The sequence below is a fragment of the Puntigrus tetrazona genome, chromosome 24 (assembly GCF_018831695.1).
Source record: "Puntigrus tetrazona isolate hp1 chromosome 24, ASM1883169v1, whole genome shotgun sequence".
In the NCBI taxonomy this organism is placed as follows: domain Eukaryota; kingdom Metazoa; phylum Chordata; class Actinopteri; order Cypriniformes; family Cyprinidae; genus Puntigrus; species Puntigrus tetrazona.
The window spans coordinates 16,310,970-16,887,685 of record NC_056722.1 but is presented as its reverse complement, the minus strand read 5'-3'; the positions used below and the strand labels follow the sequence as shown (position 1 = coordinate 16,887,685).

Genomic DNA, 576,716 nt, shown 5'->3' with positions numbered 1-576,716 from the left:
TTAATAAATAATTTGCATGTTAGAGTTTTGGCTGCATATTGTTACCGTCGTATTGTTTATTGGGCGTCTCATTTATTTATGCTATAAAAAACTAGCCTATACATCTGAAGTGATTTGGCTCAAACGGTGCTCTGATTGTTGGTGTTATGCATTTTTTGCCTTTGTATGCTCCAGTCTATTATGGTGTGTCTGATGTTTACTCACTTCCTCGTGAGTGTGAACACTTAATCACTTAACCAAGCACAGCAGAATACAAAAAAGATGTTGTGTAGGCAGTTCAGATGGCACGTGAATACAAGTATGTGTGCGTGTGTGTGTCTGCAGAAGGAGATCCGAAGCTCTCTGGTTCTATCCATGCTCCAGCAAATGTTGGCGGAAGATAAAGCTGATATGGTCAGAGAGGCCGTGGTGAAAAGTTTGGGCATCATAATGGGCTACATTGATGACCCAGACAAATACTCCCAGGTGTGTGCGTGTTTTAGTCTCAAGCACAAGCCAGTGTTTTTACACTTACTTTACTGGTGTTTTCTTATGCACGTCTGCTTCATTTCGTATACGGCTATGTAACAGGGCTTTGAGCTGATGCTGTTGTCTCTGGGTGACCCGTCGGAGCGGGTGGTCAGTGCCACCCACCAAGTGTTCATTCCTGCCTTCGCTGCCTGGTGCACAGAGCTGGGCAACTTACAGTCACAGCTCATCCCCTCCCTCCTCACACGCATTGAGAAGCTGCTCAAGGTGAAAACCAGCACGTACTCACACACACACACACACACACACACACACACTCCTGTTCAGTTACATTTGTATCTTGAGAATTAAATATTTATTGTTCTGAATCGCATGTTTACTTGGAATAAATTTTCACACTACAGTTTTGTTTTTAAAGAAAACATTTATATATTTTTATATAAATGTATTATATATAAACATATATATATTTCCTTAGCAACAAATCAGCTTATTACAATAATTTCTGACACTAAAGACTGAATTAATGTCTGCTGAAATTAATGTAAAGAAATATTAAAATAGAAAGCAGTTATTTAAAATGTGTAATAATATTTCAGAAAATGACTGTTTTTACTGTATTTTTCATCAAATAAACACAGCCTCTGTGAACATGACTTTTTTCAAAAACTAAATTAAATTAAAATTTAAACATTGTACATTTGAATCTATCAAAATGTGTCTTGAATCCATAGAATGCAATGAATTATTAGAATAAAATATTCTTTCTATAATTGACTCTTTGGAAAAAAATCTTTAAAATTCTTTTTCAAACATTCTTTAAGGTTTTGCCAGGTTGTGCAGTTTTCTCTAAGAACATTTTAGAGTCATTTTGTCCCCACAAAGTAACTTAGCACAACATATCCGGCACAAAAAATCTCTTTCAGTTATTTAGTTCCTAAATTCCTCTCTCTTCCTCCAGCAGGGTGAATATGGTCTAGATGAACACAAGCTGCATATGTATCTGTCAGCGCTTCAGTCCCTCATCCCGTCTCTGTTTGCGGTGCTGCTTCAGAACGCCCCCTTCACCAGCCGAGCCAAACTACAGGGAGACGTGCCTCCGATCGAGGGTGAGGGTCGGCCAACGTCAACACACGCGCGCACACGCACACGTTTTTCGCTAACGTTCTCAGTCAGGCCACGTTTAGCGACGCAGACCTGGCGCCTGACTCAGTGTAACTGTAGGGTTCCTGCCATGTTGAGGTTGCTCTCTGGTTTTGGGCTCACTATCAAAGTGCTCTTTCATTTACGCACGGCGGCCGCATCAGATGATTTGCGCCGTTATGCTTTTTTGGTATATTCTTGGTTTTAAAATCTGCTCCTGTGTGTGTGTGTGTGCGTGTGTGTGTGTGTGTGTGCGTGCATATGACCTCACAGTGACCCGGTTCCCGCGGCCAGCCTCCCCGTTGCAGGACGTGGCCACCATCGTGGGCAGCCGAGAGCAGTTGGCTGTTCTGCTGCAGTTATATGATCATCAGCTCCAACATGAAGGAACTACAGGATGGGACAGTTTGCTCTGGGTGGTCAACCAGTTGTAAGTCAATGTCTCACACGCACTCTTCCCCCTTATGACCTCTGGTTTTTGCCATTTTTATTGAAGGTGGAGACAGGAACTTTGGTCACCCACTCATGCTGGAGCACCAGGCCACACCTCAGACATTCTAAAGCATTAAATGGCATGCAAATGTGTTCTTAAAAAGAAACCTTGATCCATTGATATAATGTTAGAATTCAATATTTAAAGATTTCTATTCATCCCAAACTGATTATTTCGAAAAATAAGTGAGAAGAAGTGTCAGGTGACGTAATAACAAAGAACATTAACATTTGCAATAAGCCACTCCAGACAAACTCAAATAGCTATAACAGGGTGTCCACGGGTCCTTAAAAAGTCTTAAATTCGGATTTGATGGGTCTTAAATGTTTTTGATCACATTACTGCTAAAATATCTTCAGTCTGAACTGGACAGACCTGTTTTTCTCCCCCGTGCTGGTTACTGCATCTTCAGAGGGAATTGCAGTAAAATGCAGGTTGAACCCTAATGTCCGAGCTACAGCTTATCAGCCTCATGGCTAGAGAAGTTTATTATATATTTTTTTTTCCTTTACTTGCCCGTCCAGACAAATAGCCTGATTAAAAATGATTAAAGTGACCCCAAAAAAAACATGATTTATCAAAACCCGAGAATGATTCTTCTAGTTTTATTAGCCTATGTTCAGTGTAAACAAATGAGCGTAAAAGCACACATAAAGAAACTCAGAACAAATACACTGAGGTACGAATTCAAAATCTTTAGTTTATTTATAACAGGATGTATTTGAGTAACATGCAATGACAAGTGAGCTATTTTACTGAATGTTCGCGCGATGCAAAAAGCATTCAAAACACCTACAGAGAGCACGCATGCACAACTACGTGAAGGATTTTATTTTATTATTTAAATAATTAAGTATCTTTTATTATTTAAATGATTTCAAATGTAAGCATCCAACGTTTTATGTTTAATATCTCAAAACATCTATGCATTTGTAAAAAATAGGCCTATTTAAAGGTTAAAAAAATGCGTATTTTAGCATCTAAAAGCTTATAGAGCACTGATGAAAATATTGCTTCATATTTTGCATGGAATATTGACTGCTGCTATGAAAAGTTCGCTATATATCTTAGTAATAAGTATTAATTATTTTCTTTTTATCTTAAATGCATTAAATATTACATATACATACGTAATATAATGTGTACGTAATATAATTTAGGTCTTAAATTTTATATGAGGTGGTATGAAAAAGGTATTGAAAAGGCTTAAGTTTTAGTTATTAGTGTCTGCAGAAACCCTGCTATAAAGATGTTAGTATTCTTATTAAAATTTAAAAAAAATTGATAATTTTATAAAATTAATTTGTGTCCTCATAAACCACCTATAAATTATAATACGTCTGTCATTCCAATGTCATTAAACAAGTTTGTGCCCACAAAAAGCAGTACACACGCACGCACATAAATACACATAAATGTGTGTGTGAGAGTATGTAACATAAAAATAAAGGTACGATGGAGCAGTTAGGTACAATGAATTTCAGTGACTGTATTTTTTTTGTGTACATTTCATCACATGTTGCACGTAAATGCCTACATAAGTTTACCTACATTTGCATTGGACCTGTTTCTGTCTTTTTGTCCACAGTTTACCACAGCTTATAGAGATTGTAGGACGCATCAACGTCACCTCATCCACCTGTGTGCACGAGTTCTCCAGGTTCTTCTGGAGGTTATGTCGAACGTTTGGGAAAATCTTTACCAACACTAAGGTAGGACAGGTCAAAGACGTTCGCCATACAGACGTCTCTCTCTGTAGGATCCTTTTTCTGTCCTTTCTCTTTTTTATATATATATATATATATATATATATATATATATATATATATATATATATATATAGCCAAGTCAAGTAGCTAAATAGAGGTTGTGCTGCAAATAATCCAGCTCAGATACACATTTCAGCAGTTTCCGTTTAATGTAGGTGTTGTTTTCCCCTCATTTTTGAAGGTAAAACCTCAATTCCAAGAAATCCTGCGGCTATCTGAGGAGAATGTGGGTGAGTGACTTTTGACTTACCCAAAAATAATACTCCCCCTGTCAGAAGACGGACTGGGAAGAGAACACACACACTTTGTCTCTATATCTCTTTCCCATGCTTGAAACTTGTGTGTCAAATATGTGTTTTCACTCTTCATGGGATTTGGAAATGGAGCTTTTTCTTTCATTCTTCGAATGTTTGTTGAGTTAAAAAAAAAAATGTCTACGGTTAAAGCATCTGCCAACAAAACTGGGCATGTCGTATCATTGTAATGGTTTGAATCTTACTAAATTATTACCAGATGAGTTCAACTAATTCTTAAGAGTCAGTTGAGTTATGTTTAGAGATGTATAACACGGATTGTGTCCTGCAGACGCCTCCGCAGGAAACGGCATCCTTACGAAGGCTACGGTGCCGATCTATGCAACCGGAGTCCTGACGTGCTACAATCAGGTACAAGCTTCACTGTACACCTGGCGCGTGAGGTCTTAATTCAGAAAAAGCCTTCCTCTGATGAAGTCGTTCATTTCAGGAGGAGGACCGTAAACTCTTGGTTGGATTTCTTGAGGATGTCATGACCACGCTGTCTCTCTCCCATGCTCCCCTCGACAGTCTAAAGGCTTCATTTGTAGAGCTGGGGTGAGTGTCTGTCAGCATTGTTAAACCTGCATTTCTGCATGGGCTCATTCCAGGCTGCAATTCCTTTAAGCTGATGTAAAATGACTTGCTCTCGAGTGTCATGACCCCCTGCCGTTGAGAGTACCTGTCAGTTTCTATGCACTAAAGTTTATTAATTCATCCATTCGAAAGGAGTAGTTCACGCAAAAGTTATTAAACTGTCATTATTTACTCACGCTCATGCTATTCCAAACCCATATGATTTATTTTATTGGAACGCTGAAGCAGATGTTTAGCTGTAACCAGAGGCTGTCAAGCCTTAAAGAATGCAATTAAAATCTCAATCTCAATCTCATACCTTGCATGGTTAGATTTATTTATTACTGTAAAATGTAACTTTATATTTGTCTTATTAGCTTTACATTACATCATTTGAAATATAGAATGTAAAATGAATAATATATCTTCTTTTTTTCATTTGAATTATTTGTATTTATTTTATTATTATTTTTCCATTATAACAGGCTTCTGGCATCCTGAGGCTTAACCAGTTTTTTTAATAATTATTTTAAGAATTGTATTATTTCAAGGTTTTTTTGTTCTTATTTATATCTAAGTGTTTTAATTGCAGTATATATGAAAATGTTATTATTTGTAATTGTAATATTTGTATACATTTATATAGATTTTACATTTATAATTGTATTTTGTGTTTTAATTGTGTTAAAAGTTGTAAAATATTGTTAATTCTTTTTTTTTTTTTGATGTTTGTCAAAGTTGATTTGTCATTTTCTTTTTCTTATTGATCGCAAATAATTATAGCAATTTTGACAGTTTCCTCTATACCAGTGTGGCCACAATTATTAGAACACTTATTATTTTCACCATCTAAAAAAATGGTTTAAATTCATGTATTAATGTAGTAATTTCCGGGTGAACCATCCCTTTAAAGGTTTATGGTATTAGAAACTTTTAAAAAGTTTTAAATGAATACTGTTTATAAGGTTAAATTCTAAACCGAACGTCGCATAAAACCAAATGTTTACATTTGCGAGACATAATCACTCACATACCAGCCTGAGGCCGGTAGGTCATCCTTGAAGTTGAGCCCCGCATAAACCGACAATTATGGCTTAAGCACTTTAGTACAAAAATAACATGTCCCAATTTGTTAGACTCCCATATCCCGATGATCTAATACCGCAGACGTTTCATGCTAATGGCGCTCTAACTGACTAGAAGATCGGGTTTGGTAGGATCGTCAACTGTCATTTGTGATTACCCACTAAAACCGTTACTTCCTGTCTCCAGGGCAAACCCAGCGTATCACGAGCTCCTACTGACGGTGCTTTGGTATGGGGTGGTCCATACATCTGCACTGGTTCGCTGCACCGCTGCACGCATGTTCGAGGTAAGCCCTTCCTCCGACTCCCACTTCAAACATTGAAATGCATAGTTCACTTAGCCACAAAGTTAATAAATACGTTTCTGTTTAAAGACATTTAGCATCCTCCAGGCCAGTCAAATGATTAGTTTTGCTACCCGATACTTTGTTTTTAATGCACATTTGCTGTAATGTGATGTTAATGTTTGGTGTGAGGTGGTGAATATGTATTTCCAGAGCTCTCCACACTCCCTCTAGGGCCCCCTTGTGCCTTGTCATCCCTGTTACCTGTCAAATCACTGAATGTTTACTTGTATTTGAAGTTGTTGCAGCTTTAAAGCATCCGTACGTCTTTTGCACCACAGCACGCTTGCTATTGCCATTCAAAAATGACGTAACGACCCCCCACATTTCATCCCCACCCCCCCCACCCCGTTGTAAGTCGGTAATGAAGGTCGGAGGAGTGTTCAGAAACTCTTCCTTGTGAGAAAATCCCCCTTCTCCTCATCTGTGGTCGTAGCTGTAGTTAAATTTGCCTGGCCTCTTTAGCCCTTAATTTGGTTTAATTTATCTGTGTAGCGCCTTCTTGGGCTTCTGTCATGTTTTTCGTTGTATGTCTGCGCTGTTTTTTTAGTTTGTTACCGTTGTTTCTTTTTTGTGTTCTTTTGTTTCTCTCTCTCTTTCTCTCTGCGGTGTTCCATGACACTGTGCTCGCTCTTTCCATGCATCCTGTGTGACATCACCCCTGCTCTGACCAATCAGCTGTTGGTGAAGGGGGTGAATGAAACTCTAGTAGCTCAGAGAGTTGTTCCAGCACTTATCACTCTCTCCAGTGATCCTGAAATGTAAGTCTCCTCCTGCCTCCTTCATCCATGCACCTCCCTCCGCCTTGGTTCTCTCAGGAGGCCACGATTTTATTCACTTATTTATTAGCCCCTTCTCAAATGATCACCGCCTATTTGAGCCGAGATTTAGGTTTTTGACGCTGTTGAAAGGAAAATAATCAAATGTCACCTTAAAATAAAAACAAATAAATAAATAATAATCATATTTTTTATGATTTTATAAATATACGTGTGTGTGTTGTTTTATTTATATTTATATATATATATATATATATATATATATATATATATATATATATATATATATATATATATATATATATAAATTGTACATGAAATTATATTTATTTAATATTTATTTATTGCATTATAATAGGTTTCTGACATCTGGAGGGTTAATTGCTTTGAAAAATTCTATGAAAATAGTGTCAATGTCAAAATGTTTAAAAAAAGATTATTAATTTTTGCTTATTTTTATTTTAGTCTGGAATATAGTTCAGGCATTATACATTATAAATATTTAATTTCTGTATTTCTTGCATTATAAAAAGTTACTAACCAACAGTGGGTTAAGTGTGCTTAATTGTATAAATATTCTTTTTTTTCTTATTATTTTATTTCTTTATATGCCATTGTTAATCACTGTTCCAGATGATAGAATTATTCCTTATATATGCACGATTTGTAATTCATGCTGATGTTACGCCAGTGCGAAGGAGTACATCTGGCTCTCCTGATGAAACCAAGGCTTGAGAGACAGTGCTTATTTTGTTTGTGTCACGTGCTCGGTGTACTAACATCCTTCGTTCAGGCTACACTAATCGCCGCATGCTTGGAGAAGCTGCCTGCTTTCCACAATCCATTCATCCCTCCATTCAGCCCATTTGTCCATCCATGTGGCCCGTGGCATGTTTGGCTGCCAGTCACTCTTTCCCAAGGTCCCCCTAGCACTACAGTCCCCTCTACCACCACCCCTTCCCTGCTAGGTTCTTGGCCATTTGTGTTTGACCCCCCCGTCTCTCTTTTGCATCTGACTGGTTTGCAGCTGGTTCTTCGAGGCATGAGCGAAGCCTTAATTGACAAGCGAGTAGCCCCGGCCCTTATTACCTTGTGCAGTGGTCCTGAATTGTGAGTTAACCGCAGCTATGAGACACTTTAAAAACCAAATATCCTGTCTCCTCTCCGCATTCTCTTGGTTGGATATTTTTTATTTTTTTAATTTTCTGGGGGGGGTTTGGATATTTGTTGTCTGTTTGTTTCTGTTTTGGTTTTCATACTGACATGGGAATGATCATGTGACATTAATCATCTTGCTTACCACATATTCCATCAAGTGATTGACATCTTATGGTTCTGTTCCATTCATGCATCTTTTATCATTTTAGTGGGTGACTGAGTGGTTGCTTTTGGATGTGTAGTGACAGATTTTCTGCTTTCAGCTCAGTGAGGATATCAACAATACCTGCCTTTGGAACTATTATGGAAACCGTAACGCAAAAAGAGGTACGAGTCTTCTCTTGTGAACACACGCACGACCCACATATATTTGTGTATTTAAATCTCTAGTTTATTGATTTTTTTTTTTTTTTTTTTATGTTTAGTTATATAATATCTGTGTGTATAATATAAACGTATATTTAAATGTATGTGAATATATAAATATGTACAATTTTAAATACAAACGCACGCTTGTAAATATTTAAGAAAAATGTGTTGTTTATATGTTAAATATATTTATATACAATAAAAATATGAATATATGAGTATTGCAGTACACGCACATATGACGAAAGCAAAAACTTGTTTGGATGCGGTGTGTGTGTGTGTGTGTGTGTGTGTGTGTGTGTGTATTTATAAATTTGTGTCATTTGTGTTCATAAGCTGCTAGAGAGAGTGAAAATGCAGCTGGCCTCTTTTCTGGAAGACCCCCAGTATCAGGACCAGCATTCTTTGCACATGGAAATCATCAAAACATTTGGAAGAGTAGGACCCAATGCAGAGCCACGCTTCAGAGATGAATGTGAGTGTCATCACTATGTTTTCACTTCCATATGCAAAGTTTTTTTTTTACTGTTTGCACAGAAAAACACCACAGCTTGCTGTAATGTGATAACAGTGCCGTCATGCTTCTGTGGCTGTTTGCCCTTTAGTTGCACGTACATTATAATGCGGCTTTATATTATAATGTGTTTTTTTCATGTCCTGTTCTCTCTCTGTTTTTTTCCACAGTTGTTCTTCCTCATTTGCACAAACTGGCTCTGTGCAACAACCAGCAGACGGTGGAGAGTAAAAGAATTGACATTGCCACTCAACTGTTTGAGGCATACAGCGCCTTATCCTGCTGTTGTATCCTTTCATTTAATTCTTAATTTGACTTCTAATTTTGTGTGTTTGGAACCACCTTTCAACTTGTTTTGCACAGCAAGGATTTATCTACTAGCGTGAAAAAATGACAATTCATGTACTTAAACCATCAAATTAAGATTTAAGAAGATCACTTGCTTGTCAGTGGTTCCTCAGCAGTGAATGGGTGCCGTCAGAATGAGAGTCCAAACGACTGATAAAAACATTACAGTAATCAACAAATAATCCGAGTCTCAAGTCTATCAGTAGATGTCTTGTGAAGCAAAACGCTTTGAAAGAAACCTGAAAAACCACCGTAAACCTTCACCTCTGTTGAAAATGAGTCTTCTATACTTACCATTTTATTATACGTAACGCATAAAAAATATATATTTTCTAATTTTGTGTTCATTCTAGTGCATCCAAAATCAAAGTCTTGCATTATATATGTGTGTGCTCTGTGTATTTTATGTATATATATAAATAGAGACACATGTATGTATATATTTATGAAAAAAAAACATTCCTTTTAGTGCTGTGTGTGTCTGAAATTTGCGTAAGCCAATCAGATTGTAACTTGTCATTTTGCCAAGCCTTTGCTATTTTGGGAAATCATCAGACAATCCGTGAACAGTCAAGGCAATCATTTGGCTGACCATTTGAGGCCTTTTTTCTACAAATCAATCAAGCGTTTCTATTATTTTTGTAAGCCTCAGAAGTCAGCAATGCCCAGCGGTTTGCGTTTTTCTCTAAGAGGGAACATTTTTGATTACAAATTGAAAACAGATAGACGGCAGAATCGCACCGTACACCTCCACTGCTGATGTTTGGAAGCAGAAGCCATCTTTCACTGGTTTCTCGACTGATTTTGTGGCGCATGGCAGCTTGAACAGTATAACCACAGTTTTACCTCCAGTTTCAACTTAATAACAGATACTGCACACAGTCTGTGTGGCCACTTTCTCTCTAGCTTTCTGAGTTTTTGAGCGACGGTCAACTATTTAAGCTGGACATGAGTCTCCCATAGCTCGATTTGCATTCTCACTCTTTTTTTTTTCCTTTTTTTCCCTCCTTTTCTTCTGAGAGCTTCATCGTTGCGAAAATGTTTGCATATCCCGCTGGCAAGGAAAGAAAGAAAATAAACCTCAGCCATTTTTGTACGCTAAATTGCAGGGTGGATGGCAGAATTTGTCGTTAAATGCTCTTGTGATGTTGTCCGTTTGAGCGAAGAGAGCCTAGCCCAGCCCTTTGGTCAGGATTCCCAGCATACATGCCTTTGCAGATGCTCTTTTGTCTTGCCATATCTTTCTCTGTTTTATTTTTGTCTGCTGTGTCACAGCTGAGACCCCCCTGTAGCAGTGGCTTGCCCCCCAGGCAGTTTTGTAAAACCTAGTCCTGTCTGTGTTTTGAGGTTTTGCAACATGATCGATATGAGGTCGAGTCTGGATCGTGGACTGTATACTGCTGTGTATTTACTCTAAAAGTGCAAGTCATTATGGGAAGGCGATAGGGGTTTAACGGTGCAAATATCTCACGGTTCGGTTTATATCAAGTTTTGGTTTGGTCGCTTTTAGAGGTGAAGTGATCCCGAAGCTGATGCATTGATTGATTCATTCGCGGATTTTAGTAGATTTAGCCGAATTACCAAAGTTATTCTTAAAAATTTGTCATTTTGAATTGGCATTTATATTTTCAGAGGCATTATGAACAGAGGTGTAAATTACATGATAATTTAGTAAAAATGTAAGTGATAATATCTTTTCACAGCAAATATTGATCTATGTGGTTTAATTATCGAAAATAATTAATTCATTGGTGTTTCATGTAATACTAATTAACATAATTTAATTAATTTAACAAAAGATTAGCAGCCATAATTGTAGGTTTAATATAGTTTTTAATATAGTAATTTATTTAGTGAAACCATATAGCCCTAATTATAGTTTGTTATATATATTTTTTTTTATTAAAAAAGACAGAAAAATAAAATTACATAATTATGTATGTATGTATATGTGTGTATATATATATATATATATATATATATATATATATATATATATATATATATATATATATATATATATATATATATATATATATATGTATATGTAATTTTATTTTTCTGTCTTTTTTTATGTTTCCACTCTATTTTCATGTAGTTGTCATTTTGTGTTTAATATTTTATCATTTCAGTTTATTGAAATTATTAACAACCTTAAAAATAGGTTGATTACAGTGTAAAATTTGATATTTTATGTTGTGATTTTATAAACACACAAAGAGATATGTTTATATTGATTCATTTATGACAGCTGCTATTTGCACTATGTGTAAATAGTGGTAAAGGCTATTAAACAGCTTATGTTTTAGCAATATTTTTACTCTGATTTGTGATGGATTTTAAATAACAATGAATTATATTTACACTAAAAGCTATCGTTTTTTTATATATGCTATTTAAATGCTATTTAAACTAAGTACAAATAGCTATGCATTCCACTGTTTATACTTCTTATTGCTAATAATGGCAATAATATGCACCTCAGTATTGGAGTACATTATAAAACAGCATGCACTAATAACATATTGAGTATAAATTATTCTTTGCATTAAAATTATTACGTATTTTACCATCTACACTGAAGCTGATGTTTGACGGTCGTCTGCCCAAAACACGTTGCTTGACAGACACGATATTATATAAGTATGCATACTGAACTGTAGATGGGACTACGTTTGACGGTCTTTCCTTAACTCCGGGGGTTTAGTTATTTCTGAAGAGCTCATGGTGAATCATTTCCTCCCCGGACTGAGATGTTTGAGGACTGATATGGAGCAGCTCTCTCCGGAGCATGAGGTATGAAATCAACATTTCAAAAATGTTTCTCTGTCATCATGTCTGCGTGACACAACTACAACAACCACCCATAACTCTTAATTAAATACAGACCCATAACACTGTGTGCTTTTTCCAAAGCCTGGTCCGGTCTTGTCATCCTAACGTTTTATCACACCGCATGTCACGTAACCCGATTTCTATTTATTTAATTTCCTTTGCCTAGTAATGTCCAGCTGATGCGCTGGTGTCTGCCTGCATGTCACACTTCCCAGCAGCGCTCTAAGAATACTCCCTCTTTTCCCGTTTGTCCTTTTAGGTTATTCTCAGTTCCATGATAAAGGAGTGCGAAATAAAGGTGGAGAACAAAGGCATTGGAGAAGCACAAGGGTGAGGAGACGAGCTCATTTATTTTATTCGTACAGTGCTTTAGTGTTCTCGTTTCCTGCGAAAGGAGCCTCGGATCACTACGCGCAAGAAGGAAACGTAATGAATACAGTGTCTGCTTCTCCCGTTTTAGTTTAAATAACTCCCTGGCCGTAAAACAAAACAAGCAGAACAAGTGCTCATTCAGTAGCGGAGTAAAAATAAATAATTCTCGAGAACACCTACTCGGTCTTAAGGTACGCTTTTAGCGTGTTAATTTCCTCAACGATTTATCCGTTTGAGATCAGCTTGGGTTTGACTCAGTCTCTCCACTGCTAGACAGTTCCCATCAGGCATTGCAGGCTGGTTTAGCCACATGATTATTGCGAACCCGCTCCATTTGGGCCGTGCCTGTAGGCCAGTGGTACTGCTGCTTCATATTACACTTAAAGCAGCTGTGTAAAGCTACATGGACACGTACACCGTCATTTATCCAATATTTCCACTCCAAATTTGGTGCTGACTGTTTCATATAACGTGTAATGTGCACTAAATGGATTTTTATTTGCTGAAGCGTGCGATTTTTCAAGAGTTGAATGACTTAGAGTAAGAGTACGTACAGTCAAATTTTTTTGCTTGCTAAGGACTCCGTCGAACTGAGGTTTCCAAAACGAAACATACCCAGCTTGCGAACACGTGTGGCACTCTTTAAAACCCTTCACTTAAAGATGCGGCTTGATTCTAAACAGCACTTGTCTTTTAAATTTCACAGTTGGTGTCGTAGCAACGCTTCCAGTGGTTTCGTTGAGATATTTATAAATATGTTCGAACTTTATAACTGCAGCGAAGTCTGTCGTTAAGTCACGATACATCAGTGGAGTCTGCCTCTCACAAATGTTGTGGGTTTGTTTTTGCCGTGGGTTATCCGGGAACTTTTTATATTTAATTAGCTGGGCGGGTGACGTTTAAAGCATGAATGTTTAAAGGAAACAAGTTCGAGAGCAAAATACAAAAAGATGCAAAAGACAAAGTGATTTACTGAGTTTATTGTGGTAAAACACTCACTCAAAAAATGATTCTGTTCATCAAATTATTATGTGGTATTTCTTTTGCATGACCTTACACAGTTTTATTCACACCCAGTCTGCCAAAATGTGTGGCTGTGAGCTCTCACAAAAATATTGGGCAGCACAAGAGTTTTCAGCTTAGGCAATAATAAGGAAGAAATTACATTTGAACATTGAGTTTGTACGTTCGCGGTAATTTAGGTCTGTTTGATGTATCTGAGGTATATCCTGGCTCTTCCAGGCTTTGTAACGCTTGTGGATAGCGGCCATTATTTTGAAGCAGATATATCCTAAAGTACTGCGACATACGGGTTTTTTTTTATAATGTTATAATTTTATAATTTGTTACAAAAACCCATCAGTCTGCTCCAGAGGACATGTGATAACCCCCTGAAGGCGTATAGGTTAGACATTTACATTGCAGTACTTGCAAATATATCTGATTGAATGGCCGCTATCCACCAGCATTACCAAGCTTGAAAGAGCCAGGATACATTTTTAAAAAGCTCAGACTGTTCATCTGAAAGAAGAAATTCATAAACTTATGGGGTAATTTTCATTTTTGGTTTTATTTACATTAAGTTACACTTGGTTACAATGAGAGGATTCGCAAGCATGCAGGCAAAAAATTTGGCATATAGAGTAGTTTTAATTTCGCTACAAAAACTATGATAAAAACGCTCATTGAGGGTTTTTTTTTTTTTCCATGACTAAGACAAGTTGACAGTAAGGTCAATAAATGATAACTATAACTATATCAACATGCAACATGCATTTTGTTGACAAAAAGAGACAAGTCTAAAATGTATTAAAAAACATAATCTTTTTTTTTTTTTTTTTTTTTTTTTTTTTTTTTTTTTTTGGGAAATTTCCATCAAAAAAGGAGGCCAAATTTTATGGAGGGCTGCTCTACTGAGTGAGCTTTCATGAGTATGGTTGCCAGATACCAAGAGTTCATCAGAGCATTTTCTGTCCCTTGATTGGTGGCTGGATTCTGATCAATGAATGCATTGCTGTTTTGTTATTGTTTTTTTAGGTCCATCTCTATTGCAGCAAGTCTGGTGGGTGAGGACGCAAAGACCAAGTTTCTAAGTAAGATGGGCCAGCTCACCACCTCAGGTGCCATGCTGGCGAATGTTTTCCAGAGAAAGAAATGAGAGCTGCTTTGGGTGTTTCCCACGAACCCTCCACTTTCTGGGATCTCCTACTTGAAGTCAATCGTCTGCCTTTCTTTTGTCCGTCTTTGATTTGATAGGCTATATTTTTAACATATTTATGTCTTAAATTCTTTCCAGCCTCCAAAGAAATTTGCACTCATGTTTGAATATTTTCCATTTATTTTTATTTCGATTTTATTTCAGAGGCTTATTTGCATCACTACACCTTTTTTTTGGTTGTGTTTTGGACAATGTGAACTTCACGAAATCAAAACAAGGATTCCTTCCTCGTCTTGTCGTCTTTTATGTGTTGCTGTGTCTCTGGAGAATATTTTCTAATGAGTGTGTAAAATTTGTCCGGGGTTTTGTTTCTTATTTTGAATATGCTCCAACGGTAAATAACTGTAAAATACAGTGAATCGAGAGAACAGTACCCATTATCATGTATATTTGAAAATTTGTGTCATAAGATAATAAAAAGCGAAGACCACTTGTGTACTTATGTACTTCTGATTCGGTGTGTGGTCTCTTTAATTCCTTCAGATTATTATTATTATTTGCTTTCTGAAATGTCCAGATTGAAAGCGTTTATTATAAAGCTGCACTTAATAGCAAATTGTTTGCGTAAGGTTCATATCAGTTTATATACAGCATTTCTCTAACACTTCGACAGGTGTTACTACAATAAATGCTTGGCCTTGAAAACCAACGAAAAACTTGAGAACAACAAAGCCTTGGCTCGCTTTCCTCCGCATTTGCGAGTAAGAAAAGGTTTCAAAGTTCAAGGGCTCGTTGATCACATGGTCAGCGGTTGGCGGGAGAATAACTCCCCGGTTCCACAGAAGCCTTCGCGTTAGATCATTTATTGACTGGTGGGGGGGCGAAATTTGCATATTTGTTTTAAATTTTAACTTTCTGCGTTTGCCCTCAGCGCCGGTGTAACTTTTATTATTTCGTGCAATCCGTGATAAACGACGGAGCTCGTGTTTGCATAAAATGTTTTCTCCAGCGCGAGGTGACCCCGCCGCGCGTGATTTGGGGCCGATCTGAGATAAGTGTGTGGAAATTTCATCAGCGGGGATAAGTTACTCATGAGCGCAGGGCAAGAGTTGAAGAGGACCGTGAGTCAGATGCCAGGAACATTTCCAAAACCGGGAGGGAGAGAGAGAGAGAGAGAGAGGCTGCACGAAACCACGGGAACGCTGTGCCTCTCCGTGTTTTTATTCCTGTTGCGTTGTTGACTCGAGTGCATAACAGGAACGGCAAACAGGAACTAAAAACCTTTGAGTTCCGGCCAGTATGCGACCGCTTTGACGGCAAGTTATGAAGGGTTTTGGAGAGCGCCAGGTTCAGCCTCTTTTAAAGCTTGGCAGATTTAGCGAAAACATTTTACAGGTGCGAGGACATAAAAGGAAAATTATAATACTCATAATTATATGAGAAGTCAAAACTAGGAGATGCTAAATCATACTTGAGATGAAGTCAAAATGCCATTGCCGTAATCATGAGATAAAAAGTTGCCAAAAGTCGTAATTATTACTTAAAAGTCAAAACTATTAGTTTTAATACGTCGTACCGGTCCATAAGGTACAAAAAAATGTTTGCAATGAGAAAAAAGTAAAACGAGTACAAAACAAATGTAATTACGAGGCCATAATTATACATCACAATAACAGCTAAAATTGAGAAGTTTTCAAATGTACTTGTAATGAACATTTCTTGTGAAAGTATTAAGTAATGATTATTGTGATTTTACGTCATAATCTCAAGTTTCGAATCTCATTATACAGCGTTAATATGTCTTATTTTAACTAACTGTATTTTTTTTACTTGTTTACATGTCATGGTTTTGCCTTTGAATTTTAATCATTTATTTATTTATTTGTTTTTGCTTTTTTTTTACTGTGATAGGATAGTTCAGAGTTAACATGTGCATTTATATATACATTTTCTTCATGTTATTGCATCACAATGACATTTTTTCTATCCATGACCCCCAAAACACAAAATGTTTTTAATCACATTTCAGCGTAAAATATTCACTTTTTTTATCACGCTGTAACAATCAGTCTATTGTGACATCTCTGTATCTGCCTGACATAGCAGCTTGGAAAGGCCTCCAGGAATCAAGGGCACCGTGTTCACCTGATTTGCATGCGGGGTGGTGCGGTAGCTGCATGGATGCCGAAACATGCCCTTCAGCCTTGCTGGTGACTGTTATTCAAAGCAGGCAGCGGTGGCTTAAAGGAACAGACACGGCAGCTTTGTTCTTGAAAGCGAGAGGGATGGTGAATTAGTGAAACTTCTGGCGGTGTTTCAAACACCCCCACGAACGTCCCCGAAAGCATCGCTATCTGCCCCATTCACCCTCTGAGACATATGCCAAGTGAGAAATTATGAGCTGACAGTTAAAATAGATAAGAATTACAAGCAAACAACTCGCAGTTTAACATTACATAGAATGACCTTCTGTTCACAGAGACCACAATATTTTTATCGGCGTTTAACTTTATGCTATTTTTCTGAAAGCTGCGTCAGTCCCAGGACCACAAAACCAATTTGTGCACATTTTCTTTTCATTTTGTAGGAGAAATTAAGGTTTATCCGCTGAAATTAATGGAAATAATTGGTGATATTAAGTATAGGCCTGCAAAACAGCCTATTTAATGCTCAAAATGTGGGTTTTGTCACAGTAAACGGTATTTGCACAGTAATAAATATCATAAACGCCAATTTGCAACGCTTTCTGAAATCAAAACGGAAATGGCTGACAATAATAGCCTTGCGCATTCAAGTTCAAAAATTCGATCTTATGTTAAAAAACTGGACAGATACTGCTTTGCTAAACTGTGATATTTCAGAGAAGGCTCATCCAATCGGATGTTATAACTATTTTATTAATAAGTTATTTATTTTGCTTGTCTGAAGCATTTCAAGTATTTAGTCACACTCCAGGCGGCATAGCAACCATAAACAACCTAGTAGCTATTTGATTGGACGAAAATCCGTGTAGTGCAGGATGAGTCATCTCAATGCAACTTACATATAAACTCATCTTGCGTTCCTGCAAGTTTATATCCTAAAATTAAAAAAAACGTGAATTTTGTATCTCGCAGCTCTCTTCACACGATCACGAATCAAGAAACGGGTAAGTTAATGTCATTGTGAAATGCGATATTTCAGCAGGTCAACACCAGCAAAGCTACTGTTATTGAGGCATCTCACAACTTAAAAGCGCTAAATATTTTCCTGCACTTTGGCTGCAATCATAAACCAACGCGACGCATGCGCTTGGCGTGTCTCGGAGGACCTACACCGCTGCAGACCTGAACTACAGAGACTGACACTGATTGTCTGCTTATATGAACGACACCCGGTTTATACGCGGACTGCTTTGATTACGAGAAATGGGAGGAGCGTGCGAGAAACTGAGCTTCTACATGACTGCGAGACGGTGGAAACACAGGGAAAGCCGCAGTCGAGGCGTGGGTGATTGAAGATCATGGGATATGCTCTCTGCCAGTGAACTACAGCAGTCTGGAGCTTCATCCCTTCATCCCGGAGCGCGCGGGACGTCTGCTGCTGAACCTCACTGGACGATACCACAGCACCGACGCTGAGATCACCGAGTCCTCGTTTTAAGTTTAGAAAGATGAGAGTGAATTTTTCAGCTAGTTGGATATTTCAAGGATGGATCACACACTTCGTTCTCGCTCTGTACACGCAGGTAAGTTCGCTTGCTATGCTCTTTGCAAATAAATGCAACGCTTCAAACTTTGTTTTGGAATCGAACGAAATTGTAACAGGCAAAGCGGGAATTTAATATCGTTGGGAATTATTATTTTGCACACTTTTTGGCCAGAATGGCTTATTCCCGTCTATTTATTTCAGCGCTTTGTTGCGAGGACGGGCTGTGTGTGCGAATCGCGAACGACTCGTTCTTTTGAGTCGGACCTTTGCAGTGAATCTTAAAAACCGGTCCGATCGCTTCGTTCGATCTGACTGAATCGATCTGGCTCTTGTGTCAACAACTTAAACATCTTTTTTGAAGCTTCGTTAAATTAAGAGCATTAAAGCAATATATGATTAGTGAATTGACGATTTGACTGGTAGGGAGAAAAGTAAGTAATAGTTGAATGGCGGAATGTTAAAAAGTAAAGCTTTTTCACTGTATTTTGTCAACACTCAACAAGTTGATTGTAATGAACAGGTCAAGTGATTCATTTTATCATTGTTTGATGTTATTAAATGTAAGATTATTTATGGGTGCAACAAACTAAACTGTTACGCAATAATTGCAGTAAAGACCAAATAATGACGCGATGACAAGAGAATTGATTAATCTTTTCTGAACCGGTTCATCAAAATGAACTGTTCAAAAGAACCGCTAGTAGTTGGATGTCAAGTCAGTAATTAAATCTGCGGCTCAAAATTGAAAAGACATACGTAAACATGCATTTTTGACCGAAAGTGCTCTCTATTTTGGCCGCTCACAAAGTTTTGAGACACTTCCCCGCTCTTTCCTTCCCTGCCAGACTATTCCCTGAATTCTGAACTTTTCCCTGGATTCTGAATTGTTGCTCAATTTGAGGGGAACTCCATGTGGATGTGCTCTGGGATTATGCTTTGTTCATGATGGTTTTAACCTTAAGTGTGCACTTTTTTTCCCTTCCTCTTCTTTTTAATAACAAATCATTAGATCTGTCCACCAAATGTAAATCTGATACTCACCAAATGTAAATTATCATTACATTCCCAGGAATGGAGTAAAACCTCCAACTCCAAAACTCTCAAAAACATGTTTTGTTCCATGCAGACATTTCAGGAAAAACCCCTAATATTGGAATTTGACAATGTCTATTACAACCTGTATGCGAAATTAGCCAAAAAAATTTTTTGTCACAGTCTATTTTCATTCATATTTTCATTCACTCGGGTTTTCTGAGTTATGTAATGTTTTATCAGGTCGAAAGTTTTAACATGTTTTCTGTTGCATCACATGCAGGTCTGAACATGTGCCGGCCAGGCAGAAAATGTCAGTGTATCTGGAAACTTAATATTTCTGGAAACAGTGCTTGCCTCTTTCGACCTTTGATACTGAGGGGCATTTTCTTCAGATTATCGACAAATGATTTGTTCACTAATGATTCCATTAACTATATTAATTCTTTTATACAGTAACGCAGCTTTGCTATCTTTTTGCATCTATTAAACAGAATAAATGCAAGGCAATGCACATGACTGAACTGAGTCATTAGGCCTGAGTTATGTTATCTGAGTGCTTCTGCTATATGTGGCGAGCTCCTGTGAGAAAAGATTTCTCTGTGTCCGGTGCATAGCTTCTAACATATAATTTTTCAGGGCGTCACTGACCATGATCTTATATATTTAGTCAATGAAAATATGTTGTGTTGCCTGAGTATACCCTTACGTTTAAATGCAGAGGATCAGAAATGAACTCTGGACATTCCTTTGGGTTTCCTGTGTTTTTTCACATGCGTCCATCAAAAGGTCTTAAGGTTCTTCAGCAGCAGTAGAAAACCCCCTGAATTGCAACTTCAACTGTTTAAGGTCTTAATGGACATAAAGAGGAGATTATTTTTAATGTAATTTATTTCTTTTTTATTCACATTTAGACACTGTAGTAGGAGTATATATAATAGAATTACATATAAACAATTCTTAAAAAATTCTCACTTTTTTCACTCAAAATTCAGAGTTTCACTCTCACAATAATATATATATATATATATATATATATATATATATATATATATATATATATATATATATATATATATATGTATGTATGTATGTATGTATGTATATAAATCAAGGGATAGGATACAACTAGTTTAATTTAAATAAATTGGGTTTTCTTCCTGATTAATGGTTTTTTTTTGTTTGTTTGTTTTTTGTGAAGTGAACTAGTCCCTTGTTTAGACAAAGCTTGTTGTCATTAACAAATATGATAAGCAAATAATATTTCCCCATGAATTTCCATGATACCCATGGATTTTCCTGAGATGATTGATATATCCATTGATCCATGATCAATCCCAGGAAACCTAAACAGGAAAATTTTCACTTCCTCTTTTTTTTTTCATTTTTGCATTTGCTTAAGAGATATAAAGAGAGCTTTCATATTTCACGGATTGTCTTCTGTAGTCCCTATAATCAATATTTCTCTTACATTTCTATCATTTAAAAGTATATGTTGGCTATAAAACAGAATACTAAGACCCGTGATGCTCATTTAAAAGCAATTTATTTTTTCACTGTGCTGTGCAGAACAGTTGAATTTGAGCACTATTTCTATTTATTTTAACAGTCGAAGAGCCATGTCCTCTTCACCTCCACGAGAGCCCAGTATGCCGAGCTTGGCACTATTTTCTTTTTTTATTGTCTTTTACATAAGTGACGGCTGAATTTTCTCAGATTTGCACTGAATTAAAGGATTGCATTTAATTCTGCTCTGCTGTTAAACCGTGGAATGCTTTTGTGGTATCTGGAGGGATGTGGGTGGTGTTTTTTTTTTTTTGCTTTTCTTCTTGCTTCTTTTCTTCTTGCGAGTTGGGCAATATCCCCCCGCCATACACATACTCCCCCACTCTCTCATTCCCCGATGCTTTAACCACTCAAATGATCCTTATTCCTTTAAGATTCTCATTCCGACCAGAGCAAATGTTCAAACGGTCCAAACATTGTATAGTTTTTGTGTTACTGTAGAAATCACCAGAGGTCTGGAGATACAGTGACCCCAAAAAATATTTGAACGCTTTAGCCATACTCAAATATGCCTGAATGCCATTGCATTACAAAATAAGCAACTGGCGTGCCTTTTTCAAGTAAAATAATCCATGTCCAAAATGTCAAACACTGGTCAAACATGGCTCCCATTGGTTAAAGATCATTATAAACATGGCTTTATAACGTGCCGTTATTAACAAGCTGAAGTTTGTTTTCCATTAGTACAGAGTCTTTCTTTCTGTTGATAGTGACATGTTACTGTAGTTTGATCACAAGCATTTTCATCATGAGAGGCACTATGTTTGTTTAACCGTTGTTTTAACTCTTCATTTCAGACAGGACTGGCCAAAAGCTGCCAACAAAATGAATATAGGCACAACGGGGAATGTTGCAGAAAATGTGAACCAGGTGAGCAGCAATACAGACTAGTTAATTATACCACGTAGAAGACACTATAAAACAATCCATTCATTCATTTTTATGGTGTGTGAGTGAGGCCTGTCTGGGAAAAATAAGATCAGGTCTAAAAATGCATTTTTTTCCCATTCGAAAAGCAGAAGGATAAGAAAAAGGAAGAGGCCTACGCACACCCACACAAACTATAACCTACATTGACTTCTACTATACATATTTTGCAATACGGATTCACTGACCTAAACACATTTATTCATTTCAATGCAGGGAAATACGTTTTCACCCATTGCGATGACGGTTCGAGCACAACGTGCCGTGATTGTGGCCCTGAACAGTACCAGCCAGACTGGAACAGTGAAATGAAATGTATTCCTCAGAATTACTGCGATGAAGGTCAGTGTCACTTGCAGTTTTTTCAGTGGCTTCGGTGCAATTTCTCAAACGAATTCTTTCAACCTCCACAATTGATTGATCGAGCCACGATCGCATTAATCGTTCTCTACAGGTAAAGGATTTAACAGAACTCGTCCTCACAACCCTGTAGCGCTCGAACCGTGTCGGTGCAAGCAGGGTTTCCACTGCTCTCAGATCAACTGTGAATACTGTGAGGCTATCAAAAAATGTCCTGCAGGAGAAGGAGTCGAATTGGACGGTAAGAGCTTGTGGTGACTCTACAGATGTGACGATGAAACACTTCTTAAAAAACTTACTGTGGGGCGAACTATTGATAAAGGAATAGTTCGTGACGTGATTAACATGAAGGTCAGTAGATGATGACGGAATTTTCATTTTAGGGTGAACTATCGCTTTTATAAGTTTAGTCAAAAGTTTAAAGTGGGAGACATTAATCATATGCCTTATAGATAAATGAAGTGTACCCGTAATTGAGAGTGCAGTAAATCAGTGGCTGTTCCAGCTCTGTGGTTTTGAGCACTAGATTTAGTGCCAAATGGAAAGGAACATTATAATACAGATCACAGAAATGGATCTGGACACGCTGTAGTTTACAATTTATCTTTAGCATCTTGCCATTTACACTATAATTAAAATTTAAAAGCATCACAAGGCCTGGATAGATAGATAGAAGGATGGATAGATAGATAGATAGATGGATAGATAGATAGATAGATTGATAGATAGATAGATATATAGATCGATCGATCGATAGATAGATAGTTGGATGGATGGATAGATCGATCGATCGATCGATAGATAGATAGATAGTTGGATGGATGGATAGATAGATAGTTAGAAGGATGGATAGATAGATAGATAGATAGATAGTTGGATGGATGGATAGATGGATGGATGGATAGATAGATAGATGAATGGATGGATGGATGGATGGATGGATGGATGGATGGATAGATAGATAGATAGATAGATAGATAGATAGATAGATAGATAGATAGATAGATAGATAGATAGATAGATAGATAGATAGATAGATAAAGAAAACAATAGATAGGTCTAAAAATATATCTAAAAAGAGAAAATGAGAAGGAAAATGAATGAAATTAAAATGATTGTTTAGGATAAATTCCTATAAATGTGTTCTACTTGTCTATTTATATTGTAAGTCTATGATTCTTTATCGCTCTCTTCTTTGCAGGGATGGGTAGAGCTTCTTGTTCGTCTTGTCAGCCTGGATATTTCTCAGATACCCTGTCAACAGAAGCCTGCAAGAAATGGACAGAGTGAGTATGCCCAAAAACTCAATACAATAACAACTCCATAGATTTAACAACAGCTGGGAGTGTGTGCCACAAACATTTCTGCCCTCTGAGTCACACACACACACACACACACACACACACACAACTGTTCTTTAACTGGGCTCATTTGCAAAGTCACAGCTCTCATTCTCACAGGCGTTGTTTGTCTGGGGAAGGTCTCAGGCATGCCTGGTCATTTTTTAAAGCCCCCGCAGTCTTACCGCACTGTGGTATTATGATTAATTTCTCCACCACTTCCCCTAGAAAGAGCCCCTTTTCTTTTTGCTCTTTGTATTTGCGGGCGGTTCTTCTTAGAAGAGAAAATTGGAACTGATCAAACCAAAAGTGACCAGACCGTGCTCTTTTGATTGGGCTGCCCTCTATATGTCTAATGTCTATATGTCACTTCCAGTTCCAGCGTACAATATTTCCTAGTCATATTCACTGTACTGATATTTCTAACTGTCTTTCAGTTGTAAAGCTATCGGCAAGACCGAGAAGCAGCCAGGAACCTCTAAATCAGACGTGATCTGTGGAGTCAATTCTCCTGGTAGGTTAATTCACTTTTTGTATCTGTTGAATTGAGTTCACCTTCATAGAGCGGTGTGATGAATAAACCTCCTCCTCGTCCTCAGTTATGACACCCTGGGTGGTGGTTGCCATCCTCTCGGTTATCATCGTGGTATCACTGGTTGTTCTCTTCTTGTTTTGCTGCAAGGATAAGCTGAACTTCCTCTCAGGTAAATTTAGTTCAGGGTTATGTTTGTTTACTACAGTTTGTGGTAGATTCTCGTCTATGTTGTTGATTAAAGCTTATTTTCTGACACCACAGTAAATCTACGCACCTGCGTCCAAAACCTGAAAGGAAGTAGAAACCAACAGGTAAGGAAGAATAAGGAAGAGCATCCACAACAACGGACTATAACCTTCAGTTTATTTTAAGCAAACACAGAAGTACCATTGTCTTTTATTTTAAGCACACAAGCTGGAGAAAAAAACTCTAAAAGTGATTCCAACAATATTGTTCCTCTGTTTTTCTTTTTATTGTTATAGTCTCTTATCATAAAATTGTAATGATTACTAATTACTTTCATACATTTGTTATTGGTATCAGCCAAAAGTGTATTTGTTATATTTGTATTTGTAACATAATTGTATGTTAAAACTAATGACACAAAGTATATATTTTTTTTAATACTGATGAGAAATGTTATTTCGGCTTAGCATTGTATGAAATTTCTAGAAATATATTTTTTATATTATATACAGTATATAATACATCAACATTTATTTCTAACAAATAACTACTTTTTACTTGCATAAACATTCAGATGAAGAAAGATATTAAAAATTAAATATTAAATTAAAAAGTCAAAGATGATACATTTTTATTGCTGCAGTGGTTCATTAATGGTGTATATATTTATGTCTATGTAGAAAAATATGTATTTTATATTTTTGGCACTAATATATGTCCGTATATAATTTTATAAAAAGTATTTTTGGCGCCTGTGGTCCTCCATACATACCTGATTTCTAAAATGCGTATTTTAAGGGTTGTAAAGAATTTATTACATTACTAAAATCAGAATCTTTTCTGAGTCAGATTGGACATTGTATCGTTTTTGTGTTACTGTAGAAATCACCAGAGCTCCGGAGATACAGTGACCCCAAAAAATATTTGAACCCATACTAATTTTACTTTTATTTTAGGAAACTCTGACTTCATACCACGGTGGTAACGGTCCACAAACCCTCCCTCTGATTTGCCAAGAACGAACCCCCCCAGAGTCCCTGATCACGTGTCCCAGCACCCAGTTAACCATTCTCGATGAAACGTCGACTTGCACGGACCAAGAACAAGACCAGGACCGAGACGAAACCTCGTCGGGCAGCTCCAGCGAGGACTCCGGCGGTAGCTCTGCGTCTCCTCTGTCCGGGAGCTCCTGCAGCTGTGCGCTTTCCATGAAGGAGCCCATCGAGGTCGGAGAGAATGAGGACTGCAGTCAGCTGGTGGCCACGGGTTCGGCCACATGCAGCTCCTGCAGGCCGGGAGACGCCATCGGAGAAAACGCGCAGGTCGTCGGCCTGAAAGAGCCTCTGCTGTGTGAGAGCTGCTCGTCGGACGTCCTGCTGGATCTGCAGTGCTCCCAGGAACTCAATCTGGACTACAGCAGCCCTGCGGGAAAAGAAGCCATGTCAGAGATGAGAGGCGTCCAAGGGGACAGAGGTCCGGTGGAAGGCCTGCACAGACAGAACGAACCTTGCTGCTGCAGCATAGACTCCACCACCGTTCCTCCTCTCTCGTCGGTCAGCGCTAATGACCAGGGCCTTTCGCTGATCCACAGCGATGACCACAAGCTGTCTGACCCCGACGCCGACTTCCAGAACCAATGCTCAGAATCGGCTCTCACATCTGGTAAGACGATAACACACGCGAAAATAGTGACACGACGAATGAAAAGCTGTCTGCGCATCTCAGGTATTTGGAGCTATTGCATCATAGTGCCGTGCAAGTGAATCAGTTCTTTGGCAAATGTGTCTGATTTACAGGCACTATCGTGCGATTCTGTTACCAAACAAATACAGCATGATATGATGAAAGATGGGAAATGATCAGCAACCTCAGTAATAGCGGGTCAAAAATGCGGAGGAGATAAATTAGTAGCACACAGTTGTATCAGCTGATGTGTTGCTATGGTTTTCTGACAATATATATATATATATATATATATATATATATATATATATATATATATATATATATATGCTTCAACACTGATGGGTCACTTGTGTAAATTTTTAAAAGTGCTAAAATACATATAAAACGTATAAAACGTGATTTTGTCTATACTAATAGTTTAGTTGTAGTTATTACTTATAGTTAATAATTATTACTAATTAATAATATATTAATAAATTACTATATAATATTCAAAGTCTATGGGCAAATAGTTTCATTATTATTATTATTATTATTATTATTATTATTGGGAAGAGGGGAGAGGAGGGAAGGGGATAAACTTCACAAAGAAATACTCTCAACACTCCTAACCTGCTTTTTTTTCAGCTGTTTTTGTACCTAACCTATTTTGTGTTTTTGTTAGCGTATATATGTATCTTGTGTCCTCTGCATATATATTAATAATAATTACTATATAATCTAATATAACCTATATATATATATATATATATATATATGTGCAAGGATGCATTGAATTTATCAAAAAGTCAGGAAAGATATTAAAATGATGTATTTTAAATAAATTTTCTTTTGTACTTTCCGCTCATAAGATATTTTCAGCAGCATATTTGTTTTCAATAATAATAATAATTCTAATAAATATAGAGGTTTTTTTGAGCAAACATTTCTGAAGACTGGAGCAATGCTGTTGAAAATTCAGCTTTGCTATCACATGAATAAATTGCATATGAAAAAATGTATTTCAAGCTAATTGTTGTTTGAAATGACATTCATATTTCATAGTATTACTAAAACAGACTTCTTATAAGAGTACTCAAAGTTTTGAACAGTAGTGTATATTGTTTAAAATATTATTATTTTGATCATTTATAATCATATGCATTGCCAACACAAATCCTTACACTTCATTAACACATTATTTAACAGTGTCTGTGTTACTCGTATCCCCTCGTCTTGCTATTAATTCCCTCTCCGCAGAGCACTTACACAATATTTTATATGCAGTTCCTTAGTGTTCTTCAGTAATATCTTGTAAATGTAAATACACAGTAACCTGAAGACTAAAATAAAGTGTCATGTCTTGTTGTAATAATTAGAACAAGCACATTCAGGTCATGTGCATTCCAGTAAGTCGTGTTTGTGAAAATATGGCAGGCGGCCACCGCAAAGAGTGGGTGTAGGGTCCTTTATGGACCAGCGGCAAAATGACTAAAAGATGTGTGAAACATGAGTCATTGATAGTCTGTGTGTATATTCGGAGAAAAATAGGAACCATACAATCTGCTCATGCTGATTTTTTTAAGTGGAAGGAAGCCTTTTTGTTGCTCAAGAGGGGTCGACACAAAAACTGCAATTCAGTGCTGACGTGGCATTATTAGTATAAGGTTTTTAAGGTAGTCTTAGTATGTGAACCACTAAACGTCATTAATAAGCATAATGTTTAGCCCTTAAATGTTAGCGTTAGTCTTCCAGGGTTGTTATTAACTAAGACTAAAACCATATATTACGTTATACTCGCTCACTCTCGCACACACATTAGGTGTCCATGCTTTATGGGGACTTTCCATATTTTTATACTATTATTGTCCTACACCTAAACCTACCCCTTAGGAAACTATTGTCAATTTTAGATTTTCTAAAAATTAAATCCTGTGTGTTTTATAAGCTTGTTTCCTCATGGGGACCTAAAAAATGTCCTCACACGGTCAACATTTACTGGTATTCCTATCCTTGTGGAGACATATATAATAAAATAATAATAAATAATAATAATAATAATAAAATAATATATAATAAAGTGAAAAACAACTAATGTAAATGAAAACAGAAAATATAAAATTATTAAAATAACATAAAATAAAAATATAACCTAACAAAAATTTAAGAAAAACAAAACTGTCAAAAACACTAAACTAAATTACTATAATGAAAATGGGCCCAAAATTAAATAACTGAAAACTAAAACGTAATTAAAAAAAATACTATATAAACATATTACACAAAAGTAAATTTTGAAATAAAGGATACTAAAATAACACTGATGTTAAAGGAACACTCCACTTTTTTTTGGAACTAGGCTCACTCTCCAACTCCTCCAGTGTTAAAAAGTAGAGTTTTTGTTTAGCATAGCTAAGCATAGATCATTGAATCCGATTAGACCACAAGCGTCACGTTTAAAAATGACCGAAGAGTTTCGATATTTTTCCTACTTAAAACTTGACTCTTCTGTAGTAACATTGTGTACTAAACCCGATGGAAAATGAAAAGTTGCGGTTTTCCAGTCTTCTACGAGTAGCAACTATGCTCTCATTCCGGCGTAATAATCGAGAAAGATCGCAGCCGTACCAATTCACGCTCCCTGCGCAGGACGAGAGGGTCTGGCTGTTTTCAGGCGCTGCGTGATATCACCGCACCTGCTGGAGTTGGAGAATGAGCCTATTTTCCAAAAAATGCAGCGTGTTCCTTTAATAAGTCTCCAGGAAAGGAATGAATATATGGTTAACGGAAATATAGTGTGCTATTTCTGCCACCTTCCTCTAACAGTGGTTCTGATGCGATGTTTATTTTCGTCAGGTCAGGTGACAGGAAACAACAACACTACTTTTATCTCCAGCGGGCAGGTGATGAACTTCAGCGGGAAGTCATCGTGGTGTACGTCAGTCAAACGTCGCTGGGAAGCGGCGGAGGAACAGATGAACCCTTCAGCTGCCCGGTTCAGGAAGAATCCAACGAAGACAGTTTTCAAAGCGAGCCAAAGTCTAACATAACCACGACACCGCAGGCCAAGAGCAGGAACGGACACCTGGAGAAACACCTGCCCGTGCAGGAAATGACCAACGACTGGTCCTGGCAGAAATAAAACGCTGCAAACATTTCTTTTACTTGACTGGAATTGACTTTGCCTTCTTTTCAAATGACAACTATCGATTGATAATAGGCCTACGACAGCCTTGTATAGCAACTAGAGTGCTATTTCATGAAAAATGCTATGCATTTGTTGACCTATGTATTTATATCATATAAATTAGGTGCTTCTCGTCAGTTTTTGTCCGTCGGCTTCGAGAGGATCTCGCTCTGATAGATCCGGTTACAGTAAAAGTCAAGAACATTAACGCGGAATGTCTCATTTTCAGACAATTTCTATGTTGAGGAGCCAAATAAAGAGCGGCTCGGTGCGACAAGAAGCCAAACTCAGGCCAAAGACGACGAAAACGCAGCCAGGCAAAGCACAAACACATCCACCACAGCGAAAAAGCTCGGCGTTTTTCGTCGTCCCTTTCTCTCGGCCTTCTGAAACCTGAGCAAGCGCATCGAACCTTGTGTCGAAAAACCATTTTTGGACGACGGTTAAAAGTTAGCGTACGCGGAATGAGATGCGACGATTGTTGATTTGTGGTGTCTATATTTTTTAAAAAACGCGTTCATTGTTCATTTTCTTGTTGTTTATTTATCATGATGATTTTGTGCCCGACAAGTCAGTCTGACTGGAGCAGAACGTAATCACGAGCTTTATTTTATATATATATATATATATATATATATATATATATATATATATATATATATATATATATATATATATACAGTGATTGAAAATCGATGTTCCCATGACTAGTAGTGATTTTTCTCCACCCATTTACTGTAAATAAAGCTTGTTTGTATGAAACAATTTCTTTCCCTTAAATGATGTATGAGAAAGGTATTTGGTTTAGAGATAAGCAGTGTTTATTGTTTGTGCATCACTAACCACATGCGCGGTAAAACCGCTGTATTCGAGCAAAACCGATGTTGACAGAAAGCCTTTATAAATAGCGGCGAATGGCTAGCAGCTGTCGCGCGCTCAACGCAAACATATACTCAGGAGCCGCGTGAGGTGAGAGCTCCGCCGAAGGCTGCTGGATGTTTAGCTGTGATTGGAATAATCATGAGTCTGGGATGGCAGCAGAAACAAACACCGAGAAGTGTTGTTGGGTTCTGTCTGCCAAAACAGGAAGTTATGACTGGTTTTGATGTGGTTCTGCTTACAGAGGCCTCTGGCGCGTTTGGTGACTCGTGACTAGCAACGACTGTTGAAGTGTGGCGCCATCTTGTGGGACGCTGCTGTTAGTCGTTTACCTTTGCTAAAATAACGATTGCATTAAATATAACGGCACGCGGAGAGAACAGTTGTAAGCACGACGTTTTAACAGAGTTTAATTTATGTGCCATCGTTATAAATATTATTTGAAAAATATTTTTCTACCCAATATTAGAGAAATTTGCAATTTGTAATGTTTATAATAAATATGTCTGGAAAGACACTTATGTAAATACATGCGAATTCATTAATTTAGGTATGGGTATATGTTTGGGTGGTTAGAAACGTGTTCATTAAGATATTTCATCATTTATTTATTTTTATTATGTTGTTCGTCTTTCAGAAGTAATATTTTTACCACTGATTAACTCATCAGAAAAGCAATTGAAAAGCTTAAATGGATTATTATTGGTGAAAAACACTCTGAAAAGCTATTATAATTAATAGTAGCAGCAGTAGTGTAACTATATATAAACATTATATATAATAATAATTGTAACTATTAATACATATTTTACACATTTATTTAAGTCAGACATTATGATATTATGATATGATATTAAGATGTTTAATAAATAAATATAACAAATAAAATAATTACAATTATAACTTTAAAATAAACTTTACAAATGAAGGGATTGGTCAGATTTATTTATTCATTTAACTTGATCCTTCAGAAATCATTGTAGTATCCCGATTTGGTGCTCAAGAAATATTTATTTAATATTTAAACTGTGATGCTTTTTTTTTTTTGAAGAATACAGGTCAAAATAATAGCATTTATTTAATAATATTTAAATATATAATGTATATATATATATATATATATATATATATATATATATATATATATGTATATATATATATATATATATATATATATATATATATATATATATATATATATATATATATATATATATATATATATATATATATATTGTTTTATTAATCAAGCATCCACTGATTCCACATTGACTAATTGGATATGACAGTGTTCTTATCTGTAGAGATTTGAGAATCTGGGGGAAGACCACTGAAAAAGAGCGATGGATCATTTCATATTCCCTTGGTCACTGTTGAGATATCAGTGATCCTCATACGTTACAGTCCTGTCCGAACAGAGCGTGCGCTATCAGGTTTCGGGAGAACCCCAGGTTTGGACACAGGTGTTCCTCTGGCTTGGGTGGAAATTACCTGAGTTTTGAAGATGAAAAGCTGAGCCGTGTTTCCCACTATTCAAGGTCGAACAGCACTCCCTGGCACCGGTGTGTGCTTTTTGGCCGTTTTAGAGTTCAGTCAAATCAACTGCGGTTGCCTAAGGATCTTTATGTGAAATAAAACAGCAGTGTCTTTGACAAAATACGGCTATTGATTTAGCGTTGTAGGAAGGAAAGTCCTTCAAAATCAAGTGAATCATTTTGCCGGTGGGGATCATTCGGTGCAAGAGTTTCCTGGAATATCCTCAGTGAGTGGAACCAGTGGGTCACATACAAAGCTTTATTTAGCAGCATGGCCTTTCAGATATATGCAAAGTATAAAGCAATTGAATTCATTTTGCATGCAAAATATGATCAATTTGTCATAGGGGAAAGGGGATTTTCTGTCCTCCTTATTTAAGTACAAATGACATTAGAGCAATCGTTATAACACTTTGTATCATGAGTAGCTCTGAAAGCAAGCCTTCTTGCTGGTTGACAAGTGATAAGACTGTTGGGAAAATGAATGTCTTAAGGTAAGGTGCTTTTTATTTCAGCAGTAAGTTGCTATTAACTATGCTATTTAGTATTTATATTATTTGTTATTGGTAGGAGTAGTAGTACAGAAATTAAAAAAAGAATATATATAACATTACATGTATTAACGTGCATAGTCTTTTTTAATATGCATAGTGTGTATGATGATAATCCAAAAGCTGTATTTCAGCACTGTTTGGATACTTTTTTGATGATTTGTTGATAAAACTTTTTTCAACATAATTTGTTAGATAATTTAATATGTATTATTATTATTATTAGTAGTAGTAGTAGTAGTAGTAGTAATAAAAGTAGTTGTCGTATTCAAGATATTATTAAAACTATATATATAACAAATATGAACAAATAATAACATTTTTATTTTTAATATGAATAGTGCATTAAATTATGTCAGAAATTATGCTGTTAAAATAGATAGATAGATAGATAGATAGATAGATAGATAGATAGATAGATAGATAGATAAAACATATTTTTCTATTTTTGCTATCATACCGACATCACAATAAAATATATATTTTTTGTTTTTGTTTATTGCTATATATAGAGAGATTATTATATGTTATATATTACTTTAGCAATGTTTCCTTTTTCGTCACACACCATGCTGTTAAAAATGTAACAAATAAACTCTTTTCAGAGGGCTTTTCACCAAAAGCTGGTCATCTGATATTCGGTTAGATGGAAAAACTGCTATAGTGACTGGAGCAAACACTGGGATCGGGAAAGAAACAGCCAAGGATCTGGCAAGTCGGGGTGGGTACTGCGGCCAAATCGACACCGACTGTGGAAATAACACATTGAGTCTTCTTTTATTAGAGCCACAGATGAAATACATCAGATCTGACTGCCTAGCAGCATTTGATCTCACAGACCCGTCCAAACCAAGATACGTTTTTCCTGAAATTGCTCAGAAGAATGTACCAGTTTTTCAACTAACGGAACAAAACCTGTCATTAATCCCAAGGCGCACGAGTGATCCTGGCCTGCAGAGACCCGGTGAAGGCCGAAGAGGCGGCTGGTGACATCAGCAGGGACGTGGAGGACGCAAACGTGGCGGTTCGGAAACTGGACCTGGCAGACACCAAATCCATCTGCGATTTTGCCGAATTTATTTACAACAGTGAGTTACGAAAGAAGAACATTCTTCCATACACATGGCGAGTTCACTTCTGACCTGACATTAAACTTATTCATTTTATTTAAGCCGAAAAGTCTCTTCATTTGCTGATAAACAACGCCGGAGTGGCGATGTGCCCATATTCAACAACAGCAGACGGATTTGAGACACAGTTCGGAGTCAATCACTTAGGTTTGATGAAGTGCACTAGTCGTTCTCATTCTTTCAAACACTATAAAGAGTCATTATTTGTTGTTTAGAGGCAAGGGAGGTGGTTCACACTTGACAGGTGATGAATGACTCGTTTTCTTCTTCAGGACATTTCTTTCTTACGTTCCTCCTCATGGATCTGTTAAAGCATTCAGCTCCGTCCAGAGTGATTAATGTCTCCTCATTGGCCCACCACATGGGAAAGATCCACTTTGAGGACCTGAACAGTGAGAAAAGTTATCATCCCGTAAAGGCCTACGTACAGAGCAAACTGGCCAACGTACTTTTCACTCGAGAGCTCGCCGTGAGAGCGGAGGGTAAGAGCGAGGCATAAAATGCAATCCAAAAATCTGATTTAGCCATGTTTCATCCGTGAGAAACAACTGTGGCGTCCTATAGCGCTTAAGCTATCAATGGCTTTCATTCATTTTTAGTGTATGAAAACCACACAAGTGTGAATAAATGGCAACGTTTAGATTTTTTGGCTGAACTACGCCTTTAAGGATATCAAGATCTGTTTCAAAGCTTGCGTGTAACGCAATGCTAACATGACTGTCTCGTGGTTTGGCCACAAACATTCTTCATTAGGGCAGTAAATTTGTTCCTGTGAAAATAAAGCAAGGTTAGCTCAGTCCTGTTTCTGTGGCAGAGATGGGAGTGAGTGTTTATGCTGTGGATCCGGGCCTAGTGAAGACAGACATCATCAGGCATTTGAATAAGTCTCTGCAGTTCTTCGTGAAGACGTTTGGTTTCCTGGTAAAAACCCCGGCAGAGGGGACGTATACCACTGTGTTCTGCGCCCTTACCCCTGACCTGCCCAGCGGAGCCTACTACAGGTTTGTTACATCTATGGCTGATGCTAGTCATGCTAACTGGCCATCTTTTCTATCAGCAAGATTGTTTACGTTTATTTTATTTTTTTTTTTAATTATCACTAGTGATGCTAATTGTGGTAGCAAGCTAATTAACTGCTGGGATAAATATTTCCTCTCGTGATTTCTCACAGTAACTGTGCCATGGCTCCATGCTCCAGGGCGGCTAGCGACGACAACACTGCTAGCAGACTGTGGGCTGTCAGCTGCCACCTGCTGGGAATTCGCTGGAAATGAGAATACGACTTCAACCACAGAATTATATCATAATAATGGCCTTTTATGACTTATGACTTATGATTTTCAACAAAGGCCCAGCTAAGTTCTCTCTGTCTTCCTGCGTTTTACACATTTAGTTGTATTCTTGCCGTTTGTATTGATACTTTAAAAAAAGCCATACCTATTATTTCTGGACAATATTTCTGAACTTTTCTTGGGGGGTTTGGGGGGGTAAATGAGTTTACTGTCATTTGAAAACGAAATAAGGTCAGCAGAGCGCAAAGGTTTTAACAAGACTAGCCTACTAAACACTGGCAGACAAGAATTTATTTTCAAAAATAAAAATGTTTTTTAATGTCATCATGTTTTTTCATGTTTTATGTTAGTCAGCTGCACTTTTTTGTTATTTTTAACCTAATCAAAATAATCTGACTGCAGTTTGATTGAGATTAATAAGAATAATAAGAATGCAGTTATGCAAATAAAATCTCTCTCTTTCTCTAATCTAATCTAATATATATATATGTTTGTGTGTGTTGTATATATATATATATATATATATATATATATATATATATATATATATATATATATATATATATATATATATATATATATATATATATATGCTAATAATACGGTAGAATACAGTTGTGGTGGAGACATACCATTACTATACTAAGGTATGCCAAAACCATTAGTATGCCAAAACCATTGTTAATTTGTGGTTACCATATGGTGTAGCATGGTAAAACCAAAAAGTAAGGATTGTAAGTAGTGTGCAAGTAGACAGAAAAAAGAGGTTAAATATGCCCGTGTATGATCGTTCGTTTACAGTCACCCAATAAACCATCTACATTTAAATGATATACTCCTCTGAGAAAGACCGCGAGTGTTTGTGTTGTTCGTAGAGAGACGGCGAGGACATCTAGCGGACGCGCGCGGTCGCTGCGTGTTTTGAAGCGGGGAAGCGACGCGATCTTATTGTGTGTTCTGGTGACGCGTAACGGAATGTCCAATCTCGCAAAAGAGGTTCAATTGAACAAAGCATCCTTGGAGCTCAGGGCCATCGCGGCGAGCACATTCACACATCCATGCGTCACGTCGTTCATACCGAAGGCAGACGCGTTTCATTGGCCGGAGGACAGCGCTCGGGACGGGAGGGGCTTGGATCCGGAGCGCATAGTAATATCTCATTCATAAATTACACAGGACGCTAGAGTAGAGCACTACTGTCTGCTGAGGGAAACCGGCCAGTATTGGAACAATGCACTCAATAAGGTAAGCAACGCTGGTGTCACGGATGAGTCCACTGCAAATCTGCAATTGACACAACTTTGCTTTTTAAAAAAATGTGTTTTGTTTTCTTTATCAAACTTTTTTCGTTAACATTTTTTTAACATATTGTTCTAAATTATCACTCTCAAATGCCAATTGATATACTAAATGCATATACCATTGCCTGCATCTATAGGCTTCTATCAAATTTTGCATAATACAGGCTGATCTAATAATTCAATATGGGCTGTATCTCAGGAAGAAAATGAGTGTGTTTTAAAAAGTGAGCTTCCAAAACCCTAGTAGCAGACTAATTTGAGGGAAACCTAAAATACGATAAAATACAATACAATAAAATAGTGTGTGAATGTACCTTCATTCTTCATTTATTCATGCAGTACACTGCATTTAAATCTACTGTGGTTTCGTGCATCTTTAAAAAACTAATTGACTTGATTACAGCGTGTAGTGCAACGCATGCATTCGTAGCTGCAATAAAGTAATACACTTTTACTGCTCACCAAACTTACATATTCAGAACACACTTTTAGGGGAGAGCGTGGGAAAGAGAAGCCATTCACCTTATTAGAAGTCAGGGTACTAACAGAATGATTTTGGAACTGATAGGACTATTTCGATGTGCAGAAGATGCTTTAAAGCTTGAGGAAAGGGGTATTTACGTGATGGAAAATATAGACTGAAATACACTTTAAAACTGAAAATTAGTCAGTTCACTGAGAAGTGAAAACTTTTAACGGGACGAGATTCTGAGGCAGTGTCCCTTGTCTATTAAGATCCGGTCCAGTGCTGTTGTTCTTCATGCATTGTTTTGTTGTTGTTTTTATGTCATATGTTTTTATGCGTCTGTTTATTTGTTTGTACAATAAAATCGCATTTTTCTCATGTGCAAAATGTACATCATAAACCATTTACATGCTTTGCGAACAAGAGTTATAAATGCTAAAATACGTTAGGGGGAAAAAAAACTGAGATAAAAACTCACAAATGCAAAAAAAAAAAAAAAAAAAAAAAAGTTAACGCATAATTAATAAAAAAACGATATAATTTGAAAATAGTGCCATGTCAGAACCAAGCTTTTATATGTGACAACTTGCCCCGGTCTCCCGTGCTATTTAAATGCCTCGCATTACATTGTATAAGCATTTGCTCTGTAATCAATCCCAGAAATTTCTTCTGCGGCCAGTGGAGCTCTTCTGCCCGTCTTGACGACAAAACAATCATAATCACGGGAGCTAACACAGGCATCGGCAAAGAGACGGCGAGAGACCTCGCAAAAAGAGGTAGGTTCTCAGGACGTGTTGCGTCTTGACCTTAAAAGGAAAGCGCTCTGAATGATCTGATTTGTTCCGTTTACTGCACATGCTGTGAGCGGCATCAACTGCCAACCTGCTACGGGACAAAACCATGCCATGTGCGATGCCACTCTAATTAGGAGAGGGTATAGAGAGGTTAGCTGGAAGAATTGCAATCTATCACATCGTATTTGAGTGCTTTGCTACGGAAGCACTGCGGTTAAAATGCAGATAGAATCATCACGATCTGGGAGGAAAATAACGAACGCGAGGGTAAATCACACCCATTGTCTTAATGTCAAATGCGATGCGATCAAAACTACGAATAATTCATCTTATAAGACCGACAGGGTCTTGGAAGCGTTGAATGCATGCTGATAAATAAACGACAGGATTACAATGCTATCTGCCAGAGAGATGTAAAACTGTACACTTTCCCACATGGACCCGCTGGATTCCAACAAAGAAACTCTGACGCTTGCCAGCCAAATTGCTCTGAATAGTATAATAGACTTTCTGCTCAGTAATTACCAGGCGAACGGCTATTGTGTTAGCTCATCAGCCTTACATCCCAGTTTAGCACTAAATGAATTGTTATGCAAGGACGTTTCACAGCGAGGACATTCGCTGGAGGACGTAAACGCCGTTATTTTAGATCAATGATGGATATCTGCTCTGTTTCGTGTGAAATCTCCCATGACTGTTTGCATATTAATATCAGCTTCTCTGTGCGACGTCCTCAGGGGCTCGAGTCATCCTGGCCTGTCGAGATCTGGAAAAGGCCGAGGCAGCCAGAAAAGAACTAATAGAGGATTCCGGAAACCGAAACATTGTGGCCAACAAACTTGATTTGTCAAACACCAAATCCGTCAGAGATTTCGCAGAGCTCGTAAACAAGGGTGTGTAAGACATCTGATTCTTCGATTTGACCACGCATACACCGTTGATGGATCTTTTTTTTGTATTTAGAGGAAAAGCGAGTCGACATCCTGATCAATAATGCTGGAATCATGATGTGCCCGTATTCAAAAACGGCAGATGGCTTTGAGATGCAGTTCGGCGTAAACCATTTAGGTAACCTTCCTTTATGCTTTGTGGTTTTATTTCGTCTATTACAGGGAGTCTACCCATGGTCATGAATCATAATTGCATCTATTATTGTTTACTGTTAAAATAGTGTATTCTATTGTTCAAAAGTTTGTAAAATATTTGTTATATATATATATATAATAAGTGTGCGTATCTACAGCATCCAAATGTCTATTACTATGTCTAGTACAATTTTACAAATAGTAATACAAAAAACATTTCTTAACTCCAGTTTATCAACACTTCTTATGACCTCAGGTTTCTCTGAAGCCTCTCTGTAAACTTAAACTTCCTGTATATAATACAATTCTTGGTCTGAACAAAAAGCCAAGCAATGGGCCCCAAAAAAGTGACCTCTAATTTTAGTTTAACTTTTTTTCGAACAGGAGGTCTCAGACTTGCTATGTAAAGCAGTCACTCTCTAAATAGACAGCGCGTGCTGTTTATTCGTTTATCAGCAGGATCTGACTTCCTGTTGGAACCTAAACTCGTATAGTATACATCCCCTCCATATACATCCACTTCCATGCATTTATTGAGTAATAGACAAATAAGTCATCAGGGCATCAACAGGACATGAGAGACAATAAAAGGACAAACAACCCCTGACTATTTTTATCTTCTCCAATCCACCAACAGGTCATTTTCTGCTCACCTACCTTCTGCTTGACCTCTTAAAGAAATCATCCCCCTCCAGGATCATCAACGTGGCTTCTGTGGCCCATACGTGGGGCAGCATCCATCTAGATGACATAAACAGCGAGAAGGGTTACTCTCCACGGAGGGCTTACGGCCAGAGCAAACTAGCCAACATCCTCTGCACACGCTCCCTGGCTAAAAGACTGCAGGGTACGTGACCTTCAAAGCAAGGTTATCCATGTCAGACCAAACACCGATCCTTAAAAACGCAAACTAATATATGGCGTTTGTCCTCTCTCTCCTGAACTCCGCTTGATTTGGTATTCATGAGAGTGCAACGCGACATTAAATCCAATCTTTTCCCCCGTCAGACTACATAAACGCAGTCAAAGCCAGGATACGCGGTGGCAGAGCCGGTCACGGCTGATCTTTGCGTTCGTCTCAGACCGTTTCCTTTAGGATGCGGGAGAACGTCCTGTTATAATAATAATAATAATAATAATAAAATAGTAAAAATAAATTTGAGTCATGAAAGCCTGATGCATCAAATATGATACTAAAAAACCACTTGAAAAAACCTGACTTCAGTTAACTTAATTATACATCCATATTTATTTTCTTTTTTTTAATATCTTCCAATTTATCACATCTATCACATCTGTGGTAAGATCACATTTATTTGAATGAATTCTACCCTTTATTTGAATTAATAATTTCTCGATCGAGAGAGAGATGCAACTGTGTGTGCCGTTCCCTTCTAATACTGTGTGTGCCTTTCATGCGGAGATATGATTATGCCAAAAAAAACACATGTCCGTACCACGTCTTTCTAGATTATACACCGTGGGAATATCATGTTTTTGCATATGTATTATTTCTAGTGCCTTCACACAAATAATCACGATTAATCGCATTCTAAAATAAAAGTTTTTGTTTACATAATATATGCGTGTGCATTTTGTATATTTGTTATGTATGTATATATATATATATATATATATATATATATATATATATACACACACACACACACATACATACAGCACGCATTTAGAAAACATTTACCTGTATGTATACATATGTATTTATATTCACAGAATTATAGAAATTATATATATAAATTTAATATATAAACATAACATATTTTCTCTAAACATATAGGTCTACATGCATGCATGTGTATTTATATGTACCTAATAAATATACACAGTATACACACTTATTTTAGACGCGATTAATCGGCATTTCGTTTCATTTAGTTTTGCTTACGTAAAAACCACGGTAAATTACCGTCACTTATCATTGTACCACAACACTTTTGATAAGGGAAATTCACATTAGCAGACTTGTTCCTAATCATGGCTATACAAAAGTTTTAATCGTTTATTCGCTTGTGCGTGATCTGCTGTGACGGTTGTGTTGGTAGGCAGTGGCGTGACTGTGTACTCCCTCCATCCCGGGGTGGTGCAATCAGAGCTGTTCAGGAACCTCAGCAAGCCTGTACAGATAGCAGTCAAGGTCTTCAGCCCCTTCACCAAGTCCACTGTTCAGGGGGCCCAGACCACCATCTACTGCGCTGTGGAGCCCAAGCTGGACAACGAGAGCGGAGGATATTACAGGTACAGAACAGTTATTTCATTCGAATTTTTAATCCAGTTTACTCGCACACAAAATGCGCACCATTTTCATTTTTTTTTTTTAAATATTAAGTGTGTGAAACGTATGGTGTGCGCTCATTAAGACAATGTCATTCATAAAGCCTGAGAATCTGCTTTGTTTCCAGCGACTGTGCTCCAGCGCAGTGCTCAAGAGAAGCTTTAGATGATGAAATGGCTCAGAAACTCTGGGAGCTCAGCTGTCAGATGCTTGGCATTACTTGGGACTGATGGAGCAATCCTCTCAGTGATACCGTTATAAAAGCGGAATAAAAGCTTTTGGACTAATGTCGTAGATAATGGAAACTAGAGTATATACAATGCATGAATGAATGCGCTATGTTTTATATTGTACACCGAATACTCTTTTTAATACACTTGGCTATTTTATTATCATTTCGATTGACATAATGAACTGCTTTGGATTTCAAATGTATTTTGGTCTATTAAATGCTTTATCTTTTATTTGCATTTGTTTCTTTTTGCCAATAAACTGCTGTAATATCCACAGTTAATGAACTAAGAAGAAGCGCTAATCTGAAACTTATTTTCGCAGAATGTTTGCCATCATGCTAGCATATAAAAGCATGGAGCCCCCTCGAGGAGACATGGTGATGGAAAAAACGAATAGATGTAAGGGAGAAAAAAAATATTTCAATGCGTTTTCGTCTTCTCTTGCGAAAGAATTCCCCGAAGAAAAGGTTCACTTCGATTGTTTTGTGCGTTAAAAAAAACCTCACAGAACTTGATCATTGGGAAACTTTGAATTATGATTCACATGTTGGCCTGCTCATCTGTTCTTAATGGTTAAAGAACTTGGCTTGAGTTTAACCCCCCAATGGGGTACTACCTAGAGGGAGAAAAACAGAAATAAGGGAGGAGCTGGGGAGGTGGAAGGATGCTGAAGAAGCTGCTTACAGGCTCATAATGACGATTGACAGGAATAATTAAGCTCCTACCGAACTTCCATTTTTTTATCTATCAGCACATGCTCTTAGGTGCTTTGTAAAATTAAACCTTGCTTAAAGGGGTTAATGGCGGTTGGCTGAACAACATTAATGGTTCATTCCCGCCACCTACTGGATGGGAGTGCGGAGCTCGTAATGTTTGGGAAGTTGGAAAACTACAATAGAAAAAAAAAAATATTTAACGATATCTTACATTCAGTTTTGTTTCTTTTAGAAAATTAATTCATGAAATATTCTTGATCGTTTTGGACCATTTCCTAACAGAATCTGAGGTGACAAGTTATTGTTTTAAGGTCTTAAAGCAATTAGTTGAAATCTTGCTCTTTCACATGCATCACACTCAATGAGTATGTGTTCTTTTGATTCAACATGTCCACATTTATCACGCTTTCCAGTTTCATGCTAATACGTATTCTTGACATTAAAATGCCTCCTTTCTATTACCAAACCTTCTTCTTTCTAGACCTACCTTTTCTTGAATGTGATAAAAATGTCTATCTCTTATTCCACTATCCCACCCTTTCTGCCATTTCTTTCTTTTGCAAGTTAACTTCAGTTTTACTCATTGACACTTTGATTTGTGCATGTTTCAAAGCCTTAGCTAGATGGCCTAGAAAGCTTAGGCGCAAAGCTGATAGTGATGATGTGGACAAGTCGTTCCGCGCGCTAAACTCCAGCCGCTAGGTGGCAGCGAGCGCGTCAAGTGCGCGCGGGCGCTGGGAGCGAGCGCGCATGCGTCACTCTTAACGCCGCGTCAGTCTTTCCGCAGTTAAATCTACGTGGCTTTACGCGCAGCGGAGTCAGTTTGTTACTTGCTGCCGAACCACTGCTTCGTCCTTTGATTTGTCAACACAGGTAAGTTTCTTTTCGTCGGCTTTGCGCGTTTAGTAGTCTGTACTGGCGTAGCGTAAATAACGCGGTTTTAAAATAAGGTTATAAAACGCTTCTGTGTCTTACCGAGGACGTGTCTGCTGTGATCGGTTTCAGCGTAAACAGCGTTTCTGACTGATCAGACAGGACACTTTCTTAGTCTTAAGCTTAAAATAATTCACATTCAGATGCTTATGCCAATTTAGATGCTTATTGTCAATGTAGAAGTGATTATTAAAAGTTATTTTGCAAGCGTTTTTCTTTAGTGTAAAGTGCGTAGCATGTAGGCTAACAGTGCTAGTTAGCTGATCTATATTATTACTCGCTAAAGATTTGTAGCTAGTTAACAACGTTATAGGTTGGCACATTTTTGAGAATATATATTTAACTAGCATTTTATTAGATGATGTTCCTGTGCTTGGGTTTAGGAGTAAAGAGTGTCTGGGTCTAATAAATGAATACGTGGCGAAACTCGTATAAAGCTTACGCTAAGTAGTTTTCTTTTCTATGAGATTTTGTAGTTATTCAGAGGTCTGGTTGTGAGTCGTGTTACGTTTCAGATGATGATCTTTAGTGTTTGTAGTTGACGTGTGAGAGATGATAATGTTTTTTCCCCCTCTTCTCCAGCCTCACATCAGGATGGATCAGGTTATGCAGTTCGTGGAGCCCAGCAGGCAGTTCGTCAAGGACTCCATCAGACTCGTCAAAAGATGTACAAAGCCTGATAGAAAAGGTACGTCCAGGCTTTTCTTCGTTTTAATTCAAAGCATTGAGAGACAACTATATATGAAAGTCAACATTTTCTGAAGTTCTCTTGTGCTGAATGCAGGTGAATTGTTTGTGATAGATATTGGCTGTGGAAAAGATGATATAAGAGAAAAATCTAATAAATGCACAACGGTTTTGGGGGAAAGGTGCGAAACAAGTAATGATTGTAAATTTTATTTCTTGCTCTCTAGAATTTCAAAAGATTGCCATGGCAACAGCTATTGGATTTGCCATCATGGGCTTCATTGGGTTCTTTGTCAAACTCATCCACATCCCCATCAACAACATCATTGTGTAAGTAACGCACAAAAACACAATTAACAGTTTTTTTTTGTCTTTTATTGCAAGTAATGTGAAAAACATTGATTGCAGAAGCATGATACAATCTACTACTACAGTGCATTTTAAAATTGTGCAAATTGCCTTTTAAACAGACATTTGTTTCATTCTGTGATTTTAAAGCAGGATTGTTTGTCTTTTGTTAACAGCGGTGGTTAAATCAGCAGCTTTGAGCCCAAACAGACCTTCGGCTGCCTGAAACAGTGTTGGATGATGGACTGAATGTGGAAATTTGTAAAAAAGTATGCTTTTTTTTGTGTTAACATTTTTATTTGGCTGTGTTAATAAATCAAAGGTTACACTACTCATTGTCTCGTTTTAATAAAAGGCTGTTAGTGCTGAGGAAAAGGCACATTTTAAAGGCTTGGCGCTCCAGTGCTTTGTTCACAGTGGTTTAATTCCCATGCTCCATAACAGTGGCTTGTCGGTGGTGACCGTTACAGCTTTTCTGCTGCCTTCGGGGTCGTGGTCTTCGTAAGTGTTGGATGTGCTTACAAGTTGTCCGAAAGCCAGTAGCTGATTGTCTAATAAAAAGGAGAAAAAAGGTAATGAGTAGAGCCTTATGGACACCACAAACCATTAAAGAGGAATAGTTCAGCATTATGTTACTACTTTCAGCTAAAATGGGAGTCATTTATCAGTAATATTGCTTCTTCTAGCAAAAAGTCTTATCCGAATCCCAGAGAGAATTACGCACAGATCTATTCACAATGAAAAACAGCCCTGAAATTATTCTAAGTGGATGGAGAACAACCAAAAAATGTAATTTTGATATGAAAGAACTAAAGGGGGTGGCCTTTTTTGAAGCTTTATTATGTATTCTAGGCTGGTATTTTGACCAGAGGCAGAAGGTTTAAAGTTAAAACGTCTTGATGGATTAGATTCTGATAAATGCGTTCCACTTTACAAGTCTTTAATTGACGGACTGGAGTCATTGTGGATTACTTGCGGTACGTTTCTGAACGCTGCAGAGGATCCACCGGGGAGCCAGTGATGTAATGCTACACTTCTCAATCTTTTCACACGGAGAAATAAACTTCGTTTTGGTGAATGCATTAAAAAAAAAATTGGGGGGTGAACTGTTCTTTTAAGGTGCAAAGTAGGGTGAGAAATGAAGGGGATAAGTAAAAAAATACCACCAAAGTGTCCAAGTAGCCACCAAAAGCTGTGAATACACCGACTCCGCCTCCTGTAGTTTTAATTAAATTGGCCGCCCAAGGCTTCTCACCAAACCCGCCAGGGGTGCTTGTGGAAATGTTCTAATGAGTGAAGCGGGACAGAACATGCCCTCGTGTAACCTGCTGGGAACGACACTGTTTTCTCTGTCTCTGGCTCTCTCATTCAGTTTAACTGCTCACTGGAAACCCCGAGCAGCAGCGGTGCTGTAATCTGGGTGCCAGACAGAGTTCAATGGCTCTCACTTCAATGGCCCCAGCCATCCAGCAACAAAGGCGTACATTTCTCTTGATCACTGAGCATGCTATTCCCTTCAGAGACCCAGGTGCCACTCAGAAAGAAGCAATACCTGTTAGCTGGAATGTGACCGAATTAAGAATTTCGGTGGTCCCTAATAACACCAGACACACTCGACCGAAGTCGTTTATGCGAGGCCACCGATGTGGAGAAGGGTTTATTATTTGGAGCGGCAGACTGGTTAACGCTGTGGTTTTGGACTCTTCTGTAACAGGTTTTCACGAGATTGTTTTTCATATCTTTAATAAGATCGTTTTCAAGTTAGCCTCTGCTGAGCTTATACTGACCCCAAGTGGCGATTTTCCTTTTATGCCAAAATCATTAGGATGTTAAGTAAAGATCATGTTCCATTAAGTACATTTTCTACCGTAAATATATTAAAACCTTTGATTCGTAAAATGCATTGCAAAGAACACCAATATTGTCATCTCAACAACTTTAAAGACTATTTTTTTAATATAAAAAGAGGCATATCAGCCAAATATTGTCGAGTCCAACGAACAATAATACATCAGCGGAAAGCTTATTTATTCAGTTTATTTATTTATTTATTTTTTTATGGGGAACTAACTTAAGCTAAAACTGACTGAAAAAAGGCATTCAATAAAGTTGTCGTTCACAGAGTCTCCCAAACACAAAACTATTTAAACATACCCAGAATCCTTTAATCCTAGCGCCGAGGAAGACTTAATTTAACCGAACAATAAACGCGTAAAAATGAAACGCGTGAAAATATATTTCCCCTAAAATATGATCCGGTCTAAGCAAGAGAAGACGAAGTAAACAAGGCAATAGCTGACGCTAGATGAGCTGTTTTACTCTGAGGCTACTGAACGCACTTCAAAGTCTGAAGAAATATCACCGGACTTCAAAGGCATCATCACAGGAGGAAAAAACAAGCGAAGACTTTCGTCTGTCACTAACGCTCGCGATGAACCGCTCGCGATGGCCTCCTCCGGTTAATCACGGCACGTCACTCTGATAATTAAGTCAATTTCGAGCAAACAATAGATGTGGAGATCGAAACATCGATAACCTTGACTAAACTTTGCAATTAACTTGCCGCCTCGCGGTCGCAGCTGTTTAACAGACGCATATTGAGTGAGTAAAAGAAGAACCGGGTTTCGTCAGACGGACCTGAAGCGGTGTCCGTCTGCTCGCGTGCTGCAGTTCACGGTTTGACCAGCGGTGGCGACAGAGCACCGTGAGATGCGCTGCGTGTCGAGTCCGCGTGGATCGCTTTCAGAAACACGGGCAGGCTGACCTGCTTCAAAATGCTGAGGATGGAAAGGCATGGCTTTGCTTCCAAGTATTATAGGACGTTTCTTTTGTTTCACAATATAAATAACAATTTCTAGCAGCAGTGTCTGAAAGGCCTATGAGATGCATTATTGTGTAAATAAAAGATAAGCTCTTCTTCCTAAATGTATAATCTACGCACGCACGCACGCACGCACACGCACGCACGCGCACACACGCACACGAGTCCTCCAAACGTTTGGAAACATTGTTTTGGACAATATCAGCACAAATCCTTTTCAACTGGTGATAATTTTGCATTGATAAAGGACAACACAAACTACTAAAACATAAACAAACATTACATAAACAATTGATATATTACTCCAATCCCCCTGAAGGATTGATTGTTCAGAGGATTCAAACTGGCTTGACACTTCTTACAGACATCACGGTCCAGTTCCTCCCATAGTAGCTCATCTCTGACATGTATATATTGCCATTATTATGTAATCAAAATGAAAATTATTATTGCTGGCCTTCAATGATAATGTCAAGTTATAATACTATAATGTACAGTATTTTTTTTTTTTTTTTTATGCTGATATCTAAAACCACACTTTGCAAAGGGTGTTTCCAAATTTAATTGGGCAGTGTATATAAAAATATGTGTGTGTATATATATATATATATATATATATATATATATATACACACACACACACACACATATATATATATATATATATGCATGTGTATTCATAATCTTTTCATGTATTTCATATATTCATATTAACATGTATATTATATATAAATATATATTACATATAATAAATATACACGTGTATATTTATTATATATAAACCTTTATTGTGGATGCTGTTAATCTAGATTTGACAGCCCTAATATTTTTATTATATAATTTACAGGGTATATTTATAAATAATTCATACAATAAATAGGACTGAATATAATACTGCTACTCATAAATAATGTATTAATAATATTTATATACAAAAGCCTTTTTTAAGTACGTTTTTCATCGTGACAATATATCTCCCAATTAAATCAATCTAATTATCTATCCATCCAATCATTTTGCACATTATTTTTAATGCTCTAAAGAATACAAAACCTAACACTGACCCTTTCCAATAACTTTTTTTTTCTCGGGTCTTAAGAAGTTAAAAGGGGCAGGTCAGTAATGGCACACTCAGTATAATACACTGACATACTGTAATGCATCGTGAGCCTTCAAAAGATACCCGAAATGAACCGTGTGAAATTCAACAGCGAGAGGGACGTCGTCAGAGCAGCATTCTTTATCAAAGAAGCGCTTTAATGAGATCCCTGACCTCTCAATGTTTTCTTCATCAAAAGTGTGCTGACGATCCACAGCGTGAAGCCGATGACTGTGATAGTGGACACTGGGATGAAGAGTGCGGCAGCAGATGTGTGGACAGATGGGCCTCCAGCACAGTACAGCAGCTCTTCATGCAGACGCGTACAGGAATACAAACAGATATGCATGCAGTGCTGGAGAGACTGATGGGAAAATGAATATTGATCTGCATTTCTTACAGTGTACCGTAAAGGATTTCTGCAGATTTAACATAAAATCGATCATGTATTTTGTTGAAATGTGCGCTCCCAAATAAATGATCACTTTCGAAATAGTTTCGATGATTTTTAGCGTTTCCATTCTGTGGTTTTCTAAAAACTACTGTGTGATAATGTGTAGTCCGTAGGTTAGATTTAAAAAATAAAAATGTTTTCGTCTCTTCTGCTCACAAGATTTATTTGATAAAAATTCAGTAAGAACAGTAACAATCTGAAATGTTATTGCAATTTAAAATAATCATTTTCTATTTCAATATATTTAAAAATTGTATTTATTCTCATAATGCAAAGCTGATTATTTTTCAGTGGCCTTACTCCAGTCTTCAGTGTCACATGATCTTTCAGAAATCATTCAATGCTTATTTGCCGCTCAAGAAACAGTTCTTATTATAATCAATGTTGCAAACAGTTGTTCTGCTTAATATTGTTATGGAAACCATCACAATTGTTTTTAGAATCCTTTGATGAATAGAATTTTCACTGACCCCAAACCTTTGACGCACACAAGTCTCTGTGATATTGTCGTCCTCAGATACATCCCAGGTACCTCCTTCAATTCAAGTCTATCTCTATCGCTTTATTCCTTTCTGTCATCCACTAAGTAAAAAGTGAAAGTTTGATTGGCTAGAAAAGTAATCTCACACCTCAACAAGCCAGATAATTTGAAGTATCATTCGTATGTGTCACACAAACTGTAATGGTCACGATAGGTTTCAAATCCTTAACCCTAAGAATGAGCAATAGTAGTCATAATAACCTTAGCAAACACCGATAATACGATTTTAAAGGAATAGTTCACCCAAAAACCAAACCAAACCATTTACTCGCCCTCAGGCCATCCAAGATGTACATGAGTTTCTTTCGAAACAGGTTCGGGAGAAATTTAGCATTACATCACTTTTTAGTATTACTCATCGAAGAGGTTCAATGAATGGGTGCCGTCAGAATGAGAGTCCAATCAGCTGATAAAAACATCAAACATAAAAGCAAGTAATTCACACAACTCCAGTCCATCAGTTAACATCTAGTGTAAGAAACAAATCCATCGTAGGAAAGTTTTTAAACTTTATAAAATATTTCTGAAAAAGTTGTCTGAAGAAAAATATGGACAGATCAAGCAAAAACCATCCAGTTTTAATCCAGAAGCAATGGTTTAAAGTTTAAAAACGTCTCAATGGATTTGTTTCTTACAAACACACAGGCTCTTTCCTTCATACGTTGTTAACAGGAGTTGGGTGGAATACTGTAATGTTTTTCTCAGCTGTTTGGACTCTCATTCTGACGGCACCCATTCACTTCAAGAAGACACACTGCTGAGCAAGTGATATAATGCAAAAATTCAAACCTTTAAAAGTTTGATATTTGTAAGTTTGTCAAAGCAACCAACAGAGAGAACAAATGTTTGCATCCAACAGGATCTTTAACCGTCCAGCGTTAATATTAGCATGATAGATATCAAGGTTTGGACAGTTAAGCATGAATAATAAATTTGGCTTTAACACAAAGCTGGTTCTCAGAGCATCCAGGAAGCTTCATTAGCAATCTCCTCAGCCCGATTCCGATCGATATCTGACACTGCGGCAAGAGCAGAAATTAATGCGTTGCTGTTATTGATAACAATGAAGATGTTTGCATGCAGTAATTGCATTTCCAGCACCAATGTACTTCGCTTAAGTACCCAATATTTACAGAGCAAATTACACGGAGCCCCAGAGAGGAACCGAGTCGAAAACACGCTATAGCCACGGGGCTGAGTCACAGTCGATAATTTTGAAGCAAAAACGGTACTTTTATGCCCCAAAAACTCGTCTTGCTCTGTGCTTATCGTGTGAGGTGAGGTGTGCTGCTGTACTAGCCATCTGGTGGGCATTGATAGCGCTTCTATTAAATGTTTATGGCTTCATTGGAGGGAGGTTACAAGGCTGAGGCGACGACACAATGCTAATTCGACCTTCAGATGAGAGAAACTCTTGCTTTCTGCCTTTCCCATAGGAATATGACAGTTCGGTCCCCCGCAGTTACATCATTTCCTCCAAAACAGAGATGCTGAAGTGGCATCTCAGCAACACCCGTCATAAAGAAGCCCAATTTAAAATAATAAAAGCCAGAAACTGCAACGCAGACCGACTGCGTGCAGAGAAATGAAAACGTTTCAGTCTGTCCTTTTGACGCAAACCGCTGTCTGAAGAGTGCAGGCTGAGCCAAGGTTACACATTCATGCCATTTCAAAGTGAAAACGCCTCACTGAACCAAGCAGACATGACGGAGTGGATTAGAGTCCAAGTCATCCATTAGTAAATACAGATTCTACTATTTGAAGGCTATCACACTGCACGCAGCTGTTTTTCTAAATAACTCATTTTATTAAGGAGTGAAAATAAATATGACAAAAAGTATTTTTGTGGAGGACGCAAGACCTTATGAGATGATGAGACAAAAAAGTGGGTGACTTGGGTGTGCTTGTCCTTCTGCACAATATTATAGCGTTGTAGATGTTTTTTTTTTTAGCTTTTTAATTTTATTAACATAGTTCTTACTGACACATTTCAAGAAAAACATTTAATTAATTAACTTACTCACTTGTGGGAGAAATTATTTATTTTTTGGCCTATATTTGTTTTTGGGATTTTTTTTTGGCTTCCTAAACATATTGAGAATTATTTTCTCAGCTTTCATGGATCTGTTTAGTAAATTTGTTCTATGCCAACGGAAGGGTGGCCAAACAACCTGCTTGCTATAGTTAGAATTTTCCTACGTGAAGACTTTTGTGCCTCAGTAGCATTTCCAAACCAACCAGTGAAACAAAAGGGAATGACATTTTCAATAAAAACAATAAACATTTCCGATACAGAAAAATCTACACTGACGTACCTTTTTGCTAATAACCGCATCCTGTGATAGGACAGCCACTACATATTTGCATTCTGTATCCCTCTAAACTGACACTTCGCGAAATCAATATCTGTTAGAAATAGAGTTGACCTGATGGACTCTGAAATAAAAAAAAAATCAGGTCAACAAAATCAAAACTGGGGGGAGGTTGGGTTCCTCTCTGGTGGAAAACCCTTGAAATCATCCCAAGGACAAAAAAACCTATCTCCATGGGTTTAGAAATCTTAGAAGGAGCTACAATGGTTTTTCCTTAAGACAGATAAAAAAAAGACTAAATTAGATCAACATCCATTTGGCCAAAGCACTACTAGAAGCAGGACATGAAGTGATGAGAAAGTCACTTTAATAGGGCTGACTTTCAATGACAGTGACAAAGGCATGAGAAGGAACCTTTGTGGTTAAAACACCTCAGAACTTCCAAGTGACGACGTCACAGTGATAATAAAAGACGTCCTGATTAAAAGATGAACTCTTAAGCACTGCAAAGCAGCTCCTGGAGTTGAGTATTTACTCTGGAAAGTGCTGCCAATGTCATTCAAAGCGCTTTTATGAAAGCAGGACTCCGGTGATTGTTTTAAATGTCTTGAACCGGATAAAAGAGGCTCTGTTCCGTCTCTTTAAACTCACAAAACCACTAACACCTCCAAAGCTTACGCACACAGAAGCGCAAACCGACCCGTATTTGTAATTTCAAAGGATTTTCTTCAGCCCCGGGCTCAGATTTCTCTACCGACTTTTGACATCCATTGTTTTTTTTGATCCCGTCTCACTGCATCTCAGATGCCGCGTTTTTTTTTTTTCCCTCTTTACACATTTCCCAACCCCTAAAAGCATCATTAAAATTCACAGCAACGAAGTTGTGTCTCACAGGGCTAAGGAGCACATTAGCGAAATGGGAAAAGACACTTCTGGGACTACTACAAGCACGAGTCTCTCTGAAGTCATTCTTGCTGGGGATTCGCCTGGCTATCCGTTTGACAGCTTAATATTAAAAAGCTCTGCCCGCTTCCCAGACGCTCTAACAATCAAAGTTATGGTGCGCTTTAAAACCTGCTGAGTCATGCTCACTTTACCTTAACAGTGAGCATAATGTGGGATTGCATTTAGCCCAGTTTGAATTACTGTCATCGCGCTGCGAGCGTGAGAGAGAGAGAGAGTCTGCTCTTTCCTGATCTGAACAAAACCTGTCAGCCGATTTTTGATGGAATTGAAGCTCTTTCACCACTCACAGTCATTCTGATATGCAAATGAGAATGCAGAGCAGGACGCTTTGTCAGGCATTGTTCCATTAAGAGACCTGACATCTTTCAAGACCTCAAAAGAAGCTTTTTGTGCAGTGGGAAGACCATTTGTGGGGAAGTAATTGCATCTACGACACCTTCCCCGAAATTGATGTGCCACAAAATAATGACATGCAATTTCGGTTAGTTTATTTTGTCAGTTATAACTAGTATTTGTCCTGTTTTGACCTACGCCCATGAAAGCTAATGCCATTAACCGATATCTCTGAACTATCTGGCCTTACCTGCTACAGTGTATTGATTCAGCAACACGGGTGTGCTTTGTAATCTTTGATCGTTCTCCCATGTGACCCTGCAACCTGAGTGGGCAGCTCATTTGTTTTTATTATTGCCATGGGCGGAGGGGTTATGATTTCAGATAAAATGATTTAAAATGGTTTTCTCCCTGACTGAACAAGTGTTTTTTCCCATTTCCTTCCTGATTTAGAAGAACAAATACGATTTTAACATGAACACCTGAAAAGTTTAATGAAAAACTACATTTTTATACGTAGAAAACTGAAATAAAAACTCATATAAAATATGTAATTAGCTGAGATAACTTGATACACACACACGTGTATATATATATATATATATATATATATATATATATATATATATATACACATATATATATATATATATATACAGTATCATATATATATACAGTATACACACACACACACACACACACACACACACACATATATATATATATATATATATATATATATATATATATATATATATATATATATGTAACTATAACCTTGATAAATAACAACAAAAATGGTGAATAAAGTCTAACAATGACTGCATGGAAATGTCGCGACAATAATTAGAAATAAAATAAAAATATATTAAACAGAATTAAAAATCCAAAACAACATTCAAAACAAAAATAGTAATATCCCAGAAAACATGTCTGAGCGCGTGTGAATTTTAAAATGCATTATGCAGATGATTGTGATTTTCCAAAGAGTTTGGCATTGAGCTGTTTTTAATTAAAATTAAAAGGAAGGAGACTAATTACGAAAACAATCCCCTTTCCTGAGTTTGACTTTGATCTGCACTCCATAAATTTTCATATACATTATGACAGTTAGATTAGCATCAGCCCGGAGTGAAGTATACGCAGCAGTTTGATGATTTATTAGAAAATATTGAATTTCATTCACACTTTTAACAGATGACCTGGAAAGTCAACCAGCTGTAGGGTGATTACGGCAAACCTGCTTTACCTTCCAAAATCCTATAAACCCATCAACATATTTTGATCCATGAAAACGTCTTTAATCGGCTTCTCAATTCCCAAAGTATGGCTTGTGTTTTGTGGAGCACAGACTACACCGAAAAGAGCCATCGACGGAAAGAGGGCCACCGCCATCATGCCAGAAACAAAGATTACCAGCAGCCTATTATAACAACCACGCTAAAAGAAAACCTTCAAATGACCCTTTTAAAAACGCTCCACAGCCTGCACACGTTCACTCGGCCTCAGTGGGACCTGTTGGTCAGATCGCACTATAAAGTATCAAAGGCCAACCTTTCCGTTATCTCCTCCCTCAGCTTTTCTCAGCAGACAAAACACCAAAATCAATGAAGTTGGGTTGTTTTGGCCTGTATTGACAAAAAAGGACTATTTTTAGAGGACGCATCAAAGAATGAAAGCCAGAGTGCGTAACAATGGGTTTTCTTGTCCATCGCAAGAGCACATTGTAGTGATGACCTACACAGTATAAATGAGTATTTTATGCTTTCCAAATAAATTTGGAGGGGTGTTTGCCATGCAAAAGCTGATTACTGGCTTAAAAAGGTTCACAGAGTGCTGTATTTGGGTGCCGAGATGTGTCTCAAAAAGCCAAACAATTGAGTATCATTTCAGTAACGCTTTTCTATTTTATCCTTGATGTAAAAATTTTGATCAGCCTAAAATTACGCTGGTCGGTTGGCTGGTTTTAGAGAGTTTTGAGCACATGATTATTGCTTAGAGTTTTGAAAAATATAAATTAGTGCTGTCAAACAAAAAACTGCATCCAAAATAAAGGTTTTGTTTACATAATATATGAATATGTACTATATATATATATATGTTTTATTATGAATATATAAATACACAAACATGCATATATATTTCTGAATAATGTAGTTTTACATATTAAATACAACTGTATATAATATAAATATTATACTGTACGTGTGTGTATATGTATAAATAATATTTATACACAAAATATGCAATTGGTAAATTGCACTAATTTAAATGTTATGATTTTATCATTTTAGGGCCACCTTTTCAAAAAGATCTGCTTAAGAAATACCTATATACTATGAAAATATATTACATTTTAGCAAATTTGTGATAAATCTGTATGGATTAGTGCAATTTATTTTTAGTAGTGGGTCTTCACGCTTTTTAAAAATATTGTTCTCATACAAATTATATAAAATGGAGATGGAATGATACGCATAATACTAAATATAATAAAACTGTATTCCTCTTTGTCTATAAAAGTCCCATTTTGATTTTAAACAGCAAGTGGCATTAGCTTTCAAATGGTCGAAATGTCGTGTTCTGCCCATCTCACAAACTCACGCTGAGGCGTTCTGAGAAGAACAGCGTGAAGTCTTTAAAAGATTCACATGAACAGAAGGAAGTCTGTCAGCGTCCCTTCATTTTCTGCTCCCACTTTAATCCTCCCTCAACCAAGAGATAAATACAAGCTAACAATGTCAACTGGAGAGTTAGCAGTAAAGGCTAACAGTACAATTAGCATACATTTCAGGCAATGAGGCACCTCAAAGCAGCCAAGTAATCAACTTTACTACATTTTTTTTGGAGCAGTCTTTTCAAAACAGTCTGCTTGTAGGTCAGTTCCACCTCGTATTAATTAGAGTGCTCTGTTTAGTTTTAGTAGGCTATATATTTATGAGATCAGTTTTATCATATGTTTCCATTAGATGTATGAGATTAACCATTTTGATAAAACAATACGGCTTTTATTTACTTATAGAAATTGTATAAACTATGGTCAATATTTGAAAACTAGAGTACAGGCTCTTTAAAAGATAAGTAGTGTTTTTTAATAGAAATGTTGTGTTATAATATACGCTACCATTTCAAAGTTTGGGGTCAGTCATTTTTTTCTGATCTTTATTTATTTATTTTTTTATAAGAAATGATTACTCCCTACACAGAAAGATTTCAGAAAGGAACGTGTGACGTTGCAGGCTGATGAAAATCCATATCATATTTTATAATATATTAAAATAGGAAACCAACATTAGAAAATACAAAAAAAACATTACAATATTACTGATATTTTCTGCACTTTTGATCAAATTAATACAGTCTTAATGAGCCTAAGAGACTCCATTAAAAACATGAAATTTCTAACCGATCACAAATGTTTGAAGAGCAGTGTATAAGCTTCTGCAACAACTTAAAGTTGCTCCTCCAACATTTCTTTCTTCAGTATATGACAGAACACCGAACAACAAACTGAACTTTGCACAAATGCCATTCAAAGAACTCTGACAGAGCAATTAACTCGTGTTATCATTAGTGAAAGCAGTTTGACAATGTTTCATTTGACAATGTTCAGGATTGAGAATGCTGTATGTTGAACTAAACCGTTAAGACAACAGATGAGGCACAACGAAGCAGGGATAAACGAAGGACAACACTTCAAGCAGGCGGAATAAAAGCATATTTTTGTTGGTTCATTAAAGATTCAGTTTTCAGCATGTTTCTAAAGTTATTTCTGCATAAAAATCTAAATTTACCCACATTTAAGGGATGTTGCACAGATACATCTGATTGGATAAGACGTGGTCAAATATACACACTTAAATCAGCTAAAATTGGCTGATTGAATCTGATTATGCTCATTTATTTGTCGCTCGGTATAACACATCTCACACTCTCACCATGGAGATACGGCAAATTTTTTGCGGCACCTACAAAAACAGAGGTTTTACATCTTGGTAAAATATCGCCGCAGCATGCCGTGAGAATAGCTGTTCCTGTGTCCATCTGTGCGGGAATATAAATCCTCTTTCGTAAATGGCCTTCGCTTCTATTTCTTCCCCAACACTCTCTCATTTCATACGTGCGACTCGCACACATAGAGACGGCTCCCATGTGTCTCAATTTCCCTCTTACATCTATACTAATGTTTTCAGCCACGCACCCCCTGTCTACACAGGAATGGCTAATGTTTGCATGGTTTTCCTCTCTGCGGTCAGTCCCTGATGCTGGTCGATCTGATGGAGCTGGAGTAGAGGTATCTGAGAGCCATTATTCCACACGAATGAGCTTCACGACTTCCAACCTACAATCTCCATGTTTTTTGCTTTAGAAGGGGTGACAGATGAACTGCTGTATATAGCGACTTAAGGAGCGAGAGAATGGGCTTCTTGTTATGTACACCAGTGCTGTATATATGTGTAAACTTGTGTGTGTGGCAGGGCTCAAAAATAAGTTATTTATTTGATATGTTTTGCTGGCCCAGTTCCTCCCCACTAATAAAAATATATTTTATTTTTTAGCCTGGATTAGTTTGGAGAATACATATTATAAATATTAATTTTTTTATCAATTACATAATGGAGAAATGTATTGCCTGGTGATTATTAAAAACATTACGCCTTATTATATGGCATGTTTATTAATATTTACTAAATAAGTAAATAAAATACATGCAGAGTGGGAATAGAAACGGCTAATTGCTCATTAAATTGTAAATAAATAAATAATTTCTTTGATTGAGTAAAACATTTTATTATGTAAAATAAATTATTAATATTATTTTTAAATAATAATATTTAGTATTATTATGTATTTTTATATACATATATACACGACAAATAACAACTTTTTAAATGAACATTTTTATTTAAAATGGCTTTTGTGATATTGTATATATGTATAATATGTGTTATGTGTATATATTAGTTTATTATTGACACAGCCTAGAAATATATTTCATAACATTGCAGAAAACAATAAGTTCTAATAAATAATACCACGATAAAAAAACATATTACTTAAAATTTAGTAATGATTTATAATTTTTTTTCCAGGTCAGCAAGTGATGCTTATTGTTGAAGACTCACTTGACTTCCCATCTTTGAGACGCTGGAAGGCTGAGGAAAATGATAAAGAACAAAACAAAACGAGAGAGAGAGAAAGAGTAGGTGACAAGAAAGAAAGTGAGCAAGGGAGGGAGAGCGAGTAAAAGCAAAAAGAAGACAAGCTGTCCTTTCTTCTACCTCCGATAAAAAAAACCACACACACTAAATAGATTCTGTCCTTCAGAGGTCTTTATGGTAATAACTGAAATCTGACAGGAAAGCTATAAATGCCCTGCTTTAACCACAGTAATCACAATAAATATTCACATTGACCGATCTTCTGTAAAAACACCCCACTGACAACTATCCTGCGTTACCCCGCTGAGATGTTTATGGTAATTTATCTTATGGGATCGTAACACGGTTTCAGTCCAGAAGACAGTCCAGATCTATCATATGGTAAACACATAGCAAAATGCCATATTACAGTATGTTATAAAGCAATGACCCACCTTCAAGGCCTTCGTAAGTAGCAGAGACAATCACTACTGTTGTGCAGAGGACAGCATGTGAACAACAATTTTGAGAGGTTACGTAACGTCTCTTTATTTCCTGTTGGGAAAGTAAAGGCATTATCCTCACAACAGCTATAAAATTTATTTTACTCGAAGGACTGCATCAAGGAAAGGAAAGTAATATTATTTTCATTTGAAAAAGTGCGTGGCATTAGCTTTCAAATGGTTGAAATGTCAAGCTTCGCCCGTCCTACGAAAGCTCTCAGTTACACAAACTCACGCTGAGGTGTTCTGAGAAGAACAGTGTGAGGTCTTTTAAAGATTCACGCGAACAGAAGGAAGTCTGTCAGCGTCCCTTCACTTTCTGCTTTCCCTACCTGCAGATTTAACAAAGGCGGGTTCATTAACGGGAGGTTCATTCTACTACTGAATTAACCGAATTAGTGACAACTGTATTTACAGAAATGTTGTGCAGCGTGTATGGAACGACCTAAAAGTGTCAAGAGGAAAGTTAACAGTGAGACGTAACTAATTTCAAGTAGCAAAACTTTACTACATTTAGAAGACTACAGGTCTAATTCATTTTACTGAATGTGTTCAGTTCATGGGTCATTCAAGACACAAGACGAGTACATCATCTTACATACAGCTCATTGTTGACAAACATGATGCAGTTATATGCCCTTAAAATGTAAGATAGTGAGGCCAAAAAATGCCCTGTGCGAGTTTTGTATCATATGCTATTTTTGTCCCATTTTGAATGACTCCCTGTTTTGAATAAAATGAGTGTATCGATGATTCAATGGCCCATTTACAAAGAAAGTCATTTACTTAATTTCTAAACGAATCAGCAGTTTGAACTGAATGAATGAATGACTCAATTACTTACTCATAAGACATTTACCGGCAATTACTGGCAGTTTTAGATTCTTATTTTGCACATCATTTCATTAAATTACATGTATTAAATTAACAATAGCATTTATTTCAATTCTACTGAAAGAGAGAGAAAGAGAGTGATGACAGTTGTGCGTGCATTAGACGCAGTGTTTATATTAGACTGTTGTATAATATAAATACTGAAATATATCTTTCTAAAGCTAGTTGTTGCGAGGCCAAGAGAAATACTTCAAAATTCGCTCAATTTTCCCAACCCCTAAGTGTTCGGAAAGAAAATGATTACGTGCAAACATTAGTATTTGAGAACGGTATCCCTGGGAAATAACAATTTGGTAAACACAATCCCCGTCTTTCCGTTTAAGCATCAGTAAATTATATCCATTGTATACTTTTCTCATTTCTAATCAAACATTTTAATCCACTGACAGCCCTAATATATATATTAAGTTTATTAAAACAGTTTTGAGTCAGTAAAATTTTATTTAAAAAGAGATGAAAAGGGTTGCTGTTGTTACTTTATTTTGTGAACCTTTGCAAGTTATAGTAGCTTCAAAAAGATCTTTTTTAGTATGACGAGCAGTTAAAAAACACACTTAACAGCGAAACAGTGACAAAATGTCAAGCCAACTCATTATCTGCCACGGGACTTTAAAAACGCAAAATGCAGTCGCTTAATTTTAATGATCTGGAGTGCACCAGCGTCAGCTGTTTTCAAAGACTCATCAAAGTGAATTTGAACAGTACATGCAGCATTACATGACTGAGCTGTATAAATTTTTATAGGTCTCTTCAGGTGCTGGTGAGTCTCCCTTTAAGTGCTCTACAAAGTTCTTGTCAAAAATCAAAACGCTGTCGTGATTACCCTCTCGAAATGCGTCTCCTTCCTTGGCCTGATGACTAACTTTAATATTTGGCCTTGATATCTACCCCTGCAGCAATATCAAGGGAGCAGAATAGTAATGGGCCGTAAAGTCATCCCATTCTGCTGCTATTACCAAGAATGAGAGTCTGAGGTTCTAAATCACTCAGGGCCACAGCGGGCGTCCATTAAACAGCCTTTAATGAATTACCCATAACCTCTGGGAAGACACTGCCTTCAATGACATCTTTCGCACAAAGCGTGCTTTTCAACAGATACAAAAATTGCATCCAGCAAAGCAGCAGGAGCCTTGACCATCTGAGCTGAAGGGTCTCTGCAACACTCGGCGCTGGATGTGTCGTAATCTGAGGTCAGGAGGGCTTCCTTTGCAAGTGCCATCCTCTGCAGAGGTGCTTCTGAAGAGGAGGGAAGCAATATCTTGGCTTGTGCTACGAAAGCTGAATCGAAAAGTTTGAATGAGCGCCGCTATGAGGTTCTAACCTCAAAGTACACTAGAGAACAACACTGGAGCTAAAAGCTCTGAATGAATCACTGCAGAAACGGCAGAAACACCCTGTTGTGCAAGAAACGCTTCTGTCCTCTTCAGAAACATTTTCTTGTCAAATCTGTTTTCTTTTAAAATCAGGGAAATTCTTCGTTTGTGGATCTTGCAAGCATTTAAGGAATACATTAAACCAATCCATTTTTAGTAACCAGTTCAACAGCCTTTTCAAATTAATTAAAGGGAATAGCTCACCCAGAAACGAAAATTCTGTCATCATTTACTCCCCCTCCAAACCTGTATAGATTTCTTTGTTCTGCCAAATACAAAGAAGGTTTGCACACAGGCTGTTCTGGGTCACCACTGACTTCCATAGTATTTTTTGTATCACACAAACAAATTCTCCACAACACAACAAAATTAGCGCAACACAATAAAAACTAGCCACAGCATAATGCAATTACCACAATACAATGGAAAAAAGGCCGCAACACAACGAAATCAGTGCAACATAATGGAAACTAAGCACAACACAATGAAAACAAGAAGAAACACAAACAAATGAGTCCCATGCATTTTGTTTCAACATGGAATCAGAAGAGCTGTCAATGAATAAATGGGAAAACAAAGTAACTTGAGTTACTTATTAAAAAAACCCATAAGTGTGATATTTTCTTGTAAATTTAAAAGTAATCTGCTGCTTTCCTAGTTGCTTAAAAAAGCAATCTGAATAAACAAATCAAATTCAAGTGCAAACAATGTCAACGAAAGAAAGCATTAACGGCAAAGAATAACATTAGTATACAGTCGCGGTACGGTGTTGGGGTCTAATTAATGTTTTTTTTAGTACACTTTCTCTTAAGTTCCTTTTTTCAATCAAGAAGCAGTATAGAGACCAAAAGCTACATTAGAACACTACAAGTGAATGTTAATCACTAAACTCACCAGAGACTTTATTAAAAGCACTAAATAGAACTAAAGCAGTTATGAATTCTAATTAGCAATTATTTACACGTCCCCATAAGTCACCATGCTTTGAGCTAAAACACAAATCAAATTATTTAAAATCGCAAGGGCTTGTGTATTTAGCCACATAGCTCATAGAAGATGCAACAATATGAAATTCATAAAACTCCGTATTAATAGACAGCAAACTAAGTTTACAAAGTCTTTACAGAAAATCCACTGAATGGAGAATCTTATGCAATTATTTCACAAGTACAACACAATAAGGAAAATATGAATATTGTCATGGACTGAGCATTGATGTCAACTGTCTTTTAATTCAACATTCAGCACTAAATGCAACACTGTAAGCTCTCAGCTTTCAGTTTGAGTAGGAGCAGGTCAACACTTTCAGAGAAAACAGCAGTCATGCCCTTAGTGTAGCTGAACATTTCGTGGCTTGTTATCTCAAATAGCTGTAATACATGAACACAAGCCAAGAGTTGTGGTGCTTTCCTTGGCGGCCCATCATGATTACCTCACCCTGGCATTTTTTTCCTGTTGCATTCATTAATATATTCCCAAAGGATTTATAAACATACTCCGGAACTGCCATGCCTTATGTGTGTGTGTGTGTGTGTGTGTATGAGTGTGTGCAAACACTGTTTATGAGGGTTATAAGTGTCATCTAGCTGCTGGTGGTAAGTTGCTTAAGGTTAAGTGTCTTGGCAGGTCTTTTTCCCAAGAGGAGGCACTGGATGGAGTAACTCCACTCTAAACATGCAGAATTCTCTTACGCCGAACTTAACTGCACGTCAGCCTTAGGCTATTTTGAGACGATAAACTCACACTTCTGCACTTATTATCTGGAAACATTCACTAATGTGTAAGTAAATACTTCTGTGGTTATGAATAATGCATGAAATATTGAGAATATTGAGAAGACTGACTGAAAGTAGAAAGGTGAGAGAAGAGTCAAATGTTTTAGGCTAATTAAGTTTTTACAAAATAGGAAACTAAACACATATTTTGAAAATAACTTAGTTTGAATTAAATGAATACTTTTTAATTTATTCAGCAAGGACACATTAAATTAATCAAATTTGCAAAACAAATAATTTTTATTTGAAATGCTGTTCAAATTTTCTCTTCATCTAATAATCCTGAAAAAATGTATCATGGTTTCCACAAAAGTATTAAGCAAGCAGCACAACTGTTTTTTTGTTTTTTTTTAAACATTGATAATATTTTGATATTATTATTATTATAATGACAAATGTTTCTTGCCGTAACAGGAAGTAGCATTTTAAAACATTTAAATTAAACTATATCAATACTTAAAAATCATTGTTTGCATCATAATCACAATATTTCTTAGAAGGAGTGATATGTTTGATATAGCTGTTCAATAAAGCTCATAGTTTTTACATGCATAATGCAGAGTAAGCAAATAAAACTGGATTTTCAAAAACCAATAATCAGCTAAAATGAAAAGAAATAGTCTGCTGTGATACATTTCTATTACATTTACTAATACAAATCATAAAATAGGACCTACCCAGAAAATGGTCTCTATTGTACTAGATATTTCTAAAACCTCAAAGGCAACATTATTCAAACTCATACAGGAAATTACAAAAGTGATTACTGGTAGTTTATCTCTCAGAAAATGTTTCTCTTGTTATCACACTCAAAACTCAAGGGAGTCTGGGCAAAGCTGAGTGTAATGAGACAAAACGAGACTAATAAACACAGCACCAAGAGATGCGACAAATATGCATGTTATATAATTTGTGTGTTCATTACTTGTTCTTTTTCATAGTGCATATGGGGCTGTCATGCAGCTTCTTGAAATTTTACTTTTAAAATGTCACCTATTTGTAGAATAGTCAGAGTATATATATATATATATATATATATATATATATATATATATATATATATATATATATATATATATATATATATATATATATAATAATTAAAAATAATAAATGTTTTGTTAATATAGCTCTATCTATCCATCCATCCATCCATCCATCTAGTATTGTTTTATGTATAGCTTAAAAAGAATTTACTGTATATCTCCAAAATTATACTATATTGCTTGTTGTTTTCAAAGTGAGTGCTGCATAAAGCAAATTCCATTTCATCTGAACTGAATATGAATCTGGCAAAATGTTATTATGTTCATAAAAAATTACACATTCAGTGCGTGGCGCTGAAAATATTGTTTCACCTCACCATAAACTTAATCGATTTGATAGTGTTAAAGATGAAACATAGAGATAAAAGGAAAAACACATTTCACAGGACTCTGAAACCTGTTCGACGCCGTACCAGGTGAGCCACTGAGCAAGTTTACAATGTCGGAAAAGCAGAATATATTGAGCTGATTATGTGATGCAAAAGTCAAAATGTATTTGTTTACAAATCATACAGTAAAAGTGTTTTGGGTTCATAAAGTGCAATGAAACGTGATGAAAACTGAAAGTGCAACCGCAGTGAACTGTATAGGTATATTTTCAGTTTTCAAAAATGTACTATATAGACACATTTTTCAGTCTGTGTAGGTTATATCGCATAAAAACAATCTGAATCTAAACATATCATACATCTCCATCTCTACAGATCAACAACAGTTCACATTCACAGTATGCCAACTTCTTCAAAACCCCTACACCACTGAGCTTATTAAAGTTATTTGTTTTAAAGTCAAGGTCAAAGGTCAAAGCCCAGAGCCATCACAATCGGGCAGAATATCCTTTTTTTTTAAAAACGGCAGGTCACTGACACAATAAAGCTGAACTTTTCAGTCATGTACCTGTCACTTCAGTCCCACCGCAACAACACCCCCTGTGCCCTCTGCAGGATTTAACAGGAGGAGGGGCGCTTGCTTTTTCACGACGAGCCCCGGCCTCCGCAGAAAACTTGCTGGAGATTATTCACGTTGACAGCTCGCATTAGCAGATCAAAGGCAAACAGTTGGGCTACATTACTATTCCTTCTAATGTCTTCAGTCAGAGCAGTCGTTTGGCACACCTTTAACATTTAATGCACGTAGGAGGCGGCCCACTTTCACCCACTCAGAGCTACAACCCTTCATAACCACTAAAGACAAGCTTTTAGATGACCAAAGTTTGATTCCGTTTCAAAGAAAAGGTGAAGTTGATCCTTAAAGGTGAAGTGTGTAGTTTCCTCAAGACCATTTGTTTGTCTGAACAACGGAAGATTTCGGTGATCTCGGACGTGCAGCAATTACAAGTTTCGCATTTAATATCAGAAAAGCGTAACAATCCTCCATGTTGCTTTATATAATTTAAAAAGGAAGCAAGAGCTGTCTAGTATTGAAGTGAAGATGGATTGCACAGAGCAGCATATCTGGTACACAGTACACAACCAATGTCCTCCAAGCAGTTTGCTTCTTTTCTTTTGTTTAATCCTGGAGGAAATCGCTTTTTTATTTTATGGAACAAAATGAAAAAATTTGAAAAGTAAATGCCACTGAGAAGCTAAAACCCACTGATGTAAATGCGAGCCCTTTCTAAATCTAGGCCTGACAAACTGCATCAACTGTAACATCAGTGGGAGTTTGCTGGAGATTTGAGCTGTCAGGGGTAATGAATGTCTCCTATCTAGGACAGGCCATGTAAATAGAGCACAGAGGACGCTGCAGACTGGGAGACGGTCCTCTGGGATGTCCGTGTGAGTGTGTGTTTGGTGTTTGAGTGGGTGGACAGACCTGTGGCCTTCAGGCGCGCGACTCACCCAAGTTCCATTTAAGCCCAGAAGTGGTGGTTAGACAAGGGCTGCCCACAGGAACCAGACTACACCATTTTCCTTCCAAGCTAGTGTTCACATTCAGACGGTGCTGTCTGCCCTGTTAGTGTGAGCAAATGAGCAGGATAAGGTCAGTGTTCTTTGCGCACAAAAAGTAATCTCACAGCTTCATAAAACTATGGTTAAAGCTATTTTATAGATGTCTACCTTTTCGGGCCTTAAACATGGCAGAGTCAGAAAACTCTCATATTTCATCAAAAGTATCTTCATTATGTTCCAAAGAAGGACTTATGGGTTAAGAATGACATGAAGGTGAGTAATTAATTTTACCTGGTCTCATGATATTTTTCCAGTATATTTACTAATTAACATATTATTAATCACTTATAAATCAATGAAATGTCAACATTGTACCATTATCTACTAACACATGAATAAATAATTTATAACACTTTCTGCGTCCCCTAATATAAAGTTTTAATGTTTTACAAACCTGTATGCCGTGTAATGACGAGTAAAACATTTACAACTGAGTAAATTAAATCTAAATTATACACTTTAGATTAGGGGATGCAGAAATGATTTATTCATGCCTTTACACAACAGGTTTTGAATACTTTGTAGGGTGTACTGCAATGTAAAGGCTGACTGGTAAGGGTTAAACAGATGTATTCTCTGACACTGATGGGAGTATTTTTAATGCTATGAGATAATAGTACAATGTTGACATTTTAATCATTTATAAATGATTAATATATTACTATAATACATTAATAATTAATATTATAATAACTAGCAATTTATTAACCATTTACCAAGGATATGTTTGATTATTTATATAACTTATGACAGATTGGTACATTGTCAGCATATTACTTAATTATTTGTGAACATATAGTCATATGTATTATAAGTTAATCATCATCTGATCAATTATAAATACCTTACAACTGAACGTTATTATAAAGTGTTACCTGCATTTTCAGTGAGACGCAAAATACGTACCAGCAAGTACATACCACTGCAGTTTCCGAAAGAAATAAACACTAGAAGCAGTAAAACTCAATTCTCAAAACACAAATTTATAGAGTTTTGATTAATGAAGTGTAATTTTCGAAACGCGTGTGACTACAGTTCAACAAAATAGTTCAAATCTGTGTAAAAGGAAGTTGAAATAGAACGGTTGCTTTAACAAATGCGTTTTAAATCGGTTTAAGGGTTGGATTTGGTGTAGGGCATATTTCCAACATGATAGAGCATTAACTTTTAGCATCAGTCCATCGTTATTTCAATTCTAAACTGCTGCAATACATACCCATATCAACATAATAAAATGCGTCAGGGTTCACGTATTCAATCTATGTTTTAGCGCCACTCAGCGGACATTTCTCTTCGAAACTGTGGCAAATCACGTGGTTTCACAAAAAGTGCACAATGACAACATTTTTATTTTGGGGTGAACTATCCCGTTAAATCTCCGTCTACAGTTATTGTGTGACAGCACATTCTTATGTCTGCCGGCTCACTAAAGAGCAAATTAGCGCTAACTATTTTAAACAAATCTGGGGCAGCTGGTAGTTTTAGAACTATTTATAAATGCAATATTCATGTAATGTTATCTGATAAACATGCCTAGGGATACTCTAAATTCACATATATATACTCCTCCACTGCAGGTCTGCAAGACTGGAGAAATCAACTGTCAGAAAAGTTGAATTTAAAAACTTTCTCACCCACAGGGGCACTGGCAACCCACTATTTGTGATGCTTTTCTCAGTTCCCATCACAGACAACAGTCTAGTTCAATATTGTGATCGTTTCAATTATCACATTTCTAAAGTGGTGCGTTGTTGTCGACATAAGCACACACTTACTTAAAAGTAAGACGAAGACAGAAGCTTTGACAAAATTACAGACATCCTCGCAAATTGGCTGAATATTCCAAGAACTATTGTTTAAGTAATAATTACCACCTATTGCATTTGACAAGTATGATGCTATTTATAAATGTTTTATTTTAATCATGCAAACTTCAAAGTTTGATTATTCAAAACTCATTCTGATGAGAAGTATTCCGAAAAGTCAGGAATAGCAGTAAATGAGTGCTGCACAGACAGAGAACTGAATTCATGTTTTATGAGTCTGCTTTATGAGGGACCGAGGCAGTCAAGGATATCTTTAAATAGAGAGAGATGCATTCATTTAAATTTCTGGCCCATTACAAGAGCAGATAAATTAAGATTTTCACAATCATCTCAATGTCCTATATTCTATGAGCCTCAGAGGTTGATTAAATATTCTCAAGCAGAATGCAAGTAATGCAGCCAGAGCAATTCTGTAAGGTTTCCTATTAGTTGGAAACTTATCAATGTCTCATTATTTTTATATACATGTCTGCAAAACTCAAAACAAGGGCTTTTCATGTATTACATAGTATTATTGTCCAAATACGAGCTGATCTGATCTGATCAGCATCATTAAATACACACACGCATCTCTCACATGCCTTTATCTGCTTTATATAGTAGTGTTGAATGAAAATGTTGATAATGCTCTCAGCTGTTTTTGGGTCAAGAGCTGTGACCTTTCAAAAGTGCACAAATAGGAAACAACGCAGAAGAGACGAGTAAAATGTCTCTGCTGTTGTTAATTGCTTAATATCACCATTGATCATTAAGTGGCGCAATCAGGATGTCAAAAGCACACGATTGCAAACACTGATTAGCACATGCTAATGAGAAGGAGAGAAGTGTTTACCTCTTGGAGGAGGACAGCCAGAGAATGGTCTTGTATAACCACCACAGGCAGGTCGGTCATCTTCTGGGCATGAAACAATGTCTCCACTGTTGCCATGATCTGATCGAAGCGGCCTCCAAGACCACCCAGGGTTACTATGGTGTCTATCTGCAAATACATAAATAAATGGCGGATGGGTAAACAAATATGTAAAATAACCGCAGGATGAACAAGAGATTGTGAGTTATGTTGCATAAACAAAGGAATGTACAAACAGCTATCTAAACAAATGAATGAACAGATGAATTATTAAACAAATGAGTAACAGTGTGAGCAAATGAAACTGCAGGACAGATGTTCTTAAAGGGCTTTTGCACAACAAACAAATTAACAATTATTATTCATTTTTATTTAAGTCCAGGATAAATGGTCCATATTTTCCATAAAGTGCTATTGCACCAACAAAAATAAACAAGCAAACATTATAATCAACAAACAAATTAATTAGTGTGTGTGTAATCCAAGCAGCATACATGTATTCTTCATGCAGTTCCAGATTGCTTTAAAAGTACTAATGCATCAATAAATGAACAAACAAATCGATCCAAAAACAATTAAACAAAACAATTCAACTGTAGGCATAGATTCCTTATGCAGAATAAATGTTCTAAATGCGATATTGCAACAATAAATGAATGAACAAACAAATATACAAATAAATGAATTGATGAACAAACAGAGAAATCAGCAATCATAGGAGCAAAGCAGTGGATTACGATTTTGTTTATTCCAACCAATGGTAAATGTTCTTAAAATCTCCAATGGACAAATAAATTAGATGAACGAGCAAACAACCAAAAGAATGTATGATTGTAGGAGCTATAGGATAAATGTTTTAAAATGAACCAACAAACAAACGAATGAACAACGGTCAAACAAATCAGAGATTGTGGGTGCAAAATAGTGGATGAAGCTGATTTATGCAGCACTAGGATAAATACTTTTAAAGTTCTGTTGCTTCAACAAACGAATACACAAATAAAAAAAATGAATGACTGAACGAACGGACAAACGAATGAATGTGGATTCTGCAAGTTGATGATAAATGTCCTGAAAGTGCTTTTGCAAAGTTGCACCGTGGCTTTTTTCCTTCCCACTGCAGCCAAAAATTATGTCCTTCTTCACTAAACAACAGAGTCATACATTATGGAAAGTATTCAGAGGGAACAGTGTGGACCGGAAAACGTTGACTTGGCAGAATGTCTTTGATATTTGCTCCCGGGACCATTTGTCTGAATACTGCAATGTACCCATCACCCTGTGAGATCCAACAACTCTACAAGACAAAAAACTCTTTAAAATGCACAGAGGGTAATCAGCACTTCACTGCCAGCCCCCACTGGCTCATTTAAATAGCGGGACTTATGAGACATCTGACACATAAATTGTTCATGTTACAGTGCCTCTGTAATTATGTGGACTGATTGCAAAACTTTTTTAAAAAGCAAAGCAGAAATTATGGTATGTTCGCAACTTGCGCTTGGAGTCTGAGGGGTCAAAGCACGTCTTCGCATTACCTGCAAAGTCTAATACGCCAATTCAAACCGGCTCACAAAGCCATTATTGCAATTACTAGCATAATGTCTGATCTACTTTGCAACTTATTCCGTCCAATGTTTGCTTAATTCAAAGAAACAAAAAAAAAAACTGTTCAGACTTACAGTCCATAAATGTTGACTGGCATTCTGTTGGGTGTGCCTTCCCAGGTTAAAACCAATAAACCGGAGTCAAACAAGCGGATAAATAAATATTTTACTAGTATTTGTGTTTTAGACATCCAAAGATCGACAGAGACTCAAATGACCTCACTTGTTACCTCAGTGACCTTCAGCGCAAAGCTTATTCACTTTTAGGAGCGTTACTTGTCATTTGCAAGTGCTTGAAGACGCGAAGGTAGCGCTGAGATACAGAGATGAATATAAACGCAATAGGAAGAAGCTAGAAGGCCATAGAATGCATATAGATTGAGCTCGAGGCCAGTATATTGGTAAAACTCTGGAGTGTCTGTGACGGTGATGGGCATCTCTGTGAGGACCAGCAGACAGTCTGACAAGCCTGGAGCTCAGGCTGGGGTTTAGAGGAGGAGCAGACAGACAGACACACACACACACACACACACAATATCCATACAAAACCTCTCTGACAGCTCCTGGAGGATGTGAATTCACACTGAAGCTGAGGTGTGAGCTCACCTTTTATGTTTGACAGGTATAAAAAAGCGAGTAAGAATGAAACCGCTATCCCTCCAACTCAGTTTTCACAATGAACTTAAGTTCTACTTTTTCTTACTATTGTAATGTACTCATCTCAATACTTAGGTTTTGTGTTTAGGTACACATATTCCTGAATTCCAGTGTGACAGAGAAACATTTTGATTTGGAGTCATAAAGGCCCTGTTTAAATCTCCTAGTAACATGCATATATGTTTTCTGTAAACACTTGAGATTGAGCTAAATAAAATCAGTAAATAAACAAGTACATATTTTATTAAAGTGTTACTTAAAAGTATTGTTTTTTTTAGCCGTCTGTGTCGTCAAGTGCATTTATTTGTACTGAATGTGCACTTGTAGTGTACTTCAAACCTTGAAAGTATATTTTTAAAAATCTGTACTTGCAGATAATATAAAATCAATGTAATAAAATGGCTATGCGTCATGGTTATGTTTCTTTTTGAAGTACATTTTATATAAGTGCCATTGACTAACTTAAAGCACATGCAAAGTACTTGATTATAATTTTATGTTCAGGACTTTTATGCTACAAATGCAAAATGGTCACGTATGTTCCTGGCTGCCACCGAATGTGCTTTTCATAATCTAATCCCAAAACGCTGACCACCTGTGGTCTGATCACCTGACATGGATATTAATACCAAGTGTAAAAGAGGTCAAAAAGTTAGTGATCGGTTCTGAAGTGTAAGAGAGAACATACAGACAGATTTATAGAGATGCAGCTGAAGAGAGATGGAGTACAACCTGCAATTTTTGTGCTTTGATCTCCTCCACCATAATGGCCAAGCACTTAGTGAAGTCTGTCAGATCTTGGTCTGGCGTTTCCATTAGCTTGCAGTTCTAGAGCAAAAAAAGTAAAAGGGTTCAAGTTTTTATGGATGTACACTAACATTCAAAAGTTTGGGGTCAGTAAGGTTTTATTTCAGATAAAAAAATACTTTCATTCAGCAAGGACCAATGAAATTGATCAAATGTGTTAAGACATTTACACAAAAATCATGTGACAAAAGATTTATATGTCAAATCCTTTTTTTCCCCCCTTTTCATTCAACGCAGAAGCCTGGCTTCCAGAAAAAAATATTAAGAATTGTTTATAAAGAGTGAATTCAGTTTATCTGGGATATTTTCCCAGTCATCTTTCTCAATGGCAAAAAGATTGATTATTATATGAACATTAAGAAGTGTTTATAGTTGATAATAACAAGAAATAAAGGCTTTGCTATCACAGGAATAAATTACAAATATAAATATGTTACAAATATGAACATAACTTTAACAGTTATTTAAATTGCAGTAATATTTCAGAATATTCATGTTTTAACTCTATTTTTAAGCACATAAAAGCAGCTTTGATGAACATTAAGCATTAAAAAAGAAATATAAAAACATGTCATTGCCCCCTAACCATTAGAAAGGTATGAATATAAGAGCTGTAATTAGTCATAAACTTTATAGCAGAAAAAACAAACAAACATTTTTTATGCCTGAAAGTGCCACAACTGTTTAGCAAAATTGCTCCTAATAAATCTTTTTTGTTGATGATCAATATTTATTTTTTGTTTCATATGGGTCGATCTCCGCCCAAAAACGTATCCTTTTGTTTTGGAAGAAAAAACAAAAAAAGTGACAACACATCTGGAAAGAATCCGGCATACCCTAACAGACAAGATTTTGTTATGTGATAAAAAATTAGTTCCCCTTTTATTTCCTTTTTACAAACCTGTGATTAATATTTTTATTATGCCTTAGTACCTACTTCTACCACTGGATAGCAATTATGGGTCAAGCTTTTTTTATGACTCTAGTTTATTTAAATTTTTCTTTTTTTTATTTGTTAAAATGTAGATTTTATTGATATGTTCATATTTAAAAAAGTGTAATTAACCGCTAAAATTCCTAATAATAAAAAATATAAAATTTTTGATATATTGAAATATGTTAAAAGAGTTTGATGCGACTGGCAGCCTTTTTTTAACTGTTAAAAAAGTTTCGAAACTTGATGTAGAGGCTTTGTTCTCCGAACAAGCACGTTTTCGCTTTGTGTTTTGTAAATGGCATCTCGTTTGATGTCAGGAGGGCAGAGGTGAACGTTGCTCGTTCTCAGTCTCAGTTCCCTCCATATACATGACCGTCGCAGGTGACTTCTCAATCGCAGCAGGTATCCCCAAAATCCCGCACCCAAACGTCAGCCGAGAAGCTTGTTTCTGTTGCGGCTTGATCTTTTCTTTATCCTCCACAGAGCATCACTCCGGTTTTATTCCTTTTCAAACCCATTTAAATTCAAGCGTCATGCTCTGTCAAACTTCGCTTCCCCCAAAAGCCGCGTGCACCGGCTTAGGAATGACATAAAAATGCATGTATGCAGGATTATAACAATGCAAATAACCTCTGGTACTCATTACTTAGCAGATGGTTTTCATTCAAACTGACGTACAGTACACTAATTTCATAGACGGTCCCGCAGGAGAGGAGTGCGGTTAAGTGCTTTGCTCAAGGGCACAGTAGAGGCCTCTCTGTAACACTTCACAGGTTCACCAGCTTTGTTAAGAGCTTTAGCCACTAGACTGATATCACACCACGCTGCACCTTTCCAGAATGACAGGAAGTCAGTGGCGTGAATCTGTGAAATCTACATGACTTGAGGAAGTGAGTGGCTGGGGGGGTAGGAGGATACTGCTGAAAAGGACAAAATGTGAATCTCAATCAGAAAGTGTGTCAGCCCAAGTTTGTTTGCAAAGAGCTTGCATTAATATTTAACTTATATTTACATCCGGACCCGAGAGCAAAATTGTTTGTCGTACCAACGTCCAAAAAGTGCTAAAAATCAAACATGGAAACTCATTAATATTATAATGAACTTTACAGGTCAAATATTATGCAAAGACGTGATAAATATGAAAACTGACAATGCTAGTTTCTGAATGTCTATTTAATTTTAATTTCTGTAGGACAGGGGTTTTCAAGCTTTTCAATGTCAAGGACCTCTAAATGTGGAGCTTAAATATGATGCTCCCAAATATGATGCCTAGATTGTAATTAAAAAGGAGACAAACAAGTTATGGATATGTTTGAAGAAACTGTCAATCTAAATCGCGGTTAATTTCATGATTTCCAACCAGTCTTACGATAGCAGACTAAAATAATAATATCACTTTATTAATGTGACATTTTCATGATTTCTTAAAAAATGTTTTTTTATTGAATATATTAATGTATCACATTAACTCAAAATCCATTTAAAAAAGTGAAAAAAGGTTTTTAATGTTTTTTAAAGAAGTCTCTTAAGTGCTCATTAAGGCTGCATTTATTTGATCAGAAAACAGAGAAAATCACTAATATTGTAAAATATTACTTTCATTTAAAATAACAGTTTCATTAGTTTTATTGCATTTCGAATTTAAGCAACCACACAAGCAAAGGATTGTCAGATTGCCCCATGACCTTTAACTTAATCATTTTGGTCGAAGAATACACCTCAAAACAGTTCTATACTCTAGCAATACAGATACGCTGGTTAAAAAGAGGGAAAATGAAAGAATGTGCAAACATATGGACATAAAAGAAAGTAAGAGAGACATCACAAGAGAGTCCCGGAGAGAGCAAGCTTACCTTTTGTGTGTAAAATGCCTTGACCTCTGGCAGGATTGAATCAAAGTCTCCATTTATGTAGTCTGGGAGAAATCTTCATGGAAAGAGAGAGAAACCGATGAGAGACAGAGAGAGAGCGGGAGGTGAGGGCGATGGGTAAAAAGAGCACAATTTGTGAAGCCATCAGATCCTTTATTCATGTGAAATGAAGGTGCGTCTCTGACACGGGCCATGGAAAGCTTCAGTGACAGGACCCCACCAGAGCCATTCAACGCCTGCCAGTCACAGCACTATCTGTCCCCAGTCATGACAAAAGCGACACAGACAGCCTCTTGACACAGTGTGGAGTCGAGAGAATTGATGCGGGCTGCTCCACCGCCGTATACCTCACACCAAACTTTTGCAACATAGATTTACGATATATATGGAGGCAATGACAAGATTTTCTTCGCTTAGATGGGCAGAGTATTCATTTTGAGAAAGGCAGATCATGTCGCGACTTCTTTCGTTTTATTCCCTGAGAGCAGAAAGGCGGCGTGGGTATCGGTAGGCATTAAAGCATAAAGACTTGATGTTACGATTTCACGCTCTGCTGGGCGGTGCATGTAGCCGCTGAATGAGCTGAGATGTGCCGCCGAGCTGGTTTAAGAGTAACACTGCGGCGGATTACAGGAGCACTATCTTCATCTCACGGCTGAATCCGAGGCCCGATGAAGAGGAGAACGCGGGGCGTGCAAATACAGCTGTGTAACAAACGGGGAATAAAGCCAATTCAACGGCACTAAACTTACTAAGTTTGCTAAGACAATTAACACATTTTAGCAGATTTTCCATTTTAATATTCATTGTTCTTTTTTTCATTCATGAAAATGGAAATAGAATTCTGCTGATTCTCCAAATGACGAAATCAAACAAACTTCGAAACAATTCAACGTAAGTGGAATGCAGTTCTTCAAAGAATAATACTAAGTAAACATTTTTGCACTTTTTGAACTCTGTTTGATTCATCTTAAAAGAACCGACTTGCAAGAGTCATTATAGTTCAGGAATCAGACTACAATGGTCATACTGTTATGTTTTTGATTCACTAAAAATGATTGACTCACATGCGGGAATCGGACTACACTGGTTGCGCAGCATCTATAATAATAGACTCTTATGAACAATCACGAATCATTCTTTTGGGAATCAGATTACACTGATCTTGCCATGTGTGTGTTGATTCACTACTGAGAACAGATTTGTAGACTCATTCATTCGGGAATTATAGTACGTTGGTCTGACTCACAAGTACAGTTCATCTGGGAATTGAACTACACTGCTTGTGCACTATTCGTTCAGTTCACCAAAAAGAACACACACAAGAGTAACTTGTTCAGGAATGTTCCTTTTTTGATTCACTTAAAAAAATCTGACTCGCAAGAGTCATTTGTTTAGGAATTGAACTACACTGGTTGTAATGTTTCTGTTTGATGCACTTAAAAGCACTGACTCTTAAGAGTCATTCGTTTGGGAATCAGAGTACACTGCTCACACTGTATATACATCAAATAGGTGGAAAAGAGACAGAAACTAGATATTGGTCATGCTCTGTGCATCTGATTCACTGAAAAGAAGAGTCGCTTTGTGGAGTCATTCAGTCGGAAATTTGAATACACTGGTTGCACTGACAGTGTCTGTTTGACTCACAAGAGTCACTTGTTCGGAAACCAGAGTACACTAGTCATGTACATTGAACAAATTACAACAAATTGAACACATTTTTTAAATCTATTTAAAAGAATGCACTGTTGTGCCGTCACTAAATAATAAGATCACTGAATTCTGTTAAACTATTTTAGTACTATATTTTGTCTGTAACAGTGTAAAAACGAACATGGGAAAAACATAAATATAAATGTGTAAAGTAAATCCACAATTGATTAAGCATATGGTTATATAATTTGTGCCCTATGGATCATCTAGAACGCTTCTGACTTTGATCCAGGGATCAATGTGTGAGAAAAAGCAATTCAAAGCAACAAACGGTTTTAAAGTTCCCGTTGTGTCCTCTCCAACAAACTCCCAGTTAAACAGCAAAGCATAAATAACCCTCGGCAGTGACAGTTCTGTGGCCACATTAAGGTGAAGCTAAATGAAACCTTTCCTTTTGACATTTTATCAGCAAAACAGCTCCTTTCCACCGCAGAGCTCAAATTGGAGGCAAAATACACCTCTTTTACATTCAAATTAAAGTGTCACTTAAAGTTAATCGTAATGCAGGGACTATACGTCGTTGGAAAAGAACTCGATTTGGACAGGCACTGTGAAAATTAGAATTAAGAATTGAAGTAATTCCAGAAGGTCAAGGCGAAAGCCAATGGGAGAACCTGAGACCAGACACCCTGTCGCATCGGATGCTTCATTCATTTTGTCACAGCCCAAAGAGGCAAGACAGACAGACGAGATCACAGTTATCGCTCCGGCTTTCTTGTTTTTTTTCCCCGTGTTACACACTCTAAAATAACATCAATGAGAATGTGGGGAGGTGAAAATTGGGCTCCCAAGTGACATTCAAGAACAAAACTACATGCTAATCTTTAAACGCTTTGTATTTTGCAGCCTGTCTTTGCTAATAAACGATGTGACTGTTCATCGACAGGGGAGCTTCATATTGGCTTCATTTCGCTCAGCACAAATTTCGCTCTATTTTTTTTTACGTCAATAAGCCCACTCAGGACTTAAATAACAGATCGCCTGCTTTATGCCTGGCAGTTTCACACACCCCTCAGAATATCAAGAGACCTCTTCAGCTGTTGCTTCATTACAGACAGTCTGGTGAAATCATAAAGCCGCCCCTCCTGAGTGGATCATCTGAACAGACGATCAGCTTTTGATTATGCCTCAGAGTTCATTTTTGACTCCTTCATAATCAGCAAAGGTCACACAAGTACTTCAGAATCACTACACCCGCACAACGCGTACCGAGCTGGAGTACTGTACATTACTGCTTCCGAATACCCATACTTTACTTTCCTGCTACATACGCATAGTTGCGGTAATGATGACACGAGTCCCTGATTATATAATGTTAACAAATGCACATATCATTTTTTTTTAAAAAGCTTTATTACTTTAAACGTGGATAGACTAGCCAATCATAACAGAAGTCATTTGAAAAACGATTTAACTGTAGTAGTTCTGTAGTAGTAAATTACAGCTGCAAAAAGCCTAAATTGCAAACATTGAAAGTGAACTATGAGAGGATAATCAAATGCTATAAAAGTGCACAGTATGGCTGCTTTTAGATATGGTGTGAAATAATAAATTACTGTCTGAAAAGACTTCACACCTTTAACATTTTTTGTATAAATAGACATGTTATGATGAAATTGCATCATTCTAATTCTTATTTTTTATTAAGATTCACTTTGAATATAATAATGTTTAAGTGTCTAATTAATATAGAAGTCTCTTATGCTCACCCAGGTTGCATTTATTTGTTTTAAATCACTTTAATAATTTAAAATGGCCATGTTCTATTTGACAAATATATCTAAATCTAAATTGTATTTCAACAGGCATAACTCCAGTGTCACATAATCTATATCTTTCTATCTACAAATTTATATATTAGTGCTGTCAAACAATTAACAGTGACTAAGTGTATCCAAAATATACGTTTTTGCTTATATAACGTGTGTATTGTGTTTATTTATTATGCTCATATAACTGCACACACATGCATGATTCTTTGATGAATAGAAAGTACAAAAAGAATATTTAGAACCATGTAGATGATCGATTTAATGAATTCTTTCGAATAAAAAAAGTCTTACTGACTTTTGAACAGTAATATAATATAATTACGAATGCCGAATCTGAACATTGGAAGATTACCCAGAGAGCAATCAGTGTTGATAAATCTAGGCGGTCTGAGACTAAACCTGTTCTATAATAACGGTCGATACCATCTGCAAATGGCAGAATAAAGCATAGTATGTTTCATGAGCTCCAAGCAATAGCGTGTTCACTGCTTCAGTTCAAATAAAGCTGAGCTTTCTAAACTAATCAAAGTGCTGGGAAAGGTCAATGCAGTAATTACATTTAAAGCACTGTGAGATAATAACAGGATATGTCTTGATCTGGGCACCAGCTCCTCTGAAGATTTCTCTCCCTGTCAGCTCCTGTTTGCACAGGAAGATTAAAAATGAATAATCACTGTGGATGCATGTAATTAGGCAAGGCCAGAGGTCTGCCAGACATATGAAATGTGTTCCGGTCTTGCATCAAAAAGACTTCTGGGAATGTGCAGTCGCTGGTCTAAACCAATCAGCTTTTGTTCACAAATGAGTCTAAAACAACATCCAGATGCCACAATGTGCAGCCTGATTTGCAAGTATCATTAGATACACATTGTAGGTTTTTGTCAATTCAACAATTTTCAATTAAAGGGATGGTTCGCACAAAAACTAAAATTCTGTCATCATTTATGCACGCTCATGTCAAGATGATGAAATCAAATGATGACTGAAATGATCAAGCTTTAAAAAGACAAAGAAAAATCATAAAAGTACCTAATTAGTGTTTCAAATGCGTATTAATGAATCACTGAGCGTGTTTTATGAACCAAATCAACAGATTCATTAAAAACCATTTTTATGGACTTAAGATGCTTGAGAATTATTCAGTGTTGCGAACTAAATCAAGTAATTAATAGATTTAAATGACTCTGAGAATTCCTTTGAACTGAATCAAAAAAATCAGCTAAAAATATTCCAATTGTTCAGATTTGCTTTGAGAGATCAACCGATTCATTACAAACATCTGAATCCTGCAAAAACGGATCTGAATCGAATAGTTCGAAAGTAATGAAATATTAGTTTGAAGACTGAATAAAGCAATTCATTAATAAGATACAAAACATTCAGAGACTGACCAAATCATTTGACAAATTTTTAAGGCCACTTTCTTGAGCTGAAGCAACTGATTCATTCAAAAGATTCAGATCAGCATTTGATCAATCGAATCATTAAACAGATATGAATTATTTACAAGTAGATGACAGAAATGTTATTTTGGCCTAAACAATCCCCTTTAATTCCATCAAAATATAAATTCCCCTCCATTTCATCTAAGAAGAACCAAAAAAACCCCCCACTGCATCTGTTGATGATATTCATTTCCAAATATGGAATATTTTGCTTGTTGCTCAGACCCAATTAATTTCCAGCGAGTAGATATTCCCTAATGACACCGCATATGGCTAACTGTCTGGAGAAGGCTTCCATACTCTTCTGGCAGCTCTGAATAAAATCTACAGATGACAACAAAAGCATACGGAGTAAAGCAATGACAGGTACAAGAGAATTGATGGATGTGACATGGAACAGGGCCTGCTGTATGTGTGCATTCAAAAGATATTGTTTATTTTTTGGAACGTCCTTTGAGGTGTCTTTGGCAGTGCTGCTGCAAGCTGATAAGCTCAAAACAACAAGCTTCTGACGATCGCAGTCGAAACATACTTTACCGGCAGAGCGTTGAATGGATCATTAGCTCCCTACGAAGACATTCTCACTCTCTTAAATATGCCTGCCGTCACAATAAACCAGCTGTTTTGAAGCAGCAGCTCAGTCTATTGTACGTGGCTTAATATGTGTGTATATATATATATATATATATATATATATATATAATTTTCTAGTTTACTGTGTTTTCAATCCTATTTAAATCCATAAAATGTGTTTTTACTGGCTCAAGCTTCCTAACAACAATACGATGCTTATTCGTTTCAGATATAAACAGTTTTCAACTTTTATTAACCATCATTTTGTTACCGTAAAAGCCTAATTTTTTTTATTGTGTTAATCTGAATCAATGCAATAATGAAGATAATAATCTTTATTATGCCATTTGTCATTTGTTTTAAAGTTCCTAATGTTAATTAATTAAAGGCACAGTTCACCCAAAAAGAAGACATTTTATTGAATGCTGGTAACAAAACTATGGAAGTCAATGGGTACCAGCGACCGTTTGGTTACCAACATTCCTCAAAATATTTGTTTTTATAATGAAAGAAACTCTTACAGGTTAAGGGCAACTTGAGCGTAAGTAAATGATTTGTGAATTTATAATACAAGTGAATGGGGCCAATCTGTTAACAATAAAATGATTAATGTTTCAAAAGTATAAATAAACAATATGCATATCAACATGATTTTATTGTAAAAAACAAACAAACAAACACTAGGCTTCTTCTCAGTACAATCAATTTTTGTGCTCCTTTGTTGCCAGGAAAACATAATGCCAAAACTTTAAAAACAACAATTATAAGTCTCATATAAGTGTTCTCAAATCCCCCAAACTGGTCCCATTCGCTACAGTTAATGCACATTGTAATCTCTATTTTTGCTTTTGCTAATTAAACAAGGGATGAGTGAAAATCATCATCATCATAATTATTATTATTATTGCTCATACATTATACCACATGCTGTCAGTTGATCTTAAGCTGTATTAAACCTGGAATATTCCTTTAACAAAAGACAAACATTGTCTCAAAATTCAAGAGCTATATCTATATTGGTACATCAGTCTATACAACTAATATGCTATATACCTTTTTTCATTCTTTTGTGGACCTTAAAAACTATGTTTAGGAACCCAAATAACAACATAGGAATTCAGAATACCACAAGGCTGTGCAAATAATGGTAGCATTTTCATTTTAAAATAAACAAATACACAAGTATGTGTTAAGTCCTATCGCTCAGTTGTGATTTGGTCCATGGAGAGTCTGAGAGTCAGCGTTATTTTTAGGTTGTAGAACAAAAAGGCACCCAAACAAAAGAAAACAATTGTAAACCGCTCCGGAGTGGAGAGAACTACCCAATTTAGAGGCCTGGAGATGAATCTGGCCTGTCAGGCACTGACAAAAGGTGATGGATTAGGAGTTAAGTCCTCTGAAAGCACTCTGGCAAGCGGGATACTCCTGAGGCCTCCTGCAAGTCCAGCCGTTCTGAGAATGAACATGTGCAATGACACCAGAACCTTGACATCTCCAGATCCATCTCTGCCCTCCGAGCCAATCGTGATGGGAGCCAAAATAGGGTTCTCACCTCTCGCGACGTCCCTCCGTCAGCCGGTACAGATGATTGGCACCTCCGTCTGCACATGCACGGATCTTGGCTGAAATGGGGAAAAAAAAAAAACAGGAGGTGCTTAGATGAATCCTTGATGGGTTTCATTACAACTCAGTTCTCGACGTAAAGATGAGTGAAGAGATAAATATCATTGAAATCACATTATACGGCTATACGTTTGAAACCATTTCAGAGCCCATCTCGGTAACTGCTGACATGCTGAAATGAAAACAAATAGATTATTCTAGATCATGGCCTGGCTGACAGTAATGGCTCCCTTGTGCCTTTCGTGAAAACACTAATCATTTCTGGATGAAGGTCAGTCCGTCCTGTCAGGATCATCATCGATTCTGATAAGCATGGTGAGTCTTGTCATTTTCAAGGTAAGGCCAATGGGAAGCTAAATCCAGTTAAACAGGCCACTGGTTTTGATGAGAGATATGACAGTCAAATCTACATAATGAATCTTGATCGGCACTGTGTGATACTACACACACAAATATATATATATATATATATATATATTTATTTATTATACAAACACACACACAGAAAATGACAGGTGAAATACAATTATTAACAAATTTTAATGCTGAGTATATGTATATGTATTTATATAAGCACATATATTGTTGTTGTATTATTGTTTATTATATATATATATATATATATATATATATATATATATATATATATATATATATATATATATATATATATATATATATGTGTGTGTGTGTGTGTGTGTGTGTGTGTGTGTGTGTATTTATTTATTAATGCTTTAATTCAGTGCAGGATGACAAATTTGGGAAAGATGTAGCGGCATATGCTCAGTTAGAAATGTACAAAAAAATAACATATAAAAGTGACATTAACATGATAATCCCACCAACTTTGAAGTCTGACATGAGCAGAAGTTCAGAGAAAGTGCTCTTGACTTTTCGTAGCTGATGAACTAAAGCACACAGATGTGGGATTCACTCTCTTGACAATAGCAAAAAGTAACAAACAGGAATTTAAAACAGAATATTTTCACTGAATAAATTAGTTATTTTAAACCAGGTGCTGTGAGACTGACAGCTTTTTTTTTCCCTTTGAAGACTTTCCTTTCTCCATTTATCAAGTAGCTTGGTTATAAGCCTGCAATCCTATTATTTAAACCCACAAAACCCAACGGTACCACATTCATAAACAAACAGAGGTGACTTTTATGTTTTTTTCCATTACATTTTGTGAAAAAGGTAGGGCATATTTTCTCGGCCGCATGAAACAAAGGTGAATGCGTGTTAAATGATTGAGGAATCATCACAAAGATCATGTCAAGACAAACGTAATCTTGTCAGCACAGCTGCTTTATGGCCAAAGCATCAAGGGAAGAGAATTGCATCATACGCCTCATGAATAATAGAATGTGTTTGCTGCCGTTCTAATGGACACGATGGCTTCAGGCTTACTGTTAAAAATAACTTTTTTTTTTCAGGTTAAAATATGAGGAGAATCAAAGGAAACATTTTAAACAGTTAAACAGTCGTACAGATTAATTGTCACTACTTTTTCTCTGCTTGCTTACACAGGAGGGGGTGGAAGCACTTGTGAATAACACAAGAACAATTTACATGGCGCATTGGATGACTGAATAAGATACTGCACTCTTGTGGTAATACACTTTGTGAATGCTTGCAAGGGTCATCTTGCTCTGGATGACATAGAAAAAAAAAAGACCCTTTTGTTGCAATTTAGCTGTCCGTTCTCACACTTGCCTAGACTTCTAAAGTCGACCTATATGGTTTTATTTATCTGCGGTCTAAAAGCTATTCTTTGGTTAAGGACTGACGTCAATTAAAGATCAATCAAACACATTTAAAAAAACAAATTAATGCTTCAAACCGACAGCTGTGAACCCTTGAATTTATGGTAATGCTACTTTAGGGACCACTTATAAATAATAACTATAGTTACTTATCAGTACATGTTCTGCATGCCCATATTCTAACATGGTAAAGACTGACACAGAATAGAAACTATTGAATAAATTTATTGTTTTTGTTTCCTTTTGCACCAAAGGTCTTACAGTTTTTCTTACTGCTATGCCTTTAAGACACTGTTATGGTTCATTTATTAAGAGAATCATTCCAAATTCCTGCGCTTAAATCAGTGCTTTGAGTCACAAGCTTAGCGTTTTAAGATTATTTAAGAATGGTTTGTTGTATAATTGTCACTTTTTAAAATATGTATTCAAAAACCAATAAAACACATTTTATACGGTTCTTTACAATGGTGCGGTTGAAGTCTGTCCGTAATGACCCAGATAGGATATTCTTACAAAGACACAAGTAAACCGTACAATCATTTGCTCTTCGGTTCTATAATAATGTCTCATGATGATGCATCCAGGCCAGTCATTCATTAGTTCCCAGACAGCTCAATTGGTCTGGCAAAGGCATCATCATTTGTTCATAGGGTGATTACACTGGCGTTTTCAATGCAGTCTCGAGAGGTGAATCAAAGCAGCTTTTCTGTAAAGATCCCATCAAAGTAAACAGCGTGCTACGTCTCTAACCGGAAAACAAGGCGTAATTCAGTGCAGCCGAGAACTCCAGCTAGGAGCAAGACTTAAAAGCACCGGGCTGAATCCAAACGACTCATTATTTCGACATCAGGCAAATATATTTATATGAAGACTTCAATAAAATGAAGACTTAACCACACGCAGTGCGAAATAGGCAATAGTATAACATCCATAGCCATGAATCTTGAGAATCGACAGCACTTAAACGGCTTTCAGTTCTAAATGTGCGATGAATATCTAAACTGTGGGTTCAATTACAGCTGCAAGATCATGTGATCAGCTTTTCAAGACTTCGAAATCGCAGAGCATCACCTTTGCCTTCTGTTTATACTGTTACAAAAACAACTCACAAACAAAATAAAGTGATTCTATGACATGCTATGAAAGTATTAACTACTAAAAAAAGCTTTACGAAACGGTTTGTGGTGGGTGCTCCAATATAAAACAAGCAAACATTCTCACTTGTGGACAAGCAGTGTTATGATGGCCGGAGATGCTGGAGGGGGTAAATCATTCGTGAATTTTCTTTCACCGAAGCCCTGGTGCAGGACAGATAACCTTGTAAATAAACACTTCATAATCCACCAGCGGTGCTTCCTCTTCCTGTCATGAACTTTTGCTACTCGGCCGGTGTTTTATGGGGGACAAATATTGATGAGGCAGACTTTGCTGTCGCTGATTTAATGTCTTTTGGCAGCGGAAGTGAAGTGAAGCCTGTGGCCTCTGTAAATCAAAGAGGGACGAGTGGTCAGCGAGCAAAATAGAAGGTTAGTTTGCCTTTAAAGATAGTTTCTTTATCCTCAAGAGTTGAGAGTGAGTGCAAAACTTTTAATTTAGATCTACAGGAGGATGTCTGGGTAGGATATATATATATATAGGACTGTCACGATATTAAATTTCTCATTGATATAGATTGATACTTTCATTGATATCTATAGAAATCTTTGAGGAAAAAACTTTAGCTATCAAATTATTTTATTAGTTTATTTAGTTTTTACCCATGCAATGAACATAAAGGAGACAGATAAACATGCTCTGGGTTTCTCTGTCTTCTTTGAAGATCCCTATGAAATTACAGTAAAAAATATGAAAAAGAAAATACGGTCAAGATCAAAAGTATAATGAATAAATATTAACATCAAAATACTTTAACCTGTCAACTTACGTACCCCTATTTTAAGTTTTTTAAGCACTGCAATAAACTTAATAGAATCACAGTTTATTTAAATATAAAAACAGAAAACCACTGTTAAACAGGTTAAAGTAACATTTCCCATTCCATGATCAGTAAAGTAACTGCAACTTAAAAAGAGCCTAATCTGTTGGTTGATTAAATAGAGGTGGCTAAAAGGTCAGCGGTGCTGCCCCCCTTCACACTGACCGTAGCTCCACAGATTCTGGGTTGTCCTAAGGCAGTCCTCGCATACCCCCGTCCTGCACATTTTGTATGTTTCTCTTCTCGTTTGTTCTATTCAAACGTAAGTGCCCTGTGAAGTGGACATTAGGATCTTCCAGTTTAAAGGGAACGTATATGTTCCATTCTATGGGGAATTAAACTGTGCAAGACGTGAATTTAAATTGTATTTATTTACAGAGGTGTATGACATCACACTCGTATGTGAAGTTGCACATATCCGTGAATGAATGTTCCTAAACTAAGTAAACTTTAACGAATTAACCCTGCTCAGAAAGTAACCATGTAAATCAGAACACAGCTAATGCATGGAAATAATTTCTGTGGATTATTGGAATCAGTTGTGATAACTAAGAGACACATGCAAAATATGCAGAGTGGGTGAATGCGAGGACTGGAATTGAGAACTGCTCGTCTAAGGAGCTGTTTTCTCTGAAGTAAAAAAACTCCCATACTGGTTTTTTAAAAAATTTTCTTGACTCTCCCACTCGGACGCCATGATTCTTGTGAGAGCGCTGCGTCTACTTTTCATTCATTTGTGCAAAAATGTGGAGTACAAGACTAGTAAAGTTTCATGCTTCATTTTTATGTTTTTTTTAATGGGTTATAAAAGGTTCATATTTTAGTTTTGGAAGTTTCCAAAGTTTTTCTAAACTCCTCCAGTGATCAGTCAATTTCATTTAAAGCAGTGTTTGGGGGGGCTTTTAATTCCCCAAAAGCAGCACCTAGTGGCTAAGAAAGAATTAGCATTTTCATTCAGAATCAACGGGAAAAGACTATTTTTCACTAAACATTCTAATATCCTGATTTGCTACTTAAGAACATTTCTAATTATTATTAATGTTGTGCTGCTTAATATGTTCGTGGAAACATTGATAACAAAACACTCTAATTCTTCTCTTTCACGTTTCTGTCCATTTTCTGCTAAATGCAAATGTTTATAAATAGCAGACGGACGCTCTCAATTATAAAAAAAAAAAAAAAAAACTTAAAAGCCACAAAACTTACTTTTAAATCACAAGCCCATCATGCGACCCAAACCCACAAGCCACGCATTGCCCAAAACTTCAAGAAATGTGAAATGCTCCTAAAGGTAAAAAAGCCCTGCCACAAACACCGCTATTGCTGTATTGTAAAACAAACTGTCAAACAAAAATGGCCCTCTCAAACTTTTCAATACAGAGGGAGGCATAATTACTTCACGCACCACAATATTTGGAAGAAAGGTTTCTGGACAGAAGAAAATACTGGTATACTCTTAACGCATTCGATTTTTCTGGCAATGTCGATCCTTCAGTACACTTCAGTAAGTTTTTATCAAAGAAAGACGTTTGAAGCGTTTCCTTCAATAAAAACCGATGTTAGACAAAAGTTGGAGAGGAATAGATTATAGGAGGTGATTATGGCTTCCGCAGATGTATTTTCTTTTTCAAATGCAATCTTTAAGACTGACTGTTCACTCCGTCATTTTGCAAGTCAAGACATCAGTTTTTGACAGCGCAGTCGTTGTCAGATGTGATGAATATCACTGATGATATCGGCAGAATGCCAAGTGAGTGCAAGTGTGGACGTTTTTTGCCTCAGCTCATGCCATCTTTTTTTCAACAGTGCTGAACTAGTAAGGTGCACAAGACAGTGTAGCTGACATTTTACATACTAAGTCTTATCCAAAAGCGCTGACTTGTACGCTCATCCATATGCACTGCAAACCACATGGCTTGCTACGATGAAAAATGACTGAAAATGAGTGCATCAGTGTCTATAGAAGACAGCTCACTTGGTGAGCACAAAAATTTGATTTAAATAAGATTTATGTGGTTTTTGACTGTTTGTAAATTTTGCAACACTGTTCACACTTAAAGAAATTGTTTAATCAAAAATTATTCACTTTGATCCGTTTACACTTTGATCTGAATATAAACAACGTATCTGTGTACATAAATCACAGTTCTTTTTTTTGGAATGACACAGAGTGGAGTAATTAATGGCAAAATAAACTTTTTGGGTGAACAGGGCCTTTAAAAAATTAATTGGAGCTGGACACGCAAACAAAAACATTTCATAAAGGGGAAAATCTGTGGTTAGTTTGGCCTCTAAGATGTCTTTTTTTTAAGAAAATTAATACTTTTATTCAGGAAGGATGCATTAAACGGATAATATAATATTATGCAATAAATTCACAGGAATACATTTTTAAAAAGTACATACATAACAAATACGTTATACTTTTATACTCTTTTTACTGTTTTTTTAAGCTTGTCAACCCCAACCTTTTGAACAACAGTGTACAAAACAGAAATGGACCCAATAAGAGTAGCTGCCATATTTAATTTAACGCAGAAGTATAAAAAATTATGGACACAGGTACCAAACCACAACTTGCATTTTCGTTGTGGTAGCTATTGTTTAAAGCCTAAAGCATGCATTTTCTAACCCAAACGCTCAAAGTGATTGGTTTTAAATTCCGTACTACTCGCGCAACTGGAATAAGAAAGAAGTGAACTTTTGGCGGGGCTTTTGAGAAGCATCCAAAAATGTGTTGGTATCTGCAAAGAGCCGTCTTTGATCATCCAGTCCTATAGAGCACTGGTGGTGCCACGGGCCCATAGGGCCGCACTTCTGAGGCTCACTGGAGGAGGGGTGGAGCGCCCTGCCCCGGTCCCTCAAGGAAAACCATCTGGATATGTTCACCCTGCTCCCAGCAACGCACTCGTTGCCCACCTGCTTTGCCTCCAGAGCAAAGCCGCATGAAAAATGCACAGTATCTCTGATGCAAGGGCAGAGGAATTACATGATCGAGAGTCTTTAAATGAGATCAAATTCTGAAAGCAACAAAAGCTTGGGCAATATAGTTTACAAACTCTCGCCTGAATAAAAACAAAACGGCAACCGAAGGGGAAGAGTCTACATTAAACCGGAAAAAAAGCATAAAATGAACAAAAAGGCATTTACTTGACTCGCATTGCATTGCAATGCCCTAAAAATCCTGTAAAGAAAGAAACTAGGGCAATCAAATTAATGCGCTATTTTAGTCCAATTAATTATGAAAACAGAATGCAATAGGAAAATGAATGTAATTAATCATGCCCCCAAACCTTTGGTAGAAGAAAAAGATTAATGTTTTTAAATTATTTACTCGTCTGCCTCACTAAGGTAATGTGTGATGTAATGAATTTTCTTGATTTGTTTTACAGCAGAAAAGAAAAAAAAAATGAATAGGATTTACCTGCTTATGCATTGTTATTTTAGTATTTTTATTCATTTCAGATTTAGTTGTGGTATTTATAGACTTTATTTTAGTTAGCTGTCAACATTTCTCTCTCCTTTTTAAGTTACTTTAAAATTGAATAGTTGCATTTTATTTTATTTTAGTTTGATTTCATGATCCTGACTGCGTGGAGTGTAGTACGTTGCATCATTGCACTAATCATGATCTACAGTTCTACAAGTGCTGTTATTCAGGCTGCAATTGAAAACTGCAGAGGATAAACAAAGTGTACCCGGAAGCACACAACACTAAAACAGAAGAGTTATGTAAACATAGCTCATCCAGAGGGAATTCGACTGGATGAATAATGCATTATGGGTTATAGGGCTTTGTAGCATACACTGTAAAAAATCCAATTAACAAAATGTTGGAAGGGCAAAAATATTTAAGTTGAACTAATTTTATTGCTTGGGCTTGAGAAGACACATTATATTAAGTCCACACAAATCTATTTTAAAAACATTAAATGAATGGGTATTTTCACATCCACAAAACTAATCCAGCCTTCGCTGTGACTTTGTCGGAGAAACAATGCTGCTATCTTGTCAAGTTCACACAAAAATGTGTTTATATAGTTCCCCAGCGATTTCTTATGATGCCCAAATAAGAGATCCTGGTTGAGGTAACATACAGAACTCATAAAAAGTAAACGGTTATATTTTAATTGACGTAACTTGCTGTAGTCTTCTAAGTGTTTGACTAATTAAAACATTTTATTACAAATAAACAAAACTAGTTCACTAAAGATCCAATTAAAAAATAACAATTCCGATAACACTTTGAAATCAGAAATTGATAATTGCTAAAAAATACATCAATAAATAATAATTGAATGTTTTTTTTATTGTACAGTGGCCCTATATATCACCAATTAGGCCTGTCTGACCTTTTCCGGAGAGTTCTGTGCCAGGTATGTCACCATTCTCTACTGCACAAGCAAGCCAGACGAGTACAGACAAGCATCAAATCATAAGCACAAAATCAATACCTTTACTCCACAGCACATGGAAGTACGGCTCGTCTATTGGCTGGTTTAGGATAACCAAGCAAATCCTCTGTTCACCTGGTGAAAAAAACAGAAAGTGCATATTAATGGGCAGCTATATTTCAATAGCATCTTGTGGTTATGACGTAGTCTCAGTCCTTCCATTTACAGTGTGAAACTGAGAAAAACACATTGCAATATTTGGTTTCATCTAGTGAGATACAGCTTTAAATAGAAACCAGCTAATGAAAACAGCAAGAGTAATAACTGTGATAATCCAGCCTAATGCCTTTGGTAATTGCCTAACCACAAATTTTTGTTTTTCCAAAACATCTAGATGTACTTGAAAGGTAAAGCAAATGGCATAATGTTAACAACGCATTTTCAGCTTTGCCAATATAAACATATTAAATGTAGAAGATCACTTTTAATCTTGAAAAAATTTAATACAAATGTATAAATTGATTAATACATAAAGAAATTACAGTAATGAGAAACATGGTGCTTAACTGTTATAAAATTGTTATTTTAAAATTCTAAAAAAATTAATTCTTTCTTCCTTTCCTTCTTGAATAAATCAATCAATTAATCAATCCATCCATCAAATAAACAATTAAAAATTTAAAATTAGGTGCTTTAAATTATATATATATATATATATATATATATATATATATATATATATATATATATATATATATATATATATATATTTTTTTCTTTCAAAGATATTTCTTATTTGGACAAACAAACAAATGAATGAAAGTAATGACAAAATGTTATAAAAATTCTTTGGAAATCTTACAATTTATTATTATTTTAAAATCTTTCTAAACTTTTTCTCATTTGAATGAATAAATGAATCATCAATGAATGAATCAATCAAATAAACTAATAAAAGACAGTAATGAGAAATGAAGTGCTCAAATGTAATGAAAAAAAACCTTCAAAAATATTTTTTTGAGCAAAAGATTTTTATATCTGATGAACCCCAATATTATTATATTGTTATATAAACAAAAGAATCTTGAGGCAGTACAATAAAAGAAAAAAGGAAAAAAGTTGGCATCTCCCACTTGAGCACCACATACTGTTCCAACTATACGGTCTGAAACACTCATATACTCCATAATTGAGTGTTTTTAATATTTCAAAATAACGTTCTGCAGGGCATCTCATAGCTCCAAACAGTCCCAAATGCATAGGTTCACACATTTAATTGCGATACGTTTCAGAGCCAGGCTGCTCACACATTTTTAATTATAGTTATTTCAACGTCAATCTAATCAGATGCTTCTCTGTTCGGCACAATGCTACAAGTGAATAACATCCCAAAATCTCTATACGGCAGCATTACAACAGCATCAATGCACTCATTTTTTTGTGGACACTGTATTAAAATAACCAACATCACGTGTTGAGGAAATGCAACAGTTGGAGTAAGTTCACTTGCAACTCTCTCCGAATAAATCACAGGTATCCTGACGCAGCTGTGAACAGAACACATCTTGAAGAACAGACTGAGAAAATATCAAGGTCCTGAAGCGCGAAGACAGTGTATAAACGAATGAGAGCTATTGCAACACCACTTGCGGCGGGAAAGTTAGACGACTCCAAAAAGAAACAACGTCTGTATTTTCGACATTTCAGATCTGCTCTTTTGGTAAATAGCATTTTTGACAGCACACACTTTTAGTGCAGCACCAAGGACATTTTCCACATTTGAATGTTTTCTTTGGGAGCTATCAATTGAAATACACAGAAATTATCATACACCAAATTAGCTGAGAGCTTGCTGTTCATTAGGATACAACAAATTTGCAATTCAACGCATAAACAAGCTGGCTTTGATTAGTTCACAAATTGGAATGAATAGGACATGAAACGCAATTTCTTATTCTAAACAGCCTTCTATTAAATATACATTTATTGAATATGTATGAATTAAAGGATTGGAAGCACATGCTGAGACATGAGAATTGAGAATGGCATATTTTTGGACTAGGTCAAAAATCTGGGCCATGTCTTCAGTCTTTATTTTACTGAAGGGCTATATAGAACGTTTCAGAGAAGCGTAAGGTCACATGAGCCCCCCTCTTTTTTCCAAGGTATTTTTGTTCTCATGAGTCTTTTGTCGTCAAATCTCTCGAGTATGTGGACCTTATGGGAAAACTAAAAAGTAAGCACAGCAAGTGCACTAACATTAACTCTACAGTGAACATGTACAAGAAAAACAAATTTTAAGTTGAGATCTTGATAAAAAATAAAATATTTGTTATTTATTACATTATATTACACTACACATGGCCTCTTAGAGCTTCTCCTCTCCACTACTGGAGTGGTGTTGCTTCATTTAATAGTTATAAAATATATTAATGATTGTTTGGCTAAACTGAAACAAAATAAGTTGGATTTGAAGTACTAAAATAACAGAAAATTTAATGCATTAATTCTAAATAAATAAAACTGTTGAACATTTTTATTTAAATGAATTAGTTATTTTAATTAATTATTATTAATTAAAAACAAATGACAATCACGTAATACTAAAGCATAATATTAATAAAAATAAAACGTGAAATATAAATATGCCAAGCATGTTTACACGAACAAATAATTCATCTTTGCGATGAGAAGCGAGCTTTACATCATTTTATATACAGTATATACACAATATACACAAATACTACAAATAATGCTATATAAATACTTTCCAAAGTACAGTGATGATGGCTTTTTTTTTTTTTTTTTTTTTTTAAATCTGTTTTAAGATTTCTTAAAGATCAGCATTATTGCAAGGCTTTTTGTGTCTGGTGAAACAGCATGATTTGCAGTTTGTGAATAAGACACGGGTTTTGCGGGAAAATTGATAGCAAAAGTGGTATACAGCCATTTAGCGGTTAGCTTGTGAACCTTCTTTACCACCTAACTGGTGAAAATTTGCAGGGAAGCTAACAGCAGGACAAAAGTTGATATGTTAGTCGTTGAGAATGCATTCATTACTGTAATGACCACAGGCAATCTCAGACACATTGAAAGCATGGCTGCAATTCTTGGCCAATCATTAGAGCCTGATTACTTACTTTCAGGTCTTGTATTTATGGGGCACCTACCCAGACAGGGATATAATTTTGAGTAAAAAATTAAAAATTCTCCAGAACACATCTATTATTTCGCTGCACACTGCTCTCCGATTCTTGCAAAAATAGTTTTTTGTCCGGTTATTATATGAGGGCTGTTATCCATTTCTGTGGAAAGTAAACTTGACTGGACGCATTAGCTGATTATCAAATTATTCTACCATCCAGAGCCAGCATTGCATGACCTTTGAAATAAAGTAGCGTGTTAATCCGACTGGTTTTAATGGTTCCTGTTTTTTTTTGCTTAAGCAAACAGCAATGTTTTAATGTAATAAATTAATAGAACCGAAACTATATACAGGTATCTAATAAAAATGCATCCAGAAAACCACATTGTGCTTAAATATGCAAAACGGCCATCAACAATATTCCTGTGTTGGTGGAGTCTCATCTGTGCAAACTGTGAGTAAATGATTAAAAAAAATAATTACACCTGATTAAACACTGTGGAGGTGCATATGAAATATGGAAATGATGGACATAGGAAACCATTTTAAATCTTATTCTTAGCTGTAGCGAATTAAAAAACAATGAAAATAACATATTCATTCATATGCGGTTGGAATGTGTAAGACATATAGCACCTTATAATAACTGCGAACATGCAAAGCGGCCGATTTAATGACTGCGTTGAACTGCGATACATTTATTAACTATGTTTATGTTCTTCAGGACAAAGTGTAAATGCATGCATGGGCGAGAATAAATGCGCTCAGGCTTTTAAATGAGTTTAAAATGAATAAATACCTGAAGGCAAAAGGCAATCTAATGGAGCGAATTCATCCATGGTCGTGTTTATAATAAGCTGGATTCATCAACTGTAGAGGAAAATAAAGAAAAACATACACAACATTAAAAGGCAGCAAAAAAAAAAGGGCTTTGTTTCTGTAGAGGAATATCTGACAAATTAGATGTTCTAATCAAGACAACGGCTTTCTGTTATGACAGATGAAGAGTTGTACCGAAACCTAAAACACTCACAAACCTTTTCAAGTGTTTAAAATGCATGACAAAATTCGTAGAAACTGAAGAAACACTCCGCTATTAAGAAGACCAGAGCACTCACCACTTTATCTACGTGAACTCTTTGTCCCGTGAACACTAACTCTTAAATGACTTATCTATGCTCTGCCCCTGTAATAGTTAACTAGTTTACTAAGGTCTCCATACTCCCACATTAACAGAAAGAATAGTGAACAGCACACGTTTGCGAGTGCGATGTGCCATGCACAACAGTCAAATTAAAAAAGTTACAACATTATCGACACAACACTAGCAGTTACTTTTGTATTTTTGCTTAGTCATTGGAAAAAAGGTCAAAACAGGCTTGACGTCTTTATTTACAGTAGCGGTGCTTCGTCATTAAACGATTCAGTGCTTTTGAACGAATCTCTTGAGCAAATGATTCAGCGATAATAATAATATACGCAGTAAGTAAAGTTTTCGACTGAAATATTGCTTTAGTTTTTCTACTTCAAAATTTAATTCAGTAATTTCTTTCTAAATTTAACTAGCAATTTCTGAATGAACTACATTTTTTGTGTACTAGATAATATAATAGATGTTGAAATGTGAACACAGAAAAATGAACACAAACACAAAGACAATATAACAGTAATGCTATAAAAGACCAGTTGAGTGCACTTAAAAACAGTACGCTTTTAAAAACACTTAGGTTTTTAATACTTATGTATATTTTAAAAAGTGCACTTTGTAATAATGTTGAAACAAAAGTTTTACTTTAAAGTACTTTGCATAATGTTTAATAATCTTGTGCCATGTTTTAAAGAAGCAATGTTTGTGATTCATGTGTCGTTTGATTTTCGCATGTGTACTAAATTACAACTTCATTATTACAAATGTGGAATCAGAAATATATTTAAATATATCATATACGAGATTCAATAGAAATAACATTAAAGTAGATTTTAGTCACATTTATTTAATTTGTCAGGACTCAGCAGAAATTATGAAATCACATGTAAATGTAAGTCCAACTTAATCCATTCAAAGAAGCACATTTAACTAATTTTAAAATGTAATAAAAAATGTACACTATAAAAAAACTGCAGTGACATTACATTCAATTCTTTCTTATTTTGTAGTGCACTTCTTTTATCTGCAAGAGAACAGCTAAAAGTTTGAACAAAAATGCCATTTAAACCATAAACCAAAAAGCTTCAAGCTTCAATCCCCGAAAAAGAATTTCATTGATTGTTGATTTTGTTCTGGAACAGGTATCTTATCCTGGCTGTTTACGACAGCAACGGCTGAGAGGACACCACTTTGAGCATTATATGCAAGATAAATATATAATTATTTACTCAACAGACAGTGGAAAATGTCATTACTTGGATCAATCCAGCTGAGAGCAACAGATCAATGCAGGTAGAGAGGTGTATCCCTAACACTCTGCCAAAACGGATCAACATAGCAACTAAAAGGGTCTAATCCAACCTGACACCCACAACACTATTGATGAAAGTAGAGTGCTGTCAAAAACAAACTGCACCAGAAATTCGCAAACTCAAGCAGGTGGGCAAGAAGGAAAAATGCGTTTAGCCTGATCCACTAAAGATAAAAAAAAAAAAAGGTGTTTCTTGCTCAGAAACAGATTTGTTGTAATTTAGCACTATATCGCTTTTTCTATTAATTAATATATATTTGATGGACAGGAGTCGTGCTGATTATTTGTTGCTTGTTGTGATGTTTTTAGCAGTTGATTGAACTCTCATTCTGACGGCACCCATTCACTACAGAGATGTGATCCAAAAAACTAATTCATTACATACTTTTAACAAAATTTCCTTTAAAGGGTCAGTGCAGCCTTATTATTTCTAACCTATATGACTTTATTTCTTCAGTGGAAAACTAGAGAGTTTGAATCAATCTGGTGTTTTTTCCAAGCAACTACAGTGCAATTGAATAGAGGCTGGAGCTTATCAGCATCAAAAAGCTGCAAAAGCCCCATAACTATGCTAGAAATGTGTGCATTTAATTCCAAACCCTCTGAAGTCATTTAAGTTTTCTGGGAAGAATAAGGTTTTTTAAAGCTTTCTTCGCGTTAAAATTCCCATGGTATTGAAAAGGGTGATGCAGATCACGGAGCACTTTGATGAAAAGAAATAAAAAAACGTGTTTAAGCGTATGAATGCTTCTATTTTCTCAACTGTATTAACTGTACACACGGGCAGTGCTGTAATGTGTACGTTTGCACAATTTTAAATCTTATAAATGTGCGCATGCTTATTTTACACGCCACAAACTAGTCAGTACAGCATTCAGAAACATTTAGAGAGGCTAAATGTTTGCAAAATTTAGCAAAAGGTAAAAAAACCTCATATGTACACACATATGTAACAAACGAATACATGTGCACAACGCGTAATGCACATATCGCAGCTTTCGAGAATTAAGTGCAAAAATGTTATGCATGAAATACATGCAGTCACTGCAATTGCCATCACTAAGTTGTAGACGCATTAAGCCCAACTGATTGGTGCTTCTCAAAGAAAACGCCTCCCAGTTACTTTCTTCACAACTCAGTAAATGAATGGGATTGAAGAAGTGAGTTTTAGACTTTAAAAGGCCTGCGAGACCGGCGCTACGGTTTTAAAAAAAAACAGCCTTGTCAATGGCTAAAGCAAGCTCTTTCTTTCCTTCATTGTGTCTTTAATTAATTTGGCCCTTGTTTTGTAGTTCGTTCCCTCTGGGTGTTTTTGTAATTAGTTCTATTGACTGAAATTTCAAGGCTCTCTGATTTAGTCTGAGGAAATTCTCTGCTTGACATCAGCTCTCGTTGTACTTTAAAGAAGAACCAGAGTTCATTCTCAGGTTGAGCGCCCAAATTACAGTTTACAAACTTTAATAACTCACTCATTATGTGCACAAGTAAATCACACAGAGAGTGCTTCTTCAGAGACGGAATGTTTTTTTAATGAAAGGCAAACATCATTATCTACAGCTTTCAGCCACGATTTCGCTCAAATGTTTAGCAGCTTCGTGAACGTTTGCAGGCCGAATTTCACGCTCGAGTATTTCCGAATAAACCTCTACAGATGCCGTTCAGTCGCGAAGGCTGCACAGATGAACGCTGACAAATAGCTCGTTCATAAAAGTTACGTTAAGCTAAAACACATCTGCCTCAGGGCGAATCTACTCCCGACAGCTTACTTGGACGTTTGGCTGTGTCACAAAACATAGATAGCGACTATCTAGGCAGCATTTGAAGGCAGCGTACAATAAAGGTAACGTTAGAGTTCGTGTTGAAAAACGTTTTGGGCGCAGAATGCAGATACGACACCCAAAACGCCGTCTAGGTAGTCAGCTCGCTAAGTTAACGCGTGCACAGCCGATGTTTCCAGCGTACTCACTCTGTGAATGGACATCCAGCGGCATGCGTCCGGTCCAACATTTGTGTACAGTCAACGAGCGCAGAAGACAAGCGTCTGAGCTCCAGAACACCGAGAGATGTTTGTCACAGCGACATCTAGAGGCGCGCTCTACACCTGCACTGATTCCCTTCAGGTCGAAAACCAACACGTACGGCATTCAGAGACACAGCAACAGTGTGTAATAATAGATATATTTATCTGTAAATAAATAAACAAGGAGTTATATAAATACATATAAACCAATTAATAATGGAAAATAAATGGATACTAAAATAAAAATTATTTATTTACATTCTATTTATTTATACATTGTATATCTATCGATCTGTTTTTGCAACTTATATCAGCTTCTTTTTTATATTTTTAATAATCTATCTATCTATCTATCTATCTATCTATCTATCTATCTATCTATCTATCTATCTATCTATCTATCTATATATATTAATAAGTTATAAATGTTTCTGTATATGAGTAAATAAGGAATTAGATATACAATGAGTACCTAAATAAACTAAATAAAGTAATAAAAAATGAAGGATACCAGCATATGATTAATTATATTAAAATGTATTATATTAATAGTAATATAATATAATATATTAATAATATATAAACTAATTGAATGTGTTTTTTCTTTTCCCATTTTTTTAAAACATATAAAAAGGTTACATTTATTGTGTGCCGAAAATATAAACGTTTTGCACATGTCTCTGGATTGAGTCAGTTAAACATATTTCAAATGATCAAAATATTTCTGATTAATAATCCAATGTCGAAGGCAACTCACACAAAGACTGAAACGTGTCTTCAGAATCATATCTGAATGATCGGTTGATCTGCCGGTGATCAAAACCTCCCCAGCATTTGAAATTTATGACATGACCTCCACACAGAGCTCATACCTTTAGTATAACATACTTTATTCATCAAACATATGCTCATGGTCTCTAGAGCCTGGTTTCATGTCAGCACTGTACAAATAGCGGTGTGTTTTGCCCACATATACATAAATCATAAATTATCCATCAGCGTCTCAGCTGCCACTTGGCCTCACCCGGAGAAAAAGGCCCGTCACAAATATAGCTTTCTGTCAGCCAGTGGTAAACAAAAGGCAGTTATAATTTGATAAGGGACACCAAGGTTAAATTTTGCCTGCGCAGCACACGATCCAGGGTCGCCAAGGCTTTCTCAGCCAGCTGTAAAATTATTCTGCTGTATAGCAGCTTGGGCAAGGCTGATAAGGCCGATTTCCTGAGACAAGCCAGTAAGAAAAGCACAAGCTTGTATCCTCGGAGTCTCCTGCCATTTCGTACACATTGATACGTCCTGCCTGGCAAGAAACAGATAAACATAACCAGATTATAGGAGTTGCAGAAATCCAATAGGAGGAGATTTTTTGCGTGTGTGTGTGTGCTCTGCTATACGTGATCGAGAAACCGGAACGTTCAAGTTCATTTCTCACTTTTGGAACAGTTGTGAAAGTGCAGTATCATTGACAAGCCCTTCTAACTTTTAGCGGTAAACCATATCTCAGTGCTCAGTCAACTGTTGCAATGCTCTCGTTTTCGACTGTTTACTCATCCGAAGTCGGTGCGTGGATTTTCCATGTCATTCTATGTTGCATGTAGCACGTGTTCGAAATGCGTTTTGATGGACGATAACATCAAATCCTTTATCTTTAACACCTGGCCTCAATTTGCCATTGGTCCCTCTGGGCAGCGCCTTCCAGATAAAGCTAATTACAATGAAGATGAAAGCACGACTTTGTTCAACAAGCATCAGCATCAGATAAAAGGCTAATAACAAAGCTATAAAAACTGATATTTCTTGCGGATTTCACAATTTTTAGATTGAGGTTCATTTAATAAACAAACATTTTAAATCAGCAACTGAATCAAGCATTTAAAACACAGAAAATTATGTTGTGGAAAAGAAAAAGTCAAGGTGAATTCTTAGGCGTTAGGGGAATAGCTAAGTTTGTCATGCAACGAAATACATTAATCAAAGAATAACCAGATTTTCATTTACTGGAGTATTAAAGTAAACTATATGAAGGTATGACGATAAAAACACTCAAATATTTTCTGGAGCCAGTCCGGTCTTCTGGTGTATCTCGACTGTGCAAAAGATTACAGCTGAAGTAATGCAATAAAACAAATATTTTCAAGATATTCAGGCATTGCTAATTAAAAAAAGCAGTTGAAAAGATTAGCAGTTACACTGTAACATCATTTTTTTAAGTTATAAATAAACCAAAAAATGGGACTATGTTTTAAACAAAAATACTGTTTCAAAATGTTTTTATCTATTTATTTTTTACATAATTGGTCAAAATTGGTCACACTTTAGTTTAGAGACCACTTTATTAACTAGACTGTTTGCTCCAATAAACTCCTGAATTGCTGCCTAGTTGGTTTTTGGAAATTAGATTTGGGAATTAGCAACTGCAATGGCAAATACTTTTTGACGCAGGCCAAGTTTTGTAATACTTTCATAGCAGTTTTGGTTTTTATTTCTAAAACAATTTAGTATGAAAAAGGAGAATAAATTATTTATCACACGCACACACCCACACACACACACACACACACACACACCTCTGAACATTCGCTGCTGACAGTCTGAGACAATCCAAAGCCTTTTTGTTTGTTATGCTACTCAAAAACTTATGAAAGTCAAGTCAAATGTCAGAAATACAGAGTTCAAGAATGTTCTGAGCTTGTCACACAAGTGACCTGAAGCACGGTGCATGTAAACAAAACACACAGCGAGGACAAGGCCACCAATTTCACCTCACACATCGTGAAAAGCCTCAGCCATAAAGTCATGTCAGCCAATTTGTACACTGTCCACGGACTCTCAGAGAAATACAAACAATATTTCATCTCAGTTTTCCCCATTTAATGATTTATTAAAAGCTCTCAGTTGTCACTTGAAATTTCATCTGTATTTTTTCTCATGTATTTATCCTTGAGTTGATTCAGAAAAGATCTTTTCGCGTGTCTCTCAGATGCATACACGCAAAGCCTTTAAGATGCAATGGTGTATCACATTACTGTTCTGTAAAAATGAAATATTAACGACACCAGGATATGATTGAAGTTCGTATGGGTTTAGAACGACATGTTTGTTTAGCATAACTACCTAATTTATTCAAAAGTCATAATGAATGATTGTGCATATCAGCCATATATGACCAGCAAATAAACTAAAGCCAAGGGAGTCAAGCTCTTACGCGTTTGATTAATGTATTCATAACAGCGCTTAAGGCTCTGTTAGCTGAGGTTAACCTCTGCCTCCCGAAAACTGTTTAGAGATAAAAGTTTTGCCAGACAAACAATATTAAACTTTTAGAGCAATGCAAAATAAGAGGGAATATTCATGGGGTAAATCAAATGTACAAGAAAAAAAAATTGTGTTAAGAGGAACAACTCTGTGGCAAAATACGTTTAAAGTGCAGACAAAGAGATGTGAAATGATTTGAGTATGAATAACAAATGAGGCTGACATGTTCTAGAAAAAAATATTGCTGTTCTTTCAGCCTCTGTCACGTTTGCACATACATGTTCAACATCTGCTCTGTATCTGCTCTAATATTATATGTGCTTCATCTCATATGAACGTGTATAAATAGTAAGCCAAATAAAAATGAAAACACATGGTATTGATACAAAAATTTGCATATATATGACATGCAAGTGTTTGGCGTACATAATATGCAGTTTCTGCGTGCATTTGATATAAAATTTGTTTCTATGTATGTGGTTTTGTTTTCATTCTGTGTACTATTTATACAATATAAATGTGTACTATTTATACGATATAAATTCGCTATTATAAGTTTTAAAGTCAGAATTGCTAATTATAAAGTCAGAATTTCAAGATATAAAGTCAGAATTGAGAGTTATAAAGGCAAAAATCTAAGATATAAAGTGAGAATTGCAAGATATAAAGTCGCAATTCTGAGAACATATCAATCTTTTTCAGTCAAAATTGGACTTTATTGCTTGGAATTATGAGAAATAAAACATCTTTAGGAGTGAATAACTGAATCATTTTGTAAACTTGTGTTTAAAATAGCTGCATCTGAAATTGCAGTTAAAAGAGTAATAAGCACAAATTCACAGTATTCATAAATTAGTGGGTGAAAAGTTCTTGCATGACTTTTGGTTTCTGGTGAGATTTTAAAGCGTGGGTCTGATGGAAGACGCTGTTTGGTCACATGACAATGGCATGGCAGACGTAGTATGTCCAGATTTCATTTATACTACTATATTTACAGAGTGTGCTTTTTTAGTAGTTGTGAAAAGAATCGCTTACTTAGCAATTAAGCAATTTCAGAATCATTCAGGAACAAAACAACCATCTTCATTAAAATGAATGATCGAATTTAATCACTGAATATTCAGGAATAAAAATAAAACGATTGTCCTGGCATCCCATTAAGCATACTACTCATTCAAAGCAAAGTGTATGTTGAAAAGATTGTATTCAGTATAGCTTTTCAAAGCATGAATCCGTGCAATGGCTGATATTACCCACAACCCATCGCGCTTCGGAGAACGAATCGGTTCAGATCTTCGCCCAGAGGAGCGAAAATGCTGTTCACTTCGAGAAATATCATTTTTATTTATATTTAGCAAATAGTAAAAATAGAAACTCATATCAACATTAATATAAATGAGGAAGTCTGAGAACCACAAAGTGCAATTTTCATAACCGCGAGCTCTCAGCAGGTCAATAACGCTTATAGTGCCTCTGTGATTCTGCATCAGACATGTTTTAATGGATCCCGTCTGCGAGTAACTGATATTACTGAATCGGAACACACACAGATTGAAGTATCTGAGGAGGCTGAAAGTATGTGTAGATGAAACACTGAACTCTCAGATTATTCGCTGTTGCAATAAGTAGACCCGAAAATTGTTTTAAAATTGCATTTTATGGTAAATTTGTGATCATCTTCACGGTAATTTAAATTCCCTCTATTTTTGTATCCAAAACGATTTTGTGTCACAGCAGAGACGGTCTCATACTGTAACGGCAATGCTTCAGACATCTTCTGTGAAGACTGTGAAGTGCTTCTTTAACATCCTGGGCATTGCGCTAGAGTGTAGATATATTCAACAAAATGGGAACCGTAACAATTAAGCAATGCTTTTGAAAATCATCATCATCGTCGTTATTCTTCTCAGCAGTGGTACTTGCAATAGTTCACACTATGTCCACCTGGCCTTTGATCCTTGAGATTGACTACGGTTTTTATGTCCATCAGGCGTGCTCATTCATGCATTACATTTGGGGTCACTAAGACCCTAAACACAAATAATTTAACATTTTATGGAGGACAGTTGAAGCGTGTTATTAAGTTGACATTTTGCTTACAATCAGCTCTATGAGACTGAGAAAAGGCATGGGATTTCAACGTTTAATGTTGTTTTTAAGCTATTAATATGTCCTCTAAAATCCCAAGCATTAAACTCATTTAAAAATGCATTCACATCTAGCCTCTGTAATATTTAAATGTGAAAGAATATTATAATATACAGATGGACTGGAGTCATGCGCTTGTGATGTTTTTAGTCACAATATCTGTTCAGATGAAGAAACTAAATTATGTTTCGGGTGTCCCGAGTTGGAGTAAATTGTAAGCAAATGAAAATTTATTTGGACTTTTTAAGAAATTTAAGAACTTTTAAAAATAGTCTTTCAGGAATAGTCTTAAATAGTCTTTTGAGATGTAGTCAGTCACAGACCAATAGTATTTGTTAAGAAAGCAAATACCCAATTTCATGTTATTTTTCAAAGACTATTTGTTAATGAAATTAGCATTCAGGTGACTCCTGAGGAGTCATGCTTCATAGCTTGAGTCCATTCATGAGATTTGTCATTTGAAGGGAACAATATGTACATATAGAAGAAAAGAAATGGAAGGGTAGTTAAGACATTTATACATAATACATGAAGTTCCATTACTTTCTAGGAAAATATTTTCATTTTGACAATGAGCACTGAAGGGTCACCGGACAATGTTAACTCAGATGATATGAAGGTCATTCAGTCCGCTGTCAAATAAGGCTGAGTTTATGCAGCATTTATGAGGCTGATAGCATTAACAAAGACATGAATTTGAATATACTGAAAAATAAGGGGCTACACTTTACGTTTAATTTCCTTTGCATTCTTCTTTTCGTTATTAAGTGTTACAATGAGACAAAAGAGACACCTATTTCAATACTTCAATACCTATTTCATATTTAAAAATTCGACCGTTTTGTCTACTATATCAGAATGCTGAGAGGATCCTAAAAATAATTTTGTCTAGTAACAGGTCCTGTGCTCTCTCAACCATAGAATCTGTGTTGGCAGGTCAAGTTAAGCTACATATGCTCGGCTCAGTTTGAGAACAGAATACTAAACAGGACGACTGGCTGAGTTCAATATGCTGAAATCTCCATGTTTTTAAAGAGCAGAGATGACTGGGTGTGTTGTTGGAGGATGCTGGAGCACAGAACAGTAACATTCTCTCATGTCACTGTGTCACACTGTGATATTTTATATATTTATTAAGCAACTGAAGTTTGTTCTCCTTCGCATTTTGTCACTTTTTGTTTCTATGAATCTTTTTCTTCTTTATAAAATGCAGCTACAGAAACACTAAAGTTCTGAGGCAAAAAAAACTTAAAGATGCTCAATGCATTAGAGCAAAGTAAACAACATTACGACTGGATGCTCATGGAGAATTCAAGATAAAAATACGAAAAAACAACCCCCTATGCATTTGCAAACAGAATGTGTTTTATAAAACCCTAATTTTTTTGGCATGTTTAGTATTTGGCTGTATTCAGCACACAGGGAATGTGTAAACTGAAATGACTTTCTCATCTTCAGAACCCCAGTGGCTCACGAAATGCATTTTTCATATTGTATTTTGCACAACATGATGAATTACCACATAAAATGTCTTCAATAGCCCAATAGAAATTTTCTCATTTTGAGTCATGAATAAGTATGAATACAGCTGAATGTTTATCTTATGCTTAACAAAAGTGCGGTAAAAGCTACTGAGCTTATTATCCGTGTGTCTTTACACTTCTTTCATGTCATAAATGCTTATTCAGACCCTTGGGTGATCAAAATTAGAAAGTTAAGGAAATATTTTGACATAAAACAAAAAAGAAATATTTAAGATTCAGTACTATTTATACATGACTAGTCATATAAGCCAATGAAAGACAAACCAAACACTCTCTCTCTCTCGCTCTCTCTCTCTCTCTCTCTCTCTCTCTCTCTCTCTCTCTCTCTCTCTATGATATTTAAAATGTCACATTTTATTTCAATTGATCAAAGAATCTTGCATTACAGTTTCCATAAAATATGTTAACAGCGATAATATTATTTATGTTTTGTGAACAGCATATTAGAATGATTTCTGAAGGATCACGTGACGCTAAAGACTGATGAAAGTTCGCCTTTGCCATCATAGGAATAAATTAGATTTTTTTTCATTGTAATTGTAATTTTTTTGCAAAAATAAGCTTTTATTACAAACCCCAAACTTTTGAATGGTAGTGCAAATTTTTCAATTCAATTTTACCAAATTCTAATGCTGATTTAGTTTGTGCTACGAAAGAGGTTTAGCTAAAGATAACCCTGGCTCTGAGTTCATACCGAGACTGGCTATTTGGCAGGTCTTTTCCTAACTGGTCTCTGATGGAGAGGGAACAGGCAATCAGTCTGCCTGCAGTTCCACTAAGAGTTGTCTGACTCAATCATTATGGGTCTGTCACAACGCAGACTGAGCTACCTTATAATTACCCACACATGTCGACAGAGCCGTACGACACTGGGCTGCCCATAGTGTTCCCACGGTGAGCTGCAGACACACGAGCAATTACCCAAAACAATGTGTATTGCGTGTTTAACTCGCATTTAAATCGCTCTTAATGTTTAACTCTCTCTCATTCATGAGTAACTTTCAGTGCATTATTAGAATTCGCTCAAATTAAGCAGTCGCATTTGCCTGCCATCTATTTACTGCAATAAACTGCCCATTAGAAGCCAGAGTACAGCTAGCTCCTTGAAATAAAATGTCTTTCTCTTTTGAATTAATAAGTAGGTCTCTTAGCAAACTGTTTTGCAGTGAAATGACATTTGGCTTAAAAACTGTGAGTGCTGCAGTCTGTCAAAGCTCTTTGAATGCTCATCAGAAATAGTGGGTACACAGGCTGCTATTGAGAACAGCAACATTTGATTAAACTGCCGCAACACTGAGAAACAGTCATAAAAGTTACCCTTATCAGAAAGACCGTCACCTTGAGTTATATTAGTGGCACTGAATTGAGTTTTAAGATCTTGATTCCTTCACATACATAGACACCTTCACATCTTAAACATTAAACTGCGACTTATTTTGGAAGTGGATATTTCGAAAATCAAATCTTTAGTTTGTACTTGTTTTGCCGAGCCCCATCTCACGGGTGGGTGGCTGATTCGTATGACCTCACTTGTACAAGTGTATATGATTTTTGCTGAATCTTATTTTTTTCGAGTTGGCAATTCGAATGACCTGCAACCTAACTCCGTCTCTGAGGTTTTCAAACAAATCGTTCAAAATACCACAAGAGTGGGGTCGTGTGAATTTGTACGAATTAGTATAAATTTGTATACGAAAAAAAAAAAAAAAATCTAAACATCTGTGAATATAACTTCTAATTAAGTTATAAAAAGCAACCGCAAATGCTATACAAAATACACAAAAAGCACAAAAAAATGCAACACTTTGTTTCATATCATGTTATATGCAATATATAATTTTTACAGTGGCATGTTTTCCTCAACGTCTTGTCATTTTAGTGCATGTGAGGTCCTGGACATGATGCATGATAGGATACACTTAGCTTTACAGTTTAACAGCTTGCTCCAGCTGTCTTTTGTTGTTAAAACAGTACTGTCAGGTTTTATTAAAGAGACACAGTGACGAATTAGCGCTGAAAATGCACGACCTTACTGAATATGAATTTGTAGGAGTTTGCCTTTCAGACACAAAATTTATGAGAGAAGAGCATTCCAATGAATCATGCAATGCTATTTACTAAAGTTTACTAAATCAAATAAACGGTATTTGCACCGCTATTTAACGCATTTTAAACTACTTTGGGCTTGAAATGGCTGCCGTTATTGTTGCTAGGAAGAGGCACGGCAGAGAACAAAGGCGTGCTAGAATGAAGAGCATTTTTTTTCCTCCACACATATTAATTTATTCAGAATGCCAGACGAGCACATTATCAGAACATGGAATTTGCCAAGCCATGTTATTTTTAATTTGCATTAGGAAATAAAAGATGACTTGGAATACTCAACTAGGAGTCACATAATGCCAGCTCTTTTAAAGCTTCTTGCAACCCTTCCTTCTTCTAGCCTCCAGTTCTTTTCAACATACTGTGGCGTCTTTATTTCTGAGCTGGTATTTCTTAGACCTGAAAGTCTGAAAAATGTCTGTTGCATGCATTAACTTTTTGATTTCCCATTTGATTTATTCTATACATTCATTACCATTGTCACTGATTCACCTGGGCCTGCTAGTATATCTCTAGTGTATTTAAGCCTTAAGTTTACTTCGTGCATGCACAAGTTTTTTTTATTATTGTAATGTGTGTAGCAGCTTTCGTTCTTTCTTTTACATGTTCTTTGCCATGTAGGTTTTAATGTAGAATGACTGACTAAATCAGTTTCTTTTCTTGCTGACAATTAGCTCTTCTAATTAATTCGATTCTCACATTTGTGAGTAATTTGATTACATCTTATTTCAAAATTATTAACTTGAATCCCCAAATAAGACTTTGTTAAAATCCAATATTTTCCATTAGTACAGTAATTGAATAGACACCTAAAAATGTATAGTCGCCTAAAAATAAATAATTATATTTTTCATACTTTACTCAAATTTACTCCAAACCCATTTGTACTGTTAATCATAAAAAATAAAATAATAAATTATCAAATAAAACTTTAAAATAAAAATCTATATCTTGGTAGGTTATATCGATTAGGTTGTGAAACATTTCTGAATGTTCTCAAAACATCTACTATTTAAAATGTAAAAAAAACAAAACATTGCAAACATTACTTTTGAGTGTTCTCTGAACCATCTGAAACAAGTAGTAATTAGTAATGTATAACAAAAAAATTTTGAATGACGTATGAATTGCATCTTGCGTTTATTAAAGAGAAGATAATAAAAAGTAATATTTGTTCATAACTTTGATATAACCTTGCTGAAAGTTCTTACAGCGTTCCATATCTAAAGGACAGACAGAATATTAATTTTTACTTGAACTTTTCCTTTAAAGCAGATGTACTTTGTCAGGTTGCCTTGGTGAGATATCCACAATCATTTCAGTTCCTAAAGGAAATATTTCTATAACATCAAAGCGTGATTTCATATGGAATACATTGTTAAACTTTCCTTGCGTTATTGGAGGTACCCTCCCCACCAGGGCTCTGTAAATAACACGGTCATATATATAAATAACATACTGTGGCCATTCATCTCCATTTCTCTTCCTACTCCTTATACAATAGAAGGTCATCAAAAAGGCATGATTACAACCCAGACTGCTTCTCTGCTGCTTCCCAGAGATTTATAGTGCTTGTATGATCAAATTCGCTGCAAATCAAAGGAAATTAAAGTAATGCATCAGCTTTTGCTGATTACCACTGATCAGCCAATAGCTCATCGCCCGAGGCTAAAAAAATCTCATTATAAAGCTCTTTTTAAACACTTTTCTCTTTTAAATGGACGCTGGGCATCTTCAGTGGAATAACAAGGAAGGTTGTCCAAAGACATTGCTGCTTTCTTCAGTCTTAAGTGGAACCAAAAACAGATGCGTTTATGAATGTCGACATATCCAGATTATTTATAATGAGGGGAAGCATTCCGGCAAAAACTGTTTCTGTACAGTTCTGTTAACATATTCTTCATTTTAAGTAACCAAAATCTTTTCTTGTTTAGTTTTAGAATATGACTAACCTGCTGGAACCAGTTTTTGTTTGTTGCACAAAATTAAATATTCAATTTGTTTCCCCATTATAATTATGAAGGCTTTTATCTATTTTACTTCCAAGCAACTAACTCTACAATGCAAACAGTTCCTCTAAAACATAGTGCTTTACTTAAGGGGACAATATAGAGATAGTTCATACATCATCCCTACCTCAAAATATATTCAACCACAAGAGCATATATAATACCAAGAGAATGCTAACTGTTAGCATTCCCATTCATCTCTAAGACAGTTGTTCAGCTGTGGCGGGAACCCCCGGAAGTAAAGACACTCATGGGTGCTCAGTTCTCCTGCCAGGAGTTTTTGAGCCATTTACCTGGCAAATGATTTCAAGACAATTCTGACTGGCTGATGATCCAATGAAATATATGGCCATGTTCACACAACAGCAGAATATGGTTGTCAGTCCTCTATGGCGATGCTCACACTGTCAGTTTTTGGAACTGACAACCGCATTTCCTTTACAGATGTGAGTCTTGTTTACATAGCAGCTTACAGCTGTTTTTAAAATGCTGTCTGTATGAATCTGCAATGGGACCCTGTTGTAAAAAAAACAGCATATGCGGGTAAGGTATGTTTAAGAGCTTCAAAACATATCTTACAGGCATATGCTTTTTTTTCAACAGGGCAAGCTCTATTACTTGCCTGTAACCATGGCGACAGTGGAATAATATACCTGATGCACCTAATACCTAGTTTCAAATAAGTAATATCAAAGATGGCGACGTTCATAGAACTGAAAGTCTTATCAGTTCCTGACCCCAAATATTCCCGAGTTCTTTCGACAAACCTTTATTAGCCGACAGCAGTTAAATTTAGGTGGAGAGCGGTGCATTTGAATTATAAGCAGAACGCAAAACAGATGGGATCTAAAACTTTCAGATGATATGCAGCTTACATTTCTGTAATGGGAGGTTACTAAAACACATGCAACACACAGTAGACACAAGTTTTGCCAGAGTGGTTCTCTCGTGTAGTATGACGTGACATGCAATTAATTGTCCAGTTCTGTTCTGTTCACACAGCGCCAGTGCTCCAAAAATGAGATTGTGAGTCCTGAAAATGTACTGGTGTGAGAATGATTACAGAATGCGCTTGTCACACCCGTAAATAGCTGAACTGTGTGTGAACCCAACAATATTAAAGACTTAAAGGGTTACTCCACCCAAAAATTAACATTATGTCATTAATCACTCACCCCATGTCCTTCCAAACCCGTAAACACTTTGTTAGTCCCCGGAATGCAAGGACTCACAAAAACGTATTTCTTACAAAAACTATTCTCGTAGCTTCCTAATATTACGATTGAACCACTGTTGGCAGATGGAGCATCCAGACAACGTCTTTCATACTTTTCTTCACCTTGACAATCTTAATTGTTTGGCAGACAGTCACAAGCTTTCCGTTTTTTTAATCCTACAGATCATAAATTGCGTTCCGAGGACGAACAAATCTTTTACGGGTTTGGAACAACATCGGGTTAGTGATTAATAACAAAATTTTCATTTGCGAGTGGACTAACCCTTTAAACACAGGATTGACAGCCATATTCTGCTGCTGTGAACGTGGCCTATTTAAGTTCTTAATACGGTTACGTATTTATGTACGTATTTATTACGTTATTTATGAGTGTGACAACTGGAACACCCTTAGAACATGTGCTGTGTGAACGAAAAAGGACTAGATAACTAGTCTATATAACTTTAACACACAAAGAGGTGTATACTGAAGAAATAAGCTGCATGTCATCTGAAAGTTTCAGATCCTGTCAGTTTTCCACCGGAGAAGCTCCTGTCACTTTTGTCTTCACCCAAATTTAAAAGCTGCTGTCGGATAATGAAGATTTGACGGATGAACTCGCGGCTCGATTGGACTCATGTCATGTCAGAAGTGATAAAACTTTCAATATTATGGACATCTCCATCTTTGATATTACTTCGGTCACTGTTGCTATGGTTACTGGTGTGCTTGACTCCCATTGCGCGTTCACTGTGTGAACAAATCATTTCAATACTCACACCTGTACCTAAAGAAAATGCGGTTGTCGATCCCAAAAACTGACAATGCGAAAGTAGCCATATGTGTTTAAGCTTGCTTGCGTTTCAGTAGAGTATACAGCTAGAACATACCATCAAATCGCCATCATTGATGAAAAATGCTTTTTTGGTAGCCAAATAAGTTCTCTATCAGCAGGCGCTAACTAGACTATGCTAACCAGCCAAAACCCGGACCCCTTAGTTTACATCGTATCAAATGAGCAATTTTATTTGTTATCAGGTGAACTTGTCACACATAATAATCAGATCACAAGATGTGTGTGTTTTGGCATTTCAAAATGTGTGACCCAGCATGTGTTAGAGAACAGACACATCGTCCTGTCAGCTGCATCTGCTAACAAAAGTCGCAATATGACAAGTTTTCAAGATCATACAAGCTAAAGCTGAATAAATAGATTTGGTGCAGTTCACACTCAGATAATCAATGAATGTTGTTAATGAAAATGGCAACTTTTTTTTACAGCGAACAACAGATGTTAACAACGCTTCATTAAAATAGGTGTTGTTTAAGGTGTCCGTGTCAGGATATGCTAACAAGCTGCTAATCGAAACATCCTAAAAGATTGTATGGGTTCTTTTCATCAGAACACGTGATTCAAACACCTGAACTGGAGCTCAATATGGAATCAAGTTTGTTTTGCTTTGTTTATCATTTGTTAAACGAAATGTGAGGTTTGGGCAGGTAGTTGGGGAGGACATTCATCTTCATGCCACCTCCCTCTATTTCTCGTCAGCATTTGCTGGAGGAGACGTTTTGGGCAGAATGACAAATTGGTTGGACAATTGCTTTTAACAAGCTAGAGGGAAAATAGGGCAAACTACTAATGCTACACATCTCCCATTCCATCCACCCGACATATATTTTTCTTTCTCAATAATTCATAAGATGTACTGAGCAAAGCTACAGAGGAAGGCTACCTACTCTCTTTTTGCCCTAAAAGCTTGAGTCCTTTTCCTAGAATGGCCTCTCTTACCTCCTCAGGGGGAGTGAAGCTGCTGGATGGTTGTCAGATTCTTGTATAAACAGACACTCTGCTTTTATGAATGGGGATGGCGTACATGTCTTGATCCTGTCTGGATCCCTCCATTGTCCATCTGGAAGAGTTGGAACCATTAAATACTGAATAATTCTGTAACAATATCCCATCATAATTTCAAACGCTGTTAAAAGATTATAAATGCTGCAGTGAAAGACCCCTTACTATATGTATAGTGAGTAAAAATGCTGTTAACGGTACCTTTTTTAGATCTTCCTTATTTACTGTAAATAACATATCGGATAGTTTGTGTGTGTGTGTGTGTGTGTGTGTGTGTAGATAACTGTTTCTTCAGTTTTATCAGTTGTACTTAGAGTTTTTATTGTATATTAGTTTATATCTAATGTTGTTATAGTAATTGCATTATTTTGTTGTTGTTGTGTTGTCATGCCTCTGTTTTGTATTTGTGTGTATTTGTGTGTACCTTAAGTTAGTATTAAGTATTTATATTAGTATATTCAGCTTGTGGAAAAACTGCTTGTGATGTGCTTTGATTTATCATATGGCTTTGCCTTTATACGTTTAAGGTTCATTATGTAAAACTGCAAAATGTTAACTAAAAAAAAAAAAAAAAAAAAAAAATATATATATATATATATATATATATATATATATATATATATATATATATATATATATATATATATATATATATATATATAATTTTTCTTTTGGAGCTTGATAACATCTTTTTCATTGCAACTAAAAGAGCAGCTGAGATATTCTGCTAAACTTTGGTGTCCAACGGAAGAATAATTTGCATTTCTGTGTAAACGGTCCCTTAAAGTCCCCCCCTGTACGATATCTCATACATTTATGTAAGTAAAACTATATGTGAAGGTCAGTGATATTAATCACACTTACTTATGAAACAGATGTTCTTTCATATTCGCCTTAGGCTCCTTGGGTTGCCCTTGTGATATGCTTACATTTTAGATTTCGGTGTACAGTACACCATGACTAATGCAATAACAGAATAAGAAAGAAGCTCCCACACATACTGGGGTGCATCAAAATTAATGAACTGCTGTCAATTTTAATCCAGAATACATGCTGCCTCACTGCCATGGAAATACACCGTTAAGGCTCACAAATAAATCACACATTTGCATAGGACAAATGGTGCCAGCAAGCCTCAATAAAAATTGTATGCAGGAAGCCGAGTAGATCTCTTCTGTTCTACCTGGTGAAACAAGAAAATTAGATATTGACTGAAGAATAATGCTTTTCATTTTAGAGCAAATTGTGTCATGGAACAAAAGACCATCTGTGGGATTATCCAAGGTTATCAGAGCCCTTGACCGTGCTAAGCGATGGTTTATAAATAAACCATTTTATGACACTTCCAATAATGCAGCGGAATTGACAGACTGCTGGAAAAAGAACTCTAAGAAGCTCTACAGACGTTTGCAAGTGTTACATTTCATCTCAGATACTGAGCAGTGCTTTTCATTTGAGCTGTTTTGAAAGATAGGAAATGAATAATCAATAACACCTGTCACTGAAGCATCAAACTTCAGAATAATCTGAAAAGATGCTATGCGCTATAGACTTCTGCCCAGTTTTTGCATATTTTAAATAAGTTTTCACAGTTTAAATTCCCTACGAAAACATCTTGTTTAAGAGCTGAAAACTTTCTGAAAACATTAGAAAGTAGTCTAAAATCAGCTTACGTTGAAGTAAGTCTTTGAAAACGCATGTGGAATTTACCACTCTGTGATGCTTCAACATCACTGCCTCCGATTTGAGCATGTAGGTAAATAAGAGAGGCAAACACAAAAAACAAATGATAAAGATGGCTCCGAAGACAACAAGACCCTGTGCAGTGGCAAGTTGCAATGGAAAAACACATTGGCTGACATTGGCACATGAGGCTGATGTTAGACATGACAACAAACAGATGTTGCAATTTGTTTGAGAATTAAAATTGGATTAATGTCAGCATTTTACGTCGACTTAACATTGGAGTTTGGTTACACAACCTAAAAACAAAAAATATCACCATCATCTGACATTGGTATTTGACATCAAATTAACACTGACATTGAATTTTGGTTACTCGAATTTCGCAAAGCCAAAATGTAACCAAATATCAACATCTTCTGATGTTGTGTGCCTACTGGGATGTTACGATATTAGCATTTTTCCATCTTAGAAATGCATCGGAACACGCTACTTGTTTCTGATGCAGAGAAGGTATGCATTCGTGACTTCAAGACTAGCATTATAATGAAAAAGCTACAGGTAGTCCAAAATGCAGCTGCCGGGGTCCTTACCAGGTCAAGAAAAAGTTGCACATTCTCTGCAAGTTCAAGATGAGTTACAAAATATTACAATTAATAAGGCGCTTAATGGTTTAGCCCCTGCTTACCTAACTAGTCTACTCTCACAATACAATCCATCATGCTCCCTAACTCTGGACTTGTGGTAGTACCTACCTCCACTAATGGAGGTAGAGCTTTTTCACATTTGGCTTCTAAACTCTGGAATAGCCTTCCTGATTACATTCGGGGTTCTCTCTCTGTTTAAATCTAGTTAAAGACACATCTCTTTAGCCAAACAGTCACATGAAGCATCTCACAAGATTGCGCTTTAGTTATATTTGATCAAATGCACATTATCATGCTTTTGTTTGGGTTGAACATCATTTTTGCTTGGTTGGAACAGCATCTACATTCATTTTGTCTTTATTTGCTTCTCTGTTTCTGCCAAGGGATTGGCATCCCGACGTAACTAGGAAACGAGGTTCAGTCTGGATCCAAAGATCTGAGATGATCGAAAACCTGAGAAAAATAGCTGCCAACCACTCAAAGGACCTCAGATGATGCCAAGCCTGAAGCAGTGTTTGATCACAACACATAATCATTGCTTTTAATAGTGTTCACCATTCGTTTGATTACATGTCAGATTTTTACTGTTATATAGACATCAACCTGACATGCTAAGCTACTATGCAACTACTTGCAATGATCTGTATTGTAAAAAGCGCTATACAAATACACTTTGAATTGGTTATTTACAGCAATCCCTCCTAGTGTCGTATTCAGGACACAAAATAATAAAAAATATATATTTTACAAAAGGTATTTTTATATCAAGGGGCTGCTGTGCTGAAACCGAACAAAATAAGACAAGCAAAATAAAAAATAAAAAAACATAAATAAATGAACGTGTAAGGGAATAAAAAATAAATAAAAGGGTAGGAACCTCAATAGCACAATGTTTACAGTCATTCGACATGAAATTCAAAGTTCATTCCTCAAACATCTGTGTTTTTTTTTTATTCCTTTCAGGTTTATTCTGAATGTGAGACTCAACTTTGGTTTGGTACAACAAGCTTTTTTAGGTTATTATTGATCGTCATGTCATTGATATAAACACAGACAGCTCAGCTCTCACTATCTGCTGAGAAGATCGACACTGGATAGTTCTGAACATAAATCAAAATATAAGACACCACTGAGGTAAAACTAAAGGGGAAACCGGGACACCGACACATAGCCAGACAGATAAATCCACCCTGTCATCTTCATTTAACAATTTAAATATAAAGGAAATATCCATTTAATTATGACACAAATTACCAGAATATAACAGTAACAAACTAATACAGTGGTCAACATTTGAAGTGGATCAAAACTTTTTTTTTAGGGTTACATTTTGGTTTTAGGTCAATTTAGTAATGTTCATTTATCACATATTTTAAAAACTTCTATAAAAGATTTATAAGAGCTCCCATGTATCTCTCATTTCGTAATTTGATTGATATATTAAAATGTTATTAACATTCACAAGCACTTGTAAGCACAGTCTCCTCATCTTTACCTCTCACCATTTTCCTCTTTTTTCACCTTTTTTCCTATTTCCTGTTTGACTAATGGAATTTTCTACTAATATTTTGCACATTTGCTCACTCAACGCTGGCTGTAAAATTGGACTATTCTAGGCAGATCTCTGAAACATTACTCATAAAAAACAGCACACAGTCTTGAGTTTATCACGCACCTCTGTCACTTGGCTCATCCTCAAGGGCACTGAATGCTCCGCGGTGTAGAACAGAACAGGACAGTGCTGTAAATACAAACGCCCTCATTCACCTGCTTTTCACTATGAGCCACTTAAGCAAAATGTACATTGCCAAAGAGGTTGCGATGCTGAAAGTCTAGGTTTTCATTTTTTTTTTTTTTTTTTTTTTTACACACTTAACCTGTCAAGTGGGAGAAAAAAAAGACCATATCGAAAAATTAAACATCTAAAGTAAGGGTGTAAGAGAGATCTGAGGTGTGAAAGGATGACATGATTGTAAAACTTATCAGCCTGGCTTATGAATATTAAATACACAGCGTTGTGTGATTAATATTCAAGAGGCTTATAAGTCCAGTAAGAGACAGACATTAGCAAATAGGTTGTATTATAAAAAGCAGATAGTAGACAGAATCAAGGATCCACATCCTATCGTGTTTGTACTTTTTTTTGTAATAATAGTGTAATACACTGTAAGTGATGCGACATCCCTTCCTCAAAAATATGAATCCAGGGTTTTAGTTTTTGCTGACTAAAAGCATATATTTGAGCAGACGCTTCTTTAAATGTGAAGGCAAGGCACTTTCTGTAGAGATCTTACAAGTGCTCATGATGGGCAAATCATTGAACTGATTTCTGCTTTGATCTTGTATTGGCACAAATCATATCTCATTTAAAATTAAACAGATTCTGCTTTTAAAATCCACATTTTGGCCCAGAGCAATAGATAGTCAAATTTGATATAATCCACGAGACTGTGTGGCATTCATATTGAATTGAGATGACCCGTTAACTGCAGTTCAGATCATGAATTTGAACATTTGAATGAATGAATGATTATATATATATATATATATATATATATATATATATATATATATATATATATATATATATATATATATATATATATATATATATATATATACACACACACGCACACACACACACATATATATGTATATATATATACACATAATAACAAAACATTGTGTAAAACATATGTATGTAAGTTTTATTAGTTCTGTTCGGGGTTGCTTCACCCAGAGTTGTATAAATACGCCTGGATGTGGACAAATGGTTGAAAGAACTCTTGCGTTATGCTCTTTCAAATGTTTAGTCTTTGAACACGATACATGCTTGGATCATTCAGTATAGCCTAGAGCTTGACATGGTCGTGAATTCACTATTCCTCTATGTAGCTGCATGCGTCTTTCTTCATATGGATGGAAATTTAGAATCTGGTATCCATGGTTACAGTGCCGTCTTTGGGGGAGAATATCATCAGTGAAGCACAATGTCTAATTGATAATGAATTATTTTTTCTTGGAAAAAAAAAGACTATTTTTGCTGTTTTGTCCTCTTAAATCTAAAATACTGATATATACAAACACTTTTGTAGTATAGGTAGTGTATATTTAAAATAACAAACTCTGTTTATTTATTCTTGGTCATCATACATTTTGGGGCCCCGAAAACAGCATATAGATTAAGAAATCCTTAGGGACTGTTCTCAGATCAGTTCAGGAGTGTTATGCTGCCACTCAGCACCTTGGGACAGAAACATCCCTCATCCCTCCTGCATAAACAGACTCGTCTCTTTGATCCGGCTCAACTTATCGCTCCAGCGGCGTGCAGCATCCTGCAGCAGACCAGCACTCACGCTTAAATTAAATAGGCTCAAAGGCCAGCTATCTTCTGATGAAGACGCTCTGCCTACATATTTATCAAAGTTGGATTATTAGAGTTTGCTTTAGCTTCTACTTTTAGGTGTTTTATGGAATCTGGTAATCCAATTATCACACTATTTGGGGTTAGAGGAGAAAGATAAATATTTCTTTTCCCCTTTCCTTTCTTTCCTGGTTAATAAAGCTCTGGACTGTTTCACGGCATCACGAGAGCTGTGTTCTGTGCAAGTCTAAGAAATCGATGAAATGGCAAAAGAAATGAATAAATAAATAAATAAAGCTGGCTTATGAAAGTTATGTAAATTTGGAAGCAAATCAGGCTGTGTGCTGAAATGCCACCGTTCTTTGGATTCAGACAAATGCGTCCAATTTTCAGGTTATTGTGCTTAAGCGAAAAGCTTACAAAGTGCTTTTCTTTCCTTATAAAGCTTTTTAAAGTTTATGCACAGTGTGCAGCTCTTAGCATTCAAACGGAACTTTTTATTTTGACACCGTTTTATGTTTAATGCAATGCATTCCGCTATTTTACCCCGCTGAAGTCTTAATGCAGTGTTTTTATTGATTTTACCACCTGGTTTGCAGCGCAGCAGAACTGGCTCACTGTTGTTTCTGTCGCTTTCTGTGTTCTGCTTTACATTTTTTATGACCAACTTTACACTGCGGGTTTATCAGCTCTGCTCTCTTTTCTGAACAAACTGGAAAAGTGCCAGTGTAATGTGACTCTGCACCATTCCCATGCCAGCTGCTCTTCCCGGAGAACCAGGACAGAGCGAGAGTGCTGCAGGCGCTGTCGTGTGGAGATTACTGGATGTGCCCTTTGAACCGCGTTAGTTCAGCAGATTTAACTGTCTACCCATCCCCACAGAGCTATGTCCCATCAGCCGCAAGGGAAAAAGAGCCTCCCGTATGGCTGCTGTTATCAGATTTGTGGTGTTGTGCCCTTTTAGGCCCTATAGTATAAGTTCAGCCCAATGTAATTCCTCAGTGTCAGAGTTTCTGCACCGATGATCACCCTCCCTCTACTCTCTCAGAACTCTTTAGAGGGGTAATAACGAGTACATTTTTGGACGTAATGGCCACCGTAGACCTAACCTCAACATTTAGCAACTGCATTCTGATTTATCAGGGTCCAAATGCACTTGGATATCTGCAGTAGATATCTGTAGAAGTTCGTTTTAACAACATTTATTCAACTTTAATGCCCTACAACACCAACAACACAGATAACACTTGAGTCAAGCACCAAATGCTATGTATATAAATGAATAAAATAGTATATTTTAATATTTATATTTAAAAAAACCTTATACATAGTCAATCATATTGATGACATCAAATACTATGCATATAAATTAATAAAATAGTATATTTTAATATTTATAATTTTTCAAAATTTAAAATGTTCAGTTAAAATACAGTTACTCATGAGAATGTTAATAATTACGAAGGGGGATATATACTGAATATTTCTTACTTTAGGTAAGACCATGCAAGTTTATTTATATAGCACATTTCATACACAATGTTAATGCAAAATACTTGACTATTTATAAATAAAGTGCTTCATTTATATTTCTGGTTAACGTAATTAACCTCAGATGTACCTGAAAGCAAAATGTGTTGAAGTTTGATTTTGTGGTGGCTATGTTTCAAAATTAAAATTTTATGCTCTTCATTTGAGTGATGAAGGATTAAGTCTGAGAGTAATCAGTGTTGAGTACCACTGTAAGGTTAACCTGCTTGATTTGAATGTTTGAAAATGATAAACAGTTTAAAGAGTTACTAGAAATTCCAAAAGTAATGAAAAAGTAATAACGTAATTGGGATAGTTACAATACTTATTACATTATAAATCTGAAATCTATATCATATCCGAAGTATACTTTCCAACACTGTGAATTTATCGAGTCGAAGTGCCTCAAAACTTAATGGTAACACTTAAACACTTTAGAGAACTTATGTTAATTGTAGGTATTTGGTAGGGTTAAGGGATCTAAAATATGGTAATTACTATATGGTGTAGTACTACTAAATAGGGTAACACTTTATTTTGATAGTCCATTTTACTAACAGTAAGTAACTTTGCAACTACATGTCAACTCACAGTCATTAGAGTATTAGTAGACTGTGTGTTTAATGACTTCGGTCACACTTTATATTAGGTGGCCTTACACTATGTACATAGATCAGAAGTTAAATACAACGTACTTATTGTGATCATATTGTATTGTAAATCACTTTTGCTGCTGTTGAGGTGGATGCAGGTAAGGTTCGGGACATGTTTGGTGGTATGGGTAGGTGGGTGGGTTAAGGTGTAATGGATTAGTCAACAGTGTAATTATAAAAGTATAACAGATGTAATTGCATACAGATGAGTATATAAAATATATACAAATATATAAATAAATATATACATGTACAATAAGTGCATTGTGTCAAAATGAGTAATTTAAATGTAAGTAAATAGTAGTTAAGGCCATGACATCTAATAATTTATTGAAATGTTTTTTTTTTTGCTGTTTTATTTGGTATTTTGGCATTTTGCAAGTATATGCCAACATATTCTACTAACCCTAAAACCCACTCTAACAGTCTACTCTGAGAGACATGTAGCTGTAAATGAATGAAAATTAGTTGACGTGTAGTTGACAACTAGTTGTGAATATGATAATTGTAAACAACTACTAAGTTATAGGAGGGGCAAATTGTGGCATGAATGTGATTTTGCTATCTTCAACACTTAACCTGAATTTGAGGGGGTCAATATTCTGTGCACAGAGATGCCACTGGTGAATACAGAATAATTTTTTTATTGTTATTGTTATTGTCTATATTATATATTTCACATAGACACTTTATAGAGATTTTTATGGACATTAACTAGCAGGAAAAAAAGCATCAGAACTTCAACTTCTTGTCCTTTTCGAGTCCTAAACGGTGTGCAATGACTGTTGCTGTTAGGTAAGGCTCCTTCTCTACTTTCTCTAAAATGATACATCAGTGCCAGTTCCTGGACTTTCATTTACGATAGCAGAAAGTCTGTGAAGTCCAGTTCAAAACACATTATCAGGTGTTTGGAATGTTCACAGGCCAAATGTTAATTGACTTAAAATAAATTTGACTTAAATAAAACACCTAAACCAAGCTCTCACCGGCTGTCTAGATTTTTAGATGATTCCATATTTTCTAAACCTAAGCTTTTAGTAATTACAGAGTTCTCTAATTAGGACATTCTAGTGATTGCTTTAGCAGTGACAGAAATAAAGAAACAACAACAACAACAAAAAGAAGAATGGGTCTGACAGATATGCTAAGCAGTCTTATAGGCTGCCAACTTCCATTTACCTCCACTTCCATGTGATTGTGAGGCTCTGTCAAAGTAGACAGTTATTAAATACCTAGCTCACTGATGCCTTTAATGAGGACCTCTGGGTGATGGCCAGCTCGCCTTGTTACCATGGAGTGATTAAAAATGGATTCCTCATCCCTCCTGTTTTACCTTCCTTCATTCCTCTGCCTCCCTCTGTCTCATTCTACATCTTTAATCAACTAATATAAATACTGACATTGTCATTAAAGGGATGGCTCACCCAAAAAGTTAAGTTATTCAACCTCACGCTGTTACAAAATCATATGATCTTCTTTTGTCCGTGGAACATTAAAAGAGAATATATACAGTATTTTGAAGAATAGTCCAAGAGCTCTTTTCCATAAAACTGTCCCTATTGTGGGTTATAAATGGTTTATATTTTGTTTTGGGGGTCCAAAATAACAGGTAGTTATACATGCAAGATCAAAAAACACTTTTTGACAAATTTTCTTATAATATGATTCACTTTTCCAAAAATCTTTTGTGATTGGTCGATTTCATTTAAAGCAGTGTTTGTGAGCTTTAAATGCTACAAAAACAGCACCTAGTGTTAAAGAATGAATTTGCATTTTCATTCAGACCAATGCAAAAAGAACAAGTGGGCAGGGAATATGCAAACTGAAATCACTTGGGACAAATTTCAATGATTAAGAGTCGACTCTTTCTTTTGAGAGACAATAACTTTATACATGGTGCACTTTCAGATTTAAAACGTTGCAGGATGTTTTTATTCACTTAGAGCATTACATGAAAGCTCATGCACACTGCATGAAAGCTCATTTTCAAAAATCCATAATAGGGGCTCTTTAAAATAGAAAAGTTCTCACTGAAATCTACTGTTCCGTTGAAAACTAAGGGAATAGTTCACCAAAAAGTGAAAGGTCTCTGAATATTTACTCACTGTAGTGAGTGGATTCACTGCACTGAATGGGTGCCGTCAGAATGAGAGTCTAAACAGCTGATAAAAACATTGCAATTTTGGGAACCACTTTAACATCTGTAGAAAACTATATTGCACAAAAGATTTAGATTACAAAATATTAATAGTTCCATAACAGCTCCTCTGGAGTGACTGGAACATAGAAAAGGACAAAAAGCACCAAAATAAATGTTATTTTGATTTTATGTACTGTATTCAAAATCTGAACACACTTTCCTATTCACCACCCATCATGTCTCAGAGCATTGCGACTAATATCAATGAGTAAACTTATTGATATTGGTCATCAAAGTGAAACTTATCAAAGTCAATGCTCTAAAAACCACAATTTTTGTACTTTTGAAACTACATTAAAATGCACAAGGAATGAAACCTCACAACAGGAGGTAAGCTGGGGAACTGCTGTGTGCGTGTGGGCAGTCTATATACCGGCGCACGTCACATGGGGCAGTGGTGGAGTCTGGACTGCTTAAGTAAATCTCTCTTGTGGTAAAGGACGATTGGAGCATGCTGGGCTCAATACTCATTGAAGTATATTTAATAGGACTTAATTGCTCCCACAAGCTCAGTTAATGTTTAAGTGCTGGATGATGCTGTCTCTAGCTCTCCTTATTAGGGTTTGGATCAGGTCCTTAATGACATACAATTGTTTGGTCAAGATTTAAAATGTTCCTCATTATCACAGCAGGCGTTCACTAAATCCAGACTCTATTGAATTTTAATTTCTGATCTATTTTCATGGTTATTGAGTTATTGAGATGTGAGACGAAAGCTTATCTTAAGTCTAGGTGTAACTATTACGAAAACAATTATGAAGCTAGACTCTGTAATGTTATCGAAACTACATGATTGTCCTGTTTTCTCATTTAATTCGCACCACCTACTGACTCTGTTTTAAAAATCACACAGTCCTGTTGTTGCAATTTCTCTGCAGCGTGATTAAAGTCATTTAAGCGACATCAAATAATACGCAGGTAATCATAACTCAATTAATATACAGACCAACATTTTAGACACAATATTTTGTAATTTCTTGGTTTGCTTTTGCTCTACCAATTAAAACAGTTCCAAACAAAGCCAAAGTGCGATTATTTATATGGCATATGGAAGCAGCAGATTTCTGATCGAATCCATTTTTGAACTGGTTTAGTGAATGGTTCAATGACTAATAAAAAATGGTTTTGGAACCACATACTAGCATACTTCACTTACTACTGTTATGATTTACATCTACTGAACAATACTATGCTAGTGCATAATTCAGAATTCAGTTTATAACTTGATTATTTCCTGAATGAATACATTTCTGAATATGGAGCTATTACTTTCTATGGCAGAAATAGTATGCTATCCAAATATTTTCTTATGAATTGGTCGATTGAAGTATTCATTGATTCAATCATAAATATAGAGGTTGCATCTGGTGATGAACAATATGTAAAAAAGGTAGTATGTCTGAATTCACGTTTTTTTGTGCAAACAGTAGGCATTAAGACATACTAATTCTGGCAAAATTATAAACAATGCATTCAGTGGACACTTTACTGTACCATCAGGCCATGGGACATATTTTCGAATATGACAATGGCAATATGGCAAATGTAGTACTTCTGGATTATATTCACATTATACACTTATACTTCATAGAACATACTATTTTAATGGCTGTGAAGTAATTATTTATTTACAAGAAGCGTAGAGAGAATGTCATTTACCACAAAGTTTTGTTCCTGAATGAATCAGTTGAATTATTATATATACTGTATATATATATTGTCGCCACCTACTGGCATAACAATGCAACCTACAAAAAGAGTAAATGTAAAAAAACTACAATAGAGAAATGTTAAAATAGAGAGAATGTTAAAACTCCGAAATGGATATATTAGAGCATCATGGGAACTATTCATGTTCTCTGTGCTGGGCATTATGTCTTGTCTGCTGTTAAAGAACTTAATGTTGTCTGATATACGATTCTGTACCCTCTGAACCATCTTTACGTCCCATTTGAGATACAATTTTAGTGATTGTACATTGTACAAGTCTGTATACCTCTTATCTAAAGAAAGAGCGAAAATATACGTAAAGATCCACTAAACTGGGAGGGAGCTATTACATCACAGCGCCATGTGTAGCCTGCTATGTCAGAACTCCTCAGGATTTCGGCTCAAAACAAATCGAGGGAGCACTCACGCACTGAGCTGTCACACACAATTATTGGGACTATTTTACAACCCCATCATCCATGCATGTAACAATGCCTTTGAATGTGTTTGAACAGGATTAAATAGGGTCAAATTATGTACATCCTGCATAATCAGAGGGATCAGTTTCAGACAGTAAATCCCAAAAGAATTCACGTGCATAGAAAGCAGATGGTGATGATACAGGTTTTATGTTTGTCCCCTACAAGTGGATAGAATTATTTGACTCCTATGCCATGATTAGATAAATTGAATTGAAAATCTCATTCATGACCCATCATTAAAGGTATATAGTACAGAGAGTAGTAACCATATCACCAGGGTGGACAATATTTAAAGTTTTTTGTACATATATGCATTTTAACTACGTGGTCTCATGGCATAAACATACCTTTGTGCACTTTGTAGCAAGTCGAAATACATACCATGTCACTGCAGTTTCCAAAAGAAAAGAACACTAAAAGCAATAAAATCTGACACATTTTATTCCTTTTCACACAAATGTACAGAGTTTCGATTAATAAAGTGTCATTTTTTGCTAATTTACTTGAAGAATATCATGTTATGATTTAAAAACAATACTAATATGCTGGGATATTTGAAAACTGATGCTTTTTAACGTTAGCATCACACATACTCAGATACCCGTCTTTATAGACGTTTCATAGTTTTTTTTGGTGTATCAAGGAGTGCAGAGATGTACTTGAGAGACGAGGAGCTCCAAATCCCGTGTAACTATGGTTTGGCAAAACAGTACAAATCTGTGTAAAAGAAAGTTGAATCAACAAATGCCTTTTTATATTGGTTTTGCATGTGTTAACACCATCAGGTAAGTTTAGGGTTGGATTTGGTGTAGGGCATACTTCCAGCATGATAGAGCATTAACTTTTAGCATCAGTCCACAGATATTTCAATTCTAAACCTTTACAGTACATACCTATACTTAACTGATGTTGTAAACACTCTCAGAAATAAAGGTACAAAAGCTGTCACTGTGGCAGTACCTTTTCAAAAGGTACACTTTTGGACCTATTAGGTTCAAATATGAACACATTAAGTACTAATGTATACCTTAAATGTATCAAAATGGACCCTTTTGGTACAAACATGTACCTTTTAAAAAGGTACTGCCCCAGTGACAGCTTTTGTACCTTTATTTCTAAGAGTGCAAAAAGTGCACAGAATTACATATTTTTATGAGACCAGGATTTCAAAGTACTACTAAGTACCTTTAAGGTATAATATGTACAATTTAGCAGTGAATAAGGTATAAAAACTTGAATGAAAATATCTGGACCTTCCAGTACACATACTTTTTTATTTTGGTGATGTGCACGACTTTTGAAAAACATACATTGCAATGAAGAAAAGGTCTTTTACTATGTCTTAGTTTCATCCCAGCGTCACTGCTGAAAACTAAACTGTGAAGGAGAGATGTCTTAAAAGGTCCTGCCATTAACTTTGCTGTTGTGGACCTGACACAACATTGAGAATATGTTTCCAAACTAACTAACAGTGGTTTCAACTTTTACTTTGTATGCAACCTTTGTATTAAACAAAAAGGTTCTTTATAGCAGAAAAATTTAATTGTTTACTGAAAGGTTCTTTGGGGAACTAAAATTGTTCTTCTGTGGCTTCACTATCAAAACCTTTATTTTTGAGAATGTTATACAAAACTCTTGAAAACAGGACATTTAAACATTAAAATAGCACATTTTATTGGATTGACTGCATCTATCGCTCATAGCCTTGTTTTCTATGGTGAAAAGTTAAATATGGCCCCGACCCTGAGGTCTATTGATCAGTATCGCAATTTCCATGTTTCAGATCTTATATTAAGAAGTTAGAGGAACTGTGGCAATATGGATTTGACTCCCTGTCTAATTTCATATTTCTATTGTCTCGGTTGTCAAGTTTATTCATTGACGTAATAAAATTGGAAACATCTGTCGCTGGTCCATCTGTCCACTGTTCAGACAGGCAAAAAATGTGTGTGTGAAGCATCAGGCTCTTCGTTATTACTATATTTATGACCGGAGATTTGGAGAAACTATGAGCAGCGTTTCATGTTTACAAATCAGATAAAACAGAATTTTTGCTAAGTGCTGCCAGATAGGAATTTTCCTCTCAATACATGCTATAAGACATAAAAAAATCACTGTTTTTCTTTCTCCACTCAAAATTCTTTTTTCCCCCCCAGTATAAGTCTTCCATTACATTCCTCTATTTTTGTTTATAGTGGACTGCCACAAACTCCACATCAATTTGAGATTTTGTCACCGGAAACAAATAGCACTTGTGTTGAGAGACAGTGCATTATGGTTCTCAGTCGACTGAAACCGCTAAAATTATATTTCAAGTTGGTACCATTTTCAAGACCAGCTGAGGTGGAATTTATTTGTGAACAATGCAATGTTTGATATACGATCGATATTAAAGCAATGTGAGCTGTGGGATATCACCAATTTAACTCTCTTTTCAAGAACAATATACCAACAAATCAATATATGGCTACAAATGAGCACAACAATACTCACACAAAGCCTACTATTGGTTTTGAATATACAGTAAATCAACTTTGTTCCTTTAATTGCAAGAGTGATGAATATATTTCAGGGTGTCTAGCTGTTTAGCTGACAGGGAAGAGCGCTGAAGATGCGCCAGTGAATCTGTGGATCTTTTGTAATTGTGTCACAGTAGAAAATGATGAATGAGGCACGTTTTCGCACCACTTTCAATATGATTATCAGTGGCAAACTAATATTTTCCTGCATCAGTTACAAACGGCATATTTAGCAAGATACATGCACTCCTTTTTTGTTTGTTTTATCAATGCAACGGGTTAGTAAAAGTTGGTTGATAAAACCGGATATTGGCTGTAAGGTATGAGATCAAGTATAGCTTTTAGTATTAAATGGACTAAACCAGATGCTTGAGAAGGGATTTAAATTATTGAGCACGGACCAAGAATCAGCCCTTTTGGCTCGAAATGAATTGCAAGCTTCAAGTGAGAGGTAAATTCTAGTAAATACTATGGCTTACACACAGATAAACCCTCACACACACACACAAACACAGAGAATTATTGAATGCGAGCACATTTCCCCCTATAAATCCAGATTAATGACAAAAGCTCTCAGTAAACAGCGAAAGTGCTCTGACAGCAAAAAGAACCATAAAGCTTGGAGGACAATGGCCAACAGTTAAGCTTTGCTCCATAGAGAACATGTGTTTGGCCCATAATCATGTGTTCTGAATTGCAATTCACTCTTATATCACTTTAACCATGCTGCTGATGAAAATCAATAGCTTTAAAAATATGAAATACTAGCATTTCAACTCCTTTTACACTAAAAAATACAATAAAATAAATAAAAAAAATTAAATTATGGAACAGCTATATCTCTTCTTTATCCCACTAATTACAGAGTTAAAAACTTTGTGTCAGAGCATATATTTTATATTATATTGATGTGCAAGTAGATGACAACAAATCCAGTCATTGGATTCATGCAACAAGACTGATTAATTCAAGATATAAACATGTGACCATCTGTATAAGTGAGTCACTAAATTCTTCGTATTGAATGAAAAATGAAACACAATGGCTTAAAGTTTTCCTATTATGGATTTTAAAGTTTTAAGTCTGAAAGTGCACCGTGTATAAGGTTATTGTCTCTCAAAAGAATGAATCGACTCTGAATCATTGAATAAGTCAGTCCCAAGCCGTGTCATGTTGATGTCAGCATGAAACATCAGCATTATTGCTTGCCAATTTGTTGGAGTTTTCGCGTTGGTTCTGAATGAAAATGCAAATTCATTCTCTGCTACTATGTTCTGCTTTACGAGCATTAAAAGCCAATATTTATATAACCAATATTATAAGAAACTGAAGGTGTTTTTTGACCTTGCATGCATGTCAACCTGATATTTGGGACTCCCAAAAGCAAAATGCAAAACTTTCATTACCCATAATAGGGGCACTTTAATGAATGGATCAGCAATGGATCCTCTAAAATGAATGGGTATATATCATAAGAATAAAACTTCAAACATCTGATAATAGCATCATAATAGTTGCCAAGTTATCCACCTGACTCCAGTCCATCACGTAATGTCTTGTGTTTTGTGTAAGTGCACCTTTTGTGGCATATATGCCACGTGCAACGTAAGTATAAATAACAACTTTAAGAATGCAAATAATTTGCCAAACAATGGCACAAAATGAATGGGAAGCAAATGAATGAGAATAAATGAAGGCAGTATTTCTCTCGCTGACCCTGAAAAGGTTTCCAAAGAAAGAATGGGCAAACTAAGTGGGCGGTCTAATGAGCTGGATCTGTGTGTTTTGTCGTGTGTATCAAGGCACCAGGAGAACAACCATGAAAAGCTCGGTAACGTCAGAAGCGTGGAAATAACAAGCGTGGCACTCGCCAGCGTGGTATTTAAAGGCCAGGAATGAAGCTCACACACACAATGCTCCAATCAGACCGCTGCTTTTTTGGGAAATGCCGTTCCACTCAAATGCCTTTTGAAACCTCTCATTTCAAAGACAAATATGCTTGCCCTCTCATCTGAACCCAGTGTAATAAGATGTAAACAACTGAAACAAGGGTAGAACAGCTCAGCAGATAAAGCATGGCTATTCTGGGAGAGACTACTGGAGACGAGAGATGACACCTTATCCTGGCAAGCACAAAATACCTTTAGAGAATTATGAGGGAATTATGAAGATTCCACAACAATGGTAAAGCATAACCGGGTAATTTTATTTGACTTCTGATGTTGCAATTTTATGCCATTCTGTTATGATTCACATTCAGTTAGTCATAATTAAGAGGGAAATACGTTGCACTCTTTGTTTTAGATATGATATATTGCAACTTGAAGAGGTGCTCTTAAATTGGTTCAAGCAGTCTATATTCATTAAACCAGTTTGTTCAAAAGCACTGTTTGATTCAGGAGCTATACAAGTGACTGGCTTCATTAGTGAGTAATTGAATCATTTATTCAACTAATTAATTGCCAAAATTCGTCTGTGATTAACTAGGAACAGTGGCACTCTTGCTCATGTGAAAGCAAGAGAGGCATCAAAAGGAAGCACCTGCTCCCTGCCCAGGGCGTGAAAAATAGTAGGAAATAATCTATATTTACAGTTAACCAATAAATGACTTCTGTCATCTGGCAAAAATACTGTATCAATTTAAGTTTTTCAGGTGTGAAAAACAGTGCAGTTCAGAAGGAACTCTCAAAAGTTTTAGTTTGACTTGACTACTAAAGTCTCTGAAGGAGAGAAAAATGTTTAAGCAGTCAAAACTTGAAAAAGAAGATCTTTCATGTCAGCCCTGTTGGCCTTTCCATGTTTCTGAGACTACGAGAACAGCAGAGGGGAAAATCTTGACCTGATATCAAAGGGAGGGATGTCCATAACCTCACAAGTTCCCAATGTCATTCGAAGCTTTTGAAGTCTGAAAGAAGAATGTACAGTATGTTCATTGTTGTCTGAGGTGTACTAGTACATTGAAGGATGTCAGGGGTGTGATGATAAGTACTGGCTGTTGTTGAGCTGTAGCACTGAATGTTTTTCCACATTTCCTTTTGGTATTTTTCTTTGCTCTTGCTCTATAGCATTGTGGAGTATGAGATGAAAACTGTTTGGCAAGAGAAACCTAAATGACATAGCTAAAATAAATTGGTTGCTGCTAATAAGCCATTCTGAATAGACACAAAGCCATAAACATTCATATAACACACACACACAAACACACATGTTGGTATTTGTGGTTTATGAGGACTCTGCATTGGCGTAATGGTTTTTATCATGTAAAAACTGAATGTGCTATTGCCCTACACCAACCCTACACCTAAACCTACCCCTTACAAGAACCTTTATGCATTTTATATTAAAAAAACACCATTTAGCATGTTTTTAAGCCTTTTGAATTACGGGGACATTGCCAGTGTCCTCATAAATCACCTTTAAATTGTCATACACAAATTTGTGTCTCCATAAATCACAAAATAAAGCACACACACATACAAACTCATCTTAAATACTGTGTGAAATGTGATTCAGGCGAGTATTGCACATACTTTTGACAAACATTTCAGTCCGTTGTGGGCAAAATAAGAACCAGCATGTATTTGCGAAGAGGGTTATGTATATATAGTATAACCTTCGGTATATTTGCCTTGGGTTTAGCTCCTGGTGTTGCTCCTGATCATGCAAGTCTGTTTTACCATCATGCCAGTTACTGTAATTTTAATTATAGCGGAAAAGCCGTAAACAATAGCTATGTATCATGGGATCACAAGAGATGTACACCATTAACTTGGATCAATGTTGATTTTATTATGTAAAGTCTATTCTGCGAAAGGAAATATCCAGTTCATTCATTGAGAGACTATTGAGCTCTGAGATGAGGTATTAGGATGCCTATCATCTAGCGTTTTTTTTTTCTTGGTCTCCTTTCCCCTGGTTCCCTTGGTTAATTATTTCTATGCAATATTTCAGGAACCAATTATTCTCTCAAACAGCTAAATGAATATGCTCACCACAGCAATTCAGGTAATTCCATTTTTCGGAGACATCTGCACAGCTCATAGGTCGCAAAGAGTCAGTCTTTTCTGGATTTATAATTCCATGACATTAGCGTTTCTACCCTCGAAATCTGATTTCATTCTCAGTTCCACTGATTTATACGAGAGGCCTCTCGTTGGAATGTAATGAACTGTTGACCTCTAAAGATGGAGTAATCCATTATGAATACAAGGGAAATGATGCTAGAATTTGATTATTAGAACCAAAGGATGACAGATGTTGGTACTACCACAAAAAGTAAAAAGCAATCTAGATTATTAGACCTTGTATTTGTGAGCTAAAGTGGTCATTTTATTCGCGAATTTATAATTAGTTCTTAATGATATTGCTATCAATATAGCATGAGTTTGATGTTTCAAAGAGTTTGTATTGTATTCCTTGATCTAACATTTATTAACTTTAAATGGTTCTGTTATGCTCTTTGATGTGAGTTTCCTAGTCTTACCCATCAGATGTATTATTGATTTTCATAAACATAACTTTCATATATAGATTCGAGATGGGTTCATTAGGTTTTTATTGCAGGATTATAGTCTGATATATCACTAAAATGACTTGTTTTGCAACACAGTATGCTCAAAAATATACTGCACGGATGTTCACTCTTAAAATGAAAAGGAAAAGTTTACCTAAAAATGAAAATTCACTGATAAATCCTCTGCAGTGAATGGGTGCCGTCAGAATAAGAGCGCAAACAGCTGATAAAACATAACAATAATACACAAGTAATCCATATGACTCCAGTCCATCAAGCAATGCCTCGCGTCAGAAGCAAATACATTTTTTACTTAAACTGTACAAGGCTATAAGTTATAAGTAGTATTGTAGAAATATCAGATCAAGCGTTGTTTTTTAACAAAAATAGTGCAAGACAGTAGGATTTTGATGTAAGAGGACAACAGAGGATGGACCAAGATGTTTAGTAAATAACTACATGCATTTCAGTCTATTCCTCATTCAAAGCTTTTAAAGAACTTGAGATATTGGCTACTATGATGCTTTTTATAGCTCGGAAGCCCTCGTTTGTCATCCGCTTTCATTGTATGGAAGAGAACAGGTCAGACTTTACATTTTTTTGTTCTAGACAAGAAAGAAAGTTCTGGGTTTAGAATGACACGGGGTTGAGTACATGATGACAGTATTCTCATTTTTGGGTGAAATGTTCTTTTAAGTTTGTTTTTCTTTTACCTACTGTGCTTGTTGATGTGCTGCAAAGCAAATGTTTATCTCCATCCTGAAGTGATTAAGCCGAACACCTGCTCAGCCATAGAGGAAAAATCACAGGATGAGACGTGTTGCATTTTCAGCAGCACTGCTTTTGATAGACGAGAACCTGGAGAAAAGTGAAAGTATCTGCTGTCCTTTTCTGCCTTTGCACAGATGGTGTTTCTTTCACACTCTGTTGAGAGTTTGCTTTTCAAACAGGTGGGTAAATATCACACAAAAATCCAAGCATACGCAGGTGAGGATTGATGGGTACTTTTGTTCCAGACAGGAGAAAGAAAAGCCTGTGAAGGAGCAATATTCTCAGGAGGCTGTAAATTCTATTTACATGTTTTTCCAAAAAAAAAAAAAAAAAAGTGCTTTTTTTTTTTTACCATGGTGCAGTTTCCAGATTTTTTTCAAATATTTTGTAAAAACAAAAATGTTTTGTGTTCTGATTTAACCTTTTATTCATGTTAAATGAATATGAATATCAATTATTCATTTTTATTTATTTATTTAACTTTTCACATAGGCAGAAGAAAAAGGAGAAAACACTTTTTTTTCTACTGTTAAACACTAACTCTTGAAACAGAATGAAACAAGATTTGTACGTGTTAAAATCATTAATGCAAAGAAAATAATTCAATTTTAATGTTTTACACTATATTATAAAAACAAACCTTATATGCAATCCTTTAATAGAACTCCATTCTAACATGAACAGTTGCAATAAATAGTAATTGAACAAAAATGAATAATTACTAAGTTTTGCTCGTTTGCTCGTCTTATCAACGTAATCAGTATCTTAAGGTAACGTCTTAGCTTTGAGAGTCCTAACCATTTCTCTCTCTCAATCAGTTTTCCACAGACCCCTCTAACGGACCCGTCTGTACAAAAAGTATATATTTCTTTGCATATTTCCGCGCTAATAATATAATATAATTACACATCGTACGACCGCCCTTGTAATTTAAGTGAACTCCACGGCCAAGATCTTGCCCATTATCATCAGTCCTCCAGAAACCGCTTTAGTTACACACATAAAAGCGACTCTCATTCAAATGTTATCTATTCTCTGCTGCCCATGAGAAGGCGCTCAAAGCAATGGCCCCTGTCCCGCGAGGGCTGCTCCACTGTTTCGCGGAACGTACCAACTCAGAGGAGAGAGGGGTTCTGTGTTTATATGGACGAGCGCGCGCTGCGTGGAGTAACTTCAGCACCTGGACAGCGACCTCCGCGAGACAGGCGTCACATAGCTACAGAAGCGCGCGGCGCCACGCGCTTCGACATGGCTTGAAATACCGCATTAAAGTGCTCCACTGTAGTCTTTTGCTGTCGGAAAGCCGGACTGTTAGGCTGAATTTGATCGACACTGAGTACCAGAGCCGAGAAGCGTCGGTTAGTGCGGGTCTCGCTCATCTTGAGGCTTCACTCTGTGGAGCTGCTCTTCCGGACAGCGCGCGCGAGAAGGAAAAGTAACTGCGTCTCCGCTCATCTCACTGTAGTCGAAGATGGAGCCACCCGCCGGGACCGGACTGAAGCTCTTGCTGTGGATTTTAAGCCACATCAGCATCTCTCAGGCAGCTTCTCCATCATCCCGTAAGTTACAGTTGATTCCGTGGCTCTTTTGCGGTGATGGGCACCGGGAGGCATCTGGCGCGCTGGGGTGCTTTAGTCTATAACTCCGGTGGCATTCACTCTACAGATGGAACCGGTGTATAGTTTTGGATTCTTCTTAAGAACTTGCATTATTTGCAGTTGCGTGCTGGTCTTGTGGTCATTGCGTTACATTGCAGTTTATCACGGTCGGCAAGGACCAACGATAAATCGAGCATTTGATGGAAAGGTGGTTCGTAGCCTTTTTTTTATGCGGTGCAGATGACATTTAGCCTAAAAACATGAACCTAAAGCATTTCGGTGGTACTGCATGTAAAAATACGACAGCGTTTCAGTTTTGTCGAACCAGACGTGAAAGTCCAAGGAAACCGGGAAGTGCTGCAACACATTATTATTATTATTATTATTATTATTATTATTATTATTATTATTATTATTATTATTATTATTATTTTTAAAAAACATCAGAAACTAAGACTATATTCTCATATTAAGATTGTCTATAAATATACTGCTAAATTATGTCAACTTTTTACAAGTACAAGAGCTGTGGCTACAACTAACCCCACTATACTGTAACACTAATAGAAACGTTACGTTTTATGAATGGATTTATTGTGGTTGAACTTTCTCACTTTTTAAGATATTAAAAAAAATATCAAATATTTTTATTACCATTCCTCATTGTATTATTTTATTTTGAATATCTAAATTATTTTTTACTTAAAAAGTTAAACATTTCGGAATCATTTAATTAAAGTATGCCTATTAAAACCATAGGCAAACTAGATAGAAAAGCCAACTTTAAATTATTTTTGTGTTAATCAAATGTCAAACGTACCACTCTTTGTATTTTAAGCCAATGCATTGGAAAGAGTTCCAACCTTCCCTGTCTGGTCAGCCACAATATGGCTAGATGTAGATGAAACGCTTGTGGATGTTATATATCAAATTAAACGAGACAACCTGCTGATTCAGATGCTATCAGTTCTGCCATGTGCTGTCAGTTAGCATGATCACAAATCATAAACTAGATATAGTATAATTTTTACTTTCATAGCTTAGTGTGGTGCTTGTTAAATCTGTTACAACTCGCTCAGCATTACAATACACCACGTCCTGCTCTACCCATTACGTTATAAGTAATGGGAGCCTGATGTTCGAATGCTTCACTTGACACATTTGAACACAATGGCAGATTATTTTTAAAATGTAGTTTTATGAGTCATGAGCTGCTGGGTTCCCTGCTGAGCTGCCCTTAACACTGACGCTTTACCTTGACTTTCAACTCTTAAACAGTTGGCTATCGGATGAACAAAGTAGCATGTTAGTGTCCTGTTGGCGGGAATGGAGTTGTTTTTGTTACTGCAAGTGAGCCCTTTTCTGTTTTATTATTATATTTATTGATGAATAAATGTATTTTGCTTTTATTGTCATAATAAAACAGTTAGAGGCATATATAACAGAATATATATATTACGAGTAGCACACTTTTCTTAAAGAAAGAAAAAAAAAGTTTTTGCAAACACACAATGCTATGGAATTAAGCACGGCTTTTAATACAGCCTAAGGCACCCACCACTTTAATATTACTACATAATTTAATTACTTGGCTAATTGCCTTGCAGAGAGTTAGCACTGCAAAATCAATAGAGTCAAGGAGAAATTGGTTCTTAGAAATAATTGGATGGTAGGTCTCATAATATAAAATCCATGTTTGTTCTGCATCAACACCTAAAGTAGCTCATAGTCAACCATTTTTCGGCCGTGAGAATTATGAATGACTGATTTCGCCAGTATTGATTTATTGCACGCACTTGCTGCAAACATGCAAGTAAGCGAAAAGGTTTATAGCCGGACAGACTACAGGTAGCCAGGAATAATAAGATTAACAGCCTGGAATAGTCAGTCACTTAATGGCCCAAATTTAGAAGAAGCCAAGACTCACTTGAATAAAAGCTTGCCAAAACAATGATTAATCAACAGGATCGTTCACTTACGGACATTTTTAATTAATCTTTCCAGCTCTACATGCGGGAGAGAAACCGAATAGCTGAGATAGTTGATTCTCCCTCCGACAGATGGATTGAGGTTTGAGATAAAGTTTGCAAATGTTAATTGAGCTGCAGAGGTTTTGAAATCTCTTTCTCTCTTTGTTAGCCAAGGCTACAAGAGCATTTGATATAAACATCCATCTCCGTACGAGCTCTCGCGGGTCTGATTAAAAAGAAAAGGTAACTGGATTGATTTGGTTTACGTGGGGGCCGCCGCTGAGAGCGAAAGTTAGATGGAGCTTTTTTTTGTTCGCTTTAGTTTCTACGCAGCGCATAAGCAGAATCATTCGTAATTACTCCGGACAATAGATGGCATTAGTATAATTTCCTTAATCACATCATGCGCACCATCAGAGTGGCTCGCTGTCAGGTTTTGTGCTTTCTGTATAGCAGCCAAAGATAGTCAAAGTGGCAGCTCAATGACCGGGTCAGAAGCAAAGTTATTTTAGTGGAATGTGAACATGTCACTGCGGATGTTGCTCAATAACGACTCCTCTTTCATGAGAAATTCATCTCAAGACGGCAATCGGTTTTTATCGTGCAGTTATGCCTATTTCGGAAGAGTTATTCGGTTCTAAGAAAAAAACAGGCGTGATGCTGAGAACAGTGTTGCAGTTTTAAATAAATATTGTGGATGTTGCGCTCGGAGACTGCGTAAACCGAAGTAATTAATCTTATACGATACAAATAAGGCAATTAAATTGATGTTAAACAAGAAATATGTGTATTTGAGAGTTGTTACTATTTAGACTCACTGGAAATACGTGCCTCTACGTGCATTGATGCAATACTGAAAACATGTACGTATATGTACAGTTCACTGTAGTTTACAGTTTAAATGACCACTAGAGGCAGTAAAAGTATGATTTACAGATACATAGATTTGATTAATAAAGGCTAATTTCTATCTGGTCTCTTGGCATAAACATACCTGGGTGTACTTATCAGTGAGACACGAAATAAGTACCAATAAGTACTGTAATCACTCTCCTCTCTTTAAAGAAGCTGCCTGCGATAAGGAGGGGCCCATCAACCATTCTTAATATATGTACCTTAAATAATAGCAAAACATCAATAAGTGTAACATGGGTGCAAATAAAAAGACACATAAAGTAAATGCAAGTTACTCAATGATTATTAATACAAAAATCAGAGAATAGCTCAATAACTTGTTAGCTTTTGACATACCATAATCAAGCAGTAAATAGAAGACAAAATTGCACATTGTCCAAAAAAATCATGATTGTCTTTTTGTGAATGTCCCTTGTATAGAGTATGTGAAAATGCTTTTGACGATGATGATGATGCTGGAGAATCACAGAAAGTTAAAGGAGGGACCACTGTGTCCAAACATTCACAAGTTCCTATGTGTACTTCAGTCAAGTGGTGAAGTAGAAGTCCTAGCGCAGGAATACTTTTCATGTGCAATTACTGAGCATACTAGTATTATGAAACTACCAATATTATCCTTCAGTGGTTCTGTACTACAAAGTACATGTTACAGTACATATCACTGCGGCTTTCCAAAATAAGTAAACACTAGTGGCAATAGAACTCTGACACTTTTTCTTCTTTTTCACACAAATTACACAGTATCAGTTTAAAGCATGAAGCATGATTTTTGCACAATTACTTGAAGAATATCATGTTATGACTTCGAAACAATATTAATATGCTGGGATAACATTAGCATCATACATATCTAGATTCGTATCCAAGGGTTTTCACTGGCAGTAGGTTTTTTCAGTAGCTCACGGAGTACAAAGATGTACTTGACAAGCGTGGAGCTTCAGTTTGAATCCCATGTAACTACAGTTCAACAAAACAGTTCAAATGGCATGGTTGCATCAGCGAATGTGTTTTTATATCAGTTTGCCATTTTTCAACACTAGGTGGTAGGTTTAAGGCTGGATTTAATGTAGGGAATATTTTCAACATGGTAGTGCCTTAACTTTTAGTGACAGTCCCCAGATTGTTCAATTCTGGACCACCACAATGCATTTCTATATCAATGTAATAAATGTTTTAGTGTCACTCTGCGGACATTTTTCTTTGAATTTGCGGTGAAATGTGCAGTAAGGCACGAAAAACGGCGTTGCACAAAAGTTCACAGAGTTATTATATTATGACTTAAAATAAATAATTTCGTAAAATCCTGTACAATTTCAAAATTGATACAGCGTAATAAAAGCACTGCAATACGTGCCTGTATCAATGTAATAAAAATGCTTTACCACCACTCTCTGGACATTTCCCTTTGAACTGCCATGAAACACGTAGTAATGTACATAATTAGAGTGTTTCAGAAATGTATGTAAAGGCACATATTTCCACTGAACCTGGGTTGCTTCTTTGTATAGATGATGTCATCCCAATGTATTTTAATGCAACACTTGCTCTGTTCTAAAAGCAGCAATTGCGTAGAACAAAACTTGTTACCCATAATCAACAAAATGGCTTTTTTATTTGACAGATAGAAACAAAGGACTTACAAAAAGCATAGCAATTAAGACTTAGACCATTACTGCGCAACACAATGCTAGGAAAACACTGAAATTAAACCCACTCGTCTGGTTCAGTTCTTAACTTGCGCACCCTATGGGAAAACAAGACTGCTGCCTCAGGATGTAACGCTTGGTCACCTGAGTTCAAGCCAATTTGCTTGTCCTTACAAAACACGTAGATGCAGCGAGTCTGTTTAAGGCCACTCGGTAAGGTAAATTGAATGCATAAGCTGCTTTATTCATTTATTTCTTTGTTTGTCTCTGCATTTGTCTGTCATTTCTATACCAGCCCTTTTACCACTTAACAGCAAATGGCAGGCATCTGTGCAGGCAGTCCCTGAAAGATTAATTCGCTTAATTTCTGTAAGTAAATTGGGCATTAAGGGACCTTAAACAACAACTTGAATGCAGTGGGAAGCTGAAATAACAACATTTGTCTTTGGCGGAGGTGCGCAGATTCTACAATCTTCCTAATGAGCTGCCTTTTTAGTTTTGTATGACTGATTTGAAATTGATTTGAAGGGAAACACTCTCTAGCAAAGCGGTTTGTCTTGTATTAATCAAGATAAGTTTGTACACAAGGCCAGAAAGTCAAACTGACCTTTTACAATTCTCTGCGAGAAATTGTTTGTTTCCTTTTGACATTAAGCAAATGCAGTTTCTGTTGCGATCAAGACCTTTGGATGTTGGCCAGCACGCTACAAGAGAATGATCAGAGAACATATGAGGATGTAGGTTAAACCAGTTTACTGAAGGGTGAGAGCAAGGCTCGTACTACTCTTTGAATGACTGTAGTAAATCTTAGTGTCCGACACCTGATAAATGGCTTTGTTTGTAGGGACCATTCACAACGTGCACAAACCATAGCTAAAATATTTGGTTTTCATTGGCGGTGGCTGAAATTATGATCTCACTCATTGCATTTTGACTGTCTTTGTTTGCAAACATTATCTTATGGATGTCCGTTCTGTTTCAGAAAAAGATATAAATCAGTTTGTTGTAAAAATAACTTACTTTATGTATGATATGAGAACTAGCCATGAAATTTGTGAGGTATAAATTTCAGTTGTGAGATACAAAGTCACAGTTGAGAAATAAAGCTGCAATTGTGAGACATCAAGTTGCAACTGAGAGAAATGAAGCTGCAATTATGAGAAAAGAAAGTTGTGAGGTTATAATTTGCGAGAAATAAATTTACATTTGAAATAACGATGCAAATGTGAAATAGTCACAATGACAAGCAACAGTCAATTATGAAAAAAAAAACGGTCTAAGATCACAGCTTAAAATAGAGCCGCACTTGTGTCAAAAAATAACAATGATTAATTCATAAGATAAAACAGCACAATTTTGAGAAATAAAGTCACAAGTGTGAAAAATGAGGATGAAATGATGAGAAAATTGTTGCAATTGTGATGCTGCTATATATAGAGAAACATTTACAGGAAATAATGTGATAAAGTTGTAATTATGATCAGAGAATTATGAAAAAATGTTACATTTTTGACACAATTCATAAATTTCAGTCACATGACCTTGGAAGACCTCGAGGGCAAAACATCTAAGAACTGCAGCAATATATATCTATATATATTTTTTAGATCACCTCTCGAAATAATAAAACAATTTGCAATCTATATTAAGATCCTGTGGCAATATTGCAAACATTAAACTGTGCAACAAAACGTGCCGTAATATATTTAAAACAGTAATATTAAAATTCAGTAATCTGTGTATTAATGATGTGTAGTTTACACAGGAAAGCAGTCCACTTGGTTGAGATTTTTTCTTATAATGGTTTACTATGGGAAACCACTTAACGTGAAACGATTCATTTTGCCCATCTAGAAGGGTTTTCTAGAAGGGTGTGATGTCAAGTGAAAACTCAGTTACGAGAACATGAGCTGCGATCAAAAGATAAACAGTGACATCACAATTATGATAAATAAATGATCAATAATAAGCTATGAAGTTGAAATTATGAGAAAATTCAACTATAAAGCCACACGATTATCTTATTTGTTAGTATTATTATTTTTAATCTGAGGTGGATACAAGCTTTAATCATAGCACGCCTAAAAAAGTGCTTCCTCCACATCAATGGAATCCTCTCGCTCTATATAGACCCCCAAACATTTCTGATAAGCATTTGACGGATGAAAACTATTTCCTTTGCCAGACCTGAGCTGTGTCTGATCGACTTAAAGCGAAGACAGAAGCGACTTCTCCCCAGCCTGTGTTACCTCGAATGACACAGACAAACACAGACCCAAATCTTGTTATTCTCTCTTTCCCTCTTTCTGGCTGTCTGTCTCCTATATACACACATACTATTTTTCTCTCTATCTCTCCCACACACTTCTATAATGCACACATATACAAGTATTCAATCGCGCACACGCACGATTTCTCTCCCTTTTCTCCAGGCAGTGGAGATGCTGTTATGACTATAGGCTCTAGACACAGGAGTGAGCTTTTCATCTAATAGCACAGTGGTTGCTGTACTCTGAGTGCACTTGCTCTTGTCTCTTAAAGCAGACTAGTAATAAAAAGCAAACGCTCTCAACTCATGGGCATACCGCTGTGAATAACAGTGTATATTCATTATGAAATATAAAAACAATCTAATGTATTCAACATCAATTTGATGCAAATTAATGAATCCTGCGTTAATGTTTGTGTTAGATAATGCAGCTTATTATATGCTGTTATTTTAAGTGCAACAACTTATCCTACACTAATTTCCTAAGAACCTGTTTTATACAGTCATAGCTGTATTGATTGAATTCGTTTTATATGATTAATTAAACCTTAATGAATTCTCAACTTTAGGGGTCAAGGTTTAGCTGGTTAGTGTGGGCAGTTTCCCCCTGCTGGTAGAAGATGTAACTGCACTATTCAGAGAAGCAATAACACACTGAAAGCCATGCATTCATGTATTCTGACAGAACGCATTTTTTTTAGACATTGGTGGCCTCACAATATTTGCTTCTATGTCAAAAAACGTTAGTCAGAACAGCCTGAAATTAATTCACAGTATAAAAAACAATGGAAATATTAGAAAACATTAAAGTGACACTGTCCAACAGCAAAAGCGTCTTATTTCTCTCCTGAGCCCACTAAGTTTTAATACACCCCCCTTAAGAGCGATTCTCTGATTAACAATGAAGAGGGAAAAGTCATATTCACGGTTAACACAATAGATTTGGCTTTTCATTTTATTGCGTGCATTCCACATACCCTCATCGCTCTGAATAAATTAATAATAGTGTTGACGGGAAGACTAATTCAGTAAATAAACAATTCACCAACTTATTACAAACTGACATTATATAATAGGTTAGTTCACCCAAAAATGGAAATTTGGTCGTTGCTCACCCGAATGTTGTTCCAAACCCATAAGACCATCTTCATCTTCTGTAACATAATTTAAAATATTTTTGATGAAATCCGAGAGCTCTCTGATGCTACATAGACAGCCATGCAAGAGACACTTTCAAGTCCCAAAAAGGTAGTGCGGACATCATTAAAATTTCCCATGTGGCATCAGCGGTTCGACCTTAATTTTATGAAGCTATGCAAATTCTTTTTGCGTTCAAAGAAAACAAAAATAACAACTTTATTCAACAATTTCTTCTTTTCCACGACAGTCTTCGACACATGTTCATGAGAATGACAAAATTCATGAGTGTTGCTATTGCTGTTTGTATTGTTTGTGAAGTAAGAACATTTAAAATGTGTTTTTATACAGCATGTGTTTGGCCATTAAATATACACTTCTGACATTGGTACAGTAGCTCTTGTTGTGCTAGACTTGATCCTACCCTAAAATAGTAGCTAATTTGGTCCCCCAACATTTCTAGATCCTGGTGTGAACACGGTAAAAAGCGGGTACCCACGCCAATAGTTATAGGAACTATGAAAACGTTCCTCTGGTTTGAAGCCCCTATAGAGACCGTATTTGGGAGCCCTGAGGCCACAACCAAACAAGCTGATTCCTGTACATGTCAAATATCCACTAATTGAGATGTGAAAAAAATGTTTTGGGGCTGCTCTGAGATTTCTACAGGAGATTATGCCGAAAGACAAATAAGGCCAAATGTTTAGGGCTCTATAAAGACATCAGAGAAGTATATTCATTATTAAACTGTATATCACAGCGGTGAGTAGAAATAAATGGACACCCACAGGGCATAGGGCTCTATAAGATAAGATTATTGTAAAAAGTCAACTGTTTCTTGCAGATTTACTGTGCCTCTGGATGCGGGTCAAATCCAGCACATACTGTAGAGATGAGCTGTCCATTCAAGTCATATTCACAATAAATGTCCACTACACCACAAAAAACATCCACTACACATTTCAACCAGGGTTTAACTGTCTGCTCTCTAATAATGACCTTGGATTACTGTGGTCAGAGATGTTGATGCTGGAAATTGGAGCAAATCGCAGGGTGTAAGAAGGATGAGTGAATGCTATGTGTGGCAAAAGTAAGCAAGCTTAAAGACTTAGAAACTGTAGCCTCCATAGAAAGGAATTTGTCATGCTGTAGCTGTGTTCACTAAGCAAACGCACTCTTATACCTCTGGGAAATATGCAGCCTCATTTCCGTAATCATAATCGGAGTGTTCAGGGGGAGATTATCCATATCATTGTGCCAAAGTACGCAGCCAAGACCTGTATAGCGTCGAAACCCACAATATTTAAAATCTCGTCAAAATGAAGACACCTAAAGCCTAAATTAAACCATCTTACTGTGGTTGTTCTCATCATAAGCTTATGATTACACAATATTTGCAATTTAAGTGTTTTATGATTATACCCATGGTGGTTAATACTCAAGCAATAAAGCCAAAGTCAAGAAGAAAGGTGCTGTTTGTGTTGCTGCAATGATTTGTTCACAGCATGAATTTATATATAATTTGGATTTCACATGTACACTACTGTTCAAAAGTCTGGGGTCAGTTAATACAAATTAATACTTTTATTCAGTGAGGAGGCATTAAGCTGGTCAAAGGTGACAGAAAAGACATTTATAATGGTGCAAAATATTTTATCCCATATCCCATAAAATAATCTAGGGAAAAAAGGTTTCTACAAAAATAGTATTCTACAAAATATTATACAAAAATTAAATTATATATATTACTATACTATATATATATTATATATTAGAATGAATTCTGACTGATCCTGTGAATCGTGATCATGCTGAAAATTCAGATTTGCATCACATACATAAATTATTTAAAAATATTATTATATTATAATATTTCACAGCGTTACTGCTTTTACTTGGTGAGCGTATAAGACGGAAACGTAAAAAGAAAATCTTACCAACCCCAAAGTTTTTAAGGGTATATTTAGAGATTTCATATTGACATATTGAAAATTAAGTACTAAACGAAAAAAAAAATATATAGCAAACTTCTTGTCTAATACGGACCAATTTCATCCACTTTCACATTTGCATATTCTAAAGACAAGTCTAATCGCAGCTAGAGAAATGCCTGCACTAAGCTTTGACACTGTGCACTATTAAAATAAAATAAATAAATAAAAAAAATAATGTTCTGCTAATCCCCTGAAAAACTGGAGGGAGGGGAATATTAGAAAAACCGCAATGCTTAGTGATGCTAGTATGCTAGGCATCTGTTAAGAAGATGTGCGGTTCTTTATCTAACATGATCGTGCGTGGGTGACAAATCTTTCAAACTTTTACATTTGAAGTTTTACAGAATGCTCTTAGAGAGCACGACGAGAGATCTAATTGGATCAGAAACGAAATCAAGTTTCTTCTTATCACATCTTATTTGTAATTGAATTTTTCATCAAAGGCGTTCTCCACTCATTCTTCAGGGGCACAACTGCATGCCATTTAAAAAATGCAGCCTGGATGTATCAAATACCCGACCCAATGAAGGGATACAATTAACAGCGCATACTTTGTCACTTTGCTCCTCTAAATATTTTATCGGTATGAATTTTTATTGATTGCCCTGCAGAAGTACTCACAATCCTGTAAATCTGAGTCCCTCCGTTCTTCCTTTCTGATCTTCACGTACCCTTTCATGCTCTGCATCTGCTCTTCATTTCGCTCAGTATTACATGTCACACATCTGACGAATGGCACCAAAGTTCATCTCTCAGTCTACTACTTTGTGATTTATCCTCAGGCTCATGAATTAATCTATGGGACAATTACTAATGCACTATGCCGTGCTGAGTGCTGCGACCCATGCAGTTCTTTGGTGTAATGCCAGTGCCGGGATATAGTGCGGCTCTTCCAAGTACTCGCCCTCCACAAATCAAAGCGAGCAGTGCATAATAAAACAAAAGTGCTGCCTGTATGTTTCGAGGCTGTACTGTCACTTCCTGTGATTGGCTATGACAGTGCCCCCCTCCCATTCCCTCCATTGCAGTCCCTATAATAAGCCTGAAGTGCAGTGGACTGGCTCAGGCGAGCAGGCGGGCGGGCGGGCGGTCGGTCTTGGGGAGAAATCGCCCCATATGCTCCTGCAGATTGCATCTCCACATAGAGGCGCAGGTTCTTGCCTAAGAGTGCTCCTATTTCTCTTTTCTCTCTTGTCTCTAATGCCAGTCTCTGCACTTTCCCCTCCTGCACGCTGAATGTCAATGGGCCTGAGCTGCAGCCGCCTCGGAGGTAAAGCAGGAAATTATCTCCCTCCTATAGATGTCAGCTGCAAATGGTCCTTGCTGGAAGTGAAACAACAGGTTACATGTAGCAAAAACCATTGCAATATTTCTTGGTTTTTACTGTATGCTAAAATTGTTAGGGGGAGTTTTTATACATCTGTGTGTGTACGGATGTGCCACTTGTATTGTAGCGTGTCTGAAACTGTGGTTTTGCTTCAGGCGACAGATTTTTCATTGGAAATCAAGTGGCGACCCAATACTCCAAGATTGATTATTTTACACAACTGTTCAGGTTTAGGGTCAGTAGGACGTTCCTGTCTACAAAATTATGAATTTTATTTAGCAAGAGGGCAATACATTGAAAAAAGTGACACTATGAATATACGCCATTCTTATTTATGAAAGTTTATAAAAATGTCCCTAAACGTAAAACCAGACATCAAAATGTGTTAAATTTGATTCACATCTTTGTATGTCCATTAAGTTATTTGTGTGTAATGTCTGTGTAACCTGTCCATGTTGGCATATGCATAAATTAGCTGCTTTTATAGACAGATGAATTTGCAACAAAATGCAGTGCTTGGTAAAACTTTAGAATACTGTTCCATCTTTAATGAATAACTAGACAGATAACTAATGCCTATTAACATTGTAATAACTACTATTACCTAAGAAGAAACTCTGATTAATAATTTAGTAAGTAATAGCAATCTGTTGAAAGTAGCTCACGATTAGCTAATAAAAACTACTGTTTCTTTTATATATCCTGGAGAACTCATAAGAACTACTGTATACAGGTTCATAATTAATGTGAATTATGCATAATAAATAATTAATTACACAATGGTAACCAATTAGTAATGACTCAAGTATTACCAAATCCTTCTAAAGGAATTACTAATTACTTGGATCTGTATTCTAAAGGGGAAATCTTCAACTCCCTAATATCAGCTGACTTTTGAGATGTATGTAAGGTTTTGGATAGTAATGCCTCAAGTGCTACTACATCCTTTTGAAGAAACTACTAGTTATTTGGATCCGTGTTTTAAAGTGAAGATCATGGTAACCCACTAGTAATGATTTAAAAGTGAATTACTAATCAGAACTTTACAAAACCTTACTACATCCTTTTGAAGAAACTACTAGTTATTTGGATCCGCTATCCAGACTATATATGAGTTACACATTTTATTAAGCGTGTTTGACACTGGTATTTCCTTGGCAAAACTACCTCTGACTCACTAAGGTACTATAGCCGTGAGCATCATCATCATACCGTACCTCGGCATGTAATTAAACAACCGTGTGGACTTTGCTAAACAAACTAGCTTTCAAACTACTTATCCGGATCATGCTATTTAGAGCCTTTTCCATTAGCTCTCTCGGTCATCGTGTACCCTTTTCTCGGCTACATAAAGAGATGAACATGTGGAGGATTTCTAAGGGCTCTACTATCTCTCACTCGAAAGCTCTGAGAGCCACTTATGGCTTTATATCATTTACTAGGGTGGCTGGTGGGGTAGCTACCCATTAGCTTGCAAACTAATTTGCTAAGTAAACAGCTCTCCCTTGCTTGTCTCTCTCATTGGGAGCAGCATTTAAAAAAGGCTTTTTGACTTGTTTATACTTGTTGGTGTATCCCTAGCGAGTGCCCTGCTTGGTCAGTGCGGGGTATTTTTAGAGAAGCGTGAGTTGGCGAATAGCATGTGCCAGCCAGGGCCATAATGGAAGATGGAGAGGCTCTTAGTACGCTACTAAAGGGCCATGTACATGTAGCCTCACAGAGAGAGTGTGTTTGTGTAGGGGGGTGTAATCAACTGTGGACCACTATCTCATGGAATAACTGACAGGAGCACCTACTAACCTGCCCTTAGCTCTTAGCAAGCGGTCGATGAAGGCATGCAGGCATACTGTTTACAAGAGCAGGCCCTGTCAGACCTAGATAATTAATACCACAACTTAAGATTAGAATAAAGATGCGTAATTTGCATTCAGCAAGCTGTTTAGTGTCCACAGAGCGCTTTGATGATTATTAGCATATTACTCTTAAGTGTTGTGAGGTGCTGGCCTCACGGCTTGGTGTTTGGGAGTCAAATTTTTCTCTTTTTAGATATAAAACGCAACACTGGATAACTGGAAAAACATGTCTCCTACATTTTTGCAGAACTCCAAAAACAAACCTATATATATATATATATATATATATATATATATATATATATATATATATATAAATTCATCACAGTTTCCAGGTGAAAGAGGCAGTAAAACACCAGCAACTTTCATTTATATTACACAGGTTATGATTACTGGAGGAGATATTTTTGCACAATATTATGTTGTTACCTCAAAACACTTTTACCATATTTCGTGATTTGTAAACTAATAAATTTTTATATTTGAATCACATAATCGGCTCCCCAGTCGCTTCAGCAAATTCTTTTTTTTTATCTTAGCGAAGGTGGTACATATTTTTTTACTTGATAATGCGTTAACCTTTCAGTGCTACTCGCCGAACATTTGATTTCTGAACTGCCACAATACGTACAACAAATAACAGATTCACGTTCATTCACGTTCATTCAGATACATTTTTTCGTGCCACTCACTGAACACAGCATGTACAGCAATGAAGGCGATAAAACATCACCAGATTCACAATCATCTGTTTCGGATATAACTAAACCCTAAACCCACTCACCGGACATTTCAGTGTCAAGTGTCACGAAATATGCAGGATGTAGTATTTTGCAGAAATGTCAGGTGTTTCGCATGACTTTCAAACATAACAGTGCAACACGCTCACCAGACATTGCGTTATCAAACTGCCATGATATGCACCCACCACCTCAATAAAATGTTGCCAGATGTTTTAGTGTGGCTTACCAGACATTGTACCTTGATTTGTATAACAAGGGTAATAAAATATTGCCAGATTCACATTTGATTTTGGATAAAAATTAAACACATGCTTTCATTTCCAAACTGCCACTCGCCAAAATTTTAATTTACGCTCCACCATCATACATATAGCAACCAAGTCAATAAAATGTTTCCAAATTCATGTTCATCTGTTTCTGATATAACCAGATGCACTTTTAGCACCGCTCATCAGATGTTTAATCTATGAAATGCTGCTGTTCGTGCAACACCCGAAATAATAAAATGTCGCCAGATTCTTGCTTAAATGTGCAGTTATGTTATGTATGTTAAGTGATGCTATTTGGCCAAATTATTTCCGACATTCATTTCCTTTTTTTGAAGGGTTGAGGTGTCCTACAGCTGTTCTTGGCGGCCTGTTCTGCACTCGTTCAGTCTTTTTAGGTCCTTCAAAAACCTCTGCCAAGTCTCTAGGCTCATTGCGCATACAGCTTTAACCACACACAGGACAAGTTTAAGTAGTTCCGCATTATTATTCAAATATATCACTTCCTGCTGTAGCAGGAGTCTCAAGGGAATATCTGCCCCCTCTCCAGCAAACAGCCATAAATTAACACACTTAACTTAGGTACATATGTGGACCCCCCTCCATGGATCTGTCTCACATGTGGCTTGTTAGGAGTTATGTATCGTTCTTCCTTTTCACGGTGGAGCATCAAGCCTCCTCTGAATATGTAATCACTTTTGATTTATGAATGTCAGGACATACAGCTCTTCCACAACTCGATATAAATGTGACTTTCATACATTCATACATTTCAGCGTGATTCTGAAATTGTGGTACTATTTTATACTATTAGAAGGGGATGGGGGAAGATTAAAAACGCACCTTTCAATTTCTGCTCCTTTCTGCCAGCAGGGAAAAAGGAAAGAAAAAAATACATTCTAGGTATCCAAAGTCACGTTAATTGAAAATGTGTATCCGCTGGGTGCAGCTGCCAAAGTAGACCTATACATAGCTGAATATAACTATATATAGAAATAATTACAAGCAAAAATAACTACATGTTGGATAAGATGGGGTAAGTTGCCCCATGAGGCAAGGTGATTTCAAAGGGATAGTTCAACCAAAAATTATTTTAAAAAATGTCAATTTTGTTCCTAACCTTTATGAATTCTTTTCTTCTGTTCAGCACAAAGTAGATATTTTAGGTGAACTATACCAAATGTGAACAATATATATTTACCACATATAGCACAAAATCTTGAAATCTTTAAAGATCATTATTTGGTGGATGTGGTGTAACATAGTACGTTTACATGCTTTAATGTTCAAAACGCACATTATTTTTCAAATACTATACAGTATTGTAGCTCCTCTATGCCATGCATCTCTCAAACTCATCGGTTTCCATTCTGGCATAGTCTTTTCTGATTGGACAGCGGACACAGTGCATTGTGATTGGCTGAAAACAAAAAGTACCTATTTTTTAATTCAATTTGTGACATGCAGATCTATAATTAAAAACACAGAGCAATGGTTATTTAATAGTTTTTTGGTTTTTTTTTGTAATATGTCATCTGATACTAGTATCAAAATGCACGCGCTCTGCAGTAATTTGGCAACATGTGAAATGTGTTAACTAACTTCTAAATCTGACTTTAGTCTGAAATGTTGCAAAAATGCTGTCAAAACGTGCAAAATATAATTTGCGTCACGGTTATTATGATACAACATTTTGCATAGATTAAAAGTTGCCTGAAACTCAAAGTGACACTGTGTTTTGTTTAGTTCTTGTAGTTATACAAGTGGCCCTTGATTGTATTGCAGGGATTACAGAAAGGTAAATTTACTGATGTCAGTTGCAGCTCATGTCTAAAGAGAGAGGCTTGTTTGCACTGGACTGATAATACAGAAGCTTTAGTTTAAACAGTGAGGTCAACTCTGTAATAAATCAATAACTTGAAATGGGAAGGTAATACGATTAAAATGCCCTTTTTGAAATATGGATTTGGTAAGTATTAATGAATTCTTGTAGAAGAAAATTAATCAAGCCCCTTATCCAATTATATACCAAGCTCTGTCGTTTCAATCTACGTTATGCCTTTGGGCTTCCCCCTTAATTATGTTTGGTTATATTACCTACAGGTAAATCTTAAAAGAATTAATCTGAGCTGCCAGAAGTGCGCATATATACAGTCAAAGGTTGTCATCTCCTACTTGGAGGACTGCTAGGATGCTTAGAGATGAAATTCAATTTTCAAATTCATTTAAAGTTAATATGCTTAATTAACAGACCTCTGGGTTACAAAGGGATTTTAAAAAATCCTCCCACAACTGGTTATATGGTTAAATATGTTAAACATGTTTAACTACGTTTAGACATCTTTGCTTTGTTCTGCAGGTTTTTCCTGTCTTAACATTTCGGTGTCACATCGTGAATGAAGAAGCACATGCAATTATTTCTGAGGAGTTGGTTTGGAGTGTGTACATCTGGAAGATATGTTAATTTAACATGCCACTTTGCTTTTTAATTGTTGTAACATAACAGTGTTGCTTATTCAAAAAAGCTCTTATACAGATTACTAATTACTGGTGCTGTCAATTTAGTTTGTGATTAATTATTAAAAAATTAATAAAATGACTTGCATAAAAAACTAAACATTTTCCCCTCCGCAGTCATTCTGTGCATGCTTCTTTTGTCTGTTTGGGAAAAAAATAGCAAATGTCCAATACGATTCGGTTATATGCTATTATATATTGTGCTAGATAAGTATATTCTTTTCAGCATGACTGTTAAAAAGTGACAGTGACACTGCGTTTTACCCAAAGCTAAACAGTTTATTAACTCTCAGCTACAAAAAATTTAATGGAAACAAAACAAAACAAAAACACTTGAAAAACTTGTAAAATAATATATCGGCAGTGCATAGTAATTCAGTGTCATTTTTGCCAGAACATTTAGCATACCATTTACACCATTTTGTACCAACTGACATTTGAAAAATTATTTAAATTGTCACGAATTCGAAGGTTCACGTCGGCTTTACGAATGATTTATCCAAAACATTCATTCTGCTCGTGTTTAATGCGTGAGGTTCATTGTTTGTAACCGTATCTTTAGAAGATACGAGTTGTTACCTCTTGATTGAGTTTTGCGTACTCTATGTAAATGTTAATTGTTAGGCCGATTTGTTTGTGTTTTTAACATGCAGTTTTTGTATAAGTTATCAAGACTCACTTACAATGTCTCAGACAACTATTGCCAGTTTGCACGGTCTCTGTTGTGGCACTGGTCAGTGCTAGTTCATGTAGAAAGGGTTGAAAATGTGTGAGTCAGGTACTCTTGGTCAGCCATACTCCGCCGCTTTCCTACCCGTGAGGGACTCTTGTGTGTATCAGGCCTAAAGCTTCTTTTCAGTTCTATCTATTATTCATCAGGAAGTCTCAACAGATGCCGCTTTCCATTTGATGCAGTTAGACTGGCATATGAAACTCTGTGAAGTTTTGACACCCAGTGGCATAAGCATGTAAGATTCTGTTGCTTTTTTCAAGAGAATACGCAGCCTTGTTTTGATATGTTTTAGTCTTGATAGCAATGAAACAGATTAGAAACAAATTTCCCACGGAAACTTCTAGTAAATCTATTTAAGCATGAACATGTTACGTTTTTATGCAGTTTGCATTGAAAATTTTTAAGACGTCATATCAAATTGAAAACAGTTCAGCTTTTAACAACCATTCATTCACTGCCTTTTCACTTCTTTTACATCTATGTGATTCTATATATTGGAAACAATAACATATTTTATGCAAATAGCAAAATGTATTAGATCTAAGTTAGTTGAACCTAAACCTGCCTAAGTTGTTGCCCAGTTAAGACTAATAATTAGACTGGTCATACTGACAATTGAAAATATGAAATTTTATATATCCCTACCTGAGATTAAATTAGATTTTAGAATGTAGAATAATGTTATTTAAAGTGATGGCTTGTACATAGCTGTGTAATGTAATGCATCTATGAGAATGCAATTTTCTAATTCCCATTTGGGTATTCTTCATGTTATGAAATTTGACTCCAGCATGATTATATTCTACATGGTTTTGTGCGTGAATCAACAAAATCCCAAAAGACTAACATTTTTCATAAGCATTTCTTTGTTTTTCTTTTTCCACTAAGCAGTACCCTTGTGTATTGTACCTCAGACAAATCAGCGAGTTACAGAATTTTAACTTCAACTAGGTCAGCTTACGACTGCCTTCAACTTGCTCAGAACAAACATACAACTATTAATATTTACAGACGATGGTATTTCTTCAATTTTTGTTTCCCTCTTGAGGTGTGGGCCAACAGCAATTTTACATTGTATTACTTGTATTATTAGTGTGGGTGTATGTCTGGCGAGGTGTTTACCAAAGTCATTGGAATTCAGTGAGGGAGTTTAACAGGATATTTTGGCCAATGCCTGTTTACTCAAGCAGTATGCCGCTATTTTAGCTTGGCTGTCTGTGCTGTCAAAAGATTTCTAAAAAGAATGGTTTTCTTCAAAAACAAAGGGGGATGTTGCATTAATATTTTTGACAAGACTCTTTGTGCTACTTTCTTATGCAACATTCAGCATAATAAAATGACCTCAGAAACAGCTGGTTTGCAATGTTTAAATCATTACTCACTAAAAACCTCGCTCTTGACCATAAAAATAAAACACAACGTACCAGATTCCACATCAGTGATTCCAAACACTGTTAAGTCCTGCTTGTTTTGTAACCGATCACTACATGCTCAATTTGGAAGTGTGAACAATATTTGTGACAAACTGAAATGATGGAAACCGAACATATTCGGCTGAAACGAACACTGCTGTTTGTTCCTGGTTTTGTACCCGATCACTGCATGCTAAATTTGGCTGTACAAAAAAGAATTCACAGAAATTTCTGAAATGGAAAAAACGTGGCAGAAACAAATCTTGTTGATTGTCACATGTTTTGTAACCAATCAAACACATGTTTTGTAAATTTGGAAGTGCAAACAATATTAATAATGCACCAAAATACTGGAAACCAAAAAAAAAAAACTGAAACAGAACTGGACTGTAACTGAAAAAATGTCTAAAATAACACTTATCAGATGGCATTATATGAGCCAATTAGTCAAAATAATAAAACATTATAAATATATATATATATATATATATATATATATATATATATATATATATATATATATATATATATATGCATTATTTTAAAAATAGTACAAAAATATTTATAAATAATTTTTAATTTAGTGCATCACTAAATAAAATTTAACTATAGCTAGATTTTCCACTAAAGGACCAGTTCAATTAATACATGAGTTTCACACATAGTTTGATGGAAAATCCTGTTGTTATGATATCATTACTATAGTAAGTCCTTCGTTTCTGAAAATTACTAGCCAGTAAATAACCCTGTGGCTCCTTGTAAATACTAGAGGTGTATGTCTGTGAATCTCTGAAGTGCTGGCAGTGTCCTGACTTTCCCTCCTCAGCTCTTCAAAGGCACACGACTCACTGTGATGTTCTCGGCTGCATCACTCACAGTCCCGCCGAGCACCTTTGTGAACAGTTGCTATGGCAGTCGCTCGCACAAGACCCGAGCACAAATATTTTCAGGTATGATGTATTGAAGAGCTGCAAGTCATTAAAAACCTCTCACCTCTCCTTCAGAGCAAACAGACACATAAGTCGCAAAAACAACCTCAAGGGTTAGGATAGCTACCAACAGACCACATCAATTAAATAGCACGCATAATAGGGTAGGCTGGTGCTGGCTGTCACATTTTATCCTAGGGAATATTTCTTAAGGTAGGTTAGGCGTATATTTGAGAATCTGATTCTGTATATTTACGAAATTCATCCTATGTATTTTCTGAATGCATGTTATTGATCTTATGGTCTGTTTCACAGACTTGTTTCCATAGTTTTGTAAATGTAACTAGATCTTTGGAGTGGTAAATTGGAGGTTTTCGTGGTAACGCTGTACACAAAGCGACACTGTACTTACAAACACTCATTTATCAGGCATTACAGGCGTGATGAAATGAAAATGATACCAATCGGACCAATCAGATTGTTCGTGTCTCATAAAGGGATTTGGAAAAAATGTTGAGCGAATCATTTGGGAGTCATTAAGCAAGTATGGATCTTCTGTAGCCTCTGAAGGGCAGTGCTAAATAAAAAATATGATATTTAGTCAAACGTTTTCACCCCTTGGTTCTTAAGGCATGTTTTTTCATTCTGGAGCATCTTTTTGTGTAAAGCTGAGGTACAGGCTGTTTGATTTAAAAATGTACTTAAAAATGTGAACGATGACTTAAGTATAAAAATGCAAACAATAACCTGTACTGTATTTGTGCCTGACAAATATTGAAATTTATAAAATTAATCAAATTGCTAAAAAATTTTGTCTTTCTTGTCTGAATTTCTGAAACATATTTTAGTGTCTTGTGGCATATCCACCATATATAAAAAAACACGGTTTCGGGAGGAGGATGCAATTTACAAAAATGAAAATTCAGGATAATTTTAAAGCGAGTGTTTCTCTGTGGTGGAGAAAACACATTTGCGTAAGTGGGCTTTGACTCCAAACCTTGCATTTGCAAATTTTTTGACAGCTTCTCCCAGTAAGAAAGTGTGAGAGACAGGACAGCATCAGCTTCACACTTGTGTTCTTGACAAAAAAGAAAGCATTAAGCTTCTATGAGGAAAAGCAACTTGAAACCAGATCGCTGCAAGGTACAGCAGTCAGGTGAAGCCGGGATTCGGCGGGCTTACTTTGATGGATAACAGGGTCCAAAAGTACCCCACCCCTATTTGTTGCTTAGCAGCCGTGTGCTATATTCACCAGTCATTTTCTACGCGCTCTGCTTTTTCATACAGCCCAAATAATAAAGCCATCTATCGTTCGGTGGTGCTGTAGAGTTCCAGAGGTACTTTATGTTAATGAGGCTTGTTAAGGCTGCCACTGTGGTGGCAAGTGGCATTATTTTCAATGCTTCATCTAATGCACTGAAATATCACTGAACAGATTTGCAAAGGCTGTTTGATAGATTGCTTTTTTTTAATGTCATACTTGTTAAACATTTTATTTCTTGCCTCTCAGTTCTGTGTTTACGGATAATTGTCCAGCTTGGGGAGGCGTAAATGGGAAAGGTTTTTAAACCGTGTTACAGGCCAGCATGTTATTACTGTGTGGTTTGCCTGTCAGGAGGCTGCTATTGTTAGTTATTATTAGTGCTTGGCTTGAAAATCTGTTAATTTGAGCTGAATTACTTTTCTCAGCTCATTATCAGTTACTAAATGAAATTCTGATTCAATAATATTTGATAAACAACCATGAGACCTTCATTTGCACACCAATCCATTTGAACAAGATATGTTTTCATTATTTATAGGATGAGTGTGACAAATGTACAATATCTGCATGCTTAGTGATCATTCTGTCCCCTTGTAAACTCACCTATCAAACACTGAGATCCTACAGTTAGTGGCTGAAAAAGGATATATACACAATACACTAGCATTCAAAAATATGGAGTCGGTATATTTTTTTTTCTTTTAAAAGGAAAATAATACTTTAATTGCATTCAATTGATTAAAAGTGACAGTGTGTAGCGACATTTATAATGTTACTTTCTAAACTGAACTGAAAAAAATCAATCACAGTTTCCACAAAAACATTGAGCAGCAAACCTGTTTTAAACTGTTTTTACATAATAAATGTTTCTTGAGCACTAAATCAGCATAATCAAGGATGACACTGAAGACAGAACTAATGTCTTCGGAAAATGTAACTTTGCCATCCCAGGAATAAATTGCTGTTTAAAATAAAAGACAGATATTTAAAATTTTACATAATATCAAAACGAATAAATCAAATAAACACAGCCTTGGAGAGCATAAAATACTTTTTGAAACGCATATGTACATCTAAAAACCCAAATGTTCCAGTGCAGTGTGCCAAAGAAACACATTTTTATAGCCGCATTTATCCAGGCACCACTTAAACATCTGGTTGTCTGGTTGTTTTAAGAGGATTCAGTAAGCCTCTGGTATATTCTGATGGTTGAAGGATGCAGATTATTGAAGTAGCTTTAACTATGGTGAGATTATGGTGAGATTGACAGTAACCTATAAATAAAATTTGTTAGATTTCTTTAATTTAATGATAAAATATACAATCAAACACACGATACTTATTAACAAACAAACATATGTGACACAATATGGCAAAAGTAACAGTTATCTGGCAGATAATAGCATTAGCATTAATGTATAGGTTGTCGAGCCTGATTTTATGACGAAAATGTACCTGTGGGAACTTTTGTGTCAGAACAGATAATCGTATATATGGTGCGTTTCAGATCAGGTTGGGTTTTCACTTTTAAATTTCACAATATATTTAGCCAATGTGATTTGTACAAGTTTTGATAAGACAATACTGAAAAATATGGGCAATGATTACTTTAAATGGCATGCCGAAATGAGGTCAAAGGGCCGTAAGATGTTTTTGTACAGTTGATGTGTGTTGGGAACATTCACTTTCTGATTGCCACCAGAGTGTACAAGCACTTAAGAGTCCCTCAGTACTCCAGTGTGCTCTCACTCTCTCACAGCTGTGTAAGTTTAGGCTGGAGGAAAGATGTTGGGAGACAAATGGCCCAGTACAGCTGGTCTGAAGAGCTTCACAGGGGACGGTGCATCAGCAGTTTCCATTGTTGATCTGCCATAGATACACATGGCTAAATGGACTCTTGTTGTAAACACATTTAGCTCAGTGTGTTCTCTCTTCGGGACAAGATCAGGCTGAGGTCATGGGCAACAGAATAGGACAACTCCGGTCTCTGGCAGGAATGTTGTGTAGGTCTTTAAACCAAACTCTGAAGCATTCCCAATCATGCACACGGCTCTGAAACTCCAGTTTAGCAGTGTCTAGATTTTATCTGTTCAGATTTGGAGGCATTAGTTTCCACATGATAGAAGGAGGTTGTTGCCCCTAGTGCGTTCGGGTGAGTGGGGGGCTTAGAGGATGAATCTGTGCCACGGGTTGCCAGAAAGTACCAGCAGAGAAGAGAGATGAGGGGGGCTAGAGAAAGCAATCAGCCCCATTAATCCTGCACTCACTCGAGTAGAATGACAAAAAAAGATAATCATGTACCACCAGCCGCAGACGGATAATCACTCCACTGTGTCGTGCCTCACCTAAACAGCTGCGCTCAGCGCTACAGCTTTGCTACCGGCCTTTTACCTCAAGTCCACCTGGAGGTACCCCTTCGATTCCCGCAAGCTCAACTCAACATGCAGGAAGGAAGAAGTCCAAATGTTCAATTGCATTTCTCTTTTGTTGCAGTCCAAATGATCAGGAGGACAGGAAACATGCTGCTTTATTCTGCGCTTGCAGACATTGATTGATTAATTCTTTCATCCATTTTTTGTTCTTTCTTATTATTTTATCGATTATTCTTATTCATTAAATATTACTTTTTAATAATTATTCTTTTTATTTTCATTACTTCCATTGATTTCTGAGGATGAGTAATCTCACTTTAAAAATTATTTCGCTCTATTCATTAATTAATAGTTTGTTTGTTTGCAGTTATTCCCATTGATTTCTTAGTAATGGAGTTCTCGCGGTAAAAAGTGATCCCGCTTTCATTCATCTTCTATTTTTACGGACATTTTTTTTTTCACGTCTGTCTTTTTAATGGACATGGAAATCTGGCTTTGTTGTTTTATTTTCATGCATGTTCTTGCAAGATAATGAGATATTTTAATGCTGCAGGAAAATTAATAGGCATAATCTACAACAACATAATTAAAATAAAATATTGCAATCAATATTTTGAGAGTAGTTTCTTGAAATAACATCTTGTCCACCTAATAAAAGCAATTTTGCGCTTTACTTTAAATAAAATTGCTTTATACTTTTTTTATAAGCACCATCAACATTCCTCCGTGGCACCCTTACATCCCCCATGGACGCACACACACACACACACATTCATGAATGTATGTTCTCTTCTGATTATTTTTTCTGTTACTCCAGCCAGATGTCAGACCCTGGCTGTGCCCACCTAACCCCTGCTGTGCTCTTTGGTTTTACTCTATCTTCTCTGATGAATGGTATACATGCAGTGGCAGATTAAGCTTGGTCTAATCGAGAGAACTATAATCCCTCTACTTACTGGGTCACATAAAAGAGTCTGAATCCTCTGTCTTTTATATCCCCCACTCTCCCTCTCTCTTCTTTCATTGCAGCTTAGAAATCTCTGACACAGAAACACACAAACCCAGTAAAAGTGTAGCTTCACTTTCCCTGGCTTTCCCCCCAGAGATGGAGAGAAATGTATCCTCCAAGGTGAGCAGAAGAAGAGAAGAGGCCATTTTTTTAGCATGACAAATCTTTCTGATCCAGTGTCAGTGGTAAAGTTTGATGCCGTGATCAGATGAAACTGGAGCACTTGTGAAGAAACTGCAGAGGGCAGCTTGAAGGCCAGCTTCTTCTCTAAAATTAAAGATGTCTCTGAGGGCATTACCCTTGACCCCTGAGGTCGCATGGGCATACTGGCAGTTGTAGTACAGTTTTCCCGATCCTTGTACACCTCAAGCTCTCCTCTGTTGAATTGCAGGGCGATTTAACTTTCACCTGCCGAGCTCGATGCCATAAATCATCCCTACACGATGTATCATTTTGATGGTGGCTGTAACATAGCCGTTGCGGTTTTGAGCAAGGGACCTAAAGGGTGCAGGTTTAAGCCCCAGAAAGAATGATTCATAAACTGGCGAGTTACCGGGATCCACAATGACCTCTGTGCCCTTGAACCAGACACTTAACCCCAGTCTTCTCCATGGGGATTGTTCATACAGCGGTCTTCAATTTGCTTTGGATAGGACACCGATCATAGGCAGAACTGCAGTTCAATGCTCTATAGGGGCCAAAAAGTAAAATATATATTTTGTTGCTGTGACAATGGATTTATTTAAAATTCATTGTCATTTTTAGATTTTTGCTATTTTATTCTTGTATTCTTGTTATGTTTCGTATCAAATTTTGCCAGAACCACAAACAACATTATTTAAAAATGTACAAAAAGTAACTTTTAGCTGATTTACTTTATTACTTTAATACTATTTAAAGTATAAAGCCTTAAAGTAAGATTCTCTGAAAGTAGTAATATTTGTTTTGTTTCAGTATATTAAATGTTACATTAAATGTAAATGTTATAAATGTTAGATTTCAGTTTTTTTGTCATTATTATTATCTTAAATATGAGGCAAAATAAATATTATTAAAATGTATAAAACCCTAATAAATTATAATTATTATTTTTTCTGCTTTGTTTTGCGTACCAGCTGAAAAATATTTTATGAAATATAATTCTGTGCATACAACAAAGGAATTATTGTATGTGATTATCTATTATTTATTGTATTTGATATTTAGCATTATTATCATTATGTTATATTTTGATTTATATCAAATTTAGCCAAATATTAGTCTCTACAAAAATATTTTTGTGTCTAACAAAACACTGAGTCATTTTAGTGGCTAAATGTAAACAATGGTTCAGATATGTGTGAAAGTTCTTTAGAGACTTCACTTGTCCTATACAAATTTGTGAATTTTCCATTTATGTTTTAAAAACCCTTTTTACAAACCCTTTTAGAATAGAAGCTTAGAATCCCTAAATATTAAGGTAGGAGAATATATTTTACTTGCATTTTACGCTCAGAGAGAGTTAATTATGAACCCTGAGTAAATATACCACACGTATATTCCCGACTGGCCAATTAGTCTTAGATGAGAGAATTTTTTTATTTCTTTTAGAGATGCAACTGATTATGTTTCATGCAGCAAGGCAGAATTGTGCTCATATATGACTGGAAAAAAGCAGCTGTTACTGCCAGGGTTTGTTGGTAATGTTCCATAGTGATTTTCAAACTGCACTCTAACTTCAAGCCAAATGTCATATAGTTTTAAGCTAAACTTGAGCTCTCAGTTGGCTTTTCATGTTTAGTCATTAATCATCACAGCTGTTAAAATCTAATGTTTTGTTAACAATCCTTATCGGACAAGACAATGAAGTAATTACAGCTGATATAGAGAACATTGTGCAGCATGAGAAGATTGGACCTTGATGATTGCTTTCACAAATGGCCTGTTCTCAAAGTGCACAAGGCGTTTATGGATCCGGTATTGACCCTGCATGTGACTCTGGGGGCATTTTCCCTTTCAAAATAGGAAGAGGAACTGACTCAGCAGCCTTTCGTTCACATCTGTTCATCTCTTAACTCATATTTGCCTGTTTGTGTCCATAACTGTTAGATGCACTTTCTGAATTAACTACTGTATGTAAAAAGAAGAGTGCAGGAAATTGAAAATCACTTTGGTTCCTCTTAGCGTTTTTTGTGCAAGTCGACAATGAACGATTGCTTTGTTTGTGTATGCTTACATCGCTTCTTGATTAAAAAATGAAGGATGGATTTGCTTAATTAAAAATTGAGCGCAAATCAAGCCTAGTCTTGCTGGAAATCACGGCAAATGCACGACACATCGAGCCAGAGAAGTCTCAGTATGCAGACGACATCCCTGCACCTGAGCGCCAATTAAAATGGCTTGAGGTGGAATGGGAGCACATGGGTTGAGGTACTAAATTAGAAGTCCAATCATATTGAGGTACTGCTGAGCTGCTGGGAGCCCTGCTGTGGGCGTGTCGTGAACCCTCTGATTGGACACCTGGACACGTCTGTTTGACTCTACTAACGCTTGGCCTGCTGAAGTGTTAAGCTCTGACTCTTTTCTTCAGGTTAAGTATTAAGTGTTCTCAAGCCTTGGAGACAAAATTGCATAGGATTTCATCTTTATAAGCATGGTGGAGAAAGATTTGTAACCCTGTGACTGAAATAATTATAAATTTAAGCTGAAGTAGTTAATTAATTAACTGAAGGGGAAACTGAAATATTTATTTCATGTTAGTAGTTTTTTTTTTTACTTTTTATGAGATCAAAAAATCTTTCTGACCTCAAAATCTTTTCTCCCCGGCGGCTTTGTCTGTGCTGTCTTTGTTTAATGTTTCTTTGTTTGTCTTGTCTTAACACATTTCTTGTTCTTTGTTAATGTCTACCATGTATTCCTGTGATCCCACCTCCTCGTTTCTCTTGGTCACGCGCTCTCGTTCAGCCCTTAGGTGTTTCCCACTTGAAGCGGTGCTGCTTCCACCGATCAAGGTACCATGAGAGCATATACGAGCGCATGGAACCTTCAGCTGTCAGATGCTCTCGCGGTACTTTGATGTCATACACCGACTGGTGGATACAGCTCCGCTTCAAGTGAAACACACCTCTTGTCTTGTCCTCGTTTTCATAATTGTGCTCACCTGGCCCTTGTGTTCTTTCCTCTTTTCTATGTTGTGCTGTTTTTCCTCCTTGTGTTGGTTGGTTCGTGTTGTGCTATAGAGTTCTGACTTGCTGCTCTGTATTCAAGTTTTGCCTAGTTTTGTGTATACTTGCAGTATTTGCTCTTGATTTTTCTACCTTCTGATTTTTGGTTTTGTTTCTCCATCTTATTTATTTGTAATATTAACTCTAATAGTTTATCAGTCTTGTTTCTAGTCTTGAACTACCTTTTTGTATTTTAGTTTTCATAAGTCTTTTTTTTCACCTTTTTATTGTGTTGAGTGCTGTCTTGTGCACACTCTACAGAAAACCTTTGTCGTGTAAAACTGCTACTCTGACGAAAAAACCCCCCGAAGTTATCTCTGGAATAACTACTGTTTTGTCGTACTACTGAAAAATATAGCTAGGTTAGTGGCAGCACTACTTTTTAATTAGTTACTCTTCAACATGGCCTCACAATATACAAGCCAGTGCACCAGTGACTGCTACAAGGCCCAATCATTTGTTAGAAAAACAGAACTATGAGTACTCAAGTGGCAAAAAACTGTACTTTTTCTTTACTTGAGAGATATGTTAACAAAAAGTGAGGAGAAAAAAGTCATGTTTCTACACCTTCTGGCAAGCCTATGTTTAGATCACAGACATGTCAGGTCATTTTCTTCATCTTCCACACTCTGCCAGAGTCTGTGTTAACAGGTTTTTCTGTTAGGTTATGGTTTTATTACGCTCCTTCAGAAACATTTCCTCCTACACCTTTTGTCTGGAGAACAAAACAAATGCAAAGGAATGTTCTATTCCTACACTGGGACCTCTGCCATTTTGTCTTATCAAAACACTATCGCAGCCTGTTACTCTCTCATGTCTCTCAGGTATCGATGCTAGTCATTAACACTTTGACAGCACTCGTGGAGTTTTAGCAAAAACCCAGCTGTAGCTCTTTTGGACTCGTTTTAACGCACCACACGAAAGAATCATGTCACATGCAGACAGTCTAATTGGATTGCTGGGTGCCCCCAGGTTGGCCCCGAGGCCTAAACCCAAACTTTCCTAGAATAATCAGTATGATGCCTCTGTTTTCATGCCTCAAGTTGGGCAGGCATTTCATGTACCACAAAGCAAAAATGCTGCTGTTACAAAAAACGAATACTGAAGAGCAGGAAGTGACATGATGAAAGTGGTTGCAAACTCAGCCTGTCTTTTGAACTGCCTAAAATACAGTCCTAGAATAAATCTGGGTTCCTGGAGTGCAGGACATCAATTTTCTGTTGTTATGCGTAGGGAGCATCAGGGCAGGATGTAGTTTTATACAAAATGTCACCAATTTCGCCGCGCTGCTAAACAAATTAAAGGATGAAACTGTAAGCTTAATGAATATGACAAGACATTTGAGCCTGTCTTTTTTTTTTCTTTTTCTTTATATGCATCCTTAGATAAGCAATATGGATTTATTAGAGCAGAAAGTCTCAAAAAGACAATTTAGTAGAGCAGGGAGCTGAAAGTCATGAAGTACCCTCTGAGATCTGAAGGTACTTTTAAGAATTTACTAACACTAGCACATGGTATGCAGATAAACAAATGTTTATAATATTGCTATGGTGCTTATAAACAATAATCTAAAAATATATGTAATGTATATTTTATTTTAGCTAAATATACAAGCATTAATGTAAATACATATGTAGTGATATTATTTATTTAGTTCCCTTAATTGCTTTTCGTCAAACCATGCACTTCCTTCAGAAGCCCGTTTGGAAAGCATAAAGTATAAGAAACACAAGGCATAAACAATTAAAGAAAAGTGATGTCACGATCTAAGAATTCAGGTGAAACCTGAAAGAAATTTGCAGGTGCAAATGTTACAAATTTTTAAAACTTCTGCATAGATGTCTTATGCTGTCTTCGCAGCATTGATGGAAGAAATAAAACTTTACAAAACTTTGAATCAATTGAAGCAATTGCTTCGCAAAATGATTCTCTCAGAGTAGTGTCCATCACTACTTCTAAGATCTATAATTTTAGCAAAATGTAATGACAGAATCATGTATCCTTCACAGAGAAAGCAATTCCAGAATGACTAAGATTTTCAAAAAATGTTTTTGTCAAAACTATCTATTCATACACTCCAAATCAGTTTTTTGAAGTTCCATTAGGATGTTCCTCTAAAACGATAGTTCACTCAAAAAAGAACATTAAGTCATTCCGAACCCGTAGGATATTTGTTTGTCTATGGAACACAGATTAAGATATTTTTGATGAAATCCTAGAGATTCTGACCCTGCATAGACAGCAACACAACTGACACATTCAAGACCCAGAGAGGTAGTAAGGACATCATGTGACTTTAGTGATTTAACTTGAATTTGTCACCTGCATTGCTGTCTACGGAAGGTCAGAAAGCTCTCATATTTAATCAAACATATCTTAATTTGTTATCCGGATGAAAGGATGAGAAATTAATGACAAAATGTTTACTTTTGGGTGAACTATCCCTTTAAAAGGCAGCTGCCTATATACTAGACAGTGTGGCAGCTCACTAAGCTTTGGAACAGAGCTGATATCTTCAGAGCACCATCTTTAAATGCTGACTTGTGTTGACAGTAGTTTAGTTCTGAAGTCTTTTAGTCTTAATGTCAGGGACTTTTCCTGTCTGCAAGGATAAATGTTACAGACTTGCACGCTGACTGAAATCCACCATGAGCGGATGCAAATGAAGAAAAGCATCCAGTCTTCTTGCCCAAATGTCTTGGGTAAGCAGCCTTAAAGCTTCTGTTTTATTAGCTGGTTTTGGCTGATAACATCCAGGTTCTGGCCCAGATTCCAGCCTACACAATAACCGGGTTAACATCCAGCCCAATTATCAAGTCTGGCTGAGTAACAGTGTTCCCTGATGCTAAAGGCCCCCTCTGGCTGTGATACTGGTTGAACCGCTGAATTTTCATCCAGCACGATAAACCGAAGGCTCTGATCTTGGTATCCATATAAACGTATCCCTTGCGGGGGATGCGATGTGCAGAGGTTGAGCTTAAGTGTAGTGGACAGCTGTTGCAAAAGCTAAAGCGTGACAGTAATAGTTGATGTGAATGATGGGCTCTGAGGGACGAGACACCTCTCTGCTTTATTGCAGGGAATGCTGGGGCTAAACATAGGGTAATTAATGTAATATAAGCACATTGTGCCACTAATAATGTTCTAAATCATTTTCTTTTTTTTTTTTGGGTTTGTACTACATTTACCATATGCAGTATGAATGTTGAGATTAGAAGAACAGGAGACCAATGAATCATTGATCAGTTCAGAGACAGGGAGGTCACTTACTGCAGACCCTGGAGGTATTTTTCTGTCATAATTGTTATCCGTTTTAGGTGTGCGTTTCATCACTTTATTGTTTCTGAATATAGCGCGCATGTCATATGGACTATTTTTTGATGTGTTTATTGTGCTTGAATGCCCCAGTTTCATTTTACGTTCATTATGTGGGAAAAGAGCAGTCAGAATTGTTCTTCAGAATGCTTTTGTTACTTAGAAAATAAAATGGCAATGACATGAGTGTGAAACTATTCCTGTCTGTTTTTCAGTGTCCAAATAGTACTTAGGCTTTTCACTTTATTAAATTGTAAAAAATGTAACCAAACTTTATAGTTTTAAAATATTGTCATAAATTAATAAACCCAACCTACTGCTGTACTATATATATAACCAACTTGCATACATGGAGTGCACTAATACAGTACACATAAAATTATATATAATATATACATTAGCAAATCTCAAATTCTTGATTTATCTTATTTATATTAAAAATTGTTAACTATATTATCACTGAGCTCTCATCTGCTGAATGCAGCTATATGGCATTACAGAAAATCCCAAGGATATATAAGCCAACATTTGGTATTTGTTTATTTACTTATTTCTGCCACAATATAATTCAGATTTATTTCATCAAGATCAAGTGAATCATTTCAAATCCTTTTTTAGTGTTTGGTCAAATCTCATGTAAAATAAATACCAATTTAATTACAGGAATTATTCCTAAATTATTAATACAATGTTTTAATTAAATAGAGTCTAGTTATATGGTGACCATGAAGAAATTGAAATCAGTGTCAGCCATCAGAAAATCCATATCTGTTAATCACTAATTTGAAGCACACTTAGATACATATTCTACTATAAGCATAGAAGTTTTTTTGTGTTTTTATTTTATATTTTATTTTGTTTTTGTTTTTATGCTTTACTGTCAGAATCTCAAATAGGTGTATAAAACCTCAAGGTCAAGCTTGTTTTATGACGATAGTAAGGGCAGTTTTAGATTCAATAGACATATTAGACATGTTATCGATTCCACAAATCTACTTATTGGATTAGTGACCCAGAAATAGTTTTGCATCTTACTGTAACCTTTTTTACTTTGTTTTAAATTTAAAATATTTGGAAGAGTTTTGCTTATAACACAGAAGATTTCAGTGTGGTCACAAGACTTTTTGACACCGCTGCCTGCACACAACCTACGCAGCTTTGAAACTTGTTATACCAATGCCGTTCTGAATCCTGAAGTCTGTCCAGTTCATTTAAAAACGTCTACGTATGCGACAGACTCAAGGTTTCTCTCTCTATATCTTTTAAATCTACTTTTTAATCCAAGGCTAAACTAGATGAGATCCAAAAGTTGGAAAATCTGGGGGTATGCAATGCTCTGTAGAGAAAGAGAGAGAGAGAGAGAGAGAGAGAGAGAGATGTATATGAGTGATAGAGAGTCTGGAGGGCAGCGCTGAAAGATGAATGATTCATGAGTATGGTGATGAGCGAGCCCTTCTGCTGTTCTCTGAGGTCGCACAGTTCAGCTTGTTGGTGGGTGTCACTGCGCCTCTGACCTCACTTCCACATCCTCAAGAGATTTATTTCTCCTGCAAAGACGCCTTGAGGTTCTCATCTACTTCCAACCAAATCAAACTCATCTTCTCTGGAGCCACAACTCAAGTTAATAATGTTTACTTTGGAACAACAGGTTATTAAAGACCAACGAATGACAACTAAAGACGATGAAATCACTTCCTGTGGCTCCTAAGTGATTTGGCAGATTCCACAAGCAAAGATTTCTTGTGCTTCAGGAGACCATTGAGATGAATGCTAATGCATTTGCTTTATCCAGGTGTTGCAGTCCTTGGGTACAAGCGCTTGGCTTTGCAATATGTCTCATTAAACTGGAACAAGCATGCTTACTAGGACTCTAATGAAGGCTGATAGAGATGCTAGTTAAATGAAGTGAGACTATAATTACAAATTGATTTTAATGTTGAGGGTTACGGCCTGTTGCGGGGTGTGTTTGTGGACTGTGTCGAAATGTTGATGGTTACAGGCAAAGGCTATTTAAACGGGTCCTGCTTTTCTCAGTCCATTATTTTTACTGTTAAATTTGAAGGTTAACACATTTTAGTTTATCTCTGCTATCTCTTCAGCTGTGTGTTTTTTTTTCACCGTAATAGGTAAATAAATTCTCCTGAAAAGATTGTCTATGTGTAAACACCAAGTGTTGCTTTCATTTCCTTCAGGACCACCTGGCCAAATGCTTAGTGAAAGTCTTTTTCTGGCACTCTCTTTGCATGTGTGAAATAAATAATGAGCTATTAGAAAGGTTTAGCACTGCTAGTGTTTTTCCTCCTGCAGAGGTCCTGCTGGCCTCTCCAAAGCCTCCCTGGCAGGATTCATTCTCTTCACATCCCTCCAGTGTTGCACATTTTTGGCACAATACTTTTTAATACAGTGGCTTCAAAAAGTGAATATAAATAGCACAATATTAAGTCTCAAAGTTGCTTCACCTCTTTTGACTTTAAACTAAGTAATACCTTGCTCATTTTAGTGAATGTTTGAAGTTGTTCCTCTTTATAAAGTACACACATATGTTCTATTCAATATATTCCACTAATATTTGATAGCCGAGCAAATCTAAATACCTTCTTGTCTTCATATTGTACAATACATGTATTTTAATACTTAAAAGGTAAAAATATTGAATGTTTAATGTTAGATATTTTACACCTGATATTAAATAAATAATACATTTTACATGAAACATTATGCTTTTAAATAAATAAATAAATATATATATATTACAATGCATTCCTGTGATTTTTCAGTATTCGGTGCCACGTGAGCCTTCAGAAATTTTCATATATATATATATATATATATATATATATATATATATATATATATATATATATATAAAACACTATCTTCACTTAACTATCTAACACTGATAATAAGAAATGTTTCTTGAATAACAAATCAGCATATTAGAATGATTTCTGAAGGCTCACGTGGCACGGAAAACTGAAGAAATCATCTGAAAATTCAGCTTTTTCATCACAGGAATGCATTGTAAAATATATTAAATAGAAAACAGTTATTTTAAATTGTAATGGTTGTCTGAGCAAATAAATGCAGCCTTAGTAACTCAAAAACATAATTTGGAAAGAATAACAGATTTAAAATGACCTGAGCATTAGTAAATGTTTTTTTTAAGTCTGTGAATGTTTAATAAATTACTAACTTTTGTTTTAGAGTAAAAGTGCCTGTTGGTGAACTATATAGATTCTCTTCCTGTGCTTAAGCACAGCTGATGGTCCAATGAAGTTAAAGGCCAGGCTATGTTCTGCTGAAGCACAGCTAAATGCTAATTAGAGCAAATATTTGACCTTTTTTCAGTCTCAACCTCTGATATTTTCATTAAATGTGAGTTTGGACACATGGGCTTAAAATGTATTTGTGTTATTTGATATTTAAAGAGGATTTAAGATCATTTTCCGAGTCTGTGGACCGTGCTAAAAGGGGTCTCAAAAGGGTGCATGTAAATTACAACCATCCCACTGTGTTTGACTGCTGAACTCTAGCATTTTATGAATGAAAATGATTGAATGTCCATTTGTGCGCCTGCAGTAAAACCAAACAATCATAATGCACAAACAAAATAGGCCAAAATGGACTGCAGATGGGAACTTGATTTTTCTGAGTTCGACATGTTCGACACTGTTTGGTACTCGTACATCAGTGTCAATCAATGTCATTTTCTCAGATTTTAGGCATTACTCGTGGGAAAGGGTAGGTTTTGCTGTAGAGATATAGTCAAGATTTAATTTTTGGATTAAAATGTTGTTCCAGGGTCAACAAAATAAGTCTTCATCGTTCCATTACTGTTCCCTGGCTTGTGAGCGCAAATGTGTTTATAAACAGCACCACTTAGTTTTCTGTAAAAAATGTGTTCTTTGAAACTGAATGGACACAGTGAGAAGTTTGTGTGCTTTTATGCCATCCTAATTTGTTTGCATGAGTCACATCCAGTATGATGCACTCTTTATTTACTTTTTAGCTGAAGTTACAGACATCCGTCATGTTGTATTATTTTTTGGTTTGTAAACCCACACAATCCATATCCATCCCTACCTGTTAACATACACAAAGTAAATACGTTTTTTGACTGTCGTTGTGTCATTTTTAAGGCTCAGTATGAATGCACTCTTCATTAAATCCGATGTTTATGTGATCAGACTATAAGAGCAGCAAAATTGAGAGATGTACAGTGCTGTTTGGTCATTTTATAATATATTTGTGTTTATGACGGGACATGTCACTTTCCACGCCATATTTAAAACTTGTTTCTTAAGCACCAATAGCATTTTTTGGCATACATTGATTTATACATAATATTTCTTTACAGTTTTGAAGACATGAACTTTTTAAGCGTTAGATTTGGTGAACGCTCCCAAGTGGAATACATTTCACTTTCTCCTCATGAGATTTGAATCACAGGACTTTATTTTTGATGTACTTGCCAGCAGCCCAAACACCTGTGACCTTAAAGGGACAGTTTACTCAAAAATGATAATTCTGTTATCATTCTTGTCATTCCAAACATGTATGACTTTTTCAATCAACACAAAAGAAGATATTTTAAACACTGTTGGTAACCAAACCATTTTGGTACCCACTGACTTCTATTGTACGAACAAAATAATCATTTTCAAATTGTCTTCTTTTATGTTCCACAGAAGAAAGAAAGTCAAACAGGTTTGGAATGACGTGAGACTGAATTAATGATGACAAAATGTTTAATTTAGACAGACTATCTGTTTAAAGCCAGAGCGAATCTCATCATTTTCAAAGTTAGGCCTACGATAAACAGCATTTCAAAATGAGTTTTGCTTATTACATGAGTATCTAACAAATAATGTTTGCTTTATTTAATGCATTTGTGTGTCTCACAAAGAGGCTCTTTGAAGTAGTTTTATTTTATTATTATACTGTATTTATTTTAATTGTTAATGCCATACAGTACAGTGCGCATAAAAAGCAGGTTTCAGGGAGCATTTTAATTTTAGCAAAAATCTGCCCTTGCTGCTGTAACATTTAAAGTTTATTTTGAAGTGTTTGTGTGTAGGTGCACATAAGGGAAAAAAGAAATGTAATATCTGGTGTCACACTGAGTTATATTTATTTGATTTCTTGTTTCTCATTTTAATGGTTTTTCATATTGAACATAATTTTCAGCGTTCAAAGGCCAAGTTAATTGCCTCGGGTTGGTGTAGCAAACTCCTCAACTAATGCCCCTTACTGCTTGCCATGTTTAACAGTGTCAGAAAGGCTATTTTTATTTGCTTTTGGGTAGTGCATAACTAAATAATGTTTTTTTTTGCTCATTTGCTTGAATAATAACTTTTTTTTAAATATTGTCTTCTTGCTTCAGAACACTTTCTTTCTTTTCTTTCTTTCAGGGGTGTTATTGAAAGGGCTTGATGGCAGTGTGGGTTCATACTCTACGAAACTGTAAACCCGGCCCTTAGGGCATGACAGATCAGATCTGTCTTTCATCTCTGGCTTTGAGTTCACTGACAGAAGGGCAAACTGACTGTTTGCTTTTGTGTTTTAATTAAGTGTTCAGGTTGAAAGTGAAACCATGCACTTTTATCGTGGTGTGACACTAACCTGCCTGCAGACATGTAACACTATCTTTACAGATATGTAGGACATCATAGTCATTTAACATTCCCTGAACGGACTAGGTCCATTAAATACATTTTTTACTTGGTGGAATATAACAAATATTGTTTGTCTATTATTTAAAGTGGGTCCCAAAAGTCTTAAGATGCTTAAAATGTTCTTCACAGCCATTCAGTCAAAGGTTCTTTAAAGAACCGTCTCTTTCTTACCTATTTATAGTCCGAAGAACCTTCTTTCGCCACAAGTAACCTTTTGTAAACAGAAAGATTTCTCAGATTAAAGGTTAAAGGTTCTTCCATGTCATTATGAAGCACCTATATTTTAAAGAGTGTACATGATTTGAGAGGGCAAGTACATTTTTTAGAGTTTAAAGAAGAAGTTTAAGAACATTTATAATATAAAATAAGATTCACTTTTCAAATAAACTATTTTTTAACAAAGTTTTATGCATCATAGAATCCTGAAAAAGTAATAATAAGGATAATAAATGTTTCTTGAGCACCAAATCAGAATCATGAATAATTTCTGAAGGATCATGTGACACTGAAGACTGGAGAAATGGTCCAGTCCATCACAAGAATAAATTGCATTTATATAATAATGTTGTCGCTGTTCTATTGTATAGCTTTCTTTTTCTTTCAAAAACATTAAAATCCTACTTTCCCCAAATTTTGAATGGTGATCTTACATCTAATTTTGCTTCAATTGTAATTAATAACTATTAATTGTTGCACAATAGTAGTATAATATTATGTGATTTGCTTAGATTTGAATGAAAAATGCAATTACACTTGGCGTGACTGTGCAGAAACCTAAACACAAAAGACAGTCTGGCAGTATCATTGTGTGTATTCGTAGACTGAGTATTTTTATTGTCTGCACTGCTGCTGCCACTGCTGTCCTCTCGCTGAACTGAGGTGAGATGTTTGTTTGGTTTCATGTGTTTGAGTTATGATCACACGCTGAAGTATTGCCTTTCCACTGTCAGTCAGTGTCTGGCTCTCGGCGCCCATTGCCCAGGATAATAAGTCCACATTGACTCTTCCCTTTCTCACACAGACACCACAGTGACATGTATTACCGGATGCCACATCTGCATAACTCCTTGACAGGCTGCTTACAGTACAACAGGCCCCATTCATCCACTGTCTGACAAGAGCGAGAGACAGTTATAGGAAGCTGTATCTGTCCTATTAAATAACATTATGGGCAAGTGTTTCTGTGGCGAGATTCAGTTTTGATGTTTTCAAGGTGACTGAAGACCAAGTTTGATCTTGTTTGCTTCTAGTCGTTAAATTAAAGACCAATTATTTGTATGTTGAACATCACACAATTAATTGCGTTATTAGGTTTCACCTCTTTTCTTATTCTCTTGATAAATCATAACAGTGCCTGAGGTTTTGCTCTAGTTTGGATGCTTTTATTGTTACATTTTTCGTTCAAGGGGTTTCGAGAGCAACGGCTTTGGCAGTACAATGAGTCCAGTGATGTCAGTAGATTACATTAGCTTTTGTAATGAGCTCGCTGGCTCATGTTCAAGATAACATTTGGCTCTCTTCACAAATTGGGCCCTTACATCTTTGTTAAATATCTGGCCTTTTTGAAATGCAAGCTCATACAAAAACGCTTTAAGAGATGTATCATTTTGTGGTGTTTTAGAGGATTTCAGGTTCATTAGTTTTCCGTTTTACTTTGAAGTTTTATCACAAAATGTTATCACAAAATGTTAGTGGGCTCTTAAAATCAATGGGAAATTATGTTCACAATCGGTTTTGGTTCCTTAATGTGTCATTTTTTACCAACTAAAACAGTATTAAATCAGGTAACTTCTCAAGTAGCTATGTTAAAACGAAGTCTGATAAAATTCTACAGTATTTAGTTTTAACAAATTGAAATAAAATGCTAAAATAAGTCATTTTAAATGTTATAATCAGATCTGAGTAGTAACTGAGTACATGTAATCTGAATTACGTAATCAGATTACAAAAATTAAGTACTTAGATATATTATTTTAAAATACTAGTAAACATTGCATCAATTGTGTATCAACATCAAAGTGTTCTTCTAATGAACACAGTGTTTTGCTTTTGTTTTTCAAACACTTGCACAAATTCATATTGTTTCTTATTTGAATGTACTGTGATGCAAGTATAATGTTGTGTTTTATGCACTTTATGTAGTTAATTCTTACTCTTTGTATTTTTATATTAATGTGGAATTATCTTATTCAAATCAGTTTAATAAATGAGTAAGGTCAAAACTAATGAAATTAATAAAAAAGCAGTCTGATTATATTACTTAGAATGCGTAATGCAATGGACTACATTATTAACCAATTTTTTTGTCATATTATTTGGAATCAGTAACAGTCTACATTTAGTAAGTAATCTAACCAGCTCTGGTTACAAGTGAATTTAGGCTTCACAAAATAATGTGCATGAAAATTAATATAAAAGTAAGTACATATCACTGCAGTTTCCCAAAGAAATGAACACTAGAGGCAATAAAAATCCAACACTTTTTATTCTTTTTCACACAAATTTACAGAGTTTCACTTAATAAATCATAATTTTCATACAATAAAATAAAATCATGTTATGACTTCAAAACAATATAAATATACTGGGATATTTGAAAAAATCAGCATAAAGGGAAGTTGAAATGACATGGTTGCATCAACAGATGCCTTTTTATATCAGTTTGTTAACACTATCTGCTAGGTTTAGGGTTGGATTTGGTGTAAGGCATATTCCCAACACAGCAGAACATTAACTTTTAGCACCAGTCTACAGATATTTAATGTAATAAAAACACAGAAATATGTACCTTTATCAACATAGTAAAAATATGCCAGGGTTCACATATTGAACCTGTGTTTTAGCGTCACTCAGTCCACATTTCTCTTTTTAAATTGCTCTGAAACGTGCAGTAAGGCACGTAAAAACAAAAAAAGTGCACAGTGCACAGAGGTGCATATTTTTATGAGACCAGGTTGGTAAAAAATAGAAATAGATAAAACACCTTCTCATATTGTCTATATAATACCAATATGCTGTGCATCCCTTCATTTCATTTTGCTTTGCATAACATATTGTTATGGAAATTTCCACAGGATGGCGTTCACATAACTCTGCTATTGTCTGCCGCTGTTGTAAATGCAGTAGATGCACGTTTGAATGAGTTCAGTGATTTGGTAATCGGTTTACTCCTCTCGCCATTTTTAAGAGAAACAGTTGCGGAAGCCATTCAAGAAGAACACTGAACATTTTCCCTTTCATGTGAGTACAGTGGTACGGCATCTCAATCATAAGGTAATTTAGCATGACATTGGTATTCCTCACTTTCTTTATTTTTCATTTTGCCAGCTAGAAAGTGGCTTGCAGCCTGTCACGCTCATAAATATAGTATAGAACAATTTTATGTGAAGGAATGAAGGGACAATTGAAACTAAAGTATTTATCCTGCAGTGGTGTGCTATCTGTTTTTCGTTTAATGTTTAAAGCTTTTTATTAGAGTAAAAATAAAATATGTATTTAGGGATAAATATTGGTCTGTAAAATATAAAAAACGACACCCCACAAGTGAACTAAATGTAATTTTTCCATGTAAAATGGAAAAAAGTCTAGCTTTTCAAGCCTTTACTGGAAATGTAGATGTGGTATCATTTGCAGAAGTGCTCTGATAGGAATATTGATTACAGACGCAGACAGATCTCTCCCACTCTCACTTTTGTATCTTTTGTTTTTGTGCTTGTATAGTGATCGATAGAGAAAGAAAGTGAGAAACCGGTCTCACATCAATGATACGAACCTCACAAACTTTGCCAAATCTAATGATTAGCACTTCCTCACCAAGTGCTCAGATGATCAGCCGGGTATGTCGTAATTCACAACTTCACTCTCTGGTGCTTAATTTGTCTTTTGCACTTTTAGCAATACAGTGGGTAGTTTCAGAGATATGCTTGTGTATTTTTAATGCACAGCGCATTCAACAAGAATGCCGGTGATGTAATTTTCAGCTTGTATAGAAGAGAGATGTCTTTGTGCTTCAAGCATCGCTGAACATAAATCTGAGATGAACATGTGTATCCATGCATAAATGTGAGAAAGATAGACTACAAAAAGACATTTTTGTCATGCATAGAGAACTGTTACCTCTTGCAGCCATTTCATTATGGGTGATTATTCGCCTTCAAGGTGTTATTTTCTATTTTCTATTTTAGAGGAGAAAAAGGACACAGACAATATACATATTTAAAATTACACACATGCCCTTACACACAAACAGGAGAAAACAGGAACATCACGCTCTTGTTTATTTATCACCTTTTATATATAAATTCATTATCTCTTCATAAATGTTTGAGGACAATATTTCAATATAAACATTAAATGAACATTTTAGTGAGTATTAGTTTCTTTGAAGAAAATGTGAATATATGGGTTCTGCCACTATTCAAAAATACAGAAAAACCTTTTAGCAAGCGGTATTCAAAACCTAAACCACAAAAATCAAATGGCTGAAAAAGCAAAGGGTTTTTTAAGTAAAACTACATTTCTTATTGAAGTTTTCGTTAGCGTGTTCACACTCAACAGAAGTTGTTGCTAGATTTCCTGTATAGGTCAGGTCAATGTTGCACTTTTTCGTCACAGAGAGCTTTTATTTCCTGCGCCATTTTCTCTCAGTCACTTTGCCGGAGCCCAGCGGTGCTGCCAATAGAGCTCTAATACTATTACCCGCGCACATACACACACCTCGACGCATACACAAATGCTTCCCAACCACACAGCCTCCCAACAAACAGCCCTAATGAAATTTCAAGAGATGCCAAAAGCCTCCTCTCAGGCTTAGTCATTTCTTTCAATACGGCTTAAAATACAAATCGATAGCAAAACGAGTGGAAAACCCATTCCTATACTTTCAAATCACACAGACACACTGCCATTCTTACATGTAAATGAAAATAACACGTATAATTAGATTAAATCTTTCCGGAGGGAGCACTATTCACACCCCCAAAACCCATCTTACCCATAAACGCCCTTTGAAAATGTCTGACTAAACGGCTCTTTGAATAAACCGAGGGCCGGGTATTGAATCAAACGTGTGTAGACTAATTATTCATAATAGAACCAGATGAAAAGGCTAATCAATACGTTGAAAGGGCCCCCTGTTATTGAATTTACTTCCTGCTGCGGCACAGCCGTGAATGACATGTGGTGTATGCGCAGGGACCAGCGGGCATATCCATGCTGGATTTAGGAGCATTAGGGTAAATGAGTTTTTGGAAAGGGGGGGCGTGTGGGCCACCTAGACTCCAGTCTCACAGATGGTTGCAGAGAATCGAAATAAGGCGGAGTAATAACGCGCTTTTTAATTCTCTCGTTGTGTCAGTGTGTGGTCAGCGGTCACCTGGCGGCTTTGGCCTTGGTCCAGTCTCACTGTAATCTAGACAAACTTAGCTTAGCATACATATGATTCTGTCATGTTTATCATGGCAGCACATCTGTCCCTCTTCTGAATTTATTCTAAGTCAAAGGGTTAACTTGCATAACCCTTTGTTAAGGGGTCATACGATGGGATTTCGAGTTATCCTTTCTCTTTGGAGTGTTACAAGCTGTTAGTGCGTAGATAAGGTCCCTAAAGTCGCAAAGACTAAAGTCTCAACACCGAAGATATATTCTTTATAAAAATTTTGACTTGTCCACACCCTCCTAAAGTGGCTAGCTTAAACAACCCACCACTTTTCTATGTGGGTGTATTTTCATAACGTCAATTAAATGTTTATCCAAAGAAAGAAGGTGGAGCTATTATTCTTGCTGTAGTGCTGTTGCCGGTGCCATGTTCAGGAGACACTGTGTTTCATTGTGTAAGTGAAACTGCTTCCAAAAGAGGACACACCAACTGTTCCAGAACAGTTTAACACTAACTGTTAGGCGCTTTTATGCAGGACTGATTCCTCAAACCTGCAGAGTCGTCTATGCTGGCTGTGCACAGAGAGTATAAATAAGGCAATTCCAACTCTGCAAGGACATTCTGGCACTTCTGACTCACAACCTTTAAGTAAGTTTTCTTATTAAAAGAATCTGCAACTTACTATTTAAACACAAGTTCTGAGCAGCGTAGAGTAATGCTTTTTTGTCCGATCATGGATGCAGACATGGTGTTATGTTTACGAGGCACAATACAACGTGACCCTTAAAAAGACAGTACTAACTCATTATAATCAGTAATTATATCCCCACTGAATGCAACTAATGCTTAATTTGTTATGGCTTTTATTGTTTTTTTGTGTCATGGCGCCCAGACACAGCATCACATTTATGGTATGGAGGCATAACATTTCCTTCAGGCGCTTTCGTTATTCGACCAATCACACCCCGCATGACAGCTGGTCAATCAGACTCACTTTTTTAGAACAATTTTTGAATGTTTACCTGCATAAACATTGCATTACATCAAACACACCAAATAATGTTATTTTTTATGTTATTTTCATCATATGACCACTTTAATTGTAAACATTCATTACCGTATGTAAGTCTGTGATTTGCAGTGGATACGCTAACTCTGTGAATCCCGGGTTTCATTTCAAACGAAATCTGATTTTCAGTTATAGTTATGTATTAAGTCTAACGCTGTTAACGTATTGAACTGGATCTGGCAGCGCTATCTGATTCATTTATCATGAGTGTCTTGAATAACTCTGCACTGATTGCATGTCAGTTGCTGTTTCCTGGACAACAGAGAGCAAGGAAGGCTAAGCTTTCCTCGGCTCTAAGCCAAATCACAAGAAGTAATAAGCAGCTAAACTGAGGGGATCTCATCCATGACAGATCTGAAACATTACACTTATGTCACACATACAGTTGCAGGATGGAATATGTGCATTTATATGAATTTCTATATTGGTTGTCACTTTTTAGACAGCAATGATTGCTATCATTCCTCTTTACAAAACTGGTGAAAATGAAACATTTATGAAAATGTGTGCTGTTTGTTGAAGCAGACTGTGTTTATGTTATAGTTGCATATATATTGTTAAATATTTTAAATTCATGGACACCTAAATAAAATTTAAATAAATTAGTTGTACAAACAACAACAACAATAATAATAATAAATACATAAGAATTATTATTACTATTACTAATATTGTTGTTGTTATAATATTTTTCACTATAATCAAAAACATGAAATAATAGCTGTTTTAATTACATTATATAATTTATTTTATTATTTTAGTTAATGATAAAACCAATATCATTTTCTTTCTCGCAATATAAACATGGTTTATAAATAACATTCTTATTGTATACCATATAATTATATATGAATTTTCTTATAAAATTATTATTATTATTTTACCACAACATGTCTTTACAATTGAAAATATATTGCTGCTGTCAGAATAATAATAATAATAGAGAAATAATAATAATAATAATAATAAGAAGAAGTAAATAATAATAATAATAATAATAATAATTGTTATCACTAATAATTGTTATTTCACTACATGAATGACTCTCTATATGAAAATAACAACTATCGTTTGTTTTTCTTTTTATTATTTTATTAGTAGTATAATTTTTATTATTATAAATTATTAATTTATTAATTATTATTTTTATCTCAATATAAATAAATACCATTCTTATTGTATAACATATCATTATATGTATATTCTTATAAAATTTCCTGTGACTGTACTAGTCATTCTCCTTATTGCATGCTCACATGGTTTTGTGTTTTAAATATCACTAACAGATTTAAAGGGCAAATTTGACTAAATTTGTGTTTGCTGTGATTACTGTCATACTTTTACACCTCACACTTAAAAGAACAAACAAACAGACTCATTAAATCTCCATAAACCTACAGAAACTGGTTCAACTGCCAATTAAAACATCTGTAACTTCTGAACGCCGGAAGATCATCTGTTGTAATGACTTATGCTGCTGTGGCTCTCTTTAATTGTCATATAACAAACCAAGCTGTCATTGCTTCAGACTGGATTTTCCATCTCGGTGGAACTGGCTGTCCTTTCACTTCTTCCACGTTCTCATTCCCTTCTTCTTCTTTAATGGCTCCTATCTCTTTGTGTAGAGCGATGTGGTGTTTTGTTCCAGCAGGCAGTTGAGCTGAGGGATGGTGCGTCGTCCGTTAAAGGCACTTGTGAAATACATCTGTGATTAATTCTCATACTTCTGTGCTTTACACAGCAGGAGCTGATAAGGTAGCTATTGTTTGACCCTTTAGTGCTGGGAATTTCTGTTTTATTACCCGTGAGCTGTTGCATTACAAAGTTCCACGACTTGATTTCTCCATCTCTCACTTATTATTAATGGCACAATAAAAGTTCCAAATGGCCCTTATATAGGCACATAAATGAATCTCGTATGGCCTGTCGGAGACATTCGCACATTGGCGGTGACCGGATTTTGTCGCAGTGACTCTGTGTGCATGTGCACAAAATCAATGCAGTGAACAAAAGCAAATCTAAATGGACAGCGGATGACAGAACAGCAAATAAACCCAGCTGAAAAAAAAATGACAGATAATTGTGTCTCCTGGCCCCACGAGTGAATTCTTGACCGGAGATTCAGGGGCTGTGACAGATGCTCATGGGAGATTGCAAATCAACTCTCACTATTTACAAAGAGAAATTGGCACATTATGCAAATAGCTGTATTATATTGCCTCGGCATCTTTTAATTTTTACGAAGCGCTTTGGCGATTAACTTCATGAGATATTCATTGAGACTCTACAAGGACGGTGATTTGCAGGCTCCGTGCCAAGTTCAGGAGAAGTTCAGTCACATGATGGGATACGAACCATCTCTTCAGCACAAGTAGTCTTCTGGCTTGTATTTTAACGTCTTATCAACTGTAAATAGAGCAGAAAATAACTTTTCCGTCCACTGTAAGGTCTCCTGATTCCTAGAGAATTGTTTTCATTAAGCCAACAAGCCTCAGTAATTAAACGAAAAGAGCACTTTTCGTGTTTGTCTTTATTTTATTTTATTGCATTGTAAAAAAATGTGCATGGCTGGCATAAACAGTAGAATTTCCAGTGCTTTATTCTCAAACTTTTTGCACATTTTCATCCATGGTCATTTTTTTTTCCCATTTAAATTATGGCGGAGCATTTTGTTCTTCAGATATTAGCAGAAGATATTATTCTGTGCTTTGTAGTCATAGTTTCTCTCCATTCCAATGTAACAAAGTCTAGACTGTTCTGTTCTTGTTTTTTTTATAACGTCTTATAGCATGAACCTTGCAAACTATGAAAAACCAGTCTCAGCAGTGATTGTTTATCACTCTGTCAGCTTCTGAACAGAATGTTTAAGTGCATTAATGTAAAATACAATATTTATTTATTTAATTTATTGCTTTTAATTAATTTATTTGTAATTATTTATCAACTTTTGCCATTTAAGTGAGTTAGCAGGACCTTTTCACTTTTTAATCGCACAGAAATATCAAAATATCCATTCATTTAAACAACTCCTTATAAATAGATGTTTCAGCATACACTTTTCTTTAGGGGTTTCTTTACCTTTATGGCAGGTGGACAAGAGAGAAGAGGTTAGAGAGGGGGATGAAAAATGACCCAGTTTGGTCAGTATGTGCGGAAAATAAATTTTGTAGGACTCCTAATAGTGTGCTTCCACATTCTAAGTTTTAACAAAATTATAAGTTCATTTAAAAAGTTTAACTTTAAAAAGTTCACTTATAGGATGAGTGCCAACATACAACCTCCTAATGACCCCCGCTGATATACCTATTATTTATTACGCAGGCCTGCGGCCCACACCGTGTGTCTGGTTTCTAAGTTGGAAGTTTTATGTCTTTAATAAAAGCAGCACAACGGCACCTATTGTCATTAGAGGTGAAATTAGGCAGAGCGGGCATTGTTTTGGAAAGGGAACGTAATTTATGCGGCTTGCCAAAGGGAAGTGAGTTTAATTCCTCCGGGCTAATGAGCTATAAATCAGTCTCTGCGGGCTGTCGGAGTGTTATCAGTACACCATCTCTCGCCACACCTCCCTCTGATCGGCTCTCTGCTTCTCCGCGCTCTGAAATCTCAGCAGGTCAATGGAACAAACGGTATCAGAAATTCGTCACATGCTTTTTTGCGTCTATACAGTAAAAAAACACCCATTTTTTGCATACAGATTCACTGCAATCGCAAGCGAGTTTGATTAGGGGGCCGACCAGCTCCAGACGCTCAACTACCTGTCAAGGCTTGGGGAAAAAGCTAATTGATTGCATGTTTAAACTGTCAAATACCAGCCATTTATCTTCCTTTCGCAATCACCTCAGGAAGTGCAGGTAGGTTCGCTCGGTCACATGGCCCACTTTTGGCGGGCAAATTAATTCACCTCCCCTGCAAAAGCGCAATGAATTGTTGTCCAAGTTGTCGGTTTGTGTTGTGCAGCTAATTGGCTGAGTCAACACTTGATTAAAAGAACTCTTCTTCTCTCTTTCATTCTTTCCACTTTACACAGAAGCGAATTTGACCGGGTGGTCACTGACCCGACTGGAGTGTGTTGTTGCTGGAATGATTAGTGTGCCCTAGATTCTGTGTCTTACTAAATTGTAGCTCCGATGATGAATCAGTCATGAAATGGCAAGCAGGTTTCTTTATACAGATGGAGAGATTATGCATCATTTGTTAGGTATAATTCGATCATTTGTTAAATTCCAAAGTGCATATTGTTAGTTATTGAATTACAGATGCATCAATCATAACACTGCAAATTTGTTTTATGTATCATGGAGAACAGGCCAATTTTCCTCTTGAGAAGGTTCCTTCCTTGGGCCATCAAGATGCTTAAAGAGACTGTTTAGGAGAGAGAAAATTTTGTTAAAGAGTATATTTGTCTGCCATGTCATTCCAGACTTGTATGACCGTTTTCTTCGGGGGGAATATATAGGCGATTCTATATAATGAAAGTGAGTCATACAGTTTTTGTAACACTTTATTGCTTGATTCTTGTTAGGTTTGGGTATTGATATACAGTAGGTTTTGATTTAATTTCCAATCATTGGTTTTTAAATCATCTGATTCGGTCCTTTAAATATCTATCTATAACAGCTTATAATAGTTATTTATTTCTGAAATAAAACGACGGTTATGCTATTATTATTATATCTATCTATCTATCTGTCTAGAAATATCATTACGCATTGCTTAAATATATATAATTTTTTAATTGTTAAACCATTGCACAGCCATCTGGGAGGCTGGTAAAAAACAAATCCCTGCCTTTGTACCATGTGTATGCGAAAATTAAAGCTTAGACTTGATTGTTGACAAACCGCTCCGGTAAAGAGCTGCAATTTCTGTCATCTAATGTTCCCTCATTATTTTCCGCAAGATAATTCCCACCTACACAATGCTAAACAAATTAAAGAGTAGCTGGATGAATTCCCAGATGAAGTTAAACGCCTTGTTTTCCCAGTCACTAATTTTAAACATCAGCAGACCTTTCATGGAAACACAAGAAAAATATTCTAAAGACAAAGGGTTGTCCTACTCCTTGATTTTAATATATAGCTTGCTGTTTCCATTATTTTGTCCACCCCCTGTAGGTAAGCCTATCCTTTGGAAAAAAGCAAGCACTGTTGAGAATGTGTTTATGAACTGCAGAGGTTTCATAAATCCATCCGTCATGATAGACAGCTGGAAGTGAAGAGCGCAGATTTAATTTGATGGTTGACTGCCCCCCTTTAAACTCTCACGGAATTATTCCTATAGGACCCTTCAATTTAAGCCAAACAAATGAATAAATAAATGAAAAAATTAAATATATATTTTAAAAGTAAATGCAAAATAAAATCACAGTTTACAAACAACTGCCTTTCAAAAATACATTTCCAAAAAAAAGCAAAAGAAACAGTTTAAACAAAAATATTTCTGTGATCATTTACCCCCATTCCACTACAAACCTGTATTGTCTTCTTGCTTTTCTAACCCAAAATGAAATGCTTATATCATAACTTTATGTAAGGTATAGGTCTTGTCTCAAAACTCTCGCTTCAAAGTCCTTGCAATACAGAAATATTCACTCAGCTTCAAATAATGGAATTTTCATGTTGCTTGACCACTCGATTGAAAAGGTCTTCCAGCACCATGGACAGCTCCTCTTATGTATATTAATGCTGCTTCAACAACACCAGAAGATTATCGTCTGTAATCTTTAACCTGTGTGGGTATCCTTCTTAATATAATATTTAGCTGTCCCTTTGGCTCGAAATGTTCAAACTTTACTTTAAATGCTTTTTGTTGTAGCACCCAACATTTCAGTCCATTGCACGCATATTTTTTTACTTGAGCTTCAGCACTTCCATCTTTTTTGAGTTGTGTATTATATTTTTTCCACAAAAATCCTCAGTGAGCTTGATTTTGACAGATCATAGGAAGCCATTACCATGAAGGGTGGAGAAATCCCTACACTCTTCATGTAAAAGAGCGTTGCGTAAAATTGAGCTTGACATGAAAACGGCACGGTCACCCTCCTGCTGTACCTAAACCCAAAATATCAAGGGAAATGCGGGCAAACCAGGTTTATTTTGATTAATGTTTAATTGCTCAAGGTAATTAAACCGAAGGTAGATGTTTGATGGAGTTAAATCATTTAACCACGAGGGCAATGTTCTCATAATTCAGTAAATTGTATGGAATTGGGGTCTGAAAATGAACATACGCCTCTAAATGATCGGATATTCAGATGTATACCCGTTTCCTCCAAAGTCGTCCAGCTCTGCAATTTCATGTAGGCCGTGTTTAGAGCCACCGGCAAGGCAGGCGTAGAGAGTTCATGTCCTTTTGTACATTATTTCTGAGTGGAGTTAGACAGAGGCCAGCTCCCTGAGCTCTCTGTGCCCGGAGCTGTTGAGTGCTCTGGGATCGTGTTTATGGAGCAGGGCAGGAGGAGGTGAGGTCACCTGCTTGGCAGCTCGTCCGTTCTCAAGCCTGGTGATGAGGCTCTGATTTGGCCTGGCAGCTGTGGCAGATTTGCCAAGCAGGTGAAGGAGAGACTTGAATTCGGTTGCAAACTGCTCCTGGCAGGAGGTTGGCAGGGCATGTCAGCCAAGTACTCTCTTTCATGCCCATATGTGTGTCTGTGTATACGCGTGTGATGAAAATATCGTCGTCCCTGTCAAGGCATCCTGAAAATAATGAGCATACGCTTCTGCATTTTCCCATGTAACTCCAGAGCTAACATGAAATCTGATATTGCCAGCATTTGTTTTCTTGCATCCTCATTCAGCGAGTGTATATCTAGACGATTCAAGTAAGTAGAACTCACTGTGGGGAGGACTTAATGATGCAGAATGTCTTTAAAGAGCTTGGCGCTTTATTAGCGGGCCTGCTGTCAAGGGGTAGGGGCTTATGGAGTTGGATCAGGCCGTACACATAAACATTTGCACAGTTATTGCATCATTCTTATCACTCTGAATGAGAATGGGATTGCCCGTAGGCCATGCCAGATCCTAGTTTAAGCAAAAATCATTTGTGCCGTGACATGTTGCATTATATTGGCTGAATGAATCTGGTCTGTTGTGCAAATATACACTATTGTAGATTAGAAGTTTTAATTGCTTGCAAAGGTTAAGCAGAAACATTAGAAATACAGATGAGTTTGTTTCTTCATGAGAACGGATTTGGAGAAATTTAGCATTACATCAATTAACCCACCAATGGATCCTCTGCAGTGAATGGGTGCCATCAGAATGAGAGCCCAGGCAGTTAATAAAAACACCACAATAATCTACAACATGACTCCAGTCCATTACAGTTTTTCTCAATTGCTTTGGCATGTTTTACAAACATTATTAAAATTCACTAAACTGTGAGTGCCAACGTCACAACTGTTTGCTGGAATTTCCGAACTTTATTGCATGTCTGCAAAATGTAGTTACCCAAAACCTTTCATTCATGCTTCAAAACCTAGTTATCGTGTCAGTAATTTGGTCAAGGCCACCAAAATATAAACCAACAAAATGTTTAGTTGTTTTTTCACAGCAAACCTTGGAAATTAAGGTTGACTTAAAGCAACATCATAATCAGTTTTTATTAGCTGTTTGGACTGCTGACGGCACCCATTCACTGCACAGGATTTATTGGTGATGAAACGCTATATTTCTCAAAAACTGTTCTGATGAAAAAAACTAATACATTTACATTTCGGATGGCCTGAGGGTGAGTAAATTTCCAGTAACAATTAATTTTTGAGTGAACTATTCCTTTAATGAAAAGATTGGTTGGGTGTAATTTTGCAGAGTTAAGACTTTGCTAAAGACTTCCAAAGTCAACTTCTGAAATCAAAAGGTCATGGAAAAGTCTCGAGAAGGGGCCAAAAAAAAAAGCAATGGGCTAAGAAATGTGTGTGTGAGAAATAAAGAGCTCAATGGTATTATGAGACTGATGTTAAGGACAAAGGGGAAACGTCTGTGGGTGTTAACTTTGCACTGCACGATGCAGGAAAAGGTCTTTGAAGTCTTGAAAGAATGCCGTAATTTGCTGGTAATTTCCACTACAATCACCACCACATAAGTGCAGGTTTAAAATTCTTCACCTTTACCTTTACTTGACATCAAGATCTTCCTAATCAATCCATTTTAGCGCCGTCTAATTACACTACTTCAATAAATCCCATCTATTGGATTGCCGGGAGAGGATAAGGGTACGTACCCTTATGGAATTCTGAAATGAAATATAGGGAAGCTGGAATAACAAGCCAAATTTGATCTGTGGCTCAGCACACAATTTTCATTTTAGAGATCACCACTGCGCTTCTTCAGGGCAGCAAAATAGGTTTCCCGGTGCTGAGGGACTTGTCTAAGCCGAATTAGAATTCCTAGACTCAAACTCATCTTATCTTATCTGTTTTTGCCAGGGAGCTGATTGCATTAAATGTCTTAATGACTCACAGATGGCCACTTTCATTTCATTGTTAAACAGTCCAGGACTTCCAAAGTTATGACTGTCCTCGTGGTTTTGAGATTAATTTGTGCATTTTGATTCATTTAAGTTGTTGTTGATTTGATGGCATGGCTGATAAGTTTGCATGTTTAGCATATTTTCTACCTTATGTTATGCTAACACAGTATCTGATATATTTGTTTGGATATAAAACATTGCCATATCTTGTGATATTCATTGTATTCAGACTCTGATGTTACCAGTCAAAAAATTAAAGACTTTACTTTTATAATTTTACTGTCATTTTTTAAAATGAAATTTAATTTGAGAATCCTTAAGGAAAACTTTTAAGGAAACTAATTTTCCCAGGAGCATTTCTTTGTTGATTCTTTCACTTTTAATTAGCTATGGGATGGAAAAGAGGCAGCAAAGTGTTCAAAGTTATGTTTATTTCAAAATGTAAAAAAAAAGAATTGCAAAATAAATAAATGTATTTATTAATTTATTTGTATGTTTATTTGTCATGAAGAAGAATTGGGGCCAAGCAATAATAATAATTTAAAAAAACATTTTGAGATTAAAGTCATTAAATTACAAGAAAATCACATTAAATTTAGAGGAAAAAAATTTTAATAGAATGCTGAAAAAAAGGTTTTTACATTTTGAAAAAAAAAGTCTAAATAAAAATGTTGAGAATAATCCCATTAAAATGCGAAAAAATTTTAACCCTAGTAAATCGCATAATATGCTTAAACCAAGGGCATTACTTTCTGACCTATGCCACCACAGATGCTGTTTCGGAAATTTTTGTCGAAATTTAATGAAGGTTTTTTTTTATAATTTAACAAGTTTATTCTCAACATTTTGTTTTAATTTTTTTTCTGTGTATTTTTTTCTTTTCCTTTTTTTTATTCAAAATAGAACGACCTAAATTTCGATTATTATTATATCGATTATTATTGCTTAGTCCTAATCCTCTTCCGTAATTTGTTTATTACTTTTTATATTTTATTATACTTTTTTATTTTTGTTAAAAACTAGTGATAAAAAAACTAAAACCTATAAACCATTTCAGTCTCTTGCCACTACATGGTAAATCACAATTTGCAGATGTAGACTTAGACTTTCCAGCAAAACTCTAAACACATTCTCATTCTGAAAACACATTCTGCACTCTAATGCAGGTCCATACTGTTAAACACAAGAGGTAATACAGTTTTCAACTGCATACAAACAAAATCGTTACTTGACACACAATTTCCGAAAACACTCAAACACCAGAAGCACACACCAAATCTGCAAAATTCTATGCTAATTCTTGGACTTTGACTCAGTTTTCAATTTCATAAAACACTTTTTGCTAAACACAACACATAATTCTCTACGTAAAACACAAATATCTAACAGGAAGTATCTTGATTTCCTTTTTGAAACACAACCAAAATACAACACTAACTCATCAGTGCCTCACGCTAACACTGTATATTTTATTCACAGTTTTTCTCACTTTCTAAATTTCTAAAACCTTGCTCCACTTTATGAAACCATTAAACAAAACCTAATCTTCAAGCACTATTTACAAAACCTCTGACTCCTCACGCAAAATGAAACATTCACCTCAACAGTTTTACCTGTGGTCAAAATCAAGCTCTGCTCTGAAATCATAAACAAAGTGATCACAATGATATACACTATCAAGCAGTCAGTAAATAATACACCAAAAAACATTGATCAAAACATAGTTCTCAGGGAGAACGACAATTTTACTCTCAAAACAAGTCTTCGTCATCTTTTGATGAACAAAAACATGTTCTATCATAGTATCAACATTTAGTGTGTTCTCTATTTGTTGCCACTTGTGTTTACCAGTATGGATGACCTGCATTAGAGTGTAGAATGTGTTTTGAGAATGAGAATGTGTTTAGAGACTAAAGTCTAGATCTGCAAAATTTGATTCACCATGTGAAATGGTTTAAGGTATTGACAACAGACTGCACAGTTAGCTAAACGAGGTCAGACAACTGAGAACTTTCTTCATCCAATGGGTTTTAGTGGTTTAGCTATTCAAAAAAACTTTAACACCGACCAATCATGGCTTTAGAATAGACCTATAACATAAATAGGCTGCGAGTCAAGTTATATATTTTTCTCAGTCACTTCTTGATGCATTTTTTCAAAATCCAAATCATTTAGTTAAACATCTGTTCAAACAATGAAACAAGAATGTTTCATTCTGATGACCCTGTTATGTTCGTTGACATAAATGCTTACTTTTGAGAGACAAACTAGAGGTATTACATTTTTTGTTGCTGTTTGTACAAATTACTTTGAGAAATCAACATACTTCTTTGTCAGTATTACAGTAGGGGTGATTTGAGTAATGCACCAAAGCAACTAAGAAAAAACGTAGATTTTGCTCAATGGATGCAAACAATGAGATTACTTTCTTTCTTACTGTGCAGTACTGTATTCATAGCCGATAATGATTACAAAAAAGGTTTATTTTAAATAATGTGTTTGTGCAATTATTGGATTTGTGTCAAGGTTTTGAAAAGCAGTTGAAAAAACCGTAATCAAATACAAATAGAGAGCACGTAGATTGAACACAACCACTCAGTTTTGAGCTACTACGATAGAACATGTTTTCCTTCATCAGAATACAATGATTGAAAAATATTACATTTGTTTTGAGATTAAAAATGTAGTTCTTCCTGAGAATATATGATATGTTTTGAACAATGTGTTTTTTGCTGAGTGTATTGTTTACTGACTGCTTGATAGTGTATATCATTGATCACTTTGTTTATGATTTCAGAACAGAGCTTGATTTTGAACACAGGTAAAACTTATGAGGTGAAAGTTTCATTTTGCGTGAGGAGTCAGAGGTTTTGTAAACCTTGCTTGAAGATTAGGTGTTTTAGCAAGTGAGAAATACTGTAAAAAGCAGAATGAACTGGTAAAATGATCAACTTTGAATACATACTACATACAAATTAATAATATTAACTCAGGTATCTCAACTACGCTCTCAGAAATAAAGGTACAAAAGTCATTGGGATGGTACCTTTTCAAAAGGTATACTTTTGTACCTATTAGGTTCAAATATGTACACTTTAAGTACTAATAGGCACCTTTTGAGTACCAAAACGGACCCTTTAGCTACAAACATACCTTCTGAAAAGGTACTGCCCCAGTGATAGCTTTTGTACCTATAATATTACTATAATAAAGGTAATATTGACAAAATATTGTGGGAAAAAAATACATTCTTTTATATCATGATAGATCAGCGTGTGATTCTGCTTGTACAGCCCTTAATGTTTTTAGTAGTCCTTTGACTACCGTTATATATACTAGTACCATGATTGATAAACCCTAGCATCTATGTCGGGCCTAGATGAGGAGTTCTGTTCAAAGCAATGCGCTGATGGATGGGCTAAGCTAAAGATGCAATGACTATTAGCTTCTGTTTTCAGTTCCCAAGACAGATGGAGATGGGGAAATCCTCTGTTATTTCCCACAAGGTTCAATATTTAAAGAAAAGACACTATAAAAGGTCTTTGGAGAGATGATTCTGCTGCATAAACAACTTTTGTCTCCATATCAAAATGTCTGGTGAGCAAGAGAGAAAGAAGCTCCACTGAAATCGATTGCTTTCACTGATTTGTGGGGTAACAGGCTGGTGACACTGCTGTCTCCACAGCATCTGCAGTTAAACATCACAGTCCAGTGAATATGACACTCCATCTGCCAGACTAGAGCTCTAGTGAGGCCCTTAAGGAGGACAGTCGGCACAGGTGAGATGGGCGATCTCCTCACTTGTCCTCTCATCACTCTGAAATGACATTCTCTTCTCTCTCATTTGAATCCCACTAAGGAGAAACATTTCAGCAGAACTCTTTTGAAAAATTGAACCTGGTTTTCTGAGGTCAGTAAAATGCTAATGCATGTGCTGACCTTCCTTTTATCAGCAAATGGGACATTGCAATCATGACTGTTACAATCGGGACTCGCTCTGACATAAATGGACTTAAGATGAATGCTTGAGCGTCTTAAGTGAACATCAGAGGACCTGTGAGGATTTATTTCTAGACCTCATGGCTTGGACACCAAACAATACCAAACATGCTTGATGTTTTAAGTTTAACAAACAGCCCCAGGTCATGTCTGACTCACAACTCATGCCCATTCTTGATATATTTTAAAAGGTGACACTCCAATTAATGTTAATTATTTTTAACATTATTATTGATTTTATCAATATCAGTTCTAAAAAAAAAATAAGAGTAATATAGCCTTGTGTCTCCCACTTTACTGTTAGCTACTTTCCCATCATAATTATGGCTAAAACACCAAAAAATTAATCTTAAATATTCATCATATACTGTGTGATTATTTTTTTAAGTTGAAGAATTTAATGTATTGAAAGTTTCATTTCCTGTCAGTCAAAGGCATGTTTTGCCTTTTGCTTCCCCTTTTTTGCTTATTTCAGGCACATAGATGCAATATATACAAAAATGATGAAAACCATTTTGAATTATACATCAATGCTTTTAAAATTGGTAAATATGGATTTTTTTAGTTAACGCATCCTCTGGTTACTTTATAATATGTGGTATTTTTTTTTACTTCATGAACTCTGTTTATTGCAAGCTATTAGGTTGCTCCTATCTGTTTTGCACTCTTTAATACGTTTTAATTGAATTTAATCATTTTTAGAAATGTATATGCCAATGTTGCATGCGTGTTTGAAGGACAGTATCCTATTTGCCTATTGAAATAATAATATATATATTGTAAAAGTATTTCAGATGCACTAAAATTTTTAAGTTATGATTACCAAGGCTGCATTTATTTAATTTAAATAATAAAATATTTCTGCTTTAATTTATTTAATACATAATTTGTTGTTATATTATTTGGTATTATTGTGACGTCAAAGCTGAATTCAGCACCATTACTCCAGTTTTAGGTGTCACATGATCCTTCAGAAATAATTGAAATATGCCAATTTGCTTTCAAAGAAACATTTCTTATCTTTACAAGTGATGAAAACAGTTGTTCTTCCTAAATTGTTTTGTGGAAACTGTGACGCTTTTACCCCCCTTAGGATTCTTTAACAAACAAAATATTTCAAATAACAGCATTCATTTGAAATAAAATGTTGCTGTCACCTCTGATCGATTTAATGCCTTGATAAAAATTTGAAATGGTCGAGCATCAACTCTTGCTTTGCTACATGCATAAATTCTCAACTGAATTTCTAAACTATCACTACAATCAGTGAGGATAAAGATCTAGTCTTTAAATGTGCCCCAGTCTGTGTCCTTGTGTCTTTTAGTGTGCTCTTGGTACACCCACACGTGCTAGTGTGCTAACACCCGGTTCGCGGCCCATGAGGGGGATTTTTAATGTGCTGAGACAGGACGTTGTGTCCCTGTCAGAGGAACAGGGCACGAGAGTGATGTGTGATGAGATGCTGCAGTCGTGCTCCACTCCGGCTGAGCTGATGGATGGTGATAGATGCTTACGAGAGATGATAAATGAGTAAGGATGGTGGTTATAGTTTGTAACAGCGAACAATACAGCACAGCGTAGGCTGCGGTGACCCTTCAATGTACTGTCACAAAAAAAACGTCCAGACGCATGGAGACAAATTACTGTCCCTCTCTGTTAGTAAACACATAACAAATGTTCAGTTCTGTGTCTGATTTGCTCAGTGATGTAACGGTGTTCAGTCGCCATGGCATGCTGGGATTGCTGACACCAAACTCTTCCAAGGAACAATCAGCTCTGCAGGGCCCATATAATGACTGTTGGCTATTTCTTCTGGATTTTTTTTTTTTTTTGTTCAAGGTGGCTCTGAATAGGACTGCTCAATATATCAAGGTTAAATCAGTATGTTATTTTAATATTAGTAAAATAATAAAAAAAAAAAAAAAAAAAAAATATATATATATATATATATATATATATTTTATATATATATATATATATATATATTTTGCATTTAATTTTAGTTTTAAAGTTGTATTTGTCTTTTGTATTTGTTTATATATATATATATATATATATATATATATATATATATATATATATATATAGATTATTATAATAATGGTGATATTAGGTGATTATTTGTACTGAATAAATATATATTTGTTTTCTACTGCTTTTAATCACATATAGTTTGTTTCAGTGGCACACTAAAACAGCAGCATCAAAATAATCTGTAAAAAAACATAAAATAAAATAAGATTAAATAAAATACATTAATTATATGATATACATAAAAATTAGTAGGACTTAAATAAAAAAATCTTTATTTTACAGTGAAATATAAATTATTTGTTATTTGTTGCAGTACAATAATATTATATTTAATTTTATTTATTTTATATAATTTGAAATAAAAACTCACTTACTGAAAGATGTTTATTGAATTTTCTCAAATAGTTTGGCCCTACAAGGATTTTGCAGTCAAAAAACAAAAAAATACACACACACACACACACACACACACACACACACACACACTCATAAACCCACACAACAAACAAAAACATATTTCAGCCTTTTAAATTATTTGGATTTTTTTGTGCCTATGCACTCCCCCAGAAATCCCACCACTCACTCGAGAATGATTCACACTTTCCAAGCGAATTCCAAGCAACTGAAGTCTTCTGGTGAAAATGTATTGATACATATCGCAGAAAATCTAAATAATGCAATGTCAGAACTCTGAGCAAAAGCAGGCAGATGCCCCTCAACATTAGCTGGAATTCGGTCAGTCCCTGAAATCTCTCATCTACGGTGAAGGACTGGCACTGAACTGCACCGCTAAACTTTACCAGTGATTAAAGAACAGCAGCCGAGTCCCTCCCTGTCTCACTGACACACTCACACACTCTCAAACACACTCTGCCTTGAAGCAGAAGACTACTTCAACAATTTCCCGAAGGACAGGCCTTATTAACTGAGGCGGTGGACCCCTTGCCTGTTTGTTTCTGTGTCTGTGTGTGCGACTGGAGACCCGCAACTCTCTCTGCTATTTAGTAATGACTTTTTTGTCTCCTCTTCGAAATCCTCCAGTGGCGGTTTGTGTTGTGTGAGGCCTTGTCATCCGCTTGTGAGAAATGTCATCGATGGCTTTCTGTGGAAATGTCGCTCATGAAATTAGGTTTCATGCATGCGTGGTCTGCTGATAGACGGCCCAATTTACCATACTTAGCAGAATTGTAATTAATATCTGCTGTTACTTTCTTCGCAGCAGTTTACTGTTCAGTTTAGATGTGTGTCTTAATGGGGTTATTTTATTAATAACATTAATATATTTTCATTTGATATAACATTGATGAAAGAAGTGTTCGCAAATAAGCGCTCAGCAGAGACACTTTTAGGTTCTGTAGGGACAAAACTTTTTTAAAATCAGCTAAAAATGGCAGAAAGTGCTGTAGTGGGTTGAAATGGCTCACATTTGCAAAAGAACACGTTGAAGGTTTGTATTTTTATTTTCATCAGGATTGGCGGATCAAGGGAAAAAAAAAAACTGTATTATGATTCATAGACCCCGGGATGCTTCTGCTCTAATTTGCATTTCAGTAAACCATCACAAAAAAACTTATATTTGTACATGGCTGATTTTGACTTTTTAAAAAGACAAATATAATGGTATCACTTTATTTTAAGGCGTTCTTGTTACATGTTACATGTACTTACTATTATAATCACAAATTAATTATGCATAATTACATGCAAGTAACACTAAACCTAACCATAACCATATAGTAAGTACATTTAATTAATAATTCTACTCAGTACTTAAATGTGTTATTACACTATAACAAGGACACTTTAAAGTAAAGTGTAACTGATATAATATGTTGATCTAATGGTTCTCAACCCTTTTGTCCGATACAACATTCAAAGATTAGCCCACCTAATTTTAACAAGAAAGTATTTCTTTGGTATTTCTGCTTTAATTGCCAACTTTTTTATTAGTAGAAACTGGCAGTACTGATATATTAAACTAATTAAACATGATTTATTTCGTGATTCTGTATAAGAGTCAAGATTCTGATTTGTTTTCACTTGCAATAGTAGTTGTTTTCTTCCTTTTTGTTTTTTTTTGTTATGTTTTAATGAATTTTTAAGTGGTTCAGAGACAATGATAGGACCAGTCAGCTCGTTTCTGCACAAACTACTAACTAGTTTAAACAAAACCTGCAGCTATTAAGTATGATCAATATTAAATGTTGTTTTGTGATGAAACGTTATATATATTTTTTTTTTTGCTGGATATTTTGCTTGTGTTTTCCACTGTATTTGCATTTATTAGGCTTAAAATGTGTGCTGCACTGACAAAATGATTTTGTACATTTTTCTTTGCTATAAACCGTAGATATGATTTATGAATCATTAATAATTGTCATTAGTTCAGCTGTGCTGTTTTTGTTCTTTAGTAAAAGCTGTTTGTCTGAAGGACCCAGAACTGTTGTTGCTTGTTGTGTAATGCCACAACAATTCCATCTATTCCAGAATGAGAATCTATTCCTGAGATGTTTTACCAGTTTAATTAAATACTTTAATAATTTGTCACAGTAGATGTTTGTGACTTAGCCAAATTCCTATGCAAAGATATGCAAATGAGCTTTTGCACCTCGGTAATGTTCTCAGAACTGTGCACTAATGGCATTTTCATGTGAATCTATGGCACAAACATCATCCAGCCACTGGCTTGTTAATGCCAATGATGTACTTTCTGTGTGAAGTCAGCTGAAGCTAACTAAAAATTGCTATAGTTTGCTTTTAATGATCCATACTTCAGATGATACTTAAGATAATGAAAAAGAAGGGTTGAATTAGAGGACAAAACTCTTCAGCTACTGAAATGTGTGCTTTGAGTACATTGGCGGGTCTTTTAACACCTGACATTATTTCCTCAGTGTTATTGAATAACACTTGTGAGCTGATGGTCTCAGGAGATAAGATTCTCTAGTGCTGATCCAGCTGGCACTCTGACTGGCATTAACATCCTGCCGTTTTGGTTCCTGGACATTTTTTATGCAAGTAAGTCAGAGAGCCATAGCCTTTTGGCCACAGCCTTTGGGTTACTGACGTGTTTCAGTTAAATGATCCTCTCAAACAAAGCTGGGTTTTTTAGTGTTGTACTGTACTGGGATACAATACTTTGTCTGAAGGAAATGTGTTGAAACAGCTAATGTGAAACTTGACCCCTAAAGTACTATTGTCAGCACAATGTGCATAAAATGTCATTTACCAACCCCATGTCATTCCAAACCCATAAGATTGGTTAATCTTTAAAAAAAACTAATTAAGATATTTTAAATAAAACCAATAGGTTTCAGTACCTCCATTGAAAGTAAAGATAACCAAAACTTAGAAGAACCAAAAAGACACTGTAAAACCTAATTTACTTATAGGTAATTATAAATATAGATAAAAATATTTACTTTTAAAGTTAAGCACCCTCTAAAAAGTGTAAAAATAATGAAAGATGTGTGTTGCGTCTGTTGTCATGAAATGACGTAGGCCTGTCATTTACCTATCCACATGTGTGTTTACTTAAATCCAATGTGTGGACTTTTTACACTGATCTCACTGTAATTCATACATACTTTACAATAAACACAGATTCAATACATTTTTATTATGTTGACATAGGTATTTAAGTATACGTATTGCTGTGTTTTTATTAAGTTGCTTCAGTCATTAGTGTTAACAAATGCAAAACTGATATAAAAACGCATTTGTTGATGCAACTGTGCCATTTCAACTTACTTTTACACAGATTTGAACTGTTTTGTTAAACCATAGTTACACAGGATTCAAACCGGATATTTTTATTGCCTGAGTGCAACTCCGTATCAAGTGAGCTACATAGTTAACCTACCCTCTGTTAAACTCACAAATACATATAAAGCTGGATATGTGTGATGCTGTCGTTCAAAAGCATCGGTTTTCAAATCTCCCAGCACTGGAGATTGTTTGGAACAATATTGTTTTGATGTCATAACATTATATTCTTCAAGTAATTTTATGTCTTGCTAAAAAGTGCGGGCAGATACCATCGTATAACGCAATGCATTACCAACTGAGCTACACCCAAATGAACAAGATAAAAGTACAAAACATTAATATGAAAATGTCCTGTTGTTCATAATTGCTCAATTGTAGTATACGATGGGTCGTATTTCAGGGGTTTGGACAAATGACCTATACGTTGCATTAGTTGAAGGATAGGTTGAACGGTAATATACGTTTTGTGAGTAGATATTTCTGTATTTGATGAACAGATTTAATTTAGTTTTATTCACATATAAGCACTCATACATGGAGTGCATTACATATTGTGTCTCATACACAACAACAAACCTCATTGGTTCTTGTGTGTCACAAATGCTGAGCTTTACCGTGTGATGTGCTCTATGTATATCTGTGCCATTCGTTATTTAGATTTAAATAAAAGCCAAAGTGGTTGTATTTATTCGGACTTGGATTAAACCTCTTAATTTGTATATATTACTTTTAAAATGTTTTTTTGAAGCATGTACGTTTTGGTCACGTTGACTTACAATGGAAGGACAATCTACAGGTTAATTTTCCTGCAACTTTATGCTGTAATATTCACCAAAAAAATGAGAATTGGCTGATAATTTATTCACCCTCATGACGTCCAACATATTATTGATTTTGTTACTTAATCAGAACAGATTTGGGAAAATGTAGCATTACATCTCCTGCTGTAAATAATAATGCTTCCTTTAGACTAGAGAAACAAACCAATCTTCATCTTGGATGGCCTGAGGATGAGTTAGATTTTTAGCAAAATTTCATTTCTGGGTGAACTATTCCTTCAAGTATTCGAGAGAGCTGTAATCTAATCCGATTCTGTATGAATGTAGTTTCTATCTGAGGCTGATTCACACCACACTCCAGAACAAGAGAATTAAATGATTTTTACAGGCTCATCTCACTTGAGATGAAATGTTCTGCTATTAAATTTTAAAGAAGTCCCGACTGAAGTTCGACAGACTTTGAAAGTATTTCAACGGACAAACTTCTTCACAAAGGAACTGTTAAATAAGCAAAGACGCTTACACACAATGCAGAGAATAAGGCTATTGTTCACCTCCAACAAAAATACAGGAAAGCAGTGAGAGAAAAGGCCTTGGTTTCATTGTTTTATCCTGTTCCTCTCTCCAGGCAAACATGTGCATCAAAATAAATCCTTTGCTGTTTGCGCCAAGGCTGGCAGCTCAAGCCGTGGCATTTTGTTGGCATTTGCTATCAGGTTTTTACAATCCATCACGAGGCCTGTATCTGCACCCTTGCCATCTCGCCGTAATACATTCACTGACCTTGTCGCACTGACCCGAGCAGAGAAGTCAACAAATGGATTCCCCATTATGCAAGTTCCATTTATTAACAGTTTCTTCTCTAGTTACTTCCCCACAGCCAAGAATACATGAATACTGAAATGCGTTTGACAGAGGCGTCGCTGGGTCTCAATGAAGTGCTTTGAAAAGCCACCTCAAAGAGAATGGATTGAATTCTTCATGTTGAGAGCGCTGGAAGGGCACAGCATTATGAGAAAAGTTCTTAGCAATGTCACACCTAATGCAAATACTGTTACTTACAGTAATGTGACACTTGATAGACCTTGATACAGTCTTTAGAACTGTGTTTAACAGTGTTTATGAATCAGTCGCAGTGACTCCCCTTACTTTCATGGTGGTTATTTGTGCGCTCGGTGAGAACACAAATTACTTGAAAAATCTGCTTGATGGTTTGGATTAATAGACTATGGCGCTCTGGTCGCTTATGACAGTGGAAGAAGACCTTCACTGTAGACTAGTTAGCAATAAGGATCATTGCATTCATGAAGTGACAGCTAAAGTGGGGATAACACGGAGTTTGGCCAGTGGGGAAGCATAATCTCATGCTGTGGGGTTTAATATGTGTATAGATTAAAACGAGCAACTGAAATGACTGAAGATCCGGACTAGCTATTGCTTAAGTCTTTTGCTCGGATGTCAGCGCACAAACCCTCGCCTCAGAGATTAAAAGTTGTGTGCGCGAGATGAAAGACTTGCTTTAATTCTTTAGCTACTTGAAATCTGTTAATTGCTCTCTGACAAGAAACTTAATGAACAGAAGGTTGTTAAAAAGATTGCTGAATATCTCTAATCAATGCATGTGATGCTTAACTGCAGGTGACGTTAAATTTAATTTAATCCAGTTTTGTGATGTCATTGTAAGTGAAGTCAAAAGCTAGGCTTAAAAGACACATTTTAATACGTATAATTTTAATAAAAGTCTTATTGTATCAAGCTGCATATAAAATGTAGAGCCTGTCCTCCAACAAAAAAATGACGCTATAAGTCGTTTGTGCAAGTACCTTATTACGACCTATACAGGGTGTGTCTGTCGTCATGAAATGACCTATGACCTATGTGATTAAAATATATTTTACTAGGTTTAATTTGTACGAATGACCATAGCTAACCCCGTCCCTAAACCTACGCGTTACAAAAAACCTTTTATATATATTTCATGGGCAGATGTTTCCTCTGAGTTTGAACTCATGACCACGTCTCGTCTTATAACACAGCACTCTATACGTTGAGCCACATGAACAGTGAAACAGAAAGCAGATAAAATAGTGCAAAACATTAATATGTAAATGTCCTGTTGCGGATAGGGGTGTAATTGTAGTATACACTCTAATGGGTCTTATTTCAGAGATTTGTACAAATGACCTATACAGGCTTATTGGTTGGAGGACAGGCTGAAAATGTACTCTTTAGATAGAGTGTGTGTGTGTATTTATGTATAATGTAATATAATATTGTATACATATAATAATAATATGCATTTTAGTCTGTCTCTCTATACTATAATTTCTTTCTTTCTTTCTTTATAATTTGTTAGAATTGAAAGTAAATGTATGTTTGGATTGTCTTTATCTAATGTATTCAGGGGTGGGCACTACGACCAAAATCGCTATATGAGTCATTTTATTTCACGGTAACAATATATAGCACAATGTAGTTATTTTTGCTTAAAAATAATTAATTATCATCAAAATATTTATACCATAGAAATATAATTTCTTTTCACCAATGTCAATATCACAAAAAAAAATCCAAAATAAATAAAATTGAAAAAATGAAGCTCACTGAAGACAAGTAAACAATAAGCTAATAAATAAAAATAAGAAAACAATTGCAAGCAAAAGGACAAATAACAACAGAATAACAACTGTTTTTTTTAACATTTAACTGTTCAAGGCCTGCATATAAAGCAGGAATGAAATTAATTCTCTTTCGCTGTTGATTAATTTCATTGGCTTAAAATTGAATAAAGCACAGTATGTAAAATCGCATGCAAACATTCAGTTTTTGTACCACATATCACAGCAGCATCACGCGAGTGTGTAACTGCGACAGGAACTACAGTCCAGAATCTCAACGTGCTGAGAAATTTCTACTGGGAAATTGTGTCTACCGGTATATCGCTCACACCTATTATGTATGTATGTGAAGTAGTGTAGAAGTATTTCATTACCAGCAAGTATGACTTTGTGTCTAAGAGGCTTGAACACTCCCTGCATTCTGAATAATCTCATTACAACCGTATTCAAATCAACCTGTCAGATGTGTGGTGACTACCGTGCAATATTGGTACGTGTCTCCAGGCTGCTTCTACCTCTCGAGACTCTTGTCTTTTCGGTATGTGAACAGGACTGAATATCACGCGGTCTCCGGAGGCTGAGTTGATGATGAGTTTGAGGGCAAAAGCCAGAGATTTTTATTGAAGTCTTCGCACCCACTTGCCTCTGGTACATTTTGGCAGGAACTTTAGAGGTTCATTTCTCTGAATGTATTTTGATGTTCCTCTTTGACTGGCTCGTTAAATTGTATTTGACTGCAGAAGATGAAGATGCACTGAAGTTGTTTTTTTTTTCTTTTTGGTTTAGTCTTCTGTTGTCCACTTTGTTGTCCACTGAATTTTTCAGCATGCATTTTGTGATATTTAAAAGTATAGTCCACCCTTCTTATTCATTCATAATGCAAACTCATGAATTTTTTAGGTATGTAAAGAGTGCTGTTTATGACAACACTGTGCTGCAAGTGCGAAGCAGCCTGTGTGATCTTATTACAATCTTGCCTACAGTAAATTTATGTAAATTTCAGCTTTATCATGGGTGGGAATTTTTATGAGGGATTGCCAGCATCAGCGACTCATTCACAAGAGATTATGTCTTCTGTACTGGAGACAGTTGCCATTTCTTCATTTTAGCTAAAGGTATCATACTGCCGTAACTGTATAAATATGTCTTAGGCATAGGCTTTTTTTTCCTCATCCGGGAAAAATACTTTTTAAAAAGAGAAAATGTGCAGTTATTACCTTAAGGGCAATCTTTTTTTTTAAGATTTGTACCTCATTTGATCCTTAAAATGAACTTTCATTTGTAGAATCAAATGCACAAATGCATTCGTGTGAAGTAATGTTTAGCACTGTGCTGTTCCCTTTTAGAAAGCACAGGGGTCAATGGTGGACCATTATCACTTTCGCTAAGTATTCTAAATACCATAAGTATAGGAGAGGTTGCTCAACTGAGCAAAGGTTTATTTTGTCTCGCACTGAGAAAACATCATGAGACGCAAAGCCGTGAAAAGGATTTGGCTTGGGCTTGTTTTGTCTTAATCACACACACACTCATGCATATGGATGCACACACAATGCATGAAAAATCATCCAGCACAACTGTCTTCTCCTTCATTGAATCAGACCTTTTTTTTCATATTGCCTCATTATTTACTTACTTAATTAGTTGCAAATCAATAGCTTAATCCTCTACGAGTATTACAGTATTTCTTTTTTACTTAATCTCTGTGGTTATCTTGTGGTATTACAGTTATCTTTTGGTATTGTCTCTAGTAAGGGGTGCATATGTGGTAACTTACCTTTAAGGATCGGTCTCCCTCACTTATATATGATTATTCTGTCTGTTTCCATTTTTATCACAAGCAAAGGTTGGATTGAAAGTGAACCAACAGCCAAGAGGGCAGTGATGTCATGTATTACAGAGCACAAAAGAAACAGGAAGAGGCTGAAAAATGGATAGTAGAGGGAAAAAAGATCCTAGCAGTGCGGAAAAGATGCTTTGAGCTATGAAGTGGGATGTCAGTAGAAGACAGTTGAATTAGTGTATGGGTTTACTGTACCGGATATTTGCCATGTTCTTAAAAGCGGCAAGGTGCTATTTTTGCACTTAGCGAATCCATTTCTATCAAAAGATTGTAACACTTCAGTGGGCCAAAGAAACTACATACCACAGAGGCATTGCACAATTATTTCTTTCTGGGACCAATTCATTGAATTAAAAACATGAATTTTAAAAGCTGCTCTCATCTCTCATTGGTCCAAAAGTAATTTCTGCTGGATTCCACGTTGTTTTATCATCACAGGAGACAATTTAATTGATTTTAAATAAGTTGTTGGCCTTTAAAGTCATTATTTGCATATCAAGCACTCAAGCATTCCCATTGCCGTTTGAGACTATTGCTTTATCTTTACGCCAATAGCTCTTTTTTTTATCCACACTTGGAAGTGTATTGATTCATTTATTGACAGAACTGATTGATAAAACGAAGCTTAAAGCTTGGTCTATTTTTTTTTTTTTAAATGTACGCTGAGAATTCGAACACATTTTCACCACACCACCATGCGAGGGAGCTTTTAACATCTTAACCTGCAAGAGAGGTTGTGATTGATTTCTATTGAAGTCAGCAGAAACTCACTAGAACATACAACAGTGATAGAAGCCATTACATATAATAGCGTAGTCTGAAGTGTGGCAGTTTAATGGACATATCCTCACTGACTTTCCCCATCCATGCAACCGAAAACATTAGCCTTATGTCAGTTTCTGCCAGAGCAGTCCTCCAACAAATGCTTTGCTCACCCTCACAGCGGTGAATTTCATTTCAAACCTACATCTGAGATAAAAGGGCATATTTTAGTCACAGTCTAGGAAGAATGCCAAGCAAAACACAGATTGGCAAGTGTTTGCATTATCGTTCTGTTGTTTTTTGATATTGCCCCATCCTTTTGAAAAGTGTTCGGTAGAATTGTGCTTTTAAAACTTGCTGCTTCAGTGATTTTGATGGAGTTCACGGTTTAAGATTTGCATTCATTTCTTTAATGATTTTTCCATTTACACAATGTGTTGTTCTAAAGAACCTTACACCATTAAAAATAAAGGTTCTTAATTGACATTCAAAATGTTTTTTCTTTTTTTAATCTGAACAGAATAATCCAGAAATAATCCACATGACCATTATATATAGTCTTGTAAGCAAAAATGAGTGTAATAATAAATAATAAATCCAATTAGCATTGCTTCCTCCATCCATATTATTTTTTTCATTAAGAAAGTCTGAATAAGTAGAAAATATGAAATATGCAGATCAAGCATAGGTTACAAGTAAAAACTTTCTAAAACAAATATGTTGCTGGATTGTGACGTGACAAGACAACATAGGATAGACTTCTTTCACTGGAGGAAGCATTTTTATTTATTGCGGATGAATATTTGATTAATATTAATATTTATTAAGTATACTGTTAATATATATAAATCTTGGGTAGCACTTTATTTTGATGGTCCCTTATGAACACTGACTATAAGCAACTTTGCACCTACATGTCAACTAACTTTCATTAGTGTATAAGTAGATTGATTATTAGTAAGATTAGTATGATTCTGATCTATATCTGACAACTCTTTATTGTGACGATCAACCAACAGACATTCTACTGACTATAAGTAGTATTACAAGAACATGTCAACTTATTCAAACCCAAACCCTACCAGTCTACTAATACTCTACTAACACACGAATGAAAGTTAGTTGACATGTAGGAGCAGAGCTACTTATTGTCAACATGATGTTATATAAGGGATCATCAAAATAAAGTGAAAATGTATCTTGTTATGGATAAGTTATATTGATTGCCTGAGGGTGTATACATTTACATTTTAATTTTTAGGTGAGCTATTCCTTAAATATCCATGGAACCTTTCCATTCCACAAAAAAGTTTAGCACAGTGGGAAAACATTTTTTTCAGATTATATATATATATATATATATATATATATATATATATATATATATATATATATATATATATATATATATATATGTGTGTGTGTGCTTAAAATAAGCATTTCCTTTACCTTTTAACCAAAAGTTCCTTTTGGGAACCCAGATTAGTTTTTGCCTTTTGTAACCTTTTTTTTTTTTTTTACACTTTTTCGGTGTAGGTTTTATCCATCTCATTAGTTGTCTTTCTATTATGTTATAGCAAAAGGTTTCTCAAACAGATCCAAAGGTCCAAATCTAACTGATTTGTGGGGGAAATATCTGTAAGGCATCATCCAAAACACACGTTTAGTCAGGCTTATTATGAGATCAAAGCTTCAAACGTGTTTCCTTCATTTATTATACATTACAATTCAGACTACACAGAGAAAAGGAGGGACCCAGAGGATGAAGCATTCACATTTGATTTACTCTCCAGCCCCAGATTAAGGCTCTGTCTGCCTTAAACTTAGAGCACAACACCCTTAATTGTTCTACGTGGTGATCACTCGCTGCCAATACTGACTGCACAAGAACAACCTTTACAAATGGCTTTGTATTAGATGTTATTTTTCTGTTGTCTTCTGATATATATGCTCCTGCTTTGAGAAGATCACCATTTTGCGATCTCCAATGTATTCAAGCCCTACAATTAAATGTATAAAAGAAAAAAAAGCTTAGATTGACTATATTTATTATTATTTTTTGCTTCTGTAACTGATACTAGTTAATGTTACTATTGTTATGTTTTGTTTTTTTTTTTTTTTCTTTGATTCATAGAAATTCAAAAGGACTTTTTTTCATTTATTTGAAGTAGAAATTTGTTGTTTCAATGCAGTACTCTGTACTTTTACATTTAATCAATATTATGCATCATTGCTGAATTAAAGTTTTCATTAATATCAAAATTTTATTCTGGGCATTATCATTGTGTGAGAAGATGAATGAGAAGAATTAGAAAAATTTGCATTTAACATTTAATTATTTATAGTTTACTATTAGTACTATTGTTGTTGCTGTTGTTGTTATTTTAATATTATATAGTAAAAAATGGTTATATTGGCCAATTATAGGCCATGACAGCAAGATAATTATCATCTTCTCAGTATTGAATAGAATTTTAATATCTATACACCCAAATATTGACTTTGGTTGCCCACTCCATATATCCAAATACCCACCCCATTACAGTATTTGTGTAGCACCATTAAATATTTTACCCATACCATGACTTCAGTGGCTTTCAATTAGAAGTTTCTTGTTCTGTTATAATTTGTAAGACGCATTAAAGGTATTTCAAACAAGACATCTAGTCTAGTTAATTAAAGGGGGATCAAAGTGATTTCTATAAGTCTGAAAGTATATTAGAAGCTGGATCTATTGTAATGTTTGCCAGCAGACTATAGGATCAGAACTTTCTTGTGCTCTAATTATAAAGTTGTATTGTAGGCTTCAAAAGGCTCCTCGAGGCTGTGAACTACTCATCCTGACATTCTAATACCACAGTAAGTGACTTGAATGAGTCGTCCCGTGTGTGAGAGGAACTTTACATAATTTAGTGTAATTAGTTTGTCCGTGCAGATTGCTTCAGTGCTTTTATTCTTTCCCAAGAAGAGCAGACATGTCATCTCGGAGCTCCCCTCACCGCGAGACACAGCTCAGCCCTAATTAATCTCTTGTTTTCTATGTAAGCGATGCAAGAGATAATGAAGCCTCCTGCTTTTGATTCTTCATTTAATGGATTTTAGAAAATAATCCTCATTTGAACATATTTAAAGGCCTGTCTTTGATCAGAGAGTTTTGATATGGTGCTGCTCTCACAGCCAGGTGTCCCTGAGGTGATTCGTTTACATCATTCAGTGCCTTTTCCACCTTTTTTCACTAGTCCATCAAATCCCGATTTTTGTGTGTGTGTGTGTGTGTGTGTGTATGAAATGAATTTGCATTGCGGAGGAAATTGTTTGTGTGTGTGTAAAGAATGTCAAATACTCATTACGCCGTGTTTGATGTCTTTTGACTGGATTTGAAAGCTACGAAATGCAAGATTGGGCTGAGGTTTTCGTGCTGAAACTTAGAAAGCCTGGGGTTTTAACAAAACCGGTTCACCGTGGATTGCCATTGTACTGTAAATCAGGATGTCACTGTACTTTGGAAACTGAGTAAATTGTCAATTTGAGCACTTTATCACAGTGTCAAGCAAGTAAGTGCCAAAAAAGCACAAACAGCTGCTAGATGTTTTCCACTCGTGGATTTTGCATAATTTTAATGTACGTTTGGCAGTATCACACACTACAGAAATGAACTGAATTAGTGAAGGATTATTAATTCTGAAGTTTTGGGTGTTATGAAAAGAAACTCTTAAGCAACTTTGTTAATGTCATCCCGAATGCTATCTTTCTACTCATTATACATTTTGTTTCATTAATATTGTATTAATATTTAGTCCTATAGAAATATTATTGAAATAAATGCTGCACGTGTGTTTATTCTTTTACTATTGTTACACTGCTATTCAACGGATTGATTTGTGTATTTTTTATTTAATAATTTTTAATTAATAATAATAATATTTAATGAAGTTTCCTCTGCTTCCCAAAGCTGAATTTATTTTAAAAATTATAATACAAATAAATAAATAAATAAACAATAATAATTTCTTCTATTCTACATCAGTCGTTGTCTCTAGCACAGAACTTCTTGACTCATTGAATTCATTTAAAACAGCGACTCTGCTGCATGTGCAACAGGTATCAGCTGGCATATTAAACCAGCCGTGACATTTCCATCTTGCCTGGATAAAGACCAGACCAGCACTTTGTCACACCTGACTGGTCGCCATCTTCCCCTCTCTGACGCCTGTATCTGCACCCGAGGTTATCATCCCTCTGCTTTCCACCCCCACCCTCTTTTATTTAGTGCCGAGCTTGACAGGCGTCTTGACAAAGGTGAGCAAGGGCATATCTGAAATGTCAAAGGACTTACAAAGGTCATATGGAAAGCGCTCTGTTTTCCATGACTGCTAAACTGGTTCAGCTGTTTTTCAGTAGTTTTACCCCAGCATTAAGTCAGAAAAAAGAAAAAGAGCCCAGAGCCCTTTAGAGGCCTTGTAATTGTGACATTTTCCCAGTCCATGCTGATTAGCTCTTGTCGCGGTCACACATGCCCTGACCGTCACCGCTGCTGGTTTACTGGTGAGTCTGTGATTACCATCAACTCCTGCCCATGTACATGTGGAAAATCGCTTGCATTCTGCTGCAAACATCCTCGTTTTGAACGCAGTGTGGAAGCCTTTTATCACCTTGTGTGGAAAGTGCACACAGCGGTTGTTCTTGGTGGTCCTCCACTCAAACAAATAGGCTCATTTAAGTAATCTACAGAAACACCTGACTGCCTGAATATAATATTACTGTAATGCTAATGCAGTTACTATCAGGCCTGAATCAGGAGCGGTGAAGAGGAAGATTGCAGCGTGGGTAAAGGCTTCCCTACCGCTCGATGTGCAAATCAGAATTTACAAGGTTTATAAGAGGACAGACAATGTTTAATGCCATGGTTCACCCAAAAAACAATGTTGTTCAATGATAACATGCTACTCCACTGGGTTGTGTCATTTTAGTTTCAGGTATATTTTGTTAAGATTACTGAGATTCAGATTTTGAATTAGCTTTTGGTTTTGTATTTTAATTGTTATATGTGTGTGTGTGTGTGTGTGTGTGTGTGTGTGTGTGTGTGTGTGTGTGTGTGTGTATGTATATCACTGGGTTTTTATTACTTTAAATATGCTGACACTAAAAGTTGCTCTATTGTGCTGGAAATATGCCCTACACCAAATTCAACCCTAAACAAATGCAAAAAAAGGCGTTTTTGTTGCAACCATGTCATTTCAGCTGCCCTTTATGCAGATTTTGTTGAACTGTAGTAACAGAATTTGAACCAGAGCTTCTCGCCTCTCAAGTACATCTCTGTACTCCGTGATCTGCCGAACAAACCTATCATCTATGAAAACTCATAAATATGAAGCTGGATATGTGTGATGCTAACATTTTCAAATCTTTTCAAATCTTCCAGATTATTTATATTGTTTTGAAGTCAAATTAAATTTGTTAATGATTGAGTCATTGAGTTTAAATGGCTGACTAGTTCAGAAATGAAGAAAGTGACACACCAGTTTAACACGTTAAATCAGCCATAGTTTTAACTTATTTCAAGTAGTTGGAAAAAGAACATTTCTGGTTTGCATTTTAAGTAAACAAATTTTTACGTTCATCTTATATTTATACATTATTTCAGTTTCTAATTAAATTAACAAACGTGTTTCAATAGCTTAGTTGTAGATCATTATTTTGTATATTTAGTGTAACAGAATACGTTAGCATGCTTTATTGTTCCAAAACCCCTCCTTCTGAATAGGATCCGTGTACTCTGATTGGCCAGCTGACCCAGTGTGTTGTGATTGGTCGAACGTCTCAAGCATGTGTCAGAAATGTAACACCCCTTAACATAAGCGTCAGCTTTTGCTTCCAAAGCAATTATAAAATTGTAAATAAAGTCGTTTTACCATCTCGTTCGAGCCTGAGTCAGATTCAGAAAATGGTGACACCATGGATTATACTCATATTTATTTGAAGCACACTTATTCGTACACTTATTAATGCAAGTATTTACACTTGTAATCTTAAGAACGACAAATACCATGCTTTATTCTGCCTTTCACCGAACTCTTTTGAGCGGTCAATAGCAAATTATAAAACATACTTAAAGGCTAAGAAATGAATAATATCTTTAAATACTGAATCTTATCATACTGAAATGTATCATGACTTTAGAAGATAATAAATGTCTGTGTGTAATAATGTAGATGTGAACCAACTTTATGACTTATTTTGTCCAAAGACAATAACACCTCATATCTAGTGCATTTGTCTTAAGAAATTAAACTCGATACTATCTATTTAATTTGCTAGTGTATAAAAACTCGTTTGAAGCCCTGTGTATAGACTACGGCTCCATTCAGCCCTGTTTCATTTGTATTGCTGTTAAGTCAGTGAACACAGGAGTATTTCTCATGAATAATGCATTATATTGTTTTCAGGTGGTCTTCAGCAAACATGATTCCCTCTGGATCACTGAAAGTTTTGTTTAGTTACTCTTTTGGGCTTTTACTTCCTGTTTTCAAATTCTTACCACCATTGAGCGAAACACTGAAGAGGTTTAATACATTTTAAAAATACCTTTAGAACCTGAGACAGAAGTGATAACTAGAATTGCCCTTCTAGAGCCCTATCATACACCTGGCACAATGCAGTGCAAGTGTGTCCTCATTTTATATATAAACTGACTCATCAGACGGAGCTATTTGAAAACCTGCATCCAACGCAGACGACTAAAAGATTAGCCACTTTCAGTAAAACCTCACTCTTTGAACTCCTCAGTTTATTTGTGTATTTAACAAGTCAGTGCATTTTATAATGTTACGTATTTTTGAATTGTTCAGCCAAACAGAGAACCTGTTCGATCAAAGTATTGAAAGACAGAGGAGGCAAAGGATCTTGAGAAACGTTCAGCTTTTCTGGTAACAAATTCCATCATGTAAATAGCTATCCGTCATGGCGTGAGCGCAACTAGCACTTAAAGGGAATGGGAGATGAGACTCTGATTGGTTTATTGAATGAACGCCCCAAAAAACACCCATTACTTATTAAGAAAACAGGGACAACCCATTTTGACTATGCACCGCTTTCCCATTGTTTGAATAGCAAAACTGTATCTAGACATTGGCTGAGTGCACCTGCACTGTGAGCTATAGACTTTGAGCATAATCGTTAAAATAGGGCCCCTTAAGTTTTAAATGTATAAAAAAGAAAGACAAAGGTTTATTACAGTTTGTTTATTATTTTTAATAAGTAAAATGATTTGAAAATTGGCTGGTGAATCTGAGTGAATTAGAGGTGGGAAACGTTTATTATTTTGTTCATTTTGAAGGCATAATTGCAGTGGAGTATGGTTACTGGATTGAAAGGAGGCACTGTTTAAGCTGTCACTCATTAATGAGGTAGCTTGAGAACGTCAGTGCTGAATCTGAAAGGGGTAAACTTATTTTGCATGAGGCCAACGGCAGAATGCAATTTACTTTTGCTTAAAATCCAAGGTTAAACCAATTTTGCATTGGTGTTTTGTTTGGAGTTCCCATTTTATCTGGGAATTGTTGTTCTTGTTTTTCAGATGGTTGCTTCACAAAGGTGTCTTTCCAGACCAATAGGTGCATGTGCTTTTCATTGTTGGGTTGCTAATTAATATCAGCATGTAAACAAATGCAAAAGCAAAATACTGTACCTTGTGAAGTGTGAAGATTTTTTAAACCTCTTACTTTTGGGGAAAAGTGCTTGTGGAGAAAAATATATTAATAAATACACTTGCCAAAATAAAGGCTAGGGCTACTCAACCTATTTAATTTCTCTTCATTGTATGCTTATTAATAAGGCCTTGGTGGCAAATGCTGAAGCGTTTAGCTTAAAATGCTCAAGCCAATGTTTGCAATTAATGAATAAGCTTCCTTACCACCCTGCATACTTTCCTTCAATAATTTCCATGGGGAATGAAAAGAAAGGCTATAGCAATAAAAGCATTGTGTATTATGTATGTATTTTATGTATTTTACATTTTTGTTGTGATTTTTAATAATTTTACTCTAATGTTTCTCCAAGCCTGTGTAAATTTCTTCTTTGGAAACAAAAAGTGTCAAATTGTGAATGAATTGAACTTTCAATTGGGGCTTTCAAGTTTCAAACAGAATACAAAAGCACAATAAAAAAAGTCAGTATGACTCGTTTACTATATTCCAAGTCTTCTAAATACATACAGCAGCTTTGTTATAGAGACTTAAATTACAGAAAAGACAAAGCTGTTGTTCATCTTGACAATGTTCAACTGAGCTATTAACTCAAAAATCACTGTAAACCGATCAAATGAGTGAGTTGAACTCGAAAACCGGGTCAGTCTGATTAATAAATGAGTCATTGAGACATGTTTAGCGAATTGATTCAGGAAAAAGAATTGTTTATCGGCGACTACTTTCTACCCAAATTCTAAAAAATTCATATGTTTTAACAAATCTGTAGCCTCATAGCGGTCACCTACATTAACAATAACACTAAAAGAAGCTCTTTTTGTGCTGTTTTTTGTTCATTTTTGATTCTGGTCTGTTTGTTTCATTGTCTTTCTCTTTTGTTCTCTGTCTTACTGTCTTGAATCGCCTGGTTACCAGTTCAGACCAAATCTACCATCTGAATTCCAGCTGTGTAAATGTCAGGCAGAATGCGCGAGTGAAATAGGTCATGTAATCCGTCTCCGGAGAGTTGCTGGATCCATATTAAAAGATTTGATAAGATAAAGCCAAGAGCGGAGCTGCATGGTGCAGTGCGTGGTGGTACCTGTGCGGGATAAGTTAGTTGCAGTGATGCCGGCTTTTCTGTGTAGAACACAATGATAGCATTCACATGAGAGGCCTACAATAGAGCTTTACACAACCTCGCTGTGGAAACAGGAGTCTGAGGTTAGCTATAGAGGATTGGAAACTCTCTGCGCTAGAATAGGTGACGTCCTAATGATTTCCTTTGAGAGAGGGAAAGTCACTGCTTCCCATTTCAGTGAGAAGTGATGTTTGGTTTTGCTTTTGTGCCACATGTTATAAAGAACTCCGCATTATTTTGCAGAAAAACAGGCATTTCTGTGGAGTAGATGTTAAACAGAAACCTTTCCTTCTTGAAGGTCAGTTGATTGTCAGGAATAAGAAAGCCTATAAAAGATCTGGCTGACCTACAAAATGCTCAGTATGCCTTTGGTGCCCAGCAAACGAGTGCCTCTTCTAATTCTGACACTTGAGACCCAGGCCTTGAACTTTTTTTTAAAATTAAGATCTTTTTTTTTTTTTTTTTTTTTTTTTTTATCAAAGCTTTAATTTATTTTGCTACCAAAATGTTTTAGTTTTAGATTTTATCATTGTCCCCATTCAATGTAAAACCATGCAAATACATCACAAAATGTAATAATTGTTACTTGTTTAAATCTATGAGAGACTAACTAATAGTGAAATTAACATAAACAATTTTAGTATTTATTTGTGCAGAAAAAAAACCCAATGAATTATGGCTTTGCCACAGCTTTTTGTTGTTGTTGTTGTTGTTGTTGTTGTTGTTTAGTGTAAACAGTGTGAGTGAAAACCTAGAGATGGAATATGTAAAGAAAATAGAAAAAAAGGTAAATATATTTTATTGAAATATATTTAATTTTGTATATTTTGGCTACATAAAATGGTATAAAAATAAAATGCTATAAAATGACTGTAAGCAAGACAAAGCAATTAACATTAGCGAAACAAATGCAGGTGGACATTTTATGCCAGAAGTAAATAGAAATACATAATACATAAATACATAAATACATACATAAAACAAATACACAATGCATAATTTAAGATGTGTTGGGAATTCAACTTTATGGGCTGAAAATGCTTCTGTTTTTATATGTATCGCTAGACATTGTTAGTGGAAAAATTAAACCAGTGAGAGTATAAAAAGTGAGTTTATTTTCTATACTGTAAGTCCACAGGGGCAAAACAAACATTCATACCAAAAATACATAGACAGTAAAATGTGCTTGTTGAGCAATAGAAGGCAGTGGCCATATACAGTACATTTGGCAGTGCACGTTTTTCCTTAGATGTTGGTTTACTTTTAGTCAGAAATGGTCCTATTTCAGCCACAGGGGTAAAAGTGGGAGGCTTGTGACAGTGTCAGCCGATCTAATTGACCTTTGGGGTTGTTTGAAGCATCTGATCGGTCTGCTCAGGCTGCTGACACAGCTACAGCTGACAGATACCGCAGTCTCTCGCTCTCCCTCTCACGCTCACACGTTCTCTGCATCAGCTCAAAAATGGCAAAGACAAAGACCCGTGGGTTTGCAGCAGACTGAGGTTTGGCTCATGGCTAGATGAAAAACCTAGTTAGACAGTTTACAGAAAGAAAACCGACTCGTGTTTATTGACAGACTCACGGGTGTCCTGCAAATCCACTTTTTGGTCCCTTGAAAGCGTTACAACCCAAATTCTGTAAACTTCTTTCCAAACCTTTGAAGAAAAGGGCTCAAACTACACAATGACCTTTGTCAGCTCTCTGTAACTAAATTGCATTCGATTTCTTTCACCACAGGCTTCTTGATTTAGGCCTAACCACCATATCTGAACTCTTTGACACCGGATGTGACATTGATATGTTTGCAGCCACAAGCAATTTGTCTGTCAACATTAAAAAAAAAATGTTGTTTTGTGATGAGACACAATAATGAGAGTGACACAGCCAACTGGAGTCACGTGTAGCAAAATAGCAGCCCAATGAGTTTCCAAGGTGAGCGGAGCTTAATGGCATTACAGCACAAAAGTGGAATATATAATAATAATCATAATGTTTATATATACTCTTATATACTTATATATACTCTCTCGCAAAATCTACACAATTAAAAATGAAACATTATTTTTTATTAATAATAGAAATTTAGTATGGAAAGATTTTCTGTACTATTTTCAAATGGAATTGTGAAAATAGAAGGTTGTCTGTTTGTTCACGCAGACACGAGCTGATTAGCAGCTGTATTTAGCCGAGTCTTTATCGATTACCTCCATTGATCAAAGCATTCAGCATGGTGGTCAGTGAGTGATGTCACCTCTCAATACAAACACGCCCCCTAGTATTGTCCCGCCCCCTCACTTTGATTAACAGAGTTGATTTATAGACATTGGAATTCCATTTGAGTTTTTGCAGGTTACATGCACAATGCAGAGAAAAATTCATATTAATATCCAATTAAAATTGCTATTTAAATATGTCACACAGCTCGTAAGACATGGAAAATACAGTTGCAAATGTTTGCTTTTTTTAATTTGAAATATGTGTTGTTAATATCAAATATATTTATATATTTATATTTATAATAGTTTTTTTAATTGTCAAATATATTTGTTAATATGTTGTTTTTAATCTGTTTTATTGTTTTATTTTTATCTTTTACTTAATCAAAATAACCCAACTGCAGTTTGATTAATTACTTTAATTGTAATGCACAACGAAAAAATAGATCTTTAAAAATAATAAAAAAATTAATAATTTGTTTTTGCAAAAGAACTTTTCACATACACACACACACATACACACACATACACACACACATATATATATATGAAGCCTTGACCAGCACAAAATACTTCTTTCCAAAGTATATTAAAAAAAATCTCAATTATGCCAAACTTTTAAGTGGAATATATGTGTGTTTTTTTTTTTCCCAAAGAGAGGAAATGCTACCTTAAAATTAATAATTATAACTTCTGGTTTCACCTTGTTGTGCATTGTTGGATGTAGATTCCTGCACTTTAATTAATAAATGAATAATAAAACTGACTTTTTTGTGTGGTTTCTTTGAGATTTACAGTGTTTTTAAGGGATTTCCATCACACTGGGTATCAATCAGTTTGTGCCAGATGAGAGAAGGTGCCAGAGGACCTGGCAGATGGCTGTGGGAACATGAGAAGTAATTAAGCCCTCCAACTGAAAAGTTCTGTAATTGATCGTCTGACGTACATGCGCTATAAGAAATAAATCTAGGTGGATGGATAGATGGATGGATGGATGGACAGATAAAAAGATAGATACATAATTCAGACAAAATGAAGTAATATGTCAGTTGCAAATGATGTGTTGAATTATGTGAACCCGATACGACGTGTGTGTGTGTGTGTGTGTGTGTGTGTGTGTGTCGAGTCTCCTCGGGATTTGTTGAGGCTGCGTGTGTGTGCATGTGTGTGCATGATGGACGATCTCATTGGCAGCAGCCCAGAGCCTAATGAAGCAGAACAGGCATTAATGAGAAGAATGTTCGTGAAGGCATTATTTAGCCCCTGTCGCTTTCTCTGATACTGGGACATGCATTGATTAGAGTCAGACTCTTGAAGCAGCCCTTGACTACCAGATTATCGTGAGTTAAGGCACAAAATTTTGAGATCTTTACATAATAAGGAAATATGATAAAGAATGAGAAGCTGATATGCAAAGCAAGCCTCCCATTAATAGACTTGCGTAATAACACGAGGCGATATTTTTCACCCTTTTGTAAAACTCTCCACCCAGAGCTCTTATATTATCCTTAGTTCCATGAGATAAAAGGAGGGAATCCGGATATGGTTCTGTAGAAAGATTAACGGGATGCAAACTCGCTTTCATGCATCTGTTTGACAGATTTGACCTCTCTGAGGTCTGCTCTTTCAGGCTGTGCTATCTTATCGCCTCTGTCTGAATGTCACAGCTCCTGCTTCCAGCAGAGTCATTATTTAGCTTTTTTATGCAGGTACACATCAAGAAGCTGTTGGTAGAAATGTGGATCCGTATACTGCAAAGACTAGCAAGTTTCAAAATTACGATTCAGATCAATTTTCAATTGCGGTTTTTAAAACTACCACCTCTAAACGACTAGTTGAAAATCATGGTTCAGATCAAGTTTTAAGTTGCAGCTGACTAGAAAGTTTCAGATCATTATTCAAATTAGTTTATGCATAATGACTACAAATTCTGTTTACTCATTGCAAACCTGTCAAACCTTCATTCATCTTCAGAACTCAAATTAAGATATTTTTGATGAAATCCAAGCAACGTTCAAGACCCAGAAATGTACTAAGGACAATGTTAAAATAGTCTATGTGATATCAGTGGTTCATCCCTAACGTTGTAGTTGTGTTGCTGTCTATGAATGGTCAGAAGGCTCTCAGATTTCATCAAAAATATCTTGATTTGTGTAACAAGATAAACAAAGATCTTCTGTTCTAATTAATGAAATAACTTTCTTTTTTGGTGAAATGTTTTTCATACAGTAGTTCTGGTCACACTGTATATTAGGTGATCTTAACAACTATTCTTTATTACATACTTAGATTGCTCTGTTCTAATGCAGAAATTTTTGCTGATATTGAATTAGGATATGGGTATGGTTAGGAACAGGTTTGGTGGTGTGGTGTGGATTAAAGAATGGGACAACAGTGTAATTATAAATGTAATTACATAAATGTAAAATTACATAATGTAAAAAAATTGTATTTACACAATAAGTACATTGATCATTTAAATGTAAGTACAAAGTAGGTTAGGCCAATATAAAGTGGGAGCTTAGTTCCTGTTTGAACTGGAAATGCACCAATTGCTGAGAACTACTAGTAGAGTAATCGGTGATAACTTTATGCTAATATGTAGTTTTACACACGTAATAATAAACATACTTTTATACCTGCACTCACGACTTTTTTTATTTTTTTTCTGCAAGGAGTGGGTCGTCTTTTTATGGCCACACATGACAAATAGTAATGCTATGTTGACTTCAGTGCTTTCAATCAGCGTCTGAAGTAACTTACAAAAAATAAACAGAGGTACACAGACAAAACAAGCAAAGCAAATAATATAACAGCCAACTCAATATACATACTGTAGACACAACATGATAGCAGAGTCTGAGTCAACAGCACAATCCAGGCGTATGGTATGGAAGCAAACTTATAGAGAAGAAAATTAAAACGTCTTTCATACTGAGTCCACATTTGCATTTTACAATATATTAATATTCCTTTCTTTCTTCTTGTGTTTTTGCCTGCCTGCTGTGTCTTTCTTGAAAACAAACAGGTAAGCCCATTTTTACTTTTTTATTTAGTGTGTGCAAATATTGTAGCATACAGTTCCTTATATAATTGTGATATATCAGCCATCCAGTCTGCCTTTTTTATGCATGAACGATGCTTGTGCAGTGCGTTTGTCTCTTTGTTCTTGTGTTTTCCCGTCTCATCTTGAGGGTGAAATGAATAATTTGTCCCCTTGCCAAAGGGTTATTACGTAACATATTTTATTAAGCTCTCTCGCATCTCGCATGATCTCTTTTTCTCTCCCGTTCGTTTCCCTAATTTTGCTTCATTTACATTATTAACATATCACAGTATCCAACTGCGATAGTAATAAATATGAATTAATATTAAGCATTTCTTATAGCGCTACTCCTTGAAGCTGCTCCCTAAAATGTTGGTTTAGCTTTTAATCAACACGCACAACGGCAAAGTAGTTTAATGATAATGTTATTTGCTTCTCTAAGGCTAGGCTCTATAACCAGCTCAGCAATTCTTATCGTTCTCACACTGGATAAATCCAAGGCCACAGCATTCAGAGCTCCATAATCCTCTGCTCTGCTGTGCTTGATGGATATATTGGAGGGGTTCAGGGTTTTTTTACACCTACATAGAGAAGGTTTACAGCTTGTTAACGCGTGTTGCTGTTCACATGTGTACTCAAGAGCCTTGATTTGTGTCTATAGGTAATATACGGACATTTGTCATTTACTCGTATTGTTTCAAATACATGTATTCTGCTTAAGGAGATTTTTTAAAGTTTTGTTCATATACCTGTAAATACATAAATGATAACTGAAGCTATAAACTTAAAAAAGGACATAAAGCTATATGAAAAAGAATTTAAATGCAAGCAAGAAGTGAATTGCATTAATGCATTTAAGAATCAGATTAAACAGATTTTTGAATTCATCTTTTTGAATCGATATGTTCAAATGGTATGTAGTCATTGTTACGGTTAGATGTGTAAAAATAAGGCCCATTCACATTAATTCAGACTGATCTTGAAAACGTTAATATTTTAATGATACTTTCATTTTGCATTCTTTTTGAAGCTTGAAAGCTCCAGTCTCCTTTTGTTGCATCACATTCTTCTAAATTATTATAGAGTGTAAATAATGACACCATAATTTTTTGGATGATCTATCCCTTTGAATTGCTTCAGAGTGATGTTTCTTTGGAAGTTTCCAAAGTAAACTTGTGTCCTTACTTAAGGGTGACCATGTTTTGCAGCTGAAATAAAAAAGTGAGCTTTGCGATGTCATTCATTAAGCACTAAAGCCTGCGTTTCACAACGTGAAGCCGCCATATGAAATGTTAAATTCTCATTCGGAGCAACCCCCTGATTCTCCGCTCAGCTCACAAATGAGGCGAATCAATTTTCATATTTTCAGATTTTTCATTTGTTTTTCTTCGCCAGGGTGATAGGAAAACTGAGCGGGCATCAACATGTAGCATCAGCGAAACAGATGCACTGCTGTGTGTAACATATGCGTCCCAGGGGGATCCCGCAACTGTCAAGAAACACAACGTTAATGCTGAGATGTGAGATGTTGCATGCGGATCTACCGTTTCTTAAGGTCATGGCAAAACGCAATGGAATGTTTTGATTATGCGTTTGCTTTCCATATCAGAGTAATGTTGATCATAGCCCGCGGAAAGATCAGGGCTGGTGATTTCAGGTTGACCCTGATTTTGTTCCACAGTAGGAGTAGTGATCAAAGACTCTGGTTGTTTTTAGCTATGTTTAATGAAGCCTGAGAGCGTAGCTGATGTTGGTACTAAAGTATGTAGGGTTGCCACCTTCAGTGAGCCAAAATAAGGGACACCCACGCACGAAAACCCTCCCCCTAAAAATGTACTTAATCATTCTTATTATTGTTTTTTTACAGTTCTGCTCCTACCTGCTGAGATAATTTTTTAAGCATTTGCTTGAATTATGACTGCATCTAAATATTGTAGCTTTTTTAAAACTTTTTGCAGTGTCAAATTGGGCATGACGTGATTAGTATGTATATTTTAATGATTTATTTAAATGATAAATTAATAAATAGGGGTCTAGCATTATTTATAATCTACTAACTAATCTGTCTAATAATGTCTAAAAATATATAACGGTTATGTATATCAAGCTTTAAATAAAACAATATGGTTATGCCTTTCTTTGTCTGTTGAACACAAAAGAAGATACTTTGAAGAATGTGGGTAACTAAACAGCTGCTGGTTATCAGTAACTACCATAGGAAAGACAAATACTAAAAAAGTCATTGAGGACCAGAAACTGTTTGGTTATCCAAATTTTCTTTTATTGTTCAACAAAAGAAGAAAACTATTACAGGTTTGGAACAACTTAGTGAACGTGGGTGAACAATCCCTTTAACCCTTACACACATGAGTTTAAAATCCTCTAGTTGAGCCAAAGTCTCTTTAAGACAAGTCCTGTCACTTGGCGGCCATCTTTGAAATGCCTCTCAGGCATCCAAGGGCAGCATCAAATTCTCCCAAACTGTTCACTACTTTTACGATTACATTTCATATTCGAAACCACTAATGAAATCTGACAACAACTGTGCAATAACTTTTGTTTCTTTTGCTGAAATAGCGTTATAAAAAGCTTATTTCTTAGGTGAGAGGAAAAAAGATTAGTAAACTTTATAGTTACCTGCACAATCTGTATATGCTATTAATAAATCATGCTGTCAGTTTCCATTTGTAATGATTATTGCCGTTTCCATAGACATGAGCATGTATTAAATGTATGAAATATTAAATGCATGAAACCTAAAATAAGCATTGTATGGCCGAAATAGTTGTGATAATATGCCAAGAGCTCAGCCCATCCGATTATCGTGAAATCAGATTTCAATTCAGCAGGTTGATGGCGTAAAGCAATGAACAGAAAAGGATTAACTCAGACAGTTCACCGTAAGCAAATGCTTCTCTGCAGACTGCGTGTTCATCATTAGTTACTGTACAGACCCACTGATAGCTTTCCCATTCAGCCCTACATCTGGAGAGCCTTAAAGGACAGGTGTGAGCTCTAGATGTTTAAACTGTGATGTTTTAGTGCATGCTGCGTGAGAGGGCTTTAACGGCGAGCGTTCTGGAGACTCCGTCATTAGGGAAACAAAGATGCCAAGATGAGCTTCTCTAATGCTTCTTATGAAAATGATTTCATTATAACCGCTATTTGCATTGTAAACGGAGCAAAATATTTATTTGTTCATTCAGCTTTTCAGCTTTTGGCCTTTGAAAAATAACAAATGGACAAATCAAATCTCACCAAATTAATTTCTACCTGGTCTCATGGCATAAACGTATCTTTTCTTACCACAAAATACATACCAACAAGTACATATCACTGCAGATTCCAAAATTAGTTGGAAAAACACCTTTTGTTGCTTTTCACACTAATTTACAGAGTTTCAATTAATAAAGCTTAATTTTCACATAACTACTTGAAGAATATCATGTACTTCCAGCTTCATATCCAGCTTCACATCTTTGGGTTGTCATAGACGGTAGGTTTGTTTCCTAAAGTACTAGAGGTGAGGAGCTCCAGTTTGAATCCTGTGTAACAATGATTTGACAAAACAGTTCAAATCTGTGTAAATGCAAGTTGAAATGACATTGTTGTATTTGTTAACACTATGGGGTAGATTTAGCATTGGATAGGGTGTTGCACGTTTCCATCATGACATAGAATTCATTTTTAGCAACAGTCCACAGACATTTCAATCTGAACCGCTGCAATGCATACCTATACCAGCATAATAAAAATAAGCTGGATGAATCATTTTACCTTTAAATATGGGATGATTCCGTATTTTAAGGGACGGGTAGCAATCTTTAATGTATGTACAAATGTCTGTACAAAAGCATAGACGACACTGAGCCAGTGGAAGGGGGCAGAAGGTGCTTGTTAAAACAATAAAAGCTTTCCGGTTAAGTGAACATGCACATCAAATAATGAGCACATGCGAATATGAAAACCATAGATAGGTTGACATCTGCGCATGCACAGGTTTCCAACACCTTCTGCCCAACCGACTTGGCTCATCCACCTCTTATACTTGCTTAGCATGCTTTCCTCTGCCGGACATATGACCTTTTCCAACTGGTACATTTTGAAAGGTTTTGGAGGGGTTAAGATGGTGTGACTTTAGCACGCTTCACCGGCATCACAGATGCGAACTCATTAGCAATGACACTCTGAAAACAATGTGAGCTGACAGCAGCCTGTAATCATTAGCAAATGAGCGAATTACAAACCTCATCATGGGCTGGTCTCCATTTCAGAGCCTGGTAGGGATTTTTTTACGCTCCCGGAGGAAAGTGAAGAGCACCATAAATTATTTACTTTGCTTTGTTTTGCTGTTGGGAAAGTCAAAAAGTGATTTTTAGAGAGCTTATGTAAGTTGAAGTTTTGTTGGAAACTTTTTTCTAGCCTATTTGTCTCTTTTATCTGTGGCATATGAGCAGTAAAGCCACCAGGTGGACAAATTATTGTGGTGCTTCCTACTCCTCGTGGTGCAAAAAGACACCTATAAATAGAGTTTTAAAGGAAGAAACATTAAATGTAGAAAATTCTGCATTTGTGTATATTTTTAAATTGGAAGGATAATCCCAGGAGCAATTTAATTTTATCAGTAATTTAACACTGGTGCTTAATGAAGGTTTAGGGCAGCTCTTCCTTTGAATGACTGAACTACACAAATGATTAAAAATGTCTGTTAAAGGAAGTTTGCAGAAATATTAAAAAGATGCCAAAGATAATTAAAGTGCCAGGTTAACCACAAATGAAAGACCTGTCATCATTTAATAACCCTCATGTCATTCCAAACCTGTACTGTAAGAAATAAAAAAAAGGTGACTGTTTGCTTCAACAGAACAGAACAGAACAAAAAGAACAGAACAGAAAAAGAAATAAAATAAATGTTCTCAAAATCTTCATCATCAAGGTCAGGTTTGGTTTGAAATATCATTATTAAATAATGACAGCATTTTCATTTTTGGGTGAACTATGCCAAAAATAAATTGTGTTTAGCATGACACTTTATTCAAATTTAATGATGATACAGTAATAATATTTTCAACAGAAACTTGATGTTTCTAATAATGTGGTAGTGTTTGTGCAGTGCAGATACAGTATCTGTATACATTTAAAAAAATAATCTATGTGTAAATCAAGAAATTGTCAACATTACTAGTATCATGTTGAAACTTTTAGTTATTTATCAAACCATGCAGAACAACGAAATCACTCACAGTGACATTATATTCTTTTTTTTTTTATAAAGGGATTTTTCACCTATAAATAGGGATTCTGTCATTATTTACTGACCTTTATGAATTTGTTTCTTTTGCAGAATGTAATAAGATACTGAATTACATTTTATGAAAAAAAAAGGTCATATGTTACACAGAGAAAGTCAGGTTTAAGTTAAATTAAGTAAATAATTAAAATAATAATAAATTAAGTAAGAGTAAGAGTAAGTAAATGAAGACCGAATCTTTCCTTTATTAAATACCTTCTACAATTTTTCATCGCTGCATCTTATGCTTATTTGCATTTCACTTTTTTCTCAGCCTCAAGTCTTTCAACTCTCTTGAAAATGAATGACTATGGTCACTTTATCTCTACAAGTCAGTATGAATTCCCCTTTAGTTCACATTATTAAAAAAAATGATGCAATACAGGCAGTTCACATGCTGGTTTGAGAAACAGGCACAGCTCTATCATTAATGCTCAAAGCTAGAAATGCATCAGGAAAACGTGCTTTGCTTGGATCATCTGAGCATTTCATGTGGATTTTATTGTTGGCAGGTGTTGGTTTTCAAAGCCTGATCTCTCTTTTAAGAAAGCAAATAAATTAAGAGCTTTGTACTGTATCGCCACATTTATAATGACTTTTGAAGTAAAGCAAAAAGGCTCAGGACCGGACCACTTTCATCTGCAGGATACTAATCCTTCTTTAATGCTTGCAAGAGAAAGAGAGACGGGAAGAGAGCGATTGTTAGGGAGGCAGGAAAAGACGATACTGCTAAATCAATAGCGAGCCTGCCATTGTTGTTTGTGGCATTACTCTGCCCCGCTGCTGTGAGGAGACTCGATAGATTCACTCATTAGCTGCTGTTACTCATTCAACTCTCACTTCAGCGCCTGGGAACATGTCCTTCATTTCTCAGTGTATCACAGATGAGTACGCACTTGAATAAGTGATACGCTATGACGGATGTGGTTTGTATTTTTATTTATTTATTGAAAGGGCAGTTTCTAAGATAGGACTAGAAAGAAAAAATAGGACTAGAAAGAAAAATAATATATGTTGACTTAGCATCAAAGCTGCATTTATTCGATCAGAAAATACAGTCATATTGTGAAATATTAAGTTTACTTGCTTTTATGCAATTTATTTCTGTGATGGCAGAGATCATTTTATAGCTGCCATTATTTCAGCCTCCAGTGTCGCATGATATATATAATATGCTCATTTGGTGCTAAATATAACGAGCACTTGAAATCATTTTCACACACAATTACGATCCATATGTTTCGTTTTCCAATTGTAACAAGTTTGCTCAAAAGAATACGATTCCCATGAAAAACATAAGTTATGATAAAAGGCATGCTTTTTTGCTTTTATATGTTTTTTTATGTTACATTTGCGTTTGCATAATATCGTGTAGGTTAAGGTGTAGTGCAGATGGTACTTAATTTGAAAACATCGCAGGGCATTACCAATATAGTTAACTCAACTAACTTGTATGACACCGGCGTAACATAAATATACCATATGTACACGGACACTCTTTAAGCACCACTTAGTGGACATTTCACATTGAATATATCACAAAACCTACTTGGTGCTACGTATTTAGCATTTTGGTGGATTTTCGTCACGGGATCAGGATGTAAATAATGGTATGTTGTGCATACACATCTTAGTATTTCACATTAAAAGTTACATAGGCATGATTTTTTTTTTTTGCATGAATGGCTTTAAATTATGCAAAATTATGCAAAACATCAAATTTTTTCTTTACCTGATGGAATCACAGCTTTAGTTGTGTAAATACACTACGTTTCATGTAGTATGGTTTGCAATATTCGTTCTGTGTGGCTTTCCGCTCTCTAGATTCTTCATAGACCCGATCCCGTCTCTTTAAGTGTGTCATTTGCGTCTCAGGGGAGAATTGCACTCTAGAGTATTAAACAATTAAACTAGCAGGACTTACAGTAATGCACTAATGATTTCACCCACTGATTTAATGGTTAATAGATTTTTTTTTTCTTTTCTGTTTTGTCTAACATCTCCTTTAATGTTCAACACAAGAAAGTAAGCCATACAGGTTTAGAATAGCATGAGGGTCAGTAAATGATGACCGAATTTTAATTATTGGGTGAACAATCACTTTAAATATAAGTATACTGACTGGGCATATAAAAACTAGTTCCATACATGCTCAAGGTAAAACCCTAGTCTTTGTGTTGTCTTTTACTATGTGGGAAATACTTTAATTTAGCTTAAAAGTACAGCTGAAGGTCTAGAAATTGTCTTTTAGTAAATCTTACACAGCACTTCTTCACTGGAAGCTTTAAACAAATCCACAATCTATAAATCACATTTCCCTCACCGACACATTCCTGTCACTATCAGCAGAGAAAAGCCGAGCTCTGGCTTATCCCCGTGGTTACAATTAGGAAGTCTGTGATATATAGCTGTGCGCTCAGAGTAGTGAGCAATTAGCATGCTGGTTTATCCTCAGATTAAAAATCATTTCATTTCCATGACTGGGGTGACTTTGGCTGAAAATCATAATGTCCTTCATGTATTATCCATTGGTTTTGATGGCCAACCAGAGTCAGTAGGGCCGCTTAAATCCCAACGTGATTATTAGAGTTTACTTTCTAGCCATGCAAGGTCAATTGAAATATTCAAATTGAAATGGAAAAAGAAGGGGAAAAAAAACACGTCGGAGCCATGGCTTAGCGCGTGTCGCAGACACATTGAGCTTTGGTGCTCATATGAGAGATATTGGTTTGAGTCCAACTTGCGTTGTGTTCTCATTCCCTGTCTTTTCTACCTAGTCGTCTCTCTGCTTTGTCAGTCAATAAAATGACAAAAAGATTAATGCATGAGTGCTGAGAATGTGCATGAGCTACGCAATTAAATTGCTACACTACCTTTGTTTATTCTGTTCAGCGATAATAATATTGTTTTCCCGTGATGTTTTTTTGCCCACCTCTTGTAGTTTGGTCCGTTAGCACTATTGTATTAAATACTTTGTGGATTGATAAACATGTGCTGACACTTCAGCTTCATTATTACATTTACACAGGTCACTAAAGTTTATTAAAGCGATACTATAATTAAATGAGGGCCAGTGCTATTTCAAAGAGACGGATGATTGCTATTCTTCTGAAATACCAGGAGATATGCATATACATTATGGATGAAGGAAATTAAATTAATTTGTTTCTGGGAGCATGTAATTGTATCAGCACCTCTATATTGTGCGACAGAAGGTTTCTTTTTTAACTCTGCTTAAGTTTCACATTTGAAGAGCTGAAAGTTAGGATTCATTTTTGAGGTTAAATTTACAGCGGGGCTGTGAAATTTTCATTGTCATGGCATTGTAGCCTGAGCTTTACCTTCATGGGCAAGGTCATTGTACAGCCTCTGAGCGTTCCCTAGTTACTGTATAAAGAATATGTAGGGATATGCTAGTCCAGTATTCAAAAATGAGTATGCTATTCTGAGCAAGAAAAAAATGCAATACTGGTAAGTGTTTGCCATCAGCATTAACTTTGGTATTAGCAAACAGTATTCTGTTTCATTGATTAAATGTCACTTAGTTTGACTTCAACTGTCCAAATAGACACAGACAAAGACAGAGATTTTTTTTTAATTCAATGATAAGTAAAACACAATATAGAAAATTATATTAATGCAAAATGTTTTGACATAAATGTATGTCAACCACCCTACAATGATAAAAATGATTAAAAAAAAAAGCCTGCCGTGTTGATTCTCTCGCAGTGTGATGTCACATTTCAGAGGGCGGAGTTACAGGATTGATTGACAGCCCTGCGTTTCTATAGTTTCCGCTTTCTGCTGTTGTACGCTGTCCTCCATTTTCTCTGAGCTTGAGCAGATGTAAGGTTAACAATGACTCGCCAGCAATTCAGGTGCTCTGTGTTTGCATTTAAGAATGAACACAAAAGTCTCAATTTTCTCCCAACATCTGAGCTTTAGAGTACGCTGTGGATTTCTTTCGTTTTTCGAGGTAATGTACATTAAGTATCATTTAACTGATCAGCACAGCGCTTGTGAGATTTTATTTTGCACCATTTGTAGTATGAAATTTGTTCGGTTCTCAGTTTTGTTGTTTCTACATGCTGTTTCTTGCTGTAGATATGAAATGGAGACAAACACCCTTTTCTGGAGACGGGGTGGGACTACGAAGCTCATTCGCATTTTAAGTGATACACTCCAAAATAGCAATTGTTTTGGACACACCCTAAAAAGGCTGTTTTAATAAAGATCTTTTGGGTATTTTGGGCTAAAACATTCTGGGGACTAATATTACCTTGTAAAAAGGGGCATAATAGGAGCCATTTAAATGCGTACTTTGTAGTATTTTGTAGTTTCTAAGTGCGCTTAAGCCAATAATGAATTACCTTATGTTTTCACATATTTTTGCAAAGAATTGAGTGCATAATCGCTCTAGTGCTGGTAATTAGCCACCTAAAAAAATCTGTAAAACAAGCCTTTTTAACAAGAAAGTGAGAATGTATGTCCTTGTCCTCAGAAGACAGTCCAGGGCAGGTGTTAGTCACAAAAGAAAAAAATGTCGGAGTGAGGGTGACCTACCTCCTGCCTGACAGGGGTCACGTCTCACGCTGACACCAGGTCCGAGTTGATCATCTCTTGCTCTCTCTCTCTCTCTCTTTCTTTGTTTCCTTTTATTCCTTCCACAGTTCTAATGCAACATGCCTACTGATTTTAAAACCCAGTCATACTGCGTCTTCAATGTAGAGAGCTCATATGTTGGCCGTGATGCTACATTACACACACTGTAAATGTATTGTGTATACTCACAGTTATTATATTTATATATTATGCACATAACTTATGGATACAAGTCGGTTTGAGTCTGGCTAAGCAAAGCTGTCTTGATACGTGTTGTCTGCTCCACATGCCCTCTAGCACAAGCAGAGCTGTCTGGCTGCTATTCAACATTTATGTGTATGCATTTGATATGGGGAAAGCCTGACATTGTGTATTATAGTGCCACAATAGATGCTTTAATGCCATGTTCACTTCCAGTCAAATGTAGCTATGTACTATTGTGGTCTGTTGAGCCAGCATAGGCTTCTGTGAAATGCACATCTATGCAGTCTATAAATTGGTAATAAGATGTTCTATTACAGAACTTCAATATTACAGGCATCACTTTAAAAAGTCGTGGCTGGTTGTAAACACTGAGATATCACGATGGCTGGTTGAGATATCATGATGACATGATAAAGAATGAGCTTATAAATATTTATAAGGTCATTCATAAGTTATTTAATATGATGTTTGAGTATGGTGTGTTGTATCGATCTGGAGATCAGGTAAGTGTAGAGTAGTTACTCATTTTACAATAAAGATCATTATGTTAACGTCAAAAATAAATGCTTTGTTCAGCCAGGAATCCTGAAAAAAGGCTGTTTTTAGTATTAATGATAATAAGAAATGTTTCTTTAGCACCAGATCATCATATTAAAATGATTTCTGATGGATTATGTGTAATAAGGCTGCATAAATTATAATGTATATATATATTAGCTATTTTAAATTGTGAAAATATAATAATATTTTTATAATAATATTCATAATAATGATAATAATAAATGCAGCATAGGAGACATTGACAATATATAGATGTTTTTTCTCTAGTTTGTTCAGTCTTAATATATTATCAAATGTAGATTACCTAAATTGGCAAAAACAGCAACAAAAAAGTATTATTTCAATTATTATCAAATGACCAAAGATTACAAAAAACAGCACAGTGGATACATTCCTGTTACTATTTCACAAAGCAAAGGTCAGTGGTCATGACACGCGTGCTCAGTGCGATCAGGTTGCACTACGTGGCAAGTTTTTTTCCACGGCAGGTTTTCTCAGACACTTCACTTCCTGTTCTTTTATGACCTGTCAGTCAGCCGAAACAAACTTCACTCTCTTTTCATTCATCGAACTCTGGAATTGAAAAAGATGATGCCTTTTCAACTTCGACTATTTATTTTATTATTTTTTTTCTCAAAGCTGTGTCGAGCTAAAGAATCCTGGGTGTAGATTCCTCCTCTGTCTTTCTTCTTTGATAGCCTCAGTTGTCTGGTTTCACCCTTTTTTTTTTAATATTCTCCCTTTCGGCTGTCAGAATGACAGATTGAGAGAGAGATGCTAGACTTCTCCTCCTTGCTGCTGTGAGAAAACAACTGACACACTGTTGTCAGGCCCAGGGCACATTGGGTGATGAGAGCAATTTCACCCAGAAGTTTGTAGGAGACAAAAGATGATGGAAAAAACACAAGGCTTTACACAACCAGGCAGATGAACCAGTGTGGTCAGGAACTTCTAGGAATGCAACTAAAAATCCTAAAGGTGAATACGCTCATAGAACAGAGATGGGGACGGTGCACAGTAGCTCAAAATACACTGCAGGATTTTTATTTTATTTATTTCTTTTTAAGAAATAAAACTTTTCTTAAGCAAGGATGTAGTAAACTGATCAAAATGAAAGTAATGAATTTTACATTCATACAAAAAATGCATTTATAAATGATATTATTTATAAAGTAAATTATTATATTATTAAGTAAATGGCTGCAGAAAGTCCAGCTTTGCCACCAAAAGTTTTTAAATGTATTAAAGCAGTTATTTTACACTGTAAACAATACTGTTTCTTTATCTGTGTTTTTAGGAAATAAATGCAGCGTTTGTTACCATAAGAAACTTTTCAAATCATATCCGTCCTAAACGTTTAAATCGTGTATTTTGACTAGTAAAAAAATTGTTTCATTTTTTCATTCTGCTGTTGCATTCCTGGAGCTCCCTTTGTTCTTACATTTTTATAGACGTTCATTAATAAATAATATATCAATTATTAAAATCTTTTTTTCTGTGAAATACTGTTCTTTTTACAGTTTGACTCAGTTTTTATATTGCTTTTAGGTTGTTTCGAATATGATTCTCTTCTAAAAGTCATCCTATATATTGTATTATATTATATTCCCTCTTATATAGCATTTTGGATGCTTATATGTAACTAGATACCTTTAAGAAGTAGCCTCTCTAGTAGGCAATCTCACAATATCTTTTCTCTTCTATATGAATGGCCCAAAAAAAGCTGTCTATTTGGTGTTCAATTTCTTTTTTTTGTAAATAATTACGAACCCAGAAGACTTGTTGTCTTGCATGTTTTTAGCCTACAAAACACATTTAAAAGCAGTTTAAAGCAAGCTTTTTGCTATGCAGCAGCGTTGTTAAAATTTTAATGCTTTTCTGCGAGTATATATTGCATTCCTGGGGGGTATCTGTTTTTTATTACACAAGTTAATGTACTTATTTTCATGGCCTGTGAGTTAATAGCTAAATATACATCTGTGAAATTCCACAGCTATGGCTGACCTCTTTGGCAGATGAGAAAAGTTCGAGCACGGTAATTGCTGAAAATGATTTTTTTTCGGCCCACAATGGAAATATCAATATATCGAGTAAAGTCTCATTTTCATGGTACTCTTTCTCACTGAAACGAACTCACATGGCAGAGGCTGTGCTTAACACGCTATAGAGATTCCAGCTCGAACTCCATGACAATCACAGGAGTGGATTTAGTGCTTATTTGAACTGAAGCGTTAATCCCAATATCAACAATCTTTGTGTTATCAGGACTACAGGGTTACATGAAGCTAAAACATTTATGGATTTATGCAGTTCTCTTGTATTCCCATATTGGCCTTTCGATATTGAATCTAGCGGTTGATGATGTTTTGCTTTAATACAGCGGTTAATGCTACATAGGAGTCCGTAACAGTAAAGGAGTGTTTTATGCAGAATGCATAGACGAGGCAGTGAAACAGCTGCTTTAATGCGGCTGAGATTTGGACCATTCCTCTTGGCGTAGCTTTGAGAGCAGCACGCAACATCTGTTTTCTGGAGACTGTGGGACCAGCAGAAATGCCGCCTGACTGCGATGGTGGCGTCAGCACACATGCAAAGTGACAGCCGGAGCTCTTCGTGCTGGGTGATCTACACTATCCAGCGGCAAAAAAACGTCTTCTGGCACTGATATATCATCAGCTCTCACGGATGGTTCAGCGACAGCCGGCTGATGTGGGCCTTGTGCTGGGAGTGATTTATCCAGGCAGAAATATCTTCGGATTGTGTTCAGATTCAAAACCAAGGACGTTCTTCTCTGTTTCTGTTCTTTCTAGACCAAACGCATAAGCCTAAGCCTAATTGGAGGTTCTTCTCTTTGGAATCTACTTACCTTTGCACATTTAAAGAGGATACCTTCATGGACCTAATTGTGTCTTCATAACATCTACATTGTCTGGTTGCATTTAGAAAAAACTTTATAGGATCTTCTTCTTGCATTCTTGCTGTGCAATACACACACACACACATTTTTAAAAAGTGTTCAAAATGAAGTTAGCTTCATATCGGGATCAGTATTTTGTAATGTTTTTAAATGAAGTCTGCAACAAGGCTGCATTTATTTGAGCCAAACTACAGCAAAAACAGCAATATTGTGAAATAGTTTTACAGTTCAAATATATATTTAAAATGCTATTTATTTCTGTGTTAGCAAATGCAATTTTTTCAGCATTGTTTTTTCAGTTTTCATTGTCACATGATCTATCTGATATGCTGATTTGCTGTTTAAGAAATATTTATTTCTATCTATATATTGTATTTAGTAGATAATGTAGATTTTTTGATGAATAATAAATTAAAAAGCTATAAATAGTTTTTTTTATAAATAGTATAAATATATAAAGCTTTTGTAACAAGATTTGTGCAAGTTTTTTTGTAAATGTCTAAAATGTCATATTTGATCAATTCAATGCATCCTTGCTGAAAAAATGCGTTATTGGGCCAGATTTACTTACAGCTTTTGCCAATAAAATAATGCTGTCAGGATTTAGTAAAGAAGTGCAGTGACGCATTAGCACTGAAAAGGCATGGACAGTTATTTTTGTGCCCGACTTTAATTAATATGCATTGATTTTTAGCAAAAGTTTCTCTTTTAGCAAAAGTTATGATGAACTTAATTGTGTCTGAGTTGTTTAATATAAGCATTTTCAGGTATTTTCATGCCAGTCTGCGCTGATTTGGAATTGTTCTCGCGCTAATATGCCCCGCACCATAAACAAATTGAAACAACTAGTTACCCCACTGTCTAAATTGTTTTTGTTTAGTCAACTAAAATATTCCGCTTTTCACTTAAATTAACATGAAGTAACTTAACATTTCAAGTTGACTCAACTTAAATTTTTTAGGCTGCGGGGGTAATAAGTTATTTCAAGTTGACACAACTATTTTTTATAATGAGTTTAGTAAAACTGACTCTTAATTAATTTTCTTCCAAAAAAACCCCCAAAAACGATTGAACAGTATTGTACAACGTCACAAATTTTTTTTATTAATTACATACCTATATTTTCAAACATCTGTTTAATACCTTACATTTCATTAAAAGTTAGTATTAAAGAAGGAGAAGTTTTTTTTTTCCTAATACCTCAAAATCATACTTCAACTCTTAAAACTTGACCTTAATAGTTCCTGTTTACATATTTTGTCTATATCTGTTGCACTCTGTATTCCAAAGCATAAACACTGGTGTATAATTAATATGAAATATTAAGCATATTTTTGTGCTGTAAAGCCTTAATACCTGTTGCCTAAAGTATTTAAATCAAACAATTTTTCCCATATAACCTAAATGTCTGTTCTTTCTACCCAGAATAACAGTGTTGTTAAACAAATGAGCAGTTTTAGGAGTTCTGATGTATCTGTGACTTTTTCGTTTATACAGAAATAATTAGCATTTCACCACAAACTTCAGAAGCTAAGAGTTTGCATTGAATATAACGACTGCATGCTTCTCATTAAACCCTCGGCTTTTCAGTTTCAATAATTAATTGCCAGCTGCAATGTGAAAAAGTGATGTAAATAAACAGTTTCATTAAATTGTCAGCTGCCAGCTTTTCAAACATTCAGCACACTCAATTAGCCGCTTGAGTCACTATAAACGATTGCTTCATTGTACCATCAGATTATTCCTTCCTTTCCTTTTTTTATGAGGAAAACCAAAACTCAACAATAGTGTGGCTTCCAGAGATATCATGGCGCAGGGAGTCTGGTAAGACAATTAAAACATGCTGGCCTGATCTATTACTCTGTCAATTAACCTCATACATGCCTGCTGTCTGGAGATCCCTGAAAATACGCTCAGGGTTTCCAGCTGTAATAGCTCTCCTTCATCAGACAGAGGGAACGCGTCACTCCAGCAGAGAATTTGCATACCATTGTTAAAAATTTGGCCAGCCAATACCAAAACTTTTCAGAAAACAGATGTGGGTTCTTTGTATATGCAGAGAATTGGCTGTAAAGATCTCAAGGTAGCAGCTTTTCCAAGCATTCAATTCTGCAGCAAATGTTATGTTGATAACAAGGGAGTACAAGCTGAAATGAACACACCTTTAGAGAATATTTCAGATCTGCTGCTGTCAGATATTAACATTTTACCCCTGCGGTTTGCACTTTATTGTGCATTTTTGCAGCCCATTATAGAGGTAAAAGGGATGTTTAATTAAGGCATTCGCCAAGCTGCTTTTTCAAGTTTCCCAGAAGCCCCCCAATCTCGATTCTTTGCATCTAAATGGAAAAACCACCAAGGAAGCCCCTGTTTTGTAGGAAATGAGTGAATCTTTCTATCACCATCTGCGGGAAGTGGCGTGATTATTCAGTTATGTTAAATAACTTGCGGCGCGCTGCGAAAACGACGGGGAAAACAAATATTCGCTTTCCTCAAATTTTACAGGAGAAACAATGCAGAACTGGAGAAATAATTATCTCTCAGACTAGTGTTTGTTCGGGGAAATAGCCTGAAGCTTAAAAGGCAAGACAGTCTATCAATCTAGCCTTGGCAAAGGAAACCATTTAAGGCGTTTTAAATGGTGCGGCCTCTGGGCAAACGAAACATTGCACTGTTATCCTGCAGCTTGTGTGCCATAGATAATAGTGTGGAGACATTCATAAACAAACACTTTCTGTTTTTCTGCAGACATTACCTTAGAACGGGTCTTATGGTTGATGTCTGTGTCTAGCTATTAATACCATTCGTAACTTTGTGGATGATTTGTGAATTGTTTTTGCACCGTGTTTCTGCAGTAATTGCCCACTGCCACTGATTTATTAGGTTTGCTTTTATACTAAAACTCAGTAATCTGATGGCGATGTGTCACTCTGCATTTGAACATAATCATATTTAATCTATTTTCCCACATTAGTCCAATTTAAGCCTAATTGACTTCTAATGACCAGGTGAATTAAACGATTAGCTGATCATAACAACAGACATATTTCATAGTGTGAAGATCTTCACTGTAAAGAATCTTGTCGAACGTTATAATGAACCCTCAACATGCATCATAAATCTGTTCTAATAGGGGTTTCTGATGGGATGTCGCCTTTGGCTTGCAACGTCGAATTTAAGCTAATAAAAAAATCATTATCATATCTTGTGCTTCTTGATTGATAGTATCTATGCAGTGTATTGTCTCCACAGTTTATACATTTGGTAATATTACTAATATTAAATAAATTATCCTAAGAATTTGTTGTAATATACAACAAACATTATGCAACAGGCATTATTGCCTAAGCAATTTAATTATTCTTTCCCAATTTCTTTCAACAACATATTGACTCGAGCAAGTTCGGATAATATTTTTCTGTTTTTTTCCACTACAATAATATTCAATATTATTCTTACATTTTTCCACGAGCACTTAGACTAGAGTATCTGCTATCAGGATGGAGAAATATTATCTTAGTTGTACTTCAAACTACTTGTTCAATGGGCTCTTGAATACATATATTGACCGATACAGAACGATTCAATTCAGTATTCTAGTAGAGGTCTGAAGGGCTTTATAATTTAAGCAGTTCTCCAGCATTGTCTTCTGTGCTTAAATCTCCCTTGATATATACCCCATGGGTTCCTCCATTTTCTTTTTTTTTTCAGTATGATGTTTGCACAAATGATTTTCGCCCCCACTTCAGCCTACGTATATAAGAATCTCGTCCACTTTCCCACATTGAGTCATCTTAGACTTCAGAGCTGGACAGAACTCTTATTTTAATTGATATGTAGGCGTTTTTTTCTCTCTTTTTTTCTTTTATGTTTCCCATCAAACCTGTCAACCAGACTTTTTTTTTTTTTTTTTTTTTGTGAAAAAAATCACCACATATTTCATTCGTGACTGTTTAAGTTTTGTGACTTATGGAAAACCCACTGGTGAGAGTTTGTCTATGTCCAAAGGAATGAACTTGTGAAGTGTGTGCCTATGACTGAGCTGACCTCTCTTTTTAATGAATGCACCACATCTGTTACAGCGGAAGCTGAATTTTCATAGGCTTAAAGCTCTGTGAGGTCAGGCTTCATCAGTCATTGACAGTCAAGTTGATTATGTAATTATGAATCTCTATAGGGACTGAAAGTCATGTGATTTCTGAATGTCACCAGACACGTCTTGAGCTCTAGTGCGCCACATTATGCACGGGATAGTCGAGTTAAATACTCTAAACTGATATTCGTATGCCAGCCTAGGGGCCTGTGTGTGTGTGTCTGAATGAGGTCAGAAGCATGTTTCCATATGCTATAACTGATTCTAATTGTCCATAAAAATGTTTTGCATACAGATGGCAACGTTGTCAAAACAATTCCTGTTCACACGGATTTGTGAAAACGTCTGAAAAATTGTAATATTCGTGCCAAGCCAGCAGTTGATGTTAATTTGCAAAAACATATGTTTAACAGGTATGCTCATGACATTATGGTTTTACAAATTCACATTTTGTAGTTTGCATGGAGACTTCACTTTGAAACCCGTTTTCAAGCTTGTATTTTCAGACCCTTAAAATTGTGAAACTGTGTTGTGTAAAACACCCCTAAAACATATTTCTGTCTTTTACAAGAGCATGGCTATGTTCATGCAAACATACCACTCTTGCTTTTGCTGTAGTATGCAGTGTGTACCGACGAGTGCATATTGTACGTTATTATGCTAGATTTGCTAAAATAAACAGTATGCAACATAGTGCACTTTGTAGAATGCTGTATCCCAGAAAGCAATTCACTCACTTTAACCTTTCTTTTCTAGTTTGGTGCATGAGCCTGCAAGAAATTTGGCTGTGATTTATTATTATTATTATTATTATTATTATTATTATTATTAATAACTTACATTTGTTATTTTATGGAGCAGCCAAAAGGTTGATTTTACCACAAAATTTGGATCAATTAGCACAAGTAATTTTTGCTGATTTATTTCATTAAACTGGCGAAAAAATTGTCAAGAAATGTCAAGAAATTTCACGCTAAATTGTTTTGGTTTCCAAGATGTTAATTAGTTAGGCACAAAACTGCGATGTCGTGATGAAAGTGTGACATACAATCTTTTGAATTGTTTAGCCAGGAATTTTTTTTTTGCTTTATCACCATCTGATACATATTACCAAATTGTTTAAGTATGTTCAAATATACATAAAAATAGTGTGCCACTTAGTATTCTTGCTAGCCTTTATAGAGCATTTTGTTCAATACTTACTGTAGTACACTGCTAGCTTTCTGTTTGGAACGCAGCCCGTGCTTCATTGGCCACATTGGCCAGACATATCCTATCTGTATTGTTTTTTGCCATTTACACACTTGCTGTTGCTGTATCTTTAATTCTTTGAATAATGGGCTACCGACACTGCTCTTTTGTTACTAAAATGCTATTTCGTACATTTTTAATCAAGTGTATTTAATCGAAATCACAGACAGCTTACTTTGGGCCACTTGCACCAGATAGATGTTTTTAGATCACAGGTTTATTTGTTCAATCGGCTGAGTCAAGAGAAATGACATTTAATGTTTGACCTACAAGACCACTGTAATGTTCAACAGTTATTACAGGCTTTACAACTTTAGAGTAGCTTTTCTCTAAATCATTATCATGTCAATCTCTTTCTCATTCTCTCTCTTACATTTGACCAGGCCGCTGGAAATGTGATTTGCGGGAAAAAAGGGAACTCTGTTGAACTCCATTGTTCAGTCTGGTGAAGTGAATTGTGCAAATGAAGCTATTTGAATAATTCTTAGCGCCTTTGAGTCTTTGATGGTTATGAAATGGCCTTTTAAAGTTAAAAATGTCTCTTTTTCTGCAGTACATTTTATTGCTCAAAGGCCTTAAAAAGCATCTGGGAACTTAAATCATGCTTTAAAAAAGGCATTGCATTGAATAACAAAAGACCAAACCATGTGTCATCTGCAAATAACTTGTTTTTAAGTTAAATTTATCCTACCAAAATGGTGTCAAGGGGATTTTATAGATTAATAATTTGTTATATAATCAGATAATTGGGTAGATCATTTGCAATATGGTGCAAAGACATTCATGCATTTTTTACATTTCTCTTAAGTATCCAACTACTTCATTCTAAATCTCTAAAGGTTAAACCAATTTAGGGCTGAGTTGTGTGAACCGGCCAATTTAGTTTAGAGAGTTTGATCAAGCACCTTCTCTAAGAGGCATAAATAAGAAATAAATAGCAGTAAAAACCTCTGAGTTTATCAGCTCCATGCGGCTTGTGGAGGATTTGAAACTGCAAGCATCTATTTGATGTGTCATTCTAAAACCTCACAGTTCGGTTCAAAATCAATCAGTGTCAAATGCATTTTTTTAAACATTTTCAGACATTCAGCTTTTGAAAATTTAATTCCACAACATTTAGCAGATGCTCCCATCCACAATGACAAAAGTGTTTTAGCATCGCATTTGAGGCCGTTGTGATCAACAGATGGCGAGCATGTAATTTGGAATGATATCTGCTTTGGAAGAAAGTGCTTCCTGTACAACAACAAACAAGTGATATAATAAATCTAATATAGATAGAATGCAACCAAGCCAAGTATAAGCCAAACTAACTTTTTTTTAAATGTTATGATAAATTATATTGAAATAAATTAATTAATAAAAAATACCACTTTTTTATTTTGTTAAGCTTTAAAAACTATTAAAATCAAGTATTGTTAGGTAATTACAGTATGTTACCTTTTTGAAAATAACTTTTTATTATAAATACGTTCTGAAACCCTGAAGCCTCAAGGTAAAGTGATAGAAAGTGTACATGGTTGAAATCAAAGACACACACACACACACACACACACACACACACACACATGCATATATATAAATATACAGGCGTTAGACAATGAAACTGAAACACCTGGTTTTAGACCACAATAATTCATTAATATGGTGTACAGCCTCCTTTTGCGGCCAATACAGAATCAGTTTGTCTTGGGAATGACAGATACAAGTCCTGCCCAGTGGCCAGAGGGATTTTGAGCCATTCTTCTTGCAGAATAGTGGCCAGGTCACTACGGGATGCTGGTGGAGGAAAACGTTCCTGACTCGCTCCTCCAAAATACCCCAAAGATGCTCAATAATATTTAGCTCTGGTGACTGTGCAGGCCATGGGAGATGTTCAACTTCCCTTCACTTGTTCATCAAACCACTCTGTCACCAGTTTTGCTGTGTGTATTGGTGCATTATCACCCTGATACACTGCACCGCCTACAGGATACAATGTTTGAACCACCGGGTGAACGTTGAACCAGAATGATTTGGTAGTCCTTGGTAGTGATGCGCCCATCTAAGTATTTGGCCTAGGGAATGCCATGATATTGAAGCCCAAACTATCAGAGAACAATACGTTTCCCATTGCCCACAGCCCAAGATTTTTGCTGCTGGCACCATTAAAACCAACATTTGGCATTGGCATAGGTGACCAAAGGTTTGGCTATAGCAGCCCGGCCATGTATATTGACCCTCTGGAGCGCCATGATGGACAGTTTTGGTGGAAACAGGAGAGTTGAGGTGCACATTTAATTATGCAGTGAGTTGGGCAGCTGTGGTTTTATGTTTTTTGGATACAATCCGGGTTAGCACTTGCGTCCACAGTTATTCCTTCTGGGTGGTATGCTGACATTATCCTAGATACTGTGGTTCTTGATACATCACAAAGACTTGCTGTCTGGGTCACAAATGCGCCAGCAAGACATGCATTTGTCCTCTTTTGAATTCTTATATGTCACTCATAATGTTGTGTGCAATATTTTAAGCAAAACTGTGCTATCACTCTGCTAATTAAACCTTTACACTTCACAAACTTCAATGAAGATTGGTCATCAGGCTAGTCAAATTGAGCCATGAAACCTGTAACATGAAATTGGCCAGTGTTTCAGTTTCATTGTCCAATCCCTGTATATATACACACTGTAAAAAATGTTAATGTAATTCATGTTAATGTAATTAATGTTAATGTAATTAATTTTAATGTAAGTGACAACTAAAATATTTTAGTTGACTCAACTAAAAAGTTTTAGGCAGTGGGGGAAATGGGCACTATTTTATTAACCCTAAGCATTTATTATAAGCCCTGAGCTTTTTTTCTGCAAGACTCTTGTCAGCTCTAAGCAGGATGTTGTCCAGTCTTGGTGGACAGACTGCTGCATTGTTTGTCTGCCGCCTCATCAATCACTGGACAGCTGCAGAGGGAGAGAAAAAGGCCAGCCAATCAGGGCACAGAGTTGTTGGGATGAATCCAATGGAAACCTCTGGAGAGCTCTGATTTCCAGGAGAACTGCTCCACTGTCACTCTTATCTGACAAACGCTTACACACACACCAAGTTAGTTTACATGAGAACTTGTGTAAAGACACACACAATATGCTCTCTGAATCAAAATGCATTTCTGTTAGTAAATGTGTTTTGAATGATATCGCCTACCTTTTTGAGTATATTTGCCTAATTGAGCAGTTAAAATACATTTTGTTTGTGATGATTAGCAGTTTTGAAGGTCAAAGTTCTAACCTTTCATTCTGAACACAACAGAAGATGCAAGTTCTTGAATTTTTATTTCTATGTGTATGAATATAGGTGAATGGATCATCCAGTTTTCTCCAGTATAGCCCTCATTACATTGAATTCATTTCCTTATTAAAATACACAACTGAAAGACCCTTGACTGAACAACCCAGAAAACAACAGGGAATTAATTATTTTCAAATATGTGTACCTAATTTTAATCCCATTATGCCTCTTGGGATTTTTTAGCTTTTCTGTGGAAGGCAACATTAAGCCAAAAAAGAACAAACCACGGCTCATAACTAATACCGGAATTAAGCTGCTGGGCAAGTTAGATTTCTTCACCAGTGAGAAGAACTAAACAGAAAACTCTCTGCATCTGTCTATGTTGTAAATGCATTTTATGTCTTATTACAAACACTTCAAGCATCTATGTTTGATAATTTAGCAGACACTCCAAAGTAACTTACAAGGTTGTTGTTTTTTATTTTACGATTTTTGAAAAAGCGATGAAGCATGCTAATTAGTAACTAGTTAATAGTGAGAATTAAACTAAAGTGTAACATCATTTTTTATTATTTTTAATATTTTACAGAATCACTAAGAAAAACCTTGTTTTGAACCATTTTTTAAAGAATACCTACTACAACTAAATTAGATATGGATATCTGTTTTAATAATCAAGTAATGGTAAGGTAGATGAATGATGAATGAATGAGATCAGAGCCAAATTATGAATAACGCATACTTAAACTCTCAACTTTTAATTTTTGCTGATAGAAGACAGCAAGAGAAAATGTTAAATAAGACTGTCATATGTTGTCTTTCAAGGCCAATGTACTCTTTTAACATTTTTAAAAGTGATCAGAACAGATGGTTTGATTCACACTTCAGTATTTCTGAAATGCTTCAGGTCATGCCAAGTTTCAGCATGAACATGTGAAGTAGGATACGGCAAACCATATTGGAGAAGAAGCATTGAGAGTTTGAGAAACATAGCTTTTATAATGAAATTAATTGTTGCTTTGTTGCCTGATACTCGAGCAATGTCAAGGATTTTAATTAGAATTTGGTTTTATTATTAGTCGGCTACACATCATATTTCACATTTTCTCTCTCCTTGAAGTGTAATTAGGGGCTATTATGTACACAGCAATTATTTTCATAAAATTTTGAAGATGTGAATTTTGAAGAGGAAAATGGGTCTCCGGTTCAATTAATCCATTGCTAATAGCCTTCAGAATGAGCAAGAAAGAGCTAATACGCCACAAACCCATTAGCAACACCCCGGCCAATGGCGTTGTGCTCCTGCCCTAATGAAACATTAGGTTCTCGTATGATTCTGCGCTCGTGTGTGCATGTGCATTATGCTGGTGAACTTTCATGCCGGTGTTTGTTTAATGTTGTTACTGTAATTAGAGTCTGGTGGCTGACACTCGAACAAAGCTGAAACCTTTCAGCGCTCTACATGTTAGTGAGTTAGCTTCACCAGCCTCAGGCTCCCATTAACCCGAGCGAGCCCTGCTCCTTGGGAACGCCATCCCATAATACACCATCTCAAGCCTGGGTCAGAATGAAGAGGCTTGCTGGAAAATAGAGTTTGGCCTTAATTACTCTCAACCTGAGGTGTGAGTGAATGGACGCTGGGTTTTAATATGTTGTGGTGTTGTGGCGCAGCTGTGTTCGGGGGTCTTGTTATTATTGTTCAACCACCTGTTTATTGCTTTTGTTAAACTTACATTTTCCAGAGGGTAAAATGAACTATGTGTGGAGTCTATTGTTCATCTGATGGTGTTTTGGACAGTAGTTCTGTGCTGGACTGCATTTAAAAAATGTAATACTCTATAAATACCCATTAATTCTCTATGCTATATTCAAATGTGTCAAAAGTTTAAACACTCAAAATTCATCCTGTGAAAACTGGTTGGAAAGATATTACTATTATTATATAAGTCAATGGAATGCAAAAACTTTGAATCTCAATATCTCAAAACTGCTAAGAATGCAGAGAGAACCTTATAATTCTAAAGCGACGATATATAATATTAACATTTGGTTCTCAAGAAGCCTCAAAAATATATATTCTATTCTATAAAGTATTTATTTGAGATAGAAATCCTCTGTAACTACTCAAAATGTCTTTGCTATTGTACTATTGCTTTAATTAAATGCCTTTAATGCAAAGTGTTAAAAATATATATATATATATATATATATATATATATATATATATATATATATTTTTTTTTTTTTTTTTTTTTTTTTTTTTCTGATTTCTTGGGATTTTTAAGTCAGTTTTGACAAGACAAATACTTTCTTCATTTGGATGGTATTCTGTGAACAAACTTTTATTTTGGATGCAATTACTTGAGTAAAAAATAATTACAAAGTATTACTATATAGTACGTATTTATGTATAGTTCAAAGACAGCTGGCAATGCTTAAAAATCATTTGCAAGCACTGTAAGAGACTTTGGTGGAATTAGGAAGTTGTGATGTAATTGAAGAAGGCACTTGCCCTGAGAAGTTTAAGAAACCCTGCTCTAATGCATTTAATCCATTAAGCCAGTGGGCATCTAACTATCAGTACCACATTAGAGACACAATCCACTCCGATTCAGGCAAGACAGATGGACTGAACCTCATTTATCACATCTTTCATCAGACTGCCTCTGCATACCGGCAGAAAATGCAATAAATTACAAAGTAAATACCAGCAATTGATATATAAAAGAAGTGTTTATTACTTATACTTAACCTTACAGTCCTGCTCCTTTATATCAGCATCTCTTCTTACAGCTTCACACACATTGCAAGATATGGCTCATGGCTGCACATTATTGTCAGCATTGCGAGTCTTTGTGTGTGTGTGTGAGTGATGTAGAGCTTGAAGCAGAAAGAGAGAGAGCAAGAGAGTGTCGGAACGGTGCAGCAAAGTGATTAGTGGACTTTGTGAAGCACTCCGGCACACCAGTCCCCGGGCCTGCTTCCGTTCCCCTCAGATTCATTTAATAATTTCCAGCCATACCTGGTTAGACCACAACAACGAGGCCAGCGTTGATCTGACACTCCCAATATAACTAAGCCACACTTTCTTATTTTAACCAGGAAAGAGATTCGTCACCCGGAGCTTAGAGGAAGCATCATCGCTGCCCACAGCATCCAGACGACCAATGAGATCATCCGGCATGCTTGTCATCTCGAGTACGGCTGCTGGAAAACTGTGACTCTGGTTGTGGCTTGCATGTGTAGCTGTCATTTGTTGATAAGCCGCTCTCTCCCTCTCTGTATCTCTTGATTGAATAGAGCCGCTAATAGTGGATGGCACGGATCCCTTTAGCGAGAAACGGGGCCGTAGCACTGCGTCGCTCCTCCTCTGCTTCTCTGATGCTTTTAATTCCATCTCGGCGGAACGTTTTCACAGTGACCACGGAACAATTTCACACATGGGATCTCATGCCAAACTGCGCAACGGCGTTGCGTGTTTGCTAGATGGGGAATGCAGAATTCGGGATGAACAAAATAGGACACAATTTAATATTCATTGGAAGATTTAAGGTCTGAGAGATTCTGATTTGCGAAATATCGCATGGTTATTCGAATGAGATATTAAACACAAGGGCGCACCCAAATTCATTTATCTAACCCACTGAAATTGAGCTATCTGTGACACAAAAATGGATCTTACTTGACAGGTCCCATATTTTTCTCTATCACTTGAGAAAAAAAAGATAAATTGTTAAAGTACAATAGAGACAGCTTGTTCAATGCAGATCTGACGTACTACACAAGTGCATATGATGCACGATAGAATTGAATATGGCGTTGAAAATGGCATTAAATGATCAGTATGTATAATGATACCCTACCGATTATTGGCTGATTTTATTTATTTATTTATTTTTAACCTATATCGGTGTTGGCTATTTAATTGCACTTTACTTATTTCCTCTATTTACAAATTTAGATGAACATTTTCAACAATTAATTAATTAAAAAAACAGCAATAATAAAGTTAAATACAATCTTTAGCAAATCTCAAATCTCATGTATATATTTACATATGGTAAATCATAAAACAAATTAATTTAAAATGCCTTATTTTGTTTTTTTGTTAAGACAAAACTTTATAGAATTTAAAATGATAGTAAATCATATCAGCCAATTATTTGGTATCTGCCATAATATGATTATGTAATATGTACAATATGCATATAATGTAATTAACAACTAATTACACATTTTGATTTTATATAGCATATTTTTCTAATTTTATTTTTCAAAATGATATTGACAGAGAGATGTGGTACAGTGATTGTATTTTTTTTATTTACTTTATACACTATATGCTTACATGCAGAATATATAGTTTATAATATTTTATTCCAAATTTTATTATATAAATCTGAATCTCTTAGTACTTTATATGTCCCACCTATCTTAAATATTTATTATTTCTTACACCATAATATTTCTGTAATTTTTCAAACGCTGTAACTTTCTTTTTATTCCCAAGACTAAATTAGATTTTGAATGCCAAACCTGATTTATATTCCAATATGAATTGTCTATGAATCTCCTGTAATCAGGTTTATGAAGTTACTCACTTTTTATATCTCCATTCTCTTTTTATATTATCATAGTTCTCAGTTATAAATCCTCAAGAGTGAAATGTAACCTTCCATTATGAATTATGAACTGATAAGATGATAATCTATTGTTGAACAAAAAAAGAGTCATTACTTATAGGTAAAGCTGTTGTAATTATTCTCATTAAGCTGATTCTACCGCACCGTGTGACTTCTCTTGACAACGACATTTTTCAAAATGCTTTTAATTCTCAAAGAGTGTATCCATCATCTTCCCCTGAGATACCGCCAACTCACGCACACACACACACACACACACACACACACACACACACACACACATGATCAAATGTACCTGGAGGCTGTGGCAAATCAGAGTTGTCAGATGCTCACTGAATCGAAAGGGGAAAAAAACTGAATTTGATCTTGCATAGAGACTGATCACTCAGTTTTACTTGAGCAGAGCAGTCAGTCGAGACCTGACTATGATTAAAATGCCCCCTTCAGCTTTCGGGAAACACCCAGTTGACAGCTAGTAGCCAGCGGGACAAGATGTGATCATCAAGCACAGGTGCAAATTACGATAGAAGACAAAGGGGGTGCAGTCTGTTTATATTTTTTTTTTGCTGCAATATGATTGTTTTTCACGCTGCTAGTACTGAATCTGTCTAACAGTCCTGGAGACATCAATTTTTCATTTTTGATTGTCTGTCTTCATACTGCAGTAAATGCATATGGAAGTGTATGCATAATGTAGAACTGAACACTTTAATGCAATTTGCAAGAATAAATATATTAAATATGTAGATGTAGATGTACCCAAACCTAGTGAATGGCTATGGCAGTATAACATTCCGGTGGCTGTATTATGCCAAAGGTATTTCTCACAAGATTCACTGGCCCCACAGAAAGGAAAACAATGGAAGAACATCACAGGGCCGAGCACCTGGAGCACAGATACTGAGTCAAAGCACTGCATGAGATCACACAGCTACAGAGACATTGAAAAGATAAAATAGTACATTGGTATTATTTGGCAAGAGGTGACTTCTGGCATGTCCTCCACAAAGAGTGGCCTGCAGCTAACATCAGTCTAATTTAAATAATCCCATTTTCTGCTAAATCTAAACGATTGCACCCTTGCAAATAATAAAAAATATATATAAATAATAATGATTACATTGTTTCACAGGCATCTGTCAAGGGTTAGGATATATTAGGCATCGTACTATACCCATCATCGCTTGTGGGTTGTTTCTGGCATGCAGTGGTTACCAAGAGTTGTGGACACCGGTGAACCGGTGTCAGGATCATGGGCCCTCAAGGCTCACTGATGCACTTTAGGAGCAAAAGCTATAGCCTGCCTGGTCTGATCATACAGAATAACTACTGTAGCTCAAATTACTGAAAGAAAGATGTCAGAACAGTGCCATCAGTCTACAACAGAAAGCACCTACGGTATGTGAATGACAAAACAAGACTATGTAGCAATGGAAGAAGGTTGCCTGGACTGATGCATTGCATTCTCATTTAGATCAGGAGGATGGCTGGTAGAGTGTGTTACCTGTCTGAGGAAGACATGGCAGCAGGATGCTCTGTGGGAAGAAAGCAGGTCGGCAAAGGCAGCGTTACGCTCTGAGCAATGTTCTGCTGGAAAACCTTGGGTTCTGGAATTCATGTGGATGTTACTTTGACACCACCTACCTAAATATTGTTGCAGACCACGTACATCATTTCATGGTAGTGGTGTTCCCTGAAGGCAGTGGCCTCTTTCAGCAGAATGCACCTGCCACAGTGCAAAAAACTGTTCAGGAATGGTTTGAGAAACATGAGAACGAGTTCAAGCCTCCAAATTCCATAGAATCTAATTGAGTGTCTATGGGATGTGCAGGGCCAACAAATCCAATACATACAGTAGCCCACCTTGCCTTACTTGAAGCGATAGCTCACCCAAAAATGAAAATTCTGTCATTAATTACTCATCCTCGTCATTCCAAACCTGTAAGAACTTTGTTCATCTTTGGAACACAAATTAAGATTTTTAATATTATATCTGAGAGAGTTCTCAACCTGCATTAATTTACAGAAAGTTAGTAAGTGTATTGTTAAAATAGTCCATGTGACCTCATTGGTTCATTCTTGAATCATTTTTATGCACAAATAAAACAGAACAGCACCACACATATAAGTGGTACTATTATAAACATGCAACAGAGAAGAGAAGATACTGCTGAATAAAGTAGTTATTTAATTTTTTTTTTTTTTTTTGCACACAAAAATTATTCTTGTAGCTTCATGAAATTAATGTTGAACCATTAATGTCTCACGGACTCTTTTACCTTTCTGGGCCTTGAACATGTGTCAGTTTCTTTTGTGTCTGGTTCAGAAATTTAATCAGAAATATCTTAATTTGTGCTCCAAATATAAATGACGAGGATGAGTAAATAATGACAGAATTGTCAGTTTTGGGTGATCTATCCCTTTAAAATGTCTGCTTCCAATACAACCACGGGTCACGTTCAGAGGCCTCATTGCATCAGAGCTGTTTTGGCAGCACAAGTATGAACTAAAATATTAGGCAAGTAGTTTCAATGTTGTGGCTGTTCAGTCTCTGTATATGTGTTTGTGTTCCTTGTTTATAGATGACTTCTTTAAGGGCAGACAACAACACAATAAACATGAATGTTTGGTCTAGTGAGCCAGCCTTTAGATGTTTATGTTGAATATTTTAATCTTTTCAGCTTGCAAATTGATTACCAAGATACATAAAGATCCCTGTATATTAAAGCGCTTTTTGGATTTCAACTAATCACCAGAACATTGCACAGGTGCCTTTCACTGTTACTGTGGCACACATACTGTGAGAAAACTAATTTTACATAAAAAAGGCTTTAACTGCTTTGGGAAAGAGACAGTCTTGGCAGGACGGCAGAGCGGTGTGAATGAGAGAACCATGAGATAATGACCATGCTGGCTATTAAAGTGATGTGCCTTCCTCAGGCAAGGTGAATCGGACTCATAACCCGCCAATAACAACCAGCAGTGTTTCCCACGGAAAGTCTGTTCTTAATATTCATGTACAGCATGTAGAGTTTTGGTTAAAGAACAAAGGATAGAGGAAATGATTTAAAATTAGCATATCTTGAACACTCCTACACAATGGCAGATCCAATGCTGTATAAACAAAGATAATGAGCATAGAACAGACTTAATAGCATGCATCTTAAAAATGTAGTTCCTCTTTGTTCGGTTTGTAATATTAGCTGACACACTGTGAATGAATAACGATGTGAATGAATAGATTTCTCATGATTTTGGTCATTCTGCAGTTGAGCGTCAGAGACAGTTGTGCTATTTGCTCAGGGCAAAGGTATTTGCGTGGAGAAAAATGTCACATGGACAAGTAAATCTATTTTGTGACATGCTTCTCTTTCGTCTTCCTCCCTGGAATACGGTGAAATTTGTTTTAGGATTGAACAACGATTTGCAGGTCTCTCAGTAATGTGTCTTTGCCACGATCCTGATATACGATCCATCTGATTTCTGCTGTTTCAGCTCCCCAGATTTACCTCAGAGAATCAGAGCCCCTTTTCCTTCGTCTAAGCCAATCCTGGATGCTCCTTTGTGGTGATTGCAAGTCAAACAGTCCTTTGCGCATTCCGCGTTAAAATTATGACCATCATAGTTTCAAAACTAATAATGCCTCATAAATTTCCAACACAAGCTTCTACAAAGAGAATTATAGTGCTGTGACAGCAGTGTCGCTCGACAAGTAATGGATTGGGACGCTCATAAAGGCATACTCATAAATGATCGGAATAGCTTTGGAAAATCTTTAGCTCTTTGGCTTATTCCACACTGATTTACACTGAAAATGTAGCTATAATGACACACCAGTACGTCGTTCTCTGACTTTCACTTTCAGATCGGTTCATTTTGAACTCCGTTATCGGCTAGTACAGGCCAGATCTTTGAGCATTGGCATATTTCTGGTTTTTGCATTGCCCACCTTTTAGCCGACACTTTTATCCAAACATTCAGTCCGTTTATTAGGTGGTCAATCCCCCTGATGTCCTGAGGTTAATAGCTTTGCTCAAGGACGTAATGATGATGGCTCTTGGCAGGGTTCTGAACCCACAACCTTTTGGTTGTTAGCCAAGACTTTAACCACTGCGCTACACATCCCTTGTGCCTAGTCTTTTTTAGGTTCTCTTTATTTTTCTCTTGCTGAAATGCAATCAGGGAAAACAACCACAGACCTTTGCTATAATGATGTTATAACCCTATTTGAGTTTTCAGGAACCAATCAAAGTTGTCATTAAGGTAGAGACATTTTTTTCAATGACGTTTGCATCATGATAGTCATTTTCCTTATACTGTAAAGCTGTTTTGTAGGAATCAGTATTGTCTAAAGTGCCATATAAATAAAAATGACTGGACTAGAACAGAGTACTCATTACAGACTTCGGATGTCTCTGTGCATTAAACTCTCTGATTGGATGTTTATCGTCAATCCCTGAAGCAAGTCTACATGTTTTAGCACTGGGTTCTCAAGAGAAACCATAATGCTTTATTGTCTTAAATTATTAATTGTTTGTTTTCTATCCGTCCCCGTAATGCGATGCAGATGACAGTAATTATGCCGGTTTGACACTGTAATGTCAACTGTAATTGGGGACTTCTTCTATCCACCAACAGGTAGAAAAAGAACACATGACAGGGTGTACTCTTTTCAAGTGTCCTCTGGGTAATGGGAACTGTCTGGTGAGCATGAGAAACATAGAAGACGTAGATCTCAGTTTGGACAGCCATCTGCGAGATATGCATTTCTGTTTGATAGTCCTGGTCAAAAGACTGATTTGACTGGGGATTTGGAGACAAACAGCTAAATATTGTTTGAACATGGCAGATGCTCATTAGAATCAGACATCAGCTGTCTCTACCCTCCTCACATATGAACACGTCCTCCCTCCATCCAGGGTTAGAGATTGAGTGAATGGCTGAAAGCAAATATAGTGGATGAGTTTTCATATTGAATACACCAAACTGCCACTATCAGTCATGTCTGCTCTGGCTCTTCTGGGACAGTTTGTGTCTGGAAGCTGTCTTTGCATATGGCGTATCATTTTTTGCCATTCATCACTGGGATATTTGTCCAGTTTGTCATACCCTATTGTCTCCAGTTGTCTAAGACAGAACAATAGCATTAAAAAAGATTCTTGTAGACATTTGGAACTTTCAGTAATTTTTAATTGTTTTACTGTTCATTTGTATACAGTTTGTAGCTTGCCTTGTAATATCTCAACTGTAGCTCATTGCCTCATTATGATTTTCAGTTGCTTATATTCTGCAAGACAGAGTTTACACACAAAGAAAGGGAACCAGAGTATGCCACACATTAGGTTTCAAATTTTTTTAGGAATTTCTATGATAGACTTTTTTTTATTGCTAAACATGTACCAAATATATGCAACTTTTTTATAGGCATGTAGGTATTGCAGTTTCACTCTCTTATTAAATTTTCACAAAAATAATGATTTATTGAAATGTATATGTATAGCATATTATATAATAATGTAATAAGAAATGCATGCATGTATTTCTTGTAACATTGTATGTGCAAAAATGTGTGTAGATATACAGTATGTGTGTGTATATATATATATATGTGTGTATATATATATATATATATATATATATATATATATATATATATATATATATATATATACATATTAATTGTGGTTAAAGAAAAATATTAATTAGTTTTTTTATAGATTGACAGCACTAATTACAAGTAATATATTATAATTAATTATTTTATGCTAAATGAAATGATGTATTGTGTTGAAAAAAAAATCTAATTTTGAAAATGTTCTTTGTCTCTCTCTTTCATTCTCTAAATAACTGCTTTTAAGCAAACACAAAACATCACTTGTGCCCTTTTATTTCAAATCAAATAATAACACACTGCCACAAAGGGCATGTTGCCATTTACCTGTTTTAGGTTTTGCAGTGAACATAATAATTATTTATAGAGATGGACTGCTAAATATGCCAAGACTGCTTAATTTTTTGATAATTTGAGTGTGTGTTATTAGTACAGTATGTGTCACCCACCCACTGCTTGTATTACTTTTCTGTTGTTTCCACTGAAATTGATCAACTAATAACTAGTTCAGCTCAGTGCTAATTTTCTCCTTGTAACCGTGAAGCCCTCAGACCTGAGTAATGACCAGCAGGAGCACAGCATCCGTCCTCCAAATGCTTTGACTCTTTAATATGCCGTTGTTAATAGAGCCTGCAGTCAGAAAAGGTCTGCCATGATGGGCATCTCAGCTCAGTAAACATTGGCTTCTCTCATTTCTTCCCTCATCTTCTGGGTACTTTTACTCTCCTAAAACAGATAGATTTGAAATTGAAGTGCTGCTTCACTGCTTTATGTTGTTATTTCATGTGATTGTAATGTCTTTTCTCTTTTTCTTCAATAGAAAAATGTGATGAAGCTCTGGTCACACCACTCCCCCATAATGCCTTCACCAGCTCCTCTGTGTTCACTAGTGGCTATGCACCTGGATACGCCAAGCTAAACAAAAGAGGAGGTAAATTTTCATTGATCTAGCACATATACATATATTAACACCCACCAGGATGATCAAACCTTTTTCCTTTCATCACAACACCTAAATGAACACTCTTCGGCTGTTGTTTTTTTTAATGCGAACAATATACTACAAACTTCAATTTCACAGGTGTTCAGACTTGATATAGTTTTGTGTCATTTCGATAAACATCCATATACTATATGGCACCGCAGAGTCATTACTTCAATAACTCCAGCCAGGAATTATTGCGTGAATTACTGGGCTAAAACGACTCATCCCATTATGCCAAACTGTGCTTTGGAAAACACTATGTGCTTAAGACTAATTGAGCGAAAATCTACAACAGATGTGACAACGCTGTGATTTATCTCGGTGATATGTGCACAGTTCACATGTTTATTATTTTCAGTTTGTTCCTCATCACTCACTGAAAATGTTATTTAATTAAAATGGAAGTTTCCGTGTCCTCCTAGGACGTCTCTGAAGTTTAGTTTGGCATCTTTGATGGAACGAGATCATGTTTTTATTTAATAATTTATTTTATCAGGGAGAAAGCAGAAAGAAATAAACCACTGCTAATTGTGCGTCAAAAGCATTTTTGCTTGTTTTTTTGTTGCTGTGATAGGCTCTCAAGAGAGAGAAAATTCAGATCCAAATGGATGTTTTATATATGAGTCTCTCTGTGGGAGTCCTGATTTTAAAGGCTTTAAATTACATGTTATTTCTAAGCTCAATGAGTCACTGGGCTCTATTATGTACACAAAATATTGTAATATTAATTGCAACTGTAACTATGCCTCGTTTTACAAATTCTTCTAAGAGGCACAGTGTAAGCTACATACAATTTTTTCTTCCTCGAGGAGATACAGTATTTCCTATGCATGAATAAATTGGTGTTCTTGGCATGTCTAAATGAATCATTTTTTGTTGTTTATTCTGTCAAGCAGAGCTCATGTACATATGTGGCTGTTTACCTTAAAGGAATAGTTGACTGGAAAATGACCTAAAGATTCTGGCATAGCTGGGCTTGGATCATTATTCTGTGACATGTTTGGCATAATTTATGCAAGGATAGCAATATTATTTTACTACCATATTGAGTGTTATCAAAATAATATTAATATACTGAGATATTTGAAAACTGATGCTTTTGAATGTTAACATCACACGTATCGAGCTTCATATCTATGAGTTTCCATAGACAGCACCCAGATATTTAACATAATAAAAACACAGCAATACATACCTAAATCAACATAATAAAATGTGCCAGGGTTGACATATTCAATCTGTGTTTTAGCTCCATATTTTTCTTTGAAACTGAGGTGAAACGTGAACAAAGGTACATATTGTTATGAGACCAGGTGGTTAATAAACTAAACGCTAAAATAAAATATAAAAATTAAATGACAAAAATTACACTTAAACTTCGAAATGTTGCCTTTGAAACTGAATTAAACTACTAAAAAGACTAAACTGAAATGAAAATAAATATTTGCTTATTAGAAATATAATATAATAATAATATAATAACAAAATTACTAAAACCTAAACTTAAAATAAAAATATAAAATGTCAGTGTATAAACTAATAAATAGAATTATATCCACATTCATTCTGTGCATTAGAATGTTGTGATGAATTCATTTGAATCATTTAAATGTTTTGCATGATTATTATGAGCCATTTATCTGTTTTTGGTCATAGAATTACAATTTTCACCTCATACAGTTCTCACTTTTTCACCTCACGCAATTTTTAAGGCTTTATTAATGTTGACAGAATTATAATTTTTGGATGAACTATCCCTTTAATGACCTCTCCCCATAGAACATACAGTATTCAGTAAAGTAGTTTTAGTTTGCTTGGTTTTGTGTACTACAACCAGATTGATTACTTTGTGAGGGACTTCAGTTCAGACAGCATAAAGCGAGACAAGATTGGCAGGTGGCAGTGATAACAGCAGCTTGCAGGTGTATATAAAGCCGGCGTTTCCATTCAGCCACCTTTCTCAATGAAGGCCGGTGGGGTTTGTGAGAATAAGCAATGGGATATGCCCTCTGGCACTGCCTCCATCAGCGACACAGGGCTTCCTGTCACTCTGAAGCAGCGCAGTGGTGTCCAGTGAACATGTTCTTCAGCCTGCCAGTCTGCACACATGAGGCTTCATATCAACGACATGACAGCTCTGTGCACCTCCGAGGCTCTTCTCTTTCAACCCTTTTATAGTTTAGAAACAAGTAATCTCTAAACTCTCAGGCTTATTATTTAACTGAAGTCTTAGTGGTATGCCTCATTTCTTTCTCAGGTTCATCAGAGATTAAATTCTTATTGCTGTAGGAAAGTCATAGGCCATGATGCGTGTTAATGATGCCTTGTCGGAGTTGAAGAGAGGTTATTTCTGTCACTTGTGTCATTCTTGCGTAGAATTCCCATGCAGATACACAGTTGCCATCGATCTTATTTAGTCATTAAAATTGTGAATAATAGCGTAAGTCTGGACCTCATCCTGTCAATGGAGTATGACATTTTTATATATGATAGACTAGGGATTTTTTCCCTTTTTTACATGATATTATGAATAGAAATGACATTGGGGACTCTCTAATGAAATCCACATCCATACAGCACATGTTCCGCTGAAATCCCATTGTCAGTTTTTTTTTTTAATATAATTAGCTTTAGGACAATCGCTGTGACCATTTCCAATGTCACTGGACCAGAGGTCTAACAAAAGTTGGATTTGACAGCATGCTGGCACCAGAAGTGGTCTGTCGTGCCAGGGTGCGGGTTTGCTGCGAGACCCTGCCTGGTGATGTCACAGAGGAAGGCTTATTAGTTCTAGTCAGATGAGCAGTATCATGAAGGACTATTGTAGGTAATGTCCATATGCCAGCATCCAACATTCTGACTCCATCAATGATGCATTATTTAGCCTTACTAATGTATTTTAAAGATTGCCAGGCTGAATATAGAAGAGGTACGACAGAAAGTGAGCACAAAATCAATAGGAAGCAGGATTGGTATTTATCTGCTTTGATGGGTGACAGTTATAATGATATCATCCAGTATTCTTTATCTATCTATCTATCTATCTATCTATCTATCTATCTATCTATCTATCTATCTATCTATCTATCTATCTGTCTATCTATCTATCTATCTATCTATCTATCTATCTATCTATCTATCTATTCTATAAACCTATTTTATCATTCTATCTATATTCATCCATTTTTCTGCCTGCTGTTCTATTTATCTTTCTATCATTCTTTTGTTATATCTCTCTCTATTGTTCTGTTTGTCATTCTATCAACGCCTGCCTGTTGTTCTATCCATCTGTCCATCTGTTCGCCCCTTTGTCGTTCTATCCGTCACTCTGTGTATTGTTCTGTCAAATCAATCTATTGTTCTATCAGGCCTTCCATCTTTGCATTAATTGTTTCATCTCTAATTTCATCTTTATGAATGTCTGTCTTAAAAATGGGAAATAAAAGCATATAAATATCCAATAGTCTTTAAGTATACCAACAAATTATTTAAAGCATAAAATATTTATCAATGCAAAAAGTGATCCATAACTGTAAAAAAGTGAGCAAATAATATGTTTTTACAATAAAAACATGAAAAAGTAACATTAAATCATTTCAGGCAGATGTGTGCAGAAACCCAACACCTCAAAGAAACAATAATACATTATTATAAATATGAGTAATAGTTACTCACAAATGACTTACTCAAGTTCAACAGAATTAGGGTTTGAACTAATTTAGTAGATTGTTTCTGCCACTTTGTATTCATTATAGTCTATACAGTGTCTTGTGAAGTATAGCAGTGGGCCTGTGTGACCCCATTTCCCCCTCTTCAGGAGCAAAGGTTAAAACTCTGGCTATGTGTTACCGCTGTTAGATCTTTTTTAAAAGCCCAGCAGTTTAATATGCATTTCTGACACAGCTCACGCAACATCTTTCACTCAGCCTCCTAAAGACCTTGACACTCTATGAAACACATCCATCACTTCACATTTTTCATATGGATTTACATCAGCAAATGGCCTGTTGAAGGTCAGCTGTAATCACGCCACTCTGCTGTGTGAGATGCACACAGCCATTTCACGGTCCGCCCTCGGCATCACCTTAAATCCAGACGCCGGATTTGAGACTTGCTTAGGCTTCCTTCGCTTTCATCCTGCAGGAGGGGCATCTATTTAGCAGCAGTTCATCTGTGAGATGAATCTGAGGGAAAGGTCAAATCTTGCTTCATCAGAAACCTGTTTGGCCCTCACAGCTGGGGATGGGAAGGGACAGACGGCTGTTCTGGCTGGTATGTGGGAAACAAAATAGCCTGTTGGAAACTAATGAGAGGGAGAGGTGGGAAAACCGAGGTGAATGACAGAGGGGAAGGAAGGTTCAGTCCCCCAGCGTTCAGTCATGTACCCCAAGCTCAGCTGAATACCAATATATCCATGCATGAGACTGAGGGACTAATATAAGGAATATGAGCAGTGATCCGTGTCTTTTATTTCCCTTTCTCTTTCTTTCTGGTTCTTTCTCCATCTGCATTCTTACAAAGTTGAAATGAGTTTCCTTGGTGAACTTTCTTCATTTTATACATTTTGTATGTTTTATCATATAATCTATAATAATGTGTACAATAGATATGACAATATTCAACATTGGAGTGTTTCATATAAGCTACTATTTTATTATTAAGCAAGGACACACTGATCAAAAGTAAGAGCAAAGCTTATTTTTTTTTACTTTCGATTCCTCAATAAGTCATAACAATGCAGAAAATCCAGTTTTTCTGTCACAGAAATAAGCCACAATATTTGTAAAAAATATATTAAAGTAATCCCATTTACACCATGCAATAAAAAGGTAATTACGACTTTTTATTTCTCCAGATTGTTTTTTTTGTTTTGTTTGTTTTGTTTTGTATTTTAAGAAAAAGTTTGGAATTGGAAAAGTTTGGAATATATATACTTGAACTTCAGAGGACAAATGTATTTTACAAGATACAAAAGTTTTCATAATTCCATGATTATGGTTTCCATACATATTTTAATTATGAGCTTATAATTAAATGCAGTGGAATAAAAAATACAATGTTCTTGTATTTTCCTCTTTATTAAAAAAGAATTGTGAGATACTACAAACTCCTACCTGGTCTCATAAACATACCATGCCGCAATTTTTAGCAAGACACAAAATACGTACCAACAAGTACATATCACTGCAATTTACAAAAAAAATGAACACAAGAGACAGTAAAACTCCTTTAACTCACAACTAATAAAGCGTAGTTTTCGCACAATTACTAGAATATCTAGAATTAAGAATATCTTGTTATGACTTCACAACAATATTAATATGCTGGGATATTTAAAAACTGATGCTTTTTTGAATGTTAGCCTCACACATATATCTATATAATATATTTTATGCATATATCTATTGGTTTTCACAGACAGTAGATTTGTTCGGTAGCTCACGAAGTGCAGAGACGTACTTGAGAGGTGAGGTGTTCTGGTTCAAATCTAGTGTAACTACAATTTGAAATTCTGAACCCCCACAATACATATCTATATCAGCGTAATAAATGTGTCAGGGTTCACGTGTGTTTTAGTGCCACTCAGTGGACATTTCTCTTAGAAAGTGTGGCAAAACGTTCAGTAAGGCAGGTAAAAAAAGTGTGCAAATGTATGTATTTTTATGAGACCAGATTGAAAAACTTTGAGGAAAAAGTCTGATTTCAGCCCATTTGGTATGCTGTCGTGATAACAAGCTTTCATAAAAAAAGTTATTTTAAATTGTAATAATTTTTCACAGTACTGCTGCTTTAATTTTACTTTTTGGTCAAATAAATGTGGCATCGGTGAGCATAAGAAACAATTGTAGCATTTCAGCTGTGAACTTTTTTTCCCAACTGAAAATGTATTACTGAGGCAAAACTTCAAGCATGAAAATGATAAAACAGTAATGACAGAGTTTTAATTATGAGGTCAAACTGATCTCTGTGTGATTAATGTGCAGCAAACCCCCATTGATACTGTCCTGCCTGTAGCGGTGCTTTGCCTAGAGCTGTCTGTAATTCATTCATCTAGTATTAGAAACCAATACCGAAAACACTGTCTGCAGTTGAACATCTATATTTGATTCCAGAAATGATCAAATAGATTAACTTTGCCAAGTGAGTGAAATCATAGGAACAATACAAAAACAAATCACCAAAATAGGCAGAACAAATCCCATTGCAAGTCTCTCTCTTTTTATTGTCAGCGTGTTAGCAGATGGTAAACTATTCAAAAATTATGCCATATGATTTATCATCGCCTAGGAGCATTATCGTCACAAAGTCCTACATGCTACATCTATAAGGCTGCGCAGATATCCCATCAGGCAGGGTTTAGACCAACATAATGCAATTTATTTTTCATCTCTTCAGTTCCATCTTCTCCTGTTTTATCAGAGTCATCAAGTGTTTTTATTTATTTAGTCTGACCGTAACAGCTCCAGGAGCTGTTGTCTGCTGCTGCCTGTTTTATCCCTCTCTTTCTGGGCTGCTGGTGTCCTTCCAGTGCCCTTCTTCTGCTCTCTTTATCTCCTCAGAACATCTGCCTCGGCGGCAGGTTGCAGGTGGCGGTGGAGTGGATGTCCCCTGGCTCTCTTACACTCTCTTAAGCTTCTGTCTTGTACTGATCCCTGGACACCCTAAACTGCTGACCCTCACTTTATGTCCTCGTTCTGACTGTTCCTTTGGCTGGCTGCAGTGTGTGGCCGGCCAGTGCCACCCTGCTTTATGTTTAGTGTGAAGATAGTTAGGAACTACATGGACAGACTGTACTTCTAAATCTTAAGCTAAAAACTTTAAAGTTTAAGTTATTCACAGTACAGTACGTCCAATCCATGCCAATCCGGATAGAAAGGCTGACTTCACTGTTGAGCAGGGTGATTATATCTGGGTTTCTCCTAAACTGCGAGCATTTTTATTCCTGTAGACTCACTAGTTTAATTTGTCTGCTAATAATGTCTAGCAGTATAGCAGTCATTAAATTCTCAACGCATTCTGTGGTGGAAATGTCAATTTAACAACTCTTGGAATTAAATGTCTTACTTTTTTTGTCTTGTTAATTTTTGTAACTTGCAGTTTGTGTGTTTAATATTTGCACTCTTTTACTTAGCAATTTAGCAATTCACAGCTGGTTTTGAAATGATGGACATTAAGAACATTAATATCCTGCTCATAATTCAGAAGGTTTAAAAATCACTTTTAAACATTTGACGTCTGTAGTTTTAGTTCTTTGACTGTGTTGCCTTATTGGTACCTTGATAATAAATATTTGTATTTTTTTGTTATTTCTTTTAAATTGATCAACCTTTGTGATCATCCATCATATTTTTTATTCTTATATCAATATTAAATAGTTTTGTCATGTAATATGTTATATTTTAGGATGGATTTTCATAGCTTATGATTGGTTTTGGGGCACGGATGAAAAAATATGTAAACGATGATATTGAAAAGCGGGCATGCTAAAAAAAAGTTTTCATGTGAACTAAAATTAAGTCAAAATCTGTTAGTATTAATAAAAATCAATCCTTTGGCACAATACAGTGGCATAGGTTGAAAAAAGTTAGTGTCAAGATTCAAGGTATTTTGAGCGAAACATAATATTCAAAGAGAAACATGCTTGTATTAGCTTGTGAGAAATAGGCATTAAGTGCCAGAATGGAGCCATGTGCTTGAAAAGGGGTCGTTTCTTTAATATTAATGGTTGGATTTACGACTTTTAATGATCCTTCAAATATCACTTTAACAAATGTCCAAAAGCCTTCAGCTAAAAGCACCGATAAAACATCTGTAATACAATCTGTTCTTAGACTTCCACGAGGAGCGAGAACAGAAAAATACAGATGCTCCTCTTGAACAACACCATTACAGCTGATCTTTGTTAAATTACAAAACCCCTGTAGATTATCCTGCAGAGAACAACCCATTCAATTTGTACTCTTAAAAAAAAAAAAACGGTTTTAAAACCACACGTAAAAAAATCAACAGCATTTGTTCCTGTTCTGTTTTTCTCTAGCCCTTTTGTGACACAGCCACAAAGGCTTAGATCAATACAACAAGATAGTGAGTATTGTGCGCTTTCTCTAGGTGCTGGGGGCTGGTCTCCGCTGGACAGTGATCATTACCAGTGGCTGCAGGTCGACCTGGGAAGCAGAAAGCAGGTCACAGCCATCGCCACGCAGGGTCGATATAGCAGCTCTGATTGGACGACACGCTACCGGCTGCTCTACAGTGACACAGGCAGGAACTGGAAACCATACCATCAAGATGGCAACATCTGGGTGAGTATCAATTCATAAGCTGTAATAATTGCTGTAGGATTTTATACGCTAACACTAAAACATTTGGGTTGGTGAGATGTTTTAATTGTTTATTAAATCTTGCTTACCAAGGCTGTCTTTATTTGATAAAAAAAGGTTGTTCTTATATAGTACTTACTTGGAATTACTGCCACTTTTTATATCACAATACTGCATCCTTGCTGAATAAAATATAAATAAATAAATAAATACATTACTGAGCACAAACTTTTTAATTATTATTTGGAAAATGTAATGAATGATTAGAGGGTTTATTTATGTTTCACTGGCTCTTCTTCAAGTAAGAATGTGTAAGAATTCATATAAATTCATACCATTTTTGCTCAGTTATGAGTTGCACAATTTATATGAGTTTGTACGAATGACCTACGCCTGACCCCACTCCTAAATTTACCCATCATTGGGGTGTAGACAAATCGTACAAAATCATAAAAGTGAAGTCATACGAATTCGTAAAAAATCTGCCACCTCGTAAAATGCATTCGAACTGGGAGCGTTAAGTGTTCTTGTACTTTATACTGACACCTAGGGGTGTGGGTGCAATTTTTTATTTGGGTTTTGTTTTAGGATTTTTTACTGATGTAAAAACACTGAAGGTGTTTGATTGTCATTTGTCTTTTTATTTTTTGTTTATCAAATTTCTTATTCAGATTTTAATTAAATTGCTGTTTACATATGGAGCGCTTTTAATTAGACAATAGCGCCTTTAATGCATGAAATGTTATGATGGGAATTACAAAAGAAAATTATGGTTGGAGATCAGTCTATGACATATTCGTAAGGCATGATGGTTATTAGAGCAGGGTGTTAGCATACCTCTTAAACACAGAGCTCACCAAGGACAACTGAAGATCAATGAGTCATGGATGCCTTGATTTCTTCCTGGGTGCTTTAATCAACAGTAAGCAATCAAGGAAGCACTTAGATCCAGAAAAAGACAGTTTTAGAGACTGATTTCTGGCTGATGAACCACTGTGCTCAGTACCCACAGCAGAGGGGAGTGGAATTATTACTGGGCCTACCAGCGATCCACACAGGGTGGTCTCAAAGGAGAAACATCATTGTCTTTTATCCTGCACCACCAAATGTTGCTTCTGGACATTCTCTACTCACTGCAGAAGTGAGATGAATCATTTGATCTGTCCAAGCTAGACCCTAGTACGAGGGAGTAGACTTCAGACTAGCCTAAAACAGCTTTAAACTTTTAAAATTGAGTCTGTTTTGATGTGTTTAAACGCAATGGACATTTAACGCAAAGAATCCAGTGTCACATAAAAAGTACCATATGTACATTCATCTGAATACTGAACACTGTTTCAGCTTCACATCGAGTATGTGTTTTCTAGCGTACAAGGCGATATGGTTTATTTGAAAAAAGTAAGTTGCCACAGGTACTTTTTCGCCATGAGATCAGGATGTGTGTAGCATAGTTCACACAGATATTTTTTTTTATATATATTACTATTTGAAGACATACTTGACAGATTAATTCATTGTGAAAGTAATTGTTAGTTGCATCAATTGTATTTACAAGCTCATGTATCGGTTTGCGGGGAATTACATAAATCTCAGTCAAAACGCTATAGCTTTTGTGCAAGACAATATAAAGCTACGTGCTTTTGTCATTTTTCAAAACTGACACTAAAAAAAAGTATATGGAAAAGAACAGCTTCCTAACAGACTTCCTTTGTGTCCCACAAAAGACAAAATATTAGAGGATTTGAACCACAGGATGACACATTTTTCATTTTTACCATAAAAGTTTAGCCTTAGGTAATTTAATCCTCTTGAACAAGCTGAATATGATGGTAGAATGACATCTTAAAGTCATTTGAAAAGTCGTGCGATTTAAGAGTGACGTTTCAGTGATGCAGGATAAAAGTCTCTTGAGCAACGTTTCCTTAAGAGAGCCTGTTGGATCCACTTACTACATTCCCAGCAACCTCTGATTTGCCACTTTACATCACTTTTAGTGTTTTGATGAGTGTTCTTCTAGCTGCTTTTGCCTTTCAGTAAGAAGCCTTTACAAGGGGAGTTGCTAAAAAGGACTTTAATGCAAGAATTATGTGTCCGTGTATATCTGTTTCTCTGAAATATTCAAAAATTATGTGGAAAGTGTCACAGCTGTCATGACATCACAGTTAGCACTATTAACCATCCTTACATTGCTTTTCAGACACGTTGGAATTCTTTTGGTACTTATTTGGAAAAAAAGAGTAAAGCTTTTTCCTTCCCGCTTTGTGAAGTGAGGTGCCCTTGGCTTTCAGTTCGTCTCTAGACCATTTACAGGTCGCTGTGCATTACTGTTTAATGCAGGCTAGATCGATGGTATTCGAACATTAAGAAGACCGAGGTGGGAATTACGGATCATTCCGGTTGCTATAGCAGTATAACGTTAGCCATTCAGCATCGGTGAACTGTTGCCTGCAAGACTGACAAAAGTAATGCAAAGCAAAAGCGAACAAAAAGCCCTGCTAAATTAGCTTGATTGATGAGCATATGTTTTTACATTCAGTTTGAAATCTGATTGCATGCCCCCTCTTCAAGAAATTCACCACTCAAGGATAACCAGCCTACCAATCATGGTTTCAATATTAAAGCGGCAATCAAAAGTAGACTTTCAAAACATCCGGCGTCCATATTGATTTATATGCAGTTCAGTTTTTTGGACTCTCCTGAATAATTTTCATCACATTTACTACCTTTCCTTTGGCAAGCTTATATGCTTGAATATCAATTAAGACCTTTTTGTGTCGCTAATGAATAATGGTTATTTGTTGTGCTTTTATATGCCACGTGCAGCACTTTTAGCATTCGGTTTGTAGATTGAATTTATTTTAAGACATTTTTCCGTCATGCTGTCGTCACGTTTCCTCCAAAATACGTTCAGGTTAAGTGGCAGTTTGGATTAAGGCTATTACAATGAGAAGAGATAGAAAGAGATTATACAAGCACTCAAAAGTAAAATTCATATGCCATTTGTCAGTAAAATGACAAACCACTATGCATTTTGGTGACATATGATGTCCTTAGCCTTTAAAGCTAAGCTGTGTTCACATCATCAGTGAAGGTGCTCTTTGACCCTGCAATACATCTAATATTGTGACTTTACTTTATCCCTGATGTAAGATAAATTACACGACAGTGATTCCCGTTTACCTCCGATTCTTAAATGTGACGTTGGCAGTGGAGTCAGTCTGGGATTTATGAAATGTCAGATTCACAGTGTTGCTCAGAATAAAATGTTCGCTTAGTGTCCATGTAATTCATTTCTACTGCCATGTTGTTGTGTTCATCAGGGATAGGAGAAGACATTCCTGACATGGTTGTTTATCTAGGTCAGACTTAGTTAGGGAATAATGATTTACCACAGATTGTACAAAAGATGAGCGAATGTATTTCTATGTGAAAAGCCATTATGCCGGGAATGGCACAGAATGGTAATTTGTCTTTGCTTCAGCTGTGTTTTGAAATGTGTTTGTGCTGGTCGAGCGCATCTCTGGCCGTATCAGAAAATGACTTAATGCTTGTCTGATGTTAGATTTAATATCTGACAAATGAGTGGCTTGTAAATAGAGATGGATAATGAATCACGCTAGTCAGCTATTCAACTAGTCACCCAGCGATTCACTTGTTAATTAGCAAATTATTTATTCTTATATATAAATTCGTCATGGTATTATTGGCGAGGCTGTAATTAGCAGGCTGACAGCTTTTGGACTGTTTTCACTGTAAAAAATTTTTTGGAGATGTTCTGCCTTTAAATGTAGCTTGTTTAACAGGTTTAACAAGTTTGAGATCAGTAAGGTTATTTTTTTTTTAAGAAATTAATATTTTTATTTAGCAAGGGTGCATTCATTTGATCAAAATTCTATTATAAAAGAATCCTAAAAAAAATCACAGTTTTTATAAAAAATAGTAAATAGTAAAATAAATAAGAACATTTTTGAGCTGCAAATTCTGCTTTGCCATTAGTCGAAAATCTGTCCATAATATTTAGACAATAACCAATAATATACTCCCATGTTTTATTTTTCCTATAGAATATATATAGCTCTTTTCATATACATGTTGTCTTATGAATAATCAGTTGGCAATTAGAGTAAATAGTCTATATTGAACACTGCTATACTGCTTTACATTCTGTTGTTCTTTTAGGAATGTTCCTGGGTTTATGTACAGTATGTTCAAGACTGAAGTCTTGTTGATCAGTTTTGTCTAAACACCTCCACATCAATTATCTCACAGCCTTTCAATCTCTTTCACAAGTATGAATTTATTCTTCACAATGATTGGCAGACTGTGAAAAAAACCCACTGTGGTCTTTTCAAATATGGAAAGATGCACTTAGCATTAGATAAACCTACTAACCGAAGCATACTTCAGCTTCAAAGACAACCAAAGAATGAAACAGATTCAGTGAATTTTCCTTTGTTGACTTGTTTGATGATGCCTGCGAAGACCTTTGTGCATAACGTTTAAACTTTATGCCAATCAAATACATGTGAAAGCAAACGCTGCTGAAATCCTTTTTATCCAGACGTCTCTGAAATTGATCCATAAGAGATTATGTATTCCATTTCATAGCTGATTGACTAACAGAAAGCAATACAATCCCAGCTATGACTTTTGTGTTGTGCGCTGAATCTTTAATGAAAGCATGCCTGTATATAACAAATGTAAATTTATTTGCGCGTGAAACCCTGAGCTAATTCCACCTGATCTCACACCCACTTACCTGAAGACAATTAGACACTCTATTTAACTGCACCTGTCCTGGTTTATTTTTAAAATGACTTCAATTACTGCATGATTGCTTGTAAGCAGACAGATGTAACCTGCAAAGCTTCACGCCGCATGTATGGCTTACCTTGTTCTTTTCAACTCCGTAGCCTAGGGTTCAGTGCTGTACATGCACTATTAATCTTCAGTGTTGCCCAGCTGGAATTTACAGTTCTGATTTAATGCTGTCTTTCTTGCCAGAAAATAAAGTGATCTCTGGATTTCTATGGAGAGCGTTTGCGTCCGTGGTTGACAATACTTAAGTCTCCTACCGTAAATAGTCAAATTTGACCATGCAACGCTAATGCAGTTTCCCAAATAATGACTTTTTGTTCACTAGTGATGTCTTTATGTGTATGTCATTTTTTAACTACATAAAAACCTTTATATATACTAGGGAAGCACTGACATTGAATCCTGGCTGATATCATTAAGCTGATCATTTTAATGTTCTGGTTGACAACCAACGAATGTCTAATTAATATGCTATAAATAAAAAAAAATATCACAAATTCAAATGCATTTATACTATGAGCGTCAGAACATTTTGAGATTAGCTAAAAATGCTTTATCGAGGTAAATTAATGTTTGTTAGTTCAGTTAATGTTTCTAGTCCTAATCTTAGCCTAGTGATAGTAGTGACATTTTTTAATATAATAAATTAATTATAAAATGGTACCAATAAATAATAGTAATAAAAAACAATATTTATGCGTGTATTATGCATCCCAAAAACACTGTAAAAAAAAGGAAGTGCAGATTTTCTAGTTTATGAAACCTTTTGAATCTAAAAAAGGCTACTAAAATAGGCTCTTTTCTTTACATAAACTACATAAAAACACTTGTCAGACCGACAAAAATGACTCCAAAGCTTGTCCCTCAAGCACAGTTGTCCGAACAAAGAATGTCATGTCGTTGATATGACAAGGCTTTGTGTGTTCCCAGCATGCATTGCAGCATAATAAATTATGCAGTTACTGATATGGGATTATTGTTTTTTGTTGTTTTATCATTATTGTTGGTTATTTGTTGTACTGCTGTGTAGTACTTTACACAGAGAATGTTGTCTGCTCATTAGACTGACTTATCCAATAAAGTTTGACATTTGTAAAACAAAAACAAGAAAAATAAAAAATTGTATATCAACATTCAAGACATTAAAGTGTGTTAGCTGTACAAAAAAGGAACATGTGACTAGTAAACTTTTTATTTTTTACAATTTAGATTCCTGTTTTTCTGTTAAATGTTGCTGGATCTATTTTTGTCATAATTTACTAAGTGCTAAACAACACCATAACCGATTGTGTTGTTACATGCTGTAATCTTTTTGATCATGACTTCAAAAAGAAGGCTGTTATACTCACCAAAGCTGCATTTCTTTGATTCAAAATACAATAAAAACAGTAATACTATGAAATTATTACATGTTTACAGTTTTCTATTCTATTCTATATGTTAAAATGTCATTTACTTGCGATGCAAAGCTGATTTTTCAGCACCATTACTTCAGCGTTCAGGGATCCTTCAGAGATCATTGTAATGCTCTGATCTGGTGCTTAAGAAACGTTTTCATTAATGCATAAAAGAACAACATTTATTAACTTGGACATTCTTGGTTTGAGATCAGCAAGAGGCCAGTGTGGAGCTATTTTTTTCAACCCGGGACTGTGCAAATGCGATCCTGCATCACTTTCCAACATCCTATCAGTGCAAAAGGCAACACTATGTAATTTTAAGATCACAAAATACTATTGTACACTGTCAGTCTTTAAAGGGGAAAGAAAAATACGTCGTGTCTAAGAACAATGGCTTTTGAAATGGCATTGAAGAGGTGTCAGAACCCCACGGTCTTGAGGAAGGTGCTCAGCATGCAAGTCTCACTCAAACACCGTGTGATTTATTCTTGTTGTTTGACCATGATGCGAAAGCAGTGGATGGCTTTCCCGTTCGGCTGTGAGCTGGAACACTCAGGTGACATGACAGATGTCAAATACTGTATATTCTCAGTGAAAGCTACAAGTTAACCTCCTCAGAGACTTGACATTTCTGTGTGTTTTAGCCTCTAGCAGGTACCCCATTGTGTCACGACTAGACTTTCTTAAAGGAGGTCCATAATACCAGGAGAAAGCTATCGGTTAGCATTCCCGCTCTCGATGGCAGCTTCTCGGCTGGAGCAGTGTGTGATTTTATCCGATGATGTTGTAGATAAAAATAAATGATAAAGACATTTTCTTGTCACACCTCTGGACAGTTTTTTTCCTTTTCTCCCTACCTGGGCGCCAACTCAGAGAGCGACCTGTACACTTTTTTTTATTCTTCAAGTACCTTTCTGTGAATTGAATTTTGATGGATCCTTTTGGAGGCTCATACATTACTGATACCCTTTTCTCAGCCCCTGCAGTCAATGCTGAACGAGCTCCGAACCGCCGTCTCTTGTCCTGAATAAACACATGCTGAATTCTTATATTCTTCCTCCCATGCGGTCCGACAGCCCTCTATGTGGCATAATGGCGGCGAAACCTCTCCATCAATTAATCTGCTGAAACATGCATTTAGAAAGCCTATGAAACGAGGCTCACCCCTCGCTGTGGTACGAAAAGACCTATAGTTGTTTTATTCACTGGGAGTTTTTGCCCATTACGCACATCTCATTCTGACTGCTGACTTTTCACACAAGGGTTTTCACACTATATATTTCTGCTCTCTTCCAAAAGGGGGGTTTTATTTTAGGATTCATGGAAGGACTTTTTCGATGTTACATCTAATATTTACAACAGTATTCAGTACAGCAGTATGCAGTATACCTTTTTTTACCTATGGCATTCAATTTGGAGACTAAAATAACATGTGTGTAGTATCATATTCATATGTTAACACAATCGATTTTGGGGGGGATTTTGGAAGGCTCTTATGCTTATCAAGGCTGTATTTATTTGATCAGGCAGACAGTAAAATCAGTAATATTGTAAAATATTATTGCAATTTTAAACTGAATAACAACTTTAAAAGAACAGCATTTATTTTTACTATATGAGACACTCAATGTGTGTGTGTGTGTGTGTGTGTGTGTGTGTGTGTGTGTTTTATAATACTTACATAAATATTTTTCCCCATCTGTATAAATGGGGCTATATGCATGAAAATATACAGATGTTTACATCTTTTTGCATTTCATATCACTGAATAATACTTAAGATAATATGTAGTCAGTATGATGCTGAAAAACCACCATTTCAGTGTCAAGGCAACTATGCGCTGAGCATCTCAAAGCCAGCATTCGGAATGCACTGTGGAGACACGCATTTAAAACCAACTACATAATTGCAGCCTTGCTTAAATGATTTATGGACATTCGAATGCTCTTATGCGGAATCACAACCACATTTTACAGCGGAATCAGCAGGACACCCGGCGATGTATCTCGCTGCCAGCAGAGTGAAAGCAAAATGTGATCCAGTATTTAAGGAACCATTATCCTCCAACCGAGGGCATTTAGCACCCTCGTACTTTTCTCGCCACTTGGGGTTGTCTTGACAGATGAGGTGAAGACAGCTTTTCTCTCCGAAACCAAGAGCACAGTCGAATCAGTCAAAATGCCAGCCGTATGCATATGTGTGAAGGGCTGACAGGGGCGGCCGACTCAATGACACTCTGAATCGGGGCACTTTAGCAATGAGAAACTCACTCGGGAGTGGAGTTAAAAGAAGAAACTGACACGTGGATATACGTTAGTCTCCTCATTTCACTGTGTAAGCAGAGTAAAGTGACTCAAGAGTGAGCTAGCGCTGGACAGGGTAGAAAATTGGCACTGAAAGCCCAACAATAGTAACCACTTTCTACATTGTGACATTATTAAAAAAAGAAACTAGAAAGGTCAAAAGAAAAAAGTATTGGCTTATTTTGTAGTATATGCATATAACATTATATGCATATAAGTAGAACAACAAAAATCTGAATTGTCAACAAAAATGCAGCAGAAATTAAATAAGAAATTGATTTTGTAGACATTGCAGGGGAAACAAAAGATTCAAATGGAATTAATGACTAAGAAAAATATGTTTTTAAAAAATAAGTGCAATGACAAAAATTCACCATAAAAATATGATGACAATGTTTCTGGCTTTATGGAATGGCATAGTGGTGCCTTTATATTTTACTATTTGCTATCACGTATTTCATCAAGCAATTTAATGTTAATTTATATTCCAAGATACACACCCACACACACATCTAGAAAATTTACTTTGAAAGATATACAACATGGCCACTACACGTATATATAAATAGTGTGTAGGAGACTAAAGTAATTCAATAAACATAACATAATAAATAATTGAAAATGTCAGCAGAAAACACCCTAATGTAAACTAATGCTAATTACAAAAAGAAGAAAAAATAGGTATTTAAATGCTGTTATGCTGTTTCCAAAAGTAAATAAACAGGTCAAATGAAATATTTATTTAATTTTTACAGTTACATATTTAATTTTTATACTGTAACAGACAAATCAAATACAGTGTGATGTAAAGCCATTTATATTTTTAATGTATACAGTATAATGCATAAGGTAACTTACAGTTTGTTTATTATGTTGTTACTTATGCAGACAGAATAAACTCTAAAACAGAGAGACCATACAGAGACTTGTTTCACAGCGTCCTTTACAAAGAAACAAGAACAAAACAATTAAAAAATTTAAAATAAAAAAGGGAAAACCTGAGAGAATCCACGGTACTATAAGTATGCAAATATATCAGGTGTCTGACTCTGATTAATCTGCACAATAGCTGTAGTTCAGCTGGGTTTGATCCAGTCTGTCACAACTGCTTACAATTAGATTCAGAGCAGTGGCCTGTTAAACCTTATTCCAGTCAGCTTATTAAGATCAAAAGTACCTCAGTGTATGAGTTTTTTGAATGCCACTGATATCTTGAAAGGATATAATGGTGAATTGAGCTGCACAGTGTGTCATTATTTGGGAGACCTTGAAGGTCTCAGCATTGCAAGAAAACGAATTAAGGGGAAATGGGCCTTATCAGAAGTTGAATGAATGTGCTACATACATGCGAAACAAAAGTTTTGTCTAGTAGAAACAGTAAAAAAATAAAATAAAATATATAAGTACAATCAAAAATCAAATTAAATTCAAATCAGGTAAAAGTCTTGGCTTTGGACAACTTCAAAAGTATTTTATTATTCTTTTTCAATTAATTTATTTTATTTATTTACCATTTTTATTTATATACTGTGTGTGTGTGTGTGTGTGTGTGTGTGTGTGTGTGTGTGTGTGTGTGTATATTGTAGTGTTGGGTAATGATTACTCACAATTAATCGATTATATCTGTGACCATATATCGTATATTACTATTAATATCTGTGTGCATTGTGTATATTATGTAAGGCCAATGCATGTGTATATTTAAGAACAAATATTATATTTAGATATTAAATATATTTATATATCGAATAAAATACATCAATATAAATATATACATGTAAATATTTTCTAAATATATATTGTATGTGTGTATCTTTATGTACACTTCATAAATATACACAGTATATGCCCATGAATCATGGATTCTATAAATCATGATTAATATATAGATATAGACATAGATGCACATATAAAGATTGCTAGCCAGCACTAATATGTATGTATGTGTTTATCTATCTATATAATTATTAATGTTATTAATATTGATGATGTTGTTATTATTATTAAATCAATATGCATAAATATATGGCTCCAATAAAACTGCAGTGTATTGTATGTATTATACGTAAGTTCAATGTGGACTTTTACAGAATTTAATTTACAACGTCTGCACCTATATTTGCATAATAATTAGCCATTCAAAATGTGATATGAACTTCAAACAGATTAATGCGTTAGATCACAATGTGTGACAGCTGCGTGATTCACTATAATTTTGATTTAGGACCTTCTCAGATTGCTTTGGTCATGTGCTTAGCTTTAATGGATTGTTCTGATGATTTTCAGTAGGAAAGGTTACCAGAAAAGATTTCCCGCTTCCCCGTACTCTTAAAGTAAAATATTACAAAATCAATAGATTTCTTGATATAACAAAAGAATGGCTTCATAATGTAACAGTGACAACAACTTCAAGACCTTAATGTTATATTTGGCAGCCGTCCACAAATCCGCCATTATTCAGCAGCTATATATTAAACTGTCGTGGAAGAAGGATACAAAAGCGCTATATGAAAACTCCCTCCCATACATCTAACAAATAAAGAAAAGCCTTGATCTTGAACAACCATCAACATGTTTTATTCTTGTTATGATGGTTAGAGAGCGAATGTGTCTGATTAATTGTCATAAGGTCAGCCTGTTTTATTCTTGTACGCTTCACTTAATTTGCTGTTGTAATGATTCCAGCACGTTTGTTTTCTAGAACGGCAGCTTTTATTTCTGCTAAAGAAAAGTTCAACGGTGTCTTTCTGCTATTCTCAGAGTGAGAAATGTGCGAAGAGAGGATGGCTGTTCAAAGCTGTTAAAGAAAGAAGAGACCCAGGAGCTTTGACACAAAATAAGTAAAAGCAACTTTAATTATACCATGGGAAACCAGTGAATGTGCCGCTTATGATAGTTACAGCTGGCTTCCTGCCTAAACCCGGACACTCCACTAATGAAAGACAGCCTCTATCTCCGTCAGGCCTTTGTGAAGGTGCTTGATTAAACAACATGCCAGGCAGCAAAGCTCTCAGGGTGACTTCGCATTTGGCTAACTAATTACACACTCGCTGACTGTTTAAGGTCTGGATCTGGAATTAACTGCCGCGGAATTGAGTCATTCTGGTCATAAAAGCAGAACTTTTAGGCTGGATTTTGTCAGCTGAAGTAATGCAGATTTATGCGGATTAATCAGCTTTTCTAAACACAATGGAAGTAAAAATAGGTCAGAGAATATTTAAGATGTTAGTTATTTATTTATTGCATTTGGGGGCGACGAAATGTAGTGAGAGCAAAAAGAGTGACACAGGGGCAGTCTGTTATCGTTTTTGCATTAGATGAATATTGTCAGTTTGCTGCCGGTCAAAAGTTTTGAACAGTTTTTTACGTTCACCAATTCTGTATTTATTTGATCAAATAAATAAATAAATAAACATTAAAAAAATTAATATGTACTATTGCAATTCAAAACACATATTCTCTATTTGAATATATGTTAAATTGTAATTTAAAAAACGAAAAATATCATGTGATTACTACAAAGTAAAAAAATAGCTGAAAATAAATGATGTTCTTTCGAACTATCTGTTCATCTGTTCACTTATAAAACACTGTCGCCTGAAACCTCACAAAACAACTTTTCTCTCTTTGCAATGAAAAATGAAGTGAACGCTCCCTAGTCGGCCACTACAGAGCACAGTAATCAGCACTTCAAATATTAAAGTCAGACCACTGTATGGAGCCTCCAATATTGACATGTTCAGCATGTTCCTGACAAGAGATCCCCAGTTGTACAATAAAGTCCATATAATAGTGGTTTCCTTAGAGGGGAAGTGCAAGTTTTGTAATCCGCATCACTCCAGTTTGGTGGCCTTGAGCTCCTTATCGGCAATCCCACATGGTCTGTCTGGTGACTGAAGTTCCTCACCATTCAATGGCCGACTGCATCAATTTCTTGCTCTGCGTGACACAAGAAGCTGTGTAGGGTCAACGTGAACCACAGAACCATGCAACTTGATTCCACATACATGTTGCTTCAGGTTTTTTTTGTCTGGTGACACAGAACAGTAAAGAGTTTCATGACCACACTAGACCAGATATGACACAAATCTACTGTTTGAGTGTTTCGCTGAAGAAACTATAAGCAAAAAGCGACACTAACAATTATTTTGTAAAAAATAAGCAACTGTTGGAAGTGGTTTTATGGTTATTGAAGTGCTTATAAAAGAGTTTTATTTGTGAAATAGGTATACATATCATCATATATATATATATATATATATATATATATATATATATATATATATATAATTTGTTGTTTTTACAGTATGAAAACCTGTATCTGCAAGTGAATAAAAAAAAATGAAAAAGTGGGTAATTGCGACTTTGCATCTTACAGTTCTGACTTGGTTTACAACCTACAATTCTGACTTTTTCTCAGAATGCATGATATAAGCTTCCAGTTTGAAGATAAAGTCAGAATTGGGAGGAGTAACTCGCAATTATAAGAAAAATGTCAGAATGGTGAAACTGAAACTGAAAAAACTAAATTGTGAAATATAAAGTCATATTCAGAGAACAATATGAAGTCGCAATTGTGAATAAAGATATTGACTAGCAATTCTGCCTTTTTACAGAATTATGAGATATTAAAAATGACACATTTATATCCATCAGTTGTGACTTTCGTGCAATTGTAAGTTTATATGTCAGAATATCTTTATATGTTAGAATATCTCAGAATATAAAATTGGCAGATGTGCACAAAAAATTCACTATTACTCTACATTTCCTTATTTTCTATTAAGTGGCGTAAATGGGTTTCCATAGTGTTAGGTCTACATGTGAAGTAACTTATTTCACATCTATCTTGCAGGCATTTGCTGGTAACTCCAATACAGAGAGTGTGGTTCGACATGACCTGCAAAACCCAACTGTGGCCCGTTATTTGCGAATCATTCCTTTAGACTGGAGTGAAGAGGGACGGATCGGCCTCAGGTTCGAGATCTACGGGTGCCCGTATTGTAAGTTGACTCTGCACTCTCACAATTCACATCAGTTTCATCCAGTAGAGTAAATATCAGCAAAGCTGGCATCCTATGGAAGTTATTTACATGATGCTAAGCGCTGATGCACTATTATTAGTTGTTGTTTTTTTTATTATGTAGCCTGATATTTATTATAGCTGTAACATTTGCTAAGCTCAGTATAAAATAGACAGTTTTATCTATTCAGAGTTTCTTTTCATGCTGAGGAAACTTGGTCCTAAGCTTTTTTGCATCACAAGAGTGATTAATATTCAGTGCAAGACGGCAATATGTATTCGGGAAGATCCCGGTACAATTAAGAGAAATTGGCTGACCCAACTTTTTTTGAAAGTCAAGGTCGGCTATCCATCCCATACAAATCCAAGTTTTCATGTTTTGCACAGATGTCTGCTAGTATAAAACCCTGCTGTTTACTAAAAGTGAGGAAGGAACTGATACTGTGCACTGTAAAATCAAACAGAATATTTTCAGCATGATTTTGGGGTAAATATGAAGTTGAGTCCAAAAAAAAATATCTAGGTCTTTTTACATTTAACCTTTCAATGTGTAAATTTCACATCAGCTGTTATTAAATCAATTGGAACAGTTGCCACAATTTATATTTTAGAGTGATTACATGGTGAATGTATAGGAATAGTTTTCTTAATAATATGACATTAATAACATTAATTACTCTGCACCAGTGTGCACTTACACTGTGGTTACATACTATGTGCACATCTAGCCACTATGTAAGTACCAACATGTCCTCCAACCAATACATCTGTGTCACAAATCTCTGAAATATGACCCATCAAAGCGTATACTACAATTGAACCACCGCTACACACTATTTTGTCTGTAGAGCATCACGTTATATGATGAGACGTGATATTGCGCGCATGAGATCGAAACCCGAGTACATACGTGCTTATAATACATAAATATGTTATAATTGATGATTTTACAGGATTTTTCTAATGGGTTGGTTTAAGTGTGGAGTTAAGTATGATCATTCGTAGGAATTACACCCATTGAAATATGTTTTAATTACAGTGAGACCTGTAATTAAAACAGTCCGCACGCTGCATTTAAACAAAACACGCATTTAAAATGTCAATTACAATCATACGTCATTACATGATGACAGATGCAACACGACACTGTCATTATTTAACTGTAAATATAGGATGTATAAGGTACTGGCACAAACAACCTATGGGGTCGTTTTTTTTGGAGGACAGGCTGGTAAGTAAACAGGTATTAGGGACACTTAATATAAAATGGGATTGAATTTGTTGACAAAAGTTTTATTTTTTTTCACTTGGCAAGTGTTATTCAAATTAAATTAAATTGACTGGTTACATTTGCGTGATATTGTACAGCAACTTCACAAAACTAACAAGGTGCGTGTAAAACCAAGAAAGTACTTACTGAACACCAAATTTACACATGTGAGATCATCTTTTTTAGCACTGATGTTGTGGTTAAAGGATAAGCTATTTTATTTAATCATTTTACAGAGACAGATTTGCTGGATTTTCATTTGTTTGAAAGGTTTCAGCCATTGCAAATCATGGATTTAAACAGAAATGCTTTCCAGATGATTTCGGAGCAGCTGTCTTCAGTGAGGTCAAAACATCCTGAAATCTGAATATGGCTCTCAGAGTGAGCGCCACCTGTAGGTCATGTCTGTAAATTAATTGCATTGTTATTATTCGGCTTCAGTTCATTGGTATTCTTTTTTCATTTTTATTTCAAACCAACCTTTTATTATATTGTAATTTCTAGCAAGGCAAAAAATTGCTATCTTTGAACCAACATGCTCTGTTTTTATTAAAATGGAATGTAGCCTTGACAAATTCATCACTTTCATTATATTAAGTGTTGCCAAATTGATCTTGATAACACATTTCAATTAACACCCCATAAATTGGTTTGAGAAGAATTACAGTTCTCTCATTACAGTGATGTAATCATCTGTCATTAAATCCCAGACCAGAAGAACCATCTTTGCTATCTTTTTTTTTTTAACTATGATTCTCAATCAATTTCTTTTCATTTGTTAATTTATTGACTAAGGAAAAATAAAATTCTTGAGATGGAAAAAACTGCAGCATGGAAGATTTTTCCTCTTTTTAATACTTTCTTTGAAATAATGATAGTGTAAATAAATCTGACGCCTGGCTCTTTTGAATGTTTGTGTTTATGACAGGTATGAATGAAGCCTGGTAGCTTTAGATACGTATCATTCCTCAAGCTGTTTTCCTACTCGTGAGAGGCAAAGGGGGGTTTGGCTGCACTGATTTTCCTGTCAGAAAGCGTTTCATCCACATTTGCTCTTTGCTGGTGAAACCGCTCATATTCCTTCATCATCTCATGCAGGTGATCACAGATGCCGATAAAGACATCCCGCCATCTCCAAATGCTTGTTTATGAGGGCATAGGGTGAAATAAACAAAAACAGTACCCTCCCCTGCTGGAAGATCCGGATCAAATTGGTTAGTTGTGTTTTGGAACATGGCAGCTTGCCTTTACCTCTTCTAAATGATCATTAGCTGGATCGAGTTGAACTGCTGGACCTGCAACAAGCCCTATCTAGAAACTGTGGAAATGTCTTTGTTAAGGAATTCAACTAATTACAATCTTAAACCAGTTAATGGTCATAATAAACCAGCTTACTAAGGTAATAACCATCTCAAACCATTTGTTGGTCATATTATACCATCTGACTTAAAAATAACTCTTACTGTAAACCTGAATCATGCTCCGTATGTATTATTTTTGTATATTTTCTTGGAACCGCCTACCACAAAATCATAATAAATTTTTTTTTTTTTATATGGTCAAATTAGCCAGCTTACTCTATAGGTAAAAAACCATCTTAAACCTGCCAATGACCATATTAAAGCAAATAATAACTAGCTTGCACTAGCTGAAGACCAGTTTAAACAAGCTAATTATCTTACTAAACCAAGTTCTGACCCTCTTAATCCAGTTACTGGATATAACCTGAATATATTAATAAGTACAAAAGCACTTTTTGGGGACCTTTTCCACCACTCAGTTTCTTTTCAGACACGGAAATGCACTGAGTGCTGAGTGAAAATAAATAAGATGTGCAGTAAAGGAATAGAGATAGCCCTTCTCAGGAAGCATAGAGGGAAAGAATGGGAGTTAGATAAGCAAGACCTGCAGTGGAGATGAAGCACAGAATGAGAATGAATGCAGTGGTCTGACCTTGTTGATCGGGTGAGAACGGATGAATGCATTCGTGATGGAGGTGAAGGGGATTGGCAATGGAGAGAGAGAGAGACAAGAGGAGTGGAAGAGCAACTGGCCAGACACAGCACACATACTCATGCATTAGTGTAGTAATCAGTCCCCAGCAGGGTGCATGGAGAGAATTGAATTAATTCCACACGCAGACTGTACTCCACAGACGCACACACACAAAATCGTAGTAGATGCTACATACTACAGGCATCCCCTGATGATTGTGTACATGACAGATTGCACTGAACCCATATTCTCACCTGCTTTGTCCATGTAGAACAATTACAGTTGTTGCGTCATTTTGCAATTTACACTGCTAATGGAAGCTGATAAATGCAAATTAATGTTACATGCCTTAGGTATGACTGATCTATTCAAATAATGGAAATATCTTACTCATTGGGTGATTTGAAAGTAACACTTATTTAGTGTCATTTTTTGTGCAATTTCCCCCATCATTATCTTCAATTAACATGATCATCACCTTATGTTTTGATTAGAATTCTTTGTCTTTTGCCAAAATTACATATTTATGCAAATATTTTTTTGTAACAGTGTAAAACAATTTAAAAGTTTGGTTGCTTTTGTACTTGTTAAATACAAATGTTAGTTTCTTAAAAAAATCTTACTGACCCCAAATATATGCACATTATTCAATATTTAGCTTGCTAAATATATTAAGCATTAATGCTATGATTTATTTCATTCAAAAGAGTGGGATCCAAACAATTTTTTAAAGGCAATCTCTTTATTTATTTGATCATAATACAGTAAAACTATGTTAATATTCTGAAACATTTCTGTATTTCAGAATTGTATAAAATTTCTACATGTGATGACAAAGCTGAATTTTCAGCAGCCATATGTAATAAAATTTTTATATACTTTTGTGTATATCGCTGTGTATATATATATATATATATATATATATATATATATATATATATATATATATATATATATATATATATATATATATATATATTATGACCTCTTATGACCCTTTTAGTCCTAAGTTATTGCAGTCACAAGCTAACCGCAAAATCAGCACCATCATTTACATTTTAATTAAACTCTAATCAATCTCTCAATAAAGCAAGTGAATAAACATGCCTCTTCAATCTTATTGGTGGAAGGGAACACGATGATGTCTGTATTTTTCTGTTCTCAGGTCGCTGTAGCTCTTTTTATAATTACCTTCTCATGCTGATCACAGATTTTACACGACTTCTGTATGATATAAAGACAGTCTGCAAAGCAATCAAGTGCCATCAGGCACTGTGAGCTTGTGTAATATATCCAAAGGTTATATGGTGTCAGCGCAGGAGATGAAACCAAGAGAGCGAGCGAGAGATGCCACGAAAGGAATTTACATTCATAACTTCCGGTATGCATCATTCCGAGCCTTGACAGGGATCAAAAATCCTCCTCCACTGCGCAATAAGCAGAAAGGCTTTGTCAGCAGGTAATAGCCCACTGCAATTTTCTGCCTCCTCACTGTAGTTTATCACCTGATCCCAGCCGCAGTTTATCTGTGAACTTCACCATGCTTTCGTCCAAGCAATCTATAGAGCAGTCACTCAACCGATCATTTAGCCAAAAATGGGCATGACACCTAGTCACCTCAGAGGTGCTAATCTCTTTTCCTCCTCCTGTCTTTCTTCTTCCCATCAACAGGGGCAGATGTGATTAATTTTGACGGGCAGGGGGTGATCTCTTACCGCTTCAAAATGAAGAAGATGAAGATTTTGAAGGACGTGATAGCCCTGAAGTTTAAAACATCAGAGAGCGAAGGGGTGATTCTGCACGGAGAGGGGCAACAGGGTGACTACATTACCTTGGAGTTGAGGAGAGGCCGGCTACTGCTGCAGATAAACCTCGGTAAATCTGTTATAGAGGCCTATAATATCTGCTGTGTTTATGATGGTGAGCTTGTGTGTACCTTTGGGGTAAATTTTGGTATAGATTTTATGCATGCTAATTTCTGATATTTAACTGATTGTTTGATCCTCCAAGACTCTTTGAAAAAATAAATAATTAAATTATATGTATTTAAAAGGATAGTTCACTCAGAGAAATAATAAATAAATAATTATGTCAGTTTTTACTTACCTACATGTAATTAAAAAATTATCAGTAATAATTTTTACTTTTATTTACTTTATTTGTTTTTACTTTATTTACTTTATTTATATTATACGTTATGCATTTAAATTATACATTAATGTTTATTCAGCAAGGATGCATTTATTTGATCAAAAATAAATATAAGACATTCATGTTATTTTTTTGTGTTACAAATTAGATATATTTCAACTAAAAGCTGCTGTTTTAAACTTTCTATTCATCAGAGAATCCTGAAAAAAAATATGTAGCACAATTTCCACATATATTAAGCAGAATATTGGTTTTCCGAGCTGATAGTATTTATGATATGATAAATTTCTTAAGCATCAAATCAGCATATTAGAATGGTTTCTAAAGGATCGTGTGACAGTGAAGTAATGAAGAAATAATGACTGCTGAAAGTTCTGCAGATTTCTAAATATATTAAAATATGCTATTTTGAGTTGTAATAATATTTCACAATACTTCATTTATAAAATAAATAAGCATACAAGATGTCTCCAATTGTAGAGCTCAAAAGATTATTAGAAAAATATTTCAATAGTTTTTGTCTATATAAGTTAATAGGGTCCATAACTTCACAGGTGTCCGTTGATTTTTTCAAAGAATAAGAAGTTTGGAACATTAGGGTGAGTTTTCATCTGCGTGAACTATCCCTTTAATATCTCATGAATCCGCATTGCAGAAAAACCTAGCCAGAGGGAAAAGAAATACTCATAGACTGTAAAATACAAAACCCATTATCTTGTATATCATAAGGACATAAACATCTCATATGCCTTGCGAAGACGAGTTCAAAACTTCCTTCCATCAATTATTCTGCAGTGAAGGTGAAGATATTGTGTGTTTGATATTAACGATGGTCTCCTATGTCTAATAAACTGTAGGAAGTAATCAGTACGGCTCCATCCTGGGCCATACATCTGTGACTAGCGGCAGTCTGCTGGACGATCATCATTGGCATTCTGTAGTAATTGAGCGCTACAGGAGAAATGTCAATTTTACCCTTGATCAGCATACTCAGCACTTCCGCACCAATGGGGAGTTTGACCACCTTGACCTGGACTATGAGGTACGACTGAGAAAGTGAATGATTTATTGCTTTGAACTTCATTTAACAAGCAGGTGCATTATGGAATGCTGAAACTCAAAATGTTACAACCCATAACAGGTTATTTTAATAAAAAGTACTTAAGGTAAAACTTTAGTATAGAGACCGATTCTCAACACTAAGTACTGTAGTTGCGTATGCTTATTATTACCATTTTGACTATTTATTATTACTTATAAAGCACATTTTCTGCATGACTGTATACTACATCCCTAATCCTGTCCAATACCTAAACTTAACAACTACCTGACTAACTATTAATAAACAGCAAATTAGAGTTCATTGAGTCAAAATGATAGTTAATGGTTTGTTCGAATGAGACCTTAAAATAAACTATGGCTGTATTTAAGTATCCTTAAAAAAGATTTAGCTCACAAAGATGAAAAATAAAAAAATACTGTGAGAAGCGTAAATTCATATTTAAACCAAAATAACACATTTTGTGATTGTGGCTAAATAGGTACTACTGATGAAAGTATTGTTCACTTAAACTGAACAAGCTTTACCAAACCTAACTTTTTGTTTCTTTCAGGGAACACAAAAAAACACATTTTTGAGGATTGTAACTATGTTAGGGGTACAACTATGTTATTTCACATATAGTTAAAGTAAAAAAACTGACCTAAAATGACCAATATATTGACATTATTCAGGGAAAATCTTGCTATTGCTGTGTTTTTATTATGTTGCTTTAGGTACGTATTGTAGCGGATAAGAATTCAAATATCCAGAGACTCTAAAAGTTAACGCTCTGTCATGTTGGAAATATGCCCTACACCAAATCCAACCCTAAACCTACCCATTAGTGTTAACAAATGCGAAACTGATAGAAAAAAAAGCATTTGTTGATGCAACCGTGCCATTTCAACTTCCTTTTACACAGATTTGTAACTGTTACACTGTTTTGTCGGATCGTAGATACATAGGATTCAAACCGAAGCTCCGTATGCTACCGAACAAGCCTAGCATCTATGAAAACCCATAGATATGAACCTGGATATATCTGATGCTAATGTTCAAAAGCCGTAGGATTCAAATCTGTCAGTATATTAATATTGTTTTGAAGTCATAGCATGATATTCTTCAAGTAATTGTGCGAAAATTACACTTTGTTAACGTGTTTCGCTAAAAAGTTCACCCAGTTTAATCCATGAGAGCAGGTAGACAGAATATTAATTAATGAATTAATGAATGCCTAGGTTTCATTAGAACTTCTCTTTAAGCTTGTTAAATATCCTGGTTTTAGACGCCAGCTCCAAAATGCAACATATGTGTAAGTCAAGTTTTACATCAGCTGGATTTTTTCTCATTTCCACACAGACCCAAAAATAGAAATTCTTTAATTATCTCCAAAATCTCGAGGATTTCTGTAGGATTCTGGTCACACTGCAGCTGTCACCCAATCCGAAGATCTCAAGCTCAGGCTTGATAAAAAGCTGTGGAGTCACACTGAGACATTTTGTCTCAGGAAGGTTCACTCAGTGATAAAGTTTGTTTGCAGTGGATGTTTTATCCCTTGTCAATCCTTTTCAGCATGAAACGTTTAAAATCCGCTTTTCTGCGCATGCAGGATTAATCCACACAAATAGCAAGGAGCAGGATATTAATGATATTAAACAGAAATAATGCATATTAGCAAGGGCTGTAGAGGAATGTATAGTAAATAGATTTTCAGCGACATAAAGAATATGGTCTGAGAGCAAATGCTTATCTATTCAATTGAGCACAGACGCTCCTGGCACTGTTGGATGCTACAGAGCTGGTTACAGCTCAGTTGGTCTAAGACAAATTGACCCCAATTAAAGTGAAAGTGTCTGATTAATTGAGCTGAGAACGGATCCAAACCGGTGAGTCGTTTTCTGCTGGAGCGCAGACTGCATTTACAAACAATTGCATTTATCGACTATTTTGTTGAAGCACTAGTGCTTCTTTCTGGGTTCTGTTTGAAATAGTTTGAATAATAGTACTTTCTAAGCATCTTTCAAAAGCCAGATTTAGTATAATTTTACTCCACTGTTGCAAGTTCAACTGTTATGTTCTGGCTGAAAGATAATAATAATATTCTTAATTATATTTCAAGGTCCTATTTCAATCAAATGTACAAATGTACTATAAGTGGAATTTAAAAACAGGACGATAGAAATGTGGAAAAAAGTGGTTATTAAGCTGGATCATTGGTAAATATGGCAATATAAAAATATAAACTTAAATGGAAAAAAATATGAATGCAGAAATGAAATCTTATTTTGCTGGACATTATTTGCATTTTCATGAACTAGCAAGCAAAATATTTATTTGTGAAAACTTAAAAACTTTTATTTTTATTAATTTATTAATGATCATTTAAAATTATGCATACATATTTTATCCATTTATTGGATATCAACCATTTGCGGGAAAGAAAAAAAGCCTAATCTTTTGCTGAATAATTTGACTATATATACAGACCTGTCTTATTTTGCTTTGACATAAAATTCACTTTAACCACAATGTACTATCACATGCAAAAACCATTACATTAAACAGCTCTTATATGCATTTCTAATGATAAAAATATTGTGCAAAGTTTACTACTGAAGGAGGCATATATATATATATATATATATATATATATATATATATATATATATATATATATATATATATATATATATATACACACACACACTGTATATATTGTTGTGTTACACTTGGTGGATTGCAATGCTTTGATACAGTTTTTCTGACTTATGTCTGAATTTTTCCATGTAGCTGACTTTTGGAGGAATGCCATATTCCGGGAAGCCAGTCTCAGGAGGTAGAAGAAACTTCAAAGGTTGCATGGAAAGCATCAACTACAATGGAGAGAACATCACTGACCTGGCCAGAAGAAAAAAACTGGACACGTCTAGTTTCGTAAGTCTGTTCCCTTTTCAATCAACTCCACAAACCATATTTGACTAATCAGAGTTTGAGTGCATAACTTTACCGTTCATGACAGTTCTGTGCATATTTAACAGGTTTGGGTGGGTTGTTTTTGCCTGGAGGGTTTTGTGGAGGTGTATGACCATGAAGAAGTGCGCAAGGTTGACTCTTCAGAATGTAGAGCGGTTCAGACGTGATATTGATGGAGCTCATATCTATGCTGTATGGATCCGTTTCATTTGTTTCAACATGCTGATGGGAATGTTAATCATCTACACAGATTTGATGACTGGTGTCAGCACTGATAATAATCTAATTTCCACTGCCTGTGATAATACGGAGAATGCAATAATTGCACATAATATCTGATAAGCATTTCAGTGTTCTGTGGTTCATTAATGGAACCACAAACATGAAGAGACACAATGTGTTTTTCTGATGAAAATTACAATCTTATCTCTGCCGTACAGTTACACTAGCACATCATGTCACAGAACATCAGACAAGAATTATGTTACATGGAAATATGGCTGAATTAGATTCATGTTTTTGTTCCAGAGATTTAGTTTTTGACAAATAAACCAATCAAGCTTACGCTGCACAAAATCGAATCTAAAATGAAAGTTCTATCATCGTTTACTCACCGTCGTGTTGTTCAATGTCTGCATGACTTTATTTATTTTTCACAAAAGAAGATATTTAAAAGTCAGTAAATGTCACTGAGGGCCAAAACATCACTGACTTTCATTGTGCAAAAATCAAAAACAGTTTTGAAAATGTCTTCTTTTGTGTTCCACAGAAAAAAAGCAAGTCAGGTTCGGAACCAGATGAGCAGATGATTGTCAGAATTTTCATTTCTTGGTTGAACTATCTCTTTAATAGCGAGAAAATAGCCCGATTCTCCTCCTTTTTTCAAATTTGACATGTGTCCACCATAGACAGGCTCTGAATTATTATTCATGTCTGAAGGATTATGTTCAAGGTTGATAAAACACATCACATGGGCGGAGGTTCTGTTATGAAGCGCCGAGGAAGGCTGAGTGCACTTTTCTATTTCATTGTGATGAGACTGATTAAGTTCTCCATATTTGAAATAAGTCTGAAGTGCATTCGGTGCCTCGAAATTACCATTTAGAAGGACGTAGAGCTAGAGAGTTATGAATAAAAACCTTCATCGTTGCTTCCATGCGGCCCCTTTTTTCAGCTTAAGGTTCGGAAAACGACGGCTCGGTTGGGAACATGCTGTAGCAGCACTTTTAGAGATCTTTCTTTAAGCCCATGTTCCACATGAAAGGTCCTTAAACATTTCAAACGCAGATTTATTTTCGAGTCACTTTATTTCACAGCTTTTTATTAAAGATGTTGCATCTGAGAAATACAATATGCAGTGTGCTACATCAAACTTATTGCTGTGCAGAGATCTGTTTTGCAAAACATAAAACTGGTCTGGTTTTAGCTGCTATGGTTTTCAGCTGTGAATTTGTTAATTCATAAGTAGGTGTTTAACCATCTCACGTATATTTAACAGCGGTACGTAAAGTCTTTCCTGCCTCATTTTTAGCGCAACCTGACGTTCTCCTGCGTGGACACGCACACGTTCCCCGTCTTCTTCAACGGCACCAGCTTTCTGCAGCTGCCAGGAAGGAGGGACCACAATATGGTGTCTGTGGGATTCCAGTTCCGTACCTGGAACCCCAGCGGCCTGCTCCTGTTCAGCTCCTTGGCAGATGGAATGCTGGAATTGGCTCTAAACGATGGAAAAGTCACAGCACACATTAACGTCACTCAGCAGAAAAACATGCGCGTGGACATTGCATCAGGTGAGCTGACATTCTTCCCCCACATAGACTCGATGGCTGTTACATAGAGATCTCATAAAGTTTCATCAGCCTCTTTTTTTAAAAACTGTGTTGTTTTTCTAGCATAGCAGCACCTACTTGATAATTTACTTAATGTTCAGTGTTATAAGTTTAAATACTGTATGATCAATCGCAGCAGTTTTAGCAATATGGTATTGCGTCATGTCCCAGAGTTAATCTTTAACACTCAGGTTTCTGTTTTATAGCTTAAACCAGTATTTTAATTCACCATTTTTTTTTTTAAACAAGAAAGAGTTGTTTCAGAGAAGGATGAAGTTATTATATATTTGATTAACGATTATTGAAGATAAACATCTCTTGTTTTTCTGGCAATGCACTTTTGCACACAAAATGTGTGTAGAGCACTACATTTGGGTAAATCTCATTTATTAATTATATATACAGACAGAGATAGGTATATAGATCTTCAGCATATTACTTTAGTCTTCAGTGTCAGACGATCCCTCAAATGTTAAAACAATTGCTTAATATTTTTGTGGAAACTGTCATAAATGTTTTTTAAGATTCTTTTTTAATATATGATGAATAAAATGTTCAAAGGAACAGCCTCTGAAATCTATGGAAGGCCATTTGTGATATAAATCTATATACCGATACAACTTTTTATGCAATTCTGACTTTATTTCTTACAAACTGAGAGTTTTTATCTCATAATTCTGAGAAAAATGGTTAGAAATGTAAGTTTGTATTACGCAATTATTAGAAAAAAAAGGTCAGAATTGAGAGAGTCAATGACCTTTTTATTTTTATTCAGTGCTAGAAACATGCTTCCATAGAAATATTTGATAACATTTTTTTTTTAAATATAAAAAATACTAAAACTGAATAAAACTAAGCTGGTCAATTTTGCTGTCAATTAATAAAGTGCTGTAAATAGACAAAATTTTAGTTACCTAAAAGTATTGTCTCTGCATCTTTCTTAAAGTATATTGCAATGCATGTGAATAACATAATCCCAGTCTCAGAAGAACTGACTGAGAAATAAACGTATATTTAAATTTTACCACTGTTTACAAATCAAACAACTGAGATATTAAAGAGGCAAGTCTTCATCTTAATGGAATTGTCCGTTTTTGTTGACATTAGAAGTGTCTTTGTCAGTCTGAAGGAGACTATTAGCCCAAAGACACCTATAGACATTCTGGACACACTCACCAAACTCCTGTGCTAATAGGCCATTAGGAGAAAGGGTAGTTATTCTTACATTGTTAACCTCAAGGCTAATTGGGCTTCACCCCTATGGAATCCTTTATCTCTTTTAAGAAAAGCAAATTGACTCCACATTGAACTCCAGCATGGAAAAGTCAAGTAATATCTTGATGGAGTTTCATGCATAGTAAGTCCTCAGTGATGGCTATGAGATCATTGTTGTGATCTGACCCGAGCTAATAGGTCTTCAGGATATGAAATTTCGATCCAGTTTCAGACTTCAGCATGTTATTGGATTTACTGGATCAATTGTAGACTTTATCAATGGACGTATTGTTCTCCTGTACCACAGAGTAAACCATAGCTCTATAAATCAGGATGACTGAATTTTATTCATTTGTTGCCTGAATATATGATTTTTCCCCCCTCTTGGAATTATTTGATTTTCACATTTTTCATCAAATATCAATAAAACACATGCACATGTTCTTCATTTTCTATGAAAGCCTCTCAAATCCTTTAAAACTCCATCTTTGAAACCTAATATATTTGTCGATAGAACATTAGGCAGGTTTATACGTGTGGTTGCATGGCAGGGGTTTTCTTGTTAATCTGACATGGGGTATTAGAATGCAAATAGAGTCTGGTTTTAAGAGCTTTGACTTTTTTTCCCCCTCCATCTGCAGAGAATCGTTAGCTGAAGAAGTATTACCTTGACAAATTAATAAATGATTGCCTTAGTCATGCTTCTTGAATACTTTAGTTCTGGGGTATAGATGCTGAATTGAGAGCATTCATGATCAATCTGCCTTCATAAATGGCTGATAAGGTTTATGCGATGAATTGCTAATCCTTATAGCGTCAAATTCTACAACACCTGATCATTTTCTATCTACTGCCAGTTGTAAGGCAGCCAGTAATTCTGGTTACTTAATGATACTTAATGATACAGTTCTTTTAAGATTTTTTTAATTATTGGGAGGTGCAGCTTTTTGGCAAATAACAAGATGCTTTAATAACATTTTTTTTTAATTCTTGCAAAAGGTTTATCTATGCTTTTTTAAAAAAAAACAATTGCTTGTTTTTAGAGGCAGAATGATCACAATCCAGTAATTGTCCTTAACTTTAGAAGAGACATAAAATAAAAATAAAATAAAATAAAATAAAACAGAAATAAAATATTGTTGACAACAATTACAATATGTATCTTTAACTATGTTGCAGTTATGTTGCAGTTTGTTGTAGGAGATATATGTTTGATTCACTGACTCATTACAGCCATTCATACAGGTGTTAGGTGGTACTGGTTGCACTGGATGTTTTTGTGTTCAATAAAGAATTCACTAACAATAACTATTCATAAGAGTAATTCTTTCATAAAAATACACTCTTTGTGGTCAGTGTTTTTGATTTACTAAAGGAAACATTTATAAAAGTGATTCGTTTAGGAATTGGACGACATCGATTGCACCCTTATGGTTTCTGATTCTATATAGGAAGAGCCGACTCATAAGAGTCATTTAATTGGGAATCATACTACAGTGATTGCACTGTATGTTTGTGATTTACTAAAAAAAGAACAGTTAATAAGAATAATTAGTTTGATTGTGCTCTATGTTTGTGATTTACTAAAAGTAGTGATTGGTTTAGGATTCAAATTAAATACGTATTGCAGAATTTTAGAGTGTTATTCTGCCGTCGACCATTATGTTTTTCAGTTTTGTTTTATTTTGTTCTTGCTCAATTTAAAATCTCAAGTTCTGCTGAATGTAAAACTATCCTTCCCGTAATGATGTAGGATAGGCGACTGATCCAGACATCAAACAGGTTAGTAGGGCCATACAGTAAACTTTCATCTCTACTGAATGAATATTTTTTTTTCTTTTGCAGCTCAGCTTGTTTGCCTTCTGGCTCCATCCCTTTCTTGTCCAGGTTAAAGGTCCATTCTGCTTGTCTTGAGCTGCAAATTGGCTTTAGAAATGTGGACGAGGAGTCTGATAGTGCCAGAAATGAGTGTAGTCTTGCTAATAGGCTGTAGTTAAGTCAAATTCCAGAGGGGAGGCTTGCGTAATTGCCATCTTCTTACTTTTACTTATTATTTCAGCAATTTATGCATTTTCAGCCTACTGATTTAAATGCATTGAAAGGAGTTTTCATCATCTTTTTCTTTAAGCTCTGAAGATTAACGGCCGTCACGTTAAGTTAATTGACATGTCATGAATGACTCAGTGTGGCGAATCCATTTGTAACGGGAGGGAATGCTACCATGTTAGGGATTAGAACTTCTTTCGCTAAATCCAAATGATTAAAGATGATTCATACAAAACATGTCTGACAGTGTTTTCTTTGAATCGAATCTCTCATTAATAGCCGATAATGTGAAAACTCCAATTTTTGGTTCAATTGAGAATCATCATGATCGTAACAACATCTTGTGCTGGTAAGTTCCTCAGTGTTTTTCAGCATTTAATCATCATCTCTCGGGAGCCAATGGCAAGTGCTGATTACTTCCCTCAGTAACAGATAATTAGTCATAATTAGGTGGTGATATAGCAAGGTTGTTGCCATGGTAATCAAGTGCGCAGTTGTCAAGAGAATGATCCAACTTTTGAGATGTTTTCTAATTAAGCATGAGGAATCGAGTGGAAATATGTTTGCTTTTGTTTGCTTATTTACTAATGGACCCAGTTAAAGCTAGTCAAACGCCGCTGTTTGCAGTGAAATTGTTAATCATTGTAATGATACTGTCTGGAAACAGATGTTAAATCTTTGGCATTACGTGTCAGTGGCGTGGTTTAAAATAGGGTTCCTTTACACATTTGTTTTCCTTTTAATCGTTAGTGCCGTTATACCCTCTAAGAAAAACCTAATAGGTATTCGGAGCATTGCTTGCATGTTCAATTACAACCAAAATTGACAGGGCGACTGAAAATTGCCAGTGATTTTCCACTCATGAAATGTAAGCCTGTAAGAACAAACACTGACAAGTCATGTCGCTGACAGTTTGATGAATCGCGCCGATCACAGACCTGTTCTATTGTGTTAATGGGATAATTTAGAAAAAAAAAATAATCAAATTGTTATGCTCGGTGGCGTTTGTTTTGCTGCTTATATGCATTCAGCTGTGGCTCTTCCTGTGTCTCCAGCCAAGGTCTAATACCTTCAAGGCATGTGATCTCAGAGGACTGAAAGAGCTGCCAATTGCCTCTCTCCTCTCGTCTCTCTCTAGTATTCTATCACATATTGATCCCGCTTGTTTAAGTGAATCTGTTTTCTTTGAAATTTATGAAGCCCTCTAGCGCTTATGAATTTGGGTTGACTTTGTGCTTCGGTCTTAAATATTTGCCCCACCGAGGTAATTTGAGAGACTTTTCAATCCAGGCGGAAGGCAATTTAGCAAGCTCATAAACTGGGACAATATAACATTATAATCATAGTAAGGTATAGTGTTTGCCCTATGATTCCCTTGGGGGATCTCCATTATTGCAGTGTATTCCTATTCAATATTGAACTTTCAGCTCCACCAAGAAAGTTAGGGTGAATGGACATTTGGGTTTATTACTTGCTATTTATTATCACAGTGGGATGAAGGAGGGTTGTGCGGATTTTAGGAAGAATATATTACCATCAGTTCAGGTATTATCATATTTAGGTACATTCCACAGAATTTAGGTGTTCAGCATAGAAATTACACTTTGTAAACATTTTCAAAAGTTTGAGATACATTTTTTTTTTATAAATACTTTTATTCAGCATAAATGCCTACAATTGATTAAAAAAGACTTTTACATTGTTAGAAAAGCTCTCTATTTCAAATAACTGCTGTTCTTTTGGACTTTTTTTTATCAAAGAATCTAAAGAAATCATTTTTTTCCAAAAAAGCAACTAATTTTAGGGTTGATAATAATAATAAGAGATGTTTCTTGAGCACCAAATCAGCATATTAGAAAGATTTCTGTAGGATAATGTGACACTGAAGACTGGAGTGATAATAATTTGCGACACAGATTTTTCTTTTTTGGGTGAACTAATTCTTTAAGGTAAGTCTCAAAAGTCAGTTGTTGATATTAAATGTATTTTAACTCAGTAACCAGAAAACGTTATGCATCTTAACTGCTTTCCTTACCTTGAAAGCATATTAAATGTAAATATCATGGCTTGTTCTTATATGTTTATCTATATGTGTGTTCTTACATTTTTGCTTGGGCAGTCAATTAAATTAATTGAATTGAATTTTACCCTTTTTTTTTACTGAACTGTAGGTTTTAGAGCATAATGTGGACTGATATTAATCAGACTTTCTTCATAAAACAGAAAAAAGATTGGCTAAAACAATTATTAAAAATTGTGCATAAATAGAAAACCTTGTGTATTATCCGTTTGCTCATGGTATGGCAGACTTGACACACGGACGGGTTTTTATTTCATTTTCTAAAGACTTTTGAACACCTGCTTTCTAGCAGATTTGTATTGTGTCAACAGCGTCTCCATTTCGTAAAGCTGGAGGTATTTGTCCATAGATGACAGAATAGATGTGAGGCTGCCATTCCTTACACTGTTCAGAGAGGATGCGATGTTAATTTCCTGTATACTCTCATGCTCTGAATTTCGAGTTAGTCAACGATCTTGATGGATGTTATGCAGTAATCCATTGATCTTTCAGGGATGTTTGTTCACAGTGGGTCTCAAAAGCTGCTCTGAATCGTTCTTTAACAGCTTCTTTGCTTTCAGACTACTTCTTCCTGTTTGCCTTCCTTCCTCTTTAGCCAAAATGAACAGATGTCTCACACAGCCTTTTTCAACAAAGGGAGTCATTTTCTCTGTTCCAAAATCTCAGTGAGATGCCTACAAAGGCAGCATTTTAAGACATCATCGGTTTGCTTCCCGAAGTAAAGGCTTTTCTGGGTAAAAACACTTGTAGATAGTGTTGGATAGAGGGGGAGGGAGCCTAATGCATATTATTCTTTATTTTAATAAATAATAATATTAATTTTAAAAATGTTTACTATATTATCATAAATAACATGCTGTTGGCGTTATATATTGTGTTCATGTATATTTTTGTATATATGAATATAATAATCATACTTTATTATTATAATTACACTAATTACAATAATTGAGGCTACATATATAAAGATTCTTAACCAGTCACTTTTAGGATTTAATGGTTAGGATGCCTAGACAGTAGAAAGCGAGGCATTGGTATTGGAACAATGCTATTATGTCTTTAGCTCATCCATAATTTACAGTTAGATCAGATAATAGATATCTTATGTCCATGACTTTGCCTATTTTCAATAATGCCTGTGTGAGAGCTCTGTTATCTTAGCCCCTCTTACTCTGGTAGTGTCCGTTACAGCGTCCTCTGTTTTATAGCTTAGTGTCTAGTTAAACACTGCAGGCCATCCTTTTGCCAAGATGAAAAAACACTCCTTTGAAAAGCTCAAAGCCTTGACCCGTGAACCTTCCTTAACCGTGACCATTTTCCAGAGGAAAACAGGAGGTTAGTGTACTTCAGAGCCAGCTCTTTGGTCAAGTTTTATCAGTCAGAAATAAGCAGAGTTCCTCTCTCTCATTTTCCTGTCCCCTTCAGGGCTATGACGATGGCTTCAAAAATCAATGTGATATGTGGAGGTGACTGGGAGCCGAGAATATCAGGTTTATCCCGCACTGCAGGCTTCTGCTGAAATATCCAATGTTGTTGGCATATACATGTTCCTTTATCACCCATTTTATGTCTCTTTTTCCAACTCATCAAATGCTGTTTGGTCAGGACCCTTTTGCATCACTTTCTGATGCACAGGGTACCCCATCAGAATTGCCAGCTGCTTTTAAATATGAAAACTTTGGCGCAATATGCTAAGATATAACAGGCAGATACAACTACCATCATTATTTATTAAAAAAGGATTCATATTCCAAATCTTAAGAGGCAAAAGGGTTGGTTTTTGAGCATAGGTGTAAATTTCATTTAACAGTGAGGGGGACAATAAACATAAATGTCACAAATCTCATGAGCAATTTTTGAAGGGGACACAAATAATACGGTCAGATTCTTCAAAACGATTCTTCAAAACTATTTATTGCAATGTTTGTTATGCTGTATACAGTCAAGCCATCAACATACAACAAAATTTAAACACAACTGTTATTGTGAAAAAGATATATAAAATAAATAATGTTTTGTAACAAATTAAATTATTAAAAAAATCAATTTATAGTAACTGCTGTAAAAACTAAAAAATTTAATCTGTTGCCAGTTTTATGGAACTCTGAGAGTTAATAAACTAAATGTTTAGCGTATCCACCATGCGTGCACCCCATAAAGAGATGCTGAGGAAACAACTTTTTCCACTTATATGAAAGCTGTGCACCTTTTGTGGTCAAAAAGGTCTCAAATTCGACTTGACCTGAATGTCAAGGATGGGTGGCTAATGTTAACATTGTCCCAGTCCATGCGGTGCACTATGCAACAAGCTATTTGTAAAGATAAATAAGATATCGCAAACATAGCAGATGCGTGGAAAATTACATCGGTAATCAGCATTTTTGCCACAACTAAATTATTAATGAATCAGCATCAGCTACATTAAAGAGAATCACTTTATTTAAAGTGAATAAAATACCCTACTTACTGGAGTTCAACAACTAATGATGACTGTTTTTGGTATTTTTGTTTTTTTACAAACACATGCAGATCAATCATTAAATTAAGACAAATCATTGAAAACAATTGATGCCCTTTACATCAGCATGACACTAAAGGGGTACCCTGTGCTTCAAAAACTGAGGCCAAAGGGTCATGACCAAGCGGCAAGTTGGGAGTGAGATCGTGTTGCTCTTTCACTTACTTAACATCAACTTTTTTTTCCTTTTTCTATTTATGTTAAGAAAAGAAAAATGGAGGTATGGTGTGTTATTATATAGAGCGAGGGAGATATTTACATAAATGACTTTTGCTCAGTCCGTATGCAGCAACTGAAGGAATTTGATAGCAATGGCTAGAAGTATATTTGTTTCCTTGAGGATGAATGTGTGAAGGCCGTCGGGTGGTCATGTGTATTTCACATCACTCACAAAAGCCTCTGCAAACAATAATGGCGAGTCTGAGCTCCGTCCCCCGGAGCCCACAGGCTGTGCCTCAAGAAATGGACTCTACAACAGGCCAAATCCAAGACACAAAGCCAACTGTAGCTTTGTGCCAGGTCAGCCTAGAGGTATGAATTAAACAGGATGTGGTCCTAAACTCTGCTTAGACAAATATCAGCAGGTTTTCACTTAAAATAACCACTGCATTGTCAAAACAGACAATTTGTATGCCCACTTAGTGGTAGGGTTTTACCAAAGTTATCAATAAAAAGGCTTTTTTGGAGTCATACCAAGTTACAAGCAATTATTCTATTAAGTTTAACCTTTATATGTTGTTTGAAAAAAAAAAAAAAACTTTTATTTAGAAATATATGTATTAAATTGATTAAAAATTTATATTTATCACAAAAAAATAAAACTTCTATGAAAAATTCGCCTGTGGTGACCATAAGCAAAAAAACATTGAAAAAACATACCAACCCCAAACCAAAACTTTTGAATAGTCTGGTATATATATATATATACATAACACATAATACATAATACATCACAAGAAAAGAAGACAGTTTCATTAAACCGCTGTATTGTTTTGGTGCAGAAAAATGTCTTATTTATTAGCCACCCACAAAGTAGTTTAACCAGGAACTAAATGTGATGATATTGCGCTGTGTATTGAAGTTAGGCAATTGTCTTTATTTTTGGCACAAACATGCCTCCATAATTTTGGCTTAATATATTGCAGCTTATTCACAAGACTCGTTATTTAAATTTAATTTGAAAGCGCAATTTGTGTGCACTTTCCATTGCGATTTCCATCAGTGAATCAGACACTGTGCAAAATTGGTGCATCACTTATTTTTACTGAACTTCCTCCAAAGATTTTGCCTGTGACATTCATAGAAAATCTGGATTGGTCACATAAGCAAGACCTCCCTCGGATAAGTCATTAATATTCTTCTGTGTGGTGGACAGAGGAGGCATGATACATATTTCAGCACCTCTCTCTTCTCTCATGTTTAAAAAAGGAGCTTCTAAGACAATTTCAGACACTCTGCTATCAAAAACATATTCATGGAAAAGCTGAAGCTTGAAGTTCCTGCTCTCCCAAGAGCACTCTTTCCTGGCAAAGCCTAACATTAATCATGGCTTGGTGTCTGTGAACCTCTGAGTAGTGAGGAAGCGGAAACTTTCCCAGCAATCCTTTTTGATGACATTATTGCATCTGGGGCTTCTTGGCTTGAGTTGCAGAGAGCCTTTCGCAGCCCGTACTCAAATATCAGACTTACCATGATGACAAATAGAGCTGGAGGCTGTGCATCCCTGTAATTGCATCTCTACCTTTGAACCCCATGTGAGGATGCACCTGCTTTTTAAAGGGCACAGAGTCCTTCAAATGTCATTCACACTTTAATGGTCTTGTGCGGCTGGAATCCACCAGATATTTATCAAAATCTGTTTGGCCGGTGTTGTCTATTATTCTTTCAGTGGAGTTCAATCATGTTGGAAGAGAGAAAGCAGTTGTATGTGTGTGATCCTGAGGAGTTGAAGGTCATCATGGGAAAGCTGATTAAGCAGGTGGAAAGTAATGACTGTAGGTTGATCTGTCAGAGTTCAAGGGACCCACATTGTGTTAATTAATCCATGACGGTGGGTAACGACTGCAGGATCTCTCGTGAGGACATGCAGGGGTGCTGCTCTCTCACACTGATGTAGTGTAATTAGGAAAGCTGCAAAAAGGCTTGACATAGTGATTTTGTGAAGTTGAACATCAAGACTGTGCCCCATGATCCACCTTTCTGACCTAATTAGAGAGCATGTGAACGTGTTATGAGTGCACTGAGTTTTTGGTTTGCTGGAAAAGTACTATATATACAGTGAATATATATATATATATATATATATATATATATATATATATATATATATATATATATATATATATATATACTCTAAAAATATTCCGTAAAAAAGCACCAGAAGAATACAGTAACAACATTTTTGGCTTTATGGATTCAAGTTAAATTTACAATTAAAATGTTCCAAAAACGTAAAATGCTTTCATTTATTAGGCGTCTCTTAATTTGGCTTGTTTTAGGTCAGATTTAGGTCTGCCACTTTCTTTAGCTCTCATTATAAATATTTATTTAGGATTTGTGTTTTGTCAGTAACTTCTGAGTTGGTGAGTCTCTTGAATGATGTAATTTGAATCTCTGAATCAGTCATTTGTTAGTGTATCAGAATACATGGATTGTGCTTTTTTGCTTTTTTGTGTACTGAAATATATATTACCTCAGTTTAAACTATTTGACTAATTTTAGTCTGTTACTGATCTAAGTTGGTTATTGCTGAAGATAGAACTGTTTGACCCACATGAAACTACTTATGCTGGTAACTTAACTGTTTTACTGGATATATAAAAACTAAACCAGCTTTAAAAGGCTGTTTTTTTTCAGAGCTTCTCAGAATAATCAGACATAACACTTTACATCACACTTTAATCTCATCAGCTTTGTACACTCAAATCTGAGACGTCACTGACACTCATTTGATGTGGGTTGTCATATCGGGGCACTTAACATAATTTATCTTGTACACAAAAGCCATCTGTTTGTCCAACTGTCCCACAGAGAAGCTCGTGACAGGCATGCCTGCTACTCGGTTTGCTTCATACACCTACGCAACCACATGTACAGAGTTTGAGGGAAACTGATAGATGGCATACTAGTAAATGGCAGAAAACCCTGTCCCTTCATATCACCAGCAACTTCTGAGAGACAAATTTATCAGAGGTAATGGCGTGTAAGGTACTTTGGCCTTGTTCGTGCCAAGTGGACTGTGCCTGTGAGTGAGAGCGGTCAGGAAGGAGAGAACAGTTGTTCAGTGTTTTGTGGCGTGTGACAGATAGAGGTAAACTGGCCACTGGGGACCTCCAATGAGCTAATGTCTTTCCACCAGTGCATGATTAATGGTGGAAAGGAATTCATCGCTCTAAGCTAGCATCAACCTGGTTATTACGTTCTGATGACTTTTGCCCTTCACGATGGCATCAGAGTAAATAATAACTCTCTGATTTATCAATCAGTTGCTGTCAAATCAGCAGCTGCTGTGGGTTTGTTAACCTGAAACCCGTCATCCTGAATCCGCCCTCGGTGGAGACTTTTAGACTTGTCATTTTATCATTAGCAGCCTATTGCAGACTGCATTTGAATTCCAGATGTAAAATCCTGTTCAGTATATGAATGCGGGTCGATGATAAGACTCTCTCTTTTTTTTCTTTTTTTTATAATTTATTGAAAATGTAATTCATGCATATAGTGACTTTAATGCACCTCTTGAAGTATGTTTTTATTGTTGTTCATTGATTGTAGAAATTCAAGGTGAGACAGCTGACATGATCTATTGTTAAAGAAAGCTTTGTTAAGAAAATTTAGCAAAGACAAAAGCGGAAATATTTTATTATTTCTTAAAATATAAAGTGAGAGGTTGTTTTGTTTAAAATAAGTCTCTAAAGAAGTCTATTTTATCAAAACAACAGTTAAAAACATATAAAATATTATTACAGTTTAAAATAAGAAATCATTTTGCTATGTTAATTTGATGCTCAAGAAACATATTTTTTTTTTTTTTCTTTTTCTGATTAATTATCAATGTTAAAAGCAGTATGCAGGATGAATTTTTCTTCTTTTTTTCTTGAACAGAAAGGGAAAAGAAAAAGGAAAAAATATATAATATCTGTATCATTTTACAGTAAATATATTTGCTGTATTTTTATTAATGTACCCTTGGTGAACAGAAGTGCACATTTCTTTAAATAGAAATATACTTATAATTTGACTAATGGCTTATTAAATTCAAAAATCTTTGTACACTACATAAAAAGTCCCTTTCACTTTTCACTTTTTCACTTACGGTCATGTGGCATGTCTAGTGTGTTAGAGACAAGAGAATAAAAGGAAATGAGAAAAAGAGTGGAAACCCATGATAAATATTTGTCAAGGTTAATCGGTCTCTTAAAATATAATATCATTAGAATTTATTACGACAAGTTTAGGTTGTAAAATGTCAAGTGGTGCAACTACTAAAAAAATGTTGGTATGATATAATTTCATAATTCAAGATATTTTTTTTAGAAAATACTTTATGTTCATTCTAAGCTTTTTCCATAATAATTAAGAGCATGTGTATTCAAGCTGTAGGGTAAGTGCAGAATGAGCTGTGAAAGGATTGCAGCATTGTTTTGGTAGGCAATCAATAATCAATCTTCTTTTGTAGGTTCTGGCCTAAATGATGGAGAATGGCATGATGTTCGTTTCCTGACCAAAGAGAATTTTGCCATGCTGACCATTGATGGGGATGAAGCCTCGGCAGTGAGAACCACCTCGCCTGTTCAGATCACAACAGGAAGCACGTACCACTTTGGAGGCAAGTTCAGAAATTTACAGAGCCCAATACTGAGTACCATGAGAATAGATCCTCAGATCTTCTCACTCTCCCTGGTGGATTGGCCGCTGACTTACAAAGGCCTTTGAATTTATGTCTGCTTAGAGACCAGCACTAGAAAGGATTTGAGAACTTTCTTCACTATGCATGCATAAAGACACCCCTTTAAAGAAATCAGGATGGGCATTAATGCTGATATGCTTTTATGTTTTATCTCGTTTAATTGGAAAACGAAAGAAAATTAACAAAGGGATGGTCTGCTTAAAAGAAGAAGTAATTGGCTGCCCAGATTAGTGTGAACGTCCTCCATTGTCTTTTAACTCTCATGAGGACCAGAGTGTCAAGGCAAAATGTCAGTACAGTTTTGATGTAAAAATGAATAAAACATTTATCACAGATATTACTTATTTAAAATTCACTTAAAACTATAACGACGTCTTCTAGGAAAAACACTGGGCCTCACAATGCGAATGAGATCAAAGAAAAATGTGATTCAGAGCGTCTAAGCCTGATGACAAAGCCTATGTTTGTTTTCTTGAGTTGGAAGATGGTGAGAAAATCAAAATGCTGTATTTGGAGTTTATAACTGTTTTCTAGTTTAAAGGGATAGTTCACCCCAAAATAAACATTTGATGTTTATCTGCTTACTCCCAGGGCATCCAAGATATAGGTGACTTTGTTTCTTCAGTAGAACACAAAGAAAGATTTTTAACCTTAAACTGTTGCAACCTGTCAGTCATATAATGGCAGTCAATGGGACTCATGGCTTTGAGAGTCAAAACAATTCTGCCCACTGACTGCCATTAAATGACTGACAAACAACAGTTTGAGGTTAAAAAGCATTGTTTGTGTTCTACTAAAGAAACACCTACATCTTAGATGCCCTGGGGGTAAGCAGATAAACATAAAATGTTCATTTTTGGGTGAACTATGCCTTTAATATATTTAATCCCTTCATGACAAAGCTGAATTTTTATTTCAGTCTCTCAACAAATCCAAGACATGGTATGCAACGAACCTGCCAGAAGAAGATAGTCACAAAATCTTGTATAGGCCTATTTGTTGAAAACAATCAGTTTTCCTCAGTCCAAAGACAAGTATTTGGATCAGGGGATCTGAAAAGTGCCAAAAACATGTCAGGGGTAATTTTGCCTTCGTCAAATTGTCTGAAGGGACAAACAGAGCTTGTTCTCCTTCTGAAAGAGTAAGAGGGCGCTGTGACCTTTTGCCATTTAAGTTTTTGATCCAAAGTCGCATGTGCCGCCCCACACGCATTCATTTCCCCCCTTTGATGGAAACTAACCCACCCCGGTGCCCTCTTCAGCCAGCCATCTGTCCGATCAGACCATTGGCAGGAAGTCAGAGATAAGAGCATGTTCAGCGGCTCAGAGAGGCAAGTATGCAAAGGAAGAGCGGCAGCTGAGATAGACAGCAGTGTCTGGCGCTATCAACCTGCCTGTCTATTGAGGCTGAGGGATAGCATGGCTGATAGCTTTATCAGACTCACACATCTTCAAAAACAGTTAAATGAGGTAGGAACTGCAGTCCCTTCGCTCTGGGTCTGGCACGGCCCGACCAGCACATTTACACTTGACAGCCTCTAAAATGAGATCAAAAAGCTTCACTTCTCCTCACTGCGCTGCTGTTGGTTCACCTGCACACTAACTATAATTATCAATCATGCTTCTCCATCCGTCACTGTTATTTTCTAGAGAGATGTGTCTGCACTGTCTGATTTGTTTACTGCTGATTGGATCTTTTTTGTGAAGACCTCCATATGGCAGAATATGAGTATGTCAAAGAACTTTAGCATTTAGAATGACTGTAAAACACAGACTGAAAAAGAAGTGAGTGAGTGAAAGAAATAATTTTAAAACTATTTTAAAGACAATGCCCTCAAATTAGATTTTTTCTGGGCTGCATTGTAAAATATAATAATTTAAATTATTTACTTTTTTTTTATAAAATTGATGTGCAAACATGATTTTCATGTTACTTGATTTAAATAAATTAATATATTATGTAGCGATTTATATATTGTTTCTCCGTTTGTTTGTTTCCAAAATAATACAATAGGCTTTTATATAGTCACTATACTAAAACCAAAAAGATGTTTTTTATATAGTTTTCACTTCAGTTTCTATGAAATTTCATTACATTCCGGCCACTAATAGAGTAACATTAGATGCGTAAACATTTTTGACTCTCTTTTTTTTTGTTTTTAGAAATAAACTACAATCAAATTTTCTAAATGTATTTAAATGTTTTATTAAACATTTAATTTATATCTTAAGTTAACAGTTTTAAATTTCTCAACCCTAAAATATACATTTTGTGCAGTCTTTTTTTTTTGCTCTCAAATCTTCTATGGATCCTCAAGCTCCTTGTGGTCCTTTCTTGGCAGAGTTGGAAAGTAACTAATTATAAATACTTTCATCACAGTACTTGAGTACATTTTGAACACTCCCGTGCAGTGTGTTTCATTCATACTCTCGTGCATAAACTCCTAAACAGCCTAGTAGAAGTTATATATAATGTGCAGGAAATACCTAATATGGACAAAGACGTACACTATCACTGTAGCTTAAAAACCTTATATTAGGTTATTTTCAGGTAATAAATATAGTATATGAATAATGCAGTGCTACTGATGTAACTATTATTATAGTATAGAAACTATTTTGCCTTATGTGTTTGTATAAACCAATCCTAAAATCATTAGGAAAATATTAAAAAGAAATTATAGAATGATCAGTTATTGTCCAGCAGTATATTTGATTTCTAGTCAATTAAAAGACATAAGAAAAAATAAAGCCTATATATATATATATGTTTTGTTACGTTTCTGTGGCCCTCATTTCTGACCCTTGTAGTGTCAAACTTGACAATTTATGAGATTAATATAATGTTTTGCTCCAGAATCATTACATAACACAGTCGTGTTTGAAACAGTTAGCTTCTGGGTTTCACACAGTGAGTCAGGAAAAAAGCACTGCAATTGAGTGTTTGCCTTCCACGTTTCATCAGTTAACTCGTCTCTATCTGCGTGTTAATCAGCTTTAGTGATATCTGATGCATTTGTCCATATAAGGGATTTCCTGGCTCTCACTTTAGAAACAGACATTAGAGTACACAGGTGTTAGGATTAGGGTTAAACCTGCTCCATCATGCTCACATCGTCTCATTTTGGGCAAAAAAAAGAGAAATAATACTCTTACTTGGGTAAGAGTAAAAAAAATTTGTACTTTTACTTGTACTGAAGTTAATTATTGCTTACGTAGCAACACTTTTACTTAAGTAAAATTTCTTAGTACACTTTCCATCATTGATTATTGGTTCCTGAACCCATATGTTGATTTTATATTTAACTATTTTTGACAATTAGAGAGTAGATATGTGTTTTGGTTTTTGCATGCTTTTCAGCGAATTGCACAAGTAAACAAACTAAATCTGTTTTATCCATTTGTGTGTGCATATGGTCTTCACTGATATTAAAGCAATATGTTTTATTAAACAAAATATTAAATGATTAGACTAACCTCTCTATTGCTTAAAATGAGTTTTGCTTTGATTTGTATAGCTGTACAGTTTTAGCAGCTTTGCTGGCTCTCAGAAAAGTCTTGTTGCTCCCTAGACAGTTCATGAATGGTATTATAAAGTTCTTTCTTTATTTAGATAATTATTATAAAATAAGGTAATTTGTCAGTTAGAGGACACTTTTATATCAAAGCATTAAATTACAGTACAGTTTTACTGCAGTGACTGAAACTATTTGTCTTGCTCTTGGGCGCTATAGTGTTAGTTTAAAAGGACCCGATATACTTACAGCAAAGTTCTTTTTATTTCTTTGATTGAGGTTTAAACAAAGTTTGAAATACCTGAGAAGTCGCATACTGTCTGCTAGGAGCCGCCTTTGGATGAATCTGTCAATATGTGCTGCTTTCCTCTCAATAATGAAATAAACACTCTATTAAAAATGACAGAAGTGACAAAACAACATTTAAGAATGCATCTGATCATAGTGATGTGGGTATTTTATAGCCAGTGCTGCAGTTTTGCCCTCCACTTAAGTCACATTTAAGAGAATAATAGAACAGATTGTTTTAAAACAAGCGGCTTTACAGTATAAAACATGAAAATGTGTCAGCGTTGCTTTCAGTTAGAATTACAACTTAACTTATTACTATAAAGTAGCTCTCCAGCGTGTTCACATTATTACTCACGTTGGATCTTAACAGAGTAAAAAAAGACATGAAACAGGAGAAGATTTCCATGTTGAGGAAGGCGGAGCCACAAAGCCACACCTACCTATTACATAATCACCACAGACCAGTGGTAGTTTTATTTTAAGTTCACTCTAACAAGATATTTTTTAAATGCCCAAAGCTAACTCCAATGTCTATTTTGCCTTAATTTGATTCAAAACAACATCACAGCAGTTCATTCTTTGATTTTGCTTGAAGTATGCAGTGGGTCCTCATTTCTCCTTTCTTGCCAAATGCATATAAATATAGATTTAAAAAAAAATTATTTGCTAAAAAAAACATACTCACCCTTAGGCCAACCTAGATGTATATGAGTGTTTCTTTGATACAAAAGATTCTGAGAAATGTAGCATCACATCACTTGATCACGATTGAATCCTTTGCAGTGAATGGGTGCCGTGAGAATGACAGTCCAAACAGCTAAAAAAAACATCGCAATAATTCACAATATTCCAGTTTGTCCATTAACATCTTGTAAAGTGAAAAGCTGGACATTTTTTACATAAAACCATTGCTTAAAATACAAGTCTTTCATTAAAAGTCATCTTGTCTGAAACAGGAGAGAAGTATGTACAGATCAAGTATTGTTTTTAAGGAAAACAGTCTAAAATCATTCTAATCAAAATATGCAGGGAATATACTTTTTCCACTGGAGATAGCATGGATTATGTATTGAATTTGGCCAGTTAAAATTTGTTTCTTACAAACATGAAGCTTTTCACTTCACAAGATGGAAACTTGTGGTGCCTTGTGGATTATTGTGATGCTTTTCAACTCATTCTGATGGCACCCATTAGTGAGCTAGTGATGTAATGCAAAATCCAGATCTGCTCTGATGATCTTGAATGGCCTGGGGGTGAGTATTTTCAATTATTTGGATGAACCACAGCTCCCCACTAGATTTCTTGTTTATCTAGAGAAACCACCAGCATGAACACTGGTAATTGAGGCTGCTTATGCATGCAAGCTAATTGTAGAGCATGGAACTGGGCACATCAAATTTAATGTGGTAAAATCATCAAAGGCTTGGCTCTGATCAGACTGTGCTAGCAATGGCAAGGTCATCTACGGAAAAATATGCAGGGCCAGATTAGGTTACTAGAGGCAGCTAATACTGTATGTTCCCATTCACCTCACTCAGGCAGCTGTAGTGTAATGAACACACGTGCACTTGTTGGCGGACTGCAAGAGCATTACAATCTCTCTTATTTCTATGCATGGAATGATGCCTGTTTATCTGGGTGATTGTATGAGCGTCGGTTTCTCAGATGTCAGCTTAGTACAAAGACTATGACGGCTTCTCAGCTTAAAATCAGTGTAATGTATATCTGGTAACTGGTTTTATCTCTGTTTAGGAGACAGTTTAAATAGATCAAAAGGGTTTGTAGGATATTTTTCGTGCAGCTGGTAATGCTATTTATGCTATTGTTTGCATCCAACCTGTAGGTAATATTTTATCCCTGTTTTCTTGAACAGAATACTAGTTTAGCTTGAAATAAATAGATAAATACAATAAAAAGTTTGGATTTGGATTTTGCAATGTGCAGATTGGAAAGCGAACCCCCTGTGCCTCTACCGGTGGGTTATTACTGTTATCAGCCTTGAGATAATGACTCTAAAGAGCAAAGACAGTCATGTGTGTTTGTGCAAGATAAGCCTCCGGTAACAGTTCTACACCTGATTCAGATCCTCATTACAGGGAAAGACAGACTGGCCTCGTGCACATTGTGTTTCCACAACTCCTGGCATTTCCCTGCCTTCCCGAGGTTAGACATGCTGTTGAAAAAAAAAGAAAAGTTTGTTTCAGAAAAGCATTGAGAGAGCCCAAATTTAATACATGAGATACATAATATCGTAGTGTTTCGATGTCTTCAACATTTTTTTATTTATTTTTAAATAAGCAAAAATTTAGATTTTATTTAATTTCCTTCATATATTTATTTTATTGTGTTTTTTTTTTTACAATTACCAAAAAACTAATAAATATTTTTTGTTTTATAAATTTATATCTGAGGTAAAAAAACAAATCCATGTTATTATGGAATGAAAAAATTTATATAGCACACCAAAAAATACCTTAATCATCTCAATGTTGTTGTTTATTTGATATCAGTGTGGTCAAATTTTGAACCCCATTAATTGTATGGACAAAAAAATTCTAATGTAGATTCATTTGTGTTTACATCAGAAAGAAAATGATCCCTTTTGCTCTGCTAACTGTATATTTACATGCATTTAAATTAAATTTAAACAATAAATAATGTTTCACCATACATTTTTAGTGATTAAAAAAAAATTATCTTAAAAAAACCTGTTGAATACTGCAACATATCCCATTTATAATTAAAAATGTTTTGCCTCTTCCATATGTGACAAAAAGCCCAAGATGCTCATCCTGGACTTTTGCAAGCAAATAGCTTTAGCACGTTTAATCGTTTAAGCCCTTATGGAATATCCTAGCCAACAAAAACATTTTCATCAGTCTCCGATGTCTCCAAAAGACCTCTCCAATGTATTTTGCTTTCTGCAGTGTAAAAGTGAGAATAGCTCTTTGTTTTTCCAAGAAAGGGACTACTTGTCTCCCGACATTTTCTCTGGTTAGATGCAGTCTCCCAAACCCATTTTACAGAGGATGGTTCTGCACATTTGTGGCAGACCTCAACGAATTAATGACTGTCTGATGGGAGATGGCAGTAGATTGGATTTTGTAATAAAGAAGACAGCATTAAACATAGAAGGGCTGTAGAGTTCTTTTACAGCAGATTAGGACTTTAAAATACCCATCAACCTGTAGGAGGTCAGCTTTTGTTTTTGATGACTTTCTAATAGAGTGGAGTAAAGAAAAGGGACTCTCAAATGATTCTCTGAAACATTATGTAGTGGAGCTTTTATTTGGAACTGCAGACTTGTTTGGCTATTATTTTTAATGCACTCAAAAACTGTCTGTTTTTCTACTTTCTAAAAAACTAAAACAAATCAAACTGAAATTAATCGAAACTTTTCTTATAATATCAGTATTTTTTTACACCAAAAATATTTGATAAATGTGTCTTGGTTGCAGGTGTAGCATACGACTATAGGGCTAGGCAAGAAAGATAAATATTTCTCAAATTTCAATAAATTCAAATTTTTTCAAAACAATGTAAATTCGTTAATTTCAAGAATCGATTACTTTAGCTTGTTTGCGCGCCCTAACCAATAAATCGCTTATTAAGATACTTATTAAACAATGTTTCAGATTTCAAATTCTGTCTATTTTATTACAATATTCAAACGATACATGGTGTTTTGGTGCTGTTTGTTGTGGAGTATCAGACCGCTACAGCACCTCAACAGAAGGTGCAAGGATTTCATCTTTAGGGGGGCTTAACCCTGAGAGAGACCATTAGGTACGAGACTAATGACCAAAATAAACAGATGTTACAGACGTTACTGAGGGATTATCAAGTTTTCATTTCTTTTTCTTTTTTTTGGTTGATTAATATTATTAGCCTAATAGGCTGTAAATATGTGAATATTCGTCAAGACAGTCATTGGCAGCAGTATGTTGTGTATTTGCTTATTTGCTCGAACAACGTAAAAAATGTGGATAACCCTACCTCGTGAAAGTTTTTTTTTTTTTCTATTTGGTGTGCTATTTACATGCAAAAACTGGCGTGTATATGAGACGCAATGGTTAGGTTTATACGTGTGTGGAAGGTGCTTGTCATAAGCACACCAAATAGAAACAGAAAATTGTGCCATTGAAACGCACTTCGATGAGTCCAGGCTGTGGCGGGGTCTTCATCCAAATGTGCGCGTGAGTATCACGTCGAGATTGATAAACGAGGAAGAATTATAGACTTTCTTGAGGAAGCAGCACTGGAGAACTGATTATAACTTTCACGTGAACTGATTATCTCAATACCAGTTTCAAGACGAAAAATAAACATGAATACACCTCCGATGGTAAATTAAAAGAAAGACTTATTAACTTATTAAAATCAGTTTCCTATCTCATGAAATTGCACAATCGCTGTTTTGTGTCACATTTACCTCAGAAAAAAAAAAAACATGCACTTGGCATAAACTCATTAGCTAAAAACATAAACTCTAGAGCGGAACGTTTCAAAGGACGGTGTGTTTGTGTGTGTGTGTGTGTAAGAGAGAGAGAGAGCGTATGAATTACCTCGAAGTCTGTGCATCTGTCAAAACTGTTCGGCTAATAGTGAAACTTTAAGTTAATTTTCTTCACTAACAGCGCCTTTGTTACATCGTCAAGTTGTTTTCAATTTGATGTTACAGATAAAGTCGTCAGACTAGCGTGTGTGTTAATGTGTGTCAGCTCTGAGGGAGAGAGAACTGGAGAGATAAAAGTATGTGCTTTCCGTACCTTACATAATTATATGTTATTTTGCGGCAAAACATGTAAATGAGCTGTTGTTTTTTATAATATTGATTACTATATTTATTTGTTTGGCCAGTGTCCTTGTGTGTTTTGGTTATTTTGCCGTTAAAGGAATAGTTCACCCAAAAATGAAAATTCTGTCATCATTTACGTACCCTCAAGTACTTCCAAACCTGTATGAATTTCTTTGTTCTGTCGAACACAAATAAAGATATTTAGGAGAAAGTTTTTAACCAGACTGTTTTGGGTCACTATTGAGCTCCATAGTATATTTTTTTCCTACTATATGGAAGTCAATGATGACCCAAAACAGCCTGGAACTATTCCTGTGAAATAATAGAAATTACTTGGTGAAGTGATATGGTCATGTAAGGTGGCCAAAGAGCTGCCTGGAACTACATTCTCCAAGCAGTTCCCTGAAAATAATTGCACGCCTTAGAACGTTTGTCAACCAATCTGATAAAAGCATTCAATGGCCCTGTGGTATAAACCATTATATTTTTTTTACTGTTCTTTAGAATTGAATTGGTTATTGAATCAAATCACAAGCTTGTGAATCCAGCCTTGCTCAACACTGGCACTCTCACTAGATCATTTCAAGTCATTTCATGTTTATTTAGATTTGGACTTAACAAAACACAGTGTTGACCGAATGGGCGAGTTGTTTGCTCTGTAATTAGCCCATCTGTTTCCACCAGTTCGCCCCATTCAGGCCAATTTGTGGACCTGTTGTGAATATGTTAGGCTGAAAGACTGAGAGATGATTCAATTACAGCCAAGAGGCACTTTTCATAAGTATTACTGTGTCTCACCTTACTTTTGCTTTGTTTCAAGATCTCAGTGAGAACACAATGAGCTCAAAGGAGCCTTCTGAGACTTCATCTGTGTCACTTTAGGAAAAACGGTTGTTTGACTTGCAATTTGATTGCACATTTCATAATATCTCCTGTCAGTTATTGTTAGATACACTTTTATATCATTATGAACTTGCCAATGCAGAATAAACAAAAACGGTTAACATCTGCACCAGGCTTATTGATGAGAATAAAAGTTTACAACAAGAGCTTCCCACAGGAATCTTCCATATTCCATTTGCTGTTCATGAATAATACATGAAGCCCATAGACACTCATTAATCTTACAGTAGTTATTCTCCAATCCCCGCAAAATCATCAGCAGCACGTAAACACAGTCATGCGGAAGCTACTCAGAAACCCAGTCAGGAGTGTGAGTTGTGGGCCTCAGCCGTAATTTAGAGTGTTATCTTGTCAGAAAAGTGACTCTCCTCAATTAATTACGACAGCAGAATGGGACAAAAGCAGTCACCGGGAAGTCGCATCTGAGCGTGGGTGACGAAAACCTGCCTTTTCCCACGTCCCTTGTTGATCACGGATCCTGGCGGCTTTCCAGATCCTCACAAATCCTGGCGATCATTGAGATGCCACTACATCCCTGCCTTAATTTGTCAGCAGATGCTTGTTTTTTTCTCTGTTTTCCTCTGTAGTGAGATGCTTTTTCCCTCAGCGTGTCTTCCAATAGCCCACCTTCCTCATCCTCCTCTGTTGACTGCTCAGGCATATAGACTCCTGGACAGGTGCAGGAAGCAGACAAGACAGATGGCCCAGCAAACTTGAGGAACTTTGTTTTTGTTTTTTCCCTCTCTTATTTTATTTTTTATATGAGCTACTTGAAAACACTGATGCTTCCAGATGCTCTCATTTGTAGATTAATGTCAAGGGGCTGCAAGGTGAATCTCAATAGACCTTCCTGTGATCACCGTCATGGAAAGCTTTGTTTACCTCTGATGCGAGTGTTACTAACCCTGAGGATTCATCAGATCTTTGGGGTCTAAGTTCCACATGTTCCTCCAGGAATATCAGTGGTCCATGTAAAGAATTTCATCTAATTTTGGTTTGTTCAGTATTTTTATCTCATTAGTAGCATCAAATGTAGCTTATTGTTTGCAGTGTTCATGACCTTTTTTGGTGTCAAAACTATCACTTGGTTAATAAGGTTAGGTTGATAGGTTTTTCCTTCATTAATGGTCGTCATGTTCAGCTTTAACACATGTGACATTAGGTTACCTTTCACACATATGGCATTAGATCACACTCAGTGGCTTTATTTTTGTGTTTAATTTAGTTTGACCTTTTTTTATCCGGAGCAAAGCAGTACACAGATCTCAATCCTATGAGGTTAAGTGTCTCACTCGAAGGCATAGTGGTTATTCCAGGAGCTTTTCAGCTCAGGTCAGTTATAATTATAGCATTGTTGGGATTATTTTTTTTAGAATTGATGTTGAGTTGTGCATCAGAGGTCATAACTCATAACATTCATTGATTACTATAACGTATGTTGATTACTTAAAAAATACTTAGAAATAAATATTGAATATACACAAGCAAATATTGTGCATGCTTATTTTTACTTAATTGTACTTTTAGATTACCTTTGCCCTTTTTATAAGCTTGTTTCTGTTTTAGTATTTTTTTTATTTTACAGTGTGTCTTAAAAATATTTTTGTACTAATTGTATAATATAACTAACTGTATATAATAAAATAGTTAAATAAATTTAAAAGAAAAGAATGTGGAAGAAAATCAATGCTATAACTTTGTAAGGGATGCATTCAATTGTTTAAAAGTTATAGTAAAAACATCCTGCTTTTTAAGATTACTTTTGTAAACAAATGTTTTATAAAACTCTATTCAACAAAGGGTCATGAAAAATAAAGGTAAAACACTACAAACCACCCCCTCTGAAATATATATATATATAGTATGGAAGTGACGGAAGGAGCCAACGACAGACACAGTGGGCGTGGCGTCAGGCCTCGGAGAGGCTTTTTATTCACAAAATAGTGTCCAGGGAGAAAAGTGTCCAAATAAAAGGGGGAACTGGTGTCCTCGTTGTGCTGCAGGGGAAATGCAGGTCAGGCAGTGTTCCAGGGGGGAGGGTCCAGGTAAGGGGCGGAGTCCGGCGGCCGCACGCGCTCCCTCCTCTGGTCTGGGGAGCGAGGGGCGGCGGCTTCTTCCGCGGCATCTCCGTCACTTCTTTCCTCCGGTCGGCAGAGTTTAGGGGGATAAACAGCTCGGCATCCTGGCCCGTCAGCGGTACACGGGTGCGGTCATCGCCTGGACTACGGGGTCCCACGACGCGCTTCTCTAGCGGCGGGCGAGCTCCTTCACGTACCCTTCCTGGACCCACGAGGACACCAGCGTGCATGCACGGGGGAAGAGACCGGTCTCTCGAGGAGAGGCGCGTTCGGTATTTAACGGCGGCGGTAATGAGGCTTAATTCACTTCCGGTGTGCATCGTCACACGCCGCCAGACCTGACCAATACCACGCCCCTCCTCTCGAACACGCCCACTCCCGTCGGGAGCCTGGTGAAGGGCGGCGAATAAAGGACGGGGTGATGATGACGACAATATATATATATTCTCAGCTTCATAAAATTTGTGTAATATATTAATAGCAGGATTTGCATTTTCAGGTTAGCTCTCACTTGAAATCAAATGCTTATTAATGACTTATGTCATTATCGTCATAACACATCTGTTTTTGACATCTTTGCTGTATATTTTGTTTGTTTAGGATACTTCTTAAGAACCAGAGCATCTCCCATCCAGCGCTCATTCCAGGGATGCATGCAGCTCATTCAGGTGGACGATCAGCTGGCTGACCTCACCGCAGTTGAGCAGGGAAGGATGGGAGCCTTCGAGAACGTCAGCTTGGACATGTGTGCCATCATTGACAGGTCAGAGCCAACCCTTTTTCCCTTGCCCTGCCTTTTAGCAAACACTGGCTGAGACAGCGATTATCAGGTGCAGCAGACTGAGACTGTGGCTTTATCCCCACCGGCAGCATCTGCCCTGGGGGCAGGATCCGTCGCGCTCTGCCTACTCTCCCTGGAGTTGACCTTCTTCATTCCTCGACTTCAATGGCAGATGAGGAGTTTAATCACAGAGCAGATGCTGTGCAAGAACAGGAAACCTGTTATCTGTAGATTGATTTTACATACCTTCTCTCTCCAAGGCTTAGCGTTTTTGTTTGTTGCCACATTGTTGAGGCAAATCCCATTAATGGAGATTTACAGATGATAGGATATGAAACAAAAAACTTCATAGCTGGTCATCCGGGTCTCATTTGTACTACTTTTTACATAGTGTGTACTGTAGTATATAAGTAGGCATATTCGGATTACTGGGCTAATAACAAAAAGCTTGAACTTAAAAATATAATACATATGAACATAAAACTAACCAAATCCCATTACGATGTGTACAACACAAGCAAATGAGAAAAGTAACTGAAACTAGAAAAGCTACGTATTTGAAAACATTTGTATCATTAATGTTTTCATGAATTAATGTCTCATTCCCAGGCAGGAGGATTCCCTAACAGATGTGAGGGCTAATGTATTCATCCATTGTGCAAGAAAACAGTAATTTGCCTTCAAATTACAGACAATTAAGGGTCAAGCGGCCTGTTTTTAATCACGACTAGATTTGTCATTATAGTATTTAAAATCAACCCGACCCTTCAAATAGTTAATCTAAATCATCTGTTCATTGATTATATAATTTTGTTTTTGTTGTTGTTTTTCTATAAGCGTCATCACTCAGCTGGGGGCAGATCTGATGTTGGCTTGATCATTTTTCATGTATCTTGTTTGATGGTAATTCAGTTCTATTGAGATGAACGAAGCATATCTGGAGACTTTCTTAACAAAAAAACATCCATTACTGCAATACAGTCTCATAGTGGGATATATTCACTGCAGTTTCACAACTTTTAAATGTGCAAGTTTTAAAGACAAGGATTGTGTTTCAACTAATCAGCCTTGATTTAACCAAATCTGCACCATGTCAGCCTCACCATTTTTAAATTAAATGTCATTCTTTTTAGCAGCAACACACCTCCTTTCCATATAAATTGGCCTCATTATACAGTAGATAATGCCATTCGCACACAATTAACACGTCAAACTGTGAAAAGCAGGCAGCAAATGGAATAAAAAAAAATCTAGTCATATTTACAGTTGCTGAAAGTGTGCTGCAACTTAAAAGAACACGCCACAGTTTTTTGTAAATAGGAAATCATTTTCATTTAAAACTTGACACTTGTATAGTTACATTGTGTACTAATACTGATGGAAAATGGGAACTTTTATAGGCTTATATAGCTAAGAACTATATTTTAATTCCACCATAATATCAAACTTTGCTGCCATAGCATAGGTGCAGCAGGCACAATGAAAGAGTAACACATGCAAATAGAAAAAGAAAAATAATTAACATCTACATTACTTTTCTTAGCACGTGATGGAAATACTACTGCTCTACTGTGTGTCCACCTTCAGAGCACAAATGATCATCATTTTCTCACAAGTTTGAAATTGCCTGTTGTGCTCAGAAAATCTCTGGTTAAACAGCACTTGACTTGACATTAATGGCCTCCTACGTTAAGTGTAAAGAATAGTTAATTAATTAATAGCTATTTGCTTTCTTTGTGTTCTTTTTCTCATTTATACATTTTTGTTTGCAGCTCATTTACATCGCTCCTCACTAATAAAGACCCGCGTATGGAGGCATTGTTTATATTCCATTAGGTTTCTTACAGCTCAGATAGAAGCTTAAGCTCCACTTTAATTGTGTGTAAAGATGCATTGTTCTTTAATGTGTCTCATTAGCCTTATAGCTCAGGGCTGAGTACATTCTCAACATGATTTAAAGACAAGCTCAGTTCATTCTGCATGTCTTTCTCCCATTTTTCAATTCATATTCCTCTCGCTGACAATATTTCGATGTTTCAGATGAACTTCCCGTCTTTACTGCGCTGTTTATTTATGTTTTTGGGATTACGGTTTATACTGCAATACAGTTAGTTGTAAGTCCCCAGAGGAAAATCTTTTCCTTTATTAGATCAGGCTAGATACCGACTCGCTCTCTCTCTATCTCCCTCCCTCCGAACGGAGTGAACTGTAATAATAGAGGAGGCAAGAGACTGTTGAACGTTCTCCCTGTGTGTTTTTCCGTCAGCGTAATGATGCTTCTCTGGCAAAGCTCCATAGTGCCAGCGCAGTGAGGAGCAAACTCATTATGTGGGATCGGAAGGGGGGCTACCGCTCGCCACGCCATTGATTTTATGTTCACTTTCATCAGGCCAGGTGATGCACTATCAATCTCCTTTACCAAACGTGTCCCTGTGTTTGACATGTAAAAGAATATTCCATGTCCTCCCACCAGGAAGACACTAAAACACACGACCTTGCAGTTAGATACAGCTCAAATCACATCCTCTCCTTCTACGGGAGATTTTTTTCTCTCTTTTTCTCACCCCTACAGTATTTCACACACATCAATTTCCCTCACATCAAGCTATTTCACGCATAAGCTGTTCTGCCGAACTTCTGGAGGCCTTCTTAGAATGTGACTCATCCTAAATAGCGGTGCAAAACGTTTGACGTAATGGCGTGTCGAGTGAGGGGGGGGTTTGCGGGACGACAGGGGCTACCGGCTAATCTGCGCCCATCTCTGAGGAGATGCAGATTGGTGTCTCACCCCAACAAGTCTAATCTGACAGAGGCATTTAAAGCCACGTGCTTTCTCTGTTCATAATGGTTGCATTAGAAAACTGTCACTTTCCATTACAAAAGCACAGCTAGGGATGTAAACAGCTAGAGCAGGGAAAAACGATGCTCCGGTCTCCAGGGTTGGGGAAGCTGCTTTGAAACTGTAATTTGTTAGGGTAGTTGAACGGTAGTCAAGGTATTCCTTTGCAAAAGACAAGAAACTCTTTTGAAAAAGTAGATACATTTAAGCTACTTGGGAGTGCTATATTTTATACAGTAAATATATATTTAATTTAATCAGAGCTGGTTTTTTTTACAGTCTTTTCAAAGAGAGTTTTTAAAGAATCTCAAGTAGGGTGACTTCATTAAACTTGAACAGATGAATTTACACTAATCCAACTTTTTAAAAAATAGAGTGTGTTATAAATAGTGGTTATATGAACTTAACTGATATGACTAGAATGGATCGGGCTTTCCACACTGGTGTATGAGAAAGATTGTTTATGAAATAATTCATTCAAAATAATTATATTTTTAGTGAATGAATCAGACTTGCCATTTTTGTATTAGAGAGAATTTTGGAAACGATTGACTTAAATTAATCAAATTTTCCAATATTACTTGTTAGAGCAGAATATTTATTGTATTGACACTCATGAGAGAATGAGACTTAACACTCTTGAGAGAATGTTTATGCAATTTGCTTAAAAGAATCAAATTGTCCAGTGCTACATGTGAGTATTGATGAATCAGACATTTCACTTTTGCATGTAAGAGAGAATTTTGATGAAAGCAGTTGACTTATGAATCAAATTCTCCATTTATACATATAACGGAGGAAGGTTTGGGAAGAATCGCTTTATAAATCAGACTTTCCATTGTTGCATATGCAAGAACATTTATGAAGTGATTTGCTCAAATGAATCAAAATATTGTGTGGTACATGTGAAAAAGAATAGTTTGAGGTGTCAGTTTAATAGAATGAACCAGACTTTTCACTTTTGCATATGAGAGAGATTTCACACAAATGAATCAAATGTTTAATTTTTACATTTAGAAAGGGAAATTTGGGGCTTTATTAGAATAAATCAGACTGAATTCCACTGTTGCATATGAGAGAATATGTAACAATTCACTCAAATGAATACAATTTTTCAACTATAGCTTGTGAGTGCAGAATGTTTGATGAATCTCTTGTAGAATGAATCAGACTTTACACTATTGCATATTTCAGAGAATGAATCACTCAAATGAATCAAATTTCCCAGTGCTACATGTGAGAGAGGAATATTTATGATGAATATATTTGTTAGAATAAATGAGACTTTCCAACATCACATATAAGAGATTTTTTTTTTATATTTAAAGGTAAACTGGTTTGATGGAATCATTTTCACGCTGTCAATGAGACAATTCCTAGACGCAAATATCCACACATTTTTCTTTAGTGCTCTTTATCTTTCCTTTGGAAAATTGTGATGGAAATCTCTTTTGGAAGCTAAGTGACCATGCAACAGGAAATGCTTGTTCAGGCTCACTGCTCTGCAATCTCCGGCTCTCTGCTTGGCCAGGAACAATAGTGAAATATTTGCAACTTTCTGGCTCCCGAGAACTCAGCTATTACCAAGGTTCTTTTCGAATCTATTACCGAGAAGCTATTACCAAGGTCTTATCTCCCAGTGACATGTTGCTGTTGACTCGGAGTTAATTTTTATTATTGGTCTGAGTCATCAGTGGCCTCAAATTTCCAGGGACGGTTCTGTTGCTGGAGTTTGATTAATGAACAGTCTAAACTCTATCTGTACCTTTCTCCTCCAGGCACAGATGGCCGTTGAGGTACCCCAATTAATCGAGACATGCCATCCTATACAAAAACTGCAGTTTGACAGCGCCGAAGCTCTAAAAAAGTACGACAATAGCACTAACGAAGAACTTGTCAGACTTAAGGTTCATTGTCAATGGCATTGTCAAAGCTCGTCCTATGAGACAACGGCCTAATGAGTATTAGCTCCAAGGGGATTGTTCCCTAATTTTATTTCATACCGCATTTTGCCGTGTAATGGATTTGACGTGCAGTTGGCAGGACTGTATGAAGAGCTGTGGAAGTGGACTGCTCACGTTCAGCAGAGTTTTTGCACAGAAAGAGCGCCAGTCTTGATACTTGGCCAATTGAAAGCACCTTTGAAGATGACTGTTTCTTAATTAAGTTCAGGAGGAAGTCAGTGAAGCCGTTAATTGTTTTAATTTTAAGTTTAATTATGATTTCAGTTGAGACTTCAGATAAAAGAAGCAGGCAAATCTGCACAGCTTGAAAACACATCTTTGCGTTTGTACGATTGCCTTGTGGAAATTACATACTTTTTGTTCCTAATGAGATGCTAAGAGGTAGGGTTTTTGTTTCTTGTTGTTGTTTTTTGGAGGGGGAAATGTTGTCAACATCATCTCAAAGTACAAAATGATATTTTTTGGTGAAATTATAAGTATGTTGTTTCATATTCAGTACTTTTCCTGAATATGATATATTATATAAACTTGATATATTATGTTTAATGCACTCGCTATGTACGGTATTTGAACTACTGTATGTTATTTGCATTTGTATGTTTTTAAATAATTTTATGTATATAATTATTTTTACTTGCTCTAAAATGTGTTTGTCTGTCGATCTTTGTTGCTGAAATAAAATGAATACAAATGAATTCTATATAAATAAATAATATAAATAAATGCTATAATACTATAATATAAGTATTGCTAAAATAACACTGCTTAACTCTGTAGTGTTCATTTCATTGTTTTTCTTTTTCACGTTTGCCCTTTTTTATTCATTGTATATTGAAAATCAAGCCAAACATATAAGTGTTACATAAAACGGGTACATTAAAGTGCTTTAACTGTTAAAGTTAATTAGTGTACATTTTTCAGTTTGAAGCTCTTTTTTTTTAATCGTTGTGACAGTAAGACCTCGATGAAGTAAATGATTCATTGTCATCCTCTTCAACACATTCTCAGTGTTTTAACTGAGCTGACACTCAGTAATGTGTTTCATTAAGTGCCTGCATAAACCGCGTTATAAAAGCTGTTGCCACAAAGTGCACAAAATTGGTTAAATTGTCATTCTTTTTAAAACGGCACAGCAGAAACATAGAGGTCTTGAAATACATTTGTAAAACTATGGATGTAAAATCAGAGCAAAAAGTATTAAAGTATTTTTCTGCTACATTTCCATTTACCACACATGTATTTAAATGTGTAGCTCTGTGTTTTTTTGTTTTGTTTTTTCAGATGTATGCCAAACCACTGTGAACATGGAGGCCGATGCAGCCAGACCTGGGATGGATTCACATGCACCTGTGATGGGACGGGATACACCGGGGCCACCTGTCACACATGTAAGATTGTGTGTTTTATTTTATTATTTTTAGTTATTTTATTATTTTTGGTTGTGTGCGCATATTTTAGATTATTATTTAATTTTACTATATTTTTTAATGGTTGTATATGCTTGTGTGTGCATATTTTATTGATTTTTATTTTGCTATTTCTTTTTTAATTTCATTTGATTATTTTCCTTAATGGTTGTGTGCGCATATATGCACGTGGCTTACTGCTGGTTATTTATTTTGACTAATTGTCATGTTTTTCTAGAAATTAAACATCTGCCAACATCAGCTTGTGATATAAATGCATTGCCACAGAAATGGTGGAGAGCAAAGAAAAGCTTTGTTTTACATGTAATGAGGGGGAATGAATGTGAAACTCAAAAGAGAAACACAATTCTGTTTGACTAATACGTAGAATACCTTTCTGAAAAATAATATTTGCTTTCCCCACATTTGCTTTTATCTATGAATAAGGTGTTAATGACGTAGAAGGTTTCTTGTTTCGACTGATTTCAGAACAGCTTAAACATGAAATCCTAAAATGTTCTGTTTGTTACCAGTTTTAAATTATACCTTGACTGAAATGGAAGCATGAAAAATTTGAATCATCAAACACAATACACAATATCAATTTTAGCTGTTTGATGCATTAAAATTGTTATTGTGTTAAAGTTTTTATTGATTGTTTTACATTTTAAGTGAAACAATTCTCTTCCCATATCTGTCATAATTGATTACTTTTGATAATTGATAACTTCCATTGCGTCAGTTCGTCACAATGCATTTAAAACCAGATCTATAAAGCAGAACGTTGAAGTTTACTACCTTTCGAAATGACCTTCACATCTGGAGTGGCACCTACGACTCCTTCACACACTCGCTAGGTTTTGAAACAGAGCTATTGATTGATATGAAAACGTCTGTTGTATTCTCTATGAAGTCTGTTCTCAGAGAAATAGTTCAGAATCACTACAGAGTGAAACTTTTTAAGACCCCAGGGGTTAGATGGAGAGGAGAAGAGACTGGAAGTTACATAGCGGCACCAGTTACACATAGAAGAAGAAGTCAATAGAAAAGATGTTGAACTCTGAGTTACTTCCCTCTAACCTCTCCACAGACAGAAACAAGGTTGTACTAGTCAATAGTCAAGCTGGAAAAAATAGTGTGTATATGATACTGACCAGTGCAACCTTGTTTTCATATTTAGACAATCACACACACACACATATATATATATACTGTACTTCATGTTTTGCACTAGCAAAGACGTTGTTTCTGTCATTCAAAATTTATTGACTAAATACGTTTAAATTAATATTAAAGAAAAATGTGGTTGTATTAGTATCTGTGTTTTATTTAACACTATGAAGGATAAAACTCCAAAACTTATAGATTATAATTATGAAGAGATTCTAATTAAAAATAAGAATTTTATTTATTAAATCTTCTTCCCTACAGCTGTGTATGAGCAGTCCTGTGAGGCCTACAAGCATTTGGGAAGATCATCCGATTCCTACTGGATTGATCCAGATGGAAGCGGACCGTTAGGTCCTTTTAAAGTCATCTGCAACGTGACAGGTAAAATGTGCATTTTTTAATTTATTTGTGGCTTACCATAGCACCGAATTCCAAAAGTTAGCGGATTGTGTCTGATTAATAAATCAAGCTTTTTATTACATGCTTTCAAGAACCCCAGTATACCATGTTTTTTTAAAATCCCACCTATCGCCTCCTGAGACAATCTTTCATTTCAGCATCTCAACCCAGTTGTTTTCAGGCCTCATGAGCATTCTTTTATCAGTCTAGGTCCACATCATCCCACTCATCTGAAAATAAATAAATTAAATGGAAGTCATACATATAGGGACATTCAAGTATGTAGGAACATCAGGACATAAAATGTTATCATTTCAGGGCAGGAACTGTAGTCATCTCAGAGCATAGGAAATCCCTGAGAGGACACGGTGTAGAGCAAAAATCATTCTGAAAAGAAAGTGTCTGTCAATTTCAGAAATATGTAATGTTCATTTAACATTTTTTAAAGGGTGAATCCTGTGGGGTTGTAAGGTTGTAAGGAAAGATTATTGCTACTGGATGAGGTGGATTTGAATAATATAAACAAACCAAAACAAAAATGCTTTTTAGAATGTCAGTATTTATTAGATCCCATTGAATAAAACTTGGAAAGTGAAATATTCCTATAAACAAAAGTGTTTTTACACATGGATCCTGAATTTAAGTTAAAATTGCTTATTTACTTGTTACTTTAATGAGAAAAATTATTTTACATTTCATGTCAATTAAAAGGCAAATACATTTTTCTAACTTTTTCTTTAAAAAATAAACTACTTTACTGCAGTATGTATTTTGACTTTTTAGAAGGGTTAAATTCTGGGGTGATTATTCATTATGAATAGTTTATAATTAGATTTTTTTGGTTAAATATTAAAATGAAACCATAAATATATTATTATTAATTAAATATTATGTATACACTACTGTTAAAATGCTAGAGGTCAGTCGTCATTTATTCAGCAAGGATGCATTAAAAATAGTTTTTAACACTGTTCTTAATTAGAAATGTTTCTTAAGCAGCAAATTAGAGTATTAGAATAATTTCTACAGGAACATGTGACACTGAAGACTGGAGTAATGATGCTGCAAATTCAGCTTTGCATCACTGGAAAAAATTACATTTTAACATATATTATTATTATTTTAATTGTTATTTTGAACACACACATCTCTCTCTCTCTCTCTCTCTCTCTCTCTCTATATATATATATATATATATATATATATATATATATATATATATATATATATATATATATACTTTGTGTACTTTGGTGCACTTTATAGGGAAACAAAAAATACGTGCCTACAAGTATATATCACAAAAAATGAACAATAGAGGCACCTTTTATTCCTTTTCACACAAATTTATAGAGTTTGATTAATAAAGCATACTTGAAGAATATCATGTTATGACTTCAAAAAAATATTAATATGCTAGGAGATCTAAAAACCAATACTTTTGAATGTTAGCATCACACATATCCAGTTTCTTATCTATGGGTTTTCAAAGACGGTAGGTTTTTTCTGTAGCTCACTGAGTACAAAGATGTATATATATATATGTTTGTGTGTGTGTGTGTGTGTGTGTGTGACAGTGGTGGAATTTCTCTGTTAGCATGAAGAGCATAAGTGTTACAGTAATAACATACATTTTAATAATCTGTCAGCTTTTCTTGCTATTCCAGTCAGTTTACCTTTTTAATGAGCATTATCGTATCTGTTTCAGAGGACAAGGTTTGGACGACCGTGGTGAATAACCTGCCGGCTCAGACAGCAGTGACTGGCTCCAGCCGGGAGAGACGGACAGTACTGCAGCTGAACTACAGTGCCTCTATGGAGCAGGTCACAGCTATAACCAACAGCGCTGAACACTGCGAGCAGCACGTATCCTACTCCTGCCGAATGTCACGCCTACTCAACACACCAGGTACAGAGAGATCGTCTGAGTGTGTGTTTGTGAGTGTGTGAGTGTGTGTTTGCATGCTTGCGTTGCAGACTATAGATGCTTATAAGCACTGGGGTGATAGAAGGTTATCTAAAACCTTGAACAAAAAAAATGATTTTACTCAACTGTAATGATACTTCTTACTGGAACAAATGAGGGTCAAGTGTCTTGATAACCGGGTAAACTGATGATAGAAAAGGATTGCGACCTTAATAGCCCCTCCGTGGTTGATGCGATCCCACTCTCCCCTGCTCTCGGTTTAAACCTGCTTATTTTTGGCGGTTTGCCCAGTTGTTTGACTGCAGTACCACCCTAGAACATGGTATGTGTTGTAATGGCTTGGGTTTCAGGAGAATTAGTGTTGCATTTGCTTACTTTCAGCGTGTATCCGTGGGCTAACAGCTGGACTTAATAACTAATTAGTGCTAAATAAAATCATAATGCAGAAGCGTTTCTGTAGAAAGGAAATAGTTCTTAGAGATGCAAGTTAACTAAGTATGGACACATTTATGCACAATTTTTCTGGTTAACAGGGTGGGCGGTTTAAGATTATCTCGCTAATAGATCCATGTGCACTCTTCTAATTAGCAGAGATTTAAATTGACAAGCTGTTTATGGAGTCTGCAGAAGAATTGGTTAAAGGTTAAAATGTAAGTAAGTAAATGTAATGGAAATAGAAGGGTTTGTCAAATCTGTTCTCAAGTAAAGTTCTCTGGATTGGATTATTATGTATCTGAAAAAAGCAGGGCTTACAATTTAAGCATAATTATCTAACATACATGTTAATGGAGAATATAATAAGAAGCATTTACACTTGTTAAAAAAGTTTGGGTCTGTATATTATTATATTAAGTTATTATTATTATTATTATATTTAGTCGACCAACATATTTAGTCGACCAAAATGCCATTAAAGACATTTATAATCTCTCAAAAAAAATTTAACACTGATAATAAGATGTTTAAAATGCCCCTGTTATGGGTTATGAAAGGTTCATATTTTGGTTTTGGGTGTCCCGAACAACAGGGTGTTATACATGCAAGGGAAAAAAAAAATCTTTCTTTTGAGAAACAATAACTTTATACACAGTGTACTTTCAGATTTAAAACTTTGCAGGACACTGCATAAAAGCTCATTTTAAAATGTTATAATATTTCACAATTTTACTGCATATTTATCATCAAATAAATGCAGCCCGGGTAAGCATGAGAGACTTATTACAGAAATATTACAAAAAACCTTACCGTCCTCAAACAGTATTGTATATAATGTCATAATGCTGACCGAAGGATTTTCCTGCTCTTTCTCTCTCACACGGCACTTAAAGCCTCTTCGTTTTCATCCCTGCAGTTCGCAATCATTCACCTTCTCTCTCATTCATTTGCTCTTATATGCTCTGCCAGTCTTTGCCACTATCCCCTGGCACTCCTGCGACCCATTTTCTGATTACAGTCAGCAATAACAATTTGCAGTGTGGCTGTGGCTGGGCGCTGATGCTAATCTATTAATGAGCATGCAGCACAGTGAAGGCTGCTGTGCATGTTCTTACTGTTAATCTGACTTGGAATAAAGCCTCTGCTCTTATTGTGGACTCGTCTCTCTGGGCTTCTCTCCCACAACATGTTTGATTCTATGCCATCTATGTGAAATTAGGCATGAACCGAAACTTACTCTCAGCCCACTCTATCTGCACATATCATTGCAGGTGAGGGCAGAGGAGGCTTGCTCAGCCTCGACGGATGTATAGAGACTAAAATTAGTTCAGTAGAATCAATAAGCAAAATGGCATGTCTTAAACCTCTCATTTTATTTTTCACACTTAGTATCAAAATTAGTTAATAAATAAAAAGACAAAAAACATGTTTCATGCCAGTTTATGCTTGTATAACAATAATAATTACATTTTTGACAATAATATGACAATAATGACATACGTATTTAATATTGTAATTTAAAAAATAATTACAGTTCAGTATTTTTAATTTAATACTTAAATTCCTTTTTTTGCTGCTGCTTCTAATTTTCATTTATTATTATATAGTAATATTTTCTGTGTAAAGCATTTAAATGACATTTAAATAGTATTTGTAAATTGCAATTACTATTAATAGTAATTGCAGTAATATTGCTTTAATAAAGCTTGAAATTTTAATTTATTAAACTCAGGTTCACGTTTATTTCTAAAGCACATTTAAAAACAGCTAAAAGCCAATCAAAGTGCTGTACACTGTCAATAGCACAAATACAATAAATAAAATAGAATCTTTAGACGAGTATGTGGCTTCTGGAGGTGGAGTTTTCCTATATCGTAATTATCTTGTGGGGATGTAGGGATGAAGTAGATTTGTAAGATAAGCTGCAGGTAAACTTTCAATGATTTGTAGACAAATAGAGTTAAATTCAATTCTGTAGTAATCAGACAGCCAATGCAGGGATATCAGAATGGGTGTAATATGATCAAATTCTTTTCAACCCTTCCCTAATCTAGCTGCTACATTTTGTACTACTTGTAAATGAGCAATTTGAGTTTTTGAGATGCTGCAAATTACAGTAATCCATCCATGATGTGATAAAGGCATGGATGACAATCTCTAGGGAAGATTCAGAAAGAAATGGTTTAATTTTTTTAAATATTTCATACAATAATAATAATAATAATAATAATAACAATAAAAATATTACTATTCCTAACAAACACCATGTTCGAGCATACGGGTGTCCATCAGTATGCATGGCACCCAGATATCCTAGGACGGGGGTCAATGACTGTCTCTGTGGTTGTTTCATCTGACCTCCAGCCATATGTCTTGGACACTTGCGTAAAGAGAGGAGCGGAGCTGTCAACTGATCGCCACCTGGTGGTGAGTTGGATCCATTTGCGAGGGAGGAAGCTAGACATACTCAGCACTCCCAAACATACTGTGAGTGTCTCTTGGGAAGAAAAGTCTTCAATTCCCATCTCCAAACCCAAAGCTGAAGAAGGATTCCAATTAAGCCTGGCTGGCTAGTGAGACTCCTGAGGCAGCTGATAGGTACCTGTGGGCGAAGCGGGCTGCAGCCAGGTCTGGGAGCAGCTGCAAAAATGTCTGGGAGGAGTTTGTTGAGGCAATGGAGAAGGTCGGCCTCAAAGAGGTTCTGGCAAACTGTTCAGCACCTCAGGAAGCAGTGCCCTGCCAACACTATATACAGTGGGGGTGGGAATTTGCTGACTTTAATTGAGGACATTGTCGGTGGAAGGAATACTTTCTTCTCTCCTCAGTCCCAACAAAGAAGCAAAGGTCGGGGGCTTAGAGGTGGAGTCGACCATCACCCAGGCTGAAGTTGCCGAGGCAGTTAAGAAGCTCCTCGGTGGCAAGAAACCAGGGTTGGATGAGATCCATCCTGAGTACCTCAAGTCTCTAGATGTTATGGAGCTGTCTTTGCTGATACACCTCTGCAACATTGCGTGGAGGCTGAGGTCAGTGCCTCTGGACTGGCAGACTGGGGTGGTGGTCCCTCTTTTAAAGAAGGTAGACCAGGGAATGTGGTCTGACTACAGGAGGATCACATTCTTTAGTCTCCCTGGGAAAGTCTATGCCAGGGTACTGGAGATGAGAATTCATCCAATAGTTGAACTTCACTGGTTGTGGAACACTGGACCAGCTCAATACCCTCTTCACAGTACTGGAGGATTCATGGGAGTTTGCTCAACCAGTCCACATGTGCTCTGTGGATTTGGAGAAGGAATTTGACCGTGTCCCTCACAGTGTCCTATAGGGGGGTGCTCTGGGAGTAGCTCCTGGGGCTCTTTGCCAAGGGCTGTCTGGTCCCTGTATGACCAGAGCAAGAACTTGGTTCACATTGCCAGCAGTAAGTCAGACTTGTTCGCGGTAGATGTTGGACTTGAAGAGGGCTGCCATTTTTCACTGGTCCTGTTCATTGTCTTTATGGACAGGATTTCTAGGCGCAGACGGGGGCCAGAAGGGGTCTGATTTGGAGACCATGGGATTACATCTCTGCTTTTTGCAGATGATGTGGTCCTGTTGGCTCCATCAAACCAGGACCTACAGTGGACACTGGAACGGTTTGCAGCCGAGTGTGAGCCAGCTGGAATGAGAAACAGCACATCCAAGTCTCAGGCCATGGTTCTCAGTCAAAAAAAAGGGTGGCTTGTCACCTTTAGGTTGGTGGAGAGTTCTTGCCTCAGGTGGATGAGTTTAAGTATATTGGGGTCTTGTTCATGACTAAGGGAAAGTAATGCAGTCAATGCATCTGTCTGTCGTGGTGAAGAAGAAGTTGACTCACATCTCCTCCACATAAACATTTTAAAATCCTTTCTGCATTATTATGTTTCATAATGATATTTGTTGTCTGTGTAAAGCATCTTTATTAATGCACTTTTAACAGGAATGTTTGTTTGTATAGCACAATGAGAGCAAAACACAATATAAGAATGCACACCTGAGTCTTGAGCTCTAAACACCACTTTTCTGAATAACCCTGTTTGATAATAACATACATTTAGCGAGATTGTTTTGAGATGGGAGTGTTTGAGGCATTACATGATGAGATTTACAGAGTAGTTTATTTCACCATGTTATGTAGTGAATGATAGCTTGTGATGTGCAATGGACTGACAGCTTGTCCATCACAGCTCTGCTCTCTGGCCTTCGGTCATCTCTACTGAAGAACAGTCAGTGCTGTAGTATGCATTTATGCACCGTGTTGTTGAACATGTAGGATGTGTCTGTGTGTTTATATTAATGCAGTTTTCTAGTTTCGCATGATTTATCTGTTTCCAGATAACTTTGTTGATTTTATAATAGACAGACAAGATCACATTTTGGGGGATCAGTACTGTTAATCGCAGGGAAAGCAGTCAGCCAGTCAGCATATTGACAGAGCATATGCTTAGCTGATGAGTTGTGTAGTGTCCATGTCACCAGAAGCACCATGGCCAATCCTGGGTTTTGAATGGAATTGTTTTATAATAATTATTAATATTATTAATCATTTATCTTTCTCTGAGTCATGTTAGAACTACTTTGTAAACTCAGAATGATTCTAAAGAAATTATTTCCTGATTTCAAGGTTAAAATTATAATTTTTTGAACATCTTTTTTGCCACTAAACGTTTGCCACTTCTCTGATTTTGTTGTTCTGATTAGTGTATTAAATAATCTTTGATTATATTTAATGATAGAATAAACTGTATGCAATGCATTTTTTTTTTCTTTTTATTGGAGTAGAAAGTAATATATTAGTGTATAACATTAGGCATTTTTTCAAGTTGCAGGGATGTGTAATTGTTAAATATTTAATTTTCATTTTATAAAGAGGTGTTAAATCATTAGATATTCATATGAATCATCAGTTTGCCAAAAACAATAGGTGCATTTTCTCCTGCTTGTCAGAGATCGGGAATTGTCTCTTTAGACAGTTTGTGCTCAGACTCATATGAAGAGACGGCGGAAGAGAAAACTATTTCCCAAAATATGCTTTCTAAATTGACTGTCAGGTTTCATCAAATTATGGAGGGCTGGCATTCTGCAACCAAATGAAGCGTTAAATCAGAATTGCATCCAGGGTGCATTAAGTTTGGTAATTGGGAAGTTAAACTGTAATTGTCCTAATTTCTTGATGCCTTCTACCCACTCATGGATGAGCCGTCAGGTTGTTATATTCCATCCTCTCGTTCTCTGCGCCGTCCCCAGTGTCCTCCAGCCTCTTGACCTCCATTAGCTTAACATTGGGAACAGAGTTGAGAGATGTCTGCCGTACATGTCCGTATGTCATCCCTTCCCATTACGGCACGATCAACAGTGACGTTTTGTTTATTTCTCGTCCCCTATAGAGGGACCAGGGGTCCATTTGTATTTAAATTGTTCTCCTTACAGCTAAATTAACCACCTTCCACTGTGATTAGGCCTTGGCTGTCACACCAAGGAAATTGGATGTGACGATGATGAATTGAGAAAAGTGTTTTTGTTTTGTCTCCTCCTATTTTTTGTCCAGTCATGATAAACAGACAGCGTATTGTCAGCTGGTGGCTGTGGCTGATTGTATGAGCAGAGCATATAAATAAGAGCAGACAGTGAGCCATGAACCATCAGGATGCTTTGTGTCTGTGATGTCCACACAATTAAAAGAGTTCCTATTCTTGATCAGCGAGCAAATCTGAGAGACATGAGCTGAGCGCTCAACTTCAAAAACAGGATTTTTTTATTTTTAGGCTAGTCTTCTGTGCTGTGACAAAAAGAAACAAACATTGTGTGAATGTTTTTGTATTTGAAAATACATACACAATTAAATATTGCTTTTATTATTTTCTGCTGCAGGAGACTTTGGGGATTTGGCTATTTGTTGCTAAAGATTGCAAAAGCAAAAAGCTTCAGTGTTGGCTTGATTCATAAGCTACATAAAGTATACAGTGTAGTGGTGTTCAGAAAGTATGAAACGTAGAAATGTTCTTATTATGCATCTTATCTAGTTTAATATAATGTAAACTGAAATGTAATAAATTGGAAAGTTTAAAGGGCGTTTTAAAAAGCATTTTATATTTAAAGGTTTATACTCATAAAGTCCTTTATAATGTTTTTGAAAGCAGTCTCTTATGCTCAGGTCAAGGCTGCATTTATTTAATCCAAAGTACAGCAAAAATATTTTGACTAATTAACAATTTTCTATTTGAATATAATTTAAATCGTAATTTATTTCAGTGATTTCAAAGCTGAATTTTTAGCAATATTACTCTAGTCACATGACCCTTCAGAATCCTTTAATTAAATTTAATTAAATTTAATATAAAACCATGTATTAGTAGATTTTTCTCAGGTTTCTTTGATTAATAGAAAGTTCAGAAGAACAGCATTTATCTGAAATAGAAATCTTTTGTAACATTATAAATATATCATCATTATCAGTTTTGGCACTTCAGATATGCTTTACTCTATGAACTGTCATATGCTGTAATAACTGAATGCCTAGTAACGCTGATCACATTATATTTTCTGTTGTCATAAATAAAACAAGTATAAATAGTAAAACGGGACCCATTAAAACTACACAGGAATCACTCTCACTATACTCATTAAAATCTGATTTATAATTGTGACTCACAATGAACTCCCAATCTGAAAATATAATTTTATTCTTGTAATGGCAAAAATGAATTTTAGTGTGTCGTGATCCTTTAGAGATCATTCTAATATTGTGACAGAAAGTTCAAAAGAGAGCAGCATTTGTGCGAAATATAAATTCTTATAAATTGCTTCTACATTTCTGTCACTTTTGATCAATTAAAAAAGTTGTCAAAGTATTAATTTCCTGCAAAATGTATAATATTGTAAACACAAAACTTTCTAATCTGCATTTACAACACTTATAGGGCATGGGTGAACAGAAATGCTCAATGCATCCCATGAATATTGCATAGATTCTTTGCTGTGATGTTCTTTCTGTATTCTGGTCCTAACCGTAAGAGAGTTGTAGATCCTCTTGAGACATAAAGATTTTATAGCAGTATGTAATGTAGGAAACCGCAAAGGGCAGCCCTGAGAATGATTAACAAGACACTCTATGGAACAGAGGGGGAGACATGCAGAGAGAGATAGGTTGACTTGTGTTATTGCCTAAGGAGTCCTGCTCTCCTTTTCTATCTTTTCTCAAATTCAAATCACTCCTGCAATCTTCCCATCTAACAAATCTTCTACAAACCCCAAGTGTAAAGTATGTTGTGCTTTTTTTCCAGTTCAAGCAAACACGGTCATGTAGATTTACAGCTCAATCAAACTGTTTTCTGAGTCTAGGAAGAAGAAAAAGAACAATGTCAATGCATCAAAATGTCATATTTTTTTATGCAAAGAGCAATAGTAATAGCTTGCCAATGTCAGCATTTACTCAACCTTCTGTTGTTCCAAGCCTGTATGCTGTTATTATTTTGAACAAAAAATAAGAAATGCTGCCCTTTTCCATACAGAAACAGTTCACGTTACATTATGTGTTCTGAATACATAGAATGAGCTACGTTAACAAATAGATGAAACTGTCTAATGAAGTCACCTTAACATTAAGGTTGAAGCACTGATGGACTATTTTAATGATGTCCTTACTACCTTTTTAGGCCTTGAACATGACAGTTGCATTGCTGTCTAAGGAGGGACAGAAAGCTCTTATGAAGTAGACTGAATGGTCCCACTTTGTATTAGGTGGCCATAACTACTATGTACTTACATCAGAAATAAATACAATGTTCTTACTGTGTTCATATTGCATATCATAACAATTTTGCTGCTATTGAGGTGGGATATGGGTACGGTTAGAGACAAGTTTAATGGTGATTAGAGAAATTATTTGCAGATGTAATTATATATATATATATATATATATATATATATATATATATATATATATATATATATATATATATATATTATTATTATTATTATTATTATTATTATATATATATATTTTTTTAAATATAAGTACAATGTAAAAACATGTATAACATAATAAGTGCACTGTCCCGAATGATTAATTTAAATGCCAGTACACAGTAGTCAAGGCCACCCAATATAAAGTGGGACCGACTGATTTGTTCACAAATAAAAATTCAGATTCAGTGATTTATTTGAGGCAATATTCGAGTAAAAGACTCATACACGAGGTCACATGGACTATTAAATTAATAGTGTTTGGAGGTTTTTGAAGGTTTTTGTGTGATGAGTAAATGATGATGGATTTTCTACTTTTCCTCTTGATGCTAACAGTGGTGCTTGCTTGGAATTTCTAATTAAAAATGCTTCTGAAAACCTGTCCTGCCTCTCGAAACTATATTATTATTTACAAAGAACTTAAAAGCGCAACTACATCATTCATTAATATTAATTGCTTTTGTTGCTGCTATCAGAATAAACGCCTTCTGATATTAGTTAATTCATCATATTTACTTTCTGTGTTGACCTTAAAGGTTTGCTTGCTGGTCTATTAAGGAAAAAGCTTTAGCCTTAAAATGTTGTTTTATGTTCGTCCTGGTTTTTGTTCGGTGGATATTAAGATAAATTATGTTGCATAAACATAGAGTAACCAGAGCATGTCCATGCCACACAATTTAAAACCAAATAAAACTGACTTTTGTGCTTTGGAAATTATTAGAGGTGCTCAGATGGTTTATTGCCGTGACACTCTTAAACTGAAATTGACGTCATTTAGTTTACTCTGCATGAACCCAACTGTTTGCCCTTTGACCACCAAAATATTCATATCATGAAAAATATGCAGAAAAATGGCTCAAATGCATAATGAGATGCAAAGTAAGCGGGTGCTCTGTCAGAGTGAAAACAGTCATAGCTTTTTAGCCGAAAATGATCCTAGTGCGTCACAGTGGTCCGAAATGTTTCTGTTGGTCAGTAATGTTTTGGTTCTGTGTAATTATAGTTTTACTCACAGCGAGAGGTGAAATGCTAAAAACTTGCTATGTAATAATGTTTTTGAATGTCAAAGAGAATACTGTATTTATGTGTAATCTCACAAGAAAAGAAAAGTTATTTTGTAGTATTTCTTTCTTGATTAGTTCTTTATAGTCCATTAAAGTGTCAACGTTGTTTTTCACTATCAGCCTGAAAGCACAAGGGTCATATACTGTTGCCCCAAAAACTATTTGTTTTCAAACGCAGTGACATTGAGACGTTTTAAAGTGTCCAAGCACGTTTTGGGTCTAATGTTTACGTGGGCCAATATCACTATTTCACACATGATTTCCTCTTACAATTCTGAAGAACAGAAATTCTGTAAATCCTAATTTGCATACGACACCAATAATCTGATATTAGCATCTGATATTAGCATTTACCGTGACAGAAAGAGCGTGATTAGATTTCATTCCCCAAAACAGACTCAAATATTCCTCTCCAGATCGCATTGTTCTTGTGCAACCTTTAGCAAATGTTAACTAGATCTGAGCGATGTTTGTTTTGTCATGGAGCGATCCTATTTAGAGACGAGTCAACAGTACGTGTGCTATGGGCCACGCGTTTGCTTCAGTGCCGTGTAAATACATTTAGCATTTCTAAAGTGTCCTTGTCCCTCATGGGACCTGGTGACAGTACAGGAACTTTAATGAGGGGGTGGATTCTCTGGGATGGGGAAAAGGCACTTTTTGTGTCAAAAATGACCCTTCATTGTTAAAGATGGAGGAATTTTAGACCCAAAACTAATGCAAATAAAGTATAGCGCAAATTTAAGTTTTGGTTAGGGTAAACTTTTCAAAGGATTAAAACGAAAACATTTATTGATATTAAAATAATTTGTGTTTGTGTGTGATGTAAAGCAAATGATGTAAAATGTCAAATTTAAAACCATAAATAGTGTTTTGCTGATGATATAAACAAATGCATTTTATATAATAGTTTGTATAATAGTTATCGATGTTTCCAACTGCAAAAAAAGTTTTAAATGAATTATTAAAATACTAAAAAAATAAATGAAAGCTAAATCAATCAATCCATCAATGAATCAAAGTTGAATAATGAACCACTTTGAAAACACTGAAGTGGGCCAAAGTGCTGTACAGAAAAAGAAAACTAAAAATAAGATATAAAATACATCTAAAACACATTAAGAAAACAGAAAAATCATATGTATATATATATGTGTGTGTGTGTGTGTGTGTGTGTGTGTATATATATATATATATATATATATATATATATATATATATATAATACTAAAATAACACTCACATGGTCTGTTCAGTAAGTTATATTGTCTTAAAGTTCATGTTTTAATTTATTATTCATTGGAAATAGACTGATTATTATAATGCTTTATCATCTAAACGTTTGACAGGGTCCATGGGCATATTCTGTGTGATGTCAAACCACATAAGAAACATTCCATTTACTTCAGTTAACTTGATAGGAGCTGCCTTGATGTTATAATTGAGGACATGATGTTTGATGGCTTATTAGCATGCATGCTGTATATATCAGATATAATAGAAATTGATTGAATTCCTGGCTTATTAGAAGCCTGGAGCTTTTTGCGGATCTTTGAATGGAGATCTGCGTGTCTTACTCGGAGTTAATGATCAGGCAACAAACCAAGTACAAGTCTTGTGCACCCAATCATTCCCACCGTGAAATATGGCCTATTACCATTTGCATATATTAATGCATCGTTAAATTCAATAATGTTGTCATATGTTTTATTGACACTGTCATATGTCATTTCTCAGCCCGCTTCGGTGCATGACTGGAATACCTCAAATCTTCATGCCTAGTTTTTCAGATTGAAGCTAATGGTAAATTGGTTAAGTCAGGTTATCTTTTTTTTCTTCAAAGCGAACAAGTCATCGAAAAGTACGCTTCCGAGACGAGACGCCCATATATCAATGCCACATTTACAGCGAAGTAAGGATCCCTAGTCTAGTGCGCTGCCCGTGTTTATGTGACAGCCGTCTGCGGCGTTATGTCTGTGAGCAGAAATTAAAATTTAGTCGTGACAATGGGATGGACTTTACCCAGGATGCAGTCTGTCTCCCATGGCAGCAATAGCAGGAAAACAGTGTCCAAGAGGAAGGCGCAGTTAATTGCGCTGGGCAGCAACGCCACAGTGTGCCTCATGTGCTCCAGATGGTTCAGGACAACACAAGCTGCTTCATTATCAACATGGTCAGCCCTGTTTGTGCCTGCTGGCAAGAGGGGTTCATGGATTGCTTATGGTTTAAATTAGTAGTGCAATCCAGGAAAATGGCCTGTCCTCTACCTTTACTTATTTGTGTCACTGGTGCGCCAATGTTTTCATATTGACATATAAATAGAGTAACACTTTACAATAAAACACTTAGTATTAAGTTGAATGTATCTGTTTTGTTGTTTATATAAATTAGCATTAGTTAGTGGTTTGTAAAATAAAAAGTAAACAATAGTATATCAAATGTAATTAATAGTTATATAACAATAATATAGTTAAATAGATTTATTTGTAGTATGTACTATCATTCACAAATTTGGGGTCTGTAACCAAGGCTGCATTTATTTGATCAAAAAGCTAAAAGATAATCAATAAAGTAAAACAGTAAAATTGCAAACATAACTTTTATATTTTATTACATTTCAAAATGAAATTATTACTCCAGTTTTCAGTGTCATATGATCTATTAGAAATCATTCTAATGCTGATTTGGAGGAACATTATTTTTATTATTATTATTGTTGTTGAGAACGGTTATGCTGATTAATATTTTTTTTCATGATTTTCATGAAGTTCAACTGAACAGTGTTTACTGTTAATTCCTGTGTCTTACAGTTTTATTACTTTTAATCAATTTAAAGCATCTTATGGAAAATAAAGGTGCTAATTTCTGTAATAATAATAATAATGGTGGGTTGTTTTATTTAACTCGACTATTGTTTCATAATTAAACAATAGCTAACCTCAGACCACCGTCTTGTATTTTACTTGTAACAGAAAGATGCATTGACTGAATCATCAATAACATGCCCGTAAACAAACAGTACTGAGACCAGAGAACATATTTTTATGTAGTTTCAGCCGTCAATGAGACTGACCCAGCCACTAACCCAACAGCTGGGCTGAACAAAAACTACCCCACACTGGACGAATCAACCCAATATATGACCTAGCGTTTGGGTAAAAAAAAACACAACAGCATTATAAAAGTATCACAAATTTTTTCAGCAAGGTATAGCTATATGTGCAATTCAATGGTTCAATAATCATGAAGGCCAGGAAAAGACTCAGGAAAGTGTTAGAAAAACATTTCTCAAGTACATGACGACATTGCTTAGCTCATGGGCTTCCTTTCCCACATAGTTGTATTTACATCCTGCGAGAGATGTGCAAAAAGCGCTGTGGTTTCCTTACAGGACTCAGAGGTGCCTTGGAAAGACTCGGCATTCTCGGCTTAAAAGTAAGAAATTTCCATTCCGTACAGTGAGGAGATAAAAACAGAATTTTTTCTCAGTGATTTTCACAGTCTCAGAAAATGCAGGTTGACATGGTTGCATATTTGTGCGTGCCCAGACACTCTTCACACCCTGCTGATATCACATCCTGATCCTGACTTCCTGAGAGATACAAACTGCTGAACAAATGTGCGATCTGAGAAAACCGCATCTGGTTTTAGGCATAACATCTGCGAGCCCATGAAATATTTAACACAAAGTAATGCATTTACATTATTTTAGACAGAGCAGTCTAGTCTTCGCAAAGAAGATTTTGTGTTTTTTCTTTTTTTTCTTTCAGATAACATTGCAATAGACTGTTCCCTGATGTGATAGCTTCTTCTGCGGCGCCTTAAAGGTGCGGTATCAGATTTGATAAGATGAATGATGAAAGTTATAATGAGGGGATTTAAATGGATGAAAAGATTAAAACATTACAATGGAAGATTTAACAACTGGGAAGGGGTGAACATGTAATGCTTCCTAATGAACTGCCTGGTCTCTTTTTAGTTTGTGACCTTCAAGCTCATCAAAAGTTTTTCTGACATGATTGAATGATTTGTAATTTGCCGGCAATGAAGTTAAATGTAACTCTGAACAATTAGGGAAGGTCCCAAGCAAATGTGTGAATATGAGCTGTTACTTTAGCACATTTGGTAAACACTTAGCCTTTGACTCAGTGAAATGCATTCGCAGCTTTGAAAAATCATTCATTTATGCAGTGCACATCTCTCTGTCTGACTGAAGGCAATGTCAGAGTGGAGTTAACTCTCTTTGTGCGGGGTTAATAGACAGACTGTCTTGTATATCCGTGATTAATCTCTCTGACAGTAATGCTGTCTGTCTGTGAAGAGTGCCAGACGGTACAGAGAGAGAAAAATGATAGACGATAACCCTAACCCTACACAATTCAGCCTATTTGATGAAGTAATAGATCTACTTTTGGCGGTCCTGTAAAAAGAAATCATACAGCTTCCTCTTGAGAAAAACTCTTACATGAAAGCACAAGGTTTTTAGAGTCTGTAGATGATTTTCCTTTGAAAAATATGATGACAGATTGTATGTTGCAAAGTTGTTCGTTTTATTTTTCCATATGTGTGTAGTTGAGCTCTTAAAATGGTTCTCAAAGAGTTGTTTCATATCATATTGCATAGTAGCCTTTAGAGATGTCATATTTTTATTTACATTATTAAAATAAATGTTAATTGTTCAATAAATTATTGAATGTATATTTTAATCTAAATAATAATAAATATTTGATATGTAAATATAATCACTATAATACATATTTGGATTTTATGTGCTATCATATAAATTAATATTTTTATTAGAACTATTATTATTAATCGAATTATTAATTAAATATATTATTTATTATTATTACTATTAATTACTATTATTTTATACATACAAATTATGTAGCAATTTAAAAATGAATGTATAAATATATTATGAATTTTTTAGTATAAAAATGTAGAAAATTTTGTTTACATGTTAAAACACAATACATAACATGTCAAAATGTTTATTATATTAACAATAAATATCAATACTGAATAATAAATATTTACATTTTTGTTATAAAATGTTAGAAAAGGCAGAACAAGTTCTCAAGATGTATCATAATTATAACTATTATAACTAAGACACTTTTTTAAATGATCACTTTACTAAATAATATTAATAATATTACTGTTATTACATCATTTTAATCTATATTGTATTTCATTATATTTAACTATAAAAATATAATTTATTATTATTATTATAAATATTTGTATTATATTATCTATAGTTATGACAATAAATGATGACATTTTTGTTTAAACTATTAATCAATTTATTTTATTTTATTTGCTGAGTTTATTGAAAGTCTGAGCAGTGAGGTTTCTGGGTCTCTGAAAGTTGAATACTCCTATCCTACCACATAACAAACTGAATGCACTCTCCTTGCATTACAGTTGATGCTAATCTGTGGGAAACAGTAGGCAATGCTAATGATGATGTGATAACAGCAGCCCTGTGTGCCTGATGCATTCGTTCCAGATGAACTGCCGCTTTAATGTCCTTTGAACATTCAGGACGTGCTACGAAAGTGTGAACAAGTCTGACCACCCATAATCTCTACAGGTAACAAATGACCAGCCTGACTCTCTGCTCCTCCAGACAGATCCATAAGCCACCACCATAATCAGTACTGAGAGGAGACTAATGTATGGCTTGGCAGGAAAAAATAACTCTCTTAGCAGTCCTGCTTGCACTGAAGCTTGAATAAAATCACAGCCACGAGTTGGCTAACAGTCAGCTTTATGTGTGAAGTCATCTCATCATGCGTCCATAATGTTTTCACAGGCTTACCACAGTCATGAAAAATGTTGAAATTGTGATTTTCAGGCCTGGAAAAGCCATGGAACTGTAAAAGCTCATTGAAATTTCTTTGGTGAATGTAGTTTTTCTATTTTTATGCTACTTATAGAACCAGAAGCCAGCATGAAACATCAGTCTGTCCATCAACCATTTTATTGTAGGCATTTGTGCACTAAAAAGTCAAAAGATTGGTACCTTGAATCTCTTAAATCTCTGCCTACAATTGCTGTAAAATCATTTCTAAGAAGAAAAAAAAATCCTTTTCTGGAAATCATGAAAGACTGGAAAGGTCAGTCAAATTTCTTGAACAAAAACAGTTTTGAGCTATTGGGATATATATATATATATATATATATATATATACTATATATATAGTTAGTTTGATATGATGTGAAGGATTTATTGTCATATTTAAACATTAAATAAAATATATATAAAGAAAATTAATTAAGCCCTTTTTATAAGCACTAATTTTTTTTGTGACTGTAATTTCATTTTCATTACAAAAAATGTAATAAAAAATCCCTCCTGTCCCCCTATATTTACTTCTGAGTTTTCCGTGTAATTTCTATTATTTTTAATGGTAGTTTGAAGCGGTGGCATTGTTTTAGTAGTTTTTTTTCTTTAAATTGAAGGAAATACAAGAAATACTACCACAATAACTACCATGAATACTTTACAACATAATCTAATGTGTGTTTATTTATTTATTAAGATTTGAGGTGGTTTGTGTTTATTAAAAACAATTTCACACACCCAATGTGGTCTTTTAATTTTTAAGAAGCTCAGAGTAAATAAAATGTAAAATTGAAGCAAAAATAAATGCAATGCAATTCAAAAACTAATTTCCTATTATTTCTTTTCATTTGTTCCTAATATTTCTTTTCATATTGCTCATGACAGGTTTCATAAGATTTACTTATGTTGTGTGAGCTGCATGCTGTGATGTGTGTGTGTGTGTGTGTGTGTGCGTGTGTGTGTGCGTGCGTGCGCGCATATATACATAATAATGTGCTTGGAAAGTAAACTGGCTTTCTCAGACTATGTCCACAACAACCTGTTTTTATTTCACTTGAACACACACACTTACACTCAGACGCATGTGCAAATACACACACTCTCTCCTGCCAGGGAGCTCATTTGTCATATCCATCTGCCACCTGTAATGCACATTGTGCAACTGGAAAGCAAAAGTGTTCTTGCCAAACACCTCTCAGCTGGTACCCACGGTGGCGACGAAATAGGTCTAGAACAACAACGAAAATCTAATCTAAAGCCCACAATGCAACTATGGAGCTGCTATCCAAGAGCTGGTGAAAATAAAATGACATGTCATTTGGCCGGTGTGATCTGAGTAGATTTATGATAATGGCACATAATTTATTTAGTTTGTTGGATGTCGCCTCGTTAAAAGCTTGTCAGTCGTAATATGTGTCAAAAAATATGATAGAATTTAAGGCTGTATTCATAATACGCTGCGCATTTTATAGCCAAATGCTGACAAATTTCAAATTAAAATACCTTTACTCACCCTCAAAACATACGAGATATAGATGATTTTGTAGATTTACAGACATTTCGCATTACATCACTTGCTCAGCAGTGGATCATCTGCAGCCAATGGGTGTCCAAACAGCTACAAAAAAAAATACAAATATCTCAGTTCACTAATATGCAATTCATCCAATCCATTAATTAAAGGGAAAAGCTGTGATTTGTCGATGATTTTTCAAACCATTGCTTTTGCCTTAAAAATAAGTCCTCTATCCGTCTTATTGGTTCCTTCGATAAAAAGTTTTGGACATACTGTTTCTTTAATCCCATGCAAAATGTGCTTGTGAAAATCTGAAATCGCCGAACAGCCGTTAATGTGACTGTACCTTTAGTTTTTTAAGATGAAGCTAAGCTCACTAAATGACAAGAAAGAGACACTGCAGGAGAGGGCAGGGAGCAGCTGTGTACTGGGTCCATTTACCCTCGTCTTTTACCTGAATGATCTTCACTGAAGCCGTTGAAGCGCATCATAGGTTTATATACATTGGGCCGAGCCGTCGTTGTCCTGGTGTGATCATCTCCAGCACACTTCTGGCCTGATGTTTCCACCGCAGCAGCTGGTTTGACATGGCAGTCACAGGTCAGCGGGGTCCTGTGAGGTGGAAAACACTGGACAGTTTATACCTCTCCCTTGAGAGGGACAGTGAGAGACCGAAGGAGAGAGAGGAGTGAGTCGTGATGGGATGAGAGGCAGATGGTGTTTGCTGGTCGGGGTGGTTGGCCGAGCAGCTCGGGTCTCCTCGTGTCACTGAGCAGGCTTTGAGGCTCTCTAACCTGCTCAGCCTGTCAGAATAGCTCACTGATGTTTTTTTTAGGAAGACCCCAACACACGTAAATGCTGTTATGAAGTGTGCCGTTGATTAAAGCCCTTAAACACTATTAAGTTCAGACACAATATGGGTCAGTTAAATACGAGGCTCAACTTCTGTGATGATAAACTTTTTCATGTTGGAATTCAAATGAATTTCAAATTCATTTTTGACAGAAAGCAAAAAAATATCCAGGTGATAAGACCGCCCAGGTTTAAAATAAATAAATAAATACTGCAACAGGTTTTTTTTTGTTGTTTGTTTGTTAGTTTTTAGTTTTAGTTTATTTCAGTTTTTCTTTTCTTTTACAAATGGAAATATATTTTAATAACTCTGTATTACAGTTTACTGTTTTTTTTTGTTTGCTTGTTTTGTTTAAAAAATGCATATTATGTATAAATTGATGAATGACAATTTAGATTTTTTTATATGTGGTTGATATATAATAATATAAATTTATTTGAAATAGAAATCTTTTGTGACAATATAAATGGAATTCAATTATGATCAGTTATTATCTTTGCAGAATGAAAGTACTAGTAAAAAATTATAAATAATAATAATTAATAAATACAATTTGTGTACATACAATGAATATGTATAGAGTTAGACTGAAAGTTAAAATTGAAAACTCAAGAGCTTTTTAGTTTTTACTTGGATGAAAAAATATCATTGCTGTCTGAGGGAAAACAATTGAGATATTAAAGAGCCGCCATTCAAGATTTTTGCATCCTGAAGCATTTTATACTCAATATCTGCATCTGTTGGTCCCAATAATAATTGAAAGTCCTGATGCTGCATAATATTATGATTCAAAATTGAATCTAATAAAGCGCAAAATCAGTGTATTCTCAAGCTGTTTGAACTGAACCACTTGCTCCATCAGCCTCTGAGAGTTTCAGCACGCCTAAACTCGAGGAGATTTGCATTGTTATGTCCCTTGGCTCAGTCGTCAGAGAATTTGATGAGGCCTGTGAAATATGTTTCTTGAATATATTGCTCACACAGATGGGAGAGGCATTTGGGGTGTGATTTCAAACCTCATGCAGTCATGCAGATGCACTTGGAAGTGAGCGAATCACAGCGGTCTGAGCATGCTGGGGTGTTCAAGTGTGCGTGTGTGAGCGGCTGAGGAGAAGAAAAGAAAAAAACCTTCTCTCAAGAGCTCTCTGTCTCCTAATTACGCAAAAAGGTTGTCATTCAGAACAGATTGCAGTGCTCGTTTGATTGATGGTTGCAGTTATGCTGTTGATTTCATTCATTCAGAAAATAATTCCTGTAAAAGAAAAAACCTGTAGATTTGAAATGCCTCTCGATCTGTTTTCAGCTTCAAAGATCAATGACCCATCGCAAGGTTATTCCATGTTCCCCTGATGGGGTTTGCTGATCTGGAATTTAAAACGAATGGCATTGCTTTGTTCTCTCCTGTAGGTCTGTCGCTGCTGAGTGTTCACATTATCGTTCACAGACCATTGTCTCAGCTCCAGAGCAGGGAAACAAATGCGAGCACAAGTGCCGCTAATGCATCTCCCCGACTGCACAGTCTACTTTGATGTCATGAGCACATTTTCTGAAGTGCTTATTTGAGAATCTACGTTGCATTTTGTCTTTTTTATTAAAAGTAGGTTAAGTAGGCTTTAATTAATGTCTTTTAGTTAATCAGACAATCTGTCTTTTATTGTAATATTTTATTTTACTATTTAGTTCAATTGTGTTTAATTTTTCATTTTATTTAATACAAATTTAATAAAAAATAAATAAAATAGAATAAAAATGATTGTAATTGTATTTCACTTTAATAATATTTCATTTTATTTTATTTGATGTACCAATGCCACTGATACCACTTTTAAGAATAAGAAAAAAATCTGACACTACTAGTCAGAGACTTCTGTTTTCTTTTGTTTTCCTTTATCTTATATTTTCTTTTAATTAACAACAGTTGAATGAAACATTTGCTTAGCATTTACATTAACAAAATGAATAAAAAAAACCTGTTACTGTTAATTTTTTTGAATACTAGATTTTGATTGTAGCCTCTGACATTTGAATCCTACAATTTTTTTTTTTTTATATATTTACAAATACTAGTCCATATGATGATCTGATTGCAGTGCAATGACCTGCTTTGATTAATTTATTCAAACTTTGGCAAATTCTATGACATTTGTGTTAAACTGTAAATTCTGTTTTTATAAGTGGATTCCACGATTCTGTCCGAGTTTTCTGCATCACGGATATCATAGGGCCCTGCTTGATATATCTGGATCAAATTTGATTTCCTGCTTTAGTCCCGGAATCACAATGTGTTTCATACAAGAGAAACATTGCGGTATTGTTGGCCCAAGAGATGCCTGTGAAAGCAGTTTACAGAGCTGGCCCCAGGCATGGCTGCTGGAAAATGGGACGGTAGAAACTTTGCTCTTTTGTGCGGTCCTCAGAGAAGCAAGAGAGTGCAGCGTCTAGTATGAGGTTATCGCTAGAGTGCTTCCTGAGACATGCCTTGGAGTCATACCACAGTTTAAATGTATACAAGGCTTCAGATCATGCTTAAAAGTTTTACACAGAGGTGCATAACTTTGATACTTTGAGCTTTTATGTGTTGTTAGACTGTGAACAATGACTTTCTGTTTGGTCCTATGCGAGATGGCCGTGGATCAAGTGACTTGACAAATTCAGTTTGAAATCACAGAAAGTGATTAAGTACTTTATGTATATATAAATACACACACAAACAGTATATATATTTTGAAAAAAACTACCATGCATTTCCAAGTATATATTATACAAGCATATTTTTTTCTTAAATATATACATGTCTGTGTATTTATATATGCATAATAAATATACATTGCACACAAACATTATGTAAACAAAAATGACAGCACCATTATTTATTTATTTGGTTATTTTAACTAGATGTGTTATTTTTATTAGTAGCATTTTTCTTACTGAATTGAATTTACTGGAAGGTGGACAATGTAAAAGATTTTCACCTGCCATTTCTACCGTGGGTGTGATTCCCTGGGAATGCGCATGCAAATAAACATATACTTTAAAATAAATGTATGCTTTGAAGATGCTTTGGGTAAAGCGGCTGCCAAATGTGAGGAAACAAAATGCTCTCGTTTGAAATTCTAGTAGCACTTTTTACTGATCTCAACAGGCAAAAGCAGTCGAGATTGAAGACATGAGAATATTTAACATGTTTTCCCCCTGCTCATCTTTGATAAAGCCTACTCTATACATGCATTTGTGGTGTATGATAGATTTGTTTGTTTTTTTGGTGGTTCTGTTTGAGAGCTGTATTATAATTTGACAGAATGCCACAGGGTGCTTCCCTCATCTCCTGCAGTGTGTGTTGACTGTGGAAACAGATCAGGATCACTAGTGTATATTTAAGATGGCTGAAACTACAACTTCATTAGCCATATTACTGTCGCAGAGAAAGAACCGTTACACAAACAAATTAGAGTGAAACCATTCTAAGTTTATAGTGTTTGAGAACAGCATGACGCCCGCGAATTACGACAAGCCTGCTGCCAAAGTACATTCGGCGAGAAAAATTACACATGTATACATTCAGCTCACGGCAACAACAGCTGTCAGGATGCAGAATTCATTCAGTTCGGTGTGATTTGGTTAACTTTGACTCTAAAACACATTTCGTCCACTTCTCAAGTGGCTCTGTGAAAGCACCACATGTTCATCGCAGCCATGTTGTGTACTGTATGCCGTCAGAGTGGGTGATGGGTTGTAACGTGTTGAAATGAGTGTGGAGTGGTGAAAGGAAACTCATTTTCACCATGGCTTTAGATGCACAGCTCTGCTCTCGGTGCCCACTGTGGTGTGACGTGTGTTATGGTGCTGCATTCATTGTGCATAAGCTCTGATATGAAATCTAGATACATGCCCTGCTGCCTACTGCCTAGAAGGATTTGGAACGCTCTACAGGCAGCAAATAATGAAGAACATGGGAGTCTGACAATTGGTGTCAGTATATATATATAAATATATATATATATATATATATATATATATATATATATATCACATTCAATAATAAAAGTTGTTTCTTTACATAATATATTTAATACATAATATACAAACACATGCATGTATATATTTAATTAAAATTATTGTTATATTTATATATATATATATATATATATATATATATATATATATATATATACATATATATATATATAGTATTAAATAAAATAAAATAAATATATATAGAAATGCATTTACATCTAAATACTTTCAAAATATGTACTGTATGTGTATGTTTTAATATATGCGTAATAAATAAACACTTTCTATAAATAAATTCTATCTTATTTTTCTATTCTCTTTACTTGATATGTGTATTGCGAGACTTTTCCTAATGCTTGCTTGTTGTTGCTCTTTTGTTGGTTTTGATTGTTTCTATTGTCCTCGCTTGTAAGTCTACTAAATGGCTAAAATGTAATTACTTGGCACAAGCTGATTGGCTCATGTTACATATGCAGCTGGTTAGCATTCACCAGAGCATTTTGCGGTGCACTTTCAGAGTTCCACTGTAACCCTCCACCTTCCCCAGCTCCACCTGTTTAGATGTGCTATGAGTTATTTTATATGTTATTTGTGCAGCAGCAGTGTGTCTTAAATGCTCACTGCACTGTATGACCGTACGCATCGGCAGTAGAGAGTTTCTGTACATGCTTGAAGCAGTAACAATAACCTACAACTACAGCAATAACCAATTTAGTATTGTCATGACCATTAACAATTAGCTAAAAATCTTTTGAGAGTTTTCATGATTGAAATATAATTTTTTTTCTCCCCACAATGCAATGCTGGAATGTGATGCCTTAAAATTCCTACATTGGCAGCAATCACATTGTTCTCACAGCCATTGCAATGTACAATTTATGGGCTGTTGCATTATTCAGATGTTTGTCTATATTTGTTTTTTTGCTACTTTTGATTAACAGTACATTGACAGTTTATTTATTTTTTTATTGTAGAATTGTATTTTCTCTTATCGCTGTGATCTTCACAGTTAGGTCACAGCTGTCTTTCTTTATCCAGCTGAAAACAGATTTAATCAAGCCTGTCGCTTGAAAAGACATCTGAACTCCTTGTGCTAAGACAAAAACTACAGATTTGAACTCTCCATGAACCAAGAAATTCTGTGCAGCCAATGGTGACTTCACTGCACAAGCAAAAAGAGCATCAATTACATTCAGAGATTCAGAGGTCGTTTTTTAAATGTCCTTATGATGAAAAAATAATCCAGTCGTGGGAGAGCGTTCCACGCCGTGAAGAAGAAAAGAAGGAACTCGTACTTTTTGATCAGAGAAAGGACTGATATTCAAAGTCCGGTTCAGACGAGAGGTCGGATACAATGCATTTTCTGTCTGCAAGCTGGCGGAGACAATCTTCCCAACGCTGTCACCCACAAGGCCCTATACTTCATCACAATAAGCTTGGTCTCTTCATTTCCTTCTTCTCGGGAGCGGAGGGAAATAGCTGAGAAGATGTGATGTCAGTGCAGAGAGAAGGTCATGCTTCATCTTGTCGGTAGTTCTTGGCACATTACCCAATCACGACTCAGATTTGTCTCTCCGACTCTTACGGCCGTTTTCCTCTTAGAAATCCTCTGGCTTTTCTTTCACCTCTGATTCGGTCGTAGTTGTTCTTTTATGTCACGACGAGACAATAATCCTCACATTTTCTCTCCTTTCACTCCAATGTCACCTTCAGCTCCACTCGAGGAGATTTCTATTTACTGACGTGAACATGAAGGACAATGTATTCTCCTTAGGGAATATTTCCCTTAGGGATAAAAAGTCCATCAGTCCAAAGCCTGTTTCTTATTACGCAGAAATATAGCTAATGTTTATGCATGACCTTGTGCTGGGCGGTTCTTTGTCTCCCGCTCAGGACGACTGAATATACGCACAAGAAGTCACTCAGTGTGCTTTTGACAAGGTTATTCCCAGTAACAAGCTCCAAAGAGCGGCTTTGAGTGTCCGGGGAACACTGGAATGCAATTCCTAATCTTTAGAAGTATGGAAATGCCGCACCCTTGCGGTAAGAGCGTACGATCTGTATAGACGTGTTTTAGATGCCACTGCAGGATAATACTTAAAGTCTTTATTTCTTTGAAGATGCCACTGTTCAATGTGAATAGCACTATGAGTGAGTTTCATAGTAGAATGGTAACTGAAAATTACAATGGATGGCATAATGAGAGCGAAATTAGGATTCTCTGAGGAAAATTAGGTTTATTTATATATTTTTTTCTAGCTGAAATGCTATTTATAGACACACAGCTTCTACTGTTTTTGTTTTTTCTCAATTCTTAACTTGAAGAAGAGAGACAGTTGGAGTGTCTTTCTGACAGACATAAACAACGTGTACAGTCTGATTGTTTTTAATGCCTGTTTGTTTGGATTTTGTTTGATCTTATTCTTAGTTTATATATATAGTAGTAGGCTTTTAGAATTTTTTGTTGGGAAGCTGCCAGTGACAAGCCATACGCATCTAAATAAAGGTTTACGTGTGGGAACAGGTAGATTTCTTCAAGCTGCGGCGGTGATCAAATCAGATGAGATGGGTGCATCTGTTGTGCTCCCTCCCTCTGTGTTGACTGACAGGAGTCTAAAGGCTATTTCCATCTCAAGGCTGTGAAGTTGAGAGATTGACACGTTGAACTACAAACAAATGTAATATTTTCTTTGTGAATGTTTACCGTGAAACGTTAGAGCCGGAGAATGTTGTTAAAAGGTTAGGATATGCTACCACAAAACAGCGAGGTTTGACAACATGGTTAAAAGAATAAATGTGCTTATTTTTATGTTTGAGGAATAACAACTAAATTTGGTAATGCTTTATTTTAATCTCTCTTAACTACGCGTATTAGCATTCATATTACTAGCCATTATCCATTAATTAGTAGTAATTAAGCACATATTAATGCCTTATGCTACATGACTTTATTTTACATCCATAATCCTACCAATACCTAAACTAAACAACTACCCTATTAACATGCAGCAAAAAGTCATAGTTAATAGTGCACAAGTGTTCCTATTCTAAAGCGTTACATGGAATTCTTATTCTGTGTGTTTTACAGTAAAATGTAAGGGTGAGGAAGTAATGACAGAACATTCATTTTTAGGTACAATATCTCTCTAATCGGTGCAAAAAGTAATGCATTTTAAAAAATGGCTGCCTCAACAAATTAATGTACATCATTTGATAATGCGCTTTGTTTTCTGTCTAGTGTGAAAGCGTTGTCGTGTGAACTGTAGAGTTCCTCTCTGAAAACTCGATTTCATTCTCTCTGGGGGGTTGAGTAGGTTCAAGACTTCATAAAGGGTTATTTCAGCACCCCTGTGAGACCAGTAATGAAGAAGCTTTGCATGATTCATTGCAGTTTTAGTGCCTGTTGAGAATGACTTTAGGTCATAAAAGTGTTCTTTGACCTTGTGGCTTCACTAAAAGAGTCTCTCAAAAAAGCTGTAGGTAATCGATACTACAGGAAGCTTTACCTGCAGTTATTTAGTCTTAAAATAAATCTTAAAGTAAAATTGTGAAAATAAATCATTCTTTTATATTAGTGACTCCTCATTTTACAAAGGAAGGAAGTTTTTTTATTTATAAAAAGCGACAGTTAAGACATTTACTGTATGCTAACAAAAATAAAAGAAATGCTATTCTTTTGAAGTTTTTGTTTCCATAAAGCTATTACACAGCAACAATAATAATTAATGTTTCTTTAGCAAAAATCAGTATATTAGAATGGTTTGTGAAGGATTTAAAATATATTAAATTAGAAAACAGCTGTTTATTTACACATTGTTTTACATTTACTTGTATTAAAAACAATTACTTTCTACACTTTCTGAACTAATTCAGCCCCAATTTAAACTAAACAAACTATTTGGCAGTGGCATCTAGCGTGCTGTTCACTTGTGTACAGAGTTCAAAAACAGTGAGATTAAAGCATGTGCAATTTTTGCTAATTATGAAGTATGGTACAAGCAGCATAAGGAAAAAGAACACTAATGAGGAGAGCTTGTCTCTATCTAATAGTTAAAACCAATGGTGGTGATAGTAATGCTTGATTCATTTTGGAAGGGATACAGCTCCTTATATTTCTCTTTTCCCTGGTTGTGAAGTCATTAATGAATTAATTTGTGCTCTTGGAAAAGGAAGTGTCTGCTGTTTTCAGTATTTCTCTACATTGTTTCTGATCAAAACTGACAGTTAACAAAGGGGATTTGTAGACAATAGAGAATAATTTCAATATTTCATTAGATATTTTACTAAGGATTTATTGTGTTTTCACACCACAAATTACAGACAAAAATGGATGTAATCTTTACTTGGAACTTGTAAAGCTTTCCTTTGAAGAATGGCGTGCTTAAAAGTTGAAGTTGCTGAATAAGAATTACACATTTTGATCCAAAAATAACACATTTGTAATGGCATCACATACTTTACTTCATTTACTTTTTTGCATATCTCTATTAGAATTAAATTTGAGCGTGATAGTTCTCTTGTATATTGTCATACGGTTTACGTAAGTGTGATAAATATGATTTTTATAGTTTTTATATATATATATACATATATTAGGGCTGGTAACTGATTAAATTTTAATCGAATTAATTACATGAGGGGGCAACTAATTAATCAATCGTGAATGAATCACATATCAAACTTGTCACAATTGACTTTTTGGGGTGGGTGAACTATACCTTTAATTCATTATTTTATTAATTTTATTAGTATTACTATAGAAAATATAAAATATTTCTTTAGTGAAATTATACTAATAATAAAGTAAAACTGTCACATTAGTTTTTTGGTTTTTTTTGATACGTTACAATGGCAGATTCCAGGTTCGGTTCTAGACTCCCCTAATACTATAATCAGTTTTCTGAGGGATCAGGCAAAAAAGTTAATCTTTCTTGCTCATTTATCAATCTGACATGCTGTAATATAGCATTAATGTGCGCATGCATTTGAGTGCGCGCAAGGCACTACACATTAAACTGCGTTTCTATGACACAATTTTTTGTTTGCATTTGGTGTGTTTATGATACACACTTCCCCCATACCTATGAATGGATCATCATCATCAGGCCAATCGGTCTGTGACATCAAAGTACTGCGAGAGCGATTAGAGAGCAGACGACCTCCTTATGCTTTTGAATCGCTCTTGCAGTACTTTAACGCCATACAATCGTCCGCTGCGTGTTGCTCGAGGATGAACACTTCTGCTTTGTCTTCATATTTTCATTGGCAACATTGACCAAAACAAATAACACAACACAATATGAACTTCTTACTTACCGAACTGTTGTATAAGAGCATTATGTGTGATATTGGACTTTGCATGCTTTAAACTACAGTATATGATGTAAATATGAGGCAAAAACTCAAACAGAGGTATTTTGCCCCATATCTTGACTTCTAGGTTCCATCATGCAGTGATTTGTTGCACTGCCTCAAATTTGTCATCATTGAAATGTCAGATATAGGTCTGGGTATATATATATATATATATATATATATATATATATATATATATATATATATATATATATATACACACACACACACATAAATATATATGTATTTATACACTCACACACATGCAGTTTTGTTACTGTATGTGCTGCCTATTATTCTTTTAAATATCTTTTCATTTACAACATTTCATTTACAACATTTGTACTTTCCATTACTTTCCTACTATCTTTATTTATTTATTTTTATTGCATTTTTAATATTTTTCATATTTTTCATTTGCTTTAAATAAAAAAAATAATTTTAGTCCTCGTTTTTTAGAACCTACAAAGAGGGCTGTGACGTGCATTGCACTTGTATCAATATCCTTCAAGTGAGGTTTTCAGAAGGCCCACTTCCGTGCGTTTATTTGTTGTGCTGAGTTCATGAAAAAAAGCGAAAAGGAGATGAATTTCGATCTTTTTTCTCTCACTCTTGTTTTCTGGACGATTCTTCTTGAATTATTGATTTGTAGAGAAAGCTACCAGAGTTCACCGCGGTCTACGCCAATCCCAAACCATAGTCCACCATCGTTCTGCTTTCTTCTTGAGGCAGGCTTCTTTTTGTCCAAGGGCAAACTACATTTCAGAGTCCAGGAGGGAGAGGACTTTGGTCAGAAGAGGACAACGTCCTGACAGGTTTTGCCTGGTTCACTCAACTTTTATCCTCAAGGCATCTGCTTTCTGTTGATTGGTTTGCATGCACACTCAGGTCTGGCCTACAGAAGGCACGCTAGATATGCTTTTTAATTTCTGATGTCTCAGAGATGGTGGGTGTCTTGCACGGTTGTCATATGACTGGAGTATTTGACAGCCAGAGAGCGATTTATGGATGCTGCATCCAATCTGACTGATTCCCAGTGATGCTGCATCCCACATCCATATGAAATGCTTGACAATGTCTTAAAGCTGTAAGGAATCCAATCTGTCAAACCTCTGGTTCATGAGAGAGGATGATCTGAGCGTAGTGTTTTTATGAGAAAGGTTTTTTTGTGGCAAATCTGCTGTTTGAGTTGCACTGCACTTTCAGTTGCGTGTCTCTGACTGCGCTGTGAAGTTTTTTAGCTACGTGGTTTTTTAGCTACTTAATAGAACCATTTTTTCCCATTATAAAGAACCTTTTGTTAAATAGAAATGCGTTACTCCACCCCAAAAGACCAGCAAGGTGAAAACCAGATCCCGCACACTATGCAAAAAAGTATCACATTTATTTATAAGAACAAATCATTAATGGCACACGACCGAAACGTTTATTAATACATTTTATACTTTTATGCATAGTTACTGTGAAGGATCTGGATCTTTTCAAGTCATTTAAATATAAAAATAATCTAAAATATAAAAATAAGGCAAAGCCTAAAACAGACACGATAATTTTGTTTCATTTTTTTAATTGTAGCTATGCAATTAAAAATAAAACACAAATAATAATGGCATATGTAAAACTTTGTATAGCTGCATATATTTTTAGGTTTTTATATTTTTCTGTTAAAATGAGGAAAAGGATTTGCTGCAACATCAGATATGTGAACTATTTCTTGACCTGTATTTTTATTGCGTTCCACATGCTTTTTAAAGAACTTCTCACTGTAAATTGCAGGACAAATCTCAGGTCAGTTTGAGCGCTTATGGTACACACAGTGCGTACAGCCTTAGACCTGCAGGTGCCACTGCCGAAGATGAAGATGAAGTTGCGGTTAAGTGATTAATGACAACATTTAAATTTTGGGTTGTAGTAACCCTTTAATAATACTTTTTGCCTGACCTCATGATCGAACATAGCTCTTGCTCCGGGGCTTTAGTAATCGTTTAATAATTCAAGAATCTTCCTCATTCTGTGATGTTCCTGGGATTTGTGGCGTGACAGATATTGCAGCAGAAGTATTGAATCTGAGGTCCGTCAATTTGAATCATTTAGTGTCTTTAGTGTCTGTAGAACATAAAAGATAAATGGTCTTCTTTTCCATTCAATGAAAGTTGTGAACAGAGGCTGTTGAGGTACTAAAAAATGAAAAACAAACAAAAATGCACCATAATCATATTTAAAAGTGGTATGTAAAACTTTTCTTGAAAATAAAGTAAGTGTTTTGGCATCAATTGGGTGGTTGTATACTATGTGGTGCTTTTTTAATTCTCCTTTATTTGAAAGTAATACTGAAGTAACTTGCAGGTTACTTTGTGCTCTTTCTCCATCAAGTCCCTATCAATGCCACAGCATAATTATCTATTGCACATCTCTTATAACAAAGTTGTGGTGTTCATTCCTGAATTAATCACTTTTTTAACTCTTCTGTTCATTGAATGATTCATTGACTCCTTCATAAAGACAGTCACTCTCTTCATTCCTGAATGAATCAGGATTGAATTGAATCGATGATTCTCTGACTTGTTCATAGACTTTTTTTGCCACCTGAGTCTGTTTTTAGCAAATCGATTGAATAAATGAGTCAAAGATTTACTCATAATGACAGTAACTTGTTTTCATTCCTGAATCAATAGTTTTTTTAATCAATCTGTTCAACGAATGATTAATGATTCATTTACTCACCCTTACAGTCACTTGATTTATTCCTAAACAAATCAGTGTTTTTGAATTAATCCATTGAAGGAATGATTTATTGACTATACAATACTGAATACAATAGCGTATTTAATTCTTGAATCAGCTTTTGTACAAATAAAAAATTACTCAGTGATTAACGACAGCTTGTTGCCACCTACTGGTGTAACCATATAATCAACCATATAAAACCATATTTTACAAATGCATTTTAGATAAATAATATAAAAATCATATTTTATGTCACATACATATACACATACATACATATAATATTGGCCAAAATTATTAGTACGCTAGTATTTTCACCAAATAAAAAAATATTTATCAGCTATTTTTATTTTTTACTGTAGTGTGTCAGTCATAAATATAAGTTTACATTTCCAAACATAAATTTTCGCTACATGAAAAAATATGCACAAGCCTGTCAGTTTGTTCTGTTTCTTCATGTTATTGCAGACAGACTGGATGATGATGAAATCAGATCTCTGTGTTGAGCACTGGCTGTTGTCGGACTCCTTGTGCAAACAAATATCTCACTAGGTTATTACAGTAAATGGCAAAATAACTGAAATAACTGACTAGTGTTCTGATCATTTTGGCCATAACTGTGTCTTAAGTAATACAGGTTGGGAATGATGTTTCCAATTTTTGTTTTTGAGTGAACTGTCCCTTTAAAGCTGTACTACCAAAAGATTCAATCGAAATTGGGCGACCTCACCATGTAATCTGCGCAGCAATTTCTCTCTCTTCATGTTACCCTTTCATTAGCATTCAACACAGCAGAGCTGATTGAGATGACCTGCAATAACAATCCGTCCAATCAGTGATTTTGATGCACTTAGCGTCAAGAGAGACAGCCTGTCCAAAGAATGATGATTCGGTCATGACGTGCTCGCACTCAACTGCAAATTATAATGACGCCTGAGAGAAAATTTGTTGTGTCCTTTTCAGGTGAAAAAGGCAATTACCAAGGCATAATTAATTTTCATTTTATAAATGTTCATTGTTTTCGTTTACGACAACACTGCAGCTCAACGTTTTATTTTGCCAGCCAACGGAAGGGACAATGTAATTATTCAGATATGCATGAAGGCTCGGCTATTGAGCTGAAACAGAACTGGATCACTGGACTTGGAATACTTATAAGGGAATATAAATCGGTGTGGCATACCTGTCTCAAGGCCAGTAAGACGAATTTGTACACTGATTCATTAAGTATAAAAATGACTCTGAAAAATATATGTGAAAGGAGGAAGTCATTCAAAGAGAGAATAGAACAATAAGATGGGCTTCGAAAAGTAAATGCCAGAGAATGCAAAAAAGTTTAGTGCACAAACACCAAAATATGTCACGAAAATAATAGACTTATTTAAATGTGGCATTTCAGAAAATAATCTTTTGTTATTTTTGTTGACCTTTGATCTCCTGTGATCATGCTCTTCTTCGGAGCCGTGTAATTCAGCTATATTATACTTTGCACCTCTGATGGCAATTTTCTAGCAGTGGAGAGTCAGACAGAAACTTATTCTGTTGGCTAAAGGGTGTAAAGCACTAATGGAATTCTAAAACCCTTCAATGCAGTGCTAGAGGTATTTATATCAGCTTGATATCACAGCTGAAAAAAAATCTGCCTGCAAAGAAGCTTTCACCTTAAATCCTCTGAATCTTCAATAATTCAGGGGAAAATGTTACATTTTATGATATCTTTGGGAAGACTATTAATTTTGAACAAGATGAGCTTCACTGTATTCTCATTTACAAATATTATTAGGCATTTCTGTGATGGATGTGAAGTCTATAGCGGGCAGAGTTCTACAAAAAAAATTCTACAAAAAGTTGATTTGTATGTGGGTGGTTCTTCAAACCTGGCACCTGTTCTAGAGTTTGGTTTTATTATTCAAATGCTGAGAATTAGTGTATGGTTCTGGTGTCTGAGTGTCATATAAAGATTCTGTGTGAACAGTAAAATGAATGTTTCTTCTAAACCAAATCAGCATATTAGTATGGTTTCTGAAGGATTATGTAATGATGTTCAGTATTCAGCTTTGCATTACAGAAAAATTGTAGTTAGTACATACAATGTTACAGTAGGTATAAAAATGGTACTGACACTTTAGTATAGGTAACAATTCTCACTAATAACTAGTTGTTTATTAGCATGCCTATTATTAACATATTGGCTGTTTATTAGTACATATTACAGTTAAACCTATTAGTTGCTTATTTACATGTATATTACTACAATATAAGCCATCTATTACTGCTAATAAGGCTTACTAATAAGCAGCAAATAAAGTCATAGTTCATAGTTAACAAGTGTTACCACATGAATATAGTCCCTAAACCCACACATTACCTAAACTTACCAATTACCTAACTAACTATTAATTAACAACAAATCGAGATTATATTGAGATAAAAGTCATAGTTAATGGTTTAAAGTAAAGTGTGACTAAAATAGCGTTAGCAAATAGCGTTTTCAAAAAAAAATTTGAATTGACTAAAATGTCAAAATGCTGTTAGATACATATTTGTCCACAATTGGAGATTGTTAGCAGACAGATAGACTAGTTTGAGATGTTCTAGAAAGTTTTGGTAGTTGAAGAAACATGCATAAATCTATAATGAGGACAATATCTTCACTTCTCTAAACTCTGGCAGATGTACACAACACATGATTGTAGAGTTTGGACCAGTGACCCTTCTCACCCTTGCTTGGCAGTCGAGAATCATGTTTTGGCCTGTTATCTTTTGCCTGCCGTATCAGCCCAGAGGATTTTTTAATGACTACTGGAGATGGCTGGATATTTTGTGTTATCTGGAGGGAAACAAGGAAGCTAATGATTTCATATCTTCTGCATTACCTGTCTCTGGATGTCCAATTACCTCCTTTAGACTGAGAAGTGAGAGAGGCTTGGCTAGTGCAAACTGCTAGAGTGTAAATCACTCTCTGGTCTCACTTTAAGCCGGACGAAGTCAAATAGAAACGGCGTCAGATTGCCAGGTGGATCAATAGAGATATTGTTAAGGGAGTTTTGTCTGACAGAACAGCAGCTCACTCCTGTGATAAAAGAGAGAAGGGAGAGAAATACCTCAGGGCAGGCTGGGAACAAACAGAGGAGACTAAGGAATATCTGGCAGAAATGAGCTTTGCAATATTGAAGTCTTACAAATGATAGCAAATCACATGCTAACTGATGCCTTAATGACTTTCTGAGAACGGAATTATTGCTATTCATACCTAAAAATTCTGTCATTTACTCATGTTGTTCCAAGTCTGTATTATTTCTCTTTTCTGTGGAAAGATTTATTTTTGAGTATTTTCATTGCCCATACAATGAAAGTCATTGAGGTCCATGGCCTGTGATGACACATTTCCACAGTTATTAATATCACAAACCTATCATAATTGTTTTATTTAAAAAAATTTAAAGTACAGAATCAATAAAATCAACATGGAAAAGAAAATGGATTGCAAAATGGATGCAGAAATTATATTTGTTGCAGTTTTTATTCAACATTAGAAATTAACCCAACTATATCACTTATTGCTCTTGAGAACCCCATATAAATGTCCATTGTAATAGTTACAAATTTAAAACTCTTAATCAAAAAAGCATGTCTAATTAATTGAAATCAAGAAACCAAATAATGAAATATGTTTTATTTAATTTTGTCTTTACATTTTTTTCCTTTAACTTTACATAAGAATCAGAATCATCTGTAATTAATTAATTTTACAATATATAATCATTTTATTTTATCAGAAATTCTTTGTTTCATCTGGTAAATATTCCTTAAAAGTAATGATTTGATAATTTTATTAGTAGTTATACTACATTAAATGAAGTAATATATTTCTATGACAGTTTCTTCAAGTTAAACATTTATTTTGATAGGTTACTATGAATACTTAAAGCAAAAGATTGTTACTTAAAGCAGTTCTAGAGAATGTGTTTATCTACTTATATATTGAGGCAGCAGAGGCTAAAAACACAGCAAGCATCACATGCACTTTAGTATTTAGTATCACACAGAGATAAATAAAATTCACATACACTAGACTGTATCATGTTTTAATTTAAATGTACTCACTTGCTTTTGATTTATTAATCCGGAATTTGGCAAATTCCGTGTTATACAGCAAATTCCATAACTGGTTTCTGCAGTTTCCACTCACAAGGCCACAGTTCCCTCTATCTCAAGATTATACGATTTTTTTTTTTTGTTGTTGTTGGTATCACCCTGTACACATTATAATGATGTTTTGTGCACATTTAGTCACCAGAGACATCAGCATGTAAGTCTGTGCTCTACTAATTCCTCTATATTTCATTGAAAAGCATCCATCAGCGTGTCTCCTCGCACCTACCGTAACAGATAAGCTCGATAAGGCCCATTTATCAAGGCGTTCTCTATTTAAGGAAAGAGAGAGTGCCGATCAATACCAGGCTCCCACTGGGGTTCATTCTACACAGTGGGTTGTACTGTCAGCGAATCATTATGCAACAGTAATCTCCCCAACTTGTGAAAAGAGCCGTCCATGTCCTCCAGAGAGAAGCTCCTCAGCCAGACTGATGATGAGATGAATTTTCGATCAGTGCCAGGTTTCAATGTGGGGGCTGCTTTTTTTCCAGGAGGAAAGCAGTGCTCTCCCAATTTAGGTTGGTCTGATGAGCTCCTCTTCCTGGCTATCGTGTCAGACTTTCCCCAGGGAAAGTTAGACAGGCGTTTCACGATGGACAGCGACATGAACAGCCGTTCTGGCTCTGAAGAGTTGGCTCTCGCCACTGTGATCCTCCTGACAGGAAAATGAAGCTGTCATTCAAGGTCCTGATGTGTCGAGCCAAGATCCCAGCATTTACATGTGGCGGCAGGGCTTTCCTTCTTACATGAAAGGGTGGAAGAAAGACGTCACTCTTTTTTTACATCACTTAGATAAAATGGGACGAGGCACGAGGAGACAGGACTGATAAAGATGGAGGGACGTGTCCTTTGAAGTGACGGAGAGCTGCAAATTCGAAAGGGATGGCGTAATGTGGGTCCCAGGCAAGAAGAACTAGATACGATGGAAATGAGATTTGTGTCTCGTCCATCGATTTTTCTGGGAGGGATTGAAATATTTGTGCCAGGATTCTGTTGTTTGGGAGAAAGAAAGAAAGGGAGAGAGAGTTGGAAATGTTGGTGCTGAAATAGAATTTGAAGTTTCATTTACAAAATGGCTCTCAAGGCACATCAGGCTCATTGGGGAGCCATACGCATGCAAATACAGTACGAATCTTGCAAACGAGACCTATTCTTTTAGTGTTTTCCCTAAACAGCTGTTAGTTTCTTTTTCCTTGCTTTCGTTTGTCACAAAAAATCTAATTAACCTCCAGCTTATCGTTACACAGGAAGTGATACGGGATATTCACTCTGGGGTTGGATCAAGGTGGATATCAAACATACTGTATATAGCGAGCGCTGGGAGTAGTTTCAAATTTTTTAAACCAATAAATATTTTCTCAGGTTTAGTCAATGAAATGAAAGTCAATGAAAGTTAATGAAAGTCAATATCAGCGTAAAGTCTTGGCAACCAAAATAACCTACCTGTTCTCATAGTCTCATTTAACTTGAACGATATCATGTAATGATTTCAGAACAATAATAATATTCTTTGAGATTTGAAAACTGACACTTTTGAATGTTAGCATCTCACATATCTAGCTTCATATCTATGGGTTTTCATAGACGGTAGGTTTGTTTGGTAGATTGGAGTACAGAGATTTACTTGACAGGTGAGGAGCAATGGTTCAACAAAAGAGTTCAAATCTGTGTAAAAGCAAGTTGAAATGACACGGTTGCATCAACAAATGCCTTTTAAAATCAGTTTTGCATTTTTTAACACTATCTGGTAAGTTTAGGGTTGGAATTGGTGTAGGGCATATTTCCAGTATTACCTTTTAGTAATAGTCCCCAGATATTTAACATAATAAAAATAAAGCAATACATACCTATATCAACATAATAAAAACGCGCCACGGGTAACATATTGAACCAGTGTTTTAGCTCCACTCAGTCCACATTTCTCTTTGAAACTGCAGTGAAACGTGCAGTAAAGCACGTAAAAACAGTACATGTTTTTATGAAACCAGGTTGGAAATAACTTACATTGTCCTTATCAAACACGATAAGATTTCAGCAACAATTTGATTGTCTGCACTAGATGTCACATGGTTATGCATTGAAACAAACTCAATCAATTATCACAGCCATTTAGAAACATGTGTGAGGGGGGAAACACATTGCACAATGTGACTTACCATATTTGTTAAGGAATGCACTTGTTGGTCCGCATTGAGTTAATAGATTTAAGTAGATTTGCTATGGTAAACTATCTATTGTTGTTTTAGGAATGGCTATAATCCATGATTTCCAAACTCACATTAGACACAATAACTTTGAATAAAGCACATAATCAGTACCCGAGATCATAATTTTCATATATTTTTCTTCTAGCTATGACATGTAAAATGTAAAAAATTTGGATCATTAAGTAAAAAATCTAAAATTTGTAAATAAATGAAAACCTTTGTTTAGCAAGGACGTTACTGTGACCAAAAGTGGCAGAAAAAAGTTCATAATTGTACATTTAAAAAAAACTAAAAAAAATTTATATGCTGTTCTTTTTACTTTATATGAATCATAGAATCATTAAAAATGTGTAAAGGAAATTTGGAAATTTATTTTTTTAAAAAATAATACTTCACACTAGTAATTAATTATTTATTATGTGACATTTTATATATTTATTTATTTATTTATTTAGTGACATTAGTGCAATCTGACTTTAACTTGACTGAAATCTTTATAGTTACTCAGCTTGCAGCCTTTCCTCTTGTGTCCGGAGTTGCCAATCTTGTTTACACCTGTTTAACGATCATTGAGTTTGGGTTACAAATGGATGATCAACTCAGTTTCAGAACCCAGCAGGAGCACAAAAAGAGCTCCATCTTCCTGTTAAATTAGTCTGGCCCGGCGGCTGTGTTTCCAGCCAAGAGTGAATGAAGTGATTGATTGAGCCTGGTGTGAGTTGAGGTGAGGGAAACAGGAAGCAGTCCATGCAGATAACACTGGTGGTTCAAACTCTATTGGCCCTAGAGTTTAATGAGGCATAGACTTCATGCAGCAAATCACCACAGACCCCTGCTAGGCCAGGTGAGGCGTGCACACGTGTGTCTTTTGGCCATGTTTTTTATGCACCTGCATCAATCCCAGCATTCCCGGTTCAATGGCATTTCACGAGTACCAGCTGTACGGTGTGTGTCAGAGACCACTCACCATCTGTCATAATGTCTGTCCATCACAGCAATGATGGGTTTTTTTCTTCTGTTGTTTGTTCATTTTTCTTGTCGTTCATACTCGTTCTCTGGCCGCTGTTGGCATCTCTTCAGTCACTCTGGGAGGTTGGCTTCCTGCCTGCAGTCTCCATGTGTGGGTCCCTCCTGTATCTGTCAGCCCTATTGGCTGAGGCTGAAATGTACTGGTCTTTATTTTCAGCTCCGTAGTGGAATAGCAGGAGTCTTTGCTACTAATTAAATGTGGTGGAGATGAAAGTCTTTGAGCTGATGGGACTGTCTGCTGGAACTGTGGGTATGTTTTAGCCTTTGCTCATTTTGGGATTGTTTCGTTGGAATCTGTGGAGACAAGGGGTAAATCAGTATCATAAGTCTATACCAAACGTAAGGGTTTTCTTTTCGCCTTTTGTTTTTGATATACAAAACGTTTAGTCAGTATTTCTTCATGCATTGATTTTAATTTAGCCATCAAAAAAAGGTGACATTTTTAAGAGCCTGTTCAACACACTTTATTTTTTTGCTGTTTATTAATATTCACATTCTGAATTGATTTTTTTTTTTTTACATTTTAATTGGAGTCATTTAGCATCATCATGATGTGTCCTTTTTTTTGCTTTTCAAAAACCCTTTGTTGGCAAATATTTTTGTTCTACAATAAATCCTTCACGTTTAATTTTTTAAGTAAAATTTAATTCTATCTTTTAAATATTTACTATTTTTCATATACTTAAAGGGGTGATTGACTGTTTTTTTCTAGGCTTTAAGAAATCGTTTACTCAAAAATGAAAATACTGTCATCAAGTAGTTCCAAATCTGTATGAATTTCCATGTTCTGCCAAACATAAATGTTATCAGGCGGTTTTGGTCGCCATTGACTTTCATAGTAGGGACCCAAAACAGCCTGGTTACAAACTTTTTTAAATATCTTCCTCTGTGTTCGGCAAAAAAAATTAATACATACAGGTTTGGAACTATGCTATGGTGAGTAAATGATTTAAATTTTTTAAGAATGCCTTTAAGAGTGTTTATGGGGTGGAGTCTAACATGTGTTAATGCATTGTTTAAAAAAAACATCATTTTTTACATACTTTACCTTTATTCCACACTGCTCTGTCTCTTTTCAGAAAAATGCTCTGATTATTTCCTGTTTTTATGAAACCTCTCCCTCAGAAATTCTGATTGGTTAGCTGGAAGAGTGTGTTGTGATTGGCTAAACGGCCTCTAGCGGTATCAAAAGGTTCTGCCCCTCAACTTAGTGCATGTGCTCCAGTTGTATTGTAAACGATGGCGTTGTCTACAATGCTTATCAATTTGAGCCTGATTGAGACTGAATAAGATATTAGTGAAGAGGATCTCGTAAAACCTGTGCAAGCACGTCTCGTAATGGTGTGGTTTTTGTTTGTTGGTGTCTCATACTTTTAGATATGCTGTTTTTTGTAAACGCGGATGCTTCTGTTAGCTTTTATTACTGCTTTGTCATGATTAAAGCTACAGTATGGCAATGGGAGATGTGTCCATGTATAACGCTCCTCAAAGCTATTTGAAAGTAAGTGTATAAATGAGCCGAGAGATGAGTGTCTAGAGCAGGGCAACGCAAGGAACAGAATGAAAACCACTGCTTTAGAACATTGATTTTAAAACTTGCCAATCTATAAGAATCGATAAAAGACAGAATTGTAATTTCTTATATGAATAGATTTGTTTTTGTGCAGTTGTTTTTATAGGAATTAAACTTTCAGTGTTGTAACTTTGCAGATATTGTTTATGCAACTTTACACACTAACATTAAAAAAGTTAAATCGTAATCAACCACCTCTTTCAAAAGAAATGGTGTATAATTTATGCCAACTACTAATGTCAAACTGTCAAAAAGACCACACTTTGACTAGATTTTAATTTTTGAGATATTCTGAACACAGTATTAAAAATGCAACAGCATAAACAAGATACAACATGATATGCGAAGTAATAGCATATATTATTTAGTAAAAGTTAAGTAAACTTTTCAGAAGTTACAGCTTCAGAGAATGTTATTAACTTTGTTTTAGAGCTTATTTAATGCTATTTATTTTTATTTGTTGTTATACAACTGAATATATATTTTTTGTCAATGTATTTTTCTCCTTGTATATTAATCAACAGTATATTTAGTGCATATATCATGTGTCTCTTTCAGTTTCATGAAATCCAGAAACTTTTTCAACAGGAGATTTTCATCAATAATTTTGTTGATGAGACTTACACTGCCATTGCAAAGCACACTTTCTATTCTAATGTAGATGTAGTCACGCATCAAGCATTTGCACAGAGCTCTATCGCACAGCAGATTTTACACGTATTTCCCCTGGAGCTGCCTTGCGGAATCAAGCTTGTTTTAAGTAATTAGGCTCTTGCAAATATGATGACAGCAGCCAACAGTGTGTCATCTTTTGAAAATAGTGTTTTAACTCAATGACTGTGAAGTTCCAATGATTTTCAAACAGTTTCAGCATCCATCAGCAATTCATCTCTCTGTAGGTTAATGGAGTAAATTGGGGAAACTGTTGTTTTGCCGTAAAAGGCAGTGTGTGTTTGCGCGGTTCAGTTTCTGCCTATGTCTATGCGTGTGTGCGCTGTAGTCACAAACTTGTGTATGTATGCCTCTAGTGCACTTGCCAGCTCGACGCTGTGTTTGGATTGTCTTGCTTCCTTCTGTGCATGCAGATGGGGGCATTTGCACGCACATCAGTGTTTGAGAATGTCAGTCCAGCAGCCCCTAGAGCTCCATGCGTGCTCCCAAAGAGCCAAGTGTTAATCCTTTTGAGCGTGTTGTGTCTTTATGCACGGAGGGAATTAGTACTCGTATCTGTGGGCTAGACCGTAAAGTACTCTTCAAATCTCAAGCACTGTAATTACTGTTGTCTGCATGTTATAAGCAGCCATCATACAGCTGTTCAGAGATTCAGTTCTGTGTTGAATTCTGTAGTTGTGCTGGTGATCAAACAGTCGAGAGAATGGCACTATAGCAACGGCAAGGTCATAGGTTCAATTTTCATGGAATGCAGAAAATTGTTAAAAAATAACTTTGCAGTTAACTTTTTAAAATTCACTTTGGATAAAAGGATTTGCAGAATGCATGCATGTATATGTAATGTAAATGTGGCAGATTTGGAAAAAGGATGGTTGCCTTTTTTTAGTGTGTGCTATTTATGTATAGGGCAGTCTTTTAAGAACAAAATAGATCCATTTAAACAAAAATGTCCTTGACTCAAAAGGCTTACTTGACAATGTTTACATCCTTTTTACTCAACTTTGAAACAGCAAGCCTTTTATATTTAAACTGATTTAATTCTGTGCTGGTTATGCTGGATCTAAAAATGTTTGTGTTTTTTATTTATTTATTTAATCTGTAGTCTCTCTTATACGCAGTTACTGGCTAATGTTATGAGTCATAGATTTGGAATTTATGTATTGATGGGGAACAATGGATGGATAGATGGAATGGTGGGTGGATGGATGGATGGATGGATGAAACATTAAACTGATGGATGGATGGATGACATACTAAATCTATTGATGGATGGATGGATGGATGGATGGATGGATGGATGGATGGATGAATGGATAGTGGAACAGGAGGTTGGTGAATGAATGGATGGACAGAACATTGAACGGATGACTGGATTGGTGGATGAATGGACAGATGAAGCAAACATTAAAACAATGAATATAAATACTGTGCTCTCCCTGTCTTTTATGTGTTTACAGATGGGACTCCTTACACATGGTGGGTCGGCCGCGGTAACGAAAAGCACTTTTACTGGGGTGGCTCTGTGCCAGGCATTCAGAAATGTGCATGTGGCATTGAGCGCAACTGCACAGACTCCAAATACTACTGCAACTGTGATGCCGACCAGAAGCAGTGGTAAGTCACACATTATCTGAGTAGCGGTATTCCGTTTCCATGGCGATCATCAAAGCCAGTAGCTAATTATGAGCTTTGGACTAAGTTGCTATTTGCGAGTTACTGACCTTCTCAGCCCACCTATCAAACTTATGAGAGACAAGCATGTCATGTTCCCATCTGCCTTATTGTTTCTGTGTATTCATTAAACACCAGTGTCTGCTGCGTGACGCAGTTGTCTCGACCTCAGCGCTTGTGCAAATGGCAAACAGATTGTGCTGATAAAGAAGTTTAAGTAGAGCCAGCCCTGATATTTCTATCAACAAAAGCTCTGGCTGGTGTGTTCGGTGGCTTTATTACTAAAGAGAGCTGTGGGCGATATTGCAGAGGAAGGGAACGAGGTCATTCATCAGACACTCTGATAAAATTGTCTGTAATGCATGTATGCATGTATTGCTTTGAGACACATTTATTTACATTCTTTCTAATGAGTTTTTATACAGTAGCTGGTAATGCCAGTCAGCTGTTAAAGAGCAGAGAGATAAACAATCCACCTTAACGCCACAAACTCCATTTTATGTCTGAAAAGTGAATAAGAGAGAAAGTCTGCTAGTATTACCATGATCATAGCACTTTCTGGGCGGAGTTGTTTTTTGAACCAATCAACTGAGCAGTACAATATTAGATACAATATAAGTAAATACTGCAACTGCAATACCATAACATCATAGCAAATCTGATTGGCTAATGGCACCACAAGAATGTTGTTGAATGAAACTTTTCAGTATCTTACATATGCACAAGTATATAAATGATAAAACTTGGCAACTAACTGAAATAATACTAACATACTAAAACAAACCTAAAAATTAAAATACAAAATTACAACTTGAATGAAATCACTAACCACAAATATAAAATCTTATAAATCCTATAGTATAGCAGATAAATAATGTTAAAATAAGTTGTAATGCAAATAGTAGTCAATGGAAATGCTCTTTTTTATGTTTCTATGAGCACAATTGTACACCAGTGAAACAACTGCTATATGATAATGAAACATTAACAACGTGTAAAATGAACAGAATACATATTTTTACCCACTAATAAGAATCAGAATAAGAATCACTATTACTCCAAAGTATCAACAATGAAAAAAAACAATAAATAAATAATATTAATACAAATTTTCATTATCCTTCAGACTAAACAAACTGAAAATGCAAATTGATAATGCGCCTAATTAAAATACGTGAATTGAGTAATAAAATCCTATATATAACAAAAAATAGTTTTTCAGGCAATTCGAAAAATTTAATATTTAGCAAAACTGCAATAAACAGTTCCCTTTCATTCGGACATGGAGACATCACATTGTGACCCACAAATTGGGATCTCGCCCGAGAGACCAATCTACTTTGAGCGTAACTAAACAAGCCAATGGACATTGGCATGTGCTGATTGCAATCCAGCTGCAACTGATCACAGCGTGAGTATAAGTGAGCAGCTGGTGCACACATAATTCATCCTTTTGCTTCTGAGCCAAGCAGTGGTGAATCGCTACTGCTCTCTACTTCATTGAACTAGCGAGCGAGTGCGGTGGTCAAGGTCTCATGGCTATCAGAAAAGAGTTTGTGAAGAGAGCCATACCAGTATGTGCGGTGGCCAGCTCCCCTGCGTGCTTTAGCACTAGAAGTGCAATCTCTGAAAGAGCAACAGGGACGATCAAGTTTTTTAAAGATGTCCTTTTACTCATTCGTTTCTGGGTGCGGTCATGTCCTAGCACTTAAGTAAGGTCACAGTCGCTGCCTCACGTGTCTGGGCATTCAACAAGCTGAGGCAGCATTCCGTTTTGTAGCTGCACAAAAGATTCATGGCGGGGTCCCTCTGCTGTGTTTGTCCCACACCAGGGGTGACACTGCTTCCAGTGGTGTGAGAAGTAATTTGAGGATCACAGTGAGGGCTAACCCAAAGTTAGGGGGTTTCTCATCCCTAATGCGGGTGGAGTTGCCGTCAGTGCATAGCGGGCCCTCTGCAGGACAGAGTGCACCACACATTTCCTTTGGCGCTCCTTCTAATGACCATGTCTATTACTGCTTAATAGGGCGAGTGCTCTCTCTCCAGAGATGATGACTCGGCTGCTTTGCCCCCTTCAGGTGTGGTAGTGTTTCCTTGTGTGGAATCCCGTTCCTCTGAGGCTGGATGAGTGGTTTCTCGGTGGGTGACATACTGGTTCTTAGTGCCCCCCTCCGGTGCTATTCATCATGGAGGAGATCATGGAATCTCCTCTGCTCTCACCACCCTCCATGGTGAGTCCACTTTGGGGTATGCAGTCATTTCCTTGGTGTGGCCATGCAACTGTGTTCGATGGCCCCTACCACTCTGCAGGATAACCCGTGTCTCCCCTCACGGTCCTGTAAGGTTTAATTCGTCAGGTTTAACTGATAGTTTTTATAGAGCTTGTGGAGAGGTGGCTATGCCTAGCTGACATGAAGAAGCATGCTCCTGTATCCTCCAATGTTAAAGGAAGGATCTGCTTTTTCAGAGATGGGGCACCCTCTGGCACTATAACTCTGAAACTCCATGTCTGGTCCCTGGATAGGATGCAGGAGTTAGCACTCACCATCATTTCAGCACAAACACTGTCCACTAGTTGGGTCCATGCATTGAATTTGAACCTGTTCACTGAATGGTGTTCATCTCACAATGATTGATCAGAACCATGCTTTCCTTCTTGCAGCAAGTGTTGAAGCGTAGACTGTCCCCCTCCAACTTTAATGTTGCTGCTATATCCACCCATCTTGACCCTATCATGCATGGTCTGGCTTAGGGGGCAGGAGGTTAAATCCACTGGCCTCCCTCCCTACCCTCTTGGGATTTGGAATCCACCTACATTGAGCCCTTGCAGTTAGTTGAGTTGAAGTTTCTTTCTATGAAAACCATACTCCTGACTGCATCAGCCTCAGTCAAAAGGGTGGGGGACCTGCAAACCTTTACGGTCAACAAATCATACCTTGAGCTGATGAGAGAACTCTTACCACTCGCTTTAGAGTCCAGGTGGTGAACCTGCAAACGCTGGAGGAGGTAGACCCATCCCTAGCTTTGTTCTGTCCCGTACACGCACTGTGACAGTACTGTACGTGGATAGAACTTAGAGCTTTAGGACCTAAGAACAGCTCTTTGTCTGTTATGGTGGACAGCAAAAGGAGAATGCTGTCTCCAAGCAGAGGATGGCCCACTGGATAGTGGATGCCATCACCTTGGCTTGTGAAGAACAAGGTGTGCCCTATCCGGCTTCACTCCAGTAGTCACTCCACTAAAGGTGTCGCATCATCCTGGGGCACTGAGAGTGACCGACTGAAAGGGAATGTCTCTGATAAATACATAAATCCATTTCATCCATTCACTCTGCAGTTCAATTTTGTTGTGGGATTAGTTAATTGTTCAGTTCTAAAACACTTCCAATGAGTCGGAGAAGCCTCATTTGCATCATTTAAAAATAAGAAAAAGTAAAAAGAGTTATAAGAAAGTTATAGAATAAAAAGCAATAGTTCACACAAAAATAAAAAAAATTCTGTCATCTTTTACTCAACCCTTAAGTAGTTCCAAACTTGTATGAATTTCTTTGTTCTGCCGAACACTAAGGAAGATATTTCATCTTCCTTTAAAATAGAAAGATAAGGAAGATAAAATATCTTACTTTTTGTTCGACGGAACAAAGAAATTCATACAGGTTTGGAACTACTTAAGAGGTGAGTAAATGATGACAGAATTTTCATTTTCGGGTGAACTATTTCTTTAAGTTGCATTCTCTCTTGCAAGCATTATATGTTGTGGCATGTGGAGCTTTTGCCTATGTAAAGCATGTCACTTAAAAGTCCCATATTGTGCACCTTTTTGGAGTTTAATTTTAGGTGTTGATGTCCTTAAGAATGTATATTTTCAGTATCTCTATTTGTTTTTTACTGCTCCTTTTTTGTTTCTTAAATAATAAATGTCTGTGTGCATGTGTGTAAAAAAACAACTGATGAATTATATATAATCACATGCTATTGTACATGCATTGTTGTGATTAATTGTAGCTATAAACATAGTTATCTGCTGAAACTAAAATATATACATCTTTATTATGACTTATGAGTTTGGTATGATTCATCTCATAGTAACAATCCTATCAGATCTTCCATCCCTGGAGTGAGTGTACAGTTCACCCGCTTTGGTTTGGTCTGTTAAAGTTAACCTTTTCGACATGCTTTTTGTGTAGTTGTTGCTCAGCAATATCATGAAAGGTGGGCAGTGCTCTCGTGATGACTGAAAGCGGTGACTGAATAGATCTGATGTCACATTTTTACAGAAGTCGCAGTGGCTCGTGAAAAATCACAGCTACTTTATGCAGGCTGTACGCAGTTTACTGTGGTTTGACTATTTTGAAACTTATACGGTAGTTACATAGCCCCTAGACCTCACTTATCATTGTATTTAGTTTTAGTGTATTCACTTTCTATTGTTTTTCTTTGGAAGCAAGCTTTAGACAAATGTGTTTGACCAATGTGTTTTTATTTGCCGCATCTCTGACATGACAAAGTGGTTCGACAGCACTGCAAAAAGACATTCAGTGTGTGAATGGCTCCTTAGAAGGCAGCTCGCTTGGTTTTGGAACAGCTATAGACTATTAGATATTTGCAAGCATTGTCTCCCCACAGGAAGTGTATTGGATGGATTGGTGGAAAGCCATAACCAAACAGACTTTATGTGCCCCTGGGTAACTCTGTGTTTGTGTTTATACAATGTACATTGTGTTCGCTTGCACAAATTTCATTATGCTTGGAATTTATCTTTTAATATTATATTCTTAAGGTAAACATAGCCTCAGTCGGTGAGTTGTGTCTTAATAGCCTATTAGCATTTGTATTTTCCTGATGGATTTCTTCATCGCCTTCTTTTTTGGATACATTTTGTGAATGTTTATCCAGCTAGACTGTTGGAAGGAGAGAATTTTGCTGCTTCTGTTGCTGGTTTAGCTGAACACACAGTAATATGTGTTAATGGCCCATGCACAGATGGACAGCGGGTTATTGCGATGCACTCGCCACTTGTCATAAACCCCAAGCAAACCGAACCACCATGCATAATGGATACAAATTAGGACATTGGATTTCAAAGCAGCACGTTTCATTCCCAACCACATTGTTGATGGTTTTTTTTCCTCTACAGGTTTGTGACACATAATTGTTTTTTAAATGGCTTTTGCAGTTGCATTGGCACAGTGATAGATGGTGGCATTAAAACAACGCACACATAACACTTGTACCTGTGAGGTTTATGTATGTGTGTGTTCATTAATGTTTATTAATTTAGCAAAATACATGGAGTGAGTGTTTCCACTGATTAAACAAATTATATTGCTGTAATTAAACAGTTAGTCATCAGTGTCAAAGGGCTGCTTTTGAGAGAAAACAAACATTCTGTGTATTAAAGCTTTAATGACTTCATTAGATTTTGTCAACAAGAAGAGTTAAGATTCTTGAAATGTAGTATTATGATGCAGGACTATGAATTAGTATTATTTCCTCACAATGTATTCTGAATTATATTGTTTGATAGGAGGGACGATTCCGGGCTTCTGGTTTATAAAGACCACTTACCTGTCAGCCAAGTGGCTGTTGGGGACACAAATCGACCCGGCTCAGAGGCCAAGCTGACCGTGGGACCTCTCCGTTGCTATGGAGACCGTGAGTCTATTTCTTTCTCCTAAAATTATATCTAGATTCAGTTCACTAGAGTGCAGCATGTGTATTAATAAACAAATAACTGCACATAGACAACTAATTATGTGGTTTGAATGGTTTATTATGTAATTATGTAAAATGTTTTTTGCATATTATTCTGAGCAGGCACTGTTGTTGTAGTTTTTTTGTTTGTTTTTTGTCCTTTGCGATGTAAAAGCAATTTTCTTCATCTGGTAGTTACTGTGTATGAGGTTATGAATGTTTGATGTCTTCACATGGTAGCCTTGTAATTAAAAATCTTCCGCTCTTGAAATGTGTTCTAATAATCTGTTTTTCCAAAGGATTTATTTTAATGCCATCTTTTTTAAATAGATATTTAGCATTTTTCAATGTCAGTCCATTTGCTGCAGTACTCTAAAAGAGGACATGGGATGTAACCATCGCCAATCAAAGCTTTTCAATCATCATTACATTCTATAGAGACTTATTTTTAATAATTGGTATCAACAGCCAGCTTGCCATATCTTCTCTCTGTCTGAGCAATTGTGAGATAGTTGAATGATAAAAATCTTTTTTTTTTTTTTTTACGTGAATCAGATGCAATTATAAATGCCCAAGTTTCACCAGAGCGAAACAGAGAACCCAAGGGTAAAATACAGAGCCATCCCCCACCATCATCACCATGTGAAATGATGCATTTTTATGCCTCATTATTCCTGTTAATTGCATCTGGCTTATTACTTAGATCAGGTGCATTTGATTACACTCACCTGTTTGACAAGAACCTCAACTGCTGTTTTTTCCTCCTTTTTTCCTATTGTTCCCACACACCTGTTACTGGAAGCTATTTGTTCTATTATTCAGTTCTGTTACAATTTAGGGCATGTAAGACCAGCGTTTTCAGGTTCTTCCAACCGCTGGACATATAGACATTTGGAAATATAAGCCATTAAAGTACGTGATCTGAGATTGTCAGTACATCAATTTGTCTGCTTAGCCTGAGCAAACTGGAATTGAGATCACTTTTGTGCTCTTGATCGAGGCATTTATGCCCAAATGACATCAGGAGAGCAGTGCCGGTAATAAGGGTACTGCAAATAATCAGATGAAATTCTCTGCTAAATAACAGTTTTCCCCAAGTCTTTTATTTCAGTTGCACAGTTATCTGTGCCAATCAGCAGCCTTAAACTGCATGGAGCCACTTAGAAAATACTGCACCTCCTGGTCTGGTAACATAATCATTGCTCGTCAGGGGGTCCCACGAATCAGGGCTGAGACTGCTGTTATTTATTCATTTCTTCATATATTCAGGACTTTGGTAGGAAGGGAGAAGAGCAGTAGTGCATTAATGCAGAACGCCAGACTCACTATGGTAATGCTGCATATAAATGTTGCTCTTAGCCACCTGCATGTGCACAAGAAGAAAGTTATAGGCCTTTGGACAGTCTGCACCTCACTCACAAGGCCCCTCTGGGCTTGCGTTTATGCAGCACAGCGTAATGATTGTCTCACCGCTGTTGGGTTTCTGCTCAAGTCTGCAAATGCCTTCTAGCATGGGTCCAGCAATCCCCTAAAGACTTGTTTATTTTTGCACTCATTATTTATTTACTGCGAAGTCTCAGAATTAGGTAATTGGATGCACAGACTGAATGCCAATGTGGTTAGGAGCCTTAATGTGAAAATAATATGAAAAACCACTGCTGCTTTATACCAATCCTGTTCTATTAGGTTCAGAAATCAAACTTGAGATCATTTCAGATACTTTTCCACTGAAGAAATTTGCTTGCTTCTAATGGGTCTATGTCTATATATTTTTGGATATTTGAAGAGACCTGTAAGAATACAACTATATCCACATTTCCTCAAGCGGTTCTATAGGATTCAGTAACAGCAGTGTTAACAGTAACGCATTACTGTAATTAACTCACTTATACACTGAAAAAGTAAAGTGATATATTACTGTTAATTTTTTGGTCATTTAATTACAGTTAATTATAAAGTACTTTCGTTGCATACTGTAAATAATTAAATTAGAAAATGTAATTGGTATGAAACTAAAGCGAGGTACAGTCTTTCCCGTATCTGAAAGGTTACTGTCTTCTTTTAAATGAATTAATTAAAAAAACGACTGTTATCTGAGTATGAAATCCATATGAAACTGAAGCAAGGTACTGTCTTTCCCATATCTAAGATCATTATATGCAGTCACCTGTGAGCAAAAATGGCGCCGTTCCAAAACTATTCATGGGACAAGTTCAGAATCCATCTTACTAGAGGGTTGTGGAAAAATAGCTTAATGTCTAGTTTTGTGGGAAATTCTGTCTTTGGTGAAATTAAACAAAAAAATCTGATAAATTTAGCTTTCAGACCCTATGCTTCAAAAGGTTTAGCAGAAATATAAGTGGAGATTTGGCCTACTGGTGGCGCTAGAGAGTTTGAGATTTTAGCTCCAACTTTGCTATGATTAATATTGAGACTGTTATCTATTTGTGTGCCAAAGTTCATAACTTTCCAACAAGCGGTTCTGTAGGCTGCTGTAGACTTCCTGCCAGAAGAAGAAGAATGGATACAATAGGTGCCTAAGCACCAAATGACTGATTTTACTGTATTTTTTTAACAAATAAATTCAGTGTGAATAAGCATAAAATGGTGACAGGGAAGTGGGTAATAATCTGAATGCCTTATTAGTGGCTATTTTTGCTGTATTGCTGTATTAGCAGCATCTGGTGTATCCTTAGGTGTGCATACATTTATATTATGCTTTCTTTGCAGTGGTTGTTGTCAAAGTTGGTTAATTTGTATTGGGATTCATTTGTATTCTTGCAGACAGATGCACTTCAGTATAAGCAGGGGGCTTTTAAAGGCAAAGTGTTTAATTTGTGCACAACCAGTGACAGCAAACAGAATTGGCCACAAATGGACTCCACTGAACTAAGCTGGAAATTGGAATGACGAACAGTTCACACAAAGAAAATCTAAAGTTAGTTTGGAAAATTCCATGTTTTGAAAAAGATACCAAAATGTTTTATTCATATATAATCTAATCAAGATTAATTAAAGGGTCTACTAAAGGGCCTTGGAATCAGTAAGTAGTTTAGTTTTTGCCCTCAAAACTTCAAAAAAAGGAAGATGAGTTTCTCATTTACTCAAATCAATTAATCTCCGTTGCTGTGCCACGGCGTAGGACATACGCCATCATCTTCAGGCAGGTTGCATAATTAATACTCATTAATATCCGAGAGAAGGAATAAAGATAACAAACAAAATGATGATTTAATGATGCATCTTGCCTGGCTATGATGTGCTGTGACTTCAGACCACTGGCTGCTTTGCAAATTAATTGAGATAGATAACCTGTCAGTAATAAAGGAATATGATACCCCCGCCTAACGAAGCAGTTGCTAGAAATTATAAATTGGTGCGCCACGCGCAATGTGACGGCAATTCCGTGATATGTGAAAAATATTGCATACGTCTCATTACGATGCATTAGACATTTTACATCTGAGTAGTTTTCCTGTTTGATTGATAAGACTTATGTTCAGAATATTATTATGCGACTCATGAATAACTACAAGACATTTCATGGCTAAGTGAGCGACATCGCTGATAGGAAGTTCCATCTTCATTGCAAAAATTTAGTATTAGCTACATTTAAAACCAAAATTTGGGGTCAGACTGGAATCCTATACTTTGGTCATGCTCCAACTGTGGCCAAATTGGATGATATTTTCATTGTCACAGTTTAAAATTAGAGTTTAACACTGTGCAACTGGGGCCATAGTCTATGAGTGGTTTTAATGGTTAATTTAAAAAAATGATCAAAATTATGAATTGATTCTCTGAATAACTTGGGTTTGACTTGATTTATCTTTCCAAAATGTCTTGTAATATTCTGCAAGCATACGGTTAAGTTCCCTGACATTTTTCGACATATTGTCTGGGTGCAGTTATAGAAAATGGCTTAATTATGGGATAGAAATACTTACCGGGAAAAAATCATTTGAACTGTTATGTTCTCTCAATTCCCAGCTCCCTGAGCCCAAAATACCATGAAATAAGCTGAAGTCTCACTTTGCTAGCTTAGTATTTAACCAGAGATGATGCAAACCGGAAAGCTGCAAGTATAGGATTAATCAAAAATAGCATTGATTCCAACTAGATCGACCAGCAAATGATCATCAGCGATGAGAATGTTCAGTGTTGCTTAGTTACTGAATCACTGAGCCATGATGATGCTCTCTGTGCCTTTTCTCATGCGTTTGTGATTGGTTTGCACCTGGAGACTAATGAAGAACTAATTCTGGATATGATGTGTGTCATGTGCCCAAATTTCCAGCAAGTATCCTCCCCTAAATGCATTAGATCAGTTCAGCAAGTAGTATTTCACTGTAGTATCTCAAGTAGTATCTCAACTGTGTTAAGTTTTTTCTGAGGTAATGTCACTTTTACAACACTTTTACAAATCTATTAATATCACCCTGAGCCTGAGGTCTATTAGACACTGAAAGTGAATATATATATATATGTATACAGTATATATATGTATATATATATATACAGTATAAATATATATACAGTATAAAAAATAATCAAAGTTTTGACCAAATAAATGCAACCTTGAGACTAACAGTACATAAGACTACATAAAAAATTATTGGCATTTTATAAGGTCTATTCAACAAGATGTAAAGAAAAAATCTATTATGAAATACAAAATAATTCCTGAAAGAGCTAACATGTAAAGAAATATTGTATATTCTGGCCAACAGTAAATGCATTAATAAACTGTATATGAAAGACAAAAAAGAAGTACTGTATATAAAAAAACCTTAAGAAGGACTGTCTCCAGCGGTACATATATGATATACAGTATATCTATAAAATATTAAATTACTGAGATGCATTGCTTGTGACAACCAGTCCTATCTTCTCTATTTATTTTGTTACCATTAGACTAATTACGACTCAGATCAGCAGTCCTGCTTTTTAAATTAATGTGATATTTACTTTCCTAAATCCTTTCACTGTTTATTTTGCATCTAGAATGACAAATGATTTCCATTATAGGCCTGGTTTGTAGACTGTGAATGTTCCCTGCTTGATGAAAAGGACTCATCTGTGCCATACAATTTTAAAGCATCTCTTCAGAGCTGTTGACACAGAAAAGTTTCAGTAGGTGCTTGCTAACAACTCAGAAGTATACCTGACATTTGACATCATCTTTTGCGATAACAGATGACTGCTCTGCAATTTATGAGAAAAAGCTCATCTCATTCATAAAGTGTTCATAAGCAGGCATTCATCTCCTCTTTAGAAAAGAGAAGAGAAAAGAAAATACTTCTGATCAAAGTTTGCCAATCAAACCACAAAGTTCGTAGAGGTTTTTTTGCAGTTGTGTGCAAACAATTTTTATACACATTAATGAGCTCACAGGGTAATTTAGATTACAACTGGTTGCTGTCCGCCTGCCCTAGACCCAGACAAAGGTTAACTATCATAGTTAATGAGACGAGTGGAAAAATCTGACACTGTTCTGCACAATTCATCACCGTGCCACGAGTAAACACTTTTTAATGACCTCTGATCCAGCCGTCTATTGTAAAGGTTCCATCTGGTGGACTGGCAGAACCACATATCTTGTCAAATAATAGATTAGCAGCTAAATGAATTCTGGGGTTTAGCTGGATTTGAGCATTGTACGTTCTGCTGCCGAGATTATGCCTCACTTATAAGCCTTATAAGTGCTTTAAAGTGTTTCAAATCTTGATTTTCACGCAGCTCTGTCAAACATGATTAATTTATAATCAAAATATGACATTTACAATTTACAATATCTCTTCAGACTTGTCCAGCTATGTTCTGTGGTGAGTCTTGGCTCAATTTAGTGTGTAAGAACAACTCGAAAATATCAGCTTGCACGAACCTTCAGATCCTAACTCTCTATGTGAAAACTTTTTCTATCACCTCACCAGCTGGGTTGGAAATAAAGGAAAAAGATGTTTTTTCTAGCCCAAAATGACCTCACACGTCCCAAGGTCCTGTCAAAAGGGCATCATTGGAGGCTGCTGAAAACCTCTTCACAGAAACACATGGCACCATTCACACCTGCAAAACACATTCTTCCTTTCGTTCACTTCACTGCTGGGTCAGTCCTCAGGGCGAAGCTATGATTTGGGCTCAACGTGGAGAGCTTGCTTTGATGGGAAAGACTTCAAATTTTGCTGCATTTACAGTCCAGCAAAACCAGCCGACCGACCAGAGCCTTGTGCCGCTGCCTGTCTTGATGGTGGCATTATACACCAGACACTAAACGGCCTCAGGTTGTTTTTACCATTCTGCTAAATTATAGTGAGGAGACAAACTATATTGTGGGGACCTTCACAAGGATAGTAAAACCTGAAGTTTTTGCCATGAGGGAAATGGAGGGATTATTAAAATAGCTAAATTATGTTTATCTGAAAGTGTAACCATGCAAACAGGTTTTCTGTAAGAGGGAAGGGTTAGGGGATAGCAAATATTGTTTGGTCAGTATAAAAGTTATATAAGGAATAATCTATGGTAATTCCCCACAATTAACAGAAACAAACGTGTGTGTGTGTGTGTGTGTGTGTGTGTGTGTGTGTGTGATATTTATCTTATGCTCACTAAAGCTGTATTTTTTTTTTATCATTAAAGTTGCAGAAGTAACATCAAATATCATTCCAATTTCTATGTCCTATTTCAGTATTTTTAAAATGTAAATTTTACAGATGTGATTCAAAGCTGAATTTTCAGCATCATTGCACCAGTTTTCAGTGTCACATGATCCTTCAGAATTCATTCTAATAGGCTGATGTGCTGCTAAAGAAAACTTATTGAAATGATTGAAAAGTTATCTTTATTGTTAACTATTTATTATATAATTTTTTTAAAGAAATGATATATTGATAGATCAATTATAGTTCAATAAAACGTTTCATTCAAATTGGGTAGGGTGTGCACAGAAAAAAATATAGATTCATAATTCTATAATTAACAATATCAATAAACACCTGACTGACTGTTAAAAGTCATTGGTCAGAATATCTACAGGGAACCAGCTGTAGTTATATTCACTCACCAAAGCCATTTTTTACTGATGTTTAGTGCTACTATGTGTCTATAAACTGTTGGTGTGAAATCTGTTCACATAATTTTGATACCAATGCAGGTCACAGTCAGAAGCTTAGAATTAGTCTCTTTTTGAATTAAAGGCCTGGGCATTTGACATTGTGAACTAACTACAAAATCTATAGTCTCAACACAGGAATATCATGGAGACTGACAGCACCCAGAGTCAATAACAGGCCTGCTTACCGATCTGTCAGTCAAATGTCAGAGCGCCAGCACCATGTAATTCAGTACAACTGATTCTAATGCCTCCTGAGCGCCTGGATATGACCTGAGATTGGAACATCTGTTCAGTTCCTGTAAATGCAGTGGTTTATGGCTTCAGGTGTGGAGTTTGGCACAGTTGCCATGGTTTTGTTTCTGAGTTGTTATATTGAGTTTTTATTTCTTTGCTTACAGGGCCACGTTCAGAAATCTAAATACTGTAATCTGTGATTGGCCATCTCTCAAGTCAATGGTGGAACTTTAGTAAAGTCTGATATAGGATCCTTGGTTTAAACTGGAGCAAAGAAAATAAAAGTGAAGTCACAAATTTGTTGATTTGCAGGAGCCTCTGCTAACCCACAAAATATGTCTTTATTAGATTATTTTAAAAAATCGTTAAGTTTTGTATAAGTCTCAGATTTGATTTGCTCAGTCACATCAGTATGACATCAGACATTCATTTGTAACATTCAACTTTGTACTACGTAACAATTAATGTAGTATCTAGCAACTAATAACAGTGTTCAAACTGTATTCGAAAAACCTGGATAAATATTAGAAATGTTTAAATTGGGATTTCTGAATCTAAAATAAATGTATTGAAGTATGAAATTTTCTCATTTTCTTTAAAAATGAGTTATGCTTCTTGCCACTGTGAGACTGGCTTTCGTATGTTCAGTTGTAAAAATATATAAAGTCTGGACACATCGCTGCTCTGCTGTCGTTTGCAATTGTGGCTCATGCGGCTGGTATACTGTAGTAGGGTTGTCTACTCCATTTGCCTGTTAAGCCAGGGAGACAGAAAGTGTGGAAGTTAGCTTTAAAGAAAGAGCAAGTGCTCAGTAAATGTCAGATATAAAGCGTGTGTGACGAAGACTGGCCTTTGTGTTTGGTCTCAATGGAGCCTACTGTTTAATAGAGGCCTGAGAGAGCTTGTGATCATCCAGCCGGCACAGGAGTGGTCTAATGTACGCCCACTCACCACTGTGGCATCAACACGGCTGCAATTATGAAAGCGGGTTGAATCAAACACTGGTGTGTGTTTTGCTTTACCCCGTGCTGAGCGTTTGGCTTTACTGTCATGAGTGCTCATGCTCAGATGGGGAAGCGAAAATGGAAACACTGAGTCAAGTGAACGCTCATCACAGCTGCAGTTCAAATGTCTTGTTCGATAAGATGGAAATGTAATTGTGTTGCAGATGCATGAATGCCACTGATGATGATTTGGCGTAATAACCTTAACACATAGATAGACATTCAGACAGCATTGTAAGCATCGGATACAAAATCTAATTTGAAAAGATCATTTTTTTCCTTCTGCAGAATGCAGATTTTAATTTTTTAGTAAATGAATGAACGAATTATTGAATTGAAAAAATCGAATAAATATAATCGAAATATCTCCACATAAGAAATAAAACAGTGCCTGATACGATTGTTATTGGATTCGGTACAATTCAGCAAAAATCACACTATTAAAACAAACCTTAAAATGTAAGCCTTTGAAAACCTTCTTCAAAATGCAAAAAAGGAATTATGAAATCTAGCGCTGTCAAATGAATAATTCTGATGAATTGCATGCAAAATGAAAGTTTTTGTTTGCCTAAAATATATGTATGTGTATGTTAATTATTTATGTATTTTTGTGTACAAAAACATTACAAAAACACGAATTTACGAATTTATAAACACTATTTAATGCCTATGTTTTTGCTAAATATTTGTTTTTCACAAAATATGAATATTATAAACAATATTTAAATATATTTTTGTTTTTATATCCCACAATACCGCAAAGTGCCAGACATTCCAGGCATTTTTAGAAAAGTCACACAATATTAAGAAAAACAACATTTCAGACTTGTGTAGCAGGTCAAATTGATTAATGAAAATTTGATTATGACTGTTTTTTCTGAACCCTTCAAAGGATCAACCCATCTGACTTTCCAGTGACTTTAGGTGGGCTGTACGTATTTGGACCCTCTTTATTTTCCTCATTTGGCGGCTGTTAACACATTTCAGAGCCGTCACACTCCTGGGGTCTGTATAAGGTAAACAGCATCTGTGCTGCTGATAAATGAGCTGTCTGTCACATGTTTGCTTTTATCACCCCAACTGAACTGCACTGAAGTCTTCAGAGACCACTTACTTCATGAGTGAAAATTCTTCAAAAACAAAAAAGTACTTTAGGAGATACTCTTCCTAATATTTTTGCTTCTTCCTAATATAAGTTGCTTAAAATAGTTCACCCAAAAATTTAAAATTGCTAAAAACTTACTCACCCTCAAGCCACCCAGCAGATGCAGATGAGTTTGTTTTATCATCCAAACATGATTGGAGATACTAAGCATTAAGAAATTAAGCATTGCTCACCAGTGGATCCTCTGCATAATGGGTTCTAAACAGGTGATAAAAAACAGCACAATAATCCATAAGTAATTCACACAAGTCCATTCCATCATTGAAAATCTTGTGAATTGAAAACCAGTATGTTTGTAATAAACTTTAAAACATTTCATAACATCCATGACGTTGCTTTCTATAGCAAGACATTGTTTTATCTGAATAAGGAGAGAAATGCAGATTTTGAGTTTCTTCCTTATCATCCTAAAGCATGATTGCTAAGAGCTATACAAACCTCTGTACCTCTGGCAAGTATCACAAATTAAATGTGAAAACAAAACTGAAATAGCATTTTCTTGCAAAATTTACTTTGTTCAATGTAATTTTTAACCATGCAATTTATAAGCCCCTTAACCGGGTGTTTTGGATACGAATTGTCAACTAAATGAAAAATAGTTTTAAAAACTTTAATCAAAGTGCGTGTAAAAAACTTTATTTTCTAGCTCTGTCACGGCCATTCACCCTCCTGCGGTCCTTCAGCTGTTCATGGGTTACGGTCGGTTTTTCAACTTTCACCTTCTTGGCTGAAGGCTGCAGGTTGTTTACTGTATGTTGTATCATCCATCTTCTCCTCTGTCCTTCAAACACTCTCTGTTCCTGCTGAATAGAAAAACAAGAAGCTGTTATCATTACGCTTCACAGTGAAAACGCTGCTTTTTGGATTATAAGATTTTTTGAGCCTTTTCCTGATGTACGCTTTTGCAAAACACTCCAACTGCAGAATTTTATAGTACTTTAGCACAGCATAAATAACCCTCAATGTGGTAAATAACACTCAACACTGTTGTGATATTGCTTTTGCATTCAAACAAAGACCTATGCTTTACTATAAAGGATGCAGCTGCTTCAGAATTGCTATCAGTCTGTTGTAGGAGGCCTGATAATGCCGCACTGTGCTCCACCACTTGAAGCTATTGAAGTGTTTTTATTCTCTCATTTTATTTATTTGAAGTTGTTGCATCTGTACAGTTGTAGCAGATAGTTTGATTCAAAACACGCTTCCAGGCTGTGAAATCCTAAAAAGCTGCTGTTTTTTTTTTGCATGTTTCTCAGAATTACACACTACCGTTCAAAAGTTTCGGGGTCAGTAAGAGTACGTCTCAATGCTTACTAAGCTACATTTATTATATAAAGTAAAAAATACAGTAATAATGTGAAATATAATTACAATTTAAAATATTTTTATCAAAGTTAAATTTTCAGCAGCCGTTACATCATTCTAAAATGCTGATTCGATACTCTGTTACCCATGTAAAAGTTGTGCTGCTTAATATTTATGTGTTTTTGTGAACAGAAAATATAAACATTTACTTGAAATATATATTTTTGTAACACTTTAAAAGACTTTAAAGCATAATTCACTGAGTACAAGTATTAAATTGTTATGCAAAAAAATGGATATTGGTATTTTGGAATATCATTTTTATTGGGGATATCACTTTTATAGGTATGTCAATATATACATAAATAAAACATTTTAAAACAGTTGAAAAATATTTTAATACCACTTTTTCAGGGTCTCTTAACTAGTTGCTTATTAGCATGCATTTTACTATAATTTCAGTCATTTATCAGTAGTAATTAAAGGAATAGTTCACCCAAAAATGAAAAATTATGGCATATTTTACTTACCGCTTAGCCATTCTAGGTAGCCATTTCAGATGAACACAGTAAGAGTTTTGTAAAAATGTATCTTGGCTCTTCCAAGCATGGAAATGCGGGTGGATAGTGACCATTATTTTGAAGCGTCATAAATCAGATATAGCTACAAGTACTGCAACGTAAAACTAACCTATGTGCTTACAGGGGGTTATCACGTGTGCTCTGAAGCAGCTTGATTAGTTTGTAACAAAAATATTGTATACATGACTCGACGCACGACGAATGACACAACTTATGTTCTCAATTTTTGTTACAAAATGAGCATTTTCAAGCTTGGAAGAGCCAGGATAATTTTTTAAAAAACTCTGAAAGAACTCTGTGTTCGTCTGAAAGAAGAAAGTCATATATACCTAGGATGGCTTGGGGGTGTCATAATTTTCATTTTTTTATGTGAACTATTTCTTTAAGTGCATATTAATTCCTTATACTACATGACATTATTGTGCATCCCCAATCCTGCTCAATACTTAAGCAGCAAATTAGGAATTTATTGAAGAAAAAAGTCGTAGGTAATAGTGAAGAAATGTTTCCTATTCTAAAGTGTTACCATTATTTTTGATCATTTATAATTTATATCAATATACATGTCAAGTATCAATAATTCACTCACCAAAGCCTTTTTTTGTTATATATATTTGTTTAACTTTATTATAATTTTTTTAGTAGTCTATTTAGTAGTTTATGAATGTAAAAAAAATGGTTATTAAAGTTTACTGTAAGAAATCTGCATAACCAGCAACATCTGTGGATTTATATTTTGTCTATTTTATATCCACATCTGCTAATACGTCCTCTTTTAAAGGCAAATCTGCTCTAAAGCGATGACTCATGTTGGTTCCTCAAAGGAGCAGTTTCCTCCAAAAGAACTGCTATTACGTCCAACTTCACAAGTTTCGCTCTTTGGCGTAGGGAACATGCTACTGTAGCTGAATGAAACATTGGCAAACAGTAACGCTCAGTCAGCGAAATTAATAATCAGCATGCATTTGTCATCCAAAATATACTTTGCATGTCAACACCATTCCTTTGTGGTGGCTGTTAAAATCTAAAGCAGAGACCAGTGCTCTTTTTTTCAACGTTATGCATCAATGTAAATCAGTTTAAAGTACTTCAAAGCCGAACTGCTGTTGTTGTCCTCTGCTGTTGTTGTCCTTGACTCTGTTAAAGCGAAATGTTCAAGCAGCGTCCAAACATTCATTCACTTTTGTCACAGCTCAAGAACACTCCAAATCTTATTGAATCGGTTTAAAAAAAAAATCACATCTGGACATCACTCAAAAAAAACAAAAAAACAATCCTAACCAAAAGTGACACGCGTGAAATTGAGATGCTTTGAAACAATCTGTGTAACATTCCATTTCGACCATAAGATTGTAATCCTTCTGTGAAGAAGGACAGCCATTGCATCTACAGGGTGAACTGTGAATTGTTTCCATGCCTTTTGTTGCCATATTTAATCAGCCACATCTACTGCCTTTATTAGCCTGATTTAAAAAAAAACGCCCCAGGTCGTTCCAAAAGACACCATGCTCCAGTATGCGCTGGAACGTTGAGTGTTAATGGATGGAGCTTTAAGTACAGCCTGAGAGTCTTACATTCAGCAAGCTTGAATAAAAGACCTGTTCCTGTGCTGCTGTGATAAGACCAGACCTCCCTTATGGCCACGGGAATGTCTCTGTTTCTCCCCCTACTCCAAGCACCACAGAAACACATTGGTGAATAATTCGCAGATTACGAGGACAAATAAGCGTTGAGTGAAGTTTAGTAAGTTTTTTGTTTGTATTGAAAGAGAATTACGGGATCTAGGTGGCTGTGAAAAAGAAAAGGAACGGGACCTTGGCTTCTCTGGCGTTCAGTGCGGATGAAGATTTTTTTCAGGTACACACCAGTAGTTTTATACTGCAGTGATGCTGAATCTGCAGAAATTTAACTACTTGAAGTCTGAATTTGTGTGGCACGTTCTTTTTATTGCATTTTCTTTACTGGATGTGTGCAACAACTAACTTGCGGCTTGAGAACTGCAGAAGTAGTCACAATAAATCAATTCCTTTAATGAATCAGTCTAAATGAATCACTCACTACATCTGACAGGGGTTCCTATCCTTTTACTTAAAGAGCTAGTTCCCCCAAAATTGACAATTATGTTATTAATGACTCACACTCATGTTGTCCGAAGCCAATAAGAGCTTTGTTTAACTTCAGGACACAAATTGAAACGTTTTTGATGAATGTGAGAGTTTTCTGACCCTGCATAGACATCAAGAGAACTCACACATTCAAGGCCCAGAAGGGTAGCAAGGACATCATTGAAATAATCAGTGTCACATCAGTTTTTGTGTGCAGAGAAAACAAAAATAATAACTTCATTCAACAGTTTCTTCAATATATTCAACACATATATTGTTACAATTTAGTGTTTTTTATTACCCTCATTGGTAACTTGCTTTGGATAAAGCATCTGGGTAAATGATTCAGTGTAAATGCATTTAAGAATATATGCAGTAATGTTTTTAAAAAATGTTTTTGCGTGGCTATCAACAGAGAAATATGCTTTTTTGCATGCAGAATGTTATAGTTTCTGCTGATGTTAACCAGCTAAACTTTGACCCATGGGTTAGGATAATTATAGTGGGTTCCCAACTGCATAAATGAATCGATCCAGAATTAGAGTTTTCACTGAGAGAATTGTGTATAAATTTTACAAGCAACTACAAGGAAATGACAAGCAATACCGTAAATGAAAGGTAAAACTGAAGTAGCATTTAGTAACTTTTTTTACAGTGTATTCTTTCCCTCTTTCTGTTTCTCTTTGTTTCCGTCTGTCTTGAGATGACGTCATCCTCTAATATCTCTCCAGTCCATTGTCGCAGTGTTCCTCTCCATCACATTCAGTTTTTTTCCCCTCCTTAGATCTGCTCTCCTCCTTTCCATACAGTTGTGTTTTATTCATGGTATTAGAGCAGGGAGCGCTGATGTTATTTGGCTTTCTGATTTAAAGCACATGAGTCACAGGAAATATCTAGGGATAAATCTGATCTCAGTCATTATTAATGTGTTTGTGTCTGTCACTCTGTGTTTGTGTTTTAGCATTTAGCCAGTAACTAAGCAAAAAAAATATTTCAATCAGACATTTTGCCATTTATTTATTATGGCATTGTTCAATATGGGAAGAAATTACCTATGAACAATCCCTGCTGAACTTCTAAGCTAAGCGAAACTGGTGTAGCTAGCTAGCTTTATGCTAAACTTGGATTTGCTGGTTATGGTTATCTGTTGTGTTCATGTTTTATTTATTTATTTTTACCTGTTGTCTTTACAGAATGGGTGGCACATGTGAGTAGAAAATCAGTTCAGATACACTATCATTCAAAGGTTTGCGGTCAGTAAGATATTTTGACATAAAAAACACATATGCTCACCAAAGCATTTCAGATCAAAATATATTAAAAACAGTAATATTGTGAAATAGTATTATGATGTAAAAGAACATATTCTATTGGAATATGTTTTAATATTAATTATTCCTGTAATGGAACAGCAGAATTTAATTGTCCAGTCTTCAGTGTCACATGATTCTTCAGAAATCATTCTAATATGCTGATTATTTTTGTCTAATATGCCTATTATGAATGTTTTGCACAGTTTTGCTGCTTAAAGTTTTTGTTAAAAACATAATACTTTTTAAGGACTCACTTATGAAAAGAAAGTTTAAAAGAACAGCAATTTGTGAAAATTTGTGCAACAATTTAGATGTCTTAAATGTCACATTTAATCAATTTAATGCAGCCTTGCTCAAGTATTTGTTTCTTCAAAAAGGAAAAACTTTTGACCCTAAATGCATTAATTAGACTGGATCTTCGTTTTGTTTTGTTTTGTTTTTAAATTTTTGCAGTTAGATTATTTCTTTATTTTATTTGGGGGATTCGGGTTTTTTTTTAATTAGCATCAAGCTTTGTGACATACCTGTTTAAAAATCTAGTTAATTTTCATTTGGTCTTTGGTACTAATCAGGAATTTCCTTTTTTTTTTTTTTTTAAGAATCACGGGCAAATGCATTTTATTATGCAAAATACAGCAATAGCCAACATCCAAAACACAGTATACTTGTCAACAGCATACTTATAAGCCAGTATAATATAGCAAAGTTATTTTTTAATTGTACAAGGAGACATTTCACCAGAATGACGAATGGGAGCTGGCATATCACCCACACATGCACCCACAGCCACAGATTGTCTAATAACTGTCCACGGCAAAGCTCTGGAGATATTCGAGCTAAACATAAGCTTGCCTCAAACTTGTGTTTGATTTTGAGTGATCTCTCACTTTATCCCTCAGCTCAGCTATCACCCAAAATATACCCCTTCACCTGAAAAAAGCTCTACTCATCATCTTAGAGAGAAATGGCACTTTATCTTTGTCTCTTCCACTCAGATAAGTGGCTATATTACACGATGGGCGGGGTCAAACCACAAGAGCACCAGGAAAGGAAGATGTTGGCAAACCGGCTTTGAAATAACTCTTAGGCACCACACACTCTCCATTCCCCTACAGACGCTGCACTTCCACTCAGATTTGTGACAAGAGTTGACTTGTATGATTGAATTGTTGTTTTCCTCATGTTTGGTGGTTTCCTCCTAAGTGTTTTTTGATGATACAGGTCACTTCTCAAATGGTTTTTTGAGTACATGAGACCTCTGCAGACTGGACACAGTGCAGAATACAGAATCAGGCAATGCAATAAGTCATTTTGTGTCAGCGAAAGCTTTGCTTTTGTGAATTTCATGGTGGTTTAATGCGGTACAGGTTCAGATATTGGATAAAAAGGACCTTGACTGTAGACTTCAGAAGCAGAACTGTTGAAACTTACATTCGGCCTGTTCTCTGCTCTGTTTTACAGGAAGCTACTGGAACACAGCGTCATTCAACACGCCGTCCTCGTACCTGCACTTCTCCACTTTCCAAGGAGAAACAAGTGCTGATATATCATTTTACTTCAAGACCTCTGCACCCTATGGTGTGTTCCTGGAAAACCTTGGAAACATGGATTTCATCCGCCTGGAGTTGAAATGTAAGAGTCTGGCTTATGTTATCTTTGTTTCTTCCTGTTTTCTTTATCGCTTTCTCTTTGTCTGTCTGTCTTGCTGCCAGCTGAATCCCTTCATTGCGCACTTACTGCTGTGAAATTTCAGAAGAGAAGTGCTGAGCAGGCACTTTATAAATTTAGCTTTGAATCATTTGCTCACCACTGGATGGGTGCCGTCAGATTGAGAGTCCAGACTGCCGATAAAAACGGCACAATAATCCACAAGTAAAAGTGAAAAGATGTGCGTTTATAAAAAAAAAAATTATCATTAAAGAGTAACTTTAAACTGCCAATTTTCCAGAATACCAGAAATGATGAAATGCCAAAGAAAAGTCTGTATGTTCTTTTGAACACAAACTGAAGCCTAAGAAGGAAAACACTGCTGAATTAAAACACTCTCTACAATTGTTCATAAATGCCTATTTACTCACATTTTACAGTATTATATACATTATACATGAAGCAGCATAACTGAGGATTTGAATTGTTTGCAAAAGAGGCGAATCTCTTTCTTGCAGATTGAGTTTTCACCCCATAAGCTGAGCTGGCTGCTCCTTCACACTGTTTCCTGCACAATAGGCAATACAAAGCGCAAAAAATACACCATTGCGGATAAATCTTGTGCTGCATGCTGTGTTTCATGTTTCCTGAAGTGGCTCATTGTTGCAGAACGATTTTTCGCTTTGTAATGTATTACTCAAATGTCTGTGTAAATCTTTAAATGCTGTTGTTATGTGCTTTGTTTCCCATTTCTGCACCAGTCGATTGTTTCAGTTTTACCTAGACTGAAGGCCAGAGGAGAAAAGAACCGATTCAGCTCTAACATAGTCATAAATTATAAAAAAAGGATAATAATTCATTTTATACTTTAATGTGTTTGTTCAAATATACTCCTCAGAGGTGTTCAGCAGATAAAAATAATCACAGCAATAATATCGCTCTGATTGGCGGATTGCTCTGTCAATCACTTAATACACATCTATTGTGTTCTCAAGCTGTATGCAAATAGGAATGAATCGACCTGGTCAAAATGGATGGATTACAAAATAAATAACGCCAAATATTTGCCGCTTTTGGTCTAATGCAAATCAAATTAAATTATTTGAAAATGTATTTTGCGAACACAATTTTAGTAACCAGTGACTATTAAAGACAGCCAAAGTTACGGTGGCCAAGAGAGCTCAATGCACTGCAACTTCAGAAAACACGTGCAAATAAAAAAGCACCAGCAAATCAAGAAAACATCTTCATCAGTTTGACAGAAAAGCTGCAGTCTGTAACTTTTTATGGTTAAAAATGATGCAAAATCAATATTTAAACGAGTGCATAACCAGCCAGTGTTCAAAACTATTGCCTTACTTTAGACCCGTTTCACATCGCTTAGCTTATAATAATGTTTTCACCGGAAATATAGCTTGGCACCGCGTCATTATATCACATCTGTAAACATAAAGAAGCTGTCCCGGCAAGTTCAGGATTCTTCAGGAGGCACATCATTTAATTATAGCCTACTCTCACAGCAGCTGGAATAATTAAATGTCAAAAAGAAAGGATTGTATGAAACATAAATATATAGTCCATTTATATTTGTTTATTAAAACAAGAAAACAAGTTTGCAGGGTGCATAGTTCGATTTTTGGGTTAAAATAATTTCTTAATATGAAACACGAATGATTTGACAACGGACTGCAGCTTTAAACTGTTTCCTGTTTTGTCTTGTATTCAGATTAATTTTTTTCATTTATTTTATTCAAATATATTATATAAGATTATTTAAAGTATTATCATTATAATTATATTAGATTAGATTATTTAAACTGTTATTATATACATGATGAGAGATTTTGAAATATCCTAATCTATTATATCTATCATATCATGTTGTATTATATATTATTTGAGCATGATATTTCGAAATACTGTGGTATTCACAATTAGAAATTATATAATGTAATATGCATATAATTATAAGATTATTTAAATGATTATTATTCACATAACTGGATATTTTTAGTAGATACCTACTGGTGTTATTTAATAGCTAATTATAATATAATTATAATATATTATGTTATATTATTTAAACTTGAAATTTTGAAATACAGTGGTATTCACAAATGTAAAAAATAAATATAAAAATACAAAAATATTATAATAGGTTATTGGTTGCCTAGTGATAGTGTAGCACCTCGTAGCTGTTTTTAGTGTGCATCACTGATTAAAAAGTTATATTAAAATTGTCCTTATGTGATTATTTATGAATACTGTGTTAAGTTTTTACACTCTTACACACACACACACACACACAATCCTGAGTGTGTTCTCCAGCCTTCTCCCTGGGCACTGGTGTATCTCCCAAGGGCTCTGAAGACGCACACGGAAGGGAAGGAAAGCTGCTTAGTGGCTCCATTTGTCAAATTCACACGTCCTGCAGTCTCCCTGTCCTCATCTCAGGGGCACGAGGGAACGCGCGGGTTACAGTGAGGCAGAGGACGTCACATTCCCTGCTCTCTCATTTACACACATTCCTGAATCCATACATAACCCATTATTTTTACACCCTACTGCTTTACCCTTCCTTTGGACTGATATAAGCAAATCTTGTTCTGTTCCCTCCGTTCTTAAATAAAAACAGGGAAAAAAAGCTTCAGGTGAGACCGAGCAGAGAGAACAGCGATTCGCTTAGTGCTTTCTCAGAGGCTGGTGACAGCAAAACATCAATCACTTGATGGAGGAGTGCAGGGAGAGAGACGGCCAGCCGGGCATTATGCATACAGCACATGTAAAAGTCTGCAGGCCTGTCCGTGGAGAAGATGGCACTGAGTGTTTGTGCTGCTAGCAGGGCACGGATGCATACAAAGTGCCACTGAATGAGCCTGGCATGATCGGAATATGAAGGAAACAGGAAGGCATTAGCGCTTATTGCTGCTCGTTTTGCCCCAGCAGTGCCACGGACCTCCAGAGAGCAGAAGGTTATTGGCATCAGAGATCACTGTGGGTCTCCACATGACAGATGTGCTGCCTTTCCATATTCAGCTCTCAATCTAGGGCTTTGCTCAGCTAGAGACTCTGCGTATTAGTGAATGCTGGTGTGTAGGAAAGAAAAATTACAAAATAAGATCACATAAATATTTTATTATTTCTCCTAGAAAGCAGTGAGAATCAGTGGAGAATTTTGCCCAATCTTGCTTCTCAGATTGACAGCCTGGGCAGTCTGCTATCAAAAGCCGGAATACTACTGAAAAGAAACCAGAAGCCAGAAAATGATTTGAAATTATCTGACCTATGCTATCTTTTAGTTTTATAGCTTGATGCATTTAAAAAATGTCTTAATTGCTTGTATAGTTTTATTATATTATATTTAGTGCTGTAAAAAGATTAATTGCCTCTAAAATATTTTTTTTTGTTTTTCATAATATATGTGTGTGTTCTGTGTATAATTATGTATACATACATACACATATAGTATTTATTTAAAATATATGTACATGTCTATATTTACATTCATATAATTTATATTATCAATAAATATATTTAATATATAAAAAAAATTCTAAAATATTTAGAAATGCATGTGTGTGTGTATATATATATATATATATATATATATATATATATATATATATATATATATATATATATATATATATATATATATATAAACACAGTAGAGATACAAATGTTATGTAATGTTCTAATTTAATGTATTTTAAATATAACTAAATATAATTTAATTTAATTCAAAACTGAATTTTTAGCAGCCATTACTCCAGTCACAGTCACATGAGCCTTCAGAAATCATTCTAATATACTGTGATGATATACTATAATATACTATGCTCAAGAAAAAATTTTTTAATTAAATGTTGAAAACATGCTTAAGTTTTTAAGTCTTACAGATTCCTTGATGAATATAATAACATTAATTTGAAATATAAAATTTTAAAATAAAAATCTTTTTGCAACATTAAAATGTTGTTACTGTCACTTTTTGTGAACGAAATTGATTTCTTATTACATAATTAAAAAATGAATATACTATTATTAATTTCTTAAAACAAAAAAAAAGATAACCAAAAGTAGTCCTGTCCACAGTCCAAATATTTATATCTCAAAAAAAATAGCAATTCTCTTTGGCCCCAGTAGTGGCACAGAAATTACACACTTTAACATTTTTCTGATGTTTTATAGAAAACAGAGAGAGCAGAACCGCTCTAAAAAGTTGGGAAAGACACATTAGAAAACTCATCAGCCTGTCTCATGAATATTAATTAGGTGATGTAACTTTCACCCAGTAGTTCTAAATAATTGAAGCCAAGTGGGTTCTAGCTATATTAGGGGATGAGCTCTCACATTAAATAACAACTATGCTAAGCACAATGATCTAAGACGTCAATATAGCATGTTTACTTTGCAAAACAATTCAAAAGAGCACAGACGGATTAACCACTCACCATTTGCGTGTTCATTCAGGCTACCGCCATTCGGTCGTACAGCCATTGTATACAATTATCCCCCAGAAAGTTGTGAGAGATCAAACTGAGAAAGTTACAACGATTCCTATATGCCCCTGAGAGAGGACGGTAAAGTAAAGAGAGCAAAAACAAAGTTCAAGAGTGCATGTGTGCTGTTGTGTGTGTGTATCAGTGTCTGAGTCTAAGCCTCTGTGTCTAAGCTTGTCGACCGCACTGGTAGGTCATCTACAGCGGCACCCAGCGTAAACACTCCAGAGCTTTCCTCTAAAGCTGGATATTCACCTTCTGCATGAATCCTTCCTGAAAAGAAGAGTAATCAGGCCTGGCTGCAGGCCTGTGTGTGAGATTAAGAGTGTGTTGGGGCCAGCTGTGTGTGTGTGTGCAGGCAGAGGACCAGATTGTGAAATTGAAGCTCGCCGCCTTTTTTTCTAGCCTTCCATTATGTCTCATCGATTTATGCCCTGACTCCTAATCCTACTTCCTTATTTTGGCCTGCCTGGTTTTCTTCAGTTACGGCTCAAAACTGAGGCCCAGTGAAATCCACTCAGAGCATGAAATGAGCGGAGGGCACCGCGTTGGGTTACTGTCGAGTGGGAGTTTGATTTCAGTTATACATCTAGATCAGCTGTCCTCTGCGTTCTGACATAAAGTTAAAAGTCTTTTAGAAAATCTGTTTGATGATTGCTCTGAAATTATGCAATTATGTTCTATTATGTTGAATTATTTAACAAAATGATGTTTTTCATGCTGTGCGAATATAGCTGTGTAAAACACACGTGCTGGTGCCCTTGAAATTGGTCTTGAAATGAAAGAGAACAGAATGAAGCAGTTAATGTAAAATTAAGTACAGTTAGTGTGTTAATTGCTGAATAAGTGAAACATACTTAATTATGGAAGCCTGTTCCCACAATTGTTCTTACAATTGAGTTTACAGCTCTCATTTATTTGTTGTTTTCACCTTAAAAAGTCACAACTGAGAGATAAAAAGAAAAAGCAAATAGCATTAGTTTAAGCAGGTCACACGAGTCAAGCTTGCGCTGGCTGACTCTCAGCTGATCACATCTATAGGAATATGACGCCTATCATGGCATTTATATGCATATATAAGCTCTATTCTGTATTATTCAACAGTTTGTTTTCTTTCTCAGGAGCAAATGATCCTCCTCCATCCCCAGCTCCTCCTTTCACCACAGTCAGGCTTTGAGATATTCCTTGTTAAAACAGATACCTTTTATCTTGAACAAAGTGTTACACTTAAATATCATAAATATCATGATATCTGCCTTGTTCTTCTCTGTTTACTTTAGGGGGTTATCACTGCTCATTCCTGACAGGCTGCATAGATGGGCAGGGAATTTTTGCCCAGGGAATTTTTTTTCTTCTACTCAGCAGCACAAGTGTATGAGTTTATATCAATTCTTAGTTTGTCTTGCAAATTTCTAAAAAATAAATCACAGGATTGCAATGAAAAATGAGAATTAATTATGAGATAAAAAGTCATGTTACCTTACTTTTAATCCTGTGGCAGAAACAAATATCAATATTTAATCTAAGCCATTTTATGCGCTGTGTTTAAACACCATTGTGCTTAAACACCAAAACATTATTTAACTGTAAAAGCAGTTGTATAATCCTTCTGTAGGAACTGTGATACATTTTTTTAGGATTCTTTGATGAATAGAAAGTTCTAAAGAACAGTATTTAAGAATAGAAATCATTTGTAGCGTTACAAATGACTTTAAAGGACAACAAATAAAATTAGAATGAGAGAATATTATTCTAATACCTTACTGTATCAAAATCTGTTTCTGAGTTCTGAGCCAAATCCTTCGATTTACGGTTGACCATATATCTCTCTCTCTCTCTATATGTCTGTCTTTCTGCTGGTGCCCTCTGTTGGCATTATCAAGTATAATCTCCCTACTGTAACTGTGGCATTAGCCCAGGGGAAAAGAGCCTCTCGACAGATGATTGAATGATGGGTGGACGCCCACATCTGCTGCTTCAGCTCCGTTTCATCTCAAACGCTCTCTGCCACTCCCTCTTATCTCTGCCGAGGAAATCTTGACATCAGCCGCTATTGAATATTCATGCCTGATTCCAAGGCATAACTGAGCTTATTACTCTCCATTTTCCTTTTCCTTTTTTTCTATACAAAAATAATTTATTAACTTCACCAATTCATGTTTTATACTTTCTTTCAAGCTTTTCAGTTGGATTCACTATTCATCTAACTACACGGCCTTTTCTTTGAGTTTGGAGTTTTTCCAAAGCTAACTGGTGTTTAATTACAAAAGTTTATATATTTATATATATATATATATATTCATATTCAAATAGTGTTGCTTCTCCCTTTAAAGGGCATATATTTGGGGATTAACACATGGTAAAATCTCACAATAATTAGATTTTTTTTTTTTTGGCTTCACTGTATAAAAATTTTACAGCAAGTGGGAGCCTTTTCTAAAACTCTCTCTTTTTCTCCAGCGCTTATTATAAGTCATGGCAGCCTTCACTACATTTCTACACATCACAGTTTTTGGATATGGAAATAGCTGTTGGGCTTGTCAGATCTTCCCAAAAGTATCTTTTTTTTTTTTTTTTTTTTTTTTTGTCCACAGCAACGCTCTTTGCCTGGGTTGTTGGCTGAATGTGGATATAGCTTGGATCCTCTGTGGGCTCAGATAGTGGGAAGACCCTTAGTCTCTCTTTGATGCATCTTTAATGAAGTGAAGGCTCTCTCGGGGCCAGGGGAAGAAATGGCAATGTGACTCTGCAGAACACCTGACCGCTTGCATGACAGACATCAGACTTTGATTGTGACTGTACCCCTAAAATACCAGATATTTTGAAAAATGTTTAAAAAAAATGTTGTTTGTCCACGCTGTGAACGTCAATGGTGTCCGGCGTTGTTTTGGACCCTATTGACTTTCATTGTACATGGATGTAAAAAAATCCAATCAGAAATTGCTAGAAAATCTTACCAATAGCAGGTCAAGCACTGAAAAAGTGACTAAATGGAACATTAATTTTGAAGTAGAAAAACCAAAATAGTATTTATCCAAAAACAATCATCTGTTTTATTTAGATCATTTTTGTAGCAAAAATGTTTGGGTATCATTTTAATTGGTCTTTGTAGAACATCACAATTTCCTAAATTCAGGGTAGACAATGATAATTAATATTGTAAATATTTTAAAGGTTAGTTTTGTTTCATTGTAGATTTACCTTTCATGCAGTATGTGTAAATATCAAAAATAGTTTGATTCTCTATCTCATGACCCCTTGAAAGGGATAGATCACCCAAAAAGCCTGTCATTAATTATTAACCCTCATGCCATTCCAAACCCATAAGTCCTTTGTTCATCTACTGATTTGTGAGAGCTCTCCCTTTCATTTTTGGGTAAACTATTCCTTTTAAAAAATCTGGTTTATTATATTTTTTTATTTTGACATTAAGCTACCAAAATACAATGCAAATTAGAATCCAAAATCTGTAAAAGTCATTTATGTGGTATCATGAAATGCACTGGACCAGAACTGCTCTGTTGGTTTGGTAGATCTACTTTCAGCCAGTTTGGAAGGCGATCTAATATACCCATATAAACACAAACCCACTTTTTTCACTGCCATGCTGTTTGGCTTGTTGATTTTGTTTAGTTTTCCTTGTGAATGCAAGAGCAGCGGTCCACTGAATGCCCTCAGTTGTAGACAGCAGAGCGCTCCACACACATAAACGAGCACACACACAAGCAAAAACACTCCCTAAGAATAGCGGCGCACTCTTGATGCTCAGTGCTGGCTGGCCAAGTGCAGGAAATCCAATTACAGGGATCAGAGGGTTGAGAACGGTGGAGCAGCCCTAGTCCAAACTACACACCTGCCAGACCTGCCCTCTTCCTCTCTTTCTCTGTCTTTTACTGTCTCTCTCTCACAAATGGTCTGCAATAGGATTGGGTCTGTATTTATTAAGTCAGTGGCTAGTTCCTTTGGTTAACGTTTCTGTTAAAGCGTGTAGCATCTAGTGTTGTCACAGAGGAGCTGAATTTTTGTTTTCTAAGAGCTAAATCACCAAATGTAGATCTTTTACTCCCTTTTGTATTTTGTTTTGTCTTAGTGTCCAGTGCCTACACAGTGAGTGTGTTGTTCTGTATCATTGTCAGAATAAAAACTATGTAAAACACCTGAGGAATATAATAGAATATAATAGAACCTGAGTCGATAATAGAAAATGATACATTGTCATCTATTATCGACTCAGGTTCTATTATATTCTATTATATTCCTCAGGTGTTTTACATAGTGTTTTAAGATTAAGGGAAGCATCTGCAAACTGTGCTGGCAAAAAACAACCAGTTAATTTTTTTTATTTTTGAAAGTTCATTTCTATCTATGTTCATTGTGTCACTGTGTTTGATTAGTAATATAGCTGCAATACATATGTGACTGTTTCTGCAGCCTCGAGCTCTTAGCCTATGCTAAACATCTTCCCCCCAAATAAATGTGTTATTTTGTCACATTAACTATATATATATATATATACAATGCCTTGCAAAAATATTCATGCCCCTTTTTTGTCACAATTTAAAGTGCTTTAAATAGCTTTTTCCCACATCAATCTACACCGTACAGCAAAAAAAAACACCTTTAACACCTTTGCAAATTTATTAAAAATTAAAAACTAAACTAATTCAGTATCCACGTAAGTATTATCTAAAATTTGCAAAGGTATTACAAACCTGTTTTTTGCTGTACAGTTATGCTGTACTGCAGACTGTAGACTGATGTGGGGAAAAAAGTAATTTTAGTTTAGTTGGTTTCATTTTGTTTTGTTTCCTTTTTTGTATTTTGTTTCATTCAAGAGCACAAAATGGCAAAAAAAAATGCCTGTAGGTGAAGATACACTCTTAGAACTGAGCTTGAGTATGTAACGTATCTATAATACTTGTGTTTGCACGTGTGCTCATAACTGAGCTTAAAATGGGCCACAACTGCTCTGTTTTGATGGCATTGGACCTTTGCTCACAGTTCAGAGTGCTGGCTGACCGTGTCGTAGATCTCCTCTAGTTCAGAATCTGAGATGAACAGGTGGCTCTGTGGATGCCAGTCGGAACACTTCTGCATCAGAATGTAACACAGTAAAACAGCACCTCCTACTGAGAGCAACAGGAACGCTTGCCACTCCAGCCATAAGATGCCAGAAAACAGACCTCCTTTTCAAATTTTAGCATAAATAACAAATAAAACTAACTGTAGGCAGCTCACAGTGGCAGTTATGTGTATGAAATATTCTGATCGTAATGGCACAAATGATTTGTGTTTGGTCCACTATGTGTGTGTGTGTGTGTGTGTGTGTGTGTGTGTGTGTGTGTGTGTGTGTGTGTGTGTGTGTGTGTGTGTGTGTGTGTGTGTGTGTGTGTGTGTGTGTGTGTGTGCGTGTCTCCATGCAGATGCCAAGTACTTGGTGTCATATCACAGCACTTCTCTTAGCTTCCTAAGATGGTGACAATAGCACGGGCCGACTATCACTGCAGGCTCACTGTGCTGCCGACACAAAGCAGATCCAATTTAGTTCTTGCCTTCAGCATCTGTGCAGCCATAGTAACCCCTGTCGAATGGAGCCGGTCAGCCCAATGAATTTAGAAACACGCTTGACTAGAAGCCAGGTTTGTCCTTTTAAATTATTTCACTTCAGTGTCTAAAGGGCAGGCTTTTGTTTTTTCTTGAGTTTGTGCGGCACATGTATTAGCGTGAAAGTGTTGTATTATTAATTGTAAATGAATTTTTACCCCTCTAGTAATATAGTATTCACTCATTTCAGATTCTGGGGCTGTCGATAAACTGAGCTAAACCAATGATGGGACAGTTTGTGTGTGACTGCTGTTAACATGTTTTGGTCTGTTTTGAAACCTTTGCTTGTGAAAATGAACCGAACCAATATGAAATTCCAATAATTTAGTCCATGTTTTGAAACAAACCAATTTAAATACAAGTCTGTGTTAAGGTTTTCACATTCATTTTTTTATACAAGCCAGTGTTTTTGAAAGAAGTCTCTTATGCAAACTAAGTAAAATACAGTCATTTTCTGAAATATTATTAGAATTAAAATTCATTGTATGTATATGTGTATAATTTATTCCTGTTATGGCAAAACATAAGTATTTAATTTAAAATATAATATAAATATAACATTAAAGTCTTTGCTATCACTTTTGATTAATTTAATGCATCCTTGCTGAATAAAAGTATTGTGTTATGTGTATAATTTAATGCATGCATACGTAATGGTGCTGTTTATATGTGTGTTCTGCATTGATAATATATTTGAACGCATTTCGTAGCGTCGATAACAGTTATGATACACTTATCCTTTGATGTTGATTCCCAAATACGTTAATAAATAGTTAAAATACTCTCAGTAAAGATGAATGGTGTTTGTGCTGACTATCAGACTATCAAATGAGTTCCAGTCAACCTTTCCATAACTCCTCCGTAATAAATGCAATGCTTGTTGTACATAAACATTTCAAAGGTGTCTTGAAGTGTGACACCAGCTCGCCGTCTGAGCATCTGAAGCACTTGTTTTAGGAAATGATTGTGTAGAGTCATGAATAATTATGAGATAGTGTCTTATCACTGGATACACTATGCAGTCTTTAAACACAGTAGCACTACAGCGTTGGCCTGAAGGTGGGTGATGGCTCTGTTGCTGTGACGGGTCTCGGGTGTTTCTAAATCAGGATTTATCAGGGGTTAAACCTCAAGAGGCCTGGCCCTCTGGGGTTAAGCATGACACACCACAGCAGTCATGTCTCAAACACACCTCGCCTCTCTTCTCCTTTCTCCTGCCATAAATACCATCTCCTCCTACTGGAGTACAGCTGTCAATCTTCACTGTTTACGGAGGAGAATATGCAACACTGACTCATTAAAAGCTGTTGTGGCCTAAAATGAATTCAGCATGGCGAATAAACACTCTCCAACTCAGTTTAGGGCTGTTAAGAGGAATTTTAATGATGTGCTTGAGCGAAGCAGTCTGATGAGTTTGGTAATTCTGCATTTTAAGTCACAAGTTTGGATTGTTATTCTGGAAAAACAATTATCGAGTAAAACAATAATATATGAGGATTAAATTAGCTGTTTAATTAAACATGCTGAATGACCTGTGGTTGACATTTCGAAGTCATTTTGCAGTCACTTAATCTTACACATAAAAATAAAGAATTAATTGCTTACTAATTAAAATGTGTTAAAATAAAAATGTGTTAAAGGTGAGTACAGTGCACAAATGGTTCATCGTCAAGTAGCTTTAGTGTAATGCATAATAAAGGAATAGTTCACTCAAATTTAAATTTGCTTAAAGAAAATCGTCATTCTCAAACCATCCAAGATGTGGATTTGTTTATTTATAAACTGGAACAGATCTGGAAGAATTTAACATCACCAATGGATCCTCTGCACTGAATGGGTGCCATCAAAATGAGAGTCCCATCAGCTAAAAAAAAACATCACAAAAACCCACACGACTCCATTAATTCATTTCATGTGAAGTAAAAGGCTATGTTTTTAAGAAACAAATCATTTTTAACTAATGCTTCAGACCAAAATTCATAAATTCATAATCCATAACAATGCTAACTCTAGTGAAACGTTTATCCCTTCTTGTACTTTCACATCAAAATCCACCAACAGATTTGTTTAGAACTGTTTTTGCTTGTAAACAGTGCTTGATATGTGCCCATTTATCTTCAGAGAAAATTACTTTTTTACTAGAGAAAGCGAACTCGTGTGTGACCCTCTCTGTGAAATCCAGGCTAAAAATCTAATTATGAGATAACCAGCATTAAAGTTTGATTTTAGCTTTTAATTTCACTATGATCTCAATCTTTTACATGGTCTTGCTCAGTCAATGTTAAAGATATCAAGATTACATTTTCACAGAATGTTCTTATAAATAATGAGTAGAAACTAAATCACAAACAATATTTTTGTTTTCGAGTTTAAAAAGGTCTTGATGGATTTGTTTATTGCAAAAACACAAAACTGATGGACTGAAGTCATATGGAGTACTTTGTATGATTTTTTTGGTTTTGTTTTGTTTTTTTATTATAATTCTTTTTATTTTATATGATGCTTTTATCAGCTCTTTGAACTCTCGTTCTGATGGCACCCATTCACTGCAGAGGATTAATTGGTCAGCAAGTGATGTAATCTATGTTATCTAAATTTCTCCCAATCTGTTGAAGAGACAATCTCATATGCATTTTAGATGGCCTGCAAATATTGAGTTTTTCTTGTGAAATAATACAATAATACAATTGTTATTCATATACTTAAACGAGTGGAGAAATTTTTTTAATAATAGTTTGAGTGGTCTCTCATTTCGTTTGTTTTTCTTCACAGCCCCCATGGTGGTGTCGTTTTCGTTCGATGTAGGAAACGGGCCGGTGGAACTGAACGTGCATTCCCCTACCCCAGTGAACGATGACCAGTGGCACCGGGTCAGTGCAGAGAGGAACACGAAAGAGGCCATTCTGCAGCTAGACCAAAAATACAAAGAGGTGCGACCTGCACCTACACAGGGACACACACGCCTGGAGCTCTACAGCCAGCTTTATGTGGGTAAGGACCACATGTACATCCACCTATAGCGTATAAATTGACTTATGTGGGTGAGGACTTTAGAAAAACACATTTTTCCATACGCCCACCCATAGAGTTCAGAAGCCTGTTCATACTTAGCTATATTGTTGGAGGTTGGAGTACTTTTGTTTTTTAAGGCATTCATTATGTCACTGTCGGGCTGCACAGCTTTTACTGATTTAAATGAGTGAAAAAATATATTTCTTCAATATTTTTCTCATAAAATACACAATTCCTCCTGAACGTGTCTGGTCTGAGCTGTTCTTGTGTTTGAATTTTTCCCTTTCTATGTTTTTCCCACTCTTTTTCTCTGTCTCTAGCTGTTACCGCTGACAGTGCTCTATGTTCTTGCGTCTGAAAGTGAAAATGTATTTATAGTCAGCAGCCTAAATGCAGGTGTAGCTATTAAAACTTGCACGTAATGACATGGAACCCTGGGGAACCTGTTCGCCTCCGAAGTATGAAAAAGTCCACTGTAAAGAAAAGGAAGTTGAAAATGGGTTTGACTGAATACGGTCGAAAAATGTCTCAGACGCAGCAGGGAGTGTGACTAATAATGGTATCGTGTGCGCTATGCTAACATTAGCAAGGAGACTTTTTATGGCTTTAAAAGTGCGAGCAAGCCAAGTCACTCATGAGGCAATTATCTGTTGAACAGAATGGCTTTGGGCTTTCATTGTGCTATTTTGTGCTTTGACTTATTCTTTTCAACAAATGACTTTGACGCTCATTAAGAAAGGGGAAGATAATGCACCCCTGTGGCTCTCTTGAGAGAGCTTTTGGAAAGCTTGTCTAGCTTGTGTATTTAAAGATTGACGTCAAGAAAAATTTCCAGGTTGCCAAGACGTTATTATTGATATCAAAGTTATTTATTGGTTTTATAAAGCAGAATTCTCTAGCAAAGTAATAGCTGTTGTTATAATTATTATTTATGTTATTATTCATATTTGGTTATTGTATTAAATTAGAAAATATTTTTTTATAAATTTTTACAATTAATAAAAATTATTTAATATATTATGCTGCTATTTTCAATTATTATTATTTATTATTAGCAAACATATTATTTTATAATTATTATACTTTTATGAATATTATTATTTTATTACTTTTTATTATTATATTTTTTATTATATCATCAGATAAATTGCCAAACATTTAGTTTGTCTTTAAATTAGCAAGGAAAAATATATGAAAATATTTTAATTTACAAACATCATTATTTACCTACATATAATTTTAATTAAAACAATTTTGAAATTTTGAAATGTTTTTCATAGCTTTGATCATTTTTTTTAGGGAACTGAAAGGGTGCCATCAGTAGGAGAGTCTAAAAAGATGATTAACACAAAAATCCGCATGACTTCAGTCTGTCAGGTTACATAATTTAAAAGACGAAAATGTGCATGTATGTAAAAAAAATTCAAATTTTCCACAAATTTTGTGGTAAACAGTAACGAAAGTATGTTGGATAGTGCAAACCGCAAAACCATGTATTAATATTTAATATATTGCAAGCCATAACCCTCTCTAGGTCTCATTTGCATGTTGTCCATGCAGCAGATGAAAATTTCATTCTTATTCCCGCCTTGTTCCCGATCTGAAGAATGTTGGACTGGCATATCAATGTCATTATCATGCACACTAGGGTTAGATGTAATGAGGTTTGCAGTCCAAACGAATGTTAAAGGTTGTCTAATCCTTGTCCATTGTTTCTGTAGAAATGTAAAATGTTGACATGACTGTTCACGGAGAGCAACTCTCAGTCTTTAGACCCTGACCCTCAGTTGGAAAACTAATTGGTTTATATCCTCTGAGTGGGTTGCGCTGGACCTGTCCAGACCTGTCAAGTCTCTGTCTGGCACTGCTTATGAATGCTCAGTTTTTCAGACCATTTAGTCCCATGCCATCATTTATTGATAAAGAAGACTGCTTTCTACTTCCACTCACCCATGGATGCTTGTGTCTGTTTGAATTTATTTAGCATTTATAATGGCCTCCTTATATTTAATGGAGGATTAAATGCTTGCTTGTTTTTTATTGTCATTCGCTTCATCTCAAATAACAAGCAGACCTTTGATTTAACAACCACTAACACGTTGGCATTTATTCGCGGTATTACGCATATATGCATATGACTGTTTGCATGAGTCTTTAATGTTTCATTACCATCCACCATCAAGTTGCTTCTTACCAGTTTGCTTTCTTTTGAAGCCTGGCCTTGATTATACATCAAGTTTTCTAATCACTGCATGTTTTTATTCATATTTATTTTTATTTTGCATTTCTTTTGTGTTGTTTTTCTTTCTTTCATCGCTTGCACATCTGGGCGATATTGGTTCTCCAAAGGGAAGCCAGCTTCATGGGCCTGTCAGGACAGTAGGTAACTTTTTTGTAAAATGTACAACAACCAGCTAGTTTAACCTGAAACTTCTCGCCTGTCCATATTTTGTTCTGGAGTTCTTTTAATTCAGTATAAGGCTGTAAACATTTCATGCACCGCAATGGTGAAAAGCAGGCAAAAAATATTCCACTAGGCAGGATGGTCTAATAAATGTAATATGCTAATTCATTACAGTTTCATTAGAGAATAATTTCCGATTCAGGGCTCATCAGAGATGGAGGCAGTGAACTTCGGAAGGGTTTTAACAGCTCTTTCTTCACTCAAGCTTATTTGTGCTGCTTCACTTTCAAAAGTTAAAACACATCCTGTGTTTATGAAAGTGAAGTTTTTGTGAAGTTGATTTTTCAGTGACAGACAAGGGCATGAAAAGTGCCTGCTAAGTGACACGAGTCAAATTGGAGCAATATTGCGACAAGGAATAAATAGAAATGTTAATTAAATTGATATTGTGTTTATCTTATGTTCGTCCTTGAAACGCGAGACATTATGTATTTCATTTAAGTATTATAAATAGCACAGCATATTTACTGTACATTTGATGATAAGAGCTCTGCTCGCAGGTTTATTAGCAAAGGGTTCAGTGAGTTGTTTTGTATTATATACTCAAGCAGGTCACCAACGCAATTAACACTACAGTGTCGATGTGAGTTAAATTAAGTTTATAAAACTTTTTCTTTAAAGCATAGCCAAACTGCCACTACTATAAAATAAATTGATAAAGCTAACCTCATTTGGCAGATTGATAAACTGTAGCAGGATTGTACTTGTGGGTCTGTTTTTATAATTTACCATTAGTAAATAATGAATGCATCCTGCCAGGACCTTTACTATTAATGAACTAATAATCTAGCAAATTTCTGTTTCGTGTAATGAAAAGATGTCCAGACAAGATGTTGAGCAATTGGCAAATGTTTATTTTCTCCTGGAACTGGAGCTCTAATGATGTCTAATTTCTCTAAGGTCTATTGTATTGAATGGTACATGCCATAATGAATGAAACCCACCAGAAGGTTCAACTATTGGCTGAGACTTAATGTTTGTAATTCAACCTTTTGTTTTCAAGATAGTCTGCAATGGAAATGAAGGATTGAGTCATTTTGTTGTGCCACTTATACTTTTATTAAAAGACTAGAGACTAGTCTTTCACATCCAATGTCCATTTCACATCTAGGTTCAGCGGGAGGTCAGAGAGGATTTCTTGGATGTATCCGCTCTCTGAAGATGAACGGGGTGACACTTGACTTGGAAGAGAGGGCAAAAGTCACTCCTGGTGTAAAACCTGGTTGTTCGGGTCACTGCACCAGTTTTGGGATGTATTGCCGTAACGGCGGCAAGTGTGAGGAGAAATACAACGGCTATTCCTGCGACTGCTCCACCACTGCTTACGATGGGCCTTTCTGTTCAAAAGGTCAGTATGCATATGCAAATTAGAAATTCATACTTTTAAATGTTTTCTGTGAAGTGTATATACCTCAACCAGAGATTGACACCGGACAATTTGTTTTTTAATCCTGTGACTGGCGGGAATCTCTGAGGGCAACTCTTGTGCTTAAGCTCCGCCTCTCTCGTTTGAATATAGTAATAGCATCACTGACATGAGCAGGCCCCTTCTGTAGTTCGAGACCTCCATCAGGCATCTTTATGCTCTCTGTTTAAAAATGACAACTCAGGACTTCTGATGGTTGCACTCAGCTTTCAACATCTCTTCTGCTTGAAATATGCATGAACATCCTCGTAATTGCAAGGTTTTAACTCACATTTCCATTTTACACATATTTACTTGTGCCGTCTAGGGTATTGCAGTCTATATCGAATTCTCTCAGATTCTTTGCCTCTGGGTCAGTGCAATTGCTCCCACAGGCTGGCTCACATCTGTGGCTCAATACTACACATCACCTTCACTCCAGGAAGTGAAGATTCATTTGGATTCAAAGTTATGGATGTGCATTCTCACATCTGTATGCTTTTTAGTACTTTTTCTAGATTTAAAAGGTTAGCTCACCAAAAAATGTAGTCATCTTCATGTCGATCTAAGCCATGCTGTTGTTGTTTTTTTTGGACCTTATTGACTTTGTTTGTATGGTTTTAAAAAATAAACAACAGCTTTAGAATATATTCTTTTGGTTCCCACAATAGGAAGACAGTGATACAGGTTTATGATACAGGATAGTTCATAATTTACTCAATTCAACCTGTATTAGTCTCTTTCTTCTGTTCAACACTGAAGAGGATATTTTTGAAGAATGTTGGTAACCAAGCAGCAGTTGCCATAGACGTCCATAGAATTATTTTCCCTATGGCTACCGTAACGGTTTGGTTACCTGGTACCTTCCTTTGTGTTCAACAGAAGAAAGAAACCCATACAGACTTGACAGGACTTTCAATGGGACTTTAAAGTAGTAGTTGTACAGTAGATAAATGATCCAATCCAGGGCCTGTAAAGTTGTTGGTCCTCAGAACACATCACAGATGGGATTTTTGTACTCAAGTACTGTAATTCCTTATAACCGTACCATCCTTACCCTGCCTTTCATGCTCCCGCTGTGTCAAGGCCTTTCCCCCAATGGTACTAAAACATGGTGGTTCTTTCTCAGTTGCCTCTAAACCGCGTGTTGCTGCCTGGTAGAAAAGTAAAGATTGCTCAAGGGCCTCGCAGCAAATAATTAAACCAATCTATAGTCTCCGCACTGATTTCCTTCCTGCTCCCGATACAGCATTTGTACAAAGCTCATTTGTACTTAGCTCTCTTTTCCCTGGGGTAAAACGGCTGAATGAGAGAATGCCATGAATAACAGATAAACCCACCTCGTCCTCTGTGTACATGAGATATTCGGTGCGGGTGCACATTGTCATGTTCGTTCACTCTCTTTTTACCCTTGTGTGTATTTACTTCATTACCCATGTTGATTTCCCAGGGTTCTTTCTGTTCCACCCCATATGCAACAAATTCTGCATTGTTTATACTGCTTCTGTGTAAGGCAAATCCATGCACACTTGCACACGTCCTAGCAGTCGGGTTAAACGATCCATGTAAGGACCTTTGTTCTCCCCCTCAAGTAAAAAGGTAATAGGAAAGTGTCCTCTTGGTTTTATAGCTGTAGAAGAAGCCCCTCATGAATACAAAGCATGTCAGTAATGTCAGTTTCCTTGCCCTTCTACCTCAGATGGCCAAGTCAGACATCACTTACACATTCCCAGTGCGCATTTATTGAATAGTGGCCATGATTTTGCCGGAAGTATGATGTGTTCCTGGATGAATATCTTGTTTTGGTCCTCAAACAGCATTCCGGTTAAAGAGTCACATTTTTGACTAGGCATCACCAGCTACTTTAAAATACAATTAGTATTGCAATACATCTCATAATTCATCTCATTTTTTGTAGTTTAAAACACTTTTCAGCCTTAAAAACACTGGTTTCAGAGTTTAGACTTTTTATTATTTGAACACATACATTATGATTCACTATGATACTGGGATCAGAGATATAATATATTAGGTCAGTCAATTAAATTCTTTAATCAAATTATCAATCAAATGATAACATGATGTTTCAATCAATCTGATTAATCCTAAATTTAGGTTTGACTGTAAAAACACACCAACAATAGAGCTATTTAATTATTTTGTGTTAGAGTGCAATGAAAAGAATGATGACAGAATTTTTTCCCTTTAATAATAATCTATCCCTTTAATGTTTTTATTTTTTTAATCAAATTATCATTATTAATTGAGATTAATCAGTTGATTAATTTGATTAATCACTGCTTTTTAAAAACCTTTTTAAAAACATTTTACAGTACAATATATTTGTATTTTTTGGTATATACCTAACCCTCAAATCTGATTGGTTGTTTAATTCATTTGCAGATGTTGGTGGTTTCTTTGAGGCAGGAACACTGGTCAAGTATAATCTGGTACCTGAAGTGGTGGCTGCAGCTTCCAGCCTGGATGAGAAGAGCATTATCCTCAACCATCCTGTCGAGACCAACCTGACACGAGAAGACCTGACCTTCAGCTTTAGCACCTCAACTTCTCCCAGCCTTCTAGTCTATGTCAGCTCAAAAACACAGGATTACATGGCTGTGGTGCTTCGACACAATGGTAGGATATTTTACTCTGCAGAAGAGGGTTTTATAGCATTTCCATAGAAAAAACATTTTGGAATCTGTAAAGAAGTGAACAGATCTTTTATGTCCTAACTGTACTAACTTTTCTACAACTTTGTCACTCACAGTAAAAATCATTTAGAAACAATGGGAAACCTTTTCACAGATGAGATTGTGTTTATGTTTTTATATGCATCCACTTGATATTACAGCTTTTAAAATGATGGTAATTTATAAACTAGTATCATGTAAACTAATGCATTTCTCTTGTACTTGTTAATTTAGCTAAATCATCTGCAGAATTCTATTGCAGATATAGATATTCATATATAACTACGGTTGCAGACGTACAGTCAAAGGTTTTCATAGACTCACTCTGACTGTTTCAGTTTGCCAGATGACTTATCAATAGCGGCCCTTAAAGGAATAGTTCACCCAAATATTAAAATGATGGCATATTTTACTCAACCACCAAGCCATTCTAGGTGTTTTTTTGTTGGGTTTTTTTTGTATTTTAATAGTTTTTAAAAATTTACCCTGGCTCTCCAAGCTTGGTAATGATTGTAGATATCTGCCATTATTTTGAAGCTCTGTAAATCGGATATACTAACCTTTAAAACTAACCTATATGCCTTTGGGGGATTATCATTTGTCCTCTGAAGCAGACCGATGGCAGATTATAAAGTAAATAACCGAGTTGCGGCTTCTTGACTGACCTATGAATGTAAGTTGCATCGTACGTCATGAGTTTGAGTCATATATACAATTTGAAAACTAGAAATATTTTTGTTACAAAAACCCATCAATCTGCTTCAGCAAACATGTGATAACCCCCCGAAGGCGTATAGGTTAGGGATGAATATATCCGATTTTCAAGCATTACATAGCTTGGAAGAGCCAGGATACATTTTTTTAAATCTCTGACTGTGTTCGTCTGAACGAAGAAAGTCATATACATCTAAGATGGCTTACGGGTGAGTAAAATATATATTAAGTATATTTAACAACCATAATGTATATTCAATATATCCATGATTAGGGTTAGTAGAATAATGTCATTTGCTTGTAAAGTCAGTAAAATTGCCTATAAGAGTACTGTTGCTTTTGGTATGAACAGACAAATTGCAAACCTATCGCATCACATCTGGTTAGTCTTCTTTCATCATTACGTTCGGATGCTGATGCAATACACACATCTGTGTGTGTCTGCAAAGATTGTTCTGCAGCAGTTTTGAAACTGCACTGTAATAATAAAGTAAAATTTATTGCAGCAGGCTGAATTGCTTTTTGAAGTGGAAGCGCAACAGTAAAAGCTAATTACATGACAAATGGCAGAGCGCAGGCAATTACATCCCTGTTTGTTTGGCATAAGCGCAACACCGTGATCCAATTCTTTCAGAGTTTCAAAGTAAAACACATCTGATGTTAAAAGAAAAAGACCCTTATGCCCCTCAGGGACAGGGTTTCACATTAAACTCAGTGCCTCAGATGTAGCGTTGTTTAATTTGTAGAGTGGCGTTTTCGCTAAACACCGTTCCACAAAACCCAAAGTGGGCGCACAAGACTGGTGATACTTATTCTTTGTGTTAGGCTGCCTAAACATCGAATTTTACCCAGTAGTCTCTGAGCAAATTTATCTTGCTGGCCTGAGCGGTAACCCAAATGAGGTAATGTTCTTCCCTGCAGCCTATAGGGCCATTGCACAGGAGAACGCTGCAGAGGTGAGTGATGTCAGGGTGCAGAACTGATGCACAACTCTCACTCCAGGAAGACTGCAGTGCGGTCGAGTTCCGGATTAATCTGATCTTTCTGTCTCATCCTGTTTCGCTCAGGTACGCTGCAGCTGCGGTACAACTTGGGTGGTCTCAGAGAACCCTTCAGTATTGATATTGACCAGAGGAACTTGGCCAACGGGCAGCCTCACACCGTCAACATCTCACGGGTGGATAGAGACATAGAAGTGCAGGTGGGAAACACGCAAAGCTGATCGCTCTCAATATTACAATCATTATCGCTGGACAAACATATTATGTAATATTCACTTTTTTTTACTTGTAAAAAAAGCATCTTAACATAAATACTTTGGTAGTTGTTATCTGTGCCATACAAATACATTTGTATATGAACTGCACAAAAACATTTTTTGCTAAAAGTGTCAATTTTGTAATCTAATTAAAAGATTTATTGAATCTTATTTAACTAATTATATTCATTCTAAAATAAAATGATTTTTATATAGTTATAGTTTTATGTAGTACTGAAATAATTATCAAACAATGTTAGGTAAAAGTGCTGATTTTAAATTAGGAATTGTATTACATAAAATATTTTAGAACACATATTAGTGTAATTTAAAGTTTATTCATCTTTATAATTTTTTATATGCTTTTATTAGTAAATAATAATAAATATTAATAATAAAAATAATGTTTTATTATTAATTATTACATATTTTTGGAAAAATTTGAAATTAGAAACTACATTATGGAGTAGTATTGTATTGATCATTTTCCACAAACAATAAAAATAATAATAAATGAAATGAAATATATATGCATATATTATGAAAAAGTACCCAGGAACTATAATTAAATTAATTCATTATAAATTCAATTATTTATAATACAATAAGAATAATACATTTATAATAAAGTACTATAATTTATTTAAATATGACATTTTGTAGCTACATACTGCCATCAATGCATTTTGATCCATGAAGGATATGCCTGTTACCCAGGATGCATTGCATTGGTCTCACAGGCCCAGCTAGTTAATTGAGAGCCCATATTGATCTCTGAACTGAGACTCAAGGTGAACTGTAGATTTTATTATGTTCCAAATGGCAGGACAAGCAGCACCTCATGTGGTCGATAAGCAGAACATCCAGCAACATGAAACAATAAAGCAGTGATGTACAGAAGCACCCGATCAGTAGAAAGAGTGGTCATATCATATGGCATATAAGTTGTATTTGAGAGCAGGAGATGAAACTAACTACAAATGGGTCAGGCACTTTCAGTGCTGTGTCAAAGACTTGTATGTGTTGGCCAGGACCATCCTCGCCCCTTATTATCGCTGTAAGACATGTCCCAAGAGAATAATATTGAATGACAGAGGTGAAAAGATCATGTCAGATATACTGTGACCTTGTCAGCTAAATTGTGTGCTTTGTTGTCTTGTTGCTTTTCCTTCTCTCTCTCCATCTCTCTCTCTCTCTCTCTCTCTTTCTGGTCAGTCTGTGTCTTTGGCTCCTGCTTTGTTCCGGGCTCCTAAATCAAATAATCAAATTCCCGCTGTCTGGACGGATGAGGCACAGCACAGATAAGCCCATGGGCATGAGGCTTAAAGAAGGGCTGTAGCTCTCTTTAATTCTGCCTTATTTCATTTTTTGCTACACAGCTCTGCCAAGCCTGAGATCCTACAGACCAGAGCTGGAAATCTGGCATGGGGTGAAATATAGAGAGAGAAAAAGAGAAAACCATAGCCCTTTTACCCTGTCTTTATGGCCCCTGGGAACCCCGCTGACATTGCAGCAAATAGAAACCCAGAGCCATCTTTCAGACAATGACCTATGTGTATGAGGGGTTTAGGTGTGTGTGTGTGTCTGAGTATGTGTTTATGACACTAGGATAACTCTCCTTTATTTTCTTGTGTGTATAACTGTGTTGAGCGTCCTTTAGCACTACTCAAGCGCGCACACACACACACACACGTATACTGCATGGCAATCAAGCTGGTACTCCTAAGGTAGATCACGTAGACGTGTAAATTAAAGGCAGGTTGCCTACAGATATCTGTTATATTTGTCCAAGCCTGATAAGTTCTGTTTAATTAGCCCAGCAGGTTTTTTTTAGAGCTGTTAAATTAGCTTTTCTTTTCAAATTACAGATCTATTTTTTTAGTTTTGTTGGAAATTACAAATAAAATTAACTTGCTTGACATGTAATGCATGTCCACTTGTCCACTATGTTTTTATGATAATAATAACAATAACAAAACCCTTTTTTAAACATAATTTCTTTTACAAATATTTTATAAGATATAGATATGTACTTTATATAACGATCAGGAATTTGGCGGTCGAAAATTTGTTTTGCTTTGCCTTGCTTCGTTTTGTGCTTACCAAGGCTGCATTTATTTGATTAAATCAATATGTTTACAAAACACTGTAATAATTGGAAATATTGTAAATATCACATCATCAATGTTGGAAACTTAGTGTTAAGTATTTGTGTGGAAACGATGATACTTTTTTTTCAGAATTCTTTGATGAACATAACATTATATTTAATTAAAATAGAAACCTTTTGTAACATTATTAATGTTTTTGCAAATTTAATTTTTTTATATTTAATATATTTAATATTAATTTAATATATTTATTTTTAAGACATTTTCACTAAGCCCAAATATTAAAATTAATTTTAAATTTAAATTTAAATTTACCTACAAAGACAACATTTTTAGACAAAACTCTAAACTAAAACTGAAATATACATATATTAAAAAAAAAAAAAAAAATCAAAACTGATGTGAAATATTGATGTAAACATATCACAATTACACTAAATTCACTGCAGAATAATGCTATCCTATCATTTAAAGACAGTAGGGCCAATTTTGTTCATTCGACTTTTTGAAATAGCTTGTGCCAGGGATATATCTAACAGAAAAAACATCTCAAATTGTCAAATGATTCATAATAAATGATGATCTACCACTGGAGTTTGTGATTTCTTTATGCTGATTGGTCATTGTGGTTTTTATCAGTCATGGAAGGTGGCCGTGACAGTGTTCTCTCTAGCATGACGCATTTTAATCTATCTTTTCTCCACGGCTCCCTATTCATTCAAGTGAAATTACAAAACAAAATCCAATTGCATCCCCACTCCTGATATACATCTACTTATGCAAAAGCATAACAGATGCAATTTTGGTTTATTGAAATCAAAATTTATATCAGAGATTAGAATCTGGAGCCTCCGTACTATAAATGAAAGTCACAGGTTGATCAGCAACACATATCTTATTAAATATATTAACTTATTATTGTAGTGATATTATTTACATTTCAGGTTAATTAATGCAAAAAATGAGTATTATTTTACAGACCTGAGAAATTATTGATCAAAACAATCAGAGACTGTGACTAAATTATTTGTGAATTGAGGAATCAGATTCTGATTTTGCGTTTTAGATTTCTGTGATGCAGGTTTTGATCACCTGTGCATTTTTCCAGCAGAGAAAAGAGCTTGCTTCAAAAGGAATATGAGATGAGAGACAGTAACATCAGTCCAGCTGACCTTTTGCAGACACCCACGCCTGTGATATTTCTTTTGAATGAAACATCACACCCTTTTTGAATCAGACAGTGAAAGGTCAAAACATAACTAAGAGAACATCCATGTGGGAAAAGCAAACAGATGTACTTGATCTTTTAGAAGTTTTTGAAGATTTTTTAAACCCTAAGGCAAACAGCAGAGCACACTTTCATTTTGGGATGTATTATTAATTTAGATTAATGAATACTTTTGGAGTTCCCGCTATCAGGTCAGCTTTCTGTCAAAGTAATGTGGTGGACATTGCACTAGGCTTTTATTATTGCATTAAGCCACTTTTTCACCATCTCTGACTAGAAAACAGACCAGCAATCATCAATTTGCGAAAGAGAATAGTATGAGCTGTGTGGACGTCTATATGGAATTGACCACATAAACATAATTCTTTGAATACCATGTCAGAAATAAGACTTTTATAGTTGTGTTTTTTGTTTTTTGGGGTTTTTTTACACAACCTCCACCACAACTGCATATCATCATGATCTTTGGATAAAAAAAATTATTGTGTACACTGTGTACATTGTGTAAATGTTTTTGTTAGTTAAAGTACACCTGAAATATATATATATATATATATATATATATATATATATATATATATATATATATAAATATATATAAAAAACAGATACATAAAAGTAAAAGTAATACATAATTTGGAAACTGTAAAGGCTCTACTTTTATCTGTGTAAAACAAAACGTTACATGCTTTTATAAAATAAAACCATTTCTGCCGTCTCTGTCTATAGGAGCGCTTCACAATGATGAACCAAAACTCAGTGAACTGAGTCACGCAGAAAGCTTAAAATCACTATTTTAAAACAAAATAATTAAAAGTGAAAGAAAAAACTCTTTCACTATCCGCAAAGATGCATTTCAGAGAGATGGTGTGTCACTTAAATATACAAATTGTCTAAAATATAAAAATAAGGCAAAGCCTAAAAAGGCCTGATTATATCTTGTACACCTGCAGATGCTACTGTGCGAGAATGATGTAATATGCGCAAGAAGCTGCTTATAAAGCCCTGAGACGAGAGCGTCGCATTCAAAGATGCCCATCGTAACATATTTACATTGAAATACAATGGAAAAGCACCGCAGTAAAATGAAACATTTGTTCTTATGTTTTATTTTATATTTCTTAATTTCCACACTCATCTTGAGCGAGGGGACGGGATAGTTCGAGTGAGGAGCCAGCTCTGTTTGTGGTGTGTACCCAGTTTAAGTTATTCTCTCAGTGGGGTTGCAGCTATAACTCAGCTTGTATGCCCCGGGGATCTGGCTGTCTTCTCCCAGGCCGAGTGTCCCCTCTCTGGGTGGCCGCAGCGCAGGAGGGGCCCTGTCAGAGAGGAGGCTCATTGGATGGAGATTAATTATAGGCCCACAGCAGGGCTCATTAGCACTAGCCACATCAGAATGGGGCCTCAGCACCACGAGGGACAGTCCCTCTCTCTCCGTGTCATCCCTCCATCCCTCCTGCCCATTAGTTTCAGAGGTAAACAGGTTGAAAGCAATTTAATTTGGTCACATTATACCGTCGACGAATGGCAACACACCCTCCTCCATTAGCGGCGGCAGAAACACAAGCCCACGAGGTCTTCTGAGATTGACCAATGTAATTGGATAAGGTCTGGAGACTGCCGGTAGCGGTGAGGGAGGGCTTCCCCTGCTTGATTTACCCAGCACAAACGCACCTGGGAGGCGTCTGAATAAACATGCTTGCATTTATCAGTCCGCCACATCAGTGGAACAAATTAGAGCTGAAATATGTCAGACAAATGCCATTGTGTTGGAGTCTCCGTTTCTTTCTTTGAGGCTAATTTGTATTCACGGCGGTGCGCGGCGATGAGAGCACCACTTTCACAACACAGAGGAGACTAAGAGAGAAGCCGTATCTTCGAGCACAAAAAAGTAATTTAGCGGAAATAATTATTTTTAATACCGAGGCTGAGATGCCTCATGCTAATTAGAAGTGCCAGTGAATCAGCAGTAACGGGGTAATTAAAGCTGTCACTGAATGTCTGTGTGTGTGTGTGTGTGTGTGTGTGTGTGTGTGTGTGTGTGTGTTTCATTCAACTGTTGCCGCCTTACTGCATATCAGCGTGATAAAAACGAATAAAAAAACTAAATACAAAATTACAAAAAAAATACAATTTAAATTATTTTGTTTCGTAAATTATTATATTGAAATAAAACTAAAATAAAATAAATCTTGAAGCACTAACATTATTAACTAAGAATAAATAACTAAATCTAAACTAAAAATAAAACATAAGTAACATTAAACATAACAAAATGACAAAAACAAAATTAGGTTAGTAATTAAAATGAATAAATATTATAAATAATGAAAAATATGAATAGAAACTATAATAGTATGCAAATAATATGAACTATTATACTATGAATTAAGCTACTTACGTTTGACGTGTAAATGAAAGCGACTATTTCTATATAAAAAAATATTAATACAAATCTAATGCTAGTTCGAACCCTGCACTTTTTTAACCTCTGCATTTCCACCTGGAAGCAAATGTTTTATTTTTTATATATACCTTGTGCATTTCATTGCACCTTACAGTATATGCAAAATACTGCTGTGCCAAAATAATAAAGATTAATTATGTCTAAAAGTAGTTTCATTAAATTAAATAATTAAAATAAATGATATTTTTATTAAATAAAAATAGCCGTGATTACTATTAAATACACTGAAAAATGGTAGTAGTAGTAGTAGTAGTAGTAGTAGTAGTAGTAGTAGTAGTAAAATACATTACAAAGTATATTTTAAATAAGTGTTGTAATACTTTGTTAAATATTTCAGTTGTTTTCTATTAGTTTTATTGTAAGTTATCTAAAATGTAAAAAAACATATATATACATATATAAACATAATATATATATATATATATATATATATATATATATATATATATATATATATATATATATATATATATATATATATATATATATGTGTGTGTGTGTGTGTGTGTGTGTGTGTGTGTGTGTGTGTGTGTGTGTGTGTGTGTGTGAACAAATGGACATTTTTCTGTCTTTTTAAGAAGTAATGGTGTGTTGTTTTGACTGTACAGTCAGTGATGAAATATTTAACCAGTAGATGGCACAATTGTCCACTGTTGTGAAATATTAATGGCACGGGCATTTTGTACTTGACCCTGAGCAGCAGAAATTTGTATATCATTTAGTTTGTGTGTGTTTCTGTTTTCTGATTACCTGTCTTTGTTTCAGCTGGATCATTATCCCCCAGTCAGTTACTCCCTGCCTGAAGCCTCAGACACACAGTTCTCCCTGGTGAAGTCCCTCTTCCTGGGTAAAGTCTTTGGTAAGTGCTCTGTTTCTCTGCTAACTGAAATGAATCTGTAACGTCATATGTTTCGTGTTTCACTTTATTTGTAGTTTGATTGTAAAACAAGAGCGCAGATTGATGTTTATACTGTCCATATAATATTTTGGTAACACTTTACTAAAAGTGTTTATGTATAAAACATTCTAAAAGTACTTTTAATACACAAATACATTATTATAAATCTAATACATTATAACACAATACAATACAATGGATTGCAACACACATTGTGAATAATTATAATGCACTATACCCTTTAATGATGCTGTAATAAGCCATTATACATATACACTTTAAGTAAAGTGTTAACAGTGTTTTCTCTCTTCTTTCGTCTGTTTCTGATCTTTTAACCTTTAATGGTTAAAAACTCTGCTTACGTGAGTTGGTTAAGACAGAAATTAGTATAAAAACTGTATTGCCTAAATTCAGCCACTAGATGGTACTAATAGATCATTCTGTGAGAATATGATTTTGGCGCATATGCTGTTTGGCATAATATTAAAAATGTATGATTTAGTGTTCAACCTTTATATGCTTTGTTCACATTACAACAATTTCTGCAGATACAAAATACAATTTATTTCACAGAATCGGTATTAATTGGTAGAATTTTTTGATTCCTTCTTTTTCCAGGACAGAACTGTGTAGCAACTCGCATAGAAAGTATGTGAGGAAAATGACATGCTTTGCTTTGTGTAGTCTGAGGGCACAGAAAGTCAGGAATATAATTTACTTCTGCCAGTCCACAATGTCCTTGAATGCCCTCTAAAGATGTCGGTGGCTTTAAGACAATCGCTTAAAGGTCTCTTACCCGGAGGCATGTAACAGACATGCACTTTCTTCAGTGAATACCGATGAGGCACCAACCGGAGCCCATTATGCTCAATTCAGCGCTGCCTGCTGACACGCCAAAAACAGCAAAGTGACCCGCTGTTGTTACCAATAGCAGGGGGCGGTTCAGTCCGCCGCACTAACACCCGAAGCCTGCCGGCATTATCCACCTGCATATACATTTTTAGCAAAAATCATGGAAAGCAGAAACAGTTTGATCTCTCAGCCGAATCTGGTTTGCTGGTCCATCAGTAAACTTCTTATCATCTTCCTGTCTGCAGGCTCATAATATCAGTCTTGTCTATCAGAGCGTGCTGTCTTCCTGTTTGCACAGTCTCTGGAGCCTCTGCATCAATTCATGCTGAAACTGTCCGCTGCCCTACCTCCCTCATCAATCATTAATGGCTGGAGACCCCTTTTTCAGCATGTTCTGCTTAAGGCAGTGTCTATGGCCGACCTGCAAGCTGTTTGTGGAATATTTACCTTAACATATTTGGGAGGAACAGCTGCGGTCCCATCATGCCAATGACACCAATTGGTTGATGCTTTTTATACGGTGGAACGGAAGAGTTGGTGATGGTCCTGTTTTGACAGAATTTTATGCAAATTTTACACGTGATAAAAAGGCATGTGTTAATGTAATGCTGTGCTGTGATATTCTTTTAGTGCGTAATGTAAATTTATGCAGCGAATTGGGATGTGGAATCTAGTCTTCGCAGCTTCCTGGCATTGTTTTCAGCTTTTTGGCATTAGACAAAAAATCTAAAATCACGGCATACACGAATATTGATCAAATGGTATTTAATTAGATTGCTCAAATATTTATTAGTGTTGGACGACGTACAAGTCATTGCAGTGCATTCTGGGAATGCCTTTACAACAAAGGTTCCATGATTTTTATCTGCTTGCCAATGATTCAGATTTTTTCTTCACCCTGCCAAACGTTTCTCTGGCGTCACCGCAAAAAAAAAATTATAAATTAATTTTTTTAATTGCCAGAAATGTTTGTAACATAAATGTTTTCCTTATATTTGTTGTCATTACTGTTATGAATTGAATTTACATTTTTATATTATTTACTCAAATGCAACAATCTGGAAATCATGTATATTATGTAACTTCTTAAATGTATCAGTATTTTTGCTGGAAAACAAAGACATAGGTCACAGTGAGGGCTGGCATACCGGGTATTTTCCGGGAGGGCCCGGTACAGTTTTATTTTAGCCTAATCACAAAGCACTATAAAGATGGAGTGAAGGGGTTTCCTGCTCCGCCTATGAACATAGCGCTTTGCCTCTCTTCCTCCTTCCTCTCAGTCTCTAAAAATGGACAGATCAAAGCGAAACGGTGGTGCTGAAAAGCTCAGGGAAAAGTAGCTTACTAATTTGGAGGCAGATGCCACGAAATGTGCCTCGTCATCGGCATTTTCTAAATGTGCAGAGCAGCGTTATCAAGAACAGGCTTGCTCTGCTGTGAGTGATGAGCCAAAGAGACAGGCAGGAGGAGAAAGAGGTTTAATCAGTAGGAAGCTTGATAACAGGGATGAAGGAGAAAAGGAGGTTTCTATCCTGTCCTAATGTGTACACATGTGTGTGCCATGACTGTAGAATATGTAGAACACTTTCTAAAACAGTAAAAATGTGTTCCTTGGACTGTGTGGCTAAGTCAAATGTGTGCACAGAGGTTTCCATGGGCCACTGAGAATAAATCTAGATGGGATCGAACGAGATGGGATATTTTCATACCATTTTTTATTTGGTGAGTTTGTATTATATCCAAATACTTAACTTTCAGTATTAAAGATTAGATTTAATGAATTAAATAGCTTATTTTCTTTGGAGGATATACATATATGTGGTGGGTCTATATGTGGTGGTGGGCCGTCTGGACCAAAGGACGTCAGGACCAGTTTTTTCGTCCCAGTCCAGCCCTGGTCACAATATGATTTTTAGTTTCTTGCTAGTGCTTTCTACACTTTTGTAGTCATTTACAAATACGATACAAAATATTATTAGCTAGCTAAATAAATTCTGGGTTAAGTCTTGGTGGATATCAGAATATATATTTTCTTATGTGTATGTATGTGTGTGTATATATACAGTATATACATATATATATATATATATATATATATATATATATATATATATATATATATATATATATATATAGAGAGAGAGAGAGAGAGAGAGAGAGAGAGAGAGAGAGACTATATTAAAAACTAGACTATATTAAATTTAGAAAACATTTAAGTTTGTATCCTTACTTTTGAGCCTTGTATATTTGATACAAACTATTTAGTTGAAATTTTTTTTTATTCAATCAAAGCCATCTTAAAACAGAATAGTCATGGAAGCTTAACTTTTGGAACATCATGTTGTGAAATACTTATAATGCTTTAAAATGCTTCAAATGGCTTCAAAGTCAAATTTCATTTCAAACCCTGAGATGAATTTAGTTTATGTCAAACACTGAGAATTAAATGTGCAATGAGTAAGTTGATGATCTAGCAACCTCAATCTGTCATGCCTACATGTTTAGAATGAATCAAGACAGCTTGTTATAGAAAACAAGAACTCCTGACACAGAAAGCTGAAAAAAAAAAGTTAGTCTGTGAACTCCGTGAGTGCTGTGACAGGAAACACTGGCTGCTGACATCCTCCGGTTGTTCAGGTGATTGCTTTTTGTGCAGGCTGATGCAGGATAGCCCTGCAGGGATTCGTGAGTGCAGAAGCTCATTTAAACATCCAGATATAAGTGAGCCTGTACAGTATTCATGAATCAGGCTAATTGGACATTGAGCTGAGTGTGCTATCTCTGTCTCCGGACCATAATTGTGTTTTAGGGAATCAGAGCAATAAGGCTGGGAGAGGAGAAAAGATAGTTTGAAACTGGCTGATATCATAAACTATTCGTGATTGGGCTGATGCCTTTAGGTGCTTTATATGTGCCAGGGTCCTGCAGTGCATAGTATTGTTTTTTTCATGAATATTTGCAATAATTAGGGCCGTCAATACCTCCTGTATTCATATTTATGATTTAATCAGGTTGTTTTTTGTTTGTTTGTTTGTTTTGGCATTTAATACATTTAGGTCACCTTTAATTGTGAAGACATTTATAACGTTACAAAAGATTTCAGTTTAAATTGAATTCCATGGTTTTCTGTATCAGGAGATAATAAAAAAATTATCTTGTCTTTGGAAAGTCAATTTGGAAATAAAGCCTCAGATAAACAGCATCACATGACGTATCTCACCGTGTCATTATTTGATTAACAAAATTAAGCCAAAATGAAAAAACAATGTGTGACAAAGTTAGTACACTCATGATTCAATGGCCTGTAGATCAACTTTTGCCAGCAGTAATTTGAAGTAATCCTATTAAGCAGTCTTTCACATCGTTCTCCAGTTTTTTTAAGGTTTAGGGCATTTGTTTATACACATCTCTCACTACATGATATCAGTCAGGATAAGCTCTGGACTTTGTCTGGTTACAGCAGAACCGTGATTATTTTCTTTTCAGCCGTGCTGTTGTAGAATTGCAGGTGTGCTTGTCCTGTTATCCTGTTGCTTCATCCTGTTTTTGAGTTCCTGGTGACCTCAATGACTGTACCCAGGTTCTTTGGCTAGTAAACCAGCTATCTCTCTGTGTCTAGGTCATTATTCTAGAAGACTTATGGTTTGTTCAGATGCAACTTTGCAAACCTAACAGTACTGCCATGCTTATTTAGATTTTTAAATGACTGCATATGTAGATGCACACACATCTAGACACAGACAAAACAGCTGTGCATGTGCTGTATACATTTTTAGAATGCATCAGATTATTAATATTTATGATTATCACTGGCATTACACCACATCATTCGTTTTGCAGAGTCATATTGAATCAGTTCTGCATATTTAATCATATGGTTTACATGCATTTATTTTGACAAACACCAATAATGAAATAAGTGTGGTTAGGTGGTTAGGTTTTAAAGGAAATGTGCAGTATGCAGTCCTTTGTTCGTTTGATACTCTGTTGGCAAAGATGTTGATGATACAGCAGTCTGAGCTTTTGAGAAACCACATGCGGTCTCCATCTCTGTCGTTTTTTTCTCCTTCTCTCCTCCGGTGCCAGACTTTTAGTCTTATCGATGGCACTAGGAGACTGATTTGATCAATACTGAATCTTGCTATATCAAGGTCATTTGCAAGAGGATGATTTTGAGCAGAGAAAACTATTATTGCCCATACAGGGTTAGTGGTTTATTCTGAACATCTTAAAACAAGTGTCTGACCTTACAGCTATGAATGATACCTTAAAGGAAATGTTTCTTTATTTGAAGAAATAAAGAACATATTAGAAGAAATTTTGCATTACATCACCTACTCACTAACGGATCTTCTGCAGTGAATGGGTGCCTTCAGAATTGAGCCCAAACAGCTGCTAAAAACGTCCCAGTAATACACAAATAATCCACCCGACTCTATCAATTGACATATTGGGAAGTGGAAATATGCATTTCTGTAAAAAAATAGTTCATAATCCATAATAATGGATTATGGTCTTTAACTGTTTTTGCTAGTAAGCAGTGCTTGATCTGTGCATATTTCTCTCCTGATTCAGACAATATGAGTTTTCACCAGAGAATGCTGTAATATGGATATATGTATTTTAGCAACGGTTTAAAATTAATGGTGAATGTTTACAAACAAAGCTTTTTGCTTCACAGGGCATTATTGATTGATAGAGTCCTGTGGATTATTTCGACTCTCATTCTGACGGCACCCATTCACTGCTGAGGATCCACTGTTGAACAAGTGATGCAAAAATTCTCATTTGGATTACCCGAGGGTTGAATAAATCTGGATGCAACTGTTCCTATAAATCGTGCTGTTCGCTGAGAAGGTGTGTGCTATTACAGTTAGACTTTTCACTTAGCAGATAATAAAAACCAAAGCCAAAGGAATCCCATCGATTTATATTGAAAGATATTGGGTCTGGTGTCTACACATAACTTTGTACTTTGTATCCCAGAGCATCACAAATATCACATCATCACCCACTCAACACCCACTAAACTAAGTGAATTTACAGTAATTGGAGGTCTGATAAAGCTAATTAAATGACCATGTGCTTTATGGCCCATGAAGGCCACATCAGACATTAGTATTCAGCATTCCATCACAGACTCCGCCTCCAGCCGAGCCGCATGGCTGTGATGATCTTAATTCTCTACTGATTCACCAACCACACCCCGCTATCAGAATTCAGTCTCCGTCCTGGTGTGCTCTCACAGGCGGCTTTGTCCTGGATGAGTGGAGAGGCTTTTCATCTGAGGTTTGTGAGTGGGCAGAAGGGCCGATGCGGCTACTCTTTGTTCTCTGTGGGTGGTGCTGCACCAGTGCTGCTTTATGACACTCAGATCCTCTAGAGTAGTGCTTCTCAAGCAGGGGGCCTCGGCACACCTCCAAGGGGAGAAGCAAGATGGCTTAAAAGACAGAAGTTGAAATCTGTTAATAATTGGCTTTTTGTATTTATTTCATGCAATTCAATGAATGTAGTTTACTATATAGTATATACACATTATTAATAAACACATTACATTACACACATATTACGTAAAGAAAATGTGATTAATCGTTTGACAGCACTTCTGCTGACATTTTTCTCAAATATCGTTGACAAATCTGTCTAAATCTGTGTTAGTGAGCATTTCTTCTTTGCCGAGATAATCCATGCACCTCACATGTGTGGCATATCAAGGTTCTGATTAGACAGCATGATTATTGCGCAGGTGTGCCTTAGACTGGCCACAATGAAAGGCCACTCTAAAATGTGAAGTTATACTGTATTGGGGGGGGTCTGAAGAGGTCCAAAAACCAGTAAGTATGTGGTGTGACCAGAAAATAAATCTTAGATTGTTGAGATCAGCTCATGAAAAATGGGGGCAAAAACGAAAGTGTTGCGTTTATAATTTTGTTCAGTGTATATACACACACACACAGTGGAGTTGAGTCTGAGAGTCTCCGCATTCACTTGTCCTCTTGTGTAATTGTTTTATGTGGACAACCAGACGTTATGGGGTAGTTAAATGAATTAGCGTAAAGCTGTAATATTATAGAAATCACAGATTTTAAATGTTAACCTAATAATGTTTTAGCTTAATTTACTAGGTAAAAATTTCCAAGTTTGAAAAAAAAAGGTCCTGAAATGCCTATTAAAATGTTTCATATGGATAGTTTATGAAGGTCCAATATTTGATATTTGTGATGACAACATGACCATACATGTATGAAATTCTCAAACTGAAAAAAAACCTCTTCTTTTGGGGTCCAGTTATGTTGATAGTCTCAACAATTGTTTGAGACATGTGAATCCCAATGCGTCAAAAAATTAGGTTCCTTTTATATGTCTCACCAAAGTTAGATTCAACAAAGAATATTCAGAGGAAAAGAAAGAAGGCATTTTTAGAGGAAATGTAGGACACCTTTGAAGTCTATTCCAGTTTTGACAGGCTCCCACTGCAGGATAATGAAGGAAAAGGGTTGAAGGAGAAAAGGGAAACTCTACAGGGAGAAATGACTCAAATATGATATATTCAATCTGGCAAGTTAGCATGTTTTGAATCTCACTTCTTCCGTCCCATCTTACTCCCCATGAAGGGGATAAATTACCTATTTACTATAATTAGCAGTTGTATAGATCCCTGATGATCCCAGTGGTTTCTGAAGCAGTCACCTCATGTTAAATGGGTTTGCAGTGATTCAGCAGGTTTGTGCTGGCTGCTTTAGAGGGAGCAAAGCAGGTGGGAGGTAGACGCCTGCTTATCTTTCTCAAAGAAACCAAACATCTCTGAAATCCTTTTGTCAAGCATCACTGAAGGTTATGTGCTTTCATGCCTGGCTGTCTCCTTAATGCAACCGAATGAGATTCTGTCATTTTCATATTGTTGATCTCCTGGCAGTTTTTCAGCGCTTTCTGTGCAGATCTGCAGACACCTCAAAGGGATGCAAATACTTCAAAGGATTTATTGTTTTACAGCATTGTTTGCGTATACCATTTTTATTATTGCAATTCCCAACAACATATTCACACTGAATTTCTTTAGGCTACTTCAGATAAGACTAGTTTTTCCTGAGGAAGGTTCATATCTTTTGCAGATGTACTTTAAGATTCTAATCATGTCAACAATTAATCACACACACATATATATATATATATATATATATATATATATATATATATATATATATATATATATATATATATCAAATGTCCTTTATTAAACAAGTGTGACTTGGACATTGTTTTGAGAAGTAATTCTGTTCAATAAGAGCTTTTATTTCATTTTCATTGTTTTTTTTCCCTTTTTTCCCTTCTCATTCCATCTCTTCAGTTGATTAAAACCAAAAGCAGAATCACCTCTGCAGTGTTCTGCCCTAAAGCCTTCATAGCATTAAACAGGCTCAGTCAGGAGATTTCATTCCCATTTAAATTACTTCAACTGATGCCCTATTCGTCAGTCCAGGTGTGTGTGAAGAGATTTATGCCATCCTTACATCAGTCTGAACGGCCTCATCACCCATGATTCATATAGTAAGATGAATCATCATCCTTGTGCTTCTGTTGGGATGTAACTGTATGAATCTCAAGATAAAGATTCAGAACCCAAAATTAACACACAAAGCAGCTTGAAGCTCGTTTGTATCATAAGAATTCATGTTGGCTGCATTAACAAAACAAAAGCGTCACATTTCTGCTTTAAAGTGTGAACCAGATTATAAATGTAATATTACTATAATTGAGTCTGTTTTGACACCGTCATTAAGTACCAATTATAAGGAACCCCCTCAAACCCTGACGGTTTAAGATGGGAATAATGTACAGATTTATAGCCAGCTACTCCCTCGAGGGGCCGATTTACATTAGAAAGGCGCACAAAAGATTTCATTTAGATGACTGATAGTCTCATAATGTTCCCTGAGGACTAAACACTATTCACTCAGTCTCTCTCATGTTTCTACTGTATGTATCGCATACAGCTGGGCGTGTAGTTTGCAGACACAAGCTATATTTCGTGTATTTTTCTACATTTTGTCTATGGAGGACATCTGTCGGATTACCACAGGCAGTAAAGTCCAAACTTGTTATCATGCTTAGTTAATATAGATTACAAACAATCATTTTATTAGTTAAAAAATTAATTTATTAAATAAACACTTTCCTTTAGAAAAAAATAAATAAAACTTCAAACTGAAATATACCAGTCACTGGAGAGAAACATATTACACTTAATTAATATTTAAATGTTAAATTATAATGTTGAAAATATTATTTAAATATTTTTTAAGGGAAAATACATTTAGAGATTCTTAAAATGGAAATCAGTCCAATGGAACAAAAGGTTTAATGTTAAATTTATTTATTCATTTTAACATGTTACACTTAAATAAATAGGCTTTAGTAATATAATGTTGAAAATATTATTTAAATAATATGTAGTATTTAATTTTTTATTTCTCAAGGGAAAGTGCATTTAGAGATTCCCAAAATGGAAATCAGCCCATGGACACATAAATACATTACATAGAATATTAATATCATGATATATATTACACTAATTACACATTAATACAAAAATACATAATAATCAATATTATATAATGTTGGAACATATTATTTAAAGATTTTTTTAATATATAATTTTTAGCACTGAGCAATGATTAATTGTGATTGAAATAAAAGAAGACTGAAATAAAAGTTTTTTGTGTGTAATATATAAGTTTTTTATTTTGAATGTGATTGATCATTCTCCAGCACTGAACAATCTTTTTTTTAAGTATGTTTGAGAGTCATAGGTGACAGAGCAAGTTTTTACTTCCACTGTTTCCCACACCAAGTCTACAGCAGAACAGTCGTTTGGACGCGTGATGTCAAGAAAACAAAATTATATTCTATTACAGTGAACAGAGCTTCTCTGAAAGACATCCTGATGCAGTCCGCCTGGTCTCCATCAAAGCCTTGCTGAACAGATGGGTGATGTCATTGGCTATTCTGTGTTCATTGCACGGCTCTGGGTGCAGTCATCGTCCAGCGTGAGGGGCTCCAGATCCACACCACAGTAGAATCCGGTTTCCAGGTGTTGCTGAAGCAGGATATCAGTGAGTGCGGAACAGAAGAGGGGCTGCAGTCTGTGATCACCCAGCCCCAGCTGCAGACGTACACACTCACACACACACAGGCATCCGCAGCGTGGAGAGGAGCACACACTGACAGAGAAGAAGGTTGGCATTTTGGAAGAAGAAAGTGAGATACAGCTGAGATACAAGCTTGTCAGGCAGGTAATGTTTGCTTTCTGTACTGCAGCACTGAGGGCTTTGAATGAGGATGTGAGACTGTGTTTCCAGGGTGAAGGATGCTGTACATGTGGTTAGTGTGATCATCCACTTTTATGTATTCCCGTTCCTAATATTGCATTAGCATCAGAATGTATTGTAGCATTGCTTGGTTATTGATTTGTTGGGCAGATTGTCTGCATTGCTGGAATATGTGTGTGGTGGAGGTAGTGTAAGGTGGTAGGGGGCTGATGGAGCGCTGAGGTTTAAATTCATGAAATGAATTTGTCTTTTTTGCCCAATATATTTCAATACAATATATACAATATATATACATTTTTATTTCTCTTTCATACTCAAACCTGGGTGTGTATTATATATATATATATATATATATATATATATATATATATATATATATATATATATATATATAGATAGATATATATAAGATAGATAGTTAGATATGATATGCATATTTATACATTTATCATTTTCAAATAATTATGTTTTTATTATTATTTACTACTACAATAATATTATTAGTTTATTTTTATATTGTTTTTATTGTGAATAACTATAGCATATATATATATATATATATATATATATATATATATATATATATATATATATGTATATATATGTATATATATATATATATATATATATATATATATATATATATATATATATATATATATATATATATATATATGTAATATCCATTGCAATTTTGACACTTATGACTGGTTTTGTGGTCCACGATCACATATGTTTTCTTGTTTTTTATCACTTTCTAACCTGGGTCTCTTATGACTGTGAAGCTTGAATTTGTTGGAGAACACTTAAACACACTTAAACACAAGGCCAGCTTTTCTATATAAATTATGGATTGCTCCATGTAAACCTGATGCAGATAACATTATTACGCATCATTATTGACTGATAGAAGTGATAGATTTACATATTTTCAGGTATCTGGTCTGAAGTGGGTGAAACAATATTGTACACTGTAAACAATAAATCAGTAAAATAACAAAAAAAAATTACTGGCAGCTCACTGCACACAACGTTCTCGATTCATTTTACAGACATTTTATGTTTACTCTAACTGTAAAGTGTAAAGTCTTATCAAAAGAAAAGCAGGTTGCAATAGTATGTTGCATACTAGAAGGAATAAATAGAGTTCATGCTAATTGTTGTGGGTAATGTTTGCATTATTTCTTGATTTGCATAATTCATTTAATGAATATGGCTGTGTGTTTCCTTTGCTGCGGGTGTTTCCTGAGGTTGCTTTCTGATCCTGTTGTCACGTGATGTTGGACAGGTGTTGTTCTGTCTCAGTCTGTTAGCACATGGTGCGTCATGCAGCAAGATCTCAAGACTGGTCTCTTCCATTCTGAGAAGAGAAAGACTAGAGCAAATGACATAAAAAGAGGTGAAATGAAATGTTAGGCCTTCATGATATGTGTTGGCAGTGTCATTGTAATTCACATTATCACTTTTCTTGTGGTCCAGCATCTCCCACCTCCCTTTTTCTCGCACTCCTGCTACACCGGCTTCTATTTGTTACCATGGCAACCTTTTCATCCCACCCCTTCTATCCATCTCCAGCCCATCCATCAAAAGACAGTCTTCAATCCCTCATTTGCCCCCTCTTTCTCTGTCTGTCCCCCGTAATAATGGCCCCTACCAGGATAGCAATGTTTACTTTAATGTCTCTGAATAATTCATAGAGTTTCTCAGCCGCTCAGACAAAAGAGCTGTTAAAATAATTTTATGGGCATTCAAATAGCAGTTTTACTTGCACTGCATAATTCTACATATCCACGTGAAATGGTTTTAAAGTGATATACTGTATTGATGACTGCAGTAAGCAGGGTAGTGGAGAGCAGTATGAGTTGCTTCTGCTGAGTTTTACACTGAACTGCGTTATGAAACAGGAGGTGGCTTCAGGTATGGGTGCATTGCAGTACAAGTTGGTGCTGTCAAGGAAATTATATTACCACGTTTTTATGATTTAGCAATTATGATTTAAGTAGATAGATAGATAGATAGATAGATAGATAGATAGATAGATAGATAGATAGATAGATAGATAGATAGATAGATAGATTTACACTTAATTGTGCATTGTCTGTATTGTATTTTATACACCCATACATAAAACAAATCTAAGAAATTTCTAAATATATTTCAGATTTTGCAAGAAAAATTGATGTAAAAAATATATTTTTTGCTAAAACATTTTCAAAATGTTTTAAAACAGTTTCAAACATTTTTTTTCTAAATATGTTTTCTTCCACTACCATAAATTGTTATATTATATATAACATACATACCCATATTGTGATATTTGTGAATAGTTTGAGAATTTAAATACCCATATACCTATACATCTACATATATATTAAATTGTACAAGAAAAAGCCACGCCACAATATTTTTGTCCATTTAATTTATATATATTTTGGTCTTTATATATTTAGATTTTCTATGTGAAAAAACAGTCACTGAGCTTTACTGTTTATATATATATATATATATATATATATATATATATATATATATATATATATATATATATATATATATATATATATATATATATATTTATATTTATTATTTATTTATTTATTTATTTGTTATTTATTTACTATGTATTTTGACCACAAATATGTAACAAAAATTGCAGGTCTGGATGCTTTTGTTTGCCAGTTTATCATATGCTGCTCACAAGCACACTGAAATAATGCAGTGTGGTGGTGCTTTCAGGTCACACCATCCACCTTCCTTCATATCAGCCAGATCTTGACCTTGAATCTAATTAACCTGAATCTCATTGCTCTGCATCGCCCTAAAAGCAAGCATACGCCCTCCAAGATCAACAGGACACAGACAGCCAGCTGTAATCGTCTGCTTTTATTCATCAGTCAGTCGCAGGTTTTGTGTGTTTATACAAGCAGGCATGATGAACTTTTAGTGGGAATTGTGAAAATGTCTTTGTTTTTTTCCATAACGGTGACTGGAGGTAAAGTTTGCAGCGTTGAGAAACAAAGAACTGCAGTGTTCCCTCCTCCCTCGTAACGTCGGAGGAAAGCTGAACCGTGGCTGAACTAAGTCCTGCGTGCAGTAGAAAACATTTCATCACGGGGGTAAAAACCATGTAATGAAAGTCCAGTTTGCACAAAACAAGGGGTAATGTAAGTGCAAATACTGCAGCGTGTCTCTAATAATCAGGGCATCATGAAGAGCGAGAGAGAAATCTCCAGAGCTTTCCATCTGAATTTGCAGCAGCAACAATCAGTCAATTCTCATAAATATTCCAGCCACGTTTCACACCTCTGAGGAACCAATACACAGCAGAACGCGTTATATTTCATACAACAAACATGAATAGCTTTAATGCATTCTCCATTCGGGTCTTTTGCAGTAGCTGTGTTCTTTTAAATCAGTGGAAATATTTGCATATTAAAGTAGATTTTGGATCTGAATGTGAGAAGAATGATAATCGTTTGGTTTGCTATGCTTTGATGTCGTTTTTTTCATACAAGTGATGAGATACACTCCAATTACTCTCTGTAATTTCACATTCTAGTCATTTAAAGGAAAGGCAATGATAATGAGATCCTTCGCATCAGAGATGTAACGTCTGTACAAGCTGTGTTGTTGCTTATTGAGGACCAGATCGCTGAAACCGAAATTCAAGCAGGTCAGATTTTGTGTATTGGTATTCATAGGCGCCTTGCTGAAAATGAACAAGTGTTCTGTCTGGCTCGCGCTGGCAAGAACCAGAGATGGAGACTATATTCGTGAGGATCTTTTCACATTTCTTCTCTTTCTGCTGAGCTTTGAGCTGCGTTGACTTTAGTTGTGTTCGGAGGCCATTTCTTTTTGCTGAATCGGGGGTGAAATCTCATTTTAGCCCCGTGAGACCTAGCATTTCGAATATTTTTAGTGCTTTTGCCTATTAATTCTGGACGTAGCGAACATTTGTTGACGTTCATTAGTGCTACACGCATGAGAATTTCTTACATGATTTTTCATGTCTTGTATCCCTGCAACATGTTACAATATAAATTGTATTGTTGTTAAATGAACGGTTTACTATCAGTTATCAGTTTATGAAACCATTTGTTTTTATTTAACAAAGATGCATTTAATTCACGTGACAGTAAAGAAAACTAACTAAAAATATGTATTTAAATGATGTTGCTTATTCATTTGTCTCTTACACACAGAGAATCCTGAAGAAAATGTAATATTTTTCACAAAAATGTTAAGTAGCGCCAAAAATTTTAGCATTAAGGACAAAAATGTTTCTTGAGCACAAAATCTGCATATTAGAAGGATCATGTGACACTAAAAACTGGAGTAATGATAAGAATAAAGTAAAATATAAACATATAAAAAGAAGACACTGGCATAAAAAATAAATGCATGAATATAATATACTGTGTGTGTGTGTGTGTGTGTGTGTATATATATATATATATATATATATATATATATATATATATATATATATATATATCATTGTGCATCTTTTTGTGCATCTTTTTTATTGCAAAGGCATTCTTAATCTAAATGTTGCACAACCCTGAATCTCTAATATATTGTCATCTCTCACGCAACCCCGCTGCCAAAGGTATAAAAACAGTTTTACTGTGATACTGTGAATAAAAAATGATGAAATCTTCTTGATGTACAAAACAGACAGCTTGCTTTGTTTTTGTTATTCATTGTTCTCCTCGTGTGTTTTTCATGTGCGGTCTTTTACCATAGAGACAGTGTGTACTTTACCCCTGGCTGTGGTGAGAGAATGCTGAATTTAGCTGCGCCGCAGCTGCTTTGAAGAGGCTTCACAAACACAGGTTTGAAGAGGTTTGCAGCAGTTAGACGGACTCTTTTGTCTGTGTTTGGTGGAGAGGTTCAGTAGGCAAATCTCTGCTGCACTTTGAAGGCACCAGGATGTGTCAGTGTGCCTGAAGACTAAGGAAAAGAGTACAAGTGTTTAATGCAGGCTGGGTTTTAATCTTATGTCAGTATTATTCTGCTGTTTGGATTTAAATATCATAGAGTATAAAGGTTGGTTTGGACTGTTGAGCAGCGATCGAGGTTTAAAGGGAAATGAAATTCTGTCGTCATTTACTCACTTTCGTGTGTGACTTCATTTCTTCTGTAGAGCGTAAAAGATTCTGGTCGCTCTTGTTAAACAGAGCAGAAAGCATAATTAAAATACCATGAAAGTGGCACATAACCCTTATATTGTGAGCCCTCTGAAGTCACAAGAGAATCTTTTGTGGGAAACAAATCAGTGTTATTTGTATGCTATTATGACATTTTTTTTTAATATTTTGAAGCATGGGTTTTTTTTTTATATTTTCAGTTTTCATATAAATTTTAGCAATTTGGTTATGTGCATTTGTTATTTTTCGCTAATTCTAATTAGCTTTAATTTATATTTATTTCAGATTTTTAGAATTTCAGTTGTTATATTAAATCATTTTATTTGAAATAACAGCAAAATAAAAGCAACAGTTTTACTTAAAAAACAAACCATCGGATAAAAACTAAATGCAAGTCATTAATGACTAATAATCATTAATGAATGAATTTTCGTGACCGGGTTTACAATTCATGAACAAATCTTTTTGACAAATTATTGTGTACTATCAAATTATGTATTAATTAGCGTATTTTGTGGACTATTGCTTTAAATATTCACTATATAAATAAACTGTTTGTATTGAATGGGAAGGGCATACATACAGAGAGCAATTTATTATCAACATGTTTGGAGTTCAAGTGAAAATGATACATTCTTTGTTCAGATACAGTTGTTCCCCAAGGTCTATTGTAGGATCCCGCTGTAATAAATATATCTGATGTATGTACATTATACATGATCACGCATTGATCTTAGCTTTTTATTTCAGTGAAATGGAGCACATTTCCCGGAACAAGTCTTGTATCAGTTTCAGGCTGTCTGACATCCTGAAACATCTAGATACCGATTATTCTCTCACTCTTAATCTAACTTTAGATCCCTGTCTGTATCTCTTCTTCTTGCAGAAACCGGGTACGTTGATCCAGTGATAATTGAAAAATACAACACCCCCGGGTTTGTGGGTTGCCTGTCCAGAGTTCGGTTCAACAGCATTGCTCCTCTGAAAGCCGCTCTCAGGTCCCGTGCGTCTGGGCCCGTCTCTCACCAGGGTAAACTGGTGGAATCCAACTGCGGAGCTTCACCCCTCACCATCCCACCCATGTCTGCTGCGACCGACCCGTGGCACCTCGACGCAGGTCAGCACCTTTAAACAACCAAGAGGTCTCTCAGTCCAATGCTAGTTATTTACCTGATCGACGGGTAAACCTCTTTATAGAAACCCAACTAAATGTGTCTTAACTGCCATTCAATTTTTATACCAGTAACCACAACCATAAGGAAATAAACAGGCTCTCTGATACTGTGCCTTGCTATTCTGTTAAAGACCAATATGCCTCACATAGCTATAAGTACATTTGTGCATCATATTAAACCATTTGTGATCTGACATCACATCAGCTCCCTTAAAAAAATCAATCTGCTTGTCAATATAATTCATTTCGGCATAGAGAACGTGATTCATTTTCCTCTTTAGGATTGGACGTCAAACTGTTCAGGACTGAATTGTATTTTATTGTAAAACTAAACTTAAAAATAAACTTGATATGAATAATAACAAGAATACAGAATAACAACAGAATAGTTGTAACTGAAATTGAAAAGAAAACGATAACATCTGATGATTATTGTGATCATCTACAGGTGCTGATTTCCCCTTCAATGAGGAAAGAGTGATACCGGATGGAGTTAATAGGAATTCAGCTATAATAGGAGGTGAGATGGAAATATACTTAATTCAGATGTTTTTTTACATTTTCTATACTTTTAGAGCAATATTTAATCCAAAAATAAAAATTTGCTGAAAATTAATTCACCTTTATATCACTTTCTCACGAATGCATCCTCTGCAGTGAATGGGTGCCGTCAGAATGAATATCACATTAGTATTCCACATGACTCCAGTCCATCAGTTATGTGAAGGTGTTGATGGATTTCTTTGTTGTAAACACATCTTAAGATGTTATTCATGTACTGGAATGTATGTGGAGTTTCGTGATGTTTATATCAGCAGTTTAAACTCTTGACGGCACCCATTCACTGCAGCGTATCCACTGTTGAGCAAGTGATGAAATGCTTAACTTTCCCGGATCTTTTCCAATGAACAAACAAACTCATCTACAGTACACCTTGAATATGTTTTCATACACTCTCAGCTTATTTTCCCGTTGCTTTAACTGTGTGGAATGTATTTTCCTTGCAGGTATCATTGCAGTGGTGATCTTCACTATTCTGTGCACACTGGTGTTTCTGATCCGGTACATGTTCCGCCATAAAGGCACCTACCACACCAACGAGGCCAAGGGAGGAGAGTCATCAGAGTCAGCCGACGCGGCCATTATCGGCACGGAGGCCAATTTCACAGAGACCATCGACGAGAGCAAGAAAGAATGGTTCATCTAATGGGGGTGTACGGACTCTTTCAGAATCTTTTTTTGAGTATCAGAACTAACGTTTTGGGATCAAGCTCATCACCAGTTTGAGAAACTGTCCTGTACATAGTGACTGGCTTGTCTCTTTCTATTGTGTTTTGCCAGAAGTCTTTTAAGTGTGTAATCTCTGGATCACATTAATAAATAATTTCACCACGTGTTCTTTTTTTTAACACAAACATAATTATTTGCCAAAATCCTCTTTTATGGAAAATTTTTACGTAAGATTATTATTCATTTTTCTTCACATGCTTAATCTAACAAAAAAAAAACTTGTGTGGAAAATGTTTTTAGACAGACTGTAAATGTTAAATGCTCTATATGATTTTTTTTTTAATTCAGTGCACAAAGACAGATATATACGTTAAAGATGACATCAGATTGTACATCATCAGCGAGGGGGAGAAAAACAAGGCATGCCTGTTTGTAGCCTTCTGCACTATGCTTCAGCTATGCTCGTTTTTTTTCTTGTGGAAGCCTTCGGTTTATCGTTCCTTGCCAAACACCTCTCAGTCTTAAGCATTTTTTTTTTGCTGAAGGCATGTATCATGGCATAAAGAAGTTATTTTGAGAGATCATTTTGTCTGTGATTCATTTACGCAGGCTGTGGTAAAGCGTTGGCATAGTGGCATCCATTTGGCAGATGAAAACCCAGACACGTATCATCAGCGTTTGTCGTTGCAGATGAAGAAGGTGGGACCACTGACACCCAGTTTAATGACTTAATTCAAGGTGCCTTTGGGATTCAGCCAGCCGTCTGTGAAAAATATACCTTGCTTAAATAGATCAAATGAGAATCCCAACAAATCAAACGGCTGTTTGTATTTATTTGACCGAGACGAAGGTAGACCCAATGTTTATGTAGTTCGGAACAGCAGTGTAATATAAATTCTTTGTCAAATTACTTTTTTGTTACTTTTTTTCTAAATAAAATGTCAAATAAAACAATTTACATACAGATTATTGGTTCTGTCAGAGGCTGGTTCACGGAGTGATTTTAGCAAAGTGATGTTGGTCAATGTAATGTATTTATTTGTTCTGAATATATAGGTGTAGAATTATGACCCATCCGCCGTGTATTGGAGTAATTCTGAGTCTCTGATCTGAATAGTTTATAATTCTCTCATAGAGATATCAAGCTAAATTGGTTTATTTCATCAGCTGTCTTATTTGTGTGATTTTGCAAAACATGATATGCTGCATCTTATAATTTTAAATGAATATCATTTTGAAAGGTGTATGGGTAATGATATATATATTCGGGAGAATCTCAGACTATAGCCATGTTATTTTAGTTTAATATTTCTCGAATCGTGGAGCGTATAATGAGGGATTCATGAGAATGTTACACTTTTATATTCTAATATCAATTTCTTCACCCCTGCTTTACGTTGAAATTATAAACATTGTTTTGTATTATTGTATTAAGGTTAGTCGGTTAGGATTCACAATAAATGAAATATATGAATATATTTTTATGAGGATATTTTGTAGATGACCTAGCCTTTCATTGTGTCTCATCTATCTGTGTATTAGAGGGAGGTTTTTCAAAGTGTTCTCAAGATCTGTGAAGAAAAAAAAAAAAGACGTACTTGAACGTCCCTTGTATGGAGACAGAAAGCTTCGATCGTTTTAGCCGTCATGACCCCTTTTCCTTTACTTTTAACAGTATTATAGACATGTTGAATTTATGTTTTGTGAAGGTGATTTTTCTTTCTTTTTATGACAAGAGGTTACAAAATAGTAAAACGTTTAATATTATTTATTGAACACAGCTCAGCTGCCTCACGTATGGCACATGTATAGGCCTTTTTATTAAATGTAAATACAGATTTTCTTTTCAACCGCAGCATTTCAAGGCTTTGACATTTTATCGTTTATGAGTAAATATATGAGTGAAAGTGTAAACAATATATTTACTCATCTGTATCTCATGCTATGATTGCATTCTGCTCGTGTACTCAACTTGTTTTAACGGCAGCATGACCACTGTACGTGAAATTGTACATACTGTACTTTAAACTATTGTGCAATATCACAATTGTATTTACTCCCGGGGGCATATTTTTTACCTTTTGTTATGATGTTGACAAGTCAGGAATGAATAGTACAATACTTTTTATATTTAGAGCAACTCAGTTCTCGACTGGCTGTTTAACGTAAAATATTTGTACTGACCTCTTTTCATCCATCTCATCGCTGTGTGAGGCCTGATTGCAAAATAAGAGAATTCCTCGTTAATGTGGCTATTCTTATGGGAAGGGAATAAAAAAAAGTACCTAACAATTGTTTGCTGTGTAGTTTTTTCAGTGGCAGCTACACTTAGGACGTCACATGTTACTGTATATCTAATTATGTCAATATATTATTGAGTTAAATATAAGATTATTGAGTTGTCTTTCAGACCTTATGAAGTTACATTACGATAAGCATGATATCCTTATATTTGCAGAGAACTAAAACTTATTTACACCATTATTGCTCAAAACACAATAGAAAATGTAATAGATTTAATGGGGATTGCATTGGTTTTAAAGGAAATACTGGTACGTGATGGATTCTATTGGTGGGACGTTAAATCATATTGGAACAGTGCCCAAAACACACTACAAAAATGAATTATGTAATGGTTTTACTGGAAACGTTAATGGAAACCATTATAATTTTTAGTGATTTTTTTAGCAGGGTAAAATAAAGACAGATGTTGGCTATGGATTCTACACGGCTTGCAAACAAAACTGAATCCGTGATAGGTCTCTTATGTTGACACGCTGTGATTACTCTTATGAAGCAAAGACTGAAAGTGGTATAAATCGTGCTGAGAATTGATAGCAAACTTGAGAGCAATAAATTAAAAGTAAAAGTACTTTTTTAATTTGTAGATATGCATATACGTTAAATCAATTTAAATCAATAATACGAAGTCAAATATTTCGAGTTTAACAGGAGGGAATAGTATATAAATTGAACAATGTTTTAGTACACAGAACGTGGCTTTAGTATTACTAGTAGTAGTATTATTACATCTCCGGCGGTAGATGGCGGTAATGCTCTATCAAAGCGACCCGCCAATAAACTCGAAGAAGAAGAAGCGCCTGAGAATCTGCGTTAGGGCTCGGGGTGAACATATGTGTTGTGTGTCCGGATGTTGTCAACTTATGAGACGCAAACCTGCATTGAAAGATTAGTCTAAATGATTTTGTGTAGGTTTCGGAACGGCATGTCAGTTAGGACACGCAATTGCCGAAAGAAGAAACGATTTACGACAGTAGGTTACGCTACCGTTTTACTTTAAAATTCATTGACTGCGGCAGTGTCAGTTATTAGCTTATTATTTTTGCTTTATGGTTATGGTTTATTGGGTCACAGTGGTCATCTCTGGTGTCAGGTACCGTGAAGATCTTGCCGGGTTGACCAGCCGCTTGTTTAACTGCTTTTGCCAAAAGTCAATGTCGCTAGACGTGTTTATGTTTCATATATTTGAGAGCCTCGGTTGGTTGCGTTTGAATTTTTAAGAAGGTTACAAGAAACCGTATTTTGAGTAAATGGTATTATTTTGATTTTTTTTTTTGTTTGATTATTTTTATTAATGAAATAATCCTTTAAAAAGCGTCACGGTTACTGCAAAAAATACTAAGAAAAACTTTTCTGTACAGATAATAATAAATATGTAGCTACTGAGCAACAAATTATTTGAATGAATGGGAATTACCAGCATATTAGGATTTCTGTGAGATGTGAAAACTGTTTAAAAAAAAATAAACAATTCAAATTTAAATATTATATTTAATCTCTCTCTCTCTCTCTCTCAATTAAATAAACATAAAATCTTTTGGTAGTGTAAATGTTTTATCATTATTTATTTAATAATTGTTTAAGCATGCCAGAAATGTACGCTCTGCCTCAGTAGGTCACACTAAATATTTGTAATATTTTTTTCACTAAACATGTCTTCAAAACATCTAGGAGACATCAAATGTAAAGAACTTTTTTTAACTTTTGTAGATTCGCTCCTGAAGTGGCAGGATTGACTCCACAGCACTTCTCAACCTCAACCTGAAGGTTCAACCGAGGATTCAGCAAGTGCGTAATGCCACGATCAAAGGAAATTCCAGAAGATGTAAAAGAAAAGGTCGTTTTTTACCATAAGTCTGGTAAGGGTTACAAAGCTATTTCTAAAATTATGGGACTGCATCGATCCACTGTCAGACATATAATTTCCAAATGGAAAACATTTGGAACGGTGATGAATCTTCCCAGGAGTGGTCGACCCACAAAAATTTCTCCTCGGACACAACGGAAAATCATCCAGGAAGTCACAAAGAAACCCGAAATAACATCCAAAGAGCTGCAGGCCTCTCTTGCTTTGGCTAAAATCAAAGTTCACGACTCCACAATCAGACGGAGACTGGGCCAAATTAGGAAACACGACGTCGTGTCAAAGCGGAAAACACTGCACAAAAAGAAAATGAATGCTTGTGCCTTGTTTGAAAATAATCTACAGGAAGATTCCCAAATTTATGAGGAAACGCTTTTAAAAACAGAAGTAGCAGAAGTGGACGTTTTTATTTGATAAGAGTCCCATCATGCCCAGTGTATAAATAACAGACCTGCAACAATCTACAGTAGGTGATAATAATAATAATAATAATTGTATCTGTATTTACTTCTGGTGACATATTTTGTTGTCAGGTATGAGCATAATCCACTGTATAAAGCCTGACTCAAAAGTAAGAAAAATACTCTATATATTTATGTTTCTATGCAAAGGAAATAAAAAAAAAGGCAATAAAAACATTCCTGCAAATAAATGTCTTGTAAGTCGGAGTTTTTGTATAGCCTTTTCTGTGAGCCATTTGTCAAGTTGTCGTGTTTATCTTGACCGTGAGAGACCATGGAGTCAGGGTTTGAGAAGCGCGGGAGTCGCTGTTCGTCGAGTGAACACTAGAGGTCGCTGTACTTCACTGCGCTGTGGTTTATGACGCTTCACGCGCTCTACGGAATTACTCTCAACGATCTCCAGCTGCAGAGAGAGACACCTCGACACGACTTACAGCGCGGTATAACAAACTGGTAAGATTAAACACCCCTAGGCTTTCAAGATAATGTGTTCTTAGCGGGGGATATTTGACCGAACAAGTGGCCGTTTTGCACAATGCATACAAAGCTTCGCCACGCTAAAGGAGTTTCTGAATAATATATTGTTTTTGTCAGTCGTTCACTTCGCATTAAAATGCCATAAGCGCACCGTAAGGTAACCAGTGTTTGAATTGTCTTAACATTCATTTTAATTTAATTAATTTATTTTATTTTTTTATTTTTTTTGTAGTGGTTCAATGCTACTGAGCAGAAATGTGGCTCACTTTTGTACCTTAAATTTATTTCACGTCTGTGGAAACATAAGAAAAGCCTAATACCTAAAGTGTTAACCTTTTTTTTTTTTTTTTTTTTTTTTTTACATTTGTGTGAATGTGGCGTGGTTTTATTTCATTTTAGTAGATAAAATGAACAGAGAATTGTCATTTAGTTTGCTGCGAGTATGCCACAATTATCCCACATTAATCAATGTGGGCTATTAGGTCAGAAAGTCTAGCCTTGAACTAAGAAGGTCAAAGGTGACTGGGCACAAGCAGTTTGACGTCTGTTTTCAGCGTAATACCCGTAATCTAAAGTAAAAGGAAGTGTCCTCTTCAGCTGTCTGCATCTCTTGGATGTCACCATAAGATGGGCCGATCCTAATAGTGTGACGCCGCTGCTTCTTTCATTATTTCCCCTGCTGTGAAACCACAGCATTGTATTTATTGTTGCGCGACTTAAAACCTGCTTTATTATTTGCTGTCTTGCAGATACTTTGTGTTCGGCCTCTGCTGAATCCTGGACCATCCTGTTAAGATTCGGGAAATGCATAATGCCACGATCAAATGAACTTCCTGAAGAGTTCAAAGAGAAGGTCATTTTCTACCATAAGGCGGGTAAAGGATACAAGTCCATTTCAAAGATTACGGGACTTCATCAATCCACAATCAGATCCATAATCCGCAAGTGGAAAGCGATCGGAACAGTGATGAATCTTCCGAGGAGTGGTCGACCGCCTAAAATCTCTCCATGGGTGCAGCGGAAAATCATCCAAGAAGTCGCAAAAAATCCTGAAATAACATCCAAAGAGCTGCAGGCTATTCTTGCCCTATCTAAAGTCAAAGTTCATGAGTCCACGATCAGGAAGAGACTGGGCAATATCAGGTATCGTGAGAGAGTATCACTGCAGAAAAAGAAGCAAAAACATGCTCATTTCTTGCTGGGGAAGCAGCTACAGGAAGACACTCGAGTTAAGGAAAATCTTGTAAAGACAGAAGTGGCAGAAGTGGAAGTTTTTGTTTAAGAAGGATCCCATTGCTTGCAAGAGTCTACAGTGGAAAAAAAAAAAACATGTTTCCAGCAGTATCACTCCTTTATAAGCTTTATTTGGTACTTGTATTTAATGCTGGAAATATACATGTATAATTTTGTTCACTCGCTGAAGTTATTCTATGCAATAAGATACTTATGCAGCAATATTTTAGTTCATCTTATTGTACGAGGCCTGACAGCAAAATAAGAGAAAGGTTTATCAATATATTGATATTATAAACAAATAATAAACGTGTATAAATCAAGTTCATCGTATAAATTACTTGAGTTATGACAGGGTTGGGGCCTAAAATTGATTATCTGTAGAAACGTGTAAAAGCATTATTTTGCAATAAGCAATCAATATCTGTTACCCATGTGGAAAAATTCATTTAAATATTAATAAACATTTTGCTGTGCTATCTTTAGCAGCAATAACAGCTGCTTTATTTCAGACAAAACACTGATTTTTGCTTTCTTTAAGCCATTGCAGAAGTGAATTTTCTTAAATACATTGGATCATTGTCTTGATAAATAATCTAGTCTAGCTTCAGTTTATAGACAAAACACGATACATTCAGAGAACAATCCAATCATTGCACATTGTCAAGGCTACAGCAGCAAATTATTAGCCCAGAAGCTATGTTGTTTTGGGGGAGTTCAGTATTTGGTTTACACCAGATCTAACAAGACCCCTGTCAGTTAAATCTGAGGTGTTTCTCCTTGCAACAACATTTTCTAGCAGTTTCATACACTCAAATTAATATTGACCTGACTTGAAATGCAGTCCTTGAGCCAAAAACTCATCACTAAACACCACTGACTTGTACATTTATGGGTGCAGTCGTTTTAGACACTTCCACTGTCACAACAGAGGTGGAAATACATTTTTAAATACATTAATTGTTTACATCTTTGGTGTTTGGTGATTTTTTTTTTTTGGCATTTAAAGTCACACCAGATGTGTTCAGCTGGGATTTAGGAGTTAGCTTTATGCAGACCGGTCAAGTTCTTCCACACTGACTCAATTTGTCATATCCTTTCTTTTTCTACAGAGAGGCATTGCTACGTTAGAATAGAAAAGGTCCTGTCCAAACTGTTGCTATAAAATTAAAAGCGCACAATTCCATATAATATCGTTATATGTTTTAACATTAAGATTTGTACTCATGGACATTACAGTAGTTAAACCTGTCCATTAGAAGGGGTGACCCAATATTTTTGGCAATATAGTGCGTGCAGAGACCGTGTGAATATGGGCGCTCCAGTTGGCGAACGCTAGGGGGCGGTGTGGCCTAAAACTCTTTATTTGCATAAAGCAGTGTTGCCAAGTCCGTGTATTTTCCGCGGATTTGGGCGATTTTAACAACGTTGTTTTTCATGCCCGCGAGTTTAAGCGACACCGATAGTGTGATTAATTAGCTCCTGCGACGCAAATTTTACTAGGGAAACCTTGCTAAAGAAACACGTATTTTACTTCCCTGAAGGCGATTGGGAGGGTTTTGTTGTGAGAATGTGGCAACCCTGGCTAAAAGGATTTTCAGGCAGCAGCAGCATAGAAACTTCAGCCCATTAAAGCTGGATGTTAGAGAAATTTAAAGGTAAGCTTAAATATTATTTTATTAACGTTAGACACTTCGTATTGGCATGACATATATCTAAGAGGAATATTTGTCCGTTTATAAAGAAGGCAAATGTTTTGGGTTTAATTCAGTAGTTAGCTAGTAACGTTGGTGGGTGCAGGTTGTTAATAGTGTTATTTTACTTATTTTAAAATGCGACGTATTTAAAATATGAAATATTTAATATTTCTGACATCTCCTCAGCAGGGTCCCTGAAGCTAACCAGCTGTTAGCTTGTATTGCTAATGTAAGTTAGCCTAGTGATGTTTACAAAATATTGTGGTCAAATTAATTGTATTGTAATTATCACACGTTTGGATTGTAAATCTCTGGGTTGGCAGGAAGCTGGATTAATTTAAATGATTCAGTTTAATTACATACACGGTTTAGTTAATAAACAGTGAATAAATTGTGTTTTGTGTGAAAATAATGGAGTTTCACATGGAGTAAAAATATTTATTTTAGTTGTGGTAATGTAACGTTAATGTTCTCCCAAATGAAGCAACGGTGTAAATATGTTCAACTTGAGTTATGATTTTGTGTTAATGAAATGTATGTATGCCATACACTCCAAATAAACCTGCAAAGGCTGCATTTCCCAAAAGCAAAGTAAACCAAAGTTAATCAAAGCTTCTTTTGTTGAAAAGGGTCTACAATCAATTTATGCTTATGATGCTTTTGGGAAACGCAGCCTACAGCAATTATGCTTTTACTGGAGTTACATGTTTTATTTGTTTTTTTTCGTAGATGTATTGCTGGAATGGTTGGACACCCTAGGTCAGCCTTCGGCTCCACCTGAAGACGGAAAACACTACTTAAAATCTTATTTTGATCCATTAAATAGACACAAAGTTGGCAGCACAAAGGGTCTGTAAATGCATAATGGTAAGGTCGAATGAAATTTCTCAAGATATTAAAGAAAAGATCATTTCTTACCATAAGTCTGGTAAGGGCTACAAATCCATTTCAAAGACTATGGGACTGCACAAATCCACAATCAGATCTATCATTTGCAAATGGAAAGCACTCGGAACCGTGATGAACCTTCCCAGGAGTGGTCGACCGCCGAAAATGTCTTCAAAGGCTAAGCGTAAAATCATCAAGGAAATCGCGAAGAAACCTGAAATAACGACCAAAGAACTGCAAGAGCGTCTTGCCCTAGCTAAAGTCAAAGTATCTGAAGTCACAATCAGAAGAACACTGAGGAAACTGGGCTATGTGAGAGAGTATGAAACTGAAAATCAGTGCAGAAAAGAGTAAGGCTTTTGATGCCAGTGTTTCAGCCAAAAGTGTTTATGTAAATGTTTAAAGCCAGAGTTTTTTTATGTTAAATGAAAAAGACTACAGCATCATATAAGACAAACTGCACTCTTGTGTTCTGTACTATATAGTATTTTTCTTACAAAGAAAAATGTTTCTCAATATTGTTATTCCAATGGAAATATATATAAATATATATGTGATATAAATTGTGTGTCATGTTGCTAATTTGCTTTATGAATGACTGGTTGGGATATGTGCAATGTTGTGCTTTTGTATCAAGTGTAAACTAGATTTTTCTTTTCAAAACGTTTCCATTAAAATGTCTTCATATTGCTGCATTTACAATAAATGATTAAATAAGCGTTTTTATGTGTATTCGACATGTGCAACATAAAACATTTTGGACACTTTATAGTACTTAACAGGCATTATTTTATATATACTGTAGTAGACTATCTGTCACAAAATAAAAGTATTTAGATACTAGAACACTACTGTATTTTAACAAAATGCATTAAATGACTACATCACTAGCGACTATACATAAACGCTGGGTGTACTGGGGCTTGTATTAAAGTTCAATTTATTACAAAAAATGTTTTCACAAAAGAGCAATACAAGACACAAAAATAAATAAATAACAGAAATAAGTTAAGAGACCATTCTTGGTCGATAGAGTTTGACGTCGTGGACACTAGGGCACTAGTTAGTGAACACTAGAGGGCGCTGTATTTCACCGAGCTGTGGCGTATGACGCTTCTCTCGCTCTAATACGGAGTTCCCAATCATCTCCCGTCACAGACAGCGTTGGGCCTCCAGCTCACACAGCTCGACGTTAGAAACGGACACAGGTAAGATTGAATGTCTTTATATACCTGTCAGCCATCCCGGTTAGACTGGACATGTAGCTAGACTGAGATATCTGTCCGTTTAACGAGAAAGGGGACAAACGTTGCTGTGCTGTTACAAACGACTTAAAGAATAGGTGGCCATTTTACATCAATATCTCAAAAGCTTCGCCGAGTTAGAGCAGTAGGCTGATAGCAAATCTTGTGTTTTTAGGTTATATTGTAATGTCAGTTGTTTATTTGGCCTTAATATGTCTCGGTAGTTCTCCTAAGAGGCGGTTTACAGGGTAAGTTACCTGAAGCTAGCGAGCTGCTACCTACTAGCAATGCTAATGTATTGACACTGTGAAGAAAAATGCTACATTAAAACGGGCGTTAATTAACACACGTTGTGTGTTTAAGATGTTAGCGTGCTCTTTTTGGTCAAGTCTACGATGGAGATCTAAAGCTGAGGCCGACTGAAGAATGAACCGTCATTTACACACATTTACATGAATTCTGCTGTCTCAGATGCCTACCTAGACAACATTGTTGGGCCAAAATGATGTCTACTTGGTAGGCAGCTCAGTAGTTTTTGGAGACATACGTGACTCAGAATTATTTTTTATTTTGAAGTTTCCCAAACCGTGTGTGACAGTGCATGGTATGTTTCCTTCTCAAATTAGGAACATTTTCCAAGATGGGTTATGAATCATGTTAGTTTTGGCTTGCTTTATTGGCAAGGGCGTCCTGAGATGTCAAAAAGTAGACTTAAGAAAAAAAGAACCACTTCTGCACACAATCAATTATGTTGAAGCTTATGATGAATAAGCTGACAGGTAAGACGTATTCGGTGTCTAATAATCTCAGGCAAGTGGCTTCATTAAGCTTGTTTTTCTTTCCATACATGTATGACTATTTTTTTTTCTTCTGTGGAGCTCAAAAGAGTTTTTTTTTCCCTCTTAGCTTCCATTTTATGTAAGAAGAATAGTAATAAAAAAAAGTGGTTACAAACGTTTGTGTTCCACAGAAGAAAGAGAGAGATTCTTTCATAAGATTTTTGACCATTTACAGATCACATGTTTGATTTCGTGAAAATATCCCACTGATGAATGTGGGTCAGAAAGTCTAGCCTTGCTTTGGCTGGACTAATAAGATTAAATGTGACCGGACTCGGGCAGTTGGACGTTCACAAACAGTGTTCCCACAATGATCAAATAAAGCATTTGCCATCGCTGCCTTAAATGTACTAAAATGTAATGAATGACTCTCACGGCTATTAAGAGCTGTCCCGCTTACAGAGGCTAATAGATAAGTTTAGACGCAACATGTATCGTAAAGCTGTTTGTATATGTGTGTAATGGAGCAAGGGAGCATTAAAAGTCATTGTCCTCTTCAACCGCATGCATCTTTTATATGTGTCACCATAAGCTGGGCTGATCCTGGCGCTGTGACGCCACTCCATCTTGTTTATTTCCTCTGCTGTAAAACCTCTCACTCTCTGGGTCAGTGATTTATCAGGGCTGGGTCAGTTGCTTTTCTTGATTTACTGTTTATCAGATTTTTGGGGCATTTGCATTGTCGTCTACAGTTTATCACTCGGAGATGGTTTTAATAAACTTAATCTCATATACGTATCGGTCAGTAGTGTTAGCTGACTATAGAAACAGCTGTCTGTAAACAAGAAGCCTTAGAAAGAACGATGTGGGAATTGCTATTAATAACCCAGCTAAACCCAATCCCGCTGGTCACATGTTTTGATGCGCCGGCCCTCGCTCGCTCTTGCTTCTCTGACATGTGGCATCTCGAACGTCACAACATGTAAACAATGACCGGCAAGATTCATATCCTCTGCACCACAACACACAGCAGTCAGACACGCAGCTAAATATAACGTTGACCCAACACTTGTCACTTCACATGAGCTCTGGAATGATGCTCAGTTTCCCAAGAGTCTGCTATTAGGTTTTGCTTTTTCTCTTTAAAGGGTAAGGTCGTGGATTTTTCAACCAGCTTTGTGGTTTTTTTTTTACAGTTTCTCAGAATCGGTAATAAATTAACAATGCGTATAATGTTACCATGTTACCTACACCAAGACATCCCCCATTTGTTTGTTAGCTGACTTCATTTTACATCATCCGCGTATTTTTAACAGCTACAGGGAAAATTACATATTGTACTTCCACATTTTTATATCCCTGCTCATGGATGATCTGATCCTCTGAATTCAGTTTTTTCCTACAGTGTAAGCTAGTTATGCCCTATTTAACACATGTAAATGCTAAATTCATAACTTCGTGCATAATCTGTTGTTGTTGTTTCCATCGTAATGAAATAATATTCCCCGTTTTATGGTTATTTTCATGTTGCACCCTTTTAAAATGGCAGTAAGTCTGATTTGTTTGCTCTCCCAGATACCGTGCTGAAGTGTTTGGACTGTGCTGTAACCCTAGATCAGCCCACAGCACCATCTGTGAAGTGTAGCGGTACTCATCCCTGACCTGATCCTGTCTGAATTCTCTCCAGCATGGTGGACTACATGTGAAGCAGCAGTGTTCTGGAGCAGAGCGGGGAGAAGAGAGGATTTATCTGACGCGAGCAGACCGGCACAGAGACAATGTCATCCAACAGGGGCCAGAACACCCACGGGCTCAAACAGATTGGGCTGGACCAGATCTGGGATGACCTGAGATCAGGAATACAGCAGGTCTATACACGCCAGAGCATGGCTAAGGCACGCTACATGGAACTCTATACGTATCTTACCAGGCACCGTGGGATGAATGGGGATTAATGGGGGCAGCAGCTGTGGCCAGCACACTGAAAAGCTTTGTCTTTTTAGGTGTGGTGCCATGTGTGTGAATTTTGCGCTTGTAATGAGAATAAGACCTCGGCTTATGAGAAAAACCCTTTGAATGGCTGCAGCGTACGCTGCGTTGCTTATTTCACTGGTGGGTTAACGGTTCGAGGGTAATGTAAGAGTGATGTATTACGCTGCTATAAATGAGTGGTAATTGTGTGCTGTTTAAAGTACATCAACTTTTTCTCACTCGTTGTGTCAGTTCTGAAGCTGGGATTTAAGTTTATCTCAGGGCTGAAAGGTTGCTCTGCAAAATTTCACGGTAGAAATCCTGCAATTTCAGGGGGAAGCTGTGTGGTCGGGGGTTTCTGTACGGGGTGAAAATTTCATTGTGCAGATTTAGCTCGATCGCGTAAAGTCATCTTTTTGAGCAACAGAAATCTGCTTTGTTCAAAAGTGACTTATGTGTGCGCTGTGCTTCATTAATCACTACACTAATTGCAATAGACGATTAATCTTTGTTACATTGTGTGGAGAGATTATTATTTGTTCTTTAATATTACAGAACATTAAGTAGAATATGCTATTTTAAATGAGCTTTCTAGCCATTTTATTTTTAGTTTTTAGCATATTTTAGCTTTGGCTGGCCTGTTCGTTATTTAAAAAAGAACTGAATAAACAAATAATTCAGTTTAAATAGGTCTCAGTTAACAAAAATTAATGAATCAAATTAATTGCATAGTATTGTAAAAATAGGTCAACTGATTTCTGACTGATAATGTTTGTGACGCGAATATAATGCACAAAACAGGAATTATTTATGCAAAATTATTTGTATGTTTAATGTTTTAATTGCTAAGATACAAAATTTTCTCATTTAATTTTTTTAGTGTGACATTTATTGTATCATTAAAATGAACCAAAATTTAGCTTTAGAAGTCAGTGCAGTTTTTACTTTTTCATTTAAAAATGAAATAATCATAATCGTTGTGCAAATTGTGAATTCCAAAGCAGTGTAAAATGAAACCGTGTGGTGTTAATTTTACGTGACTCTTATATAATCCCAGGTGTCTCCTAACCCGTGTGTTCCACTTTATAGCTCTTCAAAGCAGTTTGTGTCTGGAAAATTTAAACTTTCACAAGGACCTCTGTCCGCATTCAAATTTGTAGTTTTGCATTTCACCCACTTTAGTGCCACATCAAACACAAGGGTGTAATTGCTCTGAGTTTCTTCTCACATCCACAGCTGTCATTCTCCTCTGCATCCCCAGTAATGCATTTTCTTAGCGTGCGTGTGGCCCTGTGTGTACCCAAAGATCTGTCTGCTGGTGTTGCAGCTTTCTTTAGTGCTGATCAGAAACTGAATCTCAGCATGTAGTTTGAGCCGGAGTGCTGTCATTTGCAGCACAGCGGAGCCCACAGCTAGTGATAAAGGTGCCATATTTGGCTCTCAGAAAAACTAGTACACTAAAAAACAGAATTAGTTCTGGTAATTAGTTTACATGGTCATGACCTTTAGCTTGCAGTAAACACACCCACATAGATGACGTGTGATATTGTGAACTTATTTCCGTCTTGAGCTATATGAGCTTCTCTAGATGGTTTTCGGGAGCATTGAGACTGTTAAAGGTACTGCTTCATTCTTGTTTAATATTGAGGAGCTGACCTTTGGCTTTGAAGTTTTTAAAATTGTTAAAAATAAATTAGGCGTTTTTTAAGGTGTTTTGGAACACAACTGTTATGAGATAAGTGTCCTCTTCACTGCTGTGAAACAGATATGAATTTCATCTAAATTGCATCAATGCAAAGAAATGTGCTCAGTCCACATAGAATTTTGCGTTCATGTTTTTCACATTAGACATGTTCAAAAACACTCATAGGAGTAAATCCTCCTACGTGCCAATCTTCCACTATTAATCCACAACATGTTTATTCATTTTTGTACTCTGATACAGCTACAAAGACAAAGCTACTTGGCATCTGAAACTGACAGCATCATCATTATAGAATGGCATCCAGTCAGTTTAGAAATGTGCTAATATGTCTGTTTTATCAGCTACCTGTCATCTTTTACTCATTTACAATCTTAAGACTTTAACCTACTGTTCAGACATGTGTATAACTACTGTACCAGCGTGCACCAGTCCAACCAGATCAGGGGTGCTGGCATCCCCCCCTCCAAACCCTCCAAGAAAACAGCCACACCTGGTGGGGCACAGTTTGTTGGACTAGAACTCTACAAAAGACTGAAAGAGTTTCTGAGGAGCTACCTGACAAACCTTCTCAAGGTAATAGCCTACATACAGTGTGCTTGGTATTCAGGGTACCACGATGCATTGGTGATCATATTGTTCAGGTGTTTTTTTGTTTTGTTTTTTAAAGCAGCCTCTGTTTGTTTGCACTGGCCATAACAGAAAAGGAGAAATTATATTAAATATTACATTAATTATTAGCTATTGATATGGTTTGTTATACTTGTATATCACAAATGAGGTGGTTTTCTCTTTTTTTTTTTTTTTTATGAGTTATCATTTCTTCTGTTTCTCTCCTCCATCTGTCTGTGTCTGGCAGGACGGAGAGGACCTGATGGATGAGAGCGTTCTGAAGTTCTACACGCAGCAGTGGGAGGACTATCGCTTCTCCAGTAAAGTGTTAAATGGGATCTGTGCTTACCTCAACAGACACTGGGTGCGCCGAGAGTGTGATGAGGGACGGAAAGGAATTTATGAAATCTACTCGGTACGAGAAACGGCACACGCCCCTGCCTGACTCACAGATTCCTGTTTTACATTTCCGTACATTGTGTTTATAAAACGTGTATTAATGGCTATTTTGTATTGTAGTTTAGCTCTTTTTATTGCTCATAATAGCCAGTGCGCATTTGAGACCACACATCAGCTGTATCTGGCGTGGTGTTTGACTTAACGCTAGCCCCAGGCTTTCTTGAGGGAGTTGATGACAGCTATATTTTGACCAATGGGCTTGGTGGATTGTCACTAAAGCATTAGATGAGCGTTAGTTGATCTCGTGCATGTGTTGGTAAACTCAATGATTGGTTTCCTGTGATGTATTCTGTTGACGAAACTATAATTAAATCATTTACTTAATTGTTTAATAATGATGCTGATTGTATTTTATAAATGTTTTGTTGTTGTGGTAGAAGTAGTAATGGTAAAAATAATTATTCATCTTCATAAAAACAGATCTTACTACTTAATAAATATAGCATTTTATTATATTTCAGTTCTAAAAAAATTTATTAACGCCTCTTTGTCTTGTGTCCTATTACATAAAAACAGCAATTCTGATCATTTCTAATAATGTTTTTCCTTCACAGCTTGCTTTGGTCACTTGGAGAGAGTGTTTATTTAGACCACTAAACAAGCAGGCAAGTTATTTTTTTGGCAGTTTATAGCATTCCATTTTTAGGTATGTTTTTGTTTTCATCTGACATTAAATAACCCTGTCTTTTCTTTTGTATAGGTGACAAATGCTGTGTTAAAACTCATTGAAAAGGAAAGAAATGGTGAGACTATTAACACCAGACTCATCAGTGGAGTGGTGCAGTCCTACGGTGAGTGAAGTAGCCTTACATTTACATCTGTCCTATGCTGACCTCTCGAAAACTTGCATAATTTGTTATCTTATTAAATCCATGTGAGCCAGCTGTTAATTTTATGTGAAATAAACAGTCTCTGAACTTTTGAAGCTTCATGTTGTGATTTGGTTCGTCTCTTCCAGTTGAATTGGGCTTGAATGAGGATGATGCGTTTGTAAAGGGGCCGACATTATCAGTTTACAAGGAGTACTTTGAGACTCAGTTTTTGGCTGACACAGAGCGTTTCTATACACGGGAAAGCACAGAGTTCCTCCAGCAAAATCCTGTTACTGAATACATGAAAAAGGTAAACTAGAGTTCAGATTCAAGTCTCGCATTCTAACGTAAACTGCAGTTGATTTTATGGTGAATTAGGTTTTGTTGCAATCCGAAGTGTATGTTTCTTATGCCGTGTGCAGGCAGAGGCACGCTTGCTGGAGGAGCAGCGGAGGGTGCAGGTGTATCTCCACGAGAGCACACAAGACGAGCTGGCTCGCAAGTGTGAGCAGGTCCTCATCGAGAAACACCTGGAGATCTTCCACACGGAGTTCCAGAACCTTCTAGACTCTGATAAGAATGAAGGTCAGTCGGTGTGGCACCTTCAGTCGGCCAGTGATTTCAAACGTGTTGTCAGTTTGACAGTCAATTCACGCTCCGTATAATTACAGATCTCGGTCGGATGTATAACCTTGTTTCCCGGATCACGGATGGATTGGGTGAGCTCAAGAAACTCTTGGAGTCCCACATTCATAATCAAGGGCTGGCTGCCATTGAGAAGTGTGGAGATTCAGCACTTAATGTGAGTCCTGGTGTTACTACATATAGCCACAACGACTAGCTGCTGCTGTGGAGAAGAATTCAAAATGTTATTCATTTAACGTGAAAATGAGACAAACCGGTTTTAAGCGTAGCTAAACCTGAGTAAACTTCATTTCATTGTTTAACGGGTCTATTCTTTTTCTGAACAATGACAATAGTTATCTAACTAGGGTTTTGCCTGAATTCTCTTTCAAAGACATGAATTGACTTCGCTCTGTCAATACAGTATTCAGTAGAAATCCAAGTGCCCATTTGACAAAGTCAAACCAGAAATATTTAACTCTATTAACACTGGATAGATATCCTTTCATCTTTGCGCATGTTTTCCTGTATCTCTGTTCGATTCAGTTCCTGTAACGTCTTAATTTGATCACCGTTTGAACCGCCACTGCTTGTTTTCCAGGATCCCAAAATGTACGTGCAAACAATCTTGGATGTTCACAAGAAATACAATGCTCTCGTCATGTCTGCGTTCAATAATGATGCTGGGTTTGTGGCAGCACTCGATAAGGTTTGTGATCTATATTAAAGGTCAGTTTTGTTGGTTTTGAGCTGTAGTGTTTATTTATAGCGTGGTGTAACTTTCACTCTGCTGCTCTCCAGGCCTGTGGAAGATTCATTAATAACAATGCGGTAACAAGGATGGCGCAGTCCTCCAGCAAATCTCCTGAGCTTCTGGCGAGATACTGCGACTCCTTACTGAAGAAGAGGTGAATCGTTTTATTCCTATTCTCATCCTTGATCTGTTTACATGTAAATCTCTCATTTATCTGCCAGAATAGAACGTCTGGCATGTTATTGCAAACAGTTCATGTTTTAGGATTTAAAGCTTTATTTTTTGAATGCTGTAAGAAAAAGGAAAAATCTTAATGAAAAGCACATTAGCAGTACTCTATATGTAAAATTGCACCTTAAAGTATTCTAGTGCACGAGCTCAGCAAAGGAATTTGACTTCATAACTGTCTAAAAACTATGATTTAACACTGTGTGTGTGTTTCATTTAGTTCAAAGAATCCAGAGGAAGCTGAGCTGGAAGATACTCTCAACCAAGTGGTGAGTTTCTCTGTCCTCCACGGAGATCAACAATCCGATTGTAAAAGTTTCTTAATGTGTTAGAGATCGCGTAGCACTCTAACATTTTGATATTTGATGTTGTTAAATTGGATCCAATTCATGCCAGATTCTGTAGATTCAGAAAAACATTGTTATATTGCAATAATATTTAGCAAGAGAACAGTTTTGAGAAAATGTATTGATCTCAAACTTTTATGTGTATATATATATTATGCACGTATGTATGTATATAAATTCAAATACTTGCTTGACACCACATTCAACAGTGTTTATATGGTTGTAATAACCAGACAAACAGACAATAATTCTTAAGTCCAGAATTTGCCAAAACGGCACCAGCAGACACATCGGTCGGGTTCTGCCTGATCAGTATGTTACCACTGTTAGTGTTTGGTCTGCTTGTTTTCGTTATAGCTGGCATTTGTCGAGTCTTGGAACGCTTGAGAATTGAAGTACCGTAATCTAGTGACTGTCAGCGTTGGTCAGTAAACGCCAATTCACACTGCACTGACAGATGCAGAGTTTTATTTTTTTTATTACCGATTTCTATGATCCTGTTTGTTTTCTCTGCATCACAGGGTCCTAGTTAATCTACAGCTAATACCAGAGATATGCTTAATGTACTTACTGTGTATCGCATTATAAGAAAACAGTAGTTCACGGTATGCAACATAAGCATTAGTTCAGCGAGGCATGCTGACTATTATAATAACACTCAATTACGCCTAATTAGACACGAGTAACCCTAAAACGGTCCTTAATCCTAATCCTAACCATATTAATTAACACACATGTACACACAAATTACTGGAGGTCAGTCAGTTCATGTCGTATCAATGTGTGAGCGAAAATAAGATTCTCCGACATCCTTCATCATCAGATGGTGGTTTTCAAGTATATTGAGGATAAAGACGTGTTCCAGAAGTTCTATGCCAAGATGCTGGCCAAAAGACTGGTGCACCAGAACAGTGCCAGCGACGACGCAGAGGCCAGCATGATCTCCAAACTCAAGGTCTGTGCGCTTGCTCAGTGAAGACGACTCGCTTCACCGCTCTTCTGCTGTTTCTAATAGATGCTTAACACCTTTTTTTTTTCTTCTGCCCGCCCTCAGCAAGCATGTGGTTTCGAGTACACCTCCAAACTACAGCGCATGTTCCAGGACATCGGCGTCAGCAAAGACTTGAATGAGCAATTCAAAAAGCACCTTTCCAACTCGGAGCCTTTGGACCGTAAGTGCTCCACTCTCCTCCTCTGTTTTCATGAGATGGCACGCATGCGGTCATTACCGATGAATAAAATCTGGCTCCATCTGTCTCGCAGTGGATTTCAGTATCCAGGTTCTGAGCTCTGGCTCGTGGCCGTTCCAACAGTCTTGCACGTTCGCTTTACCATCTGAGGTGAGATGCTCAGACGCTTAACCCTGTAATTTTCCAAGCCCTTCACACCCTTCCACGAGGCAAGAATAATGTGTGATTACACTTCCAGTTGATGATAGTTTTTCGGCGCCTTTGTTTTTCGCAGTTGGAGCGGAGTTACCAAAGATTTACAGCTTTTTACGGAAGTAGACACAGCGGGCGGAAGCTGACATGGCTTTACCACCTATCCAAAGGGGAGCTGGTCACCAACTGCTTCAAGAACAGATACACTCTGCAGGTTAGCGTTTTCCTCAGTGGTAAGGTTGTAGGACTCGGCTGGAATGAGTGTCAGCATGTGTTTCGTGTGTCGCCCCGCAGGCCTCCACCTTCCAGATGGCCATCCTGCTCCAGTTTAACACAGAGAACATCTACACCGTCCAGCAACTGGCCGACAGCACACAGATCAAAATAGTGAGTGCGGCGCCATCTCATTCACATAAATCAACTAGCACACTTTGAGCTCCACGAAAGGAAATGGTAACAGAAACGGCGATTATGTCTGTGTAAAGTCCTAAACGTGTTGATGTTTTCAGTCCTAGTGTTTTAAAAATTGCTTGTTAATCTTTTATCATGCTGTATCACATTGCCGTGTCTTTCAGCCTGATTGTCAACTGGTTGTCTTTGTAAGCACCGGTTTCGTATTTCTTTTTGGAAATTACTGCACCGGTCTGAGATCATGCTCAGTTTTTCAAAGAATAAAAGCTGGTCTAAAAATAAGTTGATTTTAAAAAGTGGTTGAATTCGGTGTTTAATAATACAGCATTAAATACATAAGCAATTTTAAGAAGGAAAGTAATTGATGACTGGGAACAGTGTAAAAAGATAAATCCCAACCATTAAACACTTAGACCATGAAAGAACAAAGTCAGTTTAGTCCAGTGCAATAGAAAGAAAAACTGTGTCTGGTTTAACATTTATTTTATATTTGGTCCACTTGAATTATCCAAAACATGCTGATTAAATTATTAGTCTAGATATTACTTAACACATTGCATTTTTAAAAAATGTTTTGTTTTTTTGTGCATTCTTCTGTCTGTCTTTTTAATAAATGGAAACTTTTTTTCCCCAGGATATTTTGGTTCAGGTCTTGCAAATCCTGTTGAAATCAAAGTTGCTGGTAAGTGTTGAGAACTAGTTGCATATAGCACCCTATACATGTTTCTCAACATAAGTGCTATTTGTATTATATTTTCTCTTTTTGTTTTAGATTGTCACAGTAACTAATTAATTAAAACTCATGAGCATGAATCACCATATTAGACTTAAAATTGCAGTATTTGCTTAGTGTGCTTAGTTTCTTTGCAATTCCCTTAATTGTTCACATTGCTGTTAGAACATGTTTATGTGAATATTGTTATATTAATAAAGCAATTATAAAATCTAATTTTTTTTTTAATAGGTCTTGGAGGATGAGAATGCAAACATTGATGAAATGGATTTCAAGCCTGATACATTAATCAAACTTTTCCTGGGCTATAAGAAGTAATCTGCACATTATACACAATTAATTTACTATCAGTATTTCCATCTGCATATTTACAATGTTCCCTGTCTCTGTGTACAGTAAGAAGTTACGAGTGAATATCAATGTGCCAATGAAGACTGAGCAGAAACAAGAGCAGGAGACGACACACAAAAACATTGAGGAAGACAGGAAGCTCCTCATACAGGTATTAAAAAAAACTATAGCGGATCCTTTAAGTCTAAATAATAAAATATGCTTTTGAATCTAGCTGTTTTGTTGTGTGCAGGCAGCTATCGTGAGAATCATGAAAATGAGGAAAGTTTTAAAACACCAGCAGCTTTTGGCAGAAGTGCTGAACCAACTTTCTTCACGATTCAAACCTCGCGTTCCTGTCATCAAGGTAACAGAACTGCAGCGCACCGCATTTCTGACTACTTATGAAACATTCATTTGAAATATTTAAATGTTTGGGTTCCCCCCCCTCTCTTTTTTTCCAGAAATGCATTGACATTTTGATAGAGAAGGAATACCTGGAACGTGTGGATGGGGAAAAAGACACTTACAGTTACTTGGCATAACAATGTTTGAGGAATGTGAACACGGAGGATGCTCTCAAAGATCAAGTCATCGTTGCCGAGTAGGACAATGTGACACTGGACTTTTCCCTTTAAACCCAGACTGCTAAAGCGGCCAGTCTTTGTCTTTAAGCCCTTAAGCTGCTCAGGATTGCCATTTACTTTTTAAATGTGTAAATACTGGACATTGAACTATACTCATAGTGGGACCCAGAGTCAGGGTTGCATGCTATTGCCTATAATTATGAAAATACAAAACGCTGATTAATTTAATTGTAATTATGAGTTTTGGAAAACTGACAGATTTTGTTGGTTGCAGACAGAAATATCCATAACCAAGAGGATACGTTTCAGCAGCACGCTGAGCATAATCATGTCTGGCTGTTTAGAGTTGCATTATTACCAGCCACGAGAACACCATTTGTATAGTGCAGTTCATTTTATAAATGTCATGAATAAACTTAATTTTTCTTTATGCTTTCTCAGCGCTAGGTTTTCCCGTTTATGTACTCGTCAGAATTTCAAGCACAAACCGTACAGCCGACAGTTATTTTCAATGTTTATTTTTATCACGTTTAACAAGTCCCTGTAAACAATTGAACAGCACCTTGTAATCGGAGGCATGGAGATGGAGTGGTCAAAAACCCTCAGGAAAGAAACGTGGAGTAGAAACGAGGTTCAGAGGAGAAATGTGACTGAAGAGGAGCAAAAGAAAAGTAACTCCCTAATATTCACTAGACAAATCACAGCAAATGATAGCCATCAATAAATTATAAAACTTGTTTACACTCATAAAATAAATAGGGACTTCTGGAGTCAAGCCTGGTATTATTGCTTTGATTTTACAGTATCCCCCCATGTTCAGAAAAAAGTGATTGTTTTTTCACGTAACCAGGGACAAAAACAGCACCTTAATCCAATCTCTTTACATTTAGTGACGTCTAAAGTTCATAGCTGCAAATGTCTGGATAAACATTACAAAACAATGTACAGTGAGGAATGAAGAGTTACCTGATTCCACTCCATTTGAAACCTTTGTTCATGCATACGACAATTTGAGTACACCATTCAACATTTTAGGAAATCTAATTCAAGAAACTATTCAGTGTTCTTTAAACGTCAAGGCACCGCAATAATATGATACTGAGTCTACCCTCCTTACATAAATCACCAAGCTGTTTTGTGTTTTACAGCAACTGTGCGTTGGCACCGGAAAAAGCATTTAATACCTCTGCAACGTGGTTCTGGAGAAAAGAACATGCCAAGCAGTGATGGTGGCTTTGGTTTCCACAACGAACAAACGTTAAAACGGTGGAGACTGCATGATATATGTTTTTGCATTACAAACGTACAGCCGGTTTAAATGTGAAATTTGGTCCAAGGTATAGAGGAAACTGTCAAAATGTAAACCCAAAAAAAAAAAAAAAAAAAACTACAAAACAATGGCCCATTATAAAATGGCTCTGTACTAAAACCAACTGTAAACATGACAGAATGTTCAAGTTACTATCAGAAAGTGTATCCCAGAGTAAGCCTGTTGGTTGAGTAAAAAAAAAAAAAAAGTTGTCTTCAAAATATCACTGTTAAAAACTTTTCAAATAGATGCCCTCATCCTAAAAAACTGTATCTAAACTGTATTGGAAATGCATGTGGAGAGAGAATTCCTGAAGAGTGTAAGGCATTTGTAGAAGGAGGTAGATGGCTTTATGGAATTTCCATTTCACGTTCAATACCTACGTATTTCAGAGCGTCGGCTTGACTGTATCTGAAAGAGACGTGCAAACATCAGGTTAGAGGATTCAAAAAGTACATCTTAGAAGAAAGAAAACGTGTTTGAGGAGTTTTTTTTTTTTTTACCTATAGTCAAAGAACAGTTCCTCTCCAGTCTGTATGGCTCTCTTAGCAAATATGCCAATCCTGTGATCCCCATTAACCATCATCACTGCGAGGACAGGCAGGAAGAGACCATGACGTCACAGTTTACACACGCAAGATCATTTGAGTACGAGATTCTGAGTAACCTACCCTTTGCATAGCAGTTGGGGTTCACGGAGTGGTTGGCAAACCTGATCTTGTTTCCTTTCCTAGTTGCATCAACAACAAAATCTGTGGGTGAAAGGTGGGAGGTTGTCAGCTAGTGAGAGGGCACGTGAGCAACGAGCGTTTGCGAGAAAGTTAGTTACCGTTGTTGAGATTGAACAGGAAGCTGCACATGTATTTATCATACACCTTGCCTCTGCGGTCTGCCTCATCCTGGGAGATGATCTAGCAGGTAAAAATAGAAACACGTCACATAAAAAGGTATCATCATGAAGTGTTGACATGCTTTTTTTATTATTATGTCTCACCTCCCCACAGTACTCGGAGATGAACTCATTTTTTTGAACAGGCTCTTTGATGAAAATTCCCCATCCGGCCACATCAGACGGAGCCAGTAGCAAGTGCTTAGAAGAAGAAATGGCATAAATAAGCAAGACTATTTATTAACGTTTTGCTTAAACATGAGGAAAACGGCATGCGTCTTTAAACTGATGCACGTCTGATTAAAGTGTACCTTCTTTGCTCCTCTCTGAATACTGCAGTTCTTGCAGGAGACGTTTTTGCTGTCCCAGTGTTCAGCCGCTCCACAGGTGAGGCACAGGTCAGGGTCACACTCACGTACAGCCAGATAACAGGGACACTGCTTGGTGTTACACTGAGCCTTACAGCGGCAGCCTGGAAACCGGTTCTGACCTGTACAGATAGAAAACATCTGGTTCAAAAACAAATGACCACCATTTCAAATCACACCACAGCAGTAACTTCATCTTGGTTATAAAAGCTACATATTAACTACTTTCGGTGCCAATCATTAAAAAAAGATTCTGCTGAGGGAAAAAAAAATGAATTTTTCCTAAAAATGCTCAGAACTTTGTATCACAATTTTGTCTCTCGATATACACTTGGGCCGTCAATATTCTACAATCTATCAGCACTCGATTAACTGTCATCAACAAGAGATGTAATTGATTAAAGCTATCAATGGCTGATTAAGTAAGTTCATTTTGCGGTGTGTGCTAAACACATTTCTGAATTATTCTTGCAAAAGATCCAGGGCGGTCACTTCACAGCCACCGGTGAAGCTAAAGCTAAAGCTAAAGCCTTGTTTTCTCAGAGAAGTATTTCCACATCAAGCTGTGCTTCGACAAAACTATATTTTATACAGCCTTCCAAGATAACACACAAATTAACTAGTAAGAACAAATTCTTAACGGCCACAAAAATGGTAAAAATAAAATAAGAAAATAAACCTGTGAAATTAGCTGGCGAGAAAGTGAGGATTTGGGAAAAGAAACAATATTATTAAACGCATGGACGTTCATGACCAACCCGCAAAACATACACACACACAGCCGTGTATCGGCTTGAACAGCATGAAGCCAAAAGCACGGTCATTGGTCACGACTGCTTACCAATCATTTCTGTTAAACTAAGCTTTGTATCTCACTTGTGTCATAATTTTGTTTTGCAGTAGCACTGCTGATGGAAACTGCTGTGACTGTGCGGCACAACCCCACGCACCATAGGCAGGTTTGGGATCATATTATTTTAAATGCAAACATTGTGATTGTGTTTTGAACTATAACAATGAGCACCATGAAACCTTTTTAAAAACCATTCGGTCTGTGACAGGATATGAAACAGGCAACAAAATAAAATGATCCCAAAAGACAACTATGGCATGCGGTCTTCATTTGATCAAATTGATCATAAATCACATCTATTCTTTTTTTACAATCCTTCTACTAGCCTATTTTTTAGACTAAAAACCCCATTGAAATGGATGAGGAAGCTGAGTTTTGAGATGCATTCACACATCTACTGCCTGTTACTACATGCCACTGCAACATACGCATTTTGCAGTATTAAAAGAATAGTTCACCCAAATATGAAAATTTTGTCATAATTTACTCAAGTAGTTCCAAATGTGTAAGAATTTTTCAAGAACATTTGTAACCAGGCTAACCATAGGGTTTTTTTTTCCCCCTACTATGGAAGTCAAAAACCAAAAACAGCCTGGTTACAAACTCTCAAAACATATTCCTTTTTGTTCAGCAAAACAAAGAAATTCTTAGAGATTTGGAACTACTTGAAGGTGAGTAGATAATCAAAATTGTATTTTTGGGTGAACTATTCCTTTAAGCTTAATTAATTGATCATTAAATTTAAACTATGATCAATCGTGGGAATGACTGAAAATGGACATCCCTAATATACACTCACATTCCGAGCTACACTGGCAGAACTTCTCACAGAAGTTTTGGGCAGTGACACAAGGGCAAGAACTGTCACAGGGCTGGCGCGGGTGGTCACATGGCTGGTAATTGTACACATGATTGGAGGAGCCATCTGCAAGCAGAAATTTCACATATAATGAACATTTGCACTTGCATTTTACTCAAGTTTCACAACAGTGAAATGAAAAGTTCAGATGCAAAACCCGCCAAAAGCTATCCTGGTCAAAAATGAGAACTTCACAGAATATGTTCATCAAGTATTTTCACTTCAAATTAATGCTAAATGCCGGCCTCCAGCCACTGAGAAGTACCAGTAATTACATAAGAAACCTACATGAAGTAGCCATAAAAAAAACGTTAATTATATAAATAAAAAAAATCAGACAGAAGCTTTTGCATCTGAACTCTTCAAATATACTGTCATCTAAAAGTATGAGCTAGAATTTAACTAGAAAGAGACAAACCTTTTTTCAGTTGAATTTTCCGACAATGAGTGGCCCACAATCTAAAAGAACCCAAGAAAGCATAACAGGGTAGTATGTGATTGAAATGCACCAATTATAATAGTTTGATTACAATTTAATATGACTACATCAGTGAAAGAGACTTTTTTTTAAGTAGCTAGATACTTAAAAATACCACTTGTATAAAAATAACCACACCTGTGTTTCCTCTTCTTCTTCCTTTGAGGAGTGTTTTCATCCACCGCAGGTGCACTTGCAATGATGCTAGATTCTTTTACCCTGAATTCATAAACCTGCCAAAACCCAAAACAGGAAATTCATTTCACTGTCACTTGTTTAATTGCTGTTTGTGGTAACTTGCAATTTTCAGACCCTCAAATAATTTCGCAGCATTCATGCATAGCATTTAACAGTATAAATAAACAATGCAATATGTAATGTGATTGCATAAACCCATCTTTTCAGGCGTGTACCTGTCTGCAGGTCTTTGTGCCGATGAGTCTAGCGATAGCACAGAAGTTGTCGTAATAAGTGCCGATGAGCACTCTGAAGAGAGAAGCCTCAGCGCCGCTCCAGTCCACATTCTCAGGAGGCTCTGAGCTCAACTTCAGCTTCACTGGAGTCTGGCAGCGGGAGTTCGCCTCTGAAATACATAAACGAATAATAATGTATTAAAACAGCAAAAAAAAAACATTTCATTGCTCCAAAACACAAATATACAATCGACTGTGACAATAGTATATGCATCACACTGGTATGATGTATTTTCCTAGACCCTTAATCTCTACCTGAGGAGCTGGTGGTCTCATCCTTTTTGTCGTCATCATCTTTATCGTTACAGTCGGTTCCATCTGCCCCTCCCTCTCGGTCGCTGTCTGTGTCTTTAGTCTCATTGTTAACTGTTGGGGTGCTGGGTCTGCTGTTGCTGTTGCTATTTGGGAGTCTTCCTCTGCGTCTGCCCACCGTGCGCTTAGAAGGGGTCTTGGCACGCTCAGCAACCACACCTGCTGGGTATTCCCTAACCATGCCATCCTGAAGGGATATGTATGCCAGGGATAATCATGAAGTGAAAGTCAGAATAAAGCAGCACCTACAAACCTACATCTAAACGAACACTTTCACACAGAAATCATGACTGCACTTGCAGTTTTGTGCCATCTCAACCCACACAAACATATCAAGACTTCAGGGTTAACAGTATCTTTCATTTTAAAAGAAGTGGAGAAATGCACTTGCCTGAACCATGTACATGTAACAATATATGCCACACGGTTTGCTGTCCACTAGATTCTCCATATTCTTACGCTTGTATGTGTTTGGAGTTGCATGGAAAGCTGTAAATCAAAGAGGAACGCATTTATAGAAATGCACTTTTAAATGGCTGATGATTTTTACTGTTAAAAAAAAACAGCATTTTGAAGAATAAACGCTTACGGTGAAGGAAACAGTCATATTTGAAGCAACGCCTGCAGAAGAGTGTATGGAAGGAGTGCAGACTCTGCTCTCTTTGCACTGACTTAGCATTTGGCCCATCGATGTTGGGGGTGCATTCAGGAGGAAGAGCCCCTGGAAGCTGCTGCTCAGTGAGCTCTTTATATCTGCAAAAAGACAACATTTGAAAACATAACCAAATTTCAACGCAAATGGAAGCTTCACATTATTGGAAGTTGTTGTTCACAGTTGTTTTCTAACATACTTTTCCTTGAGTTCTTCAGTTGAACCTTTATCAGGAAACATGGAAGAAATGGCTTCAAAGATTTTATCAGAGGGGAACTTCTTTGATCGGTCATTGTTGTGACCTGTTGCATACAATAAGAAAGCACAGAAACTGTATGAGACTAAAAAAACATGCAGCATGTAATCAAATTCCCATCTGTTGTCAGCTTTTTTTTCTCCTTTCAAACAAGAGAAAAGTATATTGCACTAGACAAGAAAAACATCTGACGTCCCAAAATACATAGAAACACTACATTCCTGACATGTGTGACACTGTTGATGCACATTGCTGTAAATCTTTGGAACTTGTTTAAAGAACAAGAATCAAATGTAATATTTTAACCGCTCACAGTCTGCATCAAAACTAGGTCTGTTTTTACATACTTTACACTAAAAATCATTTAAGTTTTCTTACTTTCACAATTAAGCTGGTCCTTGTGAGAGTCTTCAGCATCATCTTTTCCATCACAGAGGTCCATCTTCTCAAACTTGCAATCATGCTGATCTTCCTCTTCATCGTCATCATCTTCATTATCACTGTACTGATTGAGTGCATTCACTAGTTCCACAAAGATCTCATCATTTATGAAGCCACACTCTACACAAAACAAAACACAACAAGAAATCAATACACTTTTTTTCAAGAGAATCTGCAGTCTATAGGGTTTTTAGCAGCTACGGAAATGTTAGCTTAAACGTGAATCCAATTCTAAAAATATATCTAACCCAAAAAATTTAAACCGGCATTATTTATCATACCAAGCCTGTGTGCTTTTATTCATTAGAGTACAAAAAAAATAACATTTTAAACCATCTCCCAATTTCTTTAAAATTAGGTCAAACCTAAAAAATTAATTCCTGACCTCTATCTCCATGAACTTTTCCATCATAATTCTTAATAAGCTCTTCAATGAAGGTGCCATCTTGATCAAGGATTTCATCACCCATGTAAGGAATGTTGTGCAATACGGTTTCATCTTCAACCTAAAACAGAAGAAAAGATTAAAAGTGTGAGCTTTTGACTTTTGCATATATAAATATATATAAATACATAAGAAATGTGGTTTTACCATGAAATTCTGCTGGAGTGGAGACCAAGAGTACATGACAGGAACAGAGGCCACAGCATTCAGTGTTTTGAGAGGAATCACTTGTCTGGAGAACTCAGAGAAGCCACTGTCAACAGTACACTGCAAAATATTTGAGTCGCATCAGATCATAAATCTACATACTACATATAAAAGATATTTATATGATAATGAGCATTTACTTTAAACGCCATAGGCACCAAAAACATGGCCTTTAACAATAAAACACTAATACACATTTCCAAAAAGCAAAAAGAAATGGAGACAATAGGCTTAAAAAATAATAATTAAATAAAAAAAATTTATAAAAAGCACTAATGGCATTAAATACACACGTCTCAATTAGCTGAATTAGAGGATTTGTTCTAACCTCTCTAGTCCCTCGCAAGGAGCTCACAGGTGTCATAATATGAACAGGCTGTATCCGTCTCTGTTTCCATTCCTGGTTCAATATGTCTGTACGCTCCAATATCTTCTGTCTGTTGGAGCTGAACATGCTCTGTAAATTAAGAAAACACATTTCAACGTGAGACCATCCTATAGACAGGCAGGCAGGCAACATGGTTGTTTTCATGACTTTTTACCGTTGTGGAAACGGTGCTATACATAACAGTGCAAACGCACTGTTCATATCACATGACGCCCAAAGGCCTGACCAACACCAAACTCTATACGAGCAGCTTAATGTCTGCTGTATTAGCCCATGGATCACCTTGACCTCGTCTGCCCTCCTGAAACGTTTGAGCTGCCGCAGTCGCATGTACTCAGACTTCACTCTCCGCCTCCAGCAAACAGGACCTTTCTCCGATTTCCTCCCGGTCAATCCCATGGCTTCCCTATACACATACAGTATATGGCTTTAGATTTCATAGTAGAGTCTAGAAACATACAATATTGGGCTTAAGTGGTTTTGCTTTTCTCATTTTGAAACAAAAAGCTTCATCCAAAATCTATATACACACACACACACACACACATATACAAATTAAAATACACAGTTTTCTTACGCATTAAGTGACTGATTATTTCTCTTGCCAGATGGCTTAAAAGTAATTACATGTAAAATCTATTTATGGTTCTGCAGGTTTAATGAAGGTAAACTTGAAACCTTTTAAGACCTTTTCCTCCAGAGTATTTTTGTCTTGTTTTTCACTGAAGATTTCAGATGAAGATTACTCATCAAATTCAATTAGTAACTACTAAATTTAACTCTTCTCATTTTAAACTTAACTGCACAATTCCTGAAAGCCCCTTTAAGTCTTCTGAGCTATGCAAGCGCAACAACGCTTTCCTCGAGGAACAAGTAGAGTGTAAAAGCCAACTGAATTGCTGTAGAGATTATCTAACATACGCAGGCTGAATATGTAACCAAGCAGCTGAGACCGTGTGAGACAGTGACAAAGTGTCACTTGTAAGTTCACAGGTTTCCCCTCCTACAAGTTCTCCCAGTCATCTCAACAACACCACAAACTCACATGCTAAATGTAGCAGCATGACAAAACTGAACAAATAATAGGCAGAAGGAAATTAATGCCCCCTTTTAAAATCAATGAATGACCCAAATGTAAAGTTCTTCAATTATATTAGGTACACTTTTATTCCAAAATCTGGGACTTATCTTATGCCTTGTGTGTATGTGACAGGTGTACGAGCTCATCGGCGCCCCTGCTGGACTAACACACACATTTAAGAGACGTCTAACTGAAACAAAACCTTGTAACACGTTTACTCGTGTTTACTCACACAACTTCACAAATTCTTTTAATGACATTTAAGAAATAATCACTGAAGAGCTAACAGTAGGCTGACAACATAGAGGCTAAAAATGTTTACTTATTTACTCAATCTCATGGTTCTCTAAACCTGACTTTTTTTCTTGTGACACAAAGATGTTAAGCAGAATGTCAGTCGCTGTTCATTTTTAATGTATATTTTTCTAACACACTGAAAGTAAACGGTGACCGAGGCTGTCATTTCTTCATCCCTTTTGTTTCCTTTCACGGAAGAAAGTAAGTCACAGAGGTTCAGCGCAACATGAGGGCTTGTAAATGACAGATTTATCGTTTTTTCTTAAATTATCCTTTTTAACTTCGCCGTGGTTTAGACTGTCTATAATCTAGCACGACTGCTGCCTTTGCGGTGTTTCAATTTAAAGTTAGTCGCTAACTGGTTAGCAGTGCTGTCTTAACCAGAAAGTAAACGTGGTTTCACTAAAACAGTCAGACAACTGTCTCTTTAGTGTTTTCATCTAGTGCCTACCTGAAGGAGGAGATCTGTCCACATCCAAACAACCGACTTTTCTCGCAGTCTGTCAGCGCCGTCACTAAGTGAAGATGATCAGTTAAGTGAGCTAGCTAACTCAGCTAGCTCGCGGTAGAGGGTCCTTTCACCTCCGCGCGTCCGCGTTACCAATACCGGCGAGCCTCGATAAACAAAAGACAGGCGATTAATTCGTCTTTAGTTCTACAAGTATCCGTGAGGCCGGCCGTCTTTCTCTCTCTTAACTGTGGCAGACTGTAAGCGAATTGAAATGAATTTGAAATCTACGTAAATGTGTAATATTTCCGTTTCTGTAAGTATTCAAACCCGCTCAGTCTGTCGTTTATACTCAGAATTCGCCGCCCACCTCGCGCACTGCAGAATCAACGAGCGCCAAACAGATCAGCCAATCAGAACGAGCCATGTTCGAGCTACCCAATGTTGCGATTTTTGATTGGATAGATCCCATCGGAGACTGGGCGAATCGGATGCGTGACTGCAGTGGGGGACATGTGAAGAAGTTCTCTTTGTTCTTGATTTTGAACGAATACACTTTTGCAAAACTGTAAAACGGGGGCGAACTATGCCTTCGGTAGTCTTTGGGTTTCTATCATAGCCGTGAATTATGCCAGCGAAGAGCAGCAGTTGTTAATATGTTAGCGATACAGTATAATGCAAATATTTAAGCTCTTGTTACTTTCCTTTAGTACAGATAGAAGGAAAAGCATACTGCAGTTGTGGCAAATATTAGGGAGAAAACTGTTCCACACGGCCAGTAAGTCGATATGCTCAACATGTCATTCTATTTTCGCATTGAACTGAGGGACTTCCTGTGGACTGTTTGGACTTGGGTCACTCGGTTCATTAAGTACCACCCACTTAATGCCATCTGCGTACAATAGTGGTGGGCAATCTGATTCATTTCCCCGAGTCGGCTCTTTCGAAGAGTTCGAAAAATGATTCAGATTCTACGTCATCACATGGTCCCCAGCCTCACAGCATCTAAAACGTCCCACAAATTAAGATTCAGAAAATAGTGACCAAATGCAGTGAAGTCTAAACAAGTTAATTGCTTTAGTTTGTAATAGAAGGTTGATTTAAATCCGATTCAAAATAAAAGTGATTTCATTTAAAGTTATTTTAGACGGATTTGACTTTAAACCAATCTGCCTGTTAAGTCCTGACATACTGTTTCATTGTCCAAATCTCTACTCCCATTTCAAGTGAGAATAAACATTAGTTGTTTACGAGCATTATCAATTTACAAGACACATTTAAGTGAAGCTTTTATAAACTTAAAAGCTCACTTAAAGGGGGGGGGGTGTCATCTGACAACTGATGTGTAACATTAAATTTGCTGAAGTGAAAGATACAGGAACTTATTTATGACAACCACTCCTTTTGTGTTTTTTCATTATTTTATTTAAAAGACTTGGGACAAATAAACCTAATAAACAGTGCTTGGTTTGGAATGAGAATACTGAATGTTTTGATCCCAGAAACAAAAGAAAGTACAAAAAACGAATCAAAACATTCCCTTATCTGAAGGTCACCGAGCCCTCCAGAACACTTTCATTCTCAAGGAACTGCATTTATATAAAGTTCATGGTTTCTTTAATCTCTTAGAGCTCATCTTTTTTCTGTGATAATTTTGTGGCATGTTTTTCCACAAATTTGCTTAATTCCTCCACGTCCCTTTTGCCGCCTTCAAATTTGACTGGGTTCTGCTTGTTGCTGCCGGGAGCAAAGTAGATCGTAGGGAAACCTTCTACTTTATAACTGTCATGAGGCACATCGTTAGCAGTGGCATCCATTTTGGCAATGACAAGATTCTTCTCATTCTTGTATTTCTTTCCGAGAGCTGTATAATCTGGCTCCATCTTTTTACAGTGGCCACACCATGGTGCATAAAACTCAATAAGGACATCTTTCTTTGCATCCATGACAATGTCATCAAAAGTCTTGCCCACCACAACCTTCACCGGTCCTTTGTTACTCTTGGGAACAGGCTGAGACTTTACCATAGGCTTCAGCTTACCTGTCAGATAAGAAAAGGATGTAATCACTGATTTTAATGTAGTGACAAAAGTAGTATTTAAAGAAATCATGTCTCACTTTCGTAAGGAATACGTAACATGCATAAGACACCAACACCTTACCTTTTTTGAAGGCCGTGACAAAGCTTCTGAGCACATCCGAGTCAAATTCCTCTGGCTCCATGGCGTATTTTTTCCCTCCCTCACCAAGAATGCCAACATTCACCTCCTCCCCGCTTTCACTGAGTCCAAGACTCTTCAATTCATCAGCATAGTCTTCCTCATCTGCGATAGCAAACGTGTACTCTGGGAAGTCCTTTGCTACTTCAAGCACTTTGCTCCTCCAAAACTGTGTGGCTGGGTGAAAATGATAACAAATTGCGTCAGTAGTAAACAAAAGCATTTGCATCGTGAGCTACAGGCATTATCTTAATTCCTTTTAGAACTTCAAAGCGTTGAAACAGCCAGGACTTAGACACATACCGACTCTGTAATCAAAACTGAAGTCTACTCCGTAGTAAACAACCACAAGAGGTCGTGTGGTGTATCTTTTTGCATCGTTGCTCTGCTTTCTGTGCCCAACCAAAGGTAGTACGTGTTTCTTGAAAAATTCCTGAACTTCTGAAGCAGTTGTGGAGTCCTTTAAGAAAAACAAGGAATGTCGTTCAGGAAAACTGATTAAAGGTTCACTGACAAAAATTACGAGTCATCTATACTATGTTAGGGTGACCATAAAGGCAATTTTTCCCAGATGTATACTGGCCAGGCAGGCAGGTATGGCCACCCTATACTATGTTAAACTTGTGTGAGTAGTGCTTCACACTTCACTATTGACACCAGGCCTTTTTTGTTCACAAAACCTTGCCGAAACTTCTCTGTTGTTACCACACCTCTGGTGTCACGTTTGGTTTTCAAAGATTTCACACAAACAAAGATTCAGAACTTACTTTAATTGTCAGTGAATGAGATGCTGGCTCATATTTAGACCTAAATTTCTCTGGCTGGAGCATGACTGTTTGTCCAGGTGAAGCCTTGAGGAATTTTGCGACTTCATTATTGAATGTATGCATAAATTTGTAGTCTTCTCTTAAAGAATGACCTGCAGGAAGAGAACAAGTTGTTCGATGAACACCGATAAGTACACATCTAATGCATCTTAGTAGGACTTGCAGACAGTGTAATACACACATGCTTCTTGATAGATCTCATATGCTGCATCTTCTTCACTGGAGAAAACACCTACAATCACAGAATCATCGCCGTCTCTGACTAGCTCCTGAACCTGTTTTAGAGTCTGCACCTGCTTCGATGGAGGACCAGCCTGTTCTGACATGTAATCAACAATACCTAGAAGAAAAAAATTCTTTCTTTATTTCCAATGCCTCCAAATCAAACCGTCACCAAGATGTTGGATGATGGACCTACCAAACTTCTCACGCGGTCCATTATAGTCGAAAGCCTTGCCCTTTCTGAAGATTTTAAGAGTTGGGTAACCAGACACACCAAACCGCGTTGCTAAATCACTCTCTGTAGTAGCATCAACTTTAGCCAGTGGAATAGGAGGTGTGCGGTTGCTGAGCTCCTTAGCAGCCTTCTCATACTCAGGTGCAAGTCTTTTACAATGGCCACACCTGTTTGGATTAAAACACATGACTGTCAAACAGACACACTGATGAATGCAAAAATGTTACATCATGAGTTACTAAATAAGCTGCACAGGAATTTAAATATACAAACCAGGGTGCATAAAACTCCACCAGAATGATGTCTGCATTGTTCACCACATCATCAAAATTATCCTTAGTCAAGACTAGGGTGGCCTCAGGAGGAGGTTTCCAGTCTGGTTGAGCAACTTCTTTAACCCGTTCCACAATGGCTGAAAAAGTGAAAGTTAAAACCATGCTTGATCAACAACGTACCCGGAAGGAAATTGATGAGCACTTGCTTCAAATTTACAATCTGGTGGAGGAAAATCATAACGGCATTTAAATTAATTTTAACTGCACTCACCACTCTCACTTCGGTCCCCATCATAGTCTACTGGCTCCCCGTTTTTAAGTATTTTGATGGTGGGATATCCAGAAACTTCAAATCTACTGCCCAGAGCACTAGCCTTAGTGGCATCAACCTTTGCCACAGGAATTGGTGGGTCATTCTCCTTCAGCGTCTGAGCGATCTTCTCATATTCAGGAGCGAACTGTTTGCAGTGGCCACACCTGAAAATGTGCAATATTTGCATGAGCAAGATCTCTGACACTCAATGACGTGTGTCCTACAGATGTAGAGCAAACAAAATCTTACCATGGTGCGTAGAACTCCACCAGTACTGTGTCTTTGCCCTCTATGAAGGTGTCAAAGTTTTCATCTGTCAGGATCAGCACCCCATTCTCCTCCTTTACTTCAGTGTCATCTTCATCATCATCCTCATCATCACCATCATCTTCCTCTCCAAGATCTTCTGCTGAATCTGAAGTGTCATGGTTAACAAATATGAAATGCATTGATCTAAATCAGTATATATCTTCTGTTTTCCTGATACTTGTTTTATATTAACAGGTCTTGATGTAGTGCAACAAAACAGCTCTATGGTCTCCACGATATAGTCGAACATGCAGTGTTGTCATAAACAACGATGCACCAAGCTAGCTAACAATGCAACGGGTCTGAATATCCCCATACCTACAAGAATGTTAGATATCAACAACCAGCAATCGATATCTTACCGTCTTTGTCATCTTCTTCGCATCGGCTTGGCAATATGAAGTGTGTCACTCCTAGCAGCACAATCAATAGAAGTGCTATCTTCTTCATGTCTGTTATATTCACGCCTCCTTCAGTTAGCTCAATGAATTCAACCGAGGCGCATACACTGCTACCGGTAGTCAAGTTTGTAAATACTGTGAAAGTTATAACGTTTGTATTAAATGCTTTGGCTCAGCGCATTACAAACCACGCATATTTTTCTGAATGCTTTTTTCTTACTTCGCTTCCCCACTCCTTTACTTGAACTTGACTGACTTGCCACGCTCTGATTGGTTGGTAGAGCTAGGACTCGGCCAATCATCGCTCGCCACTCAAGTCCGCCGTTCACGCACGTTCAAAACCGCAATTGGGTGGTCTGTCGTGGGAGGCGAGCTGATTGGACGATTAGTGAAAGAGATAAGACGAGATCCAGGAAGTGTAACTAGGTGCCAGTTACGATTGAAGTTTTCAGTTGTTAGTAGGTTAAGATACGAAATTCACACATACCTTCATTATGACAGCATGGGTGAAGTAATATATTAAATGAGAAAAGGCTGCACATATATAAACGTTTTATTTATTGAAATAGTTTTCTGCCAAAATAATGTTTCATTTTCAATTGCAAAAAAACAGAATTTCACACAAAGGCAAATAATTAACAAAATGTGAATTTTGATATTGCTATTAAACAAAACACCCAATTTGTCAAGACATGCCCTTATATTTTAGCAACATGCAAAACAAATATCCCGTTTGAGGTATGTATTAGATCAAACGTTCTAGACTTTTAAAGCAATGTTGAGGGCCATTCTAAAAACCCAACAAGGCTTGAAAATGCTAATTCTTTTTTGGAATGAAACGGAAAAACTGAACAGCTTCAGTGTTCAATGAACCCTGGAATAACCATTTGCTCTCGTACAGAATTGTTTATTCCCTCAGTGGAAGATGTATTAAACAAATACGACTCTCCAGCTGGTCTGCTATATGCTGCATGATGGCCCATGTTCACTTTGCAAGTTGATGAGGTTAGAAGAGTGTGCCTTGTCATCTTTTGAGAATTATGCTCATCTGCCAACCTGCTTGGATCAGGCAGCATCGATGATTTAACGTACACTTTGTCCTTCCATTCAGCAGGTGCACAATGAGTCAGCTTGCTTGAAGGAAGAATTTGGGCCTGTCCAGTCTCTTCGGACTCTCTGATTGGATCTTTGATGCAGTTTCTAAAGTTCTTCTGCCCTCTTGAAAAACTCTTCTCCTGCGTTCTGTCTTGTAAGTCCTGAGATGTTTTGTGTTCGAGTGGTGATCTTCAAAGTGAACCAGTTAGCATATTGATAGACTTTGATGATTCATTAATATTGTGTCTCAACTACACTGTATATGGAATTTTAAATAGAAAAGAAGTTTACCTGTGAGTGTTTTCCCTATATGAGGGACTGCTGATATCCAGGCATCCTAAGTGTTTCTTCCCCAGTCCATCAAAAATGACACCCTATACAAAAAAAGTATATGCAATTGAATATAAAATATACATTTTAACATTTAACAAAATGAATAGACTTTAAAGGAATAGTCTACCCAAAAATAAAAATCTGTTAAATATGTAGTTGCCTTCAATCCATTCAAAATGTAATTTTTTTTCTTCATCTGAACAGATTTGTTGAAAATATGGCCAGCAGCTTAACATCACCCATTTACTGCAGATGATCAACTGCTGAGCAAGTGATGTAATGCAAATTTCCTCTTAAATCTGTTCTGATGAAAAAATAAACTGAAATAAATGTTGAATGGCTATTTTAGGTGAACTACTGCTTTAATATAAAATACATTTTATTAGGTAACCTTTTTTGCTTCTATTGCTTGTGCTTCAGACATCATTACTAATAATGACACATAATGCACACATAAGTTGCATAAATATGTGCTTGTACCACACTGCTTGAATAATTTGAGTTTGTGCAAAAGTGAAACAATCACCTCTGATTCGGAGCTATGAATATGCTCAGAAAGCGTCACAGAGAAATTACTCTGGGTTTCTAACAGATTTTCTTTTGCTGGCAGGGTTTTGGGTAAACTGTCCGACATAGTGCAGAGATGAAACAACAGTTCGTCCATGAGATCCTCAAACTCAGCTAAGTAAAACCTCTGTGAAAACAAAAGCAGATTAATCCTTAAACGAGTAAAAATGATGCATTCAAGAGCATTTCTATAATTGAATCTTTTTGAAGACTGCTTACATTAGCGTGGACACGATGGTCAGTTGGCTTGTGACTGGCTTTGCCAACAATGAGTAAAGCCTTGTCTTTGACATAAGAGATCAGCTCAAAGACAGTCAGTAATTGTTTTCTTTTTGTAGTTTTCTTTCGTTTCACAAAAAAGGTAAGAGCGGCAATTACCTGGGGAAAAAAACCCATCAAAACAAATTCATGTCAACCAGTCTAGAAGATACAGTTTTAATACCTCCTTTTTAATTAATAAAAGTTTTTATTATTATGATATTCCAATACATACCGTAACATTAAACGGAATCATAGTGCAGAATATAGCTCCAAAATAAATTGTTGATGTGACTTGGGATTGGAGGTAAATATCACCAAAGTGGCTCATGCAAAAGAAACGAGTGAAGAGCAAATGAGCAGATCTAGTGGTGCTGGTAAATGGAAATGAATGAAAGATCAAGTTGCGGAGACCGGAGAGGGCCACTGCGACGACAACACCAGGTGCCTAAATAGAAATAAAGATACGTAATTCAATGGAAGTAGCCTTTGGTTACATTAATAGGGTGAGCTGATTTCAACATATTGCGCTATGTAAATCAATAGGCTACCAGTAACCAAAGCAGGTTGGAGAAGATCAGCTTCCAAGTAGACACAGCTGCTGCCACTGCTTTGTTTAGCCGTAGTAAGGACGCGCACTTCAGTAGAAGCAAATTAACCACAATGCCAAGGAGAGATTGAGAAAGCTGTGAACGAAATACATTAATGCACCATTTTTGTACGAATATTAATCTGCGCTTGAGTAACATTATGGCTTTTTTTATATAAAAAATTCAATACAGGTAATGCTATAATAAATGTAACTTCTTTGTCCTACCTGCTCACAAAAGAAGATGGGGCTTAGATCAATAGGTAACTCAAAATCCTCCTTCTGGAGGAAATCAATCATCTCTGATTTTAGCATAAAGATGTACACAGAGCATATAAACCGCAAAAGACTGCAGATGAGCACTGTCACCTGTGTAAAATAAAAAAAGAATTATTCATATAGCGTGAAATACAGTAAAAAGCAGATTATATATATTTTTTTAAATTTAAAAATGTGTAAAAGGGTATGTCTAGGAAGAGTGTAATGTCACCTAAAGCCAGCTCCAAAGGTTTCTCCAGTAAAGCCATCCTCTTTGAGTCATAACATATATTTGCAGATACAAATTAAGCAGGATAAATAAAAGGAAAAGAAGCTAGAAGTAAAAATGCACAGAGATTAAAAAATAAGTTAAATATATTTACAAAAAAATAGACTTAAACACCTGTAAAATATAAATGTAAAAATTACAAATTTAGCTTTAACCAAAAATTGATTTGTATAGTATGGGAAAACGTACTACTGAAGTCCATCACTATGTCAATTGTTTGAATGAATCAAATGATCTTTTTTTTGTGTTCAACAAATGAAAGAAACTCAAACAGGTTTGGAATGAACATGTGGTGATGACAGAATGAAAATGTTTAAGTTAACTATTAATGTTTTCAGCTCAGCTACTGTGCTGTCACACATATTGTGTCTGCACTGTAATAAGATGCTCACCTCACAGGTCATAACACTGTAGTCAAGGGCAGCTGGGAAATGGTAGAGTCTAGTAGACTGTGTGCTTGCTGACGGCATCAGAGCTCCTGTTGAGGTTTGCTCCACTAGAATAGTGACTGACGTGAAGAGGTTACTGGGTCCATTGTACAAGATGAACTGGACAATCACAATTAGGGTGAAGGGAGTCATCCAGCCGGTATCCAGAAGCTTTTTAATTGACTTGATTGCTTCTGACCTATTTTTAGAAGTGCAATATTCTTTATATACTGCACATAATATTGGCTATATCATATTAATCACCGGTTTATCTAACCTTGTTTTTCCGAGGCTCACGCTCACACTTTCTCCCTCATAACATCCAAGTTTCCCACAAAGTGACTGTCTCTTTTCCACAGACTGGTTATCAGAGCATTTAATATTGTCATTGCCCAACAAATTCAAGATCTGTTGAAAAAAGAAATATTAGCCTGTCAAAAGTGTTGAGTGATTTTTTTTTTTTTTTTTACTGTACAGTAAGTGTTGATGATTTACCTGGCATGACGAGTTATATGTACTCTTGATCTTTTTAATGACTGGACTCCCAATAAGAGAAAAATGACCACTGAAATCTCCTCTCTGTTAAAGCAACGCATAAGCAGTATTCTTTAAAAAGCCACTTAAATCTCAGTTAAAATGGCAACAGACAGTCACTAAATAATTGAAAATTTACTTCATTTTCCACTCTTTTATCATGGCAGATGGCACTGTCATATAATCTCTCAAGGAAAGCAGTTGTTGTCCAGTTCCACCAATCGTCATGTTTTTGGATGGAGTGAAATGAATTTTGCGGTCCCCTGTCGATAAGAAAATATTGTCAGCGCTTGCAGTAATAATGTCATTTGAGATAATGTAGTTATTCAAGAATGTCTGGTATTTACTTCGCGAAATGAGATTTGATAGCTCGATTCAAATGGTATTTGTAATCACGGTCGGACTTTCCATAGGTCACGAACAGAACTGCCACCAGCATGATTAGGTGAAACGTCAAATCCCTGCTGAAGCAAAAGTCTAATTTTGAGAGTCGGATGTAAAAGGTTATGAGAGAAAAAAGCAAGAAGTGAGGCCGGTCAAATAATAGGACCTTGCGGTTTTGTGAAGGAGAGTCTGTTTCTTCATCCGGCCTCTCACACACTTCAGCTCTCTTGAATTTGGTGGCTGCACCAGACGCAAGTACCTGGCTCTCTGACGGGCAGCGAGCGTCTGCACATCAACATGATTTCAGTTTCTTAACTTCTCTGATGTACACGTGTCACTGTGATAGAAATCATTTTACCTTTTCAAAATGGGACTGCTGGTATTTGCTAACAAATCTTTGCTCCTTGTGTCTCAATAATTCAGTGACTGGCTCTTTTACACTTAGGCTATGGAACCAGTCTGGCTTCTTTCGATGCAGCAGAGACACCGTGATAGCAGTTATGATTATCTATATGAAGAAATATAATTAACAGGTTTTTTTGTTTTAAGATCCAGGAAATTTGGGCCAAATATTCAATTGAAACCATATACAGATCTGTGTGCGGGATCAAGGTGATTTACCATTGCTGGATGCAGCACGAAGCAACAGCAGACAAGAGAAAAGAACACAGAATGAGCCCAAACAAGAGTCTTTGTTTTGTCGAACCTGGAGGGTAACAAATTTAAATCCTAATTTTCATATATTTGGGAAACAAATGAGTAATATTCGAGCTGCAACAGAATATAGTAGTACTAACAAAAAGATCACCCACTTTACTCCAAGAGTTCCTGTGATGATGAAGCACATGAGAGAAAGAGACAGACAGAGGCTCCAGCCTAAATAAAAACACCAGGATTGGAGAACCCGCCGGTTCTCTCGGATGCCTGAAAAAAGACAGAGAAACAGAGAAAAATTATCATAAATTGTCCTTTTACAGTTCAGTTCAAAAGGCTAGGGTCAGTGCGTTTTTTTATTATTATTATAAAATCTATTAACTAAGAATGAGCAGTACAATTGTTACAGTATTTATTAATTTTGGTTAAGAAAAATATTGTCAATTCATATTAGCTCAGGTCCATTAAATAATTTGAACACATACAACATGTTATTTTAATAACGTATAATTGTATTTATGATGTATGAATTCTTTGTCTTTAGTAATGCAGTTAACTGACAATAATAAATGGAACCTTGCTGTAAAGTGATACTGAAGTAACTTATGCTCTTTAAGATCAAAATACAGCAAAAGCAGTAATATTTTGAAATACTATTACAATTTAAAATGACAGTTTTTTATTTTAAAATGTAATTTATTCCATCACCACAGTCTTCGGTGTAACATGATCCATCTTTCTAATTTGCAGACTTTCTGCTCAATAAACTTTTAAAAGTTCAAAACAACAGATGTTTGAAATTGGAAATTGTGACAGCTGTTTTTAGGACTCTTTGATCGATAGAAAGCTGAAAAGAATAGCATTTATCTTGAAACAGAAATCCTTTGTAACATTATCAATGTCTTTTTCTTTAAACAAAAATATTAATTTAAACAAATATATTATTATAACTATAAAAAACACATTTTATTGTTTAAAAAAATTATAAAAGCTTTTAACCAAATAATTTTTATTATACAAAAATTACAAGTTCACAAACTTGCAGAGTGGTGTGATTTCAGATCAGACTTGTTCCATTTGTGTTTGTCATGTGATCTGCTGTTGACGTCAGACATGGAGTCTTCCACAATCTCTAAGATGGCATCAGGGTCCTCTCGCAGTTTTGAGACAGACACTGCATCTGAGGTTTTCCAATCCTGAGCAACACACCATTTGAACTGTCTTTAGTCATGTAGACTAAAACCATTTTAATGTCAGGCTTATTTAAATGAGCATATAAAGGAAGCACTGCTCTGTACATTATACCTTGCAATCCGTTTTCCATGATCCATGAGTCCATTGGGAAACTGTATTCCTGGACAAATTCGATGCACAATCATTGCTCAGAAGTGCATCATGGTGATCTGTGAAACAGACAAACCAATAGAAAGTGTGCTTTGAATAACAAGTAGACTGACACATGATAAGAAAAGAGGAAAATGCATAAAAACATGCCTTGCACAGAGTAGACATCAGGCACCTTGACCTTATACTGCTCTCCAGACACACTACTGGAGGTGGTCTAGAAGAGATAAAATAACAGTAACATATAGGTACAATGACTGAACATACAATACATAATAAACACAAATTGTCTGAATGAATGCACGCAGCAGCTCTAACATTTAACAGTGCACCAAAAAGAAACTGAGGGACAATTTCAGGCAGCCTGGGAATTCTGACCTTACTGACACGAAACACCAGGGACACCAGACCCCCCACCGGCAGCACCGCCAGAGCGCTGCACAGGCCCGTTACCATGGAAACCGGCGAAACATCAATAAGCCCCATCTCTACAAAACACTGCCCATTGGTGTAGAGTGGAGAACAACAAAGACATGTCTCAATATTGTGAAAATGAAAGTAAAAGCAACCAAATCACACAGGCGTTGACAGTATTTGTTGACATGTATTGATTTCCGTGTTGAACACCTGTTCTTCCATAAGATTTACAAGCGCTGCGCTGACACACATGTAGCCCTGCAGGAGCAGTAGACACACACTCCAGCGCTGAGTGTGTGTGTGAGAGCTGAAAGACGGACGGCTGTACACAGACACCCACGGGTGAAAGTCCTCCAGGTATTCTGTGAGTTTCAAATACAGGAACTTTCGCAGATACATAAAATGAAAAAAACAAGATTTTTCTATTTTAATATTTTAAGAATACAAAGAAGAAAGAAGCTACAGCAGTCTGCATTTATGTGATCGAAAACGCAGTAAAATATAGAAATAAATATTAAAAACCTAAATAAAAATAAATATTTGTTCAATATTATTACAAATTAAAATTTGTATTTGTAAATGTAATTTATTACTGTGAATTGCAAAGCTCAATTTTTCTGAAAGATTAATCGCTGCCTTACAGATTAAAGCTAAAAAATGGCAGATATTATTATTAAATAGATAAATAAACAAAAATGTTGTAAGTGGTAAGAACGTATAAATATTGTATATTTTTAACAATTATAAGTTGAAATGTTAAGAACTTTAGCTAAAAATGGCAGAAAATATTACTGAATGGACAAACAAAGATGTTGATGTAACGAATAACGATAGACACGTTTTTTAAACAGTGTTATTTAAATACATTTATATTAAAAATTAGCACTGCTATCACATTTACAAAAACAAATTCAGTTCCATTGTATGCACAAAAATGGAATAGCAACTGAAACCTATCAACATATTTTAAAATATTTCCTGTTCAGAAGAAGAATGAAAGGTTTGTAATGTCATGAGGTTGACTGAAGGATGACAGAATTTTTATTTTTTGTGAAATGTATAGCCACACTTAACCAGCTGTATATCTCTAACAACATAAGGGTTCACCTGTTTAAACGTCAAGCTGCATTCAGAAGCGCCTAAACTCCTCTCCACCCTTCCATCTCCCTCATCCACAGCCAGCCAGCACTGGCCCAGGAAGAACCAGCAGGACCCCTGCACCAGGTCTTTGACCACCACATGGCTCAGATACCAGCTGGGAGATGAACCTTCATTATCATGCCAAAGACGCACCTTCCATACTCGACCCAGGCTCTCTGGAGAACTGAATAATAAAGCTTTAATTAAGAGACATTATGATTCACTCCATTAGATTTTTTAAGCATTTACCTGAGAATAAAGGTATTCCTTGAGTTGCATGTAAAGAGTCTGGAGTCAGAGCTGCTGAGTTCCCTGGTTTGAGAGACACCTTTATCTCCATACAGAACAAAATGGACCTGCCAGTGTTGTATAAACAAAGATTCAGAATAACATGCATCAATAGTCGCCGATAAGGATTTCAATATTATTCTCATTTGCCGTGACAATGATTAATACCTTTGCTGTCATTCTGGTTCTAGATCTCAATCCTGTGTCTATAGTGACAGCATAGAGGAACCGGTCTGAGGGATTGTTTTCTGGTAGAAGAAATGAACCTGTAGTTTTCTGGATGGAAACATCAGCCTTCCTACATATGACCAACAGCACCACGTACAGAGCCAGGAATATTACTGAAAAAATTATCAGTATGTAGTTGGTTTCAGAGCTGCGAGACAGTAAGAAAATAGTTAGTTAGTCTAAGTTTGACAAAAAACATATTAACATCTGATAAATGTGTAGAGAGGCATTGCAGGTGTACTGGATAAACTGTGAAACATCTGCGGAGTTGTAGATGCTCATGATGTTCTCATGTGATAATGCAAATGATGCCAGGTGGTTGCAACTGAAAAAAAGGCATTTTTATTAGGTGTCAGAAAACATTGGCCTACAGAGCAAATAATCGACATGGTACTTGATATTGAGCAACACTATATTAAGAATTAATTCCTATATGTAAGACCCTGAAGCAAGTACTAAAAGTAGAGTAGAGGTAACTATATCAGTTATATATATATATATATATATATATATATATATATATATATATATATATATATATATATATTTTTTTGTTTTACCACTAGGTGGAGCATTTATTGTATGATCTGTACCTGCAGTAGATCTTGTCTGCATAAACCCCAACATGAGGAAAGCAGCCACTGGGCTTCCACTCTTTCACACGGTCCCAGGACAAACACTCCACAGACTCAATGTGAAGTGTGTAGTTCACAGCTCTGGCGATGTACTTGTTGCTTGGGATTTTATTATAGTCTGCACTGAGAAGCCTCAGGTACACAGAACCAGCAGCTGAGAAAAAGAAGTGAAATTTTAAAATAAGTTGATAAATTCACTATTCAAATTTGAAACAATGTGTAAAAAAATAACATAATAAACAAATATATAGTACTAAAAATAAATAATTTGAATATAAAATATGTCAAGCAATTGTATTAATTTTACCTATAAAAGGTGAAATGTTTAGTTTAAATTTTGACTTAAGCAACTTATCTTGATATATTTTTTACAGATTAGATTTAGTCAAAGACATGACACAAATTATTAAAAAAATAATAATAATTAAGATAAAATAATAAGACTTCAGTTGATTCATTTCTTGGTTTATATGTAAATGTATGTATAATTATCATATAATCGTGTGGACCAAAATATAAAATATTAATTGATGATGATGATTCATATTTTAAAATAATAAAAATAAAAATAATATTTTAAATAATGTAATTATATATTTATTTTAAATTGTTACATTTAAATAATATATTGTATTACCTTATAGATTAACCTATAAATTAACAATTTTTGTTAATTAATATAAAATTATATTAATTAGAAAATCTATATAAATTCATATAAATATCTGTTTTTATTTTATATATACCATTATTTGTATCATATATATATAAAAATGCAAAAATAAAATGTTCATATTTCATGATAAGAAAACAAAAATGTACTTTAATTTAAATATATTTTATTGATGCATTACTACTATAAATCAAAATGTTATGTTAATACAGACATATATAGTATGTAATATATAAAACAGTGTGTGTGAGAATTGTGGGGACTTTCCATACACTTTTTTTTGTACTGACAAAACAATATACTGTGTGTGTGTCTGCGTGTGTGCGTTTCATTTTCTTATTTTTGTATGGAGGAACAAGTTTCACCAAACCATGCAAAAAGGACTGAGGGAGGAAAATGTGAGCCATCTGTCCTTTCCAGTCATATATTTCCTGTTTGTTATATAGATCAGGTGTTGGCTGCTCATACTTCCTGTAAACAGATGTTATAGTTAGTATTCAGGATGACTAAAGCACTGAAGACTATCACTGAAACGCAGCGTTGTCCTGACCTCAGAAGCAGCAGGATGGGAAAGGGCCGTTCAACTGGCCTGGTAAACCGCACAGTGATCCGAAGGGCTCTCTGAAGGGTCTGTGACGTGACGCTGAACTGATGAGTGTTCACCTGACCCCACAGAAGAGTGAACCGTGTGTGCTGGGACAGAGATAAACACAAAAATCAGGGTAAACAAATAGAGAAAAAAAATTGGCTTGATTGGTGATCAAGCAGAAGGAAAGTATCTACGTTTTTGTCCTCTTTCCTCTGAAATTCAATAGTAACTGGCGTAGATAGATGCCGGACTTTGATTTCCTTTCTAGTGGTGCAGTTGTAGAGCCGAATGTCTGCTGTCTCTCCGCTGAGCTGTAATGTTGCATTAAATGAGAATGTAATTTGCTCCACATGACAAAGCACGTGTTTTTTTTTCCTCAACCATGCATTTGTAGTGTACCTGCACGTGTCTGGACCGGCGGTATGGGCTCTGCCTGTACACTGTGAGCCAGGTAATGACGCAGGGCTTGTGCTGGCTGTTTCTGCTCCATTGCTGAAATTGCATCTCCAGAAAATCGGTGAGGTGGAACGCAGTGAGGCCAAATGTTTTCACCACAGAATGAGATCGGTCATCCTTCCAGGCTGACACATCTACCAACGTGGTGTTCACGGTGTACTGCAAGACATTGCTGGAAAGCAAACGCTCCTGCGATTAAAATGTACAAGGTTGATATCAAAGAATTTAAGTCATCTGATAAAATATCTCAAATAAGACTAAAGTACGATAACAAAAGCATTCAAAATCTATCACTGCACTTACAATCTGCAAATGAGTGGAAAAACATGCTTACATATTAAATTTAATGAAAGAATGTTACATACTCAAGATAACATAATCTTTTTGTTCACTATATATGAAATTTTCTGTCACTTTTTGCTTGTATGACACCCACAGATGTAACAGAAAACGTCTGGTTCGTGTTTACGCTTTCTTCTGTCACTGGCCGTAATTCTTAAAACATTTGAATCAGAATTAGGCATGAAATGATGCCTTCAGAACAATTCATGCAAACCTGGTTAAGAATTAAACAGCTTTTCTGGTGATTAAGAAATAATAGTTCTGCACTTTACAAACGATTATCAAAAACAAAATTTTTGTAATCAGCTTAAAAAAAAAACCATTTTAAATAAAACAAAATATCAGCAGCGAATTTCATTCAGCAAATATAATGTAGAAATGAACTGGACAATCTCAATTTAATTCATAAAAAAGTCTGCTGATTTTTATCAGCAGGGCATGTTAATGTCACATGATTTTGTAAACTAACATATTAGTATAGAATCATGAATACCTCTCTTACCAGTACTAAATCGGTGATGGTGTAAAGCACTTTGTTTGAGAGTTGGTGTCCTGGTCTGGAAGAGAGCGCAGGAGCCTCCAACACAGCAGACAGGAGAGAAACCAGCGCTTTCACAATCCCAGAGTCCAGAATATGACCTGCGGGAGGCTTGGACTCAAGTGAGAGGGATGAGATGTCGTGGACATGCTGAATTACTTGTTTGGCACTGTAAAAGGTCACCTAAATCAGATCAAATAGACGCAAAATGTATGAAACTGTAACAAAAATTAAATACTACTTCAACTCTATTTCACTTTTTGATCTACTTCAAATATTGACTGCTATGTATGTGTATGCATAAAATATATACTACTTATATGATAATTTTATATACAATTTTATTATTATTTATTTATTATTATCTTATTAGTATAAATAAAATTTTCCATAATACTCTGGGTTATACTTACTTGACTGGAGACTCTTATCAAATCGGTAAGCCTGTGAATTATTTCAAATAAAATTCCCTAAAAAAAAAGGTTAATTGTGGGTTATTATAGTTGCCAAAACTATATAAAAATACATGAAATTACTTATGCGATAAAATAAACTTTATTTAAAAAAATAAATAAATAATAATAATTAAATATATATATATATATATATATATATATATATATATATATATATATATTTTTTTTTTTTTTTTTTTTTTTTTTGTTTAACTTATATTGAATTAGTACTAAATAGCTGAAACCAAATAAACTGATAAAACAAATAAAACTATATCAAAATATTTTAGAAAACAACAACTGATAAAAATGACAAAATCACACAACATAGTTACTTAAAGTATAAACAAAACAAAAATAAAATCCTACTGAAAATTTTAGCAAAAATTATATAGCAATGATTACAAATCTCAATTCTAGGATGTTAAATGCAAGAGCTTTGTCCAGTTAAGACCTTGTCAGTGGTGGAGAGCTGACAGAGAGCTGTAATGATGGAAGTGCGTGCGAGTGTCAGAAGCTCGACAGAGGACTCCGGGTCCAGACTCAAGCGGTTCAGCACCGAGGTCAAAAGAGAGACGTAGTTGATGATGTCTCTGTTGCTTCCGACCTTACTCAGACCGGTTAGGTTACCCACTCCATACAAGTACCTGGAACAAAGAATGAAAGTCCGTCAAACACATCGGATAAAGATGTGAGAATTTACTTCCTGCATAATTCCATTGTGTCCGCACAGTTCTTGATCAGGCTTGAGCCGAGAAGATGAGCTTCTCTGAAAGCTTGGAAGAACAGTCACTTTCACGGGACATGGTTCGGTCGCTGCCCCAAATCTGTTCTTTATTTCAATATAGATTGTGACTGTGAAGGGAAAAGAAGAGGATTTCTGAGATAAGGTATAGCTTGTGAGATTATAATAAAGACCGCTTCGTAGTTAAATCTTTGTACCTTTGTAATCTTCATTAGGATCTCCACTAGGAAGGCTAAAGTAATGTTGGAAATCCCTGCCTTCGTAAAGGAGTTTTCTAGGACCGTCGCCCACACTAAAACTGTACTCATACAAGAGATCCTGAACACGGAAACAAGATTACATCAAGGTCACTTCAAAGAAAAATTTGGAAATTGAATTGAAATATGAACGAATGGAGTATAAAGGAGCGCAAAGCAGACCTTTTTTCCAGAGGAGCAGAAGATGCTGAAGTACGTGTGAATTTCATATCCTGTGTTGGGCTGCACTTGGCAGCTCATTCCCTGAGGAACAGCTTGAGTGTGGAAGAACAGCTGGCTTTTCCCTTGCAGGCGCTCCTCAGAAACTGTCAAGGAAAGGAAAAAAAAACAATCTTCACACACATTTCATGCATTCGTTATTTGTTTGCAATTTTCACATGTGAAATGCATCTTGATGTTGAATTTCTGAAACTCACGTGCAGACACTTCAAGCAAATAAAGACTCTTTGGTTTAAGCGCGAAGGGTTTAAACGTGACAACCGAAGAGGATAACCCTAAAGGAAAAAGACGTCAACCAAAGTAAATGTGACGTAAAATGAGTGATCAGGAATGTTTATGCAATTCAGTGTTGTGAGATGTACCGGTGAGAGTGTAAGACTCAAACACGGAGTGATGAAGGAGCTGTCTGTGCAGATCTAGCAGGGTCTTCTCAGGCACCGCCGGGCCAAGCAGGCTGGGGTCCACCAGATTATCACCATCTTTGTCATAAGAGTGAGGGAATGATGCTCCATTCCAGTTAAAGCCCACTGAATCGGTCCCTTGCAAACAAATACGCACACACAAGACACAGTTACATGCACTACAGCATTTAAATACTAGCAATTAGATAATTATTGATTTTTTACTCAGAAAATAAAAAATGTGTACCTGTAGGTCTGCCGACTGGAACACCAGCATCAGCCTCTTCAATTCCAAAATTATAGTAGTCGTATTCTACAAACAGCACCAAAATGTAATTAGTGACAGGCATATCATTTATTATAGAATTCATTCATGATGATAAAATTGTTTATTTCGAGATGTATAGTTGCTTGGATGTAAAATACCTGGTAGGGAGAGGTGATCGCCTGATATTGACTCCTGATAAATGTCTGCGTAAATCATGTCCTCAGTTTGAAAATCTGAAAGTGTGGCTCACAAAGTTAGTATTTTATTTATTATTACTTGATTTAATTTAATTGCTTCAAACCTTTCAACCAGTAGCCAAGGCAGCATTTCTTCATTTTGTGTAATTTATAACATAAAGTACTAAATTAATTAAAACTGAATACATTAAAATAAAAATATACTGACATATTTAAAACAATAATGATGGTTGCATAACAAAATGAGTTACACAGCAGAACTTCCCTTTAAAATTGTGAAAGTGAAATTGGAAATATAAAAAATATTGTTTTTATTTAAATATTAATTAAAACTATTACTATACTAAACTGGAGGTTAAAGTTTAGTTTCATCCCCTGCGATCCTGGTGCCCGAAGACTACAAAAGACCAAATAAATATTTTCATATCATTATTATTATTAGGTTGCTATAATGCTTTCATTGAGATAGATGACTGACCAATTCTATAAAAAAATCTATTATTTTGATTTCAGCTGTGCTATTTCCATTTTTATAAAAAAACACCACCAGGGGGCGTCTAATCTCATTATATTGGCAAATATCAACGCTGTACAGAGATAAAATAAATTTAAAGCATAAAAACAAAAGCTTTATTATTATAGTCAATCCTATTTACGTTTTAAAGCTTTTACATTATTTATTAATTGACATGATTCTGACTTTAAGAAATGATTACTGTCGCTCTCACCATAGTTATCTTACCTGAGGTCTTATCAGTCAGTGACACCTTATCTGTTGCTGGTAAAGGCCCCTGATACTCCCACTGACTCCCAGACGACTCCGTTTCCCCGGGAAAGGATGGAAGGAAGGGAGGGTGCAAAGACGCGATGGTGGGAAATGCTGCATGGTGGTTTTTGCTGGGGCTTTCAATTAGAGCACGTGCACTAATATTACGGTGTTTTTTAGGTATTATTGGAGTCAGAGTAACTTGCGTAACTGGGGCTGTAAGGTCAGTATCATCAGATAAAAGATAAGGAGCCAGAGATACTGGAACGGAAGGCTCTGTAAAATGGGCTGGAGTGTAGGGTGTCACAGCAGGCTGCGAGAAATGTAAGCTCTTCTCCATTTTGGAGGGTAAACCGAGATCCATACTGCTGCAGAACGGAACTGAGAGAAGAGCAATCAATTTCAAATTGATCCAAAAGCACAAACCAAACAGTTGACTTGGTAAATATTAGATGACTACTTTGTTAAAAATAAAGGTTCAGGGTGATTGTAGAAATTATCAATTTTTTCTCTGTTTTACTTACATTTTTATTATTATATTATTACTTATAATAATATAGTTCTAAAGATGCTTCTAAATGGAACCAATGCCAATAAAGAACCTTTATATTTAAGAGCGTATTTCTGTATGGCTGTGAACTTACTTTCTGGTACAGCTTCGCTTGAGGAATTAACCAGGTAAAGTTTCCAGTTATAGGTGACATTTTTTGCATTAAAACCGCAAGAACCACAGAGAGCAGAAACAGAAAACTGCTCGTTCCAATTCACTGAATTTTCTCGGAAATCTTTACAAGACATATGAATGTTGCTGCAGAGAATTGAAAACAATAGATTTATTAAACATGTGATATATAAACATACTTTGTGCCACTATATTGTTATATATATATATATATATATATATATATATATATATATATATATATATATATATATATATATTTTAGATATCCACTTAAATCTCACCTGACATGTTTTGATGTTACAGTAATGAACATCTCAGATGAGGAAGATCGATGGCCACTGGACACAGTGAGAGTAAATTTAAGCAGGTCAAAATCAGCTTTCAAGGAAAGAGTGGGAAACGCAAGTACTGCTGAAGTGGTCGCAATGTTCCTGTTGAAACAGCTGCTCTCTTCAGTGTTTACTGGCCTGCATGACCAGCTGTAACTAAAACAGAAACAAGAAAACAGATGTGACTTTAGTAAAAATGACAGAACGTATCGATGAACAAACACTGCCGTACCTTATAGTATTATTAGGGTAATCTGGGTCGTGTGATTTTCGTCCATCAAGAGTAACGATGGTGCCGCTCTCTCGATTGATGAAAACGTTTGTGGCTTCGTTGATGACACTGACAAGATGACTAGGCACCACTTCAATTAAAACACTGTAGTTGCTGTACACCACACTACCGGTTACTTGGACCTTTGTGGCAGATAAAACTTGAGTTAGTATTTCCCCATGTAAATATGTCTATTAAAATATAAAGCAGTTAGACTCTGATCTGACTCTTGAAATTCATTTGGAACCTAAGGTTATTATTTAATTTATTGTATTTTAGAATATATTTGGATGTGCACTACAGCTGTTTGTGAGTTAGCCAAGAAGCAAACCCAATCAGCACTTTAGAATCATTTCTAAAGGATTACGCTGAAAATTTATCTTTGAATCACAGGAAAATATTAAACTCTTAATAGGCCAATTTATAAAAAATATAAAAAAAACAGTTATTTTAAATTGCAATAACATTTCTTACTATTTTTATTCAAATAAATGCAGCCTTTGCAAACAACCCCAAACTCTTGAACAATAAAGTATGCATGAATATTAAAATCGGGATGAATTATAATATATCATATTCAAATTATTAAAATGATATACTTTTAGATTATCTGACAGATCAATTAAGAAAAACAGTGAAGTAACAAAAAGACATTACCTTTGCTATAGCTTTATATGTTCCATAATGAAGGAGGAACTTTGGAAGATCAATATACTGCCGTCCAGTGTCTATGTGTGGGAAGACCAGTTGTCGTCCGCTCATGTCATATGTAGTCCATCTATATAGCAGACCTCTGGAAACATTACACTGAATCTGTGCCTCAAACGTCACCGCAAGACGGACAGTTTGATACCGCCATACCTGAAAGTATGCAAACAAAAAACACTTATATATAGCATATAGATACATATTTTGTTACATGCTGTCTCCTAAAGTTTTGTTAGTGTAGAGTTGTATAATTGTAGCTTGTACCTGTATTTTATTTGGGCCCATATTTTTCACAGGAGGAGGCTGACATAATTCTTCGACGACAAAGATGTGCCCTGTTAAAGAAGCTGAGCTCACCCGGTTGGACATAATTACTTCTACTATGTATTCTCCAGTTCTATAAAAAATAATACAAGATAAATAATTATTACTGAGGACCATGTATTGTTTGAAATAACTGTTACAAAATAAAAAGTACAAAATCACAAACCAAAAATGGAATATGCTATTTATTCACCTTGTGTAAAAACAAAAGAGCCAGGAGGACATATTTTGTACCTGTTATACACATGATGCTCGGTGCTCGAACCATCTCGCTCTGTTCCATCTCCAAAACTCCAGACATAAGAGACGTCAGTTCCTGAGCTGATCCGGAGGGAGAAGTCCACAGAGCTGTTTGATAAAACCGAGGGACTGTACAGAAGCCTGCTGGGCTTAACAGCTCTCTGAATCACGAGCGGATAAACATCTGAGCTGATGGACGTGAGACCATCAGAAACACTGACAGTGACGTTGTACCTGCAAAGATAGGAGAAAAAGTTAAATTAATCCATTTCTCAAGACAAAACTTGAACCGATAAGTCAAACTCACTATCAAAATTAGATGATATTTAAGATAATAATAATAAAACTTTTAAAGTATTGACTTAGTAAATATTATACTCAATCTTGTATCAAGATCTTTACTTTGTTAACTGGTGTGTACGAAAATAGATGAAACAAAAAGTACTTGTCTGGAAGGCGATATCTCTTTTTGTAGATTTTGGATGTTGTTTTTATTTCTGGTCCATCCCCAAATGTCCAGTGGAAGTATAGAGGATCAGGCTCTTCCGTTACTGCTACAAATGTAATGTCCGTCTCTGTTGCATATGCCCATTTGTCAGAAAAGATCCAAATAGCTGGGAAAACACAGCACACACACATAACAGAAAAGAATAAAAAGTGATGATAAGCGAATAGCTTTTCTTTATGAATGCGTGGGACCTCACACCTCGCTTGTGACCGTGCATGGGTTTCGTCGAGGCTTTACCCTGCCGCCTGTCCTCTGCCTCTATGGGCAGAGGGGCACAAGATGGGATATCTTGATCTCTCTTAGACAACATGAGATTGAAGTGGTCGGTCCCAAAGGGACATGCTCTGATCTTCCAGCTGGCAGAATGAGTGTAGATACTGTTTGTCAGGGTCACATCTAAAAATACAAAGACATATTGTGGTCACAAAAGCTATTTTATTATTTGCATATATTTGTTGTTTTATAGCTAAACGTACTTAAATTGTACATCCCAGCAGCAGGTAATATCACATCTATGTAGCAGGTGAGGTATCCATTGGCCATAACAGACATGTTATGCAGACCCTGAGGACCTGAGTTCCCACTAAATGTAATGAAAGCCGTAGAAACATTTTCTTTGCTCAGATTTAGCATGCCTGTAACAAGAACATATACAAGGGATTACACCGCATTGCTTAGCCACAGATAATGGTTTGAGAAAAATATTGTCCAAAAATAAAATATTTTTGAATTATTTAATGCATATTGAACATATAGGAACGATATATTGTGGTAATATATTACAATTTAAATCATCTAAAAATAATATATAATGCATATAATAAAAAGAAAAAAAACATTTACATTTACATTTTAGTCATTTAGCAGATGCTTTTATCCAAATCAACCTACAAACGAAGACAATAGAAGCAATCAAAACTAAGACAAGAGCAACAACATGCAAGCACCATGACAAGCTTCAGTTAGCCTGATGCATTACATATAGCAAAGCTTTAAGAAAACAAGAATATAGAAAAATATGTGATGTGTACAGTAAGTCATACATGATCCATGCATATATTGTAGAATACTTAATAACCTAAATTAATATATACTTAAAACATATTATTTCATATATTTTATTGCATTTTCTATATTTCTATTTGTTATTTATTTTTTTAGGATAAGTATAAGTTCTATTTAATCAAATTAATTTAATTAAAGCCCATTTGAATTACAAGCAAGTTACATTTCACAAAGTTTGCTACGGCAAGGCTGACAATAACCTGAGATTTCCAGGAGGAGGGGCTTCCCAATCCACACCCTGTCAGTCAAAGGAGCTGCTGCAGCGGCACCCCAAACAGAAGGCCCTCTGCTGCTGTACGCTGCCAAGCAGACCCACTCGTTCCCAGAGGGGACGCACTCAGAGCAGAAGCATCTGCAGGCAAATAAAAAACAGACACTCTTCTCAATATAAACATTAAAAACTTATCTGCAGGTCTTGAATCAATGAGCGAGCAGCAACTTATGCTGACATGTACTGATTTTTTTTTTTTTTTTTTTTTTTTTGAGAATATGGCCAACTGGTTTGTAAAAATAAAACTCTCTGGAATGTTTGTGTTAAACTAGAGAAATAGAATACAGTGAAGGAATACCACACCACATATCATTACAGATACATCTAATCAAATAACATTTCAAGCAAGCATCTTCGCAATATAAAAGGGAATACATTTCTTATTGCATGCTCAGTAACGGGATGGAAATATAAACTGAACACCCTTAGAACATTTTACTTCCATCTTCAAAATGAATGTAATAATTTATACTTTAAAGGCATGCAAACATCGGCGCTTTCTTCTCTTTTTTAATACTTCTATATCTATTTCAATGATCTTTATTAATTGTAAAATTAAACAATTGTACTGTGCTGTTGTCTATACTTCCTATTTTTTTGCCAAAAGTGCAAATATTCAGCAATACAAAAAGTAAAAAAAAATCTATTTTATATTATTCAGACGTGCAATATTGGATGATTTTATTATTCAGAGTTTTAGGTTACCTCACAAAACATTTTACAGTGTAATATCATTTGTGGTGTAGATAAAAACAGTGTTCTTACCCTTCCCTGAAACACAGCTTGGAACATGATGGAAGCTCCGTTTCTTGGCAGTCCAACGAGCTGTTGCTCAATTCAAAGCACCACTGAACAGCTGTAAAAGTGTCATTTGATATTATACACAAATATTAACGTTTACCAAAATTATTTATGTGCCTCAGAAGACTTTTACGAGGCCTCATTTGTGAAGTGCTATTTCAGAGTTGCTGCATACCATCTCTCGAGTTTCCCTTGACATGTCTGAGAGCAAAAATGAGAGACAAAATGAAACAAAATACAAACCGACGTAAAAGAAACATCGCAACAATCCGAAACTCTCTCGTCGCTGGCGCGAATGATTTCTTTCCATGAAGTCGCAGTGAACAGGTGAATAGGGGGCGTGGCTTCTTGATTGACAGATTCGTTTCCAAAAACGTTTATATTCTTACGCGTTCAGTCAGGAATTCCTACAACATTTTATTATAACGTATGATTGAATTGCGCGCTATTATAGTTCTACTATTTTTTTTATCATTCCTAAACATTCTGGTCGGCACATGTAAAGGACCAGACGTCAGAAGTTAACAGTGCAATTATGTAGGCTACTTCTACTGAGAATTCATTTTGATTGATATAACCTAATCAGGAATTAGTGAATAGTTTTTGTTAAATGTATCAGTTTGTGTGCCGACTATTAAGGTCCCGTTTTCTACATTTGATTCGCTTTACACCTATAAACTGCAAATTCAGCTGCTCGCGCAAACAATGCCCGCGAGTTTCACACAGGATAAACGACGCCTGTATGACACGTGTCGTGACTGTATTCAAACGGGAAAGCGAATAGAATGAGACAAAAACGCTCTCTTTATATAACCCAGAATACACCAAAACATATATGTTAATGCAATGATTACAGAGTCACCAGAAACTGATTGGAGATACTCAGCACGACACATTACCTCGTCAAGTAATTGCCGCATGCTCCTTTAAATCCACAGCAATTTGTAAAATAGAATACTTGGATAGCGTTATGAGATTAAATGTTGCATTCACGCTCCGTGGTCTGTTTCATATAGAAAACCCTGACTGTTTAAGCTGCTACGGAGGATGTGAGGTCAGGTGAAAGCATGGATGCCCCTGTAGAGCCTGCTGACAAAGTCTGACTGATCGCATGCCAGTGATGTTTTTAGCTTCAAAGACTTTTCCGAGACGGACCACGTCAGGATTAGTGAGACCACAGACATTTATAGGTGAGGCATGAACACATCGTTGGTGACCCACAACAGGACCGCGAGCGCTGACCAAGCCGACGGCTCCATCCCACTGAAAAAACACAACCTACTTCAAACATCAGCTCTGGAGGATTCGCATCCGTGTCCACAGTGATGAATGAGAGCTGAGGCGGACCATTGACGGACAGGGTCATTGACGCCCAGGGGCACAATGGATGACGGGGTTAAATAAAAGCCGGGTTTTGTTTGTGCTATAGGCTATAACACACTATATAAGATGCCGTTTTGGACCGTGTGGGTACCCGTGAGGGCGGGGAGGACCGCGCCCCCTTGCGTTTACTTGATTAGGCTACGGCAAATTAAATCGACAAGCGATTTTTTTATGAACTGATATTTAGTTATTGTAATCAACTTACTATTTCCAGTTAAATATCTGCACCCACCTGTCCAATGCTTGTTGTCAGCAACAGAGCCATTCATCTTACAGAAGCCTGTATAAATACATAACGCAAATTAATACGCATTCTAAATATTAGGCCATGCGTTAGATCACGAAGATAAAATAAAACGTAAAACAAAAAAAGAAAAGAAAACGTGGGAGAGTTTAATTTTAATATGTGTTAAATGTTAAGTCAACAGCTGCAAAAATGCAGTAAATGAATTTTGAAGAAAAAAAAGTTAAATAAAACTTGTTAGAGAGCAGTGTTTCAACAAATAAAAATCACTCGAATATTGTATTATTAAATGGCAGCTGTCGTTCAACAAAAGCGAACCGAGCGCGTTCTTAAGATTTTAAGAAAACTAAATTAGCTAAAGAAAGCAGAGACTTTATAGAGCATTGGTTAGGATGTTTCGTGTTTCATAGGCTGCATTAAGCTTTAAAACACACTGTTTTTATTGCGGTATATTCGTTTGGCAATTAGGTTTAATACTGACGTTATAAAAGGGGCGCGAGTCTTCGTTGCGTTTCGAGAGGCCCAAAAAGGCCTACAAAACGTAAAAGCGGCCGTTTATACAGTAAAGGGAAAAAAATCGGAGGACGTTCGTATCATAGACAGGCCGTCTCGAAAAACCGAGAAGAAGCAGGAGGAAAACTTCTTGTTAGTCTTCATTGAATCTACAGAGCGGTTTGTAATCTGGCCCACACGGAGGTTTGCGGGTATAGCCATCACATTAAAAGCCTCGAGCGCATACGGCTTAATTATTTCAAGGTTTCTTCCGTTTCTTGGGCATGGCAGTGGTTGAAAGCGCGATGCCACACCTGATATTTGTTTGTTCCGACTTTGAGGTAATGGAAGCAAGTCAGAGAGGTCCCTTAAAGAAAATGGCTCTTACAAACCATCCGATGCATCGGAGAATATTTACGTCATTTCGGTTATATTTAAGCTTACTTATTAATTTCCTGCGAACTGCTTCTGAGTCAACACACATTCAAATAGGCCCGAACAGATCCGGCGTCCTTGATTTGGTAATCAAGGATGTGAATTGGACAAAGCTGGATGAAGACAATGCATAACCAAACAACGTCAATTGAAAAAGTAATCTGACTGACACCAGAAGAGGAAACAATAAACAAAGAATGGGCTGCCATATGTTTAACAGCTGCTCTTTAATGTGTACATTATGCACAGATAAGACAGCAGGGGGCGATAACAAGTGAACGCATAATTGCCAATGAAAATCAAAGGTTCTGGGCTCGTTTCTCGATAGCGATCATATTAGTGCTCCCTGCTTTCCCTTTCGAACCTTAGTTCCTTTTTGTGGGCATTTATTATATTTATAAATGTTTGAACACGAAGGCTTTTAAGAGTTGTCGTTTGCGAGGTTTTAAATACCAATATATTGTTATTGCAGGCTATAGCACTTATATATAGAGTCTTTCGTATAGATGAGCGGCATTTAGGCTATTTTCTTAAATATTTATAATTGCATACGCATGTTATAATTGTGCGCGCCCTTTGTTAAGAAGCCCGACACAGTCGCTGCTTTGTTCATGCCATGGCGATTTGCAATTTTATTTGCGCGTTCTCGTGGGGTCAAATTCTAAACGGGCTTCGGCGCCAACGGAGACATAGAGGCGACGTTCAGCCTTATAGCGAACCCTGCGACGCGCATGATCCTACCAGAGACAAGGGTATTGAGTCCCGTTGGTTCGAGGTCCTTCGAGCTGCGAGCTTCACTGCGGCGTGAAACTGAGCCCCGTGGAGCGATAACGAGGACCCGTGGTGAGTTTGTTGGGTATGAAGGGTGGGTTCTGGAAGAGGATGAAAATGTGCCTATGGGAAGACGTCTTGCCGAATTGACGAAGCAGCACATCGGCAATATGGCCGGTTCTCGAGAACTGTATGATATTTACGTCGATATGCTTTATGCTGTTTTTATTTTATTTTTTTAAGCCTGCTACTCGGGCCAGTTCTTTCTGTTGGCTACAGCTGTCTGAAACAATCAAACTTGGTCGTCGTCCATGCAGATCAGCGCACTTTGTTGATTTTAAAAAAGCAATAAAACCCCGAAATTAAAACTACGTGCAAATGAACAATTATTAGTTAAATTGGCTAACAGTAATTAAGCTACTGTATAAATTTTAGATCCAATTTTGCGGTTGCGCTGCAAGTGAGTTTTAATTAAGTGAGTCAAATCTCTTAATTAACCACCACATATCAAAATGCTGTTTTACAGTGTTGACTAAACATGAAACAAGATAAGACATCAAAACGCTAGCATACAGACATTTTAATAGGTTTTTTTATATGTTACAGATATAATCAATGGTATGGTGATTTTTCAGTAAAGAAATCACACTGGCTGGTAGTTGTCAATTCTTTCCAGCAAGGTCTCAGAGTAACCAGGAGAATAATACCTGTAAGAGAAGGGCCAATCAGTGGAATGGCAAAAAATATACAGCAGCATTATACATGCACTTTGTTTGATTTAAAAATATGTTATTAGTATGTTATTATTCAAATAATACGTAAGAACCTGACAATCTCTTCAGGGTAGCAGTTGTTGATCGCAAAGATATATTCCTGAATTGCAGAACCAGGTTCTGCTTTGATCTCTTGTACTTTCTTCAGACCACCACTGGTAACAAATAAGCGACGTGCCTTGCTGTCATGAGGAAGAACCTGTAGGTTTGGGTGGAAATAGAAAAGCTATTCACAGTTCTCACTGTGATCAACAAATGCTGATCTCACAAAAAATGTGTTAATGAAGTTCCTGCTATAGCCTACCTTACTGAACTGGCAGATGACATGTTTAAGAATGTTGCTGGGAGCTTCGTAGAGAAGGGGCTCCAGTGCTGGTAGGTAAGTGCACTTTTGAAGGACGCTCTTCAGGGCCTTCTTGGCCTTTTTTAAGCATGTAATAACAGCAAAGAAGAAACAACAATTACGAAGAAATCAGTGGTAAAAATGATTTACACCAAACTAAAAAAAAACGGTACCTCTATCAGTCACTTTAGGAATAAGCTCACCTTGGCCTGCAGGTCTTCTGAACTTTCAGTGTCTAAATAGAGATTTAGGAGTTTAGGAAACACATTGGCCACAGCAACAGATTTTGCGTGCTCGGGTGTGTGTCGGCCGATCTGGCCAAATGCCCAAGCTGTTGCTGCTTTGATGTGATCTTCTTGTTCTTCCTCCAGGCAGATAGACAACTGTGGTACTCCCTACACAAGTGGAGAATCAGTTATGATCATAATCAATATTATGAGAGAAATAAACTACTGTTTAAATATTTGTGGTCAAGCCTCTTATGCTCACAGAGATACGGTAATCAAAATACAGTAAAAACAGTAATATTTTTACAATTTAAAATAACTGTCCTTATATTTATAAAAATGTGATGTATTCCTGTCATGCCAAGTCAGCAGAAATTTTCAGCAGGAATTAGTGTCATTCTAAAAAGATGATTTGTTGCTCATGAAGAATTGTTCTACGATTATTATCACAGTTAAAAGTATTTGTACTGATAATATGTGAAAACCATGATACTTTTTTCAAGATTGTTTGATCAACAGAAATCTTAAAAGAACAGCATTTATTTGAAATGTAATTTTATTTGTAACAATGTAAAACTCTCACACTTTTGATGAATGAAATAATAAACAAATAAATTATACCGATTATACTATTATACTATTTTACTAATTATACTATTATCCAAACATTCAAACAGTTGTGTACATGTGTAGTTACATCTTTAAGTAGCTTTACATGCGAGTTTATGAAAGGGTGTGATTACCCACTTTAGATACGATCACAGCCATGGCTAAGTTCTCGGAGTGTGTAGCCACATAGCCCAACATCATGATCCCCGGCAGGCGTACATTCCCTTTGGAGTCCCCGAGGTAGTCAATCACAGCTGCTACGCCCCCCACATTCACTATTATCTGGGACAGCTGAGTAGGAAACACACAATGCAATCAAGCAAACACATAAGCCGGCGTGACACAATGATAAACAATTAGTGAGGCAGACCAGAAAAGCAAAACAGTTTTGGGCAGGTGAAAAAAAACGGGTGATGCAATGCGGTTTAGAATTGTCTGTTTCCTGTGTTGCACTGGTGATAAATAACAGACTCACATTCTCCATGGTTTACAGACTAGCTGCCTCACACCATGTTATTTAAACAGGGGGTGTCAAAGAGCTGACAAAGTGGAGATTCCAAACTTACCCAAGCATCTTGAAATCATTTAGCGGCTATGTTATGTATGTGGTAGGTACCTCGGGGGTGTGTTTTGTGATTTCCCGAATAAGAGTGGCGACATTCTTCCGAACATATTCATCTGGGTCTTTTAGGCAAACCAGTGCGGCGGGGAATATCTCGGCCTCCACCACCATCTCGGCGACGTCTACGGAGTGCTTGGCAATTTGGCTGAGAGCTGAAAAAACCTGCCGCTGCAAAGAGGAGTCAAAAATGTACTCTCCGATTAAGCCATTCATTGAGCCATTTTGTCATTCATTGAGACAAAATCTGTCACCTTCAGTTTGGCATCTGGGTTTAGGATCATCTGTGCTAGGTGGGCGATTGCCCCAGTGTCCACCACTGTTTGAGCCAGCTCTGGGGAGTGTTTGGCTATGTCGCTCAGAGCGGAAGCTGCAACCCTCTTCAGGGCGATTTCAGGTTCCTGGATGCATAGCACCAGCAGAGGCACAACTCCAGCATCGACCACTGCCTGAGACAGCTCTGCACAGCAGGAGAAGAAATGAACAAAAGGAACACTGACGAATTGTGAGAAAGAATTAAGAAAAACGGCCTTTTTATGCAGGCTTACGTGCATTATGTCTGGCAATGTAGCTTATTGCCCATGCAGCAGCCTCTTTGACCCCAGGGTCAAACTCCTCCAGGGAGATGACAAGAGCGTCCAGTGCCCCACAGTCCACCACGGCCTGGGCCAGTTCAGGGGAGTGCTTAGCAACAGCCCGGAGCACGAATGCTGCAGCTTTCTTATAGAAACGCTGTGTCTTTCATATTCCAGTAATTCAGAGGGAAAAGGGCAAAGCAATTGACCAGTAAATACACTAGAATGTTCATAACTCACCAGCAAATCTGCCTTAAATAAAAAAATAAGTGATATATCGCATTCGTATACTTCTGATGAGGCCTCTCTGACAGCTTAATAGTCTAAGAATGAGTTTTAGAGCAAAGACTTTGGACCACCACTGTTTTCCGTCCATTTCTGTCTGGGTTCTGTCTTGGCACTGTTGATTGATTTAGCTTGGGTATAAAATAGCACTGACTTTTTTGAGCACAAAAAACTGAACTGATCTGAATAATGTCACTGTTGTCTTAAGGAATTAATCCAATTTGTTCATTATTCACAAATTTTGTCTTCTTATAACTGAATTGAGTTTATTTTTAATAAAGAAACTTAACAGATATCATATCAAACTAAACTAAATCAACAGAATTGTATGCAGTTACACCATAACCCTTATAGCGGCTTTATAGCAGGATTTGGATTTGCCTCATTAATTTGGTTATTTTCCTGTTTATTACTGTTAAGTAAATAAATTAACGTCTCCTGGCTAAAGAGACACGGTCTAAGATCTGGAGATGTTGCACAATATGTATATGTTTTAGTACCTACCAACAGTCCTGTTGCTGTTTAAAGTAACTGAATTTAAATAACGCTATATTCAAAGAGAATAACAGCACACAATTTTAATATAAGCATGGGTGACTTGACTGATAACGTTGATGGAAATTTTTGCATTGCGCAAAATCAAATGTAGGCATTAAATTCTGACACAAGGCAGACCTGTTCATTCAAATCAGAGCTGAGAGAAACTCACGTTTTGCTCAGCCAGCGAGTACACAAGCTGAGGAAGAATGTCTCCCTTTACTACAGCCTCAGCCAGGTCATCGTTATAGTTGGCAAGCCTTCCGAGAGCCAGAGCTGCTGTCTGCTGAATAGTTGGGACTGCATCCAAAAGGAGAGGCCTCAAAAGGGACATTACACCTAAGCCAAAGAGAGTGAGCACATTTGTGCAGGGGAGAAAACAGGAGTGGAAAGACACTCGAGAGCAGATGAGGGGAGGATATACTTTCAAAGGTTCAAATCATGTAATAAAATATAAACAAACAAAAAGTTCTTATGAGTTTCAGGGTGAAATCAGGGTTAGCATGAGTGTGTGTATTCCTTATTTTTGTAATATTAACTAAATAATGTAACTCGGTAACTTTCTTTTGAATACATTTTGCCCAGAAACATTCATTGCACTGCGCTTGAAAGAAAATTAAAGATATTGCTTTAGATCCTTCGCCATGGCCTCTTTTTTTTAGGTTTGAAATAAATATGGTTCTTCTCTGAAATTGTAGTTAAGGACAGTTAAATTAACATTCACATAAACTGAGTTATGTGAAGGTTGGAATTTGGTTTGTTTGTAAAATAAAACTTATTATATTTAAATGATAAGTATTATACAAGTGTATGCAAGCAAATGCCATATCACACCGTACCAAACCTGCCTTGCAAAATATACATTTTTAACCCTCACCAGCATTTTGAAGTGTTTCAGTATTTTGTGGTCTTGCTGCAAGATCTGCTACAGTCTGCACAAACTGTGTCCTCGCCTTCTGGTACTGCTCAAACACTGCATAACGATAACAACAATAATAAAGACACATTTTATTATAATATCTGCAACAGTCTACAAAAGTAGGAACAGTTAGCAGCTGCTAGTAATTTTAATTAACCTTTTACATTTTCTAACTTTCTCACCTTGCAAAATCTGTCTTTGGCTCATAGTTATACGAGTATACCAAACCGGAGCAAAAAAACGACACAAAAACTACTTGAATGCGACAAAAAAAAAAGTGCGTTCAGGCTTCCATCGGGAAAGAGCGTTTGTTGTGACTTTGAGTTTAGAGGAGGCGTGCAACCGTTGTCTTGGCAACAAACCGGAAGTGATAGTCGCCGCGTTCTTTCGGCGAGCTTGCTGTCAATGTTCTTCAAATGTTTTTGCGCTGAAACGCGCGTTCACGTTCAAACCAGGGACCGTGCCGCGTGCAGTTGGTGTACAGATGTAATAGTAGGTAAAATAATCCCTAATTAGATCGGGATATTATATGCGATTCAAAAACGGTCTGGAATATCGGGACGGAGCAGCTGCGAGAGGGAACAGCTGCCCCCACGTTAGCTTCTACGTGGTTATCGCAGAATCAGCTGCAGTCCTAGCAGCAAAGCTGTTTTGTAATTATTGGTCTTGACATTCGTACATTTCCCTTAAATAAGTTTCAGAGCAACAAAGCTACTTCGTGCTTCATCATATAGGCAAAACTTGGTCCGTGGTCAAACAGAATACAAGTTCTGTTGTGTCGCTCTAGTTTATTATTCCTCAATCTGCTTCAGGCTTTTAAAATGCGGTAAAATGCAGCAGTAATTCATAATTTCGCGGATGCCTTTCATATATGCTTGTCTCTAGGCGTATATGTTGCATTTCACGCACTTTCTGTCGTGTAACACGATTACACTGAGTGATTGAAAAGGCTTGTCATTTAGATACAATTTGGATAAGTAATCAGTTTATTAAAGTTATATAGCTCTATTTAAAAAACAAGAAAAGGGAATTTCAAAGAAGCCGACCAAGTGTATTTATTAACTTCAGTGGCACTTTGAACAAAGACACGCTCTTATAATGATTTTCAACGAATCTGTTTAAACGCTGCTTAATGTAATTAATTAAGAGCACGTAGGCCTGCGTTTATTTATGAGCAGAGATGAATCAATTGAAAAAGCAATGTTCTCAAACCTTTTCACCTTACGTAAAAAGAGATTATTTTGAATGTCACAAAATGACTGTAAAACACGTGCACTGCACTAACCTTTGATCACGTCCGCCTCTAAATTCACTTTACGTTCAGTCAGGATCACTGGTGGGAAGGATTTTCTGGTCTTTCTTATGCATTTGGGTCCGGATACGTTTTATTTTAAAAATAAAATTAAAAATTACAGCTTTGAAAGATTCAGTCAGAATAAGAAAACCCCAACATCGACTACATGTGCTGAGAAACCGGCTCATTCTACAATATTTGTGAAGCCTTTGAATACAGCGTCAACGTATCGGATTATTACTGAAACTGTCAACTAACGCATAACAGATGAACTGCATACCAAATAAATAACTTTCATTACCTGTGTAATTACCGTGTAAGTGGCATATTCAGTCAGTCTCAGAGATTCACCGACAAATGCTCTGTTTCTGACGACTTAAAGTTCAGACTGGGCACTTCACAGGCTGCTTGTAAGCGTGTCATCTGTTACAGTTCGTGAAGTCAGCACCTGCCTCATAATAACGTCTTCGCAACAGACATGAGGTCAAATGGATTTGATTGGGAACTGATCAGATTAACATCTTCACCTTTATTAGCAGGTTACCGCACATGCATTTCATAACATTTTATGTTTAAGCCATCTGTGTTTAAGGAGGCGGTCTTGCGTCAAAATAAATAAATGAATGAATACACGGCTGTTCTCTGTTTGACCACACTTTATCATTACTTTAAGTTTATTGTCTACCAAGAGATGAGCTAACAGCCTCTTGAATACTAAAACGTCAAGTCTTTTCTCCACAATACTTTTTTTACATAGAAGTCTGAACACACACATATACATATACATATAGAGAGAGAGAGAAGATTCATGAAGATTTTCGGGCGTCTGTAATTTTTCTCTCTCTTTGCTTGATTCGAAGCAGCATTAAAACACAAGTAAACGACTGAAAGTGTAAAATGTTTTATTTATATGTTTTATACTGTGCAACAGTCACAATACAATAGCTGTCAATAGTCTACAATCGACCAATAAGACAATGAACACTGAAGACATCAAAATGTTGTCCAGAATAAGAAGTTTGGGGTATAACAGTGGCTGTTTGTCTTCTGACAAATTCGTGTGTCCGCTTGAAACAGTCTGAAAGATATAGGCTGTGTGCATGCTATAGAGGACTGGAGCATGACCTCGAGACCAAACTGATGGACCCGGACCGGCGCAGTGGAGCAAATCGTACAATAACTGCAAAGATTCAACTTCAATTTGCAAAGACTTTGAATCAGAAAAATGATTACGCCGACTACAACTTAACGTTGCATTTATTTATCCCTTTTAACTCACAGTCCTAATGTAGTATTTTGTCCTTTGATTTTGAACCAATTCAATATATATATATATATATATATATATATATATATATATATATATATATATATATATATATATATATATATATATATATATATATATATATATATATAAAATGCGCCTTTCTTTGATACATTGTTAAAGGCCAGAATATACCGGGAATGTTTAGTAACTACCCCAGAGGCAAACTAAAGTCAAAAGTAAATGCTTTTTATCATGCTTTTAAAGAACATTATAATACACATGTAAAATACAAGCAACAGATAACGCAATTTGTTTAGGGAAACTGTAGACCGAAAGTAAAAATATATAAAAGGTAGGTATAATTCAGTCATTTCTGCATTTTGAAAATGCCACAACCGTCGCTAGGCGCCCCTCTTTGCAATCAAACGGGCCTCTGGCGTTCTCGCGCGATCTTAGAAGCTCCAGCAGCGCGTCGATTGAAGCGCGTCATTTCCACTACGGTAAAAGTTACGTGTATAATGTATCGAGAATAATGACAAAAAGAAACGGACCTAAATGACACTACGTTGGCATGGAAATAGCTGGATTATATCTGGCGTTGGCTTCGTCGCGTAGTCCGCCTCATCATCCCGACGACGTGGAAGATCCGTTCAGCGCCGTCTTTCGCACTTTGTTGCCAAAGGTGAACTGTCGGTTCGGGCTCGTCACCGTCGTGCCGTTAACAGGATTGGAAATGTGGGTGAAATGAGGTTGTGAAGGCTGAACCAGTGTGCTTGGACTCGGTAGTGGCGAAGAAGTGGATGGAACTCCGGCGGGACTGCTGGCCTTGTCGCTGGCCGAGTCGCTTTCAGAGCGGGTTGTATTGTTCACGCCATCTTGTGGATGGGTTATCTTCATTTTTTTACAGCTGGGCCGCACGCGGTATTTCAGAGGCAGCGGTCCGTTCTGCGGGGAAAAAAAAAACAACAGCACGGTGGATGCTGAATTAATTAAAGCCACGGATTAACCAATTAGCAAAAAGATAAATGCATGGCCTGCTTGAATATCTATGACACTTTTTTCGATATTTACGACAAGTGTGTAAAGCAAGTCAGCGAGAACTTACTCTTCTCCAAGTGTAGATGTAGGCAATGTCCATTAACGTGTAGTAATCTTTCAAAGGCTCGTCCTCATACATGACTTCAATCTGTTACAAACAGATTGCCAAACAAACAGCCATCATATTAGAAAACAAGAAAACAAGCACCGGCTAATCAAAAATCACACCATAATGGAAATTAGGTGATGAAACACTGAACTACTTTTCTGTTACAGTGACAGGGCCAAAACTGAAACTTCATCTGCAAGGGAGTTACATTACAATACCTGAAAAGTAGGAGGTATATCCATTTTGCTTCTCAGAAATTTCCTCAAATGCATCACAGTCATTGCAGCAGGGCACTGTAAGTATCTTTTATTATTAACCTGTGGGGTTAATAATAAAATAACATACAAATACATGATTAAGATAAGCTTTACTGGCCGTGTAATCAGCTTCATTACAGGGAAAAAAAAAAAAAAAGCAAGCACTTCTTATTTACCTCTTCTTTTTGCCTTTCATCTGTGCTGCCTTGCTGCTGGGCCCTGAATAAATAGCACAACCGTTGTAAAATACTGAATTACAACTTCTCATGTTTCAAATAAAATATGTTTACATTGCAGATTGGCTCAGCCTACAGCAAAGCATCACTTATACATACGTAAACGCATACCTTTGATCAAAAAACTCAATTGACAGACTGATAATTTCATCATCTGTGATGATTCGCTTGTCTTCATCAGCGACTTCCCCTCGATCCTCATTTGATCCATTTGCAGCTTTGGAAAAAAAAAGATGAATTAGACCGTTTAAATGGTTATCCTAACAAAACCAACTTAATAACGCTAGTACATTAAATGCTTACCATCAACAGATGGGTGTTCAGCATAAAAATCTCTCCTACGCTTCATTTCATCTGCACAGAAAAAAAAGAATGTTCAGATGAAAGCATGTGTAAACAATTACAAACAAAAATAATATTTCACAGTAACAGACTTACTTTTGAAAAGACCAGGGACGAGTTTGTAGACAATGTCCTGTAGAGTTTTATCAGACCTGTCGGGGAGGGTTGTTGGTCAAACCTTTTTTTTTTTTGGAAAAACTATGCTCTTCAAACAATGCTATTTAAACCAATTTCCCAATTCTTACATCATGGACAGAAAACACAATATACAGCATTGAGATAGAAACAAACAAGTTGTCAGATGTATGCATAATCAGAATTAAGGATCACTATGAATAAGCGGAAAGATACAGGAAGTGATTTTAAAGGTTACCGAATATTGAGGAGTGGCTTCGTTTTGTGGACCTGTACATCACATATGGGGCAGTATTTACTGGTTTCCAGGTAGCGGACGATGCACATTTTACAAACTGAGGATCAGAAAAATGTCAGAGAATAAGACACACGGTCTGGGTACGTTGCAGGATTTATTATGGATACTGAAAAATAAAGCAGCACGACTCACATGAGTGCAAGCATTCTATGATTGTTGTTGCATCTATGAAATATCCACCGCACAAGACGCACATCAAATGGGGATTGAGCTCCGTAATCTTGATCCTAGTTGTACGATGCATCGTCATGGGATGGAAAAGACCCTGCAGGTGCATCAAAATAAGACGATGGGGGTTCGTAACTATAAACAGCTGACAATGAAAACAGTCGTGAGGATTTAATGACCTTGCATTTTGTTATTATGGACTGTTGCGCGTATTTACGCAATTTAACGGAACTGGCTCAATTTTTATATTATATCTTGCACGCGGGTCTTCAAGGCTGTGAAACGGCACGCCAGCGATGTAAAGGATCGTTATATCGTCCGATTCGCTACACTACACGCCACAAAACAGACATAACGCTGCACACACACGAGGAGACTCCGCTTAAATGAACTTTACGTGACGAACACTTCTTACGGTTTCTATAGCAACTAAAGCTGCGTTACGTGGCAACGTACCAAGCAGCTGAAACCGAACGTTCCGCGTAGAACGCAGTGAACGCGCAAATTTCAATTTGAAATAAACATCTCGCCCTTTACGTCACAACTGCCTTTCGAAACGATAGCGTCTCTTAAGACGTAATAACTCACATAACGAGCCGAAACAAAAGATGAACGTTATTGATAAGGTTGATCGTGTCTTTGCTTTGACGCTCTCTCTCTCCCTTCTGGATCACTAACGTTGCAGCCGTTCACTGAACATGAACGCACTTTGCATTAAACCGATACCCTTTTGACATCACGATTGTCGTCATACGTTGCCATGTATGAAGTTTATTTACGTTTGGGACAGATCCTGGGTTTTTTTAAACGCATTATTACGTCGGGGCACTGTGTGAGAACCGAACACAACCGAAGTAATGAAGGAGCTCACGACCACGTGAAAACAACCAGAGCAAGCGAGAGCTTTCGAGCAGCAACTACGTGTTCTCAAATCCGTGCTGGATGAAGCATACCAAAAGTAGGTTACTGCAAGTAGTTATAAAATGCGTTTTAAAGATTATGCAACTTGCTGTAAGATAATAATGCTAAAGGGTGATGTCATCTAGGTCGACAATTAGGGGTTAAGGCATCCGACTATACAAAAAATATATATATTAAGAACACCAAGAGAAACAAGCAAGACATTTTAACAGAGGACCATCTACGGAGGAAAAATATCAACTTTTGCCCTTGCTTATTAAATAAAGGCGTTCGTGATCCAACATTTATTTAGTAAAACATCCCCCAGTCACGCAGAACTAATGCAGTGCTGTTTGTTCTCGAAACAAGTCTTTCGGTTGGTTATAAAAACAAAACCACAAACTTTTTGAACTCTGACTAGACAAGCATGCTGGTCACGGCGGTGCCATACGTGAGCTATAGAATAAGTAACCGTCAAAAGGAGGAAATAACCCTTATACACGAACAGTGTGCCACGTGAGAACGTGCCGAGTTTACTAAAGCCCTGTCCGGCCTGTTTCGATTAATACAGGTAGCCCGCCATAATGAAATTCCACTTGATTAAACAGATGACAGAATCCTCGAAATGCCGACAGACCGCGTTAAAGACATCGCTATTATAAATAACGCCTCACTTTATATTTAGCTCTGACATTCACAGCTACAGCGAGACAGAGGAGTGACAGGCTATTAAAGAAAATTATTCACCCAAGTCTCAGACGTGCAAAACGCGGTTTCTCGGTCGAAAAACATACGCGTTGGCGAATAACCTTATTCACAAAAAAAATCTTAACACGCCGAAAATGATATCAATATTAATGCTTTATTTCTTTTTGAAGCGACGAGCCACACAAGGTTCAGCCTACTTGATAGGAGCCTAGATATTTAAAAAAATAAGCGGAAAAATTGCTTGAAATTTTTTTTTAATCTGATTGGTAAAGTGCAGTACGCAACTTTGATAGGCTAAATACGACTGTGTGTTTGTTAAAGCACAAACTGATACAAGAACCGCACGGACCCCTGTCTAAGCCAGGGCATCTAGAGAAGCATTATTCAGGTCATTTAGACAAATGAAAGGAACCACTAAATATTTTACATACGTTAAATAAGTACCCGAGTTCCTAAATATGTGCCGTTTAATCAACCACGGATCTTCCGTGCAGTGAATGTTTGCTGTCAACCGATAAAAGCTTTGTCCTGTGTATCCGACAACAGGACACGTTTAGGTTACCGTGTAAATTTAAGTTAAGAAAACACGCAAACGGGTCGATTTCAGAAAATCAACGAGTTTATCCGGTCGTAGACACCATGCAGATCGCATATCTATAAAATCACGCGACTGCTCAATGAAACAACAAACAGAAAATCCTTTAGAATTCAGCCTCACACGAACGGTCGACCCGTTTCTACCCGGTTTCGCGAGCACATCGGGATTCATTATTAACTAAACCCTTTCGTTTGGCCAGAAACACTAAGCGAACATAACGGTGAGCGCGCCTGAATATCACACAACAAAACTGGAATCATTAGCGCGGATGGAATACGATATTATTAGGCGAAATAACTAAAATCTATGAGCACGCGGAGAAGCGGAGCCAGTGCTGCGTACGCGAGCCTGTCAGTTCCCGCATCCACTTTAACACACGTCTCCATTTTACGCTCGCAAAAGCACATATGCGTTGAGAGCACGCGGTGTGAAATCAGACATTGGTAAGGGAAGATATCGAAGGACGCGTACCTTGCTGAGCTGGAGCGAATAGCGGAGCCCGGAGGTGGTTAGACAATGAAAGTTAGGAGTCGATCAGTAGAAAATGAATACGAGCCAAGCGGCCATCTTGAAAAGGGCTGCAGACGCTGTCAATTGCAATAAGAGAACGGCGGAACGGGGCGCATTTCAATAATAAAAAAATAGAAAGGGTCCGGTTGTCGATGTGTGCGCTGTGCTCGGTTGCAGATTTGTGAGCGCTCTTGAACGTAGACCTCCCGCCGGTAAAACGGCCGAGCTTGATGCGCGTTTTCTCTAGGCTAGCGCCTTCAGTCTTCTCTTCGAAAAACGCTGCGCTGATGGTTCAGTGGAAACTGACACCGTCCCCAAAATGGCTTGTAGTTCGACCGCCCCGTGCGTCACGTGATCTAATTCCTTAAGGGTGGCCTGGGAATATGTGTCGGTGTATTCAGCGCCGCTCGTGTTCAGCAAATAACAAAGAATTGCGTTTCAAAGTCTGCTTGACCGCGGTCCAGCCTGTAAGGTTTACACAACGGGATAGCTTCTTGTAAGGTCAGCTTCAAACCGATCGCTACTTTTGTTGGCAAAACGATCTTTGTCCCTCAAAGGCTTTGAAGAACGTAATTCATAACGGAGATAATATCAACCTAGCATTAAATCAGAGCCACCTAGATGGTCTCTTCATAGGGAGCCGGTTAAAACAAATAGCGCAAAGGCGTTGAGGAAGCGGTTTATACATTAGCCAATCACATGTTCAGACTACCTACCCCGATAGACTGTTTCCAAATTAATTCATGGGGGCGAATGCAATGCAGAGGGCAGCAAGAAATCTGCGCGCGTTCCACTTACGGAACAAAAAAATAAGTGTTTTTTTTTCTCCTACAAATATAACCCAATAACAGTTTCGCAGAGCGACATAATAATTGCGCATGTTCTCGTTAACTTCACCGCATCAGCCTATAAAAACCTGTTCTGACTCTCAAGAGTTTGTTCTATTCTATAGAATTTGTATCACTCACGGGATGCAGAGATCAGACACTAAATGTCGATTTTTGTTTTTTTCGGAAACACGCGTTTATCAACAGAAGTATGAGGTTTAAAACAACGACACAAGTGCAGGTTTGCTTACATCAGAGCGATTTTTTTATTGTACATTTCATGAAAAGAAGCTAAAGAACACTAGTCGATACATGCAAGGAGAATTCAACAAAGTAAAATAAACCGACGGGCCGGCGCGTCCTGAAGGAAAGACACGTTTCTCTCATTAATCCTCGGCATCCGAAACGTGGAGATCCAGGAATCAAGACTGGGTCGCCCTCTCCACACTTTTTGGCGCGTCCTTCATTTTTCCAACCAAATCCTACACACAGTTCAAACAATCCAGTTTATCCACCGGCAAATACGTGGACATGTTGTTTCCCACCATAATTTTACTAAACCAAATTTCCCTCCGAGCTAAACATAAATTCAAAACTTATGCTGCAACACATATAGTCTCACCTTCAGTTTATAGTCTTTCATTTCAAAATGACAGTCGTCGTAAACCTCACAGGTTTTTACGCTAATAACACTATGGACCGTCAACCGTGATGAATATGTAACTGTATTTGGCAAATTTCTGGTTTCAGTCGGCCAAAACGTATTCGAAAAGTGACCTGCTGGGATATTTGTTAGGTGATTGTGACCATGATTGAGTGCATGAGAATTTTATGACTTGATCTTTCGGACAATTCACCTTTGCGTCACCCCTACAACAAACACAGGCATCTGTGTAATGACTAAGATAATAAAATTGACAAGCAGGCAGAGTCAGAAACCCAAAGCTGACTTTTTTTTAATACAGCTTACCCTGGGATCGGTGGGTTATATCAATTAACGCTTAATAATAGGCTAATGAAAACAACGGATAACTTTTTCGGAATTTGTTTCACGTCTCGATTACGATCGTGTCGCTTTAAAAATTGGGACGGCCCAAAAAATTAACTGTAAGTGGCGTTTGTTAAGGGTTATGGAAACACTTATGAAGTAACATGACTCAAATATTAAAACCGTATTTTTTTTAATTAAGCTTTAATCGGCGATGTGAATCGTGTCGTGTTAACATACCAATTACTTGAGGACACAGCAAAATAATCAATATGCAACTTTACAATAAATACCTGAAGTTGGTCCATGGTGCAACTAAAATTAATTTCCGAAGAAGCGCCAGCCCTCTGCAAAAGCAACCAAAGTTTATTTAAAGTGAAGGAAACAGCAACAGCAATTAATGGACATAGCTATATGTATTACATACCTCGGTGTTTAAGGAAATCAGGTATGAAGGCTGATTGACTTTATGCACATGACTATTCTGCCGAGCAAAACAATGGGTGTGAGATTATAACGTAGCATTAGAAACACTAACTTATAGAAACGACGTACCTTAATACAGTACTCAAGACGCCATTCAGCATTCGTTATATGCGGAGGACATGTATCAATGCTGAGGAGCACAAATAAATCAAGTTACACACATTTTGCACGATCCATTACACTCTGCGGAATAGGAGGTGTCACTAACTGATAGTAGTAAACAAAGTGTATAGAAAAATCCCTCACCTTGACAACAAAGATTCCAAAATTTTCTTGTGTTTCTAAAAGAAAATAAACATTCAATATGAAGCAGTGCAACCGCGCTTCTGCTCAGAGGAAGCGGATCACTGACATACAAAATATTACCTGGAATGAATTATAAAACGTATCCACTCTTTCATTCTGGAATCTGACGTCTTCGAGACATGAGCTAAAACAGCACACGAAATATTTAGAATTATTATTTATTTATTTTTAAGTGCTGAACGGTTCAGAAGACCATTCCGGATCACGTTACCTAAAAGTTGATTTATCCGCGTTTTGCTTAACGCCTTCGAGGATGAAGGTCGTCGCCGCGGTGTGACAGTGTTTCAAGGTGGTCTGGTCGATGTGCCTCAATTCTGGGTGACCTGCGAAAAAGCGAGAGGTGAAAGATTGCTCTCAAGAGATGCTTTTGTACGTGCGTGAGCCGTTTTGAACGGAGCCAGCTAAACTAACAGTGATTCGGCGATACGAACGTACGGTTATTTGCCATGCCAATTAAGCGCATTAAATACAAACCGAGAGAAAACGTAGTTAAGCCAAGAAATCGGCAAAACGCATGCCTAGCGGATAACTACAGCGCAGGAGGTACCATTTTTTTACACGAAAGACATGTATACAGGCTACGTCTGCCTGCGTTTGACCACAACTAAGTAACTATTAATGAGTACGTCAACACATTTCAGTTCTTGGAGGAGAAGAATTCCTCGGTTATCAAATCTTATGCGTTAACGTTATGTGTTATTAGCTTAGCGGCTAAGCGGACGGTTCATCACGCTACAGCGCGTTAGCACGGTACGCAAGGCACAAGGAAGGATGGCGACCGCAGTCTATTAGCCCTCGCGTAGCTTTAGGGCTAGGCGATATATAACACGCGCAGCCTTAGAAAATAACATCAGCAACAGACACGCTGCAGCGCGACTTCCTCCTCGTCTGGCGAGCACCGGAAGTACTGCTGCACAAAGAGAAAAGCTCAACCGTCTCACCGAGAACGCTTTCGCCTCGAGGGGAGACCAGACTCTCCAATGCCACCTCCGTGAATGTCGCGAACGATTTCGGGTCGAACACATTGGGATCGGCCAGGGTTTGAAGCCCTTTCATCACAGATTCCGACAACTCCATTTTGAGCAGCAGGCTCGCCAGCCGCGGTCACATGAGCGCGTCAGCTGATCTCAGGACTTCAATTGTCGGAGAATGAGACGCAGTACCGATACGCAACGCAAAGGCCTATATATTTGCTGTTTTGCATTATGTTACTGACATACAACCTATGATAAAGGCACTCGCGTATAGATGGTCGTTAACGACTCAAGCGAGATCGTTACCGTATTTTCATTCCTGGTTGCTTGAAGACGTTTTCCTGGAGACACATCCAGCGCATCCGTGCTTCTACCGCTGTGTGTCTTTATATTCCCAAATATATTGGGATGATTCTTGAGGAGGCAGAATTCTGAAAGGCTTTAGCGCAGCTTCATTAAACTGCTTTTTATTCAACAAACTGAATACCGCTTGAAGGCACATCCTTATTTGTTAAGCGACATGAGATATTGAGTAGCTGTTCGTCCACATGACGAGCTCCGTTTCTCTGCCAGTCACATTTGGAAGATAAAGCTCATCTAGCCTATGAGTTAAGGCACTCCTCTTAAAGAGATCCTTTACTACAAAAAAGTAACACATTGCTTTACAAATTAAAGAAGCAAATCGACTTTAAACCATACAGCTTACAAAAGGTAACTAGTCTATAAGAGGATTCGAAAATTTGCAAAGCACAACCTCCTTAAACTTTTTTTTTTATTAAATTGTTTTACAGCTATTACATTATTAACCCTTTAAAATATATTTTTTAATATTTCCTTAGATAAAAAAGTTGTTACAGACTTGTTTCTGCGCTTTTTGAAACTCAGGTTTCTCATGAGACTTATTTTTTTTATCTCTAAAGGGAACCTTTAAGTTTTGTTAATTAGCCTACAAATAAGTTTAACAAAGATGTTTTTTTGCTACCGTCGCACCAAAGAAGCAAAACCTTAATTCATAAATGTTACACTAAATTAGTATATAGGTGAGTATAAAATTTAGATATTTAGATATAAAACGGACAAGTGCAAAATATCTTACTATACATATATATTTTGTCTTAGTATTTTTACTAAGCAAATGTTGCAATTTTATTTAAATAAGATTAGACGATGGTCTAAAGAAAGGGGAATCTGTGATAAATACAGATGTCAGGCAATTTAAACGGAGTACTGATCATGTGATGTACATAGATATTTAAGTAAAATTAAAGTTACAATTTGCCCTCCTTTTGTTTGTTTTCAATCAGTTTGGCAGATGATCTGCTCTCAGCAGTGTTCATCAAATAAGTATTATAATACGTATTATTATTATTATTAGGCTAGATTTAATCTTCAAAATGAATAATGCTGTCTTCATGTATTCGCATGTTTGTTCCGTTACATTTAATTATTTTTATTTATTTCGTTAATTCATTCATTCGTTCTTCTTGAAATATTCTTTACCAAAGTACAACCCGAGAATTATATTAATAATTTGTTTTTATAACGATATATTAATATCACTGTATGTTTTATTACCTTATTCTTTATAAATTAATTTAGCGTAATTTAGTAGCCTAATACTAACACTTTTATTGTAGAATTATTTTGATTTGTATATTTAGTCAACCGTTTTTAAAACCGATCGTGCGATATCGAGAGGTTACGCAATAACTGTATTTATTTTACGGGCGTATTTATATAATAAATAATAATTTATAATAATATTTTTTAACATCGGGAAACCTTTATTTGATTGAAGCCTCAAGATTATTTATGGGGGAAAAAGATCTCTTCGATTTTATGATACGCAAAAGAGTTGGCCGGGCTATTTGCGTTATCACCCCGAAGTCAAATGGCATGGCTATAGAATATGCATGATGACCCATATTAACCAGTTTGTTTTAGTTAAACAAACACACCAAACGCAGAAGGTAAAATAAAAGCCTTATTAAGGTCATCGCTCCGATGTCGGAATATTAGCTTCGAGCACAATTTTAAGGCTCGACTGCAGCGCTGTCGTTAAAACATCACCTTGTCACTCCAGAGAAAGTTCATCGAAGTCGCGTCGCAGCTACTCTATGAATCGCGTTTCACTGCGACAGAAAGGGGTCCAAATGAAGCGTTTTTAAAAGAATTTCAATAAAGTTGATCGATACGGTCATATTCAATTCGGCTGTAAGACGCTTTTTTTTTCGAACCCTCGAACAGAACAGCGGCCATTTTGGGTAATGCCCACACAAGAGATTGTGCAACAAAATGGATGTGACCTGTGTACTTATTAAGTGTTTCACTCAAAAAAAAAAACTTTCAGATACCTAACTATAAGGGGTTCTTCGACAGCAGACGTTTAGAGGAAGGTTCGTGCCGACAGGGGAAAACTCTACGGTCACCTTTTGCGCCGCTGGTGCTTTTTATTAGGGGGAGGAGATATTTAATAGCCATTAGCCTATTGTTATGGGCTGTTTTGTTAAAATAACAATTTTATTGCTTCGTCATTGTCTTCACACCATACAGCAAAAGCTTTGGGGTCAATATGGAGAGCCTATGGCGAAGCATTCAGCGACACTTTAGAAGAGCTTATGAATATGATCCGACCGCAATATAACCCAATGAAGTTGAGATAAAACTGGCGCTGTATAGTGAAAAACAATTAGTGTAAAAATGTAAAAACTAAAGATGAAAATGTAATGATGTATGACTAATTTAATTTCGCTTGGTATAGGGCAATATTTCTTAGAAAAGAAAAAGCATTATTGGTTTAATAAATGCGTTAATTTAATGCTCCTTTATGTATTTTTAGTCTAAATGTAATAAATTCGTTAAATCACTGAATGTATTTTTTAACCACGCTGCTCTCCTGTCTGAAATTAAACTCATAAGTATATAATTTAAAGAAAATAAGCCATAAACAAACATTTATCATCTTCTAACATTTTTAGCTTCAGTCAATAATTTGTATTTATTTGGAAAGCAAGTAAATAAATTATTTGATGTATTTTATTAATATTTAGATTAATAAGGAATTAATTAATTTAGGAATTATGTGGTGGCCTGAATGTTTTTGGCCAAGTAAATCACAGTCAAAATCGACCTTTAAACGCTTTCTACTAAATATATCGGGTTTTTTGTATGAATGAATAAACCTGATAAGTTAAACCAAGAAAATATTGTTACAACTGCTGCGTTTCTGATGATATACAGTTGTATGACAGTGTAACCAACCTCGAAGTGACTTGAATTTAGGTTTCTGTAATTATTAAGAGAATCTATATTTATCATTTAAAAGGGGAAAATGATATCTATACAATATATGTTAATTGTTCAACATGAAGATAAAGAAGTATAAGAAAACAGATACTAATAAGATAAATTAAAAAACAAAAAATGCAACCAGGAAAAGAAAGAGAAAACTTCATAAACACAACAACTTGTCAGATAAAAATAAGATTTAAAAATACTGTTTTGGCTGTCAGTGTTTTAAGGTATAGGCTTAATGATTTAACTAATGTTTAGGCTACTACCTAATTAATACTGGGGGGGGGGGGATAATCTGTCATGACATCTCATGCTTTAACAGTGTAAAATGTCAGGACCGTAGATAAAGAAAGTTGGCTGTGTTGTGAGGTAGGAGGAGAGAATTAATGGTTCGGCTGCGTCTCCTTTAAGACACATAAAGAGGGAAGGGGTTTTTTTATTTGTTTTGTACTTTTGTACAGGAAATCGTGTTAGTTCATAACCGACCCCCTGGCACTGCACACGACCATCGTGTTATATTAGGCTGAATAAAAATGAAATTATGTTCTTCAAACCGTCGATGCGCATCGCCAATCCCAGCCCTCCGGTGAATAAAGAGCAGACTAAAGACGCAGAAAAGGCATGCGAGGAAACGTTAGTTTTGGTTGATACACATTTAATTTCTTCGTTAACCGCGTCGAGATCGGAACTTCGCTTTCTTTTTCTGTTTAATCGCGCGCCTCGAGATCTTGTGGTGGGAAAACGCAATTAATTCCCACGATCCTTAACGAGATTTGGCGAAGACCGCTGTAAATCTGCGACGACAAGGAAACGCGTCTCGTACCGCAACACCTCGATCACGATTAGCCTCAGCTCCCCGTAATCCTGTTTGCTTTGGCAGAGCGTTTAACTCGGGCTCGTGAGGTCTGTTTGTTCGCTCGCCGCTTGCAAAGACCGAACGTATAATAAAATACACGTTTGCTCGCTTCCCACTGATACTACTAATGACTTCGCCCCCTCCGTTTTACGAGCCGCTGTGTTGCTTCGTCCTGTGAGCTGTGGGCAGTTTATTGGTGAGGTTTGGGAAATCCTAATGGTTCTTCGTGCCAACCACTTGCTCCAGCTCATTCATTTTGGGCACAGTGCCAAACGTCGAGTCTCCGCCCCCTCCCCTCTGCTCCTACATCTTATTCGTTAAGGAGTAAACAGATCACAAGACGGGCAAGACTTGTTGCTTTATACATCCGTGTTAAAACGATCGTGCCGCAATGCTATCGCGTATAGGCTCAATGCGAAGAGCTCAAAATGATTTACAGAATCTGATCATCTGTTTTGAGCTTTAAAAATATGAGCGGCATCTTGTGATTCCTGTCATGTAGCTACTTTAACCTTCAAGAGGTTGGCTTTTGATTGCTCGAGAGGCCATGTAAGCATCCTGAATGCAGAAAAAACATGGTACGTGCTTTAAACAGCCTCACTCGGTGTGTGTGTGTGTGTGTGTGTGTGTGTGTGTGTGGACGTGGTTTTAGAGAGTGACTCTGCCCCCTATAGGAACTAAAGCCCTCTCTTTTTTTTTGTTTGGATTAAAGTACATTTCAAGAACCACTTGTTCGTTCACGCGCTATACAAATTAAGTTGACTTCATTTAGCTTTGCTGAGCTGTAATAACGATGATCTCTGAACTACGCGTATGTTTTTGACCATAAACATTTAACCATAAAAGGTTTTGCGCACGATGACCCACTGAATTTGACCAGGCAAAATAAATACAAATAAATGAATGAAACGCCTGATCAAAATGTACTGTAAATACGTGAAATGTAAAATTTATTTATTTTTAATGAATTTACTTAAATATAATGCTTTTCTTACAGTGTCAACAGGCACTGCCATTTACCTCAAGCTCACTTCCTTAACACGTTTTTGATATGTATTTATTTTATTGGATTTCCAATTTGTGAATTATCGCTCATTCAGGCATATTTGCCTCGGTTATTCTGAAACGTTTTTACTGACCCCTATTTTTAGCTTAATTTTAACCTAATCCTATTAAAGGGATAAAATAGTGTTTTTTTAGTTGTGTAACGAACACCACATATCCAAAAAAAACGTAAAGTGCTTTTTTTGTGGGATTATCCCAGGTAGGCCGCAGACGCGCGCGCACTATATGACAGAAGGAGCGGGGGGCGCCGCCGCGGCCGCTTGATGGCAGTGGTGGGATATAAGTGTGGGCGTTGAATCAGAAAACACGTCGTTTTTGACCGTAGTGGCCATATACTAAGCCGGTGGTGAGGGACAATGACCAAACGGCTGGGCAGTCAAAAACTGAAATTCACTATTGCGGAAATTTACAAGCAGTGAAGAGTAGTGTTGCGCAGTTCCGGTTTGCTACTGTATTGTATGATATGTCAACAATTCAGTTTATTACCGACGTATTGCTTTGTACGCTGTCCCAGTGCTTCTCTTGCTGCTTCATACTTGGTATTGTCAGTTGAACAGGCTAATTCATCGGACAACTAGGCAAACTAAATGTTAAGGAAGATGGTGTCAATAAAGAGAGTTAAATAAATTCGCTAAATAAAATAGATTAGCGTATTTTAATGCACAAACATTACCCATATTTGAAAAATAATTAATATTGCTTTAAAAAGTCATTACAAAATATTTTGCATCTTCGACCTAATATGCCAGTGTATGTATAATAATACGCTTGTTTGGATTTCTGTTATTTTTGTAGACGCACAATTGCCTGTAATCCATTACGTTTTTAAAAATGCAGAGTTTAGCCTAATCGGCATGTTAAACATGTCTCGTATTTTCAAAGATATGCGGTCCACGTGCTGCCAAAATGCCGCTTTGCGTTCTGATTTCATTCGCTTGTTCTGCACGCCCGGTTTATAACGCCGCCGCCGTGATTTTCCCGTGCCCGTAAGTGGGAAAAGCAGCCGCTCGAGCACACCGTGTTAACCGCCGCGCCGCTGCATTCAGCGGAACGGGAAAGTCGGCATCCCGGGACAAGGTCTTTTTGACACATATGGAGTTGTTCCTGCTCTTCCCCCGTTTCATGCTCCCAGGAGCTTACAAGCTCACCGTTCATTTGAGTCGGTGCAAGTTATTTTAGCCTACTCCAAAACACACATTTAAGGAATCGCTGCTGAACTGTTACCCACTTTATAAAAGACTAGCCACTTAGTTTTTGTAGGCTATCAGTTCGCACAGACTAAATCACTAAAGCAAATATAACGTTTTATTCCTTTAAAAATGCATAGCCTACGCAAAAGCGACAGGCATTGATTTCAGTTTCAACAAAGCAGCCCAACGCAACACGCAGGCTGTCGCAAAGACGTTCAGAAATTGGTTATGTAACGCCTATTGTCGTAACGTCGTGCTTTCGCTCTCGTCGAACTCGTTATGTAGTTTTTGCCCGCGTGTTTGGGTGGCCGTGAAAGGCCTTTGTAAAATAGAAATGGGGATATTTATATGTGCGGACTCCAATGGTTAACGTCGGCCTGCCGTAAACGTGCGCGCACTGACGCTTTGATTGTTTGATCAGTGTTTGATTGGCTTTAACTAATCATCCGGCTTTTCGAGGCCATCCGAACATCAGTGGATAAGACCACGAAACGTTGTATTCAGCGGAGTTGATACAAATATGGCTAATTATCAGGGGGTTTCTTTGTCTCTCACTCTTTGCAACACACACACACACACACACACACACACACACACACCAGCTTTATCGTGCTCATGTTCTCAACAAGTCAAATTAACCCGAATTGACAGTTTCTTTTTCTGACGAAGCTCTGAGGGTGATTTCTCTACCATTTCCCTCTCGACTACTAATGCGGCACAAATGAAAGCATTTTCCAATCAGGCTCATGCGGACCACGGGCTCTCAAATTCCTAGTGCAGGAGGTCCGAGCAGCTCTGCGGCGAGGGATCGGCTTTCATACGCGCGCTTTAACGCAAAGCATTTTCTTTGTTCCCCTCCTCTCTAACCCGTTTTTTTATATATATTTTATCGCTTTGCTTTTCTGCTTGAAGCAAATATCAGTGCACGAGCTTCCATGGTATACGTGTGTAGCCTACATGTTCTTCAACGTTAAACCTCTCTCTTTCTATTTAAAACTCTAAGAATTAAGGTACTATATAATTTTTCCCACGTTGTTTGTGTGTTACGTTTTTTTTCTACATTTTTGCTGTCACACCGTAGGATGCAGTCTAATTTATTAGTTAACTACAAAAAAAATTCCAGTTCCAAAAATCTCTTAAAAATTTCGCACAACTAAACATTATATGCCAACTGTAATACACCGCGGAGAGAAATCATATTCAATATATATATGTGATTTCTCTCAACAATTCAGACATTATTACAGCCCACATCACATTACAGCACCCATTACCATAGAGAAAGTGGTGTTGCTGCCCTCCTTCATTTTCTCTCTGTAGGCCTCTCCAATGCTACACCAGGGGACCGGGGCACTCTGATTGACAGGCCATGCTTTGTGTTTCTCTTGGTCTTTAGAAGCACTCTGCTGCAAACAGACGGATGGCCCGCTGCATGCATGCCCCTGACCTGACAACCTCCTGTTAAACAAAACAAGAATGAGCAAGCTTCTCATAACACATAATGCTGCGTGTTTGGTTTGTTTTTTATAGTTTTAGACAAACAGCTTTAAAAAGTGTACTTTAAAAAGTTTTGTTGTAAAGCTCTGTTTTAGATTTAATTAATTTACACACATATATATGTGTGTGTGTGTGTGTGTGTGTGTGTATATGTATATGTATATATGTGTATGTATATGTTTATTTTTTAATATCCATTAAAATTTTGCCATTTGCAGACCACATCTAGGCTTGACTTTTCATACTTTTATATAGTTCTGAATTTTAATATAGTTTTGACATAATCTTCACGTACAATGAAATGCTAAATATCATCTATAAAACACTGTATAAATGTTGTGATTATCAAAATATAAGTCATAGAAATAAAAATGACAAATAGATCATCTAAAAGAATTATTTTTCTCATCATACAACTAATGCTATGAATACAGGTCAGGCTATAGTGCGGCAGGGATCATATATTTTTGTAGGCTAAAACCCAGATACGAGTTAAAATTTAAGCACTTGGATTTTTCTGTTAAATGCCTGAAAAAAAGTTACACAAACTCGTGATATTTTCATGTTTTATTCTAATACATGAAATGCATTGCTATACCCGTTTTAATTTGTTGAAAGCTTTGACTTGATGATAAATAACTAAATGGGACTACAGAGGTTGTAGGCGATGTTAAACGTCATCAAACCAAAACTAATTTTCTCAGTAGTTTGCGACTGTTTATAATCTTGGTAACACTTTATTTCATGGTTACACCTATTAGTTGTTTATTAGCATGCATATTACTAGAATATTAGTCATTTATTAGCGATTAATTAAGTGCATATTAATGCCTTATTCTACATGACCCTATTCTACATCCCTTATCCTAAACTTAACAACTACACTACTAACTATAATAGTAATAAGAAACAAATGAAGGATTTATTAATGGGAAAACCCACAGAGTGGTTGAAATCATCATCTAAAGTGGTGATGCCTGCCTAGTTGTTTTGCTTCTGGTAATTGTATTCAGGCTTTAAACAATTGCCATTTGTGAAGAATATGATCAACAAAATAATAATTAAACTTTGACTAAAGGATGGCCTTTAAAACTACATCAGACATTAAATCAAATGCTTATTTTTTGGTATGAAGCAAATGTCTGAGCATGCACTGTATGTATTTTGAGTCGTGATGCAGAAACGTTTCCCTCCTTCCCCTCTTCCTCCACTGGACAAATCCTCTACTGTGTCGTCCATGGGTTACCTGCACAGCCTCCGGTGTCCAGAGCTCCTGTCTGTTTGCTTGAAGCCAGTCCACACAATCTGCAAGGGGTCACTTGTGTGTCCATGAGTCAAACTGCCCAAATTTAAGCACTGGGGGGGGGGTTAGGCTGAGGAAAGTGAATGTCATGTTTAAGCGAGAGAGCTCTGAAATGGTCATTATGGCCTCAGGCTTCACAGCTTCCACCGGGGATAGAGGAAATCAAACATTCACATACAGAGCAATACATATGAGCAAATTATCTTCTCTAACCATATTTGCTCCAACACCTACATTTCGAGCGAATTTGCAAGGAGGCGTACCACGTTTTCCGGATATGAGCAGATTTTTGTATTTGTCATTTTCCCGTGAATGTGTTGTCCGTGTCTCTGCAAAGGACTGATCTACAGCCCTCATGCCTCTCAGACGCTGGTATCTGAAAATCATGTGTGTTGCGAATATGTGCAAAAGCCCTTAAAGTGAGTTTGTGCATGTTTTTGGCTTCATATTCTGCTGCCACATATTGTTCTGTCGCGAAGCCATTTTTGGTGCATTTTACGCGCAAACTCCAGGAGATCTCTGAGACCTGCTTGCTCGGTGACAAAAGCTGCACTTTTTTTTCCTCCGGTAGTCAAATCCAACATCCCCTCTGACTCAATATCCTCTGCACTTCAGGTATTGATCCTCTACCCTGCGTGTGTGCATGCATTTTCCTGCCATTCCTTGCTTTTCAGCCATCTCTCTCTCTCTCTGTCTGTCTGTCTGTCAGAGAGCGAGGAGTGATGAAATCTTTCTGTCCCCGTGGCAACAGGCGGCACGTGGATTGAGGCCAGTGCTAGCAGATGCCTGATCTATGATAATGTCCATTGATAGGAAAATCAATGTGACATTGATTCTCAGCCTAGTGTTCGGAGAGTAATAGAAGGGGAAGTAAAAAGAAAGAACGAGAGTAATAGAAAAAGGATTACAAATAGGCGGTGAATGAGTTATCAGGAATACAGTGGAAGGTGAGTCTGCTTTAAAAGGGATAGTTCACCTAAAAATTTTAATTCTGTCATTAATTACCTAACCATAACTGAGTTCATCTTTGCAGCGCATATTAAGATCATTTTGATGAAATCTACTTTCTGACCCAGCAATGCAACCGACACGTTCAAGGCCCAAAAGTGCAGTAAAAATGTCTTTAAAATAATCCATGTGATATCAGTGGTTCAATCTTTATTTTACAAAATAACAAGAATATTTTCAGAATACATTATGTGATGCAGAGGAGAAGAATTGCTGAATTGCTGGTTATTTTAGTTTTCTTTGCGTACAAAAAGTATCCTCGTGACTTCATAAAATGAAGGTTGAGTATCGATGTCACACGGACTATTTTAAAAATGTCTTTACTGCCTTTCCGGGCCATACAATGTTTCAGTTACGTGGCTGTCTGTGTAGGTATAGAAAGTCCAGAATATCTTAATTTGTTGATCTGAAGGTGAAGATGGTCTTACGGGTTTGGAAAGACGTGGGTGAGTAATTAATGACAGAATTTTCATTTTTGGGTGAACTATGCTTTTAGAGAAAGAAAGTGAAAGACACTAACCTGATACAAGAGAGACTGGAGACTTTTTCTGCCTCGGTAAATTCAGTCCTGATGGCAACGTGTGCGGAAACCCTATGGATTGAAAATGGAGAGAGCTTTAAATGGAATTTGAAAGGAGGAAGGGTCGAATAAGGAAAGAAAAAATCAATTTCCTCTGAGACTGAATCGCCTAATGATGATCTGGAGAATTTTACATTTTTCTCCTAATTGCCTGTTCCCCGAACATGCAGGTCGGTGCTTACGCTACTGGGTCAACAGACCATTTCTCTTAATTGGTGGAATATATTCTGTAATTCAATTCGGTCTTGTTAGAGAAATTGGTTTTGAAGGAAAAATGCTTGTAGAAATCGGTATTTACTGCAAACTTTACGTCCGTTTTTTTTTTTTTTCTCCAGAAATATTACTTATAATGACTCTGTAGTTGCACATTTACTATATGCAACATTTTTCAAGTTTCTTTGTCTGTGTGATTGGAAACAGAAGTTGCTGTGGAGAATAGCAGGATTGCATGGCATCTTGATCACTATGGCGACGCATGGACAGTCTCCCCACCGCACACTTGCTCCCTCCCCACTTCTGAAGTGAAAATGGGTACCATAGCAACGGCACACACTGTTTACAATATGTACTCTCACTTCGTCACTGGCTGTTGATGGCTTCAATTTGCATGTACATTTTCCACAAGCATAAAAGAAACATAGAGATTCTTAGAAGTGAGGACAGGGCTTTGTCTTGCACTGTTAAAATGAATAAGTTTTAAAAATAAACACAAAACAAATATTATTGTCTATTGTTTCGCGAAACCAAGGAGTTTAATCTGAGATGCGCTCTTTATATTAAATACTACCACTACTGCTAATAAACACCTTAGATTTCAATTTGAACCAAATCACTCTATTCCTACTAAAGCCTTCACTTAATTGTTGATATAAATATACCTCCAAATCAAATGTTTTGCCAGATTTTTTTTCCCCCGAATTCTTTATTTATTTGCTACTTTACGGAGACACACAATATTTTTTGACCATTAAGGAAAAAGCGTAAGAGGGGAAAAAAAAAATTATAGGATGCTGGCAGCTCTCTGGACCTCACGCTGGGTACACTGTAGGGAAACGGATCCCTTACCAGGAAATCTATTAAATTATGGCACACCACCGTGCCAGGCTTGGAGCCACTCTCTGTTTTTAAAAATTCCTTATTAGCTGTAATTCAAAAATTATAATCAACATGGCTTGAATATAAAATTGATAATAGTAAGAATAATGATGGTAATAATATAAGGGCCAGGCAGGCAGCTGGTATGGGTCTGAATAGTGCTGGCTTCGTAGTCAAAGCTTCTCGTGCACTGTTCAGCCTGATGGTTAATCTAGCACTATGTCCATCGTAGGGTTCTGCCCCAAGGGGGAAAAGCAGAGAGGGAGGTGGAGAGAGGGACAGATATAGAGAGAAGGGTGTGCATATACAGAGGTTTCAGGAGTGAAGGGGGGGGGTTAATTTGCACATATTAAAGAGGGCAGAATTTCTCATTAAAAAGAGATTGAAGTTGATATATGCCGGTGTGTGCCTGACACACTGTACATTCTGATTGTGATAAGTCCTTGACAGAACAAAGAGGGCCCTCCCTCTCCAGTGACCACAAAGGCAGCCGTGGTCCCGAGCGCGCTAACCCCTCGTTACAAAAGTCCCATAAGGTGCTGTTACTTTTGAAAAGAAAATTTATCAAAGAATTGGAGAAATTAAAGGAGCATTCTATTACTGCGCAAATGAATTTCCACGCGTCTCTCTTTTTCCTAAACAAAAGCAAAAATCAGCTGCAGTAAGGTATTTCCAATGGAAATGAATGGGTTAATCCTAACGCTAAAATATAGTATAGCCAACAATAGTTAATAATATGCAAGATAACATAATTTTAGCGTGAAAAAGATGTGAAAAAGTGACCTTTTCCGTTTAAAGTTACATCCAATTTAAACACGTGATCGGGGTTAACACCATGAACCCTAAAACAACTGATTTAAACAGTTTTACAGCTTAAACTAATTTTAATGTAAGTGCTTTTATGAAATTCTAAGCTAAATTTGTATTGAATTCTCCCTATGTTTCAAAAAAGATACAAACCCTTTGTTCAGTAGGTATTTATTAATGTTTTTTTTTTCAGTTTTTAAGATATATAAGTTTTACGATATATATATATATATATATATATATATATATATATATATATATATATATATATATATATATATATTAGTTCTTTGAGTAATACAGTTTTTATTTTGTTTGAAAAGGAGAGCTTTGGAAATTATCCAATCAAAACAGCCATTTTCTAAGGTCCCATTACCACTTTGCAAGATGACTGTCATTGTAAAGCAGTTATTTAAAATTAACCTCAGCGCTAATCCATGTAAAAATGTAAAAGTAAATTAATTGTCCTGCCATGACTGTAACCAGTTAATTGCAGTAGTTTCAAAACAGATTCACTGAACCTAGTTCATTAAAGACAAGAATTTGGCCGGTGTATTTCTTCAAGTCATTTTCTATTACAAGTTATGCAATCAAATCCTAGATGGGCCTTTCACATATTGTGGGGAGAGGCTATTCCAGCCTGGGCCTCATTGTTTCTGAGCTGAAAAGCAGCAGTTCTTTCTCTCGATCCCTCTCCCCGGCCTGACGGTGGCCATTATGTGTCCTGTGCTGCAGCTTGACGCAGACAAAGCACAGCAAACACCACTAATTGTGGGTGTTGTGTAGCTGCCAGTGTTCGAACGGCCCCTCTCCCTTAACCTTAAGCGCGAATTCTCTCCCAGCAAATCTAAAAGCATCCAAACCATTCACATCCCGGAGGACATAAAACACATTTTGTTATCTTTTGTCTCGGACTTGATTTGGTCCCTGTCTCTCATGTGTCCAACACCTGTAGTTACAAACTTTCCTATCATGCCCAAAACCGATAACAATAAAACATGGCGAGCCAGAGAAGACACACAGAATGTCTTAGTCAGCCAATCCTTCAAAACAAGTGTCCTCCACTCTGCAAAATACTGGCCATGTGGCTCAACAGATGTCTATTGCCAAAGAACTCAAAGACAACCAAACTCCTTTTTTTTAATAATCACGGACTCCGTGAGCTTAAGGGTATAGATTCGCATTTGTGCGCATGTTTTTCTATTTTATATTTATGTCGTACTGTGGTAAAAAGTTGAATTTGAAGTCGGCCAGTGCGTTTGTGGGAGGTCTCTGCTCTCATAGATTACATTGATAAATGCACACCTGGCATTCGATGACCTCATCCTTTTTAGATGTCAGCCTTAGGTTGACCATGCTTTAAATGAAAAAAAAAAAAACTGTGGAATTTACAGGGGTTTTCAATAACAGAGCAGTTGTCACACGAGGTGCATTCCCTTGTTTGATGTATCTGAACATTCATATTTTCCACGCTATAAGCGTAAATTCCTCTAAAGTTATGTTGCAGATATGCGTATCCATAAGCCGATCCAAACTGTAAGGATAGAAAAAAAACCGGGAAATGTTACTCGAAACGGGTTCCTCTGTTGTGTCATTTAATCAGGCGCAGCGTTTAATAAGTAACATTAGAAAGTTCAGAGTTTATAATACTTGAGCTCTTTGTTAATATAACCATCTGTGGCCTATTTATGCTTCTCGTAAAAAACGCCAGTAAAATGTACATCCTCAAAATACATGGCATTGTTTTAAAGGCATAAAATTTCACAAGCGGAACACACTGGAGGCATTTCGTCGACCCCGTTCTTCACACACACACACACACACACACACACACACACACACACAAACGCTCGCGTTTATTTTTCTGTCACGGTGGGGGTTTTCCGTTGACTCCATCGACTAATATGTTTATTAATATGTTTATTTAATGTGTTCAAACTCGAGGCAGACGCCATACCCGTCTGTCGATCATCCAGCTAATCGCAAAATATATCTGGACTTGAGTTTAAGCGTATCCCTCAGACTGAAAAAAATAAATATGGCGTCCACGCTGAATATTAGATGCCTAAGTTACGCCGTTTTTACGCAATAACTTATAATGTAAATGCATTTATTTAGTATACAAATGATTAAATTAAATATGTAGCCATGTATTAATAATTTTATTTAATTATTTTTACATATCAGTTCTGTGCCCTTTTACCGCAGCCTACAAAATCAACACGAACTGACCCCCTCCTCCACCTCAGATTCACCTTTGGTTGCTTCAGCACAGGCCCTACACGCTTCTTTCCGCGTTCCCTCCAAAATTAGGACGATATTCTTGTTATCAGATTTTCCGAATCTTCCTGCCGCCGGTTCCATAGCAACGCGTCATCTCTGTTCTGCATATGCTCAGGTAAACCTGTAATGGTCTTTTCCCGGGGTTACCGGCCACATACAGCGACCGGGCTCGTCTCCCTGGGAGTTAAAGGGTTGAATAATTAATGAAGTCTCCTGAGATGTGCAGTGGCCCAAAGCAGCCCCTGTCCATGACATGCATGTTCACTGCACGGCTTAAAATGAAAGAGCCTGCTTACTCATACACACACACACACACACACGCACACGCACGCACGCACACACGCGCGCGCACGCACACACGTCGCTCCCCCGTGAGAGTGGCTCCGCAGCATAATAGTGACAGCTGATTCTAACTCACATTTCCATAATTAACAAGCTTGCGGCAGGTGAGCCTATCACTGCATGTCTCTCCTGACCCAGAACAAAATGAATAGCTCGTCTTGTATCAAGAAATTATATGCAATTTACTCCTTCTCTGGGACATTATGGGGAATAAGAATAATTTAAAGCAGCCTGCACCCCCACCGCCTTCTGACTATTTTATTAATTATGATGGGGGCTGCTCAGATAATGAACTGATATCTATTTTTACCCGATTAATACATGATGTTTCAACACTATAGTCTGTCACATTTATCAAGTCGCCTGGAATTTTAATTTATCTGTGCTAAAGAGGTCGATTTGCATTAAAATGGTTTTCTTGTTTTATTTTATTTTTCACTACATATATCCCACTGCAAAATGTAAAAAAAAATGCACAAAAAGTAAAAGGTAGAGTACAACAAAACATTTGGATTCATTACCTCGTATAATATGTCTATTTTAATTGTTTGTTTGTTTGACAGGAAAACCTACACTTTCATTTGAATGTTATTACAGATTTTACAAATTTACAAAAAATAGTAGGCCTAACTGTATTTTAGAGCAGCGTTGCTGTAAAACAATAAGCCTGTGTCATTAAACCGTGCTATATTGAAAATATAGCAGCTTATAACAATCTGCCAGTCACCATAAAATATAGGCTACAGAAGATATCTCGCGTGCACAAAGGAAAACCACGTGATGACATAATATCTCAAAACTGGCATATCCAGCAACTGTGGGCTAATATCAACATAACATGAAAGACCCACATGAACGCAAAATACTATCACACTAAAATAAGAAAGAAAACGATAAAATGCTAGCAACCTTTAGCTTATAAGCCTACTTCAAACACACCGCGTGCAAGGATGTAGGCCTATTTAGACGTTTTTACTGTACGGTGTATTATAAAATAGCGCGATGTGGTAATTAACACGTTTTACTGTAGAATCTTTGCATTCTCTTTCCGTTAAAATTACTGATAATTCCACACCGCTCTTATAACGGCTCCAGCACCCAGCATGAATAACGCAAGCATTTACACGGCATATCACTCGTCCCGTGCAATGCACGCGTAACAAAACGCACGTGTATAATTTAAACCGTGCATCGCGCATCGAGATCATATTTTGCCGTTATTTTCTACATTTATGGATAATTATGAGTGCATCAGCGCGCGTTTGGAGGCTCTCTAGCGCGCTCGCCGAGCTCCTGTTCCTCGCTGCTGTTCGGCTCCGGCCGCGGCTGTCGGAGGCGGCAGGGAAAATCAGCACACACCGCCGAGAGGCCTGCTGTTACCGAGCGCGACCGGGGGAGAGCACAGAAAGAGCGTGCGTGTGTGTGTGTGTCTCGACGCGAGAACGAAAACCGGGAGGGATCGAGCGAATTGCGAGCAGAAATATAGGTCGCTGTTTACGTGCGCGTTTTTTGGCGGAAACGTGTTTACGCGCAGCCTCCGCGAAATGAAAAAGCGGTATGTGACTTTATTGATTAGAGCGATTTACTTCCAGTTAGGACATGCTTCCTGTGCCGTATGCTCCTGTGCAGATCCCAGAGACAGGGTGACAGGGCAGATTAATGTCACGCAGGGGCTCGGTCCCCCTCTCTCCCCCGCGCTGAGGTCAGTTCCCTCCGCGCTCGCTCTGCCTCCAACCGGCCGGAACTAAACCGCAGCGGACATTCAAATGGTCACTTTACCGCACGGATGCAATTGTGTTTAGATGCGCGCGTGTTTTACCCTGTTTCGCATTGCATGAAATAAATACAGCAGCTTGAAACGGTTTGAAATGAAAATGAACACGTTGCCTGATTAATTGCTGGATACACCTCGGTTTAACCAATTGCTAATTAGCTACAGAATCGCTTTCGTGGAGGGTTAGGGGCTTTGTTTATGTATTTGAATACACGTTAAAACGCTAGAAATATAACGCCTGGCCGGACAGAGGAAGGTGTAAAACTGTCCTGTGTACAAAATGGCAGTGTGTGGGCCTATTTAGGATCATTTACGTTTAACACACACACACACACACACACACAAACACACATAGGCTATTACGTTTTTATGCTTGTTTGCTTGTGCATCATGTTTTTGTCATTTCATATTTGTTCGTGTTTATGAATTTAAATGCTTAAAATTAGGTAGTGGGGGTTGTTCATGAAGAAATCCACAATTAATATTAACAAGTATATTATGCAAGAGTGGATCACCACAATAAATACTTATACAAATGAAAATGTTTGTTTTTTTATTGCATTACAGCTCACTCCTGTACCGAAGAAGCTATAACAGCAGCATTTTTTTTGACATGGATTTACACCTTTTAATGATAAATAATAAACTTCTTTGATTTGTAGGAGATGAATATGTTATATAGTTTGTGGCAAACAATGAAAAAAAGTTACAACGGCTTATATAACAGCTTTTTTTTATTATAAACACACTGGGAAAATGCTGTATCAGATAATATGACAAGCCTATATGAGAACAAACAATTCTGCACGTCTTCTTCAGTGTTGGTTCTCGTAAGTTGCTCTAAACTTATTAGTGGGTATTTCTCGGGGCTGTCGGTTTAGGGGTTTAAGGGATGGGGGGGGGGTGGCGTTACTTCAGAAGAAGAATAAGCTTGTCTGCGTATGAAGAAAGATGTGTCTGAGTCCCACCGGGCCACACTGGGACCATTATCCAACAGGAGTGAAACCTGTGGGGGTCCACGGCAGGAGCAGTGGGAGGGAGGCAGTGATGAGTTTGGGGGAGGCTCAGGACTGTAGGCCCTGTACCCAGCCCCGCTAATCTCCCTCAATGGCGGGGGTGGACACATACTGTAAGGAGAGTGTAAGATGGGGCCCCTCAAGCTGGCCCAAGAACTTGAAACACGGAGAAACACAACTGCACAGGAGGAATTCAGAACATCCACGTAGAGAAGAACTAATAACAAATCGTTTATTAAAAAAAGATATGATAAATATGTTTCTCCTCTAAGGTTTGTGATTTAATAGTAGCATTTTTGTTATCTATAAAATACTTTTTTTTTACTAACACTAAAAGATGTATAAATTGTTTAGTAACACATTCATAAAAAAATGACAAAATTATTTAATAAATTAGTTGTATTCATATATATATATATATATATATATATATATATATATATATATATATATATATATATATTTTTTAAAAAAACACTAAAACAACATATATAACATTTTAAGTTTTAGTAAGCACTGAAAAAAAATTATATGATTAAAGATATGATCAAGATTTTTCTCAAGCTTTTTAATTGATCTCAAGCTATTTAATTGATCGCAATCATATTTATACTTTTTGTTTATAATTTAAAAAAAATTTAAATACTGAGAAAATACATGTAAGACAATTAAAAAATAATTTGAAAGATATTTTTGTTCAGGCACCCAAATGGACAGAAGAGGCCCTTTATCGGCTACCCAGGAGATCCAGAGCCGGTGTCCCGATAGGCCTCTGGCAGACTGATTGAAACCGTTGATGTTGGACAGGAGTTCAGCTGGAAACAAGGGGGATGGGACTGAAGAGGGGGTGTGTCCAAACTCCCAAGATGTGAATGAATAAACCCGGAGGAGGAGGGGTGCAGCTAAGAAGTGGGGAAAGATAGAACAAGCAAGAGAAAAGAGAGAGAGAGAGAGAAAGTAAGTTAGAGAGAAAGCAAGCGGTGGAGAAAAATAGTGAGCAAGCGAGAAAGCAAGCAAGAGGAGGGGGGTGGCAGCGGCATGTTTAAACAGCCCGGACGTGATTGACAGCTCTGATAAGGCAGGAGAGAGAAGAGTGGATGTGAGAGGGTGGAGGGGTGGAGGGGTGGAAGGGGATCAGTCTCCCAATCTGACTGGGAGAGGAAAGTGAGCTATTAATTACTAAAGCAGAAGCAGATGTAACAGAATGGTGCCTGAGCAGCTGGAAATCATCAGCATGAACCAAACAGGGAGGAGAAATAAAGGTGGGTGGGGAGAAAAGGGAAAGAAAGAAAGAAAGAAAGAAAGGGTGGACAGTGGGATGCATTAGATGCTGATTATAAGAGCACTGAGCAGAATATTTGCTGGGTTTGATTTAATAGTAATAGAACAATCATGTGGCCTCAATGATTCAGAATCATCTGGAAGGATGTTTGATTGGGCTTTTAATCCTATTCACCTTATCGGCATAAATATGGATGAAGTGACAGTTGGGTTATGAAGAAGAAGAAAAGGAATGTGCAAAAAAATGAGGCTTTTATTGTAACATTTTATCAATTGCAATTTGATTGACAATTGTATGCAATTGTACTTTTGACATATATGATTTATTTATGTTTTTACTGTTTTGTTTGTTTTGCCTGACATACTCTTCTGTTTTTATTAGGAGGCCGTCTGGCATTTGTTGTTTGAGATATACCTTGTAACATTAAATACTCATTAAATAAAGTATAAAAACATTAGTAAAAGGTCTCCTGCTAATAATCCCAAATGATGTGTAAAATAGTGTCTTTTTTGTTTTTGTTTATTTACCACTTTATGCAGTTATGTTTTTTTTTTGTGCTTTTTGACAGAACAAACTGAACAACGACAATGAGGAAAAAAAGGATTCAAATAAAATAAAATAAAATATATAAACAGGAAACATAATAAATATATTTTATAAAATAACCTAGGACAGAAAAACAGAACTTTTAAGGGGCAAATGAATATGAAGACAACTTAGCAAATTCATAAATGTTGTAGAGTTACTTATATGCATATTTATTGAAATAAAACGACGATTGTAATTAATCGCGACCCAAAAATGATTATTAAATAACATTAACATTTAAGTACAAATGAGTACAGAAAACGGGATTGATTGGAAAATTAAAATGAAGATTAGCGGGGTAAGGTTTCTGTTTACAAAAGTCTGCTCCAGTAATTCACCTCAAATATTTGTCTCATCCTACCAGTAATTATCAGTACATTAAATGTGAACATAACAAAAGCCGTCTCTGCGTCCCGCACACTTTTAAAGACACAGCATCTTTAATAACATAATTAGCAGACCGGAGCAGACCTTTTCATCGCGGTCTAATAATATTCCATACGGGGTTAGAGTTGTGGCGAGAATGAACCAAAAGAGGCATAAATCAGTCACCTCTCTTCCAGCTCTGTCAGTTAGCAGCTTTTGTTACCTACCTGTAAGCTGAATCCATTCCTTATAGGCAGCAGGGGTGAAAACGAATCGTCCCTAAGGATCTTCAGCGCGTTTTTTTTTTTTTTTATCTGGATCACCCCCTCCAGTGCACCTGGTAGGAAAAGAGTGAGCGACACGGGCTCCGGCGGCCTCTTATTACCCCATCTGCTCTCCGAGCGGCCATTAACACAAAGCCATCACCAACCGGGTGGGAAAGGACCCGAATATTTGATTTATCACTGATTGGAATAAAAAATATTGTTAGAGGCTTACTGGAGAACTCGCGTTTAGGTCGTAAAAAGAGTTCCTGATTGAATCATGGGAAAAAAGCGAGACGGCGCCCCATGAAATGTGACGTTTTACAAATTACCAAGAACGCTTTCATCTGATTAAAATAAAGCGAAGATTTTTCAGATGCGTGAATGCTGTCACTGGGCCCATTGTGTGCGTGGCGCTTTGAGCGCATCGGGCCGGGGTGGAGGGGTCAGGGGGTCAGTGGGTGGTCAGTGGTGTGGACAGCTTGATGAAGCTGAGGGGAGAGGGGCCTGCTGTTCCCACAGCCGGAGCGCTCGGAGCTGGGCAGGGACAGTGGGCAGGTCCCTGGGGGTCATGCTGAGAAATGGGTTCCACTCACCAAATAGCAAACACAAGGACAGACTGCAGAAATATGGGGGGAAAGGGACGACGGAGTTTAGGGTCCGTTTCCTGGCTTACAATGGAAGAAATATGCACGCGCATTGAACTTTTAATAAAGGCAGTTAAAAGAGATAAGTTGATATAAAAGACATATCAATCGATTTCCGTGTTACTTTTATATGGTTTTTGTTCGGCATCTGCATCAGAGCTTTATTATGGACGTTTTTCCACAGATTTTGGCGATACATTTTTTATATCAGAAACAACGCACTTTTATAATGCTACACTTTTCATTTTAATGCATATCAGAAAACTAGTTGACGCTGATGCGAGTATTTTGCATAAAACTACTAAGCTAATTGTTAAAAGGAAAAGTTCACCAAAAAAACATTCAAATGTTAACTAATCACTTTGAACGGACAAAGAACCCCCCAAAAAACTAGTGGGTTATTAACAAAATATCATCTTTTTGAGCTCAGCAAGCGAGAAACGCAGACAGGTTTGGAACAATATGAAGAGGAGTAAATAATGACAGAATTTTCATTTCTGGGCGAACTATCGCTTTAAATTATGTAAAGATATTTATTTTAATTAGAATCCAGGAGCACTTCATTTGCACTGAATATAATGTCTTGTCATTTGAACTGGAGAGCTCTGTAATTGGAATACTTGTCACGAGTCTGTATTACGAATGAGTAATACTTTTAATGAAAAGTGATTTGCAAGTCTATTCTAGCTTAATTTGTAAGCACTTCTTCGCAAGGATTTAAATGCACACACACAAAAAACCCCCAAATCCATCTGGTTTGCTACGTTCAAATCAAAAGGCACTGCAAGATGCAAGAATTGTAATAAACAGATTTTAATTTATCACTGAAAAAAGCGCGACACTACAATTTTAGTGTTCAGAATTTCTTAATATGAAGCAGGACTCGTGTGGTTTCACTTTTGATGTTTTAAATACAAACTTTAGAGATTTTGCATAATTTCTGTACAGATACATGAAACGTGGACATACCACATCTATAACGTATAAAACCACATCAATAAAACGGTGCAAAAAAAAGTCCCTGCACATACAAAAATAAATTAATACACTTTATCCAGTCACCAGTCTTGTGGAAAGCCTGTTGGAAAAGATCTGAACATAGCGACAGTGCTTCGAAACAGTCCTTCACACCACTAAGTGAATCACAAATATGTATTTACAACAAAAAAAGAGGTAAAAGTGTGCTAAACTAAATCTTATTTATTCTGACAGCTTATTCTTAATCCAATATGCATCTGTAGATTTACATAGCGACAAAAGGAAAAGGGGGGAAAACAGGCGTATTTACAAGACCACAAAATCATCAAGTAGGCTTTTTTCCTTTTTCAGAACTTCAAACACCAGACATGTTCATCAAAATGCTTACAAGACTCAAAAGAGCTGAGAATTTTGTACAGTAGTATAAAAACATGTTGCCAGCCGAGCGTCAGAATATATTACCTTGCGCCCAGCACGCAACCAATGCAAATAAATAAAAAAAGAAATAATAGAAAGTTGGCTTCAAAAATGATCATTGCAGCGCAAACATTCGAAAAATCTTTTTTTTTTTTTCTTTTTTCTTCAGTGTAGTCACTGTACAGGCAGAGATCTCTGAGACTCTCTGAACTGGTATTGCCTGAGCGACGCTGATTGGTATCAAATCATTTCACAAAAAAATGGATTGGAGAGAGAGAGAAAAAAAAAAAAAAAAAGGGAAGGAGAGAGAGAGAGAGAGAGAGAGAGACTGGCAGCGTCTCCAGCGCGCGGCCCCTGGCTGAGAGCTTGGAGATCGGGGCCAGGCACTTGGGTTCAGGGCCTGGTCTGTGTGTCCTGGCTTGAGAGGTAGTTGCTCTTCAAAGAGTGCAGCAGGGTCAGTGAGACAGTTTGTGGACCTTTGGGACGCCTCCTCACAGGGGAAGCTCAAGATCAGGATGCAGAGAAGGCCTTCATGGTGCACAAATGTCTGATCGCTTCAGCTTTGAAATATTTGACGCCTTTTTAATACACAGACGGACAAATACGACAGGTTTTTATTGAGATTATCGTTACGAGTTTCTTGTTAAAGGGGTACAGAGAGGTAACTGTTCCAGAGGCATCTCCATCTTACACTCCCCATCCGAGACCTCGTTCTACGCTTTCCGCCCACAGCGACTCGCACCAGCGTGTCATTTTCAGCACACTGGCAGGGTGAGAGAGAGAGCGCGTGTGTGTGTGTGTGTGTGTGTGTGTGTGTGCATGTGTGTGTGTGAGCCCGTCTTTGGGGCCCCCATGGGATCCAGTACGTTTACAGCAAGTGATTTTCTCAAACTCAGTGCAGCATGTTGTCTGCCAGATGGGCATCAAACTGGCAAGTGTGTGTACATATGAAGGCTGGTGAGGGTTTTGTGCGGTGGGTGAATGTTCTGGTCTTGCTGCTCAGATTGCAAGCCTCTTGGGGTGAGCAGATGAGAGGGATCCATAAGGCAGAACTCCTCCAGAATGTTGGTTTTTTTTTTTTTTTACATCAGGTCTTTTCCTGTCCTGTCACAGACACAGCCTTCTCCAGTCTCTGAATAAAACGAGCACAGTTTCAATATGTGATACTCAAAATCTTAAATAAAAAAAACCACACACACACACACACACAAAAAATGTGAAAAAACCCACAATAAATTATTAATAATAATTATAATATTGTATAAAGTACAATACAAAGTTAGAATCACTGTAAATAAAAAAAATAAGTACATATAATTTGAATAATGCAATTATTATCCATTGCCCGTTTTCTGAAACTGAGATTTATAAATAAGATGAATTAGTAAGTTTTCCACCGAGAAATGATTTGTTAGGATATGACAATATTTGGTTGAGATGCAACTACTCTAAAATCTAGAATCTGAGGCAGCAAAAAAATTAAATACTGAGAAAATCAATAAAGCATTGATTAAGTTTTGACTGGTTCTGTGGTTAAAATATTAATACAAATATATATTAATATAAAATTAAATGTTAAATACGGTTGATAATAATATGTTCTTATTATTAATGTAAAGGCATGCATATGAAAAAATATACCATTTTATTAATACATTTACAATAATTATAACATTCAATCATAAGACACACACACACACACATATATATATATATGAATGTAATAATAATAATACTTTTGTCTGTTTGATAGTTGCAGTACTAACTCCAGTCTTGGGAGTGTTGCTGTCGTTGTGCATGGCGAGGAAGGGGTTGGTAGTGATGGCTGGCTGCGTGGCGGGCAGGAGGCTGTTGATTGGCAGCTGCTGTAGCTGTATGTCATTCTGCTGTTGCTGCTGCTGCTGCGGTTGTTGCATTAACTGATAGAGCAGAGCCTGCTGCTGTTCCTAAAGACAGACAGACAAACGAGTATGATGAGACGTCTAGACAAAGACGGCACACCCACAGACTGCCCATGGTCCGAATGATGCATATTGCTCTGAATCGTGGCAAGAATTTCCTCAAAATTGCAATTCCAAGCTGCCAGGATGCTGAAATAAACAATTCTGAGGAAGAAGCCATTGTGACGTATGAGAGTTTTGTGCCACTGAATCACCAAAAGACTATGTGTTTTGTAAGTAAATGCATACTGTTTTTTTCCCTGGAATTAATGCATTATTTCAGAATTCAGATCATTCAGACAGAATCTAAAAACAAGGATCATGGCTAAAATAAGCTGCTGTGAGGACTTCATGTATGTTTTAAGTCACAGGAAGAATGCTCTAGACTCTATGTAAAGGAGTGTGTGTGTTGGTGCTCTTCTTACCGGTGTGACCTGATGAGAGCTGAAAAGCTGCTGAAGTTGGTGCTGATGGAGAAAGATCTGTCTGTGCTGATCATTGAAAAGCCTTGCCGCACTGCAAAAACACGAATAAACCTTAATAAGCAAACTACATTTTCATCATTTCTAACACTTTTTTTTTTTTGGCCATGGTCGCACAAAAGTATTACACTAAAATAAAACCCCTCTGTATACTCAAGTAAAGAGACTTATAATGGTCTTGTTTTTGACAAAGGGAGGTCTGTTTAAACTGGATATTGCTTAGAAACAAGATTCAATCTTAAGTACACAATTCTGTTTCAGAGGCAGACTTAAAGGTTCAAGGCATGCAGGCAGGGAAACAAAATGAGAAAGAAAGAGGCAGAGCAAGCCAATCTTTACCTGGTTTTTGCGGTGGTCATGCTGCCGCATTCCAAAGAGCAAGCAAAAGAGAGATCGGGAAGCAGAAAAGATGAAGAAAATATGAATGCAGGGGAATTTTCATTTTTGGGTGAACTATTACTTTAAATAGCAGCATAAAATAAAAAGGCAGCAAAACAAAAAATGCAAGTCGTGTGACACTGAAGACTGGAGTAGTAGCTTCTGAAATATTTTCTTTACTATCATAAAGGAAAAAATTAAGTTTTATATTAAAATGGAAACCTTTAATGATATCCTTTCATTATAAACATTCAAATTATTTAATAATAATTATATATATATATATATATATATATATATATATATATATATATATATATATATATATATAATAGACTATATGAATAATGTTTCTGCCACTGAATAAAAAAATGAATAAAAAATTTAAACAGTATTTAAGTTTACATCTCACAGTTGACTTTTTTCTTATAATTCTGTAATACAAACTCGCAACTGACATTTTTTCCAGAGCTGTAAAGTCAGAATTACTAAACTTGCAATTGTGAGAAATGAAGTCAAGAACTGCGAGATAACTCACAATTCTAACTGCAAATGCAAGTTTTAAAAACTTAAAGTAAAATTCTAAAGGGGCGACGTGTTCTGAGAACTGAGAGTTTATATCCTAATTCTGATTTACCTCTCAGTTGTGTCGACAGTATGGTAAAATATGCATTTGCAATTGCGAAAAAGTCAGAATTGTGAAAATCCAATTAACTTTAGAATATATAAAATATAACATTTTATTTCTCTATTACTCTGGGGGTAAAATATGATCTGGGTAATTTCTTGAATTTTTCGTGAGATAAATCAACGTCATCACCACACGACCCCTGCAATATGGATCTTCAACCAGCGCCTCCAAAGCAATAAGGACTCTCAGTGCAAAGTCTAAGGCGGTGAGTGGCAGTTTGTACCTGTTACTGAGACTGTTGGACATGGGCATAGATGCGCTGGAAGCTGCTGAGGGATGGGGCAGGGGGCTACTATTCTGGGTCAGGCTGGGGGAGGTCTGGATGACTCCGTTTAGGGCGCCCACGATGCCACTCATGGCCAGGTGGTTCCCCTGCAGAGCGCCCATCAGACCCGTCACCCCGGCTATGGCAGGGAGGGTCGAGTTGGCATTGCCAGGCTGGACGGCCACCCCGGCCATGCCGACTCCGTTCACCTGCTGCTGGGGGGGGCTGTGGGCCGCAGACGGAGGGGTGGAGAGAGAGGACGTGCTACTTCCGCTGCTATGGCCACCAGACAGGGGATCCTGAAAGAAAGAGAAAGAATAGAGAAAGCACAAGAGCGTGAGAGAGAGAGAGAAAAGAGAGGTCAACGTGAGAGGGGCGCCTCCTGGACCTGTCCAACCAAATAAGATACAGCATCATTCCAATCAGACTTATACTGCAATTCACACAGCCACCAATTATCCCATGAATCTGACATGATCACACACTACACCATCACATCACTGCCACACACTCGACTATGTACAGATATACATAATATAACACTTGACTCAACTAAAGAGGTGCTCAGTCCCAGCAGATGGCATCTGCAGAGCAGGGGTAGAGGAAGTTACCTGAGTGGGCAAGGGTTGAGAGGACTCTGTTAAAACACTGCTGCCTAGCTGAATGCTCTTGCTGTGCAGCATGTCTGGAGGAGAGAGAGATTTTGCAACTTGACATGAATGCGGAGACCAGATTAGCTAGAGTTGAGCTGGGAGAGGAGGCTCCGTGAGCAGAACAGAGGGGGAGGAAGGGGGTCTGACGGGGGTGGGGTGAGAGGTGGGCTCGTGTGCGTGTATGTGTGAATATGTGAATCGGGGTGGGGTGGGTGGGGGTGTTTGGGGTGGAGTTAGACTGTGACGGTCCAGATGGAGTGTGTGAAAACTGTACGGGTAGACGAGAGGCAGAAGGTAGCGTGTGTGTCTAACCTGCGTGAGTGTTGCTGGGGTACAGTGGAGAGGAGGCAGTGGTGGCCGTGGTGCTCGCGGGGGTGAAAGGCACAGAGAGCTGAGCGCTCAAGAGCTGCAGTCGTTCCTTCTTCATGGTGAGAGTTCGGATCTGTTCCTCCAGGCGCCGGTTTTCCACCTGCAGCTGGTGCAGGGACTTCAGCATTCCCAGAACTGGACATAAAAGCGCGCACACACACACAAAACATACGCGTCAAGATTTGACAGCAAAATAGCAGTGGTTACAAACCACCGAGATGAAACAGCAAACCCGATACCACAAGCCTGAAAACTACACTGGTTCAGGACCTCCAGAAAAAACTACAACGCCAGACTTCCGTTCTCGGAGGATCACGCGGCACTGATCGGGGGCCAGCAAACCCAGAGCGAAATGCAAACCAGGTGCAGTGTCAGCAAAACAGCTCAACTGCTCTCATATCAGTGGTGAACAGAAACACAACCGTCATACCGCTTCCTGCTCGGTGCGTTTGTCAGACTTCCCCCCGTTGCCAGAAGAGCCTCTATCATAACAGAAACAGCTGCTGCTCATTCACACAATTTTGACACTACAAACCGACCTGCTGCTACTGAAAGATTCGCTACTACCTCTACTTAGCCCATCGTGAAACTACACAAGTTACACGCAGAGAAAATACAGGTAATGAAGCTCATAATTACTGTGGTATTAACCATTGCATCAATTACCCACATTACAGGGACGGATGTAATGACAGGCTTCAGACAGGCATGTTATTTGATTGACATGCAGCAAAATAAGGTTTGTATGATGCAATTATTTTTACATTAAAAAATATATTTTCAGTGGAAGCAACAGACTCCGGTTTATCACTATGCGCCCTGAGATTAAAATGGACAAATTAGATTGAATTTAAATGTAGCCAGTTTTCAATAACCATAATTAATGTAGGCTTTTAGCGTACTAATGAGAAATTCATTTAAAATGCCTTTTGATATCTCCGCAACCTTCTTCAGCAAATCGGTAAACCCTCTCAGCTAGACTATGAAATTGTTGTAACAGAAATTAATTGATTTCATATGCAAATTAAAAGTCGTCACAATGATGCTAGGGTGTGTTAAGTGGGTTTCCAGGACATTCCTATATGGTTTCTCTGACAGTCTTTAATAAACCATGTATTCCCTTGACATTTCACTTTGGGTTTTCAGTTTAAGAGTAAAATAAGATCTGTATAACTTGATGATACATGAACATTTTGTTTCATAAAGTGCAAAGTTTTATATTCATTGAAGCATTGTCCTAAGCTTGCACCACTAAAAACACCAGCACAACCTTCATTAGCTGATTAAAAAAAACTACCTTGTGGCCTTGAGTAGTCTGTTTTCTTACAAATTTATTTCTATGACTAAGACAACATTGTGACAAGAAGACAATGTTTATTTATCAAAAAATAACTGTAAATATATCAACATGCAATACTGTTGAAAATTTTTTTGAATTTAGTGTAAAAAACTTTTTATTACAATTCATCTATTGGACGGCACAAACATCTTCATTCTTTCCAGTGTAATGCACATTTCTCAAATGACAATTATTAAAAACTGAATAAAATGTAAAAAAATTTATCATGACTATTAATTTAACCATTATTGTGCATCATAACTGAATGTGACTAAAATGTCAACGGTTCTGTGTGAATTAAACTAGATTAAAGTGCTTAGACTTTGTCAGCTAAAACTTGACTAACATAAATCAGTAAAATAAAACTTAGGGTTTAACAATGAAATCTGAAAGGACACATTTTTATAAACAAAGGTGCCAAAATTAATACTAGCTCAGAAGCACAACACAGTAGCATCAGCCATCACTAGAACTGACAGGATCCTAGAGCTCAACAACCTCAGCGAGACCAGAGCCATGACAACCACAAACAAACAGCTCTGTGCTTGAGTTGTGGTTTAATGTAATTGCATACAGAAGCAACATGCATCGTTATACGTGTGTGAAAAAGCCTCTCACCATCTCCTTGTGAGCCCTGTTGCAGAAGGAACTGCTGTCCTTCGTTCCATTGCCGGTCCAGCAGCTGGTCGATGCTGGTGGCCACCGGAGGCAATGCATCCGAACCAGATCCGATCCCCGGAACCAACGGTCCTGACGAGTCATACCGGATATGAAGCCCACTTAATGGAGACCTAAAGTCATTTACAGAAAACAAGTTAGACGCATATATACACACACAAGCTCATCAAAATTCACTGTCATGCATGTGCATATTTACATTAGTACAATTTAATTCTTAAATAATCAGCTTTCTCTTATAAATACACACTAGGCTGCCACTATATAACAACACAGTTGAACTCCTGGTCTGGCGTTTTGCCTTCAGAGGCAGACGTGCTGCTCATGAAAGCCAAACAGAGTTTACAGCTCTTCCAAGTGAGAGAGCCTGGGCCTGGCTCTCTGACACCATAAATCTCAGTACGCTCTTGTTTGGACAGACAGCGATCTGTGTTATTATGAATGCATCCAACCCTGGGCTCTACATCAGGGCTCTCAGGCGAATGTGAATCTATCTCTGGGGTAATTACGGCTGGGCTGAGATCTGCTCCACAAGGCAATAAATCTCCAGCACAGGACTGTGAAGCCATATCACCCTGCATGGCTGCTCCGGAGCAGATCACAAAAACAGCACATACAGATATTCACATTTAATCTGATGATGGCGCAGAGCTATTCTGAATGAGACACACTGATATTAAGCACATTTTTAAGACCCCTTCACAAAGAATGTGTTTTACATTTAAAAAAACGTGACTCGCGTGGCAATGGAGTTCAAGAAAAGGCATGTTTTTCCCAAAGGGGTTGACATTTATTAAATTAAGCAACCTGTGTTTAAAATGCTGCGAAAGATGCTAAATTAGAGATCAGCAGACAAATACGTCAGTCTGGGACATCTACATTAAAAAAAAACAACATTTTGAAATGCAAAACCCTGCTTAGTGTTAATGGTTTCTTGCACCTTCAGTATTAAAAACGCTGCCATGCAAACAGACAAAATAACAAGCTTGAGTTTATATCGATATTGTGCTAAATGTATTTCTCACATTCTGACTTGTAGACAAAATAGATCTAAAGTCAAATAAAGAATATAAAAAAAAAAGGTTTATATGAATGCTAATATCTATACATTAAATATACTAAGGCAGCAATTAACGTACACCAAAATAAACCCTTCCTAAAAACAGCAGCATTCAAAATCCAAAATCAACATACCTTTTCAACCAAACATATTATATTCCAGAGGAATGTTTGTGCAGTCTATACCATTGCTTCCATATAAATCCATTTTATATCCTCAATCACAGCACAAAACAGACATCTCAGGTTACCGAAAACAAATGAAATGTCTCTTTCTGCGTTCAAAGACATCGCTGCCACGTCGAACTCGAAGCCGGTTTGTAACTGCGATATGGACAACAGCTGAGTGCTCAAAATGCCTGCTGTTCGCAAGGCGAGCGCGCAAGGGAGGAAACGGAGTGAGTGAATGAGTGTGTTCTGTGGGGGAGGGAGGGAAGGAGGGGGGGGGAGGGAGGGAGGGCAACGAAATCTCTGAGCCTGGAGGAGGGGAAGTCTAGCTCTGGAATGTAAATAGGACTTACCGAGGGGAGAGGTTTGTCTTTGGTGAGTTTCCTCTTCTGGAGAAGCCGAGAGCTCCGTCTCCAAGCTCCTGATCTGAAAGGTAAACAGAGAGCAGTCGATAAGGAGCCGGTGTGAAGATGTGGGCGTTAGAGGAGTCTGTGAAATGCAGGGACGGGCAGCTCGATCCAAAGTGAGCCTGGTAGCCATCAGATCTTCCTCACAGAAATCCATCTAGTGGTCTCTCTGGCGGCTCAGCTTGCACACTGACACCACTGAGTGTGTCACAGAGTCGCCTCTCTCTCTCTCTTTCTCTCTCTCTGTCTCTCTCTCCCCTCCAGCTCTTTCTTCCCCGTGGAGGCTCCCATCACCCTGCCTGCAGGCCCCATGCCAGACACTGCTTTTCATTTTCTGCAGTGAAAGTAATGAATCACATATGCGCCTCGCCAAGCACAACCCCCCTCCTTTCTCTCTCTCTCTCTCTCTCTCTCTTTTTTTAATCTCCCCACCCCCCCTATAGTCACAGTTAGCCAATCCCATTTTTCTCTTCCTCCTTGCTTCCTTCCCCCCTTCTTTTCCTTTTTCACCCCGTCTTGTTCTTTTTAACACTTTCCAGCCCACTACCACCTCGAGCACAGGCTGGCTCCAGTGGGGGTGTGGGCACATCAGTACGAGCCGCCCAAGGTCTGGTCTGACTTATTATGGTGCTGACCCCTTGCCTGACCCTGGATCAGCCCCAAGGCTGCAGTGCAGACTGGACCCGAAAGCATCGGGTATCACTTTACAAAATAATAATAATCAAAATAAAATAAAAAACAGAAAGAACAGGGACTGTATGACACAGTGGAAACCTATGAGGAGCATCAGGTGACCAGTGTTGAGAGGAAAGAGCAAGTACTTTGCCAAAGTAAACAAGCCTTGTTTCACTGATCTCATTATTTTTAGACTACGTTTTTGTTTTTTTGACCAGTGACAATATCTAGACAACAGCTGACATATACCTGACATTCATTAAATGACAGCAAATTAGATGAGGTATAAGAAATTTGCTCAGTTTTGATATAAAATATGCATTCAAAAATGCATATATTGCAACTATTTATATTATATAAGAAATACAATCTATTAGACATTATAATTAATTTACATTTAGAATACAATTATACAGATACTATGAACTATAGTTAAGTTTTTGTGAGTATACACAGACAACTATTCAAAGGAAGTCTCTTACGCTCTCAAAGACTGCAAAAAAAAAAAACAGCGAAAAATATTATAAATTATAATTATAATCTAAATGTTGAATCTATTTTATACAATTTTAAAAATGTAAATATCATTTATAATTATATAAATGTAATTTATTTCTGCAATGGCAAAGATGCAGCCATTTCTGCAGCCATTACTCCAGTCTTCAGTGTCACATAATCCTTCAGAAATCATTGTAATATGGTGATTTAATACTAAAAAGCATGTTGAAAACAGTTGGTTATTGATTATTGATAACTTTGCGGAAAGTAAAAAAAATGTTACTCTTTGATAAATAAAAAGTTCAAAAGAATAGAACAAAAAAAAAAAATCGTACTAAACATCAGAACGAATATATATTAAAATATGTATATACGCAAGCAAAATACTAACCTGTTAAATATGTGCCCTACTTTATAAGTGCTGTGCTGTAAACTAATGCCAGACAAGAGCTGAGCTTATGCTAAGAGCATGCAAGCTTTCCAGGCTCGAGCGGTGGTCTCTTTAAGGACGGGTGTTCTTCCTCCTATTGTTAGTCAAATGACCCCCTGACCTCTGTTTGAGGAGGAGGGCATGACTGATCCATTATTCCTCCAAGGCTGTGTTCCCCCTTTTTCCTCTCCCTCTCTTGCTTTCAACTGGTCTCCACCCCAACCCCCACGACAGGGTCCTGCAAGCCCATTCGCTCATGACTGAGACCCCCAGGGTTTAGGCAGGGTCCGGAGAAAGTGTTGAGTGGTCCGGGATGGAGGGAAAGAGCAGGGAGCGACTGAGTGTAAGGTAAGCCTGCCTCCTAAACCCAGGGCAATCCCCTCTGTGTCATCACTGCGGTCATTGTGCAGATTAATGAAATGTTTGAGTGGTAGCATGCTTCATTTAACAGGTATGCACACTTTCAGCTTTCTGTCCCGGGGAGTTTTGTTCCCTGCCTCTCCCTCTCTCTGCGACCCGAGGAGGTTAGGAGGGGGATACAGCTGACCACACATTCCATATGCACAGGGGAGCGGAGAAAGAATGGGAGGATGAGGAGAAATGGGAGAAGAGAGTGCAGGAAGCAGGAGGAAAGGATTTGAGAAGGTAATCCTGCACCAATGGGAGGTACCGGCTAAAGATCAGCGTGGTTCCTCGTCTGTGCGTCTCACCTGCTGGGGAGCCCTCGGACTGGGCGATCAGTGCAGCCATAGCGGAATTCGGATTCAGCCTGTTTCCGAACATATGGGATGGCGCCAGGTTAAAGGATCCGGGTAGAGAGTTTGACTAAGGAAGAGAAACATAAGAAATAGAGTTAGACTACTGAACACCGTCAAATTAAAAATACTGAGGATGAGACGGTGCAAGTACGTGTTTCTGCATGTGTGTGTATGAACGTGAGCGAGTGCGTTGGGCCAAAGAGCTGGATGATTAAACACCATGTCAGCTGCATTTCCTGTGAGCCAGGAGAATTGGCTGAGCCTGCAACGGCAGATCCAGAGCCCTGAACAACACGCAGACCATGTGCTTCTGCAGCTAATTATTTAATCCAATTAAGCCATTTCCCTAATAACGCTTGTGATTGGTTGCGGTGCTGCTTCTGAGGTAGCAGCATATGTGCAACAACAAACTTGGTGCTTGGTGGAAACCACAATAAGGTTCGCGTGATTTGCGCTTGATTTACACACATTCTCAGTGGAACAAATGTCATAAATAGCAGGCAACTGTTGGGAAAGTTGAAGAATTTATATAAATACAGATGATTACTCATTTATTCCAATTTACAGACACTACCATTTATTCAACAAGGATGCAGCACACTGATCAAAACTAAAAGAACAAATTGCTTAAGCATAATAACTGTTCAAAATTTGTAATAATAGTAAATAGTCCAAACACCAAATTAGCAGATTACATTTTTCTGAATGATCATGTGATACTAAACCCTGGTGTAAATGCTGCTAAAAATTCAACTTTGCCATCACAGAAAAAAATACATTTTAAAATACATTAAAATTAAAATACATTTAAACTGTAAAAATATTGCACAATATTTTCCATCAAATACATATAACCTTGGTCCTTTTGAATAAGAGAAAAAAAATGCATACAGTGTTGGACTTCATACAACACATCCTAAATATTTGGTCCTTTCACTCACTGCTTATTTTCATGAAATCAATAAATTCTTTCCTTTTCCTTTGCTTGCTTTATCTACATCAAGGCCTTATCTGATCAAAACAGGAAATAACGCTATCTGAAATGACAATTTATTGGATTTCTTGCTCTATTACTATAGAATAAATGCCTTTATGTCTAACTTAAAGATTTCTGACAGTATTGGACCAAACCATACTGGAAATCACACCTAAAAGTGACCAGTAAACAGACAATCTTACAATGGCAGCGTTCAAACCAACCTTGAAAACTTCCCTTTATGAATCTTCTGCTTATAACTAAATGATAGAAAAATGATTTATGGTCCCAAAACATGAAACAAAAGGTACTTCAATCCTAAACGTGACTCTGACATTGAACTTGCTTAGCTATATAGAAAAAAAACTAGTATAACAATAAAAAAATTATTATATAATAAAAATAATTCATAATATTGGCCAATATTTTTCTGTCTTTAAGTTTTTTTTCTTTTCTTTTTTACATGTCTACTAAATATAAAAAAAAGAGAGAAAAAAAAAAGATATCCCACATTCCCCTGGCCCCTCACGGCCCCGCAGGCCCTCCCCATTCCTCAAACTCCTCTTTCAGGCTGTGGAGAAAGGAGGGAGCATGACTAGTGTGAAGAGATGCCCTCATCCCACTACACAGCTCTCTGTCCAGCCTGTCAGCCCTCATCCCGTCAGCGAGCCGGGCTCAATGCGCCCGCACAGGGAAAAGAGGGACAGCCGGATTGTTTGAGGCTTAGGGCTCTCAGCACCATTGTGGAGGTTAACGAAGAGTGGGACAGAGGTGGGCCTAGGGGGTGTGCGCTGGGGTCGAAGGTCACTGCTGCCCTGCTTGCAACCACTGAATTTTTTCATCCAACCATTCTTCAATCCACAAAGGGAGAGTTAGGGATGGAGAGGGAAAAAAAAAAATAGCAAAAACATCTCAGGGACAGTCATTCTGACCGAATAAAGGATTATTGTTTGCACAGATTATATTTGATAAAACACCATGTTATATATCCAATAAAAATTCATTCTATCCCTCACCGCCGGACATAGTTTTAAAAACATCACCTGTTTACTGATCTGCTAACTACAACCTAGCTCATCTGCCATGCCATAAAGCTTAGGGCTAATGAGGGATATATATTTGCAAGCGTGTGTAAGGAGGGGCTGGATTGCTGGGAGCCCTGCAGCATTAAGGCCATCAGTGGGTCTACTTCATCTCCTAATGTAAGGCCACCCTGCCTGCAGAGAGGGCAGATCTGCACAAACAAAGCCCTGTTGCCTGGAAACGACCGGTTGCTACAGCAGCGCAAGTCAAGACAAAGATGCTCAGGAGAGCGGCAGAGACGGTGCTCAGTCTCTAGTGCGCTTCCAAAGGGCCCATTTGGAGCTGCGCTGGGAGCCTTTAAGAATGACTTGACTTTATTATTGTCATCTGAACACATGCGGTAGGGATTCTAAAATCACTGATTCACCAAGGTATTTACGCACATTTTTTTGCAACATAATGCATTTATTTAATATTTCCATTGAACGCTGTTCCTGAAATGTTTCTTGGGCACCAAATCAGCATGTTAGAATAATTTCGGATTATTTTATAATGACTTCTTTAGGTTGTTTTTACTGTATTTTTCATACAATTACAAAATAACATTTTCTTTTTTTTAATCTTACCAACTTCAAACTCCTATACATATGTAAATCAAAAATATTATAGCTAATTACTACACTTTTCTCACAATGTCATTCTGTTTATGTGACCACACATACTGCTCTGACTAGCTAATGCAAACACAAATCGAAACACCCCAGCGTTCATCCGTTAAGACCATATACTTAAGCAGCCTAGTCATAAATACCCTAAATGACTCAAAACACTGTCTTTCAAGCGCTGAAAAATGAGGTCTGAAGTGACAAACTTTACTTCTCACACTGACATGTTATGTACCATTGTGCCCCTAACACGGTCTCCCTCAAACTGTTAATATACTGCCGCGATTCTATAAATATTGCATTAGCAAAAACCCTGGCACATGCGAACCAGATTCATTCGTTCTACAGAAATAAAAAATCCTGTCACAAAGAAAAATACGAGTTACTTAATACATAAATAGCTGCACCCAACGTTTACATCTGAGCCTTTTAGGAGTTAATTACTATTTGTGCCACGAACATGCTCAAACAGCATTTATCTTGATAAAACTGGAGCAAATTAGCACACAGTACAAAGATGATGAGTATAATTCTATTTAATTGGTTAATTTTGTATGATGATGTATAAAAGATACGTGTGCGCTGAAAGCTCGGTGCGATTTTCAATCTTTCTTCGCAGATGTATGTTGCTTTTTGCAGGTATGCACTACTGTTCAAAGGATTGGATTTTTAAATTCTCACCAAGCCTGCATGCACTTAATAAAAACACTAATATTTAGAAATATATTTAATGTATTCCTTTGAAAGCAAAGCATAATTATCAGGAGTCATTACACCAGCCTTCATTGAGACATGATCTTTCAGAAATCACGCTAACATGCAGATTTAGTGCTTATGAAAACAATTCTTTTCAATTATTAATGTTTAAACAGTTATGCTGCTTAATATTTTGTGGAAATTCTTTGATAAACAAAGTTCAAATGAATAACATTTATTTGAAACAAATATTTACATGTCTTTACTGGCACTTTTGACCAATTTAATGTAACCTTGGTAATTTATTATTTTTTAAATCTTTTACATTTTAATCAAAACAAAAACACCATTTTATCCTGGAGTCATTAATTTGATCATTTCACCGAAACCCAACCAAATGGGTATTGAAATAAATCAAACAATCATATACACAGTGAGCACTGAGAATGAATATATAATAAGGTTGAATAAACGCTCACATGTGTGGATGAGGTGCTGGTGAACGGGGTGGTCGGGGGCAAAGAGGTGAGAGTGGGCATGGAAGTGACCACTGACTGATGAGCAGGTAACTCCGAGTTGGATCCGGACAGAGACCCTCCAAACACAGCACTGGGCATTGAGCAGGCTACATCGCTACTGCTGGAGTACGAACCTGCTAAAAGACAGCAATAACAGAAAATGATTCAATTAAAACAGCACACTTTCAATGACAAACAGGTTCTTTAGATTCCCACCAAGTCTAAAATAACATTGTCTTGTTTATCAGCAGGAGATCCAACATAGCAGCTGGAAGATGTGGGTGAAAAAAAATAAATAAAAATAAAATTAAAAAATTAAAACGCAGGTTATGACCTATACTCTCATGGTAAAAGCAAAGTTTTAATAGCTGTAAGGGCAACCTCTATCCTCTAAATATACCTTCACTTGTTATCCATCTATCTTTCCCGCTGCCCCTGAGATGAACTTTGTGGACTTTGAATGGCCTGTCTGACCAGGCCCTCATCACAGCAGACTTGAACAGTGAGCACAAAGCATTTCGGAGTCCTCTCAACATGCACTCTGCACCGGCCTCCCGGTGACCCAAAAAAACAGCTCCCTGAATCTGACGACTCACTATTTCTTCTGTAAAAATGACTGAGGGCTTTTCAGGCGGGGCTGGGGAGGAGTGCGGTCCATTCATATTTATGTGCCGGTTCATGACATGCACGCTGTTTGTTGTTGCTGTTGTTTTATTGATTTTTTCCCCCCTTTTCTCTTTGCCTCCTCCCCTGCCACCATCTCAAATAAACCCAGCTGATGGCCCAGGCTGACCCGTTGCAGGAACGAGAGAGGCCCCCTTGCCACACAAAGGAATGAATGGCTCGGGGCAGTCTACATTCACTGCCGAAACAAGGAAACATTGTTGGGCGGAGAAGTACCACGTGAAGCATTTACAGTACCAAGCTCCGAACTCCACATAGGAAATATGTAACAGAGAAAGGAAGCTTAGACATCGCTGTGTCACAGTATTCCATTTAATCCCAATTGGTTTTGTGAATACCAACAGCTAACTTGGCTCATTAATGATTAGATTAATCTTTAAATCTTGGTGTTGATCTGGTAATCTGGTTAATAATTAACATTTCAGAAAAGGTCAACCAACGGAGCATTTGATTAGAGGTTACAAGACATGAGTGACCAAACAAAGCAAGGACAAAGATCCTGTTATCTGGTGCTGATCGAACGGGCCCGATCGATCAGGACTTAACATCTCCTCCTGAAACCCCCCTTATCAAATCAGAGGAAGAGGGGAAATTTCAAATTAGATTAGCCAGCATTTCAAGTCAAACCCCTGTCTCCTCTCTCAGCAGAAAATCCATGCAAGTTCAGAGGGAGGTTAATGACGAGGCTCAGAACCTGATAAGGATCCTCAGCACTTTCCTTACGGCCGGAGAGAAGAAAGCAGGGACTGATTCGAGGTATTGTTAAACGCCGGCAGAACATATTTAGGCCTTTGACGTGGCAGATGTTTTTAATTTAAATGTGGTATCTCGAGCAGTGATCGATGTCTTGAAGTGTTTTGTGTCGGGTTACTAGCTTCAAGATATGTTCTATCACAGGCGAACAGACGGGCTTGACGTTTCTAAAGCATGCCGACCGAAAGATAAGTTATAATGCATGACTGCAGTTAATGCAGCAAATGCATGCATTGCTCATGAATGTTTATTTGAATGAACAGTGGCTGCATAGTTTCATACAGAGCAATAACTCTGAGAGAGACACAGAGAGAGAGAGAGAGAGAGAGAGAGAAAACTACTATAACATGCATTTTGCATTTGAAAAATGCAAGACAAAGGGCTATAAAAAAAATAAAATTGCAATGTTTTAAGACATGCATTTTAAAAAGTTTAACTCACTTTAACTTGACTACCACATTTTTAGAGCACTGACTTTGCTTGCATTCAAAAAACTGCTTTTTGTGTAAGCAGCCCTTAAAGGCAGGAACATACTGAACAACTTTTGCCCCGATATGCAGTCTTGGGGAGTCAACGCTAGTCGCTGAAAGTCAGAACCAGCCTGCAGATATTGGGCAGTTGGAGTTGACATTTCACAGAAACACTTGTCATGCATCTCCTAGCAACAAAGCGCATGTTTCTGAGTGAGTTTGTTATGTTTGGAGTAACTTCAAAGTCTTGTAGTGTGTGATCGTCAGTCATTTAGTGTATAATGCCCAGTTTTCTTCTGCAACCCTAGTGTTTTCCAATCTGTTTAGCATTTAAACGTTGTACAGGAGCATTCCAGCCTTTATAGTACACTGCGCTCATCTGTCTCACCAAACTTTTCTTTCCAATATTAGATGGAAACAACAAGAACCGTTCTCCCCCTCTCCAAATAACACCCTATAAAATCCCACACCCGGCCTGAAGCAGAGATGGATGTTTGCATTTAATAATAGTCCCCCCTGCTCCCCCTGATAAACCAGTCATGCGTCAAAAAAAAAAGATCTGTGAGCCATTGAAGGAGGGTGAGACAGATAGATGAGTTGGAGCACTCAGCTGTAGCTCTGCATTAGCCATGGCTAAATATTTACAGTCCAACCAAAGGCCAGGAACAGGTGAGGGCAGGGACGAGTGAGAGAACGAGTCCCAAACAAACACAAAAATCCCATATGGCCTTGAGAGAAGGGACAGGGCGATAGTGAGATGGTACATAGCAGGGAGTGAGAGAGAAAGACACAGAGTTTTTTTTAAGTTCTAATCAGAAGAAAAGAAACTACACAACCAAATGGTTGCCAAGTAACAGGGCAGCACCACAGATAAGGCCCTTTTAACATTATAGCTGCCATGCATACACAGAGCACTTATGTCAATGGCGAGATTTAGCAGGTGAGAGAAAGAGGAAGTGCCTGCAAATGAGTGAGAAAGAATGGTGTGACCATGTATTTAGGTGTTCTGGCTCCAGCTCAGTGAGCGGGAAGGCCAGTAGGGGTCAGGGCATTTCTACACACTATCTCGAGCCGGCTCACTCTGGATCCCGAGAGAAGACAACGTCAGGAAGGAACAAATACAAAATTTTAACTAATTGCCTGTTACAGGCTCCTTCCCTCCTCCAGCTCCCTCGGGCTCAACAGGTTAATGTGCATCTCTATGGAGATTCAGCGGGCCACTCTAAGCTCTCAATCAGGTAGGAATGAGGAAGCACTTTAGAGAGCACCTCCATCCACTTTTACCCTAATGAGCTTCAGCACAGACCAAAACAACATCATGCTGGTTCCCAGGCTTCTCTTCGAGAAGAGCAGACCTTAAATGGATTCCTTTTATTTTTTTCAAATAAACAGAGATGGAACAAATTGCAATTCAGGGAAAGATTAAGATGAATTACATGAATTGAACTGAATGCGATATAGAAAAGACCCTCCATGTGTAAATCCTGAAAAATAATTATCTCAATTTACAATAGCCTTTGTTTATAGGCTTCCGTGCACAATTATGATTTAGGAGTATGTAACTTAAAAGAAAAGAAAAGAAGAGTTATGATAGATGTCAGATGTAATTTGAAAAGAATGAAAAAACGATGTGGAAGACAGAAAAAAGAACAAAAATATGGGCGACAAAGGTCCTCAAAGTCAACAGGAAATAATATCTAATTTTTCTTTTCAGTTGATATTTGTATGCCTAAATTCATATTTAGCATTCAAAACTACTTTTCGTTGATCGTGATAAATCATTTCGCTCAAAAATAAAATCATGATTATTAAATCAGTTATTTTTATTCCGTTATTTTTTTATTTAGATTTCATTAGTATTACTACACTTCCAAATAAGGGTTTTAATGAATGCAAGACAACAAACCATTTAAAACAATAATTAAAAAAAACGATAAATAACCAGCCAGCCAATATCGTAGACGACTATGCTTAATTGTGAAAAGCAGAAATTATGATTAATCATGCAGCAATAAGTCATTATTTTTGCCCTGTTTTTGTTGTTGTCCATAACATGAAAATATATATTGTTACTGGTGAGAATTGTATTATATATGTTAACGTGCACTGATGAACAATTCCCCAAAAAAGGGTAAATTTTTAATTCATGTTGACTTTAAGAAAGCAAAAAAAAAAAAATGAAAATGGATAGCATTTATTACCCTGACTAAGGTCTGCTCACCTGGTCCAGCAGGTGGGGAGCTGACAGTCATACCCTGTAAGCTGCCATTCCTGAGGAGGGATGGGGACTTCTGAATCCCCAGACTGCTGCTCCCAGCACCCACTGCTCCCACACCTCCGGTACTGCTGACTGCACTCCCGCGGCAGGCCATAGTGCTCATGGAGGATGGCGAGGGGGAAGTGGATGAGGGCATTGTGGAAGCGTGCTCTCCCGTATCAGTGGTTTTACTGTCCTGGGTGGTGAAGCACGGTCCATACCGGTTCCTCCAGTTCCCTCTCTTCTTCTTCTTCACGCCATCCTCGCCAGTAGATGAAGACGATGTTGCAGAGGAAGAGGACGAGGAGGGCTGGGGTCGTTTATAGCCTGCGGATGCCAGGCCTCCCAGTTCTCCGGCTGGGTGACAGTTCTCGTAATGCTTGCTTGAGCTTGAGCTTTGGGGGAGGGACATCATGCCGAAGGTGTTGAGAGCCACCATGCCTTCAGAAGCTGTGCTTTCTGCACTGCCCTTCACGTGGCAGCGGCTAAAGGATGGAGGTGTGTACGAGTCACCGGCCCTTAGGCTGGGATCAGAGAAGCTGAGGAAATCAGATGTGGGCTGAACCACAGACCCACTAGTGACTGATTTACTGCTGCTGCTGCCTAATAAAAGACCTGTGAGAGAAAAAGGAAGACGTAAAGATGAAAGCGCACCTTAATATCACAACCACATTAACAAAGAGACAGAGTAGAGAGGTGGTATGTGGCCATAAAACTAAGACCTTTTGCAGCCACAGTTTTTTTAATACACAGAAACAAAGTACAGCTGTAGTGCTAAACTGGCCAGCACTTTAATCATCTTTATTAAAGAGCTTGTAACACTGTAGCAAATAAACCAATCAACTTTAGTGCAAAATAGCTTATAACATCTGCCATCTTAAAAAATATCAGTTCTTTAATAGATTTAAAATGTGACAATTGTAAAGCTTTTCAGCCATTACTCCAATCCTTACATTATTGTTCAGAAATATGCAATTTAACATTTTATATATTTAATATGCCAAAGAAACATTTAAATGGTTAAATATTTGCAAAATACACAATATGTCTAAATAATAAGCTTTCATTTGAATCAGAGCTCTTTTAGAACATTAAAAATGTCCCCTTAGTCAATTTTATAGTATTAAGCTTCAGTATTGAATAAAAATAAAATCTGACTCACCATAAACATCTAAATGGCTGTGTACTGTACCAATTCCAAGTATCCTAGTTGTCCAAAATTACAAATACCATATTTTTATCCTGATCTTTTAATCAATGATTTGCCTTGAAAATACGATCTATGGTATCTACTATGTAAAGAGAAATCTTACCTGGTCAAACCACAAAAAATTAAACATACTTTTGCTAAAAATGTTACAGAAAGTTATTTATTATTGATTAACAAAGAATACATTATTCTACTAAAAACTAAAAATCTCTACAAAACCAAAAGAATTAATACAATTTAAAATTATTCTAGGAAAAAAAAAGGCTAGCTAAGATCTCTACAAAACCAAAAAATAAATCAAGCGATGCCATCATCTTCTACTCCTAGGTGGGCCAGTTAAACTTGCAGGAAACCAAACAATCAGGTATGTAAGCAGGCAAGAAGGGTGACCCAGATCTAGGTGTTCATTCGGGCCCTCCCCTCAGGCAAGGACTCGTCCTTTAACCAAAGCCAGAGAAACAACTCCGACATGCATGTTTTTACAGCTGTGGCAGGAGGCTGCCGAGGCTTTACTTCCCAATTTTACTACACAGTATATCCCTTGAGCCTCCCGCTAACATTAAAACATGCACAGAGCTTGCATGCCAGTTAACACGTCTCGAAGATAAAGCAATGTCACACAAACAGCTGCCATAACCAATAGATAACTAGCAGCATTCCTTTCAAAACACATCCAGGAAGTTACGCTATATCTAATCGCTGGATCCTAGATTAAACACTGCAATAAATTTCCTGCCATTTCTCTCTGAAGACAAGCAAAAAACGTGTGAAAAAGAGATGAATTTAAGCAAGTGACCCAGAAATCAACCTAAACCCTGTCTGAAATAATATTAGATTTTATCTGACTTTCTTATATCAATAACAACAAGATTCACATATTCTGCATTATAAAAAGCTTTCCATATTACTACAGCTCTCAGTTATTGTCAGACACAAAGGGCTCAATTTAATAAAAGATTGCTGATATTACAATCTCTCTTATACTTAGAAAATTACATCAGGGCAGCGGAAGAAAACAGTCGAGTGGCTCACCGACCATGGGTCTGTGTCGGGTGTTGTCACAAACCCAGACAATATGACATACTCCCAGGCAGAAGATTAGGCTCTATAGTTAATCACCGCCATCTTTTGATCTCATAGCGCTCTGCTGAGAAAGCAGTGTTGTTTCTTCTTCCAGAGTTCCTTGAAGTTTGCCTGTAACTCCAGCGAGGAGGCCCCTGCCGTACTTTGACACATTAATGATTAGTCTGAATTTTCCAGACGTGACCTCTGCTTCAATCCCTCCATCACGGCTTGATAGCAGAAAAGAAGGGAACATGCTTCTCCTCGGACTCCCAAACCTCCCTCATAACACACACACACACACACAGACGCCACCCACGGCACAAACGGCTCGGAAAGACTCGCCACTCCACATTGCAGCAGCAGCCAGTCAGACGACAGCTTTATCACATACACATGCCAAGCTTTGCGGATTCTGGCTTCCATCCAGCCCTGTCACAACAGACTCACTCAAATGTCACACACAGGAAGTCGACACGAGACTTGAATCTGGCAGCTCAATTTGGGAACATGCTAATTCATTTCTGAAGTGAAAGTGAACTTGGCATGTTTGGAAGTCTCACCTTGCTGAAAAGGACTGGTTGAGGAGGGAGCTGTGGATGACGTCGCTGTGGTGACCACAGGGCCGTGGGGCTTGCCCGGCGCGGATTTACGGCCCCTGGAACCAGAGCTGGAGCTGGTGCTGTGACTGCTGGACTTCTTGCTTTTACCATCCGAGCTCTTGCCATCAGAAAGGCTGCCATCCTTGGAGCTGGAACTGGAGTGAGAAGGAACTTCCTGAAAGTTGGCATTGGTGAAACGACCTCCGCCGTCATCCAGTCGCTTCTGAGTGGAGGAAATTGAGGAGACACTTCCACCGCTGTTGCTGTTGTAGCTCTGTGACAAAAAAGGGAAATGCACAGATGGACAAAAATGCTTTAAGTGCTTTTTGCTAAATAATGTAAACGCCAAAAAAAAGCATTTATCAGTCCAACTCACCTTCTCAGAGGTCACCATCAGTGCTGGCACCAAGGAAGGTGACAGCTCCAAAGTTTTTTTGTGCTTTGGTTTGTGGCGATCCCTTTCTTTATGTTTCTGTGATGAAATGACACAAACAAAATCATTAATGAAGATGGTTCCGCAAATGCTTTAACCAAACCCAGTACAGCTTGGGAAGGACTTACACTGCCATTTCTGAAACAGAGGCAGAAAGATGAGAAACTCAGAAAGGTGAAACAATGAATCGTTTGCATGCGGTCAAACCCAGCAAGGATAGTCACTTGTGCCGTCCATGAAGATCTTCGTGGAAAGGAAAAGAAAGGGTTTTCCTGTAGATGGGTAAGGTTTCACATTGCAGGCCTGACCAGAGTCTGCTACTGCAGCTTAATTTACACCCCAGTCTAGTGCCGCGCTCCACACAGTTCTATTTGCGCCCAAGAAACGGGAGCGTGAACAAATTTACACCTCGCGCTCCAATCGAACACCTCCAACCTCTCCGTTTCTGTTCTTAAGAGCGCAGCTGTAAAAATATGCAGCGATCCTGAACCATTTGTAAAGAATATTTACACATTCCCCATTGGAGCGATATACAAACGTCTATTTTTTTTTAGCCACTTCCTGTCATCATCCAGCCATTGTCTCAGTTCGAATTGACAATTATTCTGAACATGATAGCGGTTTGCGCTACTTCTCAGTGCAAGTGGCTGTGACCATTCCATAGGGCCTCAGGCTCAAGTTTTTCAATGAAAATGAAAATGAGCTTCCGCTTCCTCTACACCGTTTACCATTTTCCTGCATATACTATTTTAAATGCCATTTTCTTACAATGGAAGAGATTGTATTTGTTTTGAATACTGAATGCTATTGGTTTTCATTCGCAATCTACAGATCCAAATGTCACTGTCTTTGTTATGCTTAAAAACATTTTGTTATACATAAAAATAAATAAATAAATAAAAATCACAAAAATGTTATTCTAAAAATAAAAAAAACTGTTTAAATGCAACAAAATGACAAGTATATTAATAGCGACAAAATAATTTAAATTATAAGAGCATTTACTGAAATTAGAAAGTTTTTTAATGCCACATTTGCTCCCGAAGAAAAGTGCAAATTTTAAACGGTTGGCAAAACAAGAATCCCAGTCTTAATTAACATTGTTCTTAAAGGTGTTGAAAGGGTGGGCGTTATTGGGAAGAAAAAAAAAGGCACTACTCGGCTGTGTTTATGAGTGGAAAAAGGCAAAATACACAACACAACATCTTATTTTCATCAAATAAATAAATTGAAGTCTAGATATACAGACCCTTACATAATGACAAAACGCAGGTATGAACTGCTGTTTACTGGTATAATTAAAATTCTGACATAAACGTCTTGCAAGACTTTGACGTAAGACGACAGCTATCCTAATTATACAAAGATGAATAGTTCAGGCAGAGGTGAGTGCAAAAGAGAGAGAACAAAAAGCCAAGACATTTATCATAATTCATCAATGCCTTCAGCAGATTAGTGAAATATAGCAAATCTCTTTCAGGATGAACAAAGAAATTACTCCTGAGGCTTCAGGCTAAGTATTAAAATTCAACTACGGAGATGAATAAATATAATCAATCTTAAAATAAAATAAAATAAAAAGTTTCAATTCAAAAGAAGAAAAGTAATCATCCAGAAAACAAAACTAAAAACTCAAACAGATCAGAATTTAAGATATGTGAGACAAGAGGAGAAAGAGATTGAAAACATCATTTTATTCCCAGATGCCGCTCTCGACGGCCTCTCAGAGCACATCTGAACTAGCTGCAAATTGAGAAGCTTTTAGCCTCTATTGTTGTTTGGCCCTGGGGTTTGGAATTAGCTAGGTATACATCTGAGCCCCCCCGACCTTTGACCTGGGAATGTGGAGTAGGGGGGATGGGCCCCCTTTGCTAATGCAAATCAGGCGTCGTAACAATAGCCATGGTGGAGCACAGAGCACTCCACAACACGATCTTCAAGAATACGGCTCCAACCCGAATCATTGTTCACGTCAACCCCTCTCAATGCAGAATAAGGCAAAGAAGTTAAATATCAGAATAATTCTAGGAGAAACGGCTTTAAATGGCATCTCATATTTAATCTTTCGCTGACCTAGATTACACAGGCTGCACATTCGGTCTTTGAGCAGCTTAACAGAGCACCAACCACTCTATTTTGGCATGCATTTCCAATGCAAAGTCATTCAAACCAATTCAAATAATTAGTGAATTTGTGTCAAATAACCAACAGCCTCGATGTCTGACCTCCACTCCCCGCTGTAAGTGCTCAGCTGACGATTGCCAGCTTTCAGATTTACATTTAAATACACGAATGGAATACAATTCTTTAAATGCAGTCTAATACTTTACGTAACTTTAAAATGTGATTCCTAATGACTGAAACTGTTTTAGCCTAATTGTTTTGTTATACAAAATACAATAGCTAAAGAATTCAAAAATATATATAATTAAAAAATATATATATTCCACACTTTACAATTACTTATATATCTATATATATATATATATATATATATTTATAAGCTTGCAGAATAGCAAAAAACTAAAAGAGTTTCAGAAGAATTTCTTTTTTTTTTTTACAAAAAAAAAAAAAAGCGGCATAAAACTGTCATAAAATGTAAAAAAAATATATATATCACCACTGGAAAGTAATAATAATAATAAAAATAAGCAAAATTATTAAATGATGAGTAAATTAAATAAATAGTAAATATATAGAACAAAAAAGGCAAGCTATCGCTGATTAAGATGGCTGCACAGAGGCTGAGTGTTCGAAATATGTGTGATCTGCTAGGAACAGGCAGAAAATTATCAATGACGATGGATAGATGTGATGAGCTCCTCCGCACATTTCACACTATGAGGTCTGTTGAATTAGTATTTCAGATACCACCGTTATTACAGTAAGAAGAGAAAAATAGAGGCAGAGGCAAAATGAGACATGTTTTCCACGCAGTACAGATCATCTTCTGCCAGGACGTACACATTTATTGATATGAGGCCATGTTACAGGGCCTACGCTTAATTGAATTAGATGGGAAGGCGAACAGGGCTAATAATGCTACATGTTTCATTCGGTATGGCTGCGTATAGAAAATTAGTGGAACAAATGACTACACTACCTATCAATACTGATTAAACGTACTCTGTGGAACTAATGGCCATGACGGATGCTTCTCTATGAATACAGCACTCTTTATGTTGATAATTTGTGGCAGCACCAAAATACTAATCACTTTGAGTGATAAAAGGCACTCTTCTCCCTCCTGTGGCCTTAAAAGCTTTGTGGGATATGAAAAGTGTGCGTGTGAGGGGTGGCACAGGGTGACGGTGACTCGGGTGATTTAAAACTAAATCACAGCGGTGCTCATTTCTGACAAACAAGAGTTTTAGCTTTGTGCGTTTACCTCATAGTCTGAAGTCGTGAGGAGGGGGGCATCAATCACACATGGCAGGAAGTGAGGTAGATCTGGAGGCTGCCTTACCTTCTTTTCCTTGTCATGGTGCTTATCCAAAGAGTGAGTGGAAGAATCACTTAAGCTTTGAGCCCTACTACCACGGCCTTTGCTCCTTCTCTAAAAGGTGAAAGAGGAACTTCGAGTTACCATTTAAAGTCTGTCCAATTATCTTTTTATTCCTACTTTCCTACTTCTGTCTTTTTTTTAGCAACAATGAAATAGCCCTTACTGAGACAAAGGAAACAAAGAGAAGACAATAACGGAAGGAAAGAAGGAAAAAGACATTGTCATGATAACCAGGATATTTTTGTATTTTGAGAAGCTTCTCCATCAAAAAAAAAGCAACCTTTGTCGGCAGAATCAACAATATTTTCTTACCAACAGAAACAGCTTACATAAAACGCGCATTCAAACTGACATTTAAACTGACCAACTTTACATATATTGTCAAAGCACAATTACACTTCTTCCTAATATTGTTCTACAGTTAGAAAAAATTAAAACCTTAGTAAAATGTAATATGCCTAATTTCTTTTGAAGTCAACGGTATCTAACGCTGCTATTGTCAACAAATGCCACATAAAAACCTCAGGTCACAGAATGGTCTTTGTTTACCAGCAGCCCATTGAAACAAAGGCCTACATGGAAAAGTCAGGGGTTAGTAGCCAGCTATTGAACTATTAATCCAAGAGACCGTGCTGATGCTGTCAGTCCATTAACATGGTGACAGGGAGACATGGTACATCCTGCAGAAACATCACGCTGTCATGTGCAATAGTGCAATCACCACAATGGATGACAACAAACAAAACCAGCAATGTGCTGTCACTTTATTCTGACAAAACAACAACATGGGAGATGGCAAAAATTATTTTAAAAACATATTTATATATGTTAATTATATTTAAATAAATGAACACTACCATTTCAAAGCTTGTAGGAATTTTAAGCTTTTAAACAAGACTCTTTGTGTGATCCAAAATACTGTAAAACATAAAAATTGTGAAGTATTATTTTATTTTAAACTGTGAACTGTGAAATAGTTCCAGTATTCTTTGATGTATAGTAAGTAATAAAACAGCATTTATTTAAAAAAAAAAAAAAAACTTTTGCAACATAAAACATCTTTACTGTCACTATTGAACAACTGAAATACATCCATTCTGAAAATATTTATGGTTTCAACTTTTGAAAGGCAGTGCACATTTATAAATGTATAAATCATAATTATATAAAACATATTTTCATATAAGCCAACAATGATGCTAAAAAGCCAATAAAACCATGAAACAAAAAAAACTTAAATATGAATGAATACATAAAATCAAAACACAGAACAAAAACATGAAATGCTCCAGCATGTATCACCAGTAACCAGAATAGTCATAAATGCCTGAATGAAATAAAACCGTGTATACATAAATAAACATCACTATCCTTCCATCCTCAACTCATTACAATCCCCTATGAGAACATCACAAAGCGCTGGCCCTGCCTCCAGCCCCTCACTCAGAAGACCTGTAGAAGACTAGCAGTATCTGAGAAGCCTTTGTTGAGTGGGAGGATAGACACACACACACACACAAACACATACACATACACAGCACAAATCTGAGAAGCAGCAGGGGGCTGCGGCTCTAAAGCTCAGTGTAGCTCTAGGGCTGGAGTGAGTAAAACCCCTTGCCACACACACACGTACGCACACACGCACACAAATGCCCAAGCCCACGAGTACACTAAGGACCGAGCGAAGCTGGACCGAAAACCACAGGCCGCTATACTGTCACCGAAACCTGCCACTGGGCAGTCCGTGTATCAAACTGAAACCTTAGCCCTCTTTTTCTGAGAGGGGTATTAAGACAGAGTAAAGGGGGAAATGCAGGAAAGGGGGGGATGATGGGAAGGAGAGGAAAGGAGAGCCACAGACAAAGGTCCAGTGAGTTGCTGTTGATTGTCAACGAGATTAAGGGGTTAAAGGGTTTGAGGAAGATCGAGGTGGGGGCGGCATGGGGCCGGTGGGGGGTGGACGAGGAGGCTTATGCCACAGCTCAGCTTTCAGCAGCTGTAATTGGACCAGGAGTGCGAGACATTCAAGAAATGAGAGATATTCCAGATGAGGGAGTGTCTTTTTCTGCGCTCACGTGCGATTCTGGATGTGCAATAACAGCTTGAACGATGATGACATGATCATAATAACGTGCTCACCATGACTCATGTACCGGCCAATGTAAAAATCAGTAGCTCGAGTGCTTCGGAAATGCACTGGAGACACGAAGTATACCTCAACATATGAAGCACTAATGGCAAAATACACAAACCATGACTATTAAAAAAACAGCGACAACAAAAATAAACCTCATACGCTCTTGTTCTGAGAAGTCTGGGATCTGTACGATTATTTTTGTGTTGAAAGAAAAAGGCTGCATTTATTTATTCCAAATAAAACAAAAATAAAAACAGTAAAAGGTGACATGTTATTACAATTTCATTGAATTGCTTTCTATTTTAATGCATTATTTATTCTTGTGATGGAAAACTGACTTTTGAGAAGCCAGTACTCAGTATTCAGTGTATTATGATTTGTTTCTCAAGAAACATTTGTTATTGTTTAACTGTTGTAATGTATTCCGCAATATTTTTTTTCCCCAGGATTCTTTCAATAATAAAAAGAACAGAATAGAATAAACAGCATTTATCTGAAATGCAAAAATGCCTTTACTGTCACTCTTGATTAATTTTATGCACCTATTGTAAATAAAAGCATTATAAAAAAAAAAAAAAAAAAAAAAAAAGAATCATACCGATCCCAATCTTTTTGATCTTGAAAACCAATTTAAGATACCATATAGATTCCCTGTACTGCAACTTTTATTTCTATTCAGCCTCAAAATCATTAATGCCTTAATTTCAAATGAAAGAAAGCTCATCGACCAAAAGCAGAAATACTATGGGATCCACAACAGCGGTGCTTTGTGCCAGGGTGACACAAATAAAACAGTAAACTTAAAAAACAACAGATTCTTACCAGTTTGCTGTAATGGTACTTGCAGTATCCACAGTATTTCACATTATCAGCATCTGAGCCCTGTTCTTCACACAATAACCCAGCAAACTGAGCGCTGTTTTCAAAGAAAGAGAAGAGGCGACTTTTAAAGGACTGTAAATCACAATTATAGTTTGTTATTTCTTAACTATTTATATACGATTAAGGGAGTCTCAAATCAATTAAATTCTGAAGTCTGCTGTATTTAACATTTCTATTCCTATCCATTTAACAGATGGCATAATTAGGGACATTTACGTGCTCATGAGGACTTACTGCAATATTTAAGCTCCGCAACTCACCATGTGACATGAAAGGCCTGTCGGCAGCCATGTTTGTTGCACGTCATGCAGGCTCCGGTAGCAGCTTTGCTCTCACGGCCTTGTTCCTCACAGATGTAGCATGTCTAGATAGAAAAATGAACAGTCGCTAAAGTGATTCTTCACATACAGAAAGCAGTTATTATGGTATATAATGCATTGCTGCATGGACCACAGCTCTTTTAGCGTGAAGGCTCTACCAATTTAAAAAGTCTCTCAGAAGCCGCCCTTCCCAGCGCCTCGATTATTAGGCAAGTGATAACCATGCCATTTTAAATTGGCTCACAGTGAGGACTCAATTACCAACAGAGCTGAATCCATTTTATTCTAGATTTTAAACCCACTATTTCAAGCATGAGATTAAACTTGGCTCCTTAGTCCTGCGAGTCATCAGACACAGTACTGAATCCAAATCATATAACACTAACTGATTGTATTTTACTTATCTACTGCATTGAAGGGCATCCATAGAAAACAAAACATAATTAGGTTTTCAAATGAAAAATAAAAGAACGGTGTCATGATGGCATATCCCATTAGAACTTGATTGAACATTGTTTTCTTTAACCTCACGGTTGAGCGAAAAAAAGGTTTTAAGCTAACATCTAAACATTTGGACTTTGCAATTAGTCTTAAGTTACAGTGATGCGCAGGACTCCAACTGGCAGTATTATCAACCTGCACCTGCAAGTGTTTATTATACAAATTAATATTCATTCAAGACTTCTAATGCGTTGTCAGACTTGCCACTTAAAACAATTCCCTCGTATTTGATGAATAAGGATATCCAATGGCAAATAAATATGGCTGGTTCTTTTCATTTCAGACCACGAGTGTAAATTCCCATAACATGAATCTCAATTTCCATTCATTCAGCTTTGGTGCAGAATTAATGGCAACATTCTATGTTTATGTAAGATTGATAAATGTAGCACTTGGTCCCTTAAGAAAACACGTTCACAGTACAGACCTAAACTCCTTACATGCATACTGTTTACATTGCTAAGCTGATTTATGAGGCTCTTATGTTGAGCCTTTGTTTTCCCATTGATATCCAGACGATCAGCGTGTGTCTGTCAGAACTTAGAGAACTTACCTTATTATAACGTTCATGAGGGACAGACTGAAGCACAATGGGCTCCATGGTGGATACGTTGGCAAACTCCACTTCTGGGATGTAAAGAGCACAAACCACATGGGCCCAACCTAAACAAGACACATTACAAATGACCAGAAGATGAAGAGGCTGGTTTATTCCATTATTTCTATGCAAACCTGCTGTAAAGATGGCACTGGGTTTAACAGTTAAAAAAAATAAGTAAAATTTAAATAAATAAATAAATAAATACCAACAGCTGGCTAAAATTATTGTTATTGTCAAATGACTTAAATATAATTTAGCAATTTTTCAATTAGAAAAATCGAATAACATTTTTAATTATTGATGAGATAATTGTAATTCTTTTTGTTCTTGTTCTTATTTTTAATTTTATTAGATTTTTTTTTTTCAATTAAGATGGATAATGCCAAAAAGGAGGCTCTTACATTCAACACATTCTCTGTCTCTCAGTTTTTAAATTTATTCAAGACCATGGTCATTTGTTTGCTCATAGTCATGCCTATGGGGCACGCCTGGCTTCCTCCACAGTGTGAAAAACACTTATTAAAGCATGTGGGCTGAGTGTGACCGCAAAGACGAAACACCCAGGACTGGAAGAGGCAGAGGCATATTCTCTCCTGCCTAGCGTCTAGACCAAGTGTTGAACCATAGGGTGTCAGCACAAGCACAATACATAAATATTATATCATAATTTCAGGCTACTACTAAGCCTTATCTCCCACATCAGCTGTCTTTTAACCACAAAAATCCTGAATCTGTGAGGATTTAGATTTAATAACCATATTTTGCAATATGCTTGCTGTAGGAGAGCAGATGCTACTGATATCAAGCTGAAATGAACCTAAAAGAAATAAACAAATGAGTTTTGTTTATCCAGTGTAAGGGCATAATAACAGGCCTAAACTTAAAGGTGAACCCATGAACTGTCTTTGACCCCAGCCTAAAGGGACAGGGAGGTGGGTTTTGTTGTTTTGAAGTCCCTCCAAGAATCCAGCAGAAGCCTATAAAACCAGGCAATAAAACCCAAGCACACCCCAAAGAACTTCTAAACCCCTTCAGACAGAAGGGTGGCAAACGTAAAAAGAGAATGATTTGCCAAAAATGTCTTTAGTTGAACATAAAGTACTCAAATAATCTTGTTCGACAGAATAACTGTAAACTTTTGGACAAAGGCAACCACAAAACCCCCTGAAACCCCTACCACACATGCAAAAACTGGTCTGAAGGGTCTATGTGAAGGAAGAGGATGAGTTTTTTTAGATTTTATTTTCCTTGCATGTGCTTCAACATGTTGTTAGGGCCAGGTATATTCCCTGCTCAAGAGTTTTCATTTAGGATTATTCTTGTGTTTGCATAACTCAAGAGAAGCAACACCTGTAAAAACCTCTCTATGTGCTAGTCTGGTCACTGCTGCTGAGCTTCACTCCTCAGTTTTCCAAAATATCTGAATATCTAAAAAAGCAAATAACGAACACCTACATCTCTCTTCTGGAATCATTGCTGGTCCAAACAAATACTTTGTTTATGTTTCAGCAATCTTCAGTCCTACTAATAAATAACGGCAAATAATGGAATGTTTAACACAAAGAATTTCAAAAGCCTTTTCAAATTCAGGCCCCCCAAAAAAAAGAGATTACATGGTCTGAAACAGCCAAATCGTAAGCCTGGGGCAATGATGTTTCCCTCATGGCCGTTAAACAGCTCACCACCCCTAAAGATGGAGCATGGTCCCGCAGCTGTGTCCCATGCCATGTTTACAGTCTCTGAGCTGCCCTTGCCGTGAACCCAGAGCATGAAGAAGAGGAGACTCCTCTCAGCCCCACAATGACCCCGCTGGGACCGCCCACCCATAAAAACAAGGTGAGAGATAAACATGCACACTTCCTAACCCCCTTTGCTCAACAGCTTTAAAGAAATCTGTTGATAAAATCTGCAAATTATGTGCCAAAAATTACGCAAAACTCTTACCATATTCAAAGGTAATATACATGCATTTTAAAAAAATGAAATGTCAAAAAAACAAAAAAAAAACCAAAACCCAAGTCTGAACTCTGAATTTATTCATTGCAATATTTTCCTGAAATCCAAATTAAATTACGTTTAGGTGAGACATGCAAAGATATTTTTTACTAATTAACAGCTCGTTGAAGAGATACAGTAATAAACCCTTCTGACAGCAACATTTCTGTGATAATTAAAACTGCCAGAGGATAGCAGTGAAGAGAAATTTTCAAGAGAAAAATCAATTCACTTCATTGTTTTTTTTTTTTACTATGACTTTCATTAGAGGCGTAAAAATAGAAAGGTGTCATCCTCATCAGAGCATATGTTCTTCTCGAGAGCTTCCATCATTTTATCACCTCACAATAAAATGGGGCTGACTTACCCCATTTGAAAACAATGACAATTTTCTTGTTTGTTGAGATAATACTAAATATTTCATATAATTGTTAACCCAACGAATGTTTTTTTTCTTCATATTGAATAATTGTTCAATTAAATCACACTCAATCGTCAAAAGCAAAATATAAAAGCCTAACAAAACCGTGCACAGCACCATATGTGCTACCAACGGCTGCTGTGTCTAACATCATTTACGCTACCGGCCTATATTTAGCAACTGAGTGACTGCAGTCTATTCTCGTCCGCAACATTTAGAGTAGGCCTAATGCTAGAGTTGTTTTTCCTCAGCAAGCGCAAAATAACAGAGAGTCTTACCTCCATTATCTGTTCGTTTCAGTGCTCCGTCTTTGTGGGGACACAGCTCGCACCTCTGTGAAAAGAGGGAGAAATACATGAATCCACAATCCATCCAACCATCTGTGGGCCAGACACAAGCTCTGAGGGCTTTCAGGAACTCTACTTCTGACATGGACATCAAACTAAAGCAGAGTTTAAGGGTTAGACATCATTTTTTCCTCTTTAAACTAGAGAACAGAGGATCTTGGCAAAACTGATCAATGAAACAGTAGACAAGAGCCTTTGATAGTTGACTGGAGCTGGAAAGCATCCCTGAAGAGCTGCTTCTATATTCAAGGATAAAATAGGATCTGTTCTGCTACAGGAAAAAAATAGGTTTAGACAACATTTTCTGAAACAAATGACAGGACAAGAAAACAAAACCCTGTGAAAATAAGATAAATGATTGAATAAAAGACAGCTACTACCCCCTTTTGAAAAAGCAAAAACAATAGATGTGAATGAAAGTGCCCTAAAGAAATGGGCATTGACACATGGTCTATTACACATGCATAAATAGTATGACATTTCACTCATCTGTAAAGCCTTGAACAGGGTTAGATATTTGGGCATAACATTGTGCTTGGAACCATGCCGTTATTTGCCACATACCACTATGTTCAAAGTTTTTAAACTTCTGCTCAGTCTGCTGTCCTCCTCCTCTTTGTTACAGGTGGTGGACAGTCCTCCTCCTTCAGGGGTCTGCCAGCTCGGCTTTCTCCCCCTCCACCCTTTAATCTTTGGGAATGAAGTGGCAGAGCAGGGCACAAATGGGGAAAAAAATGGGCTCATTTTTAGTAAGTGGAGGAATGAGGACAAATGGACAGAAATTTGGTTTCATAATTATGCTTTGGGAAAAGGCTTAGTTTCAAAAGTGCTCCATTAAGCTACGGTTTTCACAAATCTTGGTTAGAAGGGGCAAAAAGGCCACAAAAATATGACACAAACCTGTGGATAAAAATAGGGAAGTGCTGTTTCTTTTCAGAATGAGAGCAGCTAGCACTGAAAAAGGTCTCTAACATCATAAAAAGCGTTATGTGGGACGCCTTGTTTTGGCATGAATCCAGATCTTTCAACAAAAATGGCCACATAATGGGTTGTGTAACAAGTTTCCCTTTCTTGTGACCCACAATTCTTTTGCTCTAAACTGCCACTTAGGTTTCATGGCTACCTGACAGCTCACACAAGTCACACGCACAGCCATCAAATCGCTGCACTCTCAAAGGAAACCGCTGTAACTGCCAACACAACATTGCCTATCCTAATCATTCATGTTTCCTTTACCCCAACCACCAGCTTCTATTTATAAATGCAATAAATGGCTTTTATTTTAAGCTACAGCATGTTTTAAGAAACAGGGTCATTATGTAGGGCGCTAACATTGACTACAACACATAAACATGTAGCAAAAAAGTAAAAACAAATAAAGGGGTTTAATATTTTGCATTGTGCTACAAGGATGTTGAATTCCAGAATATCTTATTTACTGTATATTATATTAATATTTCAGTTTTTTCCCCCATTACATTTTTTAGTTTTATTTATTGTTTGAAAAACTTCATTGAAAAAAAATGCCCCATATGCACTGCATATACATTAAATAAAGTTATTATTTTCATGTAATGACTGTGTTACCACATGATACAAATTGCTCAAATAGCCAAAACGGTGATTAAATGAATAATGTATGAAAAAGACAAATGACCTCTGAAGCTAGTCAGTGGACAGACCTGCGTCTGAGCCATAAAAAAGCTTTTTGTACAATTCTGCTATTTTCAGCTTATGATATTTCAAACCTCTTATCATTCAGACAAGTCAAAAAAGTTCAGTGTAATAGCACACTATTAAGTCTGATAACATCTGTTATACATACAGGCCTAAGAGTCCTGCCAAGTCATATTGTTCTTATATACATGGCATTCATACAAACCAGGTGTTTGGGTTCAGTACACATTGGTATGTGATATAAGGTTAAGCACTTCAGCCCACAGACATAAAGATTTCTCAATGGTTATATGGCTTTTATAAACATCTCAAGTGAAAAAAAGTCAAAAAACTTCAAGCATTTTAAACGATTACACAGACCGTATCACATTCATAATTACACAACACAAATACACACATAAAAATACATATATACATATATATAATACTGATTTGAATTTAAGGGTTCAATACAAGACCATGAAATAAAACATTTTGAAAAATATATGATTGCAACAACCCTTGACCAAACACTTACACTTTATGAACAACATTAAATGATAAAAAAAAGGTGAAAATGTAGCCACTGACAGTTTTGATTGGACCACTGATTATTTGTTTGCAGTAAACAAGTGACGCATTCAACACTAACCCAGAGTGCAACAGTGCCACTGTGGATAAAGAAAAGACTACAGTAACTGACTCTGCGTTTGCTTCTGCAAGTGGTCTTGATAACTAACCTGAAAGTGCACAAATACTAAATACTGATGAAACTTTAAGAATCTATTGATGATTGCCCACAAGCATTGAACAGAATTGAATAGTTCATATATAAATCATAAAAAGTATGTGATGTCATCATCATCTTTTGCCTGATGGATCATTACAGGGATAGTTCACCAAAATGAAAATGAATTCATAATCATCTCTCAAGGCAGGCATTAAAAGAAATGTCCTACTTGTGCTCACCCAGATACTAGCTTTTTTTAAAGTGTTAGAAAATGTACAAACCTACACTACTTAAACCAACAAAGTCAGGATTTTTGCTAAAGAATCCATAAAATTTTAGTTTGTTCACCAAACTTAGTTGTAGGTCAATACGTCATGTGTTTGATGCGATATTCCTATTTCCTATTTCAAAAGAAATAGTGTCTGCTATTCCCAGTCATTTTATGGGTGAGCAGGACATTTCTTTAAATTTCTCCTTTTGTGGTCTAACGACAGAAAAAGGTAGCATTGCAAGTGTGAGTAAAAAATGTATTTTATTTTTTGGAAAAACTACCCCTTTGACGGTAGCGCAATAATAACTCAAAGAAAAAAAATGATAAAGAAAAGCTGATCCACGCACAGCCTGATCTTAAGTGGGTCTGATCACAGGGAATTTGACTGAATGCCTTAATGTCCTTTGCTTGGCCTTCAACCATGTTTATTATAATTTGTCCCTCATGCTGGCTACCAAAGCTTTGAAAGTAATATCTGTAAGACCAGTTCAAAGTATCAATTATAAATAATATAATTCGACAAATGGAAACTGCAAACAAATCCACAATATACAAAAAGAGGAAGGAGATCTGGACTTCAGCAAAACAGATAGCCTGAAAGATTTATATAAAGATGAGGAAACTCACCACCCTGGCAGCACGTTCCTGCGATTCACATTTCCTGCAGAACCAGGGGCCTGTGGGGACTTGGACAATTCCATAGCAGGCTGAAACAACAGGAATGAAGGACAAATCAGTGAAAAAAAAAACTTGCTTCCATCTACTGTAACTCTAACGGCTTGACTATCTTGTCCCGTCAGGTTTTGAGATTAACATGCAAGTGTGTTAAAAATGGTATTTTAAGCAATGAGTGACACTCCTTCTGCATTAACAAGTTCTGTCCAGTCCCACCTGTTCCTGCAAACATTCTAATATTGCATAGAATTAGGGAGCTACTATCAAAAGGGAGTATTTAAATCTCTTTTGAATGAGCGCTCGTGATGTTTTGTTCACTTTCGCAATCACAGGCAATCTGTGTAAAGGGAGTGCATCCTACGATATAAAATATTTGTGAGTGAGCAAATATCCAGATCAGTTGAGTTACAAATTCTCTACCATGGTCTTGTAGGTCATCCCTCTTTTTAACCCGTGATCAGTCAAATCTGACTCCTGCAAACACTTTATTTTCCCTCTTTATTCATACTAAGTGCACAAAAGGTGGTTCAATAACCATTTATGTATGTATAATAAATTATATATATATATATATATATATATATATATATATATATATATATATATATATATATATATATATATATATATATATATATATAAATATAAACACACACATTTCTTAAAATAAGAACTATCCAAATATAAATTTTTTTGCTTACAGTATTGCACTATATTGCAACATATCGTATCGCAACCCCTGTATTGTGCTACATTTCGTATTGCCAGATTCTCGCTGATACACAGCCCTACCCATCATCAGCTAAATGTGGCTAACTTTTGCACGGCTGTGGGTAATTCATGTGACTACAACACATCTCAGACTGACATATGACAGGAAATGCTGCTGCTTTGATGTAAGCACATGTGCTTAAAAAAATGTGTGATTGTATCTTCATGATCAGACAAAGCAAAAGCATGAGAAAGAGCAGAACAAAAGCATGAAGTAGTTCTTCACGTTTTCTCGTGTCACACAGAATTTGGTATTATACATGAATACTGAGGTTCACTTGTAACAGTTATTTTGTGAACCAAGGGAATCAGTCAAGTTCACTATCAAGGCCAGGGAAGGCTGTCAAGAGAACGTTTTTTTGTTCCACTTACAAAGTCTTTGTGTGTTTGTTCCAATTTTACATTTTTTTTTTTAAATTTAGTTATATATATTTGAATATAATATAAAATAGCTGGTGAAACATTAATCATTTATATACACCATACCCTGAATTAAATAGAATTTAGATACAAACAAAAATTCTAATTTTTGAAGTAAAGGCTATTTTTTGCAAACATAAATATTATGGTTGGACTTATCAGAAAAAAAAGTAATGAAACAAACAATAGTCAGCCAATACAAAAACATCACAAAATGTTTTTAACAGAAGCTTGTACAAACACTAACATCAGTCTGAAAGTCTATAGTTGACAACTTGACCCATTTGTACCAGACTAACATCTAACAAAACAGATGCTGATCCCAGTTCTAGGATATTATGAATCTGATCATATCAGCTCAAAAGTGAATCAGGACATAAATATTAAAAGCCATCCAACGGTTTCCATAGCATTAATGATAAAACATTTCTTAAATTAAATTATGACAACAGGATCTCAATGTACTAAAAAGCAATGTTAATGACAGGTTTAATTAATGAGTTTTTACATCTGAAACAAAATAAGAGTTAACTTTAACATTTGTTTGCTCAGTTTTTCTCTTTCACTTGTCTGTACCCATCGACTTTCCTACAAGGACGACTTTCTTCGTGAATGAATATGTCGTTTGAAGGGTAATTCAACCCTAAATAACAATAGACGGTCAACTACACTCGGAAAAAAATAGCAAAGATTCACTTAAGCGTCTCCGAATTAGTTGACAGCTTTGCTGACTAGCCATAAATGAGTGTTATCAGCCTGGCTGTAATGACCTACAGAGCTTGTCTGAGTGTGACTCATCTCTGTTTCCATAGCTGTGACTGACACGTTGTTGGTCCTGAAACTGTGGAGATAATGAACAGCCATGAGCGACATGCTGTTACAGCCGAGTAGCGCTGGTGCTAACACATAACATTAGCACTCCTACGGGCCCTCGGCGAACCGTCGCTTCACAGCAACCGACACGGTTTAAAAACTCCACGAAATAACCGTACAAATATTTACAATTCCTCAACTGTCGCCCCGATAACCAAACCACGCTCCGACGGTTGAACTTAGGTCGCACTGACTGTTCGGTTGAGCTAAGCTAAGCTAGGCTATGTTATGCTAAGCTAATTCTCTAACCACAACAGACGGGAACTCTCCAAAACACCAGCCTCGAATAACCCGTCCCTCGAGAAAAATAACAGTGTGGAGATGTCGTGACGCATATATTTACCTTGGTGGACGGCGACGTTACATCCGTGACCGTCGCAGTAGACTAGCGGGTTTTCGGCCCAGCCTCTCTCATCCGAGCAGACGCAGCAGCCTCCGATCATCTCCTTCATATTACTCGCCGAGTCGTCGTCTTCCTCTGCCAGATACAGCTCGCTGGATACCATCTACCATCGGCAGCGCACAAAGACCAACAAAAAGGCGATCGGGCGTTTGTCTCGCGAATCCCTATCTCCCCTTTAAGCCGTATTTTACGTCCCATTTCGATGAAAAGCCATATTTCGGTTGCGTTGTTGATGAAGGCGGTATTTTTTTGGCTCAACACACAAACCCCGTACTGAAGGCTCTCGGGATGTGGAGGCGCGTGTGCGCGCATGCGCGGAAAAGCCAAACGGGGGAGGCAGCGGACTGGAAGAGGCCTGGCGGGGCTGTTTGATCCACGCGGCGAACGCCATTGAATTTTACCGCGAGCAGGGGACGAGCCGCGGCAGTGCACTTCTACCGCAAAGTACGACCTTCTAGGAGTTCTGTTTAACACTGAAACGACGTTACTGTACAGAGTCGTTAAGCAGGTTATGTTCACATTTGTTATTAAAGTAAAAATATCATCAGAAGGTTAACCCGGAACTTAAACTTTATCATATTTTATTCATATTTTAACCGTTTTGGAAGATAAAGGCAAATGGTCATGCATACAGTGCAGTTTTGCCCTCAGAATTAGTGTGCTCGTTTCTATTTTTTCTAAGAATAACACATTATAGGGAATCCCTGAGAATTATGAAGCAGTATAATTATATCCCATTTTAAGGTTTCATCAGTTATCATAGCACCAGGCTACTGTGCTATGATATTTGCATAGTAGCGTATTTGCCACGTGCTCCATACAAATTTCGTAAGAAGTAATAATAATAATAATAATAAGGCTATATGAGCGGTTTGTCTATTGTTGGGAATCTAAACTGCCGTTCCTTTTTCTCAGGCAAATATTAGAGGTCAACATTAACTAAAAACACAAACGTTTAGGCAGCTTTCAGTTTTATTTAAAGCTTGTATTAGCGTCAAACGCTACTCGCTTAGCCTGCGACAACTGCTGGGTCAGTGAAAACAAAAGTGCTGATTAACGTGAAAAGTAAACAAGATGTCGTTCTTATTTTATTGCTCTACTTCTCACCTCAACTCGGCAGATTCGTGGACGTGCAAACGGCCTCTTTCAAAACCAGATCTGAACCAATGGTTTTGGCATAGACCTTGACCCAACCGGTTTTCACGGCCCCGTTACACAACACGAACCTGTAATAGGCTTCAGCAGGACGAAACTTCATCTTATGCGTTTTGGAAACGTAGCTACGAGGCGCTCATATATCCCCGTTTTGTTTTTGTGATCGTTTTTAACGCTGACACTTGTTGTCCCGTTTAACGGCGCCTCCTTTGTGATTGTAATAATAAATAAGCCGCGAAATAGTAATTTAGAAATTTTTTATTTTGAAAGATCGCTGGCATTCGACGTTTTTTTTTTTTTTTTTTTTTTGATCAGGTCAGTCTTAGATGAACATGATTTGGCTGTGAATTATTTATCTTAACATCTTGAAATGAGTTTGCTGCGCTATCGGCCGTGGTTGGTTAAGTCGCTTGTTATGGCTCATAACCCTTATCGTTGAATGATGCTAGGTAACCGTCAGATATATTTCGATGTGTCACGATGTCCATCAGAATACTCTCGCATGCTTGTTGGTGAGCAGCCCGCCTGTCATTCAAAACAGGCACTACAGCATTAATGCACGAACTTTACACACGGAGCATAACGTTCAGTGTTTAATAACACGAAATGTTATTAATTTATACGAAGTCTTCCTATATGAAATGCAATGCTCTAACAGTGTATGGAAGCGGTCCTTTTGCGGGTTTCCCCTGCTTTCGCCTCTCTTCACGGCGGAGTTTCGGGTTGTGTGGGCCTATGTGAGAATTGTCGGATTCGGTGAAATTTGTTGTGGGGGTGATTTGAAATGTTGGGATTATTTACAACACCACATGGGTTCAGCTAATTGAGCTGACACTTTTTACACAGTTTATTTTCGTTGATATCATAATAACGTTAGTGATGTTGTATGGGCTACCTATTCTGTAAAACCGGCATAAGCAATGAGGAAATTACAATTTGAACACACGATAAGATTTATTAGCTGATATTAAAATAAATACTTAAATCAAAATATACTTTGTTTAATACTAGGCCACTTGTATGTGGACCTCTGCTATTTTGTTATGTTGCTATATGTAAAAAGCCTTTATATATATATATATATATATATATATATATATATATATATATATATATATATATATATATATATATATACTTTTTTTTATTGAAATAATTTGCCTCCTATAGTAAACTGATGTGTAGACCAGTATAGGTTTCTAGAACCATTAACATTCTTTATGTTTATTTACATCCACAACAGACTATATCTAAAAAACTTACAGGTAGCCCACTAAAAGGTGGTTAAAACAAGGTAACTTATACTGTGTCTAATCAAGAGAAAGTCAGCAACTTAATAGTTTCTATCTGAACAGTCTGGTGAAAGTATTTTATATAATATTACACGTGCATTTAAAATAACATATTTAAGAATAGGCGTAGTTGGCTTTTTTCCACATGAAGGGGCATAGGCTACAAGTTTCACGATTAAATAATCTTCTCTGAAGATAAAGTCTGTAACGAAAGTCAAACAGAATGCGTTTGTCCGTCAAAGGCAGGGGATGCTCCGGATCCGGAGTCGAAGTAATGCCAGTTTGCCTATAGCGCGAGTTCTGTTTTGCGCAATGACTTGTGGGTAATTCAGGGGCAGGCACATACACATGCAGATATGACACGGCGGGGTGAAAGGTTATTTCAGCCCACCCCCCAACCAGCTCACTCTGTAAATTCAAGTTGCATGTACCAACTCATACGTTCCGAAAGAAGAATGCGTTTGAGATGGGAATGAACTATTTATGCTGTTGGCATAAATAACCCGCTATATTTAATGCTTGTTTCCGAGAAGTGAATGGAGACGAGTTTCGAATTTAACAGGAATTGTTTAGCGAGTTTAAAGTGTGCCTCGTGATTTTAATAGACGCTATAGAAACGTTGGACCTGAAATAGTTCTGCGCGCACGTGTGTACCAGAGATGCTTATCCCCACTTACGTTTAGAACGTACGCGTCCCACGAGATGTTCGCACCGCGTTATTGAACGTCGTTCAACATTAACTGCATCCTCTTGAAAGCAGAATTTCGACTTTATAATTTCGTGGAGCGGTCGTGCAGTGTTTTGCTTGTGCTACAACTTCAACTGCACGTTTACATCCCTGTGCTTCCGCCGTGACTTCCACGTACGCCAATTTATCGTAAACATTTTACTAAAACGTCACCTAAACAGTCGGCTCAATGCGTCATTACAGAAACGGGACAAAAACTTCTTCGAAATCGCTGAAACACTCGAGCCACCCCGTATGAGAATGCCAGACGACTTAAATGCAAAGGAAATGTTTTCTTTGTTCTTCTATTGTTAGCTAAAGCGCGACGGACGAACGTCCTCTTACCTCACTCTCTCTAATGTGAGAATCTTCTTCATCAAACTTTGAGCTCGTGATCCTTTGCGGGAAGTACGCGCACATTTACTTGATTTAACTGGATGATAAATTGATTGCAGTGAGCTTTTTTTTTTATTTGTCACCGGACGTCTTTGCCACGCTGTTTGAGACTCCGCGCACGTTGTGAGGTAGCCCACGCGGACCCCCACTTGGCGAGTCCGTCACGTTTGAGGGTCCAGGGCCCGTCCTGATTTCACTGTAATAAACGAGTCTAACTCTCAACCGTCTCAAAATAGTCATACAAATGTAACTCTTCTCTTAAGCGTGAATGAATCGCGCACATGAAAACAACGAGAGTTTAAAATGTTTATTTATTCGCGTGAAAAGGGGTTAGAGATCATGTAAATGTATAGTAACGCTCTTATATTAATATTTAATGATAATTCGTCACCGCATTTCCTCGCTGACTTGCAGCGTACGCATGCGCTTCATAATCGTGGTGATCAAAATGAAACTGCGTTCGTGATTGTTGTCAGAATAACTGAGCTTCGTTAATTTATTAAGTTACGTAATTAATTTGTTTGCATCCCATATATAATAGCACATCCTGTGTGTAGTTTATTTTATATATATATATATATATATATATATATATATATATATATATATATATATATATATATATATACATACACACACACACACACACACACACACACACACACACACACACATGTATGTATAGAGATATAGATATAGATATATATGCCCAGAGTGGGGAAATAGGCTAATCATTTCCAATAATTTGCTCAATGATTAATCTGAGTTATTCCGATTTTCCAAAAGTGATCAACTTTAAAATAAATCTGAAACGGGACAACAAAACATTTCTGAAGGCAAACCCCTTCACCCACGACGACGCACACTGGGTCGAAGATCAATCATTATCACTCATGTCACAATTGAGGGCTGTTCAAGCTGTGAGGTTTCAGAATCAAAGGACCAGGACCTGCGTGTTGTCTTTCAAATGATGTGTGCCCCTTGGATAAAAGTTATAGAGAGTTCAGCAGAGGTTGGAATAAAATTGACTATTAACAGTGCAAGACGACACAACGTTCAAAAACCGGTGCATTTGAGGAAAAACTGATCAAACTGCACGCACGGCTCATTAATGCGGGGCCAATAACAGAATTGTTCCCATCGTTAAATAGCCTACGTTGGTTTACTGCATGTCCAACGACTACATAGCTTAAATAAACTCTACACGTGAGACAATAATTCTAAAGCAGCTGCAGCAAACGCTTATAAAATTGTATCTTGTTTGTGTGCACGTTTATGTATTACGCTAACAATATTATGCATACATAAAAAAACGTATTGTTTAAATATTTGCAGACATTCGGGCCTGTAAACATTCTGTTGGTCCGTTTGTTTGACCAAGGAGCCACAGTAACAAGGAGCTGCAGTAGGACTCAACGCTGAAGCTTTACCAAGAGACCCGAGTTCTCCGAATCAACAGGACGGAAAGGTAGCCTGGAGTATAGAGTGACATACACTGCCTCGAAAATCTTTATGAGCTACAGTCTATGCGTGTTACCGCCCCTTGCGAACGAGTGAGGTGGGATCGTGTACATTCTGACAAATACCGATGCTGAATCTGCCATTAAATGAGCTGTGGTGATTAACACGAACCGCATCCACCACACAGCTTACATAGCGTTCCGTGCACGCCGCAGTCAGGTAAACGCGGATGCATAGCATAGCCTAACAGTTACTGTGGTCAATCTCAACTATTTTATGTCATAAACCCAGTTTAACCCGTATATCAATAGTCAATTAATATCAAGCAACAGGATGAAAATTTAGACATCCCGAACTAGCACTTCCGACAAGAACGTGCATGTGCTCGTGCAATTTTGTGATGCACAGTAAAGTTGAAACCAGTAATATGGGCCCTGGCATGCTCGTCCCGGCTGGTGAAGGGTGGCAGTAGGGTCAGGTCATTTGCATTCAAATGTTGGAATGATTGAAAATTTCACGAATAATACATTTTTATTTATCGGAGAGTGTACCGTTCGCGATAAAACGCCGATCGTCTTTTAAGAGCCACCTGAAAAGCAAGGAAAACGCGACGTTCGAATACAGAATGGCTTCGTGTTAACACAATGGACACTTCGTATACCGCGTCAGGAGCTGTTTAACGTTTCACAGCGTATTTGTAAGTTTTTACTAAGAGTTTCGTAAAATACCGTGCACGCATTTAAGATTAGCAGAGAGGATTTCGGTCAAATTATGCGTGCCTGAAAAAAAACGCCTTATTTGCATTATAGTTAAAACGACTTTTTTTTCTGTTCATTCTCTTTCCTCACCATTGTAAAACGGCATATGTCTGTACACTGACACAAACGGGGGAAGGGGAAGTCTTTGCTCGCGAAGACCCGTTATTTTCTCTTTCACGTTAGTAGGAAGTGGGATGGAGGCCTGCCTGATCTGTGAAAAAAAAAACGGACCGCAAAAAAGTATGAATAATAGCGTATCTTTCTAACTCGCACGCAGTGTAAAACCGAACAATCACGAAGGCATTAGAACACGCTGATTAACATGCACTCATTCTATTTTTTGTGCACACGTGTTTCTTAGCTCGTTCGTATTTTTTTGATCGACAGTTCTCGTTTCAGGATTTCAACATATGTATTAACTCACAACTTGGAATAAAGCTCTGAATGTCTAAAGTATGGCCATTTTTTTTAATTATGCACATGCTGTTACCTTAAAGAGCGTGCGCAGACGCAGATACACGCACACACAAAATGACAAAAACCATCAGCTGCATTATATATATATATATATATATATATATATTATATATATATATATATATATATATGATTCATGTTGAGTAGCGATATTAAAGAAATGAAAAAACACTATACACGCAATGGTTCATGACTCTTTTGGGATTGGTACAACGCAAACCTCGATATTTTCATTCAGCTTTTAACTTGCCGCTGTTAACAATGCCGGCTTCAAATTCCAAGTTTTATCTCTGTTTGAGTTAAAACGCTCATCTCCGTGATTTTCGAAAGACGCATTAAATATTGCAGAGTGGATAAAGACAATAGGTTGAAATTAAAACGCCATAGCCTGGTGACGCAACGACAGCGTTTAATTTATAAAAATCAATAATATAAAAAGCTGCACATAATTACACCCGCTGCCCGACATACCCGTCTGTCAGCATTACTCATTTTTTTTTCACAACCACGACGACACAAAGTTGTAAGGATACTCCAAACAAAACGACAAATATTAATTTCTAAGCATGAACTTATCACTAGCGAATTATTTGCTCTAAGAGAGGTGGGATTACAACAGTATGGTAATTAGCTAGGGGGATGGGGGTGGCCATGGGTGGAATATCCATTTTTATTGCATCACCTGTCAGTAACGTCCAATCAGCGTCGGGTTTGGGGGCATTAATTGATGAAGGTGTCTCCGGCCTTGCTCAGTTCCCACTGTCATTTTATTTGTGACTAAACCATCAACGGGAATAGCAGCTGCATTTTGGGCTCTATTTCTCTCTCTCTCTCTCACCCTCCCTCCCTCTCTCTCTCTCTCTCTCTCTCTCTCTGTCGCTCACTCCCTCTCTTTTTCCCTTCCCTACTCTCCTCGCTTTTTATCCTTCTCACTGGCAGTGCTGTTCACCTTCCTCTTTTCCTCATGGCCAAATGGGAAGGGAGCTGAGGGAGCGCAGGTATACAGGAGCTCAGACAGGCAGCAGCCAGCCTGTCGGCAACATCACACACATTCCATCGATCATGCAGTGCTCAGGTCAATGGACTGATTGTTTTAATTCAAGCAGGCCATTTCATTTTTATTTTTCTATTTAAAACTTTTTTGTTCATCACGCAGCGTGGACATGTCAAAGCCCATGCTGGACCGGTCAGCAGAATGCCTTGAAATAAAGAAGCAGCAGTAGAGCTACTTTAAAAAAAGGACATCCGTCGCTCTAAATGTTGGAATTAATGCAATGAAGAAAATGGGGGACTTGGAATCCGGTTTTGAGGAAATGCAGGGTGTAAAGCTTGGCTATCTGGTTATCAAAGGCAAACAAATGTTTGCCCTCTCTCAAGTCTTCACCGACCTCTTGAAAAATATTCCGCGGACTACTGTACACAAACGAATGGACCATTTAAACGTGAAGAAGCATCACTGTGATTTGGAGGAACTGCGAAAGCTCAAAGCAATAAATTCTATAGCTTTCCACGCAGCTAAATGCACTCTGATTTCAAGAGAGGACGTTGAGGCACTGTATTTTTCGTGTAAAACCGAGCGCGTGTTGAAATCGAACAAAAAAAGGGAAAAGACGAAAAATTCCTCAGAAAAAACGTGCGACGGCAAAAATCGCACCTCGGCCAGAAGTGACTTTTGGAGAGAGAAAGTTTGGTTGAGTTTGCACGGCGTTCCTCAGACTTTCTCATTCAAAAATAAAGCTGTTCGGCAGGACCCCGTCCCTCGCGCTCACTCGAATCTACCTCAAATTTACAGCAAATCCTTCGGTCGTGGCTTTCAACCGGTCACGAAGTCGGCGTCTACACCCTTTAAAAACTATGAAACAGATCAAATACCTGACAACTGTGTGGCTTTTAATCAGAAACACGCGCTTTTTCGGCACGTCGTGAATCGGCAGCCGCTGCTCTATCAGTCCGCCATTGCGGCGCAGGCGAAGCACCAAGGCAACGCAGACCTGCTTTACAAAAGGAAGAGGAAGCGCGAGAGCAGCGCGAGGCAGTTTTGGTCGAGGAGCAGGCGAAGCCATCCGGTTTTGGTCGTCCCAAAGTGCTGTAAACCCAAAGTTCCCAACGGATCTTTAAGCCAGTTTCACCACCTCGAGCATGGATTGTACGTCGATCCTCGGCACGCCGGACATTTTCAGGAAAGCTGCAGCAGCGACACGGAATCGAGCTCCGTCTCGGAACGGGTGAACAACGATTCGGATTTCGGCTCGAGTTTCTCTACCACCAGCAACTCCGGGACTTCGGACGAGGAGGAGGAGGAGGAGGAAGATGACTCTCTCTCGGATTCTTCAGATGTCAGCAGCGATGAAGAGAGCTCCTCTCAGTCTGATTCGAGCTCTGTGTCCAGTCAAGTTTCAGTGCAGAGCATTCGTTTCAGGCGTGCGAGGTTCTCGAGTCTCAACACAAAAGCACCTCTGCTCTTACAGCCAACTTTTCACTACAGGCCCAACGCGCAGAACATCGCCGCCGACCAAGGAGTAACGACTGCTTTGGACAGCGAGCGAGCTCGCAAAACCCAGAAACCGGACTTCTCGTCGTCCAGGGACGCGCACGAGGATGGCGACGCCGCGAAAGTGCAGAAGTTCTGCCCCGTGCGGACCTGCTTCTCGGATTTAAGACAAAAGGAGGGCTCTGAAGCACCATCGCGCCTTGAATTCTCAAACGATCCAAAGACAACAGACTCTGTCGCTAACAGAATTAAAGAGACCGTGCTTACACCTAATGCAAATGGAAACAAGGCGTTTCCCCAACAAAGAATACCGGGTTCTGCAAACAAATGCTCCCAAGCCTTGATCTCCCACTGTGTTCCGGACAAAGAAATAACGGTTTGTAAGTCTTCTGACAGCAATCTTTCATTAGCGACAAATTCCAAGAGGGAAGCAAAAACTTCCCTCAAACTACCTTCACCTCTGAAACCTATCAAAACAGAGAGCGAGGAGCCCATTAGTACCTCAGCCTTTAACAACGAGGGCAACAGGGCAGTAAAAACGCCACCATTTTTACTCAACAGCGTGAAGATTAAAGTCGAGGACACCTTCGACGAATACGAATATGCAAATCATCCTCCGGAATATCAATGCAAGGATGACGACGCCGATGGCCAGCGCATCAGTAACGATTCAAAGGAAACTGACCACTGCAAAGTCACGGAGAGCTCCGTTCAAAAACACCCTGCCTGTCACGAGGAATCGAGAAGCACTTTAAACACCCCTTGTTCCGAGGAGGGGGAGTCCAAGAATGGTGCAAGGGTCAGGAAAAACTACAGGGCGATGCTTTTGGGGAAAAAAGCCGAAAGCGTGCGGACATCCGCGAAATCAGTTGCAAAAGTGGACCGGAGCCCCCGTTCTGGAGGAAAATTCGCCGGCAGCGAGGGATCGAACGAGGACTGTGCGGGCGCGAGCAAACGGAAACGAGCAAGCGCCGGTGTAGCATCTCTAAAAAAGCCCTTCAGATTCATGGCGAATTTTCCCTCTCCGCCGTCTCTTGTTATTGGCAGCGACGGAGATTTGAGTCCCGCTTACTCTTTGAACTCTTTAAGAAGTAACCAACTGCCTCATCGTTCTCACCCAGTGTGGAGATGGCAGCTTGGCCATTCAGTTGTTCCTCCCCCTCCAAGCCACAAATTCAGGAAAGCCTCTGTTATCCCGTGAACTGGTGTTTTGAGCTGGGGGTGGGGTGGGGTGGGGGGGAGAGAGAGAAATGTCTTAAAACTGTGACAAGCACTGATTCCCGTTAGTTGTTTTGTTTTCATTGTTGTTTTCAATGCATACGTTTCCGGCCTGTTGTTATGTAGCACACACCGTCCTCATATAGCACAGGCTTGTCTGGGACTCGGGAATAAAAGGAGGTATTTATAATAAGCTGGTCTAGTAAAAAAAAAACTGTGTTTCAAAATGACATTATGACATCGTGGAGCCGTTTTTGACCTGATGGACTAGACTCTCACGCTAGTTTCGCAGGCAGGGTTAACCATCTCTCAAAAGGATGGCGTTATAGTGATTGTCAGGTCTGTGTCAACTAAAATGTCGATTTTTTGTTTTCAAACAGCTGACTTTTTCTCTATATTCTGGGCCGGTGTTTTGTATTTTCCCCTCGATGCTCCAGCCACGTACTGTATTTTTGAATTACTGTAGGCTGTTGATCCACACCTTTCTTATTTATTCATTTTATGGGCGCTCCCCAATTGTTGGCGCCCGGCTGCGTTCACTCGCGCGCAGCGCACCAGAACTCTCACGGTAGGCCCGACGCGACGGCCCTCTCTAACTGACAATCAAGAGCTGTTCGATTTGCACGACGTAACAGAGGGGAAAACACCAAATCAAACTCCTTCTTTGGCACATTCGTAGCTTAAGGCGTAGGACAGCTAAAGCACAAATTTACCGCGCATTGCACTTTGCTAATGCCCGTCAAGGTGAATTAGTGTGTGTGTTTTTATTTTTCGATTTTCTTACGCAAAAGAGCCATCGCAAGTTAACCCAAAAAAAAACAAACCTTTGAAATCAGCGATTATTAATGTGGTGCTATTTCCGATATTCTCTTTTCGCTTTTGAGAGGAGGTTTTGCTAGTCGTTGCCGATTTAAACGGGGCGACCTACAGACGACAGTGTTTTTACGTACGTGACGAAATCAAAGAAGAAGAAGAAGAAGAAGAAGAAGAAGAAGAAAAAAGACCTCGGTGCTTAGTGGAATATACACACATTCTGGTCAGGGTATACTTAGTAAACGTTTATTTCTCTTTGACTCGAGTAGCCTTGTCCTTTTCGTGTGGTGTTCTGATTGTATTTCTTTAGCTAGGCCTGTTTTCCCAGGACGTGGATTACCTTGGCGCTCTAAAACGTAACCTTAAAAACACGCAAGCGTTAAACTTGGGGTTCCGCTGGAGTACCCTGCCCCGTACAAACGCCTTGCGATGAATGTACTGTGACGTACCGTATTTGTTTACTTCAGCAAAAGCAGACCGCCTCGGAAACGGCCCCTAAAAGCAAACCGGATCGGTGATCGGATCGGCCAATGAGCTGCACTCGTACTTTTTGCGATTGCATTGCCAAGGGGGCAAAAATACCCAACCGCATTCTAATCAGCTAAACAAAAACACGAACGCAAAAGCCCGTGTGTTATCATTACGTGGGCATAGACTATGCAGATTCGGCTAAAGCGAGGCTACCGGGTTCAAGTCGTTCTGAGAACACACGTAATAGACTTTAAGGGCATTTAACGTATTAAGGCACGGGCCTGTTACGTGCACTGTTTTGATTACCGTGCACGTTTGGGGATAGGACGGACGCCATGTAGCCTATTAAGTGAAACCGCATCGCTTCGTGAATGTTCCGGTATGCGATATATAGTGCGACACTCTGACAGGTGAATGATTCAAATATAGCAGTTCTATATTTTTGTAACGCGACCGTTTAATGTCTGTTCTCTCGAGCGTATAAAAGGAACTTTTTTTTGTTCCGTTCTGTGCCGAAGCACACCGCGGACGGACAGGATAGCTATGTCGTCCCCCAACTTCAGAGGGATGAATTCAAAACTAGCCAAATCAAACAGAATGTAGCGCACACTTCACAACCCCATCAAGTTCAAGAAATTCACCTCCACAATGAACAGAAATGGAAAAAAAAATGGGCGGTGACTCACTGTAAACATGGTAGGTTAGGAATTATCTGGTCAAGGTGGACTTTGTTTTTGTTTTTTATATATATATTTCTGCTTTTGCTACAATACTTGAGGTCAGATTTTTGACATGAGTTCTTTCTTAAATTGAAGTCACTGGTTGTTTATAAAAATGCATATTTATTTTTGTGATTTTCCTGTTTTTTGTATACCGTTGTTGTGTAGGATAAATGCACTCAAATTGAAAACTTGAAAAACGTGAGGTGGATTTTGAAGCACTTTCTTTTTCTCTTTATGGTGAAACTGTTCATTAAATGCATCTGAGTGTGATGTGAGATGATCGTTCGTTTTTAACTTTTAACTCGTCGATATTGTTATCGCAACCGTTGTTTGGCCCGTTCCCGCGGTTCGAGCCGATGCAGGATAAAACTTTGAGATGAGTTGTTAATTGTAAAGAAAAAAAAAGTGTCGCTGTGGGGGAGGGGGTTTGGAAACCTATGGTCTCGTGCTCTGCTATACACGCTATGGGCTCGAGCGCACTGCTCGTGAGCCTATAACCACACATGAGCGCGCTCACGGTATACTGGCTACTCTAATCAGAGAAAGCAAACGGGAAAAGCAAGGACGTCTGCTAGAAACAGCGCGTTTCTAATGAGGATGGCTACAGCAGACACGATTTGGTTACGCTTCCATATCAGTTTCATAACTGTCTAATCCGCACGTGAGGGAGCGCAATGTCTCTGGTACAGGTTTTGCACGTCTTTAAGATATTACGGGCCCAAGATAAGCTTCTTCGTCTGACTTCCTTTCTCCGATTGAAAGCAGATGAGAAGAAAGAAGAAGAGCATTCTGAAAAGCTTTCAAAATGACACCAAAATGCGCGCAATTAGCCAGAATTTAAACGCACGGTAGATAGCCCTCGTGAACGGTACGTCCTGGGACGTGGGGGACTAATTAAATTGTTAACTGGATCAGTTGTGCGTGAGAAAAACAAGTGCTAGACTAGTCGGAGTGGCCACTTGTTTGTAGACCTTGGTAAACGTGGAGAGAGGGAGAGCTGGGGTCGAAAGATGCCTTTAAATGCATGTACATTGAATCATATACTGTTACATTCACCCAATTTAACGTTTGCACCATTAACTGCGTTTGATTGTTCGGCAGTGGTTCGCATCGTTAACATTTCAAAATCATTTGTTCGATATAGCAGTGCGTGTAAAATCGCGGTCTTCCTAGTTTTGGTGCCAAAAAAACAACAACAATCTCCAAAAAAAAAAAAAAAAAAAAAAAAAAAAAGTAAAACGATGCAGCAACTGCAAATTAATAATGCAGCTGCGATAATAATAAAATGTCAGTAAATATTGTCTGATATTGTTTGAGCTTTAATATGCACGCGGAGAAGCTGTTTCGCCCACAAGCAAAAAAAGAAAGAAATCAGCCCTCCCTTAAACAGTTGAAGACGATAAATCTGTCACACAATGGAAACGCACACAGTAGCGCTATAGGCCTACAGCAGGACTAAGTCCTAGTAATCTTGTGAAATGGATAGTAGACTAGCCTGTAAGTGCAAGCGCTTGTGGCTAACAATAGTGATGATTAAAAATAATAATTTAAACAACTAAGAAAATCGCTTACACAAACACCAAGTACGTGTGTTGAAACAAGGTCGGACGTATGAATCAATGTGTTTGGTGTATATTATCTACAGTTAGGCCTATCGGATCACAGGCAGCCACCGAATGCTCTGTGAAAACGGGTCTTTTAAAAGGTGTAGTTTAAAGCGGGCCGCGTCCTAGAAATGAGAAATGGCTGTCGCGTCGAACACACGGCACGGCGAGACGGACCGGTTCATTTCGAGGACTCGAGGCTTCAATTGACAGAACTCACCAGGACAGCATTAGGCCGTTCAGGAGGACAGTATTTAAAGTCTCCTAACAAGTTTCTTCTCAACCTGTCGTTCTCCACTCTGGAACAGAACTAACCCGACACGTTTTTAAAGCGTAAAAGTGTTGTATTGGTAGGCTGGTTTTTGCATTGAAACTTTTAAATGATAAATCACGAGTGAGTTAGTGACCGACAAATTTAATTGACAATAGACTGTAATTGCGTTTTCGTAAATAGTAGGCTTTGCAGAATTGCCAATGCAGGCATAACAAGTCCACAGGTGTCAATACTAACCCTAATAAATGAAACAGGCTTTGCATGAATAGTCTATATGTTATTACTTAACTTCTTAAACACGGTAAACGGTCCCATTTACTGACTGATAAGAACCTATCGCCTCATATTTAGACACGTGCTTTAAGCGACGGGATAAGCGGCCTCATGGAAGCTTCTTTTGTAATGGGATCAGGACGTGAGAGGAAAATAATGCTGTTACGTGATCGGCAAAAAAAAAAAAAAAACCGCATTAACGTGTAGTACTCATAACTCCAGTTCCCGCTGTCTATTTTTTGAATGATTTTTACTCCACTAAGTTACTCGAGATCTTCATAAAACATGAAAACTAGATTACAAGTAGGTCTTGCTTCGGTTATTCACACACACACACAGAGACACACGCGCGCGCAAATACACTGTATAGCCAGTTGTCCAGTTGCATATATTTAGACACACACACACACACACAGACACATTTTATGTCACTAAAAAAACAGCTGAATGTCAGATGTGTCTAAATTTGTTTTATATATATATATATATATATATATATATATATATATATATATATATATATATATATATATATATATATATATATAGCATGTATTCTAAATCAGGGAATCTAGTTTAGTTAAGGGAGAAACAGACAGGAGAGTTCGGTCTGCATCACTTTCGCTGTGATTGACCGAGGTCCTTGTCGGCCT

General features: G+C 36.6%; 15 protein-coding genes and 2 long non-coding RNA genes across 46 annotated transcripts in view; 10 read left to right on the top strand and 7 right to left on the bottom strand.

Annotated features, from left to right (window-relative positions):
• The window catches only part of relch (RAB11 binding and LisH domain, coiled-coil and HEAT repeat containing), a 38,750-nt gene extending 23,533 nt beyond the window's left edge, over positions 1 to 15,217 (top strand). For 9 of the 14 annotated variants that reach the window (XM_043225895.1, XM_043225892.1, XM_043225903.1 and 6 more), the window contains 16 exons: positions 325 to 465; positions 571 to 735; positions 1,430 to 1,577; positions 1,885 to 2,041; positions 3,693 to 3,816; positions 4,055 to 4,103; positions 4,459 to 4,538; positions 4,618 to 4,724; positions 6,015 to 6,114; positions 6,850 to 6,932; positions 8,372 to 8,435; positions 8,814 to 8,952; positions 9,162 to 9,278; positions 12,047 to 12,135; positions 12,434 to 12,504; positions 14,584 to 15,217. In XM_043225895.1, coding sequence (XP_043081830.1) covers positions 325 to 465; positions 571 to 735; positions 1,430 to 1,577; positions 1,885 to 2,041; positions 3,693 to 3,816; positions 4,055 to 4,103; positions 4,459 to 4,538; positions 4,618 to 4,724; positions 6,015 to 6,114; positions 6,850 to 6,932; positions 8,372 to 8,435; positions 8,814 to 8,952; positions 9,162 to 9,278; positions 12,047 to 12,135; positions 12,434 to 12,504; positions 14,584 to 14,704 — 1,755 coding nt within the window. In that variant the 3' untranslated portion in view covers positions 14,705 to 15,217. Of the gene's footprint in view, positions 1 to 324; positions 466 to 570; positions 736 to 1,429; positions 1,578 to 1,884; positions 2,042 to 3,692; positions 3,817 to 4,054; positions 4,104 to 4,458; positions 4,539 to 4,617; positions 4,725 to 6,014; positions 6,115 to 6,849; positions 6,933 to 7,977; positions 8,061 to 8,371; positions 8,436 to 8,813; positions 8,953 to 9,161; positions 9,279 to 12,046; positions 12,136 to 12,433; positions 12,505 to 14,583 lie in introns of those variants that run through there. The other 5 variants (XM_043225904.1, XM_043225894.1, XM_043225897.1 and 2 more) reach the window with 3 other exon arrangements.
• Positions 15,218 to 18,030: 2,813 nt separating this feature from the next.
• On the top strand, positions 18,031 to 30,025 carry tnfrsf11a (tumor necrosis factor receptor superfamily, member 11a, NFKB activator). Its single transcript, XM_043227013.1, is given in 11 exon segments — positions 18,031 to 18,431; positions 21,790 to 21,862; positions 22,136 to 22,261; positions 22,374 to 22,520; positions 23,481 to 23,565; positions 24,057 to 24,133; positions 24,219 to 24,323; positions 24,416 to 24,465; positions 25,297 to 26,002; positions 28,862 to 28,921; positions 28,924 to 30,025. Coding segments are annotated over 11 exon segments (1,728 nt in total). The 5' UTR covers positions 18,031 to 18,356; the 3' UTR covers positions 29,148 to 30,025.
• A 1,659-nt stretch (positions 30,026 to 31,684) lies between these two features.
• si:dkey-73n8.3 (uncharacterized protein LOC100150965 homolog) lies at positions 31,685 to 34,886 on the top strand. 2 transcript variants are annotated; one of them, XM_043226411.1, is made up of 7 exons: positions 31,688 to 32,100; positions 32,763 to 32,878; positions 33,090 to 33,245; positions 33,330 to 33,434; positions 33,560 to 33,769; positions 34,102 to 34,288; positions 34,459 to 34,886. In XM_043226411.1, exons 1-7 carry the CDS (start codon positions 32,027 to 32,029, stop codon positions 34,559 to 34,561), a joined length of 951 nt encoding a protein of 316 aa, XP_043082346.1. In that variant the 5' UTR covers positions 31,688 to 32,026; the 3' UTR covers positions 34,562 to 34,886. The 2 variants fall into 2 exon arrangements, with proteins under 2 accessions (XP_043082347.1, XP_043082346.1); XM_043226412.1 differs by lacking the exon at positions 33,330 to 33,434 and having other exon boundaries at positions 31,685 to 32,100.
• Positions 34,887 to 35,485: 599 nt separating this feature from the next.
• On the top strand, positions 35,486 to 40,982 carry zgc:112332 (uncharacterized protein LOC553712 homolog). Of its 3 annotated transcripts, XM_043226414.1 has the most exons (7): positions 35,490 to 35,824; positions 37,007 to 37,122; positions 37,878 to 38,033; positions 38,104 to 38,208; positions 38,863 to 39,072; positions 40,289 to 40,481; positions 40,646 to 40,982. In XM_043226414.1, exons 1-7 carry the CDS (start codon positions 35,811 to 35,813, stop codon positions 40,746 to 40,748), a joined length of 897 nt encoding a protein of 298 aa, XP_043082349.1. In that variant the 5' UTR covers positions 35,490 to 35,810; the 3' UTR covers positions 40,749 to 40,982. The 3 variants fall into 3 exon arrangements, with proteins under 3 accessions (XP_043082350.1, XP_043082348.1, XP_043082349.1); XM_043226413.1 differs by having other exon boundaries at positions 35,489 to 35,824; positions 40,289 to 40,982; XM_043226415.1 differs by lacking the exon at positions 37,878 to 38,033 and having other exon boundaries at positions 35,486 to 35,824; positions 40,289 to 40,982.
• Positions 40,983 to 42,183: 1,201 nt separating this feature from the next.
• On the top strand, positions 42,184 to 43,766 carry sec61g (SEC61 translocon subunit gamma). Its single transcript, XM_043226421.1, has 4 exons — positions 42,184 to 42,340; positions 42,983 to 43,088; positions 43,315 to 43,417; positions 43,612 to 43,766. The coding sequence occupies exons 2-4, from the start codon at positions 42,995 to 42,997 to the stop codon at positions 43,619 to 43,621; spliced, it is 207 nt and encodes a 68-aa protein (XP_043082356.1). The 5' UTR covers positions 42,184 to 42,340; positions 42,983 to 42,994; the 3' UTR covers positions 43,622 to 43,766.
• A 79-nt stretch (positions 43,767 to 43,845) lies between these two features.
• Positions 43,846 to 96,142, bottom strand: tpk1 (thiamin pyrophosphokinase 1). Of its 4 annotated transcripts, none has more exons than XM_043226416.1 (9): positions 96,032 to 96,142; positions 92,406 to 92,476; positions 88,522 to 88,596; positions 80,259 to 80,328; positions 73,183 to 73,255; positions 70,318 to 70,413; positions 67,304 to 67,450; positions 64,535 to 64,646; positions 43,846 to 43,986 (listed from the first exon to the last, which is right to left on the bottom strand). In XM_043226416.1, exons 2-9 carry the CDS (start codon positions 92,443 to 92,445, stop codon positions 43,847 to 43,849), a joined length of 753 nt encoding a protein of 250 aa, XP_043082351.1. In that variant the 5' UTR covers positions 92,446 to 92,476; positions 96,032 to 96,142; the 3' UTR covers position 43,846. The 4 variants fall into 4 exon arrangements, with proteins under 4 accessions (XP_043082351.1, XP_043082353.1, XP_043082352.1 ...); XM_043226418.1 differs by lacking the exon at positions 96,032 to 96,142 and adding an exon at positions 92,725 to 92,784; XM_043226417.1 differs by lacking the exon at positions 96,032 to 96,142 and adding an exon at positions 92,644 to 92,747.
• A 35,282-nt stretch (positions 96,143 to 131,424) lies between these two features.
• On the top strand, positions 131,425 to 426,264 carry cntnap2a (contactin associated protein 2a). Its single transcript, XM_043226988.1, has 24 exons — positions 131,425 to 131,846; positions 246,497 to 246,607; positions 254,771 to 254,964; positions 268,359 to 268,506; positions 273,463 to 273,666; positions 274,800 to 274,984; positions 277,775 to 277,918; positions 279,489 to 279,747; positions 292,321 to 292,470; positions 304,736 to 304,898; positions 311,001 to 311,107; positions 312,557 to 312,676; positions 314,403 to 314,603; positions 355,513 to 355,669; positions 361,253 to 361,380; positions 377,699 to 377,869; positions 390,763 to 390,981; positions 394,578 to 394,814; positions 397,275 to 397,508; positions 399,346 to 399,479; positions 406,108 to 406,201; positions 422,458 to 422,688; positions 423,194 to 423,265; positions 423,753 to 426,264. Exons 1-24 carry the CDS (start codon positions 131,759 to 131,761, stop codon positions 423,950 to 423,952), a joined length of 3,951 nt encoding a protein of 1,316 aa, XP_043082923.1. The 5' UTR covers positions 131,425 to 131,758; the 3' UTR covers positions 423,953 to 426,264.
• Positions 426,265 to 427,068: 804 nt separating this feature from the next.
• Positions 427,069 to 430,533, top strand: LOC122329435. The gene is made up of 3 exons (XR_006247910.1): positions 427,069 to 427,249; positions 427,987 to 429,054; positions 429,828 to 430,533. It is a non-coding gene; the product is annotated as an uncharacterized LOC122329435 (long non-coding RNA).
• A 1,197-nt stretch (positions 430,534 to 431,730) lies between these two features.
• Positions 431,731 to 433,614, top strand: LOC122330018. The gene is made up of 2 exons (XR_006247966.1): positions 431,731 to 431,969; positions 432,738 to 433,614. It is a non-coding gene; the product is annotated as an uncharacterized LOC122330018 (long non-coding RNA).
• A 379-nt stretch (positions 433,615 to 433,993) lies between these two features.
• Positions 433,994 to 446,301, top strand: cul1b (cullin 1b). 2 transcript variants are annotated; one of them, XM_043226210.1, is made up of 22 exons: positions 433,994 to 434,104; positions 436,607 to 436,837; positions 438,991 to 439,168; positions 439,452 to 439,619; positions 440,218 to 440,268; positions 440,364 to 440,454; positions 440,622 to 440,785; positions 440,898 to 441,060; positions 441,147 to 441,277; positions 441,701 to 441,808; positions 441,901 to 442,007; positions 442,302 to 442,350; positions 443,252 to 443,383; positions 443,483 to 443,600; positions 443,692 to 443,768; positions 443,893 to 444,024; positions 444,105 to 444,197; positions 444,856 to 444,903; positions 445,186 to 445,268; positions 445,351 to 445,456; positions 445,538 to 445,651; positions 445,749 to 446,301. In XM_043226210.1, exons 2-22 carry the CDS (start codon positions 436,698 to 436,700, stop codon positions 445,827 to 445,829), a joined length of 2,334 nt encoding a protein of 777 aa, XP_043082145.1. In that variant the 5' UTR covers positions 433,994 to 434,104; positions 436,607 to 436,697; the 3' UTR covers positions 445,830 to 446,301. The 2 variants fall into 2 exon arrangements, with proteins under 2 accessions (XP_043082145.1, XP_043082143.1); XM_043226208.1 differs by having other exon boundaries at positions 434,005 to 434,104; positions 436,495 to 436,837.
• Positions 446,302 to 446,372: 71 nt separating this feature from the next.
• ezh2 (enhancer of zeste 2 polycomb repressive complex 2 subunit) lies at positions 446,373 to 456,010 on the bottom strand. 2 transcript variants are annotated; one of them, XM_043226211.1, is made up of 20 exons: positions 455,631 to 456,009; positions 454,084 to 454,207; positions 453,742 to 453,870; positions 453,354 to 453,473; positions 453,147 to 453,267; positions 452,699 to 452,881; positions 452,264 to 452,366; positions 452,002 to 452,165; positions 451,804 to 451,901; positions 451,356 to 451,599; positions 451,041 to 451,210; positions 450,766 to 450,860; positions 450,568 to 450,608; positions 450,090 to 450,215; positions 448,381 to 448,559; positions 448,175 to 448,270; positions 448,010 to 448,091; positions 447,852 to 447,932; positions 447,684 to 447,768; positions 446,373 to 447,591 (listed from the first exon to the last, which is right to left on the bottom strand). In XM_043226211.1, the coding sequence occupies exons 2-20, from the start codon at positions 454,198 to 454,200 to the stop codon at positions 447,531 to 447,533; spliced, it is 2,295 nt and encodes a 764-aa protein (XP_043082146.1). In that variant the 5' UTR covers positions 454,201 to 454,207; positions 455,631 to 456,009; the 3' UTR covers positions 446,373 to 447,530. The 2 variants fall into 2 exon arrangements, with proteins under 2 accessions (XP_043082146.1, XP_043082147.1); XM_043226212.1 differs by lacking the exon at positions 450,090 to 450,215 and having other exon boundaries at positions 455,631 to 456,010.
• Positions 456,011 to 457,029: 1,019 nt separating this feature from the next.
• pdia4 (protein disulfide isomerase family A, member 4) lies at positions 457,030 to 460,686 on the bottom strand. Its single transcript, XM_043226918.1, has 10 exons — positions 460,390 to 460,686; positions 459,968 to 460,133; positions 459,677 to 459,882; positions 459,404 to 459,542; positions 459,092 to 459,297; positions 458,855 to 459,013; positions 458,614 to 458,765; positions 458,150 to 458,306; positions 457,790 to 458,023; positions 457,030 to 457,668 (listed from the first exon to the last, which is right to left on the bottom strand). Exons 1-10 carry the CDS (start codon positions 460,475 to 460,477, stop codon positions 457,253 to 457,255), a joined length of 1,923 nt encoding a protein of 640 aa, XP_043082853.1. The 5' UTR covers positions 460,478 to 460,686; the 3' UTR covers positions 457,030 to 457,252.
• A 371-nt stretch (positions 460,687 to 461,057) lies between these two features.
• LOC122330221 (polycystic kidney disease 1 like 1) lies at positions 461,058 to 482,343 on the bottom strand. The gene is made up of 53 exons (XM_043227075.1): positions 482,267 to 482,343; positions 480,106 to 480,257; positions 479,317 to 479,475; positions 479,039 to 479,236; positions 478,778 to 478,946; positions 478,327 to 478,566; positions 478,033 to 478,165; positions 477,718 to 477,921; positions 477,022 to 477,203; positions 476,742 to 476,945; positions 476,420 to 476,583; positions 475,752 to 476,156; positions 474,792 to 474,857; positions 474,506 to 474,682; positions 474,341 to 474,418; positions 474,087 to 474,229; positions 473,865 to 473,985; positions 473,654 to 473,777; positions 473,377 to 473,569; positions 472,881 to 472,937; positions 472,432 to 472,650; positions 471,891 to 471,893; positions 471,531 to 471,776; positions 471,326 to 471,442; positions 471,093 to 471,235; positions 470,913 to 471,013; positions 469,828 to 470,023; positions 469,476 to 469,559; positions 469,175 to 469,382; positions 468,968 to 469,074; positions 468,686 to 468,902; positions 467,789 to 467,962; positions 467,540 to 467,659; positions 467,258 to 467,378; positions 467,123 to 467,220; positions 466,857 to 467,013; positions 465,976 to 466,087; positions 465,785 to 465,869; positions 465,522 to 465,671; positions 465,330 to 465,448; positions 465,127 to 465,240; positions 464,919 to 465,042; positions 464,741 to 464,824; positions 464,523 to 464,653; positions 464,210 to 464,444; positions 463,768 to 463,862; positions 463,499 to 463,619; positions 463,233 to 463,367; positions 462,917 to 463,129; positions 462,643 to 462,801; positions 462,383 to 462,550; positions 461,815 to 461,897; positions 461,058 to 461,712 (listed from the first exon to the last, which is right to left on the bottom strand). The coding sequence occupies exons 1-53, from the start codon at positions 482,341 to 482,343 to the stop codon at positions 461,286 to 461,288; spliced, it is 8,112 nt and encodes a 2,703-aa protein (XP_043083010.1). The 3' UTR covers positions 461,058 to 461,285.
• A 2,537-nt stretch (positions 482,344 to 484,880) lies between these two features.
• spag6 (sperm associated antigen 6) lies at positions 484,881 to 489,520 on the bottom strand. 2 transcript variants are annotated; one of them, XM_043225873.1, is made up of 11 exons: positions 489,372 to 489,520; positions 489,148 to 489,243; positions 488,443 to 488,609; positions 487,422 to 487,611; positions 487,128 to 487,333; positions 486,871 to 487,044; positions 486,393 to 486,545; positions 485,622 to 485,813; positions 485,380 to 485,496; positions 485,129 to 485,274; positions 484,881 to 485,009 (listed from the first exon to the last, which is right to left on the bottom strand). In XM_043225873.1, the coding sequence occupies exons 1-11, from the start codon at positions 489,394 to 489,396 to the stop codon at positions 484,946 to 484,948; spliced, it is 1,530 nt and encodes a 509-aa protein (XP_043081808.1). In that variant the 5' UTR covers positions 489,397 to 489,520; the 3' UTR covers positions 484,881 to 484,945. The 2 variants fall into 2 exon arrangements, with proteins under 2 accessions (XP_043081808.1, XP_043081809.1); XM_043225874.1 differs by having other exon boundaries at positions 487,422 to 487,605.
• Positions 489,521 to 491,368: 1,848 nt separating this feature from the next.
• Positions 491,369 to 500,868, bottom strand: bmi1a (bmi1 polycomb ring finger oncogene 1a). Of its 2 annotated transcripts, XM_043226813.1 has the most exons (14): positions 500,601 to 500,868; positions 499,871 to 499,982; positions 499,720 to 499,783; positions 499,606 to 499,634; positions 499,160 to 499,214; positions 494,301 to 494,430; positions 494,109 to 494,205; positions 493,832 to 493,887; positions 493,697 to 493,747; positions 493,505 to 493,610; positions 493,334 to 493,376; positions 493,119 to 493,217; positions 492,859 to 492,939; positions 491,369 to 492,698 (listed from the first exon to the last, which is right to left on the bottom strand). In XM_043226813.1, exons 1-14 carry the CDS (start codon positions 500,734 to 500,736, stop codon positions 492,378 to 492,380), a joined length of 1,380 nt encoding a protein of 459 aa, XP_043082748.1. In that variant the 5' UTR covers positions 500,737 to 500,868; the 3' UTR covers positions 491,369 to 492,377. The 2 variants fall into 2 exon arrangements, with proteins under 2 accessions (XP_043082748.1, XP_043082746.1); XM_043226811.1 differs by lacking the exons at positions 499,160 to 499,214; positions 499,606 to 499,634; positions 499,720 to 499,783; positions 499,871 to 499,982; positions 500,601 to 500,868 and adding an exon at positions 497,014 to 497,616 and having other exon boundaries at positions 494,301 to 494,433.
• Positions 500,869 to 522,686: 21,818 nt separating this feature from the next.
• On the bottom strand, positions 522,687 to 562,363 carry mllt10 (MLLT10 histone lysine methyltransferase DOT1L cofactor). 7 transcript variants are annotated; one of them, XM_043225959.1, is made up of 22 exons: positions 561,872 to 562,353; positions 559,417 to 559,496; positions 556,697 to 556,822; positions 556,064 to 556,118; positions 553,322 to 553,431; positions 552,208 to 552,311; positions 551,888 to 551,981; positions 548,890 to 548,979; positions 545,367 to 545,462; positions 544,952 to 545,264; positions 542,081 to 542,731; positions 537,914 to 538,086; positions 534,027 to 534,141; positions 531,660 to 531,732; positions 530,020 to 530,192; positions 528,006 to 528,197; positions 527,652 to 527,725; positions 526,999 to 527,339; positions 526,046 to 526,066; positions 525,650 to 525,740; positions 525,021 to 525,230; positions 522,687 to 524,416 (listed from the first exon to the last, which is right to left on the bottom strand). In XM_043225959.1, the coding sequence occupies exons 1-22, from the start codon at positions 562,032 to 562,034 to the stop codon at positions 524,372 to 524,374; spliced, it is 3,390 nt and encodes a 1,129-aa protein (XP_043081894.1). In that variant the 5' UTR covers positions 562,035 to 562,353; the 3' UTR covers positions 522,687 to 524,371. The 7 variants fall into 7 exon arrangements, with proteins under 7 accessions (XP_043081894.1, XP_043081893.1, XP_043081895.1 ...); XM_043225958.1 differs by having other exon boundaries at positions 537,914 to 538,089; positions 561,872 to 562,344; XM_043225960.1 differs by lacking the exon at positions 526,046 to 526,066 and having other exon boundaries at positions 537,914 to 538,089; positions 561,872 to 562,342.
• A 6,003-nt stretch (positions 562,364 to 568,366) lies between these two features.
• Positions 568,367 to 574,182, top strand: skida1 (SKI/DACH domain containing 1). Its single transcript, XM_043227148.1, has one exon. It carries the CDS (start codon positions 569,472 to 569,474, stop codon positions 571,887 to 571,889), a length of 2,418 nt encoding a protein of 805 aa, XP_043083083.1. The 5' UTR covers positions 568,367 to 569,471; the 3' UTR covers positions 571,890 to 574,182.
• Positions 574,183 to 576,716: the final 2,534 nt, after the last annotated feature.

What these genes read in the sequence shown, in the direction of transcription:
- bmi1a (XM_043226813.1), bottom strand. Translation starts at nt 500,736, where the DNA reads ATGGAGTTGTCGGAATCTGTGATGAAAGGGCTTCAAACCCTGGCCGAT. An exon ending in TCGAGGCGAAAGCGTTCTCG is followed by an intron (nt 499,983 to 500,600) that starts GTGAGACGGTTG and finishes GCTTTTTCGCAG; the next exon opens with GTCACCCAGAATTGAGGCAC. An exon ending in CGTCCCTGGTCTTTTCAAAA is followed by an intron (nt 493,748 to 493,831) that starts GTAAGTCTGTTA and finishes TTTTCTGTGCAG; the next exon opens with ATGAAATGAAGCGTAGGAGA.
- cul1b (XM_043226210.1), top strand. Translation starts at nt 436,698, where the DNA reads ATGTCATCCAACAGGGGCCAGAACACCCACGGGCTCAAACAGATTGGG. An exon ending in CAACTCGGAGCCTTTGGACC is followed by an intron (nt 443,601 to 443,691) that starts GTAAGTGCTCCA and finishes TCTGTCTCGCAG; the next exon opens with TGGATTTCAGTATCCAGGTT. An exon ending in ACAGCACACAGATCAAAATA is followed by an intron (nt 444,198 to 444,855) that starts GTGAGTGCGGCG and finishes TTTTTTCCCCAG; the next exon opens with GATATTTTGGTTCAGGTCTT.
- si:dkey-73n8.3 (XM_043226411.1), top strand. Translation starts at nt 32,027, where the DNA reads ATGAGTAGCTCTGAAAGCAAGCCTTCTTGCTGGTTGACAAGTGATAAG. An exon ending in GGGAAAATGAATGTCTTAAG is followed by an intron (nt 32,101 to 32,762) that starts GTAAGGTGCTTT and finishes AACTCTTTTCAG; the next exon opens with AGGGCTTTTCACCAAAAGCT. An exon ending in CAAGGATCTGGCAAGTCGGG is followed by an intron (nt 32,879 to 33,089) that starts GTGGGTACTGCG and finishes ATTAATCCCAAG; the next exon opens with GCGCACGAGTGATCCTGGCC.
- ezh2 (XM_043226211.1), bottom strand. Translation starts at nt 454,200, where the DNA reads ATGGGATTGACCGGGAGGAAATCGGAGAAAGGTCCTGTTTGCTGGAGG. An exon ending in TGAGACCACCAGCTCCTCAG is followed by an intron (nt 451,211 to 451,355) that starts GTAGAGATTAAG and finishes TATGTATTTCAG; the next exon opens with AGGCGAACTCCCGCTGCCAG. An exon ending in GAACTGTTCTTTGACTATAG is followed by an intron (nt 447,592 to 447,683) that starts GTAAAAAAAAAA and finishes CGTCTCTTTCAG; the next exon opens with ATACAGTCAAGCCGACGCTC.
- LOC122330221 (XM_043227075.1), bottom strand. Translation starts at nt 482,343, where the DNA reads ATGACCCTGTCCGTCAATGGTCCGCCTCAGCTCTCATTCATCACTGTG. An exon ending in TCTGCTCCTCTGGAAAAAAG is followed by an intron (nt 473,986 to 474,086) that starts GTCTGCTTTGCG and finishes TTCCGTGTTCAG; the next exon opens with GATCTCTTGTATGAGTACAG. An exon ending in AGCTCTCCACCACTGACAAG is followed by an intron (nt 472,938 to 473,376) that starts GTCTTAACTGGA and finishes CTTTTTTTTTAG; the next exon opens with GGAATTTTATTTGAAATAAT.
- tpk1 (XM_043226416.1), bottom strand. Translation starts at nt 92,445, where the DNA reads ATGGATGAATTCGCTCCATTAGATTGCCTTTTGCCTTCAG. An exon ending in ACGGAGGGACGTCGCGAGAG is followed by an intron (nt 73,256 to 80,258) that starts GTGAGAACCCTA and finishes CTTTCCATGAAG; the next exon opens with ATTTCTCCCAGACTACATAA. An exon ending in TGGGCTTAAATGGAACTTGG is followed by an intron (nt 43,987 to 64,534) that starts GTGAGTCGCGCG and finishes CCTTTTTATTAG; the next exon opens with ACAATCAGCTACTGGCTTTC.
- mllt10 (XM_043225958.1), bottom strand. Translation starts at nt 562,034, where the DNA reads ATGGTATCCAGCGAGCTGTATCTGGCAGAGGAAGACGACGACTCGGCG. An exon ending in ACCATGACAAGGAAAAGAAG is followed by an intron (nt 545,463 to 548,889) that starts GTAAGGCAGCCT and finishes ATTTCATCACAG; the next exon opens with AAACATAAAGAAAGGGATCG. An exon ending in CTCCCCACCTGCTGGACCAG is followed by an intron (nt 538,090 to 542,080) that starts GTGAGCAGACCT and finishes GCTGTCTTTTAG; the next exon opens with CAGGTTCGTACTCCAGCAGT.
- zgc:112332 (XM_043226413.1), top strand. An exon ending in GAGAGACCTCGCAAAAAGAG is followed by an intron (nt 37,123 to 37,877) that starts GTAGGTTCTCAG and finishes CGACGTCCTCAG; the next exon opens with GGGCTCGAGTCATCCTGGCC. An exon ending in CGCAGAGCTCGTAAACAAGG is followed by an intron (nt 38,034 to 38,103) that starts GTGTGTAAGACA and finishes TTTTGTATTTAG; the next exon opens with AGGAAAAGCGAGTCGACATC.
- spag6 (XM_043225873.1), bottom strand. Translation starts at nt 489,396, where the DNA reads ATGAGCCAAAGACAGATTTTGCAAG. An exon ending in TGAAACACTTCAAAATGCTG is followed by an intron (nt 488,610 to 489,147) that starts GTGAGGGTTAAA and finishes TCTTTGGCTTAG; the next exon opens with GTGTAATGTCCCTTTTGAGG. An exon ending in TCACAAAACACACCCCCGAG is followed by an intron (nt 486,546 to 486,870) that starts GTACCTACCACA and finishes TTTCCTACTCAG; the next exon opens with CTGTCCCAGATAATAGTGAA.
- pdia4 (XM_043226918.1), bottom strand. Translation starts at nt 460,477, where the DNA reads ATGAAGAAGATAGCACTTCTATTGATTGTGCTGCTAGGAGTGACACAC. An exon ending in TGGACCGCGTGAGAAGTTTG is followed by an intron (nt 459,014 to 459,091) that starts GTAGGTCCATCA and finishes TTTTTCTTCTAG; the next exon opens with GTATTGTTGATTACATGTCA. An exon ending in CAGTTTTGATTACAGAGTCG is followed by an intron (nt 458,024 to 458,149) that starts GTATGTGTCTAA and finishes ATTTTCACCCAG; the next exon opens with CCACACAGTTTTGGAGGAGC.
- cntnap2a (XM_043226988.1), top strand. Translation starts at nt 131,759, where the DNA reads ATGGAGCCACCCGCCGGGACCGGACTGAAGCTCTTGCTGTGGATTTTA. An exon ending in ATGTGTGCCATCATTGACAG is followed by an intron (nt 304,899 to 311,000) that starts GTCAGAGCCAAC and finishes TTGTTTTTTCAG; the next exon opens with ATGTATGCCAAACCACTGTG. An exon ending in GATGCCGACCAGAAGCAGTG is followed by an intron (nt 355,670 to 361,252) that starts GTAAGTCACACA and finishes ATTGTTTGATAG; the next exon opens with GAGGGACGATTCCGGGCTTC.
- sec61g (XM_043226421.1), top strand. Translation starts at nt 42,995, where the DNA reads ATGGATCAGGTTATGCAGTTCGTGGAGCCCAGCAGGCAGTTCGTCAAG. An exon ending in TACAAAGCCTGATAGAAAAG is followed by an intron (nt 43,089 to 43,314) that starts GTACGTCCAGGC and finishes CTTGCTCTCTAG; the next exon opens with AATTTCAAAAGATTGCCATG.
- skida1 (XM_043227148.1), top strand. Translation starts at nt 569,472, where the DNA reads ATGAAGAAAATGGGGGACTTGGAATCCGGTTTTGAGGAAATGCAGGGT.